General features: G+C 39.4%; 1 protein-coding gene and 3 long non-coding RNA genes across 43 annotated transcripts; 2 read left to right on the top strand and 2 right to left on the bottom strand.

The window, feature by feature from the left end:
• Positions 1 to 130,135: 130,135 nt before the first annotated feature.
• Positions 130,136 to 501,947, bottom strand: THRB (thyroid hormone receptor beta). 39 transcript variants are annotated; one of them, XM_015444499.4, is made up of 12 exons: positions 500,779 to 501,096; positions 343,124 to 343,195; positions 325,898 to 326,026; positions 257,220 to 257,441; positions 235,659 to 235,722; positions 203,774 to 204,034; positions 164,867 to 164,967; positions 159,166 to 159,313; positions 155,992 to 156,197; positions 145,464 to 145,610; positions 139,662 to 139,920; positions 130,136 to 135,039 (listed from the first exon to the last, which is right to left on the bottom strand). In XM_015444499.4, the coding sequence occupies exons 5-12, from the start codon at positions 235,678 to 235,680 to the stop codon at positions 134,798 to 134,800; spliced, it is 1,386 nt and encodes a 461-aa protein (XP_015299985.3). In that variant the 5' UTR covers positions 235,681 to 235,722; positions 257,220 to 257,441; positions 325,898 to 326,026; positions 343,124 to 343,195; positions 500,779 to 501,096; the 3' UTR covers positions 130,136 to 134,797. The 39 variants fall into 39 exon arrangements, with proteins under 39 accessions (XP_015299985.3, XP_073886989.1, XP_045242975.2 ...); XM_074030888.1 differs by having other exon boundaries at positions 500,887 to 501,096; XM_045387040.3 differs by lacking the exons at positions 257,220 to 257,441; positions 500,779 to 501,096 and adding an exon at positions 501,558 to 501,947.
• LOC123571910 (uncharacterized) lies at positions 187,181 to 190,549 on the top strand. The gene is made up of 2 exons (XR_006696224.3): positions 187,181 to 187,307; positions 190,482 to 190,549. It is a non-coding gene; the product is annotated as an uncharacterized lncRNA (long non-coding RNA).
• Positions 197,856 to 203,778, top strand: LOC102133100 (uncharacterized). The gene is made up of 3 exons (XR_006696225.3): positions 197,856 to 197,989; positions 201,871 to 201,975; positions 203,275 to 203,778. It is a non-coding gene; the product is annotated as an uncharacterized lncRNA (long non-coding RNA).
• Positions 501,948 to 502,354: 407 nt separating the features above from the next.
• Positions 502,355 to 527,121, bottom strand: LOC135969613 (uncharacterized). 2 transcript variants are annotated; one of them, XR_010584908.2, is made up of 4 exons: positions 527,085 to 527,121; positions 525,263 to 525,529; positions 523,410 to 523,512; positions 502,355 to 503,166 (listed from the first exon to the last, which is right to left on the bottom strand). It is a non-coding gene; the product is annotated as an uncharacterized lncRNA (long non-coding RNA). The 2 variants fall into 2 exon arrangements; XR_010584907.2 differs by lacking the exon at positions 502,355 to 503,166 and adding an exon at positions 512,686 to 516,586.
• Between the last annotated feature and the right edge of the window lie 26,041 nt (positions 527,122 to 553,162).

The following is a 553,162-nucleotide window of genomic DNA, read 5'->3' as shown; positions in this document are numbered from 1 at the left end:
AGAGGAGGCCCTGGAGTGGGTAGATCCTCTCTGCAGCTGGTCATCCCTACCTCTTCCCCAGCTCTGACAGCCTAGGGATTTTGTGGGCCTCAGAGAGGAGGAAGTGCACGCTGATTGGTCCATGGGCAGCCATGGGCGGACCTGGAAAAGGCACCACAAGTTTCTACTCGGGTCCACAGGGCTGGCGGCTCAGTCCTCAGCCTTCAGGCCCTGAAGGTGGGGCCTCACTGGGGACCCGCCTCCTTCCGCCCAGGAACCCGTCTGCCTCTTGCTGCTGTTCATGACCCCAGGGTTTGGCCCCAACTTTGCTCCAAAGTCAGAGTGGGTGCCAATAGCAGGGGGAAGCCAGGCAGTGGGAACAGGGACTTGTGAGCCTGTGAGGGCAGGGGCAGTGGGGGGCCTTCATGCCCCCAAGAGTGCAGGGTGCTTGAACCCCAGAGGAGGACGCTTCAGTGAGCCGAGATTGCACCACCACACTCCGGCTTGTGCAACTGAGGGAGACTCCGTCTCAAAAAACAACAGCAAAAACAATGCAGGGATGTTTGGGCGGCTGCAAATGCACCCAGATGGGTGGGCCTCCCACCGGCTTTATGGAGCATGCAGCTCTGGAGGCACCTCCTTGCTGCAGCTGGTGTGATGCAGCCATGGGCTGTCTGGAGCAGCTTCTGCCATAAATATCCACTATGTTGGCCAGGCGCGGTGGCTAGCGCCTGTAATCCCAGCACTTTGGGAGGCCGAGGCTGGTGGATCATGAGGTCAGGAGTCTGAGACCAGCCTGGCCAAGATGGTGAAACCCTGTCTCTACTAAAAATACGACAATTAGCCAGGCGTGGTGGCGCACGCCTGTAATCCCAACTACTTGGGAGGCCGAGGCAGGAGAATCGCTTGAACCCGGGAGGCGGAGGTTGGGGTGAGCCGAGATCGTGCCGTTGAACTCCAGCCTGGGCGACAAGAGCGAAACTCCGTCTTAAAAAAAAAAAAAAAAAAATCCGCTGTTTCTGTGGATATTAATTGATGTTAGGTGGGAAAAATGGGCTACTTGATCAAGTAAGTTTGGAAATGCTGGGTTAAACAAGATTACTGCGGTGTCTCTATGTCAGTCCTGTTCTGCAGTGAGGCAGTGAGCATTGTGAAGGAAGGGTTTAATGGGATGCCATTTTCATCCAACTTTCTTCCTTAAATAACCCCTTTGCCATTTTTTTTTCTGTGCTGGGCACTTGTTGGGACTCTTAGGAAAGAGCTTTTAGGAGATAAAACCTTGCTAACCTTATACCCACTTTAGGTGTTGGTCAGGATGTTTATCGAATTCAGTGGATTATTGCACAAATTTGGATTTTATTTTGTCCTCTTCTTTGTGCAGTTTAATAAGCAAGCTCCAAGTAAATGTGTGGTTGATGGAAAACAAAATGGATTAAATTCCTTCTGAAATTGAGGAATGCTGTCTGTGAATGCAGGAATAAAGATAATCACTTCACAGATCTGGTTTTAGTTTTACACTAGATTGGGCCTGTGTTAAAATTTGTTATGTTTGATTTTTTTATTCTCTGTCTATGTAAAAGCTTAGAAACAGCTGTGGCATGTGTTTTAGTAGCCACATCAGTGTTGCTCTTCACTGTGTAAGAGTTGGATGCTGTGGGGTGATTTTTGACACCAGAGTACAAAATCCACTTACAACAACACTGAATGCAGTGCGTAGAGGAGCCCTAAAGGGAGGTCTTGGAGGAAGCTCAGAATTTCTCCATTTGCTTTAATATGGGGCACATTCTCCAGAATGTAAACATGCTCTCAATGCTCAAAGTTAGCATTTCCCATACTTTTTAATGCAAGTTGCTGACGGGTCGGATCAGTGTTTTTAAAATGACTCAAAAACAAAATCCACAGGTGAGTATAGTGTTCCTAAAATTTTTCCCCCTATTTTTTCTACTGGAGCCTACAGAGTCAAATACGATCTTCTAAAAGTCTCTGAAGTCAGTTCTGTATTTTTTTATTTTCTATTGTCTCATATTGCTCTCAACACCTTAACTTCAGCAGTTTTCCCCCTATTATTTTGTTGCTTTGCTTATAAATACTTATCTGTTTTCTCCCCCTGCAATAGCTGTTTAATTTCCTGTTCAAGTTCTGCAGTTAAATGCAGTTAGGGTCGTTTCCAAAGTGGAGAGCACCTACCTACTTTCATTGTCTTGATCAACTTTTTGTTCCCTACTATGGCTGCTGTTTTCCTAAGCTGTTTTATCTGATCAGATTTTCAGTGCATGGACTAATGGTTTAGTCACTTATTATTACTATTGTTATTTTTTGAGACAGAGTCTCGCTGTGTCGCTCAGGCTAGAGTACAGTGGCTCAATCTCAGCTCACTGAAACCTCTACCTCCCGAGTTCAAGTGATTCTCCTGCCTCAGCCTCCTGAGTAGTTGGGATTACAGGCACACACCACTGCACCCAGCTAATTTTTGTATTTTTAGTAGAGACAGGGTTTCACCATGTTGGCCAGGCTGGTCTTGAACTTCCGACGTCAAGTGGGAGGCCTACCTCAGCCTCCCAAAGTGCTGGGATTACAGGCATGAGCCACTACGCCTGGCCTAGTCACTTATTAATTGCACACATTTATTGAATATCTATGTGTCAGGATTAAAAAAAAATTCCAATGCAAAATGAGGTTCCATGAAAAGCTGGCCAACTAATTCAGATAGTGTTAGGGGAGTTCTATGCATGTGGAGCACAATGGCTCCCAATCCCAGCATTTTGAAGGATAATTGCCAGGCACTGCTGTTGTAGACCTTATATGCTGGAGCTGGTTGTGAAGGCTCCTGAGGTCTGATTCTTGTTTCCAGGAATTCAGGGAGCCAGTTATAGGTTCAACCATTATTACCAATTAAATGAAGCTTTCTATGAAATGAATTGTATTTTAAAAAGACAATGCTCAAAATTTACTTCCAAAGTATTTGACTGTTATTTACAGTTTTGAGGTTAAATACCTTAGTTGTTTATCTGCATGGTGGAAATACTTTATAATGTTACACTCCTGGACATCTCTTTCTTGCTAGTGAGGGCAACTTGGTAGCTCGGAATTGGCTAGGGTGGGATTATTTATACCACGGAAATCTGCAAATACCATGAAAATCAGGGTTTGTGTTATTACTTTGTTGATTATCTAGACTTGAGAAACTGATGGGGAAAATGTTAATAATACAAATTAAACTTAAAAGTGTGTCATGTCTCTAGCGGTTAACATTGTGGATAGCACAGAAAATTGAAGAAATATTCTAGTGTTTGACAATTCAGCAAAGAAGTCACACACATTAAGTCAAATTCTGACATCGTTTTTATTGTGTTTTTGTTTCATTAGTTAATATACATTCAAATATCAGTCTACATTCATGCCAGAACTGTGCCTGTTGGTCAGATGCAATTTAGGCAGAAATCAAGTACATTGCTTTCTGTGAGAATTAATTAGTTATATGGAATTTACAATAAAGAGTATTGTACATTTTATAAATTGTGCTCTGTATGCCTTTTCAGTAAAGTTAAATAAATACACACATTTTTCCTCCCCAGAGAGCTGGTTGTTAAACATTTACCACTGTAGCACTATTTTCATACATTAATTCATTTGATCTTAACCCCAAGAGGCAATTCTGTTTTCTAGATACAGAAACTAAGGCTCAGAGAGTTTTAAGAACTTACTCAAGGTTACACAGTTACTAAATAAGGGCTGGGCTGCAAACTCAGGCATTTGAGCTCCAGAGCCTGCTCTTAACTGTATTCATAACTGGGCTTGGAGTCTCCTCCTTGGCAGAGTGGGTTTTGGTAAGTTTGCTTTGATCTGTACATATGTGGAGCTAATACTCATTTATGGGATTGTTTGGGAGTAAGAAAAGGGGAAGCTTTGGATCCTAGTCAAAGATTCAATACATAAGAGGAATTTAATGTTATCTTCCACCAGCCCCAATACATTTTTCTCTCATGTAAAAAGGATAAAATACTTACAGTGGATGTAAGACTGAGGGAAATGTATTCAAAGACCCTCTGCGGTGAAGCCTGATACATATACTAAGTAATTGCTTTTTCATCATAGATTAGAATAGCCTGCCCTAAAACTTTGTATAAAGGAATCATTGTGGAATGTACTTGCTATGGCTTGACTTTCTCCAGTAAAATTCACGTAGAAATTTAATTGCCATTGTAATAGTACTAAGAGCTGGGGCCTTTAAGAGGTGATTAGTGCCAGGTGTATGAACTCATGGCCATAATCCCGGCACTTTGGGAGGCTGAGGTGGGTGGATCACCTGAGGTCAGAAGTTCAAGACCAGCCTGACCAACATGGAGAAACCCCATCTCTACTAAAAATGCAAAATTAGCCAGGTGCGGTGGCACATGCCTGTAATCCCAGCTACTCGGGAGGCTGAGGCAGGAGAATCGCTTGAGCCCAGGAGGCGGAGGTTTTGGTGAGCAGAGAGGCAGCAAGAGTGAAACTCCATCTCACACACACACACAAAAAAGAAGAGGTGATTAGGCCTGGTGTGGTGGCTCATGCCTATAATCCCAGCACTTTGGGAGGCCGAGGTGGGCGGATCACCTGAGGTCAGGAGTTTGAGACCACCCTGGCCAACATGGTGAAACACTGTCTCTACTAAAAATATAAAAATTAGTGAGGCGTGGTGGTGCGTGCCTGTAATTCCGGCTACTGGGGAGGCTGAGGCAGGAGAATCACTTGAACTCAGGAAGCAGAGGTTGCAGTGAGCTGAGATCATGCCGCTGCACTTCAGCCTGGGCAATAGAGTGAGACTCCGTCTCAAAAAAAAAAAACTAAATAAAATTTAAAAAATGAGTGATTAGGCCATGAAGGCTCTGCCTCTTTGAATGGATTATAGCGGGATTGGGTTCCTGTGAAGGGTGAGTTTGGCCTGATTTCCTCTCTCTGTTTCACGTGCTTGCTCACCCTTCTGTTATGATGCAGCAAGAAGGCCCTTACCAGATATGGCCCCTTAATCTAGGACTTTCTAGTCTCCAGAACATAAGCTCAGTAAACTTCTTTATAAATTACCCAGTTTGCACTATTTTGTTATAGCAGCAGGAGCTGGACTAACAGTTCTCTTCTGTGTCAGGCTTCTTCACCCAGCATAATGTTTTTGAGGTTCATTCATGTCATTCATGTATTGGCAGTTTGTTCCTTGTCATTGCAAGTCATGTTCCATTGTACAGATGTATCATGGTTTATCCATACTCCTATTGAATGGACATCTGGATTGTTTCCAGTTTCGTTATTATGTATAAAGCTGTTATGAACACTCCTTTGTATTTGCAATTGCACTGTTTTGTGAAACCCTGGTATAGAATCTGTGCTAAGTTCTAAGAGTTCAGGAAGCAGTATATAATGGAAAGCATGAGAAACAAAAATAAATCATGAAGAGAATGAATACTTTCTGTCTTCAGTCTTACTGAAGGAGCAGTATATCAATTAGAAGGTGCTTTAGCTTTGTCTAAAAGGGAGTTCAGGCAGAGCATGGTGTCTCATCCCTGTAATCCCAGCTGTTTGGGAGGCCAAGGTGGGAGGATTGCTTGAGGCCAGGAGTTCAAGACCAGCCTGTGCAACATAGTGAGCCCTTGTCTCTATTAAAAGATTTCAGAATTAGCTGGGTTTGGTGGTTTGAGGCTGTACAATGAGCTGTGCACTCACTGTAACCGCTGCACTCCGGCCTGGGCCACACAGCAAGACCCTATCTTTAAAAAAATAAAAATTAAAAAACATGGAGTTCCTTCATAAGGATGCTTATTAATTTTTTTCCTGCACAAGACTTCTAGAAGCAGGACAATTTCAGGCTGGTTCAGTGGCTTCACAAATGCCATAAAAAACACAGGCACCTTCCTTACACCCATTAGGATGCCTACTATCTGGAAGAAACAAAACACACACACACATGCACACAACAGAAAATAAGTGCTGGTGAGGATGTGGAGAAGTTGGAAGCACTGTGCACTGTTGGGGATGTAAGTCAGTGCAGCCACTATGGAGAACAGTACGGCAGTTCCTCAAAAAATTAAAAATAGAACCACCATATGATTCAGCAATTCCACTTCTGGGTATATACCCAAACGAATTGAAAGCAGGGTCTCGAAGAGATATTTGTGCTCACGTTTATAGCAGCATTATTCATAATAGCCGAAATGTGGGAAAAACCCAGATTTCCATAGAAGGATGAATGAATAAACAAAATGTGATGTTATTGAGCCTCAAAAAGGAAGGAAATTCTGACACATCCTACAACATGGATGCACCTTGAAGACATTATGCTTAATGAAATAAGCCAGTCACAAATACTGTAAGATTCTACTTATGTGAAGTACTTTGAGTAGTCAAATTCATAGAAACAGAAAGTAGAAGAATAGGGTTTGGGAGGAGGGGGAAAGGGGAATTATTTCAGAATTTCAGTTCTGCAAGATGAAAAGAATTCTAAACTAAGAGTGGAACTGGAATGTCCCTGAAACAAAAAAATGATAAATGCTTGAGGTGATGGTACCCCACTTACCCTGATTTGATCATTTACATTTACATTATATGCCTGCATCAAAATATCACATGTACCCCATAAATACATACAACTATTATGCACCCATAATAATTTTTAAGAATTCTTGAAATGGGTTGTACAACAAAGTGATTGTATTTAACACTATTGAAGTGTACACTTAAAAATGGTTAAGATGGGCCGGGTGCAGTGGCTCACGCCTGTAATCCCAGCACTTTGGGAGACCGAGGCAGGCAGATCACGAGGTCAGGAGATCGAGACCATCCGAGCTAACATGGTGAAACACCATCTCTACTAAAAAATACAAAAAATTAGCTGAGCGTAGTGGCGGGCACCTGTAGTCCCAGATACTTGGGAGGCTGAGGCAGGAGCATGGCATGAACCCGAGAGGTGGAGCTTGCAGTGAGCCGAGATTGTGCCCTGCACTCCAGCCTGGGCGACAGAGCGAGACTCAGTCTCAAAAAAAAAAAAAAAAAAAAGGTTAAGATGGTAAATGTTATGTTACGTACATTTTACCACAATTAATTAAAAGAAAAAAAGGAACCTAGGAGTTCTGATCTTTCTTTGTCATCCTGTGCCTGTTTCTAATGTTTTCTCTCATGGTTGCAAGATGGCTGCCACAGTTCAGGCATCACAGCAGAGGTACCATGTCCAGATAAGAAGGACAAAGACCTTCCTCTTGTCTATTAGGGGGGAATCTTTTCCAGAAGGCCCTCGCAGGCTTCACTCGTCAGTTCCTGTTGGCCAGACTGGGTCTGCTTCAAGGGAGCCTGGGAAAGCAAGTATCTAACATTTTTCAGCCTCTGTAGAGAGCAGCGGGCTCTTCCAGAAGGAAGCGGTTGGGGAAAGGCTATCGCGTAGGCCTCTTATATGGTTTGGCTCTTGTGTCCCCAGACAGATCTTGTGTCGAATTGTAATTCCCAATGTTGGGGTAGGGACCTGATGGGAGGCGACTGGATTATGGGGGTGGATTTTCCCCTGGCTGTTCTTGTGAGAGTGAGTTCTCATAAGATCTGGTTGTTTAGAATTGCCTCCGCCTTCACTCTCTCTGTCCTGGTCCTCCATGGTGAGACGTGCTTGCTTCTCCTTTGTCTTCTGCCATGATTGTGTAAGTTTCCTGAGGCCTTCCAGCCATATTTCCTGTATAGATAGCCTGCAGAATTGTGAGTCAATTAAACCTCCTTTCACCATAAATTCTCTTGTCTCAAGTAGTTCTTTTTTTGTGACCGAGCTTCACTCTGTCGCCCAGTCTGGAGTGCAGTGGTGTGGTCTCGGCTCACTGCAACCTCTGCCCCCTTGGTTCAAGCAATTCTCCTGCCTCAGCCTCCCAAGTAGCTGGGATTACAGGCGCCTGCCACCATGCCTGGCTAATTTTTGTATTTTTAGTAGAGATGGGGTTTTACCATGTTGGTCAGGCTGGTCTCAAACACCTGACCTCAGGTGATCGGCCCGCCTTGGCCTCCCAAAGTGCTGGGATTACAGGTATGAGCCACCACACCTGGGCAGGTCTTTTTGTTTTTAATTTGTTTTTTCTTCTTTCTTCCTTTCTTTCTTAATCTTTCTTCCTTTCTTTCTTAACCTCCCTCCCTCCCTCCTTCCCTTCCTCCCTCCTTCCCTCCTTCCCTCCTTCCTTCCTTTCTTCCTTCCTATCTTCCTTTGAGACATGGCCTCACTTTGTCACACACGCTGGAGTGCAGTGACTTGATCTTGGCTTACTGCAGCCTCAACCTCCTGGGTTGAAGCGATTCTCCTACCTCAGTAGCCCAAGTAGCTGGGACTACAGACACACACCATCATGCTCGGCTAATTTTTTTGTAATTTTTGTAGAGATGGGGTTTCACCATGTTGCCCAGGTTGGTCTCGAATTCCTGAGCTCAAGTGATCCACCCACCTTGGTCTCCCAAAATGCTAGGATTACAGGCATGAGCCACTGTGCTTGGCCTCAGGTAGTTCTTTTTTTTTTTTTTTTTTTTTTTTTTGAGACAGGGTCTCGCTCTGTCACCCGGGCTGGAGCGCAATGGTGCTATCTCCACTCACTGCAGCCTTTGCGTCCCGGGTTCAAGCGATTCTCATGCCCAAGCCTCCCGAGTAGCTGGGACTACGAGTGTGCACTACCATGCCCAGCTAACTTTTATATTTTTAGTAGAGACGGGGTTTCTCCATGTTGCCTAGACTGGTCTCGAATTTCTGAGCTCAAGTGATCCGCCCGCCTTGGCCTCCCAAAGTGCTAGGATTACAGGCGTGAGCCACCACACCCAGCCTCAGGTAGTTCTTTATAGCAGTGTGACCGCGGACAAATACGGACACCAAGAGTCATTCATATCTTCTACATCGAATAGTAAGGAAGAAAGGGTCCTTCTTTGTGAGCTCTGTACTGACGACCACCCTCAGCGGTGACCAGAACGACATCCTGGTTGATAGAAATGCAGGGCCAGATACATGAAGGGTCAGAGCAAAAATGTAGATGAAGGTCCTCACTCTGCCTTTGTCCTTTTTCCACTCCTGCCATTGTCCCCTAGCAGGAAGGACCTCTCCAGTGGTGTGCTGGGGCCAGTTCTTACCAGCTCATGAGAGCCAGTGTTTCAGGAATTTTGTGAGCCAGTTGATTTCACATTAGTAGCTTGAGATTGGCCATGGTGGGAGTAGTTATTGATTTTGTGAAAATCAGTAAATGCTACAGATAGGGCTCCTTCCACCCCAAGTACCCGCCTGCAGCTAAGCCTCTCACATATAACGGTGGACATCCCAGCTCCTAGGTCCAAGCTGTCTACCTTATCTTTCACACAGTCACTTCTTGAGCCACCCCTTTGGGCCTAGGTCTGCGCACATGGGCAGTGAGGTCTGCCTGCAGGAGGACCAAGGAAATAGTCTCAGGCAGGCCCTGGAAGGCCCAGGTCCCCTCTGGGCAGGGAATTGAGTTAACTGGAGCTTGGTATAGAAGGGGTTCTGGGCTCTGGACAGGTGTGTCTTCTTGGCTTAGGGCGGGGGCACAGTCCGAGGAGGGCCAGAGTTGGGCCTTCTGTGGCCCCAGTAGCCTGAGTTGCAGGGAGGAGAAAAGAGGGAGATTACTTATGTCCCCTCTCCCCAACCCTGTGCCTCTGCCTGGATAGGAGAAAAAACCTCCACCCTCATCCACCTGCCTCATTTCCCCATGAAAGGAGAATTGCTGGTCTAATATTTCAGAACCCAGGACACTTATTCATGGGCCATGTTTTAGTAGTGGACAAGCTTACTGTGCCTTAAAGCTTAGGGTCTCTGTCAGATACAGCTTTGGTGATTGCGTTCTCCTGCGGGGCAAGCACACCTGGGCAGCGTACCTCCTGTGACTGTACCTGGGTGTGAAACTCAGGTTGGAATCGTGTCCACTTTAGATTCAGGGAGGAGAGAGCATGACGCCTTGACTTGAGTTGGCTAGGATTAGATACAGCCTATATCTTGAATACCTCCTAGTACAGTGATTCTCAAAGGCTAGTCCTCCAACCATCATCATCACTACCTAGAATGCAGATTCTGGGGTCACGCTACAGACCACCTGGATCAGAGGCTGGGGGGTAGGGCCCAGCAGTCTGTGTTTTAACAAGTTTTCCAGGTGATTCTGTTCCAGCTAAAAGATTGAGAACCACTGCTCTGGAAGAATATAGCTTGGTGCCGGGCACAGTGGCTCATGCCTATAATCCCAGCACTTTGGGAGGCTGAGGTGGGAGGATCACTTGGGGCCAGGAGTTCGAGACCAGTCTGGCCAACATAGCAAAACCCCATCTATACTACAAATACAAAAAATTAGCCAGGCATGGTGGTGCATGCCTGTAATCCCAGTTACTTGGGAGACTGAGGCACAAGAATTACTTGAACTTGGGAGGCGGAGGTTCCAGTGAGCCGAGATCACACCACTGTACTCCAGCCTGGGTGACTCAGAGAGACTCTGTCTGAAAAAAAAAAAAGAAGAAGAATCGGCCAGGCACGGTGGCGCATGCCTGTAATCCCAGCACTTTGGGAGGCCAAGGTGGGGGGATCACCTGAGGTCAGGAGTTCGAGACCAGCCTGGCCAAAATGGTAAAACCCCATCTCTACTAAAAATACACACAAAAAAATTAGCTGGGTGTGGTGACGGGTGCCTGTAATCACAGCTACTCGGGAGGCTGAGGCGGGAGAACTGCTTGAACCTGGGAGGTGGAGGTTACAGTGAGCCGAGATTGTGCCACTGCACTCCAGCCTGGGCAACAAGAGTGAAATTCTGTCTCAAAAAAAAAAAAAAATATATATATATATATATGTGTGTGTGTGTGTGTGTGTGTGTATATATATATATATATAGAGAGAGAGAGAGAGAGAGAGAGCTTGGTTTATTCATGTGCTGGGGCTGCTGTAACAAAGGACCATGGACTCGGTGGCTTAAACAACAGAAGTTAATTTCTTGACAGTTCTGGAGGCTGGAAGTCTGAGATCAATGTGTGGGCCCGGCTGGTTCCTTCTGAGGGCTGTGAGGGAAGGAGCTGCTCCAGGCCTCTCTCCTTGGCTTGTGGAGGGGCATCTTCTCCCTGTGTCTTCACATTTTCTTCCCTCTAGGGACACCAGTGGGATTGTATTGGGCCCACCTTAATTCCCTCATTTTAATGACCTCTTTAAAGACTCTATCTCCAAATAAGTTTATGTTCTGAGGTACTGGGTGTTAGAATTTCAACATATGGATTTTGGGGAGGCACAATTCAGCTCGTAACACTTGGGAAACCTGGTCATATAAAGATTTCTGTTTTTCTCTCCATTCCCCATTTGTGAGCTTCTAGAGGACTTTCTTGTTTTTCTAGTGTTTCACAAATTGCCTAACAGTCTTTCCATAAATGTTATTTAAATTGACTGACTATGGATGGATGCTGATCGATGTTTAATAAGGTTATAATCTTAAAATGTTTTTGTGTGTGCAAAGTACACTGCTCTAAACTTCATATGGTCCCAGGCCTTTTACAAGCGAGTCTGATGGCCACTGATTGGATGAGGTCCTGTGGTAGGAATCTACCTCACGTTGCTGTCGATTTCTGAGTTGCCGAATCGTCCTCACCGCTTTTGTGCAGTGTGCATGTAGAGTGGGAGAATTCTTCTGGGGCCACCAAAGAGGCTTGACATCTCAACACCCTCAGAAACTTGTTTCTTCTTTTGTGTCTAAGAGCTTTTCAAAAGAAAAAGAATAAAAGAAATAGCCCTGCTTCTTTCAAACAGAGTAAAAGATTCTAGATGTTGGGTTTTTTTTTTTTTTTGAGACGGAGTCTCGCTCTGCCGCCCAGGCTGGAGTGCAGTGGCCAGATCTCAGCTCACTGCAAGCTCCGCCTCCCGGGTTCACGCCATTCTCCTGCCGCAGCCTCTCGAGTAGCTGGGACTACAGGCGCCCGCCACCGCGCCTGGCTAGTTTTTTGTATTTTTTAGTAGAGACGGGGTTTCACCGTGTTAGCCAGGATGGTCTCGATCTTCTGACCTCGTGATCCGCCCGTCTCGGCCTCCCAAAGTGCTGGGATTACAGGCTTGAGCCACCACGCCCGGCCAGTGTTTGTATTTTTAAGCACTCAAAGCGAGACTGTAATAAGCAGATAATTGTCATTGAGAGGTATCACACTTTATTTGCTAGGGATTTTCTATTGTTGCTTTTCCACTTAATAGACAGTGGAATTACAAGTTGCTATGGAAACCTATCCGTTGCCAATGCTGCCTGGGCCTTAAAGACACAGAAGCCACATTTTGTTTTATTCCATAGAGCTGACATTGTTATAAAACAGAGCAGAGCAAAGTGAATGGTGAATTAGACCAGACATCCTGCTTTCCCCTGTTTCCTCTTCCCTCCCCTCTGTGGTTTCTGTGTTTACCAGGCCCCTGAATTAGCCCAGTGTTAGAAATTGTATAACTTGGTTTCTGGAGTTCTTTCAAGAAAACAACTGCGTATCTATCTCCTGTGCGGTTTTGTGACTTTTGTTGCTGACACGCTGTGGGAGTTAAGAAACTTTGGGGATGCTTGGCACATACACAGTTAATCAATTCCCGCTCAAATCCGAGGTTTGACAAATAAGACACTTCTCTCGTTTCTGTGACCACACTTCTTTCATTCAGGTGGGACATCAAAAGAAGGCCTCAAAGTAACAGAAGACTGAATCTCGAGACATTTCCAATGGAGGGGAAGCCAGAAGGGCCTGGCAGATCTGGGATCCATCCTAGGCTATGCCAAGAAAATGAATTAGCAGCTCAGCTTGAGAAAACACCGGAAATTCTGGCAACTGCCCTAAATGGATTTTCTCACTCCTTTGAGCTTTGCCCACAGCCACTGAACGCATTATGTTACAAAGCTAATTATATAAGATTTAAGAGCCAAGGGAAGGCTGATTCATTTGATAAGCTAATTTCAGAGCATAACTTGAGCCTGGATGCATGCGTTGCTTAACAACAGGAATACTTGCTGAAAAATGTGTCATTAGGCGATTTCATCCTGTAAACATCATAGAGTGTATTTACCCAAACCCAGATGGGATAACGTACTACACACCTATGCTGTATGGTATAGTCTATTGCCTCTAGGCTGCAAACCTGCATAACATGTTACTGTACCAAATACAGTAGGCAGTTCTGACACAGTGGTAAGTATTTGTGTGTCTAAACATAACTAAATATAGAAAAGGTACAGTAAAAATATGGCATAATCTAATGGGACCACTGTCATATATGTGGCTTTTCAGTGATTGAAACATCATTATGTGGTGCATGACTGTACTTCTTGGAGGCATGAGAAGTTAAAGAATAAAACAAAATGTACCCTTAGCTATAGACATTGCAATTACCCTAAGTTTGCTGTCTATGAAAGTTTAGGTTTTACTGGGATATTTCTATTTGCAGTCTCACTTAATTTTTCAGACTTTAGACCATTGTTTAGTGCTGATTTTTATGGCTACTTTATGGGAGCAAGGACTTTCTTTTTTGGAGTAAGAAATGCTTTATTTTATTCAGAAGGTGGGATCAACTAATGAAACCTTGTTATCCACTCTGGCTTCGGGGTGATTTTGGCTTTACCCTGTGACTTCTTTGAGAACTCAGGACAATTCTAGAACTTCTTGGGTAACCGTGTTTATAAAATGGATGGTAACATGGCTGGGCACAGTGGTTCACACTTGTAATTTCAGCACTTAGGGAGGCCGAGGCAGGAGGATCACTAGGAGATCAAGACCAGCCTGGGCAATATAGCAAGAGCGCCCCACCCCCCCACCCCTGCCACAATCTCTACAGAAAATTAAACAAACTAGTTGGGCATGGTGGTGTGCACCTGCAGTCCTAGCTACTCTGGAGGCTGAGATGGGGGGATTGTTTGAATCCAGGAGTTCGAGGCTGCAGTGACCTATGATCACATAACAGCACTCCAGCCTAGGGCAACAGAGGAAAACCCTATCTAAAAAAAAAAAAAAAAAAAAAAAAAGGCACGAAAGGATGAAATGATGATAACAATAACAGGAATTCAGACTAGGTAGGGACCATAGAGGTCATTTATACTCAGACCCAGACACATATAATGGGTGTTTACTTTGAGTCCTCCCAAAGCCAATTCAGAGACAAGCAGTTGACTGCTGGGAATTGATGCCAGGAAGCAGAAATGAAGGAGGGAGAAATCCAGAGGGGGAGAGGAGAGCCTGTGTTGGGCCTAATGAGCTGGGTATCACTAAGGGCATCTGAGCTCAGTCATGTCGTGGACCACCTGAATGTGCTTCAGAATTGTCCCACTAAGGGATGAGGGAGTCGGGGTATTTATCCACTGACTCTGTCTCTTATTGGCTGAAGCTTACCTCTGTATGCTGAGCCAGTCCCCACTTACCAGAGAAAACCCTCAGGCTGAGAAACAGAGAGACTTGGTGTTCTGTGTGGCTGAACTGGAGCCTGGAATCAGCCCAAAAGTGGCAGCAGGGGAATTCCTGCAGGCAACTGCCCCAAACCATCCTGAGATGGGGCTGGCTGGGATTCCAAAGAAAGAAGCACTAAATGCCAGGGTGATCAGTGCAAATACTTATTAGGGGAGCTTATGTATGGAGGGGGCTACAGCGCGTCCTCTTGATAGACAGTGAAACAAGATCTGTCTAGGTATGTCCACAGCATGCAGACCCAGGTATGGAGTTTACATGCGGGTCTAAGGAATTCCGTTTAGGGCTGGGGGCTACTTTCTACATGTTTAGCAACATGTTTGTTCTTTTCATGGTTCAGGCAACAACTTAAACCAGTTTATCAGTGTCTGGGAATATTCAAGGCCTGGCTTCAGTTCAAGTCTGCCGGGAAAAATACGCAGCTGGCTGGTCACACAGCAGTTACGGCACTGTTTCTTGGCCAGGACAAAGGAAAAACGAGAAGGACCTGGGGAATTCTACACTTGGGGACCTGAGGTAGGAAGCCGTCAGTAGTCACAGGAACTGTCCACCGTAGTTGCATTGAACTCAGACATGGACCAGGGGGATATAGGACAGGGCAGCAACAGTGTCTGCCTCTGTGGTTAACTTCCAATGACATAACGCACTTCTGTGATAGTATTTGTAGTTACAGTGATGGTTTTAAAGTCTTATCTGTAAATTCTCGACACACTTCCCCTTAAGATGAGCTTTTGGCTTCTTCCCTTGAATCAAGGCAGGTTTGTGACCGTTTTGGCCAATAGAATATGACAGAAGTGATCTATGTGACTTCCAAGGTCAAGTCATACAAAGTTATGCAACATTTTTGGTTGCTGGGACACTTGGATTTAGAGCTTTGATCTGCTATGTCAGAAATCCACTACCCTGAGACTGCCATGCTGGTGCAGTCATAAGTAGGCTCCCTGGTCAGCCCCAGCAGAGCTCCCAGTCGATGGCTAGCAGCCACTGATAGCCGTGTGCAGGAACTTTCTTGGATGTCGGAACCTTCAATTATCTGCAGCCTCAGCTAACATCTCACTGCAACCTCTTGAGTGACTCCAAGTGAGAACTGCCCAATCAAGCTTTGCCTGAATTCCTGACCCATGGAATTTGTGAGCAAAATAAAGTGATTGTTGTTTTAGAGTTCTACATTTGAAGTATTTTGTTATGCAGTAACAGTAACTGGAACACTTAACATACAATTTCCAGGACCCTGGTGGTAATAGTATCTTTCCTCTCTAATCTAGGAAATGCTGGTAAGAGTGATATTTTTATAGGGATAACTTCTAATCTACTTTAATTCATATTTGAAAAATAAGTTATTGAAAAGCCTTTATGCTTGCATATTAGCAACATCTAATGTGATACTTTACACAAGTGATGGACAATGCAATCTACCCATACCTAAAGTTTTAAATTTATTTTTACTTAATGCACAAAATCTTTTTTTTTTTTTAATTCTTAAATGTAAGCACTTCCCTTTCTGCACAGCCAGTTCTCTGAGTCACTGTCAGTCTTCAAAAATGCTCCTTTCTAGTGTCACCAGCTCATCTGCCCAAGCGTGGAGCTTCAGCCGCCAGCACTGTGCTGGACGTGCAGGAGAAACACTCACATAACATCTTTTGGGGTAAGGGTAGCCTGCCACTTTCCAGAGGAAGCTCAAGAAGCTCGGGAGAAGTGCATCCTAATGCACTCTCCTGAGCTTGCATTAACACGCTTTTCCAGTTGTACCATTAACAATTCTCCACCTGCCCCTTGGGGATGCTGCAATAATAGGAGATAATATTTTGCAAAGGGCTTTGGGAAAAGTCTGGTAGCACCTTGTATTCATACTGTGCCCTTGATTTCTTTACTGTGGAATTCTCCACTGTCATCCCATTCCACTCAGTTGCTGTTGCAAGATAGTATTGATTGTTTCTTCATAAAGACACCATCTCGTTCTATTTATCCAGAGCAGTTGGTCAAGGACAAAAGAGAGGGGAAGAACTTGTTTCACTAATCTTTCCATCATATGAATATTAAAACTTTTAAGAAGCTGATATTCCAGGTGAGGAGTCAAGAGTATGGCTTGCACATTTTGGGACTCTTTCAGGGGCTGGGGAAGAAAATTCCCTAAAATTTTAGCGTCAGAATCATTTAGACCTTGAAATAACTCCTACAAAAGAGAATGTCAGTGTCGTACGTTGTAATGCACTGAACTGAATGGAGTGTAAATACATTCAATAGCACATGGATTCCATTTTCCTTGATCATACGCTTGGGTTTAGAAATGAAGGAGAAAAGCCTTAAGAAAATATGTTTTGGGTTTTAAAACTGTATAATAGTAGTTAAAAAGAATTTCAAAACCCCAAACCATTCCAGATACCAGCTGAGCTCAAACTGCTGCCATATTTTTTCATCTCTACTTCAAACTCCTAAGGCTGATTTATTATCTGCATCTTGCATAAGTTGATAATAAATCCTTTCTTATGCCAATGAGAATAAAAATTTTGAGATGAAAAATGGTCAGTCTGATGATTTTCTCTGGCTCTGAGTGAATCATAGAGACTGTACGGCTGGCTCCAGAAATTGACTGATAAAATGATCCTAAAAACACATTTAACTGGGAAGTGATCAATCCAGAGGCTGCATGTAGATAAATCTTCACAGATTCTCAAGTGCCTAGACTTCGACATTCTATGGGATCCACAAAATACAACTTCACATCTTCTGTTGACAGAACACTGTAAACCCTCTGGGCAGTGCTGGGACATGAATTCGATCATTTAAAAAATACTTTTGAGACTATTTTTGGCTAACTTAACCCATTAAAGTGAGAGTGTAAATTGGTGTGTGTGTGTGGCATGTATGTGTGTATTTATGTATACCTGCCTCACCTCAAAACATCAGTTAGCTTGTTCCTTTATCTTACATTTCTTGTGAACTGGAAATTAGATCTGAGTCTTGATTAGATTCCAGTTAACCGTTTAAGGCTATGATAGGTGATGTTTCCGGTTTCTATAGCATCATAGCTATTTATTTAGCTAATGATTCTGAAGGTTGGTCTTTAATTTGGGCTGGGATAAGCTGGGAAGAAGAGCTTCTGGTCTAGGTTGAGCTTGGATGCACTTGCTCATGTGTCTCTCGTCAGCTGGTAGTTTGGCTGGGTTGACTGACGGTGGGTTCAGCTGGGATGATCAGTCTTTCTCCATCTGATCACTCACTCTTTCCCATGCTACCTCATTCTCATGGCAGCTCAGGGTTCCATGCGTGAGAGCAGAAGCATGCAAGGATTTTTGAGGTGTAGGCCCAAGAAAATTTCAAGGCCAGTCCAGATTCAATAAGGGGAGAAAAACACTTTATTTCTTGATGGAAGGAGTTATAGTGTCACATTACTAGGGTGTAGGTACAAGGAGGAAAAGAATTGGTGGCCATTTCTTTCATCTACTACACCTGGGTTTGTAATTTTTGTCAGCGCATGATTTCTCACCTTGTGTAAGGACCACTAACAGGAAAATGTCTCAAGCTACTGTTGAAAATGTAAGCTTCTGGGCCGGGCGCGCTGGCTCAGGTCTGTAATCCCAGCACTTTGGGAGGCCGAAGCAGGCAGATAACCTGAGGTCAGGAGTTCGAGACCAGCCTGGACAACATGGTGAAACCCTTCTCTACTAAAAACACAAAACAATTAACCAAGCATGGCGGCGGGCACCTGTAGTCCCAGCTACTCGGGAGGCTGAGGCAGGAGAATGGCTTGAACCCAGGAGGCGGAGCTTGCAGTGAGCCGAGATTGCGCCACTGTACTGCTGCCTGGGCAACAGAGTGAGACTCTGTCTCCAAAAAAAACAAAAAACAAAAAACAAAAAAAAAACCCCAACCAACCAATCAAACAACAACAACAACAACAACAACAACAAAAACCAAAGGACAAAAACAAAAACAAAAAAGAAAGAAAATAAAATGTAAGCTTCTGTAAAACCTGGTGCAAAGAATGTGTCAGAGTAACAGAGAAGCCCTGGAAATGAGGGTTTTGTGTTCAGCTGGGACGTCAAGTTAGCAGCTGATAAGGAGGTTTTTCCAAAAATTGTTGGGCAGGTTTTAAGGATTAGAGAAAATATTTGTTGAATAGCTAGAATAGTTCTTAGCACAAGGTACTAGAGATGATGTCTATTAAATAAATATTTAGAATTATTTAATCAGTATTCTTCAAATGTATTTTGAATACCTATGGTGAAATATATAGTTTTTGTTGTTGGTTTGTTTTAAAGACTAAGTCTCGCTCTGTAGCCCAGGCTGGGGTGCAGTGGTGTAATCTTGGCTCACTGCAACATCCGCCTCCCAGGTTCAAGCAATTCTCCTTCAGCCTCCTAATTAGCTGGGATTACAGGCACCTGCAAGAACTCCCGGCTAATTTTTGTATATTTAGTAGAGATGGGGTTTCACCATGTTGGTCAGGCTGGTTTTGAACTCCTGACCTCAAGTGATCTGCCCACCTTGGCCTCCCAAAGTACTGGGATTACAGGTGTGAGCCACTGCACCTGGCCATATATAGGTTTTTTAAAAAAAATGTGGTTTTTTTTTCCCCCTCAAGGAGCTCTACAGTTATTTAGTGAGAAAGAGAAGTAGACAACTGAAATACAGTTTGATAAATGTTTTCACATAGTATTAATTAACTGCTAGCTACCAGTTTTTAATTGAGCACCTATTCTATGGAGGACATTTTGCTGAGTTTTTAGTAGATGGTGCTAAAATATGCAGTTTTAAAAATACTTTGGATTAGTTCTTATAGATAATGTACAATGACTTCAGCGGCATGGTTGGGGAAAGGAACAATATCAAGAATGTTACACCGGTCATTTCTGAAGAATCTGTTGATGATAAAATGGCCCATTATTTTTTCTGCTGCTAACCCAACGGAACTATGACCTGCTAATTCGCATTTACTCAGCAGGCGGCGCTCCAGCACCAGGGATTGCATTGAAAGTGACAATTTAGTGAAACAAGTAGGTTTTTGGTTAATGTTTGTTTTTCAGGCTAAAAAGGAAAGCCGTTAGGAAAAATAAACAGTTTATCAGGCATTGCGACAAAGACACTTGAGGGGAAAGACAAGCTGTCGCTTCAAGGACAGGAAGAAAAATCCCTGCATCTGTAGAATCATCAGATGCATGACTATCATGTTAAAAAAATGATGAAATGAGGAAGGAAGGAAAAGCATCGGAGATAAAAGAGAAGATTTAAAAAATGGAAAACAATTGAAATCATCTGCAAGCAAGGATGGAGGAGTACCGCCCTGGGAGAGGGATGTGGAGGAGTGTTACAGCAATTGAAAAAAATGAAAACAACTGGAATATAATTGGGAATCATTCTAAGTATTCACATGTACCATTTTCTTTAGATGTCAAATCTGCATAATTGGCTTCAGCTGCCCAACCCACACCCAGTTCTGGTTTTGTAACTTTCAATAGTTTGAGGTCTTCAGCACGTAAACGTTTGCACCTAATGACAAGTGCCTGATTTCTAAATCAAAGTTGCCTTATAGTTTCCAAACATTTCAGGTCAGGAATACAGGACAGCTGAATCAGTAATTCAACTTTAGTTAAAGGGATTGGAATAGAAACAGCTAAATTAAAAGAAAAAGGTATTTATTGTGAAAATGGTTGGATGTTTGAAGGGTCGCTTGTGCTAACCTGTTATTGGGAGTAGGGATAATGCTTCCAATTTAGGCTTCACTCTCTCTACTTGGCCATTAAAATAGTTTTTCTCAAAAAGAACTTCTCTACATTTATCTTTCTGTATCACATAAATAGCTTAGCTAGTCTTTTTTTGTAAGGTTTTTAATGTAACACCATTTTACTTGGTTTACTCTTTCCTGGAGAGAGATTTAATCAGAATAAGTTAAAGTAATCTGAAGGCACTCTATGAAACAAAGGAAAATGAGCAATTGTTAGATTGATTATTAAGACCTAGCCAGTCTATGTAATATATGAATTAAATTGATGCAATAAAAGAACTATCATACAAGTGGTTTGGAAACATTGGTGTGTATCAAAATCATGCCAAGATTTCTTAAAACATAGATTGCTGGGCCCCACTCTCAGAATTTCTGATTTAGTAGGTCTGGGGTGGGGGTCATAAAATGTACATTTTAAACAAATTCTGGGTGATGCTAATGCTTTTGGTCCAGGGACCTGATTTTGAGAAGCACTGACATACTTTTGCAGAAAAAATTTTCTATTTGATTTGGTTATGGCTTTGGTTTTAATCCTCCTGCAGTTATATATGGTCAGAACCAGATATTTAATGAATGGAGGAGGAGGAAGAGGAGGACTGAGTGGGCAGATATTTGCTGAACACCTGGTATATACTTGCTTCTACTCCATGCTCTTTACATTCTTAATCTTCTCACTTAATCTTCCCTGTGACCGTACAAAGTATGATTTGTTCTCCACTCAACAGATTTAGAAACCGAGTCTTCAAGAGGTTGCGAACTTTTGAAAGGCAAACAGCTAGCAAGTGGCTAAGCTGAAAATTAAACCCAAGTATGTTGACTGCAAAGGTGGCACTACACAAGAGGACGTCAAAATGTTCACCACAGTTTGATTCATTGAATGTCACAGCTTTCAGTTCAGATTGACTCTACTTGACTGACACAAGCAAGTTCCTTAATTTCTGGTCCAGTTTCCATTTCTAAAGAGATATGTACCTGTCTTTCAGAACTGGTCTAAAGATTAACTGAAGTAATGAATTTGAGGGTGCTTAGGTATAGTTTCTGGCACATAGTGAGTGCTCATTAAAGCTGAACTCCCTTTCATTTCTTTAGAAACGCAAGTATTTAATTCAAGTTCATCTTAGAAATAAGTGAGAAATCTATGATTAGGACAGAGACACTCATTCTGGCTTGTCCCGGGGACTTTGAACTAAGGTGGGAGGAAGGCAGCCATTCTGTTTGTCAGTTAATGGGACCTACATTAGTTTTCCAGATTTCCCCAGAAGACCCTGCTTCTACCTTTGTCCCATGTCACCCAGCCCCTCTGATGGTAGCGGGTTCCTGTCCCGTACAACTTGTTCTCACCAGTGCAACCAAAAGAAACTGGACATACTCCAGAAGCCTTGTGTATTTCAATACTCTCTTGGCTTGCGATTCTATTGCCCTCCCACACACCTTCACTTGGTAATTCCATTATTTCTGTTATTTCTGATTCTGTTTCTATTGACTAACTTTTCTCCTGGTTTGAATCAGATTTTCCTACTTCTTTGCATGTCTAGTAATTTTAAAATTAGATGTTGACATTATGAATGATATTTTGTTGAGGGTTTGGATTTTGTTGTCTAAGTAGCGTTGAAGTTTGTTTCAGTGGGCAGTAAACTTACTTGCAGATTAGCTTGATTTTTTTCTAGGCTTGATTTTCAGCTTGTTAGGTCTGGTCTAGAGTAGTTTTTCCTCTACCACTAAGGCGTGGCACTCTGGGGTCACTCTGAATGCCTGTGTATTCAATGAGTCCTCTCATCCCTAACATGTCTCAACCCTAAATGGGCTCTGAGAATGTTCATCTCAGAGCTGCCTGAAAGTTGTCTTTTTTTTTTTTTTTTTTTTTTTTGGCTTCATGGAGCTTTACCCTAACTGTGTATGTATTAGTATTCAGTCAAACACTTGAGAACCTTGCGCAGATTTCTGGAAAGTTTTCTCTGCATAGCTCCCTCCTCTCTGGTACTCTGGCCCATACATTCCAGCTATCTTAGCCTCCCTGTGTTAGTCAGGGTTCACCAGAGAAACCAAACCAATAGGATATATGGAGATATGTAAAAGTATATTTATTATGGGAATTGGTTCACACAATTTTGGAGGTGAAGAAGTCCGTTGATATGCTGCCTGAAACCTGGAGAACCAGGAAAGCCAGCAGCATAATTCACTCTGAATCCAAAGGCCTGAGAATCAGAGAAGGCAAATGGGTAACTCCCAGTCCAAGTCTGGGAATGAGGGGGGCATTGGTGTCAGTCCCAGAGTCTGAAGGCTCAAGAACTAGGAGCTCTAACGTCCAAGGGCAGGAGAAGGAGAATGTTCTAGTGAGAGAGAGAGAAGGAGAAAGACAGAGAAAGAGAGACAGACACACACACACACACACACACACACACACACACGGGGGGGGGAGAGAGAGAGAGAGAGAGAGAGAGAGAGAGAGAGAGAGAGAGTTGCCCTTCTTCTTTCTTTCATCTTTTTGTCCTATCAGGGTTCTCAATGGATTGGATGATGCCCACCTACACTGGCTCTTCTTTACTCAGTCTACTGATTCGAATGCTTGTCTCTTCTGCAATCATCCTCACAGGAACAGCCAGAAATGTTTTCACCAGCTCCCTGGGTATTCCTTAACTTAGTAAAGTTGACACATAAACACTTAACCATCAAACTCCCCAAATGCCTATCTTTGTCTACTCAACTCAGTGAGTCTTCCAGGTTCTCTCTGGGTTCCCTTCCCTCTGCCAAGGTCCATGAATGGCCTCCAAGCAGAAACCTAGGGCAGTTGTAGAGAGGGTTCCCCTTGTTTGTCTCTCTTCTCTCAGGTATCACAGTCCTGCTCTGCCTGGGGCCAACTATGTCATGTATTTTGCCCAGTTTTCTAGATGTTTATAATGGGAGGGTATGTCCCGTACCAGTTACTACTCCATGAGTGAATATAGCCATCTGTATACTTTCATTTGGTTAATTCCTACTTGCCTGACTTTTAAGGTGCAATTCAGCCACCATCTCCTTTGGGACACTTTCTGGGTTTCCACCAGTTTGACTTAAGGTCTCCTTCATCTGCTGAGTTATGCTTGCTCCTTTTCCCCCTGGCTCCACACAACTGTAAACTTCTTGAGGATATAGACTGTAGTATCTCAGTATCGTCAGCCTCTAGTGTGGCACTTAGAGCATAGTAGGTACTCAATAAATGCTCATTGACTAAATGGATAAAGTACATGGAATTGTGCCAGATTCTAATTTTTTGACTTTAAGATCTATCAAGGGCGCTCCTCATTCATCCTCTACTTATAAGTCCTCTTTCCTGGTCTCCCAAACATAAGAAAAAGTTATTGCATACCCTCCCCACAACCCTGCCTATGGCTTGTACAGGAAATATGGAGGAAGCCTGCTTGCTCTAAGTCATGTTTAAAAAAATTTTATTTTAGATTCAGGGGCTACATGGGCAGGTACTTGTTACCTGCCTATATTGTGTGATGCTGAGGTTTGTGATATGAATTATCCTATCACCCAGGTACTGAGCATAGTACCCAATAGTTAGTTTTTCAACCCTTCCTGCCTCCCTCCCCACTCTAGTAGCCTCTAGTTTCTATTTCTATATCCATGTTGCTGCAAAGGACATGATGTCATTCCCTTTTTATGGCTGCATAGTATTCCATGATGAATTTGTACCACATTTTCTCTAAGTTATTTGTGTCCTGCAGCAGACATGACTAACTATCCATCAAAATATGTGACCCCCTGTCATAGGTAGGATTGTCCCTGGGATAGGGTTGCCAGATTTAGCAAACAAACTTGAAAAACAAGATACCCAGTTAAATTTGAATTTCAGATACAATATGGGGGACATTCTTATATTAAAACACCATTCACTTTTTTTTTTTTTTGGTGGAGTTTCGCTCTTGTTGCCCAGGCTGGAGTGCAATGGTGCGATCTCAGCTCACTGCAACCTCCACCTGTCGGGTTCAAGCAATTCTCCTGCCTCAGCCTCCCAAGTAGGTGGGATTACAGGCATGTGCCACCATGCCTGGCTAATTTTGTATTTTTAGTAGAGATGGGGTTTCTCCATGTTGGTCAGGCTGGTCTCGAACTCCTGACCTCAGGTGATCTGCCCACCTTGGCCTCCCAAAGTGCTAGGATTACAGACGTGAGCTACCACGCCCAGCCAAAGCATCATTCACTTTTGACTGAGACTGAAATTTAACTAGGCGTCCTGTATTTTGTCTGGCAATGCTACACTTGGGAGCAGCTGCTCAGCTAGGGACTCTCAGCTTCCTTGCATGTGAGTAGTTCTTACCAATGGCATATAGGGAGAAATGATGTGTAAGGTGTGCCACTTCCTGGCTGAGGCGGTTAAGGTGTGTGCTCTCCACTTTCTTTTTCCACTTCTACCTGTATGCAGGTAACCTGTGAGGCCCTAGGGGAGGAGCAGGTCACAAGGAGAGAGCCTGAGTCTCCACACTGCAAACCGACAAGAGCTGCTTTGGACTGTTCTGTGGGTGAAAAATCAACTTCAGTTAAATCTGCAAAACTGTGGGGTTTATTTGTTATGGCAGTTAGTAGAACTCTTTTTATGTTCCATTAAAAATTGAGATGTGAATATTTTCCCTAAGGTTCTATATTACCCGCTTTATAGCTATAGTTGAATATCTCAAAGATGTCTCAAACTCAGCATGTCCAAACCTGAATTTGTGATTTCACCAGCTCCAAGTTGATCCTGTGCTGTCTATCTCAGTGGATTGCATAACCATCCATCCAGTCTTGACACCTCCTTTGCTCTTACCGGTAGTATCCAATCCACTAATAACTTCTATACATTTGACCTTCTAAATACATTTTTTTCTTTTTCTAAATACATTTTATTTTTATTTTTTGAGATGGAGTCTCACTCTGTTGCCCAGGCTGGAGTGTAGTGGCACAATCTCAACTCACTACAACCTCCGCCTCCTGGGTTCAAACGCTTCTCCTGCCTCAGCCTCCCGAGTAGCTGGGATTACAGGTGTCCACCATCATGCTCAGCTAATTTTTGTATTTTTAGTAGAGATGGGGTTTCACCATGTTGGCCAGGCTGGTCTTGAGCTTCTGACCTCAAGTGATCCGCCTGCCTCAGCCTCCCAAAGTGCTGGGGTTACAGGCATAAGCCACTATGCCCGGCCTGTAAACACATTTTAAATTGGCCCACCTCTTTCTATTTTCATTGCCACCACCTGTATCTTTTGTGTGGACTATGGCTATTGTCCACATTCTCTCACCCTCTTATTCAGTACAGCCTCTCAGCCAATCCAGTTTTCCCCCTTGCAGCCAGAGCTGACCTTTTCAAAACCAAGATCTCTTCTGGTCACTCCCCTGGCAAAGACTCTCAGTAGATTCCGATAGCTCTTACGATAGGCATTAGAACCTTTAATGTGGCCTTCAAGGCTCTGCATGATCTGGCCCCTGCCTGCCTTTGCCGGTTCATTTTGCAACATACTCCCTCTTTTCTTTTCTTTTCTTTCTTTCTTTCTTTCTTTCTTTCTTTTTTTTTTTTAGACAGACTCTAGCTCTTGTTCAGGCTGGAGTGCAGTGGTGCGATCTCGGCTCACTGCAACCTCTGCCTCCTGGGTTCAAGCAATTCTTCTGCCTCAGCCTCCCCAGTAGCTGGGATTACAGGCACATGCTGCCACGCCCGGCTAATTTTTTTTTTTTTTTTTTGCATTTTAGTAGAGACGGGGTTTCACCACATTGCCCAGGCTGGTTTTGAACTCCTGAGCTCAGACAATCCGCCCGCCTCAGCCTCCCAAAGTGCTAGGATTACAGGCATGAGCCACTGCGCCTGGCTGCTCCCTCTTTTCTAAGTGCCAGTGGTACTAACCTTCTCTACTTCCTTGAATGCTGCCTGAATCCTTCCTTTCTCCCTGAGCTTTTGTACAAGCTGTGCAGTGGCATGCTCTCAGCTCACTGCAACCTCTGCCTCCTGGGTTCAAGAGATTCTCCTGCCTCAGCCTCCCCAGTAGCTGGGATTATAGGTGTGCGCCACCATGCCCAGCTATTTTTTTTTTGTATTTTCAGTAGAGACTTGGTATCGCCATGTTGTCCAGGCTGGTCTCAAACTCTTCACCGCAGGTGATCTGCCCACCTCAGCCTCCCAAACTGCTACAATTATAGGCAAGAGCCACCATGTGCGGCCCTTTTTTTTTTTTTAAGACTCTCTCTGTCACCCAGGCTGGAGTGCAGTGGTACGATCTCGGCTCACTGCAACCTCTGCCTCCCGGGTTCAAGCGATTCTCCTGCCTCAGCCTCCTGTGTAGCTGGGATTACAGGCATGTGCCACCACACCCGGCTAATATTTGTATTTTTTGTGGAGACGAGGTTTCACCATGTTACTCAGGCTGGTCTGGAACTCCTGGTCTTAAGCGATCGGCTTGCCTCGGCCTGCCAATGTGCTAGGATTACAGGTGTGAGAGCCACCACGCCTGATAGGCATTGTTTTTAATTGGCATTTCTCTGATTACTGCTGAGGTTGTATCCCAACATGTTTACTGGGCATTTGTGTTTTGTCTTTGAAATTCCTATTTGTGTTTGTTGCCCATTTTTCTTTGGGTACTTTAAAAACTTTGATTGATTCTTTTCTTTTCTTTTTTTTTTTTTTTGAGACAGAGTCTTGCTCTGTCTCCCAGGCTGGAGTGCAGTGGTGTGATATCGGCTCACTGCAACCTCTGCCTCTCGGGTTCAAGGGATTCTCCTGCCTCAGCCTCTGCGGTAACTGGGACTACAGGTGCACACCACCATGCCTGGCTAATTTTTGTATTTTTAGCAGAGACAGGGTTTCACCATGTTGGCGAAGCTGGTCTCGAACTCCTGAGCTCAAGTGATCCACCTGCCTCGGCCTCCCAAAGTGCTGGGATTACTGGTGTGAGCCCCTGCGCCTGGCCTTTTATTGATTCCTAGATATTCTTTATATATTCTGGATATCAATCCGCTGTCAGTAATATTAAATATCTGCTTTGTGCGTTATCTTGTCATCCTTTTTTTCCATTAACATCTTAGTGTTTCGGATGGCAGTTTCCTGTTGCAGTAGTTTCGTTATAAATCTGATTCCTTCCTAACTTCCAGGAATTCTTTAAGATTTCTGTTAACGATGCTGTTGATTTTTGCCAAGATCGTTATAAATTTTATTATTTAAAAATACATTTTTTCTGTCACTTTAAAGGTATTTGGGGAACACAAATAGCATTTGTGTTCACTTCGCCATCTTTATCCAGTTTTTAATATCTTTATTTAAATTAACAAGTAAAAATTATATATATTTATCAGGCACAACATTTTTGGAATATGTATATATTGTGGAATGGCTAAACCAAGCTAATTAACATGTACATTACCTTACATATTTATCATTTTTTTGTGTGTGATGAGAACACTTCAAATCGATTCTTTTTGTGATAGTCAAGAATAGAATATATTGTTATTAACTATCGTCGCTATGTTGTACAAGGGATCTGTTGAACTTATTTCTCCTGCCTATCTAAAATTTTGTACCCTTGGACCAACATCCCCCCAACCCCCCACAAACCCCACTGTTCTCCTCTCTACTTCTATGAATTCACCTTTTTCAGATTCCACATGTGAGTGAGATCATATGGTGTTTGTCTTTCTGTGTCTGTCTTATTTCACTTAATTTAATGTCCTCCAGGTTCATCCATGTTTTAGCAAATGACAGGATTTTCTTCTTTTTGAAAGGCTGCATAGTATTCCATTGTGCATACTATTCACATTATCTTTCTTCATTTGTCTGCTAATGGATAGTTAGTTGATTTCCCATCTTGCCTATTGCGAATAGTGCTATAATGAACAGGGGAATGTGATATTCCTTAAATATACTGATTTCATTTCCTTTGGGTATATACTCAGAATTAAGATTGCTGGATCATGTGGTAATTATTTTTAAAAATAATTTTTTCTCTTCCTTCCATAGAACATTTCTGTATCTCTTTTTCCTCAGCATCCTTTTTCCAAGCATCCAGCTAATCATCTTTAACCTGAAGTATTTACTATTGTGGAAGTCCTATCTGATTTTGAGGTTACTGTCAGAGGTGAGGACTACATACTCCAGGAGGTTTTAAGCTGCCATGTGGGGAAACATCTGGTTGCTCCCTCAGGAATTTCCAATGTGCTTCACTTAAAAAAAATTACCATCAGACTTGCCTTCACACGTCAGTGAAGGGGTTTTGTAGTTAACTGAATTTCCTGGTATACTCCAGGTTCAACCCAAACTGTTTTCATGCCAAAGTTTGCTGTTGAAAAGTCTTGCTGATATCCATCAGTTCATTTTCTTACCTTAGTGGGGCAAACTCATGAAAATATTTAAATCATAAAAAATACCCAAGGAGGGCTGGGTGTGGTGGCTCATGCCTGTAATTCCAGCGCTTTGGGAGGCTGATGTGGGTGGATCCCTTGAGGTCAGGAGTTCAAGACCAGCCTGGCCAACATGGTGAAACCTCGTCTCTACTAAAAATACAAAAATTAGCCAGATGTGGTGGCACACTCCTGTAGTCCCGGCTACTCTGGAGGCTGAGACAGGAGAATCACTTGAATCCAGGAGGAGGAGGTTGCAGTAAGCCAAGATTGCACTCCAGCCTGGGTGACAGAGTGAGACTGTGTCTCAAAAAGCAAAACAAAACAAAATCTGCAAGGGGTTTTGTAGCTTCCATAACCTCTCACCAGTCATTTCTGCTTTTTTTTTTTTTTTGAGGATCTAGGTTTGTCACCCACGCTGGAGTGCAGTGGCATGATCTCAGCTCACTGCACCCTCGACCTCCTGGGCTCAAGTGATCCTCCCACCTTAGCCTCCCCAGTAGCTGGGACTACAAGCACGGGCCACCATGCTTGGCTAACTTTTGTATTTTTTGTAGAGACAAGGTTTCGCCATGTTGCCCAGGTTGGTCTGAAACTTGGGCTCAAGTGATCCACCTGCCTCGGCCTCCCAAAGTGCTGGGATTACACACACGAGCCACTGTGCCTGGTCCGCTTCTGCATTCTTCTGCGACCCCCATCACAGAGATAGGCCTTCTTTCCATGCTCTGGGGGTGCCCCATGTATTAGCCGCAACATGCATTGTGACATACTGTGATGTGTTTATATTTGTTTTCCCCACTAGGCCAACAGAACTCTGAGATATATCCCATTCATCTCTCATTCCCAGTGATTGGGGCAGAGTATGAGCCAAGTAAACAATGAATGAATTGATGAAAAACAATCAAGAATAATATTTCTTAAGTTGTTCAGATAATAACATCAGAAGTGTCAAAGAATGGACAAACATTCACTGTCTTGGGTGAGTTCATCCTGGTTTGCCTGGGACTTTCCCGGTTTTGGCACTCAATATCCCATGTCATGGGGAATCCCTGGGAGATTTATGACCGAAAGAAGTTCATGTGTTTGGGGACAGGGTCTCACTCTGCCACCCAGGATGAAGTGCAGAGGCGCGATCTCAGCTCACTGCAGCCTTGGCTTCCCAGGCTCAAGCGATCCGCCCACCTTCAGCCTCTCCAGCAGCTGGGACTACAGGCTCCCGCCACCATGCCCAGCTAGTTTTTGTATTTTTTTCTAGAGACAGCATTTTGTCATGTTGCCCAGGCTGGTCTAGATCTCCTGACCTTAAATGATCTGTCTGCCTCAGCCTCCCAAAGTGCTGGAATTACAGGTGTGAGCCACCGCACCCAGCATGACTGAGAGATTTCTCCATTGGCTCCTGGCCTTCATTAGTTGAAGCTTGCCTGGGGCTTGGTAACTCTCCCATGTGAGTGCTTGAAGAAGCTCCGGGGTCTGGAGTGTTGGAAGAGTCCCCCAGCACATACTTGAGGTGAGGTACTATCAGTGTCCCCAGAAAACTGGGACACTGAGTCTCCCTAGCTCTTAAGTTGTATAATTTCTGAAAGCTTAGCCTGGAGACAAAGATATGATGCAGGTAGTTTATTTTGGAGGTTCTGCCAAATTGCAAAGATGAGGAGTCAGGGAGAGCAAGGGGAGAAGGAAAAGGCTACATTAATGAGGTCAACATTGAGAGTAACTGGGGCTTAATCCTGCCTGGAACATTCCAGCCAGAATACCTCTCAGAATGGTCTATCAGAAGATGGACTGGGAGAAGTATTTATTCATCTGCTCCTGGCCCCCATTCGTTGAGGTTTCCCTGGGGGTTGGTAACTCTCCCTCTCAGCCCTTAATGAAACCTGTGGGCTCTAGAGTACTGGAGAAGTCCCAGCTGTGCTTGAGGGAAGCACTGTCAGTGGGGGGTGCATTGAAGTCCATGACGATTTGAGGTGAAATGGGGAGCTGAGAGATGTGAGTTGGGGTGTTAGAGGTGTCTACATGTGCTAGCCTTAGGATTTGTCCTGAGCCTGGCTGTTTGGAATTCCATCTCTACTATCTGCTCTTGTATGTGTATGTGTGTGTGATACACCCTGAGATTTCCTCTAAAAGCGGAGCACAGAAAGACAGTCAGCTGACGTGCTCATTGCAGCCTGTCGGCTTCCTATTAGTCGAAGGATGATTTAGACAGAGGAGGTCTTCACCTTGAGGCTTCTCCTGGGCAGATGAATTGCTTTCTCTCCTCTTGTTTGCAGGGTAGGAGTAAATTTCTATAAGTATATTGAGAGCCAAAGAATAAATCTTTGTCCAGAGAAGGCAAACTAAGTAATTGTGAAAGATGAAATACACGACATTCAAGTGCAATGGAGAGTGTCATTAATTAATTTGAGATTGAACCTGAAGGAATCATTTGAATACAACTGTGTGCCAACTCGGCTGTTAATTAATCTGAGGCTGGGCTTTCTTTAAAAGGGAAGGTGTTGATTTTTCAAGCCAGACTAGAAAAAGAACAGTTCATAATTGGATTGAATTGATGCTACTTGTAGGCTTTGTCAGATGGAATCAGGCCAGTGGTGCCTTTTTTTTTTTCTTAATAAAGAGCTCCCCCTTTATTCTATTTATTATTAAAAGTTATTTTGTTACCAAAATTAAAAAAGTGAAATAGGACACAAAGGCTTAAAATTTAAAAACCTGGCTGGGCGTGGTGGTCCATGCCTGTAATCCAAGCACTTTGGGATGCCAAGGCAGGGGCATCTCTTGAGCCCAGAAGTTCGAGCCTGGGTAACACAGGGAGACCCCATCTACAAAAAAAAAAAAAAAAAAAAAAAAAGTATAAAAAAAATTTAGCCAGGTGTGGTGGTCATGCCTATAATCTCAGCTACTTGGAATTAGCTGAGGCAGGAGGATTGCCTGAGCCCACGAATTGGAGGTTGCAGTGAGCCATGATCACACCACTGTACTCCAGCCTGGGTAACAGAGGGAGACCCTCTCTCAAAAAAAAAAAAAAAAAAAAAAAAAAATAGTTGTTTCCTACCCTACCCAAACCTTTAGTCTTGTTTCTGGGAGGGACCCACTTTCTATCCATGTAGCAGTTGCATCTGGAATTCCTTATGTGATTTGTTTATTTTAGACTGTTAAAAATTGATTTATTGACTTCCACTTGCAGTAGATGAGCATTTAGCTCTTTTACAGTGCTCCCACCCCACACTGTCATTCAGCTGCTTTGCTCTTCTTGGTGTCCTGATACAGTCTAGTCAGTGTTTCTGGTTAGAGTAATATTCAGTGTTTATGTGATTATGCCTATGTAAATATTGTTTCCATGTGCATATTGCTTACCACTAACCAAGTGCTGCAGTAAGATTACAATTCCTTTTTTTTTTTTTTGGGACGGAGTCTCACTCTGTCGCCCAGGCTGGAGTGCAGTGGTGAGATCTTGGCTCACTGCAACCTCTGCCTCCCAGGTTCAAGTGATTCTCCTGCCTCAGCCTCCCAAGGAGCTAGGGTTACAACCACGCACCACCGTGCCCAGATAATTTTTGTATTTTTCAGTAGAGATGGGGTTTCACCATATTGGCCAGGCTGGTCTTGAATTCCTGACCTCAGGTGATCCACCTGCCTCAGCCTCCCAAAGTGTTGGAATTACAGGCGTGAGCCACTGTGCCTGGTCTCATATTATTTTTTCCCGAGTTGTTAATTGCATTAATATTTGCTTAGTTTTCTTTGTACCTATTGCTCATTTATCACATATAACTCACTAGTCTCACTCCCCTACTTCCCAGTCTCATTCCCCCACCTCCCAGACCTCCCTCCTGGAGTCTTCCATCTTTCTGCTCAGATATGGACTCTGTACTCTCTGGGCCTGCTGTCCTCCGCCTGCCACCACGCCCGGCTAATTTTTGTATTTTTAGTAGAGACGGGGGTTTCACCATCTTGGCCAGGCTGGTCTTGAACCCCTGACCTTGTGATCTGCCTGCCTTGGCCTCCCAAAGTGCTGGGATTACAGGCGTGAGCCACTGTGCCCAGCTGGCTTCTTTTCATCCTAGAAGATTTCCCTCTGATCTACTCTGTTGGGTCTCCTATTTCTTAAATCCTGTGCCTTCCCCTGCTTTGGCTATTTTTTTTCCATTTCTCTCTGAAGCGTTTATAATCTCTTTATTCCTGCTCTTCTGAAGTCCTGCAATGATTGTGGGGGTGTCTTTTGAAATTTACTGTGCTTGGTTCTAAATGGTCATTTTCTATCCAAAGATTCACTTGCTCCATTTCTGTAAGTGTTCTTATTTTTTATTTCTTCTTCCCCGTGTTTTTCAGTCTTCATTTCTAGAACTCCAATTATTTGGATAGTGAACCTTGTCAACTGAGCCTGTCATTCTTTCTCTTTTCTTTCCATTTCACTCATTTTATTTCCTTTCTATTTATAATTGGAGTAATCTCTTTCATTTCCTTTTCTAACCTTCCTAGTGATTTTTAATTGTGACTACCAGTTTTAGTTTCCAAGAGCTCTTGCTATTTCTCATTCTTCAGTGCGTTTTTAAAAAAACGGCAGCCTGCCTTTCATTCGTGGATGGGACAGTGTCTCTTGTGACTATGTCTATGATTTTAAGTTGTATTTTTTTAATAAGTTGCTTTTTTTGATGTCCTGCACAGCTCAGTTTCTTCCTATTCTTTTCTGTTTGTTTGCTTTGCTCTCTGTATTGTATGTTCAAGGCTGTCTTTATTATTTTATTTTATTATTATGTTTTTGAGACTGAGTTTCACCCTTGTCATTCAGACTGGAGTGCAATGGCGCGATCTTGGCTCACTGCAACTTCTGTCTCCAGGGTTCAAGCGATTCTCCTGCCTTGGCATCCTGAGTAGCTGGGATTATAGGCACCCGCCACCATGCCCCGCTAATTTTTGTATTATTAGTAGAGATGGGGTTTCATCATGTTGGCCAGGCTGGTCTCGAACTCCTGACCTCAGGTGATCTGCCCACTTTAGCCTCACAAAGTGATGGGATTACAGGCATGAACCACTGCGCCTGGACTATTTTATTTTTTTTGAGTCAGAGTCTGGCTCTGTCACCCAGGCTGGAGTGCAGTGGTGTGATCTCGGCTCACTGCAACCCCTGCCTCCTGGGCTGAAATGATTCTCCTGCTTCAGCCTCCTGAGTAGCTGGGACTACAGGCGTGCATCCACCACACCCAGCTAATTTTTTGATTTTTAGTAGAGACAGGGTTTCACCATATTGGTCAGGCTGGTCTTGAACTCCTGATGCCAAGTGATCCATCCCCCTTGGCCTCCCAAAGTGCTGGGATTACAGGTGCGAGCCACTGTGCCATGCCCAAGGCTGTCTTTAAATGTCAGGTAATCATGAGCCAGGGATCTGTCAGAGTGAAGACTCAGGCTCTGAGAAAATACTTGGGAACTCCGTGAGCGTTGGTGGGGCTTGCTCATTGGTGGCCATCATTTCAGAATGATCTGGTAGGAAACTGACTTTTTCACTGGGAGATTCCAAGATTTTAGTACCTGGCCATCTTTTCTCTGGGCTTGCCCAGTTTCTCTTGACAAGGATCTTTCTATTCCACTTGGAGGTTCTCCAGCTTGGCTGTCGGATTTCTGGGAGATTGGCTGGGAAATGAAGTTAGAAGGGATTCTTATCATTCAGGAGGCTGACTTTCTCTCAATCCACTGCTTTCAATCCAGGACCTCACACCCAACTCTCCACTATACCTGAATTTCCAGAGTCTGGAGCTTCCCTCGTATATTTTCCCAGAGGTTAGAACATTCTTTCCCTGCAGGGGTCAGGGAGGGTATGAACCTGAGATCTAACTGTCCCTGATGTAGACTTTCAGTCAATACTCTCGTTTTTCAGTATGTGCTGTACACGGTGATGTGCCTCCCAAATTCCCCTTCAAGGAGGGACCTGCTGCTCCAGTTTCTGTTGGCAGACAGCCTTCAGCTGTCATTCCTTCATGGACTGTCTCAGATCAAGGTTGTGTCCTTTCCTGGTGGTCCACATCTAGTTACTGATGGAAGAAGGGATATAAAGGCCTGGCCATGTTCTCTTTACCTGGCATAATTCAGATGCACCATTTGGCTCCAGAGCTCACCATGGGTTTAACTGAGGCTGCTGGACCTACATCAGAGGCTTGGGTTCCCTTCTGCCTGATCCCTTCCTCTCTCTCTTTCATAGGTGTGGATTCCAAGGGTGCTCTCTAAAGTACATCCTGTCCACTGAACTCCATCCAGACTCTGCTCCTCAGGGAGATAAACCCCGTGACAACAGTCCAGGCTTAGTTTTCTGTATAACTTCCTATTTCTGTAGCCAAGGCAATCCCCACAGGGTCTGACAGCTGGAATCACTTCCAGCAATTGGCCAAAAAGTCCTTCCTTGAAGGGGGATCTGGAAGACACATCACTGTGTCCATGTGGCTGGACATCTCTCCACCCAGATGAAATGCATTGGGCTGGGGCAACTTAACTAAGGGTACTCATTCTCAGGGTTGGAGGAGGAAGTAGACTATTATAGGAGAAGTGGGATAGGCTTTGGACTTAACTGGATTTGAGTAATCTTCAATGGGCCACTTGAAAACTGTGACTTTAGACAAGTTACTTCACCTTTCTGGATTTCATGTTCTTTTTTCTTTCTTTTTCTTTTTTAAAGATATGCAGTTTTGCTAAAGAGCTGTGGCTATTCACAGGCCCATTATAGTGTACCATAAGTGAGAACTCCTGGCCTCAGGCTCCTGGGTAGCTGGGGCAACAGGTGTGCACCACAATGCCTGCCTCTGGATTTCATTTCACTATTTACAAAATATAAAAAATAATGCCCATCTCTTAGAGCTGTTGTGAGGGTTATGTCAATAATTTATGAAAAGTTCCCAGAGTAGCAGCTGGTACATAATGGTGCTCACCCAGATACTCTGTCTTCCAGAATCTTCCTGAATAAAGCATAAGGAGTAAGAGGATGTTGACATGTCTGGTTCAAACTAGGTATCATCATATGAAAAATGTTCATGGGCCAAACTATAGGACTGTTTCTGGCAGTGTGTCACAGAGCTCTACCCTTGTTCCTAAAATATTTTTACTTATTTATTTTCTTAAAAAGGTTTTTTTTTAATTACACAAGCACTGCAAAACTATATTCTCATTGTAATGTATTCAAGTAGATAAATCTGAAGTTACTCTTGATCATCTCCCCAGAATCATTACTGTTACCAGTTTAGTGTGTCTCTTTTAAGGCTCTTTTAAAATACATTTGCGTAATATATGGACAGAGAGGAAGCTTCCGTTTTGTTTTTACAAATATGGTAGCACACTTTGTATATGTTCTGCAAATCGCTTTATTCTCTTAACTCAAATTTGTATATTTATTTATTTAACTCTTTCCCCTATGGGTTCCATTACAGGAGGCAATAGGGAAATTTCTAGTGTTTTCTCTATCACAAACAGTACTTTGATAATTACCTATTCTCCTGCTGTCACAGGATCCTTTGGGTGTTGCTTCACCAGCCGGAAACCTCTGTGGCTGGCGGTGCCTCTGCTTGAGTTTTGCTCGCGCCTGCTGGTCTTTCTCCACTCACTTGGCCCTGTAGGCTGCTTGGCGATACCATCCTGGATCCCACGCCTGCCAAGGGTGAGCCAGGCATGGAGCAGCGTGGGGTGTGTGAGCAAGCGAGCGCAGGGTCCTGCTACTGAGCACAGTTAGGCATGCCAGCTGCTGCGGTGGGGTAGGCAGCTCCAGGCGCTGGCACAGGCACTGGCTCTGTGCGAAGCTGTGGCTGAACCAGAGGTACCGCAAGCGGCTTTTGCTGCCAGCACCAGTGTCTGGACAAGTGGAACATTGTGGCGCCTGAAAGCTCAGAGATGCCAGGAATCACAGAGCCCCCAAAGAGGGTGTTATAGCATGTCACAGCCCTGGCACCGGGAGCCCTGAGGTCTGTCTGGGCTCCCAGAAGGGCTGCAGTTCTTCTCTCCTCGTTGCCCACAGCATGGTGAGCGGGGTTGGGTGGGGATGTTTGGTGGGGGCATGTTTCAGCCTGTTTGTGTTACAGCTTTTTCAGTCCCGCCGCTTCACTCTGGCTCCCGGGATGGCCCGGCCTCACCACTGCTTCCTGTTGCGTGGGGTGGTTGCCCGGTGCCAGCAGAGAGCCGGAGGGCGATAGTGTTACAGCACTGCATCGGGGAATCTCGAGGTCTGGGCCCTCGGAAGAGTTACCACTCTTCAGTCCTGCAGTCTGAGAGCTCAGAGAGCCAGCCAGGCACGTGCTACGGCTCCTTTCCCTCCTTCTGTTTGGCGGGTCCCGAGTTCTTGTTTTGCGTCCAGAAGAATGAGGTTATGCAGACAACTGGAGGGTGAGCAAGGCAGAGAAGTGCTTAATGGGTGACCAAACAGCTCTCAGCAGAGAGAGGAGACCGGAAGTGGGTAGCTCCTAACTGCAGGCAGGTGGTCCCAAGGAGTATCTGAGTCAGCCTGAGTCCAGGGATTTTATGGGTTCAGAATGGAGGAAGTGTGTGCTGATTGGTCCATGGGAGGGTTGTGAAAAGCACCACTTGATTGGCCAAAAGGCATCATGGAAGTTCTCATTCCAGGTGGCGGACTTCACTTGGAACTGGTCCCCAAACTTCAGGCTTTCCCTGGCTTGAAGGTGGGGTTTCACTGGGGACCCATCGCTTCCCACCTAGGAACCTGTCTGCCTTCTGTTGCCATCAACACACCATCCACAGCTCCCAGGCTGTCCCCATCAACGGGTACCAGCAGGCCCGGGCCAGCTGCCCTCAGCCTCCTGGCCTCCCTCCTGTGCTTGTAAGCACCCGAAGTTTCAGCCTCAGAAGCAGTTTCCATAGGGGGCTGAGGCAGTGGGGGGCTGGTGTGTCAGCACTGCCCCAAGCCCGTGCACACCTGGTTGGGTTGTGACAGCACCCAGGCTTGGCTATGGGGACATGTCCACAACTTTGCTCAGCTGTGGAGTGGGCGCTAGGAGGGGGGAGACGCCGGGGAGTGGGAGTAGCCACTTCTGAGCCTGTGGGGATAGGGGGCTTCCCGGCCCCAGAGAGCACAGGGATGCCGGGTCCAGAGCCACAGTTGGGCAGCTGCAACTGCTTCTGGGAGTGCGGGCTCTCACCCTGCCAACTTGGTAGGGCAGAGGGCTCCCACTGGGATCACCTGATCCTGGCCCCCACTGGCTCTGCAGCGCGCACAGGCCCAGCCGCGCCTCCCCTGCTGCAGCTGGTGTTCTCGCAGTGGCCACTCCAGATGGACCGCTGCCACCATCACTGCCTTTTTGTGGATGTGTCAGTGCTTCTCTAGTAGAGATAATTAATGGAAATCCTGGATCAAAAGCTAAACACATCTCAAATTTCTATACATTTTGCAAATTGCCCTTCCCAAAAGTCTATAATCTCACTAGAGTGATGAGAGTTCTTGCCCATCCTTGCCAACATTTGATATCATAAAACTTTATACATTTTGCTAATCAAATGAGCCTCAACTGGTTTCTCATTGTTATTGAATTTCCATTTTACTGACCACTAGTGAAATTGAATGCATTTTCTTATGTTTATTGTTAATTCGTTTTTCTACTTCTTCGAATTTTTCATTTGTCATTTTGTATTGGAGCCATTCTATTTATTTATTTATCTATTTATTTGGGATGGAGTCTCACTCTGCCACCAGGCTGGAGTGCAGTGGCGCCATTTTGGCTCACTGCAACCTCCAACTCCCTGGTTCAAGTGATTCTCCTGCCTCAACCTTCTGAGTAGCTGGGACTACACGTGCGCGCCACCACGCCCAACTAATTTTTGTATTTTTAGTAGAGACGGAGTTTCACCATGCTGGCCAGGGTGGTCTCGATCTCCTGACCTCATGATCCGCCGGCCTCGGCCTCCCAAAGTGCTGGGATTACAGGCATGAGCCACCGTGCCTGGCCGGATTCATTTTATTTATCTGTAGAAGTACTTAATATATTCTGGATATTAATCTTTTGTTATAAACATTGCAAACAGATTCTGTAATCTGTCTCTTTTTAAACTCAATTATGGTGTTTTTGTTGTATAGAAATTTTAAATTCTGATGTTGTCAAATTTGTTAATATTTTACTGTCCAGATTTTGTTTTATTATTTTTTTAGAGGCAGGGTCTTGTTATGTTGCCCAGTCTGGTCTCAAACTCCTGGGGCTCAAGCAAGCCTCCTGCCTCAGCTTCCCAAATGCTGGGGTTATAGGTGCAAGTCACCACATCCAGCCCAGATTTTATAATTTATCTAAAAAATCTCATTTTAAAGGGACTTAAAGTGGGATGGTGGCAATGGAATTGGAATCTACTAAGAAATGTGTAACAACTCACCTTCTGAAAAAAGAAAATAAAAAGGACTTAGGGCTTATAAACATATTCTAGATTTTCTTCTAACTTTTTCACGTTTTGTTTTAAACTTTCAATATTTAATGCACCTGGAATTTATTTTTGTGAATGGTAGGAAATCTAATTATTTTCTTTCAAATCAATAGTCAATTGTCAAAATCACTGATTTCATTCTTCATCTTTTTTCCAATGATTCAACATACCACATTAAAAAGTTTATATACTAAATCCTTATTACACATATGGGTATGCTTAGAATTTTTATCTTTTTGTATCATTTATGTATTTGTTTATTTCTGCTGTAATGCCACATTGTTTTAATTACTAAAAGCAAAATGTTCTATTCTTGGGCATTTTCATATTCAGATAAATGTTAGAATCAGTCTGTCCTATTCTATGAAAATCTTTGGGGATTTTAATTGGGATTTCTTTGAATTTGTAAATTGATTTAGGGTGATATGTTGAGGACTGCTTTTATGCAGTAAGCACACTAAATTTTTCCTAAGTTTCTTAATATAGGTATTATATATTTCTTGATGATTTATAATGATTAAGTAGTTATTGTTGTTATTGTAAATGAGGTACTTATTTTTTTCCCCAATTGGTTATTATTGGTTTATGGTAGAGCTGTGGGTTTATATATATTGATCTTATATTTAGTTACCTCATTGCAACTTTTTGTCAGTTGATTTTCTTGTTTTTCTTGTAACACAACTAACTATATAACCTATAAAGCTTCTCTCTTTTTTCTTTCTTATTGCATTGGCTACCATTGCTCCAATCATAAAAGTATATTCTTTTAATGGTTTTAATATTGGTATCATGCTAACCTCATAATATTATTAAAACACTTTTTACTTTTATCTGTGATCTGGGCTTGTTTATATAACATAGAAAGTATAACATCGAAGGCTTGGCAAAACTCACATGTAAAATCAAATGGACCTGATGCAATTTCAGGGGGAAGACTTTTGATTACTTTGGTATTTCTTTTGTGGTTAGCATTCTATTTAGGTTTAAAAGAGGGTTTCACGTCTTTATGTGAATAGATGTGAAACCCTCTTTGAAACCTACCATTTTTTGTTGTTGTGTGAATTTTTAATTGTGCTACTCTATGACCTGTATGATTTTTTCTTTTTGGAGTTTTGAGGTCTTGGCAGCGTGATACATAGTTTCTGTAATTGTGCCATGTATGTGTGAACACAAACTGGCTGCAAAATTATCTGTTTATATCTTTAGTTCAGGTATGATGTTTATGTTATTATGTTTTATCTACTTTATTTATAGATTTCTGAGTGAGGCATATAAAAGACTTTTTTTGAATTGATTATGGTTTCTTTGTCCCCTTTTTTGCTAATGTCTTGGTACTTCAGTTCTCCTGGTGGTTACCTTTACATGAAAAATAATTTATTTAATTTAAATTTTTTAGGAGATGTGGCCCAGATGGTCCAGAACTAACTTTAGAGCCAGGCTCCCTGACTCTATGTACTCTGAACGACTGCAATGGGACTAATTTAATTTCACAAACTTTTAGTGAACACCTGTTTTGTGCTAAGCACTGAGCCAGTCGCCGTTAATTTGGAAGATGAGTGAGATAGGTCTTACCCTCATGAGACTCATAGTCTAGTGGAGAGACTGCCAAGTAAACGAATCATAACACCACGGGATAAGTGGTAATAGAGGCACATACAGAGTGACGGGAGGGGACAGAGGGTAGTGTGTGTGGAGTCTGTCACATGACGGTCCTGATGAATCACACCTTCCAGTCTTGTGTATTTCCCTCCCTTTGAATCTGGACTAGGCCTGTCACTCATTTCTTGCCAACAGAATGTGGCAGAAATGACACTGTGACTTTTCTTCTGTATTGTTAATTCCTTCGCTCTTTTGCACTGAATTCTGAAAGAAGTTCTTGGGGATTTCTTGGCTTATTAATTGCTCCCCAGCTGTATCCACTGTGCTATTTATTTTATTTTCATTCTCCCTCCAAGGTCTCTAATTGGTTTTTTCTTTCTTTTCTTTCTTTCTTTCTTTCTTTTTTTTTTTTTTTGAGACTGGGTCTCACTCTGTTGCCCAGGCTGGAGTGCAGTGGTGCATTCATGGCTCACTGCAGCCTTGAACTCCCAGGCTCAAGCAATCCTCCCACCTCAGGCTCCCAAGTAGCTGGGACTACCGGCGTACACCATCATGCCTGGCTAATTTTTTGATGTTCTGTTGAGCTGGAATCTCACTATATGGCTCAGGCTTATCTCAAACTCCTGAGCTCAAGCTATCCTCCCACCTCAGCCTCCCAAAATGCTGGGATTACAACTGTGAGGCACCATGTCCGGCTGTTTCTTTTCTCTCTCTTTCTTCCTTCCTTCCTTCCTTCCTTCCTTCCTTCCTTCCTTCCTTCCTTCCTTCCTTCTTTCCTTCCTTCTTTCCTTCCTTCCTTCCTTCTTTCTTTTCTTTCTCTTCTTTCTCCCTTTCTCCCTTTCTCTCTCCCTTTCTTTCTCTCCCTTCCTTTCTTTCTTTCTTTCCTCCTTTCCTTTCCTTTCCTTTCCTTCCTTTCTTTCTTTCTTTCTTTCTTTCTTTCTTTCTTTCTTTCTTTCTTTCTTTCTTTCTTTCTTTCTTTCTTTCTTTCTTTCTTTCTTTCTGTCTTCTCTCTCTCTCTGTCTCTCTCTCTCTTTCTTTCTTTTCTTGAGACAGAGTCTCTCTCTGTTGCCCAGGCTGGAGTGTAGTGGTGTGATCTTGGCTCACTGCAATCTCTGCCTCCTGCGTTCAAGCAATTCTCTGCCTCAGCCTCCTGAATAGCTGGGATTACGGGTGCCCACCACCATGCCTGGCTAATTTTTGTATTTTTAGTAGAGATGGAGTTTCACCATCTTGGTGAGGCTGATCTTGAACTCTTGACCTCGTGATCCACCTGCCTCTGCCTCCCAAAGTACTGGGATTACAGACGTGAGCCACCACACCCAGCCTGGTTCTTTTCTCAGTGCTTCTTTTAATGTTTCTCTGTGTTTGTTCCATTAACTTTGTTTCCTTGGGTGTTTGTTCTGTTTGTTGAGTTTAGTATTTTTGTTTCCTGATGTTAGATTTCTGCAAATATTGGAATGTGACTGCTTCAGCACCGATCTGTATATCTGAAATTTCCTATTAGCCCATCTGTGAATGCTGCATTTGTTTATGTCATGATGTGTCTACTGGGGAGAGGTAAGCTGTGATGCATGGGATGCTAGTACCACCCAGTTATCTGATGGTGAGGTCCTATGCTACTTCTGGGTCTCTTCAGCTACCTCAGGTACTGTGTGGTCCATTTCACCCAAGCATCCACCCCTCTGCATCCCTCTATTTGGCTCAGGTGGTGTGGGGTGAACCACCTGTTTGCCCTTACCTGCTCTCCTCACAGGCATTTCATCCGTTGCTTCAGCCCCACCCCATTTCACTCTGCTTACTGGGTTTTGTTTTGTTTTGTTTTGTTTTTCTGCCACCTCTAAGCTTTGACCTCTCCTGGGGCCACTACCATCTTTACAGAAGCCCCTTTCCCATGCATAAATTGTTGGGTCTTCCTCCTTTGATCGGATTGCATTTGCTTTCTATCTTTGTTCCTGAGATGCTCACCTTTAGGAAAAATGACTTGGAATAAAAATATAACCTGGAATTGAAAGCTGGCGTGACAGGTAGGAAATAATTGTTCATTTCAGCCCAGAATTCAGACCTGTTAAGATCATTTTGAAATTTGAGTGCAATAGAAATAAACGTAGGGCCTGGAATTTAGTTTTAAAAGAACAATTATACCGGCATAAAATGGAGAAAACCCAGTTTGGTAGCAATTCATAAAAAAGATCTTGAGCATTTGGTTTATTACAGGCTTTAAAGAGTGTGATACTCTTTAAAGCCTGTTGATGATTACTAAAAAAGGCAATTCAATCTTATGTTCCATTGTTAAAGGTGAAACATCTTTTTTATATGTTTAATAACATCTATTTGTACATCTTTTACTAAGACATGTTTGGTGATATCCTTTCCTTTTACTTTACTGGAATGTTGACGTTAATCTTTTTCATGTTGATTTGTAAGAGCTTTATATGTAGGGCCCCTTTGATGTCGCATATGTTGTATATGTTTTCCTGCTTGGTGATGTGAAATTTTGTTTACAGTAACTTTTGCCTTTTAGATGCTTAATGCTTTGACTTGTAGTCAAATCTGTAAATACATTGTGTCATATTTTAAAAAGATTTCTTCCCTCCAGGATTATAAAATAGGCTTCTATATTTTCTTCTAGTTTTTTTTATAGTTTTGTGTTTAAATCTTTTATCCACCTGAAATATATTTTTACATATGTGTAAGATTCTCTCTTTATTGTTTTCTAGATGTATAACAAACTAGTGTCATTAGGATTTTTGTGCCTATGTATTATTATTATTATTATTTTTTAGAGATGGAGTCTTGCTATGTTGCCTAGGTTGGTCTCAAACTCCTGGCCTCAAGCTATCCTCCTGCCTTGGTCTCCCAAAGTGCTGGGATTACAGGCATGAGCCACTGTGCTGGCCTGTGCCTGTATTCATAATTGAGGTTCTTCTGTACCTTCCATTTGTATGCTACCTTTGTCAGGTATAGAAAGTATTATGCTTGCCTTGAAAAATGAATGGGGAGGATTTTTATGGAAAAACAGAAAGGAAAATATGCTGACATGATGTAAACCTCTCATCCCTCTCTTCTGCTTAAAATCCATCTGTGATATCCCCCTGCCCTCAGGATAAGCCAGAATTTTCTGGCTGGGTTTCAAGGCCCTTTCTTATCTGGCCCCCTTTTCTCTGCAGCCTCATCTCTCTCTGTACCTTGCCTTGCCTCCTACCTTCCACTGGCGTAATAAGCATTGTGAGGGGCAGGATTTTTGTGGCGTTTTGTTCTCTGCTGTACCTCCAGCACCTAGAACCATAATGCACCTGGCACATTGTAGGTACTGGTAAATATTTGTTGTAGAAATAGCCTGCAATTCTTGGAAAAAAGCACCACTTTCTCCTCCAGACTTCCACATGAGCTCTTCTCTGTCTCTAGTACCTTCTCCCCGACTCTGTGCTTGGAAAAGCCTATTTGTCTTTTAGGATTCAATGTAGACATCACTCACTCTGAGGAAACCCTCTCCAACCTTGGTTAGGTACCTGTAGAATATCACTATTGTGGTGCTAATCACATATTTATTTATTTATTTTTTATTATCATACTTTAAGTTCTGAGATACATGTGCAGAATGTGCAGGTTTGTTACATAGGTATACATGTGCCATGGTGGTTTGCTGTACCTATCAACCCGTCATCTACATTAGGTATTTCTGCTAATGCTGTCCCTCCCCTGGCCTCCCACCTCCCGACAGGCCCTGGTGTGCGATGTTCCCCTCCCTGTGTCCATGTGTTCTCATTGCTCATCTCCCACTTATTAGTGAGAACGTGCGGCGTTTGGTTTTCTGTTCCTGTGTTAGTTTGCAGAGGATGATGGTTTCCAGCTTCATCCATGTCCCTGCAAAGGACATGAACTCATTGTTTTTTATGGCTGCATAGTATTCCATGGTGTATATGTGTTACATTTTCTTTATCCAGTCTATCATCAATGGGCATTTGGGTTGGTTCCAAGTCTTTGCTATTATAAATAGTACTGCAGTAAACATATGTGTGCATAATCATGTATTTTAATAGGTTGTTTACTTGTGTCACAGGAAGCTAAGAGGGTCTTTCTGTGTAAAACTATCAAGAGGACCCAATGTGGGTTGAAAGTAATGCTGAGTCTCTCACTGTCTCCTTACACTAGGAAGGCTGCTAACAATTGGGCCTAATAGCCACTCCAGGGCTTACTGAGGGATAGCTTGCTTGGAAATGCTACTACCAAGAACTGTTTCAAGTTTTAAATAAAGTCTGGGGAGGACCGAAGGGGTTTATTTTTAGAATCACAGGTTGTCTGCCTGGTGGGGAGGGCTGTGGCTTTTCTCATCCTTCCCCGTGGTTGCTCTCCTTTCTCTCCAAGCCAAGTGAAGCTACAACTCCATAGAATATAATTCAAGGATTTGAAGCATCTGCAAGAATGGGGGGCTGGATCCCACTTCTCAGATGAAATATTGTGAAGACAATGGATTAGGATTTGTTACTGAGCCCTGGGCTTACCAGAGCAGGGCAAACAACTGGCAAGAGATGACTGTGTGAGCTCAAAGCAGCTTGCGGATACCCAAGGAGACAGGATTGCTTTCCAGGCAAAGGGACTTCGGCAAGAAGCTGCTGTGGAGACCCTGCCAAGGCAAGAGCTAAGAGGGCATCTGAAAGAGGTTGAGCTGGGGCGAGATCTTCCACGTCAGCAACGCTGCAGTGTAGAAAGGCCCCCAGGGCCTCTTAGAAGATGTACTCACTGTGTTCCATGAGGGGTCAAGCATCAGTTATATGAGATACATTTCTTTCTTCATCCTCTCCGCCCCAGCACACAAAAGGGAGAGAAAGAAGGTGCTCCAGAAGCAGACCATACCACCCTCTACTCTCACTCCTGGGTCCAGCCTGACCTGGGAGAAGAGAGAACATTTATGTCTGAATTTAAAAATGGAATTTTAGACTGGGCGTGGTGGCTCATGCCTGTAATCCCAGCAGTTTGGGAGGCTGAGGTGGGTGGATCACCTGAGATTAGGAGTTCAAGACCAGCCTGACCAACATGGTGAAACCTCGTCTTTACTAATAATACAAAAATTAGCTGGACGTGGTGGCGCATGCCTATAATTCCAGCTGCTCCGGAGGATGAGGCAGGAGAATCACTTGAACCTGGGAGGCGGAGGTTGCAGTGAGCCGAGATCATGCCATTGCACTCCAGCCTGGGCAACAAGAGCGAAACTCCATCTCGAAAAAAAAAAAAAAAAAAAGGAATTTTAATAGCTGAAAATGACCAGAAAGCTACAGGATCTGCCCGAGATGTTGTTATGAGAAGAAGCAATGTAAGATAGGGTCATCAGAGAGTGTTTGGATAAAAATGAAACCATTTCATCTTTGTATGCTATGTGGCTCACACTATTCAATAAATTGGTTATACTTGTTCTAACACTTATCTTTATCTTGCTTTGCATTGCACGCTCCTTGAGGGCAAGACTTTGTAGCTCCAGCTAGTACATAGTAGGTGTTCAATAAACATTTGTTGAATGAATGCATAAATAAGTAAACAAATGCATGAATATAGCAACATGACCAAGAGAAGTGAGTTGTCCCATATAGTGAATTATTTTAGATAATGATATACTAAGACTTATTACATTATTGAGAGATGAATTGGTTTAGGTCTAATCAAGAGAGAGAAAGCATATGATAATTTGAAAAAGGAAAGTTTAATATAAAGGATTATTAAATATAACAGGGGATTATGTAACAAGTGACTGCTAATAAGAAGTAATTAGATCTCTAAGTTATATAAGAAGAGCAGATGTGGCTGGGGTTGGTGGCTCATGCCTGTAATCCCAGCACTTTGGGAGGCTGAGGTGGGTGGATTGTTTGAGCTCAGGTTCAAGACCAGCCTGGGCAACATGTTAAAACCCATCTCTACAAAAAATATAAAAATTATCTGGGCGTGATAGTATATGCCTATAGTTCCAGCTACTTGGGAGCTGAGGTGAGAGGATGAGCCCAGGTTGCAGTGAGTTGAGATTGCCCCACTGCACTCCAGCCTTGGCAATAGAGCCAGACCTTATCTCAACCACCACCACCACCACCACCACCACCACCACCACCACCACCACCACAACAAAAACAAAACAAAGAAAAACCCAAAAAGCATGTATAAGGAGCAGAGCAGTCATCACCCTTAGGGCTGAGATCATGTGCCCAAATAAGAGCCTATTCCTCCCAGGGTTGAGCTCCAAACCTTGTTGGAAAGGGCGTGATCATGGCTTGCTGAATGGTAGAGAGGCTGCTGTGAGGCCTCACTGGTGGAACTTGCTGGAAATCACCCTCTAGTGTGCCAGGGAAAGCTGGTCATGGGAAGGTATGTCACCAGGGGTATGATGCTACAAGACCACCTAAGTTGGATGCTGGGTGTTGCAGGTTGTCATTCATTGTGGGAACTAGGTGCTGGGCAACTGTGTGTGCTGCAAGATTTAGATGTTGGAAAAGCTCCTCCTACTGCAAAAGCCAGATGCTAGATCCTTCCAAGAGAGCATAACAGAGCAAGGAAGCTGTCAAAGAACAAAGTATCAACAAATTGAGCTTAAAGATCAAATTGGCTTTTATTACTGATTCATGAACTGGGCAGTATCCCACCTACAAAATAGAAAGGGGCTCTGCTAGGCTGAGCAAAGTGGGAGGGATTTATGGGTAGAAAAAGCTGAAAAAAGCAGAGACAAGGAAGAAAAAGCCGACTGGTCATTTCAAAGTTATTTTCTTCACAGGGTTGAAACAAAGGAGACTTTCTTATGCCAGCTCACATTGACCGGGCCTCTTTAGATTGGATGCTGTGAATCTGTAAATTGTCTGCTTTTTTTAAAAAAACAAAAACAAAAACAAAAACAGATCTGCTTTTAAGTTTGATTTGATCATGTGGCACCTAGCACAGTGACTCCATTACGGTTTGGTCTGGTCTGTCGGGCCAGTGCAGGAGTTCCTAGTGTGGGAGCTCAGTCCAAAACAATGGTTTCCTTTATTTTTATTTTTTTTTTTGAGGCAAGGTGTGGCTCTATCACCCAGGTTGGAGTATAGTGATGGGAACTTGGCTCACTGCAACCTCCGCCTCCTAGGCTCAAGCCATTCTCCCACCTCAGCCTCCTGAGTAGCTGGGCACATGCCACCATGCCCAGCTAATTTTTTTGTATTTTTAGTAGAGATGGAGTTTCACCATGTTAACCAGGATGGTCTCGATCTCCTGACCTCGTGATCCACCCACCTTGGCCTCCCAAAGTGCTGGGATTACAGGCATGAGCCACCGCACCTGGCCCAGTCTGGTCTTGAACTCATGAGCCCAAGTCATCTGCCCACTTTAGTCTCACAAAATGCTAGGATTACAGGCATGAGCCATGGCGTCCAGGTATAAACTTTGTTTAACAAGGCAAACCCTTTCCTCCTGCAATCTCTCCAGTGCTCTCTGTGAATAAAACTTAGCATCCTGGCAGGGCGAGGTGGCTCAAGCCTGTAATCCCAGCACTTTGGGAGGCCGAGGCAGGCAGATCACGAGGTCAGGAGATCGAGACCATCCTGGCTAACAGGGTGAAATCCCGTCTCTACTAAAAATACAAAAAGAAATTAGCTGGGCGTGGTGGTGGGTACCTGTAGTCCCATCTACTCGGAGGCTGAGGCAGGAGAATGGCGTGAACCCGGGAAGCCGAGCTTGCAGTGAGCCGAGATCGTGCCACTGCACTCCAGCCTGGGCAACAGAATGAGACTCCGTCTCAAAAAAAAAAAAAAAAAAAAAACCACTTAGCATCCTAACGACAGGCAAAGGAAAAATATTTAAAGGGCCCAGATTAATTTTCACAGAGTGGAGAGTGAGTTTGTATCTGAGAGACAATAAGTTGATAAGAAGTACAAGGGGAATTAAAAAAATATATATCTTTTTATCTATTGATCTATCTATTTATAATTATGCTGGCTTGCCCTCTAAAGCAGAAGCTTATGATATAAACACGACTTTTGTCGATTATTTAGGACCATGGCTAGGAATATACATTTGGGCAGTAATAAGCTGTACAGTTGTATTTTAAATTTTACGTCTTTACCTTAAGATCAGACTACCAGCCATCTCTTCTGTCTTGAAAATCACTTGCCATTGTCTTCCTATGAACAGAGAAAACCAAGATAGTTCACTGGGCTCTTTTAAAACACTTTATAATTTGCACAGGACTTCCATTTATGTTTTCTCATTTAATCCTCAAAACAGCCCTGTGATAGAGGCAAGAAGGCAATAATTCATTTGTCCATCCATCTGTCCACCCATTCAATAAATACTTGTTGAGCGCTGTGGATGTGCCAGTTCCTATGCTGTGTGTTGAGATTGTGGAAGTAGAAGGGACCTCCAGGGACAGGCAATCTGAACGGAAACTAGAGAGACAAATATGACATGGTAAATGCTGGCTATGTTCCAGAAGCCCACAGAACAAAGAGACTAACCTTGTTCCCATCTCCAATTACAGTGAACATTTGTATTTTAGTGCTGATATCTCAGTTTTCCCCATGGGTGTTTGCAGACACTTTTCAAGTAAACTTTCAGCAGTGTTCACAGAACTTGACTTAGGCAACGTTGAGCTTGGAGGAAATTGAGCTTTATTTGTAAAGCCTTTGACTTGGTTAAAAAAGGCAGGAGACCCATCCTTATGTAACTCTCACAATCACCCTGTGAGCTGGACACTGATCCCATTTTACAGTTGGATAAAGTGAGGCTCCAGAGAGATGACATTTGCTCATGGCACATAACTAGGACTAACTGGAAAGGCCTGGACTAGAACCTGGACTGTTTCTATAGGCTTTGAAGACCTGTTCGATGATGCCACAGAATCTCTTAGATGCTGCAGATATTTTTTTTTTTTTGAGAAGGAAACTTTGAAATTTAATTTATGCAAACAAGTAACTTTGGTTTTCAGATCTTAATTTTTGGTTTCACTTTGTTCCTTTTTCTTCTTTTTAAAAGCCACTATTGAGGTATGAATGACATAAAAATGTACATATTTAATGTATACAGTGTTTAAAAATTACTTGACTTCTCATCTGTCTACACCAAGATGGTAGAGAAGAGATTATCCCATTCTTCACATTTGATTCAGCTTTCTATTCTAATGCCTAGGATCGTACCTACTGCAGAATCTAAAGAGGTATTAGAATAGAATGCTGTTTAGTGGATGGGCATGGTGGCTCATGTCTGTAATCTCAGCACTCTGGGAGGCTGAGGCAGGAGAATTACTTGAGCCCAAAAGTTCGAGACCAGCCTCGGCAACATAGCAAGGTCCCACCTCTTTAAAAAAGAAAAGAAAAAGAAAGGTGTTTAGCAGCCTGCCAGGCCAGGCACCACAGTCTGACAAAGAATTCAACGGACTCCTCTCAACTGAATCAAATCTACCGTGATGTGTATGTATATGGAAATGTATAAATGCATAGAGATACCTACCGTGAGTGTAAAAAAGAATAAAAGAATAAGATATTAATTAGTTTTTGCTGGATTATGAGAATAGGAAAAAATCTGAGAACAGAATAAACTGTTGTTAATCTGCTGAAACAAAGAATGTAATTATGCTTTCTGGATGAGGCTTTCTCCTTGGTGTCAAGTAGATACAGAATGCATTCCTTTTCAAAAAAGGTTGCTAAGGAAAGAAAGGAACCCTCCCTTTTGCCCATTGCTGACTGAATATAAAGTCTGTGGAATGGAATTTTGCCTAATCAGCCTTGCTTTCTAAGCTTTCACACAATCAGCAGTGTTGGCTTCTTCTGAGGCCTCATTTTAATCTTCATAGATTTCTGGAAACTGAAGCTTTGCCCAGACTGAGACAAGCAACTCTACCCTTTCAAACGTTAGTTTATTTCTTATTTTGGGTTGACTATTTCCAAACATAAACCACTTTCCGTACTGCTTGTCCTCATATAAGGGTTTATAATTCTCTCATAGAGGGTTTTACATGAAAAATGTCCATATGCCATAGTTTTAGAAAACAATATTTTGAGCAGTGAGATGCGAATGGGTTGTGTCCAAGTCCTGTTACAGTTGGAGAATTCGACTGTTAAAGTATAACTGTTAGAGGCAGTGTGGCAGAGTGGCTAAAAGTGTGGACTCTGTCGTCAGGCAGACTGGAGTTTGAATCTTGTTTTTGTTAATTTATTTTTATTTTTTATTTATCTTTACTAAGTGATTTATCCTCTCTGAGGCTGAGTTTCGTTACCTGGAAAACGGAGGTAACTGGTGTCTCCTGTTGATTCATGTTTTAACATGAGGTAAAACTTATTTTACAAATTAAATGGCTTTGAGTACCTTTCCTCCAATTTCTGTGAAAAGCATCCGTGGTTAGACTCTGCCTTTCTGAAGCAATGCTCCATTCTTCTCCTCCCTGCTCTGCCTTGTAGGCTGACCCCTAAGGCCTTTGAAGCCAATGGGAAGCATCAGTGGGATTTACAGGGTCACAGGGAGTGCACTCAACAGGTGTTTCCCACCCTTCTCTGGATTCTGATGACTACTCTCTCCCCTTGCCTGTTTATGGGTTCTAAGAGTAAATGACTCCTGCTAATCCAGGCTACGCAGACTTTCTTGATTTCCATTAAACCCACGTGACTCCTTATAAATAGTGCCTTTATTAAGCCCTCCTCAGTCTCTCCATCTGAGCTACTCTCCGTTTCCTGCTGAGAGCCTGAGAGATGCAAGGCTCTCTCCCTGAAGTTCCTTCAGTTCCTACTTGCTTACCATGGCCAGGTAATGTGCTGTTACCATTCTTGTATCGTGTCAAAACCTAAGTGCTTTAGGTTCACCACTTTAGTCAAAGCAAGAATCTACTAAAATATCAGAATATGGGGAAAAGACCCCCCTTTTTCCAATTTTCCCAACATTTTTGGGTGATCTGCTCTTGGTACGGTCTTCCCATGGGCTTCTGTTCCCAGGAGCAGTGTAGTTGGGTCATATCTCTTTTTTGTTTCTCAATTCCAGCATACAAAACAACTCCTAACCTCCCTTTCTGCCCCGCCTTCGAAGACTCAAGTGCATTTCTGCCAGAAACCAAATGAGTAAAACACCTGCCAATAGTAATGGCTTTCCCAGTTAATCTTACTGTTATTCACTGGTGCCTGTTGTGTCCCAGGTGCTGCGCTTCTGAGAAGAAACCACTGGCCTATGTTTTGTTATTGCACCATTTTATCCATCTGAATTAAGCTGCCACAGACTGTTCTATATTTCTGGCTCGTTATTTCAAGTCAGAATGGTGTTCTAAAAAGTTGATGAATTATATTCAGAAGAAAATTAGCCAGTAGATTAGAAGACAGGATAATTAATAAAATAAAGCAACAAAAGAGAGGAAAGGAAATTGATTTCAACTGGAGTTAGTCAAAGGATAGCAAAAACTCATTTTGAGCCTTGAGTATGTTCATTTTTGTTTGGTTAGGATTTTTAGTGTTGTTTTTATAGTAATTGTTTTGTTGAGTTTTGTTTTCTAGAAGTTAAAGCGCATATTGGATGATGTGTTATCAAGAAACTGAAAACCGAGTGTCGTTTAGACAGTTGATACTTATGAAGCTGATTTTTGTTGTTTTAAACTTGTCTGAAGCACATTTTTATGATTGAGTAAGATAGCTGTGGGGATTGATGGAAAACATTTGAAAAATATTTTGTCCTTAGAGCAAAGCCTTTTTATTGGTGGAGGCATTAGTATTAATGCTCCTTAATGCAAGACTGGTTTGGACCCAGTATCTTAATTTTGGCCTAAGAATTCATTATGCTAGACTCTCCAGTAGCATTTACAGTAGGATTATTGGGTGTAATGAACTTTTAACAAACTAGACAGCATCCAGAGATGAGAAAGTACCTCTTGGCCCTTTGAAAATTTCTCCAGGAATCTTGGGCAGCACGGAACTCAGCCATTCTTTACCACTCGAAACATTTCCAGCCTGTAATGATATTTTTTAGTGCTTTACTTTGAGCTCCAAAGTACAGCGGCACACACGGACTTTGAAATTAACAAACTTGCGTTCAAATGCTGGTTCTGACTTTTACTAGCTGTGTGATCCTAGGAGATAATACTTAACTTCCCTGAGCCTTGATTTACTCATTTGCAACATGGGGATCATGGTGCCTACACTGAAGGCTTGTTTTACAAATTAGAGTCAATGGCAGTCAAGTTCCTCATATGGTGCCTGGCACATTCAATACTACATATATGGCAGATGTTGTTGTGATTATCCTTTTACTCTATTTCCCTACATTTTTTTTTTGTTTGAATGCTGTATCTGTAAAGAGAGCACATGCTATAATGATCAGAATCTAGGTACACATTTGGGATAGAATGAATAATTGTTGAATTAAATCAGATGACTACCTTTCATTCTAATGTCATCTCCAACATCCCCTCTAATATCATCCGTTAAAAACAGTCTGTGAACTGCTTCTTATGGACAAGTGGAGTTAGCCTGGGTGCAGGAGTCTTAGGTGTGCAGTTGTGTTTATGGATGAAGATCTGTCTGCAGGTGTCTAGGTAAGAGGAGGTAGGACAGCCATGGGAAGGACAGAGTTGTCTTCCAGGAACGAGGCTCATCCTGGTCAATCTCCCCCCACCTGCCTCTGAGCATGACTGCTTTAATCCATTTTGAATTGATTTTGTAGGCGGTGAGAAGCAGGAGTCTAGCTTTATTCTTCTGCATGTGGATATTCAGTTTCCCCAGCACCATTCATTGAAGAGACTATCCTTTCTTCATTGCATGTTCTTGGCATCTCTCCTGAAAATCACTTGATCGTAAAGGCATGGACTTATTTCTGGGCACTTTATTCTGTTCCATTGGTCTATGTGTCTGTTTTTATGCCAGTATCATGCTGGTTTGATTACTATAGCTCTTTTTTTGTTCCATATGCATTTTTAGGATTGTTTTTTCCTATTTCTGTGAAAAACACCATTGGAATTTTGATAGGGATTGCATTAAGTTTTAAGATCACATTGAGTAGTGGCCATTTTAACAATATTAATTCTTCCAATCTATTAGTATGAGATAGCTTTCTTCTTTTTTTCCATGGTGTAACATAGTTAACATGAGACATCTTTCTATTTACTTGTGTCTTCTTCAATTATTTCATAAACATTTTATAGTTTTCAGTGTATAGGTCTTTCACCTCCTTGGTTAAATTTATTCTTAAGTACAGTTGACTCTTGAACAACATGGGGGGTTGGGGTACTGACCCTCTGTACAGTTGAAAATCCCTGTATAATATTTGAATCCCCCAATACTTAACTACTAATAGCCTACTGTTGACCAGAGGCTTTACTGATAACATAAACAGCATATATTCAGTATGTTAAATGTATTATTTACTGTATTCTTACAATAAAGGAGGCTAGAGAAAAGAAAATGTTAAGAAAATCATAAGAAAGATAACATATATTTACTATTCATTAAGTGGAAGTAGAGCATCAAACGTCTTCATCCTCGTCATCTTCTTGTTGAGTAGGCTGAGGAGGAGGATGAAGAGGAGGAGAGGTTAGACTTGCTGTCTCAGAGGTGGCAGAGGCAGAAGAAAATCTACATATAAGTGGACTTGCATGGTTGAAATCTGTTTTGTTCAAGGATCAACTGGATCGATTTTTTTTTGTAATTATTATAAATGGGATTGCTTTATTGACTTCTTTTTTAGATAGCTTGTTGTTAGTGTATATAGTGTATAAAACTCCTTTTTTTGTATGTTGATTTTGTATTCTAGAACTTTGCTGAATTTATTAGTTTTAATAGTTTTTTAATGGAGTCTTTAATGTATTTTGTATATAACATCTCATCTGAAAACAGGAATAATTTACCTTTTTTTCCTCCCAAATTGGATTCGTTTAATTTTTTCTCTTGTCTAATTTCTCTGATTAGGACTTCCAGTACTATGTTGACTAGAAATGAGAGTGGGCATGCTCATCTTGCTCTTGATCTTAGAGGAAAAGCTGTCAACTTTTCACCATTGAGTATAATAGCTATGGGCTTGTCATATATGGCCTTTATTGCATTGAGATACATTTATACCTAATTTATTGAGAGCTTTTGATCATGAAAAGATACTGAACTCAGTCAAATGCTTTTTCTGCATCTGTTGAGATGATCATATGGTTTTTGTCCTTTATTCTGTTAATGTGGTATATCACCTTTAGAGATTTATATATGTTGAACCCTCCTCACACCCCTGGGGTAAATCCCACTTGATCATGGTGAATTATCCCTTTAAAATGCTGTTGAGTTTGGTTTGTTAGTATTTTGTTGAAAATTTTGCATTTATGTTCACCAAAGATATTGGCCTGTACTTTTCTTGTGGTGTCCTTTTCTTTTGGTTTTGGTATAAGTGTAATGCTTGCCTTGTAAAATGAATTTAGAAGTATTCTCTCCTCTACAATTTTTTTTGGGAAGAGTTTGAGAAGGATTCATATTAGTTCCACTTCAAATGTTTGGTAGAATTCAGAAGTGAAGCCATCAGGTCCTGGGATTTTTTTTTTTTTTGATGGATTGCTTTTTATTACTGATTCAATCTCCTTACTCACTATTGGTCTGTTCAGATTTTCTAGTTCTTTATGATTCAGTCTTGGTAGGGTATATGTGTCTAGGAATTTATGCATTTCTTCTAGGTTATTCAATTTGGGGTGTAAAATTTTTCATAGTAATCTCTTATAATCAAATTTCTGCAGTATCAATTGTAGTGTTCTGATTTTGAGTCGTCTCCCCTTTATTCCTAGTCTAGCTAAAGTTTTGTCAATTTTTAAATTTTTTTCAAAAAGCCAATTCTTACCTTCACTGATCTTTTCTGTAGTTTTTCTAGTCTCAATTTCTTTTATTTCTGCTTTGATCTTTATTATTTCCTTCCTTCTACTAACTTTGGGCTTAATTTTTTCTTTTTCTGGTTCCTTGAGGTGTCATGTTAGGTTGTTTATTTGAGATCTTTCTTCTTTTTTTGCATAGGTGTTTATTACTATAAACTTCCTTCTTAGAACAGCTTTTACTGCATCTCATAAGTTTTGGTATGTTGTGTGTCTATTTTTGTCTTAAGATATTCTAAAAACTTTTCCTTTTAATTTCTTCTTTGACCCATTGGTTATTTGAGAGCATGTTTTTTAATTTCCATGTTATGTAAATTTTCCAAAATTCCTCCTGTTACTGATTTCTAGTTCTATACCATTGTGGTTGGAAAAGATGCTTGATATGATTTCAGCCCTCATACATTTGTTTGGGCTTGTTTTGTGGCCTAGCGTATGATCTAGTCTAGAGAACGTTCTATGTACACTTGAGAAGAATGTACATTCTGCTGCTATTGGATGAAAGGTTCTGTATATACCTGTTAGGTCAATTTGGCATTAAATATAATTTAAGTTTGATGTTTCCTTATTGATTTTATCTCTAGATGACTTCTTGTCTATTGGAAAGCCAATATTTTTAACTCTTTGGTCTCTGTATTGCTCCTCTTTAGTCTCCTTTGATCTTGAACAGTTCCTCAGTCTTTCTTTGTCTTTTACAACTTTATGGCTTTGTTTCCTATTCTTTAGTCATTGATGACCTTATCTGCTTTCTCCAGTAAACAGGGCCTAGCTTTCTATCCTTAGAATTTGTATTAATATTTTAAATGGAATATTATACCGCAAATGAATAAACTAATATATGCATTAATATGATAAATCTCAACATAACATTGAGCCCCTTTAAATTAGAAAGGTAAACAAGACAGTGATATATATAGATGTAAATATAAAAATCAAAATGAAATAACATTGCTTAGAAATACATAGATGGTAACAGCTATGAGGAAAAGCAGAGACATAATATAAAATTCTGCATGGTAGACTCTAATTAGGGAGTGGAGGGAGGGAGGAAAGCAGAGAGGAGGGGAATTGAATTAGGATGGTATACATAAGAGTATGATTGTTTTGTTTTATTAATCTGGGTTTTGGGTGAAGAGGAGTTCCTTTTATTATTAACTTTTGTCCACACCAGGCTGCAGGGGGTTGAGAAATGAACTTGGAGACAGTGATCCTAAACCACTTTTTCAAGAGAAACAAATTAGCAACTTAGGGGCCCAAGGTCAAGGGAAGATTGTCTTATAATGAAGGGGTAATGTCTTAAGGCTGAAAAAAAGCTATTGGAAACAGAACCGAAAGAAGGTAAGAGTTGAAGAGAGAAACTGAGAAAATGGAATCTGGCATGCTGGAGAAGCCAGCCTTGGAACGTAGTAATGACATTTCTAGTGTGTGCAGGCACTGTCCTTAGTGCTATAGGGGATTCAAAGAAAACACAAACAAATCCCAAGCACAGAAATTCCTAATTTTAATGTGGTCAAATTTATCATTTTTTCTGCATAATTAACAGGTTTTACATTTTATTTAAGAAATCTTTCCATTCCAGAGTCATATATTGATCTTTCTGTATTGCACTCTGTATGTTTTATAGGTTTGCCTTTATCCTTTAAGTCTTCAATTGAGCCATAATTAACTTTTGTGCATGTCGTGGTGATCCAGTTTCATTTTTTCCATTCAAATTTATTTCTAGCAACATTTATGAAAATAATCCATTCTTTCTCCACTGACTTGCATGGGTCTATTTCTAGTCTCCCTTATGTTCCATTGGTCTATGATTCAACCTGTTCCAGAAAAGATAAAGGTCATATACATTTGGTATTACATTGACTTTAGCTATTATATATTTACTATTACAAACTCATTAATTTCAGTCGTTTATCTATAGATGTAGATGAAAGTTGGATCTTATTGCGTGCTTTTGTATACATTTAATACATCTATGAGACAACCATGTAGCGTTTCTTTTAGATTTTAATATGGTAAATTATATTATTTTGATTTTCTAATATTAAATCAACTACGTACCCTGGGATACATCCAATTTGGTCATTGTAAATTATCTTGCTTTCACATTGCTGGATTTGAATTATTCATATTTCATGTAGAATTTTGGCATCTATTCTAGTAACTTTTTTTTTTTTTTGAGACAGGGTCTCACTCTGTTACCCAGGCTCGAGTGCAACAATGGTGGGCTCACTGCAGCCTTGACCTCTTGGGCTCAAGTGATCCTCCCACCTCAGCCTCCCAAGTAACTGAGACTATAGGCATATGCTACCACGCCCCGCTAAGTTTTGTATTTTTTGTAGACATGGGGTTTCACCATGTTGCTCAGCCTGGTCTGGAACTCCTGGGCTCAAGCGATCTCCCTGCCTCAGTCTCCCAAAGTGCTGGGATTACAGGCGTGCACCACCACCTCCAGCCAATTCTGATAACAGTTTTTCTATCTTTTACTGTGCTTATCAGGTTGCTGTCTCATAGTACACCAGTCTTCAAAAATGGGTTGTGAAGAATTCACTCTTCCTCTTTGTGGAAGAGTTTGTGGAAGATTTAAATGATCTGTTTCTTGAAATATAATAGAATTTGTCAAATAATTTTTTTGGGCCTGATCTTTTCTTCACAGAAAGTTTTGCTTAGTTTCTTTTTTAAAATACAGGTTTATAGGGAAACATCTAGAGTTTCTAGTTCTTGTTGAGTTAGTCTTGGTTAGTTTTATTTTATTTTAGAAATGTATATTTCACCTCAATTTTAATATTTATTGGCATAAAATTGTTTGTAATATCCTCTTATCTGTTAAATCTTGGAAGCTTCTGTAGTTATGTATTCTGTTCCATTCCTGACATTATTTTCTGGGGCTTCCTTTTTCTCGTCTAGGCTTGACAGACATTTGCCTATTTTAGTATCTTTTCTTTTTCTTTTTTCTTTCCTTTTTTTTTTTTTTTTTTGAGACAGAGTCTCACTCTGTCACCAAGGGTGGAATGCAGTGGCGTGATCTCGGCTCACTGCAATGTCTGCCTCCCGGGTTCAAGCAATTCTCATGCCTCAGCCTCCTGAGTAGCTGGGATTACAGGCACGTGCCATCATGCCCAGCTAATTTTTGTATTTTTAGCAGAGACGGGGTTTCGTCACGTAGGCCAGGTTGGTTTCAAACTCCTGGCTTCAAGTGATCCACCCGCCTCAGCCTCCCGAAGTGCTGGGATTACAGGCGAGAGCCACCATGCCTGGCCTATTTTAGTATCTTTTCTAATAACTATTTTTTTAAACTTTGCTAATTCTTTTGATTTTTACTCTTTTTTCCCTTATAAGTGTCTGCTCTTGTCTTTAATATGTCATTTACTTTATTTTGGGAGTTTATTCTGCAATTCCTACATACATTCAATTTTTGTTCCTTATTCATTCATTTAACAAGTAGTTACTCATTACATTCTATGTGTCAGGTTCCAGATCTAGATGTCAAAGATACAGTAGTTAGCAAAACAAAAGAAAACAAAAAAATTTCTGTGCTTATGAAGCTTACATGTTAGCAGAGTTTTGTGTTACATGGTGACCTGTGCTACAGAGAAAAATAAAGCAAGGTAGAGGAGAGGAAGTTTGCAGGGCCTCACTGAGAATGAACTGACAAAGGTGAGGGAGAAATGGTAAGGCTTTGTATCTCCTGGGACAGGGGAACAGCAACAAGGTCAGTGAGGCTGGACAGGAGAAATGCGGGTAGAAGAGGTCATGAGAACCAACTTGAGCATCATAGTTTCATAGGACCACATAGAACTGGTGTCTACTCCAAGTGAGACAGGAAGCCAGTGGAGAGTTTGGGTGGAACGTGGAGGGTAAAGAGTCTAACCCTTTCAGGTGGGTGTGTCACTCCATAACTTTTAGCCTTGGTTTTGAAAATAAGTGTTAAAATATATAAAATTCCCTCTAAGTACACTCTAGTAGCATCTCATATATTTTCCCATGTATAGTTTAGAAGAATGTTTAAAAAGATTTAAAACTTTTTTTTTCTAGTTATCTTTCTTCCTATTGATTTCTGACTTCATGATACCTTGGTCACAAAATGAGGATTGTATGTCGCCAAATCCTTTGACATTGGAGAATAGCTTTGTGGTCCAGCCTCTGATCTATTTTCATGAATATTCCATATGTGCTTGAAAAGAATGCTCATTTTCTGTTTATCACGTTTGATGTTCCTCTTTTTTTTTTTTTTTTTTTTTTTTTTTTTGAGACAGGGTCTTACTCTATCACCAAGGCTGGGGTGTGGTGGCATGATCATAGCTCACTGCAGCCTCAACCTCCTGGGCTCAAGTGAGCCTCCTACCTCAGCCTCCTGAGTAGCTGGAACTACAGGCGTGCACCACCATGCCTGGCTAATTTTTAAAAAATGTTTTTTCTAGGCCAGGTGTGGTGGCTCATACCTGTAATCCCAGCACTTTGGTAGGCTGAGGCGGGTGGATCACTTGAGGTCAGGAGTTTGAGACCAGGCTGGACAATACGGTGAAACCCCGTCTCTACTAAAAATACAAAAATTAGCTGGGCATAGTGGTGGGCACCTGTAATCCCAGCTACTTGGTTGGCTGAGGCAGGAGCATCACTCGAACCTGTGAGGTGGAGGTTGTAGTGAGCCGAGATCGCACCATTGCACTCCAGCTTGGGTAACAAGAGTGAAACTCCGTCTCAAAAAAAAAAAAAAAAAAGATAAAAAATATTTTTTGTAGATACAGAGTTTTGCTAGGTTTCCCAGGCTTGTCTCGAACTCCTGGGCTCAAGGGATCCACCCACCTCAGCCTTCTAAAGTGCTAGGATTACAGGCATGAGCCACTGTGCCCGGCCTCATGTTTGATGTGCTTTACATGTCCAAGAGATCAAGCTTGTTAATTATTCTCCTCGAATCTTCTATGGTTCTTTCTTTTTTGTTTTGATCAGCTTGATTTTTAAATTACTTAGAGAGGAGTATTTTCTTTTTTTATTCTACTGATAGGTTTGTCAACTTTTCATGTTTTTCAGGCAATGTTTTGTGTTATGAGGGTATGTTGTTAGAAGCATACAGCTATAGAGTTGTTTTATCTGCTTGATAAACTGAATCTTTTGTTATGAGGTAGTTGTATTAGTCTGTTTTCATGCTGCTATAAAGACATACCCGAGACTGGGTAATTTATAAAGAAAAGAGGGCTGGATGTGGTGGCTCACACCTGTAATCCCAGCACTTTGGGAGGCTGAGGTGGGAGGATTGCTTGAGGCCAGGAGTTCAAGACCAGTCTGGCCAACATGGAGAAACCCTGTCTCTACAAAAAATACAAAAATTAGCCAGGCGTGGTAGTGTGTACCTGTAATCCCAGCTACTTGGGAGGCTGAGGCAGGAGAATCGAACCTGAGAGATGGAGATTGCAGTGAGCTGAGATTGTGCCATTGTACTCCAGCCTGGGTGACAGAGTAAGACTCTATCTAAAAAAAAAATAAATTAATTAAAAAAATTATAAAGAAAAGAGGTTTAATTTGCTCACAGTTCTGTGGGCTGTACAGGCTTCTGCTTCTGGGGAGGCCTCAGGAAACTTACAGTCATGGCAGAAGGTGAAGGGAAGCAAGCACATCTTTCATGGCAGGAGCAGGAGAAAGAGAGACAGGAGGTGCCACACACTTTTTAAAGAAGCAGATGTGAGAACTCTATCATAAGAACAGCAAGGGGGAAGTCCACCCCCATGATCCAATCACCTCCCACCAGGCCCCACCTCCAACATTGGGGATTACAATTCGACATGAGAATTGGGCGGGGACACAAATCCAAACCATATCAGTAGTGATCCTCTTTAGCAATGTTTTTGGCTTTGAAGTGTATATTGTATTATGTTAGTATGGATATATACCAGCTTTCTTCTGGTAAGCTGAATATTCTCTATTTGCACCTCCAGCTCCCTCTCTACTCCTTCCCTTTCTCCTGGTCAAGAGGTTGACAGCTGCAGATAGTGTAATCTTGGCTCCTTCATCCCTTGGCTTCTGGTTGGGGTTGGCCAATGAGGACCACCAGCAGGAGCACAGAACAAGGAGACAATGGAAGTTGGGGTATTTATTCCTCTGGGTCCCTTCCTGCAGTTCTGTGAATTAGCAGTGGCTCTGCTAGAGCTTCAAGCAATTTCCTGTTTCCAGTAATTGCTCCTTTCCTGTGCTCTTTTAGGCCCAGAGATAGTAACCCAGAGGTAACAGCTTCCTACTCTTATAGGTCTCTGGGTACCTCATCATTCCCTACTGGAACCCTTACCCCTACACACATTGGTCTTCAATTATTCTTTTGGGTGTACTTTCTGTTTTCTTCTGGGACCCTGATCCGAATTCCATTCTTTTACTTTCACTTTCCGTGTCCTTATGTTTTAGGTGTGTTTGTTTTTAATGACATATTGCTGAATGTTTGTCAAAATCCAATTTGATAATCTTTATTTTTCAGTTAAAGACTTTAGCTACCTTTTTTTATTGTGACCATATATATGTGTGTGTGTGTGTGTATAAACAAAAGTGGAACAAATTATATGTGTGTATATATAAATAATATATATATTCCACTTTTTCTCATTCCATTCCACCCGCCCCTCTGTTTAGAAGTCCTATGTTTTATGTCTATTATTTTGGTGGTTACCATTTATATTTTATTTCTTTTTTTTTTTTTTTTTTTGGTTTTAAGGGGCAGAGAGTTTATTAGACAAGAAAGAAGGAAGGAAGAAGAAAACAGCTCCCCCGTACAGAGACAGAGGGAGGGGGACTCAAACAAAGAGAAACCCCCTATTTCATTTTTTTAATCCTACAGAGATGGAGCATACTATTTATATTTTAACAAGTCTATTTTAAAAAGTCTAAAGTTTGTAAGTATTTTGCCTTCCTTCCTAACAATACATTTATGATAGAACATTATAATTCTAAACATCGTCTCTCATGTTACTATAATATTTTTTGTATTTTGGTTTTATCCTCTCTCCCATATTATACATATTATTGTTTTATAAGTCAATGTTTGTTTATATTTCCTTATATATTTCCTAATATCTTTGTTCACTACCTTTATTGAATCTCAGATCTTGCATCAGGGCCCATTTTTCCTTACGCTTGAGTCCTTGAGAGTTTTCTTTTATTAAAGATCTGTTGGTAAACTCATTCAGTTTTTGTTTGTTTAAAACTGACTTTAATTTTTCCTTGTTCTTTTTTTTCCTTTGAGACAGATTCTTGCTCCATCACCCAGCAGGGCAGAGTGCAGTGGCATGATCTCAGCCCATTGCAGCCTCTGCCTCCCCGGTTCAAGCAATTCTCATGCCTCAGCCTCCTGAGTAGCTGGGACTACAGGCACGTGCCATCACACCTGGGTAATTGTTGTATTTTTGGCAGAGACAGGGTTTTGCCATGTTGCCAGGCTTATCTCAAACTCCTGGTCTCATGTGATCCCCCCGCCTCAGCCTCCCAAAGTGCTAGGATTACAGGTGTGAGCCACTGCATCCGGCCCCTTCCTTGTTCTTTTTTTTAGGCAAGCAAATCTAAGATGACAGTTATTTTCTTTCTATATACAATAACAATATTGTTTCACTGTGTATTGACTTTCATTTTTGCTTCTGTCAATTCAGCTGTAATTGTAGGAAATCTTTTGTTTGTAGGAAATCTTTTTTTCTTTCTTTTTATAACTTTTTCTTTGTATTGTACCTTCTGAAGCTTCCTTGATTTGTTTCAGTGACAATTTCTTTCTTTCTTTCTTTCTTTTTTTGTTTTGAATCAGAGTTTCACTCTTGTTTTCCAGGCTGGAGTGCAATGGCATGATCTCAGCTCACCACAACCTCCGCCTCCTGGGTTCAAGAGATTCTCCTGCCTCAGCCTCCTGAGTAGCTGGGATTATAGGTATGTGCCACCATGCTCGGCTAATTTTGTATTTTTAGTAGAGATGGGGTTTCTCCATGGTGATCAGGCTGGTCTCGAACTCCTGACCTCGCGTGATCAGCCCACCTCTGCCTCCCGAAATTTTGGGATTACAGGTGTGAGCCACTGTGCTTATCCTTCAGTGAGAATTTCTAAAAAACACCACCACCTTGATGTAAGGGTTGCTATTTTTTGACAGTTCTGGAAAATTCTCAGACATATTTTCCTTAAGTAGTACTTCCTCCCCCTTCTATTATTTCTTCCTGGAGCTCTAACTGGACACATGGTGGACCCTCTAGACTATCCTCTAAACTTTCAAACCACTATTTTATGTTTCTGTCTCTTTGTCTCTCTGAGATGCATTCTGGTTCATATTTTCAAAGTTGTCCTGTGTTTTCCATTCTGGCTCATATTTTATTTATTTATTTATTTATTATACTTTAAGTTCTAGGGTACATGTACACAATGTGCAGGTTTGTCACATATGTATACATGTGCCATGTTGGTGTGCTGCACCCATTAACTTGTCATTTACATTAGGTATATCTCCTAATGTTATCCCTCCCCACTTCCCCAACCCCACAACAGGCCCCGGTGTATGATGTTCCCCTTCCTGTGTCCAAGTGTTCTCATTGTTCAATTCCCACCTCTGAGTGAGCACATGCGGTGTTTGGTTTTCTGTTCTTGTGACAGTTTGCTGAGAATGATGGTTTCCAGCTGCATCTATGTCCCTACAAATGACATGAACTCATTCTTTTTTATGGCTGCATAGTATTCCATGGTATCTATGTGCCACATTTTCTTAATCCAGTCTGTCATTAATGGACATTTGGGTTGGTTCCAAGTCTTTGCTATTATGAACAGTGCCACAATAAACATACACGTGCATGTGTCTTTATAGCAGCATGATTTATAATCCTTTGGGCATATACCCAGTAATGGGATGGCTGGGTCAAATGGTATTTTTAGATCCTTGAGGAATCGCCACACTGTCTTCCACAATGGTTGAACTACTTTACAGTCCCACCAACAGTGTAAAAGTGTTCCTATTTCTCCACATCCTCTCCAGCACCTGTTGTTTCCTGACTTTTTAATGATCACTATTCTAAGTGGTATGAGATGGTATTTCATTGTGGTTTTGATTTGCATTTCTCTGATGGCGAGTGATGATGAGCATTTTTTCTTTTTCTTTTTTTTTTTTTTTTTGAGACGGAGTCTCGCTCTGTCACCCAGGCTGGAGTGCAGTGGCCGGATCTCAGCTCACTGCAAGCTCTGCCTCCCGGGTTCACGCCATTCTCCTGCCTCAGCCTCCCGAGTAGCTGGGACTACAGGCGCCTGCCACCTCGCCCGGCTAAGTTTTTGTATTTTTAGTAGAGACGGGGTTTCACTGTGTTAGCCAGGATGGTCTCGATCTCCTGACCTTGTGATCCACCCATCTCGGCCTCCCAAAGTGCTGGGATTACAGGCTTGAGCCACTGCGCCCGGCCCGATGAGCATTTTTTCATATGTCTGTTGGCTGCATAAATTCTTCTCTTGAGAATTGTCTGTTCATATCCTTTGCCCACTTTTTGATGGGGTTGTTTGTTTTTTTCTTGTAAATTTGTTTGAGTTCTTTGTAGGTTCTGGATGTTAGCCCTTTGTCAGATGAGTAGATTGCAAAAATTTTCTCCCATTCTGTAGGTTGCCTGTTCACTCTGATGGTAGTTTCTTTTGCTGCGCGGAAGCTCTTTAGTTTAATTAGATCCCATTTATCTGTTTTGGCTTTTGTTGCCATTGCTTTTTGTGTTTTAGACATGAAGTCCTTGCCCATGCCTATGTCTTGAATGGTATAGCCTAGGTTTTCTTCTAGGGTTTTTATGGTTTTAGGTCTAACATTTAAGTCTCTAGTCCATCTTGAATCAATTTTTGTATAAGGTTTAAGGAAGGGATCCAGTTTCAGCTTTCTACATATGGGTAGCCTGTTTTCCTAGCACCATCTATTAAAAAGGGAATCCTTTCCCCATTTCTTGTTTTTGTCAGGTTTGTCAAAGATCAGATGGTTGTAGATGTGTGGTGTTATATCTGAGGCCTCTGTTCTGTTCCATTGGTCTATATCTCTGCTTTGGTACCAGTACTATGCTGTTTTGGTTACTGTAGCCTTGTAGTATAGTTTGAAGTCAGGTAGCGTGATGCCTTCAGCTTTGTTCTTTTGGCTTAGGATTGTCTTGGCAATGCGGGCTCTTTTTTGGTTCCATATGAACTTTAAAGTAGTTTTTTCCAATTCCGTGAAGAAAGTCATTGGTAGCTTAATGGGGATGGCATTGAATCCATAAATAACCTTTGGCAGTATGGCCATTTTCACGATATTGATTCTTCCTATCTGTGAGCATGGAATGTTCTTCCATTTGTTTGTGTCCTCTTTTATTTCATTGAGCAGTGGTTTGTAGTTCTCCTTGAAGAGGTCCTTCACATCCCTTGTAAGTTGGATTCCTAGGTATTTTATTCTCTTTGAAGCAATTGTAAATGCGAGTTCACTTATGATTTGGCTGTTTGTCTGTTATTGGTATATAATGCTTGTGATTTTTATGCATTGATTTTGTATCCCGAGACTTTGCTGAAGTTGCTTATCAGCTTAAGGAGATTTTGGGCTGAGAAGATGGGATTTTCTAAATATACAATCATGTCATCTGCAAACAGGGATGATTTGACTTCCTCTTTTCCTAATTGAATACCTTTTATTTCTTTCTCCTGCCTGATTGCCCTAGCCAGAACTTCCAACACTATGTTGAATAGGACTGGTGAGAGAGGGGATCCCTGTCTTGTGCCAGTTTTCAAAGGGAATGCTTCCAGTTTTTGCCCATTCAGTATAATATTGGCTGTGGATTTGTCATAAATATGTTTTGAGATACGTTCCATCAAAACCAAATTTATTGAGAGTTTTTAGCATGAAGGGCTGTTGAATTTTGTCAAAGGCCTTTTCTGCATCTATTGAGATAATCATGGGGTTTTTGTCTTTGGTTCTGTTTATATGCTGGATTATGTTTATTGATTTGCATATGTTTAACCAGCCTTGCATCTCAGGGATGAAGCCCACTTGATCATGGTGGATAAGTTTTTTGATGTGCTGCTGGATTTGGTTTGCCAGTATTTTATTGAGGATTTTTGCATCAATGTTCATCAGGGATATTGGTCTAAAATTCTCTTTTTTTTGTTGTGTCTCTGCCAGGCTTTGACATCAGGATGATGTTGACCTCATAAAATGAGTCAGGGAGGATTCCCTCTCTTTCTATTGATTGGAATAGTTTCAGAAGGACTGGTACCAGTTCCTCCTTGTAAATCTGGTAGAATTCAGCTGTGAATCCATCTGGTCCTGGACTTTTTGTTGGTTGGTAGGCTATTAATTATTGCCTCAGTTTCAGAGCTTGTTATTGGTCTATTCAGGGGTTCAACTTCTTCCTGGTTTAGTCTTGGGAGAGTGTATGTGTCCTGGAATTTATTCATTTCTTCTAGGTTTTCTAGTTTATTTGCGTGTAGAGGTGTTTATAGTATTCTCTGATGGTAGTTTGTATTTCTGTGGGGTCGGTGGTGATATCCCCTTATCATTTTTTATTGCATCTCTTTGATTCTTCTCTCTTTTTTTCTTTATTAGTCTTACTAGCTGTCTATCAATTTTGTTGGTCTTTCCAAAAAACCAGCTCCTGAATTCATTGATTTTTTTGAAGGATTTTTTGTGTCTTTCTCTCCTTCCATTCTGCTCTGATCTTAGTTATTTCTTGCCTTCTGCTAGCTTTTGAATGTGTTTGCTCTTGCTTCTCTAGTTCTTTTAATTTTGATGTTAGGGTGTCAATTTTAGATCTTTCCTGTTTTCTCTTGTGGACATTTAATTTCCCTCTACACACTGCTTTAAATGTGTCCCAGAGATTCTGGTATGTTGTATCTTTGTTCTCATTGGTTTCAAAGAACATCTTTATTTCTGCCTTCATTTCGTTATGTACCCAGTAGTCATTCAGGAGCAGGTTGTTCAGTTTCCATGTAGTTGAGCAGTTCTGAGTGAGTTTCTTAATCCTGAGTTCTAGTTTGTTTGCACTGTGGTCTGAGAGACAGTTTGTTATAATTTCTGTTCTTGTACATTTGCTGAGGAGTGCTTTATTTCCAACTATGTGGTCAATTTTGGAATAAGTGCGGTGTGGTGCTGAGAAGAATGTATATTCTGTTGCTTTGGGGTGGAGAGTTCTGTAGATGTATATTAGTTCCACTTGGTGCAGAGTTGAGTTCAATTCCTGGATATCCTTGTTGATTTTCTGTCTTGTTGATCTGTCTAATGTTGACAGTGGGGTGTTGAAGTCTCCCATTATTATTGTGTGGGAGTCTAAGTCTCTTTGTAAGTCCCTAAGGACTTGCTTTATGAATCTGGGTGCTCCTGTAGTTGGTGCATATATATTTAGGATAGTTTGCCCTTCTTGTTGAATTGATCCCTTTACCATTATGTAACGGCCTTCTTTGTCTCTTTTGATCTTTGTTGGTTTAAAGTCTGTTTTATCAGAGACTAGGATTGCAACCCCTGCCTTTTTTTGTTTTCCATTTGCTTGGTGGATCTTCCTCCATCCCTTTATTTTGAGCCTATGTGTGTCTCTGCACATGAGATGGGTCTCCTGAATACAGCACACTGATGGGTCTTGACTCTTTATCCAGTTTGCCAGTCTGTGTCTTTTAATTGGAGCATTTAGCCCATTTACACTTAACGTTAATATTGTTATGTGTGAACTTGATCCTGTCATTATGATGTTAGGTGGTTATTTCACTCGTTAGCTGATGCAGTTTCTTCCTAGCATCGATGGTCTTTACATTTTGGCATGTTTTTGCAGTGGCTGGTACTGGTTATTCCTTTCTATGTTTAGTGCTTCCTTCATGAGCTCTTATAGGGCAGGCCTGGTGGTGACAAAATCTCTAAGCATTTGCTTGTCTGTAAAGGATTTTATTTCTCCTTCACTTATGAAACTTAGCTTGGCTGGATATGAAATTCTGGGTTGAAAATTATTTTCTTTAAGAATGTTGAATATTGGCCCCCACTCTCTTCTGGCTTGTAGGGTTTCTGCGGAGAGATCCGCTGTTAGTCTGATGGGCTTCCCTTTGTGTGTAACCGGACCTTTCTCTCTGGCTGCCCTTAACATTTTTTCCTTCATTTCAACTCTGGTGAATCTGACAATTATGTGTCTTGGAGTTGCTCTTCTCGAGGAGAATCTTTGTGGTGTTCTCTGTATTTCGTGAATTTGAATCTTGGCCTGCCTTGCTAGGTTGGGGAAATTCTCCTGGATAATATCCTGCAGAGTGTTTTCCAACTTGGTTCCATTCTCCCCGTCACTTTCAGGTACACTAATCAGATGTAGATTTGGTCTTTTCACATAGTCCCATATTTCTTCGAGGCTTTGTTTGTTTCTTTTTACTCTTTTTTCTCTAAACTTCTCACTTCATTTCATTCATTTGATTTTCAATCAGTGATCCCCTTTCTTCCAGTTGATCAAATCAGTTACTGAAGCTTGTGCATTTGTCACGTAGTTCTTGTGCCATGGTTTTCAGCTCTATCAGGTCATTTAAGGACTTCTCTACATTGGTTATTCTAGTTAGCCATTCATCTAATCTTTTTTCAAGGTTTTTAGCTTCTTTGCAATGGGTTCGAACTTCCTCCTTTAGCTTGGAGAAGTTTGATCGTCTGAAGCCTTCTTCTCTCAACTTGTCAAAGTCATTCTCCATCCTGCTTTGTTCCATTGCTGGCAAGGAGCTGCATTCCTTTGGAGGGGGAGAGAGGTTCTGATTTTTAGAATTTTCAGCTTTCCTGCTCTGTTTTTTCCCCATCTTTGTGGTTTTATCTACCTTTGGTCTTTGATGATGGTGACGTACAGATGGGGTTTTGGTGTGGAGGTCCTTTCTGTTTGTTAGTTTTCCTTCTAACAGTCAGGACCCTCAGCTGCAGGTCTGTTGGAGTTTGCTGGAGGTCCACTCCAGACCCTGTTTGCCTGGGTATCAGCAGCGGAGACTGCAGAGGAGTGGATATTGCTGAACAGCAAATGTTGCTGCCTGATCATTCCTCTGGAAGCTTCGTCTCAGAGGGGTACCTGGCCATGTGAGGTGTCAGTCTGCCCCTACTGGGGGATGCCTCTCGGTTAGGCTCTTTGGGGGTCAGGGACCCACTTGAGACAGTCTGTCCGTTCTCAGATCTCAAACTCCATGCTGGGAGAACCACTACTCTCTTCAGAGCTGTCAGACAGGGACGTTTAAATCTGCAGAGGTTTCTGCTGCCTTTTGTTTGGCTATGCCCTGTCCCCAGAGGTGGAGTCTGTAGAGGCCGGCAGGCCTCCTTAAGCTGCAGTGGGCTCCACCCAGTTCGCTGGCTCATATTTTCAAAGTTGACTTATTTCCTTAACTACATAAAATATTGTTATTTTTTAGAAGTATCATATAGTTCCAATATTGGCAGTCTTTATGGGGATGATTATATATTCCATTGTTTTTCCTGGCTCTCATTCACAATACGGTGTTTCTCTCTGTGTTGCATTTTATAGTGTGAGCTGTTCATTTTCCTTGGAATTTTATGAGAATTTTTTGAAGCCTGGGATGATGATGTTACTCCAGTGAGGATTTGTGTTTGCTTTCTCCATTTGCCTTGGCATACTGCTAACCCAGGAGTAACTTTAAATTAACTTCTATACTTGAGGGATGTGTGTGTGTGGTGTTGTGTTTACCACATAGTTAGTATGAATTTGGACCACAAGCCTATGTGAGAGCTAGTCTGTGATAGTGAATTATAAAAACAACAAAAAATTTTCCCTTCATGTGGTGTCAAGGATGAAAGAGGCAAATTTACTTTATTACCTCTGTTTCTCATTCACCCTTATAGAGAAGGGTTTAATTAGAGTCCTCAGCTTTGGTGGTCCTAGAGTTTTCTTCTCTCACCCACATTCCTATAACCTTGAGTACCAATGCTTCCTTTTCATTTAGGGCACTGCCTCATTCAAATATTTATTGCCCTTTTATAATACTACTATAATAGTGACTTCAATTGTTTCTTGGTCTCCAATCCATTCCCCCTCACCCCCACTTTGACATTACCATCCTGGTGATCTCTCTAAAAAATAAAATAGATAATATGATCATCAAATGGACAGAAGACATTTATTATTCAAGGAACTTCACAAACTGGAGACTAGAGCTTCATTCACAGTAAAATCTCCAGCCACTTCCTCTACCCCTTATATTCTATACTTAAGCTGTCCTAGATTATTCATTATTTTTGGAGCATTTCATGCACATTAGCATCTTTTTGCCTTTGCACATGCTGTGATCCCATCTAGGACACCACTGAACCTCACAACTGGAACTAGGATGAGGCAGGTAAGGTGTCTAGGGTGCAGAATTTAAGGAGGCACTCATGCTAAGGTTAATGCAAATTAGATATTGCTTCTGCCTAAAGAGGTGCCTAATGCAATTGTCAAAGCCAAGCTTATATGTTGCCTGTTTATCTTCTGAAAACAGGGATGTAAACGGTGTTAAATACTATATCTCATGAGTACAGGAACTATGCTTGTTTACTACTGTATCTTGATCGTCTAGAATAGTATATAGCAGATGCTCAATAAACATTTGGTGAATGAATGAATGAATGGCTGAGTGAGTAGATTCTCAGTTTCTTGATGGCAGAGAATGTCGTATTCTTCTGTTCCCTGCCTTCTTATAATTCACTTATATTGGACTCCTAAAAGATGTTTGTTGTTCGAACAAATGGAAGGAGGGCCTGCGTAGCCCTGTTTTGGCACCTGGAAGAGTCTGGGTGAATGGTAGACCTTCCCCTAGTACCTACACGTTGCTTGCTGACAGCCCCTTCCTCCTGAGGTTTTCTGGCAGGGCATAGGTGCAATTGGGCTGAGACTACCAAAGCTGCCCAGCCCTCAAATCACCTGGAAGCATCTAATAGACATGAATTCTTGAGCCCCTGTCCCAGAGAGTCTGATTCCATTTTCCTGAGACAAAATCCAGGAATCTGCATTTGTATAAATTCTCTGAGTCGTTCCAGTAATCAGTAAAGTTTGGGGACCAAGACACTAGGGCACTAGGAATCTAATTTTATTTTTCTAGATATTCATACCGCTGTTTTAAAGTGATTGCTGTAATGATTTCGGGATCCTGAATGTTTTTAAAAATACTTACACATCTGCAAATGTTTCTTAAATATGTCACAAGACATCCAGAAAGTATGGATTAGGAGGAGAAGACACAACCACAAATATCATATTTGTGAGGTTCAAATCTAATCTCTGTTTCTCTTCTGTCTTCTGTAAGCTTCAAGTGCCATCCCAGAGGCAACTGCCCTACATAGATGGACTGGAGAGTGTTGACCAGTCAAGAAGGCAGACAGGAGGAGAAAAATAGAACTTAAAATAATTCTAGTCTCTATGGAAAATAACTTCCTCATTGGAGAATGAGTTCTATAAATAATTGAGATAGCTGATGGAACAAATAGCTGAAAGAAAAACATACGCACTTAGCGTGAGCCTCAAGCTGTTCCTCCATCCTTTGGTGACGTTTAGATCTGAGAAGCACATCTTAGGCATTTTGAAATAATGGATGTCATGGAGGCGTTCTGTTCACAGACATTAAAAATAATCCACTCCCTCAGAAATAAACATCTAACCTAAGCCATGAGGAATTCTCCGTGAGAGACAGAAATAGCTTCTGTAGTCCCCATTGCTCTTTAATTTCTATTTCTACCATTTCATTATTCATCATTTCTATGCAGTTCACTTTGTCTGTTTATTTAAAATGTGATTCCAGACGACAGGCAACAGTCCCAGTGTTCTCAGTCTTGCACAGCCCTTTCCGCCTTGAGAAACAGAAATTATATAACTTGTTTTCAATTGTGCAGACTGGGGAGGATTCACATGTTCAGTTTGGTGAGCTTCCAGGAAATAATTTTAAAGTGTTTATCTGAAGTTTATCCAGACTTTCTTGATCTAGAAGTTAGACAGGAAACCTAGCAAAGAATGGAAAGAAATGAGGCTCTGAAGAGAGGTCACTATGAGTGTAGACTGATTCAGCCAGGACAGCTCTGAGCTGGGATGCGCCCCGGTATTCACATGTTGGAATGGGAAAAGCCTGATTCTAGGACTTATGAGATTTAGAAACTATGTTCATATTAGTGTATGCTACCATTTACTATTGTTCATTGCTCTGGTTACTATGGCTGTGTAACGAACTACCCAACATGTCATAGTATAAACCATTTTATTTTGCTCATGATTTTGTGGGCCAGGCCTCTAGAAAGGGTTTTGCTGAGTGGTTCTTGTTGGGGTTGCAGTCAGATGTTGAGCATCTGAAGGCTTTCCTGGGCTGGATGTAAAGCTGGCTTAGTCAGGTGGCTGGCAATGTACATTACCTGTCCGCTGGGAGCTCCATGGGGGTTGTTGCCTGGAGCACCTGCACGCGGTTGCTCCATCATGGTTATCTTAGGTTAGTCAGTCTGCTGGCATGGGAGTTGACTCCTCCCACAGCAAGCATCCCAATAGACCAGGCAGCTCCGAAAGGATTTTTTTTTTTTTTTCCCCAGCCTTGGAGATCACTCCTATCATACTTTACTGGTTAAAGCAGTCATAAGCCCACCCAAAGTCAATTGGAGAAGAGATATATTTCACCTCCTAATGGTAGTGGTGTGAGGGATTTATGGCCATTAAAAAAAAACCATTGCACTCACATAATACCAAACATTAAATAAAATGTTTATGTTACTTAATCTTCACAAAACCCTATAAGTAGGTATTTTATTCATGTTTTATACATGAGGAAATCTAGATTCACGGAGGTTAAGTAATTTTTCCTAAGTCACATAGCTGAAAAGTGGTTGAGATGGTAGGTGAACATACAGCTGTCTCCAAATGTCTACTCTCTCTGTTAAGCTGTACAATGTTTTAAAGAGTCAAACTTTGTCTCAAATCTTAGTCATTGCAGCTGTTCTAGGCAATTGGAAAATTCCACCCCATATAGAATGTAGGCACATGAAATGCCAATTGGAGCCTCCTGTCAGTCCCTTCAAAATGAGGAACATTCGTTCATTGGAGGTTGTGGCAAAACTAGAATTAGAATCTCGTGTGTTATTGAGGGGGTCACAATGCTGAGGCTGAACAAATGAGAAACGGATGGTTGGAGGAGGGTCCTATAGCAAAGGTATACACTGTTCATTGGCTAAGCCAGTGTGAGCCAAATGCCTGTGTAGACAGATGGAGCCACGCAGAGTGTTTTTGGGCCTGTGTAGCTGAGAGCAGAAGCTGTCCTCCAGGTCCCAGAGTCAGGGAGGGAGGAGAGTAGAGCAGAGCTTAATCCTCAGATGAGAGCAGTGGGCAGAAGCCAGGGGAGGGCCTCAGAGAGCTCTAGTTTAAGCACAGAGACTGGAGGGCAAAGAGGGGAGAAGTCATTCCTCTTTTCTTGCTTTACCCCTTCCTCTCTTCTCGCCACAGACATTTATGAAATGTTTCTAGAAAGGGTCGTAGGTCCTGGAGATAGAGTGGTGGACTAGCTGGATACCCCTGCCCTCTTGGAGCTTACAGTCTAGATGGGGAGGGGAGTCATTAATAATTACACACTAAGGATCTAATTACCATTATGATAGGCGGTGGCAGAGACTTCTAATTGCCCCCTCTCCGTTTACCCTCTTCTTTTCAGTAACCCGGGACATCCTGGAGTAGGAGCAGGGCAGGCAGCTGGAGAGGGCAGTGTAGTTCCCAGCCTCCCTTACAGCTAGGAGTGGCCATGCCAGTCAGCCCGGGCTCATAGAAGTGATGGGCACCACGTCCAGGTCCCAGCCTTACAATGTAAACTAACTCCCCTCTACTTTTTTTCTTCTCCTTTCTCACTGGCAGGCAAATGGTAACAATTTAAGCAGACACCTGACATAGAGATGTGACAAGGCCACGTTGGGTGTGGCCTTGCCAGCCTTGGCCCCACCCCACTGTTGTTATTATAACAGATTAGCTCTTACCCTAGATGAATACAACAGTATCCCTGTGAAAAAGTACAGTGTGCCGTCAGGACATATGACTAGGGAGGTTACCTGATCAAGGGCTGGTTAGAGTGACTAGATTCTGTCCTGTGTAACTGAGAGCAATAGAAAGAGTTGGCAATCCACTGAGTTTGTATGTAGAAAAAAAAAAGAGTTGGCAAAATAAGCAAAGCATAGATTGTAATTGTTTCTTTTACTACTTGCTTTCAAAATGTCTTTTGGCTAAAGCCCTTTTATTGCAGACAAAAAAGGACTAAATTAGAATTTCCAGATAAAATATAGGATGCCCAGTTAAGTTTGAATTTCAGACAAACAACAAATTGTTTCTTTCTTTCTTTCTTTCTTTTTTCTTTTCTTTTTTTTTTTTTTTTTTTTTTTTTGAATAAATGTTCCATGTAATACTTGGGACATAGTTCCATTAAAATTTTTTCGTTGTTTATCTGAGTTCAAATTTAGCAAGGTATCCTGTATTTTTATTTGCTAAGTCTGGCAACTACAGCCAGCTAAACTCTTTCTTCTTAAGATTTATTTATCTTTATATTGGCAATGCCTGGCATATAGTAGGAACTCCATAAAAATTAAGCCTCTGAGATAACAATGGTAAATCACTGAAGGATCATCTGAAATGTAAAAGCAATAAAGGCTGAGGGTTGTGCATTCTTTCAACGGTTTTAATTTGCCATGATTAAAGATACTTTGAGTTTCGGTTTTTCTACTGATCATCCCAGTTCAGATAATCTTAAAAAATTCCAATAATGCTCATATCTTCCAATATCATCTGGGGACTAAAGGATTCTACATTTATTCTACAGATAATGGATGCTTAATTGTTTTATCCTTTAAATTTGTATTTTTTGCCATGAACACTCTACCATTGGGGAGGCTTAGTTCTTTTAATGCTTCCAATTTACAAGTTGTATAGATTTTTTAAAAAATGGAAATCTTTAAAAAATATGACCCTTAATTTTCTGCTTCTTAAGTAGCATCAGACAAATTGGTAGATTTTATTTTTTATTATTTATTTTTAGAGACAGGGTCCCACTCTGTCACCCATCTGGAGTGCAGTGGTGCAGTCATTGTTCACTACAGCCTTGAACTCGTCTGCCTTTTTGCCTCGGCCTCCCAAAGTGTTGAAATTACAGGTGTGTGAGCACAGCCAAATTGGCTGACTTTAGATCAAAGTTTAGAATCTTTCTCCTTGCCTAATCTCCTGCCGTAATCTTTGGTGATTTTGATGTTCCTCCTGCTGGCTCTTCTTAGCACCTGAAGCTTCAGTTCTATGTCCCCTGTCCCTATGCCCTCCAGGGCATCAATCTCATCATCATTTGAAATGGAACCACCCCCAGGATCTAAAACTTGGAATTGTCCTCTTAACCATGGCCTATTTTCCCCTTCTGTCATGTCCTCACTTCTGCTGGTTATTCTTTGCATTCACATTGTAACTTCTTGACTTTTGGCCCTTTCCTGTGTACTAGCTCATTACCTTTTTGCCACTGTGCCAAGTCAGCCATTCATTGGTGACACAATGCCCAGGCCTGGCTCTCTCACTTACGGCTTTGTTGGAGAAAGGCATGAGACTAGAGAGTGGTTGCACCACACAGGATTGCTTTTGATGCGTAGGGAGAATTTACTGGTGTCTAGTGGTCTTTCATTAGCACTTGATGCCATATTGAGTTATTCTCAGTGAATTTTCCAAACCTTTTCTAATTTCTGTAACCATCAATCAAAACTTTGTCCTGACCCTCCTTTCTCTACCTTCTCCCTCCAATACCTATTACTCCCCAGCATCAGCTACCACTTCTTTTTCACAGAGTCTCACTCTGTCGCCCAGGCTGGAGTGCAGTGGTGTGGTCTCAGCTCACTGCAAGCTCTGCCTCCCGGGTTCATGCCATTCTCCTGCCTCCGCCTCCTGAGTAGTCAGCTACCACTTCTAAGCAGATGACCCTTATATTTCTGTCACTGGCTTCAACCTCTCTACTAAGATGCAAACTCATTTTTTTTTTTTTTTTAATTCCTCAAGTCAGCTACTTCTCTTTACTTTACTTCCCAATTTCTATTAATGGAAGTGTTTAATGGGCAGCACTTTCATGGTATAAACCAAGAGTTATTTTTATTACTTATTGTTTCTTTTAACTTCTGAACAAGTAAGTGGTCCATCTTCTGCTGGGGGTAGAGGAGGCTGATAACTCCTCTATTCATTCTTAGATAATGGAAAGCTTGTCACGAGACACTGTCTTGATACAGAAATGAGAATGTCCAGTCTAGGACCTTAATGTATGAGTTTTCATTAAGCACTTCTTTGTCTGGTGAGGGCTAGCTGTGGGGGCAAGGGGAGCATTCCTTTAGGGGTAAGGGTATGATCAGCTTCTACTTTTCTTTCACCTCCTCCTAGACTCCCCAGCTGCTGCTCCTGAATCCACCAACGCTGAAGAGACTAAAAATAAGTAAGGAAAAGTACATTTTCACTTAATAGACATTACCATGAGATGGCTTCGTGCTTTCTGGGCTGGGCGGATGTTTACATTTGGCTCTTTTTCTTGCGGGCACTGCTGTGGGCTCTTTGCAAATCCCATTCTGGCTCCTCTATGACCCCTAGGAGGCGAATGATGCCTCTCCATCACTGGCAGCTGCTGATACCCACGGATATGCTGACACCAAGGTATGAATACATTCTCCAGGCTGTTATTGCTGGGCTCCCCTGGCCTGGAGGGCCATTCTCTAGGGCAAGATCCCTTTCCTAGTAGCCCCAGGCTCACATTCCTGCTGCAGGTTCCACATCTGATCCCCGGGATCCCATGTCTTTGATCTGAGGAAAGTTTAATTACTACCCAGCTATGGCTCTTTAGTCTGTAGCCAAAGAATGCTCCAGTTTTCTCAGGCAGGCTCTGAACCACATCAAAGTGTCTGAGCAATGCCCATGAAGGCCCTGTTACTGGGTTAGGGTGAAGGGAAAGTTTCTCTTATACCTTCCCTTAGATGGCTGGCTACTACTCACAGCAAGGCTTCTTCCAAATACATTCTCATAAAATTTTCTCAGATTTCAACTCTCTTGAGTCTTTTATGTCCTTGAACTGAATGAGGATCCCCAAGAGGTGTATAACTGATTCTCCAGCATTTCACTTGAAAATTTGCATTTCGTATCAGCTAAATTAATTTGTGTTTGTATTTAGCTGGTCTGTCTCTCACATCTCCGTTGGTATCTGGTATCTCTCATATCTTGGGGCCTCAGTCAAAACTTCTAATTTAACATCTGGTTTCACATGCCTTCCTCTGCCATGCTGGTTTGAAATCTGAATCATCTTTGAGTCATCCTTCCTTCTTAACTTCCACATCCAGTTAGTTAGTAAGTTCTACTGATTTTATGTCTCAAACTGTCCTTTTCTCTCTCACTGCCAGCACTCTACTTCAGACTTTCATTATCCCTTGTACATTGCCTTAGTGGCAAGGTGGTAGCATGACTAGGTGAGTAAGTGTTTGTGCTCTGGATCCAGTTTGGTTGGGTTTGAATCCAGCTACACCACGTGTGTGTGTGTGTGTGTGTGTGTGTGTGTGAGAGAGAGAGAGAGAGAGAGAGAGACAGAGAGAGAGAGAGAGAGAGAGATGGAGTTTCGCTCTTGTTGCCCAGGTGGGAGTGCAATGGCGCAATCTCAGCTCACTGCAACCTCTGCCTCCCAGGTTCAAGTGATTCTCCTCCCGAATAGCTGGGATTACAGGCATGTGCCACCATGCCTTGCTAATTTTGTATTTTTAGTAGAGATGGGGTTTCTCCATGGTGGTCAGGCTGGTCTCGAACTCCTGACCTCAGGTGATCCGCCCACCTCGGCCTCCCAAACTGTTGGGATTACAGATGTGAGCCACCGCACCTGGCCTACACCACTTATTAGCTTTGTAATCTTGGCTACAGTTATTGAATTTCTCTAAGCTTCAGTTTTGCCGGCAAAATGAGAATAATGATTATTTCATAGGAATGTGTAAGAGTTGCATGTGGTAATAAAAGTAGAATCCCTTGAACATCACAAAATAGTGTGGGAAATACGATCCCTATCATAATTATTTTTGAATTGTTTTCTCCATGTTTACTCTTATTTCTTCAATCCAACTCAGACACTACTATCTGTGGTGGAATGTTTGCAAAATCACCAGTGAAATTCCACTCCCTGTCCCTAAGCCTTTGTAGTTCTCTCCCACACTGACTCTGTTCTTGGCTATTTAATTTGCTATGACCAATGAGACAATGGCAAATGTGCTACAAGCAGAGGCTTGAGATGGGTTTCCACGTAGGAACTTGCCTTCTTTTGCTGCTGGGACCCCTTCTGGTACCATGAGAAAAAACTTGGCTGGTCTATTGGAAGCACATAGTTCAGTGGACATTCACCACGTCTGACTGCCAGCACTAACTGCCGTACATGCCAGCTAAGCCTATCTAGACCAGTCAGCATCTGCAATCGACTGTAGCTGTATAAGCCTAGGCAAGGGCAGTAGAAGAATTGCCCAACTGAGTGTTGTCCAAATTGCCAACTCACTGAATTTAGAGTTAATAAATTAGTTTTGTTTTAAATCATTCTGTCTTTTGGAGCAGTTTGTTATGCAGCAATGGCTAACTGATACACTACTGCATTAATTTTATTAAAGAACAGTTCTAATCACATTGTCCTCCTGCTCAGGTGACCATCCTCATTTGCATGGAATAGTCTTGGTTTACATCTGCTGTCCTAGATGGCAATTGAGAATGCCATCTTTGACTCTCAAAATTGCTAGTGTGGAGGGCAAAATCAATGGTCACCCTACTTCTCAAAATCATTATTATTTCCTGTTGTTTTAAATAAACTCTTTGGCTTAGTGTTCAAGAACTTCCATGAGCTGGTTTAAACATACCTTTCAGAGTTCTTCTGTCCCATTCCAAGCTTCAAACAAACTGGGCTGTGGCTGAATCTCCAAAATAGAACCTTCACTTTCTGCTCCTGCATCTAGTCTCTTCCGTATGTTTCTTCCTATGTTTGTTGTTGTTTGCACCCATCTTAAACTCCTACTCCATCTTCGAAGCTCCTGGCCAAACACTGTTTCCATTACATCTGTCCATTTCCCTCAACTGGATGTTGGGCAGCTGATGGAACCTCCATCCCTAGTTCCCTCTCCCAAGCCATCTACAGTGGCGGTGGCAATGAACCTCATCTTATAATACCTTAAGCAGTATCTCCTATCCTTAGGTAGTTTTCGTCACCTGAAGTAGAACAACAGCAGCCATAGACAATGTGTAATTTGCCAGATTCTTGAGGACAGGGATTGTATCTTGCCCATTTTGTAATTTCCTATAGTGCCTGGTGTAGTGCTGTGAGTCTAGGAGGTGATCCACAAGTGTTTATCGAGTTGTTTGAAGGCTTAAAGATTGAGGCAAATGCAAATTGCCATGTTCTTTATACACAGTCTTTGACTGGGTTCCTTGGAAACAGACACTGAAGTGGGTAGTTGCTTGCAGAATTATTGCTTTTGGGAGATACACCTGAAAGGAAATGAGGACGACAGGATTGGGCAGAGGGAGAAGCTGACCTGAACATGGTTGTAACTAGGGCTTCAGTCAGTCCTTTGGGAGCTCTGAAGCAGGGTTGGCCCTTCAGAGTTGTTTGCCATTGAGGCAAGGGGGTTTCCAAAGCCCACTTGTTTGACAGTTCAATCATAGGGACTCCTTTTAGAGCTCTTAATTCTTCGTCCACAATATCAGACCAACAGTGACCACTGCCTATTAAGGTCAGCATGCCCAGTTTAAGGATCTCCTTCCCCTACCACCTTTTTCTGCTTCCAATCTACTGTGCGAAAAATATAATTTCTTGTTTTCTTAAAATTTAGTCTAAAATTTTAATTTAAACTTTTTATGTAAAGGCCAAATAGTAAATATTTAAGGCTCTCCAGGCCATATAGTTTCTCTCTTGACTACCCAACTTTGCTGTTGTAGTGGAACAGCAATCATAGACAATATGGAAATAAATGAGCCACTGCCTTTCAATAAAACCTTATTTACAAAAACAGGTTGCAGGCTGGGTTTGTCTACAGGCCCTTGTTTGCTGATGCCTGGTCTAAATGAAGACTAAATTCATTCAAAGTGGAAATTTAAAGTGTTTTCTTATAAAGGGCTGTGGGTTAAATACATGAAGTTTTGGATTAAATTTCTGATTTTGCAGAGGGATTGAGGGTCTATCTTCTGTGGTTCTGTCTTTGTTTTGAATAGTGAAGATTCCTGATTAAGTCACTTACCTCTAAGGAGGGAACATAATTCTCTAATGTGTTTGATATTTCATGTTTCTGCTTTTGTTTGATAAGAATGTTTCATAAAATAGTTTTTTCCCCAAACAACATTTATTTTAAATTATCTACAGAGTAGCATTAGAGTATATTTGCAACCTGAATATGAGAAAAAACAATTGTAATAATTTGTATTCAAGGTTGGCTCTCAACTTTTCTATTTTTTAATCCTTTTATGACAACTCCAATTTCTTTATTTGTAAAAATAAACTTCATAGTTGGAATAATTCTTAGGGAAATACAATCAATTGATTAAATAATTCCATGTCTTAAATCAGGTTACTAAAATAAAAGTTGTACCTGCTGTAATGGGAACAAATGGTCATTTCCCAGTGGGCTTCAGTGATGTCTTGGAAGGAAGAGTGTGGAGTGTAAGCAAGCAAATGATCACAGTTGACTGTAGGTAAAGAGAATCCTCATAGAAAAGTAAATTCATGATTCTTTCCATTATGTGGAAAATAATACTAGTTAAAAAAAAACAGTAGCTTATATATACTGTGTGTGGCCACCCTGAAAGGCCACATAAGCAGAATTTTGATATCCTTGGCATTACTTTCCAAAGTGACTTTGCATTTCACAGCTTTGAAACATTCTGAGACTTCACTTCTGCACAGCTTTGAAAAATAATTTCCAGGTCTTTTTTGAGCTGTGCATCTTATCAAGTGATTGTGCTATCCCCAACCATCTCCCTTCTTCTGTTATGTTGTGAAATTTAACATGGGTTAAAACATTTGTTAAGAAGACTCTGGTGTGTCACTGGACCAAGATGTTGTGGTTTACCTCTTGATATGCTACAGGAAGTAATCCATTGGGTTGTATATCTCAAAAGAGGTTACCTAGAGCAGCGATTCTGAAGCTTTTGGGTCTCAAGAACTCTTTGTAATCTTAAAAATTGTTGAGAATTCCAAATAATTTTTGTTTATGTGAGTTGTAGCTATTAATATATACCGTACTTCAAATCAACATTGAGAAAAATAGAAAATATTTCTGCATTAATGAAAAAATAACATTAATAAACCCATTATATATTAGCATAATTTTTTTTTGAAAAAAAATTATAGCATGAAGGGCTGTTGAATTTTGTCGAAGGCCTTTTCTGCATCTTTTTCAAAACAAACAGAATGTAGTGAGGAAGAAGGCATTGTTTTACATTCTTGCAAATCTGTTCAATGGTTTAATAGGACACTGCTGGATTCTCACAGCTGCTTCTTGCATTCAGTTTGTTGTGATATTGCATGTTATATATTCTGGAAAACTCCACTTATATTCATGAGAGAATGAAGGTAAAAAAGGTAAGTAATGTTTTAATATTATTATGAAAATAGTTGTGACTTTATGAACCCCCTAAAAGAGTTTCAGGGAGCCTCAGGGGCCCCTGGGCTCTACTTTAAGAACCACTGGTCTGGAGGGATAGTACCAGATCCAGTGGAGCATGTCCTTTGTTACAGGGCTGCCTTCCAGGTCCTCACAAGAAGCCATGCATACTTATTTTATATACAACCTCAGCATCCCTGGTTATTTTTTTTTTTTTCTGAGTCCCTAGTAGATTAGAAGCCAGAAGATTTGAAGTCTGACATTCCAAGTTGAGAAGTGGTCAGTGACAGTAAGGGAGAAGACATAAATACTACAGAAACAGGTACAAATCCCAAAGGCATAACATACTCCAAATAAGAAGGCAACAACAACAAAAAAATTATGTCATTTTAGAAAGAGTGTGGAGAACCAAGATTTCTTCCTGAATAAGCCCACATACCCCCAGCAGGTTTTCTGGCATTATGCTCTCTGGATCTGGGGCTCCCTCTCCTCCTAGTAGAAGGTGCTGGATGTGAGCACAGCTTCCCACAAGGCCTCCAGAGCTGGGCATCTGGTGATCCTGGCGTTCCTTTGCAAAGGTGGCACCTAAACTCAGACAGTGTGTCCTGATTATGAGACAGTTCTATTCTTCCTCTAAAAAAGGGAAAGTAGTATAGGTCTGAAGCTACCTCCTGTAGCACAGATGCAAGTTGTGTCCAGCTGTGCTTGGCCCACTGGGGCCTCGCCATGAGCTGTTGAGTGAACAAGAAATGTGTGCCTTTCTTGCCTGTTGCCTGTGAGTTTCAGCCTGCACCTACTGACACCCTGGTGTTTACTAGAACCCTCTGCTCCAAGGAAATTCATCCAAATGGATTAAAACTTGAGTGTGTGTGTGTGTGTGTGTGTGTGAGATCTAAAGCAGCATCCCATGGAATTTTTAACTTCTGTGGGATCCTTCGTTCTTCAAGGATTCTGGATAAATGAAGCATAAAAACATATTCTCTTGCTTCAGAGTGGAAAGTCTTAAAAGCTAATTACTTTAAAGCCATTTAAACACATTGAAAGAATTTGAAGAGTTCTTTCTCCAATACCCTCCTAGTAAATTAGAAGTTAGAAAATGAGGTGAAAGCAATAAAAGGTTCTAACACTTATATTTAGTGGTTAAGAAAATTTCCTTTTAGTGCTTTTGAAACATTTTCAAAGTAGAAGTGCTTTTGGCTTCTACATAGCTTTGTAAAGTACTGTGTCCCAGCGTGAAGTGGCTGTGTTTAGTAACACTGCTGAGCCCCTGCATGAAAAATTTGCCCCAACCACATTCGCCTTGGTCAGTCAGACTGAGTTGAATGGATTTCCAACAGCTGTCTCCCTCCAGGCTGTCTTGAGTGTGGGCTGTAACTTTTGATAAATGACTCTAATCTCAGTGCTGCAGTAGCTTAAAAATAGTGTCTAATATTCCAATTCAGTAGAAAAATTAATATTTCCCTTAAAAAGTTCTCTTAGATTTTCTCTCAATTAAAAAGAAATGAGAAGAGTTTTGAAGGATTGGACAATATTCAACTGTGTTTGTGACAGAATTTCCTCAGCTGTTGATATATGGTGGTAGTTTTCCCTTGTAATGTCTATCATTGAACCACACACTGGAAGTTTAAATGAAACTTTTTTTGTTTTTGTGGCTCTATAAACAATAAAAAGCAATATAGTGCTGCTCAGTTTAAAGAGACCAGAGTAAAATGTCCCAGCTCCATCTTCTCTCTCCAATCACATCAAAGAAACAGACAGAATAAGAAATGGACATAAAAACTCAATTTTGTTAGAAACTAGGAGAAGCAAGTTGATTTGTCCTACAGGTAAACAAGTTAAAGTTCATTACAGGAGATCCAGAAATTGATAATAAAAATTTGATAAGAGTTTCAATGGGAAGAAACTTATCAAAGAAATAATTCAAGACAATTTCTCAGAACTGAAGGACTTATGTCTCCATATAAATTTAAAAATATTCTTTCCTGAGGCACATCATTATAAAGTTTCAGATATAGAGAGAAGATTCTAGAAGCTTTCAGATAGTTAAAAAAATAGGTCACACATAAAGAGTTTGGAATAAGATTTCTGATATTTCAACCAACACAAGGGAAACTAGAAGACAATAAGGAGGGAATTTTCCCTCTAAATTCTGAGGGAAGTAATATTCTAATGAGAATTCTATGCACAGAACAACCACTCAATCAAGTGTGAGAGGTGAATAATATCATCTTCAGACGTGCAGCATCCCAAGCATTTTATTTCAAATTTCAAATGTATACTTTCTTAAGAAGGCACATCAAAACAAAGGAGCAAAGCAAGACATGGGAGCCAGGAAAGGTGGGGTTCAACATAGCATATTAATAAAGGAACTCCTAGTTTTACAAATAATGAGGTCCCAAGATGATAGCTGTGCAGTAGTGTTAGAGAGGAGTCGGTCCACTTTGGAGCAGGAGGATATGGAAGACTTTAGGAGGGATGTTTCTAGAGAAAACAAAATGGAACTTATAGTTAACCATATATATTTCTGACTATGTGGAAAACAGTATTGATAGAGGCTTTATAAATTCATTGGAGAGAGTGAATTAACCATATATTGGCTGTAACTATATTGTATGGAGGGAAGGAAAGAGGTGAGGATATATAAGAGAGATTTGCAAGGCAGGAAAGTTGTGAGAGGACTAAGATATTAACCATAATAGGAAGTTAATAGATAATGTCTAAAATGGATGAATCCAGAGATATCAGCATAAGCATATCATTTGAAATGTGCTGAAATGGTATATGTGACATATGCTCAACTATGCTGGAGGTAAACACTAGAAGAAAGAGCTGGAAGTGTTTATTGTATTTCTTGGAGATGCAGGATTAAAGGATGGTTAGAGTGGGACAGAGATCTCTGGCTATTTTATTTATTTATTTATTTATTTATTTATTTATTTATTTATTTATTTATTTATTTATTTATTTTAAGACGGCGTCTAGCTCTGTCGCCCAGGCTGGAGTGCAGTGGCACAATCTCAGCTCACTGTAACCTCCGCCTCACAGGTTCAAGCAATTCTCATGCCTCAGCCTCCCGTGTAGCTGGGATTACAGTCATAAGCCATTAAGCCCAGCTAATTTGTTTTGTATATTTAGTAGACCTGGGGTTTTCACCATGTTGGCCAGGCTGGTCTCAAACTCCTGACCTCAGGTGATCTACCTACCTCAGCCTCCCAAAGTGCTAGGATTACAGGTGTGAGCCACTGCGCTGGCCTATTTTTATAATTTTAAAGCCCATACCTAATAACTCTGATCTCTGGGTCATCTATTGTTCTGTTTCTATTGTCTGCTTTTTTCTCTTGGACCTGTCTCTTGGCATACAAGGACCTTTTTTTATTAAATGCAAGACGTTGTGTTGAAAAATAATAGCTGCTTGGGTGATATTATCTTAGTCAAAAGAAGATTTCTTTAGTTTCTGTCAGGCAGTTAAAGTAGGAGCACATTGCTTTAATTCAGTCACTGAGCTGATTTGAAATTGGATTTTAGTTTTTGGAAGGCCTGGTCTTTTTAGATTCGACCTTCCTCTTAGGATGTAATCCTTCAGCGGTCCTAATTAAATCTGGGGATGTTTATCAGAGCCCCTTGACCTTAATGGTTGTGAACTCTGATTTATATTGCCTCAGTTCGTGAGACTGCTGATAGCTTGTTTTCCACTTCCTTACAGGTTTCTCCTGGGAGAATGTCCTTAATAAATAACTTGCACCTGAATTCTTGGCTTAGCTTCTGTTTCTGGGAGAACCTGACCTAGGACAACATTGATCAATAAAGCAAAATTAGATGGGCAGACAAAAGTAAAACTTAGGGATAAACAAATCCAGCTCTCAATGATACTCAGGCCAACACAGCCTACAAATTTCTGTGTTCCATCTTGAGGACTGTAAAAAAAAAAACTAACCTTATTTTATTTTATTTTTAGGATTTATTTTATAGTTGCTCATTTATTTCTGCCTAAGCAGAAGTTGAAAGGAATAGAGGAAGAAATGCAGACTTAGATACGCTGTCAGATACTTTGGTTTCTTTTTGGCTCAGCCTAACTCTGGTATGAAAACGCCACAGCTAGGGCCTGCCATCTAGGTGTTTTTCTAAAGAGATTGACTCCAAAACATTTGAACTTCTTACTCCCAATTTCTCAACCTGCTGTGCACATCTGGAATTTGCTTTCACCTCCCAGTGATTTTTTCTTCCTCATTTGGACCCACGCTCATCTTCTAGTGGGCTTCCTGCAGGGTGTGGGACTGGCTGAGCATGACTTTGAAGCAATACTGGGATCTTGTAAGTTCTGGAATATTTTCTGTGTTATCTTTAGAAGCAAAAGAACTTTAGTGGCAGTTTTCCCTTGACTTCCATTTTGATTTCAGGAAAAGCAAAATAGTTTTCCTGAAGATCCTCAAATCTACATTCAATAGAAGAGAATTCACACAGAATATAAATAAGAGATTTAAAATAGGTTTTTTTACAGAAAAATATAAACTGGTTTATTGTACCAAATCTTAAATTTAGATGGTGTATTAGTCTTCTCAGGCTGCCTTAACAAAGTGCCATAGCTGGGTGCCTTAAACAACAGAAATTTATTTTCTCCCACTTATGGAGCTTGGAAGTCCAAGATCAGGGTGCCAACATGGTTGTGCTCTAATGAGGGCTTTTTCCTGGCTTGCAGATAGTTGTCTTCTTTCTGTGTCCTCACATGATGGAGAGAGAACATAGAGAAACAGGAGTGGAGACTGTGCATTTGGCTCCCCCCCCACTTTTTTTTTGAGATGGAGTTTCTGTCACCCAGGCTTGAGTGCAGTGGTATGATCTTGGCTCACTGTAACCTCCATTTCCCAGGTGCAAGTGATTCTCCTGCCTCAGCCTCCTGGGTAGCTGGGATTACAAGTGTCCACCACCATACCTAGCTAATTTTTGAATTTTTGTAGAGATAGGGTTTCACCACGTGAAGCCAGGCTGGTCTCGAACTCCTGACCTCAAGTGATCTGCCTGGCTTGGCCCCCAAAATGCTGGGATTACAGGTGTGAGCCACCACGCTCGGCCGTGGCACACTTCTTCATGTAACATTCTCATACCTCCAGGGACTGCTTGAGCTTGATCACACATACATTACTTCCATTTGATGATGGAGTACTGCTGTGCACACCCAACTTTATGGTGTGGTGAGTCAGATAACACCCATTTTCTGATGGGCAGCTCAATTTACATGGTAATTTGGTGGCCCATGGATAAATGTTCAGTCTCTACTGGGGCCCAGTAGCAGGCCAAGAGCCATTTCTCAAAAGGAGAGTAGTTAACCACAGAGTGTGGCGAGGCTTTGTTTCAAAATCCAAAGGACTGGTGCTGAAATTAACCTACAGGTGCCTGCCAAAGGCTCCATATAGCACCCACATCTCCACTGACAGTTCCAGTATCATTGTACTGGGTCATATGGCCCAAGTGGTACAGCAGCTTGTACAGTAGACTGGATCTGTTGCAGAGCCTTCTCTTGTTCTGGGCTCCAATCAAAATAAGTAGCTTTTGGGGCCACTTGGTAAATGGGTTAGAGTAACACACCCACTGTGAAATACCTTGCCTCCAAAATCAAAAGAGACCTACTAGGCATTTTATTTTACTTTTTGGTTATAGGAGGAGTCAGAGGCAGCAATTTGTCATTCACCTTAGGAGGAATTTATCAACATGCCCCACAACACTGGACCCAGAACAATTTCACAAAGGTAGAGGGCCCCTGAGTTTTTGTCAGACTTATTTCTCATCCTCTCACATGCAAATGTCTTACCAATGGGTCTAGAGTAGTTGCTACTTCTTGCTTACTAGGTCAAATTAGCATAATGTCATCAATGTAATGGGGCCAGTGTAATATCTTGTGGAAGGGAAAGGTGATCAAAATCTCTGCAAACCAAATTGTGACATAGGGCTGGAGAGCTGATATACCTCTGAGATAGGACAGTGAAAGTGTATTGCCAGCCTTGCCACCTGAAACAAACTGGTACAGCAGCTGTCATTAAAGTCGCCACCTGGTTAAGCCTACAATAATCCACGTCATTCTCCAAGATCTGTGTGTCTTATGCACAGGTCACATGGGAGAGTTGAATGGGGATGTAATGGGAATCACCATGACCTCATCTTTCAAGTCCTTGATGATGGCACTAATTTCTGCAATACTAGTCTGTATTGCTTCTGATTCACTAGTTTTGTAGGTACAGGGAGTTCTAGTGGCTTCCCTTTGGCCTTTCCCACCATAAAAGCCCTCATCCACTGGTCAGGGAATCAATGAGGTGTTACTGCTAGCTGTTGAGTAAGTCTGTTCTAATGATGCATTCCAGAACTGGGAAAATAACAAGATGGGTTCAGGGATCCACTGGACCCACTGTGAGACAGACTTGAGCCAAAACTTGATTTATCATCTGACCTCCATAAACTCCTACTCTGACAGGTGGACCACAGTGATGTTTTGGATTCCTTAGAACTAGAGTCAGTTCAGAGCCGCTGTCCAGTAGTCCCTAAAAGGTCTGATTATTTCCTTTCCTCCAGCACAATGTTGTCCTGGTAGAAGGCTGTATGTTCCTTTGGGGGAAGGCCGATTGAAGACCAACAGTTTAAATTTTTGGCTGTACACTGGGATCCTTTCTCAAGGAGACCTGGCCTACTCATCATTCAAGGTACTCCGGGTTTGTAAACTAGCTTAAGTTTGTAAACTGTAAATTGAGTAACTGTGACTCTCTATGATTATGATTCAGATTAGACTTTTGTTCACTTGACCTGGAACTTTTCTGCTCTATAGATCAAATAAGCATTTAATAGGCTTCCTATTTTACTTCTAGGGACACTGCAATCAACTGGTCAACGCTATATGTCTGTGTGAGTTAGACTATCCTGATTGCTGCTCTGACTCTCTGACTCTGGTGTCCATTATGGTATCCATACCCATCTTGCCTTTGGCAGTTGAGTCCTGCCATCTGGCCCCTGCTACCCTAGGACCCAACTACTCCCATTGCATTTAGGTTTTCCAATCCAGTGACTGTAGTTCTTGCATTAGGGTCTGGCCTATGGGAAGAGGAATCACAGGGCTCTTCAAGGATGCTGAAGTTCCTCTTACACATTTATTTTTCATAGTCATGGTGGATGAGTAGGTCTTAAATGACAAATCCACTCTAATATTTCAGTCTCCCTCAGCCTTTGAATCACTTCCTCTGTAGTAAACCAAGGCAGGTCCAGCATTTCCAACTTGCGCACTGTGGTCTTAGGTCCATGTTTTAGCCAGTCAACCAAACTATTAGACTCCTTAATCTCTGAGCTGCAACATTAAATGCAGAATCTCTGCATAGTGAGACCATATCAAAAAATTTGGCTTGATCCAACTTTATGTTCCTTCTACCATCATTTCACATTCTTAATATCTGTTTCCACACATATTCCTTAGATTTCTGTGTACATTAGAAAACTCCAGTTATTCTTTTGGAGTGTAGCACACTTCCTTATGGGTTACCTTTTGTACTTTACCTTTAGGGACCTACTAGGACGTGAGTCTAATTATAGGTTTAGAAGCAAAGAGAGTTGATGATGTTAGGTTCCGAGGAGACTCAGCATTGTCTTCCATGGCAACTGCCTCATGGGAGAGCACTGGAGTTTTTTAGGCAATTCAGGGTTAATCTCCTTAGATAAGGGTACAGAGGCTTATACCACAAGGGATGGGGAGATGACTCCCTTTCTGGAGTAGGGAGAAATCTTCCACTGGCAAAGAAGACTCATCAGAATTTAGGCGCTCAATGACCCCAGATTCATCAAGGTCTTCCTGTATGTTCCCATTACAATTTTTCAGAAGCCCATTTCTTCCCAACCAATGCCTTCACCTTTACAGTAGATACCCTGCAAGGCTGGGAGTTCAACTTGTGTTGTAATTCAGCCAGTCATAGGGTGAGGTTCTGCCTTTTAATTTTCAGCAATCTCAGCTCTGCAGCTATAGGAGATAAGGATATCTTTTAGGGCAAACGTAGAAGTTTTCCAGTCATTTATACAACGCTTGGGCTGGCAACTCAAACCCCTGAGCTCATCCTTATCTTTCTCCACCTTGTCCAGCAATAGTAGAAACAACCAGCCAATCTCATTACATTTGTTAGCTTTCCCAAAAATGTTTGAAAGTACATACACGGTTACCAAGCTCTTTGATTCTTGTAAGTAGTTGACTAGGAGTATTCAATGGTGATATTTTGTGTATTTTTATTGCTAAATCACACTGTGGACTTTCAATGCTCTCTTTACTACTGGAAATAGAATCATTAGTGTCTTTAATCAGATTAGAGATCTGATTCCAAATACCTCAAAACCAATTCAGAAAACTCATTCTTAAAATTATGTTCCTCTAGGACCACTCTTGGTAGCAAAATCTGTATTAGTCAGGGTTCTCCAGAGAAACAGAACCAATAGGATATATGTGTGTGTGTGTTTGTTGATTATGAGGAATTGGCTCATATGATTATGGAGGTACAGTGCAGTTGAATAACTTGAAACTCAGTAGAATCTGTGGTGTAGTTCTAGTTCCTGAGAACCAGGAGGGCTGATAATGTAAGTTCCAGTCTAAAAGCTAGCAGGCTTGAGATCCAAGAAAGGCCAAGGTTTCAGTTCAAGTCTAAAGACAGGAAAAGTCTGATGTCTCATCTTACAGCAGTCAGGCAGCAAGAGTTCCCTCTTACCTAGTGTTTTTGTTCTACTCAGGCCTACAATTGACCGGATGAGGCCTACCCACATTAGGGGGGGGCAATGCCCTTTACTCAATCTACTGATTCAGATGTTATTCTCATTGAGAAACACTCTCACAGATAAATACAGAATAGTGCTTGACTATATGCCTGGGCACCCTGTGGCCCAGTCTAGTTGACATATAAAATTAACCAGTATCGGTGGGCTTTTACAGAATCAATGCTTTACAGTTTATATTGACTGTTTATTCATAGCTCTGAGACAACTTATTTTTGTAACAATTTTGTAGGTGAGGAAACTAGGTCCAGAGAGATACCCAAGCAACTTGTCTGCGAATGAGCCAAGTCCAGAGCCTAAGGATTACTGACATTAAATTCAGCCTGTTCTACCACTTTATAATATAGATGTAGAGGTGGTATTTTGGATATAGTGGCTTAGAAACTGGGCTTTGAAATTATTCTGCATGGATTTGAATGTCACCTCATCTACTTATTAATCGTGGGGCCTTGGGAAAGTTACTTAGATTTTTTTAAACCTTTGTTTCCAAACCTTTACATTGGAATTTATCTAAAATTCATATGGAAGATAAAGAGTAAAGATGAGGCAAGACTATCTCAAAGATGTCAGCGATAGGGAGGGATTAATTCTGCCCGATATTAAGACTACTTAAGAAATTATCGCATTAAAATGATACAGTGTCAGCCTAGAGATAGACCAATAAAAGCAGACTAAGAAAGCAGAACGCAGAGCCTAGAAACAGCCCTAGAACACGTGGGAATGTGCAGTAAGTCAAAGGTAGCATTAAAATCAGTGGAGAACACATATATGGATTAATCAATAAAGGGGGCTCAGATAATTGATTGTTCATATTGAATAAGATAAAATTAGATAACTACCATATGTAAAGATACATTCAGATGTACTAAAACCTGAACATAAAAAGGAAATTATTTTCCTGGAAAGGAAAATATAGAAAAATATGATAGTTGGGTAGGACAAGATTTCTTATACAAAGCAAAAAAAGGACACACACATACACACACAGAAAAAGGAAGGATTAATGTATCCATGGACATTAAAAATAAAGCAAAAATCAAACAAAACTTCTGTTCAACAAATGATACTGTGAGCAAAGACAAACTCACACTTAGATATTTGTAATGCATATAATCAACAGAAAAATGCAATCTATTAATAGAATATATATAAAAGTCACAAATTAGTAAGAAAAAGGCAAACAACTCAATAGAAAGTAGGTAAATGTTATAAACTGGCAATTTAGGGATGAGAAGCCTGAATAGTCAAAGCCCATATGAAAAATATTCAAACACATTTGTAATTGGGCTTATGAAAATTGAAACATTCATAAGAAACTATTTCACAACCATCAGATTGCCCCCAAATTAAGAAATTAGATAACACCAAGTGTTGGCAAGAATGTGGAGAAACAGTCACTTGTATACTTTGCTGATGGAAGTGTAAACAGGTATAACTCATTTGGAGAAAGAAAATAGAAATATATAACAAAGCTGAAGATGAACATACTCTATTTTCATACTCTACACCAGGGGTCAGCAAACTATGGCCTTCAGGCCAAATCTGGCCCATGACCTGTTTTTGTAAATCTGCTCTTATAAAAACCCAGCTGTGTGCATGCTTTTTCATTTATACAATGTTGATGACTATTTTCCTGCTACATGACAGAGTAATGGCAACAGAGACCATATGGCCCACAAAGCCTGAACTATTTGCTACCTGGCTTTTTATAGAAAAATATTTCTGATTCCTGCCCTTGAATTTAGAGAAACTCTCATATGCATACACACTGAAAAATGCACAAGGATATTCTTTGCTACTGTTTTTGATAAAAAAAAAAAAAAAGGATATATCCTTTTTTTCACCAATAGAAGAAGGGATAAATGAAATGTGTTATTTTTCTATGCAGTAGAGTACTATATAGTAATTAAAATAACTAGACATGTATGAAATGACTAGTATAGATATCAACATGGATACATTTCAACATATTGGTAAGTGGAAAAAATATACCCAGTATTACAACTACCTTGTTCTTCTCCTCCTTGGTCTCATGAAATAATTGTTTTACACAATGGTTGTCAGTGGATTGGAATCATTATTTATATGTAGATGGGGAATGATCACTATCGTGAATGTCACTATAAATGGAACAACAACATATTGGGTAACTCCTGATGTAATGCATTTATAAAATATACTTTGTCTATGAAATGTTTTTGAAAAAAAATGAAACTAAATCTAACCAAGCTTCTAGAGTTAATTACACCACAGAGGAGCAAAGGGACACATTTGGGATGTGGGGCATTATGCAGGAATATTATGGGGATTTTGTAAATCACAGGGAAATGCTAAAGGGAAAAAAGTGTGTGTGCATGTGTGTGTGTGTGTGCTTGTGTGTGTGTACACGTGTGCTCCTTTAGGTTAAAAGAGACTCAGACCTAAACAAATGTAGTGTATTACAATGTTTATACCTTGATTCAAACAATTCAACTGTGAAAGAAATTTTTAAGACAATTAGGGAAATTGGTTTGTAGTATGGGTTGATATCAGAGTTATTGATAATTTTCTTAGGTGTGATAATGTGATTGTATTTATGTTCAGATTTTCAGAGAAATGCATACTGCATACAATATGTAGCAGTGAAATTATACAACGTAATTTTTTTGAAGAAGAGATTTTATTTATTTATTAATTATTTTTCTTCCAACTTTTATTTTAGATGCAGGGGATATATGTGCAGGTTTGACAAGGATAAATTGTGTGTCACTAGGGTTTGGTGTGCAAATGATTTTATTACCCAGGTAGTGAGCATAGTACCCAATAGATAGTTTTCTATCCTCCCCCTCCTCCTACTCTCTACCCTCAAGTAAGCCCTGGTGTCTATTGTTCCCCTTTTTATGTCCCTGTGTGCTCAGTGAGAACATGCAGTATTTGGTTTTTTGTTCCTGCATTAATTTTCTTAGGATAATGGCCTCCAGCTGCATCTGTTTTGCTGCAAGGGACATGATTTTATTCTTTTTTATTGCTGTGTAGTATTCCATGGTGTATATGTACCACATTTTCTTTATCCAGTCCGCCATTGACAGGCATGTAGATTGATTCTGTGTCTTTGCTATTGTGAAAAGTGCTATGATGAACAGACAAGTGCATGTATCTTTATGATAGAATGATTTATATTCCTTTGAGCATATACCCAATAATGAGATTGCTGGGTCAAATGTATGTAATTTATTTTAAAATACTTCAGTCAAAAAAAAACAAAAACAAAAAACAAAAAACAAAACAGAAAAAAAACAACCCATGAAAAAACAAGAGCTGGTTAAGCAAATGTGGCAAAGTTTTGATAATTATTGAATTTGGGTGATGAATTTACAGAAGTTTGCTGTTTTACTCTCTCAACTTTTTTAATACTTGAAAATTTTCATAATAAAAAAGGATCTTTTCAGATTTTGACCATTTTCTCACTCCTTACACTATTACTATCCTGGTTCAAGCCATCACCTTTTTTTGTTTTTTGAGGATTTAAGTTTTATTCAGGTTTTACTTTATATTATATTTTAGTGTTGTTTGAGTTATTTACTCAAAAATGTCTGATACTATTTTTTCTTTTCTTATTTATATTTGCATATATTTTCATGAATTTTTATGTAACTTCAAAGCAACCATTTTCAAGACTTAATTTTTTTAAGAATAGTTTTAGGTTCACAGCATAATTGAGAATAACATACCGAGATTTTCCATATATCTCCTTCCCCCACCACTGCACAGTCTCCCCAACTATCAACATCCCCCACTAGAGCGGGTACATTTGTTACAATTGATAAACATGTATTAATACATCAGTATCACCAAAAGTCCATAGTTTATATTAGGATTCACTCTTGGTGTTGCACATTTTACGGGTTTTGACAAATGTATAATGACATGTATCCACCATTATAATATCATACAGAGTATTTTTACTGCCCAAAAAATCCTTTGTGCTTAACCAATCTCTGGCGACCACTGGTCTTCTCACTGGCTCCATAGTTTTGCCTCTTCCAGGATATCATAAACTTGGAATCACATAGTATGGAGTCTTTTCAGATTGGCTTTCTTCACTTATTAATATATATCTAAGATTTTTTAAATTATAATTTATCTTCTAGGGTACATGTGCACAACCTGCAGGTTTGTTACATATGTATACATGGGCCATGTTGGTGTGCTGTACCCATTAACTCGTCATTTACATTAGGTATATCTCCTAATGCTATCCTTCCCTGCTCCCCTCACCCCACGACAGTCCCTGGTGTATGATGTTCCCCTTCCTGTGTCCAAGTGTTCTCATTGTTCAATTCCCACTTATGAGTGAGAACATGCGGTGTTTGGTTTTCTGTGCTTGCGACAGTTTGCTCAGAATCAAGCCATCACCATCTTTCTACTGCAGTCATCTTCTAACATGTTTCCCTACTTCCACCCTTACCTTCATATAGGCTAATCCCAACATAGCAACCAGAGTGATTATTTTAAAATGTAAGTCAGACCATGGCACTCTGTGCAAAACCCTCTTTCAGTCTTTTTGATGTAGGCATTAAGGCTATGGACTTTCCTCTTAGCACTGCCTGTGCTGTATCCCAGAGGTTTTGATAGGTTGTGTCATTATTGTCATTCAGTTTGAAGAATTTTTTTTTTTTGGAGACGGAGTCTTGCTCTGTTGCCCAGGCTGGAGTGCAGTGGTGCGATCTCGGCTCACTGCAGGCTCCACCTCCCAGGTTCATGCCATTCTCCTGCCTCACCCTCCCAAGTAGCTGGGACTACAGGCGCCCGCCACCATGCCTGGCTAATTTTTTGTATTTTTAGTAGAGATGGGGTTTCACCATGTTAGCCAGGATGGTCTCAATCTCCTGACCTCATGATCCATGCACCTCTGCCTCCCAAAGTGCTAGGATTACAGGCGTCAGCCATCGTGCCCAGCCCAGTTTGAAGAATTTTTAAATTTACATCTTCATTTTGTTTTTGACCCAATGCTCATTCAGGAGCAGGTTATTTAATTTCCATGTAATTGCATAGTTTTGAAGGTTCCTTTTGGAGTTGATTTCCAGTTTTATTCCACTGTGGTCTGAGAAAGTGCTTGATATAATTTCAATTTTCTTAAATTTACTGAGGCTCATTTTATGGCCTATCATATGGTCTATCTTGGAGAAAGTTCCATACACTGTTGAATAGAATGTGTATTCTGCGGTTGTTGGATAAAATATTCTGTATATATCTGGTAAGTCCATTTGTTCCATGGTGTAGTTTAAATCCATTGTTTCTTTGTGAACTTTCTGTCTTGATGACCTGTCTAGTGCTGTCAGTGGAGTACTGAAGTCCTCCACTATTATTGTGTTGCTGTCTATCTCATTTCTTAGGTCTGTTAGTAATTGTTTTATAAATTTGGGAGCTCCAGTGTTAGGTGCATATATGTTTAGGACTGTGATATTTTGCTGTTGGACAGAGCCTTTTACCATTATATAATGTCCCTCTTTGTTTCTTTTAACTGCTGTTGCTTTAAAATTTGTTTTTTTCTGATATACGAATAGCTACCCCTGCTCGCTTTTGGTGTCCGTTTGCATGAAATGACTTTTTCCACCCCTTTTAAGTTTATGTGAGTCCTTATGTGTTAGATGAGTTTTCTGACAGCAGATAGTTGGTTGGTGAGTTCTTATCCATTCTTCAGTTCTGTGTCTTTTAAGTGGAGCATTTAGGCCATTTACATTCAATGTTAGTGTTGAGATGTGAGGTATCATTGCATTCATCATGCTATTTGTTGCCTGTGTACTTTGGTTCTTTTGTTTTTTCTTTCTGCTTTTTAACTTGAATTTTGGTTTTATAGGTCCTGTATGATTTATGCTTTAGAGAGGTTCTGTTGTGATGTGTTTCCAGGACTTGTTTCCAGATTTAGAGCTCCTTTTAGCAGTTCTTGTAGCGGTGGCTTGGTAGTGGTGAATTCTCTCAGCATTTGTTTGTCTGAAAAAGACTGTATGTTTCCTTCATATATGATGCTTAGCTTCACTGGATACACAATTCTTGGCCAATAATTGTTTTGTTTGAGGAGTTTGGAGATAGGGCCCCAATCCCTTGTAGCTTGTAGGTTTTCTGCTGAGAAATCTGCAGGAAACTGCTCCTGCAAACAGACCTTCACTTTCTCCGGGAGAGGTGTGTGTTTGGGAGAGGAGGATCCCTTTCCCACTTCTGCAGTTGGGGCACTCACAGTGTTTGGGTGTCTCCTGGGTCCTGCAGGAGCAGTGTGCTTCCTTCAGAGGGTCTGTGGACCCTCTTAGGATTGCTGGTTTGTTCTTGTAGTCAATCTGGAGCTACAGTCCACAATGTGAGCCTCTACACGCTGCTCTGTCTGTCCAAGTCAGAGCTGCAATCTAGTCCTGCCTCCTGTCTGCCATGATGATCCTGCACCACATACTATATATTTCACTTATTTATTCTTCCATTGACTGCCTTCACTCTCAAGAATAAGAAGAGAGATTGTTGTCTATTTTGTTCTTTGCTTTAGACTTAGTGCCTAGAACAGAACCTGGCACCTATGAGATAGTCAATAATTAAAAAAATCTTGTTGATTGAATCTCATTTATTTCTCATCATTAATGAAAGATAGTATTGCAGAAGACAAGAAAAGGGGTCTTAACTCACAGAGTCTTCGTTTGAATTTCAGATCTGCCATTTGCTAGCTATCTATGAGGCACTGGGTGAGCCATTCATGCTCTCTCAACCTCAGTTTGTTCACCTCTGAAGTGGAGAGAACATTTATCCCTTGTGCTGTACATGATTTTGCTATTAGGATCAAAATGAAAATTACTATTCAAATGTGAAGAATTATTACTAATAGTTAATGGTAATACTTACCATTTACTGAACACATAATATGCTCCAGGCACTGTGTTGATAGTTTAATATATAAAGTATATGTATAAAATTTCATTTAACCATCACAATAACCATACAAGCTAACTTAACATTTAATTTTACCGATGAAGACACTGAGGCTCAAGGGTGTTAAAATGGCTTGTCCACGGTCACTAACACAGTAAGCGGCAGGTCAGATATTTTACTTCAGGCCTCTCTAAATCTTCAGTGTTGTAGAGCCAGGTTTTTATGGCTTTGAAAGTCATACATTTCTTCTTTAGCTAGTATGCTGCTGCTGTTTAACTCTAATTTTACTCAAAACAATTTAAGAGTCTTAGACATTATTAAAATGACAATGCCATTTTCTTAGTGCCACAGAACTAGCTCTTGAGTATGAACATTTGAAGAAAAGAAGGGGGTCAAAGATGAAATAGTGACAAATCTTCTTTTGGATAATTCTTTATAGACTATCTTTAAATATGCCCTAATGGCAAGGACAGAAGAAAATTCAGGGCCAGGACTGCTGCTTTAAAAAGAAATATTCTCTTCTAGGAAATGCCATGATGGTCCTCAGTTTGTAAGAACCACAGTTCAGTTTTAAGGGTGCAAGCAGATTGTGAAGTTCGGGAAGTATCAGTGTCTTAGATCTTACCATAGCTGAACGCTGTTGTTTATAGAAACCTAGTTCCCACCCCAGCTTTACCTCTGCCTATCACGTGGCTAAAGCTATTGCAGATGATCAGAAATTTGAAACAGAGACTGCCATACCCAGGGAGGTCTCATGTTTTCCTTGTCAAAATACTCTCTATTGGAGTATACATGTGGTTATCTTGTTCAATAAAGAAAACAGATCAAAATCAACCTTCTGCCAAGAGCAATCATTATGCTTCCTGCCAGGTGGGTGGGAAAGGAGAAAAAGACAGTGTCAAGAGAAGAACCATGGATGGAATGGGCCGGAGTCCGCAGACATGGGATTACAGGCCACCTTTACCCAATTCAAATTACTTTGGCAAAAGGAGGAATACATTAGAAGGCACATGTGTGCAGAAGAGGAGTGGGACTGAAGCCATGGCTCATAAACCAGAACTAGGACCTTCAATACCATCAGGACATGCATTTCTGCATCTCTCAGATTGACTTCCTCCACATAACTGGAGGTGTGGCCCCTGGCAGTGTCATGCCACACCACGTCTCACAACTGCAGGACCAATGAGGAATGCATTTCTTTCCCATGGCCCAGTTTGAAAAATCCAAGGGAAAAGTCCTTATAGGCCTTGTGGAAGTAATATGTCTACCCTTGCACCAGTCATTGTGTGCTATAATTGATAACCATCACTAGTACCACATGGTTGGGTTGGGAGAGGAGCAACTTCCTAACAGAAAGGGAGAGTCATACTCAAACAAGAAAAGGGTATTTGGACATCTGTACTGTGTGCTTTACAGATCATATAGTGTAGCCATGTGTATGGTTAGTTGATGCAATAACATATTACTATCTTGGGGGTATCAGTTCCTTGCATTTATAAAGCAGTTCATGATTTCCAGAGACTTTTCTTAACTATCTCATTTAAACCTGTATCATTCTATGAATTAGGTCAGGCATCCAGATATTTGGGTTCAGGGGAGGTGTAGTGATTTGTCCAAGACCATCTGTTGAAATACTTAGTTTGGGTCATTCTTGCTACCTTTGATCTATTCACTCAGAGAAAATAAGCATCAATCCACCAATGCCATTCTAGGAATCTATGCTGAATTAATATTCACATATGTGCAGCATTGTTCACTGTAGCAAAAAATTAGTCACCTTCAGGGTTCATCAATAGAAAAGTGGCTACATAACTTATAGTACATCCATTTGATGAAACACTATGCATATGTACTAATGTGGAAAGACCGCCAATATATTTTTAAATGAAAAAGAAAGTTGCAAAAACAATGAATAAAACATAATCTCATTGATGTAAAAGAAAAAACAAACTCTGCATATATGAAGAAGATATATATTCAAAAGGACTGGAAGAAGAGACTTTATAAGTAGAGGCCAATGTTGGGAAGGGAAGTAAAAAACAGATGGAAACTTGGAGGTCCTTTATATTTTACTCTGTGTAGTTATGTAGTGCCTGAATTTTTACAAGGATGTGTCCACATACTACTTACATAATAAAAAGCAAACAGAACAAAACCCAAAGCATCCCCCAGGGGACCCACTGGGCTGGGATGAAATTTCTCTAGCTCTCTGACTGTGTCATTTAAAACCTTGTGCATCCCTTATGGGCTGGGTCTGACCCCATTCCGTTTAGAGCAAAGTTCTTATAAAACATCCAGGGATCCATCCCTTCTAAGTATCTACTACATACATAAATATATGTGGCAAATGACATACCAAAAAAGTGTAAGTAAAGGTCTCTGTTCTCAAAGAGTATATAATTGGAAAGGCAAATACGTAAGTTAAATATTAATAAACTCAGTGGAGTTCTTAGTACTGGAACTTTACCAGCCTTAGTTTTGCACTGTGTAAAATGTGGACTAGATGGTCTCTAAGGGGTCTTAGTTTGAGTATTTTGAAATTCTGTGATTATGTTGTAGGCTGTTCAAGAATTTTTTTTTTTTAGAATCACAAGGAAACATGGCTAGTATTAGACTCCAAATCACAGGGAAAAAGAGATGTTAGAAGTCAGCCAGGATGGAATTCAATATCACTTTGGGTCACTTGGAAAATACTTCTGTAAACATAGAAGACACATACATTCTCTTTAAATATAAGACTAAGAAAGGTGACTGGATAATTACATTGCTGTATCATCCTCTGCCCAAGAGCTGCAAGTACCAGTGGAGAAAGAAAAGGAACAGAAAGCTAATCGGTGAACTCTGGAAAGCTTGCACACAACCGAGGCAAATGGGTTCTCTCCTCAAAATGGGACTCTCAATCCTTGGCTAAACAGTCAAACAAACACTCAAGAGAAACTCAAAACCAGTTGCAAGGTAAAAGGTGGAAAAGGCTTTTTGCCCACTCAACTGGGCTTAAAGCCTTTGGAGAAGAGCTTCAGGGCTTACAGATGAGACAAAGGTAACAGAGGGAGCTGTGTTGGAGAGAATTAAAAGCAAAGGCGTAGAGTAAACAGGTTTCAACAAGACAGTCTTTATTGTTGAAAAGCCACTCTGAGCAAAATCCTGCTTTTTACTTCAGCGGGAAGCTCCAGGAAACGACTAGGACTAACAAATGTTAATGTTGAATACCCTCCACACACATCACCTTCCCATTCCCTTCTTTTAATCTGCAAGAAATATGTTAAAACACCAAAATAATGTCCTCCTTCCCCATTATAAAGTAGCACAAACAAGAAGAGCTATCTTTGGAAGACAGACAGGATAGCAAAGGAGATAAAACTTAAAATCAGGCAAGCCCGGTGTGTTGCCTTGAGCACATAACTTAACCTCTCTGAGTCTCAGTTTTCCCATCTATAAAACAGAGATAAGGGTACCTACCTTACGGGGTTGTCGTAATGATTAAATAGGATGATTGACAAGTGTTTAGTACAAGACCTGAGACACTGTAAATAAACACTTAGTAAACAGTAGATATTATTGTCATTATTATTATTAGTTTTATTTTAAAATCTGCTTCGGTGCAAAAATACAAGATAACTTTGCTTTAGTTATTATAGACAGTAATTTTTGATTCCTTTACTCTGTGATTCGGGGAATCTCTACATATAGCTACAAAGTCACCCAGGGAAGGACAAGTTCATGGAGGGCTCTTTCCTGCCCATTGGCCTCATTTAAGTGCAGCCATCCTTCAGGCCTTTGGTTAAGCTTCCGAGGACCCTTCGGGCCAAGGTAGGTTACCCCTTTTGCATTCTGAATTGCTTACCACAATTGTAATTAGGTGGTTATTTATGTAATTATTTGTCTATTTTATCAACTGCTTAATTTTCAAAAAATTAAAAACGATTTTCATCCAAATGTGTAGTGAGTGCATGCCAAAGATTGATCTAACCCAGGAAACTAGAAGCATAATTAGGCTGGTTCAAAGAGTATTTGTAAGTTGTGGAAGGTATGTTGAAGCAAGTTTGCTACATTATAGACAAAAATCCTACTCCTGTTTCCTGAAATGTTCTAGAGGCAAAAAAATTATAACCTTTGGAGTTGTCTTTTGTATTTCACTAGACGAAAGTCTACAAAGTAATGTATAACTTCACAGAGGCTCCACTTTAATCAATGGTAAATAGTGAATCAAATAAACATACATTCTGCTAGATAATGAAATAAGCACTGGAGTAGGGGCAGGGACTCTTAGGTGAAGTTTTGGTATGACTTTGAAAAGACATGCAGTCCTCTTTTGATCTTATTTCCAAGACTTGAATAATTTGTCTTAATAAATGTTTACTTCCTCCTGTAGAATGTAAGCTCCACGATGCTGGGGTCTATGTGGTCTTATAGTTCCAAGCCCTGCACAGTGCCTGGCATGATTGTCTAAACCAGGGGTGTCCAATCTTTTGGCTTCTCTGTGCCACATTGATAGAAGGAGAATTATCTTTGGCCACACACAAAATACACGAACACTAATGATAGCTGATGAGATTTAAAAAAATCGCAGAAAAAACTCATAATGTTTTAAGAAAGTTTATGAATTTGTGTTGGGCCACATTCAAAGCCGTCCTGGGCTGCAGGTTGGATAAGCTTGGAGCTTGGTAAACCAAGCCTTCTGGGTCTGGGGTAAGGTCTGTGATGTTTTTGTTGCAATGTCTTGTACTCTGTGTCCTCCAGGGTGCTCCTTGTTCTCTCTTGGAGCCGGTCCCTGCTGCAGAATTTGTTCTGTAAACTTATACCTTGTATCCTAGATTTTATTTTCAATTTTTAAAGTTCACAAGTGAATTGAGCTATCATTTAATTTTTTTGTTGGTGTCTTTAGGTTTTGTGATCAAAACCACATTTACCCCGTAAAAATCAATTCAGTTACATGCTGTTCTATTTTGGAATAGTTTTGGTAATCACAAAGGAGTAAATTGTTTTTAGAAAATTTAAGAAAATACTTCAGTGACTTCATTAGTACCATTTTGAAGGGGGGGTATAAACTTTTTATAACTGTTTCTACTTCTGTGATTAGTTTATTTGTGCATTTGTATTCTCTGTTTTGCTATGACTCATTTTAGTATTTAATACTTTAGCAGCTATCCATAGAGTATTGATAATGATAATTATTCATACATAGTTTAGAATATTATCATCCCTACTTAAAATAGTTGTTTCTTTCCATTGCTGATATCTTATTTCTCTCCCTGCATTTTATTATTTTTGATAAATTTGCCAATTCTCCCTTTTTTGTTAATTTATCTCCCCATATTTTACTATTTTTAATAAATTTGCCAATTCTCTTCTTTTTGTTAATTGGAACATGTTCCCAACTTTTTAAAAAAGCCAACTATTAATTTGATTTACCAACTCAACTTTTTTTTTTTTCTTTTTTTTTTCGAGACAGAGTCTCTTGCTCTGTTGCCCAGTGAAGTGATCTCGGCTCACTGCAACCTCTGGCTCCCAGGTTCTAGCGATTCTCCTGCCTCAGCCTCCTGAGTAGCTCTGACTACAGGCATGCACCTCCATGCCTGGCCAATTTTTGTATTTTTAGTGGAGACAGGGTTTCACCATGTTGGGCAAGCTGGTCTTGAACTCCTGGCCTCAAGTGATCTGCCTGCCTCTGCCTCCCAAAGTGCTGGGATTATAGGCATGAGTCACTGCGCCCGGCCTCAACTCAACTTTATAAGCATTTTGTTCATTTATGTTGTTAGTTTTATTATTTTCATTTTACTATTTTCTTTTGACTTTTCACTTTAGCCTCTTAACAGATAAAGGCTTTGCTTTTATAGTGTTTTTTTTTTTTCTTCCTTAATTTGGAAAAATGAGTGTTCTTCTAAGCACTGCTATGGGAGTACTCCATCAATTTTAATACAGAAATATCATTTCAAAATATTCTGTAGTATAGGGATTTTTTTTTCTTTTTTCTTTTCTTTTTTGATTCATTCAAATATTTATTGAGCAGCCAAGGAGACCCAAAGGTGATTAAAACATGGTCAGAGAGGTGAGGCAAATGCGCAAGTAACAGAAAGCAAGGGGCTAGGTTCACAGAATCACAGCTGTCAAAAGAAAGTGCTTTAGGATATCAAGAGTGAGTTTGTTTCCAGCCTGGAAGGAGCATGGCTGGCCTATCAGGAAAGGGGATTCAGATTAAAACAGAAGGCTTCAGTCTGGATGGCTGATGATACTCAGCATGGACTGTATTTGTCTCTTTCCTCTGTCCCCATCTTTGGATTTAATTTTGCAGTATTGTCCAGGACCGTTCAGTGTGCTTTTTCTATACTTGCTTGCATTTTAGCTTTAATGTCTTCTGTAGAACTCGGTCCTTTTTGGATTTTTAGGAGTTTTTTCCTGTTTTTTGAAGTATTCATGACCTTTTGATCTTTGTCTTGATAGTTTTGAGTCTTTTCCATTTCGGTTTGATTTTGGTGCATTTTTGGCTGGAGTGTCTTATATAGATTTCTTCACTGGAGCTTTTTCTTCAATTATCTCATCATCAAAATTATCATCATCATCATCTTCATCAGCAGCAAGTTTTACATTTTTCTGTGGAAACTTGCCTCTATCTCCAGGGGAGGATTACCTTCCAGACACATTAAATACCTGAGTTTCACATCCCCCTCCTCTTCGTCTTCTCACTCTGCCTCTTCCTCCACAGCTGCTAAGTGCTGCCCACTAATATGCACTGGCCTTGATCCACACTCCAACTGTAATCCCATGGCTGATGGGATTTCAAAGCCCCCAAGGGAAACCGTTGGCTGTACTGACATTTTCAAAGTTGCCAGTGTTACTTCAGTAGGACTGCCTTCATAATTCATTGCCTCAGCTTCAACAATGTGCAATTCATCTTTTACACAGCCCCTAAACTGACTGTTCTTAAAGATAACTGGAGCTCATTTTCATTGTTATCCACCCTAAACCAGTCATCTTTGTCGGCCTTTAGTTCACAACCAAAGGATGGTTCTGGAGCCATAGGGGACTTGTCTCCATGTCCATTGAATCTTCCATGGGGTGGTGACGTACACTTCGGTGAGAGAGAAGGCAGACGGAGATAAACAACTACTGCTCCAGAGAACAGCTGCGCAGGACGGAGTCACGCCAGGCACAGAATTATTTTCTTGATGTAGGAAGTATTCAGGCACTTAACATTTTTTTACATGATGTGGAGAGTTTATATTCTGCGTGCATTGAAAAACTCTAGTTCACTGAGATATGATTTATATACAATAAAAATTTACCTCTTCTAACCAAAGAGTTTAATGTGGTTTTACCAATGTGTAAAATTGTGTGGCAACCGGCTGGGCATGGTGGTTCACGTCTGTAATCCCAGCACTTAGGGAGGCCGAGGTGGGCGAATCACAAGGTTGGGAGATCAACACCATCCTAGCCAACATGGTGAAACCCCGTCTCTACTGAAAAGACAAAAATTAGCCAGGCGTGGTGGTGCACCCCTGTAATCCCAGCTACTCAGGAGACTGAGGCATGAGAATCGCTTGAACCTGGAAGGCAGAGGTTGTAGTGAGCTGAGATGATGCCACTGTACTCCAGCTTGGGTGACAGAGCAAGACTATCTCAAAGAAAAAAAAAAAAAGACAAAAATTAGCCGGGCATGGCAGCGCACGCCTGTAGTCCCAGCTACTCGGGAGGCTGAGGCAGGAGAATTGCTTGAACCCAGGAAGTAGAGGCTGCAGTGAGCCAAGACATGCCACTGCATTCTAGTCTGGGTGACAGAGTGAGACTCCGTCTCAAAAAAAAAAAAAAAAAAAATTTGTGGCAACCACCACCATCAAGATATAGAACGTTTACATCTCTATATGAAGTTCCTCATGCCCCTTGGCAGTCAACCTCCTCTCCTACACCTGGTTCCTGGCATCACTGGTCTGATTTCTGTCCCTATAGTTTTTACCATTTATGGAATGTCATATAAATGCAATCGTACAGCATGTAGTCATTTGCATCTGGCTTCTTACTCAAAATCAGATTTTTTAGATCCATCCATGTGTTGCATGTATCCCACAATGCTTTTTTTTTTTTTTTTTTTTAATTGTTGCATAGTATGCCATCGTGTGGACACACCACAGTTGCTTATCCATTCAGTTAGTGAACATTTGGGTTGTTTTCAGTTTTTGGCTATTATAAATAAAGCTGACATAAATCTGATTGAAATTTTAGTTTTTAATTTTATTGTTTCAATATTGTGAAATATTAGACTTTCTGACTTTTGTCTACCGTCATAATATGATAAATTTGTATACATCCTTATATTCTTAAAAATGAAGTATATTCTATTCTACCTTTTGCCTCTCTCCATTGTCTAACTGATTGATTCTCTTGATCAACTCTGCAATGTCTTCTATTATTTTATTATTTATTGATTATTAACTTTCTGATTATTTCATATTGAGAGGCAACTGTGGTTATGAGAATGCACTGTGGAGTTAGACAGACTTGAGTCTCAGTCGTAGCTTCACCTATTACTAGCTGAGTTTTCTTGGCAAAGTCACTTAACTTTTTAAGGTCTTAGTTTCCTATCTGTGAAATGGGGAGAACAATAATAACAGTACCTACCACATGGAGTTGTGAGGATTAAATGAGACGATGTATGTAAAGTGCTCAGAGTGGTACCAGGCAGATGGAAAAATCTCAAAAACTGGTACATTTGGCTATTTTTATATTGGAATAGTTAGGTCTATAATTTCAATCTATTTCTTCCTGTTTTTCTTGAATTTCAGATATTCATTTAATTGTATATGTTATGTTCATCTGTTATTTGGGGCATATAATTTAGAATTGTTGAATTTTTTTTCTTTAATTTACAGTTTACTATGCTTATTTAATGATGATTTCATCTGTCAATGCTTCTTTCTCTCTCCCCCTCCCTCCCTCCCTCCCTCCCTCCCTCCCTTCCTTCCTTCCTTCCTTCCTTCCTTCCTTCCTTCCTTCTTCTTTCTTTTTTTTTTGAGATGGAGTCTCACTCTGTTGCCAGGCTGGGTGCAATGATGTCATCTCAGCTTACTGCAAGCTCTGCCTCCCAAGTTCATGCCAGTCTCCTGCCTCAGCCTCCCAAGTAGCTGGGACCACAGGCGCCCACCACCACACCCAACTAATGTTTTGTATTTTTAGTAGAGACGGGGTTTCACCGTGTTAGTCAGGATGGTCTCGATCTCCTGACCTCGTGATCCACCCGCCTCGGCCTCCCAAAGTGCTGGGATTACAGGCATGAGCCACTGTGCCCGGCCTTTTTTTTTTTTTTTTTTTTTCAGACAGTGTCTCTTTCTGTTGCCCAGGCTGGAGTGCAGTGGCACAATCATGGCTCACTGCAGCCTCCAGCTCCTGGGCTCAAGCAAACCTCCTGCCTCAGCCCCCCAAGTAGCTGGGATTATAGGCATATACTACCACATCTGGGTAATTAATTTTTTTTTTGTAGAGATGGGGTCTCCCTATGTTGCCCAGACTGGTCTTGAACTTCTGGGCTCAAGTGATCCTTTCACCTCAGCTTCCCAAAGTGCAGGGATCACAGGCATGAGCCACTGGTCCCGGCATCTCAATGCTTTCTACTATGATACTGGTGTTAACCATTAGGTACTTTTTAGGATTATGATTATTATTTTTATGGTTGTTACCAATATGCTTTTATAACTCTACTTTTATAATGTTCTTACAGTTTTGGGGCCTCCTAAGTCAAATGCCCACGTGGGCCACACAGACAGTACATATGTGAGCAGTAGGCTTAGGAAAAGGTAGTCAATGAATGGCTGATGGGCCCAGTTCCCAGTGCAGCTCTGGACTCACTGCATTGCCTTGTAAAGCATCATGACTGTTGTCCACAGGCTGGCTGCATTTGCCACGACATGCCAATCTCTGCACCTGCCATAGATTTCCCCCTAATTTTTTGTCTGTAAATTAAAAAAAAAATTGTACTTTGGTTGTATCTGTTTTCACCAGCCAATTGTTGAGTTTATTATATCATACAGCCCACATTTTATGTGGGAATATGATTGCTTATTGTTATAATTAACCAGTTTGTACTATCTACCAACTGTCACTAAATTTAGCTTAACTGTTGTTAGTGTTTAGTTTTACTTCTACCTTATGTGTTTTCTGTAGTGTATTTTCTTTAAAATTATCAATATACCCTTTAACATTTTTAAATTGCACTAATAATATAAGAATGTGTTATGATTGTAAGAGATTCAGTACAGAAACTGTGCAGAGCCAAGAGCATGAATCATGAAAGCACCTCTCTTATTTCCTGTCCTCCACCCATTCTCACTTCTTTCCAAAGGGAAAAAAATCACTGTCAACAACCTAGAGTATATTTCTGCTTCTCTCTTCTATACATTCCAAGTACATTTATATATGTAAAACTGTATCTACATGTATAGATATCTTTAACAAATAAATGATATATTCTATGTACTGTTCTATGATACACTTTTTAAAAATGCCTAAAATTATGTCTTATGTTGTATACAACTCATCCTCTATAGAAGATGTGCAGTATTTCACAATATAAATGTTCCAAAATTTATTTTGCTTGTATGGGAATTTACGTGGTCCCCAATTTTCTGGTATTACAAATGATGCAATAGCCAGTCTTGTGCATGCCTCTTTATATAGGAGGAACAGGTACCTGTAAGTGGAAATGTTTAGTCACGTGGCGCATACTTAAGCCCACTGATAAATACTGCCAGATTGTTCTTCAAGAAGGCTGAGTCATTTGGGGTAGCCACCAACAGCATGTGAGAGGATATATTTCTCATGCACTCCTAAAACATTAATCTTTTTCATCTTTATGATTTTGCCAATATCATATGGGTAAAAAATGGTAAACTAAATGATTTAGTTTGCCTTAGTCTTCCCCTAAATATTAGTAGTTTGATCATTTTGCATGTTTAACGGTTTTCCTGGGGCTTACATTATATAGTTTTTCTTTAAACATTTTCAAGTATAATTTACAATAGGACAGAGCATTGATCTTAAGTGTCTACCTTAGTACATTTTTACAACTGAACACACCCCTCTAACCATCACCCAGATGAAGAAACTAAATATTAGTAGCATCCGGCTTGTGCACCCTCCCAGCCATCATCCCTTTCAAGCATTGCTTTTTTTGTATTTTATATAAATAAAATTATATAATATGGCTTCTTTTTCTTAACATTATGTTTGAGATATTCCTCCATGTCATTTCATGTAGTTGTAGGCAATTTCTGCTCATTGCCATCTAGTATTCTACGTGTAAATATATCATAATTTCCTTATCTATTCTTTTTCTCTTTTGTAGAGGGGGGGGGGTTTCACTATGTTGCCCAGGCTGGCCTTGAACTACTGGCCTCAAGTGATCCTCCCACCCTGGCCTCCCAAAGCACTGGGATTACAGGCATGAACCACTGCACCCAGCCATTTCCTTATCTATTCTAGTGTTGATGGACATTTATGTTGTGTCTAGGTTTTGGCTATTATGACTACTGTTGCTATGAACCACAATGTATAGGTTTTTGGGTAAAGTAAATTTTTGTTTCTTATGGGTACTTTGGAGTGAAATTACTAGGTCATTTGTTAAGTGTGCATTTAACTTTATAAGAAACTGTCAAACTGTTTTCCAAAGTATCTTTACCATTTTTTCACTCCCTTCTTCACTGAATGGGTTCCAGTTGCACTACATCTACTCAACATCTGGTGGTGTATTTTGTATTTTGTTCCTCTAATCAAGTGTGCAGTGGCATCTTCCTGTGATTTTAATGTGCATTTCTCTAATGCTTAATGATGTGGAACATTTTTTCATGTGCCTATTTGCCATCTGCATACCCTCTTCGGTGAAGTATTTGTTAAGTAATTTGGTCATTAAAAAATAGGGTTGTTTTATTTCTTACTATTGATTTTTAAGAGTTCTTTATGTATTCTGGATACAAATTGTCAGATATGTGATTTGCAAATATTTTTTCCAAGTCTGAAGCTTATCTCTTCCTTGCCAAATTAACATTGTTAGAAGTTTTGTTGCCCCGTAAGAGTTTTAAATTCTTACATACACAAATTTGTCAGTCTGGTTTTTTTTTTATGGCTTCCGTTGTTAGTGTATTGCTTCAGAAAGGTTTCCTAAGGTTATATACGCCTACCTTTCTATTTACTATTGTGTAAAAAAAACCAGTAAAACCTGCTAACACACACATTAAATTATACATTTCTCTGATTGAATATCTGTTTCTGTCTCTCAAACAATTAAAAAAACCCCTGCCATGTGCCTTTCTTTAACATTCTTTCCTCTGATGCTTTCCTCATTACTCCTCATGCGGTGAGGGATTCCGGATTGCTATTATTCTGCATCATCTTTTAGGTTCATTTTTTGTTCCTGTTTTGTTTTCCTCTAGGCATGCTGTCTATATATTTGTTGCAGAAAGGGCTCATGAATCACAGACTTTCTGAGTCTTTGAATATTGGAAAATATTTATTTTTCTCTCATTCTTGAAAGATCAATTAAAAGTTTTAAATAATTTCAAGATATTGTTTTCTTGTCTTTCTGCTCCTAATATTACTAGTGAGAAATGCAATACCATCTGATTGACACGTGTTTATTTATTTGCTTATCTATCTATATGTTTGTTTATTTTCTTTGGAAGTTTTAGGATTTTGTTTTTATCTTTGGTTTTCTGAAATGTCCCCTCAGCATTCTAGATGTTGGTCTTCTTTTTTTTTTTTTTTTTCATCTTTCTTGATACTTCACCTGCTCTTTCAATTTGAAAACATGTATTTTGAAAAACTTTTTCTGTTTATTTTTTGGCGTTATTCCTCATTCTAATTCAATCTTTTTTCCTATCTGCAACTCCTATTAGATAGATATAAATTACGTTGCTTCTGAAATTCCCAGTTGTTTAATTTTTGCATATAAAAATAAAATTAGGTTTATGTTTTTATTTTGTAATTGACAAATACAAATTGTTTACATTTATGGTATACAACATGATGTTTGGATACATATATACATTGTGAAATGATTAAATCAAGCTAATTAACATTTTCATCACCTCATATACTTACTTTCTGTGGTGAGAACATTTAAAATCTACTGTCTTAGCAGTTTTTGAGTATGTAATACAGGATTAACTATAGTCACTACGTTGTGCAATAGAACTCCAGAACGTATTCCTCTTGTCTGATTAAAACTTCTTACCATTTGACCAACATCTCCCCATCCTGTCCCCACTGTCCCTACCTACTAGCCTCTGGTAATCTCCATTCTACTTTCTGCCTCTGTGAGTTCAACCTTTTTAGATGGAATCTATGTTTCCTAGGTTCATAAAATCTGTAGGTATGAAGGCTATAGGAGATTATCATGGATATCCTAACAAATGAGCTAGGCCAATGGAATAAATAAAAGGAAAGTTTTTTTTTTTTTTGTAATTATTTGGCCAGTGTAGACAGCATTAAGGTAATTGTACAATCTTATGGCTTTAACATTCGTTAATTCATATAACTGCTTAAATTATTTTCTTCAGTAAATTTAATTTTTATTGAAAATGACTCTGAAAGCCTTTTTTTGGAAGATGAAGTAGAATTGATATGGAAGTCTAACCAGGTTCTGTTGCAAATCTCAATGTTATATTTCTAATTTTTTACTCAGTTATACAATTTCATCAACAATTGGAATTTCTGAAAATCTTTCCATGAATTTAGTCTCTTCTGATTCCATGATCAACATCATCAAAATGCAGTCCCTCAGCTATTTTCCATTATTCAAACAGTAAGGAATTGATTGAGTTCAGGCACTGAATACTAGTATAGCTTAAGTGAAGAATTTACTGTGTTTACCATGTCTTGACAAATTGTCTTTAGTGTTACCCTGATCCATGTAATCCTCCTCCATGAACATGCTGAGAACCCTAGTTTCCTGGAAAGGACAATAATAATAGACAAAGTTTATTGAGTATTTATAGTATGTCCAATACAGTATTAATAACCTTATATATTATTGTTTCAATAATCTTTTTTTTTTTTTTTTGTGAGACCGAGTCTCGCTGTCACCCAGGCTGGACTGCAGTGGTGCGGTCTCAGCTCACTGCAATCTACGTCTCCTAGGTTCAAGCGATTCTCCTGTCTCAGTCTTCTGAGTAACTGGGATTACAAGTACCTGCCTATAATCCACGCCCAGCTAACTTTTGTATTTTTAGTAGAGATGGAGTTTTGCCATGTTGGCCAGGCTGATCTTGAACTCCTGACCTCAGGTGATTCACCCGCCTCAACCTCCCAAAGTGCTGGAATTACAGGAGTGAGCCACCATGCCCGGCCTCAATAATCTTTAGGATGTAGATGTTACTATTATTATTATTCCCATTTTACAGATGAGAAGAGTGAGGACCTTGCATAGGGTCTGATGTCAATTAGTAGCAATCAGGACTCAAACCCAGATAGTGTTAAACATTATATTATACTGACAGGCATTGATAATACAGCAGGAACCAAACACTCTTTGAAATGAATATATGCCCTCAACATTTGCATAAATATATGGAGCTCCATTTATAATTCCTTGGGCTGCTGCAGTTCATTCTATATAGACTTTGGAAGCCCTTTAAAGTAATGACTTTTTTTCTTTTTCTTTTTTTTTTGAGAGAGGGTCTCACTCTGTTGTCCAGGCTGAAGTGCAGTGGTGCTACGACAGCTCACTGCAGCATCGACCTGCCTGGGTCAAGTGACCCTCCTGCCTCAGCCTGATGGTTGCTCTGGCTGAACTTGAACTCCTGGGCTTATGGGCTCATGTGCTCTTCCTGCCTTGGCCTTCCAAAGTGTTGGGATCACAGGTGTGAGCCACCCTAATAATGACTTTAAAATTTGGCGTCATCCCACACATATTCCCACTGCTCCCTGAAATGCTCCCTTACTGTTTTGCTGGGAATCTTGTTCTGATCTTCAACATATAAACGCTCTTGGCTCTAGTGAATAATCATTACAGATGATACGACAACCTGGGTGACTTTTAAGCCATATATGGATGCATTTTGAATTAGATGCTCTCGCAAGGGGATTCCTCTTCCAGAATCCACAGTCTTGACTCTGCCTTCGTGCACTCGTAGCCCAGAATCCCTGCAGGGGCTGGTGTGCATTTCCCACGCCTGCTGATCCTGCATATATCCTTTGTAGAAAACACTTACAATTGCTCCTTTAGCTTCTGTGACTTAAAGTAGTTTTCCATTCTGGTGCTTCCTCCTAGATGATGACGTATGTTGAATTTAGCTCAGTAAAGGGCTCCTTGGAAGAGTTTTTGTTGGGACTCTAATTTGTTTACTGAAGATGGAATGGAATGGAAGGCCTCTTGGCACATGTCCCACGAAGCTGACTGGCTGGCAGTAGTTGTATTGAGCAAACAGTCCATTCAGGTTCTGGAGTGGAGACTGGATCCAATTGCTTATCGGGAGCTCTGGGAAGGCATGGGGCCCAATCTGTTATTGTCACCAGAAAAGAAGCACACGAACCGCTTACTTTTGACTGTTCCTTAGGAATATTCAACGCGAGACCTTTATTAATATAAAGCTTCCCTGTGTTTCCTCCTCTCTGGTCACTGAATCTGCAGATGATGAAATGACAGGATGCCGACATTCAAAAACTGATTAACTCTGGGCGGAAGTACGCTCTAGAATGAGAGACAGAGTGAGTATGCTGCTAAATAGGCATGTATTGATCACAGGTAGAAAGGGCTGCCCATGGAACAGCAAGCCAGAGCCGCCGGTAATGAGTCATAGGTCTCCTTTTCTCATCTCTTCCTCTGAAGGGCTCACCTCTTGAGGAGGGAGGGCTCACCTCTCACCCAGGCGATTGTGCTGGCCTCCAGCTGGGTCCCCAGCTTCCAGGCTGTCCCCATTGGATCCATCCTCTCTGTTCAGAGTCTCTTATCTCTGTGCTGATACCTACTACCTTGTCTACTCCCCATTTTGTGTTGCTCCCCACTTCCAAGCTCTTTAGTCTTCTTCTATAAATGAGTGAGGGCTCTTTGATGCCGAGGACTAGGTAGTTGCTCTGTGAAATGTGTTGAAGAAATGAATAAATGAGTGAGAAGAGAAGGGGATGATTTTTCTGGGCAACACCCTCCATCAGTGGTTCTTGGTCTGCGGCCACATCTGAGCTACCTGTGGATGTTTTCAATAATATCCCAGTCAGGACTCCACCACAGTGAGGCGAGGACAGCTGTGTGTTTGAAACACTCCAGCTGATTCGAATGTGCATCTCTGTGTGGAACAGCTGCCGTAGATTGGTGGGTCTCAAACTTGATTGCACATTGGAATCATGTGGAAAGTGTGTTAAAAGAGTTTTTTTTTGCCCCACCCCAGAGTTTCTGATTCATAGGCCTGGGGCAGGGCCCAGGAATTTACATTTCTGACCAGTTTCCCCGCGATTACTGATGTTGTGGGTCTGGGACCCACATTTTTAGAACCAACACCCAAGATTTTTCAACAGCTATAATGCTTTGTGTTAACAGTACTCAGTCTTTAGCTGCATATTAAAATCGTAATGGAAGCTTTCACAACATACTGTTGCCAGAGTCTCACTGTAGCTAATTATAACCAAAATATGTGGGAGGAGCCTTGGGCATCTTTCGTTTGTGAAATTTCCCCATGTGATTCTGAAGCACAATGAGGTATAAGAAATGCTGCTCTAGATCTTTGCTACTGAAAGCATGGTCCTGTGACTGGCAGCACTGGCACTATCATTGTTTGGGAGCTTGTTAAAGACGTAGAATCTCAGACCTTACCCTGGACGTACTGAATCTGCATTTTAACAAGACATGTAGGCAACACAGTTTGAGAAGCACAGATCTAGAGAGCTCTGTTCATCTCCTGTGCTCAAAGAATGCTTTGTTTCTTATCTTCAATATTAGAGTGCAATGTCCCTCAGGAGAGGCTTCTTGATGAATTCATCCTCAAGTCCAGAGCACCTAACACAGTGCCTTTTTTCATGCAGAGGTGCTCAATAAATATTTTTGAATGAACAGATTTTCCTGTGAGCGTTATCTCCAAGGTACATACACACGTTTCTTCTTCCCACCATCTGCTGTGCCTCCCGCTACCTTCCAGGTAACAAACATAGACCTCACATTGTCATATCACTTTCATCACCTCCTGGTAGACTTTGAATGTTTTCACCCTCTGAATCTTATGTTGGAATGTGATCCCCAGAATTGGAGGTAGGGCCTAGTGGTGGCTGTTTGGGTCATGAGGGAGGATCCCTCGTGAATGGCCTGGTGCCTTCCTCATGGGAATGAGTGAGTTCTTGCTGTTAGTTTAGAATTTAAAGGAGCCTAGCACCTCCTTCCCTCTCTCTTGCTCCCCTCTTTTGCCATGTGACATGCCTACTCCTCCCTTGCCTTCTACAATGAGTAAAAGCTTCATGAAGCCTCACTAGAAGCCATCTATGCCAGCGCCAGGCAGAAATGTGAGCCAAATAAACCTCTTTTCTTTACCAATTCCTCAGCCTCAGGTATTCATTTATAGCAATGCAAAACAATCTAACACACCCCCAAACCTAACACCATTAAAAAAAAATCTCATGGGTAGTAATCATTTCAGACTCGCTTGCTATTTCAAGAAAAAACAATCTGGACTCTTCAGGCTCCATTTTTCTAGAACACGTTGCTACCCAAAGGTTTGCTGTGTGGGCCAAGGCTTTGGTTTCATCTGCTCTCACATAATGGAAGTTAACATTCTTCTCAGAATTTCCATCACCATGGTTACTGGCACTGAGTGGCTTCCCTTAGAATCTCAAAAACATTCCTGTAATTATTTTTTTTCTGGTAATGTGTAGAAATTAAAACAAAAATTAAAGATGCCCTATCACTGGGCACTGTTCGTTTGCCTCACCATGGTAGAAATGTTTTACCTTCAGAACCATTTCGATGCTCTTGAGAAATGGTCAAGTTGAAACATCTTTGGGAATGACTCAATCTCAGTAGGCTTCTAGAAGCCAAGTGTGGTCGGCAGAAGAATGCCCCTCCAAGTCCCAATTAGTCCTAATTATTCTACATCTTAAGCATCCCCCTTCCCCAACCTGTGAATATGTTACCTTATCTAGCAAAAGGGTCTTTGCAGATGTGATTAAGGTTAAGGACGTTGAGATTGGGAGCTTATCCTAGATTATCCCAGTGGGCCCAGTGTCATCAAAGGAGTCCTTAAAAGCTGAGAATCTTTTCTGGCTATGGCAAACCAGAGAGACGGTAGTGTGAGAAGAGCTTGACCTGCCAGGAATGGGGAAAAGGGACCAGGAGCTAAGAAATGAGCACAGTCTCTAGAAGCTAGAAAAGGCAAGGAGACAGATTCTGTCCTAGGGCTTCCACAGAGGCACCAGCCCTGCTGACACTTTGATTTTAGCCTAGTGAGACCTGTGTTGGACTTTTGATCTACAGAACTGTCAGACAACAAATTTGTGTTGTTGAACCACCAAGTTTGTGGTGATTTGTTATAGCAGAAATAGAAAACTAATGCAGAGAGCAAGGCAGCTTTTTTGTTTCTAGGTATGTTTGGAGGTAAAGACCAGGTTACAAGCATCTGGTGAAGAGTCTGTTTTGGTACGTTCTTTTGCATCACATAGATCTTCTCAGTTGTCAGAAAATGATTTTGTATTTTGGCATAAACTCTGTTTCTAAAATTTCCTTCCTTCCCCTTCCCTGATGCGAAGTAAACTTCAGAGGATCCAGTGTTGGGATGGAAGGGTAATGAATATGGCAAGTTGTGTTGGAGTTTGAAGAGTATAGATGTGGTCTCCTGCCCCCAAATATACTCTCACCCAGTGTTTGAAATTTCATTTTTAGAGACCCATGGCTTGCATCTTCTTCAGTTTTCCCCTATTACAGGCACTTATACCTCCAGAGAGGTAACTGCTATAAGCCCTTGTGGAGAATTTGGTTACTTTACCACTCCCTGTGGGACAGATTGGAGATGTTATATGGGAAAGGTAAAGGAAGGAACAACCTTCCTGCCATCATAATTTTTTTTGTTTTGTTTTTTGAGACAGAGTCTTGCTCTGTCATCCAGGCTGGAGTGCAGTGGTGCGATCTTGGCTCACTGCAACCTCCACCTTCTGGGTTCAAGCGATTCTCCTGCTTCAGCCTCCCGAGTAGCCGGGACTACAGGTGCACACCACCATGCCAGGCTAATTTTTGTAGTTTTAGTAGAGATGGGGTTTCACCATATTGGTCAGGCTGGTCTCAAACTCCTGACCTCAGGTGATCCGCCCACCTCTGACTCCCAAAGTACTGGGATTACAGGCGTGAACCACTGTGCCTGGCCGCCATCATGATTTTGTCAAGAACTATTTATCTAAGGTAGTTAAGGAAATTTAAATGAGATGCTAAAGGAAAATTGTGTGTGTGTGTGTGTGTGTGTGTGTGTGTGTGTGTGTGTGTGTGTGTGTTTAGTGCCTATTCAGTGCCAGGTATTTTATTTAGGCTACTGCATCTAGCCTTTCAACAGCTCTGTAAAATGTCAGGTGAGGGGTTTTCTTTTACCCTACTTACAAGCTAATAAATTAACCTATTAATGTTTAAAATGTATTTTCCAGCAATTATTAGTTTCTTGTTTCTGATGCTAGCCAAAGACCTGGGACTCCTAGGTCAGAGACAAAGAACTTTATCACTCACCATCACAGCAAACAGCATCAGCATCAGCTCCCTTTGCTGCTAAGATTCAAAGGGCAGGCTGACACAGGTCCAGAGGTACCCTATACCCACAGTGGGTTTGTGTCATAGCCAAGGAACATTGAACTTGGAGAATCTACTACTTTTATAGCAAGTAGTAAGTAGTTGTGTTCTTTGTTCCAGGGCGGGAGACATTACTTTGTCTCCCAAGTTGCTCACTGCAAGCACAACCCTGACAAATAGCCAGGGTCAAGAGTACACAGAGCCTTGCATTCTTGGCATACCCTACGCACTGCATATGGGCTTGAGAGATCCATGGAGAGAACTGTCTCTCCCAACACAAAATAGGTACTATTATTCCTATTTCACAAACAGGAAAGTTGAGGTAAAAGAAAGTTAAACAGCTAATGTAAGGAAACAAGGGGTAGTGAGACCAGGATTCAAATCCATATCTATACTCTGAAGCCCATGATCTTTTTACCATATGTTGCTGTGCACTGGGAGGGCTCTTGGAAAAATAATTATATGACATCGGTCTTTTATTATGATTCACAAGATAACAAATGCAAACTTAATATTAAAAAACTTCCAGAAGGTGCTGAGATTTCTGATGGGTATGCAAAGATATGTATTCATCTATTCATTTACATATATTACTGAAAACCATCTATGAATCTGCCTCTGTGGTAGGAATGGATGGAGAACACAGAGAGAAAGGAGTAGAAAAGTTAAGAATATGTTCATATGTGGAATGTCTGTGCCACTTAACACAACAGTGTTCTAAATTTCCAAATTCAAAACTTGAGAGTCTGTGGAACTTTGACATTCAGAAAGGTTGCCTTTTTTGAACTCCTAATCACTTTAAATTGAAAGCCACTTCAATCTCTTTTCTGCAGCTTCTCTGGATCTTTGGTTTCATTGAAGTATAATCTGAGTAGCTTCAGTGGGAATTTATCACTGTATTAAGGAAGAAGATACATTTTGATTCTGGAAAACTCAATCTCTTTTTAAAGGTGCAAATGTAAAAAGACACTTGGAATAAATGTTAATGTGATTCATTGGAAAAATTCTTTCAATTTGAACTCTCTGCTCATACAAAAGGATAAACACTAAGTTCTCAAACGTCTCCAAGGAAGATGGTGATAATGGAGGGTTCAATTGTGGCACTTCCGTGTTTCTGATAAAAGCTGAGAATGAAAAATAACGTGACCCCTTTGACATTACTTAACACATTACTTACCAAAAGCAATTATGGTTGTGGGCTTTGGAGCAGGGAAATTCTCAGCTTCCAGAAAGCCTATGGAAAATATTTAAGTGTAACCCCTTTCACTCGCCCCATTCCTGTCTCTTCTATTGATCTAATTTTGAGATTTTATATTCCTTATGGATGAACTCCTAGAGATCTTTGTCTGGAACCAGGTCTACTTTGAAAGTTGAAACACGGATTAATATGCCTGTGTATTATTCATATAAAAATGTCGGGAGGGATGTCTATCCACTCACATGTCGCCATGGCTATCCTGGGGCCATGGACTTACAGGCGGTTCTCTTGCATTCTCACCTGAAGGTGGGTAACTTCAGGTGGAGCAAGAATTCTCTTCTTGTCCCTGGCTTTCCAATTTGCGGTTCACTTCACCCTGGGTTGTTGCCTCCTTTCTTTCTTGCAAACAGCACATGAGTAGTTCTTCCTTAGTGCAGGTGGGTGGGTGTTTGGTGGTGAAAGAGAAAGGGGAAGGTGGGCATGCAGAAACCATTGGGGCTGCCGTGCTGGTCAGGCTGTTTTCCCACAGGCCTCTTTGGGTGTTGGTAGGCATAGGGTTGTTGGTACCTTGGGCCTGCTGGACCTTTCTTTCTGTTCGTTCATTTCACAGTTATTTACTGAGTGAGGGTATGTGCCAGATACTTCCAGGGGATATAGCAGTAAACAAAGCAAATTTCCTCTTTCATGGAGTTTACATTCTAGCAGACAAAAGATAAAAACAACTAAAATATGAAATCTATCAGGCCATGATAAGTGATGGGAAGAATAACAGACCTGGGTAGAGCAGATGGAGAGTGAAGGAAGATGAAGGTGAAGGGAGCTATTTTTTGCAGGTGGAGAGGAAAATCCTTCCTGATAAGGTGCTATTTGAGTGGAGGCCTGATGGAAAGGATGGAAGGGGCTCAGGGGCTGCTATTTCAGGCAGAGGGAACAGTACACATAATTCTGAAGTGTGAACGTCCTTGGGCTTTTCAAGGAACAGAAGATAGTTCAGTGTAGCCAGGGCAGAGTGAGTGAGCTGGGAGCATAGGGAAAGAGGACAGGGGGTTAGCTGTGCCCCAGGCCCTGTACAGCCTTGCAGGCCACAGCTTGAGGGCCTGAAGATCTTAGTTAGGTAAACAGGAAGCAACAGGGGGATATTGAGCGGATAAGTGACTTGCTAGAATGTATTTTAGAAGCATTGTTATCTTGTCTATAATTTATTTAAAATATTTTATACTGGATAGTGGGTTTTAACACTTAATGACCTTTTTTCATTAAATGTTGAAGAAATACATCACTATGTTATTGGATATATTTAATAATCACATTCAATGTTGTAGTGAAATAGGGAAGTGATGCTTTCCAGAAGAGAAAATAATCAAATAGAGATTTACAAAGCCATTTGCTCATATCTCCAGAATGGACACAAACCTTAGTCCCCATGCACAGGTGTATGAGAAATGTAAATCTTTATCTTCCCATCAATATACTCCCAGTATGAGCTCCATTATTCTTGGATTTCCTTCTTCTGAGTTTCATGTAAGTCAGGGGGTTAGGATGCAACAGAACAGCGATTCTCCAAGTGTGGTTCCCAGAGCTGCAACATCAGCATCACCTGAGAACTTCTTAGAAATGCAAATTCTCACTCTCCACCCCAGGCCTGCTGAATCAGGAACTGTGTGGCTGGGGCCCAGGAATCTGTGATAACAAGCTTTCTAGATAGTTTTGATGCACGTTAAAATCTGGGAATAATTTCCTTATGGTGTCAAGTCATGGGTGAGGACAGGTAGTCTGTAATGTCATCAGTCCACAGTCCACATTGGCATCAGCTGAGACGTTGTCTTCCCCTGTTGATCCACGCAGGGTCCAGCTTTGTTCCTCATTCCTGACTGCAAGCTCTTTCATGTCAAGTTTTCTCTTTCTCTCAGCTAATTTTTGGGCCATTCTTATGGCCCTGTGCATATGATGATTCTATTATTTCTCTATCAAATTGAGCTTTGGGAAATTTTATGGTTGTTATCTAAACTCAGGCTACTTTGGGCCTCAACATCATGAAATTATCCTGCCATGTCCTTGTTACTCTGAGGCTTGGAGAACTCACACATCACACGTCCATTTCTTTTATGGGGTCTTGCTGTCTTCATAGCCTCAGCCCCAGAATGGGAGTCCAAGTCCTCTTCACTCTCAAATTGCCTCATACTGAACTGAAGTTTCTTTCACTTTCCTTCTCCCCTCAGTAGTCAAGAGAATGTTTTCCTTCTCCCCAAAATAGTCAAGATAATGTTTTCTAGTCTCAGGCAAGAAAATTTGCCTTGTTCTAGAATATTCTCACCTACAGCACAAGCTATCCATCATCGAGGTAGATAAAGACACCTGGGGAAAGATCTCAAACAATAGCTTCTCTCATTGACAAAACAATTATGCTGTTTTAATTTATAAATTGAAAAACATTATTGTAAGTGTAATATATCTCGTTTTAAAAATGTGCTTGTATATGTGCCAAATGCCTCTCAGGTGGTTGTTAGATGCCTCAAATTTGGGAAGTCCTGAACAGTATCCTCAGTTGTGATAACTGAAACTGCCCACCTCTTTTCTCTTATTGATTACTAACCTTTCATGGAACCAGTGAGCCAGATTCTGTGGGTTTGGGTGTGAACTGTATCATTTATATATTGTCTGCTTTTCTTTTGTCCTCACTAGCTTGCAACAATTAGAGGCAGGTAATTATTATTATTTTAGGCACTGTAAACCTGAATACAAATGAATGATTGAAATTTTATTTGGTTTTGAGTTGATCTAGATGATTAAAAATATATGTAAGTTTTAAAAAATTATACTTTAAGTGCTGGAATACATGTACAGAACGTGCAGGTTTGTTACCTACGCATACACATGCCACGGTGGTTTGCTGCACCCATCAACCCGTCATCTACATTAGGTATTTCTCCTAATACTATCCCTCCCCTACCTCCCCACCCCCTGAGAGGTCCTGGTGTGTGATGTTCCCCTCCCTGTGTCCATGCGTTCTCATTGTTCAACCCAACTTGTGAGTGAGAAGTTGCGGTGTTTGCTTTTCTGTTTCTGTCTTAGTTTGCTGAGAATGATGGTTTCCAGTTTCATCCCTGTCTCATCATCACTGGTCATTAGAGAAATGCAAATCAAAACCGCAATGAGATATCATTTCACGCCAGCTAGAATGGCGATCATTAAAAAGTTAGGAGACAACAGATGCTGGAGAGGATGTGAAATAGGAATGCTTTTACACAATTGGCGGGAGTGTAAATTAGTTCAACCCTTGTGGAAGACAGTGTGGCAATTCCTCAAGGATCTAGAACCAGAAATACCATTTGACCCAGCCATCCCATTACTGGGTATAGACCCAAAGGATTATAAATCATTCTACTATAAAGACACATGCACACGTATGTTTATTGCAGCACTGTTCACAATAGCAAAAATATATGTAAGTTTAAAAAATTACTTTGGAATGAAACTGGAGATTAAAAAAATTTTTAATAAACATTTTGTTAACATCTGGGAATAAGTTCTCAGAAACCCAGGGATACTTGGGTTCAAGTTAAAGATATACTGACTTTGAATCTCTGGAGTCAGTGGTTTTATTTTTGTATGCCACGGACACCATGCCTTCTGGAATCATGGCACTTCCTTCACCTTACCACTCTTGCCCCAATATCCCTGTCTGTATCAGATGTATTTGTGCATTTTGTTTTTTCAGGGAGAAATATGGTCTTATTTTTGGAGAGAAAGAAGCTGCACTTGGATGTGGAATGAAAGGATTCCTGGAGATGATGAAACTGATTGCATTTGCAATGTTTTTATGACAAGCTGGATGTCATCAATCCTTGTAAATATGTGACTCGTAATCACTATTTTGGAGGAAGAAGTTGCACCAGCAGATTTTTAGTTTTGCTTCTAATCCACAGTAATTTAAAGTGGTCAGAATCTAATTATGCCCATTTCTGATAGACATTCAAAATAAGCCAGTTTCTTAGCTCTAAAGCTTCATGAGGCGCCCACGCAGGAGTAGCCGAGATCTTATAACAAGAACAGCAAAATACAACCCCCTTACCCTGACTATTTTAAGGCAGGACTTTGTCAAAGTGCACTTTTCATTCCCCAGATACCTTTCCATGGTGAATGACCATGGCACTGAATGAACGTGGTCTGAAATGTGGAAGAAGAATTAACTCCTTGCAGAACACGTTTTAAAAGTTCTATTTGTTTCTGATCTATGAATTGTCAGCGAAGCCTCTCAAACTGCCCACTGGCTGTGCTTTTGGGCTATATCATTAGTCAGCCAAGCTGATTAAGACTAATTTTGGTCAAAATAAATTCGTGCCTGAGCAAACAATCCATGTGCAGATTCTCAACCAGAGGCAATTAAATTGAGATTCATTTTATGGTGGAAACTCAATAACTACTGTGGTTTTTGACATCATTCTAATGAACCAATGGCGAAGAAATGTCCCCAGTGTGTCAGACTATCCTAGGATTTATTTTCTATATTTTTTCTCACTTTAGAGTTGCTCTTTGACTCTGGCACACCATTCTCTCTGATAATGGTTTCAAATCAGCTTGGCTGATTCATGGCTGCACAGAGAAGGTTGTCTCAGGAGCTAGTGGAATGGTTATTAAAAAAAAACATGGAGAGGCAGATGGGAGACTATTTTACTGGCTCATCTGCTTTTGCAGGGAATGATTATGCATTCAAAGTAAGTGGCACCAGAAGTCAAATCTAACTGAGGTTAATCTCACAAGTTTCCTTGTAGAGAACCTAAAATACAGCAGCAGGGACAGCCTAAAAGCTGATCCCTGAGGACACAGTCATGGTCATGCTACAACCTGGGGCTGAAGCAGATCTGAGAGGTCATTTATTTGAGGCTCCAGCCTTCTTACAACCTCGTTGTCATGATATTTCAGTCTTTGCTTGAACACCTTGAGTGATGGGGGAACTCATTATGTCCATTTGTAGGCAGTTAAGTGTGATATAATTCTTCCTTCTTTTGAGCTGATATTGACTTCTGAGTAGTATCCATTTATTCATTCATTAATCCTGGCTATACTCTTTGGAAGCAGCACGGAACAAATTGATTTTCTGTTCCACCTGGCAGCTAGCTTGGGTGTGAGCTAGAATGCCATTTCAAGTCTTCTACAGACTAACTGTTCCCAATTCCTTGGGTCATTCCCCATATGAAATGGGTTGGGTACTGGTTCATAAGCCTCTGAACTGGGGGAAACTGGGAAGAGATAGAGATAGTTTAGTTTAAACTTGCTTAACCCACATACATGACATAAACAAATTGAACATTCAATACCAGGCCTGTAAAAATGAAATACATTTGTCAATTTGATTTCAGAGGATAAAGTAGGAGTAGTGGCAGCAAAGACTGTCTCTTAGGTTTCCCCATCCTTGTCCCAGGCAGCATAGCCTTAGGGCCAGTGTCTCTGTAGACTGGTGATGATGCAAAGGAGATTTAGTGGCTCTACTCTGGCCCTTAAAATAAAGTTGACTCACACACTCAGCACCTAGACTTGACTTAAACATATAAGAATTCCTAGATCAGAGGTTTCCAGAAGTCTACTGGAGATTTAGGGATCCCTAAAGACAGCTTTACTTTGGGGACTTTGGTGTGGCTGAATAGCCTTTTCTCTCTTGCGTATTGGAGTTTCACATTCAATATTGTTGATTGGAAAAATAGATTCTGCTGCTAGAAGACCATCTATCAACCAGGACTGTCTACTGCTTTCTATTTTTTTTCTCTCTTTTCTTCCCATGTCATTTTCAGGCCATTTTTAATGTCATCTTCCTGGCTCCAAGGCCATAGATTGTGCTTCTCACCCAGGATTCGGTTATCCAGTCATTTAATGTCCATTTTCTTGCAGTAACTGCTACAACATGGGTGACTCAGGGAAGAGATAGTAAAGAGATGGTTAAAACCTGGGATTTTTGTGGGGGAATGGCCTTAGATGTGGGGATTTGAGATAATCATACTCTGTATTTTATGATGGCTACAATTCATTTCATTTTTTCCCCTTCATCTCTTCTATACAGGCACCCAGTGTAATGTGCTTGATGTATGTCCTTGGTTATATATGATTCTATGCAAAATGTATGGTATTCCTTTGTGTCTGCAGTTTATATAAATAGTATTGTGTTATAGATCTTTTTGTTTTGTTCTTTTTACAAGTTCCAATATGCAGGTCTATTTCAATGCTTTCTATGTTGCAGTGATTTCCATGGTAGGTATCCCTCCACCCAGTATTTGTCTCCTCTTGCCTCCTCTGAACTCAGCTCCCTAATATTGCAAAGTATGTGATGCTAGGATTCCTATACCTATAGGTCTCTGTAAGAGCTTGGGGTATTTTCCCAGAATGGGAATCCTGGCTCTAGGAAAAATGGGCTGAACCAACTTACACTCTCACTAGAAGGAGATGGGGTTCTTATCTTTTTACATTCCTGTTAATGCTTGATATTTTCTGTCTACCTAATCTGTGGGTATAGAGTGATGTCAGTTTTCATATTTCTGATTACTCATGAGGTGGGGGATCTCTTCATATACTTGTTAGCCATTTGGGCCTCTCCTTCTGTGAATATTCTGTTTTACTATGGCATTTTATGTAATTTTTCTTGTTGATTTGCAAAATCTACCTGCATATTCCTGATGTTAACTCTGTGACATTTCAGATATTGTAAATATCTTATCATAAAAAAAGTTCTCTTTCTAATGTATCTGAGTTTGGTTTGCTATATTTTGTTTAAGACTTGTTGTTTTCCTTTAATTGCAGTTGTGCGGGAAAGTTGGGCTTTTATTATTGCTTTCCTGTGGAAAATTCCACAAGAACCTTCAATTTACTAATTTATTCCCACATCTAAGTACAGTCTTAAGTAAACATATCTACCAGATGTCAGCGAGACTCCTCTCTTCAGAGCTACACGAAACTGCTTTGAAAAGCTCTTATCTCAATTCTTTAAAACTTCATTAATACGAAGTAACGCCCAGAATCCTATGCATTCTGGGATAATTATATTATTAAGATCCCCTTTGTTTTAGTGTTCACCAGTTCTATATAAATACGATACCTGAATGCCTCTTTTCATTTGTTTCCACAAGAAATTCATCTGCATCATGCATTTGCCAATAAGTTGATTATCTAAAGTTGAGAGAGCTACAGCATGGTGTCACATCTTGAAACATAAGTGTTTCTGTCATTTTGTTTGCTTGCCGTCCCCACCTCCAACCTCCATTACTGTAAATTCTTTTTCAATTATGCAGAGCAATTTGGCTCTCCAAAAACTTGATGACTCAGACCCTCAAATGCTTAGCAAACTAAATGTCCTCTTGTCAGACTGACATATCTAGAATCCAGCTGGGTTATACATAGGTCCTACAAAGAGAAATTACATTTTATGTTGCAACACCAATGAGTGGTTTTGCAATGGACACAATCTAATGAGAGGTCAGGTAACCTTCCTTTATAATGTATACTTTTTTTTTTGACATTAGAGTAGGTGAACCTTTTAGGAAGCGAAATGACAAACATTTCCAGAGCAGACTTGCTTTTTTGTTTTTTTAAGGGGCTAAGGCTTTACCCTGGTCTCAGTGCAGGTTGTAAAAAGAACATGGATCTTGGAACCCCACAATCTCTGACAATTGCCAATGGTGTCATCTTAGATAAGTTGCTTATTCACACTGAGTCCCATGTCCCTATTGTCAAATGAGAATACTAACACCTACTTCCATATTTGTTTGGAGGATTAGAGGTAATATAAAGGGTTAGTATGATTCCTGATATAGAGTAGGTGTTCATTACGTGGTGGGCAATTATTACATGCTCCAACATGATAGTGAAGAACTCTGGGAGGCAGCACCAACACCTCGCACATCCTTTGGGGTGGTTGCTGGGACTCTTGAGTGGAAAGTAACAATGAATGGAATGTTTGTCAAAATGCTGGGGAAAATGGAGGTGAATTTTCTGAAATGTTCAACTGGATTCTCACGAATGAAAAATCTTTGGTGATCTCACATCTTATTTTGTTATTTATTTTTCATTTGTTAAGAGACAGAGTCTCATTCTGTCACACAGGCTGGAGTGCAGTGGTATGATCACAGCTCCCTGAAGCCCTGAACTGGGCACAGAGGATTCTCTTGACTCAACCTCCTAAGTAGCTAACTACAGATGCATGCTACCATGACTGTTGAATTTTTTTCTTAGATTTTTTTGTAGAGACAGGGGTCTTACTATGTTGTCCAGGCTGGTCTCAAATTCCTGGTCTCAAGCGATGTTCCCATCTCAGCCTCCCAAAGTGTTGGGGTTACACGAGCCATTGCACCTGGCAGGTTATTCATCTTTTGATGTAACTTATTACACAGAGTCTACTTGGCCTTGACTTTATGTAGTGGAAAGATTTCCTAAAAGATCTCTTTAGGGCTAAAAACTCACATTGGAGAAATCATAAAATCCTTGGAATGCAAACCTACCTGAATATCTGCAACAAATAAGACTACAGCCTCTTTCTAGGACTTAGGGTAAAACTAAGGAGTGTTTTTCGTATCTCTGTATCCATTGGGATTTGTGGGCATAAGAATTTTCTGATTTGTAAATTGAAGATGTCTTACTCTATACACATCTTCCTCATTGCTGTTGGTGTCATGTACAAGAAACTTAAAACAAAATATACAGGACATTATCAGTCTGTCCTGAAAGAAAAGGAGTGTTTATTTCAACTTCCTCTGACTTTACTCTTTATACGCATTGTTTCCAAAAATGTCTATACCAAGTGAAGTTATATATAGAAAAATAAAAAAATTTTATTGGCTTCTATAAAACTTTCAAATAGATATTTATATAGAAAAAATTGCCCTTGAAATGAAACAGCTACAAGAAAAACTAAGGTAGTGTAATTAAAAGATTAGTTTACATGTATTTAATTTTTTACTGCAAGAAAATGTAACTTAGAGGACAATTAATTTACATGACCAGTTTATATTACATTAAAAGCCCCTATACAGGCAGGTCCATGGTACAGTGAAATTTAAATTTGATTGTCTATTGAGCTTCATGATTCTCTTTGGAACTTGACGGCCCATGTCCAGACAATTAGAAGAACTTGTTGGCTGAAGGAGCCCTTGTATCAGAAAATTGCAGAGCCTCCAAGTTCCACTTATCTCCTCAGGGCCCAGGGCAACTTGCTTCACCCCACCTGCCACCTGATCTGCCAACCAGTGTAGGTGGGGTATGCCCATCTGTGGAAGTAGAGACCAAGTTTCCCCACATGAGGATTGCTTTCTCTCCTGAAGCATGAAGCACCACGGGACCTGCTCTGTGGCCAGGTATATACAACCTAGATGTGGAGGAAGTTAGCCCTATTTTTGATAATGGGAGAGCCAGTAGATAAATTCTTTCGTTTTTTGTTTTTTGTTTTTTTTTTTTTTTGAGATGGAGTCTTGCTCTGTCGCCCAGGCTGGAGTGTAGTGGTGTGATCTCGGCTCACTGCAACCTCCACCTCCTGGGTTCAAGTGATTCTCCTGCCACAGCCTCCTGAGTAGCTGGGATTACAGGTGCACACCACCATGCCTGGCTAATTTTTTTTTTGTATTTTTAGTAGAGACGGGGTTTCACTATATTGGTCAGGCTGGTCTCAAACTCCTGACCTCGTGATCCACCTGCCTTCGCCTCCCAAAGTGCTGGGATTACAGGCATGAGCCACTGTACCAGATCAGCATAGTTCATATGACCTCTTAGAAGATGGTCTTACACAATTGAATACTCAGTTGTGTTGGGTACCAAGTGTGGCCAACTTAGCAGTGTACTTTATATTTATTCTCTTTTCTTCTATGCCTCATTCACTTTTGCCTCCACTCCTTCTTCCTCAGGTGCTATAATGCCTAATAAAATTGCAGCATGAGCTTTGCTTTCTGGGGAACCTGGGCTAAGGCAATTCTCTTCTCATTTTAATATAGCCTCCAGGCAATATTGCTATACAGATATAGACTTCATTTATCATTTCATCAGTGTATGGTGTAGGTAGATTGTCTTATAAAGAGTATAACATGGCACTTTTCATCAAGTAGTCAGTGAATTCTCTTGAGATACATGCTCAAATGGTATCTGTAACATTCTGCATTTCAGTAGTTCTACTAAGCTTTGCTTTGGTTTAAACAACATTTAATGTGTCAGAATTTGTGTACACAAACCTACTTCCACTTACTTACAAAGCTACAGTGCCCTGAGTGTCTAAATATAAAACCAGAGTGAGCTGTCATTTTGAGGGTAGAGAAGCAAACCAACTTTGTCTTCTTGCTTCTCTTAATAGATTATTAGACTTTTCCAGGTTTGTGACATGACAACAGCGCCTGGCTTTGCCCGTGTAAAGGGGTTAAGAATTGTACCTAGCTGGAATATATATGTTCCAGCTCTCCACAATAAATGAATCCAGTAATTTCTCAGAGGAGGGAAATATGTTCATTAGGATACAGTTGGGAGGTACATAATGTAGAAAAGAGATAAATATATAAAGGTTATACTTAGTCATTTGAATAAAGAGTGGAAAAACTCAGAAAATAGTACTATGAACTGATCTGGCCTAGGGAAATAATGATGCTTGCCCCATCTTACCTGGACCGGTGTTTTCATGAACCAGGAAGAATGCAATCAAACACTTTTTCGGAAAGTGTTTATTTGGTTCATGTCCTGGCCAAATAAACACTTTGAGCTGAGCTTCCTCTGTGTGAAGGAGACCTGCTTGCTGTACTGAAATGGGATGTGGTTTCAGATTTACCTTTGGTGTGGGCATTGGTTGCTTTTGCTTGCCCACAATTCTCCTCCACTTATAGCAGCAAGACTTAGAATTTTCTCTGAGGAATCATCTTGCCTCAACTCTCAGTCCATAGTTTAGATGAGGCTGACTGTTCTTCTTTCCCCTCACCCAGTTCCAGGATTCCTGAGGATAAGGTTGATTATGCATCTGTCTTCCTCACCACAGTGACTGGCTCAGGAATGGGCACATGACTCAAACTGGGCCAATGAGAATTAGGCCAGAATTTTCATTAGCATTGTTGGAGAAAAGAAATTCTCTTTTCACTATATTTGGAGCTGTAAAGCTAATCCTGGAACTATTGGAGGCCACCATAAGGTGAAAGACCTTGTGAATGTTAAGTCTACATGAATGACAAGATACAGAAAGGAGCTTCCTGAGAATACTGAGTAAATGCACCCAGATCCAGCCATGTCTGAAGCTTTTGTCTGCAAATACCCTTGATTTCCCAGATATTAAAGTCAATAATTAGCTTTATGCTTAAGCCAGTTTGAGTTAGCTTTTTGTTACTTGTCATAGAAAGAATCTCAATTAACATGTGTTCAGGGCAACTGAGATTGACAGTTGGCAGCTGATGTTAATATAATTCCATGAGTAATATTCCTGAATAATTTGAGATGAGAAGATGAATGTTGTCCTTGAGCTGCAAAACTTTACTTCTCTCCTTCCCTCATCTTTGTGGCCCCTTCCAAAGAGGTAACCCCCACCCCATCAGCATTTTATTTAGTTTCTTCTCTCCCTTCATACTTTCTTCTCAAGTAAATTTGCTTATTCTGATAGATGTCTGTTTATGAAATGAATGTCCTTACATCCTTGTTTCCCTCTTTTGGCAGCAGCTGAAGTGAGAAGTGAAGGCAACTCTTTGCCTATGTAGAAAATAATAATATTTAAAGAAAGAGACAGGAAAGTATATCTGTTATAAGCTTTTTCTTTTTTAGAATTTAAGCTTATGAGTTTATCTACGCCCACTATATTCATAATTACAGTTTTATATCTGCATACAAAAGCTATGTAAAAATCCATTTTTCCCAAATATACAAATTTTTTTTGGATAGTTTAAAACATTTTGATCACAGATTTCAACAGAGTTTTAGGCTGAAAAAAATATCACCATCTAGCAATATCACTTAACACTGTTTGCAAAACACAAATCTTCCAATGACTAAATCTTTTTCTATTCTGTAGTATTTTTCTGATTCTCAGGGCATGAAAACATTATGGGGGGAAAAAAAAAAGGATTTTCTATGAGGAAAGCATGGAGAACCAATTTGGCTCTATGGTCAAATGAAAAATGCCAAGTTAATAAGGGAGAACCAAAAGAAAGAAGTGGCATAATGTCACATCAGCTCATTCATGCCCTGATAATTTCTGTATCAACAAAACATATGTAAAGTGTCTTCTTTTGTCTTACATTGTGCTCCATAATTTACATGAGTATTATCTGCATCCTGAGGAGGACAGATTTATATTTGATTGTCTTGTGCATAGGGCGGGTCAGCTTTAACTGTGCAACAGAAAGCCACAAACAGCGTTTTACCTGCACAATATTGCTCTTGAAGGCGGCATTAATTAATGTGGAAACATACTATAAATGCACACTTTTCGCATTTGCAAACATTTATACAGCACAGTAAAAATTCTGTGATAAGGCCAAACCTTTTTTCCCCCAGTCTGTTTTTCTTTTTTTTTTTTTTGAGTGTGTTTTTAACGCATTTTTTTTTTTTTAAAGATTAAAGTAAAATGTCTCAATTGTAAAAAATACACACCGGGCAAATCCTTACCTGGATAATAAATATCTACATCACAGTACAATAAAATTTCTTCTCTATAAAATTTAAATATGGATTATAGTCTATCACTATCAAAAGAAACACTATGCTAATATTTCCATATTATTAAAATAACAGGAAAAATTACGAGCTTATTTTAGAACCTGATGCCATAGCCGTTGGAAAGGGCACAGAGATTCAAACGTCGATCATCACTCTCCATTTGAAGAGGAACTGTGGCTTGGGTATTCACTTAAATTCAGTTCATGAAAAAGGTTTAGCCTTACAAATGCTGGCTACATTTCAAAAACCGTAAGACTGATTTCATAATTTATGACTCATGCAGCAAAAGGTCAATATGACACGAATAGGTTAGAGTTCCATAGAATAAAAAGGGATCACCGACAATGACATGCTTCGAGGGTGCTCAGCGGTTCCTTGGAGGCTGAGTCTGTGGGGGGCTTAGTGTCGAGGAGGGGCCAGGGCTTGTACCCCTGTTCAGGGAGGAGCAACAAGAACGGCGTTGCTGGTACAGAGCGAAGGCCTGGCAGTCCACCCCAGGCCTGCACTGCACACTGAAGAGCTGTCGCCCGGGGCACAGGTGAGGGGGCTTCGCTGGGCTGAGGCATCAACACGTCAAGCGCGTCATTGAGGACCGAGGCTCTAGAAAAAGCTCTGAGGCGGCACGTGGTGTTTTGAGCAGAATCATAAAGAAGAAAACATCTTACTTTTTTCATTGTTTCTGGAAATACTGCACGTCTAAATTGAACAGCAAAGTACACTTGAGGGTCACACACGCACACGCACGCGCACACGCTCACACGCACGCACACACACCCCACACCGCTCATCCCTAAAAGGGAAGTGATTTATAAATCCGAATCCCAGCATAATGGGTGTGTTCTCCTCTACTGAGACGTCTCCCTGCCGAGGGGGTGGGAGCGCAGGTGTGAAGGGTGTCTCCGTCAGGTCCACACTGGATTTGCAAGTCTGGACAATAGATGAAAAAATGTTTAGAAAAATCTAGAGCAAATCCCTCACAAATGAGTTTTATGAGATGGAGTCTTGAGATGCACTAAGTACCTCTGTCAGCTTCAGAAGGAAGGAGTTTAGTTTCAGAGTCATTATCTTTTGAGTCCTATGGCCTTTCCTTTCAACCTGAAGTGGGCTAAGGCTTGTCCTACTCCACATGAAGTATTCAGCCTTCAACAAGATTTCCAGACCAGCACTTTGCCTATTGAAGGCAATCATTTAAGGTGCCAAGGATCAAGTGTTCCTTTACTTGGGCTGGCTGGATGGCTGTTATATGGTATACCATTTGGCCAATTCTCGATCATGGTTAGTCCCCAAAGCATTCTGATTCAGCTTGAGATCAGGCTCTGAACTTATATTCAAATCTGGGTGTCCGATGTACTGAGGACCCTGTCAAACAAAATGAGGAACCCTTCCCCAGAAGGCCTGATGCTGCAGGACCCTGCCTGCTTGCCTTCCTCTCATTCCCTTTGGAAAGAAAGCTTGCCCCAGACAGCAGAGCTTCTCAGGGTTACCCTGGAGCACGGAGGTGGCTAAGTGTTTGTCTTCCAAAGCGTGGCTCCTCAAGGAGTCAAGAGAGGAAGCTGAAATATTAGCAGAGCAAGCACTTAAGGAGCCTGGCCAGAGACTGCCTAGACAAAACCAAACCCCAAAACGATCTGTCTGTAGATAAAGCAGGTAATCTGCCAATGACCTTCGTGCTTATAATTGTCAATCTTTTCACTTACTTCCTTTCTTTGGGTAACAAGTTCCATAGCAATGTTCTTGTTTCCTTTTTCCCAGAAGCCAGTACAATTGCTTTCATGCATTGAACATTTAATTCCCCGCTCCCAGATAATTTCCAATCACACTTGGAATTTTCAGTGCTGTTCCTCTTCTTTTTCCAAGGACTCTAAATGATTGACTAGTATTGTGTCAAATGATTATTTCAAGTCAATACCAAATTTATGTTCCTTAATTGTTAAGTGGGCCATACTTCTTGTCTAATAAAGTTAGGAATTTAAGTGTTAAAAAAAAATCAGAGGAACCAGATTTTTTCCCCTTGAAATGCGTACAATATTAAGGGCAGGAAGGGTTTTAGAGATCATGACTTATTCACCAGGTGAGAAAACCAAGACCTAGAATTACAAATCTACCAGCTGACAGAGCACGCCGTAGAACTCAGGCACCCAGACTTCTGGGCCAGTTATGCTCCACCAAACTTAAAGCATCTACTTGGTTTTCACAGTGACTTTCCTTCCTTTGTTTTTAGGTAAATCTCACTGATATGGCTTATTTTCCCCAATATTTCCAGGATAAGGCAGTAAAAGGTAGGCAAAGGAATACTTTATATCTACTATGCCAGTGGAGAATGAGATACATTCAATTGCATGGGTACATTCTATGCCCATTTTCTGAAACTGAAGAGATGAAGTGTCACTGTTTGTTTTCTGGGCACAAGCTATTCTAGCATGGGCCATTGGGAAGGCAGGTTGGGCAGGAAAGGTAAGTGTGCACATGGTCTGCAGGTGTTTTCTATTGAGTATCTGTCAGGGTGTGCTATAAGAGGGACAGGAGGGTCAGTAGCAGGGCCAGTCTCTGTTTAGAGATAGTCAAGCTATGCAGTGCCTCAGAGTCAGAGGGAAAAAGGGGACTAGGAGACATTTGTCAACGAGGGAAGGAGCTTGAGGATCTAACCAGAAGGAAGCATCCTCCAGCCATCAGGACACGAAGGGGCCCTCAGAACACTGCATTTCCTTCCACTCAGAATGTAGCTGCACTAATCTCTCCTCAGAATTTCTCTGGAAGAAGACTGAAATTTTAGCGTATCTTTCCTTGATTAGAATATTTGATCCATAGAGAAATCTGTTGTCAGCTCAGCAAAGATACAACCTGGATAAAGAAGTTCGGGAGCTTGGGAGATGACAGATCAGATGCCACAGAAAAGGGGTGCCACCCTGTGAATAGGTTTGATTTCTGTAAGTGTTCTCTGAGCCTAAATGGGAAAGAAGCCTTCCTACTGTGAGGTAATACTATGAATTTTTGGAAACCATAGAATCACTGACATTGGTGAAGATTTCTAATTTCTCTGGGCTCACTGAAAAAAATTATTTTCCTTGTTGGCCTCAATCAGTCAATATCTGTACATCCTTGAGTCACACCCTTGTATAACTTGAATTAAATCTAATAAGGGTATAAAAATGATATTGGAAGGACAACTGATTTTTTAGGACACAAATATTCCTGTGCATTCCAAGTTACGCTCCTAGGAGACGATAAAGAGTGCTGGAAACAGCATGCTCTTGAACAGATGCAAATTTGTTCAAGTCTTTCCCTAAAAGGCTGAAAGCCACATCTAACTAAACGTGGTCTGTACTCTGCTAACTTCAGCCCTGCACACATCAGGATTGGGTGGAGGTGGTCGTATTATCTTGGTTTTAAGGCTTCTTTAGTGTCCTGCAGCGCCATTTTGCTGACTCGAGTCTCGGACTGGGGATGGGTGGGAGCTGGTGATGCTTGGTGCTGGTGAGTTAATGATTGTCCCCCACCCCACCTCCACAACCGTAAAACCTTCAGAGCATTCACATCAAAGGACCGGAGAACGAAATGCAATAGTTTCAAGTACCCGCATTCAAGGGGCAATTTCATCCATGTCTATGCCAAGGACTACTTCCCTTTTCCCTCCCAAATAATCCCTCCTGACACAAAAAAACAAACAAAAAAGAGCTAGGCAATGGAATGAAATGACACCCAGTAGTGCTGTAGGAATTATGAGAATGAATCCAGTCAGTCTAATCCTCGAACACTTCCAAGAACAAAGGGGGGAAGAGTTCCGTGGGGCATTCCACCTTCATGTGCAGGAAGCGGCTGGCATGGCAGGCTCCTATCATCCGCAGGTCTGTCACCTTCATCAGGAGTTTTGGCCAAAAGTGTGTCACGTGGTGTTTTCGGTAATTGATATAGTGTTCAAAGGCCAGCAGGAAACTATCTTGGTACTTTTCTATTCTCTCAACACAGGCGAGCCCCGGGCGATCTGCGGGGAAGAGACAAGATGGACATTGATTCAGAGATGGAAGAGGGAAGGCTTGCTTTGTCCAATTCCAGGCCTTTAGTGGGAGGCGGGCAGATCTAGGGTCTTCCCTCTTAGCCATAAGCAGGGATGCAGCGTGAACTCTGGTGCTCCAGGGACCAGGTACCAGGGGAGTGGCATCATTTCTATGAAGAGAGGCAGTACTTTGTTCAGATAAATATCTCTGTTTAGATCACCTTCTTGGGTGTGAAAGGTGATGCCCCCTCCTAGGGTATAGGAGGAGAAGGCTGACAGCTGAAATATTCTGCAAGATGAGGGGAACAATTTTGAATTTTCACTGGCTGCCTGGGAGAGGGGAGAGGACTAGCATGGACATGCATAGAAAGGGGAGATATATGAAGGGACTGGGGACATTGCAGCAGGCCTGAGGCCAAAGGAGGAATGCGGAATAGTAAGACATTTCCTTGAGGACCAAGAAACACCATGTTTAACTTTGTGTTGTCTTCCAGGCTGCAATGAACTGGCCTTTCCCTTTCCTTATGCCTTTAGTAAAAGTGCTACCATAGCAGCCTTGTTTTACACATGATTTTGGAATTGAAATGAAAAGAAAAGGGGAGGGGAGCTGTGCCAGAGTCACCCCATGCAGAGAAGAGAACAGCTACAGTGGGAGCTGGAGTGAGAGGACACCGGGACCCTGGAAAGCCCAGGAAATCTTCCCAAGTCCTGCATAGACTACTGGGCTTCCCACAGTATGTGGCAGAGGCTCAAGTCAGTTTCCAAAAGTGATAAACAAAGGGGTGACACAAGGAGGCTGGACAACTGGGGAATAGCTGGGCTGCAGACACTTGGGTGACAAAAATAATCTATAAACCTGGATGAATTCCTCAAATAGCTCCAGGAGGCCCAACACGCCCCTGCTCAGTTCTCTTCAATTCAAATGAATTCACACTTCAAAGGTCCAATTCTGGAGGTGTTTGTATCAGTAGGAATCTAAACAGGGTTCTGCTTCATTGGAAAGGAAGAATCAGGGCTAATGTCTCAATTCGCCCTTCTGAGTCTAAACAAACTAACAAACCATACGGGCTTTTGGAATCCCCTATTTAGCTCAAATGGAAATTTGTACATTTTTATCTTGTGTTTTCCTTCATATTTGATGAAGCTGCTCTGTGGATTTGCTGGTTCTCCCTCTCCCCTATCTTCTCTCTTTCTTTGAGTGTGCAAGAATTTTCCACAGGATCCTTTAATTTTTAATCCAGATAGAAGATCAACATATTATTGCTTCGGATGTATTGTTTCAAAGGGAAAATACAATGTGGGTTTTGTGGCTAATGCCACAAAAGAGATAAAGATGAGATGGTCACATAAGTGACATAACGAGTACGAATTGACATTTTGTTGATGCTTGAATCACACTGAACAGGTTTATGAAGAGAGAAACATTTTAAAGACTGAAGACCATTTTAACTCCTTAAGACAAAAGTTCTCAAAGGAATGTCTTTCAGATCATTTTCATTTTTTCTTTTTGCACTGCAGGACCAAGGAACTTAGAAGTAGTGGCTCTTGGAAAAGTCTTTGAAGAAAAAGTCTAAGATATTGTGTAACTGAAATGGCACACAAAACAGGGGGCTTAGAACATCAGGCTGCAGAGGAATTGGAGACTTGGGGCTCCGACAGGCAGCTATCATTTGCCAAATGCACAGTGTCTTGTAATATTTTCCTGGTCCTGGCAGTATTAATGAAGAGGGTCCACATCACTAGGGAGGGTGGGTTGTGAAAAGTTATTAAGTTGTCCTGTAGCTGTCAGGCAGTGTCAGCCTCACAACGTGAGAGAACTGGGAAGAATCATTCACTTTGGTGTTTGATAGCGTCTGGCATCACATTCAGTTTTTGCCATCTCCACCTACTTCTCCCTTTATCTACCTTACTAAGATGATTTGCTTAATAATCTGTGAAACTGACCCACTAAAAAGGAAACATCTTATTATTCAGTAATAAAAATCCATTTGACGTACATAAGAAGATAACCACAAAAATGGATGCATGGCAAAAGCCTTTGTTACTCTGGAGCTGAAGGTTCTGCTGCACATTGCTCCTGAGATCCACTCTCTCTTTGTTAAAAAGGAAGGTTAGTAAGTGTTAGAGAGGTGTTAAAGGCAGACTAGCACCACACTGAGTCTCTCTCCTTCCCTTATTTGGAAGGAGATATAACCAGGAAGAGAAAACTGTCAAAGAAATAGCTTTCTCATGGTGTGATTCAACATTATTTAAAACTGTCTTTGTACCTCTAAAATCTCAGCTAAAAAAATTACCATGAGTCCCTCCAGAAATATAATTCCTGTGTATGTAGCTTAATTTCTTCATTTTAAAGGTCACTGAAGCCCGGAGAAGCTAGGGGTCACCCAAAGTCACACAGGGAGTGTGTGAAGAGAAGCTTGGATAAGCTATACATTTTATTTCTCCGAGAATAATTCTCCGAACGACTGTGGGCCCCATTTCTTGCTGCTTGTCGCTGGAGACCACCCTCAGCCCTAGATGCTGTCTACAGCTCCTTTCAGGGGAACTTTCCCCACGTGGTGGTTTACCTCACGAAGCTGGCACCGAGAGTCCCTAGAGCAAGTCTGCCAGCAAGAGGGAATCTTAGATTATGTCATGTAATCACATGGGGGTGACGTCAAATTTGCCATATTCTCTTGGTTAGAATCAAGGCACGGGTCCTGCACACACTGAAGGACAGGAGATTATCCAGGGTGTGAGCACTAGGAGGTGGGGAGTGTGGGGGGTTGGTCTGGAGTCTGTGTGCCACAGTGTACACGGGAGTTCATGATGCTCTTCTATCTACTTACCCTTGAAATTTTCCATAATAAAAGGAATTATTTCTTTTTGAAAAGTCTTCCATATCTAAATTTCCTATAGTAAATAAATTTCTAGGTCAGCTTTAAAAAAAGAATTCTAGGCCAGGCGTGGTGGCTCATGCCTATAATCCCAGCACTTTGGGAGGCTGAGGTGAGAAGATCATTTGAGCCCAGGAGTTCAAGACCAGCCTGGGCAACATAGTGAGACCCGTCTCTCTCTACAAAACAACAAACAATTAGCCAGGCGTGGTGGTGTGTGCCTGGAGAGGCTGAGGCAGAAGTCTGCGATTAGCTGTGTTTACACCACTGCACTCCAGCCTGGGCAATAGAGCAAGACCGTGTCTCAGGTTTAAAAAAAAAATCCGGCCGGGCGCGGTGGCTCAAGCCTGTAATCCCAGCACTTTGGGAGGCCGAGACGGGCGGATCACGAGTTCAGGAGATCGAGACCATCCTGGCTAACACGGTGAAACCCCGTCTCTACTAAAATACAAAAAAAATTAGCCGGGCGAGGTGGCGGGCGCCTGTACTCCCAGCTACTCGGGAGGCTGAGGCAGGAGAATGGCGTGAACCCGGGAGGCGGGGCTTGCAGTGAGCTGAGATCCGGCCACTGCACTCCAGCCTGGGCAACAGAGCTAGACTCCGTCTCAAAAAAAAAAAAAAAAAAAAAAAAAAAAAAAAAACCTACTGAGTTAACCAGGAAGCAGCGACTCTACAAAGGATTCTCGATGTATATTTTACCCACATATTCAGCCATTTATCCAATAAGCATTTCTTGAATTCTACTGAACATTGGCCTAGGTGCTGGATGTACAATTAGACACATTTATGTCCTCAAAAAAAAAAAAAAAAAGTCCACAGGGACTTACGTGGACAAGTGAAGCAGGTAGTTACAGTGCAGAGTGACAAGTGGCAAAGCACAGCAATACTTGGGTGCCCTGAAAATGCAGAGGACTCTGAAACCACTTCTATTTAAAACTATCTTCTCTGAAAGGGTTTGATGTGTAGTGGCTTACACACGGCTGCCCATTCTGTGCTCTCCTCCCACCTACAGGGGGACTGTTGAGTCCTGGCTGGCACTCAGACTTGTTTTGGCCAATCCAATGTGGATGAAGTGATGCTGTGTGATTTGAGACTGGGCCTCGTGGGATCTGCAGCTTCTGCTTTCGTGTGCTTGGGACTCTTTCTCTTGGAAATCAACAGCTAAGTAAGAAGTCTACCCTGCAGGAGGAAAGGCCGCATAGAGGGAGGCCTGAACCAGTGTTTGATGTGCCAGCTGAACTCCAGCCATCCTGGATGTTTAAGCCACTACATTTTGGGTTGGTGTGCTATTTAGCAGTAGATAACTGAAACTTCAGTTGTAGCTAAGCCATGAACAAATTCTAGCTTGCATCCATGGTTTCCACACACAGAACTTAACACATAATCGTGTGGTCACTCACATCCATATCTGGCATACCCCAAACCAGAAGGAGGCAGGTTTGGCCAAAGACTATGAAGAGGGCTGCAGAGTATCCACCAAAGGTGGATCACTTCATAGAGTCTTTAAGATGGCTCCTTTGGCTTCTTTCTATCCTGGGACACTGCAAAAAGCATCAGACATCTGACACCCCCCCCTTTAAGTTCCCAGTCCAGTGGCAAGCCTTCAATTTCTCACTGAAGAAGAGTGAGCTATGTTCTGAAGCTAAAGGGAGACTGAAAACTCAAGTGATTGGAATTAGCACTAGACAAGCAAAAGCTCTTTGGATGCCCACGAACGAGTCTAGGCATACTCACCTGAAGACATCAGCAGGACGGCCTGAAGGAGGGCTACTTCAGTGTCATCCAGGTTGAAAGAAGACAGAGACATGCCCAGGTCAAAGATGGCGTCCGACACCACCCCAAGACCCCCATTTTTCAGCTGGCCCCGTGTCACTGCCATTTCCCCATTCAAGGTTAAAGTCTCACTTTCTGGGTCATAGCGCACAGCAGCGCGAAGGGACATGATCTCCATGCAGCAGCCTTTGAGGAGGATGATCTGGTCTTCACATGGCAGCTGAAAAGAACCAGCTCATGTCAGCAAAGAACAAATGGAAAAATGCCAGTCAGGAACAACATACAGTATCTCAAAAGCAATAGGAATAACCTTGTGACGAACATTTGTCCTGCCTTGTTTGAGCCCATGGTTTTCCCTTCCCTACTTGGCTGCAGGCTTTCAACAACCATTTTTCATACTCAGAGTTGGCTGTAATCTGCACCAACTTTAACGTCAGGAGTTTGCATTGCTTTTATGACAGATCCAGTTCTCCAAACGCTATTACAGTCATGTGGGAAACTGTGCTGATAGCCCCTCAGTTTGGGGGTTTGTATTATAACTTCAACTGATGACTGCTTGAGAGCAGGGTTTATGTGAAACTCTCCATTTTTGTTTGTTTGTTTTTTTGTCTTGTAGCTTGAATAGGTAACAGCTTACCCTACTGTTTAGCTGGCAACTGGGCTTCCTTTTGGTTTTTGAAGCACATTTGCTCATGGAGCCTCTTGGCACAAAACTAGAGGGTTGTTGGCAGAGATACATGTTGCCCATGAGGCCCTGAGATACAAGCTTCATCTAAAGTCACCCAGGGACTTAAAGGCAGAGGGGAGAGCAGAATTCAGTCCTCCTGGCTCCCAAGGTTGTGTTCTTCTCAGCACCTTAGATACAGGATTGCTCAACACACTGGGTCTTTCTGCCACTGTTGCAATCTGCTTTTAAGCTCATTTGGTTACCCTGTTAATTAGGATTTGTGAGAATGTGGCAACATTAATAAAAAAAAATACCTTTGCTCATAGGCAACATAATAAAAACCAGAATCTTATTTTCTGGAAGGGGAGACTGTTTAATTAAATGCCATTATCAAAGTAGTTGGAAGGCTATTAGTAAATGGGTGTGTTTGATGAACTGGGCATCATGCCCAGATTTCCATGCATCACCTCATTTAATCTTCACAGCAGTACAATGAGGTAAATATTCGAATTCCATATTACTTACAGATGTGGAAATCTAGGCACTGAGAGGGTAACAAGCTGGGTGTGGGGGTGGGTGGTCACATGAATGTTTCATGGGTGAGGCTAGGATTTGAAACTGGAACTGTCAGAATCCAATGCCAAGAGAAGAAGGAAACATAACTCTTTTTACCATGGATATGACTGAGTTTCCATAAACAACAAAGATGTGAGTAACACCTAATATCTATCTCTTCATTAGAGCAGTTACAGATTCCTTTTGGGAAATGCTCTTGGCAATACTCGACCAGTCCAATTTAGGTTATTATATAAAAGTAATACAACTGAATTATATCTAAAATACTGGGCATTTTATATTTTTCACTAGCTCAGCCTAGTCACTTTACCAGTTAATTTCAAACTCCTTGGCTTTTTCTTCAGAATAAGTCATTACATATTTGATCTGGAATCCATACATATGAATTCTCTCCTTCCACTTGTTTTTTATAAAGCACTGTGATTTGCTTTTGTCTAGGTGCTGTTTGTTAAACACAGATTGCTGGCCCCAACCCCTGAGTTTCTGCATTTCCCCCAAGTTCCCAGGTAATGCTTATGTTGCTGGTTCACAGATCCCACTCTTGAGAACGACTAGCATAGAACAGCAACAAGAAGTTACTAATCAGATCAAACCATTTATTTTTAAAATGTGTCACAAAGTATGCAAACTTGGGCAGGCCCCACCTTTGAAACCAATTCTGATTATAGATGAAGTAGAAATTTTCCTTTCCAAATTTCTAGTTTAAATACCAACTGTTGAAGATTAGTTCAAATTTAAATAAAAGCTGAATAAGTATTTGCAAAGGATCACCAATGGTTTAAAAACTGGGCCAGATGCCTTTTCCTTTAAGAGGGATTTGTAGGATCCTGGTGAGATTTGTTTCAACACGTGGGCAAATAATCTCTTAGACACCTGCCAAAATGCTTTCATTGTGAGAACACTCAACAAGGGCCTGACAGGCAGAGATGCAGGGATACTCCCACAGGTTCTTCCTGCCTCCTTAGGAGAGCATCACTCAGGTTGACTGGCAAAGACGACAGGGCCCTGCACTCTAGGAGTGATTTTGCATGTTGTTTTGGCAGCTCTGCCAGCGATGATTTTAGATCTTGTGAAGCCCCTGGTGTCATGCCAGTCTTGTTTGGTGGGTTGGCATGGATCTTAGAAGAACAATTATCATGAACACAGTTTGAATAGCAGATGTGATAAACTGCCTCTGGCAAGAGACCCCTGGCTCTCAAGACCACCTGAGATCTCCAGCCCACTCTACGGGTAGCTCACGAACCTATACAGTTAATTCCTCTCTTTTGGGTTTCCAAGAGAGTATCAAAGGCTAAAGGTCATCAGGAGGCCTCAAAGACAGAGGGCGCATGCATCTCTGCTGTAAAGGTGCTCCCACCATCCCACCGCCATCGTCTTTTGTAATCGGCAGACCACACGATATCAGGGTAGAAGGAGAGATGGAATCAAAAATGCAACAGGCTTGGACTTTTAGGGAAACTTGGATAGATCAGCTTGCCACAACCTGTGCTTGAAAAGTTCCATGTTGACCCCTCACCCTTGCACAGACGAAAGCGCACAGTGTGTTTGCTCCTGGTGGTGGAGACGGCTGCTGCTTCTGTTTTCTTCCTTCAACTGAAATATATCTTCAGTGGTTTACACGAGCTTTACATTAAAAAAAAAGAAAAATCTCTGGGGGGGGGGCGCATTCAAAGGGCACCATGTGACTGGCAGGCTGGCTGGAGCTGTAGAGGTGACAGACTCAGTAGAGTTCCTCCTCAGACCCAAAAACTGGGGGCAAAGGGACACAGCCAGATAGAGGACCAAGAGAGGTCCAGGAAAACACAACCATCCCCACAAACAAAACAGAAAGATGACAGCCAGAACTGGCAGGAGTGAGGGGAAACAAGCCCGTCGGTGCGGATGTGAGAGTGCACGTACTTTCTCTTTCGAGGACAATTTGGCAGCACATATCAAAAGCCTGTGTATCTTGGTCCTTAAATTCCATGTCCAGGCTTTACCCTTCAGACATAGTCAGTGATGTGAGCAGGATATAGTTGCCAGAAAATTCACATTAGCATATTTTTATTAGTGAAAAATTGGAAATGAACTATAGATCCAGTAAAAACAGATAACACAATTTATGGCAGATGTATTCTTTGGAATACTATGTGGTCATTGAAAATCATTTTGTGAAAACATATGTAAATGCTATGTCCTCCCATTGAGGGTAAAAAGTTAGTTCAGTGACAGGTGCTGGTAACGATCTGTTTCTTTATCTTGGTGCCGATCATGTGGGTGGGTTCAGTTTGTAAAAATTTATTGAGCTGCACTCTTATGACATATATACATTCCTTAATAAGAAGTTAAAAATAATTTCATACACAGTACATTGTGGTATACATTAAATATATTTTATACTTCATATATATGTATGTATGTGTATGTCTGTATGTACACACATAAATATTTGAAGAAAGACTAAAATAGGTGCCAAAATCTTGTAGGGTTACCATAAACCATTACCTTTATTATGTTGTATAAATAAACCTTCAATGAATATGTATAATTTTTGTAATATCCTCTAAAATGTTAATAGATGTCTACTTTTAAAAAGTGTCAAAGGCATGGGCAGCTCCATGGCCAACACAGAGATAAAAGTCAAAGTCCCTTCCTCAGTACCTACTGACTTCTTTAGGTGTGGGGTCTGAGTCATTGCTACTGCAAGGTTGTGGGTACTAGCATATCGGGTACCCTGGTGCTACAGCTGAATGTCTGTATCCCTTCAAAATCCATATATTGCAACCTAATCCCCATTGTGATGGTATTGAAGGCGGGGTCTTTGGGAGGTGATGAGGTCATGAGAGTGAGGCCTTCATGAATGGGATTTGTGCCTTGTAAAAGAGATCCCAAATAGCTCCTTTGTCCTGTCCATCATGAAGGGGACACAATGAGAAGACAGCTGTCTATGAATCAGGAAGCAGGCCCTCACCAGACAATCTGCTGGTACCTTGATCTTGAACATCCCAGCCTCCAGAACTGTAAGACATACATTTCTATTGTTTTTAAGCCACCCAGTCTATGGTATTCTGTTGTAGTGGCCTGAACTAAGACACCTGGCCCCTACCACAGTGAAGCTGGGGCTAAGAGGGTGGCAAACGTGCTCTCTCAGCTAGGTCTATGGGCAAGATGTCTGTTTCCCGAAGCCCACTTCCCTGTCCTTCTGGGTATGGCTTCTGTGGAGGCTCAGAAATCGGCGGTGAGAAGTGTCCCCATAATGTCTGAGGTCTCTGTGTCCCTCTGATTCTAGCTGGGCTCCCATTATTGCAGACTCAAAGACACAGGAGAGCTGGAAGCCAAGGCAGCAGGGAGTCATTCCAGGTGTGGAAACTTAGCTTCTTTTTAGGTGAGACCAGGATCACTTATCACTCAGCCCGCTTACCTAAGGGGCTCACAGCTGCCCGTGCCCCTCTCTATTTGGTATCTTTCTGGTCCCCATTGAAGGTATACAGAGCAACAGACAAGCACCTTATGAAATTTGTTTTTAAAGTTCTCCAGAAAACATAACCCCATTTGATTAAAAACTAAACAAAACAAAAGGAAGGTTAGAGGCAGGATGGAAATGTAACAGATAAAATAAAAGCAGTATTAGCAGCTAAACTTTATGGAATACTTATTATAACCCAGGCACTGTCTAATCTCTTTACAAATATATTATCCCACTTAAAAACCCTTTCAACAGCTCTAAGAGGTAGACACTATTGTAATCCCCATTTTAAAGATGAGATAAGTGAAGTTTGAAGATATTGGATAACTTGTTTAGGATTCTTGCCCACGTAGCTGACTGTAGAGACTGTGGCATCTGCCACCACATGGCAGGCCTGATAAAGTGCAGGTGTCCCAAAGGGAAAGTCGATGAACTCTGGTGGGACAGCTCTACAGGGTGCCCGGAAGATGGGACAAGCAAGAGTAAGCTTATAGGAAAAGAGGAAAGATTTGTGGGGATATTATTAGGAGCCTGGTTCTGTGAGGGGCATTTAACTTATTCTTGAGGATTAAGAAATGACCACGCAGTCATCTCACTGGGATATGCAATGGGAAGAATACAGACCTAGATTCCAACCATGAGGTCACATTTGTATAACTTAATCTCTTTGATCTTGATTGTCCCCTCCGAAAATGGGGTTAATACAAGCGACCCTGCAAATCTGTTGGAAGGATTAGATTTAATGTAGGCAAACCCGAGTACCTGACTGTGGTAACTAGGACATCGTAGGTGCTGAATAAATGGAGTCTATTGCTATCATTATTTCTCAATGCCTGGAATCAGGGGGATGAATAGGATCTTGATGGGCCTTACACGGACAAGCTAATGAATGATGACTAAATACAGAAAGTGGGGAATACAATGAAATAGAATGCATTTTCATTTTGTACTGACGTTGCTTTCATATGATTAAGTCCCTACTAATTAACATTAAATTGTAAATAATACCCTGTATTCCTGGAAACTGGTGAAACCATAATTAAAAATAATGCAGAAGGAAAAACAACATCCTCACCTCACAAAACATAGGCAACTTTTTGGCAAAATCCACCACTCTGGTAATTGCTGGTGTAATGATTTTTGTAAAATGGCTGAAGGCTTCCAAGTCAACCTTTCCACCTTCTGGGGCATTGACTATTGGTGCTTGTCCAATGTCTTCTGGCTAAGGAGGAGAAAAAAGAAAGATTTAAATGAAGAAGTTGAAGGGAGCTTTGTTTATCATAGTTCTTATGTGGCAGAAAATCTCTTCTGAACTGATATCCTGTACAGTTTCCAGTTTTCATATCATTTATTAAACTGTACAGTTTACACATCACTTATTTCTTTGAGTAAAGATACATGTCTTGGCCATTGCTTTAATAGGCCCCCAGTGACAATGTTTACAGGACTGTTGCTACAAAGAGTGAGCGAGCAAGAGAGAGAGAGAGATAAGAGAAAGGACAGGAATTTGGGTCCTGCTTCTGAATGCACAAAGGGTGTATACTTAGGTAAGGTGACATAAATTCCAGGGGCTCTGGGATGGCATATTCAGAGTACTGTACATGCTGGTGTGTGTGTAGGGGGGAGGTGGGCACACTGTGGGCAGTGATAGAGCAGAGCGATGGGTGGGCCCTAGCAAACAGTGAAATGTGGATTCTTGCTTCTGACCCACCTGGGGCTTGAAGTTCCCCTCTGCCCTACGCACTCCAGTTTGAGGTGGTCTCAGCTGAGGGTTGAGGGGGAAGATTGCTAGGCTGTCTACAGGCAACTTGGCAAACCTTAGGGCAGAGTGGCGAATTTACTAGTATTTAATGTCCCTAGGGCAGTTCTCTGCTGTTTATTTGCTCAAGAACAATCCATGGCCTTGCTGCTCAAAGTGTAGTGCGGCAGCCTGGGTGTCACCGGGGGGCTTCTTCTCAGGCCCCTCCCCAGACCAGGTGGTACAGAATCAGCATTTTAGCAAGACCTCCAGGTGACTTATGTGTTTCCCAATGTTCACAGTAGCCATCTAACTCGTAAGTTTCTCATTCAGTGACCTCCCTGATGCGATCTGTGTCCATGTGTCTCCTGCTGTCACCCAGTGCTTCCTTCGGGAAGAGTCTGCTCCACTTCTCCTCCTTGTCTTTGTGATGATCATAACCACCATTTATTTGTGGCCTACAAGTGAGCCAGCCGCTTCGCACACTACCCTGTCTCAAGTAGTCCTCATTCAAATCCTGATTTGCAGGTGAGCAAACCAGGGATCAGAAAGGTTAAGAGCAAGCTGCTGAGGCCAGGCCTGAGATCTGGGTGACCCCGACTCCACACAGCAGTCTCCCCAGAGCTCCACACTTCCTCACCCCTACTGCAAGGCTTTTACTCCCTGTGGACCTTTTGACACTAATGAACAGAATCTCTACTCCTCTGAACACCCTCCTTGCCAGCCTCTCCAGCTTCTCCCAGGAAGATGTGAATGTGACCAACGAGATCACAGACTCAAGCCCTATCCAGTGGTGATGGCCACCTTTGCCTAGAGCCACAGTGAATAGATAGGAACAAGGCCAGTTCTCTCTTCTGCGCCCAGGGGCTTGGAGATGGGGGTGGGGAAGGGGGATGGGAATAAGGAACTGACACTGTGAGTGAGCTGAGCAAAATCGAATTCCTCCCTTGCAGAGCAGTGAGGACATTGCCAGTGGTGAGACTAGCCTAACATAGTGGCCCCCAAACTTCACTGTGCATCAGTCTCACTTGATTTCTGGGCTCCAACCCCAGTGTATCTGATTCAGCAGGTCAGGGATGGAGCCTGGGAATCTGCATTTCTAACAAGTTCCCAGGACGTGCTGATGAAGCTGCTCTGGGCCCACTCTTTGAGAACCACTGAGTTAGCAGTAACCGAGTTCAGCTTAGAGTAATCCAGGTCCCTTGCTTCCTCCCACATATCTCCCATTACTGTTCACATCCCATTTTTAGCAGAAGGAAAAGCAAAAGATGATTCTTTTACTCGTTTACTCTCCTTGCTGCCAGAGCACCGGGGTCAACAGGAGCAGCCCAGGAGTCATGGTTACAGCCTCAGGGGAAGGTTTTACAAACGTATTATTAATACAGAACAAATGCTGGCAGCATTGAACTTTTTATTGATCATCCAGCAGTGTCTTCTGTTTATTTTTGACTTTATTTTATTTTTGTGTGTGTGTTGCTGGCAGTGAGTGGATGAAACCTGGTTTCTGTCATGTTTCATAATGATTGACACTGTTTTGGGGCAACTGTTGGCATAGCAAGCCCATGGAAGGCTACTGTTCTGCTGGCTCTCTGGGTGCCGACAGAATTGAGGAAATAATCACGTGTACAGCCGCCTCCTCCTTCCCTCTTTCTCACCTAGATTTAGCTAAAGGAAAAGGTATCTCTGTTCCTCCTTTGGGTAATGCTGCTCCCCGCAGCCTTCAGACATCCCTGCTCTTCTTTATAATTTCTTCTCATTCCTGAAACTGAGGCTCATCTCACTGACCTTGTCTACTTGACAAGTCTTTTATGAAGATCAACTGATAAAAGGAATGTGGGCACACATTCAAAAATGTAGAGTTTTATATACATATATATAAATGGTATATAAATATATATTAATTACATATATCATATAATTATATATATGTAGGATGAACTTTTTAAAATAAAAATAAAATTAAAAAGTGTAATAACGTCATTTTGGCCTGGTTGAATCTAAACATTGCTCAGTGAATACTGATCGAGCTAACCTGATGTATTCAAATGGCACTCAGTGTCCTTTGAAATGCTGGTGGGTTAATATTGATGTTAATTTTTTCATTCGATTTGTGGGTGTGTAGGTTATTTGAATTCCACTTGTGACACGTGTAAAGATTTGAAAAAAAGGAGAGAAAGTATGCAAGGAAATATGGCAATTTTAAGTAAAACTAAACCCCCAAATGTAACAAGCTCACAAGTTTTCTGATGAAAATACATATCAAGGTAGAATAAAAAATTTACTTCTAAGCCTCTGGCTATTTAATGGACTACAAAATTGCTAGAAGTAAAACTATGAACAAAGTAAAACCCTTCAAATTTTATCATTAAGATTTTTTTCCATAATGGATCTTAGATACCAGAGGAACAAACAAGAATCTATCGATCTGTCTGTATATATCCATGAATTGACCCAAGTTAACATCAGGTTAATCAAGGTTGAGCAGTGAAACCCTGTTCGTTACTTCCCTGAAGATTTTTCACCTATAATAAAGATACATAATTTTCTAAAATATTTGGAAGATGTTAAAAATAGAGTATAAATATTTGACATTAGTTGAACCTATTAGATATCTTATTACAGCTAATAGCCTTGTAAACTACTATATGAAATACATTTGCTCATATACACATATGTATTTATGTGCTCAAGATCAAGCTCCAGTACTGATAAGTCTCTAGCTTGCTTGTAGATTCACCACTGCAGACCTGTGGGGAAAGCCTGCTTTTTGCCTCTGTGGATCCAACTGCCTTAGCTAGCTCATGGTGGTATTTTCAACTGTCATTCTGATATCCTCTCTTTGCCCTAAATGGACCTCCTGAGCTAGCCCAGCTGTCTTCTCTATGTCTCCCCTACAACTTGCCTTACATTTTCCCATTTCACTGCTGCCTTCTCTCCAGACTTTTGCTTTCTCCAAAGCCCCTACTTCTGTCTCTCATCTTTGTCTTTTCCAAATCCTATTTTCTCTTCAAGACCCAACTCAAGTTCTAGCTTCCCCTAGATGTCTTCCCAGGTGACCTCAGCTTGAAATGATGTTTACCTCATTTGAACACACATGGTGGCCCATGGCTATGAGTCATATGGTATTTAGGCATTTATTACTATCACTTTTTATTATAGTTATATAAATCTATCACACCAAAGATATGAACTTAAGGGGGTAGAGAATAAATCTTACTTGTCTTTGCCTACCGTGTACAAGGCATTAGGCCAAGTTGTGGAGGATAGAATGCTTATTGGTTGAGTGAGTGAATGAATGTATACTTATACCAGTATTTATTGAGCAGGTACTATGGGCCAGGCCTAGTTTTAGATGCTGAGGTTACAGGAATGAACAGTGTATCCTCAAGGAACTTGTATTGTGATGAGGGGACATAGACAATAAATAAGAAACATGTATTCATGGAAGAATTTGTGATAAGTCTGGAGGTAACATGATAATATATGGGGAGGCAGGAGAAAGGAAGGTCAGCCAAGGCACCTCTGAGAAGCAATGTGTGGACTTTGACTTGAGGAATGTCAAGAAGGTAGCCTTCCTTAGGGCCAGAGGAAGAACACTTAAGGCAGAGAGGAAAGCCAGTGCAAAGTCCCAAAGCCAGAAAGGAGGCCCATGTGGTTAGAGCCCAGTGATGGCATGAAATGAGGAAGCGGAGGTAGGCAGGGGGACCCATGATGCTAGGCATTGTAGAACATAGAAAGGAGATGGGCTTATTCTAAATGCAATGGGGCATCTACTGAAGGGCTGTAAACAGGGCATAGACATGACACAATGGTTACTGCATGGAGAAGATATGTGAAGAGCCAAAGGAAAAAACAGGCAGGCAACAGCTGTGGTTTGCGCAGGCTGAAGTGCACTATGGGGATGGCAGTAGAGATGGAGAGGCCTAGAGAATTCCAGTTGTATATTGGCAGCTGAAAACAGGGGCCAAAAGTGGACTGGCCGTGGGGTAAGGAATCCAGAATGACTTCTTGGGGTAGTGGTGGTGGAGGGTGTAAAAGGAGAGATTCGGGTGTGTGTTCAGGGGTGACCTCAGCCCTTGCTCAGCATGGGTGAGGCTGGTATTATACAAATCATGACCAACTGGCTTTCTGCTTTGACTATTTCATTGGTATTGTTCAAGGTGAGCAGGAAATGCTGCCAGCTGACCTCTTTGCTGAGTCCTTGGCTCTGAGCCAGGGACTTCTTGGCTTGAAAAGGTAACTCTCTGGCACATGCAGAATGGAGTGGGGCCAGATGGGACTCTCACTTCTGCACTTGTTCATAGGGTGTCTTCTTGTGCCTTTGCCAGGCTAGGCAGGAAGACCTGGGCAGATAAGAATTCAAGGTCCTTGGGCCATGGGATATGACTACAGCCTCACTCTTTTCCTGGGATGAGCAGGAATAAGATGGTGGCAGTGCAGAGTGTGGTGATGGTAAGGATGGTGCATGTAGTAACTACTTATGTAGTTGCTAACAATATGCCAGGCAGCGTTAAGCCACTTGTATCTATTGCTTTATGCCATTCAGCAAGGGCATAAGGCATCTGAGCCTTAGAGAGGTGAAATAACCTGCCCAAAGTCAAACTTTTTTTTTTTTTTTTTTTTGAGACGGAGTCTCGCTCTGTCGCCCAGGCTGGAGTGCAGTGGCCGGATCTCAGCTCACTGCAAGCTCCACCTCCCGGGTTTACGCCATTCTCCTGCCTCAGCCTCCCAAGTAGCTGGGACTACAGGCGCCCGCCACCTCACCCGGCTAGTTTTTTGTATTTTTTAGTAGAGACGGGGTTTCACCGTGTTAGCCAGGATGGTCTCGATCTCCTGACCTCGTGATCCGCCCGTCTCGGCCTCCCAAAGTGCTGGGATTACAGGCTTGAGCCACCGCGCCCGGCCTCCAAAGTCAAGCTTAAAAAAGCAACAGAGGCAAGTATGGAACCTGGGCTGTCTGGTTCTAATCCCCATTCATGTAACTACTAGATTATCTTGCCTTCTTCTGATGTTATTCTAATAACTTGGAGTGATAGATGCCTTCCTGACATGATTGCACGTGTCCTATGAGCTATACACACAGACCACATACGGTCTCATCACTCACCCTATCTGACCCTTCTGCTTATGCCCCTTGTCTGAAGCTACCCCCGTTGAGTGTGTGAAATCAGACAGTATCTCTGCCAGGGAAAAAGTAGGAAAGGTCTCCTCTGATCCTAAAGGTCACATTTTATACTTGGGTAGACATTCCCCCAAAGCTACAACTTTGCATGAACATTAAGGGAGCAGAATAATGATACGATGTCAGCAGACAATAACAAATGATGTCAGTAGACAAGATTATTGCTGTCAGGGGCTGCTACTGGAGGTCTAGAAGCGAGCTACCCTTGGTGGAGCGACCTGCTTTCCCTTGTTTGGCATCAGATGCTGCTTGTTCTCTTCTCAGCCCGCTTCTGCTTTTCATCCTCGCTGTCATCACACATGAATTGTTGGTGGTGAAATTAGGCATTTCTGTAGCCTCAGAGATTTGAGTAGATTGGAGAAAACTAGAAAATTATATGATTTAAATGCTTTTGGGAGAAGCTTTAAAGATTGGCTTTAGATTTATTATGAAAATCTTAATGGCTTTTGCAAAAGTTCCTCATTTGCCAAAGACCCTAATTTTCTCAGACCCAAATATAGATTTAAAATCCAGATCAAATCACTGTCTCTGTTTCTTTTTCTTTTTTCTTTTCTTTTTTTTTTTTTTTTTTGAGACAGGGTTTTACTCTGTTGTCCAGTCTGGAGTGGAGATTTTTGGCATAATCATAGCTCACTGTAGCCTTGACCTCCTGGGCTTAAGTGATCCATCCACCTCAGCGTCCTGAGTAGTGGGGAACCACAGGTGAGCATCACCAAGTCTGGCTACATTTGTTTATTTTTTGTAGAGATGGGGTCTTGCTATGTTTCCCAGGCTGGTCTCACACTCCTGGGCTCAAGCAATCCACCCACCTTGGCCTCCCAAAATGCTGGGATTGCAGGCATGAGCCACTGCGCCCAGCCCTGTCTCTATTTCTGACTTGAGTGCTGGCCTTAGAGTGAAAATGAGTCCTGGTCTTAGACAAAAAACGATGTCAGTAGTTCCTCTGAGGGAAGAAGGTACGTACCCATTCCAGATAAATGAATACTTTCAGCTTTAATGATGACATGTAATCCCATATGACATATTTTTATACTATCGTTAACATGATAGGCCTCCTCAAATTTTTTTTGAGGACAAAATGGGACATCAACACATAAAAAATAAATAACATGTGGCAGTGTTGCAAGCACAGGAAAAGGGGTATTAGCATATAGAGGAGGCAAATCCTAATGTGCAAAAGCCTGTTTGCCACACGATACCTTCCAGTACATGAATACCATTTAGCAAAGCTGCCTTTAGGTAAAGATTCTTAATGTCTTTGCAGGACTAATTCACTACTCAAAAGAGTGAAGTTTTCGTCCTGAGCATAAATACTCAGTTGGAGTCACTTTTCTGCAAGGGGTATGTGTAAATATGTAAACTGGCTAAGACACAGGGCTTAACTGTACTATCTCCAAGGATGAGTGACTGGAACTGTATGTTCAGTTCAGCAAATATTTATTGAGTTCTGTTCTGGTTATTTATTGCTGTATAACAAACTACCCCCAAACTTTGTGGTTTAAAACAACAATTTTAAATTTTCTTTCAGAGTTCTGGGGATTGATGGGCACAGCTAGGGGGCCCTCATACGGCTGCCGTCAAATGGCAGTGGAGGCTGGTGTTATGTGAAGGTTTCTTTACTCACATTTCTGGTTCCTGGGCTGCTTGGGAGTCTCTCCTTCCGTGTGGCCTTTTCACATGGCTAGCTTGGGATTTCACTGCCTGCTGGTCTCAGAGTAGTTGGACATTTATTATGTTTTTCTTCTTCTTCTTCTTATTTTTAAATATATAGCCAACTGCTATGAGAGACCAGGTGGTTTCCCTCCCCCAGGATACCCAAGTGGAAGCTGCAAGGCTTCTTATCACCCAACCTTAGAAGTAATGTAAGTATCACTTCTGCCGAAATGCACTGTTTAAAGGCATCACATACCAGCCTAGATTCAAGGGGAGAGGGGAACAGACTCTACCTCTCTCGGGGACAGAATGGGCTGTGTATCCAGGGGGAAGAAAGAATTTGATGGCAGCCATCTTGGAGAAAAGCTACCACAAGTTTCCATCACACACAGCATAGATACTCAAGTGTGGAGGCTGAATGGAACATTGTCCTCCTGTGAGGAGATGCAGGGGTTATCCCAGGCACAGAGGGGGATAGGGTGACAGAAATGAAGTTCGTTGTAGAGACAGACAGGACAGTGGAGGAGTTCTGATCTCTCCCAATAACCCTCTAGAGAAAAATGGCTTGGAGAAGCAGTTATTTACATTTGCATCAAGAGGGACAATTTCTTGAGCAGATGAAAGATCTGCAAAAGATACATTTCATGTCAGCCCTACAAGGAGAAGAAAACTCTCTTGCACATGGGTAATCTCATGGTTCTGACAGAAACCTAATGGCAAATCATTCTATGCCATAGATTCTTTCCATAGGTGGTTAGGCTGGTGAACTGTTAGGGGCCTTTAAGTGAACAGTGCAGACCTCAAGACTGGTTCTAATAACTAGATATTGTGCTGCCTTTGCTGAAGATACCACACAGCATGAAGATATTTGATTATATTTTGCTTTATAGAGGTGGTTCTCTGCTTCCAGACATAGCACGTCACCTCCCCAGAGATGCTTCTTCTGACCACCATGTTCAGAGAAATTAAGTCTCTCCCCACTTCCAGTTCACACACTCTTTGTCCCATCACACTGTTTATTGCCCTCATTGCACTTACCACTACCTGCATTTATTTTATTTACCTCTTATTGTCTGTCTTCCACTAGAGGAATGTGGCTGACTTATTTAGTTCCTGGCACACAGTATCCACTCAATAAACGTTTCTTAAATAAAAGAACAAACCTTTAAAGTCTGGAAAGAAACACCTTATGACTACTTAAACAAGTTTAGTTGGACTAGTGTCCATTCTCTGTGGGGAGTAAAGACAATAAAAGTATAAAATTCCCAGGAGAAGTCCAGGATGAACTTCAAATCTTCTACCTTACTTGGAATTCAGCTTGGTCACTACTTGAAATCAGGAGACAGTGCCAGGCCTGGAAGTGGTTTCTACAATGTCCATTTATGGGTGACACATTTGGGGAAAGGATAGATTTAAGTTTGCAATGAGGTAGGACTCTGTCTTGCTATGCCCCAAGTGTACTGCGTTAGAATTGGTCTATCAATCCAGAATTAGTGCTTTTGAATTTTCTGGTAGATATATCAGGGTGGGGGTGACGATGCAAGATCAAGGCACTGAGAAGCTGCTCCTCCAAAACGCTGGCATCTTTCAGAGGTTTTTTGGGTTTGTTCAGGTGCCAAGAGTGCATAGGGTAGTGGGTAGAGGCATAGATCCTGGAGTTGGCTGCATCCATCACCACTATTCACTAGTTGTGGGAGCTCAGGCAAGCTTCCTCAACTTCTCTGCCTTAGTTCTCTCTTCTGTAAAATGAGGATGTTAACCACATCTACCTACAGGATTGGCATAGGAAGTTAATGAATGTAAAGCACTTAGAATAGTACCTGGCATATGGTAAAGGCCATCTAGGTATTTGCTAACACTGCTGTTAATGAAAGCCATCAACAAAGTGCTGGCACTGTTGTTTCATTACCATGAAAATAATTGTGTCAGTACAGGTAAATTATGCATAAGCTTTTTCTTTCCAAAACTTCCTTTAAGGTTGTTGTTATGTTGTTTTAAGAAAAAGATCCACTATCTCATTGTAATGTTAATGTTGAAGTACAAGGATAATTATACCACTGTATCTTCTTGTTCAGATGGGGAAGTACTCTAACGTGCCCTAGGGATACATATGAAACCACAGAATATCTGTTGTCAGGCAGGTACTTAAAAAGGGTTTTACATCATAAGCTAAGAGCAAAGTCAGTCTCAGATGGTCCAGCACTAGTGAGGCAGGTACTCTTTCTAATGAGGTGGGTGGAGAACCTGGACTTGGAACCAGAAGACGGAGTTGGCTTTGGTGCCTGGCTTTTAGCAGTGTGATCTTGGGCAAGCGGCTTAAGGCCTCGGGCTTGGTTTGTACGTCTGTAAAATGGGGATAGTAATTCCAGCTTACTTCAAAGCACTGTGAAGTCCAAATGAGAAATGAATGGGAAGAACTTTCACAACAGGTAATTTTTATAAGAATATTAAACACCAATATTGCAAGGGTCTGGAAGGTCTTTTATCTCTACACACTCACGCCCACCAACCCCTATCCCTACTCCCTCATTCCCATTGCCCTTCTTGACTCAAGCTCATTTAATTTAAGCTAAAAATTTTGACTTCTGTTGACATAAAAATATACTAGCGGTCTAGAGGCTATTCTAAAGGGAATATTTGGGATTGAGTTTAGGGACTAAATATGCATATACTGGGTATCTGAGGAAAGAAATGGGTGTACAAAGTAAAAGATGGCAGACAAAACATTTTACTAATTAGTTGGTCCAGGAGTGGTCTTTCTAACAGTAAAAGCAAACTGATATAATGTGGCCTAAGAAACTGTTTTAGAATTCAGCAAATCACGGACTAGATGGTAGGAATGGACTTTATACTCATACAGACCTAGACTCAAATCCTAGCTTTGCAAATTACTCAACCTCTCAGAGCTACAGTTTTCCTATCAGTAAAATGAGGCAATAACACCAGTATCCCAAGGTGATGAGGACCGAACAAATTGAGGTAGAAAACGCTGGCGTATAACTGAAACTGATCTGTGCAAGGAAGCCTTACCAGGAATTTCCGTTTTTGCTTCCAGTGGCTGCCTTGGGCGTTGGTCGCCACGTGGGCTTCGGTGACAGTTTTGATGAGCTCCCATTCCTCGTCTGTGGGCTCTGGCTTGTGCCCGATGGATTTCTGCAGCTCTTCCCGCCGTCTCTTCTCCCGGTTCTCCTCTATCAGCTTCCTCTTGGCCAGCCTCTTGCTGTCATCCAGCACCACTGGGAGCGGGAGAAAGATGAGACAAGGCACACAGATGGTCCCAAGACACACAGCAAGCTGCACTTCCTGGAGCCTCAGGGGTGGGACCACTGATGCACAGATGGCTCAGTGGGTCCTTTGGGGTGGGTCACACTGGGACATTTTCTCTCCTCACTAGCAAACTGCCATTGACTAGTCTTGTCCAACATGGTCTCTAGAGCCAAACTCCCCATGACCGGCCAGCTTTTCAAAACAAAGTCCCCAGAGAACCTAGACACTACGCACTCCAACTCCACAGAAGGTGGTTCTAAAACAGAGTGAAGCAGAGAGAGGTAAAATCCATACTACCCACAAGATCACAGAGAAATCTCTCTAGCCAGTCATCTGAATTCACTGTCTGGGTTTCTGTCTTCCCTGCTTCCCCTAAATGGTTCTTAGTAAGGAGAACTTCAGGTTAAAGAAAAGTTATGGGAAGAAAAAAAGAAACGTTATGGAGCAGTAAGTGGGAGGCTCATGATCCCCCCCCCCTTTTTTTTTTAGAGGAAAAAGGACCCTAACTCTTCATGGCTCCCTTAAGGGCTAATTGGAATGTGGCTGGGCCTCACCTGGGCCTCAGGGCACTCACTGTGCATTATTCTCTATCTGGTCCACCCTCAAAGGTGGCTAAAGAGCCCAGGCTTTGGAATCTAGAAAGACTTGGATTTGAATTCTGATATGATCACATTCTAGCTGTGTGACCTCTGGCAAGTTCCTAAGGTTCTCTGAGCTTTCGTTTCTTCCTATACAAAATGGGCTCAATAATGCCCACTTCACAGAGTATTCAATGTGATAATGCATTATAAGTGCTCAGTAAATGCAGTCCTGACTTCTATCATTTGGGTGAAAGGAAAATCAGAAGGGCAGGTAACAAGAAACCTATATTTCTATGGTTAATTTCCAAAAACAAAACCGTTTCACTAGATTTGGTAACTATCAATGGAATGGTTTTACATTGCAGAGTCACAGTATTTTAGAACTGGAAGGGAGCTTAGAGGTCATCTAGTCCTACTCTCTCTTTTCAAAGAAAGAAGAAGAAATTGATCCAGAGAGGTCGTGACTTGCCTAAAGTCACAGAGCAAGTTAATGGCAGAGCCAAGGCAAGACCCAGGACTCCTGACTCCAGTTCTACGACATCACTGTCCTAGGGCCATTTCTTGATGAAGGTGTGACCTGGTAGGAAAAGAAAAAAAGCAAACATAGCAAGAGAAGGAGAACCAAGGTGCCTAGCTAGTCCACCATTTAAATATTCTAATTTAAAGAGGATATTAAATTACAGGTCATTTAGATTTGATTGGATTGTCAAAGTCATGTGAGAGCTTACAAATGAGGACAATATGAATGAGCCCTGTTAAGTCATTTTGGTTCAGTTACTAAAGGGAAAGGAGGAATGGTAATAATACCCTCAGTCCCTTCCCAAATGCTTCAGGTGTGCCAGGACTGTTGCATTTGATGAACATTATCTAATTTAATCTTGAAAACAGCTCTACAAGGTAGGCAATGGTTTCACAGAAGGCAAATCTCGGCTTAATTCCAAAGGTCACACAGCTAGTAAGTGACAGATCTGGGACTCGAACAGAAGTTTTTCTGATTAGAAAGCCTGAGCTCTTAGAATCCCTCACAGGCAAGTAAGGGGCACTCAAAATTTATTTCCATACAGTCTAGATTAACCCTGAGTTTTTAAACCTCATAGACACTCATATCTTAAACTTCTCAATAAAGCACTGACGTGGATATTCAATAATAAGTTTGTCATAGTAGCACATCTAAGTATTTGGCTCTAAGTCAATCATATTCACATATCCTTATCAGGCATATTGTTGGCAAGGGCTAAAGGCCTTTAAGAGATAAAGATAAAGAACATACTCAGCCAGAGGTGGGGATTAACCCAGGATTTCCAGCCTAACACCCTAACATAACCCTCTTCCTTTTTAAAGATTCTCCATTCCTTCTTCTTTAATGGGCAAACCAGAACATTTCACAGATTTTTTTTTTCTCAGTGAAAGAACTCTATTTCTCACATAAATGTGAGCCATGATTATTTCTTTCATCAGGAAAAATCCTCACTGTATTTTCTTTTTTCTCTCTTAATTTTTTATCTTTCTTTTTATTTTTAGTTTTTAACCAATAGTTGGAATCTCTCACTGATGTGCAAAAAATTTATGCTGGTAGAAATCATTAATACTGATGCCTGGCAAAAGGGAGGCCACACATTCTGAATGACATGATTCTTATTTTTATGATTAGATTAATTAAAGTGACTGGTGTAAATCCCTCGCCCAGTGTGGGGAGAAGAGACCCCAAGGGCTAATCTTGCCACCATATGCTGTAGCACTTTGAAAACTGGGTAGGACGACTTCAGCTCGGAATGTCTTTATTGCTAAAAATATAACAAACAACCAACTGCAGGATGACTCATGCAATAGCACTCAACTTTGCATTCTTCAGAAATTTCTGAACACGATGTTTTCTGCCAGTGCCCCATCTCCAAAAATGTCCATTAAATAAACTCCTTGTCTCTGCTCCTGAAAAAATATTAGGACTAGTCCCTGAGGCTCTACCCCACGTGAACACTGTGTATAGAATGATACCTTATCAAGGTAAATGGACCAGACCTCCCATTTGTAATCTCTGTCTCAAACAGAGTGTTGCCAACAGCTAGGCCTGCAAATGCGATAGGGATAATCTAACAGCATTTTCTCTTCCATCATCCATACTTTGAGAGTTAGGAGGTGATATGACAGGGTAGGACGGAACCCACCCAGCAATGGCTCCCACCTCCCTTTCAGGGCAAGCCTGGTTGTGGGGAGTGAAGGGTATATGCGAAAGTAAGGTATTCCCTTCTCTGTCCCCATGGGTTCCTGCTTTCTTTTCTGCCCAGTCGATCCCCTTGAACCAAACTCTTTCCTAATCAACGTTCCTTGAATATGAAGCAAATGAAGATCTACTTACAATCTGTTGCCATGCCAACATAGATGCATTTCTTAAAGCGACATTCCTGGCACTGATTTCGCGTGACTTTGTCTATGACACATTTTCCTTCATATTTACAGGAATAGGATGGATGGAGATTTTTCTGAATGGTTCTTCTAAAGAAACCCTATTTGAAAAACAAAGACCCAAGACAACAGTTTCATATTTTCTAGAAATCAATGATTCTGGAATTTTGTGTCCATATAACTATGAGATGAATTGTTTCGGACCTTAACCTGTTTCTGGGCCTCTAGCTCCACATATTCAAATATAAGACAGTTGGCCCAGAAGGATCTAGTGAGTTCTAAATCTGAGCTGATGATGCCATAGGACTACAGAGTCAACACCTTTTTTTGGTATTTATTCAAGGAAAAGAGGCTAGTAGGAACATCTAGTGCTTGTTTTTATTTTTTCTAAATATTGAATGTATAAGTAAATTATATTGTTCTGTCTCATAGAGTGACATAATTGTGTTGCTAAAGGAAGCTATGAGGAGTTTTGCTACTTTATACTGGGTAATAAGAAAGCTCAAGACCAAGAAGAAAGTGAAAAAATGAAAAGAGATGGATACTTGCAATACTTTGTTAATTAAAAATCTAATAATAGTAATTAAACAGTTGTACTAGCTGGCTTCACGGATTTAGTTTAATACTTGTTTTTGACTCTTGAGACAGCCACGATCAGCTCACTTGGCCTTTCAAACAATAGGACTCAGGGAGTAGAACATTCCAGGTTTTCTACCAAGTTTTTCCCCATAGCTTATTGCATTGAGGTTTTCCTTTTATAACACTCTTTCTTTGGTATCTGTAGATATACACCTACAGGTTCAATGATTCTTCCTTCCTTAAGGCATGAGAGAGCACCTCTGTAGCATCTGGGGACACTAGGTATGGGTGACTTAGGTAATATTCTCAAGAATGTGCAATACAAGAATTTTTCTGGACATGATCCTCAGGTTGAGGCAACTGTCATCTGTATTGTAGGAATTAATAACAGTAGTGAGCACTTACTTTGAGGGCACATTGCAAAGTGCTGTAGAAACATTTGATATCCTTCTATCTTCCCTACAACCATGTAAGGGAGGTGCTCTAAATATTTCCATGGTAGGGATTAAAAAAGTAAACCTCAGACAGGTTAAGCCATTTGACCAAATCACATGGTAAGTACATGCAGAAACTTGGGTGGGATGGAAACCAGCCAGCAATGGTCCCCACCTCCCTTGCAACCCAGGAGTGGCACTCCACATCTTAATTGCTTAGCTGCTTCTATTATGTATAATGAAGTAAATTTTACTGTATTACTTAAATGTTTTAGATGAACAGATTATAAATAGTCCTGTCCCACCCACTTAAAAAGTTCATTTTATCTGTTGGTAGAATAACAAGGCAAAATGAGTTTTTTAAAATGTAAAAAAATAAAAAAAAAATGTTTTTTTGAGACAGAGTCTCACTCTGTCACCCAGGCTGGAGTGCAGTGGTGCGATCTTGGCTTATTACAGCCTCCACCTCCAGGGTGCAAGTGGTTCTCATATCTTAGCATCCAGAGTAGCCGGGATTATAGGCATGAGCCACCACGCCTGGCTAATTTTTGTATTTTTAGTAGAGATGGGGTTTTGCCATGTTGGCCACGCTGGTCTTGAACTCCTGGCCTTAAGTGTTCTGTCCTCCTTGGCCTCCCAAAGTGCTGGGATTACAGGCATGAGCCACCATGCCCAGCTAATTTTTATATTTTTAGTAGAGATGCATTTTTGCCATATTGGCCAGGCTGGTCTCGAACACCCGGTCTCAAGTGATCTGCTCGCCTCCGCCTCCCTCCCAAAGTGCTGGGATTACAGGCATGAGCCACTGCGCCTGGTGGCAAAACAAGTTTTGATGGATGTTTTCTGCTAAGGCCTAAAGGGGGCCTCTAACTTTGTTAGATAAATGGTGGGAAATACCAGTTGACCTAGATTCAACCCACATTTTTATTATCCTGGTTAATGTTCTTTGGCTTTGATTATATACATATACCCTATTGCATATTCCTCCCTCAGGCACAAAAGCTCTTTCTTATTATGAAAATGTCCAAGGTAGGATGTTATATTGGGCAAAGCAGAATAAAATGGGAAAACATCAGGAATAACTGAAATGAACAGACTTGATTTTGGGGCATATATGCAAATCCCTTATCATTTCCATTGTTCAAGTTCTAACAGAAAACTGTCATATTATATTTGGGTTTTGTGTTCATAAGCACTTGAGTCCATTAATCTGAGTGATGTTGATACACTGTTATAAGATTCACTCAGTCACACACAGGGCAGCTGTTGGAGATGTTAGCAATGTTTTCCTGGGTGTGCAGGGTGGGCAAATCTTGCCAAAGCGTGAATGTCAGAGCATGCCATGAGAGTGAAAAACAAGTTTCCCTGCAAACCTCGCTTTTCTTTCTGTTACCCTCTGACCAAGGAGGGCAAAGGAGAACTAAAGAAACCCAGAGATTGCTGGCAAGATGTATGTAACAGACAGGGAGGAGAGGGGTAGGGTAGCACGCCTCCTTCTGGAGGAAACAACAATTTCCTAGAGGTAGAAATACCAAAGTCCAAGACATCCAGTAAGAATGCTGACTGCTTACCAGGATAGGAAGATTGTTAGTCTATCTGAAGTTGGGGAGACCCTTGTCTCCCTCATACTCTGATGCTGACTCATGTTCAGGGGTGGGGTTAGGGCAAGGAGTACATTGACCAGTAAGACCACGCTAAGCAGAGAATGAGGTGTGACACACCAGACCCCAGGGTTTTCCAAAAAGTTACTCTGTTCACTTTTTATTGGAATGAATGAAATAATTTATACTTTGCTTATTTCCACAAAAGAGTTGAGATAGCTAGCTCTGTTATACACTATACCATCTTTTCTTTGGCCTATCTCTGATGACTTTTCTTGGGCACTTCATGGACCAAATCCTTTTAAAGATGTTGGCCTTTCTTTTTTTTTTTCTTCTTGACATGTTGGCCTTTCTTAAGCTGTAATTAAAGTACATTTTGACGTATGATAAGGAACCACTTCATTTTAAAAAGTAACAGATAGTAACTCTTGGAAGTGGACTTGAAGACATTTAAACAGTCTACTTATTAAAAAAAAATCCTTTTAGAGATGAGCTGACAAAAGAGATGCCCTGGGCAATAAATAAGGACATATATTTCATTGATGATTTGTTTGGTAAGAAGAGGTCTTGCTTTTATAGACCAGTATCAGACATGTTTCTTTGCATTCTGAGAAGAACTGTATCCATTTTTTAGTACTTTGAGATGATGCACTGATCAATGTGAAAAGGAGATAACTCACTCTTCTAGTTCACTATTCTGGCAGCTGTTAAAAAACTTTGGTTCTTCCTCTAACAATAGTTTGCTGTGGGACAATATCAACATCCTTTCTACAAAAGGTGCGTAAAAACTTGGATATCACAACAGACATGACATTTCCAAAAGATTTCACTCTTCTCAGGGTGAAAATTGGCAAAAAGGATTCTCTCCATACACATTGCAAGTATGGGGTAGAAATATTTTTAAATTACAGGTTTGAATAAACAGTATAGGAAACAACCCTTTCATCTTTCACCACTCTTAAACACCGTGTGTCTCATTTGGAAAACTCATTTGTCTTTTTCCAAGATGCTTTGTCATTACATGATGGGATCTGCACAAGTGCCCTGGGAAGGCTCTTTTCTGCTTTTACGATGAAGGCAAACCTAGATACAGGATTCTGACCTGAAACAAAGGCACAGAGCCTGAAGTCTAGATTTTGCTACACTATTTCTTCTTTTAAGAAAACCTCAGCTGATCCAGGCTCCAGACATCCTGTGATCTAGGGAGAACAGGCTAGCTGATTTCTTGATCATCCTGAAGACATATGTGAGGCAGGGATATGGGTTAATAGGCTCAATTCTCTCTTTGTTTAAGTCAATCACTAATAATGTATTGTCCTCTGTAAGGCACATTCACTCTTTAGAGTCATTTTGGGGAATTAAGTATTAAATGGAAAGTATTAACTGGAATTCCATATTAAATGGAATTAGGATCTCTCTCCCAGAATTCTAAATTTCCCATTATGCACTGATTTAGAACCTTAGTGCTGCATCTAAGGTAGGGAAAGCCTTATGAATTGGGACTAATTTAGAGAAAAGTCTAGTTTGAATTGTCGAACTTTTGGAATGAGAGTAGGTACCTAAAGTTATGAAGATTTATTACTTTCAAATCAAGCCAATAAAACTACTTTCATGAGACTGTCTGCAAGTCTCTAATTAATAAATAGCCAGGACTTACTTGTAATTAGATTCCTTAAATTCCCTAAGACATTATTTCCATAGATGTAATGGCCACCTTTAGCCCAGTCTTTGTTAAAGGACTACAAATTCCAGATCAAAGGGGTCTGGATAAATGAGAACATGTTGGACCACATTTCAAAAAACAGTCTTGCAACCTTAGAAATTGCCCCTTTCCAATGGTTGTATTATCTCAAACTTTTTTGCAGCCTTCTCCTAAATGTTTCCTAATTTCATGTACAAAACATAGGGAATTTGCAAGGAAAATCTTCCATTAGGGAAAAAGAAAACTCCTTAATTTGAAACTGAGCTAACATGTCAATTTGGTGGCTTTACGAGCAAGGGTAGGAACAAAGGGGGGCAGTTGGAGAAGGGGAAGAAGAGGAGAAGAGGTAAGGTGGATGAGAGAGGAGGGAAGGTGAAATGTTTTATACATTTAATACAATTTTTGCTTTAGGGTTTACATCTTCTGATAATTTAGTTTTAAATATAAGAGGTAAAAAAGAGAAGGTATTTAACAAGTAAACAATTTAAAAAGTCCTTCCCTGACTTTAAATACTTCTTTACTTATGAAACATTAGCTGAACAAACACTAAATACAGCATTGGGTCAAGCTTTTCCCTTTATGGTGGATTTCATTTTCAAGGCTAGATCGTTGGACCAAAAGATATTTTCCAGAAACCTTATCTCGATTTTGTTGATGAAGTCTTGTAAGTAGGCCAATTTAGGCTGAGTTTCAGGAAGTGAATGGACTGTTGATCACTGGCATATTCTTGTCAAGTATTTCCTGCAGATAGGACTGTACAGCACAAAATTAGCTGATGGATGACCAGAATCTACTTAGTCACTGCAGGCTGTGCGAAAAGCCAATTTGGATAATTTCAGAACATAACTGAATCTAAGTAGCCTCAAAGATATTCCCTACTGGAACCCTTGAAAATGAGCATATTCATTCAGACTAACAGCAGAAAACAGCCTGTGGTAGAGTAAACTCTGTCTCTTCCAACACTGTAGATAAAACAAGAGGAGAAACAGTTATTTCTCAGGATGACAACATGTTAAAAAGGACCTATGCTTCATAAACCCAAAGTAAGAGTTTTATTAATTTCTTTTTATTTTATGGATTCTCTTCCTGTTTTAAGAACACTTGCAGAAGTAAAGAAACCAGACCTCACACTCATTTAGTTATTTATGATTTGGGAAAAAAATTCAGTTCTTGAACATGTCAAAAATGAAGAGCACAACCAGACACCTAGATGATCGCAGGCCATGGATGTTAGGATTTGGTTTTAATTTGAACTTAAACATGTTGCATTCTGGAGGAGCACTGGGAGGGGGACGGGAGCTGGGCTAAGCTCCATGCTCGTGGACCCAGGGCAATTACCTTGCAGCCTTCACACGTGATACAGCGGTAGTGATACCCAGTGGCTTTGTCACCACACACTACACAGAGCTCGTCCTTGTCTAAGTAACTGGGGATGTACCCTGTGAAGGAAATAAAAGAAGGAATATTAAAAAACAAGATATGAACGTCAAAGAGACACTGTAGCTAAGATTGCTAGACCGGAGACAAAACTGACTTGCCAGAAGGAGACAACAACAGTACTTAGTGAAACCAAACAGTAAGAATTTTATACTCATAGTGTAAACATAGGCCCAGGACTTCAGAATGCCTTGGAAATAACTCACACCTATAATCCCAGCACTTTGGGAGGCCGAGGCAGGCGGATCACCTGGGGTCAGGAGTTCAAGACCAGCTTGGCCAAAGGGGCAAAACCCTGTCTCTACTAAAAATGCACATAATTAGCCGGGCATGGTGGCAGGCACCTGTAATTCCAGCTACTCGGGAGGCTGAGGCAAGAGAATCACTTGAACCCGGGAAGGAGAGGTTGCAGTGAGCTGAGATTGCACCATTGCACTCCAGCCTGGGGAGCAAGAGCAAAATTCTGCCTAACAAAAAGAGAAAAGAAATAGCTGTGGTCACTTGCTGTGCAGGTAGGAATGGCAGGAAGGCTGCAGAGCCAGTGACTCAAGCAGAGGGGCCAGGATTTGAGCACTGTGAGTTCTAGATAACACAATCTCTTTAACAAGGCTTATTTCAAAACCTGTTTTCAAAAGATTTGATCCACTTTGGAATCACAGTACCATGCAATAAATTCAGGAAACTTTATAGCTGGAAGAGTCCCAGGAGATGATGAAGCCCTTGAAAGGTGAAGAAACAGGCCTGCAGAAGTTTGGCCTTCCTCAGGGTCACACTGGAAATTACCAGCAGGATTAAAACCCAGGTCTCTTAATTTCTAGCCCTCCAGTATAATATGCTGGTCTTTTTCTAAATATAGAGAGTTAACTTTAAGTAGAATGAATTTTGCCCCCTAAAAAAATTAGGTAAACTTGTGATATTATGATATGCAATCCAACAACACTGGATAGTGTGAAATAACAGAGGTTTTGTTTATTAAGAAAAAAGGAAAATCTAAACATGATAACTCTCTTTTTTAGTGGACAATGAGTTTATTAGTTTAAATTCCTTGACCCAGGAAGCTAAAAAGCACAAAAGCAGAAGCTTCCTGTTTCGCTCTTGTCTTTGCTCTTTTCCCCTCCTGTGGAGAGGATGCCGAGACACAAGATGCTGATTCAGGAGGGCAGGTTCATTCTCACCTGTATCAATGGTTTGCCATCGATAAATTGTGTGATACATAGAATCACACAGCTTAACATAAGACCAAACAATCAAAATGAGGCAGGATTGGTTGGGATGTGAAGAAGCAAGAGGCTGAGAAACAATCCTTTCTCCTGATCATGGCCCTTACGAAGGTTTTTGACTCAGTAAACTCTTCATTCCAATAAAGATTAGCTAGGTTGAAATGACTGATGCCTTACTGTGTATTTTACCATGACATTTCATAGACCTTTTATTAAATTAGGTCAGTTGCCGAAGTCTTGCTTTTCAGAAAAAAAGCCATTAAGGAAACAATGAAATAAATCCTTTTCATAATTTCTTAGAAATTATTTTGCTCAAACTTTACTTTAGAAAAATGTTCCTTCTTGGGAGGCAGAAAATTGACTTGAAAGTGAGGTTTAGTAATGTACAGGATTGTATTTTTAAATATCACAGCTTTTCTTAGTTTACTTTTGCATCATGCAAACCATGATGCATCTGTTGAGTTCACTGCAAGGGTTTCAAAACTCTCGTCAGTCATTTTTAAAATGGGAATCCTGGGAAGGATCTGGGCAGAGAAAAAAATGGAACTAGAATGCTTTGTGTGTTCATTCAGTCATTTATCTATGAACTGCATTTATTTAGCATCTACATGTGCTTAGCATTGTTCTAGGTGCTGAAAATATAAAAATGAGTAAGACATGGTTTCTTCTTTTGGAAATTCATAAGCTGAGTTCTGTTTCTCTAGCCTTGGTCATTCCTCAGTGAGAAAAAGAGAGGTGAAAATGAAGAGAAGAACATGAAAAGATGCTCAACATCAATGCGGGGAAATGCAAATCAAAACCACAATGAGATACCACTTTATACTCACTAGTACGGTTTTAACAAAAATGACAGTCACAAGTGTTGGTAAGGACGTGTGCTCATGTGCTTTTGTGTGCATATAAAGACCTACTTATAAAACACAAAGTAACTTTTAAACCACAAAGTAACTCAATTAGGAAAACAGGCCCCTTCCTGGTAGAGGCAGATGGACTATACAGACCCATACTGTCAAAAAAGCTACATCTTGACCTCTTATACCTCGAGGTTATATGCAACTAATCCAACAGAATGAAGACTTTTATGTTCTTGGTATCAAGTACAGAATGCAGAGATAAGGGAAAAAGCACAAGTCATTTCTGTCTAATCTCAGGTATAAGAATCAATTGTAATGTAGTTGAACACTGTTGTACTTGTGGGACATGACTTGGTAGGGGTCAAAACAAAGTGTCCAAGAACATTAACCAGAGTTGGGAAGATGCAGGTAGTTCCCCCTCACCTCATATTTCCCCACCCTGTCTCATGAGACCTGCTGACTTTATCTTTTCGCATTGGCAGCCGGACACTGAAGATTTATTCCTACTTGTAATTCAAAAATTTATGTAGATGGTGTTTAAGGTTCTTGTGGAATCCAACAATAATTAAATCAGTGACTGGAATGGACTCCTTTCATTTACTGACTGCTAGGCTGAGAGGTGGTATGCTTTACTCTCTTATTTCTCCTAGATATCTTCTTCATGGGTGGAGGTGATTAAATGTCTTTAGTTAAATCATCAAGCCTTCTACAGAAACATCTACTTAAGTTGGTTGCAGTTGCTTATATGATCATACTAGTGCGCCCCACACCTTGCTTTCTTTTCTTTAAAATATTAACTTTAAACCATCTTATTTATCTAAAACAGTCACCACAGGCAATGATACATCAATCATTATGCTTAAGTCCATTATTCTTCATTAAATAACTTCCATCAGGAAATAACGTCCCACACATAGTGACTAGGTAGGTGAGGATTCTCTTAAAGTTACTGAACACAATTGACAACGTTACATACTAACCAATTCTCCTAGAGAACTTAACCATCTTTTGCTGTTGTATTTAAGTGTCTCCATCATTTTCCTTTGTCATACTCACCAAATGAGTTACACAATGGTCAATATGCCAAACCAAGGAAAATTCACATGTATCATTAGTTTTGTTGCCAAGAGTGGACACTAATGAGGGTCATAATGTCAGTGTTGGGTTCTGCCTAGAAACAAATACCACAGACACAATCCTGGAAGCTACAATTGTTCATCTGAGGAACTGCATCTGCTAGTTGTCCCGGATGACTGCTAAAGAAGCCTGGTCAATAACCCTCCAGAAAAAAATTAAGGTCCATGACAATATATGATAGTTCAAAAATGATATATGTCCCCCAGCTCTTGTCTGCTCAGATGTATTATTTTTCAGATGAATACATTATGCTGCCACTTTATTAAGCATATTTTCATAAAAGCAAACTCCATCTGTTTGTTCAACAAAGGACTTGAGATTTTTTCAGTTGACATTTGGCAATGTCTGCTTAATTGCTGAGTATTATCTTGCATATCTTGCAGTTAACGCTATTTAAAAAATATTCTCTGAGGGACTTGTCATGTAGAAGCGGAAAGTTTTGTACATTTGCACTACAAAGCATGCAACAGGTAGTAAGCTTAGCTTCTTGGTTGAAAACATATTCAATACTTTCTTCCCTATGGACAAGATCAGAAGACTGGCTAGTTTAATTCTTTTGAGTGAATTATAACAGAATCTCAGGTCCTAGGAGGAGAAACACTGGTTCCTCTTGTCACCTTAGCAGATACATGGCCCTTAGGGAAGAGAATATAAAGCAGATTAATCTTGAAGGTAGATCTAAAATATAAGGTGCTGCGTAGGACAGCAGATGTAGCAGCAAGGGAGGAGAGCTGAGTTCAGAGATCTTTTCCAAACTGGCAAATCTTACCATCTGTATAAGACCACTTGCCTAGCAGAACCAGTCCTGGCATCTTAAGGGAGGGGCTGTGATTTATGGTAATGGGAAATACTTTGGGTAGCTCAGAGAAGTGAAGAAGTTCCATGTTGCTGATTCATCTTGTGAAACTATCAACTCAGAGCCAGTAAGGACCCTAAGTATCTTGGGACGGGATAGAGGATGAGACTATATTTTGTCACCCCTCAGAAAGCTAAGTCATTAGCATGCTGAGTCACTCTTCTGATTTTATACTGAACCTCCTCAGTTCATCCTGCAGCTCAGACCTTCTGATTTAAGCTTTTTTTTCCCCCACCAGCACCTTCCCTATGTCATTTCTTTGCATACTTAAAAACCTTGAAAGGTTTATCCTTTAGCCTTTCCCCAACATACGAATCCTGATTCCTTTTATCTTTAATTCTTGGCAGTAGGTACCAAGCTGTACATCATGTTAATCTTTAACCCTGTGATAGACACTGTATTAAATTAAACCATCCGTTCATCCATTTGTTTATTTAACGGCATGTACGGGCGTACTGTGTGGAAGACACTTGATACAAACTTGAAACAGCATTAACTTTGGAGGCCTTCATCCAATGCTGTCTGCAAATTCTCAGCAGAGCTGCCCCAGGGGCTCCCATTTCACATGATATTTCCTCAGAACATGCACTGTTTTCCTGCCCTCCCTACCCCTGCTTGGGATCTTGGAGTCTCTTTCTTTACTCTTTGCCCTCTGGCTGGCTGGGCCATGGTGTTGGGGGACAGCAGACAATGGCTCCCCAGGCTTTGAACTCTGAAGCACTGGTGGGCGGAGGAGGGGTGAGCAGAAGGAGGACCAAGTAGAGGTGTCACTCTAGAAAAGGGGATGAGGATATGATGCCCAAAGGACCCTGGATTCTCATTGGAGGCTTTAGTGCAGAAAAAGGGACAACATGATGTTTGGATCATTTCTTCTGACTCAAGAATTCCTGAAACTAAAACATATTTTCAAAATTTCAATCTTTTTTAACTTTTATTTTTTGAGACAGGGACTCACTCTGTCACCCAGACTGGAGTGCAGTGGTATGACCATGGCTCACTGGAGCCTTGAACTCCTGGGCTCAAGCAGTCCTCCCACCTCACCTGCCTGAGTAGCTGGGACTACAGGTGCACGGCCACCACACCTGGCTAATTTTTAAGTTGTTTTGCAGAGATGGGGTCTTGCTATGTTTCCCAGGCTGGTCTTGAGCTCCTGGGTTCAAATCATCCTCCCATCTTGGCCTCCCAGAGTGTTGGGACTACAGGCGTAAGCCGCAGTGCCCAGCCTATTTTTTAATTTTTAGGGCCAGGTTTGGGCATAGTATAGTTTAATGTATAAGCAGTACCTAGTGAAATGTTCCTTTCGCCGTCCCTGTACATTCAAATCCTTAATAGCTGACATAACCTTTCAATCTACAATTAGAGGGAAAATATTTGAAGATGCAAATCACTCAAAAAGGAAATAGGTTGATATAATGCGTTTGAGTCAGAATATCCATCAAAAGGGCACACATTCTGGCAGCATACAACATTTGGCTTGCAGAGTGCTTTTTAAAATCTTAGCCAATTTTTAAAACCAGGAGATTTCATAAAACATACAGAATTCTTGCTTCATGTGAAAAACGGGAGGAAATGGCAATACTGAACCCAAATTCTCACAGTGTAACGATCAGCTGAACTGGGAAGGTAGCCCTGCCTCCCAAGAAACAGACGTCCTTTTTAGCTCTCCAGTCAGAACCTCTCCCAATTGTGTGCATCGGTTGCTATTTATTTTTGTTCTTGCATTATGCCTTTTCATAAATAAAGAAATATTTCACAGAATTCTTTATCTTTATCAAAAGTGGAAACACAAAAGTAGTTTGAGAAAAATAAGAAGCTTTTTTTTTGAGGCAGGGAGGGGGAGAAGGATGAGTTTCACTCTTGTCCCCCAGGCTGGAGTGCGGTGGCGCGATCTTGGCTCACTGCAACCTCCACCTCCTGGGTTCAAGTGATTCTCCTGCCTCAGCCTCCAGAGTTGCTGGGATTACAGGTGCCTGCCACTACACCCGGCGCCCAGCTATTTTTTGTTATTTTTAGTAGAGATGGGGTTTCATCATGTTGGTCACGCTGGTCTTGAAATCCTGACCTCCGGCAGTCTACCCGCTTCAGCCTCCCACAGTGCTGGGATTACAGGCGTGAGCCACTGCTCCTGGCTCGAGAACATATTTCTTCACGGAAGTGAGAAATATTCTTATCATATACTGTGTAAGCATTATGTGTCTTTGTTGAAAAATTTAAATTAATACAAAGGAAAATGCCATCTACAGATTAAATAGAAATAACACATCAATATAAATAAGGGGGTCCAGGAAAACCACATTTCCAATTATATACCTTTCCTTCCTATGATATGAAATGCAGGTACCCTTTAAAGTGCACATATTTAAGCATTTTTTCACGTCAACCAGGGCAGTGATTTACTGTCCCATGCATAGCAAGTGGTCAATACATAATTGCAAATGCCATTCAACTTAGGTAGTTTCACAATCCCTCCATTGCCAAGGAGTAAAGCAAAAAGGACTCTTAGCCTCCATTCAAAATATACCTTAAAATTGCCATTACATTGAATATAATTAGAATTACAATGAAATGTTATATCATTTTTGGAAGAAAATTATTTCTCCATCAAATTTTACAATGGCCTTTGGCATAGCACAGCAAAATTGGAGCTTAGAATAAAATCTCAGTTAAATGAAAAGCTCAGATTCACAATTTTCATACTTCAGATTTCCCTATGTCTATTTCTCTGGTGACCTTTCTAATGACAAAGCCTGAGATGATAGGCAATTAAATTTATATCCCAAGGCACACTGTAAATTTGTCAGGCCCAAAATTAATGCACTGTGAAGTTCCTAAAATCAGCTCCTGATACCAGGGAGTAGATAAAGAAGAGGTAGCAGTTCAGTCCTTGGTCCTTCCGTGGACTTTGGCTTAACAATGCTCAGCTCTGCATGAGGGTGAAGTACCAAGAAAGGCCCTCCATGCTCCCTAATATCAGGCATTTAATCACCCCAAATTATTTTGGTATCAGTATCCACAAGCAGAATATGGCCCCATTTCTAGTTATAAAGTTCGCAAATTCACACGCACGTATCCTCTCCTTGGTGAGCCAGGTAAGGCACAGGCACTGATGACAATGATAAATAGCTAATGCATGTGGGACTTAATACCTAGGTTATGGGTTGACAGGTGCAGCAAACCACCATGGTGAATGTTTACTCATGTAATAAACCTGCATGTCCTGCACATGTATCCTGGAACTTAAAATTGAATTGAATTAAATTAAATTAAATTAAAAGAAAAAAATTAAATTATTGTAAGACAGCTTTCTCTCTTTCTCTCTCTCTCGCTCTCTCTCTCTCGCATACTTGGAGGCATTGGAGTTGTAGAACCCTGGTATTGATGAGATCATTTCCTGTTTTAAAAGAGGGCATGAATTAGAAAGCAGGAAGGCAAAGTCGTTAGAAGAGTGGGGAGGGAGCAGAAAGTCACTAGAGATAGGTGATAGTTGCCTCTGATTTTGCTGTTAGAAGCAATTTATAGCTTTGGGCTCATGCAGAAGCACCCACCGTTATGTCATGCCCTGAATCCTAGAGAAACACAAGTGTCATTTCTTTACCTGAAAATCCATTCAGAATGGGATTCAAAGTTATAGCTCTAAAAATGTGGGCTATCAGCCCTTCAGCCTTATGTTACACAAAAGAGAAGGAGCTGTTGCATTTGTCATCAGAACACCATCACTGTCGTTATGAGCTGTGCTGCTCTCCCTGCAGGTGTATCCTGTAGTCACGTGGATGTGCGCTTTAGGGAGTGCAAAATAAAAGAGGTTGATGCTTTTGTGGTGCTTATGATCTAGATAGATTTGACATAAATAAGCAAACATGATGAGGAGAACCCAAATCCCAACAATGGAAATGAGCTATGACATGTATGTAAGTATTATGTTGCATGTATATATAGTTATGTAGGTTCAGGTGTACTCCACTTTGACAGAAGTCAATATATGAACATTTAAATATGATATTTGGAAATGGAGGAGGGATTTTAATATTATAAAAAATCCTTTATGAAAGATCCTTTACTTCAGATATTCTCCAAGTAGTAAGTTCTTCACCATTAATGCAGTGGTCCTCAAGTGGAGGTGATTTTGCCTCCCAGGGGACATTTGGCAAAGTCTGGAGACATTTTTAGTTGCCACAATTTCTGTGTGTGTGTGTGTGTGTGTGTGTGTGTATGTGTGTTTGCTACTGGTGTCCAGTGGGAAGAGGGGCCAGGAATGATGCTAAACATAATACAATGCACAGGACAACCATCACAACAAAGAATCATGTGGTCCCAATGTCAATAGTGCCAAGGTTAAGAAACCCTAGTCTAATATACTTTATATATAATAAACTATTTTTCACAGGTGATTTACACAAATGATTCAGAGCTATTTTATAAAACAAAGGATATCTGCTTTTGAAGGCAGGGCTGCTTGGGAGCAGGGGTGATGAGAGCATGTGTTGCTGGGTAATAGAAGAGGCTGGTGGGCTGTGAACTGAGTTGGTGACATAAAGTGATGCAGGCTGACAGTAGCAAGGTGGCCCACCAGGGTGTGGTTGGCAGTGGGTGACAGCTGGAGGAAAGCATACTGGTTCAGGGATGGAGACTGGGGTGACAGAGAGAGGAACCCCTGGGGAGACTGGCCAAGGTTTCTGGAACAGAGGGTGTGGGTAAAAGCACAAAGCCATAATCAAAATTGAACTCTTGAGGGCAGGGAAGAGTTGGTGAAATCTGTGGTAATAGAAAAGGGCCCAAAACCTTGAGAAGGAGCCCTGTGGTGGTGCAGAGTATGGGGAAGAACTGCCCCTGAGTGGCTGGAAGCAGAAGGCTTTAAGCAAGAGAGGGTGAACCTGGAGGGAAGAAAGGCAGGAAAATATGGCGCAGGTATCTGCAGATAAGGAAAGCAGGTGTGTGGGGTGACTGCTCGAAAGCACATTCTAGGAGTCTCCGAGAGAGCTGAGGAAATTCTTTACAACAGCTGGTACCAAGGGAGCGGATGAGAGGGAAGTACCAAGGACAGCGCACGGGAAACTCAGTATTCCCAAGGCTCTGGAAACAGGAAGAATACAGATAACCAACTGGGTACCGGTGAAGCCAAGGACCCATAAGATGATGGGATCATAAAAGCTGGACCAGAGTGGGTGGCAGGGAGGGAAGCAGCTTGATTTCAGACTGAAAGCTGAGAAAAAAGCGTGCTTGACTATGAAGAAGTATTCATGGAGGCATGTGAGGTGGTGGATATGAACTCCATATGCAGAAGGCCAGCAGGGCCACCATTCCTCTGCAAGCCTGCCAGGCGTCTGACTCCATTTGCTCATAATTCTTTGGACTCCTACTGTTAGCTTTCATTGTGAGTAGGAGCAATGCATGCTCTGGATGAGGTGAGGGCATTCAGTGAAATCTCTGAAGGACATGTCTTTGACAAGAGAGTTAATTCTCAGGAAAGAAAAGGAAAGAAAAGAATCAGCTCATGCTTTTGTCTGCACTTGGACTTGGTTTGGAAATGATTATTGCTCCTTACTTTGCTTTCATTTCTGGGTGCCAAGAGGCACTTTCATTTAACCTTTTGTACAGTGAATGTGTTCTGTATTTTTAAAAGTCGTGGTATTGTTTTCTGGAGTGGTATTTTCTCTGAACCGTAAATGGGTGGCAGTACCTAATTTAAAATCCTAACTTTCCATCACATCCTTAAATTACATACACATTGTTGAAAAATCTATGATTGCATTAACCACTTAACTATTACATTTAAAAGAGATTATTTATTTAGTACTCAACAGCTCACTGGGTGGACTGATCACATCTGTGTTTAAATTAAAAAATTCAAGTAGAGGGGAAGAGTAAGGATGAGAGAGAGAGGGAGAGAAAGAGAAGATAGAGGAGGAAAGAGATGGAGGGAAAGTAGGAGAGAGGGACAGAGGGAGAGGAAGAAGGAAAGGAAAGGAAAGCTTGAGAAAGAAACATTCCCCAATTTGCCACTTAATTTTTATTTCAAATGCCTATCTAATTGTTCACCTGGAGTCAACAGAGCTACAGAACACACACACACGTACAAAAAGACAGAATTCTGTGTCCAAGTCAGAGGGGCAATGAAACCAGATTCAGAAAGCACAGTCCTGTGTGGAGTTTCTGCTTCGGTTATTAATTTTTCTTTCTGCACAACTAAAAATGTGGTTGTAGAGCAACAACATATACAATCAGAACCAAAACTGAATAGGACAACCCTCCCCCACCCCCACCCCCAGCCCCATCTCCTTGGTCCTGGCCTAAAAACAGGAAATTCTTATTCTCTTGGACATGATAACAAACTCAGGCAACTTTTCGAACATGCAGTTCCTATCAAGTAAGACGGCATGTAGAAGGTCAAGCAAATAATCCCGTGGAGGAGAGTTGCCCAGGGAAAACTCCTAGGAGGGATTCTGTTTCAACAGACCCAACCGGCCCACACTAAATTGAGAGGTTGACCTGCAAAGCTGCCTTCAGAGCAACCAGATGAAGATGCAGGCTGTTCGGGAACTTCAGAATGTAATTAGAATTTGTGATGGAAACAGCCAGCACTTCTACCCACAAAAGGATTTTTTTTTTTAAAAAAAAAAAAAAAAAGAAAAGAAGGAGAAAAAAAGTCAACTTTTTACTTTGCTGAAACCTCAGCCACAGAGGAGAAAGCACAACAAACAACCTAGTTGCCAATTCTCCTCCATCTGATTCTAGACTTATTCCCTCCTTCCCCTGAATTTGTGGGGGCCAGAAGTGTGCAGCCAGCACTGGCCCTGTGAGGACTTAGCATACCTTTGCACAGCTATGTCACTAGAATTACAGTAAATATCATATCTTCTGAGTGAATGATAGGGTTCTTGAAAATTACAAATTTGTTTTTTATAATCCATATGAAAAATAAGACACACATTACATTCTGCATTTCAGCCCTCCGCAATGTGAAAATTACATTGGTTTTCCCCTCCTCAATTCTTGAAGCTTTATTTTAAATGTGATTCAATGAACTGACATCTGATTCTTCCTTAGTTCATGTTCTTAATGCTTCCAGAGCTTGATAACTTCTTCTTTCGGCTATGAATGCAAAAAACCTTTGTAGAAAAACAATCCAAAGAAAACTAAAAGTTATTCTAAAGTCCACCAATTAAGATAACCATTCTTAACATTGGGTAGGGTAGCCTTCCTTTATTTCACCAGTTTGTACCTATAATTTTTTTATAAGATTGTAATTTTTCTATAAGATTCTCTGTATACTAGAAAATAAAGGCTAGGAAATAAGCCATCCTTAAAAAAAATAAAGAAAAAGTTAAGACAGCTGCATTATTGGAGTTTATAAAGCTGTAATGACAGAAGTGAACACAGATGAAGCAATTATGAATTTTTATCTATTGTGAATAGATAAAAATCCAATTGGAAAATGAGGCCTACCCCACTGAACACCTGTTTATAGTCTTAATTTTGCCTTAATGAGACACTACTGATGTCCTTCAACACAACAAAAATCAATAGTGGATCAATATGGATAAACATGTTGGGTACAACCTTTTGTCCTAAGAGACAGTTAACAGCTGGGTTTAGTTTTACTGGGATTTACTTGAAGACTTGTAAAAGTAAATAATGGTGCATTTAAGAATATTTGCCTGCTTTGATTTAGTGACTTTGGCAGGTGGCGGTGGCCTTTCAATGACATATGGCTTTGAAATTACATCAATATATGCATACAATGTGTCTTTTCCTCTAGTTCATGCATCAAATTAATTAGTAAAGAATCCCTGGTTTAACATTTTATAAGCAAATATTCCCCAGTGTTGGTTGAAGAAAATACAGTGAAAAGAGAAAAGAACCTCAAAAGTTCTGCAGGAATTTTTAAGAATAGCAGAATGACCACATAGATTGACAGGCACCAATATTTTCTTATAACACTACAAAAGGCATATCCAAGTATGTTTAATGAGGCAATGTTAATTTCTTCTTTTCAAAGTTAAATTACTTACACTATTAAGTGAAATAGCACATGTTCAATCTATCTCAAGTGTTTCCATTAGGGGACTTACTCTGTGTGTCTCTTGTAAGAAATGAGATTCTGACGACCTTCAAAAGGACGCAAAACTCCATGTTTATAAATAAAAATCAAGATGAGCAACTCTATATTTTATGCTGTAATCTCCTTAATATTTCATACTTGGAAGTTATAGAATAACACTATATGTAGTAAAAATTACAGATTCTAGTTTTTGTTTTTATAAAATTTTGTTCATTTGTTTTCATAACAGACTACTTTCAATTATAGAGTCACACTAAGAAAAGCAAACGATAAATTTTATAGAAACCACAACTAAATAAACCACATTATGTTTTAAGATTAATTTAACAGAGAAATTTACCTTTGAGGATCAAAGGGCATCATGTTTTTGTAAATTACAGAACCTTGTAAATTTGGTTCTCTATGCAATATCCTATAGATTATATACAGAACACATGAGATTCTGGCGTATCTGCACTAGAATTTACACTGTTTTCAAAAGCATTCCTATCTGGCAGTTGCTACTAAACGTCCTGAGTTCTACCTGTTTGCCTCCCTTATTTTATTTTTCAGTATCTTATTTTTCAGTAATGCAAGATACGTTCTATTGACAGAAATTTAAACAGCATTATAAAGCCACGGTGTCTATTAAGATATATGGATATTTTACTGGTTTTAATATTGGCTATTTTGAAGGGTGTTTCACTTCCTTTCATAAAGAGAATTCACTTGATATGATTGCAGACATGTTCAACTTTAGGGACAAAATAGCAAGGTAAAGTTTCTCAGTTTTTGTTTGAGTTTTACATTCTTACAGTTTGACATGGTTACAAATAGACTCTTTACTGTTTACATGGATAAGTAAATACATTAAAATGAACATTTACAGATCCTAGCAAATCAACATTATTATAGCACTGTCAAAGAAATCACTAACATATTTTACTAGTTAACGAAAATAAACTTTCAAAATGAAGTGCCAAGAAAAAGTCAAATGAGTTTTTAATCTGAACCTGAACTGGGGAGAATTATCCCACTTCAGACACCACAACACCTACCCACCAACTGGAAACCTTTCGCATATTTTCTTTCGCCAAGAAGCCAACAATAGTCACTTTGGGCAATATATACACACACATAGCAAAATACAGCCTAGAAAGCCAACTCACACCAGCTTTCACAGATGAAGAAAAAAAGTGCTTGGAAATCTTGATGTTCACAGAGTCCTTCAATCACCTAGCAACCCCTCTTACTGCCGTTTTTAATTTCAAATAGCGTTCACATTCAAAGATTTGACGAAGCTGATGTAAACTGTAACTTTAAAACGAAACGAAAACAAACAGTGAAACTTTGAACACATTTAAGCAAAATGGTCCCTACCTTTTTTTTGAGAATACGATGGCGACTGCACTTGAGAAAAAGTAGGCTTTTCTTCAGTGAAATATTCAGGTTGGCTGTATTGATTCAGGGCCATGTCCAAGTCAGAGTCCTTGCTTTTAAACATGTTTCCAGGGTAACTACAGGTATAAGGCTGATTCACTGCCCAGGCCTGTTCCATATATATGTTGTTACTGGGCACAGCCTGAGCATCGCAACCACTGTAACCCGGACTATCTTCAAAATACGCGTAATAATCAGTGGACTGCATGTAGCAATTGCTGCCGGCAGCTGGGTGCACTTCATATATTTCTTGCATACAGTAGTTCATTTTGTTTCCCTGGTTCAGTTTCTACTTTACATATACACACACTCTACGCATGCATTCTCCAGCCCCATACACCCTGAGAGCTGGGCATATACGCAGAGAAGCATACATACATACACATGAAACGCGAAGGGAAGATGAATAAACACCACCACCAACACAGCAACCCAGCCTGCTTTACTTTGTAATAGCACCTGATGTGCTAAAATCCTATTTAGACTGAGGTGTCTTTTGAGCTCTTCTGCCATCCAAACATATTGGAAAGCAGATTTATGACTATCAAAGGTCTTAAGCTGTGCATGCAGCTAGTTAATTCCTGGGGAAGATGGCAGGCAGGTAGGAATGACCTCCACCCAGATAGGGAAGTGGCAGCGAGAATGTTTCTATGAAGCTGCTAAGATTCATTTTATATGCTGTTTTTAACCCCTTTCAACGTGATTATAAAACGATTACTCATTGTTATGTCATTTTGCTGGACAGCTTAAGCATGAAACATTATAAAGACATCTTAGAGAATATCCTTGGATACAAAGAAAATCCTAAAATCAATAATCTAGTTTATTAGCATGAACCAGAGAAAATCCAGTAGTAATGAGCCTGATGACTGACTGACTCCAAAACATTAATCTAGCTGTGCAAATGTTACTGGTTGAATCTGTTGTTGAATGTTACTGACTGGCTTTTAATACTAGGATCCAACCATCTTCCCATGACACATAGGTCCCACTGGTTTTTAAAACATGCCAAAGAAGTATACAGTTGAAAATGCTGCTGATGTCTGCGAGTGAGTTTTATTCTGTTCCTTGCACATGATTATTTTCTACCTCATAAGCACTAATCTACATGAGACCTAAAGCTTATGTTAACTGTTCAATTCTGTATTTTATGTTTTCTTTATAAAGGCATGAGGGAGAGTGTATGCCAATGCCCCTATATGAGGAATACCCCTATTATATAGCAGCTTTCCTTTTCTGTTGGTGCTTAATAGTACTCTGATGAGTAGTGCGTGGAAAACTGTAAACACTTATCACTTTATTCCCATTCAAAACTGCTTTTGAGATTATTTTCAAGATTTAATGTGATTTAAGTGGTATTCATGTAGTTACTTAAAGATAGTGATCAAAAAGGGAACAGCATTTTCTGTAAGAATCATCATATCTTTTAACTAAGAAGTTAACAAATACCAAATTAGATTGTAAATGCTTGCTAAGATGATTACTAATAGTATTTTCTCCCTGTGGATGGTGACCTGTGTGTGCATGTCACGTATATGCATAGTTGTAGATCATGACATCAGGAAGGGCAGATGCTGCTCTTCTACACTGGCGAGTCCTGTTTCTTAGGCAGCCTGTTTTCAGGGCTGGGCCTCAGGTGGTGACGTTTACCTTTGGCTTCCTGCTGGTCCATGAGCATGTGACCGTGTTGGTATTTCTCTCTAAAGGACCATCGACAACGTAATATTGTAATTTTCAACAGTGAGACCTTTGCTTTGGACATGTAGCTCCAGTCATCAATTGCAACATGGAATTCTGGGGCAGGGACATATGGCAGAAGTAAGGAGGGTATTACAGTCATTCAACAAATTATGGGGTGTCTGTTAAGTACAAAGCAAGGAGTTGGTGGCTACAGAGATGGCTGTTCAGAAAAAAATCACTGTCTCTGCCAAAAGGTAGCTTAATTAAATATACAGTCAAGTGGACCATCATTGTGCTGTCTTTAAGTGCTGACTTTTCATAAATGTAGTAAAGGAGCCATGGACTCAACGGAAAAAGGTGAGGAATTATCGAATGAGCAAAAGATGCGACAAAATTAGAAAAGAGACCCAGGAAGATCTATGTGGAGGATAGTAATAAGACTCCTTTAAAAACTACAACTGATATAAAACAAGCAAAAGCATGTTCTTCAGTTGGTATATATTTGAACCTGTAAAATGAATCACAATATCCTAGAAAGCATGAAAAGTTACCATAAGGAATAAAGAAGACAGCTAACGTTTTAATAGTGTTTTTACTTTCTTATTACTCTTAAAACAAATAAAAGATTTATTCAGTGTTATTAAGTACACATACACAATATTACAATTAACATTTTCTCCCTACTGGAAATGTCAAAACATTTCACTGGAAGCAATAACTATTTTCTGAAAACCCCAGGAAAAAGAATCCAGGCCTTATGGTTTTTTTTTGTCTGATCTCATTTATTTATCTCAAATTTCCCAAGCCTAATATGAAAATTAACCTTTCAATAAAGCAGTTTTCTTTTTTGGCAAATGCACATGTTTCAAAGTCTCTTTTTCTGGTTAAGAGCTGCATGTTGAATCCATTCGATTTTGCAGTTTTGCCCAGTGCATTTCCTGGCTCCCTCTCTTTTTCATTAAAGGCAGAAATCCAAGCAATTTCTTGCTTCTCATCAGTGACAATATCAACTAAAATCAGAGACTCAACTTTTATTCCAAAGGAACACTTAAAAATAATTTTCAGAAATCTCTAAATGTGCTTGAAAAATTGGACAGTTATCCTCCCCTGAAACTGGATATAAACACTGCAATGAAAAAGGAAAGGAGAGCTGCTGAAACACTTTCTCTCACTTTTTACTAAACATCTGAACGGTCAACAGCATTTTTATTGAATTAAAAAAATCTTGAATCCCCTCGGAAATCTTTACATTAAAAAAAGTTTCAAAACATATTTAAGAGAGCTCACTTCCTCCCTAATGTGTACTGTTTGGAGAAAACAGAACAAAACATTCTGAAACACACTCCACACCAAATGGGAATACTCTTTACTTGTAACGAATGCACACAACTCTCATTACTAGTAGTTGAAAATGGAGCTCAACACTCACATTGAATGTGAAATATGGCCCCTCACATCCTGATAGAAGCAATCACATCTGTCGCCTGTGATCAGCCTTGCATGCTTCTTTGTAAAGTCAATAAAACCATCTAAACATATTATGTGTCACAAACGGGGTAAGCTTCAGTGAGGCTATTGTCTTATTTTCTTGATTGCCTGCTCTAATTATTTAAAGAGCAGCTTAAGAGTTATTTCACTTATTATGCATCCAACTGCCTTAAATAAACTCAGGAGGACTTTAATAATTCCGATTAGAAGTGTTTCCATATATATATATATATATATATATATATATATGCCTAGGTGTGACTCATAGAAAGTCCGCTTTAATAATTATGGGATGAAACTTTAGCATCAAGATTGTTAAAAGAAGTTCTGAGGTTATTTGTATAAGTAGCAACATTTGAGAGCCACCTGTTCCACTAGGTGTCTGACCCCAGTCCCTTCAGCAAGGAGCAGGGAATCCTGTGGACTAGCTCCTTTTTCTTCATTTGCAGCTTCACTACATATTTCCCTTAGTTCTTAGCAATTTACCCTCCACACTTCAACCAGGTTTCACCCGCCTTTGAGTTACCCAGTCAAGCAGAGGAGGCAGCACAAAAGGAGGCACGCCAGGAAAGAACGAAATCCAAGGAGAAGTGTAATAAACTCGGGATGGGGCACAGGAGTAATCTGCCTAGGGTGCCAGGGATGGCTTCACAGAAGAGGTGACCAGTGAGCTGGAAGAGTATGTAGGACATCATCAGTGGAGGCCTAAGACACCAAATGACTGAGCAGAAATGTCTTAGGAAGGGTGCTATCAACTAACTGTACTTGCAAAAAGGCACATAAAGAAAGATAACTGATACGCCTTAAAGCAACTAGTCAGAGCCTTTTAACTTCTACTCTAATGACTGTTCTTACTTTCTGTTTTAGTAATTGAACCTCTAAATTTTAGTTGGGCTCATGGCCCCTGAGAAAAAATCCATTTCCCATTTGTCAATATGTGTCTGTGGGACTAACTTCTGACCAATGAGACATAATAGAAGTGTTGCAAGGCAATTTCCAGGAAACTTAAAAGACACAGTAAAAGACAACTGGTGCATTCCATTTGCCTCTCGTTTGTTTCGACTTTCTGCTCCCTGCAATGACTGGTGTCCCAGCCATCATGTTGGTCCATGAGAGTGAGGGCTATACTCTAGGGATTGTGGAAGAATGATTTGGAAAATTCTAGGTTGCTGAAATACACAGAATTGCCATACTAGCTCTGGACTGCCAACTTATGGACTTCTTTTTTTCTCAAGAGACAGAAATAAACTTATTTAGGTCACAGTTTTCTTTTTTGTAAAACAGAGATAACAGTACTCACTTCACTGGTTATTGTGAAGATTAAGTGAGTTTATATAAGTAATGCACTTGGAATGATGACTGGCCTAGTAAGTGACAATTGTACATACATAATAATTATATACATATATTATATATATACTATGTATATATATTTCTTAGGTCTTGTCTTGGGCTACTTCTCAGTCTACACTCTAGGTCAGAGGTCAGCAATCTTCAGCCTGTGGGCCAAACATGACCCACCACCTGTTTTGTAAATAAAGTTTACTGGAATACAGCTTTTATTTGTTACATATTGTCTGTGGCTGCTTTTGTGCTATCATGGCAGAGTTGAGTAGTTGCAAGAGAGACCTTATAGCCTGCTGAAAATATTTACCACCTGGTATTTTGGAGAAAAAGTTTGCCAAGCCCTGCTCTAGGCGATCTCATCTTGTCTCAGTTTTAAATACTAATTATGTGCAACATCCATGTGGATATCTCCATCCCAGATGTCTCCTCTGAAACCAGGATCCTATATCCAACCATCAACTTGACATCTCCATTTGCCCAACCAACGGGCATCTCCAACTTCATTTCTAAAATCTGTTCCTCTCACAGTAGTCCCATCTTGGCACCACCATCCACCTGGGAGCTTAAGCAAATAACCTTCAAGCCAACTCTTTTCTTCCCTTCACTACCTAAATCCAATCCATTAGTAAGTTCATTGGTTATTCCTCCAAAATATATGTTTAATCCAACTACTTCCTTCTCTCCGTTGCCATCATCGCAGTCCAAACCATCATCATCTCCTAACTGGACTCCTTTCCGGCTTCCTCATTAGCTTTGGGCCACTTTAATATTTTCTTGACAGAGCCACCAAAGAGTGATGTTTTACAGGCTGCGAATCAGATACTGTTTCTTCCTTGTTTAAAACCTTCAGTGGCTTTGTACTGTATTTAGAACAAAATCCAAACCTCTACCAAAAGGTGGTCCTTCCCCACTTCTCATCAATCCTCCTGCTTCCTTGACATAAACCAAAACAGCATCCTCACTGTTCCTTGAGCACGCCAAGTTTTTGCCTGCCTCAATTCAAGGACGCTGCACATGTTCTTCCCTCTGTCTGATACATTCCTCCCTTCAGCTCTTCACAGGACAGAGCCCTTCTCATTCATTTGGATGGAGCCTAAATGACACTTTGTGTGCCAGGAGCCTCTTGATTCCATCGGAGACCTGAAAGCCCTGACACTCTTCACATACATAACAACACTTGCTCGCTCAGAAAAATGATGGAGGACTCTCTGTGCACCAAAATCCATGTGCATTAAAAAAAAAAAGATAAAATGTTACATATTGCAATAAGTGGATTATCTTAGGCTTGAAAGTTCCTGGGAGATATCTGTCTGTCTAAAATTGATCCAGTTTGTTCTTTTATATCTTCGTTACAAGAGAACAGAGATAGAGCTGTTTATTAAACCCACCTCAGTTGAGGTTATGGAATTACAAATAAAGATCATCAGTGCCAATCACCTCTGCCCCAGAAAAGATTATGAAAAGGATTGAGACATTTCCTGCCCCAGGAAGTAACTACTCAAATTCAGGAAAGTTCTCTTTAAAAATGTAAAGAAGCATGAGTCTCGATCTTACCACTGAAGTGCTGAAAGCACATCTACTACATTTTGGCAGAAACTAAAGAGGTGCACAAAAACTTTTCGACCATGTTTTCTTGGATTGTTGAGGTCTGGAATCTTTGGACTCATTGCTTTTGAAAAGGACATCAAATTAGTTCAACTCCAGAGATGGGAGCAGGGCAAGCTCCTGGAAGTTCCGGACCACTCAACTTGAAAGCAACCCTCCCTCCAAACCCTAACACATATGGAACATTTATGGAGGCTGAGACCTGTTTTAGGTTGTCTTAGGATCCTAGGATATTACAGCAGGAACTTCTGAGCTATGCATTCCACATGTATTTTATCTGATTATGAGAAAATGGAATCCCAAAGAGATGAAGTGACTTGTCATATGGTAGGTTGTAGCTTTTGGGGCCATGACCCACTCCTGCATTGACTGTATCATTTCTCCTACTGTAGGTGGGGCCTTTATTTTCCCAACTGGGCCTAGTGTTGTAGAGTTAAACAGGTGCTGTGGAGGAAAGGGAGTAAATGAGCTTGTCTCAGGCCTGGGGATTGACTCTCCCTTCTCAGGATTTCTGCCAAATTATATAAAGCCTTGAGTCACTAGATCATGCAACACTCGAATCATTTTAGAAACTTTGACTTCCTCAATCCTGGGAGTGTTAATTAGCATGACTCCTCCTCCCCTACCAGTACTGTAATGGTGTAATTCTTGTTAAATGAACACCATGGCTACTGGGTTAGTATTCAGATGGTGTTCCCTAAGTGGTCCCATAATACAGTCCCAAGAGATGATCTAAAGAGAAAACAATAAAAAGAGATTTTATGATCAAATGAGTTTGGGAAATGACGAATGATATGCTCCTCTCTTGGAGATTCACACACACACAACTTTGAATGACTTTGTGTAACAGCATTTCCTAAACATTCCTGATCATAGAACCCTGTGTGTATTGTGTAACATTTGTTACAAGTGTTCCATGAAACATACTTTGAAAAACCTAGTCATCTGCTCTGTTGGATATGTATGCTGGAACTTAAGGCACAGATACATAACAGTGTATTTCTCAGATTACACACCAAGAACAGAGAGAAGAAATCTGCTGAAGGGGAGTGTCCTTTTTCAGGTCTTAACCAAGGAGGAAAGCTGCCGGCCAGGAGGTGGGCTGGACACATGGAAATGCAAATCCCCAGGTGGGCACAGGGCAAGCCCAGGGCCTCTTGGGCTCTTGAATTAAGTCTGCTTTGGTAAGAATAGAAACTCAAAGCTCTTCTCTTTTAAAATATATTGTACACTGAATTTGTTTCTAATTTTTTCCTTTGGCATTTCATAAAAGCTTTTGATAGTTCTAGCCTGTTGCAGCTCTACAAAAGGGCACCAAGGGGAGACTTTTGTTCACCATAATCTATCACCAAGCGGAATATGCTTTTACAAACATGTGCTTGAAAAAGTAACAGTGTTTTACTAGTATAAAGCGAATGGATTCTGATCTGGTGCAGTGGGAAAAAAATGGCCCTGATTAGAACATTGAAGCAGGAATAAGACACTCTTAGGACCAAGCTGACGGAAACAGGCCCAATAATTGAACTGAGAGATTTCCAAAGGGCAAGAGACTCTCATCAAGGCAGTCCTGGTGGCTTCCTCAACCTGGACACCCTCTTTGTGGGTCTAAATTTTGGAGCTGCATGTTTTATTTCACAAAGGTGGAATAATTGCCTCAGCACATTCGTGCAAAAGGTACCACAAACTTAGTGACAGCAGCCTTTTACTGGATGAAATATGTCCATTTCTAGGATGAGCAAGTTAAAGAGAACAGTCCTTTGTGATTCCACAAAGATTAAGAGTCCAAAATCCTTAGGTCAGTGATTCTCAAATGGTGGTTTCTGAACAAGCAGCATTAGCATATCCTGGAACTTCTTAGAAATGCAAATTCTATAGCCTACCCCAGACCAACTGGATCAGAAACTCTGAGGGGTGGGGACAGCAAGCCCTTCAGGGGATTCTGACACTAGCTGAAGTTTGAGAACCACTGTCTTAGTAAAGGCTGAAGTTGCTCTAGCTGGTCTGTGTCAACTTTTCCAGCATCACTGGCTGTTACCTTGAGCCCTGGATTCTCAAAACCTCTTTCTGTCGTCTTCTGTTTCTATTTTCTCCTGGTCCTGGCAGGTGTATTGGCTTTGTCCTTGATCTAAAATGTTTTAGGCCTAATTAGGCTAGGAAGAATGGTGTGCTCCATGTGGCCAATGCAGCTCAATTTTCCTGGCCTCCACTTTGAGTTTTGGTGATCATGCACTACCAGTACCATAATACTTAACAAACTTTATCATTGTCACTCCAGACTCTCAACAGGGGCAGTGATATCTGACATTTTTGGGTCTTTGGACATAATACTATCACAACAGCACAAGCCCTCTGCTTCCACCTCACTCCACAGCCAAACCTATTGATGGTATACCAGAAACCTCCATGTCATATAGCCTTTTCCCACATGTCTCCTCTATCTCTGGACAGTTCTTTTCAGTCATCTTCAAGGGATGATCTCCTTGTCTGTCTTTTACAATTGGCCATGCCTTTGGTTCTATTCTCAGCTCTCTTCTAACCATACATATTCTTCCAGGTGAAGTCATCAATGTCTACAGTTTCATCTATTGCCCCTGTGTGCAGATGGTGCTTACTCTCCCTTGTGCCTTCCAGACCTGCATTCCAGCCACCTACCAAACCCCTTTCCTTGGATGCCAAGGTACCTCACATACCGATTCTAAACTCAGTGTGTCAGATTCTGTGTCAGGTGTTTATATGCATCATCTTATTTAAACATCACAATAGTCCTACAGCAGCTATGGCTGACCACATTTTTAAAAAAAATTTTTATTTTACTTCAGTTTCCGGGATACATGTGTAGAACGTGCAGGTTTGTTACATAGGTATACATGTGCCATGGTGGTTTGCTGCTCCTATCAATGTGTCATCTAGGTTTTAAGTCAGGTATGCATTAGGTATTTGTCCTAACGTAGTCACATTTTTTTTTTAATAGATGAAAAAAATTTATCTGTCTGAAGTGGCACAATAGGTAATTTGAAGAGTGAGGATTCAAATCCAGATCTGTTCAAGTAGAAATTACAAACTTGGACTTTTCATTACAGCTTATTTATCTCTTTGTAGCTTTGCCACAGCCTCTAGTCACAAAGGGCCAACTATTCTATGCTGTTACTGTTTTAATTAAACTAATCATTTCATTTTTAAGAGAAAACATGGCTAACCCAAGAGGTTTCTATGCCTCTGATCTTACTCTGATCTTTCCATTCATCCTCCACATTGCAGCTAGGGGAATTGATTTTAAAGGAGAATCTGAAGCATGTCACCTATTGCTCCTCCCACAACCCCAATCCTAGCTTGCAATAATCTTTAGTTTTTAAGATAAAGCTTAAAGACTTAGAAGTCTTTTGTAATGTAGCTCCTGACTACTTTCTACTCTTATCTCTTGCCACTTTCTCATATGACCTGAATGCTGGCCATTTGCAGTTTTGTTGAATAGCATTTCTCTGTCGTGGTCACACACTGTTTCCTATATACAATGGCCCATGCACTGTGCTAACTACTTTCCTATAGATTATATCATTTAAGCCTCACAACAATCCTGTTCGTAGATATGACCGTTCCTGTTTTAGAGATAAGGAAACTGAGACTCGGAGAGGTTCTACAACTTGCCCGCAGTCATACGACTGATAAGTGGGCTGATATTCTCGATGCATGCAAATACCATATTTATGTCCAAAATGGTATGTCTCTGTTTTGCTGCCCTTATGCCATTTAGCAGCTTACACTGGAGTCTGGGAAACTGTAGGGCTATAGTGACTGACATGCAGTGATTTTTCGTGGTTTGTCATCTGTCCTCTTTGATGGGTCCAGAAACTTAATCATGTCAGACATGATTTACACATGTCAGAAAATTACTAAACAATCTTTGCTGGATGTTAAGTCCATGCAATCCTCTTTTTCATATTGAGAAATAATATATAGTTTGATTTTAGCCTAAATTCAAGATTTGTTTCATTTAAGTTTTCAAGTAATGGGTTGTGGGTCCAAAATTCCCAGACACGTTTGACCTATTCCAACGCCTTTCTTGCATAGTATTTCCAGTGGATGAAACAGTGCTGATTAAAGACTGGAGTCCTAGCATAGTGTCTTTCACATAAGAACTCTGGGATAAAGCTCAAGGGTTTTATTCTGACTGATATTTCCTAAGACCAAAGGCAAATCATAAAGTCTCCTTGTGCTTTGAGAGAATGAGATACCACTCAAAAGAGCTCAGGATCCAAACCAAAAGAAAAATGCACATATACAAAAGTGAACAGAATAGTATTCTTAAGGCTGGAGATTGAAAGAAAAATGAAAAATTTGAAATATACGTCAGACCATTGTTATCATCATCGAAGTCTTCTATTTTCTAAGCCAACAGTGGAATGTCTGCTCTTTTTTATAAATGAACGTTTGATTCAAAAGCAAACCTTAATGAATCTAATATAGTCTGATGTGGCTTGAACATCATGGTGTAGAAAAAAATGCAAAAATATTTCAGTTTCGGTGTACCTTTAATTAGACAATTGGCTATATAATAATGATGAGGTCTATTGCATGGTGTCTTTATAAACAATAAGATCGGTTGGGAAGGTATTTCCATTCATTTTGCACAGTGGAAAACTGAGGGGTGCTTTTCTTACTGTACGTAACTACTAAGGGAAAAGGTTAGTATTGAAATTTAGGCCCTCGAGTTACTATTCTAGAAATCACTTTTCCCACTTCCACGCTATGCTTTTCTAAGTGGAAAATTATTTTGTTGTTTTGAAATTTCTGGGTGACTAATAATGTGTTTCGACACAAATTCTAAGATCACTTCAATGATTTATCTGTTTTTCCAAAGATGTACTTAATTTAATGTCACATTGTATATTTATTATAGTCAACATGTTTCCCTGTATCTCTAGAAAAAAAACGCTCTTCAATATTTTATGTGTTTTATAAATATCATTTATGTTTTACTTGAATATCACATAGTAGCTCATTTAGTGTATTTTTAAATTTAATCACCTAGAGAAAGTAGATATGTTTCCCCTTTATGTGTTAAGATAATTATTTCATTGTAATTCACAATGATCGACTTGATGTGAAAAGTTGACTGGTTGTTTAAGTGGAATAATTTTGACATTTAACAGCTACAGTATACTTTCTTTATCCCAGAATAACATGTCAGAGATTAATTTTAAAACAAATTTCCCTAATAATAGGAATAATGAATGAACAATTGGATCATCTGCATTTACTTTGCTTTTTCACCCTTAAGAACAACTAGTGCAAAATTTAGACTATGCCACAACTGATGTAGTTTCAAAAGATTTATTCTTTGTCAATAAAGGCTCCAGTCCTACAGTACACTTGAAAATGTTATAAAAAAAGGTAAAAAGTTCAAACTACTGATACATGCTACCTTGGGGTGAATCTCAAAAATAGTATACTAAGAGAAAGATGCCAGTCATATAAGACCACATACTACAGCATTCCACTTTTGTTAAGTTTCAGAAAAGGCAAATCTAAAGGGACTGAAAGAAAGTCATTGCCAGAGGCTGGGCACAGGAATGGGGAGTAACTGTCAATGAGTCAAAGTTTCTTTAGGGATGATGGAAATGTTCTAAAATAAGATCATGATGATGGTTGCACGCCTCTGTAAATATACTAACAATCATCGAACTATACACTTAAAACAGGGGAATTTGATGGTATGTAAATTATATCTCAGTGAAGCTTTATAAAAATAGACGCAGGGCTACAAATAGCTTGAGTTAACTAAGACTGATTCTCAAAATAAAATAAAGTTTACATCATTTATGTATCAATACCATGTATGTTATTCTCCCAGATCGAATGGAGATACACCATAGGAGGAAGACATGGCCCTGACTCTGAAATTTGCAACCAAACTAAAAATACATATCAGCAAGCAGAAAACAGTATCCCATACACTGAATACTTCAAGCGTTAAGTGAACATGGAGTAAAATGGAATTATTATTTTTGAAACAACGTAAGTTACATTCTTCATTATTCTTTCCTAAGACAAATGCTAGCCAGCCAATAGAATTTTCATCATCACTTGGTTGTCAACAGAGTTACTGCTCATTGCAAGCCTAGACTCGAAATTCTGCCAACATTTTCTGTTTGAAATCCTATGAAAAAAAGGGGTGTGCATATAATTTTTTATTCTCAGCATATAGTAAGGTATTGGACACATAGAACACACTCAATTTAAAACATTGTCAGTACAAATCAAGATGAATTCACAATCTCCAGTGAATCAAACAGGCATGTTCAGAAGCCACAATTAAATAAGGCAGAACACAGTGAGTACTTGGACAAAATTTTATCACAGCATTAAAAACAAAAACTCAAATTCATTCTGATGGTGCATGGGGATGCACAGAGGAAGTGATGTTTGAATTGGGCCTTGAAGGATGAGTAGAGTAAAAGGATTTGTAAAAGTTTTCAAAAATAGGATCTACTTCATGTTGGTACCCTTGAGATCCAAATCTAGAAATGGCAGATTGAAATTCTTCATTTTATTTCAAATGTCAAAATGTTCCAGAAAGATACATAATAAATATCAAGGTTAACCTAAGATCTTAGTTGTTTTGTAATTTAATATGATTGGATCGTGGAAAGAAAAGAATGTTTAGTTAAAATATGAGAAGAGAATAAAGTGGCCATATCTATTTTTTTATCTTCAGAAAAGTCTTCAGACCGTGGACAATGTACTTTTTGCCTGTATTACGGAGAAAGGCGTTCCCTAGGTAAGTATCATTCTGTCTTTCAAAACCTTAAAAATATCAGAGGGGGCAGAGAAACAACTTTTTCTTCTGACATTCACCTTTAAAGCATTGAATAGATGCTTATTAGAGAACTTTTAGAAAATATACTTTCTTCTAACTCAGTGAGATAATGAGCTCACCAGTAAACATCTAGGCCTGCTCACACTAAAATAAAAGTGGTTTGGAAGATTGAAAACTATTTCTGCATCATATAATTAACTCTAAAATTATATAGGAACAAACGCCATGCCATACAATTTTTTAATATCTCTGTCCAAAATGTATAATTTGATTCTAATCATGAGGAAAGGCTAGGTGTGGTGGCTCATGCCTGTAACCCAGAGCAAAGGAGGCCAAAGTGGGTGAATTGCTTTAGGCCAGGAGTTTAGGGCTGCAGTGAGCTATGAGGTCACCACTGCACTCCAGCCTGGGCAACAGAGTGAGACCTTGTCTAAAAAAAATCATGAGGAAACATCAGTCAAACTTAAATTAAGGGACATTCCAAAATAATAATTAGCCTGTATTTCTTCTTTTTTTTCTGGTTATCTTCCCTTCTTTCCTCTTTTCCACAATTTTGTTTTTTTTTAAATTATACTTTAAGTTCTAGGGTACATGTGCACAACATGCAGGTTTGTTACATCTGTATACATGTGCCATGTTGGTGTGCTGCACCCATTAACTCGTCATTTACATTAGGTATATCTCCTAATGCTATCCCTACCCCAGCCACCCACCCCACGACAGGCCCCGATGTGTGATGTTCTCCTTCCTGTGTCCAAGTGTTCTCATTGTTCAGTTCCCACCTATGAGTGAGAACATGCGGTGTTTGGTTTTCTGTTCTTGTGACAGTTTGCTGAGAATGATGGTTTCCAGCTTCATCCATGTCCCTGAAAAGGACATGAACTCATCCTTTTTTATGGCTGCATAGTATTCCACGGTGTATATGTGCCACATTTTCTTAATCCAGTCTATCATTGATGGGCACTTGGGGTGGTTCCAAGTCTTTGCTATTGTGAATAGTGCCACAATAAACATACGTGTGCATGTGTCTTTATAGCAGCATGATTTACAATCCTTTGGGTATATCCCCAGTAATGGGATGGCTGGGTCAAATGCTATTTCCAAATCTAGATCCTTGAGGAATCACCACACTGTCTTCCACAATAATCAGCCTGTGTTTCTTCAAGAAATATTTCTTCAATGGCATGAATGACAAAGAAAAACTGTGAAATGGTTCCAGACTAACATGAACCTGGAGGACATTATGCTAAGTGAAACAGGCCAGGCACAGAAAGAAAAACACTGGATTATCTCACCTGTATGTGGAATGGACAAAGCTGAAATCGAAGCAGTGTACAGTAGAATGGTGATAACTAAGGTCTGCAGTGGGGAGGGTAGGTAGAATGGGTAGATGTTTGTCAAAGGGTACATGATTTCAGTTAGACAGGACGTCTAAGTTCTGAAGATCTATTGCATAGCATGGTGACTATATTTAATAACTCACTGTATACTTTAATATTGCTAAAATGTTCTCACCACAAAAAGCGAAAAGGATATAGGTGATAGATATGTTAATTAGCTTGATTTAATCATTTAAAGATGTATAATGTGTCAAAACATAATTATGTACATGATAAATACATACAATTTTTATTTGTCCATTATACTCTAGTAAAGTTGGACAGGTGGTGGGAGGAAGAAGCAGACTAAAGAGATAAAAAGTAAATAAATAAAATGAATGATCCTGGCCTGGATCCCAGACCAGAAAATAAGATTGGTACAAAGGACAATTGGTGGTGGCCTCTCCCAGCCCTGTCTAGTGGAACGAAGCCTGTGAAAACCTCTTAGAGACAAGTCCTCTCTCCAGCCCTGGTCCTCACCTCAACTCCTCCTCCAAGGGAGTGGCAGGAAGGATAACTGGTAAAATGTAAAGAAAGTCTGAGGATTAGAAAATAGTATGCATCAGTGTTAAACTTCCCAATTCTGATAATTGTGCTATGGTTTCCTAGGATAATTTCCTTAGTTTTAGAAGGTATTTAGAGTTTAAAGGGCATGAGGTTTATAACTTACTCTCAAATGGTTTGCAAATGGCATAATAATATGTATATAAGCAAACACACACATACAGAGAATGAGAAAAGAAATATGGTAAAATGTTAACAATTGGTGAATCCAGGTGAAGGGCATGGGAATTATTTGCACTATGACAACTTTTTGGTAAACCTGAGATTAAAACAAAATATAAAAAGAAATTTATAGGTCTGCCTTAGGAGCTCTTCCAGGAAAACATACAATTTACTTAACCTTGAAGACTTAGTGGTCCTTTGCCACCAATTTTATTTTTCCACTTCAACTCTTAGAAACAGAATCCAACTCAGAAAGTAAGCAGATTTTCAATAAAACAAGTAATAACAAATAGCTTTTGATTCATTAAAAAAGGGAGTCAGATTGATTTGCATACTTTTATTTTTTAGTAGTGATCACCAGGCTTATATTCCTGATATCAAAGGTTCTTAAAAAATCATAGAATGGGCATTCATTTCTTTTTTTGGGAGAACAAATAAGACTCAAGCATAGAATGATCGCTTCAAAGGAAATTTAAGAATGAGCATGTCGTGTGTAACCAGGAAAAGATAACATGAAAGAAATTCCCTATGTCTTGTCATAAATATTAAGTGGGATGAACCCATTGCAGATACCCGTTTCCCTGGAAACCCATTCAATTGAAATTGCTGCAAAAATTAACATGTATTATTTTTCCCTTAAAGGGCAGTAACTTCTTTTACTTACACAGTTTTGACCTTTAGTTTTATATCTTAGTCTTATTATAAGAAGTTGTTTCCAGAACTAGGCAAACAAAGAGTTGAATATGTATCTTTTCATTAGTCCTGAGGCTTAACCAAAATAGTATGGCCTTTACAGCTGTACTAGATGTCTGAGGCAACTACGGGTGGTTGGGGTACAATCTGCCAGTCATAGAATATTCCAATCTAGACTAATAAACCATCAACCCACACATGATATTCTTACTCAAATGCCAAGTGACTTTATCATATAGACAATTGAGTTAAACAGTCACATATGCAGCACAGCTCAGTATTTTAAGAGGCAGTGCAGTTTAATAAAGCCAAGTCCCTTGTATAAGCCCATACTGACAAATGTCATGGGGATAGAGGTTCACAATATACAATAATCCTATGTCAGGTCAGTGCCATGGAGAATAGCTCTGGACCATGGAGGATTTCTGACTCTAATCTTACTTGAAAAGCTCAGCTGGTTCTGAATTTCTGGGACCCTGGCAGTGTGGATAGAGGCTCATATTTGTTCCAGTTCAATCAAGAAGGCTGAACTGGCCAAGACCTGAAAGACCAATCTGTAAATACAGCTCAAATAACTGGAGAGAGAAACCAGCCCTGTGCCAGGTCATAAGCACAGGTGATATGGTTCCCCCATGTATGTGCCTCCTAGTCTGCAATGCCACTATCAGAGGCTACCTTTGGCATGAGGTTGCAGCATCTCCGGGGGTACTCAAAACTCAAAGCCTCCCTGCCCTGGAGAGGTAAGGATGTAAGTCAGTACTGGTCACCAACAGTACTTCAGGGGAATAAGTTTTTTTATGGAAAATGAGAATTTTTCAGAAACTGAAAAGGAAGAAGCCTAGACTTAGTAGAGAACTGAAAATGGGTTTGGATAGCCCGAAGACTCCTATGTGCCTGGGAAAAAGATGTCCTCAAGGGAAGTAAGGACACTGAAAGAGATGGTTTAAGGCAACTGATTTCCCAACTTACCCTGGGACTGATACTATGTTTTCATGATGATCATATCTTGTTTTAGGGGGCTGGTAATGATTTAATATATTTTTCCTTGCCTTCCCCACAAGCGGAAATACGATTATCATATTGGAGGACTACTTTAAAAACGGAGTACAGATTCATCTCTTTGATTTCTTTGTGGTCAGTTAATCTCTGACTACGTTCTTTGTTGGAGAGAATTATTGATTTAGCCAAGGTTAAATAGCTGGTGAGTGTCAAAGCCAAGAACCAGTGGTCATCTGTCCTAAACATTCTCCTATGTGTTTACTAAGTGCTGGGCAACATCCCTAAGATACCATGCAGCAGGCCAGCTGTGTAAGGTGAGGCCTTTGGGGATGTCTTGATAGCCTATGATCATTACGCCATTCACACATTTGTCTAGATTTGGCTGGAAACTCTTTGTAGTTTAAACCTATGCTCAGGGTCAGCCCTTGACAAACAATGAGATAGGTGACGTTTGTCTTTAGAGCCTTGACAATGAAGTGAGTGCTGCTCACACCCTGACAAGCTGCACAGTGTTACTTGTTACTTGGCAGTCCTGTTCCTTATTATTATTATTTTCTTTCTCTCTTATCCCTTGCTATCCTTACCCTGTTCATGGCCTCCTTCTAGTTCCATTCTTTCCATTGTCTTTATTGGACCCTGGCAAAAGTAAAAGGAATCTTATCCAATTCACCCATTTGGAGAAGGTAATGACTTGATAAGATATTCAGCCAGTAAGTCTGCATTTTGAAAGACAACAATAGGAGGGCAGTGATAGAATTATAAGCGTTCAGGGCAACTTGTAGAAGATGTCCTGGGGAAGGGAAAGACTTTGAATTCCAGTGATCACCTACGATGTCTTTGTAAGGCTGACCCTCCCAACAATACCTTTCCACCTTCTATGCTAGGTACATCAGCCATCCACTTGTATCTGATTTTGTCTGAAAACTACTTGTTGGAAGAGTCACGGGATTTGGCTATTGCATCTCTTCTGTCTGCGTCCATAATATTCCTGGCTTTAGAAACTTCAATCCTGTCAGTCACAATTTAGTGGTTTTTCTTACATGGGCATGCTACATTCCTAATGTCCAACGTGGTTCTCATAGTCTTTCTGGCTCACTGTAAGAAAAATAACTCCCATGTAGGGATCGAAGAGCTTGTTTCTTTCCACAGTTCTATGAGGCAGGGTCCACATTTGACAGATGAGAAAACTGAGGCTCAAACAAACTAAGCGACTTGCCCAAGTTTCAACGGCTGGTAAGTGGCAGCACCAGAATATGACCTCGGACTGTATAAGTAGATACATGCTGACCCCTACTGCTCCCATCATGGCAGGTCTGACCGCCCTGCAATCTTTACCTGACAGTAGAGCAGTATTTCCTCTACAGTTTCAAATTCTTTCCTTTAGGTCTGGAATGTTCTTACCCTTTAGAGTTACAGGGGATTATAACAGTAGAGAGCTCTGACCCTGGGGGCAGATTGCCTGAGTTAGAATTCCAGTTCAGCTACTGCATTTTCCCCTTGATTTCTTATTTAAAGTTTTAAATTTTAAAAGAGTCTGAAAAAAAAATACTTTAGTTGTTGCTATGGACTTTTTTTTTTTCAACTGTTTATGCCTCTACTAGAGCTGTGCACAGGATGTTTTGTTTTGCTTCCCTTCATTTATATAGTTCAATGTATTTCAAGGTCAGAAAGGGTGGCAAAAACTGGAGGAGGTGGGCACAAGGCTAAGAGGTGTGTTTATATTCTAAGAAGAGTTATCATTGTTTAGTCTCTCCTAAGTGCCAGGCACTATGTTGGGTGCTTTATACATATTATCTTTCATCTTTTTTTCTTTTCTTTTTTTTTGAGACAGAGTCTTGCTCTGTTACCCAGGCTGGAGTGCAATGGCGCTATCTCAGCTCACTGCAACCTCTGCCTCCTGGGTTCAAGCGCTCCTCCTGCCTCAGTCTCCTGAGTAGCTGGGATTACAGGCACATGCCACCATCCCCAGCTAATTTTGTTTTGTATTTTTAATAGAGACAGGGTTTCATCATGTTGGCCAGGCTGGTCTTGAACTCCTGACCTCCAGTGATCTACCTGCCTCGGCCTCCCAAAGTGTTGGGATTACAGGTGTGAGCCACCACACCTGGCCTTTTTTTTTATTTAAAAAAATTAAATCCTTCATTGAAATATCTTCCATCTTTACAACAAATCTGAAAGCTCGCTATTATTCCCGTTTAAAACTAAATGGACTGAGGGTTACAGAGGTTAAAAAATTTTCCCTGAGCTGATGATTTAAAGAACAAGAAATCAACTTGCGCCTAACTGTGAAGCGTATGATCGTAACATTAAACAAATTATGCACATCATTATTCATTAATACGTTCATTAATATTTATTAATACATTCTTGTAAAGACTTTTGAATGCAGTTGCATATGGAGTTAATCCTTCTTATTCCACCCTTTTCTTTTTTAAGGTATCTACTGAAACAAGTTTGATGTATATCTGGGAACTTTTTTCTGTGCACATTTGTAAACACACAATTATATAGACTTTTAATGCTATAAGTGGGATTACACTATTCTTAATGCATGCTTACTTTCATTAAGCATTCCTGAAATCATTTCTTTTAAAAAAGTCTGTTTTTAATTTTTCTAGTGAATGCTTTGGATATACCACAATTTATTGGAACATTCCCCAGTGGACAGACATATATATTGCTTCCAGTTTATCAGTAACAAAAACAAAGATGCAAAGAACACTTTTGAACAGACTTGTGCCCTGTGTGAGTATTTCCCTGGGACAGAGTATGATGAGAGGTATGGTTGGGTACATCTGCATCTTTCGGCATGACAGACACTGTTCAGTTGGCCTTGGAAAGCGTGGGGTGGTCTATCCCCTGCTCCATGCTGCATCTCTGAAAACTGAAGTTAGATGAACCAGGGCCTTGGATTTCTGATAGCTACTTCCCTTTGACATTGCTGTTTCCAGTTTTTTGTTTTTAATTCCCTCCCATCTCGCAGGTAGCTTTTTTTCCCCTTGATCTTCTATTTCTGTCTGCCCCAGTATACTTATGGGGTACTCGTCCCTGCCTTTGAAGTATCAAATCACACAGCTATCTGACATATGCCAAAAGTGGAGAGACAGCCATTGTTCTCATGTTGATTGCTAAGGCTCCCAGAGTGCCCTTGAGGTATATGAATCACTGGCACTCTCAGTTGGGACTGCAGATCCTGATGTATGATGAGTGGGGCAGAGTGGAGAGCAGAGATGGATGGAGCAGATGATAGTACTGGCGGAAGGGCACAAGCTTTTCAATCCTCCACCTTCTAAAATACTTATTCACCTGGAGATGTCCTTGTATTTTACTTAAGGACAAAGATAGCAATCATCTGCTGAAAATGTGAATGTCTAACATGAAAGATTATAATGCACACAATGACTTGCATTTATGTCTCCAACTTTTAAGACACTTTGTTATTTTGGTAAATGAGAATGGTATATCATTTGAAATTGTCATCACTGATTTGATTCATTTTTTTTCTTTATGAAGAGCACGAGTTAATAGTTTTCCCCTTTGCTGACATAAGATATTGTTTAAAAAATTACTTTAACTTGTCTAAATCTTGAGGTCTGGTTTCATAAATTATGATACATCTATAAGTAAGAACAGTCTATAGCCAATGAAAGTCAGGACTCAGAATATTTAATGACATGGGAAAATGTTCATGATATATTGTTAGGCATTAAAAGCTGGTTAAAATGGTATGCCTAGTCTGATCCCAGGTTTATAAAAAATACACATGCACAGAGAAAAGACTGAAATATAATAACAATGTACAGTGCCTACCCTTGGGGGATAGAACTTCAACTGATTTGAAACCATTTGCAATTTAAAAAATTTGTAGACTTTTTTTTTTTTCTACCATGAACATATAGGCTTTTATAATGGGAGGAAATAACTTGTTCTTAAAATTATTTTAACTCATTCCCTCTTGCCTTCCTGGGTATTCCAGAATCAGTTTTGAAAATGTTAAGCACAGAGACATTTCCGTGAGATCACTGATGACTGCTCTCCTTTATTCTGAGTCCACCAGGGAGGTGGGTGAGTCCTGCCTTGTTTCTCCCCTTGGGTTTCACGGTTTCAGGAAGGTCCGTGATTGACATAAAAGTATAGAGGCCTGACTGCCTGGGTTCAGCAGGGCTGGTTAGGTCCAGCTCCAGGGATCCACGCATCTGTCTAGAACCCATCCTGTGGGAGGTGGGACCCTGTGGTTCCCAGTGAGAAGTACAGTAGGGCATGAGAGGGTAGAGGGGAGAAGCCTTGTAAGAATTCAGGGGAGGATCAAGGCCTCAGTCAAACGGCGTGGGGTTCTCAGAAGGGCTCAAGTCCCAGGGTGATCTGTTATTAGGCAGTGACTAAGCAGACCTTCCAGTTGGCGACTGAGATAAGCCAGGCCCAAAGAAAGGCCCAACCAAGAATGGAGGGACTCAAGTGGCTCCCCACGTGCACTCAAGGAAGGGGGAAAAAAATGCACATTTCCTAAGTGCCCACCAGGTGGCAGACCCTTTCCTGTGCTACGAGTTTAAGAGTATTCTCAAGCACATCATGATACCCAGGTATTAAGAACCTGCACTGGGTTGGCAAGAAAATAGAAGGCTGGGCCCCTCTCTAGAGATTCAGTAATCTGGGTGGGGCCTGAGATTCTTATTTCTACAAAGCTCCAGGTTCTCCTAGTGCCACTGGTTGGTACTCCTACACTTTCAGTAGCACTGGATATATCATCTCAGACTGGGAAGGCAGGAGGAGGACAAGGAGTAGGATGTGGTCCTTATGGCTCAGCAATCAGTTCAAATTGTGATTAAAGTGCCAAGGAAGTGTGGCATGGAACGAGCGGGTGTGGGTGGGTGGGGTGAGTTGCAGAAGGGAATGGGTCACTTGCTCCTGGTTAAAATAGCCTCTGATACTCCAGCAGATTCAACTTGTGGGCTCTGCAACAGAATGTAAGGGCTTCAGAGCTCTCATTCTAATTAAATGTGGTACCAATTAATTCACTTAGGATGCCTATAGCAGACAGAAGCATAGGTATATGCAGGTTAAAATAAAAGCAGTAAGGCTGGGCACAGTGGCTCAAGCCTGTAATCCCACCACTTTGGGAGGCCGAGGTGGGTGGATCAGCTGAGGTCAGGAGTTTGAGACCTGCCTGGCCAACATGGCGAAATCCTGTCTCTACTAAAAATACCAAAATTAGCTGGGCATGGTGGTACATGCTTGTAATCTCAGCTACTCAGGAGGCTGAGGCAGGAGAATTGTTTGAACCTGGGAGGTAGAGGTTGCAGTGAGCCAAGATTGCGCCACTGCACTCCATCCTGGGCAACAGAGCAAGACTCCGTCTCAAAAAAAAAAAAAAAAAAAAAAAGCAGTATTCAGAACAAAATGACAAACAAAATCTTAGATAGCTACCAAAAACCCCTAAAGAAACAATATTTAAGAGTACTACAAACATAAATCAGTGATTCCCAAACTATTTGAAGTGAAAGCCTATTTTAAAAATCTGGTCCATTGTGGAGCAATATATGGTTCTACTGCACAAGACTTTTACGTAGTTCAAGCCACACGTGACTGACCAGGCAAGTTTGACAACATCCAATTGTCTATATCCTGTTCAGTGAGACGAATTCACTGATCATGCATTTGGATGCATTTGGATGCCAGTGGCAATGTCAAACTGCTATAAAAGTTCCTAAAGCTTACTCTCAGTTTCTGTATTTGCATCAATAGAAATGGTAATAACCACTTCACAGAAAGGTCCCAGTCCCCAAACCACGCTTAGAAGTGCACTGCTCTAGCCTGGCTAGGTGACTGATCTGGCAGATGGGCTCACTGCATAGCTTCAAGGAGTCATTTTGTTCTTTGGATCCTGTTGTGCAGAATTAACTTTTGTATCCTCAGGACTATTTTGTTCGTATCATTTCTACATGGGGTCCTTGGAATAGGGCTAGTTGGATGTTCTTTTGGCCCTGCTGCCATTTTCTTATGCTTGGACATCAAGGACAATATCCTGTATACAGGCACTCAATAAACACAGATGAGTGAATGCATGGATTACTAGCCCAAGACTGAGATGTCAAGCGTGGGATAGACAGCCATCTAGGAAATAAATGCTCAACATGGATGAACATCAAAATAGAACTCTCTTCATAGTAACTATACAGAGCTGACAAGCAGAGCAGATGGAGAACCAGCTCTATAAGGAAAGACTGTATAATCTTGTTGCTGTCCTGGACTCACTGCTGCCTCACTCAATACATGTGCCCATTCTGAATGAATGATATTTAGTTTATAAGTTTCTTGGACCATGATAACATAGGTTTCCTGGTGGCATTTTCATGCTGAACCAAGGCATTGCCTCATGACTATGTCAAGGTGAACCCTGGTGGTTACTCTGGAAAACATGGGAGACTTATTTTAGTTGTTTTCCTGTTAATATTAGAATCTTGAGGAAGGACTTTAATAATTTAATTATATTCTCTTATTACATCTCTGACTTTCAGTGAAAAAGAGTTGAATGAATGCAAAATGAATTATCCACTCTAACCTCCCTGAAACCTCATGCCCCACCCCACATCCATCTGAAAGTCTCCTCTTGCTTCATTCCTTACCAGGCTCACAGCATGATTCAAGGTATTTTTATGACTTAATGATGCATAGCTAATAATAATGATGACAACAATAATGACAGCTGCTATTCAGAGAGCACTATAAGTCAGGTACGTTGCTAAATGCTTAAATACATCATCTTATTTAATTGTATTAATCTTATAGGTTTGGTCAAGCACAGAAAGTAGAAAGGCTAGGATTCTAGCTCAAATAGATCAGTCTCAAATATTTGTGGTCTTAACCACTCTACTAAGCATCTTGTATCCAAACAGAGACTGTTTCCTTTTGCTTTTAAGATGGCCAACAAACTGAAATGTGTGGTGTTGGAAACTAGATATGTAAGGCCAAGGTTTATTTTAAATGATAGAGACATAGATGGACTCTATGAATAAATAAGTGAATGAATATGGGTATCAATTGTGAGTGAATTAAATTGGGTTTATGACATTATTAGATCACAAGGATGCTAGAGTTATCTGTTGGCATTTCACTGTAAACTGACATGGTTTTAGTGCCAGCCCATATAATTTGGAGATACAATCTGGTCACATATGCTAAGACTAAATCTCAATTGTATTGCAAACAAATGTATTTTGTGCATGCACACACGTGCACGCGCGCACACACACACGTCCTACATCCTGACTCCTTTGAAAAACTTTATTTTGCTTTTTTTCTAAATAGCCCTTTCAATTTCTCAGATCTCCTCAATTATATATATAAGAGAGTCCAAATAGAAACCTTTCCAAAGGGACATGTATAGTTTTGACTGCCCTCAAATCAGAGCTCATAACACCATTTCACTATTACTTTTGATTAACTCTATTTCCAACTGAAACACTCCATTTCCCAGGTAAACTGGTAGTTCCTAGGAGCTTTCAAAGTATTTTCAGAAAACCTAAAAGACCAGTTCTTTTGTATGAAGGATAAATATAATCATGTGTATATGTTCAAAGTAGAACAGCTGTGTAAGTCCTTCAGGGCTTGTAAATGGGAGTCTTTGTAAACTTTCATTATTATATGTTGGTATATGATTACGAGATTTTCAAAACACAATTTTAAACTTTACCATGAGTCACAATCCATAAAGAAAAACTAAATAGACCCTCCTTTAAAAAAAAAAAAAAAAGCCCACTAAGCTGAAAAAGAATGCGAAATTAAATGAACTTAGGCATTTAAAGATACAAATTGGTCTCTTGGACATTGAAAGACACAAATTGATTTAAGAAGCAAAGATTTTGGGGAGCCCTAAGACAATAAAGCGATCAGGACGAAGACATCTGTCAGGGCGGAGGCGACCTGAGGTAAAGAACAGTTAAATCTAATGCAATCAGGAACTTAGGCCAGTTTAATGTTTTTTTTTGCCTTATGAGGTGACAACCTCCTAACACCATAATCTCTCCTTTCAGGATGATGACACAAGGATTTAATGAGTAGAAGACAACAACTTAAAACCTCTCATTTGAGCATGACTTGTCTAGGTTAAAGGTGGGCATTGAGATCCCATTAGCTACTGGCACAATTGCGAAAAGAAATGTACATATGCACAGACACACTTTAAAGCAAGACGTCATAAAAATACAGCGATGCCTGTTTCAACTCAGACCCAAAAATGGAATTAAAGCCAAAACTAACCCCTCTACTAATTAGAGAAGTAAAAATGTCGTCACCCCAAGTGTCCCAGCACAACGTGAATCCAAAACAAGCTGCTTTCTTTGGATTCCACTTATTTATTTACTTTAAAAAGAATATTTGAAGAAAATGACGCCCAGTAAAAGAACAGTTGGAGAAAACATGGGACGCCATACATTGGAAGAGAAATGGAGACGGAGTACACAGTTACAACACGGTTTTTTTTTTTTTTTCTTGTTGTAACACATGATAATGGGCTAATAAAAATCTGGTTACCTTTACATTTCTTCTCCTCCGTTTGGAAGGTCTGGGCACTCGAGACACTCTGGTCGTTCACATCATCATGGTCCAGATGGAATATTGAGCTAGTCCAAGTGGCCTGGATGAGATGTGGCGACGACTGTTCATTTTTCAATGTGTTGCGCCTCTCTGAATGGCTCTTCCTATGTAGACAGGCTTCAGACATTCCTACTAGCTTCCAGTCGTGTTCTCGGTCTGGACAGTGCTTCGGTTTGTCCCAGGCTGTAAGGCCATTTTCTAAAGGGTTGAAAAACACGAGATGACGAGCTGTTGGCATTGTCAAGATTTTGCTGAGATGCAGAGTTTTGGAAGGCAAGTTGTGTCTCAATTCTTTTGGGGCTTACAGGATTCACACGCCACTTGACGGTAGTGATAAGATGCAGAATTTGTCAGCCTTGGGCATTTAGCCACTGCAGTTGGATTGCCTGTCGGAGTAATCAACACATTCCCCCTTATTTTAAATGCCTAGAAAGACATTAGTTCTCGCATGGCAAGGCTGTACTTTCGCCAGTCCCACTTCCACAGCAATGGCCCAGGAGCAAGTTTACACACCAATTTATGTTACTGCTTAGATGACCATTTGAGGTCTTGAGGGTCAGGGCTGGCCGTGAACACTTTTCAGATCCTTAGGACATAAAACACCCAGGATTCAGCCTTGTTTGACTTGGGTTTTATCACAAGCTGACCTGAGGGACACCCTGTTACTTAAATGGGACGTGCTCACGTGGCCACACCGAGAGTGGCAACTCTGTTTTTACCACCTTCTACCTCTGATGGCCTACAAAAAGAAAAAAAAAAAAAAAAAAAAGAAGGGGATCTTACAAATAGAAGTTTTGTAAAGGGCTTCAATATAGTCCCAAGTTGGCAATAAGAACCGATGAAGGAAAGCAGATAGTGCTTTAGCTGTGGGACAAATTAAGAGCCCTAATGATAGAATGATGAACTTAAAGTCTTTGGTTGGAGTGCAGCTGGTTAATTATTTATGTATATTATATATATTTTTTCTATTCAATTTATAGGGACTTGAGGGTTTGGCTTATAGAAAATGGGAAAAAATGTAATGATATGATGAAAAATTTCTGACACTAACCTTCCCCGGTGGCAAATTTTACTTCCTTAAATATCTTTACTGTACATGGATATAGAGAGCAAAAATGAGCAAGCTAATATATATATACACACACACACACATATTTGTATGCATGTTGTACACATTAAAAAAACATAATCCATCTGGTCATCCATATTTTCAGAAATTCTTAAGTTACTGTTTGTCAAAATTAGAAAAAATATAACATAAATATGTCAGTCCTCCTTTTCAGAGTTTATATGGTCTCTTTAAAGTGATCATAATTCACAAATTTATATGTGAATTTTTTTTAACACTGAAATTACCAGAAGACCATGGATACCCATATCCCTGGGGCTTAGAGAGACATGTCTATCCTGACCTGTGCATAGCACAGTGAATTTTAAGCTGACTTTCAAATATTTAAAGTGAATTTTAAATTATTTAACATGAGGGTTAAAAATGCTTTAGGTTTTCATAAGCACCCTCTCGAAAGCTACCAGATGTCTTCAGCTAATGTTGGTTAGGATGGTTTCTCTAAAAGTGTAAATTACTCAGTCACTTTGGAAAGTTGCATTTACCCTTCTGGGTTTTCATGTTACTACGAGAAAATTCCAATGCCCATGCACACTGTATTCCTACTCCAGGAGAAAACCATAAACAATAGTAACAAAGTAATCATCAACACATGATTCCTTTGTCATAGTAAATGGAAATGCTGTGGCTTGAAATAGCTTAATTTGGCCAATAAGCAATAAGTCTCCTTTTAAAAATTGTACACTGTGCTAACTTTTGGGTGTAACATTTGATCTTATTCAGAGAAGAGCTCTGAAAATTCATTCTATGCAAAGGGCTGTGCTAAGCATTGTATGGGGTACATTATATAAACATAGATTCTTCCTTTTCAGAGTTTACATGGCATTATTCATTGCATGGTAAATCAAAAAGCTGTGGACTTCTACCACTTTCGACTGTGCTAGCTACTGGTGCAATTACAGGCACTTATTCTCACTATCCATTAAAAGGCAACAACAGATTGAGATCTTGAAAGATTGTATTGCATTTCGAGCTAAACATATCCATGTGTAACTCATTCAAGTACCATTATCCATAAGGGCTTGAGGTTTTCATGTGCTAAATATAAAGTTACTGAGGGCAGGGGTTAATTCTGGGCCCAACGAGATTGGTATTATTTCCACAGACATGAAAAGTCTTCTCACCATGCATGTTTTTATGGTGCCTGCTTTATTTTCAGAGACTCTAAATCCTCAGCAAATTGCATCTCGCAAAGCTTAATGTAAATAATGTTAAAGTTCTCAAACTATTTGAAAAAGGCTTTAAGATTTGATTTTTCCATAGAAATTCCTAAAATTTGGCATTAATTCCCTTGACCCCACAGAAATTAAGAAATACAGCCAAACTGGGTAGTCATTACTCCCTAGGGAAACAAGGCTTGGCTGAGACATGCTGAAAGGGGCTCCACTCCAAGAGGCCATTTCCCCTTAAAGCACAGCCTATTAAAGCTTGCTTAGCATGTCCCTTGGGTCAGCAAGAAGGGGGTTTCTTGTAAGCAAGGAAGGCTACACTTGGGGTGAGGCAAGGGATAGGATTGCTTTCCATTTTCCAAAGAAAAGCAGCCGAGATGGTTTGGGAAAAGGGCTTCATTCATGGGAGGCATTTACAAGCTCATAATTACTGTCTGTAATTACATTCGCAATAATGATATTCAGTTGCTTAATTGGCAGGTTTATTGGTTGGGGCACTGCTGGGAAACCTGGAGACTGAGAAGTCCCGATTGGGTCATGAGAAAGCTCAAGAGGAATTTATTTCAGGAGGATTCTTGATTTTTATCCTAGCAAGAACAGCGGGGCAACATGTAATCCCTATTCCATTCCCAAGGAGGGATGAGACACCCATGACACTGGGGTCCTGAAATTCTACCTACTGGATATACTGTTGTTGGTGAGACCTACAAGTTACCTCCACATACCTGTGGTTGGCAATGATGGTCTTTAGTAATTTCCTATGTCTAACGCCTATCTCCTTTTGTTCCTTCAAAACTCACACAAATGGGATATTTCTTTTTAGGAAGATTAACATCCCAAAAGGTTAAGTCAGTGATTCTCAAACTTTGATGTGTATCAGAATCATCTGAGGTGCTACTAAACAACACTGAAGACCAGACTTTTTGAAGTTGGATAGGGTGAGGGCATGCATAGAGCTATCAAGTTCTCCAGGTGATTGCGATAGCCAACAGAGTTTGAGATCCACACGGTTAAGATAAATTTAAGGTAAGAAAATAAATTAGTGACAGGTTTTGAATAAGTCTGTGGTTTCCTCAGACTCCAGTGTTTTACACAACCTCAGAGTAAATTTTCATTATCATTCAAAAATTCATCCATTGTTTTGAGGTCTACTGAGTGAAGCCTTAAAAGTCAGGTGTTAATTAGATATTATCTTGTAGATTGCAGGTATGGATGTAAATAAGTATTTACTCAAAAAGCCTGTTGTCACTATGGAAAACAGTGTGGAGATTCCTTAATGAACTAAAAGTAGGTCTACCGTTTGATCCACCAATCCCACTGCTAGGTATCTACCCAGAGAAAAAGAAGTCATTATATGAAAAAGACATTTGCACACACATTTATAACAGCACAAATTGCAATTGCAAAAATACAGAACCAGCCCAAAAAATGCGCATCAATAAACTCATGGATAAAGAGAATGTGATATATATATATATATATATATATTTCATATATATATATATATGGAATACTACTCAGACATAAAACAGAATGAAATAATGACATTCATAGCAACCTGGATGGAAGTGGAGACTATTATTCTAAGTGAAGTAACTCAGGAATGGAAAACCAAACATCATATGTGTTCACTCACATATGGGTACTAAGCTATGAGGATGCAAAGACATAAGAATGATACATTGGACTTTGGGGACTTCAGAAAGGGTCAGGGTGGTAAGAGATAAAAGACTACACACTGGGTACAGTGTACACTGCTCGGGCGATGGGTGCACCAAAATCTCAGAAATCACCACAGAACTTATTCATGAAACCACCACATGTTCCCAAAAAACCTATTGAAATAAATAAAAAATTAAAAATAAAAGCCTGTTGTTCTGAGCATTATCTGGGACACAATGCACACAGTAGTAGAAGTAATTTTTTTTAAAAAAGGGAGCATTCTAGAAATGATCATATTTTGTTATTCACATAAATCATGAACCGTTTACTCTTAATGAATCCCAGTTAACATATGACTTTCAATACTTCCCATTCTAGACATCAACACAATTAACCAATGTAATTAGTTATGATGAATTAAAAATAAGTAGAACAAAAGAAAATAATAACTAGATAGGGACGTGTGAACTCCTTTGGTTTGTGTGTCTCAAGGGAGTTTAGACTTGAATGATTAGGTTTGCATTCGATGACCATCATTCTGATGGCTTTGATTGACACAACACTGATCCAAAGGGTTCTTTTGCAAAAGAGAAACAAACATAAATTTCATTAACATAACTACTTACATCCTATCTCTGGAAATTTCATTAAAGATGATAGAAAATAAATCTGTCCATCAAAAAAGGAGAATTAGATTAAAATATTCAAGTATTTCAGGACACAAGAGCGAGCTGATACCTTAGAAAAGAGCTAAAGCAAAGGAAATAGGATTATGACAAAGTGGTCAGAAAGGGTAAGCTGTGTAGGCTGGGATTTCATGGCACTCATTGCAAGAGTTTAGCTTGCATTAAAAGGCCATTCATATTAGGTACTGAGACTGACAGCAAACCATATTCTGCATTAGGGGTGTGTGTGTAAAACGTGCTTTGTAAACCCAGAGAGTGTGTAGAATTATCATTGTGTAGCATCAGACTATTAGGTAGGAAGCCTCTAATTTCCATTTTAGTTTTTTTACTTCCACCCATAAGGTTTAGCCTTGCTGAATTCTCACAGTATAGACGCCTCAACTGATGTTTTTTAGAATCATGCAGGACAGGAGAGTAATGTTTGGTTGAGCATTTACTATGATCCAGGAACTGAGCTAGACACTTTATCTTCACAAACATCCAGGGAACATATACTTCTTGATTGACAAGGAACCTAAAATTAAGAGAACACTTCACCTGCTCTTCTTTGCCTTTTGTGCTATTAACTGATATGTTCTCCTTATTGCCCTTAGTTTGATGCATAGTAAATGACCTATTAATAGCTATTGTTTTATGTGTGCTTCGAAAGTTCTTTAGAAATTGTACTTACTACCTCATTTAATTTTCCCATTACTCATTTATATTCATAACAAGTCTCCTTGCTTTTGCTCTCAGCCACTTACAATCCACTTTCCACAGAGCAGCCAGAGTGAGCATTTAAAAGTATAAATAAGAGTGTATTTCTCTGGTGCTTGAAATAATCTGATGACTTCCCATCAATATTAGAATAAAATCTTCAGGCCTTACAGTGGCCTCAAGGCCCCACTGAGCCTCCCTCTGGCTGAGCTCCTCACCCATGGCTCTGCCCCCTTCTCTCTATCCTCCAGCCACACGGGCTGCCTCTAACATGGGAAGCCCATTCCCACCGCAGCATCTTGCAGAAGCTCTTTCCTATGCCTGGAGTGACCCTGTCCAAATCCTTATATCACCAGCTCCCTGTCATTGAGGTTTGAGAGAGAGCTTTCCTGACCAGCTCCCCAACCATTTTCTCTCTATCATTTTACTTTAGGTTCTTCATCATACTTGTCACCAACGGGAACTATTTTGTCTGTCCTCACTGGAAATGTAAGCACGACAGAAACAGGGATGAGTACTGTTGTGGTCATTACTGTGTCTCTAGCACTTGCAAAAGAGCCTTATGAATAATAGGTGTTTGGCAAATTTGTATGGGGGTGGGGATATGGATAGAATTATCATCCCTATTTTACATGTGTGGAGTTTAGAAAGTGACATGGATGTACATGATGGACCTGGACTCAAACCCAGGTCTTCTGACTCTAAAACCTGATCTGACCTTCTATAGTTCAGTTAAAGTTGCTTCTGGTTGCCAAGGACTGTAAACTTTGACCTAGTCCAGAAGCCATTTGAAGGAATGGCTCATCCCTTATATTTCTTGGTAGCCTCATGAGAGGTGGTCATTAGAGAGGCAAATAATAATAATAATAATAATAATAAATAAGTTGCTTCTGGAACTTTAGAGATGTGGGTTTTCTGTAAAATGGGAATATACTATTGTTTTGATGACCAAACAGGTTTATATATTAAAAGTTCTTGGAACAGTGTCCTGCACATTGTAAGCATGCACTAAGTGTAAGTTCTTCACTTATGTATCCACATGACTTTTTCTTCCCTTGCCTTACTCTCCAAACTCTTCTCCTCTATACATGATTTTTAAAGGGCACCCCCCTCAAAAAAGAGTTTGATAAATGACTCCATACCACTATATTAATGGCTAAGAACCTGGGATGAGTCACCTCATAGCAGAAGTTGTGTTTTAAAGAGGATGTCTGGAAAGCACTGGGCCATGGCCCAAGGAATGTATCTCTAAAATTGGATTCCTAGATTCTGTGCAAGGCAAATGGGAGAGGAATTTTGGTGAAGTGAGCATTTCCTGTTAGGTTTGCCTGACCATCATTATATCTGGCTTGATTAGCTTGGTAGCTCAAATAACATAATAATGAAGACACCAATTTGATCCTTACTCAACCTTCAAGGTCTAGTTCATCATTTAAGCTTTCTTGAAGCAATCCATCCACCCTCCAAACTTCCATCCCACTTCCCATGTATCTCCCTCCTCCACGTGCTACCTTTTACCTTGTGATATATCCATTTACATACATGTATATAATTTTCTTAACACTCATGGTGGCCAGCACAATATCCAAAGTAATATTTATTGTCCTCTCATAACTTTGCAAAGAGAAAACTGTTTCCTAGGCACATAATCCAGTAACTTTGCAAAGACAAAACTATTTCCCACGCACATAATTCATGCCCACTTTCTTATCCAAAAGCCACTGGTCTGCTAGGAGGACTCATCATCACAAGCAGTTCAACATGGACAACCAATAGGATTGTTCTCCCAGAACTGCTGGTGAAAATGAAACCTATTTTGCTTTTCAGAGGCAGGAAAAGATAGTGGGTAAGAATATGGGCTCTGCTTGCCAAGGTTCAAATTCTGACTATGACATGTATTAGCCGTGGTTTGGGGCAAATTGCTCTACCTCTTTGAATCTCTCTCCTGAATTATCCATATTTGTCTCTGTCTCTTCTATAAGGCAAGAACTTACCATGTCCTCCTGGCATGTGAATGGTACATGCACCCTTTTCCCTCTTATTGGACTCTAATCAATGTGTCCATCTCTTAATCTCCACAGCTTTAAGCACAATGCTATAACATGATGGGACCTCAAGAAATATTATTTGGAAATAATTGAACATAATAAGAACAGATCAAAATACCCCTGAAACTGAACAGAACACATACAGTTTTTTATTTATTTAGGAATTTCTATTTACTGAGCCATAATGTGCTCTATGCAAGGCAGAGTCAGTCATAACTGGTTAGTATCAAAGTTCTGCAACAAAAGGCAGCTCAGCCATCAGCAGATACTGTAGCATAGCCTTAGACAAGCTCTGCGAACAGGGAAGACAGAAAGGGCAGCTAGATGGCTTTATTCTTCCTCGTCCTCAGGCTGTGTAAACCAACCGTGTTTTTACTTTGGCATTTGTATCGGATGCCGGAGCTGGTATCTCAAGGCCATCTTTCCAAGACCTCTGAAACACTGACTTAATCTGTTAGTCCACTAACATCTGGAATGGGGTGAGCTGGTCACCAGAGGGCAGGCTCCTGGCTTGTGTTTCCCAGTGCCTCTGAATCTACCCAGGTGGCTTTGTCCGGCCTGGGAACCTTTAACAGTAGCCTGAAGCTTCAGAGCCTGCTTGCTTCCATTTATGTAGGTCTCTGCAGGAACTCTGCCCCAGTTGATGCCATGAGACTTGTAAATTTGGAATATTTGGACAAGGAAGGAGAGATGTCTCCAAAATAGTGAAAAGTTAAATTGCTGGCTGTTTCTAAAGGAAATTTGCTGTTACTACATTCAATAATTGCTATGGAAGGGTTATAGGTTCCAGGACCTCACAGCATTGGTGTCAAGCCCTCACAGTGTTGATGTGAAGAATACATGAGCCAACACATGGACAAAGTCTAGCCTTGTGCAGAAATACAGTAAGTGTTCAAAGTGTTTCCCCCGACCTCCCCTGCCTTTTTTTTACTACTAGTAATTACAGAGACCAAATCCACAATTCTCAACTGGTGGGAAGGAGCCTGTAGGATCTATTCTCATGCTTCCCCTTTCTCTCAATTTACACGAACATTCTGGACTCTCCCAGCTCAGTTTCAGTCCTATCCACACAGCTTTCCCTTACTATTCCAGTCTGTGGTGAGTTCTTTTTCCTTTAAAATACATTTCTTATTTATTCTAAGCTCATGCAATCATGACCATTTCTGAGCTCTTGTTGGTGTATGTTAGTGTTCCCCAAATGAAGACTTAGATAGCTCTTGAGAGTGTGAACAGATCCTATTTTGGTATTCTCAACAATTTAAGTCTGCAAAATGGAGTGAAATATTCTGGTCATTGTTAGACTCATGGAGGCATGGGCCATAGCTGGGGAGGGTGTGTCTTCCTGGCGACTGGCTCCTAAGGGAATTGAGGATAGAGAGGATGAGATAGGGAGGGAACCATATTCATTATTGTGTACAAGGTAGCTGAAGGGCATAATCATAATACTGTTAGTGATAGCTCAAATTTATTGAGCATTTATTTAAGTCAGGCTACATAGACCGGGCTCCATAAATTAAAATTACTATCAATTGAACACTGACTACATGCCAGATAGCATCCAAAAGTACTTTTCATATATTATTTTATCTAACTCAGATCACGTGTTTTGATATCCCTAATCAGGGTGTACTCATCTCAAGAAGAACTCTGCTGCTTCCTTCCTGAGACTTTATCAATAAGGTCTGCTGAGGCCCATGTTCAACCTTTGTCCAGTTACATAAACTATGCCTTCAGAATATCTTCTTTTAGGCAAAGTCTTGCAAAATTAGCTGCTTTGTTCAAGTAGGCTGCCTTTCATTGCTAAATGGTTTTGTCTTTCTTTTCCTGAGCACCTGCCTATTAATTTTCTATCTTGTTGAGACTGGACTTTTCTGTCCCCGTATGCAGGTGAATTTAAGTTTGCTATCACAGAGGCCTTCTCTTATTTCATTGGCAGGGATTATCAGTCCATTAAGTGGGTGAGATTTGGGAGCTGCTAGGAGATAAACAAACCTTTTCCTTATCTGGCTGCTCCCACTTCTCTGGTTTTCCTGTATATTCCATTAGGCAATCACTATCCTAATGAAAAACAATCATCACGACTTCAGAAACCTCAAATAATTACTCTGAAACTAGAAACTACAGTGATTGATAATCTTTTGATAAGTGAAAACCATTAAAACAATTTTAAAGTTTGTGTTTATAACATTTATAGGGGATGCTTATTCATCTGAAGTGTAACCTGAAACAAAACTAAAAAGCAAAACAAAATAACACGTGTTCAAAGACCACGCTGTAAGTTCCATTTGGCTGCATGAAAGCATGGCAGTGACCAGGTTCATAGGCAACATCTTAAAATTATTTAACCACATCGGAACAAGCTGACTGCTGAGCACTGACCAGAGGCCCTGAGCACTGGGAAAATACTTTCCGGAGGACACAATGGAATCCTCCCCCAGGAATGGTCATTTGATTTTCCATAATTCATACCGGATTTAATCAGAGAGTCCTTAGGTTGGATGACTCAAACTTTGAGGTAATTACTCTAAAGGCCACAGAGATTCCATTTAGGATATTAGAAAAGCTACAGTGGTTGCAGAAACATTCATATTAACGAGCCACAAATGCACATAAAAGGGAACAGATGTTTACTGCTAGGATTAGATTTCTCCTGTGCAAAAGTTCAGAGCATAATGTTTATTCTTGATGCCAGTCTGAACCCACATTTTTCAAAAAAACCCAAGATATCTTTATGAGACTCGCCCCATTTTATGTTCCCAAACATGAAATAACCCTTTTCAAGGTAGAAAATACAAGTGAATCTTTTCTGACTTTGGAAACTAGGACTAGGGTATGACTTGTGGACAAAAATCAAAACTTGAGATTTATAATTTCTCAAATAAAAGACAAAATATGACTTGGGTAATTAGATCAATGTTATACACCACCCTGTGAAAGTCTCAGTACTTGGCAGCAAAACACCCATATTCTTCCAACAGATTACACTCAGGGATTAACAAAATCCACACAAATAAATGCTAGTGTTAGCAGAGTAACATATAGGTCCCCCTCTGGGTTTTCATAGAATTGCACTACAATTTCCCACTTTTTTTGGTACCCAGGTGAGACTAATTTTCAATTTTTATGTGTAAAAAAATAAATAGGATCAAGATCATGACAGAGAGTCATTTAGGGAAGAGACATTTCAATCTGGAAAAGTTTGGTTTTTTTCTTTGGTTCAGGAATAGAAGCACTGCCACAGCATGCACAGCTATCTTGTTCTTGGTTATAATAGCAGGTGAGATTTTTACACAGGTGAGAACTGCTTGAGAGCAGGTGCTTTTGGGATATTTTCGGGTCCTCAGAATACTTTTAAATACACCAAAAACATATTTTGTGAAATAGGCCTTAGTGGTATGACGTAAGTACATGCAGGGTATGTAATGCTCCCCTACGAGGGTCTGTTTTAGCACCTGTACCTCACTGATACAGTCCCAACAGCAGAGAGGGGAGAATTAAATTGTCTTCTACCTGCCTGTCTTGTGGAAGATAATTCAGAACTGCAGATGGGTCAAATTGCTTGGTGTAATCTATTCTATGATTTTTTTTTTTAACAGTTTAGGAAAATGAAGAGAAGCAGGTAGGGTTTTGACTGTCTTTTCCATACCTTCCTGTTATTTTCCCCTTAAATATTTCAATTTCTTAAATTAGAGTTGGCGAGGCTGGGGCTGGAGAGGGCCTCTGGCAGTGAGTTCCTGCAGGCCTGCCTCTCTCCAACCTGCTTGATCCCTACTTAGGCCAGGTGTGCCCCCTGCCTCCTCCACGCTCAAATGGCTTGTGAATATCTACAGCCCTGTTACTCAAAGTGTAGTCCAAGGACCTGCAGCATCAGCATCTCCTGGGAGTTTGTTAGAAATGTGGGATTTCTGCCTCCAGAACTGGTGAATCACAATCTGCATGTTAACAAGATTCCCATGTGACTCACATGCACATTCATGTTTGAGATATTCTGTTCCAGGGGCACAGTCTCCATATGAAGTAGACAGAATTTGTTAAACATGTGGTTACCCAAGTGAAATGTTGGTGGGATTTAACTTATACCATATAGTGATAAGAGCCATGATTTTCCTATTCAGAAATCAGAGGGGAAAGTAGTAGTTGATGAATTGTAGGTTAGGGAAATTATACGTGTAGAAATTAAAAGACAGTGTATTTGATGTCTTTATTTCCTAAGTGGTTAGTTTGGTAAATTTGGTTCATAAAATGTAAAAATCCAAACACCAAGATTTCAGATTATACTTTCTTTTTTTGTCAGTTTCTCCTCTAAAGACAGCCAATAAAATAATAAAAGCAATAGCTAACATTTGATGTATGCTTACTATATGTTAGGCACTCATTTTGATCACTTCTCATTTAATTTTCATGATAACTCTATGAAGCAGAATGTTATTCTCATTTTTTTGCAGAGGAAACTGGAGCACAGAGAGGTTAAACAACTTGCTCAAGATCACACAATGGACAAATGACAAAATCAGAATTCAGGCCCAAGTAGGATTAGCTGAGCATGCAACACTCTTTATGGGAAGTGAACACTGGATGGCTTAGATGATCATCTCAGGCAAACAAAAACAAAAACAAAAACAAAAAACAACAAACTAGATTCCATGGGCTGAAATACGGCTCAGAGAGGTTACATTCTTGCTCAAAGTGACTGAGATGGAGGAAGAGCTGGGATGGGTCTTGTGATTCTTTGTCCCATAATCTTTTAATTGAAAACATACATTTTTGGTATACAACAAAAATTTATTGCTCAATCTCAATGCTGTTTCAAATTCTGATATTCGCACCCTATACCTCAAACACTAAGAGCTGTTTTTCTCATTAAGACTCCTTTTTTAATCTAGTAAATTAGCCAAACAAGAGACAGCTGTGCAAGGAAGAATTCCATTTCCCATATTGGTTGCTGAAGATGATTTTTAAAAAGGTTAGTATTTATGATGGGCTCTGCTTCCAAATGGCCAAACTTAAAAAGAAGGCAAAAACAAAGCAACTGAGGTCATAAAGAATCAATCTGTTTCTTCGCTGCCATCTAGAAGGCTAAAAAGGTTGCCAGATCATTTAGAACTGACAAAGGGATAATTCTGAGTTTATGACATTGAGTGTCAATGCTTCTAGAGGGCCTACTACGTGCCATTTCATTTATTGTTCCATTTACTCACTACAACAACATTGTGAAGGAGACGCTGTGATTAGCCCCATTTTACAGATGAGAAAACCTCGGCTGAGAGAGCGAAAGATGTTACCCAAAGTTACAGATAGTAAATAGGTAGCTACTTTCATAACACCTTTGCCATCTTCTACAGGTGAGGCAATGGCAGCCCAGAGAGGTAAAGCATTTGTCACAGTCACAAAGGTAGTTTAAGGGGAAGTGCTGCGCTTGGAATCTTCCTCAGGATGGGTCGACCAGCCTGATGGCAAATGGGAACTCTTGTAATTACTATGGGCGATTTCAGCAGGACTATTGCTTTGAGAGAGGTTCATCTATTTCCTCAGCAAAAACCATTTCAAGAAGCATAATCTCTCTTTGAAAATGAATGGGGGAAAGGGCATTTTTCTTTAGAAGCCCAGCTGGGCGCAGTGCCTCACAGCTGGAATTCCAGCACTTTGGGAGGCTGAAGTGGGTGGATTGCTTGAGCTCAGGAGTCCAAGACCAGCCTGGGCAACATGGCAAAACCCCATCTCTACCAAAAATACAAAAAATTAGCTGGGTGTGGTGGCACACACCTGTGGTCTCAGCTACTTTAGGAGGCTGAGGTGGGAGGATTGCTTGAGCCTGGGAGGTGGAGGTTGTAGTGCGTCACTGCACTCCAGCCTGGGTGACACAGTGGGACCTTGTCTCAAAAATTTGAAAACGCATATTAAGGACATTATGTCTACATGAATAGGGTTGTCTCATTTCGCCCATGGAGCAATGGTGTCTGAACATTGATGCTTGGGAAATTGAAAGGCATAATTTTTGGAAAAAAGATCACAGCTTAAGATATAAACATTTCCAATTATGAAAGTCTGGTCTGAGATATTTTCTGACCAAATAGTAACCAAAATAAGAAAAAATATTGTGCTGTTAACAATTATTCTGTTTGTTCTGGTGCGTGTCTACAGATGACAGCTTCTGCGGAGAGAACAGAATTAACAAAATGGAGATGTCAAAATGCTCTCCAACCTAAATGTGGCACGTTCCTCTTGTGTATTTTCATTGTTATATTCACTTAGGACAATGTGGCAAGTTCAGGGGAAGGTGCTGCAAAATGGTTCATGCTTGCTACACCAAGGAGAATTGGCAATTTGCTTCCCGTGAGACCCTATCTACAACTGCCTCAATTCTCAGGATACATTTGCCTAGAAATATGAAAACATGGGGAGGGTGGGAGGAAACTGCCAAAGTGAGGAAGCTGCTCTGGAAGAAAAGTTCCATTCCAGCATATTCCCTTCATATGAGAATTATTTGGTGGATCCAAATAATTGGATACCTGGCTGGGGAGATCCCAGGCTGATGGATCTCACCCAGGTTGGTTTATTTGTCTGTTTTTTTTTTTTTTTTTTTTTTTTTTTTTTTTTTTTTTTTTGCTTCTGTGGGGGATAGTTGGTGATATCTGGAGACATTTTTTGGTGGTCACAACCTGGAGTGTGTGTGCTACTAGCATCTAGTGGGTATAGGCCAGGGATGTTGCTCAGCATCTTAGACTGCACAGGCCAGCCCCCACAACAAAGAATTATCTGTCCCCAAATGTCAGCAGTGCTGAGACTGAGAAACTGTGAGGTGAGAAACTGCACTCCAGCCTGGGTGACAGAGCAAGACTCCATATCACTTGAACCTGGGAGGCAGAGGTTGCAGTGAGCCGAGATCGTGCCACTGCACTCCAGCCTGGGTGACAGAGAAAGACTCCAACTCAAAAAAAAAAAAAAAAAAAAAAAAAGAGGATGGGATTTATAAAGCACTGCTCACTTTTAAAAGTCATAATACACGTAAGTACATCTGTGGTGTGGTGCTCGTGACATATAATCATGAATGCTTTTTTCTTACAAGCAATGTGATTTGCACCTGGTATTGATCACAATTGCTTTCCAGCAAGGGTTGAAACAGCACAGGAAACTTCCTGTTCCCTCAACAAACCTGACTTTCATTTCCCTTCATTGCTAATATTGACTGGTAGGCTTTGATATGATACAGCCCATTTGTTAGGTATTCAAAATGTCCTGTCACCATAAACCTCAGGCTGTCTTGTCTCTGGACTGCTGTGGACCTATATTTGGATGGTACACTGTGTAGGCTTTTATCTTAAGCAAGTGAAGCAGACACAGCTTGAAAAAATAATGAGCAGTGGGGATGCACTGCGGAGATGTCTTCTAAAATGAGAAGGCTTAGAAACTGAAGACTGTATTATTTTGCCAGCTTATGATGGTGCTAAACCAAAGTGATCCTACCTTGGCTAAGCCACACTGGAGTGACTTCATGAAGCTTTTATCTTGTTCTTCAGATTCTTTGTTTTTCCGGCCCTCAGTGAGGGACATGTATGCTAAGATGATGTGCACCGATATTCCATGCCCAGTTTCAGAGGCAAATTAACCAGATCAATTGGTCCTAGTTCAATGGGCTCTGAGTAGTAAAATTCAGAGAATGGTTGCAGGCTAAACAGGACCTTATTACTACGCCAGTTCAACTTTATAGAAAAGGGAATTGAGGCCAGGCGCGGTGGCTCATGCCTGTAATCCCAGCACTTTGGGAGGCCGAGGCAGGCGGATCACCTGAGGTCAGGAGTTAGAGACCAGCCTGGCCAACACAGTGAAACCCTGTCTCTACTAAAAATACAAAAATTGGCCAGGTGCAGTGGCTCACGCCTGTAATCCCAGCACTTTGGGAGGCTGAGATGGGTGGATCACGAAGTCAGGAGTTCGAGACCAGCCTGGCCAACATAATGAAACCTCATCTCTACTAAAAATACAAAAAATTAGCTAGGCTTGGTTGTGGGTGCCTGTAATCCCAGCTACTTTGGAAACTGAGGCAGGAGAATCGCTTGAACCCAGGAGGCAGAGGTTGTAGTGAGCCGAGATTGCTCCATTGCACTCCAGCCTGTGTGACAGAGCTAGACTCTGTCTCAACAAAACAAAACAAAACAAAACAAAAAACAAAACAAAAATTAGCCAGGCATGTGGCAGTCGCCTGTAATCCCAGCTACTTGGGAGGCTGAGGAAAATTGCTTGCTTGAACTTGGGAGGCGGAGGTTGCAGTGAGTTGAGATCACACCATTGTACTCCAGCCTGGGTGATAGAGAAATACTCTGTCTCAAAAAAAAAAAAAAAAAAGAGAATTGAGATCCATGAAGGTGATATGGTTTGATCCAGGCCACCTGGAGAGTTACAGGCAACACCAAGCCTTGATCCCCTGCTATTATGCTGACACACAACACAGCCTTCCACCAGCAGCCTTCCACATAGTACAGGGAGTGCTGAGACAGCCTGGGAGAAAGCTGGGTGAAGGTAAATAGCCCTCATCTAGATGAAGCGACCTCCTCATTTCAGTCACTAGATTCCTCTGTCTTCTGAACCTAATGTGTCCTCAAGATTAAGGCAGCAGCTGACTATTTAGGATTAAATAACACTGAGCCAAAACATTCAGATGATTCCTTCTGCCAAGATAACTGGCTGATGTTCTAAACCACTGTGCCCCTGGGGAGTGGCAAACAATGCCATTCTTTAAGCAGAGTGAGCAACTCTGTCAATATGGTATGACATGAACAATGGGAGTGGAGAACAGTAGCAAAAAACTGTAAGGGTGCCAAGTAGACCAGACCCTCAAATGGCAAGAGTTTCTGAGAGAGAGAAGAGAAGAACAGAGAAAACTGATTAGGAAGTGTGTTTGGTGAAATTATCACTGGACTGGGCCAAGCTGTCCCAGGTCCAGGAGCCTCATACTGTAGCCAATTTAGGCTTTGTCCTCTTGGCCAGTGTATGTGGAGATCAAGAGCCTTTATTTAGTTGATTGGTGGCACATGGAAAATTCTTGAGAAGGGTTGGGGCTTGACAGGGTCAGGAAGCAAAGTACATTCTTAATCTTGGAAAGTTGGAATCTTACCCAGGACTCTATTAATTAAACATGCTAAGGACTATATACTTTGGAAGGAGAGGAAACTTATCATGGATAGAACTGTCCCTGCCTGAAACAGAAAGAAAGCTAATCCCAGCCCTGGTCAATATTTCCAGTTCTCCTTAGAGAATAGGGTAGAGAAGAACCACATACAGAAGGATCTTTAGAAAAATCCTTATCTGGAAAGGAGAAGACAATATAATCAGATGCATTGTGGAGGGAGGCCCTAGCAAAGGATCCGGGAGCTTTAGTCTTAGACTTTCAGTGGTGGCTTCTGCACAAATATTCTAAAGGGATTTAAAAAATTAATGGGTAATTCTCAAGAATCAGGCCTGGAAAGTGCGACCAGAAGATTCATTTCTGAGCCAAACCTGTGACTCGTTAGTTTTTAGCTGTGGAATGGGTTGTTCAGGAAAACTAGATGGCATTTGGTTACTGGGGAATATAAAATGTATCCTCTAAGTTTGATGCAAGATAACAAGACAGCTGCATTTGTTCCCATCACAGCTTTTCTGGCAAGGTTGGTGCATTTGGCCTGCAGATATGGTCACTGTGGGGGATCATGATGATGGCACCTGTCACTTATTATTAGAGGCTCACTACCTACATTCTAGCCATGATGCTATGCACATTCCGTTATTTCTTTTGACCTTCACATGAATACTGACATAAGTAATGATCATCTCCGTTTCACAGGTGAAGAACTGAGTATTAAGAAAGGGAAAGCAACTTGCCCAAGGTCACAGCTGAAGAGGTAGAGCCACAATGGACTTGAGGTGGATGTGACAAAGCCTGTGTCTGTAGCTTTTCTGTGGCATTAGGGGTCAGCAATGCAACTGTGGTTTAGGGCATATAAAATGGCTGGTGCAGGGCTAGCTGGAGTCAAGATGGTATGTACTTTGGTTTGAAGATCCATTGTCCTCATTATGTGCCCCTTTTCTCCCCCAGACTATTCTGCATTTAAGGTGAAAAGATAAAAGAGAAGTAAAGTGAAATAAAACAAAGCTTCCTGGAAAGTATGATGCAAGAGAGTAAAAAATAGGCTATCAAACAAAACAATATAAAGGTCCTCTGCTGTATTTGGAAATCATAGAAAACAATAAAACAAAAGCTGAGAGACAAGAAGGAGTCAAAGAGCACCGAAGGTGACGGTTTCTCAGGCAAAACCCTCACCAGTCTCTGAATCCCAAAGACCGAGGCTGCAGCAGTGTCTGAGATGCCGACACAGTGTTACCCTCCTTCTCTCGGGGATCTTGCATGTCCTTTCTGATCTGTCAGTGAGTAGGAGGGGCTGCTGCAAATTCACTGCCCTCCTGGTCCTCAGGAAGACACTCACCATCTCTGAAGACCCTCCTCCTCTCATTTGTAAAGGAGGCTTAGCAATGGAAAGGCCACCAGTGTTGAAGAGGGTTCTCCACTTTGATGTTTCTCTGTTTACTCTTGTTGGGACTAAACAAGTATTTGTTTGCAGCTCAAATTATTATGTTTCACGCCCTTGCAAATTAAACATGCTTCATAGACATAAATAAACATTCTCACCCCATCAATTCAATTTCAAACAACAGGAACAATGGAAACATTTGAAACGTTTTCCACTTGACCTATCCATCTTACAGATCCATCATTCACTAGTTTATTCTATCTAGAATTTCTAGGGATGAACCTATCTTCACAGCTTAGCTATAGAGGGCCAAAAAAGCAAGAGTACTAACATTTACTGAGTGCTTTCTCATGACAATAACTGTATATACATCATTTATTAATCTAGGCTCTGTGCCTTTAAAAAAAATAATCTCTGCTATTTCCCCAGAGTGTACCGTAGGACTTGACATGTAGTAAGCTCTCAATAAGTGTTTACTAAATGATTTAATTAATTCACACCGCAACTCTAGGATGCTATCTGTCCCCATTTTACAAGGAGAAAATGGAGGCTTACGCAACTTGCCCCAAGTCACAACGTTACTTAGTGGAAAACGGGGGATTTGAACACAAGGACACATGACTCCAAAGTCTGTTTTCTTTTCACTACTCCATTCCAACTCCAACAGCAACCAGGAAAGGTGGGTAAAACCATCCTAGCCCTGTCTAGAAATGTTGATAATACCTGGAAGAGGGTCAGAGGACTGAAACAGACACTTTTTAAACAAAAAGGTGACTTCACTATAAAGATCAAGTCCTTCCTGAACTGACCTCCATAATGTTATTATGCATTTGTATAGTCCTTTGTGACACAGACTCATCATCAAAACCTGTGCACTCCTTACTTCCTGGCCACACAGCTAGACTGCATTTTCCAGCTCCCTTGCAGTGAGACACGGCCATGTGACTGAGGTCTAGCCAACAGAATGAATGAAAGCATTGGGCACTATTTCCAGGCCCGGCCTGTGAAACACCTCTTACATGTTTTGTTTCATTGTCTTTCTCTCTCCTTCTGTTTAGTGGAGAAAATTCTGAAGTCCTAGAGGTAGATGGGGATGTAAGAAGGAAAGAACCTGGGTTCATAAATGACCCTGACAAGTGTCACCTGCCAACTAAGAACATGTGGTACTAGACTTAACATGAGTTAGAAATAAAATTCTGCTGTACGAAGTCACTGACATTTGGGATTCATTTATTGCAGCGGAGAGCATTATTTTGCTAATAGATGCTCTACAATTCTAAATGATACTTTTGTATCATTCAGTATTTAAAAAATCCAATCAGAGTCAATGGAAGCTTAAGGTGGGAGAAGTGTGAAGGCAAACAACCGAACTGTCTGGGTGATGCACTGCTGCAGGGCCACACATTTATTACTTTAAGTTAATAGGCTTCGTTTCTCCACTTGTAATTTCATGGCATTGAACTAGATGGTCTCTAAGATTCCTTCCAATGCTAAACTTCCATGAGTCTTGTCAGATGTTAAAAATATGAATTGCTGTGTTTACAAACTGTGATCTCTTGACTATGAGCTTCTCAAAGGCAAGAACTATTGCTCAGTCATGTTTATATGCTTAGTATGTAATATCTGAGATGCTCAAAAAACGTTAAATTGTATTAGAATTTTCTGTTGAGAAACTTAAAGAATTTACGAATGTTCTGATTTATCCCAATAATTTCTTAATCTAATGTAGAGCATGGTGTTAAAAGATTAAAATTCTCATGAATATTTTCATTATGCATTACTGAGTTTGATAGGCTATTTTATATTCATTTATATAGACATCTTTGAAGAACGATTTTATAATAATACTGAAAGACTTTTTTGATTAAAGGTAATGCCAGCAATAATTGGTATTCTGATGGCTTCATTTATGGTTCTATAGTCCTTGTACCCCAATTTTCTCAACCCTAAGTAGGAATTACACACTTATAATATTAAAATAATAAATATTATAAGAATTATAAGACATTAATATAATATTTAAACAATATAAGAATGTAATTCCTACTTAGAGGTGAGAAAATTGGGGTACAAGAATATTCAGAATTTTCTTATTCAAATGTCTCTAACCTGAGGTCTATAAAAGCAGTGTCAGAGGAAACTATGAGCCATTTAAAAAGTCTGAAAAGGCCCAAGGGAAGTTGTACAAAAATATGAGGCAGTCTATGACACTTCCATGAAAAATGCCTTCAGATTTTTGAAAAAGATATAGAAATTTTTCTATGCATATATATAGCATGGGAACATTGATTCTTTCATCCTGCTCATTGAAAACATCAGATTAGTAACCAAATACATCTTTGGTGATTAAAAACCGGTCAGTGAATGCCATTACTTCATAAAAGCGGTTTGGCAGGTAAAATGTTTGAAAGCACAGGGTTCAAGGGAGGTGTGTGTTGCAATAAAATAACAAGAGGATCTTGGCAAAAAAAAAAATGTTGAAAATCACAATTTGACACTGTGCAAGTAAAACAAAATTGAATTATGGGAAGCCAGTGCTTTTACACACTTTTTTATTGGCAGTAGTGGGAAGGTATGTTTCCCCTCCCATTTTCTGCTGTGACTTCCTACATGATGTGATTGCATCATGTTAAGTCCTACATCCTGCAGGATGCTGGGCATTCAGGAAAATACTGTGTGGTGTGGTCCCTTGCCTTGGCTGGCCTAGGAACTGATGCCTGTTAAAAAATTAAGCAACAATAATAATCATAGCAACAAATGTTTAAAGATGCTTATTTTATCAGGGATTGCAGAAAGGAAGAGATTGTATGAAAAACTATCTACTTCCTTTTGCCTGAATTGTTTGTTTCAAATCTTATGTTTAGATTACTGCTTCATTAAAAATATCTTTTCTGACCGGACGCGGTGGCTCATGCCTGCAGTCCCAGCACGCTGGGAGGTCGAGGTGGGCGGATCACGAGTTCAGGAGATCGAGACCATCCTGGCTAACATGGAGAAACCCCATCTCTACTAAAAAATACAAAAAAATTAGCCGGGCATGTTGGCAGGTACCTGTAATCCCAGCTACTCGGGAGGCTGAAGCAGGAGAATGGCGTGAACCCAGGAGGCAGAGCTTGCAGTGAGCCGAGATTACGCCACCGCACTCCAGCCTGGGCGACAGAGCAAGACTCCGTCTCAAAAAAAAAAAAAAAAAAAAAGTCTTTCCATAAAGTAATAAAGAATAACAAAGAAATTTTTTGTCTCTCTCTTATTTTTTTATAAAAAGAAAAGTCCTTAGCTGTACGGAAAATTAGAAAATTCTAGCAAGGGTGCTGAATTTGAGTGTGACACTGGTGAGAAGACATGAATTATGGGAATGGGCTAAGCAAAGCTATAGACATTTAAGCTTAGCTGCAAAACAAACTTCTTAAAAAAGTACAAACACTCATTTACATCTGTTTTTTTTTTTCCATTGTAGGATCATAATTCTGTTGGCTGTTTTGTCCACAATAAATTAAGTTAGTGAGTATCTACTATGTGCCAGGTAGCCCCTCATAATGGCTGTTGTATATTGTGTCCCAGTGCTCTAGACTCTATGTTCAGTGATTTCTATAAATCTCACATCCTCACCACAATCCTTTGAGAAAAGTTCAGCATTTTCAGCATTGGGATTTTTAAGATTTCCCCATGTGACTTAAACATGTAGATCAGGCTGAGAACAATAACCCTATGGGGACTGCTCACCAGAGTGCTATATTCTCTTCAGATCCCAAAATGGAAGTCCTTTCATTTATTTAAAAAATTAAAAATAATAAGTAAATAAATACCTCCTCCCATAACCAAAGGCACCACACATCTAAAAACAATACATTAAAGCAGCATAGAATAGCATTCTAAGCTCAGGCATGGTGGCTCATGCCTGTAATTCCAGTACTTTGAGAGGCCAAGGTGGGCAGATTGCTTGAGCCCAGGAGTTTAAGACCAGTGTGGTCAACATGGTGAGACCCTGTCTCTGCAAAAAATAATAAAAAAAAATTTAGCTGAGTGTGGTGGTGTGTGCGAGTGGTTCCAGCTACTCACAAGGCTAAGGTGGGAGGATTAACTGAGCTTGGGAGGTCTCCTTGGGAGGAGGAGGCTCACTATCTCCATGGCAGTGAGCCGTGATCACACCACTGCACTCAAGCCTGGGTGACAGAGTATGAGACCCTGTCTCAAAACAAAAACAAAAACAAAAACAAAAAAAATAGGATTCTAAGCTCGATGCCTATAAAATCATTTGTGGGACAGAGAAACAAGTTTCCTCATGACTGTTCCATTTCTTGAATGACAAATGCTGGCCTTGGAGTGCAGGCCCGAAGGACTTTGTGATCATTTGAGCTGGAGAGTTTGCTGTTCCGATGAGTCATTTGGATAAGTGAAGATGCTGATGTTCACTGGTCAACTGCATGGTTACAGGAACCATGAGTCTGTCATTTGTGGGCAAAAGTAACAATAGACACCTACACCGTCATCGGGAGTAGAGCATCACTAATTACAATTCAATTTGCCCACCCTAGGTCAGGTTAGGCCTAGATTAAAGGGTAATATTTTAGATTTCTTTTCTAGGTACTCAGATGGCCAAACTAACATTTTCTGGGGAGCGGGGGAACCCTCTGCATCAGTGATTCTCAAACTTCTGTGTGCATCAGAATCACCTGGAGAGTTGAGTAGGCACAAGAAAAGCCAAGGCACTTGTCACTAGGTAAGATGGTTGGCTAGAACTTTTTTTCCTTTTAAACTAAATTTCCCAGTGATTCTGATCCCACCACCAAGTTTGAGAACAACAGCTCTTTTCTTAACACCGGATGCATAGTAGAATCACTTGAGTTAAAAAAACAAAGCTACCAGAGGTTTCACCTTAGACCGATTTATTGGAATCTCTAGGGGTGGAGCACAGACACTGGTATTTTTTAACAGATCCCCTCAGTTGACCTGTAATAGGCAGCAGAGTTGAGAACCACTGTGTCCCACTGGGTTGTACTTTAGAATTACCTGGACAGTTTTAAAAGAATGCTGAGCCTTGGGCCCCCACCTGGGGATTACTATTAAACTGGTCTAGGATGGCATGGACATCAGGACTTTAAAAAGCTCTCTGAGTGGCCAGGTGTGGTGGCTCATGCCTGTAATCCCAGCACTTTGGGAGGCTGAGGGGGATGGATCAGTTGAGCCCAGGAGTTCGAGACAATCCTGGGCAACATGGCAAGACCCCATCTCTACAAAAAATATAAAAATTAGCTGGGTGTAGTGGTGAGTTCCTCTAATCCCAGCTACTCTGGAGGCTGAGATGGGAGAATCACATGAGCCTGGAAGATGGAGGTTGCAGTGAGCCGAGATCATGCCACCACACTCCAGCCTGGGCCACAGAGTGAGACTCTGTCTCAAAAAGAAAGCTCCCAGAGGGATTCTAAGACGCAGCCAAGTTTGAGCGGGACAAAGTTAGGTCCTCTTCCAAAGAGAGGGATCAAATATCTGGTCACCTGGCTGCCATTTTGGAAACTGAAGTTCTAGAAGCAATTGTCTGAATCTCTAGGAGTTTTGAGGGAGGTTTTTGCTAATCTGACTAAATTTGCTGAGATTTTATTAATTTGGTCTCAGCTTACTAAAAAGGAGAAGAAGGAATGCTTAATACATCTTCCTTGCAAACGCACCACGATAAAGACAAATAACTTCAGTCAAGGTTAAAAAAAAAGAAATGAAAAGAAACATAATCACCATTTGAAGTCATTTAACCCACAGTTCCCCAGTCTTTGGGAGCTGATGGTTCAAATACTCAACAGTTTGCTGTGGTGGCCCTGGGCAAGACACTTCACCACATTGGCTTCAGCCTGCTAATGTGTGAACTATGGCTTAGAGAAAATGACTCAGTTCAGTTATAGTACCAAGACAAGAAAGCATCTGCACTCTGCAGGCTTGGGGAACTGGCGTTCCACACTAGTTTCTTTTTACAACACAGCCAAATTCCAGAGCGAGAATGTCATCATAGCTAAGACTTGAAAGAAAAGCAAAGATGGATAAAACAAGCGCCTGGGACTTTTCAGATGGCAATGGTGGCAGGTTGTGGTGCCATATAAAAATGACTCTTGGCTCACTGCAAACAAAATAACACCATACAGTCATTAGAAACCAAATTCTTGTTGGGAAAATTGTTTTCTTTTTAAGGGATTTGCACCTATATACGTGCAACTGCTGTAGACTTTAGTGGCATTTAGGAGAAGAGAGAGGAAGATACATCCCCACATAATAGAACCCTGTTAAGTTACAGTTGTTATTTGTGACTGCTAGGGAAAAAAAATCAGGGAGAGATGTGCCGGGCAGCACTTGGTTACGGCAGGGCTTGCAGGAGACTGAGATGAGTTTATCAGAATGGTGATGGTGGGGATAATGGGGATGATGATGTGGGGGGCAATAATCGTAGTGGAGGTTGGTGTGATGGTGATTGTGGTGGTGGTGGGAGTGGAGGTGGAATGGGGTTGGGTGTGGCTTGGGGTTGGAGTATGAGAAGAAGCCAGCTTTGTAAAGGGTGCCTTCTAGGAAGAATACAGGAGTTGCTGAGAAAGAATTTTTTTTTCACTCTTCTGCTTCCATCTTCTCCTCTCTGTAAAGTCTTGTCCTTTTGACATTTCAACTTCCTGATTACCTAGCTGCAGCTCAAATTTGGAAACTGAAGTTGTTCTAGTAGTAATTGCTTAAGAGTTGCTGGGAGATTTGAGGGAAGGTTTTCGCCAGTCTGACTGGATTTGGTGAGATTTTGTTAATCTGGCCTCTTTCAGAAGCTCCCTACTTTTCTGTAGTAAGTTTCTCTTCCAAGAGAAGTTCAGGAAGTTAAAGAGGAGGGATGAGGACAGAGACAGTCAGAACACAGGAGGACCAGTCCTTCTTCAGGTAGCCTACAGGGCATCTTTTACCCAGTCACACCGCATGAAGAGTTACCGTTCCTTCTGTTTCATGAGGAAAAAAGGAGCATTTGCTCTTCTTTTAAAGAAAAAGGTGATGTGTTAGCAGTACAGAAATTCTTCCTGGTGGTCTTTTGATTTGCCCCTTATTATGGTAGAAACTGGAGAAACTCGTGAACTGAGGTGCTGGTCTCCTCTCTTCCCTAGTCTGGATGGATGCTGAGGAGTGATTTTCTCTTCTACCAATTTATGTGTGACAGAAGTAAGATGACAAATATTTATGGTTTTCCCTTCCTTTGCTTTCCGAGGTAAGCGGGGTCCCAAGGAAGATCTGTTTATTTTGCTGAGTGGGGTTTTAAAAGGAAATATGTATCGAGGAAGTGGAGAGAAGAGGCTCACAATCTTGAAGGTGGAGGCAGTAGTGGGGAGAAGAGGGAGGGGAGAGGAGGGTCCAGATTTCTGACTGCAGTGGGGGAGGGGAGGCAGAGTGTATGGCAGACTCATCAGGGTTTTAGCCTCTGGGGAGAGAGGGAGAAGAGGATGTGAGGTTTCAGCAGTTCCTGCGAGGCATGGATCTGTGGGAGAGATGTCTGAGCATGAATTTAAAGACTTTCAGTGTGATGTGTGTAATGGCCTCCCTTCTGCCCTCAAGGAATTTGGGGGAAGACGGATGCTTCCTTTCTAGCCTACTGACAGTGAGATTTTTATTTATTTTAGAAGTGACAGCATGCAGAGCGAGGAGCAAAAAGGCCCTCATCACATTGTGTGGTTAAATACCCAAGAAATAAAATCAAAGCTTAGCCAACAGTAGAGCTAGCTATTTGGGCTATTTTTCTTTCTGCCAAACTATTCATGGCAATATCCGTAATGTGTATAGATGGCTGTATGGAATCCAAGGCCACGTTTTATTTTTGATCACATCTGGGGAGACAGGAATTCAGGAGAAAGTGCAATAAACCTCCAAATTTCCCTTCAGAATGGCTATGCCAGGAGTGTGTCCATCTATCTAAAGCCTCCCAGCTCTATAGCACTGTGGGAAGGGGAGCCGAGGGTCGTGGTGGCACTCTGCATTGCTGCTCTCCTTTGGCTTCTGTTATTACTTCCTCTACACCTGTAACCAGCCCAAAGGCCTGACGATTGGCTGTTCTGACTCTGGGAGAAGGGACAGAAGGACCTCCACCAATCAGGTTTGCCCCTCCCTTGCCTCAGAGGCTCACCACTTTGTGTGAGTATTTGGTGCACAAAGGTAAGAATGCAAGAGTTAAAGGTAAGTATGAGAGAGAAAAATCTTCAACCTTCAGCCAGTCATTCCTGCATCTAATGAAAAAGAACTACATGTTGAAATAAAAGTGCTAACACATTCCAAAGAGCCCATTGAGGTCTGTCCCTCAGTACTCATCAGAAGATATTACTAAGCTTGACAACAAAGAAATAAATCACAAATAGTACCTCAGTAGAACTCACTATATATAAACTAAAAACTTTCGTATGTCCAAAAATGCTATGGAACCATATTTACAGTTTATTTGTAAATGGTTTGAAATAAAAATTAGATAGAGATAGAGAAAGAAGATTAAAGCAAATGCGATAAAATGTTAACATTTTAAGACTTAGGGTAAAAGATGGCTTGGAATTGTTTGTATTAATTTTGCAACTTTCCTGTAAGTATACAATTATTTCAAAGGAAGAAAAATTTAAAAAGGTTAAATATTGCCATAAACAAAAAGAAGAGATATGTATTAAATTGAGAAAAATATATACACTGTTTATGATAGAAAATGAATTAATTCCCTAATATCTAAATCGTTAAGAAAAAGACAAATACCACAACAGAAAAGTTAAACAAACAGGTTACATTACAAAAGGTGAAGTTTGAGTCACCAATCAATGTATGTGTGTGTGTGTGTGTGTGTGTGTGTGTGTGTGGTATACAGTCAAATTTATAATCAAGAAGAAAAATATAAAGTTTTGAAAGGCTTGATACAATTTTGCCTAATAAATTCCCTCCTCAAAAACAAATAGGCTAACTGTACCGAAAATTTCTACATTTGGAGGGTATATGCTTAAACGGAGGCTGAACTGCTGTTGGATGTCTCAATTGGTCCAATAATCTGGCTAAAATTTGAAAACAGAAAAAGTTTTTAAAGCCGTTCAGTCCCTTTGACCTATTATTTCTTTTAATATAGTAGAGTTTATCCTGAGGAAATTATCAGAAAGATGCAAAATTATGTACAAGGCAGTTCATTATATATTCATCACGTCAATATATATGTAATAAATATGTATTCATCATATATTATTTATAACAATATTATGTTAATAGCCTAACAATCAGGGACTATATCACCATATGATGAATTACTAAGTGGCCATGAACAAAATCCTTTTGAGGAAGCGTGTTTATTGACAACAGGAAATGTTAACAATATGTACACTGTTAACATTAGTTATTTTTGAATGGTGTCATTATTTTGCAGTCAGTAACCTTTTGAAACCATGGAGAGCCATTCTATGTAGGTTGTAGGACATATGCACCACTGTGACTCTATTTCTGAAGGAAGAAATGGCCATTAAGAAGCAGTTGAAAAAACCTAAGGGACACCTGAAGGTCTACCTTTGAAAAATGGCATGGGCTTCACAATTTCACCTTTGAGAAATGATATGGGCTTCACAATAAAATGCCGAGTTTTCCCAACTTAAATGTTTTGTCTGACTCTGAAAAACTTGTTCAGTAGGACAGTCTCAAAACACAAAATGCATTGCCTCAGTATTCACTTTTTCTTTATACTCAACCATCAGTGTATGTATGCCTTACTTTATGAACATGTGATTTATAAATATTCAAATTTTAGAAGTGGAATGGGAACTAGGGATGAATGCTTTCACCTTCTCATTTAATAGGTAAGGGATTCAAGATCTAGGGAGATGAAGTGACTTGCTTAGTTAACTTAGCAAAAGAAGACTCTAACTTTGATATTTAACATTTAGCATATTCACATCTTAGCATAAATTCCCCTATGCTGTTGATCGTGGTTTAATCCAAAATAGAGCTCATATATCCATAACACATAAACAGGTTCTACAATTAATGAGAAAAAGACAAAAACTACAGTGGGCAAGTGGACAATAACTATGAACAAGCAAGTTACAGATGCAGAAATGCGAGTGGCGAATAAATGTGTAAAAATTGCCCAAACTCAGTAGTAATAAGGGAAATTTTTAAAAACCCATATTGTTCTCAATTTTGCTTAACTAATGAGCCCCATCCAAAGCAAGCTCACAAGAAACAGTACAAAGATCACGTGGCGGAAAATATTGGGGTAACATCTGAAAGCTCCCATCTATCTTGGCACATATCCCTTCCCTGCTACTGAGGGATACTCAAGAATAATGCCTTGACAAAGAAAATACCTTCCCACAGGAGGGAAGTTAAACAAGCAAGTCACAAAGAAGTCCGAGTTAAAAAACTGAATGGGTAATATATTATTCACATGAAAGGCGTCATAATAGAGTGACTTTAAATTACTGGAGGCCCAGTTTCAATGAAAACATCAAATACTTTGCCAGCTTTATGCCATATCCTAATTTCATACAGCCAGGTTCAGCGCAAACATAATAGGTCCTTGTTTTTGCCTCTTCCAGCACAGTTTGAATTCTTGGTTTCCTGTTCTGTCAAGGCCAAAAGCCTCTAACTTTGGTATTTAACATTTTAGCTACTCATATCTTAGAACAAATTTCCCTATGCTGTGGATCATGGTTTTATTCAGAATAGAGCTCATTATATTGTCATCAATGTCAGCAGAATTTCCCTCATATTATCTAGGAAGTGATGCTTAATTCCAGACTGATAAAATACTCTATTAAGGTACTTTCTTACTTCCTTCTTTAAGAATTGTATTTTTTTTTTCTTGTTTCTGCTGAGGTTGGAAGGAATTGTATTTTTCGATGAATGATTTCATATAGTCCTAATTTCAAATTAGGTGGCGTAAAACAGTGAGAAAATTTTGGCAAAATCTGACTCTACTGTAGCTGATATTAAGTAACCTCAAAAAATAAACAATTATTCATTCGAGTTAGTGCAAAGTACATAAATTTAATAAGCACTGTGGTTGAAAGAGCCTACAAAAATATGCCTTCTTCATCTGAAAATGCTGACCTTTTCTGTTTTAGGAAAATAGATTCAATATTAACTACTGATCTTTTAAAAAACGGTTTTCTTTTCATAAGGGTTTAATTGATTTCCTGTGTTGAATAGCAGTAATATTACCTACGATGCTTTTCAAAGGAAAAAATATACATATGTGGCCTTTGAAGTATGCTCCTAGATCAAGCACTTAGTTCTGACAGCTTGTAACTTCATTATGGTCTCCCTTTGGGTTTCTTAAAACATGTACCCTAAGCCCACTGCAATCAGAAGAGGGAAAAGAACATTGTTTTATCTCAAACACAAACAAGGGCATTTAAAGTAATGATTTTCTCATCTGAGCCCACTAACATAAACGGTACATATATATATATATACACACACACACACATATACTTCAGACACATGTATGTGTGTCTGGAGTATGTTTCTTTTGAAAATAGAGCTACAATTAGTTTCTCCACTATGAAGCAAATGCTGGAAGTGAAAACTCCTTCCTCCACTAGGAGGCAGCTGGGGTTCTGGCTCAGTCTGCGAGGAAAGCATCCCGGCTTCCAGAAGACGGGCTGAAAAGCTGGCTTCCCCTAGAGCTGTCTGCGAGTGGGCCTAGATTCCTAGCTCAGCTCTCAAGCTCACTCAGCCTTGGGGGTTCTGCTCAGTAATGAGATGGTTTGCCCCTAGAAGGGAACTGCCTGGACCACCCTGGACTCTAGAACAAGGGTCCACAAACTATGGGCCAAAGCTGACCTGCTGCCTGTTTTATACATTTCTAGTAAACCACAGCCAAGCCTATTTATTTATATATAGTCTATGGCTTTTCATGCTACAATGGCAGAATTGAGTAATTATGACAGACACTGTATGGGCTGCAAAGCCAGAAATATTTATTCACTGGCCCTTTATAAAACAACAAAAATTGCCAGAGGGGCTGATCCAGAGGGGCTGGAATGAATGGTCACTCTGCCTAGATGAACTGCGCTGTACCTAGAACTAATCCCCACAGCAGGCGAAGACCATTTTATTACCTACTTTTATACCATTGTTTTGCCATTTCATATGTCTTGGGGTATGTTCTTTGAGTCTAAACCTTTGGACACTTTTTCAGGTGGGCAAATTATCGTGGAGTAGAGAGCCATCCTTATAGCACCTGCTCTCACACTGTCCTTTATCAGAAAGGAATACTGTCCCTCCAGTTTGCAGCGTGGCTACCTGCTGTGTGGTATCTGTGTGCTCACACCTGTGTGTGCTTGCGAAGACTTAGGCCATCACTCCTTCTGACTGCGATTCCCATTCATCCCAACAGAAACATTGAGGCTGTAGCTAAGGTTGAATGTGTTTGTTTATGACATAAGGAGTGCGATTTTAGCGGTGGAGAATTTGACCTACTTGGCTGTGGAATAGATGTCGGAGTGGGTGCATTTTGGTGCCTGTTGATGTGAAATAAGATATGTGATTCCGATGCCCTTACCTCCTACAGGCATGAATCATTGTGGCTTGCCCAGGCACCCCATCTTTTTGCTGTATCAGGAGCTCCAGTATGGGTGGGTAGAGAGGCTGGGCAAAGATGCTGGGGGAGATAAAGTTTATGGTCTTTGGGAGGCTTCAAAACTTTCAGAAGGCTGAGTGGCAACTTCCGTTGCTTCAGTTTCTCAGGTCTACTGGATAATAAGCTCTTGGAGCAATCCATCCTGCATGTTTAGTTCATCACTGGGTGATGACATGAATAGATAACCAAAGGTCAGGCTGCATCCTCGACACACAGAGGTCTATGGGGACCTGCCGTGCTGCCATGGTAACAAAAAGGACAGTGGTGGGCTTGCTGCTAGGCTGGAAGGTATGTAGCTGAGGTCATAAACTGACAGCTCGTGGCTTGATTCTAGTTAGCAGACATATTTCAGCTGAGCCATACGTCTATAAGATTTTTATAAGTTATTGGCTAACATCTAACATCTAGGTTATTTCATTTAAAATCTGAATTTCCAACTTCTCTTGCAAATTTGAAATCTGTGGACACATGGGGCTCCATTCCTTCTTGTCAGTGATTGCTTACAGTGGGCGATGGCTTCCCTTTAGAAAGAACTAGAGTTCTCCAGCTTTGTTTTTCCTTTTACCCAACCTTCGCCATCACTGGCGTTATCGGCCTGTTCCCTCGCACCTTTGAGTGTACAACCATCGCTCTATAAATTGCACAAAGAATTTGCACTATTGCAACCTTGTATTCCTCCAAGATCATTCTGTCTCTCCTCTGACCCTTGCTAAGAGTTTTGTAACTGACTTATACCTTACATGACCTAATCATATTCCATTCTGACTCTACTGCTGAGTGGAATAAACAGCCAACTTTTGAAAATATACACTTTCGGTGGTCACAAAGTATGTAGAGCCATTTATTACATGAATTGGAATGACTGTAAGAAGTAAACATACACTGTGTGCAGTGGCTCACTGTAAATCCAAGCACTTTGGGAGGCTGAGGTGGGAGGATCACTTGAGCCCTGGGAGGCTGGGGCTGCAGTAAGCCATGAGTGCACCACTGCACTCCAGCCTGGGTGTCAGAGCAAGACCCTGTCTCAAAAAAAAAAAAAAAAAAAAAAAAAAAGAAAAGACAATAGCAAACAGTGTTCAATGGCTAAAGGATGGCTAAAAATGAATAGTCATTTCCTCTCCATCACCTTTCTGGGGAGGATGCATCTTATAACGTCAGAAGAACATGGAAGTACATTTGTAGGGATGTATTCACAGGATTTAATAATACTTATTGGTTTGGAAATAATGGTTGCTGAAACTCGCAAGTTAATCTTTAAGAACCTATAATTTCACTTTAGGTGGAACAAAAATGAAGACAACAAAGAAAATGTTAAAAAAAAAAAGATACCTGTCATACTGTTGGGAGTCATAGGTTAGTAATCATTCTGGATCCCTTTTTTCACTGACATCTCCTACAAAGAAAAAATACAAAAAAAAAATCACAGATTACAATCTGCATTTTCCATAATGGTTTTGTTCCAAACAGTATCATATGCATTAATTACCTTGAAGCAATATTTGTTACTCTCAACTCAGAACTGGGGACATTGAAGCACAGGTGGGCTATGTGATATGTGTAAATTTGTAAGACCTCTTAATTTTCATCTCAGGGTTCCTCCTATAAACATGTTTTAAAAATAAATTTTTTTTTAAGGTCAAATTTTTCCATCTCGGCTTTTTAAGAAAGCTACCAGCCCACTGATATGCTGTTTATCCCAAGAGTGGCTAAGATGTAAGATGTATTAGCATCTCTAATCTAGATCTTGCTTCTCCAGGTGTGGTCTGTGGGCCAGCAGTCTCGGGATTGCCTGAGAGCTTGTGAGAAATAGAAAATTTGGGCACTCTCTTAGTCAGAATCTGCATTTGGACAAGATCCCCAGGTGATTCACGTGCACTTTAAAGTCATAGACACACTGCCCTGGAGAACTGAATCCATATTCTCATCTGCCCATTTATGACTTCTCCTCATCAGAACTGAACTCCCCCGCTCACCACTACCTTAATGAGATCCAAGAGCAACAGAGAGACTTGGCCCTCAGGCTGGGGATGGAGGCCTGGTGCGTGTCAGTGACCAGAGGTGCCCTGACCCAGGGAAGAATGCTAAGGCCGCACACAGACGGATGACACAGATGGACACTGGCCGGTGATGAACCTGGGTCACAGCCCTTCAGCATATTGCTGGAGACAGATTAGGATTAGGTTTCTTTTTCTGGAGTGTGTTCTCTGGCCAGTGGTAGAGGGTGGTAGCATGTTGGCTTAGGAATAGCACTGAAGCCTGAGGTATGGGCTTGAGGTTCAACGTTGTCATATACTACCAGCTGTGGGATCAGAAGTAATTTCAAAGCACTGGAAACACGATTTCTCCAGTATAAGATGAGGAACTGATACTTGTTCTGCTTATTTCACAAGGCTGGTATTTCTGAGGTTTGAAGATGATGTGAGTGGAAGTGCTGGGTAATCTACAGTGCACTGTGCACATGAAAGGCAGGAATAATCTTGTTAAATAACTGGTTGGAGAAGAAGAAGGAGGAGGCAGAGGAAGTGTGTGGATTATGTTTTCAACACAGATTTATACATAGCCATTCATGCTCTGTCTCCACATCTAATGCTGCAGCAATGACTTCAAACCTCGATCATACTTCTTGTCCCATTCTGTGGAAATTACATGTTTACATGGCTGCCTCTCCCACCAACTGTAATCTCTTTATGGCAGACACTTCCTTTCTCATGTTTATATCTTCTACACTGAGCAGAATGTCAGATACATAACAGGTACTCAACAATATATGTTGAACAACTAAATAAAATAAGATTAATGAAGTTGACATAGCAAAGTGTAAGCTGCCAAATTGGCATCCGATGCAGGGGATGAGTATTCACTGCTAGGAAAATGCATTCTTGCCTCAGATTAGCTCGTCAAGGATCTCTACCACAAGCCCTTTGTCCCATCCTTATTCACCTGTCCAGCAGCGTTTTGAGTGAGAGGCATCAGGTTCTGAGATGCCTTAGGTGAGAGCACAGGTCGTATCTACAGTATTGCGGGTCCTGACCCTGTTGCTCCTCTTAGAAACTGCGCTGCCATTAACCTCCCCCTCCCAACCCACAGAAGCTGCCACGTTTTCACGTGCTACCACTCCTGAATATTCTAAAGAGGTGGAGGAACTTGGCTTGGACTGTGCCCCACCATAGTGCCCCACCTCTGGCCAAACTGGCTCAAGACTTGAAGTGGACTAATAAGATGATTTTTCAGGATGAAAGAAAGGGAGGGAGTGAGGGAGAGACAGAGAGATTTTATCTAGATCCTCTCTAGGGACAGAATTTATCAGAAGTTAAAACTCTAAAACTGAGACCATATCTCTCAGCCACCTGGAAAAAGTCCATTTGAAGGTGACAGAGAGGATCCATCTGACATTCACAGAGAGCCTAAAGTGGAAGGAGAAAGCTGTGGTGCCTCTCAGCTCCTCCTGAGGCCCAGCCGTGTCCTCTTCTGCCCCTCCAGGGATTTGGCTACTCAGTCCTTCCTTGGATGCTCTCAGTAAAATATTACCCTTTTTACAATAAGCTGGTTTGACTTAGGTTTCTGTCACTTGCAACCAAAAGAATCCTGACTGATAATATTAAGATACAACATTAATACAAACATGTCAGCATAGTTTTGTATGCTTTTTATTGTCTAGAAGGCAAAGCTATAAAATCCCAGTTATGTCCTTATGATATCATCAGTTAAAAATATCTTCATTTTCAAAATTCCAATTGAAAAGGCATATGAACTACAGGCAATTATTGTGTGTGGGGCAGAAAGCACCTAGGAACAGGGAAAAAAATCTTAATTCTTATTAAGACTTTAAAAAGTGTTATCACCACAAAATTTGGTACTAATGTTTTCTTTTTAGTACTATTTTCCTTCAACCATAGTACAATTTAGTACTTTAGTATTTTAGTGTTACTATTACTATATAACAGAAATAGTATTACTAATAATATTAATAGTATACTAGTGTTACTTTTACTGTAGTATTTTGGTATTATTTAGTATTTAGTAGTATTTACTACCATTTTCCTTCAGTGAGCTCTAGAGTTTTCAATGTAATTCCAGTAAAGCTTCTAACAATCCCTCAGAGAAGGCAGGTGTCCCTGGGCCTCCCTTCCTGGTCTCCTATCCTATGTGGTGAGTGTTGGTAAAGTGCTCTGTAGTGAGGAGGAGAATCCCAAGATGGCCCTTTCCACAGCCATGGCAGAGGCCTGGAGCTCACCAGCAAATCATGGGATCAAAGGAGAAAACAAAGTCCAAAAGAACTTAAAAGTAAAGCAAGCTGAGTTTCTTTACTTGCCAGGAAGGAAACAAGCACAGCAAAGGGCTTTGTAGGTCAGGGAGGAGGAAGGGTCAAGGACTTGATGGGTTAGAACGGGGTGGCTATGCTAATGAAGGATTGATACCTAGCACCTGTGTGTCGTTCATTAAAACATGCCCTGTTTCTCTCTGGTCAGGGAAGTGTTTTCAGTTAGATCCAGTGCGGGTCGGTGTACCACGGCCCTTCAAAGTCGATGGTCCTTTCACCACTTCAACAGTTCAGCACCAGGGGAAGGGAAACGCCATTCCATTTAGTCTTCTAGGCAAGTGCTACCCAAGTGGAGGATATTCCTTTGACATGGGTCATTCATTTGTTTGGTTATCGCGAGGCCTTGGTTGAGGCTACTCTGTTCAGGCAATGGCCTAGGTTTTATTCAAAGACAACACCGTGGCCTGTCCACAAGCAGCTTCTAAACTAACAGAGGGAGAGAATTGCACCAAATAAGTGCAAACATGTATACAGGTTTCACCCTACATGTCTCTTCAGAGTGGACTGGGGCCATGAGAGAAGGAAAGGTTATTTCTACTTGGGCTTATTTGGGGAGGATTTTGAGTGGAGGTGACCCCAGGCCTTTCGGCCCTTCTTTTAAATAGACTTCTCCTCAGGTTATGATTTAACTCTTTGTTCTCATCCTTGTGCTCCTAAGGCCCATGGACTACTCTGAAAGGAATGAGCTTCATACAGAAAAACTGGGTGGTGCCTTTACGTTACGCAGGTTTTAAGCAGGGGTGTGATGTGACCCAATGTGTGTTTTGAAAGCTTTCCAGCAGCTCGTGGGTGGAGAGCAGACTGGTCAGGCCACGGAAGGTCCAGAAGAGAGAAAAAGGTGCTGGAGTTTGAGTGGAGGTGGTGGAGATGGTGAGAGGGCTAGGTGTTTAAGTGACATTTAGGAGGTAGAAACAAGACTTGTGAAGAATGTGATAGGAGCATTTAACACTGGGATAAACACCACAGATGCAGACAGGTTAAGATTGGAGGCTCTCTGCCCTCAAGGAATTTACAATCCATTTTATAAGCTGGTTGGGAAGGAACAGCTAAAAATAAAAGTCACAGATGCCATGTGCCAAGGGGTGGTGCTGAGAATCATACAGGTGGAGCCTTCCTCTGCCAGTTCTACCCGTTCTCAGCCCAGTGCTGTGTCCCTTAAATAAAGCTCATTCCACTCATTGGAAGAGTAGAAAAGCATTCACCTCTCAAACACATAAAATGTGTTTGTATTTTAAAAATACAAATGATGGTAAAGTTATTATTGAATCCTCTGAAACTGAAAAGTAAATGGAATTATTATCAGCACTTAGTAAATAGGTCCAGGGACTGTGGAAGGCCTTGGGCTCCATGCCACACTGTGAACTGTGGCTGCTGCTAATTACTCTAACAGCATCTCGGGCGGCATGGACAGAAATATAGCTGGGCACTGTGGCATGCACTTGATACTCTTAGCTACTTGGGATGCCAAGGTGGGAAGACTGCTTGAGCCCAGGAGTTTGACACCAGCCTGGGCAACATAGTGAGACCTTGTCTCAAAAAAAAAGGAAAGAAAGAAAGAAAAGATAAAAAGAAGGAAGAAAGAAAGAAAGAGAAAGAAAAAGAAAGAAAGAAAGAAAGAAAGAAAGAAAGAAAGAAAGAAAGAAAGAAAGAAAGAAAGAAAGAAAGAAAGAGCCTGTAGGACATTGGTCAGACCACATGTGGGCTGCTACATTTTAAGAGGGATGTCTCATGTACAATATCCTGGCCAATGGAAAACATATCTTACGGAAACATTGAAGGAAACCTAGAAAAGGGAAGAGTCACATGAGGGGTAGACAGTGGTCTTCAAATATCTGAGAAGCTGTCACGTGGAAGAGAGTGCAGGCATGTTCAGTGGACAGAGGACGGTGGAGAGATGCTTGGAGACTACTGAGGGGCCTTTCCCTGCCCTACCTGACATCTAAGAAGATACATGTCTCATAGGCTGGGGCGGCCACACAGAAGAACACAGTCTCCTTACCTTGCACTGCTTTTTGCTCTCAGGGCATGTTAAGCCTCTCTTGAGAAGACCTGGGTGTTTAAGCTGCAATAAAGTAGGCGCCGTGTATATGAAATGGCTCCAGGGACAAGCTAAAATCCTGTTCCATGTCCCTCACTCCCTTCAAATTCTCCTTTAAAGCTTCATTCTTTTTTTTTTTTTTTTCCCATTTTTTTTTTAAAATTTATTTATTATTATTATACTTTAAGTTGTAGGGTACATGTGCATAACGTGCAGGTTTGTTACATATGTATACTTGTGCCATGTTGGTGTGCTGCACCCATCAACTCGTCATTTACATCAGGTATAACTCCCAATGCAATCCCTCCCCCCTCCCCCCTCCCCATGATAGGCCCCTGTGTGTGATGTTCTCCTTCCTGAGTCCAAGTGATCTCATTGTTCAGTTCCCACCTATGAGTGAGAACATGCGGTGTTTGGCTTTCTGTTCTTGTGAGAGTTTGCTAAGAATGATGGTTTCCAGCTGCATCCATGTCCCTACAAAGGACACAAACTCATCCTTTTTGATGGCTGCATAGTATTCCATGGTGTATATGTGCCACATTTTCTTAATCCAATCTGTCACTGATGGACATTTGGGTTGATTCCAAGTCTTTGCTATTGTGAATAGTGCTGCAATAAACATACGTGTGCATGTGTCTTTATAGCAGCATGATTTATAATCCTTTGGGTATATACCCAGTAATGGGATGGCTGGGTCATATGGTACATCTAGTTCTAGATCCTTGAGGAATCGCCATACTGTTTTCCATAATGGTTGAACTAGTTTACAATCCCACCAACAGTGTAAAAGTGTTCCTATTTCTCCACATCCTCTCCAGCACCTGTTGTTTCCTGACTTTTTAATGATCGCCATTCTAACTGGTGTGAGATGGTATCTCATTGTGGTTTTGATTTGCATTTCTCTGATGGCCAGTGATGATGAGCATTTTTTCATGTGTCTGTTGGCTGTATGAATGTCTTCTTTTGAGAAATGTCTGTTCATATCCTTTGCCCACTTTTTGATGGGGTTGTTTGTTTTTTTCTTGTAAATTTGTTTGAGTTCTTTGTAGGTTCTGGATATTAGCCCTTTGTCAGATGAGTAGATTGCAAAAATTTTCTCCCATTCTGTAGGTTGCCTGTTCACTCTGATGGTAGTTTCTTTTGCTGTGCAGAAGCTCTTTAGTTTAATGAGATCCCATTTGTCAATTTTGGCTTTTGCTGCCGTTGCTTTTGGTGTTTTAGACATGAAGTCTTTGCCCATGCCTATGTCCTGAATGGTACTACCTAGGTTTTCCTGTAGGATTTTTATGGTATTAGGTCTAACATTTAAGTCTCTAATCCATCTTGAATTAATTTTCGTATAAGGAGTAAGGAAAGTCCAGTTTCAGCTTTCTACTTATGGCTAGCCAATTTTCCCAGCACCATTTATTAAATAGGGAATCCTTTCCCCATTTCTTGTTTCTCTCAGGTTTGTCAAAGATCAGATGGCTGTAGATGTGTGGTATTATTTCTGAGGACTCTGTTCTGTTCCATTGGTCTATATCTCTGTTTTGGTACCAGTACCATGCTGTTTTGGTTACTGTAGCCTTGTAGTATAGTTTGAAGTCAGGTAGTGTGATGCCTCCAGCTTTGTTCTTTTGACTTAGGATTGTCTTGGAGATGCGGGCTCTTTTTTGGTTCCATATGAACTTTAAAGCAGTTTTTTCCAATTCTGTGAAGAAACTCATTGGTAGCTTGATGGGGATGGCATTGAATCTATAAATTACCTTGGGCAGTATGGCCATTTTCACGATATTGATTCTTCCTGTCCATGAGCATGGTATGTTCTTCCATTTGTTTGTGTCCTCTTTGATTTCACTGAGCAGTGGTTTGTAGTTCTCCTTGAAGAGGTCCTTTACATCCCTTGTAAGTTGGATTCCTAGGTATTTTATTCTCTTTGAAGCAATTGCGAATGGAAGTTCATTCCTGATTTGGCTCTCTGTTTGTCTGTTACTGGTGTATAAGAATGCTTGTGATTTTTGCACATTAATTTTGTATCCTGAGACTTTGCTGAAGTTGCTTATCAGCTTAAGGAGATTTTGGGCTGAGACAATGGGGTTTTCTAAATATACAATCATGTCATCTGCAAACAGGGACAGTTTGACTTCTTCTTTTCCTAACTGAATACCCTTGATTTCTTTCTCTTGCCTAATTGCCCTAGCCAGAACTTCCAACACTATGTTGAATAGGAGTGGTGAGAGAGGGCATCCCTGTCTTGTGCCAGTTTTCAAAGGGAATTTTTCCAGTTTTTGCCCATTCAGTATGATATTGGCTGTGGGTTTGTCATAAATAGCTCTTATTATTTTGAGGTACGTTCCATCAATACCGAATTTATTGAGCGTTTTTAGCATGAAGGGCTGTTGAATTTTGTCAAAAGCCTTTTCTGCATCTATTGAGATAATCATGTGGTTCTTGTCTTTGGTTCTGTTTATATGCTGGATTATGTTTATTGATTTGCGAATGTTGAACCAGCCTTGCATCCCAGGGATGAAGCCCACTTGATCATGGTGGATAAGCTTTTTGATGTGTTGCTGAATCCAGTTTGCCAGTATTTTATTGAGGATTTTTGCATTGATGTTCATCAGGGATATTGGTCTAAAATTCTCTTTTTTTTGTTGTGTCTCTGCCAGGCTTTGGTATCAGGATGATGTTGGCCTCATAAAATGAGTTAGGGAGGATTCCCTCTTTTTCTATTGATTGGAATAGTTTCAGAAGGAATGGTACCAACTCCTCCTTGTATCTCTGGTAGAATTCAGCTGTGAATCCATCTGGTCCTGGACTTTTTTTGGTTGGTAGGCTATTAATTATTGCCTCAATTTCAGAGCCTGCTATTGGTCTATTCAGGGATTCAACTTCTTCCTGGTTTAGTCTTGGAAGAGTGTAAGTGTCCAGGAAATTATCCATTTCTTCTAGATTTTCCAGTTTATTTGCGTAGAGGTGTTTATAGTATTCTCTGATGGTAGTTTGTATTTCTGTGGGGTCGGTGGTGATATCCCCTTTATCATTTTTAATTGCGTCGATTTGATTCTTCTCTCTTTTCTTCTTTATTAGTCTTGCTAGTGGTCTGTCAATTTTGTTGATCTTTTCAAAAAACCAACTCCTGGATTCATTGATTTTTTGGAGAGTTTTTTGTGTCTCTATCTCCTTCAGTTCTGCTCTGATCTTAGTTATTTCTAGCCTTCTGCTAGCTTTCGAATGTGTTTGCTCTTGCTTCTCTAGTTCTTTTAATTGCGATGTTAGAGTGTCAATTTTAGATCTTTCCTGCTTTCTCTTGTGGGCATTTAGTGCTATAAATTTCCCTCTACACACTGCTTTAAATGTGTCCCAGAGATTCTGGTATGTTGTATCTTTGTTCTCATTGGTTTCAAAGAACATCTTTATTTCTGCCTTCATTTCGTTATGTACCCAGTAGTCATTCAGGAGCAGGTTGTTCAGTTTCCATGTAGTTGAGCAGTTTTGATTGAGTTTCTTAGTCCTGAGTTCTAGTTTGATTGCACTGTGGTCTGAGAGACAGTTTGTTATAATTTCTGTTCTTGTACATTTGCTGAGGAGTGCTTTACTTCCAATTACGTGGTCGATTTTGGAGTAAGTACGATGTGGTGCTGAGAAGAATGTATATTCTGTTGATTTGGGGTGGAGAGTTCTATAGATGTCTATTAGGTCTGCTTGCTGCAGAGATGAGTTCAATTCCTGGATATCCTTGTTAACTTTCTGTCTCGTTGATCTGTCTAATGTTGACAGTGGAGTGTTGAAGTCTCCCATTATTATTGTATGGGAGTCTAAGTCTCTTTGTAAGTCTCTAAGGACTTGCTTTATGAATCTGGGTGCTCCTGTATTGGGTGCATATATATTTAGGATAGTTAGCTCTTCCTGTTGAATTGATCCCTTAACCATTATGTAATGGCCTTCTTTGTCTCTTTTGATCTTTGATGGTTTAAAGTCTGTTTTATCAGAGACTAGTATTGCAACCCCCGCTGTTTTTTGTTCTCCATTTGCTTGGTAAATCTTCCTCTATCCCTTTATTTTGAGCCTATGTATGTCTCTGCGTGTGAGATGGGTCTCCTGAATACAGCAGACTGATGGGTCTTGACTCTTTATCCAGTTTGCCAGTCTGTGTCTTTTAATTGGAGCATTTAGTCCATTTACATTTAAGGTTAAGATTGTTATGTGTGAACTTGATCCTGCCATTATGATATTAACTGGTTATTTTGCTCGTTAGTTGATGCAGTTTCTTCCTAGCCTCGATGGTCTTTACATTTTGGCATGTTTTTGCAATGGCTGGTACCGGTTGTTCCTTTTCATGTTGAGTGCTTCCTTCAGGGTCTCTTGTAAGGCAGGCCTAGTGGTGACAAAATCTCTAAGCATTTGCTTATCTGTAAAGGATTTTATTTCTCCTTCACTTATGAAACTTAGTTTGGCTGGATATGAAATTCTGGGTTGAAAATTCTTTTCTTTAAGAATGTTGAATATTGGCCCCCACTCTCTTCTGGCTTGGAGAGTTTCTGCCAAGAGATCTGCTGTTAGTCTGATGGGCTTCCCTTTGTGGGTAACCCGACCTTTCTCTCTGGCTGCCCTTAAGATTTTTTCCTTCATTTCAACTTTGGTGAATCTGGCAATTATGTGTCTTGGAGTTGCTCTTCTCGAGGAGTATCTTTGTGGCGTTCTCTGTATTTCCTGGATTTGAATGTTGGCCTGCCCTACTAGGTTGGGGAAGTTCTCCTGGATGATATCCTGAAGAGTGTTTTCCAACTTGGTTCCATTTTCCCCCTCACTTTCAGGCACCCCAATCAGACGTAGATTTGGTCTTTTTACATAATCCCATACTTCTTGCAGGCTTTGTTCATTTCTTTTTCTTCTTTTTTCTTTTGTTTCTCTTCTCGCTTCATTTCATTCATTTGATCCTCAATCGCAGATACTCTTTCTTCCAGTTGATCGAGTCGGTTACTGAAGCTTGTACATTTGTCACGTATTTCTCGTGTCATGGTTTTCATCTCTTTCATTTCGTTTATGACCTTCTCTGCATTAATTACTCTAGCCATCAATTCTTCCACTTTTTTTCAAGATTTTTAGTTTCTTTGCGCTGGGTACGTAATTCCTCCTTTAGCTCTGAGAAATTTGATGGACTGAAGCCTTCTTCTCTCATCTCGTCAAAGTCATTCTCCGTCCAGCTTTGATTCGTTGCTGGCGATGAGCTGCGCTCCTTTGCCGGGGGAGATGCGCTCTTATTTTTTGAATTTCCAGCTTGTCTGCCCTGCTTTTTCCCCATCTTTGTGGTTTTATCTGCCTCTGGTCTTTGATGATGGTGATGTACTGATGGGGTTTTGGTGTAGGTGTCCTTCCTGTTTGATAGTTTTCCTTCTAACAGTCAGGACCCTCAGCTGTAGGTCTGTTGGAGATTGCTTGAGGTCCACTCCAGATCCTGTTTGCCTGGGTATCAGCAGCAGAGGCTGCAGAAGATAGAATATTCCTGAACAGCGAGTGTACCTGTCTGATTCTTGCTTTGGAAGCTTCCTCTCAGGGGTGTACTCCACCCTGTGAGGTGTGGGGTGTCAGACTGCCCCTAGTGGGGGATGTCTCCCAGTTAGGCTACTCAGGGGTCAGGGACCCACTTGAGCAGGGAGTCTGTCCCTTCTCAGATCTCAACCTCCGTGTTGGGAGATCCACTGCTCTCTTCAAAGTTGTCAGACAGAGTCGTTTGCCTAAAGCTTCATTCTTTAGCTGAGTGATCTCAGCTATTAGGGAGCGTGCTCTCCTCAAGAAATGTAATGAAAAATTTCATTTCCATTTAATTATATCACTTGCCCCTCCCCTTGAAAAATGGGCAAGTGATTTGGTATATATTTTCAGAGGGTTCACAGATACTTCACAGGTGCAAAATCTACTCACGGCTGCCATATTAAGCTTTGGCTATGGACTTGATCAATCTTAAAATGCAGATCGCTAATGGAAAAGATGTAAGTTGATGTAAATGTGATCTAGTGAATAGAATGAAAAGGAGACACAAGAGCTATTTTTGGTTGGGAGCAAAGAGAAGAGAACCTACAAGCAGTAGATTCCTTTGTGGGTGGAAGATGAGTTTCTAAAAACAAGCCTGGAGGCTGAAGAGGAATCCATCAACCCAAGGATCTGGTATAGTGCTGTCCCATTAACCCCATCATGGGACACCAACTCAGGCTTTAGATCATTCAAGATGAATTACTCATGGAGCCCACTCCTGCAAGGCTTAGGTGAAGAACCAACCTGTAACTCAGGGACAGAAGAGCTGAACAAGAGGGATAAAAGATGTGTTTGAAGGCACTGAAGAGACTGTGATTAATTACACCTGTATGAGGGAACCCAATGGTGATACTTGAGTTTGGCTTTGGAAAAATGAGCTGGGATTTTTTTCCAGGCAGGGGATGAAAAGCATGGCTCAGAAGCACCAAAAGGGCAAACGGTATGTGATTGTAGGAGCGGGGCAGGAAGTGACTATGAATGACGTTGCAAATGCAGTTTCAGGCCAGATGGTGAATGGTCTTGAAAGAATTGCTGTGGAACTTGGGCTTTATCCCATGAAAAACGGGGAGCCCTGGAAAGTCTTCAGGCAGTGATCTGGTGTGAGAAAGGCAGCCCTGCTGCAGTGTGGAGGAGGCCTGCTTGGGAGGCTCACCCTTTGGTGGCACCTCTTTGAGTGGGATCATTGCTATTAGGTTGATGCAAAAGCAATTGCTGTTTTTGCCATTACTTCTAATTGCTTTTGTTTTTGCACCTACCCAGCACTTTCCTGTCTCAGTATTCAAGGTCATAAGGCTAGACCAGTGCCAGAGAGAACACCTGAACTCCTTCTTGTAGAACTCCAGCGCGCTTGCCCTGACCACACACCTTTGTCCCCTTGCGTTTCCTTTCTCTGTATCGAAACTACAGCACTGAAGGGGCGTCTGTAAAAATTACTCCATGAAAACTCTTTCCACATAGACCTGGTGAGTCATTGTTTATCCAACCTGTGCACTGAATCAAAACATGCTTCCCCTCACAGCTCATCATCAACCTTTTCAGAGGAGAGGGGTCTGTGGCCTTTTCAAACTGTCTTCCTTAGTTTTTCTTCTCTGTGGCTGTCTCAGGAGGACAGGTAGCAGAGTGTCATGCAGACTGATGTATCAGATGATGAGATGTAACAGGGCTCATCTCTTAATACTTCGGCAGGTGGTTCATGGGCAGCCCAAGGAAGCCATGACTAACTGGGTTGGGGGCTGTGGGTTGGGGAACCTTCATTAGAAATTCTCTTGGTTCATTTTAAAAGGTCAGACCCCTGAGTGTTATGTTATTACATACCCTAGCCTGAGACCATTAAAACTGGGAAGACCTTCAGAGAAGGACACATCCATCTTCTCACCTGGCATTGAGGTGATGCGCTAGATTTCCTAAGAAGTTGCCGTGTAAGAGGGGGGCATAGCTTGGAGATGTGTCTTGAAGTTGTGTTTAGGTAGCAAGCAATTATTTTTATGAAGTTTACTTGGTATTGTGGGGTGCTGGGCATGACTGGAGTTCATGGGATGGGGCTGAGCCCCTCGCCCCACCCTGTCCCCACTTGAGCCTTCTCACAGCTCTGTCTGTGGCATCTGGAAGCACAGCTGAATAAATGCAAATGGCTGTCCCCCCAGGTGGTCTGCACCCCATGCTAGGAGGGCAGTGAGGCTGTGGATCTCTTAGGGGTAAAAGTGGAGTTTCCCCTTCTTTTCCTCTTCCCCCTCACAGGAGGAGAGGGAGAGCTATACATCAAACTTTTGACCCTGTCATTTGGGAAATATTTTAAAGAACAAGTCCAATCCCAGGTATGGGGGAAAGGCTCCTGGTCTGGGCATCATTCCAGATGGCTTTGGGTCTCAGTTTAGTAGTTTGGGGATCATGGACAAGTTCCTTTAACTCTCCAGGCCTCATTTGTAAAGATAAATCACAATTCCTGCCCTCTCAGGGTTATGCTGAGGACAAAAGGAATTGGAAAATGCCTGTAAATTTAAAAGGAGGACACAAATGTAATGTATTGGGAGACTTCTTTATTGTTATAGGCATCATTATTATGATCTCCTCATCTCCCGGCCAGCCTCAATCATCCCACAGGCATGGGGAACTGAAGCTCTTGCCTGGTCTAACTTCAAGGCTCCCTGAGGTCATTTAAAGACTCAAGAACAATACAGAGTCCATCTCCCCAGATGCCGTCATCACCAAGACTAAAAGGAGGTGAAATTGCTTCTCCTTCACCCACCATTCTCCTCTTGCAAGGCTGAATTTTACCTTTTGTGAAAAAATTTTTTCCCTCTCAAGGTTACTTTGCATGTTCATTTAACCTTGTTATGGGGAGTAAGAAAGTTTGGACACAGAAATAAATTTGTTCCCAAGTCTATAGCATCCTAAGTACAGCCCCAGCTGTCCTTCTCCGAGGCCTTTGCATTTTAATATTAAATCTAGGACCCAATGAAGTGAATAAATAATGGTTGAATTTCTCATGATAGGAATCAGTTAAGAACTCAAATAGAAGAACAGAGGCAAGGTGTTTTCAAATCATACCACGCTGTGATCCACCTTTTGTATTCAGTAAAACTAACCCTATTTGGGAATGTAGTATCAAAAAATCAGTAAGAGAAAAAATATGAAAAGCTAGTGTAGTTAGACTGGGCATGAGGCTAGAGAGGAACATAAGACTCTGAGTTAGTAAAAGTGTGGAAAACTAGTGAAAGCTCTGTCAGTCCCGTAGCCCAGGTATTAATCTGAGTGGGTCACCTCTTGGAGGGGAAGGCAGTCAGAGTCTCTCCATTGGGTGTGGCAGGAGACTCACGCCCCACATAACAGACTTTAGCAAATGACTGTTGAATGGCAAAGCTATACTTTTCATTTTCAGATTTTCAGGCAGTCTCTGTAAGTGTTTTGACTTCAGGAAGGGAGATAATTCAACCAGGGTCTGTGATTGAAACTGAGCTTCATTTGCTGTTGCTGATATTTCTTTCTGTTCTTAGTAAAATAATTCACTTTTACTTCCACTCCACCCACTCTCTCAATTCAAGTTCAACAGTCTCACTCTAGAGTTCACTCTACTCTTTATGTTAGTCAACATCCAGGCCAAATCATCGTCCTCTTCTCTCTCTTCACCTTCGCCTCTCCTTTTCTACCTCTCTCCCAGGCAAAGTCACCATGGCATGTTGCAAAGAGCATCGGCCTCGCCACTTAACTATGGGATACTGAGTCAGGAGTAACCATTCCCAAAATGGGAATAAGGCCGTACATCTCAAAGGAGACATTGGGTTAAGTGAGACGTGCGCACTTAATCGACGGTAGTATTCTACACCCTTCCCTGCTGGGTTCTGGGGCTACAAGCAGAGTAAAATCTGATTCCTGTGTTGAGGACTAGGGCAGCAGTGGTAGAGGTGGAGTGGGCCTTAAACAAACATAGCCCCCTGCAAATCTAAAAGCATCAACTACATCTAATTTATTGTCACATTGAGTGAAACATGGAACACTTTTAAGCCAAATAAGGTAGTGATATAAAAGTAAAGAAGAAAACAGCCAGTAAAAGTTTTATGAGACCAACTTGAAAGGACCAGCTTGGCCACCTGCTGTTTATAGTGCAGTTTCCTTATGGCTGTCTTTCTCTACAGGTGGCCTATCATCTCTGAACACTCCTGAGAAATGGAAGATGGTCTCTTAAGAGGGCAGCCCAGAGGTAGTTTGAGGAAACGTCTGACAGCAGGAAAACACTTCGACAGATGCCCCTTTGGCCAAAGCATGCTGTTAAAACTGACTCTAGTGACACCTGGTGGAGAGTAGGGTAACTTCTCCCTGCTAAAGAAAGGCTGTGTGTGTGTGTGTGTGTGTGTGTGTGTGAGAGAGAGAGAGAGAGAGAGAGAGAGAGAGAGAGAGAGAGAGAGAGATGAACGGACTGGAAACACATTCATCATGTCAGGGAAATTAATTCCTAAGGAATGAGGGTACCATGCAAAACCACCAGATATCAGAATATATAATTGTGGTTAGGTGACTCACTGAGACACATGCATGAAAAACAACAAACAAGAATGTGAAAATAAAACATTAAGACTGCAGCAAAGGATTTATTATTGATTTTTAAAAAGAGTTTGATAACGAGTAAGACAGTAACAAGCAATCCACTCCCTCCCGCAACCCTGGATGGCATCATAAGAAAAGACTCTAGTACTTGATCACTTGATAGTATCATCTGAAATTTAAAAGAAAATTCAATCTTGTCCCAGGGAGACAGTGTCTCTCAGTCTGAGTCAGTGCTCTGCTGCCTCTGGAATCTGCAGTGAGCTCCTTCAGATTTTTATCCCTGGGATAAAAATAATAATCTTCCTAAATGGGGTGTTACGAGACTGCTGTGCTCCTAAAATTCCCTTGAAGATGAAGATAAAATTATCCTAATAAATATAGTTATAACTGTTCACTACTTCTTCAATGTCAAATGGGGGTCAGGGGACATGGCGCTACATTGCAAAGCTCTTGCAGAAATTGACTTCAGAAACTTTGTCTCCATTCTCACGCATTAGGTTCTTTTTTTCTTTTCTTTTCTTTTTTTTTTTTTTTTTTGAGACAGAGTCTCGCTCTGTCACCCAGGCTAGAGTGCAGTGGCATGATCTCACCTCACAGCAACCTCTTTCTCCTGGGTTCAAGCAATTCTCCTATCTCAGTCCCCTGAGTAGTTGAAATTATAGGCACAAGCCACCATGCCTGGCTAAGTTTTGTATTTTTAGTAGAGCCACGGTTTCACCATGTTGGCCAGGCTGATCTTGAACTCTTGGCCTCAAGTGATCTGCCCATCTCGGCCTCCGAAAGTGCTGGGATTACAGGCATGAGCCACTGCATTCAGTCACACATTAGGTTTTTGTTTGATTCTGCTTGGTAAAGGTTCTGTTGGCTCTTTATCAGAAATTCCAGTGGTTTTCTGTAAGGTGTCAGGTGCATGGTATAGCACACACAGCCTGAATTTGTCTTTCAACAGTGTGTATCAAAGGTGATTTTCAGGAATGCACCAGAGCAATTATTAGTTCAAATCTGCAAGAGTTAATCCATCCTATTTGGAACACTAAATGAGAATTTAGGTCATCATTATTATTATTTGATGGAGTCTTGCTATGTTGCCCAGGCTGGTCTCAAACTCCTAGCCTCAAGCAATTCTCCTGTCTCAGCCTCTATCATTATTATTATTATTTTGAAAAATCACAGGAGCCTTGGTTAAGGGTTGTGTCAGGGAGCTGGGATGGGTAGATCTGGGTAGGAAGGTTATAAAGGAAAGAAGCCCCTCAAAGATGCTAATCGTTCTAATTTTCTTTTAGCTTCTCCCCTGCTAATATTTAACCTCAGAATGTGTATTTCCTGCAATGCGATGGCTTGAATGCATGAGCCTGCCATGCAGTTGTGTACAGTTGTGTGCACATGCAGAACGTGTGCAGTTAAACTATACTTGGGGGCAGTCATGCTGTAACAGAAATTCCCAACTTTCTCAGTGTATGCCACGCTTAGTGTTTCAGTAATAATTTTTACAGTGACCCTTGGTCAAAAGAAATACTTAAATGCCCTGTTTATGAAGTTATGAGATCCAAACAGCTTGATAGTTGGATTTGCATGGTGTCTGACAGTTGTTTCTGGGTTTCTCTCAAAAATTAAAAACATCCCACTGTATTTCTGTGGGGTTGCTGTGGTACCCAAGGTGCTCCGGTACAGATTTTGGGAACCATGGCTGTAAAAGCTTTGAAAATCAGTGAAAAGTCTAAAAGTGTGATTTGCATTATCTCCTTTCACCCCTCACTCTTTGTGAGACCATGGCCACAATATTTCACCTAAAGGTGCCATTTAAAAGTTTCATACAGCCGAGTGAGTCGGCCTGGCTTACCACTGTGGCATGGAGAATATGAGAAAGAGACACAGAGTGAAGTCTTAGCAGGATTTAAGGCAGCCCTGGGAATAAATCAGGCTTAGTTATTATTCAGTAGTTTACTGAGCCCACATCATATGCGGAGGCTACGACAAAGAACCTAAAAAGTAAAAGAACACAGCCCTTATATCATCTGAGAAGAGGATGCAATAGGTCAGATTATCACTGGGAATTACACGGATGCCAACCATAGCTGAGAAGCTGGCTACATACTGAACACTTCACATTCTTAGGTAAAAATCACACAAATAAGCACAAGATGTTCAACATGTTGGAAGAGTTGTATGAATACCTCAATAGATGAATACATGACCGGTTGCCTGCATTCCAATTCTGTTCTGCTTCTGACTTACAGGTAGCAAGGAGCTACCTATAGCGTAAGCCAAACTAGTGTCTTTCAAACTTTGGTGAGCATGTGAAGGGCTTGTTAAAACCAACTGCTGGGCTCCATTCCCAGAGTTTCTGATTCAGTTAGTTTGGGGGTGGCCTGAGAGTTTGCATTTCTAACAAGTTCCTAGGTGATCTGGACATACTTTCCAGGGCCCACATGTTGAGAACCACCAGCCTGATCCATTTAAGAACATGTTGGAGGAACTAAGGAGCCATCCTGGTAGGCTATACTCACTCAACACATGGCAGGCACCCCCACCTCTCCATCCTGACCTGCACATGGTTAGCCTTCTCTAGAACATTTCCAGTGAACGGCAGCTTACTCTGGCCAACACATCCAGTTCTGTTGGTGGACTGTGTCCACTGAGGGCCACTTGCATTTTAAATGGGCACAGCTGAATTTGGGACACTCAAGTCCTGTGGCAACAAAATGGCAATGTGGCACAATGGGAAGGGGACTGTACCAATTGGGCGCTTTTATTTTGTATTTGCACTCTGCTTACTTGTAAGTATGGGCACAACCACAAAGGATGCAGAAAGGTGTTCTCAGTTCTCAAGGAGGGGTTTTCACAGCAGAATCATCTGAGGAGCTTTGCTCACTATCTCCAGGCCTGGGCCCAATAATGTGTACTTAGAAAAGGCCACTCAGGTGATTCCGTTGAGACCTTCTGCTCACGGGAGAAGTGCTTGAGTTTGAGCGTGGAGACAGGTCACCCTACTGTCACCTCTTAACCCTACAGCCATTTGCTCTGCCACTGCGAGCCCACATGTGTATGTCTCACTGTATTATGTCCGGCTCAACATCCTCAGGCCTACAGAGAAATCTATTCTTGTGCCTCTTGTTACCCTTCCTTGGATGGTGGCAGTCATGGCCAGTGTGGCTTATCCAAAGCACATGGCCAATTAAAACTCATTAGCTAGGTGCTAGAGAACAGATCCAAAAAGGGGTACCTGCTATTGCACCAACAAACCAAGTGCACCTTTCTAGTGGACTTCTATACTGAACCCTCCTCGCCTGCCCCTTGTCTTTATTTTCTTAGAGCAGGGTTCTCAAAGTGTGCAGACAGCAGAATCAGATCACTGGGGAACAAGAGAGCAATGCAGATGCTTGGCCTGTATCCCAGACCTCATGGGTTATAAACTCTGAAGGTGGGGTTTGGGGCCTGTGTTTCCAATGCATGCTTGAGTTTGAGAACTACCACTTTATAGTTTTGGTGCACTCCCCTGCCCACCGCCACAAATTAGAAGGTCTTCAAAAGGTGGGGACCACCCTCCTTCCTCCCCCAACAAGTTAGCACAGTGATGGGTGCATAGTAGGAACTCAAAAAACATTAGTTATTTCTTGAAGCTAGGGCAGCTGTACTGCCTGCGCACAAGAGTGAATAAACACCCCCTTGGCGTGCCACCTCTGAGAGGTTGCCAACACTGGGTCTCAATTCTCTCCCATTTCTTATGGGTTGTATTTTCCATATTTACAAATCAGCTTTCCCTAAATCCTCTCCAAGATTTTTACATTCTTTTCAGCTCAGGAAGCCAAAAACAAGATGGCATGTTTTAGCCAATGTCTGTTTCCTGCTGGGGGGGAAGGGCATTTTTGCATGATTCTTAAATTCCATACTCCCAGCATGGTGATTATTTTCCGAACAATAGAACCAGATTGCTGATTCATGTTCGGCTCACGGCTCCAAGCATTTTTTTTTTTCCTGCTGTACTTGTGCCGATGCAACACAATAATGTTCTATTCATCCCTCTGAATTAGAAATGCCAGCAGCTCAGATATGCAACTGAAGAATCCCCCCTCCCCTGTGGCTTATTTAAAGCCTTCCCACAAATAACACATTTTGAAATATTAGACGGTGCTCACTTTGAGCCATTTGGCTTGGGCAAGGACAGTTAAACCTTATTTTTTTTTCTCAGCTGCTCCTTGCACAATGCCTGGCACACTGTCACTATTATTCTTAAACACTGTTTGTTGAGTGAATCACATACCCTCTTCTAGAGGTTCAAGCCTTATCCTCCTCTTCTGCCCTGATACATTACAATAAGCCCTTTCTTAGGTGCAGAGAGAAAGCCCCGCTCTCACATTCAGAGGCTCGTGTTTGGATCCAGCCAAAGAATGAGATTGACCTCAAGGTCTGATGATCCAGGTGGGCTCCAGCCAGACCCATCCCAGTTTGCACACTGTCTGCAGCACCAGTCCTGCCACTGCTATAGCAGCAAGATCTTTGGCTGCCTCTCAGCACAGCTTTGCCAATGAGCAAGTGGGGTCATCTGTGGGGTTTTGTTTCCTAGCCGCAAAGTCAAACCAGGGGGACTACTTAGTGCTCTGAAAGCTCTATGGTCAACCTGGCTTGCACATCAAAATCACCTGCGCATCTTTGGGGGAAAAAAAAAAAAAAAAAAAAAAAAAAATCCCAGTGCCCAGGTGCACTCCAGGCCAATTAGTGTTTGCAGCTCAGGCCTCAGTGTGTAAAGCGGCCTGGGTGATTCTGACGCGCAGCCAAGGTTGAGGGCCACTTAGGTTTAGAGGCCCTAAAGTAGCCTCTAAAGTAGTATCCAGGGGTCTCCTGCAACTGCCCTTGCCCCTCCTCATCTCTGCTTAAAATGGCATTCCAACAGTTAGAATACGATTCCGCTGCTGCCACCCCTCTGCTCACAATCCCACTGGCTCCCCCAAGGATCTGCGACATCTGCCTCTCTGTCTCTCCCCTCCCAGTTTCAGCTTCACCAACTCCTTCCTATTCCTCAAACATGTCATATGTGGCCCCTGCAAGAGGGCCTTTTGTGTCAGGATTTTTCCTTGTCTGAAATGCTCATGCCTGCAACACCTGATTGGGTCCCTCCCTCACCTCCATTAAGGGTTGAACACCCGAACTTCTCAGGGATGCCTATTTGAACATCCCAGTGCTGTCACCTGCCCCTTCCCTGGGCACTGCACTTCCCAATACCCCTCATCTTCCTCTCCTGTCTCTCTTTGCCGTAGTACTTAGCGTCTTTTAACATGCTGTACATTTTACTTCTGTGCTTTGCTGCTGCTGTTTTGACTGTTTTGTCTCCCTCTGCTAGGAAGTCAGCTCTATGGGGACAGGGATCTTTTTCGTTCTGTTTACTGATGACCCCAAGTGCTAACACAGTGTGTAGCTCATAGCAGGCCCTTAGTAAATACTTGTTAAATGGAGACCACCCTTGTTGGGGGTGCTAGGGATACGTACTGAATGGAGGAAGGCAGGCTCAGTGACACAAAAGGAGATAAATTTCCTCAAAAATGACAGATTTTGAGGAAACACTTATTAAATTCTAATTATGAGGAGTTGCCAGGCAATGTCTAGGTTAAAAAAAAAAAAAGGCACACTCTAGAGACATGAAGCGGATGAGTGCTCAGCTAGGGCAGGCTGGTGGGAGTGGGGGATTGGTTTAAGGATGGGGAGTGACTGCTCATGGATACAAGGGCTCCTTTTGGGGTGGATGAAGGTATCCTAAAAGGAGATTGTGGTGATGGCAGTACATAAATGGCTGTAAATACACCAAAATCCACTGAACTATGTATTTTCAATAGATAAACTTTGTTATATAAATTATGTCTCAATAAAACTGTTAAAAATACACACCTAACTGAAGCATCATACGACCTGAAAAAGAAGTAGGCTCTTATTATTTCTGGTCAGGCATATGGATTTTCTCTGGCTTGAGTTTTGAATTAGGCGTGAGAGAGAAGCTTCCATATCTCTCATTTGCTACCAGAGAAATCTATTTATTGGTAGAGAAATGTAACTGAAACTTCTTGATCAAGGCCTACCTCAAGAGCAATTTATTTGGATTAAATGGCTTTCCTTAATAATTTCCACATCTATCAAAATTCTGCAGTCTTTTCTAGGCCTCCAGGGCAGTTTTGGAAAACAAACAGCTACTTTGTATGAAACTGAACTTTGACACTTTTGAACTTACAATGAACTTTAACACTTTTGAACATCAGTGCCTACTGATGGGCAATTGCCCCGCACAAACAGAGCTCAAAGCGTCTGTGGCAGTGAACTGAGATGTTGCTTAGCTAGCAGCCCTGTGAATCTTCCTCCTGAGAACTCACTGATGTTATGGTTATCTAATAATATATATGGAACGATAACAGCACATTGCAATGAAAATGATGCATGGTTACAACTCAATGAAGACCATTCTCCCTCTTCTGGGAGCTTGACAGCATACCTTGTTAAGCTGTGAAGGGGAAAACTTTCTTTCTGCTCTTCTGCCTGTTTCTCTGCTCAAAATCTTGACACACGCCCACCAGTGCACAAAGGGTCGTTTGAACAAAGGTCAGGAGGCTATCCAGAGTCCTGGCTTCAACCTTCTCTTTCGGGAATCCCTAAGACGTGAGCCACGTGGTGATATGAGAAGACTCTTGGGGACTGCTGCTGTGCGTCTGGAGAACTGAGGAGGACACAGTCACTATGCCATCAATAATCAGAAGGTTTGAAGGAATGGATAAGTTTTCTGCTCATTGATGAAACAGAGGGCCAGAGGACTGAGAAACTTGTCCCCTGTCACCCAGCTGGCAAGGGGAAGAGTTAGACTGCCAACCCACAACAAATGCTTTTAACTGCTGAGCCATTCTGCTTCCCACCTGCAAGGTGCACATCACTCAGCTGGGTGCCATGATGGGCGCAGAGATGACTAAGCCCCACCCCTTTCCTTCTGACAGATATTGACTGGCAGAGGAGACAGGATGTGCACAAACAATTCTAATTAGGGGAGGCTGTATTTGTACTCTGTCAGAATTGCAGAGGGCCATGAGTGTGTGTGGAAGAGAAAGAATAACAAAAAACCCAACTTTACAAAACATGGACACTCCACAGGTTACCATGCCTCCCTGCATAGGGACCATGCCAGTTTTTCTCTGTCAAGATCCAGCTATAAACTGAGGGCCTGGTCAGGTGTGGTGGGTCATACTTATAATCCCAGCACTTTGGGAGGCCGAGGCGGGCAGATCACTTGAGGTCAGGAGTTTGAGACCAGCCTGGCCAATATGGTGAAACCCCATCTCTACTAAAAATACAAAAATTAGCCGAGTGTGGTGGCGCATGCCTGTAATCCCAGCGACTTGGGAGGCTGAGGCAGGAGAATCACTTGAACCTGGGAGGCAGAGGTTGCAGTGAGCTGAGATAGTGGCACTGCACTCCAGGCTGAGCAACAGAGCGAGACTCTGTCACAAAACAAAATAAAACAAAACAGAGGGTCTTTCATAATGTGGGTTATGTAAAGTATAGTTTATTGGGTTGGTATCATTCTGATCATGCAATCTGGATGCTTGGACAGAATAGCTACATCAGCTTGTTTTAATTTCATTTGTACATGTGTCCCCAAAGATAGCATGTCCCTTACAGAGATGTTGTGGGAATTAAATGAGTTCATGCAAGAAAAGGGCTTAGGATAGTACCTTGCACATAGTAGGTGCTCAGTAAATGTGAGTTGTTATTGTTATGCATAGTTAATCCAAGGTTCTGGAGAACTGAGTATCGGGTACTAGAGACCTAATTCCATAGGGTCCTGGTCATTTTGTTACACAACAAGAGAAGAGCTGGCATGTGAAGTGTGTTCCTTTCATGGGGGTGTCAAGAAAGAAGGCAGTGGAACACTCACTGAGTGCCACTGCTGCCTACTGAGAACTTGATTTACTTCATGCACTGGTTGTAGGGTTGCAGTTTTTGAAAAGGGCACGGTATTGATATTTGTTGGTGTGAAATGATTTCTTACATAATAGCTGGTAACATTAGAAAAGGGTGGGATTTCTATTCTCTAGCATGATACTGTGTAGAAGAGATTTAATGAGAGGATAACCCAGTCCTCTGGGGGCAGCAGCATTTATATAACTGACTCTTTTCAGCAATTCTGCAACAATGAATAGGAACCATTTGACGTCTCTGTTGGGACTTCAACTAATGCTTTCCCAGTGAGAGAATATTTAAAAGAATATTTTCACAACTTTACTTTCCCTCAAAAATATAGTTTTGATCCCAAAATGATAGTTTTTACAGGTGTCATTTGGGATGCGTCAGTTGTACCATCTCTAGAGTCAAGAAAATGTTTATCATAAACAAGGCCCACTTAATGACTAATTTTTGTATATGAAAAGGAAAGACAGTGGATCTTGGTCATCAATTTGTATTGTTGATTTTACTTACTATAAACAAACATGAACCATTTCATTTTTCAGAAAAAAAATTCATGTAATCTGAAAACAAAGATTACCAGAGAAAGAGGAATTAACCTGTTTCAAAAATGCTAAAGAAATATTGTGGATCCCACATGAAATGCTTGAATGTGTTTCTGGAGTCACTTCTCAGCTCCATGGCAAAGGCCAGCTAGGCAAAACGTGGATCTTGGCTTTAGAGTAGAATTCTACAACAAATGTAAAGAGTTTCTATTTGTTGTGTTCCATGAAATTCAGTACAGAAAAAAGAAAATAACAATACTTCTTTATGATGAGTAAATATCTTAATCACCATACATCTTACAAATGTGTGTACAGTTTCCTAAAAAGTAAGGATAGTAATGATGATAACAATAAAGGCAATAATAGCAATAGCAGCTAACATTTGTTGAGTGCTTGCTATGTTCTAAAGGGTTCTGGTAAGTTCTAGGGAAACTGCCAGGGATTCTGCTGCCTCCTTTATTACTCTCATTACTCGTATTACCAACATATGATGTAGGTGGTACCATCCACATTTTACAGTTGGGGAACTAAAGTTAAGAGATGTGACGCCCTTGCCCAAAACTGCAAAAATTTTAAAGTGGGAGAGACAGGAAGCAAATCGTTTATGCTCTAAATCACTACACTTGACTGCATCTTGCAAGAATAATAATGATTACATGCATTTATATTGCCTTTTTACACAGTATTTTTTCATTTGATGCTTACAACCTCATTTTATTATCTCTTTTACAGATGAGGAAGCTGAGGCTCAGACGTTAAATGTCTAAAGATAAACACTGGTATATGGGGAAGTCAGGACCCAAAATGATGCCTCCTGACCCCGAATCCCAGCTTCCTTGTGAAGAATTAGAGCTTCCATCTTTTCTGAATGAAAGGCCCTAAGAATTTTCTACAATTTTTCTACAAGCAAAAATCACATCTATGGGATATATATACTTCAAAAATAAAGTTCATAGCTTAGAATATCAAAAGCAACTAAAATTTTAATATACAAAGCACAGGATTTGGCCAGGCTGAAACCAATTATTTGAAAAGTTTACTCTTGATGAGTCTGGAACTTTCTCACATGGCCAACCGTGTATCAGTTAGACACGTTATTTAAGTGGCAGGAAAACATTTCTTGTTGGATATGAGACATTTCTGAGTTCAGTAAAGGTTATGTGGTTTCTCAGAAAATTAGAACTTCTATTAATAATCAGTGCTCCATTTGATTGAGGATATTATTCCTATTACTTTGAGGTCAAATTCATAAGAATGAACCCTAACAGTATACGAATTGGGTAGGAGTGTGTACAAATGAACTGCCCTTAAACCCCAACTCCATGCATTGAGCTATCAGGCTCAATCCTGTATTGATGCTGCTGGAGACATTTCTAAAGGGATTACAAATGAATACTCCTCTAATAAAGAAAATATCCTTTTCTCGAAAAGCCAAGAGATATCTGGAAATTTAGGACATCCGTAGTTGTTTAAAGGAAAGGTTTGGAATAGTACAATGAATAAAGCTGGCTAGCTGCCATTTATAAAACTACTGAGTTTTTGACCCAAAAGGTGGGTGCTAGTTTGTTACCTGTTGTCCCTCAGCTCCAGATCCACCCTTCTTTGCTCTGTTCTGTGATGCTGGGGCTGGGATGTGGCTATTTCCCAGAGTCCCTTGCCAGAGGGTTTTCTACTCACTGGTAGAGGACTGGAAGGTGAGGAGAAGGAACTTCCTTCCCTTCCTTTTTCATGCCCCAGGAGCATCCTCCAGTAGTCGCTGTTGACTGGAGTATGGGTCTCTTTCTACATTTCCCTCAGAGGTTCTAGCAGCAGCTGGTTGGCTTCCTTTCTTAGTGGTCCAAGCACCAGCTCCACAGGACTGCTCCCCTAAGTTCTTAGATCCTACTAATGTCATCTCCTCTTTTTGTTTCCCAACTCATGGTGACAGCTACTTCTTGCAACTGGGTTACCTCAGTGTTCCTTTTTGCTCTTTTAGTGCTCCAATTCCTATATAACAACCAATTCCCTGAACTAAATCCTTCTGTTTGAATTACCTAGTGTGATTTTGTTTCCTCTCTGGATCCTGACTGTTGCATGTCAGTGATACACTTGCAAAAGTGCAGTAGCAGAAACAACACCATTGACGTAATTCAAATCTGTTTCTGCTAAGCGTGAGAAATTATTTCCAGCAAAGAGCTGTGTGAGAAATGATAAGATCTAATCCAAAGGATAGTAGGGTAGAAGGCTTCAAAGGATCAAACTTTTAAAAATTATTATTTTTTTTGCATAAGAATGATTCCTGATCACCTTGGAAATGTTTGAAAACAGAAAGTATAAAGGAGAAAAGAATTAAAACCCATCCTAGAGTTAACTACTGATACTTTGGCATATTCTTTCTGATCTTTTCACCCTTATACTTCCAATGATTTAAGATAATAATTATTTTAAACCCATCCTTGTTCTCTAGTATTTTCACATGGCATTATGAAGAATTAAACTCCTAGAGCAATATAACCTTGCTACATCACAAGACACTTACTTGTTCCTTCTACTTTGGGACTGGATCACTCTGGCAAGGGCTGCTTACCTCTGACCCAGAAATTAAACAATCAATGGCTAAGGCCACAGGCTCCCATCTCTGGTATATCTGTTATACCTTCTCAGTTGGGTTCATAAAGTAAACAAGAAATCTGTACACATTCAGTAGGAATACTTAGTACATTGTGAGCTGGCTCCAGGAGTGAGTCTACGAAAAATTTTGAAAGAATATAGAACTCAACAGTCTGCCCTATAAGGAGTGGCATGTTTGGACAGAGAGGTGGGACAAATGTCTGTGCTAATTACCCTGGTCTGCAACACATATTTCATATTTTGCTACTTCACTCATTCATTTATTCACGACTGCTATTAGGCTGGGGCAAAAGTAATTGCTGTTTTTGCTAGTATTTTCACATGGCAGCATGAAGAATTAAACTCTTAGAGTGATATAATCTTCGCCATTACTTTTGATGGCAGAAACTGCAGTTACTTTTGCACCAACCTAGTACCAGAGTATCAACCAAAGGTGACGGCAAAGCACTGTGTTAGTTGCTGGGCACACAAATAAGACATGACTGTTGTTTTTTTTTACACAAAATTCATAGCTAGAAGAAACAAAATCCAGAAAGAAGAAATTAAAAGATCAAGTACATATATCCTCATATCACTTTTCCTAATTAACAAAACATCCTAGTATTAGATGCATTTGTTCTTGGCTAACTCGCAGGTATACCTGTCACCAACTCCCTGGACCCCTTGAGAAGTCTCCAACTTTGAGATCTTCTCATAGCTCGGAGGTAGTATTGACTGCCTGTTGGTGCAATGTTTCAGTCTCCATCTGCCTTAAGATTATTTATCAGGTAGAAAATAGATATAACCATACATTATGCTCCAAGTAACATAGCATTGAAATGTACAAAGTGCCGGGCATGGTAACTCATGCCTGTAATCCCAGCACTTTGGGAGGCAGAGGCAGGAGGATTGCTGGAGGCCAAAAGTTCAAGAGTAGCCTGGGCAACACAGTGAGACCTCATCTCTACAACATTTTTAAAATCAAATTAGCTGGGCACAGTGGTGTACGCCTATAGTCTCAGCTACAGGAGAGACTAAGGTGAGAGGATCCCTTGAGCCTAGGCATTTGAGGCTACAGTGAGCTATGGGTGCATCACTGTACTCCAGCCTGGGCAACAGAGTGAGATCCTGTCTCTTAAAAAGAAAAAGAGAAATATATGAAGTCAAACACTGTAGAAAATTCAAGGAAAAATACATGGAAACACAATAATGGTGGTTTAACATACCTTATATTCCTTGAAAGATTAAATAGATATAAAATAAGAAAGAATATCAGAATAACATTACTAATGTTAATCTAATCAGATACCAAATTTCACATCTGAAAAACAGAATACTGCAAAAAAAAAAAGAATAATTATAGCATGTGACCAAAGGTGATAAAGAAACTTTCCAAGAGTAGAAACAGGTAGAAATGTGACAAAACAAAGTCCCCAAAATGTACTTAACTTAGAAACTAAATAGAAAAAAAAAAAAAAAAAGAAAATCAGACACATACAAAAAGAAAAACTGCAATTACCTGGAAGCCAAGAAAATTATCTCCTAACCAACTTTTTGTCAAAGAGTAAAAGAAGCCTTATTGCTAGATATGTAAAGAGTAATTATGATCTAAATACCAAATGTGCAAACCTATGTGAGACCCTCAATGCCATACTTAATAAAGAAAAGGTCTTAAATTAAATGTCATAGTTTTATACATTTTTATGACTTAAAAATAAATGAGTTAAGCATTTGCAGAAAAAGGACCACAGAGAAAAGAAAGCTGAAAGAGAAATTAATAAAAGTCAGAAAGCTTATAGGACTAGAAAACATTTTAACAGGCCTCATGTGTAAAGATATCCCAAAGCTGATTCTTTTGAAAGACCAAGAACAAAACAACAAATAGATGAACTAGCAGTTAACCTAGTGGAGAAAAAAGGGGAGAAATAACAAATTCACAAAATTAGGGAAAAGAAAGGGAATTAGTTACGTATACTGAGGATTAGAATAACTTTAAGAGATGACTTTCAGTAACTGTGCAAATAAATTTAAAATCTTGATGAATTGTTTGATTTTCTTAAAAAACATAAAGTAGGAGAAAAGGCAAATTTGCATAGACTGAAAATCATGGCAAAAAAATTAAACACTGTCAAGGAACCCCTCCTCTCCCTTCCCTGAAAATGCCAAATCCAGATGGTTTTGTGTGTAATTATTTCATAGATAAAAAATTATTTAAACTGTTTGAAAGCACAGGGAAAAAATAAACTTCCCCAATTACTTTTGTAAATCAGCATAATCCTGATACCAAAAATTTGGAAAAGACAGCATAAAAAAGAAATTTGCCCAGATGACTTATTTTAATTGAGACAAAAAATCTTAAATAAAATATCAGCAAATGACTCTTGGAAAAATTAGAAGAACAATACACCAGAAAAAATGGAATATTTCCAGGAAAGCAAGGATGAGTCAGTATTAGGAATGCTGAAGCTGCTAATCAGAGTAGTAAGTCCACTGGATAAAAAAGTATTTGATCTCCTTGAAAGACGCTGAAATGGTATGTGATAATATTCACTGCTTATTCTTGATGACTTAAAAACCCACAGGGAAGTAAGACTATATGAATGTTATCCTGAAAGAATATTAAATATATGAAACATTTTGAACAAAAAGTAACAGGGAGAATTGAGCCCATCAGATACGAAAGCATAGTATAATGCCTTAGTAATTAAAACAGTGCAGTATTGGTGCATGAAAAGTTAGCAGATCAACGGAGCAGGACAGAAGTTCAGAAACAGACTTCAATATCTATGGAAATTTACAATATGATAAAAGCTGGCTTATTTAACTCCTAAAGATGAGATTAAACAGTAATCATCTAGAAAAAAATCAAAGTTGAATCTGTAACTCATACCTTATGCCTGGTTAAATACCAAGTATATGAAAAAATTTAAATGTAACAAATAAAAGCCCTAGAAGAAACCACAAGAAAATCTTTTCACAGCTTTAAAATGGAGAAGACTTTCTAACTATGGCACAAATCTAGAAACCACCCACAATCTCACTTCTTAAACACCTGTAACAACCATATCTTGAATGGCTATAAAAGGAGATATGTAAAACGCAAATGTCCATCAACAGGAACTAGTTAAATAAACCATCTGGGAATAAATCACCAACTGGAATGCTGTATAAATGTAAAAAAAGAATAAGAGAACGTTTATGGAATAATATGAAATAATCTTTAAGAAACATGGTTAAGCGAGAAAAGCAAAGTGCATAGCAGTGTACATGGTATGTGACATCCATATATACAAAGAGAAAGAAGAACATGAAAGGGTATCCAAAGAGTATCTGTGGATAGACACAAAGAAACTAACACCACTGCCTATGAGGAGGGGACCTGGATGGTTAAGGGATGAGGTTTATTGCAGACCTTTCAATACATTTTAGATTCTGAACCATGTATAGAATTTGGTATCTATTCAAAAAGAATAAATGAATACAATACAATACAATACAGTGAATACAAATAAAGGTTGAAAAAAAACAAAGGTAGAAAAATTTGAGGGAACACTCAGAGATAATGCACACTTTACAAAATTGCTGTGGAGATGAAATGCAATAACATAATAGAGGCATAAAATATATACGGTATAGACTGTTGTATGTCTATAAAAAGGTAACCATTTAGTCTTCTTTTCTACAAAGTGCAACTCTAGAGCAAAGGTTGCAAACTCTACTGCTTACAGGGGCTAGACATTCATTCATTCAACAGATAGGGATCAAGTACCAGCCATGCCCCAGACAATGGAGATACAGCATTGAACAAACACAGGAAAAAAAATCTCTGCCCTCACTGAGCTTTTGATCTAGGGGGAGATGACACAGGCAATTAAACAAATAAATGTCACATAGAATATTAAGCAGCAAAGTGTGTTGGGAGTCCAGTATTTAAATAGTGAGGTCAGGACAGACAATGATAGCAGTGAGAGCTGCTGGCCTAGTTGTCTCTTTCCTACAGGAGGCAGCAGATACTCTGCTCCAGGAGGGAATTGTCACATAGGGCTGTGGAAAGAGTTTTGCCAGATCTTCAGATTTTCCAGGAGATAAGAAATTCAAATTTATACTGGAAATCTTCTGATTTTTCAATCCTGACTCAATTTTTAAAGAAAACCACTACATTGGCCAAATAAAACACATCTTGCTAGCCAAGGCTGGCCAGGTAGATGGCCAATTCATATCTCTAAAGAAACGAGATTGGGTTTTAAAACAAACACACCAGACCTTGTAAGCCCTGTCATCTTATGAAGCTATGCATGTTTTCCATTTCTTCAAACATTTCTGGAACTCCTCACCGAGACAGAACCAATTGTCCCTCAGAACTTTTTTTTTTTTTTTGCTTACCACACAAGGAAAGCTGTTATCATTTTGAACTGAAATCTTGTTTGGACCCTGAGTTTATTCACTAGATTTGATTATTCATAACATTTGGGGTTTTCTAAAAATCAGATTTACTGGCCGGACGCAGTGGCTCATGCCTGTAATCCCAGCACTTTGGGAGGCCAAGACAGGTGGATCACGAGGTCAGGAAATGGAGACCATCCTGGCTAACACAGTGAAACCCCGTCTCTACTAAAAATAACAAAAATAAAAAAATAAAAATTAGCCGGGCATGGTGGTGGACGCCTGTAGTCCCAGCTACTTGGGAGGCTGAGGCAGAAGAATGGTGTGAACCTGGGAGGTGAAGCTTGCAGTGAGCCCAGATTGCAGCACTGCACTCCAGCCTGGGTGACAGAGAGTGACTCTGTCTTTAAAAAAAAAAAAAAAAAATCACATTTACCTTCCAAAGGTGCAGGGTGTGTTCAATAATACATATACTATTGGCCTTAAAGGTAGTCCCAACAGAGTGGCTGCAAATATTTAGAGTAAGAACAGTGTCACTAAAATAAATATGCATCTTCCAAGGTAATCATTGAAGAGGATTGCACTTAAATGTGTAGCAGTCAACACAAGTCTCCCAGCCTTACAGGCATTTAATAAACCACTTAATACTTTGGATTCTGTTGATTGCTATCAGGGTTTTTCTTCTTCTTCTTCTGCTTCTTAAGATTGAATGCTATAAGGCAGTTCATTCTAGGGATCCTTGGAATGCATATCCACCCAAACAAAGGCCTTGTGCCAAACACAACCAGCACATACACCATTTTTATTTTCCTATGACCAATGACTTAGTTTCTGTGGTCAGTTAATGACATTAGTCACGTAGAATCACATTGAGGGAGAATGCAAAGCTTTCTATGAGCCCCTGACAGCTTCAGTTTTCCTCTCCAATAACATGTATGAATCAGAAGCCACTAGTTTGCATTTCAGAAATATTTGTGGTAGTTAGGAAACACACTGCACTTATTGTATTCCCACAGAAATACAGTGTCCTTGGGAAGAAAGGAAAAATGGCACCAAGATGTCCACCAAGATACAGGCTTTATCAATTCCATTGTTGTCCGATGCTTATGCCTCCTTTGCTCTTGATTACTGGAAAGTCTGTACAACATTCATCCCATCAGTCTAGTGTTTTTGCTAAAGCACAGATCTTAGATCAAATATGCCATAACTGTTTGTCTATCCATGTATCTACTCTTCCCTCCCTCCATGCATCCTTTTGTGAAATATTCTTTGAGTGCCTCTTATTGATCAACCCTTGTGCTAAGTGCTAGGCACACAGTGTAAAACAAAAATAACATTTATATCACACATATAATACAATATATACATATACAATACAACACATGTATAATAATAACATCTGCCTTTAGGGAGCTTGCTGTCCTTTGGAGAGAATAGATATTAATGAAGTTAATTATGCAAGCCAATATAAATTTACAGCTACGTGTCATTTTCCTTTATGGCCAAAATGTGGGCTGTGACTTAGGTAAGGCTTTCTAGACAAAGTGATGAGTGGGATGAGACTCCCAGAAGCGCCAAGTAGAATGAAGTCAAAGGATGAGTAGGAGTTGCCCAGGTGGAAGGCGGGGGAAGGGCAATCCCATGTGTGGGCTCCATGCAGAAGGGAGGGAGCCGTACTTACGTACAGGGTGATAGATGGCTGGTGTAGGTGGGGTGGTGAGGACAGGGAACAGGAGAGAGATGAGGCTGGAGAGACAGATAGGAGCCTGACTGAGCAGGGCCTTTTAGGCCATAGACAAGATTTTATATTTATGCTAAGTCAGAAAAGGTTGAAGGGTCTTAAGTGAAGGAAGTAGCAAAGATTAGATTTACATTTCAAAAACCACTGTATCCACTGTGTTGAAGGGGTGAGGGGAGGCCTTCACTGTCATATAGATAAATGGTAACTGAAAGTGTCAACATGGATGCTATTGCTTTAGAACTGCAGTTACAGCAAGAAGAGGAGCACCCACTATTTGAAGAACTCTAATATTGAAAAGTCAGGAAGAAACAGTGAGCTAGTGAGAGAGTCTGAGGATCAAGTGAGCTGGCTAGAGTCTGTGAGGTACAAAGACGTCCCAGAGAGTTTTGTGTCGTGGAACTTAAAGGAAGAGACAAGAAGGACAGAGTAATCAGTGGTACTGAACACTGCCGAGAGGTCAAGGGAGATGAGGTCTAGAAAATGGTCACTGGATTTAGCAGTATGAGGGTCATCAACGGCCTTAATGAGTATTACTTGGTTGGTGGAAGAGGGCCTGAAGCCAGACAGATGGAGTTGAAGAGTAAATGGGAGATAAAGACACAGAAATGGTGCACATTTATTCTCCTCTTCCCAGCCAAAGACTGGCAAGCCAAACCTTGAGAAGTTTGGCTGGGAAGAGGAGAACAAATAATTGTGAGTTTGTTGCAGGGAATAAGTGGTGATAGGCTTAAAAAAAATTTAATGGAAGATGTGGACATGTTTAAAAGGATGATATATATAATAATAATAATGATAGTAATATTTTTTTTTGAGAGAGGGAAAAAGATAACTCATACTGAAAGATCCTGGGAGGGAGTCCCATCTGGAGGGAGATAGATATTTGCCTCAAGTATGTACAAGAAGGGTGGACACCTCCATTGTACTTGGGAGAAAGTGAGGATGGACACAGATGTAGATGGGCTCATGTGCCTGGTGTCAGGACAATTAGAGAGTTACAGAGAGATAGGTTTCATTTTCTCTGAAGGAGAAGGTGAGATTATTTGATGAGAGCAAGGGAGGACAAAGGGATGTTAGAGGTTTCTGGAAGATGAAGTCTGAAACAGCATTACAGAAGGTGGAAGAGTATGTTGAACAGAGATATTTAGTATGATTCAGGGAAATGTTGATGGCCCATTTGAAGTTGGTCATCTGAATTCACAGCAGCAGCAATCGGCTCTGTTCTGCGACCTTTTTTGTTGTTGCAAGACTGGCAAAAGCCCTTGGCAAAAAGATAGGAGCCCTGGGTTCTCGGTTGTGATAGCTGTAACTTGTCATGTGACCTTAAGCACATCCGTCTTTGGTTCTTGGTTTCTTCAATTTTCCAAATGGTGAGATCAGTTGAGATGATACCTGAAGTCTTGTTCCAGCTCTAAACATTCACGATGTCCTCAATATTCATGGAGAGGCCCTTTAAGCTTACCAAGGTTTTTCTATTGATGCCTTTAGTTGCTATTTTAAAATGAAATAAATTTTTTGATACCTTTTCATTAAATAATTCTACTCTGGGAATCAAAAAGTCCAGATGTTTATTATATTATCCAAGTAGCAAAACAAAACCAAAGCAAAACTCTGAGAAGAAACTAAATGTCTTAATTTTAGGTTATAGAATATGAAATAGATCTTTCTAAGATCTATAGGAAAATACATGCTTCATAGTATAAAAAGAAATTTAGATAATTTATATGGCTATTCTCCATAGGCCTATCATATCTGATGTCTTCATTTAAATTAAGAGTCGGCAAATTTTATCTGAAAAGAGCTGGATAATAAATATTTTAGGATTTTCGGGCCAAATAGTATTTTTTGCAATTACTCAACCATGCCATGTAGTGTGAAAGCAGCCACAGACAATGTTAAGTGAATGAGCACAGGGCAATAAAACTTTATTTACAAAAATAGGCAGTGGGCATTTTCTATAGTTTATTCCACAATGAATTATATGACGCATGCAACACACAAACAAAACAAGTGAATGCACACTGTTAGACACAAGTGGGACAGCCTCCTGCAGTCACTGTGAGGCCTTGAGCATTCTAGCAGAGGCTAATATTCCACAGCCTTTCATTCAGCTTCAGCTTGGAGAACTCTACAATTAGAAGCTCAGTTATGTGGCTTGGCACCTCACACTTGGAACAACACTTCCAAAATAGTGAGTGCATGAACAAGAAATGGACTGCATGGAGAATCAGGGTCTGTAGTTTTTTGAAATCAAATTGGTGACATAAATCAAAACACTCTCTTTGTATGAATTTATTCACCGCAGGGCTGGAGATGTGTGGCTTTGTTGAACAGAGAAGAGAGGGAGGAGAATAAGGTGAAAGGAAGCATGCCAGGAGGCAGGATTAGGCAGAGGCTGGGGCCTCGGACTCATCTGGGGGAAGACGGAAAAGTTAAAAAGGGCACCCAGCAATGCAAGCGACGCCTATGAACCAACAGGGTGGGAGGCCCTGTCCGTCTGAGGCACAGAGACAGGAAGAGGCCGAAGGGTCTGCTGCTTGATTCACTCCCCTGGGCAGGCCTGATTTCAAAACCAAAATAAACTTAGGAGAGCCAGAGGGGAGGAAGGAAAGAAACAAACAAACAAGTGGAGCTTCAGCTTATGTTTTCTCCCAACCCACAGTCCAGTCCTGCGCCAAGCTGCCTGCAACTCCAGTTCTCATGTGGCATCGAACCTTCCCCTGAAGGAGGGCTGCTCTGTACTTAGTACCGTATGGGTAATCATCTCACCCATGATAGCTTTGCTCCCCAGCTAGACTAAGAGCATGTGGGTGGGGCCATCTCTTCTGCTTTCGTGTTGAGTACAGATGTACACATTACTGAATATGCTGCAGTGCAGACTCAGTGTGGCTCTGTGTGGGCACATCATTACTGTGAATACCAACAGCCTTGATTCTAGCACGAGCCCTGTGATCAGTGACTTACAGCTCTACCTAGGCAGCAGGTATGATTATTTCCTTTTTCAACAGGAAGTCATTGATACACACAGAGGCCAGAGAACTGGAATGAGGTTACTAGCAAGTAGCAAAACCAGAATTCAAACCAGGTCACTCTGACTGGAGGCCCCAGCTCTCAACCTCTCAGAAGTGCACTGCCTTTTCTAGAGTGTAGAGTTGGAAGGAACTCCAGTGATCGCTTGATTCAGTCTTTATTTTTAGATGTGGAAATGGAAAATTAAATGGCTTGCCCAAGGTCACAGAGCCACGGGCTGAGAAGCTAACTTGGCCTCCTGATGCTTCCTTCGTGCCCCCACTGCAGTCCCATGCCCGCTCCATAAGCATCCAGTAACTTTTCCATAAAGATTTATCAAAAATTCGAGGACAGAGGATCAGTCTCGACAGAATTTATTTTCAGGTGCTGCAAGGCAAGACTTCACATGGGCTTGGGACGGTTTCTACACGAAGACAAGCTGGCCAAGTTGAATGATTCAGGAGTTGCTTTAAATCACCAGATACACGAAGCAAGTAGGTGGCGGCATTTTTCTAAACGGGGACAAGTTACACATTTCAACTACGGCATGGAGAAGAGCGTCCTTCCCTAAGCGTACAGCAAAAAAGTTAATGCAAAAGTGAAACCATGGACACTATTAGTGCTCAGACACAAAGCTGACAGAAGCCGAAATGAACATGTTCTTAACAGTGTATGTGTATGCTGCTTTGACGAGAGAGGAACGCACCATCTTAAGACTCCTGGGAGCATTTGTTTTGAAGGGTCAGAAAGAATCCAGCTTTGAAAAGGAGAATTAACAGCCACTTTGGTCCAAGTTTTTCACAACAAAGCACTACAGAGTGGGAATTAGCTCTGCTTCTTACCTTTATTTATTTATTTTTTTTAAGGAAAAAAGCTTAACTCCTAAAAGTTATTTCCCATATCAGAGACTAGAAGTTTGTTTGTTTTTAATATATTGGAAAGCCCTCAGCATTTAAAGGAAGTTCTATTTATTTAAAAGCCCTCAGCATTTAAAGGAAGTTCTATTTATTTAAAGATAGGTACAAAGAAATTCAGTTATCGATGTAAGTGATTCAGTTTATTTCCATTAACAAGTCGTTGTTTTCATCTATACAAATAGATTAATTAAATGTGTGTGTGTGTAAGTTTTAAAAACCAGCTTTATTGAGATATGATTCGCATATCATACAATTTACCCACAGAAAGTATGCAGTTTAATGGTTCATGGTACATTCACAGAGTTGTGTGGTCATCACCATGGTCAATTTCAGAACAATCTCATCATCTTAAAAAGAAACCCGTACCTTTCAGCTGTCACTCCCCTATTGCCCCAACCCTAAGCAACCACTAGTCTACTTTCTGTCTCTATAGATTTGCCTATTTCATGTAAATAGAATTATATAATATTGTGGTCTTTTGTGTCTGGCAAGCTCTTATCTATATAATAATTTTGTCCAAATAGGAAAATATAGTTGTCAGGAGAGAAAATGAAGAAATGCTTTTTTTCTGGGCACTCGGTGAGTCACGCTTTAGCTCTAGCTGGACTGGTTTGTGTCTTACTAGCCAGGCAGCCCTTGCCATATCCAGCACTCTGGACTCATGAGCTGTGTGGCAGCGGCAAGATTGTAGACATGACTCTCACCAGGAGGCAAGCAGGCTGGGGTTGCAGGGTGGATTTTGGACTGCAAGAATAAGAGGTAAGGTGGTCTTCAGGAAATAGTACAATTTCCATGCTGGAAAGCAATGTTGGCCCGTAAAGCTCCTGTTTATGAGATATTAGTCATTTTATTCATTTATTCTTTCTCTGGCTTTCTCTTTACCATCATGTCAATTCCAGCTGCACATCGCTGGAGAAAAAGACACAATCACACTGATGGGCTCTGGGCAGACATGTGGCCATGAACTCAGGTGGGCATGAAATGCTCTCAGGCACTCACACTTCTTCCCCAGGTCGCTCACTCTTCCATTCTGCTAGACAACTGTATCAAACTTCTCCTGTCTCCCCAGATCTCCAACAACGTCCCTCCAATCTTCACTCTCAGCTATGTCCTGTCTTCCTATTTTACTGAGAACACGGAAGCAACTGGAAGATAATTCCCTACATTCTTAGGACCACATCTACTCTCAGACCAGGATCTATACCTACATATTCTGTTACCGTAGATCAGACTTTACTCTACATCAAAATCACCCGGAGGGTTTGTTAAAACAGGTTACTGGTCCCAACCCCAGAGTTTCTGAATCAGTAGGCCTGGAAGGGCCTGAAAATTAGCATTTCTAATAATTTTGAATTATTAGAATTCAAAATTCTAATAATTTGCTGCTGGTCTGGGCCCACACTTTGTTCTATCTAAGCTCAATCTCTCTTCTTGTGCATGCGACCCCAAGCCCTCCTACTTAGGGACATGCTCCAGAAATTCTCTCCTTTACCTCTTGCCCTATTACCTGGCCATTCTTTCATTACTTCCCTCATTACTTGGCCCTTCTCTCCCTTACCTCTTCCCACATTACTTGACCCTTCTTTAGTGGGCCATCCTATCAACTAAAAAATATATTTCCTGGATCTTCAAAAATACATCTCTCGGCCGGGCGCAGTGGCTCACGCCTATAATCTCAACACTTTGGGAGGCCAAGGCAGGCGGATCACGAGGTCAAGACATCGAGACCATCCTGGCCAACATGGTGAAACTCCGTCTACTAAAAATACAAAAACTAGCTGGGCGTGGTGGCATGCACCTGTAATCCCAAATACCCAGGAGGCTGAGGCAGGAGAATCACTTGAACCCGGGGGGTGGAGGTTGCGGTGAGTGGAGATCGTGCCACTGCACTCCAGGCTGACAACAGAGTGAGACTCCATCTAAAAAAAAAATCTCTCTGGACCCCACTATACTCTTCAGCTTCCACTCCATTTCTCTGCTCCCCTGTGAAGCAAAGGAGTTGCCCTTACTCCCTGATTCCAATTTCTTTCCTGCCTTTTTCTCTTAAAGTCTTTCCAATCAGACTTCCTTCTCCCTCCACTCTTCAAAACTGTCCTAGTTAGGCCAATCCATAATGCTCATATTGCCAAATCCTATGGCAATTCTTGGAACTCATTTTATTAGACCTATCAGCAGCACTTGGTACAGCTAGCTGCTCACTACCTCTTCAAACTTCCTCCATTTACCCTCCAGGATGAGACATTTTGCTGATTATTCTCACTGAACAATCCTTTTCAGACTTTTCTGGTCCTTTTCCATCCACCCCTTGAGATGCTACAAGACTTACGCCTTGGATACGTTTTATTCTTCAATTCTCTATCTGTACTTACTCTCTTGCTGATCTCATTCTGTCTCATGGCTTTAAGTATTATTCATAAGGTCACATTTCCCAAAGTGTGTCTCTACCCCAGACCTCTCCTTGAACTCTAGACTTGTATATCTAATTGTCTACTTTAATAAACTCGATATGTCCAAACTAGATAACAGAGCTTCCCCAGGCCTCCCTTACAAGTCAAACAAACAAACTTGTTCCATCCTCTGTCTTCCTTAATCACTATAAATGATGATTCTAAATAATTCAGAATCAAAACATTCTTTCTACCTCCATCATTACTATCACCTCTCACCTGGATTTTTATAATAACCTGGTCTTTCTGCTTTCATCTTTGTCTCCCAACATTTTATTCTCAACACAGCAGCCAGAGGTGGTCTTTTTAAAACATAAATTATGTCCCATGACTCCACTGGGCAAATTCTATGTCAGTTCATTTGATCCCTGGGTGCCAAATCCTATAATGGTTTTCCTGTCACACTCGGGGTAAAAACCAAGTTCCCCATTCCCTGTGATTGCATCTTCGGCTGTTGTTCCTCACTCACTCCATTCCAGTCTCGCTAACCTCCTTCTGTTCCTCAAACATATCAAGTGTTGTTCTCACCTCAGGACCTTTGAATGTGAGCTCTCTGCAAAGCTTCTCTCCCAGATATTGTCAGAGATCTTACCAATGCCTTCTTTAAGTCTTTGCCCAAATGTTACCTTTCAATAAGATTTTGCCTAATCACCCATGTAAATTACACCTCTCTTCCTAATCACTTTTCTACTTTCTCTCCAGAGAGCTTTTCACCTTTTAATATACTTCTAATATACTGCCTATTTCCCCCTACCCCCTACTAGATGGTAAATACCATGAGGATGGGATTCTTTTTTTTTTTCTATTTTGTTAATTACTCTATCTCTAGTAACTACAATGGTGCTGGGCACACAGCAGATACTCAATACATTTACGTGTAGAATTTGATGCTTGTAAATATTCTTTCACCCAGTTTAGGTGGCTGGCTAAAACTGAACATGTCTTCTACAGTATCTGGGCCCAGCATTGAAAGACAATAAATATTAGTATGACATACAGGGGTAAACCATTCCATTTTTGGCATTAAACATAGTAGAAGAGGACATTACTCTTGAGCTTTTTTATGCCTTTCAGTCATTTATGTGCAACATTAAAACATTTTGCTACTTCTGGCATTCTTCCAATCCCAGCTTGCCTGCTGGACTGCTTCCAATTTTCTTTTCTCTCCTTTCCTGTTCTTTTTCACCCAACAGCTGCCATGTACTGAATGTGTATGCCAGACTCTTTATACACATTATCTTATTTAATCCTTACAAAACCACTGTGAATTAGGGAGCATTATCTCTGTTTACCAAGTGAGGAGACAGTTGCACAGAGAGGTAAAGTGGCTTGCTCAAGATCACACAGTTAACAAGAGGTTGAAACAGAATGTGTCAGATCCTAAAGTCCATGCTTTTAAAATTATATTATGATGCCACCAAGATGCATAATATATCTCATATGTCCAATTTCCCAGCATTTAAGTTTTGGCTTTTCACCCTCCGTTATTTTTGGAGATTATACTGGAAATGACTTAATGACACACTAGATAGTAAACTTCATGTGGATTGGGGTTACAGGCCTTTTTTTTTTCTTTCTTTCTTTCTCTTTTTTTTTTTTTTTTTTTTTTTTTTTTTTTTTTTTGCTGGCATTCCTTCCACACCAGCACTATGGCCTAGACAGAGTAGGCACTCAATAAACATTTATAGAATAGATACTTGCTGACTTAAATATAGACATAGATAATTATACTAGTACATAGCTTATATTTAGAACATATCTATATCTTTCATTCATAAATTAAAGATGACCTCTGGAAGCTTTAAAGAAGTAACTTGGTTGAAAAACAAAGGTTTTAAAAGTATTAATGGACAGTTGATACTACACATAGTAAGTACACAAGTCCTATGTCATCATGCAAAGTGATGTCTTAGTTCTTAAGAGTTTTGGAAGCACTATACTGGGGAAAGATGAAAAAATGATGTTTTTGCTTCTGCTTGGCATTGACAGAACACATTTATGTCTTACTGACATTAATGTCCATTGGCCAAATTACATGTCAGTTCATTTAATGCCTGGGCACCAAACCCTGCAATGCTTTCCTATCACACTCAGGGTAAAAACCAAGTTCCCCATTCCCCCTGATTGCATCTCTGGCTGTTCTTCCTCAATCACTCCATTCTAGTCTCACAGACCTCCTTCTTTTCCTCAAATATATCAGTGTTTCTTGTGCCTCAGGACCTTTGAACATGAGCTCTCTGCAAAGTTTCATTCTACATTTGAGGAAACTAGGGTCTTGAGAAGACAAATTTCTAAATGACACACAATAGTTAGGGTCAGGGTTGAGTAGAGAACCCAGGCCCCTCTGGTGCTTAAAAAAAAACTGTGTTTATTGTACCTTTTAATTTTTTTTTTTTTTCTGAAAAGTTGCAGTCAAAGTTTGGACATAGGGAATCAGCTTTACTGTGACACTTGGAAAAGCTTTCTTTATATGTCTCAAATTATCTCCTTGTTTTCCCAGCTGACAATGCGTAAGCTAAATGAGATAATATATGAAAAATCACTTAGGACAGTGGCTGATACTGAGAAAACATTCATTAAACAGAACTATCATTATTACCAAGGTCATTTCACATTTTAAATTATTCTTGTTCCAGGTAGATTAAAAACTTCAATTAATCAAAAAAAGAATAAACCTGAAAATCAATAAGTTTCAAATATTTGACACTTAGAGAACCCCCTAAAACAGCAATCCTGTTGCTAAAAAAAAAAAAAAAAAAACTAGACTGTGTGCTTTTAGTAGCAATATCCTAAAAGTCCACAAGAGGGCAGGCCTCCTTACAGCAGAGGGCACCAGAACTGTAGGTGGGTGGAAGGGAATTGTGGGTGATGAGGTAAGCTAATAATACCATCAGTGGGAGCCATTATTAAGATACTTTTGAGTGATAAGGCATACTATGAAGAAAATAAGGCTGAATAATTGGATAGAGAATGCCTAGAGGGGAAAGTTAATGGGAACATTAACTGAGCAGAGAACTGACCCTTGGATAAAAAAGAGTTAGCCATCAGTAGACTGGGGGGAAGAGTATTACATTGGAAAAAATAGGAGGGGCCAAATTGGACGTGATCTTGGTCTACTTGGGGGACAGAAAGAAGGGCAGTGAAACACAGTGAAAGAAAGTGAAGAAAGAGGTGAGGAGGGAACATTAGATCATGCAAGTAACGATGAACTCCCAGGCCTTTCCGACCCTGGAGTTTGTTCACTGAATCACTATGCTACTTTGAACTCTGAAGAAAAAGCCAAAGGGCACTGATCAAGACAGTAAAAGTGGTACTTTTTATAAATAATGGAAATAATTTAGGAAATGTCTCAGTGCTTCTCAGTAAAGAATTTATCAGAAATCACACGATTTAGACCTTGAAATTATGAGGAAAAATTAGTAAGGGACATATATTTAAATTTATTCAAAATTTTTTGTTCTAAGTCTAATCAGGTGCAGGATTTCTCTTTACTTATATGGTACTGTATAATAATCAAGGTTTATAATGATGTCCATTAAATTATTTTGCTAAGGCAAAGAATACTTATGTTAGAAATGTCTTCACTAAAAAGTATTACTAACATATTTTAAAGGAAATACATCCTAAGATTTATATAGAAGGATGTTAATCCCGACATTAATGTTAATAAAAATTAAAAATAGCATGAATGTCCAATCATAGGTTATTTGAATATATTAATTTGCTTCAAAATTATTAAAATCTCATTTCAAAGAATATGTAAGGCTATGGTACATACTCAGTGCACTGTTAGAGGAAAGACAAGCAACAAAATAAAAATGATACATGAAGTTTGAACCCAATTTTTAAGAACTATGCACAGATAAGCAAATTAGTAAAAGAATATAAAAAATAATATGAGAATGAATGTCTGTATTTTCTTTACAATTCTTTTTTTATTAAATTTTCTGCAAAGAATGCATCTATTTCACAGCCATAATGATGAAATTAAATATTTGGCATTGAAATTTTAATCTTCCCTAAACTTTCTTTTTTTTTTTTTTGAGATGGAGTCTTGCTCTGTCGCCCAGGCCGGAGTGCAGTGGTGTGATCTAGGCTCACTGCAAGCTCCGCCTCCCGGGTTCATGCCATTCTCCTGCCTCAGCCTCCCGAGTAGCTGGGACTACAGGTGCCCGCCACCACACCCGGCTAATTTTTTGTATTTTTAGTAGAGATGGGGTTTCACCATCTTAGCCAGGATAGTCTTGATCTCCTGACCTCGTGATACGCCCGCCTTGGCCTCCCAAAGTGCTGGGATTACAGGTGCAGGCCATAGCGTCCGGTCCCCTTAACTTTCCAAATCTGTTTAGTGCTGTATTTTGTATAGAAATTGATATGGTTCTTGAGATGACAGGGAGAAAAGATAATTTTGTAGAATGAAGTCAGATCACAGAGTCTCTGCCCTCTTTTAACACTTAATAATGAACAAAAATATTTATTAAAATAAAACAAGTCAAAACAAAGTGTTGTCAGGAGCCACGAAACCAAGAAAGGAGTATAACGCCATATCCTCATCTTAAAATGCTTTGGCTAAAGAGTAGGAATAGCTGGGCTGTGGCAGTGTGGCTCCAATTCCTCCACCTCTGAGATAATACTGAGGAAAGAAACGGAGTGGGCCGAATCCAGAGAATCTCTAATGATGACTTTAGACATGGGCAGAAATGATCTGGGGGTAGTGAAGAGGCAGACTTGGAAAAAGTCAAGAAAAACACCTTAGAAAACAGGAGCTCTTGTGTACAGTCATGAAACCTCGGCAGAGGCAGGGCTCTGACCCAAACTGGTGAAAGAGCGGAAGCCCACAGCCATGGGATCCACTGCCGCTGATGGAAGGGACCCGGGTTTGGCACATCTAATGGGATTTAAAGAGGGAGTCAGCCAAGCCCAGGTCCCCAGCAAAGGCAACACACTGATGTTGTAAGCTAATACCCAGTCCACGAAATGTAGAAGGATTTTGAGATGACATGGAGAAAACGCCAAGAAAAATTCACCTATACTCTAGTAGACAGAAAAAAATCTGGATAGACATTCCGTATTGAACATAAATAAGGTGAAAAGATATAGCATGCACCTATGGAGGGAGGAAAGAGAGGAAGACAGAAAAGTAGGACAGGAGGAGGAAGGAAGAGAGGGAGGAAAGAGGTGGAGAGGGAGAGAGAAAGAGAAAGAGAGAGAGAAGAAATAGAATAGCTCCATCTATAAAGAAAACATAACCCAAGAAAAATAAGAAAGTTTCCCCTGAATGCTTAATTAAATAAAATAAGATTTAACGAAGATTATAAAAGAACAGAATAAGATGAAAAGGGATGAAAAGGGGGGGCAGAATGAGAGAAACAAGCTGAGAATCAAAATGCCATAGTTACAGATATAAAACTATTTACAGATATAAAACAGTTACAGATATAAAACCATTTACAGATATAAAACAGTGAAGAATATAAAGCTAACATAATGACAAGAAGAAAATTTCATAGAATAGTCAGTGAAGAGGAAAATGACAGAATTCGTAGCAGTTAGATAAGTGGGTAGAGGTGGAGAACCAAGATAATAGAACATAAGGATTAGTGTTTCTAGAGATGAGAAATATAATAGAAAAAGTATATAAAGGTATAATGTTAGAAACTTTTCCTGAAAAGAAAAAAAAAAAAAAAAGACTTGAATCCGCAGATCAAAAAAACTCACAGTGTTCCAGGATAAAGAGTGATAAAGAACGACTGGTCACTGACAAAAATTCTCTGCTAGACCAGAATTTAGTCAGGCTCCTGAACCCTCTCTTGGGCTCATCTCTGCACTTCCTTGTAAAATCCAAGAGCCCTGCTAAGTCAGTTTAACCAGACCCCCTTATCCTTAATATCTGATCACCGTTGACATTTGATCAGGTTCCTCATCCTCCACCAACCCTCAGGTCACGTCTAACACTCTAGCCTGTCTTCAAAAGAATCCTGTCTTGGTAGGTTGGTTTAGCCAGAATCCCCTGTACACTTGATGTTTCCTCTTAGTAATTTTCATCCATTGACAACACTCTGCCCCTTGACTATAAATTCCCACTTGCCCATGCTGCATTTGGGGTTGAGCCCAGTCTCTCTCCCTGACTGCAACACCCCGTGCTGTGGTCCTTGTGCCTATCACAGTGGTCCTGAAGAAAGTCTTCCTTATCATGCATTAACAAATATCATTGAGCAACATTTCTTCAACACCATTAGCCCTATCCCAGATAAGTTAGGAATTTCAGGGTCAAGAAAATAATTCTTTAGTCAATTAGGCACACAAAGAAAGTTCTCTATAAAGGCAATAATTTTGTTCAGCCTATGATTTTTTCATGACATTCAACCCGAAAGATGATGAGACAAATATCTACAAAATTCTGAAATAATGTGAATGGACACAGTCAACATCATTGAGATTATAAAAGACATGCATTCTAAAAAATGGAGGAACTTAAGAAATTAAGGCACCCCTTAGTGATTCTTGAAAAAACAATGAAACAAACAAAAACACTTGACAATGAAATCCAGTAGTGAGCATCACCTATTTACCTATAGAATATGAATAAACAGTCGGTGAAATTAGAATGCAAATGTTGTAAACCTTGACAAAATAAAAATAATGCAATATAACAAAAGCTGGAAGATAGTACAGTGAGGTGGGAAGAAATGAGATCCTTTAAAAATTGCTCTAGTTAATTAATATTGTTTCAAGTTGAAACCGTAGACTAAAAAACAACCTCATTTAGAAAAATCTTTTAATTTCATGGGGATCTTTTGAAACTTAACGTCCCTTGGGTGAAGAAACATTTAACTGAAATTCAGCAATTTCTTCAATTTCCCTTTAGTTTTTCTCCTGATAAATTCAAATAAAATTAAACACATTTTAAAATGGCATTTATAATGTGATCCTATATTTATAAAACTATTTCTATTTACCCATTCTTCCTTTCTCCTTGTTTTCTCCTATTTTGTACATATGCATGGATAAATAATCTAGAAAGAATGCTCTTCAAATGTTTGTGCCTGTTATTTCTGGGTGTTAAAGCTTTGAGTTATTTTCTGCTTTGTTTCTTACGTTTTATGCTATATCAAAATTTTAATAGCAAGTGCTACATTCTATTACATAAACAATTAAGCAATATACATTATTATAATTTATAAAAGTGACATCCTAAAAATAAAAAGAAAATATAAATTTCTTACATACTTTTAGCACTGGCATTATTATGTAAATTCCCCTTCTGGGTAGGTACCATCAGCCATCCAGGAAATACGGCCCATGTCCACAGGGTATTATATAGTTTGTCACAGTGACCTAGTCCCATAGAAGGACATGGAATTATGGCAATACCAACATATTGCTTCATGACCATCCTATTGCTTCAGTCATTTTTCCACAAGTATAAAATGCTGCCTTCTTTCTAAGAAATGTCAGTTTGATTAAAGTCACAGAAACATAAAACAAATGGGAGAAGGATTAAGGTTTTAAATGATTTCCTAATGTTATCTCAGGAAATAAGGGCAGACGTTCCCATAGGCTTATTAAAATGGATACACACACACACACAGACACACACATGTTATCTTTGCTCTGTTGTCCAGGCTGGAGTGCAGCGACACCACCATAGCTCATCATAGCTCAGACACACACACACATTTAAGTTATCTTCGCTGTGTTGTCCAGGCTGGAGTACAGTGACACCAATCACAACTTACTATGGCCTCAACCTCCTGGGCTCAAGTGATGCTCCTGCTTCAGCCTCCCAAGTAGCTGGGACTACAGGTGTGTGCCACTACACCTGGATAATTTTTTAATATTTTTAATTTTTTATTTTTTTGTAGAGACGGAATCTCACCATGTTGCCCCAGCTGGTCTCAAACTCCTGGACTCAAGCAATCCTCCCACCTCAGCCTCCTAAAGTGCTGGGATTACACGCATGAGCCACAGTACCCAGCCTTAAGTTATTTCTGATTAAGGGTAATGGCATCAGCTTCTGTGTTCTGTCACTATTTTATTCACTTTGACAAGTATTTTGAGCAATGAGATGCCCACTTTATCAAAAAGCAATTAAGTGTAATTTTTACATTTTTGACATGTACCTTTATAATTTATGCAAGAAGAATTTTGGTCCTTCCTTCTTTGGCTTTTTCTGAATTGTTTTCTCACAAAACTCTTAGCTTTTTTTGCACTATCTAATGTATTTGAGCATCAAAAATTAAACTATGGTATTTAACGTTTTAGAAATAGGTAGTGTTTACTCAGATTAGGAAAAAAAATTTTTTTTTAAATGTGGTCATACTGATCAGGATTTTATATTTTGAAAACATAAAGGCTAAAAGATAGTTCTATGAAAAATAAATTTTAAAAACTGCAACTCTAAGGCAGCACTGCATCTTTCTTTTTAATAATTGGTCTTGCTTCACATCTTTGAAAAGCAAACAGGCCATTAAAGGCATGCATGATGTGTTAGACACTTAACTAGGTTTACTACTGGACAGGGTGCAATTTTATTAATCTTTAAACACATTTTAATGAGCTATGGGTATAGTTTGTACTACTAAACTACCACGAATTGCTCACTCCCTGACTCACTTTAAAAATGAAAAACAGGTGTCAGGTCAGAGATGAGCTGGAAATCCCATTTAATTATCAAAATAACAAGAACGAAAAGAGATCCATGCTGCCATTTAATCAAGTGAGCCTGCAGGCTTAGGTGCTAACATTATGAGCACCTATCTATAATGCCATTACTCAGACTGGCTAGAAATCAGATACGTCGCTGCCCTTCCAGCTGGAGCTTAAGAGAAGCATTGTTGGCATCCATGCAATTCTTGCAAGGGTCTTGAAAAGACAGCTAATGAGGGTCAGTTCATCAGGTCATGGAGATTTAAATCAGACAGTGTCTCGGAAATGTACAGGCCTGGGAGTGAGCAGAGTGAATTCCAGCCTAACTTCTGTTCCCAATCAGGAGCTCTTGGGAAAATCCTTTTGCCCTTTGGATCTTTTTGTAAAGTGGAGTGGCTTGACTAGTTTATTTCTAAAGCTCTTTCCTTCTGTAACATTTCTTGTTAATTAAAAAGAATTGAGTTTTCATCTAATCTCACACAGAAATGTTTAGGATTCTATCTATTTAGTGACCCCTGACAAGGTTCATTACAATGATTCAAGGGTGTGAGAAAGGTTACCCCCATTTCCAAAATACCTTCTCCCTTGGATGCTCTGGTCTAACACATTTTTCCTTTAGAGATAACATCCCAACTATAGCCCTCCCTAGGCATGTGAGGATAACCTTTTCACTATTTTCTCAGACAAAAATTTTTATTGGATACTTTCGTTGAGGATAGAAAGGCAGTAAAAAAGTTCTGTATACCAAGAGGATATTTAGTGCTGGAACCAAAGTGTCATTCCTTCTTTTTTTATTCTTACAAAATCAAACAGCTATTTTTTTTTTAAACCAGATCATTTTATTCCTGAAACTGTATGCATGCAGCTTATGAAAATACTAAACAATCAGAACTTGCTTTTTTTTTTTTCTCTCTCTCTCTATTCTATCTCTTAGGATCAGCAGCTCAAAAAAGCAGGGGAAAGAGAGTAATGAAGATAAGACTTAGACCTTTCTAGAATGTCCGTTCCCGAGTGTGGCTAAACTTGTAAAGCAAATGGCTGTGGGAACCAATGCTGTGGTGTGAGGTTACTACAGGGCTTTCGCAGGGCAACGAGAGGGCTTCTCTGATATCCTTTAAAATGAAGCACTCTGAACTTGATCAGGGATGAACAGAGTATTTCTATTATTTTTTTTCTTTCCTGTTAGAGGTTCTCATTAGAAGAAAATACACCCACCTGGGCCCTTTTTGAATTCCTAGAAGCTCCTATTCTTACCAGAATTAGAATGTAAAAACATTTTAGTTTAAAGGCTTGTCCTGGCTATTCCTCACAGCCTAATTTCTTAATCAAGTATATACTGTATGTCTCAGTATATACTATATGTACTATTACAATAGTACTTTTTTTCCTTGAGAAAATGTACTTTAACTTAATAATTAATGTAATAGTCAGAGAACAAGTATGTAAGCTCTAGGGAACTTTGTTTCCCAATAGTAAAGGTAGAAGGGAAAATGTTTATCACATGGTAAATGACGTAGAAAAAAGGATACAGGTCCTAAGTTAATATTTGATTATTAGCTATTATGATTATGATGGTCTTATGTTATTACGTTTAGAAGATAATGGCTACTTTTTAATAATTTAGCTCCGTAATCTTTGGATGGACAGGATTGCAGACAATTTAAAATTTTCCTATAGTCTGGGCACAGGGCTCATGCCTATAATTCCAACAGTTTGGGACGCCACCGCAGGAGGATGGCTTGAGCCCAGGAGTTCAAGACCAGCCTGGGCAACAGAGCGAGATCTCTTCTCTACAAATAATAATTAAAAAAATTAGCCAGATGTGGTGGCCCGCACCTGTGGTCCCAGTTGCTCTCAAGGCTAAGGTGGGAGTATCGCTTGATTCCGGGAGGTTGAGGCAACAGTGAGTAGTGATGATACCACTGCACTCTAGTCTGGGTGACAGAGTAAGACCCTCTCTCAAAACAACAACAACAACAACAAACAAAAACAGACAAACAAAAAACCAACCAAAAACCCTCTCAAAGCCCCCCAGAAAACCAAATAAAATTTCCCTATATACCATGTTTGTTAAGTGCCTGCAGGATTTTGTCTTAGTTCTGAAAAAGATTGCCAATAATTTGTAATGCACTCACATGTTCCCCTCACTTAAAGGATAATGATACTACCTTACCCTTATTTGGGGGTACATTTTTTCCCTGGCAAGGAGTTTTTGCTCATTTACTCACACTTTTGTCAAAACCATAGCATGTAAGTCAAGACAAGAGGACAAAACTAATTCATTTCTGGAAGGATTAGGTCACAATTACACTAGCTTCTTTTTTGACATCTTATTTCACCTAGCTGTAGTCAGATTTTGTTGTGACCATGTAAATCATTTCAGATCCTTAGCACTAAGCAATTTCCTTTTCAAATTTCAAATATTCATTCACAGGATTATTCCACTGTGCCTATGATCTTTCCCCCTATTAAAGTTCATTGACCCTTCACCTATTTTTAGACCCTCTGGATCCAAAATAGCAAAGAAAATTAAATATTCAGTTTTTTTTTAAAAAAAAAAAAAACAAATATCAATAGTAAATACTTGTTTGTTTTGACTCAGAGCTTCAGATGCCTCAGTATATGACATCATCATCTGGAGCCCCCTTACCCAAATTCTGTTTACAATGGAAGAACTCGAGTGAAGCATTCAAATGGACACTTGGCTTTTTCCAATAGAAAGAATATAACAGGTTGCTCTGAATTAAACACATATGTGTTACATTCTTTCTATTAGAAAAAGCCAAGTGTCCCACACACACCACACCTCAACTCTCTCTATCCATGACCTGCCAACAATAATTTTAGTATTTGCAGGAGGTTGTTAACTTGCAAATCTTTCATTTATTTAACAAATACTGAGTAGCTACAATGTGTCAGGCACTCTGGCACACCTTTAAGTGCTTGGGGTAATTCAGTGGACAACATCCCTGATTCATGGAGCTTACATTCTAACAGGTGTCCATTTGGAAATCTCTCCAATAAGATTCAAGTGGAATATGACATTACTTAATATCTCTTATCCACTACAGGGTTATGGTTATAATTGAATAATTAGAATAAATTGTGCCTGTCAGAAAGAGTGTTCCCTGCTCCACCACACAATGAGAAGAAAAAGGGCAATGACATATATGTACATAATTCCTTAGCTGTAATCTCAAAATCCTAAAGCTTCTGAAGACAGAAAGTTTTTTCATAACTTAGTTGGTGGCAGAAGCTGACCTGATTTCATACAAGTATTTCATAGTCTTTATTGATCCAACTTAGTGTAAATATTTGTATGCTTCATTGCAGAAATATTAATGTGTTTGCAGTGGGACGTTCCCCCAGATGTCACTGGGGTAGAGTTCTCCCCACTGCGGTAGAGCACAATACTATCTTCCCAAACCCCCCTACCCCTCAAAAACCCAAGCAAACATAACTGAATTAGAAAACTTGTCTGGCAAGGATTTTGGATAAGGAACTATGGGCCTATATGTACATATCTTTTTGAATCTACCAACCACATTTTCTCAGACAGGCCTATCCTTTATTTTTCTTGCTTTGGGGGTAGGAAAATATTATTTCTTTATGTCATGAGAGCATAAAGTAAATATTGGTTTGTTCTGTTTTCAGATATCTTTATTTGGCAAAATAGAAAGTTTGGCCATCCTCTCTCTCTCTTTTTTTTTTTTAACATTATGCTCACCTGTGAAATGTGAAACTCAGGCAACACTGACCTGATCTAACAAACTTGTTGCCTAGACATTCATATTCTAGACATCTGCCCCATTATTTATTATACTTCTTTATTTTGTTCCACTTACAAACTGAACTATTATATCACTACCATAAATAGAAAGCCTGTATCACTCGCCATGAATAAATCACTGAAAAATGAATATGTAAAATGAATATGGTAGAAACAAAACGATACCTCTTGATCCACCTAAAACCATCTGAAGTATCTAGCACATACCTTTACCCTTGAAATGGGTCAGATATAAAGCATTTTAGTTTTCTTCTCTTTAAAACATTGGACCGTTAACATTCATCTCTCCCAAGACAATTTAATTTCCTTTTGTTCTGACTTGTCCTCCTTCCAATCCTCCGTTGATTTCATGATAATCAATGATCATCAAATCACATTTTGGTTTCTTGATGCAATCATCACTCACTACAACCTTGAACTCCTAGCTGAAGCAATCCTCCCACCTTAGTTTCCCAAGCAGGTGGGACTGCAGGTGTGTGCCACCATACCTGACTATGTTTTTAAAAATTATTTTTAGTAAAGACAAAGTCTTGCTATGTTGCCCAGGCTGGTCTCAAACTCCTGGGCACAAGTGATCCTCCAGTGGTGCAACTGGTTGGCACACTGTACTTACATGTCATTATACTTTGATGTCAACTTACATAGAGTAGCCTTGGATTTCTTTCCCCTTGCAACAGTACAACCCAATGGGTCTCAGACTTTAACATGTGCATGTATCCCCTGAGGATGTTGTTAAAATGCAGATTTTTATATAGTAGTTCTGTCGTAAAGTCTGAGATTCTACATTTCTTACAACTTCCCAGCTGGTCCAAGGACCACACTTTTAGTAGCAACCAGTCTTTGGGCAGTCAGTCTCAGGACTGCCCTTAGGGGGTGGGATGAACTAGATTATCTTTGGAGGTTTCCTCTAGCCTTTTTTTTGCCCTGTAATTTCAGAGTGTGTTCCTAAGAATGACCGGGAGAGCACAGCCTAAAGTTAAGTTTATTTCCATTCTATACAGCTGATGGCACTTACACAGGCCTAACAATGGTACATGCTATATTTAAATACTGTTTACATGGACTTGAATTATAGAACGTTCAGAACAAAAAACAAAGGTATAAGCAATTAGGGTTAACTAGGGATGCAAAATAGTGCTATTTTGAAGATCCTATAGATTCATTTATGTTCTCTTTCTTTGTGGGTTATATGCATGCACGGTATTATCAAACATTTAAAAACTATCTCAAGAAGTCAGGAATGAGTATGTGTCTAAATACTTTTCATAGCCTTTGTAATGAACAATTTTGGTGACTCTCACTCTTCTCCATTTTCTTTTCCTTCTTTCCCTTCTCTCTTTCTTACTTTTTAAAAATTATCATAATCAAAAGCATTTATACCTTATAAGTGACATACAAAGCAGCTCAATTTCACAGGTGTCTGCCTAGAAAAAGTGAAAGATAGATTCATCTTATTTGGTTTACTACCTCAATACGGCATTGTGCTTTCCCAGTTGGTGGTTATTGCTTAATTAAATTGTAAGAAACACTGAGTCTAATAGAAAACTTTACTGCCAGCAAAGATTTCACTTACATATCATATATATTATTTGCCTTTCTATTTATTTTCTAGAGAGAGAGAGCTTTTTATGTTGTGTTTTATGAGCTTTGTGTACTTATAAAATGTACAATATCTAAACTCGAAATTATGTGTATGTATGAGAATTTGGACATCTACCTATTTTTCCTTATCTATCCGTCTACTCATCAATTGAAGAGAAAATAAGAAAGAGCAACCAAGCAAGTAAGCTTAGTTTTCGATTCACACGGCAGCTTGTTGAAACAGGAACTCTGCATCTTGAGTTTTAAGAAAAACATAAATATTTGTTTGGAAAAAGAATATAGAAAACAATATATAGCAGTCATTTTAAATTCACACAAGGATAAATAAAATGTCTTATTTTCTTTGTGCAAAAGAGATTTATAGTCTTGGAAAACTAAAAATTAAATGAAAGTTCTTTTTAAATGCTTTGTGCATTTCCCCAAAGCATTAATAACCACTTCTAAGTTTATGAAATGTTAAAATTGGCCACACCAACTGGTCCCACCTTCTTCATCTAGTAAATGAAGTTGAAATGAATAGTCTCTCAGGACCCTCTGAAGTTTCTTAAAAATTCTCTGCTTTGAGGTGCCAGCCTACAGTTAGGCACCTTTGTGGCTAGTGTATCTGCTGTTTGAAAACTTTGGCAGTTTTCTTCTAAGGGGAAGAGGTCAGGGAGAAAAAGCTGATGTTTGAGGCGATGGTTTGGAGAGTCATGTTTTGCCACCATCATCACGTCACTGCTTTGGGGGGCCATATTTTTGTTTCTTTTTAGGCTCCAACATGAGCAAGATGAAAATGTGTATTTTTGTTTGGGTTTCTGAGAGCCATTCAACTCTGGTTTTTGCTGGCTTCTTTTCTGTCCCCTTCTTTGGACTTTATGAACTGACTGACAGGAGACAGTGAAATGCAGTGGCTCTCAGCTCTTGTGTACAGCTGAATCACTTGGGGATCTTAAAACACTACACGAAAGACTGGCCCATGCCCTTTGAGATTCTGATTCTACAGTTCAGCTTCACCTTCCCATAACCCTCTACATTTCAAATATGCCCTCTCCAGGTAATTCTGATATACTCCAGAGGCTGAATAACTACTGGATTTTGACACACCACAGGCTTTACTCATTTCCCAGATACTGAAATGTCCAGAGACTGCAAGAGAAGAAAGGAGTATGGGAAATCTCCCTGCAGTCTTCTACTAATTGTTTTACTAACCTCCTTTCCATGCTCTTGTGGACAGCCTTCTGAGTTAAGCCACTATCATATTGGAGACTCAAGGACAAGTTTATACGTCTATTGTATATGACTATGCTAAGTAGTATTGTTTTTAGCCATTGCTAAATCATTTCCCCAAAATATTGCCAGTTAGTGTATAATAATTGGTATTCACATTGTACAATTGGTTGATGAATGAACTTTTAGGTAACTCATCTGAAAGCATTCACCATTAGCTCTTAATAGTCATTATTCATTCATTCATTCATTCATTCATTCATTCATTTATTAACTTAATCTTTAGTAACATGTGAATGCATTCACCAAAAATTTATTAAGCACTTTTCAATAGTGCAGTGATTAGCAGTCTGAGCTCAGGGATCAAAATTCCAGGGTTCAAATCCAGGCTCCATCCTTTCTCAACATTTTGACCTTGAACAGAGTACCTAATTTTACAACTCTCCATTTTGTTATCTGCAAAAAGAAATAATGACAGAGCCTGCCTCATTGGCGAAGGTATGAGAAAATGAACTTGAAAACTCTTAGCCCAGTGCCTAGGACATGGTGACTGTACAGTACATGTTAGCCACTATTATTACCACAATGTGCAAGGCAGGGGACTAGGTCCTGAGGATGCAGTGATGGATACCATTACATGACTTAAGACTGTAGAAGGGAGGAGGCAACACCAACGCTATAATAAAGACATGGAGTAAGTGTGCAGAAAACACCTGGTGGACCCAGTGTCTGATATGAGTGGGTAGGGGAGGGAAAGTCATGTGTGCTCAGGGAAGCCTGAATGATATGATATTGGAGCAAAGTTCTGAGGAAAGATTCATAATCAACTACACTTTATAAAACATGTTTACTCTTGTTTTTTATATGATTAAAGGCATACCATTTATAAAAGTTATATGCAAACTTTAAAATAAAAAAAACTTAAATATTTAAGTTTCCTGTCAACGTTGCCATAGAAGAGATTCCTCTGTCACGGTTGGAGGTTAGTCTGGAACAGTGGTTCTCAACAGGGAGCAATATTGCACCTTCCATCCCACCCCAGGGTTCATTTGACAATGTCTGGAGATATTTTTTATTGTCATGACTGAGGAGCGGATGCCACTGGCATCTAGTGGGTAGAGGCTAGGGATGCTGCTAAACATCCTACAATACACAAGACACTCTCCCACAACGGAGAATCATCTGGTTCAAAATGTCAATAGTGCCAATCTAAATCAGTAAGATTCAAAATATAGTGTACATCAGAATCACTTGGAGAACTTGTAGAAACCCACATTTCTGAGTCTCACCCCCAGAATTTTTGATTCAGTCAGTCTGGAGCAAACCCAAGAATAGGCATCTCTAACAAGTTCCCCGGTGATGCTGATGTTGCCGGTTGGGATCCCATTTTGATAATGACTGGTCTCTATAACCTATCTATTCCCTCTCAAATCTAAAATCTATGATTTATGTTTTGAGAATGACTGGTCTCTATAACCTATCCATTCCCTCTCAAATCTAAAATCTATGATTTATGTGAGTTTTTTCATCTATACAAAAATTTGGGTGAAAAGTTACCAAAGTTACATTTATGTCATTTACCCACAAAGGTTATTCAGTTAGGTCTAGAAATATGTAGAATTAAGCTAGTTATAAAGTTACCCCAAATTTCAGCTGCTGCCTTCTGGATGCCTTCCCTCAATAGTTTTCCTGGCCAAAAGTAATGTTACATATAAGTATGAGGTATAAAGAATTACTGGCAGTCTCTAAGATTCAAGCTTGTTACAATAAATCAGCCCTTTGACGTTTACCAAATAATTGATATTCTCAATTAAGGGGTGACATCATTAATAATGCATTCACCTGCCAATAATTATTGTATGATATTTGCCCCATGCATGGACACAGTTTCATTATGCCTGGTTTTCCCTCCAAATAGGCAGAAGTCTAGTTCTATTCTTCTAATCTGATGAGGCGCTGGGAGATTTAAAGGTGGGTTAAAGAAATCCATAATGATGTTGGAACACAGAAGATATGCAGAAAAATTAAAGGGAACTGAATTACAGATTACACAATAGAAAGATTTGTAATGCCTTGCAAGTACATTTGTTCACTCTCTCACTAATTCATTATTATTTATTTGATAAAATATATGAGGTATATAAAAGCCATAATGATGTCTGGCTAATTCCCATTTTCACGACTGACAGAAGCAGGCATAAAGTATGCTATAAAGAAACTGGAAAAGAAATGAGAAATAATTTGAACATTGTTAAAATTGGTAAGACTTGCTAAGAAGTTATGTAACGCATTAAAAATCAGGCAGATTTTATTCTATTTGTATGGTCTGCAAATGCTTGGCCCAAAAGCAGGGGTATAGAATATTTGGCCTCTAGAGCTCTGCTCAGCATCTCCAGGAAAAACCTATTTTTGCTTCTGAATAGAAAGCATAATGTTACCATTTTTACGTAATGATGACAGATTTTTCACTTACAAGGAACCCAGGATTATAGAAAAGAAAGACATATCACAACCCTCTATTTAAATGACAACATTTGAGACAACAAGTTAAAAAAGTTACGCATCACACGGTATTGAAATTATCTTTCTACTTCTCTGTAACTGTTTCCAGACTTTTAACTTCTTGTGGGCAAGAGCCTTGTCTCAAAATGCCTATAATTCCAGTAACTAGCACAGCACCCAATGTGGCAGCTGTTCAGAACTGCTCACTGATGAATATGCACCATTCATTCCTTATATTTATATTACACTTATTTATTTATTATTTATTTTTAGATACAGGGTCTTACTCCGGGTCCAGGCTGAAGTGCAGTGGCGCTATGTTAGCTCACTGCAGCCTTGAACTCCTGGGCTCAAGCGATCCTTCCCCCTCAGCCTCCCAAGTAGTTAGGACCACTGGTGCATACCACCACGTCCAGCTAGGTTTTAAATTTTTCATAGAGATGGGGCCTCCCTATATTGCCTAGGTTGGTCTTGAACTCCTGGCTTCAGGTAATCCTCTTGTTTTGGCGTCCCAAAGTGCTAGAATTACAGGTATGAGCCTCTCTGCCTGGCTTACATTTTAATTTTCAACTTTCAAAGAAATAATTTGATTGGTACTTTGAGTCCATAAATGGAGAACTGAAACTATTTACAATAGAAAAGTGAACATGTTCCCTTGCCCAAGAGAAAAATAAAAACATCTAATAGGGGTGAAAAACACTTGGAAAGTTCATGAGACAGAAGCAAATCAGTGAAAGAGGCTATAGTTTTTGCAGTCATTCTCAGGCGCTCTCTCCTCAAGCATTGCAATGAGTTCTTGTGCTACTTTTAGATCACTTCAAAACTTTGTATTTCATTCTCACATTGCCTTGTAAGACAGTAATTATAACACTGAAAAATTCATTTTTAAACCTTATTACTCTCCCTTACTTATCTTCTGGTAGGCTTCAAGTACGAGGAGTTCTTAATCTGTGGTCCATGGACCATGGTCCCCAAAAGTCTAGGGATAAAGCTCTGCCTCAGCAGAATTAGTTTCCTTTGTTATATATTTAATCTCACACATTTAAGATAATTATTCTGAGTAGGGGTCCATAGACTTGACCAGATAGTTACTGGGGTCCGGGACACAAAAATGGTTACAAACACCTGGCTGCCTTAGCTCAATGATAATTATTTATTACCTTTCCCTCATAAGCTATAGAACCAATTTCTGAAGTCACATTAATCTTATTTTCTTCCAGGAAGACTGACCATTTAACCCTAACTACCTGGTAACTTCCTATGTCTCAAATTTAACTAAAATGCCCAAGAAAACAGTGCTTCTGTTATCATATAAACAATTGCTAAATTATTACCTATTCTTAACCTAGAGTAAAAGTGATTTTGCATTACATTGATTATTAAGGTTAGAGTCTTTTTAATGCTTTATAATGTTCATTTGGAGGGTTATGCCTTGTTATAGACTAAATGTTTGTGTCTCCCTTTGCCCAAATCCACATGTTGAAGCACTAACCTCCAGTGTGATGGTATTTGGAGGTAGGGCCTCTGGGCAGTAGTTGGGTTTAGATTAGGTCTGAGGGTGGGACCTTCATGATGGGATTAGGGCCCTTACATGAAGATGAAGATGGAGAGATTTCTCTCTTCATACATATGCACCAAGGAAAGACCACGTGATGGCATAAGGAGAAGACAACCATCTGCAAACCATGAAGTGGGCCCTTAACAGACAGTGAATCTGCTGATACCTTGATCTTGGATACCCAAGCCTCAAGAACTGTGAGAAACAAATGTTTGGTGTGTAAGCAACCTAATCTATGATATTTTGTTACAGCAGCCTGAAATACGACATACCTCTTTCCATTTATAACCCTTTATTGGCAAAACAGCATCCAACAATACCAACATGCTTTCATAAAACAATAACTTTCTAAGGAAAGCATTATATTTTTTGTACTCTTTGTAGCTTGGTTCAAAAAGATATCTATAGTTGTGAAGAAAGAAAGAAATCCCAGATATGCTCCATTTCTTCACCGCTCAACCCTGTCACCATCGTTGGCTAAGAGGCAAGGAAGGAATTTTGTACACAACAGACTTAATGCATATGGTTTAAGATTTCAGCCTCAACTGTTAGGTCCTTCTCCAAACATCTCAAAAATCTGCATTTGGACAAACAGCTAGATGGCTTGTAGATATAGCTGAAGAATGTTGATCCACTCTTAGGCTGAGGACACTCAGCTCAAGCTCAACACATTTCACTAGCAGCTTTGTTTATTCATGTTGAAACTCAGTTTCAAAGCCCAATAACCATGGTATTACTAGATGAAATAGAAATTTTATATCAAAGTTTTCTCATTGCAACATCTCCTTCTATGAAAACACCATATTTTTTATACCTTTCTTTACGTTTTGAGGAGCAAGCATGCAGCAATAAGAAGGACATGTGCTACATTTTCTCACCATTAGCCTGAGTGGGATGGGGTTCCAAGAGGAACACGAGAGTGGGCCTTAAAATGACCCTTCTCACTTTTAAGTTAGATGTGCTCATATAAAGTAAGAAGTTGAAGATCAAGTTAGACAGAAGTTTAAGTTGGGTAAATTCCAAGGAATGAAATTTAACATTCACAAATAGGTACTCAAGCAACTTTCTAAAGGCTCCATAGCTTGTGGAAATTAAGGCTTTTGGAGAGTTTCAGAATATCCACCACAACTTGCAGACCCAATGCAGTGGGTTCTACACAGGTATCTTATACACACTTATTTTTCATATTCTTTCCTTTGCCACTGAATAACTCTGTTCCTCCCCTACTCAGTGCCTTCAGCTTTACCCACTCTCCTTTAAGCAGATCTAAGACCTGCACATTTACCTTAAAAATCAGATTCATAGGGCTATAAGGACTTAAAAGACTTCAGTTTAGGTCTGGATTGATCAAAAACAGAGTAAGAACCCACAGTTGGACTGTATGTTTCTCACATTATTTTTATGTGCATTATCTTATTTAAGCTTTCATTCATTTTATGAGCAATGTAAGCCAAGAGTGACTTTCCCAGCCTAGAGAAGAAGAAAATCAGTTCTAGTGAAGGAAACTTGTATGAGGCCACTGTCCTTTAGTTTGTAAGTGAGATAAGAGCTGTTCTGGGATTCTGATACCTGAAAAATGCTCTTCCAGCTCTTCCTGGTCAACTTGAAAGAGAGAGAAGAAAACTAACTTTCAATGGGAGAGTTGTCCCAGCTTTCCGCAATTCTAGAGAATGTTCAAGAATCTTTATTATCAGAGCATTCTTTTGATGGCCTTTAAAATGTTTTTGGGATCATGTGGGGAGCAGGAAAGTTCGAAGGCAGAACCTGATGTTGCATTGTAGGAAAACAATTCAAATGTAGCCTCCTGGACTGATTAGATCCAGTTCACCTTCAGTTGTCAAATGATAAATTCCCACCCTACTTTGGCATGAACTTTAAAAGGAAGCGCCAGTAGCCAAAGGTCAAGAGGAGAAAGGAACAACATTTACTCATATAAATAATGAAAACTGCCAAGCACAGAATTAACTGTGCACTTGTCTTGGATTTTTTCTACATTATAGCTTCACAAAAGCTGTGGTTCCAAAGTTGCACGAATAGGATTCTGATTTGGTACACTAACACATCATGGTACCAGTAGCACCTGATACGTGACTTCCTCTAGGTTTTAAGAGCATCTTTTATTCTGTCCCAAATCTCGAAGGCAAGTTTTCTACCAAGTGGCCACAGCAGGACAAATTGTGACCCAAGGTAGTAAAAGGAAGGCTGGGTGAAGGCCAAGATGTGGACGAAGACAGCCAGTGGCTGGAAGCCCAGAGAAGTCTCAGTTCCTGGCCTTAACAAGAAATGAAGTAGGATGGGCAGCCGCAGAGTCAGACTTTCTAAACCAACACTGTGAGTTTTCCACCGTCTACCTCTGAACTATTTACATATTCCATACTACCTAGAAAATAGGCTAACCTGTCGTTCTCAGCTGAGAGTTGCGCTTGGATGCAAAGTTCTAGAACCAGGTTCTGCAGGATTCTGTCTACTTTCTGTGAGTATGTGACTGCTTTTTTTTTTTTTTTTTAACCCCTTGTTATATTTTGGCTGAGGCTGTCCTCCATTAATAGATTTAATACCTGTTTATTTCCACTGCTATTAAAAAAATTTCTGAAAGCTGCCAAAGGATGTTTTTACCATGTTCCCAGCAATGAATAGTCCTGCCTTTTTCTGTCGATATAAGCAAGCCTGTGACTGACTGCCAAGACTTAAAATTCCCGGGTTGAATCAAGTACACTAAAGCAGTGTTTTTCAAAACTATGGGTCCCAACACATAGGTGGCTTGTGAAATCAATTTAGTGGGTAGCAAGCAGTACCTTTTAAAAAAATGAAATAAAGTAGACTGGAAAGCATCAGTTCACTGCATTTGTTAAGAGTTAGGATTGTTTTGTGAAACTTTTGTTTGATTTACAAACACACACCATTTGTATGCTTGGTCGTTATGTAAAATGTATTTCTTACTGTGGGCTGTGGTCATCAATTGGAAAGCCACTGCACCAAAGCAATGCCAGAAACACTGAAAGAAGTGACTTGCTTAAGGAAATAAAGCCCTTCTGATTTCTGACTGTTGTCCAGAGTGCTGGCTAAGAAGAGGGAGGGGATGAGGAGCCTCATGAAAAATGGACAAGAGCCCAGTGTGGGGTTTCAAGCCAGAGCTTGCTGGCCAAATGGGAAGGCTGGCAAGTGGACAGACGAGGGCTTTATTACTGTTGCCTATTAGCTGCATGAATACTAAGGAATTTTTAAAGAAATGAAACACATAGGATTTAAAGCACCAACAAGATCTTCAGGTAGGCAACTTCACTATGAGAAAGACGTTTCATAAACTGCATCACAAATTTCTAAATGTTTAGTAAAGACAAACACAGGTTCAAGTGTGCTTGGATGCATATTCTTTTAGGTTAAAACATAAAAAATTGCCAACATTCAGTCATTTTAACCTACAAAAATGACAATTTTATATAGTTTTACCTTCAAAGAGATTTCATTCCATTTTTTTTTCCTTCAGGTAAACAGCAAGTGCATGAGTGTCTACTCATCCACCTACACATCTACCTATCCAACAACCCTCTATCAGTCTTTTCTTTTTTTGGAGTTGAGGAGGGAGGGACCAAGAATTAAAATACAAGTTGCCTTTCAGAAATGACGTGAAAATTAAAATACCACTTGGCTTTTTATTATAGCAGCTACTCAAAGAAAACCTAATTATTTTGAGGAGTTCGTTTCTTGCTTAGTGGGTATTAATTGCAGCCTAGGCTAAAATATCTAAAAGGCTGTCATGGTTTTTCTTTCATGAAATCTCTCTAACATATTTTTAAATATCCTGAGACTGAAGTCGATCTCCCTACTTACTGACATGACTAAAAATTCATTATACCAATATCTACGTCTATATCTCAGAGTATTGGGATGTTCCCTATCATGGCGACAAGCCTAAAATCTCTTCAACTTTACTTATAGATTCCCCCATCCCCAGCAAAGGCCTCCAGTGTCTTTCATTAAAAACTTCCTTACGTTTAAAGTCAATGCTTAGCTTCCCTCTTCCGATTTTTAACTGTGGCGGACAACATTGACTCTTCCGGACATTATTTCCTATAGAAAATAAATGAATTAGGTTGTGCTTTCCCTGTTTCCTCAGCCACCCAGAGACATGTCTGCAAGGCAGTAAAGTTTTCCATAGTGCCTGAGCTGCAAAAAAAATGAGCCAAGAAAAACCTCAAAACACTAGCAGAAAGAAAAATATTTGGTGCTTAGTTACGTTTCTTTTGAGATATGAAGGGGTGGGGTTGGGGGGATAAATATTTCAGGAAGTTTATTGAGTTGCTTTAATTAAACGCAAGGACTGTGTCTCTCTTGGGCCATACATTTGGAGAGTCTGCCTGCCATGTTCTGCAAACAACTGAGAGGCACCAGGCTGAGACCCTCTCTGGGCCCATCTGAAACGTCTGAATTGACACGGGAGATATCTTGTAAACAAAATGTTCTCTCAAGTCAGCATCATATCCTGGGCATGTTCACTGTAAACTTCAAAAATTATACTCAGCATTTTGAAACAAAATGATTATGAATCAAACTTCCTCCTTAGTTACATTCAAAGGACTTTAGTCATTAAAGTTTTGATTTTCTGACAACTCAATTCAGTTTCTCCTCCAAGAGACATGATGGACAGTCAAGTGGTTAAAATACCTTAATTAATTAGATATTAGGGGAAGAAACATATTTTTCTGACAAGAAGCCTGATTTTTCTAGCAATTGTTGATCCTGGGATGGCATTAAAATCAGTCACAGCAGCAGAATTGCATAGTAATGACTAACCTTGAAACCTTTTTCTTGGAGACCCCAAAGCAGTTGTCTAGTCCTAGAAGCTAATATTTTTCTATGCTCTGCCAGGCATGAAATAAAATACCTTAAAATAATTCTTGGAATTTTCTTGACTAACTTGACTGAAGGGAGGTGGCATCTGTTACTCAAGTAAGATGTCCTGTTCTCATGAATTTCCATACCAAAGAGGAGTGGTTCAGGCAGATCAACAGAGCCCAGGCTTTGGGACTACGCAGGACTGTGCTTAATTAAGCAAAATACACTAACTGATCCCCTCCAACTCCCCTCCCATTTTCCTTAATGTACCTTTCCACACCTTACCACCTGAGAGCCTTACCCAAAAGAGAGATCCACAAAACAGGTTCCTGTTACAGCCTTCCTCTCACAATAGGACATTAGAAGCCGAGTTGTACATGAACTCAAAGTTCAAGCAAGAGTTTACTTGAACTTTGTAATCTGGATTTAGTAAACTAAATTCTTATGATGCAGCAGTTTAAAGACTTTAGAAGAAAGACGCAGAAAATAGGAGGCCTTTTGAATACTGAGTTCTGCCACTTCCTTTTATTAGCAAATGACACAAGGCTCTGCCTAGACCTATTTAAATATAAAGTGCAAACTCCTCTTTGCTTTCAAAGCTTCATCAGTGTTTCTGTGTGCACGTGAGTTATTGTCTATTGTCCCTTGGCATCTGTGGAGGATTGGTTCTAGGACCTCCCTTGGACACCAGAAATGCTCAAGTCCCTTATACAAAAGGGTGTAATATTTGCATAAAACCTACATTCTCTCATATGCTTTAAATAATCTCTAGATTGCTTATGATACATAATGCAAGGTAAATGCTATGTAAAGAGTTGTTATACTGTATTGTTTAGCAAATAACAATAAGAAAATAAGTTTATACATGTTTAGTATGGATGCATTTTTTTTCCAAATATTTTCAATCCATACTTGATTGAATCCATGGACGCAGAATCCATGGATATGGAGGGCTGACTATATTTCTTGCAAAAGAAAACTGGGGCTCTTTTGCACATTGTCAATAAGACTGCAAATTAGTCCAACATTTTGGCAATATCTTACAAAATTCCAAATGTACATGCCTTTTGACACTGTGATTCTACATCTTGGAATTTATCCTGCAGACATCGTCATTTAGTTTATATATATATCTCTCTCTTCATGTAGGTTTTTTGAAATTGCAACATTCTGGAAATAACTTAAATGTCCATTAACAGAAGACTCAGTAAATAAATTTTGGTACATCTAATCATTCAATGGACTAATATGTGGCTGTTGAGAGAAAAGAGACAGTAACATACAGTGAAAGTTATATAGAGAGGCATGAAAAGGTGCCAAATTTTATTATTTAAGGAAAAAGATTTAATCTGTGTTAAACACAATGTGTGTGCAATATATATGCACACACACATATATATACAATATATATATGTGTGTATATATATATGTGCAATATATATGCACAATATATATGCACACACATATATATATACACACACTATGTCTACAATATTTCTGGTAAGGCATACAAGAAAATGAAAAAATGCAACTAGTGGTCACCTATAGGGAATAGGGCTGGAAGTTTGGGAGGGGGCCTTCTATATTTCATTTTATGTCCTTCTGAACTGCTCAATGTTATTACTACTTTTACCATAAACATGGATTGCTTTTACTAAAACGCTTTTTTAAGTGCTTCAGGGCCACAGTAGCTATAAAAATTAAGTCTTTCAGTCCCCAGAAGCATCAGGGACATATCCAATCCTAATATTTTTATTTTTAGATGGCCACGAGGCTCTGAACTGAGATGTAGATGCAGACCCCAAAGTGTGTTGTGCTGGTGCCCTCCTCTAAGCTCCCTGTGCTCTCCACTGTGTGCATCACCTTGTTTCAAGCCCTTCTCCCTGGCTGGATGTTAAGCTTCCTGCTGGGGGTCAGGAACCATCTTGTCCTCATTCATGACTCCCTGGTTCTCAGCACTGTGCCTGGCAAATAGTGGACTCTCAATAAATCTTGTAGAGTAAAGAAGTCAGTGGTCTCATTTCAACTATAGTTCTAACAGGATAATTAAATGTTAGAGTTAAAAATTCAGTAACAATACCAGAATGCTATAACCAAGGGATTTTAGCTGCCTGTTTGGACGAGATCCCTCGGCTCCTGGGCCCTCTAACTGATCTATGGCAAGGGAATCTTGGACTATATAAAACACTGGGGTCTCATAAACTACATTGAGCCTTTTCAATGAAAAAACAGAGTTTTGGCTAAAGTTAAAAAAGTTTAATTTATTTAAAATTTAGTCAATTTTATCAATTTTCTAAAAATAGCATTTGCTAGAATTTCTCAGCTGCAAAGTTTTTGTTTGTTTGTTGCTCATAATTTTTTGCACCTGCTACCACTCACTGGTCTGTCCCGGAATCAAGTATAAAATATGAGCTGGTTTTACCCAAAATTAGGCATGTTACTTTTAAAAGTTCCTGGCATCATCATTTTGGGGTGGTCTGAAAGGGTGTCCAGACTTCTACAAACTCTGATACCTGAATGGATTTGAGAATGTTGAGGCATGTTGATCATTAAGCTATTGAGTTTTCCCTAGAGTGTGGAGTCACCCATCCCAGTATCATTCAGTCATACTGCAGAGTTCTCCCTTCCTAGGCTGTGCCCCTAGAAAGAGAAAGACACGAAAATCATGGAGAAAGGAATGAAAATCAACTAGAAATGCCCTTCCCCTTCTTACTAAGAAAACTCTAGCTCATTATGGTAATCTATCATTTTATTTAAAATTATATACTATGTCAAACATGCAAAAAAGAATAGAGGACAATATTGCAAAATCCAAGGATATGCTACCTCAATTAATCAAATTGTACCATTTTGCCATAATGCTGAATTTAGTGTTTATCTGTCCCGTGAACATTTTTATTCTGTTACAAAGGTACAGTAATCTGTTCTTTTACCAACTAAAACTTTCAATAAAATGAGGCCAGATGAATTCAGTTCACTCAAATGGAATATGGGTATAGGGTATAATTTCCTGAGCATGGCCTGATTACATTCCCAAAGGCCATCTAGGGTAGGGAGGCTTGACTAAAATAGGCTGTGTCCAGGTTTTGATCAGTGCAGCAAAGCAGATGCCACCGTGGCGGCTGCAGCATCAAGTTTAGTTTAGACTCACTGTTAATTACCACCCACTACTCAAACTCTTTCTTACCATCCACCTTCTTTTCCTCCAGAGTCCGAAAATGCCTGGTACTTGGATTTCCAGTATGGTAGATTGTTTCCACAAATGGCTGCAATAATCCCTGCCGTCCTGCATGTCTCTGGCAATGTGACTTTGTCATTCCTTTCATCAAGAGAAGTGGACTCCTTCTGAATTGAGCTGACCCTGCGGCTTGCTTTGATCAACAGAGTGCATAGGTGACACTGTGTGGCTTCTGAGACTATGTTTTAAGAGGTTTTTTAGTTTCTACTTTTATACTTTTCTGGAAACCAGCTACCATGTAAGCAGTCAGACTATCCTGAGGCAGCCATGCTGTGAGGAAGCCCAAGCTAACTACATGGAGAGACCATGTGAAGAAAGATAGACGCCTGGCCAACCCCCAGGTCATCTTGGATGTTGTAGCTCCAGCAGATGCCATGTGAAGCAGAAATACCACATTGCTGAGCCCAGCCCAGAATGCAGAATCATGAGAGGTAAAAAATAGTTGTCTAAAGCTGCTAAGTTTTAGATTGATTTGTTACACATTGTTGAGTAACTGACTCACCCAACCTCCCTTAATGCTAAGGTATGAGCACATGACCCAATTCTGGGCAATTAGATGTAAGAGGCAGTTTGCCAGAGGTAGTATGAGGAGGGTTTCTGGAAGATATTTTTTCCTTCCTGTAATGAAGACACATGTGACGAAAAACTGCTTCTCTTTTGATCTTTGGATGTGGCTGTGTGAACATATGCTGCCTAGAGATGTGACTCTGAGGGGACAGCCTGGGAACAAAAGGCAACACAGAGGCAATGGTAGGGCAACAAGATGGAGGGCACCTTGATGACCTGTCATGCCACCCAATTAACTAAATTAAACCAACTACCTCTGGAGTTCCTGCTATGTGAAAGAACTCCATTAAGTCATTTTGGGTCTGGAATTCTGTATTTCACAGTCAAATGACACAAATGCTATTTATTTGACTCTAGGGACTAGCAAGGAAACGTTCCCTTAATGCTAGCAGCATGCTGTTTTCTAATAATACACTGACTCTCAGCACAATCATCCAAGGTGCTAAAACAAACAAGATAGAGATGTCTTCACTGAAATGTAAGAAATCACCTGTGAATTCAATAAAATCCATGTTAGCTTTCCGAAATACTATGTCCAAAAATGTCCCTGTAACTATGACACCAACTCAAATTCCTCACATACTTATATTTTAAATGCTGTCCTAGGTCGGAAAACTCCCCACCTGGAAACCCGATCTAAATGTATAAGGGGAGCTGATATTCTTTATAGGAGATCAGACATAGGCATAGCATTGTATTATTGAAACTAGCTCAAGATAGAAATATGAAAAAGAAATCTTGAATATATATATATAAAAAATTTGGAAAAGCCAAGTAATTAATATCTAAAGATGGTAAGTGATAGCCCTAACTGCATGCATGTATACTCAGAAGATGCAAGAAGGTACATTTTTCTTTGGGGACTATTTTACTACATAATAATACAGTATACAATTACTAGGGCAGGCATTTAAATAGGCACAAGTGTGTTTATCTGAGGTTATTGATTAGTATGCAACTTCTTCACCTGACATTAAATTGAGTGATTGAATGGTACTTTTTACTGTGACATAGCTTAGTGTTTTGACATAAGTACAAAGACAAGTTTTTGTTCAGAAGTTAAGTGTTCCACTTAAGACAATTATTGTGCCAGGAGTTTCTTTTGCTTGCAAATTTTATTTCAGTTAAGTTTGTCTAGTATAACATTACTTAGTGGCTACTTTGCACTTTTGAATTGAATTGAAACTTGCTAGCCCTCTTCATTTTCTTTGGCTTAGGAAAACCCTATATCACAGAGTGCTATGAGGTCAGCTTGGGGTTCCTGAGGTTTGGGTCTCAGGTCTAGGCCAACTAAGAATCCTTGGGCCAGTCAGTGAACTTCTCCAGTTGTCAGGTTCCCTATCTGTAAAGGGATGGAATTTATCAAGCACTGTCCAGTGAAACTTTCTGTGATAATGTCAGTGCTCTATATCTGCACTTTCCAGTATGGTAGCCATTAGCCCTGTGTGGCTACCAACCATTTAATTTTGTTTCATTTTATTAATTTACATTTGAATAAAATAGCCACCTTTGGCTAATGGCTGCAGTAATGGACAGCACAGATAGGTGATCTAGGTCCTTCTGATCTAAAGGTTATTTGCTCCTCCTACCCCAAATTTCCACTTAGTTTTCTCTTTCCTACATTTGCCTCTATAACAACTCTCCAGTCTTTTTATTTCACTTAGAATTAAAGGTCAGATATGCCTTTACTGCCATTCCAGCCTAGAGTCAAGAGCTTAAAATTAACTATAAGCATTAACCCACTTCTTGAAATGGAGAAAAGGACCAGCTCTTAGAGTTTCTTTGATCTTCCATTAGAGCTCAGTTGGAGAGTCAGGAGTTATTTGGATGGAATAAGATCTGACATTTATTGAGTCAAAAGGCAGCGTTGATGTGGCTTCCTATTTTAGGATAATGTCAGCTTCAGTTAGAAGCTTTACTTTCCAAAGCTCCTGCTAATAAATATGGCCAAATTGTTAGGATGGGCAATTCTTTTGCAAACACCGTCTACTGTAATTACGTGGTGTGACCCCTACTATGTGCCAAGGCACAGGACTGAGTTCAGAGACCGAGAATATGAGTAAGTTTCCCTCCACTAATAAAAGCCTAGGTCTAACAGAAGAGCCTGACCAGAAGATAAATATTTATAACACACTGTGACACATCCTATGACCAATACATGAACAAAAGTGCTGTAAGAGTACAGAGAACAGAGCAAGCCCTTGTCTTCCTTTCTGGGGAGCCGGGAGAGCATAAAGGAGGTATCCTGTGGAGGGTGATCAGGAGTTAACTCCAGTACCAAGGGGGGGGAGGATGTTCCTGGCAAAGGAGCATGGCTTCTTAAGGGATGTCAGTTAAACAGGGCTATCCACACACTTTAGGTTTGAGTTTCAGGGAACTCAGCAAGAACTGAGTGCTGATTTTGCCACTTCCTGCTGAAGAGCCCTTTAGCAAGATGATTTCTCAAATAGGTAAAATGATTCAAACTTTGGGTTCTGAATCTTTGTGAATTTCAAGGTGCAACTTTCACTTCCTTGATAAATGACGAGCGGCCCTAGTACTTCTAACCCCATATAACTCTCCCCGCATAGTATGAGAAATCACAAGGCATATCTGAGGGAAGACATCTTTTGAAGGCACTGAAAGCAAGGTAGAATCCATGGGTTAGAAAGGAGATAATGAATTAATAAGAAGTATAAGTGGTGAGTGAGTAATAGGAAACATAAACTTTTTCCATCAAAACAACCATTTCTTATCACCACAGTGACTGAATTTTGGAATACATACATTACTTCCAACAGTCTAACGCTAACCTCTGTGAATAAGAGGCATTCAGTCTTCAAGACGTTTGTTTTTCTGCATTTCCTCTTCCTACAGTGAAGTCACTGGGGGCAGATGAAATATAAAATGCTGGAGTTTGCCTCTCTGGCGAGCTGCAGAAAGGAATTTCTGCATTACTATGATCATCTATTTAATTGTAGCACTTAGTTGCTTATACAAAGCAGTTCTCCTGTTCTTGCCCCTGCCATTTAGAAATTTACAGGCTAAAAAGAGGACGATGAACCAGACAAGTTATGAAGGCCCTATAAACAAATGCATACTCATTATAGAAACATTTAATAAACATTTGCCTTACGTGGAATGCACGGGCCAGGTAAATGGTGGGATGCTGGTGGATTTGTCTTGAAGCACTTAAATGATGTGAAGTTCCCTCACTGTTCTCACCTGCTGTTGATAAGTAGCTGTCACAGACTTCCAAGCTCCTTCCCTCCGTTTCGGAGAGCTGTTCCACAAACGATGCTGCGCATTATCATCACCTGGGAGCTTTAAACAATCCGGATGCTCAGGTCACATCCCAGACCAATTAAATCAGAAGCTGTGGGTTTAGGGCCTAGCCCATAATGTATTTTAAATTCCTCAGGCGATTCCAACTTGTAGCACGTGTAAGAGCCTGTGTTTTAGACTTTAGAGCAGTGGTTCCTAACTTTTGAATTTAAAAAATACACATTTCTGGGCCCCACCCCAGACCTACTCAATCACTATCTCTGGGGGCAGATTTTCGTGTTACTTTCTAATAAACTCTTAGGTCAGTTTGATTCCAGCCCTTAGTTGAAAACCTTGTTCTAAAGCATCGAGTTTCTATTTCTTCTCTGATGTTGTGCATATGAAATGTGAGAAAACAGGTCTTGCACAGGTCCGTTCAAGACTACATAGAGGATATTTACTTATTTTGGTTTCAACTTTTTATTAAAGTGTCACACACTTAAAAATAGACACATGCAGAGATTGAAAGTGTGCCTTGATGAAGGATCACAAATTGTGTCACTGGTACCCAGATCAAAAACCTGAAGCTTACCAATCCCCTACAATCCTTCCCTTGTAGGTACTACCTATGCCCCATGCGAACCACAAACCTGATTCTAACATTTCTCCCACCTGAAGTTTTATTTGTTCCAATTCAGTACAATTGCAGTAAAGTTGACTTAATTTCATGCAAATAATTACTCAGGTCTCATTAACAGGCCATAGTATTTTGAGGACAAATGGCCTAACACATCTTGTACTGCATTTCTTTATGATTATTTTAAACAAGGAAGAAGAAAATGAGGCCAGGAAAAAATACTGTCTCTCATTTTCATAGATTGTTAGTTACTGGGTACAATTTTCAAATACTTTTTACCCTAAGCCTTGTAACACCTCTGTACAGATAAGAATTATCGTCATCTCTACTTAACAGATGGAAAAATAGAGCCTTAGGGAGGAAGTGAATTGCCAAGATTTGGCCTCATGATCCTCTTACATGGAAGGCCTTTCCCTCCATTGCTGCATGCACACTGTCTCTCACCTTTGTAACCAATTGAGACTTTAACCTCCTGTAAAAATCAGCATGGAAAAAGGTCTCTCGACATGATTGTGGATTGTGACTAATTTGATTGTTTTTAAAAAATTCATTCCAAAATACTTTATGAACTAAAATTCTCAAATCATATAGATAAGTTTTTAAAGTTAATTCTTTTTCCTGCTTAGAAAAGTAATTTACGTACACTGTAGAATAAAATAAAAATGTAGAGGAAATGAAGAGTCATGCATTATAACTAAGGGTTCTTTAAAAATAAGAAAGACCTCCAAGACCCTGGACTGGGTAGTTCTCCAGCCTTGCCTGGGGGAAGGAGAATGAGTAACTTGATCTTTGGATGCTTTTCAAGAAATTTAACGTGAATAACTTATTTCTAAGTGTCCTGGAGTTGGTACAGACCCGATGCTGTATCCTATACAATATGCAAAGAATCTGAAAAGATCAAGAACTCTATCTGATCTCTGGTTTTCACAGATTACCAAGTAATCTGCATTTCCCCCACAATTTTTTAAAACAGTTCCTGTGATCATAGAAACTTTCTTTTTTTCCTATTTGTTAATAGAATTGGCTGAAATTGTGGTATTTAGAAATTTATCATCAGTACATCTGAATTCTTAACAGAAATTCCAGGAAGCCTTGAGGTTTCTGGGCAAGTATGCTTTTTTTTTTTTCCCCTCAAACATACCAGAGTTTATACCTTTAAATGCATGTGGTTTTCTCTGGAGGAGGAAGCAGTGTACTTTTTCAGTGTGTTCCTATTGCTGAAAATACTCCAGGGGAATTACAGGAAACAGGAGCAGGACAGCTTTGAGCTGCACATCCCAACACTGACTCTCAATTCTTAGACTAAATGGCATAAAATTTTTCTCACTTACTCAGCAATGACTCTTCAAAAGCCACTGATTACATCTCTAGATCTGTCCAGTCAACACAAAACAATATTCTCCCTATGCCTGAGGGAGGGCAGAACACTTTGCTACTCCTGGAATGTAGCATATACTCACAGGCAGCGCCACCTCCTCACCTGAGGCTGAGAAACCAGAGACCCAGGGTGGCTGGTTACACGTGACTTTGCTCAGTTACACCAGGAATTAAGGACAAAGTTGACACACTATTCCAGGTGTTGTGACTCAAAAGAAAGGAATCTTTTTCACTGAAACACTCAAACATGGATTCTCGCATGGTCTACCAATCACTCTGGCCATGATAAAACCTAACACTTATCCATGTATATAGTTCTCAAATCTGTATGGATACAGGATGCAATATCCATGATACAGATGCACCACATTTATTTCCCAACTATTCCCCAATTTCTAGGCATTCGCTTGGTTTCCAGATTCTTCTTTCCCTCCCCACAACAATGATGCAATAAAATTCCTGTACACAGAATTTTGCATATCAATGCTTTTATTTTTATGGGCTAGCTTCCAAAAGCTGGGTCATATATGATATCTCTCTGTGTTTTTTATTAATAGAGTTTGCTAGATTGCTTTTCAAAAGTTCAAAGACCACAGGAATGTATTAGACTGCCCCCATCTCTTCATCTAACTGCAGTGGTGGATATCACCACTCCTTTGAAATTTTACTAATTATTTTTTAAATTTGCAATACATATACTGGGTAGATTTGTATTTGGAATATATTACAAGCTTGAATATGTCAATGAAAAAAGTTAAAATTTTACTAATTTGATGGGGGGGTATCTCATTGTAGTGACTGAATGGTAGACCCCCAAAAGATATGTCCATGTGTTAATCCCCCAAAACTACGAATATGACCTATTTTGGAAAAGGAGTCTTTGTGGGTATAACTAAGGATCTCTACATGAAATCATCCTGGCTTATCTGGCAGGCCCTAAATTGAATGACAAGTGTTCTTATGAGAGATACACAGAGGGGAGACACAGGGAGAAGAGGTGAGGGCCATGTAAAGATGGAGGCAGAGATTGGAATTACACATTCATAAATCAAGGAACACCTGGAGCCACCAGACTCTGGAAGAAATAGGGAGGGATTCACTCCTAGAATCTTCAGAGGGAGCGTGGCCCTCTCAACACCTTGATTTCAAACTTCCTCTCCCCAGAACTGTGAGCGTATATTCCTATTGTTTTAAAACACCAAGCTCATGTAATTTGTTACTGCAGCCCTAGGAAACTAAATATACTCATTGTTACCATAAACTTTTGTGTTTTTCTGAAAACTTCTGAGGTTGAGCGTATTTTCATGTGGTTTTAATGATCATTTGAATGTACTTTTCTGTGAGTTAACTAGTCATAGCTTTTCCCCATTTTCCCTACTAATTCTTATGAATGCTGTGACAAGGCAGACATTAACACTTTGCCACATGTTGTAAGACACCTATCTAGCCTGTATTTTTGAGTTTGTTCATGATATGTTTGGTCATGCAATTAAAAAAATTACATGGTACACTATGCTTATCTTTTTATCCATTCCTTATTCATTAGCTCCATATTGATTATAAACATTCCCCTGACACTTGGGTTATAAAATTATTCTCCCAAATTTTCTCTAAAATGTTTGTGGTGGGCACAAAGATGGTTCCCCAAGAAGTCCATGACTTTATTGCCACATCCTGTGAAAATGCAATCTAAAATGGCAAAAGGGACTTTGCAGATGTAATTAAGGGTACAGATTTTGAGATGGGGATATTATTCTGCATTATCCAGGTAGGCCCAATCGAGTCACCCGAGTCCTTGAGTGGCAGATGTCACTATGGAAGACGGGTTGGAGAGATGCAACATTGTTGACTTTGAAGATGGAGGGAGGAAGCCAAGGAGTATGGCTGACCTCTGAGAATGGCAAGAAAGTTGATTCTCCCTCAGAGGCTGCAGGCTGAAATCTAAGCCCTGTGAACCTGTATCAGCCTTCTTGCTTACAGACTGTAAGGCCATAACTTGGTGTTGGCTAAGCTGCTAGGTTGGTGATAATTCGTTATGGCAGCAATAGCAAATCAATACATCTTTGCTGCTTAATTTAAATTAATGTGTACCCTTATCCACCTGTCATTCATTTTTGAACATATTAGCAAGTATTAGCATCTACAATGTTAGTTCTAGATGTACCCTCCAATCTGCTGTACTGATCAATTTGTTTACTCCTTTGCCAATATCCGGTTGTTTTGATTTAGTCACTTCTATATGTTCAAGTACCTGATAAAAGACAAGTTAGCCTCCTCTGTTCTTGTTTTGTTTTTTAAATAGTTTCCTTAGGTTTTTACAGATTTTGTTTTATGTCCTTTAAATCATTATTTTTTGTTGTATCTTAAGTCTTTTACAATTTATGTTGTTATGGTGAAAATTCTATCTCCATTGGTAATTGATAATTCTTGAAAATAAAGCATACCACATACAACGGTGTCTCAAGGCCTTTGAACTTGCAGTTCACTCTGCCTGAACTGGAATGTGCTTGTCACAGTTGTCTGCATAGCAGAATTCCTCACGAACCTCAAGTTTCTGCTCAAATGCTAACTTATTGTAAGTGAAGCCCTCCCTAACCACCTCATAGAAAACAACACACCACTGCCTGCCAGCCATTCCGTTGGCTAAGCATTTACTATACTTCTTCTCTGGCTTTATATTTTTCCCATAGTCCTTGCCACCATCTGGCTTACCTAGTCATTTATTTTCCATTACCCCCAACTAATATATATAAGCCCTATGCAGAAAAGGACTTTTTTTCTTTTGTTCACTACTGTAGCTCTAGGGACCAGATGAATGCTTAGTATTCAGTGAGTGTTTAATAAATATGTGTTGAATGAATGGGTATAAAGAAGACTTACTGATTTTTCTACATTTATTTTTTAGTCTAACTGCCTTGTCAAATATTCTTACTGATGGTTGCAGTCCAGTTTTTTACTGGAGTCCTCCCACTCTTACAGGTATACAATCACGTCATCAACAAAAGAGGTAATATTTCTCATTTGGTTGTATTCATTATGCCAATTACCTCTTGGCCCACTAAATTCACAGGGACCCCTGAAACAAAGATGAATAATGTTGGTGGAAGCACAGATCCTTATTTGTTTTTCACTTGATAAAACAAACACAAAGAAAAGTTACAGAGACTCCTCCCTGTATCCAGGCCCTGTGCCATGAATCTTTGCTGTGAATCTTTGCAGTGCCCTCATATTTTGAGTCTAGGCTTAGTGAGGTGAGTGCTTGGGCCAAAGGGTGGTCAGCAAACATGATGCCTGAACAGTGCTTCTCACACTAGGCTTGCTCTTGCTTCTCGGCCGCTACCTGGGCTAGCCTGCTGCAGGAAGAGAACATGTTGTGGAGTTTTTCCGATGTTTTAGTAGAGGCCATCCTCAATCAGCCCACAGCTAGCCAGCCCCAGACACCAGACACGTGCGCATGCCTGATTATCAGCTCAGAGCTGCTGAGATGATCTATAGCTGACCACAGACGTGCAAGCAGGCCCAGTCCAGATCCCCTGATCCCCCCTGTGAGTTACACATGTTAACTGTCACTTGTCATTGAGGTTTGATAGTTATGCAACATTACTGGGACAAGAGATAATTGATACATTCTCTTATGCCTAATTTTACTACAAGGAGCCTGAGAGTTTTGCCATTAGAATTCTGTTACTTGTTAGTTTTTGGTGGATCGTCTTTATCATGTTTAAGTGAAACAGAAAAATACGCCAACTAAGTTTTTAAAAAATGGCTGCTGCATTTTACAGATGCATTTTCTACATGTACTTTTACCATCTTTTTCCTCCTTTAATGTATTGATCAGACAAATATTTCGATAGCTTTCCTAACTTTTAACCATGTTTAATTCCAGGAATAAATTTTTCTTGATCATACAGCATTATTTTTTTTTGAGATGGCTTTGGAATTTACTTGGTAATATTTTATTCCAAAGTTTGCCCTTATGTGTATATGTGAAATTAGCTCATATTTTTTTTTTTAGTGTGTATTTGCTTGGTCAGAGTTTTGAATAAAGATTATATTAGCTTTGGGAAATGATTTTGAAACTTTCATAATTGATCAAGGAGTCCAAATACAAGAAAGGACATAAATATTTGAATAACATATTCTACACACTCGATCTAATAGATTTGTACACAGAACTCATGTCATATGAGTTAATAAAATAGATTTCTGATTGTCCATGGAATATTAATAAAATATAAATCACAAGGTTAAAACGAACACCTTCACTTATTTTTTTAAAAGTAGATATTTTGATAGGATATAATCTTAGATCATAAGCAAATAAAATTGATTTTAAATAAAGCAATAGCTAGTAAATTTTATCTACCTGAAAAATAAGAAATATCCTTTATAATAGCTGTAGGATTCATGAGAAAAGCAAAATTAAAATCATAAGCTATCTAGTATCAATAAAAAAGAGAATATGTCCCATCCAAAGTTATGAAACACAGCTAAAGCTATACTCAGAGGAAAAATGTGTGGCTTATAGCTATAATACCTTCATTACTGAAAAACTAAGACGTTAACATAGTACTAACCTTAATAAGTTTCATGAAGAACAAAAATATAAACCTAAATAAAGTATGAAGAAGGAATTAATAAAGATAAATGCTGAAATATAGTGGAAAACAAAAATAATAGAAAGAACAAATACAATCAAAAGCTGGTTCTTTTATAAAATATATAACCATCTTATGAATATGATTAAAGGAAGAAGAGGGGGAAATACTAGGATTGAGCAAATAGAAACAGGTGCACAAAGATGAAAATGATTATTAAGAAAGTACTAGAACTAACCCCATTGTAATAGATGTGAAACCTAGAAAAACTGGATGATTTCTTAGCAAAACAGAAATTAACTGACCCAAGAGGAAGTACTAAAATGTAATAAGAAGAGACGGAAATGGTGATTAAAAGTCTATCATTTAAATGGCGGGAGGAAGTATCAGGATTAAATAATTTCACAGCTGGGTTCCATTTAACTTTTAAAGAACAGATAATTCCAATGCTACTTAAACTAGTCTAGCCCATTGAAAAATATGAAAACCTCCTGAGTTTATTTTATGAATTATATAGATCAGTGGTTCTGATAGTGTGTTTCCTGGATCAGCAGTCTCAGCATCAGCATCATATGGGACCTTGTTAAAAAGTCAAATTATCTGTCATCCCCACAGACCTACTGAATCAGAAACTCTGGGGTTGGGCATCCAGGAATCCAAGATGATTCAAGTGCATGCTAAAGTGTGAAAACCACTGCTGTAGAGGTAGCTGGTCTACATCTTATATACAAAAGGCTACAGGTTGGGTAGGGGCGGTGGATGTAGCATCAATACCCTAGGGTTGGGACTTCCGCTAGCAATAGAAGTTGTATGTGTAGGGTAAGGTCAAGGGGGATTACAATTACTGGCATTAATATTAGTAGCTGCTTATATAGTGGTAGAAATCATAAGTGGTAATTGATCCAAAACTAATTTAGACATGGCCATTTGCATACTGCATTCTCATTACCAAATGAGAAAAAGTATATTTTCATTGTAAAAGCAAACTGGTTACAGTGGGTTGGAAGAATTTTAATACATTTTAATAATGAGGTAAAGAGGCATGTGAATTTCACACCACAGACTTCAGGCATTTCACACCCATTCTTCTCTCATTTCCCTCTGTATCTACCATAAAAAGTATTATTATTAGTTCAATGTTTTAGATGAGGACAAAAAGGTTCAGAAAATTTCAGGAACTTTCCCGAGAATACCGAGTTCTATGCAGCATTCAAAATCAGGTTTACCTTCCTCTAATCGTGCCTTGGCATCTCCTACTAAATTCTTAGAACTTTTTTTCCAAGACTGGGCTGACTCCCAAGAAATCTGAGTCTATCTCCTCCCCAATGGGCTTCTAAAAGTGTTTCTTCCAACAGATAACAAACATACTTCCTCCTCTTGTTAATTTAGACATGTTTCAAAGTAAAAGTCCTTCAATTTTGTTGTTGTTGTTGCTTTACCTCAGAAACTAACAAATCTTTACCCAGGCTGTATAATAGAAACAATTTTAATATTAATAGCCCAGTCAGTCATTTGAGGATTAAGGGCCTGGGGTTTGCTTTGGCACGTAGAAGGAATATTGGTTACCTGCAATTCTGGTTTTCGGAAGGTTCATAACTGTAATAGATAGCGGCTCCCCGAATCTAAATTTCCTGGCACATGCCAGGCCTGCACTGGAAAGCTCAGATTTCCCTGCTTCAGACCACCCACGGGGAGGAGGCAGGAATCTGCCAACAGTGTGGTCTCCTCTATAAAGCTGCCTTCCACAGAGGGCTCTGGTTCCTCACACTGAGATGCAGTGCACAGGCCAAGATGATTGGGTTGTCATAAATATAGATTCCCTGAAAGCAGGATTTATAAATGGACTGGGGAACAAGGGAAAAATTCTCCCAAACAAAAATAGCATACATTTTCTTTGTATTTGCCTGCATGTATCTGGCTCATTTGGACTACAGGAATGGTGGTGGCTGCATCACAAAATTTGCAAGGTGATCAGAACAACTGGTCTCAGTTTTTTCTAAGGCATAGCATATTTTGACTACTGGGTCAAGAAACAAACTGTTAGGTTTACACCCTCTGCCTCCTGCCCATTGCTCAAAGTCCTTGAATTGGCACCTTACTGTGCAGAATGTGATATACAACCCTGTAACCATGTAGAGTTGGAGTCTGATGAAACTTCTCAAGAGAGCTAAAATCTATCTGGATGTAAACAGTTTTCTCTTTACTTTCCCACAATTAACTGAGAGTTTAGTAATCACTTAGGGAGGCACACTATTTATTAGGAGCCAATTAATTAGTCTATCATATCTGATTCTAAAAAAAGTCATACTTTAAAAGCAAACCACAATGACGGATCATTCCTTTTTTCTCAAAATAAAAAAATGAATCCTCATATGAGAGTTCTTGGCTGTTTTTATAAATATAATAATAAATCATAATAAAATATTAATGTTACTTTCTTACTTGGCAATAATTTTTAATTAGACTAAACAAGTATATACTCATTGATGTTGGCAAGCAAATTTTGATATCCTACACAGTGCCATGTATATGCTGAACACTATCTGAAACCATGAATTATTTTTAAATTTACTGAAGAGAAATAACATGGTAAAGTCTGAGCTAAAGTTTATTTGTTTAGAACATAAAAGGAACACATGCTCATTGGAGAAAAAATTTAAAACTACAGAAAAGCATTAAAAAATCACTAGTAATGCAACTATCCAGATCTCTCAATTCTTATTTCCTTTTGTTTTTTATGCATCTGTTGTTTTATATAGTTGAAATTCTAAATAAATTCCCTTTTTATTCTTTTCCACCTAACATTATAACTGAACCATTTTCCCATGCTATAACCTCTTAATAAACAGCACTTTCAACGACTTTATATGGTTCACCATGTAGATATAACATTATGTATTTAACATTCTCCTATTGAAAGATATTTGGCTGATTTCCAAATACAAATAATGCCACAAATAACTTTCTGTGCCAAAATGTATTTCTGAATTATGGATGATTTTTTTAAGGAAATATTTTCAGAAGCATTCCAGAAGATCCCAAAATTACTGCCGGAAAGAATACGAATATTTAGTAAACTATTGATATGACTGCAAATTGCTGTCCCAAACCATTTGCTTAAAGGGTCCTTCAAGAATTTCCCTGTGACTTCACTCTCTCCATACTCAAAGATTTCTGCCAGGTTCCAGTTGCCTTGAGCTGAAGTATAAAAGGTTGCCCCCAGGGGTTTCAGGCCATTAGCTAATGGCCTGTTTCCACAGTTCATTGTGGTCAAGTTAAGACTATGAGTATATACGGGCAACCACTGAAATAGCTTTTGTCCCATTGCTGCAGCCTGTGAATTTTGCCCACCCAGCAAAGAAAGTGAGAGGTTGAGTTTTGAAGAAGAGCAGGCTGTAAGTTGTCAGAAAGGTAGGGGAAGGGATGTTAGGTAGGACTGTAAAATAAGAGCCACCATGGCACATGTTTACCTATGTAACAAACCTGCACTTCCCACACATGTACCCTGGAACTTAAAATAAAAGTTGGAGGAAAAGAAAAAAAATAAAAAAATAAAAATTAAAACAAAAGAAGTTCTAGACAGTTGAACTTACTAAGGGAGATAGCAAGGAGTTAGAATGTACTAAAATAATGATATTATGAATAACAATAATGGTTAGTTTGTTAGAAACATAGGCATAACTACTACCAAAATGCAGGCTTTAAAATTTGGAATTTTATGAAAGAATTCATAAAGGTTAGGGTGTTATGAAAGTTGTAAGTGTCTTTGCCAAGCCTTGTTTGAGGTCCTACTATGTAAAATCACTGGTGGATACAGAACATCCCTCTTTTTTGAAATATAAAGTACAGTAGGTAGCTAAATAGGCATAATTCTGGAGTGAATGAAATCTTTGTTATAAAGACAAATAGACAAAAGTAAATTTGAGGCATGTGAAAAACTGCCTTGTTAAACAGGAGAATGGAAAATTGTTTTATTAATAGGTAGATTGTAATCTTTGGTCTTTTGTGTAGATGTGTACTTAGAACTCTATACTTACATTTTAAAATTTGTGTTCATCTTTAAATATACCATAATTAATGCTTTGCCCATGGTATAAACTCAATGAATATTTGCTCAATTTTAATTGAATATGTTTTCTTTCTATAATTATTTGAATTGGAAATTTTCTATGCCTTTGAAGTGAAACTCTTCTTCATTTATGGAATAGGTTTATGTTCCCCTTTTGTTTTTGTGCCTCTATCAACCAAAAGTTCTAGAATCTTCCTTCCTGGGAAGGAAAGAAATAAACTGTTTATTTTCTTTGCCATTTAAACTGCCATACCCAAGCAACTCAGGCCCCAAACAGAACCTTTGCCCTTGCTGCTCCCTTTGTCTGGAAAGCTCTTCCTTCTGGCTCCCGCTTTTTGGCCAGGTCTAGCTGGAATACTGCTTCATCAGAGAGGCCATCTCTGACCACACAGCAAAAGTGGGTTCTACCTCCTTGTACTTCACATTTTTGTTATTTTCTACCTTACTTCCTTGGCCTTTTTGTATATGTATTACAATTTAAAATGATTCATTTATTTAAGTATTTAAAAATTCCAGTATTTTTCAAATTTTATAAGCTCATAATGAGAAATGTTTTACATTGATTCATGCACACACACATACACATACACATAACTGCAACAATAGTTTGAAAACAACACACTTAAGAAGTGCTAGTGGAATAAAGTTTTGTTTCTTTACTCTATTTGAGTTTGCTAATTAAAGGAGCAATCACAAAAGCTGTTTGTATCCCACTAACTGGATCTCATAACCCACTAACAGGGTGCAATCCAAAATTTGAATTATTGAGTTGTTTTCTGTCTGTTCTCTCCACCCCTTCCCTTTAGCCTACAGAAAAAATGTAAGCTCCACGAGGTAATAAAATATCTACTGTATTTGTCTTATTTCTGGTACACAGTTGATATTCAGTAAATATCTTTTGAATAAATCAATACATAAAAATGAATAAATTAATAATGTCTTGCTAAGTTCATTTTCCTTATTTTGTTATGCTTTTAACTAAAAATAATTATTTAAGTTGGAGCATCATTTCCTTTTCTGATAGAAGTATTTTTGGAATCTAATTTAATATTCAGGGATCCATTAAGCATTTCAAGGAAGATACTGACATTACTAAATTGTTCAGCAATGCACAGATTTTGAAAATACACTTGAAAAATAGAACTTTGATATGAACTTGTAAAATATGTAAGATGTGTTATAAAACCACTGATTAAATAAATTAAAAAACTCCATTCCCCTATTCAGTGCTGTGTTGGGTAGAAAAGGGGTAAGTAAACAAACAAGTGGAAAAGTTAAGGAAGAACATAGAGAAAAGGATTGCGCTGCGCAGACATCTGGCTTTGCTTCCCCAAAGCTATTGAGTGCTGGGGCAGGCAAGTGGGCTTGCTACCCTAAATGGGAGCCATGTATCACCTTGGAAGCTCCGTGTCACAATTCTATTCTACTTACAAAATGCTCCTCTATGTGCTTATTTAAAAATCTCTCTTTGTCAATGTGATTATTCAATCATGCTACTACTTACTGTTTAATCTTTGTGAACGTGGGAAAAAGGAATTCTGTTCAGAGTAGCAAACTTTTCATGTGACTTTAAAATTATTTTCTATCTATAAGAATTTTCCATGATAGGAAACGATTTACCAAAAACCTTTGCTTTTTAAAATGAAAATGATGTACTTTGATTTCATTTCTTAAAAGAGAAAGGAAAACAGAAGAGAGAAGACTTTCCTTTATTCCAAACCTGTCTTTACATAAACAACTACTTCTTCCAGAACTTCAGTGACCACTCATTTGCTCTAAAGCATTGACTCTCAAACTTCAGTGTGCATCAGAATCATCTGGAGGGCTCCTTAAACATACATTGCTGGGACCCACCCCTAGAGCTTCTTTCTCAGTAGGTCTGGTTTGGGGTCATAGAATTTGCAGTTCTAACAAGTTTTTAGGTGATGCTGATGCTCCTGGTCTGAGCACCACATTTTGGGAATCACTGCTCTAAAGCAATGATTCTCAACGACGGGCAATTTTATCTCTCAGTGGATATTTGGCAATGTCTGGAGACATAGTGATTGTCACCATTGGGTATGGGGGGTTCTCTATTGGCGTCTAGTGGGTAGAGGCCAGAGATGCTGTTAAACACCCTACAATGCACAGGACATTCCCCACCACAAATAATTATCTGGTCCAAAATGTCAATAGTGCTGCTGTTCAAACATCCTGCTCAAAAAGGAACTCTCTTTCTCATGGAAGGACATTGTTTAATGAGAGTTTAAATAATAGGTAAAACAAGAGCTACTCATTTCAGAAGCCTTCAACTAAAGTGGAATGATGTCACAGACATTAATTGGGTGGTGTCTCAAGCAGATATCTATGGTCATCTTTCTCTGTGTTTGTCTCTCCCACATTCACAAGTCTATTAAGCTTATAAAACACCACACAGCCTAGACATTTACTCATCCAAAATGTAAATGAGGATCTGTGTATGGCTGAAGAGGGATGGGAAGCCAGCTGGAATGAGGAAACACTTTTATTCTTCAAGGGGCCACAATCACTTTGTCCAAAGTAGATAGAATTCTGATCGAGGAAAATGTAAATCCCAGGCAGGACAGAAAAATGGAGTTGGAAAGGCTTTGCGGTTAACTAGAAGATGCAATATTTCTTTTAAATACTGTGTATTAATGAAAGAAGAACTTGCTTGACATCTTGGCCAGGGCTTAAGCAAAAGTAGGAGGATTTCGACGGTTCTCTATGATGCCCTCTCATCTCTCCTCTCCATCTTTCATAGACTCTTCCATCCATCTATTTTCAGAATTTCCAGAGCCCATTCTCTTTTAAGAAATGAAATCTGATCTTACACTAGAAAAAAGAAAGGCATTTCACTAGCAGATGTGACATCTCCCTGTCTTCCCCTAAGCCTCTTTTTTACACCTGAGTCTGTATCTTAGCAAATGGTCCCCTGGGAGGTGGAAACTTAGGAATCATTCTTATTGTTCTTTTCACCTCCACCCCTATGTCATCCAGTTAATCTCCAAGTGTTGTGAATTCCCCTTTTTAAATCTCTCTTCTGGACTCTTCATCCTTGCTCCTTCAATGTTGGTTCATACCAACATTATTTCTCATCTGGATTATAGAACAGCCTTGCAAATGGCCTGCCAACCTCAGCCCCTCTTCATACTCTATCCAGACTGAGCTGTCTACAACACTTACGTAATCTCACTGCTTAAAACCTCTCATTTACTACTAATAGGTCCAAAGACCTTGCAATGGCTTATGAGGCTTTGTACACACAGGCCACCAATTACTTCTCATGCCTTGCTCCTCTTCTCTCCAATTCCTCCATCATGCTATTGTGTTGCAACCATCCTGAACCTTTCTGGGTTCCATGAAAGTGTCATGTTTTCCCTTAACACTGTCTTTTTGCATGTACTGTTTCCCCTGCCAAGAAAACTTGAATGCTTGCCCTTGCCTTCTGCCCTACTTCCCACTACTTCAATTCTCAGTTAAACGTGCTTCCCTTGGGAAGCTTTCCCTGACCTCTCAAGTCAGAGTTAGGTGCCCCACCCATGTGTTCTCATGGCACCTTGTAAAACTCCTCGTTGTAATTATCTTCTGTGGTAATTGTCTGGGTCCCCAGTAGTCTGAAAAGCAGCAAGAAAGTAGAGTCCTCATATCTATTTTCTTTTTATTTTTTTCATCATCATAGCTCTTGTACCTAGCACTGTACCTGGCACAGAGTAAATACTGACCATACTTCCTCATAGGTGGGAATTTAATGAAGTATATTATCCTGGCAAATAACGTAATGAAGCTGGTGAAAGAGATAAGTTTTGAGATACAAAAGGATCCTTCCCAGAGGTCCTTGAAATCCAACCATGCTTCCTACTTATATGCCCACATTTGTGTGGCAGAATCATTACAGAAAACTGAGCTCTCCTGCTAATTTTGTGAACTGATCTCCTTCCATAGCCTTCAATAATTTTCACGTTCTTTTTTTCTTCATTGGTACATCTACCTAGATCAAAGAATCATAGGAAGCCAGTGTGGCTCAGCCATGGTGAGTGAGGGAGAAGAAGAGGGGGTGAGGTCTGTGAGTCTGGGCCACATCACACAGGGCCTGGTAGGCCATGTGGAGGAGCAAAGATTTTATTTTTAGTCTAATGGAAAACCTTTAAAGAGTTTAAATCACAGTGGTGACTTCATCACTCTGGCTTCTTTGTGGAAAATGGGTTGGAGGATGATCCAAAAGTCCAAAGAGAAAGACCAGTTAATAGACCATTGAAACATTTCAAAGGGAGGATGGTGGCTTGACCCAGGCGGACAGAAATGGAGATGGTGGGAGTGTGCAGACTCGGGATCTATTTTGGAGGCAGAATAGGTAGGAGTTGCTGAGAGTTTGGATTTGGGGGTGAGAGAAACAGGAAGCAAGTATGATTTCTAGGTTTCTGGATTAAATACCTGGGTGAATGGTGCTGCCATTTACTGAGATGGGAAGACAGCAACTCCTGATTTTCAAGGCTCAGCTCAGTCCTCACTTCCTCCATGAAACCTGTCATCAGCTCCAATCTCCAGCCTTCTCTCTTTCCTCTCAACCACGTGGGACATCATTGCCTGCACCACACATCTTTTCAGGAGTATGTGCCGAACTCCTCAACCTGGCTCACATTCCTTGAAGGTGAGGGACCCCTTTCACATCCAGCAATGCCTTGAATGTAGTGCTCCATCAAATTTGCTGCTTGGGGAATTAAAGACAATTCCCATGCAGCAAACATCCTTGAAGCTGCTAAGAATATCCTGCCACCCACGGGACTAAATGTTCACATCCTCCAGTTCATATCTCAATTGAACATTTTTAAAAGCCCATTACCAAAAGCCATTGAAAAATATGTTTCTCTCTAGTTCTTAAAGGCATTTAATGTCTATTATACGCTCTATTATTATTTAATATTATCCCTTTTCACTTGATATATAGTTACTTTTCTTTCCCATTATTAAGTATTACCTTAAAATGCAACCTCATTTCCTCTTGTATTAAATAGAAATTGAGGATAAGTTTCTCCTCACTGAAAACGCTTTGAAATATTTCAAGTACATTTCCTTTTCTACACTGTTCATTCACAGTTTGGTTCAAAAGCTTTTTAAAAAAAAAACTTGAAGATACCATAATATCACCTTTCAGTTCATTTTTAAAGTTTTTCAGAAATATAAATCTGATGCAAATTTGGAGTTAGACATTTATTGTAGCTTCCCACACAAAGCTAGAATGCTGTCTCTAATATTCTTCACAGTAAAAAGGGAACATAATCATGAAGAACTTACGCAGAGACAGGAATTAGGCTTTTTCTTGTTCTTCTTTTCAATTCACGACCTTTGAGAAGGACTTAGAAAAGTATATTTTTGTTCATAATCTACTCTAGTACTGGGATAGGCGTTTTATACACCTGCTGTCATTTAACTAGCCCCATCACCTAATGACAGATTTTTATCTCCATTTCACGGATATCTGGCAGGATTTAATGATTTGTTCGAGGACACACAGCTGGAAGAAGCACGTCTGCATCCAAATCCAGGTCTTGGTGCATCTAAAGCTCAAGGTATCCCTCTTTCCCAAAGGATAAAACTCTTTTCTTGAGGGAAATACAGGACAAGTGTCTTCCTTGCTCTGTGCTTCAGTCCTTCTCATGCTTAAAAATAGCTGCACTCACTCCTGCAGTCTTTCCTTGTCCAGATCACACACTCCCAATTCTTTCAGCCTTTCTTTATAACATGGAACACCCCAAACCCTCAGCTACAGAGCCATTCTTTCCAACATATTCCAGTTGTCCTCTCAAGTGTGGTACTCGAGGAAACCAAATGTCTCTCAAAGCATGGTACTAGGAATGGATTACATTGTTTTTTAATTCATATATTCCTGCAGGGTCTTATTTCAGAATAGGAAGCTAATTTATTTTCCTTTTACAAGTCTCCTTAACATTTTTAAAGTTTAAAAAACACAACATTATAATCCACATCGCTGTATTACCTTCCTTCCTCTCCCTGCCCCCAATAGAAAAGCTTGAAATTTAGGAATTATATTTTCTTTGTCTTTTAACTCCAATTCAGGACACATGAGAATTACTGGACAAGTCCGCTTATGTAATCCCACCCTTAGGAAGGATACATAAGAATTTTAAGAGAAGTTGACCATTGGAAGCCCATGCCCTGATGGACATGTCTTGACCCACACATTAATTGCAACACAGTCTCCTTCCGTGTTCATACAGAGAGCATCACCGGGGTGGTTTCACACTTACCCTGCTGTCCTCTGGGCTTTCAGGACCTGTGGACATCGCTACATCCTCAGCATGAGCTTCTTATTCTCTACTTCCAAGTCAGATAGAATGAAGGCATTCTAAACAAATAAACTGCCTGGGACCCAAAGCCACGTCCCACACTTACGCGGCTAAGCTATCCCAATTATATGTTCTTGAAATGCACCTTAGAGGCCCGTGGTGACTGACGCTTGGCTGGCGTCATGGCTGTGTGGATTTTGCCACATAACGCACCCAGACAAACAGCTCACTACTCCAGGCTGCCCTCTCTGGCTCAGGATTCTACACCGTGCCTCGCGGCCCGCTATAGGAGCCAGCATTGCAGCCGGAAGATGAGCAAAGCTTGTGGTAACCTAAACCCCTAGTGAAATGAGACTCCTATAGCACCGGGAGGCTGCCTGGACAGCTAACACCTGACATGCTACCTTATCCACATCTACAGACCCTGTTACGATTGGAACTTTACTCCCCTCTCAACTCCAATATACTTACACCAGCCTGATAATAATAATTGCAGGGAGAAGTAGTTCACTCCACTAATTATGCTGCTTATAACTGGCACAGAGAGCAGTGATAATTTGGCTTAAAGTAAGGTTTTATGATCCTCATATGTTTAAAGTGTCCTTGGGTTTGAAGCCATTATGATTCAGACTTGAAAATTGTGAGGATGAATTTCAAATATCTCTGCTGCTTCTGGGTTTTTCTTTCTTTCTTTTTTTTTTTAGGAAAGCATTATTCTGAAAGTGCTCCATGTGGCAGCTCTTGTTTGCTCCTGAGGTGCCCAGCTATGAATTTAAAATGCTTTATTGCACTCTTCACAGAACATGTTTCTGCTGGTGGGTAAGGCCTGGAAGCTGCCTGCATGCCAAGGCAATGCCCCCTAAATGAAGTCTTACATAAACCTGACAAAGTATCTTTAGACAGAAGTAATCTCAATGGGCTACTACAGAGTCATGAAAATAGCTGCCGGTCAACCACCAAAACAAAATTTGGCTGAGCACATACTTCCAAAAGCCTGAACCACAGGACAATTATACCAATAACATTTCATCATAATAATATATTTTTAAACATACTGGCATATTCTTTTTTGTTCTCTTTCCATCCTTTCCTTCCTTTTTTCTCCCTCTTTTCCCTTCTCCCTTGGTTCCTTCCTTCCTTTTTCCTTTCAGAAGACATTGTGCTCACACTCCCCCCGTTTCTTCTTCCTTCTCTCTCTCTTGCTCACCATTATTCTCCTCCCCCACCACATGCTACAGTTCAGACTCTACATTTAATTGTCAACTCACCTGATGCTCCTAGATTCTAAATAACCTACACTGCAAATTAACATCCTCTCTTGAATTATGGCAATGTTATCCAAACCGGATCTCCCCAGAAGGTGGTTTATCAACTCTCTCTTCTACTTAATAACCCTCAATGACTTCCCACCAGGTACAAGCTAAAGTCCTACTCTTCAGCCGCACATACAAGACCCCCACACCCAGCCCCAAGTACCACCTTCCACCAGTCCTATTCCTAACTTCAGTCTCCACAGCACACCTTAAAGCACCTCCCACCCCTCGGCACACTTGACACCTCCCACACAAGCTCTGCCTTATCACGACTCAGAACTGCCCTGTCTGTTCACTCCTTTTCATGAAGGCTGAGCCTGTATTTCAGGCAGAAGCCCTTCCCTAATGTCCTCAGTCAAAGTTAGTGAATTTCCTCCTCAGGTTAACATTGCATTACAAACATTTATTTATTTATTTTTTTTGAGACGGAGTCTCGCTCTGTCGCCCAGGCTGGAGTGCAGTGGCCGGATCTCAGCTCACTGCAAGCTCCGCCTCCCGGGTTTACGCCATTCTCCTGCCTCAGCCTCCCGAGTAGCTGGGACTACAGGCGCCCGCCACCTCGCCCGGCTAGTTTTTTTGTATTTTTTTTTAGTAGAGACGGGGTTTCACCATGTTAGCGAGGATGGTCTCGATCTCCTGACCTTGTGATCCGCCCGTCTCGGCCTCCCAAAGTGCTGGGATTACAGGCTTGAGCCACCGCGCCCGGCCTTCAAACATTTATTACTCTCTGTCTCCCCAAATAGGTTAAGAGTTTCTGGGGCAAAGGTGTCACTGACTCACCCACCAGGCAGTTGCTCAACAAAGGTTCGCTGAATGAACTTTGTTCCTTTGAGTTTATCCTGTATATTTTATAAGTAAAAGGAAGCAACATAGTATGGTGTCTACAAATATGAGCGTGTGAGTTCAAATTCCACCTGTGGCTTGAGCAGGTTATTTAATATCTTGGTGCCTCAGTTTCCCCATATGTGGAAACTTTCCAACTCTAGGGTGCTTGTGAGAAGTAAACAAGTTGCTACGTAGCTGGAATACTGCAAGGAAAATCAAAAGAGGTGCATGCTACCTGAGTGTTTGTTAAATATAATGGAGGTAATTATGATACCCCATGGCTGCCTCTGTTGTGCTCAGGGCAGAAGGTTCCCGACACCATCAGGACTGGTTTAATTTCAACGAGCTGATCTTTTATTAGAAATGTAAGTGTCTGCCTTACTCCTCCAATCAAAAGAGAGATGCTAACACCAAGAACATTACTCAATTCCATAAGAAGACTAAAAGTGGGCTTATGCCACACTCAGAGCCATTGCACTGGCTAGGGTGTTGGGTCTGGAAGGCATATAAAACACAACACAACACAACAAAACAAAAACCTAGTTAAGAAACTATAATTCAATTCTTAGACTATCATATATGGGAAAATTCACATTGGTTCTAAACTGCTAAATAGAAAATATGTCTGTATTCACAAAAAGAGATAGAAGTCTAACTTCAGCCAGGTACAGTGGCTCATGCCTGTAATCCTAGCATTTTGAGACGCCAAGGTGGGCAGACTGCTTAAACCCAGTAGTTCAAGAACAGCCTGGGAAACATGGCAAAATCTCCTCTCTACTAAAAATGCAAAAAGTTAGCCAGGTATGGTGGTGTGCGCCTGGAGTCCCAGCTACCTGGGAGACCGAGGGGGGAGGATCACCTGACCCTCAGGAAGTCAGGGATGCAGTGAGCTATGATGGTACTCTACCTTGTCTCAAAAAAGAATGAACGAACGAATGAACGAGAAGGAAGGAAGGAAGGAAGGAAGGAAGGAAGGAAGGAAGGAAGGAAGGAAGGAGCCTAACTTCAAACAATTTAGCTTCAAAAAGTGAGTAGAAGCCAAAATTCAGTGTTCAGAGATAGTCAAAAGGAAGTATTGATTCTTTTTGTTTGCAGGTAAACCAAAAGGGAGATTCTCTGGGTTGAAATTCTGCAAAATATATTTTCACTTAAGTACACCCTTCATAATGAGCCCTGTACGCATCCTGGTTATATCTTTTGCAAGTGCCTCCTGCGTGTGCCTTATGCTCCAGCTGTACCAACAACCTTCGAGAAACCTGTGCAGAAGCTCACCTTCACACCTTTGCTTGGTAGCTGCCTTGCCTGGGATGCCCCCCTTCTCGTTGTAACACTCACTCAGGTGACCACTTTTCCTGGGAAGACTTTTTCTTGCTCTCTTCAAGGACCTTTGCTCCAAGCCCCCTGAAAATACATGCACATTTTGCAAAGCATTTATCACACCGCATGACAACTGTATGTTCACTTTCCCACCCCCTCATTAGACAGTGAGTCTTTCAAAAGAGAGATGGACTGTGTCTATCTCCCTGTTGCTTTCTCAATGCCCAGCACAGTGCCTGGAACAAAGTATGTGCTCAATAAATGCTCACTGGATATTATTGGACAGGATTCCCTGTGTATGTAGAAGCAAATTCATTGCCAAATACCTATGGTAGCAATGTTGGGTCCTCCTCTGTGCATTGTTTACCAAGGCCATGCCATGGGGATACCACACTAGGGATGTGGCTGAGGAATTTTCACATCTGACTAAGCTGAGATGATTGTACAATTATACATCACTTCTCTCTGGAAAGAGAAATAGTTAGGATTCCTTAAAAGGGTTAGTAATCCCTTAAAAACCATTGCACATGCAGTAGCCTGAACCAATAATTTAAAAGCTTCTACATGACATTCAAAGTTTATGACTCACTTATATTAGGTGAAAATGCAAAGGAGTATGCATCTTAAAGCTACAATGAGAGACTATTACATATCCACTATAATGACTAAAATTTAAAAAGACCAGCATTATCAAGTATTGTAGAAGATATGGAGCAACTGAACTCTCTTACACTGTTGGGGGCACTGTAAATTTCTATAACCACTTCGGAAAGCTGATTGAAAGTTTTTAATAAAATTAAACATATATCTACCCTATAGCCTAGCAAATCTTTCCCGAGATTTATATCCAAGAGAAATGCATATGTCCACCAAAAGACAGTCCCAAACTGGAAACAACCCAGTTTTCTGTAACACAAGAAAATGAATAAACATACTATGGTATATCCATGTACTCAATACTACTCTGCAATAAAAAAAAATACTGACATATGTAACAACAGGTATGAATCTTACAAATGTTATATTGAGCAAAAAAATGTCAAATACAAAGAATGTGTATTATGTAATATGTAAAAGAAGCTCAATAACAGATAAAACATTTATCAATGGTGATGAAATTCAGAAAAGTGGTAACCCTGGTATGGGGCAGGCAGTGACAGAGAGGGGCACGGGCAACCTTCAGGGTTGCTGGAAATGTTTTGTATGTTCTTCTAAGTGGTAGTTACTTGGGTATACAACTACATAAAAAAGTGGAGCCTTATATGCTTTAGCACATGCATGTTATAGCATACTAAACAGTTTTCATAAACTCGATGGACAGATCCCCTAGACGAGCAGAAGGGACAAAACACCCCATCACTCATATAAAATTCAGAGAATGGGTCATATACCCCCTTGTTTGTTCAGGGAAAAAGATCATCACTGAGAAAAAGCTGACACAAGTTCCAATGGAGCTGGCATGGTTGTGGAGCACAGCATTATGGCAAACTCAGTGTATTCAAACAACTGAGGGCAAGGACATCCACTGCTCTGGATGTCACACCTGTAGCATAACTCCCTTTTGGGGATGAGTGGACATCTCAGCTGTACTCTCTATTATGGGAGTCTAGCAACAGAGGCCCTTCTCAGTCATATACTTTCAGTCAAGTCATTGCTTTGGGTGCCACTTTTTTGAAAGTCATTTTGTAAAAGAATAATGCTAAAACCCTCCGAAGAGTGTAAGTATACTAAAACCAGAAGCGAGAAAATAAAAAAAAGAAAAAAAATTTGCAGAAATGTGAGGTGACTAAAAGATGATCAGAAATCTCAAATACTTGAAGTCTGCTGTGTCTGCCAGGCCTGTCCAATAGAAAGGAAAGAGATGCTCCAGAAAAATGTATTGTCTTCTCTTTACCAAACAGGGCTTTGGCTCCTAATGAGAGTTGAACCGGATTATCACATGAGGACCTGCAGACCTTCTTTTACTCTTTCAGTGTTTCTCAACAAGGACATTATGGAATTTGGGGCAGGACAAATGTTTGGGTGCAGGACTGTCCTTGTTCTGAATGTCCTAAAGGTCAGTAGCATCCCAGCCCTTCCATCACTGTGATACCAACAAAATGTATGAACATGTTTCTGAGTTGAGAACTAGCACTGATGTTTTTGGCAGAAGACTTAATTGGCATCCTGATGGCCTAATCCACCCTGAATTAGAATCTACAGTCTTCTGGTTGGTGTTTCTAGTATTAAATATCAAGAATAAATATCTAATGTTAAATATAATATTAATAACAAATTAGTCAACATTTGACAAAAAAAGAGGGAGGACTTTGCTCAAAGGTCCAAATTTCCAGTTCCTTAAGAAGTGACTCATTGAACTTACCCACCCAACCTTTGCTGGCATTTGCATTTGCAATCTTGGACTTGAAGCCTATGTGGCAGGAAGGTCAAACAGCCAGGCACTTATTTCCTTTCTCCTCTGTCCATTGGGTCTCACCAATTAGATTGTGAAAGGAGGAAGCTAGCAGAAAAGATGATAGAAGGAGCCATCTCTTTAAGGCCTGGAGCAGAGCTCATCTAAGCCACCACCCCAGTCTCTTTCTCTTACCAACCCTTTCCCCCAGGAGGACAGAGTTTCAGGTGTATCTTCTGGCAAACAGAGCCAGGGAAGAAAAATCAGCAGAAGAAAAGAAATAATTCTGAAGTTCATGAACCTTATCAAAGTGAATGACTTTGCCCAGTTTTACACCCCCAGTCTCCATCTCACTGTGCAGGCTTAAATAACACAACCAGTTGTGTTACTATAATGACCTAATAGAACATCTCTGAAGATTCCACTTCATTCCTGCATCCATTCAGAGGAGGCCCAAGAGCAGGGCCTCTTCATCTGGTTTGCAGATCCCTAGGCAGTGTATCCCGAAGAGTGATATGAAAGATAAGTTTAGGGGGTAGGTTTACGAATTTTTGAAAGAATAATACTAATTTTTTACAGTTATCTTTTGCTTTTAATAAATGACACATTTTTCATTTATATAAATAATATAGCTTCCTTTTAAAATAATTTATGTAAATCCAAAAGGTCAACTATAAAAAAATGTGAGACTGGGGATGAAATTATGGCAGTTTGGGATGATTTTACCTCAGAAGGGTCTAAGATGGGCTTCTAAGATTTCATAAATTCCTTGAAAATTTATGGGGGATTGTATGCTAATATAATTTTTTTTTCTGGGAGGAAGGTCCACAGCTTTCATAGGGTTCCCCTAAAGAACCTTGAGTCCAAAATGTTAGGAATGATTGTCCTAGAATCAATGCTGTGCTGTTCAACACTGTAGCCACTAGTCACTAGCACGCATAGCTACTAGACACTTCATACTTGCCTAGTTCAAATGAGATGTGCTGTAAGTGTAAAATACACTCTAGATTATGAAGACTTAGCATGAAAAAGAGAATGCAGAATGTCTCATTAATAATTTTTCTACTGGTTACTTGTTGGAATACTATTTTATATATTGAGTTAGAAAATGTAGTATTAAAATAAATTTCACCTGTTTTTTTTTAAATGTGGTTATTAAAATAAATTTCATGTGTTTTTTTAAAATGTGGTTACTAGGAAATTTAAAATTACATATGTGAGTTAGATTTGTGGCTCACTTTATATATTTAGTGGACAGTACTGGGTTATAGTATAAGGCCAAGAAAAATAAGATAATCTCAGAAGTCCAGTACAAATTAGAATTATGAATATATTTTAAGGCAAATTTATAATGAAAGAAACTAGAGATAAATTTTGAGAAAACATGAACTTTTATAAAATGGATTTGGAGAGAAACAATTATACAGGTATACATTTCACTTTGTCCCCTTTGTCACTTAGCCAGGAAAATAAACCAGTAGTAGAAGCTTAAACTGTTCTATTCTTTCAAATTAAAACTATGGTTTCCAAAGATTCGAATGAAGGTAGAAAACAGTAATGGTTTTAAAGTTCCTGGGAAAAGTAAGTAAATGATTTAAGTATCTTTTTTTTTGTTGTTATTTAATATAATCTATATCCACCAAATAACAAAGAGTTTATTGTATTTGCTTTGGGCCAGGACCACCACCCATCTCTGTTTTATGGCCCCTCACTAGGGTAATTAAAGTGTCTAAGTCTTTTAGAGGAACTCCTGAAACTCCTTTCTTTGCCTGGACGGCAGCTTTCATCTCTGGGTCTGTACATCTTGGGGCATTACGATCTCTCTTCAGCATTTCCTTTCTGAACTGAAAGCTGATTCCTTCAATGTATAGTTGCTCAGGTGCAAAGGAATACTATTGTGAATTGTTTTCTTTTCCATTGTTATTATCAAGGCAATGGCTCATCTAGATCCTTCTACTCAAAGTCATTTCTTATTATAGAAGCTTGTATTTTCTATGGCTGAGCAATATGTGGGAATAGTCTCACAATCACTTTATTGCACAGTCCTGCATCTAATCTTTCACAGAAAACCGCATACGCATCAACTTTTTACCTTCAACTTCTACTCTCTTTGAATTTTAATGGAGAAAACAGCTACTTTTCATTAACAACATATTAAATAAAAACATAAGTCACTTAGTAACGTGGCCGTAATTGTAGTCCACACATCCAAGATGTAAATGAACCAAGGCCAAGCTTAAATGAGAACACTAAAGGTCCATGTAATCTGCTGGTTGCTAAATGGGATATGCTCAAATCTTTGTTTCTTATTCCTGATTGCCAGAAAATTAAGTAGGTAAATGCTCTTACAATGAGCAGATTCAGTGCTGTATCTTTGCTGAAAAATATGTATTATACTATTTAGGATTAAATGAGAATTGTAAAATATGTATGATAGGATTTGGGATTAAATGGGAACATCAAAATGAAACCAATAAAATCGACAATTTCAGCAGGCTCCTAGGTAGTCAGGGCCTCTCTCTTCAGACTGTGTACTAAATTCCTGCTTCTTGCATTTGGCTCTCTGTCTTTTAGCATTTTACAGACAATAAGCAGCAGCAGCAGAAGAGAAAGAAGTCAAATACATAGTCTATCAGATGAAATTATTATTTGTTAATCACTCTCATGAAAGATTTGCTGGGGGAAAAAGGTTAAGCTTATTACTACATGATGGTCCCTAGATTAAGTGAGATAGGTAGTTCATCACTGCTGCCTCAGACCCTGTTAACACTGATAACTAATGGCTGGCATGATGCCTGTCATATTAAATGCTTCCTCTCAAAGGAAGAAAAACAGCACTGAAAGAAAGTAATTGGTTCACTCTCTATTAATTGCAAATGGTTTTAAAAGAGCAAGGAGAGGCCGGTTGCAGTGGCTTATGCCTGTAGTCCAGGCACTTTGGGAGGCTGAGGCGGATGGATCACCTAAGGTCAGAAGTTCGAGATCAGCCTGGCCAACAGGGCAAAACCCCATCTCTATTAAAAATACAAAAATTAGCTGGGTGTGGTGGTGCCTGCCTATAATCTCAGCTACTCAGGAGACTGAGGCAGGAGAATCGCTTGAACCCAGGAGGCAGAGATTGCAGTGAATTGAGATGATGCCACTGCACTCCAGCCTGGGTGACAGAGTGAGAGACTCTGTCTAAAAAAAGCAAGGAGAACACTTGCTGTTGTCTTTGATGATCAGTCTAAATATAGCAATCCCTGTCTGTTTTTCCTCATTGATTAACAACAATTTCAAAGGTATGTTAGTGTGCCAAATGTTTGAGGTAGAAATAAAAAATTTTCTAACATGTAATAAATCATAATACAGAAACAGTCCAGAAATGATACCACCCATTGCCTTCAATAATGAAAACAATAATATGAGAACAAAACCTGCTAAGTGTTGAAAATGGGTTTCAGGACTGATAGCCTGCCCTCTCTGCCTCTCCCTTTCTCCTCTTTAATGAAAGTCAAATTCCTCTTATTCTTCTAGGTTTCATACAAATTCTAATGCCCTCAGTAAAGGATTCACAGATCACTGCAATCCACCATCATCTTTTCCTCTTCTTAATATCTTCAATCTGGGATATCTGCCCCATTCATTTGCAGTTGCCAAAATACAAATAATAATGAATAACAAGAATGATTGTTCATCTTTTTGTGAATATGTATCCTGATATCCCCCCACCTCCATCACCACAGTTAGTTACAATTTTCTTTTTATTTTTTGAGATGAAGTCTCACTCTGTGGCCCAGGCTGGAGTGCAATGGCGCTATCTCAGCTCACTGCAACCTCCGCCTCCCAGGTTCAAGTGATTCTCCTGCCTCAGTCTCCCAAGTAGCTGGGATTATAGGTGCCCACCACCAGGCCTGGCTAATTTTCATATTTTTAGTAGAGAAGGGGTTTCACCATGTTGGCCAGGCTGGTCTCAAACTTCTGACCTCAGGTGATACACCTGCCTCAGCCTCCCAAAATGCTGGGATTACAGGTGTGAGTCAACGCTCCTGGCCAGTTACAACTTTCTTAAGGGAATTGGCTGTACTTTTCATACCTCCCACTGGCATAGCATGGTATTTTGCATAGAGAAAAGCTTAGTAAATATTTATTTGACAACGTGTTTTCCCAAAGGGAGCTAGTAAATACTTGTTCCCTCTGTTATTAAGTAAACTCCCAAACCAGAAATTGTTTGGCCTTGGTATGGTTTCTTCACTAGAAGCTGTCCAGTCTTTTTTTTCTTTTTTTTTTTTTTTTGAGACAGAGTCTCGCTCTGCTGCCCAGGCTGGAGTGCAGTGGCGCAATCTCGGGCCACTTCAACCTCTACCTCCTGGGTTCAAGTGATTCTTCTGCCTCAGTCTCCTGCATAGCTGGGACTACAGATGCATGCCACCACGCCCAGCTAATTTTTTAATTTTTAGTAGAGACAGGGTTTCACCATATTGGCCAGGCTGGTCTCGAACTCCTGACCTCATGATCTGCCCGCCTCAGCCTCCCAAAGTGATGGGATTACAGGCATGAGCCACTGCTCCCTGCCAAAGCTATCCATTGTTTAGAGTGGACTTCTCATATGGTTGCCATTGAGAGTGTTCATAAAATAAGTCAACATAACATAGGAATGAACAACTGCAAAAACTTGTGTTTAGAATAAAGTAGGTAATTAGACGATTTTGTGAAAGAGACGAACATTTTTTGATGAACTATTTTGTTCACCCAAGTAAATGCTCAGGGACCTCCTGGCCCTGCCACCCCCATTCTCCCACTTCTAATGGATATATTTAGGAATTAAGAAATTTGAATTTTGTTTCTAATTCAATCAAAGAGTTGCTGTAAGAGTATTGGAAAATCCTAATGGTAAGGGTTTAAATCATTCATCAGTAGACAATGGAATAAACCAGACATTTGAATCAGATCCTAAAGGATACATTTACATGGGTTAAAATTTGAAACCCTAGGACAAAAAATGACCACACAAAAGCAATTAATATTCACTTAACTGATAGATACTAAGCACCTACCATGTGCCAGGCACCATTCTAGGTACTTGGGATATAAATGTAAATAAAACAGACAAAGGCTCCTGTGTCCTTATTCTCAAGGAGCTTACATTTTAGTGGATAGAAAGTAACAACAAAATAAATAAACTATATTTTATGTGAAAAGGTGAAAGATGCTATGGGATCAGAACTGTCAAGAGCTGTCCTTGTTGGGGATCTGAAGTGACCGATAGAGTGGACTTCAATGAGAGGATAAAATTCAAATTAAGACTTGCAACAGGTGAGGGAGTGAGCCCAACAGGCATATTGGTGGGACATCTGAGAGTGTTCCAGGCAGAGGGAACAGCTATCTACTGCTAGAGCAAAGATAAATGAGAAATTAGAACAACACATTTGCAATGCATGAGATGGACAAAGAGATAATATCCTTAATAAAGGAAAAAAGAGTTCTTAAAAATCATTTTAAAAAATCAATATCCTATAGAAAATGGGTGCATGACATCAACAAATAATCCTTTAATCAAGGACAACAAAAAGTGAAAAATGTCCAGCTTTACAAATAATCAGTAAAGCATACATTAAAGCAACCTCACTATTGGGGTTCCCAGTTTGTGAAGATTAAATAATGTTGGTGAGGCTGTAGGAAGGCAGACATTCTTCTGCAATGCTAATGGAAGCATAAAATGACACAACGTCTTATAACATAATTTTACTATGTTTATCAATCGCCTTTATTTTAGAAACACTTCTTATGGAAATAATCAGAAGTTAAGACAAAATGTATATATAAGTATATTTACTGCAGCAATATGTATACTAATATTTAAAGACAAGTGATTAATACCTAGATATCATCCAAACTGAAGTCTGCAGCCCAGGAAATATCCGTGAACATCTAATGCCTCCACATGAATATTCCACAAATACCTCAAACTCCAAATGTCCAAACCCAAACTCACCTTCTCCAGTCCCTATTCCAGCCCTTAGATCTCTTTCTCTTGTCTTCCTAGTTCAGTGAATGTCACCTACTTACACTCACTGCTTAAGACACAAACTCAGGACTCGTCCTTGATAGCTTCTCTCTTGCTTCCCACATTCTGTCAATCCCCATTCTTTGTCAATTCTACTTCTGTAATATTTCTTGACTACATCCATGTTCTCCATTCACACTGGAACTGCCCTGGTGCAGCCCTCACCATTTTAAACTTAGGCTAATGAATAGCTGCTTACCTGGTCTGGTCCACTGTGGCCAATCTCACCTCCAACCTGACTGTCTTCCTTGCCCTATAGGACTCTTTCTTCTTTTTTTTTTTTTTTTCAATTAATTACTTAAGTTAATTTTTATACTTTAAGTTCTAGGGCACATGTGCACAACGTGCAGGTTTGTTACATATGTATACATGTGCCATGTTGGTGTGCTGCACCCATTAACTCATCATTTACATCAGGTATATCTCCTAATGCAATCCCTCCCCTAGCCCCCCACCCCACGACAGGCCCTGGTGTGTGATGTGACTCTTTCTAAAATATAAAACTGGATCAAACCATTACTTTGTTTAAAATTTTAAAATGGTTCCCTACTGCTATCAGATTAATATCCAAACACCTTAGACTTTCATGATCTGACTCCTGATGGTCAACTCTCTTGTCCTGCCGGCATGAATCTTTCTTCTTTTTTTTTTCTTTTTGAGACAGGGTCTCCCTCTGTCACCCAGGCTGGAGTGCAGTGGCAGGATCATGGCTCACTGCAGCCTACAACTCCTGGGCTCAAGGTATCCTTCCACCTCAGCCTCCCATGTAGCTGGGACTACAGGCATGCATCACCATGCCCCCCTAATTTTTTGATTTTGTAGAGATGGGGTCTTGCTATGTTGCCTAGGGTGGTCTCAAACTCCTGGCCTCAAGAGAGCCTCCCACCTTGGCCTCCCAAAGTTATGAGATTACAAGCATAAGCCACTGCACCTGGTCCAGTCTGAGATCTTAAACTCCATCTACTACCATCTTTTTACAAATTACATTTCATGTCTTTGCATATTCTACTTCCCCTGCCTGTCCTCCTATATCTTTACTGTTGGCCAGATAACTTCTCTTCACCTGTGTAGACTCAACTGAGGTATCCTATCTTCCAGGAAGCCTTGCCTGACTCCATGCCCCCAATTCATTTTTGGGTTTCACTGTTCTATTGATCTCTCAAAGAACATCACGCATATTTATATCATAGCATGTATTATACTGTTGTGCACACGTTGCTTTGTTTCTTTGGTAATTCTTTTGACTGCCACATCTAGCTAAGCTGTAGTACTCCAGTAGGCACAATTTACACAGTGTCCAACCTGCACAACCGTATTGAACAATCATGTATCCTTTCCACCATAGACAGATCATCTTTATACATCCATGCACAATAAGTGGCCCAGTTCAAGTGCTAGAATAGAGACGTTTATATAACAGACATTTGTTTAATGAAGGAAAAAGTGAGCAATCAACAAAACTCTAGTTGTCTTGATGAAAAATTCTTTCAGACCAGTGATTCTCAAAGTGTAGTCTCTGGATAAGCAACATGCATCACTGGGGAACTTGTTAAAATGCAGATTCTCAGGCCCCACTACAGACCTACTGAATCCGAGACTCTGGCAATGGAACCCAAGACACTGTTTCAACAAACCCTCTAGATGATTCTAACACATGCTTTACTTTGAGAAACACTATCTTAGACTGCTCAAAACTGAAAGTAAAGATTTCTTTCAAGGGCTCAAATCACTTTGCCTATAAGAAGGTCACTTACTTAATTTTTTAAAAAGTTTAAAGGATAAGGCATTTCACACATTCAAGGTATATAAAACAATATTACAGACACCCATGTACCCACCATTCAGATCTGTGGGTATTTGATCCATCACCCTAAAAGAAATAAAACAGCAAAACACTACCAACCCGTCTCTCTTTCTCCCCTCTCTCTCATCTCTCACCAAGCTAACTACTCTTTTACAGTTGGTGTGTGTTTTTCCCATGCATGCTTTTATACTTTTACTACGTAAGTGTGTAGGCATCTACTTATTAATGAGAGACTTTGTCCAGGATGTCAGAGCAGAAATCACAACACTTGCCCCAGCAAGCTGCATGGGAAGACACCTGGAGTAGCCAGCAGGCAGTGCCAACCAAACCTGCCCCTCTCCAGCATTTGGTGGGAAAAAACAGGGCTCACATGAGCTTTACAAAATGCAATCAGAGGGGGTTAAAATAAGAAAACCAACTTATACTTATTTAACTGTTGCTGGCTGTAAAAGCTAAAATAAAAAGTAGGTTTTGCCTTGAAGCTAAGGGTGTCAAACACACAGTACCAAGAAAGTTGTACTGAAAAACTTGGTCATTTTTGTGTGAATTACACACACAAGGGATGTGTGTGCCTGCCAGTGTATCATGCACCATGGATATAAAGAGTTCCAAAAGAGCTATGCTCTTTCTTTGGATATAAGGAGTTCTGAAAGAGCTGGCTTCAACTGTCAACACCATAGATGAGTCTTGATTTTGTCATCTGTAAAATGGCATTACCTGCTGTCTTATGGCTTAACAAAAGGGAGTGATGATGACTTGAGTGTTAATTTCTTTCTTATTTGGGAGCCTATAAGTTTATGAAAATATGATTACCAAACTCATAAGTCTACTCCTCCTAAAATTAAAAAATTAAAGTCAAAAAGAAAGAAGAAAAGAAAGAAGAAAAGAAAGGGAGAGAGCAGGGAAGGAGGGAATAAGAGAGAGAAAAGGGAGAACAAAATTTAACTACTATTTCCTCCCCATCCTGACTTTCCTACTTTAACCATCTTGGCTTCTTATGATGACTTCCTACTCATCTTTACAACCGGCTTCTTACGATGACTTCCTTGTCATCTTTACAATTTGTCTTTCTCACATTCTCTTTCAAAATCTGTAATTTAGCCTCTTTATCCAGGTGATTCTAAGGGATACTAAAGTTTGAAATCATTGCTATTGGTGTTATGGAGCCCTAAAAAAAGTTTTACACTGTTGTTTTTGTTTTATGTATGTGTGTGTGTATGAATATATATACAAATATAAAGTGTGTTTATATACATACACACACCTCCGTGTGGTGTGTGTATGTTTAAACACAGTTCACAGTTTTGGATGGCAGCTAATGAATACACACATTCTCCTTGGTCAATTTACTCTACAAATTTGATCATATGCATCTATTTTCTACAAATTTGATCATATGCATCTATTTTCTCCTATCCCTGATACCATCTCACTAGTATCGAGCTTATCACCACAAACCACAGTACTCAAAACCACCTTTCATCATTCCCCTTTTAATCCGTCATACACTTGGCTACAAGATCAGTCCCTTGAAGCCCCACCTTGACCATTCCTCTCCGTACTTCTTCCAGTAGTTGACTAATTGTGACCAAGTCTGCCAGGTGTTTCTGCAATGTTCCCTCACAACCAAATCCCACTTTCATTCTGGGTGGCAAGGTACCAAGCCACATTTTCCCACTTCTTTTGCAACTACGAGTGGGTAGATGAGATTGTAGATAGAAGTTGTTTGATGGGCATTCTGGTAAGACCTTCTAAAGAAGAAAAACACAGCTAGTAATGGGTGCCTTTTTCTACCCCTCCCCCATGTTGCTGTTGTCTAGAATTTATAGGTGAAGGCTAGCACCCCAGCAGTTATCTTGAATCAAGAGGAAATCTTGAGGATAAAGCCATATGCTAAGAACAGCAATGCAGAATGATAGAAGGTACCTGAGTCCCTACTGACCATAGAACCAAGCCCCCTACTTTAGAGAAAAAAACCTTTTTCTGTTTAAGTCACTGCTTTTTATGGTTTTCACTATGGGCAGGCCCCAAATAATACTTTGATCTCTTCACAAATTTAGCTATTTCTCCAATTTAGCCAATGTATTATGTTGGTATACTTTGCTCTATTGCTTCTCTTCCAAAGAACAGGGGCTTGTGGATAGAACCATCTGAGTTAAAGCCCAGCCTGGCCACTGTGACAGTGAAGTCTTTAGGCATTGCTCCTAACCATTTTAACCCAAGCTTCTTTGTCTACAAACAGGGAATAAAAATAATATACACATTGCGGTGTTTGTTATTTTTCTTTCAACCTGCTTTTAAATTGTTAATAGCTCAATAGCACCACGAGGGAAAACATTTGGGGAAAGGAAAAGGAGATAAAACTCAAACCTGGGCTAGGCGCGGTGGCTTACACCTGTAATCCCAGCACTTTGGGAGGCCGAGGCAAGCGGATCACGAGGTCAGGAGATTGAGACCATCCTGGCTAACACGGTGAAACCCCATCTCTACTAAAAATACAAAAAATTAGCTGGCCTTGGTGGCCGGTACCTGTAGTCCCAGCTACTCAGGAGGCTGAGGCAGGAGAATGGTGTGAACCCGGGAGTCAGAGCTTGCAGTGAGCGGAGATCATGCCACTACACTCCAGCCTGGGGGACGGAGCGGGACTCCATCTCAAAACAAAAACAAAAACAAACAAACAAAAAAACCCTCAAACCTGGATATAGTTTCTAACTTGTGAACAGCTCTTACAAGCAGTTTGGTGGATGAAAATGCATATTGTTTAAAACAAAGTGGAAAAATGTCAATAAATTGGGCTTTAACGATCGACATGTTACCCTCCCATTCTCATGAATAACTGGTATCTGACTACACACATGTTACATTAGCCACTTGACCAAGGAAGGAAACAAGAGATAGAAAATAAATAAATAAATTTCAAGAACTTTGGCTCTAGGAGGATCAGTTGCCCAAAGTCCCTGGAATGGAGAAGACATATGATTTATATCTTGATATTTTCCATTTGGTTAAATTGGCTCTTAATGACTTGAAATAGGTCCTTTCAAATGGAATTGCAAAAAAGGAAATTCTGCTCAAACTCTTATATTGTGTAATTTCATTTCTGCTCTCATGCACATTAAACTAAACTGGTTGGAGAAAAATCTCTTGCTAAATTAAATTTGGTTTGATCAGGAAATTTGTGTGCATGTGCAGGCAAAGCACAGTATGTGTGGGTTACAAAAATGTCCTGGTTATTTAAAGTGTTCTTTTTCATGGATGATTCAGTTTTACCACAGCTTCATTAGTGAACTAAATTTGTGTTAATGTGGATTTGTGTTGTGAGTGAAATAGGCTTTGGCCCTTTGTTGGGAAATCACTCAAGTAGTAGACATTTTGTCCTTTCTGAACAAAAATAATACAGCCTCAAAGGCTGGAACATTTGAGCATCTTCAAATCATTCCTTCTCCAGCTCCACATGACTCTTTCTTGCCATTTCCTAACGCCATCATCATTTCCTTTTCAAAAACCTTTTCCTTGCTCATCCCAGTCCCATTTCACTCGTCAGGCTCTAAAATGCAGAATTGGCCCCTGGGTCCCATCTGCCCTGGCCTATTTCCTTAGCTGTATTTCTGCCACAATAATTACCTTCCACTTTACTACCTGACTTCTTCTTCTTCTTTTTTTTTAGATGGAGTCTTGCTCTGTCACCCAGGCTGGAGTGCAAGGGCACCATCTTGGCTCACTGCAAGCTCCGCCTCCCAGGTTCATGCCATTCTCCTGCCTCAGTCTCCCGAGTAGCTGGGACTACAGGTGCCCGCCACCACGCCTGGCTAATTTTTTGCATTTTTAGTATAGATGGGGTTTCACCGTGTTAGCCAGGATGGTCTCGATCTCCTGACCTTGTGATCTGCCTGCCTCGGCCTCCCAAAGTGCTGGGATTGCAGGCGTGAGCCACCACACCCAGCCCCTACCTGACTTCTAAAACTCACAATAGCAAAATTTAAATGAAGTTTTTCAAAGTATTTCAGGGCAAGGAAAGTGCTTTTTAGAGGGTCAAAATGCCCTACTGCAATAACACAGGTACAGAGCCCATTATTTGATAGTTCTTGATGCCGGCTGAAAGCAAAAAGACTGAATTTGCAAGTAGCCTGTTTGAAGGTACCACTGAAGGCCTGTCTTTCAACCTCAATCACCAGAAGTTCCACTCTGCTAAGATATATGAGAAGCCTGCATTTTATAGGGCATTTAAAAAGCAGTCAGACGAGTCAGAGCAGAGGATTAAAAAAATTATGAAGAATTTGTATTTGATGAATACTGTTAATAGCGCATGTTAAAGTAATGCATGACAAAAATGAGGTTTATATCAGTGAAGTACAGATTACTGAACAACATACAATCCCAAATTAAAGAAAGGCATCTTTGGGACCCCCACAGGATGGGGCCTCACTATGGCATCTCATTTCCCTAGGCAATGAGCAATAAGGTCTTGGATGGAGAGTCAACGACAACCACTTACATGCTCAGCGCCTCCAGAGGGCCCCAAGCTTATTTTCATCTTTCCTCTCTTCCACAGTCTTCCTAATTGCATTGAAATTCTGGAAAGGGACTCAGGAGGGACATTTCTTTTGGGGCAGTGGCTGAAGCTAAGACTATCCAAAACTCTTAGCCTAAGTTCAGATCAATGTGACCCTGCAGAACCATCCTGAATGTGCCAGACCTGGACCATGTCTTTCTATACAATCTTAGGAGGCAAAATCCAGCATAGTTAAAAGGGTAGAATTCCATGTCATCTGGCTCATTAAGGAAATAACATACACCAGAATGGGTATACAACATGTGTAACATTTGTCACATGTTTCTCACTTACGGAATTCTTTATATACATGGAAACGGATAGAGAAGCCCAATACCTAAACAGATAAAAGTCCAGCTGCATGTAGAAACCCAGATGGTTTCTACCCACCAGCACTCCTCCCAGCAGAGACTTTTAAGGGGCTTCTCAGAGCCTCAGAAGCTCAGAGGACCCCCATTTGGAATATGGTGCCACTCTACACCTCCTGGGAGCTACACACTGGGAGGGCAATGATTCTTGGCCTCTGTGGTCAGTGGAATCAAATATTGTCCTCTGAATCTCTAGTCCCAGAACTCCCAGGTCTCACATCTCAGCCACATTACAGGTTTCATTGTTAGGAATTCCTTGAGAGTTTTTTTTTTTTTTTTTTGCTGGATTTGGTGATTATTGAACAAAAAATATTAGAACAGCATGATTTTCAATCTTCAGAAACTCTGTGTAATGACTTTAGACCGGATCCAATAAACAGCCCACATAGTTTTAAGGAAATTGATCAAACTCAAATATTTGGCTACAGTATTTTCATTCACTAAATGCCTAATTTATTTTTTCTTTATTTTCCTTTTTGTTTCTATTTTTAATGGAAGTACAACTTATATAAAGTAAAATGCACAGGTGAGTTTTAACAGATGCCAGGTAGCCCATGGTTCTATAAACATTTCCGTCACTCCAGAAAATTCCCTCAGGCCCCTTGCCAGCCAATCCTCTCTTCTCCCCAAGGTAATCACTATTTTGATTCTTATCACCACAGATTAGTTATTCCTTTTCTAGAACTACATAAAATGAATTAATACAGTGTTCATTCTTTTGTGTCTAGTGCCTCAGGTTTTCAGTATTTATAGAAATCTCTTCTTAGTTTCCTTATCTGTAAATCTGAGGAGAATGCCTTGTAAAAAGAATGTACAAGTATTGGGAGGTGCCTCCGGTTTCCTGGTGGGAATGGAAGACCTTTGAGGTCACCTTGATTGAGGTGGGATGAAGAAGAGGCTGAGGACTGAGGTTGCAGGAGCTTTCTCATCTTTAAACAGAACAGCTGTCCTTTTCCATGCTTTACAAATTGAGGTCCACTGAAAGATTTCAACTGGGAAAAGGAGAAGGCTATTTGTAAAGATGAAAAAATACTTAGAGAACCATAGGTCTTGAAGATTCTTAGTGATCTCTTTTTCTTGAACATTCTATAAATTACAAATAGTGTTTTCTGATATGAGAACTATGGCTGGTCCTCTCTAGGGAGGGCTGGGAGACAGAGGCAGCCAGACAGGGGGCCCAAGGGAGGGCCTGGGCACTGAGCGCTGTAATACTAGTACTGGTTACAATCAGATAGCACCACCCCAACCCAGGCGCCTAGACAATAGGCCAGAGGCCATGGGCAAGAGGAGACACAAAGACAGCATTCAAAAGGCCGGGCTCCCGCAGCCAGTGAGCATTTCTATAGACTCTGCCAGACCCTGGCCAAGCCTGAATGTCTCCTTATCACCAGAAAGCCATTTTTCCATGGTTAGTTTTTAAACTGCTAAAAATAATAAACACAGAAAGGAAAGTTCCGACACAACCTTATATGCAGAGATAAACTGAAACTGTGTTGTTATAATAATGTAAACAAACTGGATCCTAAATTATAACCCAGTGATCTGAATGGTTGCTTGATATGACCACATAACTCAGGACTGAAAGGCGAATTCAGAAGACTTGCTAGTCAAGTGGATCTTTACTGCACAGGTGATTGTACCTTATCTGACTTGCTGGAACCAATGGGTTATGTAATTCTCATGCTTTTTTTTTTTTTTTGCACTCAAGGAAAAGACACATGGGAAAGGATTGTTAGATCTTCACTGAGCACAATAATTTTCTGGCATAACAAGTGAAAATGGGCTCTTTTCTCTCACTGCCCTATTACTCTTCTTGAGTGAATTAGTAGCATTGCTTTTCTGTTATGTTTTTAGTTCATTTAATGCTTTATATTTCTTCTGAATACCTATATAGTTCAAAACTACATTAAATAACAACAGCAGCAACACTACACATTAGGAGATAATTCCAATAATGCTAAAAAGGGACAATTAATAGCAAAGATCGCAAGTTTGCAAATAGTCAAGCTGACATCTGACCTTCTTATTCATTAAATCATGTGTGGAACTTGGCACCCACGCAGGACAGCCAACCAGAAGGAAATCGCAGATCTGGAAAAAAGGAAACACAGAAGATAAATATAATTTGTTGTTTTAAAGTTTCCCAACATTTGATTAATCTACAACTGTTCTTATTTCTATATTTAAACAGGGTCTGGTTTCAGAGCTGTCTCTGATTTTGAATAAATGCAAATAGATTTAGATAAAATCTTATTCTAAAGGGGAGATGGTTTCAGGGAAAGGGACTGTAAGAACACATTACAGGCATGGGACAACTTTTGTCAATCTCAGAGATCTACATTTCTGTGGAGTTTTAGGGACAAGACTCAAGAGCTTTGGACTGGCAGTCTGGGAAGATGAATAAAAGGCAAACGTGAACCTCAAACTGTTTAGTCACTCTGTGTTAAAGAGAATCCTGCTTTATCTCAGTGGATAGTTCCTGGAATAGGTCTCAACATATAAAAGCTGCAACTGAGCCGCTGAGGTGGGACACTGCCATATGAAACCTGTGGGGAAGCGACGGGTTCTCCATCAGGGTATGCATCTGAGCATGAAGCCATGGAGCTGTCTAGATTGTGCTAAATGCAATCATATGGCGAACAGTTCTCCCAGGTACAAACAAGATGAGAAAGGCAGCCAAACAGACCACGACACCTGCTATGCCACAGAGGATGTCGCTGAGCGGCTATCTGCGTGGCAAGCGAGAAGCCGCTTTCTAACTAACTGCAGTCCTACAATTTTTGTTGTTGCTGTGGTGAATAACACAGAAATTTTAGAAAAACAGAAGTTAGCAGGGAAAATATGTCTGGGTTCCCACTACCCAAAATATAAACCATTGCTAACATTTTGTCATGTATGCAGTATTTTTTTTTAATTTAAAAAAGGGTATATTTTAAAATAACATGAAGAATGCCTTTTTGTAAATTAGAAAAATGAGAGCATAGGTATAATCTCCTTCATAACCCCACACCAAGCCTAGATTGTGAGTTGGTTTGTATCTTTCAAGGCCACTATTTTTCTTTTTTAACATTCACATACATAAACCCATATCCACGGCAATGAACAATGCTTGTGTATTTTTAATTTACCTATATGATATGAATCCCTGTTTGTGTATCTTTTGTTCTACATTTTTGACTCAATATGATGGATGTGGTCTTGAAACATGCTAAACTATACCAGCTCGTTTCCTTTAACTGCCACACAACTGAGTAAATATATATTCAGTTGTTGGCTTTTCACCCAATATCCAACGTTTATGGCTACATAAAAGCCCTTGTTATATCATTAAAGCGATTGTTGGTTATGTGTGGGTGTGCATACGTATGTGAGCATAAGCAAATTTCCTCTGCTCTTGACTCTGGGTTTCTGAAGAAGCTGCCGGGTCTTGTCTCTGCAGTGGTTCTTCCACCCTACGACTCCATGCGGTGGACACTCAGTATGTTAAAAGGAAAAATATATTTATTAAAATGGACTTGCTTATTACTAATTTTCTTCCCTTTTAAAACAACATTAGGGAAGACTTTGGAGTTACATGTATTTATTTTCTTCAAAATTTCTCTGCACTGCCCGTTTCATAAACCTTCAAGTCCAAAACCTTTAACTTCACCTGACCGTTTGGCTGACAGTCAGGAACTCTGACAGTGCACGGCTGAAGACCAAGGCAATTAAGAAGCTTATTCAAAAAGGATTCTCAAAGACCACATTCACAAAGCCAGGAAGGCTTGTGTTTGTAGCAGTTGTTACGACTTTATGGCAAGTATGTGTACATATACACCATTGCCCCGACATTAATATATAAATGCAAAACTGTATTTATATATGTATTTTCGATGCAAAAATTGGACTTCAATATTTTTTTTTGAGAGTGTAATTTTGATTTAGGCTTTGAACAATATATCTGAACTTGACTCTGTGAAAAACCCAAAAATTCTCATATAATTAATAAGCATTTGTATACACAACATTTATTCATCACACAATATGAACTGGGTTGTTCTAATTATTTTGTCTAATTTCACATAAGGTAATCCTCACAATGACCGTATGAGGAAAGTATTATAAAGAGCCCCGTTTTCCAGATGAAGAAAGGAGAGGAGAACAGTTAAGCATTTTGCCCAAAGTCAAACAGTGCAGAAAAGGCCAGCCAAGAATCGCACCCAGGCAGTCTGATGTCATGGACCTTGTTCTAAATGATTGAGAACAGATTCAGGTTTTAAAGATAAAACTGCGAAGAGGAAAATGAAACACTGTCACCGAGGTGGCTTCCAAATTTTGCTATAATACAAACATGCGGCGTCTTTTTCATGGTATGCCTCAAACTGAGAACAAACCAAATTAGAGTTCTGCAAGTAGACAAATTGAAAGTGATTTCCCTGTGATGAAGGAAATTTAAAGCAGCAAGTTCAAGCCCCAAACCCTTCCAACATAAACATACCCATTCTCAGTTCTTCTCTTTAGAAAACTCAGGGGCTGTGAATTTGTTCGTGGCTCAAAGGAGACTGCCCAATTTTGTTTACACAAGATTCAAAGCAAAAATGAGAATCACTCCCTGGGACAGCTTTAGCTCAGAACGTGTGTTCCTTGCACATTTTTAATAGGGGCACAAATATATTAACAGTGTGGTCATTTTGTAGTTTCAAAGGAATCTGTTTTGTAACTGATTCATATTTATATTTGGAATATAGTTATTTCTGGGTATGAAACAGTTCATTTTGTTAAGCCATTTGACCTGAGGTGAGGTTGGCACTATTTCCCATGACTGCTCCCAATTAGTGCAAATTGAAGGTTAAAGGATAAATAAAGTCCCTTTAACTTGGTTTACTAATACGTTATTTATAAATGGCTCTTGACCTATTTTTTGACAGTAACTTTGTATGAATGAAATTGCACAGAACAAACTAGCAAATACATAATGCATATTTTATTGCAAAGCATTTAAAGGGTTAAATTTAAATGAATTCAATTTTAAAGGGGTTAATATTAGAGCAAAATTAATGCCTTCTCCTCCTCCTCCTCCTCCTTCTTCCTCTCTCTCTCTCTCTCTCATCTCTGGTTTCTCACTAAATCATATGAGGCCTGAGGGCTAGACTGATTGCATTGTATTAGTGGCCTTTTAATTTTTTTGTAAAGTGCTTATTCATTCTTTTAAAGTTTTATTTTGACAGTTAAATAGTATCCCATAATATCACACTTATTGAAGGCCAGTGAAATCTTTTCTTTTGCTATTCCAAATAGGACTACAAAGCATAGCATCGTACAAGTGCCAGTTCTCACACATACAAGTTAAAATATAGAGCAGATCTTAATAGAATTGGCCATTCAAAATGCACATTTTACATTGTGATTGTATTTCCAAATTAGATTCTATAGAGGTCGTTTCAATTTATGTCTATGTCTGAAAGTCCTGTTTCTCCATGTCTTTGCTAATATGTTATTAAACATTATATTTATCTGCTTGATAGCAGATAAATGGAATCCTAGTTAGAGTTCACATATATCTTGGGTAAGTAAAGTTGTGAATCTTCTGATATCTTTAAACGTTACTTGTATTTCTTATTGTGTGAATTTTCCTCCCTCTGTTTCCTTTCTTCTTTTTATCCTTCCTTCCTTCCTGTCTTCCTTTCAATGGTTTGCCCAAGGTTTTCTGCTACGTTGGTGGACATTTTCTTATTGATAAGCCATTACATGATATCTTCTAGAGAAACAAATTCTTGTTCTTTTGGCTTTGCTTTTGGGAGTTTTGTCAATATCCTTTTTTTCCCTATTTTTTTCCCTCCTTTCCTCCCTCCCTTCCTTATTTCCTTTCCTCCCCTCTCCTCTCCCCTCCTCTCCTTCTTTTCCTTTCCTTTCTGTGGTACAATTAACATGAAATCTACCCTGTTAACAATTTTTTTTTTTTGAGACAGGGTCTCACTTTGTCACCCAGGCTGGAGTGCAGTGGTACAATCTTGGCTCACTGACACCTCCATCTCCTGGGCTCAAGCGATCCTCTTGCTTCAGCATCCTGAGTAGGTGGGATGACAGGTGTGTACCACCACACTCAGCTAATTTTTATATTTTTGTAGAGGTGGGGTTTTGACATACATGTTGCCGAGGCTGGTCTCAAACTCCTGAGCTCAAGCGATCTGCCTGCCTCAGCCTCCCAAAGTGCTGGGATTATAGGCATGCGCCACCATGCCCAGCTCATAACAAATCTGCTCTCCTGTGACTGCCATGAGAATATGCCTTAGAAAGTTTGTTATGGATGAGAAACACATAGAGGACTTGACTCACGTCAGTTGTCTCCACCAAGGCCACCCCACGTCAGCCTAGACCAGCCAAGTCCCATCCATATAAGACAGCCCAGCAAAGATGAGCAGAGTCACCTAGCTGACATACAGCTGACCACAAATGCATGAGTGAGCTCACCCAAGACGGGCAGAATCAGCCAGCCACCTCTCAGACTCATGAGCTACTGAATGCTAATCATTTCAAACTATGTTTTGTGGTATTTTGTTACTATCCCTGGTAATTCCAAATAATGTCATTATGCACTAGATAACTGATAGAGAGCTTATCCTTGTTGCGCTCAAAAAAAAAAAAAAAGAGAGAGAGAGAGAGAGATAACCACATAAAAAATGATTTAAAATTAGGTAATAAAATTCAGCAAATATCCATCAAATGCCAGCTGTATGAATCAGGGTTATCCAGGAAAACAGAAACCGGCTGAAGTATTTAAACAGAAAGATTATAATGCAGGGGATTGATTACGTAAGTGAAGGAAAGGAAGTGAAGTCGAACAGGGGAGAAGGAGGCATCCAGCAGGAAACCCCTAAGCTATCGAGACAAGAATGGAGGTGTTGATTTTGGAGGCCTGGGTTGGGGTCATTCAACAGAAACTGAAAGCTTTAATTGGCGATTCCAGTAGGAACTGAAGCCACAGAGAAGACACAACTGTTGTCAGAGATGTTGTCTGAGGCAGAGAGAGTGGAGAAGAAATACCCTGACTTCTCCCTTCCTTCAGTCCTCCGATCTTCCTCCAAGGCCTTCCAATGGCTGAACCCAGAGGAGGCACATACCTCAGGAGGCAGCCCCTCAGTGATACAGAGGCAGGGCATGGAGAGGACCTGTGGGCAAGCAGGTGAATACACAGTCATGCTGTGCAAGGTACTCTACAAGGTGTTGCTCAGTGCTTTGTGTGACATCCTTAAAAATAACAGAATCAGAAAAGACACTGGGCTTGACGGTTAGAAAGGGCCCAACTGGGTGGAAGTGAGGGAAAGGATGCTCAGGCTGCAGCAACCGTAGGAGCGAAATGCAGGAAATACCGAGGGAATAGCAAGTATTCTGGTTTGGCTAAGAAGGTTGTGTGTCTGGGAGAGGGAAACAGAGGTAGAGAATGGGTGATGAGGCTGCAAAGGCAGAAAGAGTGCTAGAGCTTGAAAGATTCGGTTCTAATCCAAGTAGATTGGACTTTCGTTCTAAAGGCAATGGGAAATTTAATGGTTCTGAGCAAAGGATAATATAATACCAGTTGTGCATTAGGAATATTAGCCTGATAGAAATTTGAAGGATCAATTAGAGAACGACAAACTAGACTAGGGGTCATTAATTTAAGTGTAGACCTCAGGGAATTTACAACCCTCCTTAAGTAATTTGTAGAAGTTTGTTCGAGCATTCAATTTCCTGAGAGATGGTGCATAGCTGTTGCATGGTTTTCAGTGGAGTCTATGACTCCTGACCCCATAAAAACTGTTTAAGCACCAGAAAGCAAGGAAATCATCTAGAAAGCTTCTATCATAATTTCTTTAATGAGAATCAAAAACATAACAGTGGTAATGGAAATAAAAAGGAGGAAATGGAAACATTTATGAGGCATGGACTAAACACATAATCTAGCTGATCCTGAACAGAAACGAAACAAGCCCAAGAGTACTGAGAGGCTTAACTATGGGTAACATCCATCTGTTATTCTTTTTCTTCCTTCTATAAAATGGAGAAATCAACTCCTGTTTCCAAGATACCATAATGATTTACTAAATTAGAAAGTTCTAAGATAAACATAAAGCATATATATATATCATCACTGCCCTTCTCCCATGTTCACCACACAACTAATCAATTGCAGTCTTTCTTTACTGCTGACTCCAACAACAATCTCTAAATCCTTCTCAAATAGCACCCAGACAGGCATTGCCAACCAGTTTAAGAAGAAACTTAAATGTCATCGCTGCTGTAAGACATTTTCTAGCGCTAGCATTTTTATTAATATTTATTGTATCGCCTGTTCTTTCGTTTCATAAAGATCTAGTACCAGTGAATGGGTATATTTGGCAGAATGTATTACATACTTATATATATATTTCCCACATGTGGGAAATTTAATCACATACAGTTGGATTACTAAGTCTTATGCAAGTTCATGAATCTATTTAATGTTAATTCAAAGCAATTGACACAGATTTTAACTAAGCTGAATTAGGAGGGAAAACTGTGTTTACGTGAAAAATTACTCTATTATCCAATTATCATAGTAAGGTTTTAAAACCAGCACATGTCATCACAATCAACTATGAGTGACTTCATTGTTTGGTAAATTCTGAACTCCAATCATTGGCAAGTAGGTATACAGTATTGCCAAAAGCCACCTGTGTTTTAAAAGATGGTGACTTTTGGGTTGGCATTCGAATGTCACTAGGGTGATTTTATTTCCTTGGGATGTTTTCTATCTGACATTTGAAAAGACATGTAATTTCAACACAGAACCACAATATAGACAGATTCAGATACGTCAAGTTTGTTTTCTGCTTGTAGTTGATCAACAAGAAAATTATTACTCTCTACTTCAGCATGAAGACTTCGCCTGCTCCCCTCTACATCAAATTCTGAAGTATGACCCGTTCAAACAGAAACAAACAACATTTGGAAAAAATATACTCACAAAATTGGAAAAAAATCCTCTAATGTACTAAATTCCCAGCAGTAATTATTTGACCATGATCCACAATAAAAAATAATGTTTTAATCTGTAACACATACATACACACATATGTAGGGATATATATATATATATATATGTCTGAAACAAAAGTTCCACAAAATAATATTCTTACTCCTGTGATACACTTGGATACCTTCTATTCCATTGAACTCTACCCTATTTTGTCCTATTTTATGTACTATTTCATTTTTTTAAAAGTAATAACGTGCTAAATTGATTTCATTACTCACTAATATAGCCCAACCACAGTTTGAAAAACACTACTGAAGCAAAATGACTAAAGTACTCTGACTTTATTCACCAATGTAAACATATCCACAAAAGACCAATCCTGAGCAACTTAGCAGGGGAAAAAAAAATCTCTTGGCTTGCTCCCTAGTATCCTGGATGAAGCCAAGGTTTGCTGAGCCAATTTTTGTAGTTTGTGGTTGACAATGACTGAAAACTGAAAGGCAGAGATCAAATCCTCACTTTCCCTCTCAACACATCTCTTCCGCTGGGTAATTTATACAGTGCAAGTATCAAGCTATTCAATTTTGCTGTCATTTACTGTTCTTTTTCCAACAGCAATGGAAACACAGCATCAGTTTACTGTCTTCTCTCTTAGGTAGAATTAGATTATTGTCCCTCCTACCCCTTTAAACAAGGATGGCATTCACCACTTCAGAGTCACTCTTAGAGGATCGCCAAACAAAGCATGGCAGGGAAACTACTATCCATGAAGGAGCAATAGCAAAATCTGGGAATTGAGGTTGTCAGTTCAGGTTATATACAAGAACACGCTTTATAATGGTTCTTTTGATTGAGTGGACACAATTAGAACTGAATCAACATAATTAATAGTAAAAACAAATGGACACTTTAGGCACGCAGAGTGCAGCGAACTACTCTGTGCCTCAAGTTCTGTAATAGGACAATAACAATGCTTAATTTATAGAGACCAGGGTTAAATTAGTAAGTTCAATATTAAAAATGTATAAAGTGCTTGGAAGAGTGCCCGGCCCAAGAAAGCATGCTATAAGTGTTGTTTTTATTATTATGCTGGCCCTGGGAATTGGCAGATATTGGTCTAGTTCTATGCTGAATCCAGTGCAAAAATCCAGGAAAAGAAGGGATGGTTCTAAGTGCCTCTAGAGTTATGCTCCTCATTTAAAGTGTCAAACTGGGACACTTTTGAGGGCTGTTGGATTGGTTCACTGTATTGATCGTGGGGATGCTTTAACAGCATATACATATGTCATAATTTATCAAATTGTATATTTTAAATACAATTTATTTTATGTCAATGAGACTTTAATAAAGCTAATAAAGTTAGCTTTATTTAATTAAAATTAAATAAAGTTAATAAAGCAGACCAAAACTGAAAGAATATTGAAAGGAGTATACTTCCAGTAGAAGGAGAAAGATCCCAGATGGGAGCTTGGACACACAGGAAGGAAGGATGAACACCAGAAATGGTAAATATGCGGTAAGTATAAATGCGGTAAATATAAATGAATATATAAATGAATATTAACTATTTAAAACAATATAAAAATTGTTATATCTTGTGGAATTTAAAACATGTAGAATCGAAATGTGAGACAATAATACAAAAGGGAGGAGTGGTAAATAAAATTAAGTCCCTTGCATTTTCTGGAAAGTAATCAAAGTCACAATTTATATTATACATTAATAAATTAATGATTCACTTTGTAATTCCTAGGGTAACCACTAAAAGAAGAGTAAAAGAATAAATCACTAACAAGCCAGTAGAGGTGAAATAGTTCATTAATTCAAAATATGGTAACAAAGGAGAGGAAAAGGAACACTAAATAGCTGGGGCAAATAAAATGTCAAAGAGTAATATGATGGATTATAACCTGAATATATCAGTAATTGCATAAAATGCAGATAAACAGTTCACATAATATACATAAACTAAATTATTTTTAAAATCCCAGTTAAACGCTGCTTAACTGAGACACACTTTTTATATTAGGATACACAATTTGAAAGAAAAAAAGGATTGAAAAATTACATGTAAATTATATTAATGTCAGATACTGTAAACTTAATGATAAGGGATATTACTAGAGATAAAAAAGACATTTTACAATAGTAAAAAAATCCAATAGAAAGATATGAGTGATAAATCTGAATGCATCTAGTTACTAAGCCTCAAAATATATAAAGCCAACATTGCTAGAACTAGAAAAACAAATAAGAAAATCCACAATTAATGTGTAAGGGTTTAATACACCTCTCTCAGTAACTGGTAGAACAGGCTGTTAAAAATGAGTAAGAACATAGATAAGGATAAGGTGATGAATACATTTGACCTAATAGATCTATTTATAACATTACAGCCAACAATTACAGAATACACATTGAACATTTACCAACATCTATGATGTGTTGATAATAAACGAGTCTGAATAAATTTCAAAGATCAAAAATCAAACAGAAGATATTTTCTGACCACATCATAATTAAATAGAAATCAATAATAAAATAATAACTAAAAATTACACAAATATTTGGAAATTAAGCAATACCCTTCTAATTAACCCATGGGTCAAAGATTAAGCAGAGTGGAAATTCGACAATATTATTAACTGAAATAGAAGAAAACATGCCATCTCAAGTGTGTGAGATGCAGCTAAAGGTGTGACTGGAGGGAAATTTCTATACTTAAATGCATGTATCAAAAAAAAAAAAAAAAAAAAAAAAGACAGCCAATGATCTAAGAAGACAATCAATGATTTAAGTATCCATCTCAAGAAACCCTAAAAATAATACCGTATTAGGGTCAACCAAAGTGGAAAGGAGAAAATAACAATTAGTAATACATAGAACAGAGGTGTAACAGAGAAAATCAATCAAGTCAAAAACTGATTCTTTGAAAATACTAATAAAATCATAAACCTATAGCCAGATTTATTAAGATAAAAGAAGAGAAAGGAAAAATTACATGTATTGAATAAAAAAGAAATCACTACAAATCCTACAGACAATAAAAAGATAAGGGGATATATGAACACTTTATGGCAATATTTGAAAATGTCAATGAAATGGACAAATTACTTAAAAAAACCTTACTCAAACAGGAAAAAATAATAAAAATGGGAATGGTACCATACTCATTAAAGAAATTGAATTTGTATATACAAATCCACTCACACAGTACTCTCTAGGCCTAAACTGCTGGCGAGTGAGTTCTACAAAATACTTAAAGGAAAAACCACACCAATTTTACATAGCTCATCCAGGTTATAGAAGAAGTGGGATCGTGTCTCAACTCATTTGATGAGACTCATTTTATGAGGCCAGCATAGTCTTGATCCCATAACAGTATAAGGGTATTATAAGAAAAGAAAATTATAACTAGCATTTTTTATGAATTTAGAAGAATAATTAAAGTATTAGCAGACCAAATCCTGAGATAATTTAATTTAAAAGGATAACACATTAATGCAAGAGGGTTTACTTTTAAAAATACAAGGTTGGTTTAATATTAGCAATCAATGTGAAGCACTCTATTAATAGAAAAACGAAAAGCATCTGGTCCTTTAAATGGGTACATTGATCTATTCATGATAAAACACTCAGCAAACTAGGTGTTTGGTAAATTTTGAAAACTTTACATTTTCCTAATGCCTCAACAGCCCTACAATAGACTGAACACACCCTGCCCTGGTGTCCAGGTTGTACTAGTGTAATAGGGCTGGTCCCTGCCACAAGTCCCCCTTCTTTCCTTCCCCTGAATGTCACCTAGTGACATTCAAACACACCAATGAAATCCCTCATGCCTTTTTCTTGTATACGCCTTCCTGACCCCCTAAAGAGGCACCAGTCTGTAGGTCCTCATTCTCTTGGCTCCCCACTTACTTAGTGAGCCTGCTCACCTGGCCCTTCTCCCATGGGGCCTTCTGCACGATGCGCTGTGCTTTCCTTTCTAGGACCTGCAAGCATATTAGATCATTTAATTGCACATGCCTCTCGTATGCATATGCCTGTGCCTCTCATATGCCTTTCCATGGCCTTACTGAAATGATCCTTAAAGACCTCACAAGGAGGATTTACTCTCCAATTTACAACACACTAGGATTGGAAGAAAACGCTCTCAATTTGATAAAACCCTATAGCAAACATGCTAATGATGAATATTGAAAGTTTCCCCTGAGACTAAGAATAATTCAAGGATATTTTCTATAACCACCTCTGTAAAACATTATACGAGAAATCGCAGGTCTTGCAATTAGGAAAAAAAAGACTGAAAAAAGAAGAGATAAAACTGTGGTTATTCTTTGAAATCATAATTGTGTATGAGGAAAACCAAAACATCCTCCAGATAAATTATTAAAACTAATAAGTTAATAAAGCCACACCACTGGATATAAGATCAACATATAAAACTCAATTGGAATTCTATATACCAACAACAAACATTTAGAAAATAAAATTCAGTCACTTACACCATTTATATTGGCATAAACATATCAAATACTTTAAAATGCATTTTTAAAAGATATCCAAGACTTCTAAACGGGAAACTACAAAACTTTACTGAGAAAAAGCAAAAGAGATCAATATATGATCATAGATTGGGGGCCTCAATATTGTAAATATGTCAATTCTCCCTAAATTAGTATATAGATTCAATATACAGTAATCCCTATCAAAATCTCACAAGTCTTAGGTTTTTTTTTTTTTTTTCTGGTGGAAATTAGTAAACTAATTCTAAGATGTATGTGAAATAGCAATGAGCCAAGACTAATCAAGGCAAAATTAGAAGAATATTAGAGGACTTAATACTACTAGCTACAGTATTACAAATCTACATTAATTGAAACAGTGTGCTATTGATGCAGGATAGACAAATAGATCAGAAGAGCTCCAAAGAGAGTACAGAAACAGAAACACATATACCATCATTAATCATTAAAAGTGACATTGCATTGTAGTGAGAAAGGGCATTGTCCTGAATAAATGGTGGTAGGTTAACTGGATACCCATACTGTAAAAAATATTTTTGTACCTTACTTCACATGATACAGGAAAATCAATCCCAGGTGGGTTGCTGGTAAAATGTAAAAGATGAAACACGAAATCCTCAGAAAGATAACATATGGGAACATATTCATGATTTGGGGGTAAACAAAGTTTTCTTAAACAGGACACAAATAGCATTAACAATAGAGGAAAAAAGAAATAAATAAACAATAAATGTTAAAAGGAGACAATAAAGGAAAAGGTAAGAAATTAGATTATATTAAAATTAGGAACTTCTGTTCACCAAAAGACACCATTATGAGAGTGAAAAGTGGGAAACAATAATTGTATTACATACGACTGACAAAGAAATCATATTCAGGACATATACTGAACTCCTATAAATCATTAAGAAAAAGGTAACCTAATATAAAATGGCCAAAAGACTTGGATATTCTCACACAAGAAGATACTCAAATGCAAATAAACATATAAAAAGTGCTCAACCTCATTATCAGGGGAGTGTGAATTTAAAACACAATGAGATATCTATACACACCCACCAGAATGGCTAAAATTAAAAATACTGCCAATACCTAGTATTAGAGAAGATGTGAAGAAACTGGAATTCTCATACACTGTTGGTGAAGTATAATCATTTTGACAGTTCTACAATATCTCCTAAAGCTGAATACACATGTATTATTAATCAGCAACTTCACTCCCAAACCTAACAGAAATGTTTACACATGGTCACCAAAAGACCTGTACAAAAATGTCCATAGCTGTTCTTTGCATAATAATCAAAAGCTGAAAACAATTCAAATGTTCATCAATAGTAGAACAGATTAAAACTTGTAATACAGTCCAATTCAAGTCAGAAATGATAGATAGTCTTCCAAACACAATATTGAGCAAAATATGCCAGACACAAGAAAGTATGTTCTATATTAGGCCATTATATACAGTTCTAAACAAAGCAAAATTGACCTCTGGTTTTAGAACTCCAGGGAGTTCAGTCTCTCCTTTGGGGAGAGGCTGAAAGTGGGTATGAAGAGAATTTTTGCTTCTTGTCAGTATTGTATTTCATGATCTAAATAGTGATTGTGTAGGTGGATTTGTTTTGTGAAAATTTATTAAGTTGTATGCTGATGATTTGTGTACATCTCTGTGTGTACGTTTCATTTTAATAAAAATGTTTATTTAAGGTAATTTCTTTAAGAAATACCAATACTTTTTTTTGTACTTAGCATTCATAAGAATACCAACATGTGGCAGGGAACAGTGACGGGACCTACAGCATACATCAGGGTAAATTTCAGACATCTTATCTATTGTAACATGGTGCTGTCACCCTGTGTGTAGTATCTATATGAAATGGTATAAAAGATGAGGCTAAAAGAAACAGCATTAAGTTTTCAGGATTTTCTGTAAATATGCTGCTTAGTGTGTTATTCATTTTTTTTTTTCTTGGTGAAGAATAGCAGAATTTTTTTCCTGTGTATAGTTGTAGATCAGCACCCCAAATCATGCAACAAATCAGTTTCTTCTCTTCCCATTGGCTTCTAAAAAATTCAGCCCTAAATTTGTGTATACCCTTAGATCAGTAGTTTTCAAACTTTCTTTACCATGGCCACAGACAGAAATTTTATATCATGACCTAATGCACAAACATGCCCATCAATCTGAAACTTACATAAAGATATAATACCCTTACGTTGTGCAATGACCTCTGATATTCTGTTCTCACCTTCATATCTTAATCCGTTAAAAATGATGGGTGCTCACTAAGATGGTTTCAAAGGCCATTAATGTGTTGCAACGAAGTTTGAAAAACATTGTCTTCTAGACAATGGTAAATATTAGGCATTCAATAAAACGTTATTGAATGAACAGTGGTATGCATTTTGTTAATTTGGCCTAAACTCCAGTTTGCTGTTAGCCTTGTTTTCCTTTGCCTTCTCACCTTTTGTTCTTATTTATGTCAACTTCTTATAGTGTATGTATCCTTAGAAATTGTCATACTCTTTTCCAGAACAAGTCCTTAAAAAACACTCTCAAAGTCACACAGTAAATCAGTCGGAGCACAGACAGGAGAGAAAAGGTCATCCCAAGGCACCCAAGGTGCTGGGAACAAGAAGCTTAACACCTGTAGGACAGACACTTCTTGTCCCACCTCTGTAACAATGTCTGCAGCACTAGGACACATGACAGCAGATGGTGACTGGGACTAAGTGCCTGGAACTCACCTCTAACCTTACAGGGAACCCTATATACTCTTGCTTTCCATGAAGTTCTCTTGCATTTCCGACAGATGGGAGAGAGTGAGCCAGCTCATTCTGAGAAACACAAAGACACTTTTTGAAAGAGGAACAAAGGGTTCTGCAACTGACAATGAAGAATGGTGTGAGCATCTATGTGCATCACTGTGATAAAGAAGCTCATGGTCTTGAGTTTCCTTTATCTCTCTTTTCAGGGTGTAAAATCTTTCTCAGGCCATTGACATTTTGTGTCAACAGAAGAGCTAGCAAACATGTTGGAAGGAACTAGTTCAGGCATGTGAGAATAAACCTTATCTTTCTAACACAGGAACAAATTTAACCTTAATAAAACTTTTATTTGAAAACATTTCTGTTGGTACTATTACACAAAACTTTCATACGGAAAGTTCTTGGATCACTTTTGGGCAAGTTGCCATTCTGGCTTATCTTCAACACCCAAAGAAAGGAAAACATGTTTTAGGCCAAGCCCCATGGTCCAGTTCAGTAACGCTGTCCCTGCGAGGATAGGGCTGTGGGCTAGAGAAGAGAGGTGAATGCGACTGGTCATTGCTTTAGCTAGAAAGGGTCAAAAATGACAAGGAGTGTAACAGGGCTTAATGGACCAGAAGTCAAAAATGCAGTCTAATATTTGCCTTCACACATGTCTACAGGAACATTGGTTTTAGCAGTATGAAATCAGAAGCAGCCTGCAAATTTTAAACCAGGGTGGTTGGTTTTAAAAGGTCTTTGTGCAGCCATTCAAACTCAAACTTGCAAACTCACAAGAATGCATCACAACAAAACATGAAATGTAAACACCAGGATGAAAAACTATATGCACAAAATATGAATTTCAACCATATTTTAAGCATACACATATACTACATATGCATAGAAAAAGACTTGGAAGAAACACTCCAAAATATTAAGAGGAGCTATAAACACTGGTTAGTGAAATTAAGAATGAATATTCAATTTCTTCTTTATGCTTTTCTTTATTTTTCAAATTCCCACTATAGGCAGAGATTGCTGTGATAGCTCAATAAACAAAGCTATTTTAAAAATGTAATAATGTATTTCTTTATAAACTCTAGTTTTTTTCATTCATTGACAAATATCTGGATAACATTTTGTCCATTTTCTCTTTAATGACATCTTCAGGGGTTAAATTGCAACTCAACAAGGAGAGCAGGCTGGCTGAAATGCAAGAGTGAATCACATGCAAAGTAAAAGTGAAACATGGATTCTTACCCCCGAGTATATTTGCATGAAGAAAAACCAACTTAAAAAAAAAAACCTCTTGTCAGAAACACTCTTTGTCTTGTATATTTTTTTCATGTGGGATGTGTAGAATAATTTAAAACTGTAGTCCATAAGTAACACTAAAGGTTTAGATAGCCTAGCCTACACACAGTCAGTGTAAATGTCACACAGCCATGAATTCCTTGGTGCAGAGTTCCACAGTTCCACAGCAACTCATGTCACCCAGCTGGCTATAAGCAAAACTGAGCAACAGACAAATCTCTGCAGACATTTGACAAGGAAATGAAGGCTGCACAAAGAAATGAGGCTGTCTCTTCAAGCTAGGACCACAGAAAATTCACTGTGAATTAGCAAGCACACCAGCATACATGTCAAATAAAGTGTCTTCATTTTTCACGCGGTTTCTAGTTACTTTGTCACTTTCCTGAACTGTACAGGTCAGTGTGGATACCACCAAAGGCTCAGTGTTGTACTGCCAGGTGCAGGAAGGAAAAAGGCAGGTTAATCTGTTTTATCACTTACTTCTCTGACTTTATATATTAGGCGATTCCATATGATAAAAAGCAAAACGAAGCAAACAAATAAAACTCCTATAAAACTTTGTATTAATAAGCCCCTTAATTTTAAAAAATAGGTTAGTTTTTTATCTCTTAATCTAAATAATGCAACATTTAATAAAGCAGGTATGCATAGCAAATTTTAAATAGTAAGATGTGGGCAAGTCATCTCAATCCCTTGCTAAGCATTGCTAAAATTAAAAAAAAATTCTTAGTAAGGAGGATGGACCTTACTAAGTACATCATTCACAATATGGTAGTCTTGTGCCCTGATTTCAATTAAATGTTTCTATAAAGAATTTTAAAGGTTGCATAGTGTTCCATGGGATATATGTACCACATTTTCATTATCCAGTCTATCACTGATGGGCATTTAGGTTGGTTCCATGTCTTTGCTATTGTGAACAGTGAGGCCATTATCCTTAGCAAACTAACACAGGAACAGAAAGCCAAACACTGCATGTTCTCACTAATAAGTAGGAGCTAAATGATGAAAATACATGGACACATACAGAGGAGCAACACACACTAGGGCCTTTTGGGTGGAGGATAGGAGGAGGGAGAGGCTCAGTAAAAATAACTAATGAGTACTAGGCTTAATACCTGGGTGACGAAATAATCTTTACAACAAATCCCCATGACACAAGTTTACCTATGTAACAAAACTGAACTTGTACCCTTGAACTTAAGATGAAAGTTAAAAAAAAGTTAAAGGAACTTCAAATGCTATCGCAAATAGGACAGAAATATGTTTACTTTGGAAAAACACACAAGACATAATGAGTGACTAAGAGCAAACCATTGGGTTTTCTTGTCTATGTTGGGAAAGCAAACTTTTTCGACATCTTAGAATGTCTGCCAATCTTAGGCCAAGACATTGGCTACTGAATTTGGAACTGACACTTGGGCTACTGAGAGTACACACCGAAGGAAAGAGAAGGAAATCCGAATGGAAGGGGAGAAGGGGATGAGTTTCGGCTCCGTCTGGATTTCCACTCTCAAAGAAAGGATTACCATGTCAACTCATGAGTAAAAGTGAAGAAGAGCAAATTTCTAAGTTAATTGAAAGAACTTGGTTTGGAAACAAGATTTTGAATCCCTCATGGCTGTGAAGACTTTCCTTTGCATCCACCCTCCAGTGAGGAGCTCACAGAAGACTCAAGATAAAAAAAGTGGATTTCTTCATAAGCCCACATTGATACAGATAAATACATGAGTAAACACACAAATAAATAGAGGAGAAGGGAAAACCCTTCCTCAAGGTAGAATGGATGTTAAAACTAGAGGGTGAAAATTTAAGGAGGAAAAGACATTTGTATGGTCTCAAGGTATTTAATCTCACATAACATACATTAATTACAAAGAAGACAATAGGAATTTTCCAATGAGAAAACCTGACAGACAGCACCTTAACCAAGTGATTAAAACTAACGTCCTCAATAATGGAGTAAAGTGGCATCATGTGACTCCTGATATGACGCACTGAGAAGGACACAAGATCATTAATGTGGCATTCCTTCCAAAGGCACATCACCTGAACATAACATTGAGGAAATATCAGAAATACACACTGGAGACGTTCTACAAAATAATTGGCTTGTATCCTCCAAACATACCAAGGTCAAGAAACACAAAGAAAGGCTGAGGAACTGTTTCTGAATAAAGGAGCCTAATGAGACATGACAACCAAATGCAGCACGATATCCTGGAATGGATCCTAATTGGGAAAAAGAATTGTTACCAAAGACATGATTGGTCAGTGGACAAAATTTGAACAGACGATGTCAATTAGATAATAGTATGTATCAATGTTGAATTTCCTGGGTTTGATAACTGGGCTGTGGTTATGTAAGAGGCTGTCCTTGTTCTTAGGAAATACACAATGAAACACTTAGGAATGAGGACATAAAAGACAGTAAGGCGGGTGACAGAGACTTAGTTGCATAAAAAAAGCATTTTCGCTACACTGGAATTCCTTCCTGGCTCTACCAGAGAGAGGCCAGTGAGGTCAGGCCAAATGGGCAGTGAGGCTCAGTGCATTCACCTGAAGGGAGAAAGGGTGTACACAAGGTATACTTATATTAGTAAAAACGCACGGTAGAGTCATCTGTGGGTCTGGAGGAGTTTCTATAATCTTAGTACTTGTATATCTGAGTCTAGCTTATCATGGAAACTCCTAAACATTAGCTATCTGAAAAATACATTCATTCTATTCCAATGGTTCCCCAAGTCTTAACTCATTTTCAACTCTAAAGTCCAGAGTCTCATCTAAATATCATCTAAATCAGATATGAGTGAGACTTGAGGTATGATTCATCCTGAGGCAGAATTCTTCTCCAGCTGTGAACCTGTGAAACCAGACAAATTATGTGCTTCTAAAATTCAATGGTGAGAAAGACACAGCATAGACATTCCCATTCCAAACAGGAGAAACAGGAAAAAAGGAGAGGGTGAAGGATCTCGAGCAAGTCGAAATCTAGCAAGACACATTTAATCATACTTTAGGATTGAGAATAATCCTCTTTGGTTTGATGCTCTGCCCTTCAGGTCCACTAGAGTGGTGGAGGTACAGATCCCAAAGCTCCAGGTGGTCCTGAACAGCCTCAAAAGCTTCCACAGGACAGTCCTAGACCCAAGACTTTGATGAAAGGCTGTCTGGCCTGTTGAAACTGAGATGGTGGCCCTGATGATCTCTGAACTGTCTTTGCAGGCTCTTCTCCCCTTTTCTTAAGATTAGTACACGCTTACAGCCAAATAGTTCTATGGTCCAGGCCAGTCAAGTCTAAGAAATCCAACAGGCTTCTTTCATTCTGTCCTGCTTTGTCTGTCTCCCTTAGTTCCAACTGGCATTGTCTTTGCTGATATGATCCCATTCTATCCTGGCTTTGCTAAGACCCCACTAGAACTGCCCTTAAAGTCTCTAATTCTAGCACACAGCTCAAAACTCTTCCAGCCTCCACCCCTTGCTCAGTTCCAAAGCCACTTCCATGTTTTCAGGTATTTGTTACAGCAGCACCTCAATTCTTGGTACTAAAAAAGTCACTAGTAGTGCCAAGTCAGACATGATGGTGAAAACCATTTTCTCTACACTGGGATTCCTCCCTGGCCATACAAGAGAGAGGCCAGTTGAACACGCAAAAAAGAAGGAACAAACACAAAGGAACCGAGGCTTTCCTTCTCCCACCCTCCTGTCAGACCCCCTTACACCAAAGATGGTCTCTGATTGCCAGTCATGAAAACTTTCTTCAGGGGATATGGGTTATAGGAAGGTAAAGACATAGAATAAATTGCTCTTTGGCAATATATAGAGACGTATACTTAAAAATTTTGAGCACCTAGCCATGATTCTTGGTGACCTATTGCCAATAATTTAGCTAAAGATGTAAAGGTTCTTATTTATAATGAGGCACCTGACCTGAAGATTGAAATAAAATGAGGTAGTATCCTTGACTCAATTTTGTTGGTTTTATGGGTTTTTTTTTTGTCCCCCAAAATGAACACCAATATTTTAGGCTGAAAATCTCAGAGCTTCAAGGGATGTCTAGAGATAATCTCATTCAAATTCCTCTTTTCACAATTGGGAAAAGCAAGGAGTTGAGCAGAAATGTAAAGTGACTTTCTCAGTCTTAATCTTGTGCCAGGACTGGAATCTTTGTCTCTTCAAAAAAAATACCAAACTATTATTATTTGACTAGAAATAAAACATTATGTGGTTAAAAAAATTCAAAACGTTCAAAAGAGCATAATCATGAAAAATGAGTCTCCCTAGAGTTTGTGACCCTCATTAAAACCTTATATATCTTCCCAGAAATGTTCCTGGCATACACATACATGTATACCTGTGTATCCTTTTTTTCATAGAAGACTGTTCATATTATAACTCTATCTTTCTCATTTTGTTTGGCCCGTAATTTGAACTCTTTTCATATCAATATATTCGAATTTACTGTCCACTTCTGAGGGGGTTACACAGTATTCCATTGTTCTTATTCCATTTCTAATTTATTAAAGCATTTCCCTAGTGACAGACTTTTAGATTGTATGATGTTCTTTGGGATTATAAACTATGCGGTACTGGTGGAAGGTATGTATTTTAACAATGTGCGTCTTTTCATACACTTCCGTCATTTTGTTTTTCTGAAAACTTTGTCTTTAGCAACCACTCCCCTGTCATTCTGTATTCCCTTGCCTTGCATTAGTTTCCCTTGCATGTTTATCACTGCCTGAAATAGTATGTACTTGATTGTTTATTTTTTATTATTTATGTCTGTTGACTAGAATGGAAGCTCCATGGAATTAGGAAATTCATTTTATTCACTGCTATATCCTTAGCCCAGAGAACAGTGACTGGTTCCTGGTAGATGTTTAATAAATATTTGATGAATAAATTAATAAATGCTTTGCACACTTTACTATTAGATATTGTTTTTCTTACTAATTCATAAGAGTGCTATATATAGTAATTAAATGAGCCTTTGTCATTTGTGTTACCAATATACTTTCCAGCATATTTATTTGACTTGGTTGATGGCATCATTTTTTTGCCATAAAGAAATGTTATATAGCCAAACATAACCTATCTTTCGTTTATTTTATAGCTTTTGGGTTTTGTGTCTTGCTTAGAAAGGCCTTATGCACTCCAGAGTTATTTTTAAAAACTTGTCTGGTACTTTAATGGTTTGTTTTTATGTTGGAGTCTTTGATTCATTTGGAATTTATTTTGGCATAAGTAGTAGCTGTGTATTCAGCTTTGTTATTTTTCCCAAATAGCCCATTGACCCAACATTAATTAAAGAATAATGCATCCTTTTCTCATTATTCTGAATGTCATCTTTATCATATACCAAATTCTCATAAATATTTACATCTGAATTTTCCAGTCCCTATTATCTTTTGTTCATTTGTCTGCCTATTTGTGTGTTGGTATGAATTTGTGGTAGTTCCCCTTGATTTAATGTATTTTAACATTTGTGTAAGACTGGGCTCTCCTCTTTGTCTCCTTTCCACTGTAATTTTCCTGTCAATTCTCACATGGTTATTTTTCCATAAGAACATCAGAAACCACTGAACCAGTCAATCCACTATCAAAATATTCCCTTAATACTTTACCGAGGTCAGATTATCATACACATTAATTTAGGAATAAATGACATCAATAAAAGAACTTAGCTCTCTTGAGTCCTGAATGTTCTTTATGCTCTCCCAACTTCCTTGATACACACAAATAAAATTTAATTTTCCTCAATGGGAAGAATGAATGTGACTCTTATACCAAAACTAAAACGAAACCTTCTGTTCCAGGTATCTTTTGCTGTGAAGCAGCACCATGTCACCCCAAAATTTAGTGGCTTAAAACAGCAACCACTTTTATTACATCTGATAATTTTGTGGGCCCAGAATTCAAGCAGGGCTTCGCTAGGTGGTTCTTCTGCCTTCACATGGTATTAATTGAGGATACTCAGTGAAGTTCAGCTGGTGGCTGGGCTGGTCTGGAAGTACAAAGTGGCTTCATCCACTTGCATGACTCCTTGGCAAGGATGACAGGAAGGCTGAGCTGAGAGCTGAGCTGGGATTATCTCCCAGAGTTCCTAGATGTGGCCTCTCCAGCATGGCAGCTTCAGGGTAGTTGGAATTTTTAGATGGTGACTCAGGCTCCAAAAGCAGGTGTTCCAGAGACAGGGAGGAGGCTGCATGGCCTTTAATGGTCTAGCCACAGAAGTCGCTTAGTGTCTCTTCTGCTGTATTCTCTCGGTCAGTGAGGTCACAAGCCTGCCCAAATTCAAGGGAAGGGGATATAGACCTTTATCTCTTGATGGGAGAATGCCAAAGAATTTGTGACCATGTTTAAAAACCACCATTCCTTCGAATAGTACAAAACTAGACAATTTTCTCATTAGTTTAATAACTCAAGACTTTTCTACAATCTTTTATTCTACTTTCCTCACTTCTGTCACTGGAAATATTGCCATGATTCAAAACTATAAGTATTTTATTTTTAAAAACACATTTTCAGTTGAGTTGTATTCTTTGCCTATGTGAATGGGAACAGCCATGGTCCTCAGCATGACTTTGGCTCTATCTGTCCATTGTTTCTGCTACCCACTTCTGGCCACTTTATAGCTTGCTGGTGCCTCTACCAGAGAGTGGCAGGAGCAGAGAAAGTATGCTTAAAATTTTTCCATTAAAAAAAACTTGTTATTTGGCAGCAGTTTTGCATAAAGGCAGAAAGCAAATTAAAACTAAAAGTACATATTTTGAGGATTAACTGTGAAACTCAACCACTCATTATAAAGAACACCAGAGCTGGCCATTCTTTCTACTAATCCAAGGCCTTATTTCAAAGACCCCTAAAGACATGCTCCGGTAATCCCCTTTATGCCTTCGTAGATTATGCCTTTCTTTTCTAAATTCCAGTGATAATAGTAACATTTATTGATTATCTGCTGTGCCAGGTGCTTTACACATGTTTATTATTGCATTTAACCCTAACAGCACTCCAAGGGTGGGAATTGTTACACTGATTTTTAAGCCAAGAACACTAAGGCCCATTGAAATTAGCTACTAAGCTTCACAGAGCTAAAATTTAGCAAAGTCTATTTGCTACACTCTTGTCTCCAGGTGTGTTCAGTAGACCAGCAGCATCAGCATCACCTGGGAGCTTGTTAGAAATGCAGAACCTCAGGTCCATTCCCAGACCTTCTGTAAAAAGCTGCATTTTAAGAAGATCTCCAGGAGATGCATATTCACATTAAAGTTTTTGAAGCCCTGCTCTCTATCCAGCTTCTCAAACATTCCTGCACGCTGGAATCCCATGGATAACTGCTTTTTACCGATACATTACTGTTCATGAAGAACTTTTTAAAAATGCTAATGCCTGAGCACCTTTTCTTCCTCCCAATTCCAATTTAACTGATCTGGGTGCAACCTGGGCATCAAAAGTTTTCAAAGCTCCGCAGGTAGTTCTATTATGTAGCAAAATTTAAGAACCACTGTTTTATATAGTTCACTTGGTACTAAGCATATTCTATATCTGGTATAGTTGCTTATCATTTTCATACACATCATATGTCCCCAACATGAATATGTTTTATATATCAGCTCTCTTTACAGAGTGGCAGTTTCTTGCACAAAATATGCACTCACTAAACATTTGCTGCGATTGCTGTTGTTGAAAATGGTGCTTAATTGTCTGTGGTGGGGCTCGAACATCAGTATTTTTGAAACACCACGTCACGTGATTCTATTGTGCAGCCAAGTCTGAAAACCACTGGGTCGGCTCCTATAGCTCCAGCTGATGGTTGCTATGGAGAAATTTGGGCAGACGAATGCCAAGTGTCCTGATTTTTGAAGAAGATCCTTAAAACCCAGATTTTTATAATAACTGTTGACAACAAATTCAGGTTTTTGAAAAAACTGTGTGAACAAAATAAACCACATCTGCTGGTCATGTGTGCCTGCACATGCATGAGCATATGCTTGTAAAGGGATATGGGATACTCAATATATTTATGGTTATGCACTTGGAAATTCATAACTCTAAGTCTGATTATTATAAATGCCATCACTACTGCTGCTTTGGAAAAACACACCATCATCATTGCATAACCATCTAGCTTAAAAAAGAGTCACCATATTGTTTCTGTCGATATACATAATACACAGCCCAAAATAGAGATTGTGAAGTCTTGGAGAATAAATAATCTGTGCCTCATTTTGTTCTATGCAATGCCTAAATATGCCAACAGAACAAGAGGATGTGTCCCAAAAAGAGGGGGCAGGAGGCATTTTGAAATTCTGGGAAGATAGATAGTCTATAAGAGCAGGGTACTATTGTCATGAATTCTACCCACTGCCTGAGCACCATGCTGTGATTAAGGAAAGCCAAAGAAAGGAGATCCAAGAAGAAAAACTAGAACAAGAAATAAAGGTATGAAAGAAAAATATGGCCAGAAGAAAATTTCCCATCTGGTTTCTTCACCACCAGTGGCTCCTTATGTATGGATTTGTTTGCCAGAGCTAATAAACAGTGAGGGTCTCTAATGATGTTAAGCTGGGTGGTAAAGTCACTGGGGGCTTATATTATACAGCCAATGATGTGTTGAGTGAAATACACCACATGTTGAATTTGCTGGCATCAGCACCTTCTGCCGATTTAACTTATGGGCAGATGATAGCAGGCCCACCACCCAATACCACTTGCCCATATCCTTGCTTTCATTTCATAAAGCAAGAATAAAAGAGAGTCAGTATCAACATCAAAATAAATACTAATAGTAACATTGATGATGTTACTTTTACCACCAATAATAATAGCAATTATCAATTACTGAATGCTTACGATGGGCCAAGCACTGTGATAACCACCTTACATATTATATCTCATTTATTCTCAATATAATAGCCACACTGAGTCTTTTAAAACAGACGTCAGATCTTGCTTTCACCTCCTCAGAACCCCTCAGTGGCTCCCATTTTACTCAGTGCAATAGGCGAAGTCCCTTTCACAGTCTGCAAAGCTGTATGTCTACCAACTATCCACCCCCTTCCCTACCCATTATCTCTCTGACTCCACCTCCTACTCCTCTTCCCCTCTCTTAATCCATTCCATCTAGCCTAATGAACCTTCTATTCCTCCAACACGAAGCCTCTGCACAAGCTGCCCCCCTTCATAAGAAATGTTCTTCCCCTAGATATGCATAAGCATCATTCCTGTCACCTTCTCAGTGAGGGTTTCTCATACCAAGCTGTTTAAACTTGCATTTCCCCATTCCTACATTCCCTTTCTTCTTTTTTCTCTCCATAGAACTTATCACCTTCTAATATCCAACATTGTACTTATTGATGTTTTAAACGGACTCTCATCCACTGGACTGTAAGCTTCATGAAGGCAGAGATTTTCTTCTGTTTTGTTCATTATAGTGTCTCCAGTGCCTAAAGCAAGGCCAGACACTTATCTGGCACTTGATGAACATTTTTAGAATGAACAAATTAATGAATTTAATCCTCACAACAACCATAAGAGATAGATGCTATCATTATCCTGCTTTAACAAATATTGGGTATGAAGTTTGGAGACATTATGTTTGCCCAAGATCACATACGAGAAATTGTTAGACGGATGTAAACCAAGGACATCAAGACATGTATAATAACATTTGTGACCCATCTTGTTGTTAACACTTTGGGCCTTACTTAGAAAATGATACATGTGACAATTGGAATCTAGAAGTGGATCAATATTGGGTGCAGCTGGGACTAGGACAATTACTGGGAGCTGATGGGAAAATGAAGGGAAAACTCCAAAGTTGACTATTTTTGTTTCCTGTGGTTAGGGTAATTCTTAATTTTTAGAGCAGTTGATACCATTTTTTTGGATGATCATTTGTAGAGGAGATGGATCTTCTGAAGTATTATGGTCATGGGAAATAAATCAAGGCTTAGCAAATCATATTTCCTTGGGGGTAAATAAGTCAAGGTCCAATTTAGATCTTAAGTTGCCTAAGAAATTTCATCCAATGAGAGCCAACTGCAGGAATTTAAGAGTCCAAAGACACTGTAGGAAATTACCACTGCAAACATGTCCCCAGGACTCTTAAAGGCTTCTGCAGAAAGCTCATTAACCGTTTTTAATGTTTCAAATACTCCCTCATCCAAGAATAAATCAGATAGAATTCAACTCATGCCAAACACAGGGTGCCTGAGCTAGCTAATTGTGCCTAAAGCCTCAGGGGAACTTGGTAAATATTAAGCAATCTACTCGGGCCTGAGCTTTCAGTGGGTCAAAGTGCTTAGTCCATAACATTCATTTGTATGGTGTTTGGCTAAATCAAAAAGCGAAGTTCAAGGAATAGAAGATTAAAACATTTTCTCTAGATAAAAACAAAATTTTTCAAACACTTTTTGAAGATTGTCTGAAGAAAAGATATATAAGCAGGAAACATCTTTTGGCAACTCTGTGATGAGTTTGACAGACAAGTTTCTTATGTCCTTCATACAATTTAAAGACAAGAAATATATTAGTGACTTGACATTTTAAGTTCACTAATTTCAAGTAATACATTTTATAATTTCCAAAACGAATCATGCCTGTGTATGTGGCTTGTGGCAAAGTCTAAAATTCTATGCTTGGAAGAAAGAAATTAGAAAAATGTGGCAATATTCTTTCTTCTAATATATATAAACACATTTAAACAATTTGTGATTATTTTCCATTTCTTACATGAGTCCCAAATTATGCACTTAATTACTAAGGATGGATGTAGTCCGAGAAGTAATACAAGGTTCAATCCATGTATCCAAAATGATTGTCTTGAACTGTAAACACTGGGATTCTACCCAAGTCTTAATGAAACAAAGTACATACTGGGTTCAGTTATACAGGCCTTGCCACTCTTAATATAAACGTTTATTCATTTAAGGCTACATGGCAAACCAATATTGAAAAGCATATGGTGGTTAAAAATTAACCAGGAGATAGGGGATAGCTTTGGAAATGGCATCAGAGGAGCATAAGCAAAATGTAAACATAGATCAGTTATAATGAAGAGTTCTTATCAGTATCCTCAAGCATTTGATATATTAATGGAATGATAACTCGATTATGCCAACCTGAGTGAAGTAATGCAGTGGTTCAAGTATGGAAGAAAATCACATTTTCTAAATGTCTACTATATGTCAGGCACTTGATATTTTTAGTAATAATAGCTAATAGTAAGGATCTATGATATAAAATAACTTTCCACAAATTAATTCTAATTGTTACAGTAAACCTGTGAAATAGGTGTTGTCATCCCCATTTTACAGATGAGAAAACTGAGATCTGAAAAGATTAAATAACTTGTTCTGTGTCACGTAGGTAGTAAACACATCAGAATTCAAACGTAGTTCTAATTCCAAAGCCCAAAATCTTTCTGCTTCACCATCCATGTATAAACAAGACATAATAATTTGGTGTGATTTACACTGTTCTCTAGGGAAAGGGCTCCTGGGAGTGCTCATGTGAAAAATTACTAAGGATAAAAATAAACAAATAAAAGAAAGCAGCCTCTACAGGTAACATTTTTTGGACAAACAACTGAGAACAATAGGTTTTGAAAACTCCTAATGAGGATATTTTAAATATTAGAAAGCTTTAGTTTTGCTTTAGAGAAAGGCAAAAACACTATATAATTTTTCAATAAGATGTTAGCTGATAGACATGTATATATCCATGTGTAAATATCTAGATTTTTTCATATCAGAAAGCCCATTTTCAAAAATCTTATGCACTTACATGTTACTTCCAAATATACACGGAATATGCCAGAAGTGGATTATGTATACCTTGCATATTAGAGGTAAACTGCTTAATTCAAAACCGTACTTCTAAACCCTGCGTTTCTAACAAAAATCATTTACCTGCCACATGTATTAGCTTGGTCATTTCGTATCCAGGAACATAATTTCCCGCCTTGTTCACCAACAGTTACTTGCAAGAGTACACTAATCCAACAGAGCGCCACTGCAGCAAGTTTATCCCCCTACCAACTTGCAAAAGCTCGGGAGTGTGCAGGAACAGGCAGAGGGCAGAACAGGCACTCCCTCTGCCCATGTTTGCAAGCTGACAGACTGCAGGGAGGAAATGATTCATGCCACAGAGTCTCCAGCCAACTTTGTGTCACTGGACTTTATAAAAACAAATAAACTAAAGCTTTTCAACAGACTAGAACTGCTTAGACAACTTTAGTAACATGGCTGCTTTATAAGGTCCCCGGGCAGTTCAATCTTTAGAAACTTGGGCCATAGATAAGATGCTTTGTAAAGAGCAAATCCATTACCAGGTCATTATTGTAAACTGGATTGTCACTTTGGGAATCACAAAGAAATAGAACTATAAACAGTAGCAGTCAAATGCCGTATGGATAATCTTTATCAGCTAGAAAAAAATTAATTTGATTTTCTTAGAAACCTTAATTTTATTTTTAAGAGTTTAAACTTTAAAAGTTTAAAAACTGCATGGTACAATTACTTTATGGAAGTCTCATCAAATAGGATACCTTATAATTCTTATGCCTTATATTTCCTTCCTTATTGACTACTTATTTTATAATGGCTTCTAGAAGCTCATGAGAAATACTAATTCATTTAGTTTATATTTCTCCCATCAATAACCTCAAACTATTGGCAAAGCAATGTGAAAGAAAATTCAAGTAACTTCTGTCACATTTGGAAAACTTAAGAGGAGGAAATAAAATATTCTAATCGGGTGTATTTTGACTTCAACTAAATTTATTGGCTAAAATTCTGTGCATTTGAAGGTCAGAATTGTTTACTTGGCTATGTCCAATATTAATCAGTTAGGTTAGGTACATACTATTTGCATATTGAAATGCATTATTGCCTTTTCCAAATTAAAAAGCAAATTATGTCTGACACTACTACCCTACCCAGTTCCAGTTTCTGGCAGTAGAGTATACACACATGTCTATGGTACTTATACCTATCAACCATCGTTAAATCAGAGCTGACACTATTTCTATATAAAGAGCATTCTCTACTTATCCTAATTGTAGCCATTATCTTGCCTTCTGGGGACATGGAGAGAAGTGCCAATCCTAGACTAGAAAGGGGTGATTCCTAACCAGAAGTCCTCTTCTACTTCATCGTTACCCCCATGCTTGGGGTCAGTCATGACCAGATGGTAGTGATGGTGGGAGTGAGGGGCCAAGTCCTAACCACTGCTGATTGCTCTCTCCACTCATGTCTTTGCCCATCAACATATCAGTCTCTCTACTTCCTGGAAGCACGTGTACTCTGATCATTTTAAGGATCCAGAAGTCAAGGTATTTGAACTGCTATTCATCAGGTTTTCTGATTTCAAATCCATTTTTTTCTGTAACTATACCACAGCCCACAGACTCTCACTTTTTTTTTTTTTTTTTTTTTTTTTTTTTTTTTTTTTTTTTTTGAGACAGAGTCTCTCTCTGTTACCAGGCTGGAGTACAGTGGCACCATCTTGGCTCACTGCAGCCTCAGCCTCCCAGGTTCAAGCAATTCTCCTGCCTCAGCCTCCCGAGAAGCTGGGATTACAGGCACGTGCCACCATACCAGGCTAACTTTCATATTTTTAGTAGAGATGAGGTTTCACCATGTTGGCCAGGAGGGTCTTGATCTCCCGACCTCATGATCCACCCACCCACCTCGGCCTCCCAAAGTGCTGAGATTATAGGTGTGAGCCACCATGCCCTTCCTAGAAGTCAAGTTATTTGTACTGCTGTTTATTAGGTTTTCTGATTTCAGATCAATTTTTTTTTGTGACTATACCACAGCCTCTCAGTTTTAAATAATGCTAATCAACATTTGAAAAACTAATGACACATTCATAATTCCTTCAATAAATGTGTACTAAACACTAGTTGTATGGCAGGGACTGATCTGGTACACAAATGATCAGAGTTACTACCTTCAAAGAACTTTCGGCATAGGCTGGAAGTAGGATATGGAGATGTTTCACAGCAATTAGAAGTAGGGACAGAGCTCAATGAATACACTGAAGATGGATTGTGCATTTGTATATGGCAAGAGATCGGGGAAGCCTTCAAAGTCAGAGTGGTGGTTAAACATTCAGTCAATTTAGAGTAAGCGATGGTAAAAACGCTTTTATGTATCAAAGATTAACTTCTCTATGGTTTAGAAATTACAGCCAGGGTAGCAAACCCTATGGTCTTTATCAACCACACTGGGATTAGCAGGGACATGAAATAACAATTCCTTAGGCTTATTTCCTCAAAGGATACATCCCAACGTTCAGACTTGATATATTGGGTTACTGTGCAGTCTAGTAAGCTAGCTTTTGGGTTCTGGGCTGTTTGACCAGGTTCAAGTCCTTCTACACCATCTAGAGCTGACAGACAGTAGAAAAGTTGCTTGAGTTCCTGTTTCCAAAAATGGAAATTTTCAAAGCATGTTACATGCACTGTTGTAACATGCTTTGTTGTTACATGCACTGTTGTAACATGCTTTGAAAATTTCCGTTTTTGTCAGTTAGCCTGGATACTCTAAAGCACTTCTCACAGCAATACAAGTAAATTACAACAAGAAATGTTTACAGTACTGATGGGCTTGCAGGACATCTCTAAAGGGTACAATGAACTAAAACACAAAGAGTGAGTGGTGAGAAACGGGTAAACTGTGATTGCCATGGGGCCAAATGTTGAAATAACATTGTGATGAGAAGCCTAAGCCTGGGGCTCAATTCAAGGAGGGAGAGATAAACACAAGATTTACTTTAAGCCCAAATCCTTAAAGGGACTAGAATAGCTCCTAGGTTAGCACAATAACAGGGGGAGAGCCAGAGTTGGTGTATGGATCATAGTTTACTAATCCCAGATACAAGATAACAATACTACTTAACATATGTAACTGTTTTATGATTTATAAAATCTTTCCTCTTATCTTATCCAATTTAATCCTTATACAACTCCTGTAAGGTAACTAAAAGAATTACATTCTGCCCTTGGTATGCCACTGCCCTGAAACCTTTATTTTGAAAAAAATATACGGATGACTTTTCTTTCTGGAATACTCAGCACCCCTGGGGTCCTCTTTGTGCCCCTGGCTTTACTGCAGTATTGTGTCAAGATGACCATGGCAGGACGTGTGTGCAGTATGCACAAGAGTGTGCACCAAGGAACAGGAAGAGAAGATTCTTCTGTATCTAATACAATGTACCATTAATAAGACATTAGTGTACCACTAATAAGACATGAGGTACTAGAAAATTAATGTTAGATACAAACCAAAGAAGACTAGGCAAGATGCTAAAACTTCATAGAAAGAGGAGACGGAAAGGCTGAAGAAATGTTGAAAATGCTCTTTTGGGTACGACAACTAGCATCAGTTGAACTAACTGCAGAATAAAATGGTCTGTTTTAGCCTAATTATGTTGCATTTTCTTTCCTCTAAGTATGTGTGTCCTTTACCACAGAAGCCAATGAAGGCCATGAATCAACACACTGCTGATGCTTACCTTGATGATTCTGTTGTCCTGGCAATGGCCAGGAAGAATAGGAAATTTATGTACAACAAAACTTACAATGTCCAAGAAATTCCTCTTCCCACTTTGAATATGTTATAACGATGTCATTCATCTAGGCAAGATTTACTCAGCATTGTAGACCAGGACCATAGCTCAGAAATTTTCTCATTAAACCCTTGCATTTAAGTGGAGTCTATAAAGATTCAGAGGGGAGAGATCAGGTTATAAACAGTGATCATATATTTGTTGTTGCACAGATGAGTTGTAAATATGTAGAAGTTACTTTCAATTCATTGTAATTCTTTTAAAATTATTTATTATTTAATTTTTTTGAGATGCGGTCTCACTATGTTGCCCAGGCTGGACTCAAACTCCTGGCCTCAAGCAATCCTCCCTCGTCAGCCCCCTGAGAACTCATCATAATTCTATAAAGACATCTTATTTGTTTGCATTGGAAGACATAAATAAATGCCAGTGCAGGAAAGAGAAGTAAAAAGGTGGAGACAGAGGGGAAAATTAACATCATATCTACTATGTGAAACATGGAACATACTTTTCATGCTACATTGAATTTAGTTATCACAAGTCTGCCAGGAGGTTTGACTCTCATTTTGCAAAACAGGAAATTAAGATTTAACAACACATCCCAGGCCCTCTGCTTGTGAGTTGCAGAGCTGATGTCTGAACTCATGTCTATATTGGCTGCAAAGCGCGTATCATTGTACACATTGCCTTCACAACAAGGAATTCTACATTTTGGGAATGACTATAGAAAGAAAACATGAGTAGAAAATAATATAAACAACTTCAATTGTACGATGGCATATGATAAAAGTCTATTCATTGGTCTAAATATCACGCTGCAGCACTGTTTTTCCCCTATACTGGGCTATTTTTTTTTAACACTCCTCTCCTCCCTTGAAGAAAACTTTTTCAACAACAATCACAAAGAAAAACATTTCACCACCAGTAAACACTGTTTCACTGTTGTAAATTTAAAACACAAATGAATATTCTGGGTTGTCACACAATGTGACAAAACTGAATGAACTGAAGATGTATTTCTTTGCACAATCATTGGCTATAATCATTTATTTGGAAACTATTTAAATGCCCAATATGTAGTAGCCCAAGGGTTAAAGACACAACCTGTACCAAAAGTACTGAACATCATTGCAAAGTTTTAGGAACTAATTCTGGAAACTAATGTGTGGAGCCAAATCCCATGTGTTAGGGCTGACTACGTAACTAGGAGTCCTCCAAACTCACTTTCATGTAAATTTATGTTTATTGAAAGGTGCTCGTTTGGAGATGAAATATATGTTACTAAAATTCGACAGTAACTGCAGCAGTTGTTTAGAACTTAAATCAACACAACACATTTTATTTTTTAGGGGGATATTTTACGACTGAGACTGCTTAGAATGAGGCATGATAATAATAAAAAGTCAGCTGACATTTTTGTCCATTTTATCATTGTTGTAAAGTCATTTTCAGATAACTTGTCCCCTTCATTGTCTGCAGTGCCTTGGACAGACCATTCTCATCATCCTGCCATGGTATGTCACTGCCCTGAAATCTTTATTTTGAAAAAAATAGATGGGTGGCTTTTCTTTCTGGCATACTCCCTTACTTCACAGCACCGTGAGGTCCTCTTAGTGCCCCTCTGTCACTGGCTTTACTGTGGTATTGTGTCAAGATGATCATGGCAGGGTGTGTATGAGGTGCGCACATGAGTGTGCACAAAGAAGCAGGAGGAGAATGTTCTTCAGTATCAAATATAGCACTCCACAGAGCTAATCATCTACGGGGTGACTTCCTGGGAGGATCAATGCTCCACTATTCCAGAACATTTTCTAGTAGTGACCCTCACTAGTCTGGGGAGAGTATTCTAAACGAAAATGGATGATAATAGGGAATGCTGGGGGATCACACCAGGCACAATGCCACACTTCAGGCAGTATATCACTACTCACTTATCAATGCTGGCTTTACTTCTGACAAATTCAGATGGGCACAAGGGCTCCCCAAGCTAGGAGATTGTTTGATTTTAGCTTTGGCTACTCTGGCTCCAGCTTCACTACAGTGGCATTGCTGGTCAAGATCCCAACTGAAGTCGTCATTTGAATTTAGGCCAAATCACCCTTTGACTCATTCTTTAAAGAGGTTAATAGCCTAACTTTAATTAAGCTCTGTTTGCATGTAATTTTCAAAAGAGCTGTAGAAAAGGGAAACTATCATTTGCCCCATTTTATGGATGAAGAAACAGAGGTTTGAGGAGAATAAGAAACTTGCACCAAGTCAGGAAACCAGTAGGCAACAGAGCTGGATCTCCAAGACAGTTCTGATTCCTAAATACATTCTCTTAACCTGTATAGTGTATTTCTGAGTAATAGAGCGGTTAGAACACCTATCTACATTAGGCAGACATCCAAACTGACAAACTTAGCTTAATATTAAAGCACTCCTCCTAGAAAGGTATAGGTTTGTCCTTTGCAACACTCATGAAGATATTTTTACCCAAGAACCCTAGAACCTAGGTAACCTCATCCAGAGCATAGGTCCACATAAAAGAGAAAGGTTATAATTGAAAATACAACTATTAAACATAACATTATGTTTCAGACATGATTCCTACCATGTCTTCAGGTAAAGAATATCACATTCCTTGAAGTATACTTGATGAAGATTTTACGTATTTATCTTATTAATAATAATCATTTACCTGTAAACCACATTATTTAGGAAGTTTCCTTTAGATTTCATCTAAACGCCTCTGTAGAAATGCCGGCAGTGTTAGAATTAATCATGGTCACCATTCCACCCAGATTCTAGTGTGGGTGAGTGTTGGCCATAATGTCAAAGACGGTCTAGCTTCTAGCCCCTTCATGAATGAGAAATGCAGTTCCAGCTCCTCATGCGTGTTGTCATAGAATATCAGCAGAAGCATCTCCAGGGCTGGAAGCAGGACACTTTGGAAACTGGTGCTTGATGGATTCCTATATTCAGTGGTCCCAACCCTTGGAGGCGTTGAAGGCATTTTCTTATATCAGTCTATGGTTTCATTTTAAAGAATGGCTCTAAATACATTTCAAGGTAGTTCAACCTACATTTGATATTTATGATTCTTTAAAAGTATATACAATTCTGTGTTTATAAGATCTGAGTGGCACTTATTCTGTTTCTTGAGGGAAAATAGGGTCAGTTCATGCTTGATCCTCTTGTTCTTTCTCTATGCCCCCAATAACACTGGAAATTATAATGCTGCCACTTCCAGTGGCATCTGTTTAGCTTTGGTTCCTTCACACATATTTGAACTTCCTTGACAAATCTGTGAGATAGATGGAGCAGGTATTGTCTTCCATATTTAATACATGAGAACATTGAGGTTTAAAATATTTAGTAGTAGGAGTACTGGGTGTATAATTCAAATCCTTCTACAATGGTGTGCTTCTCCTCCCAAAGCCCCAATTTATAGTATTTGCTGATTTTCAGGTGATAGTAATTCTACTACAGTGAATTTCAAGCTACCAACATGATGTGACCACATGCAGCATTAGGATGAGATGTACAAAACTGGCTCTCTTAAGCCAGTACATCTAGCTCCAGTACAACACAGGATCCTTTGACCCCTACCCCAGTGTTCTTTATAGGCCATCAAATTAAGTATCTATGATGTTAATTGAAACATATATCTATCACCATGTCCTGGAGAGGATGCCTTACGTGTATAGGCGTGCACAATATGGAGATCCCTTATGAGAAAATCAGTCAGAGACATTTCTTCTGCACACTTTGACATGCTCAAGTTTTAATCATTCTACTCTGGTTACCATCAAGTGGACTAGAGAAGGTGGCCCTGAAGTAATCCAGGGCTGTTCCTTTATATAGGGATGAGTCAGAGATCAACAGCTTGTTTCAGTCAATCCCATTCACATAGATCTTCTAGTCAAAGATCTCCAGATGCTTTCCATGCTTGTCTAACCATACCCATTTTATAGACAGGAAAGTCCAACGTCCAGGAAATTAAATGGCATGCTCAATGTCACACAGTACATAGAGCTGGAGTCAAGACTGGAATGCTTCCCTACTGTGCCAGGATGCTTAGTCTATCGCCATAAAAAACAAAGACTTCTGAAAAATGTGGCAGAGTTCAGAATACCTATCAGAGGCAATATAGAATATCAAAAGAGAGAACGTTGTGGGCCAACAGACATTCCACAAAGCCTGTTTTTGTCATGGTTTTTAGACAACGCTCCATGGAGCCTCAAGGGGCTGAGGGGCCTAGGAACATAGAAAGAGATCGGCCTAAGGGGGCAAGACTGGAATCCCCCAGCGAATGTGAATTAAAACCCTCTGCATTCCTCTGTTTTACATATTGGGAGTCAGATTAAGATTTCATCTGGAAAGAGGGTTCTGTGACATAAAAAAATAGTTAGAAAACCCCAACCAAGGCCAAAGTCTAGATTGTTAATTTTCAAACAAAGCTCTTTGGTGAGAGTTACTGGCTCTCATAAACTGAAGGAGCCTCTGGCTGCTCTTTTCTCACGATCTGGAGAGATAATGTATGTGCAAACACACTGAAAATAAAGAAGGTGTATGCAACCTGAAGTCAACACAGGCCCTTTAACCCCGGTCTGATCCTTTCTGAAAGGCAGTGGACATTTCAGTGCCATGTAGATTTTTCTATTATATGACTTCCCAAACATGCAGATACTCCAGGTCCTCAGCTGACATCTTGGAGGCCAGCCATGACTTCTGGCTGCCTGAACAAGTTCACAAAGGTAACTACTCTTCCCACACTTGCTGGGGTGACACTATCATAGGCCACACAGACCTCGACGAGTCCTCTGTGAAAACAGATGCAGCGGCTGGGAATAACAATAAACATCAGGTTTTCAGACCTACAAATAATGCAGTCACTTCATGCTGCATGTCAGATGAAAAACTGAAAAAACTGTGAAAGCAAATGAAATATGGCCTGAGAAGGATTCCATACTGCTATACTTGAGTCCTTGTGGATGAACTGTAACCTAGCTTAATAGTCAGATTGAAAACCTAACTTAGGAGTATGAGCCTGTAATAATCGCTAAGTCTTGGCCAATCCCAGTGGCCATACTGCAACCATTCATACACTGCTAAGTGTTCAAACTGTGTTCAAATAAGGCAAATGCCAAGCTATAACCAATCCAGCCACTCGGTACCTCAGTTCCAATTTCATCTTCTTTCACTACGTGGCTGCGCTGGAGTCTCCGTGAATCTGGTGTGACTCTGGGGGCTGCTCGATTCACGAATCATTCATTGCTGAATTAAACTCCATTAAATTTAATTTGGCTGAAATTTTTCTTTTATCAAAACAAAGAAAAATGTCTTAAGTAGCCAAAATAATTCAATTGTTTTAAGTAGGAAAGAGACATACAGGGAACGTACTGAGTCAAATGGTGTAGATTTAGTTTGTATTATACTATATTAACGTAGGCTCCACTCAGAACCGATATTAAGTACTAAATATTGTCAGAGACAACATTATAAGCATATAAAGACAGACTTATACTCAAGAACATATTTTTAGACAAATATTCATCCTGAAGCTACAATGCAAAAATACATAGGAAGAGAATACTTATATATTGCCCATTACTATTATGGTTTAAAGTATTTAAATGTTCGTATTTATGTATAAAACATTTAACTATATGTTTGTTCATGTAAGGGCATTTATAGTGTTCTTTTAAAGATGACTAAAATGTTATATAATTTCTTGTTGGAATAAAAAGACTTTAGGGCTGATATTATTATTTAAAATGCAATTTAATAACTTAAAATATTCAAACCATATAAAATGACTATGAATTAAAGCATTTGTGGAATCAAGGTTGGAATACTAATATCTATTAGGATAAGGATTATTAAATATTTTGTATTTTTCTAGATTTTGATGAGTATATAAAGTGAGGCTAAAATTTAGTTTTAGCTTATCAAGGCCTCCCCATTTCACTGTCTTTTAAGATGATATGCACTAAGAGAAAATGCTTGAATCATGTTGGTTGCTAATAAATGTAACACATTGAAAATAGCTGTTAGTATCTTACTAAAAAATCCTTACTAAAAAATGCAGGCAGAGATGGAAAATATTCCTCTCTATTACTCTCAAAGCTTAAATTTCACCATACTTACCAGGCATGTAAAAAGTTAATCTTTAGCAAAGCAAATGTGCTTAAAATAGTTAGTCTATTGTTCTCAACAAGTTATAAACCTGGATTATAAAACTGTTAAACACTAGAGATACAAAACTCAAATACACGAATTCTTTGGCACACTTTTTTTTCCTTCTATGTTACTTTCCTTTTATAAAAGCTCAGGTTTTATGACTGAGGATTTAAAAAAAGAGAGAGAGAAAAGGAATGCAAACTTCTATACAGAAAGCCAAGTGCTAAGAGCCATATTTTAAAGTAGCATACACTATCGTTTAAATCACAGTTTCGGATTTGGCTGCTTTGTTGTAACAAAACATTTCATGGTCAAACATTTTATTAATATGATATTAAGAAATATAATATTAATATATGACATTTAGACATATAATATTAATAAATATTACTAATTATATTGATACACAGAATAAAAGAAAAACTAACTCAAATAATATGCTAAAATGTCCTCTAAAGCTAAATTTTCTTAGACCCCCCCGCAGGCTACTACTGACAGAAAATAACAAGAGTGGAAGATATTCTCAACATCATCACAACCCTGAAAAGTTGCCATTTTTACCTCACTTTATAGACAGGCAACCTCAAGCCCAGGCACACTGAGGTCTGCTGGAATTTGATTTTCTTTTCTTTTCTTTTTTGAACCCAGATCTTCTGATACCAAGTCATTTTCTTTTCCTATTTATACAAAATTGTTTCAACAGATGACCATATCCCAATTTAAAAGAAAATAAGGAGATAATTTACAGAAATATAGACAAATTAGGAGAGGATTGAATTATTCATTTCTCACAAAGGATTCACCCCCAGATTAAGTTATCAGCTCCTATAACTCCTCTAGAGGCCAAAACTTGTCCTCAGTATTTGAGCAAACTTTCTGTAAATACGAAGTAGCTTTGTAGATAGAGCCAAGCTTGGCGAGTGATCAAATTTATGTGTGCTTCAGTTGCAGTATCAAAAAAGAAAAAAAAAAGGTCTTAAGTGTGTCTATAATGGAGAAAGGGACGTAAACAACCATAAACATGGACACAAACATTTGAAGCCACAATTTTAGGCACTGGACAACAGTCCATGGCTGTGATCCTTGAGAGCAGGAAGACACAGGAGATAAGCTTTATGTTTATCTTGGCTTTTTGCCTTGGGGCACTTTTCAAATTGCAACTAGGGCAAGTGGAACCCAGAGAGCAGCTGAGTGAAGAAAACTGAGACCTGATTTTTGGGTGGCAGATATGGTAGGAATTTGTGGAGCAGGGTATTAGAGAGGAAGCTGCACAAGAAAAGAAACACTCTAGAAACATGTATGGGGGTTTCTTGAGCCTTTAGACAAATATTAAGAAAATCGTATGCGAGACCTACCCCAAGCAGCTATTCTGTGAGCAGAAAAGGGTGTTCGAGGGCTACTAAATGTCAGATGTTAGAGTTCCAACCAGCCAAGGAAAAGAGACGTTGCTGAACACTCTCAAGATTCAGCTGAGACTCCAAAAAAGGCAATGCCTTAGAAGGACTACTCTAATCCTAAAACAAGGATCACTCTAGGTTTGCCCTAACAGAATCTAAAACCAGGCCTCCATTAGTTCCAGCTGATCTGCCAGAAAATTAAATGCCTGCCAGAACAAAACTCATTACTCTTTAAAGGAAGACAATCTAAAGTTTTTAAAGAAAAACATCTAAAGTTTTAACATTGTCACATCGACAGAGTCCACCAAAAAATAAAAAATTACTACATATGTGATCTGGCTGACATCTAAAGTGAATAGTTGTTGTTTCTGCCTGTCCAAAATATCTGTCTCATACTTTTTTTTTTTTTTGAGACAGGGCCTCACTCTGTCACTTAGGCTACAGTGCAGTGCAGTGGCATGATGGCAGCTCGCTGCAGCCTTGGCCTCCTGGACTCAAGCAATCCTCTCCCCTCAGCCTCCCAGGTAGCTGGGACCATAGGTGTACACCACCATACTTTGCTAATTTATTTTTTATTTTTATTTTTTTTTGTAGAGATGGATCTCCCTTTGCTGCCTGGGCTAGTTTTGATCTTCTGGGCTCAAGTGATCCTCCGGCCTTGGCCTCCCAGTCTCCTACTTTTAAGAACACAAATTCATAGCAAGAGAATCTTTCTTTCCCCCAGGGAGCACATTCCATTTGGTCCAGCCACGGCCCATTCTTACTAGTGGCCAAGTGACCAAAGGAAATAGGATGTCCTATTTCTTGGACACAGGGAGGGGCACATGACCCAATTTGGGCCAATTACTGTCCTCTTTGGCATATGTCCGTAAAAGTGTTGTCATTCAAACTAAGTGGTGTAAGGGTGAGGGGGCTGATGGCATTATGTGTGCTACAGGAAGCAAGTCTGTTCTAGAGATGGGGAGATGTGGCTGTGATGATTTCATTTGTGCCCTTGGATTTAGCCCTGTCAAAAGGATTTTGCAAACCTGGTATGGTAAAATTCAGAAGTGTTTTAGTTCTGGATTATTAACAATACCAGTTCTGATAGAGTCTTAGATGCTCAAGTTAGCACACATGCTACACTGTGACCCAGAATGTAACTTTCTAGTGAGAGAATCAACATTTGATAGCTGAAAATTGATAGTCCTGGCTCCTTGTTAAAAGCTGTGTTATCTTGGGCCAATCTCTTACCTTCTCTCCTCCTCTCTGTACACTGAGAACAGAGGCCTTCTAGGGCTCTTTCTAGCTGCAAAATTCCATGAGTCTATGAAATAAGGGACTTTCCACAGTCAGCTAGATAACAAGTTTAATGGTAATTTACAAAAGTGACTTCTTCAAGCCAACAAAGAAAGGGTGTAAAATGAGAGATACAGGAATCCAGTGGCAAAGCTTAAAGAAAAAGCTCATATAGCCTCTCAATGACCCAATTTGCTGATTCTTTGATCAATTCTTCTCCTTTTGTTTGCAAGGTTGAATTAGACCAATTCTATCATCTAGTAATTTGGGCTCCCGAGAAACTCATTGTGAGTGAGGCAGAAACTGAAACAGGCAGGCGCATTATTGTTTTCTCTCAGCAGCTGTCTCTTAAAGATTTTGAAAAAAAAATCACATTTTTCCAGTTCCCACTTTCTAATATGTAAAATTACTCATGATTATTTAAGACTGATATTACAAATAAAAATAAGAAAAGATTGTGCAAGTATTTGGATAAATGTAGTAAAATTATATTTGCTCATCGTCTCTGCATTTGTTAGGATCACCAGAAAGACTAATAGTGAACAAGCACTTGCTTTAAATCTATGGTATTTACTGATTTGTTTTAATGAAAACAGGCTCAGTGGGAAATTCCTACTGTATTTGCAAAGAGACCATGTTACCTATCTCTTAGCCTTGTGATCATGGTGATCATGGAAAGGCTAGTTCTTAGAAGTGAGATATGAATAAAGATAAATCCTAGTGACCTATACAAACACTGGTTATCTGTTTCCTGCCACAACGGTGCTCAAGGTTGGCTGTATATAGGCCATTGAGCCTTTCCTCTTTAGAAGGACAGCAGTTGAGAAAGGGCTTCAGGGAGACAATGGGAGGTGCCACAGACAGGAAATATATGAACTGAGAGTTTCCAACTAAAAAGCTCATTAATAAACATGTATGAATTCTCTTCTATTCATAAATATTATTCTAGGCAACTAACTGTATTAATAAAAATTTTACTATATCAATTTTATTCTCATGTGTCTTTTGATAAAGAATGTTAGGAAAAAAATCTAGAAATATAAGCAAAAAGAAAACAAAATTTTCCAAAATCCAGCAACTCAAACATTAACTGTGTCTTCACAATTAGGTATACACTTTTCCAGTTTTTAAAAAAATGCCAGCGCCATTTGAAAGCATTTTATAATCATCATCTCATTTAACCCTTACAGCAACTCAATGAGGCAGTTATTCATATTATTCCCACTTTACAGATGAGAGTCACACAGCCCTGCCTAATTTCAAAGCCTGTGCATTTAAGCACTAAACTGCCTTCAATGCATATATGTAAATATATAAATTGTATATACATATACATATTCATAGATGCATGTATGCACTCATTTCTACATTCATATAAGCACCAATTTGTATAACTGTACCCTAAATGTTATAACTATATATAGTAATTTGTAATTTATATTTCTCACAACATATCAAGCAAAGCTTTCCAATTAGGTCACAGGAAGCCGCAGACTGCGAGACAGGAAAGGTCAGCCGCTATTTGTTAGCTATTGAGCTCCAGAAGGGAGAATCAAGGGTACAAAATCTTGAGAAGAATATTATCTGACATGATCAAGGGTACAAAATCTTGAGAAGAATATTATCTGACATGGAAAAGGACCTGTGTCTTAAGCCAAGAGAAACTCCTGAGTCTGCTCAAAGTAGAAAAGTTTTTGAGCTATAATAGAATGTGTCCGGGTGTTTCTTCATTACTCATGTTGTCTGAGCCACTTTCCCCCTCTAGGAGTGGAAGGGACTAGAAGGCAAGTCCCTATTCAGCATGAGGCTTGTGTAACAAGTCTCTATAATTCAGAAAGGTGACTAAGCAAGTAGACTTGAGGTCCGTACTCAGCCTCATAGAGCTGAGCATAGTCAATGAATGTTTTATAAAAGTGATGTGTGACTCCCAAGCTTCATCTACAACTCTACAAGTGACAAATCAACTTAGATCCTCGCTGCTACAACTCAGCAGTTCACAGCAAACTAATTCTTGTTCTCTTTAAACCCTGTTACTTCCAGGTCCCCCCTTATCCCCTTTCAAAAATGATTGTTACCACCACTACTGCAATTTATCTGGCAGAAAAATTTGGACCCACCTCTTACTCTCCCTTCTTCATTCCTCCCTCCTCTCCTCATGTAGTAACCTTACACATTCTTCTTTTTTGATATTCTGGCATTGGTTTCTTCCTTTATATGCCCATTGCCTTGGCCCTGGTCAGTGTTCTTATGATGTTCTTATAAATACTGCCATCATTTTACTATGAGCAGCATTAAGAAGGAAATAGGCCACTAATAATAATTGTTCTGGAACAACAGGTTTAAACTTGATTGTCCTGGCACACTAGATGTATGTTTACCCACTTATGCAACCCCATCATCCTCTTTCTCCCTGTCTTCATTTTTCCTGCATACCACTGCCACATCCTTAAACATAAAGTATAAGCTTCCTGCTAAGGTTTTTGTTAAAATCAAATCCAGGCTTTATACTGCATTCAGAATAACTTCCAGATTTCTCAGTCAGGCCTTTATAATTTGGTGCCTCCTTAACCCTCTCAGTTTTTCTTCTGTGACTCTTTTCCATGACCCTGCCATTTCAATTAATTGTGATACTCAGGGTTCTTTAAACATACCAGGTATACTCCATCCACTACATCTTTGATTGTACCCCTCCCCCTCCTCTCAACCAGAGAATTCCTATCCCTTTCAAGTCCATTCACTTTTCACTACAGCCCTAAATGCTTAACCATACTGTCCTATGAACATATATTCTACCATTTTAGTGCTCAGAATGTATCATTCTATTCTCTACTTTTGTCTCTGTGTATCTCATCTAGACAAACAATAGTAAGAATAACTTATACCTAGAAAGAACTGTACAGTACACAAAGCACTTTCTAATACATTATCTGACTTGATCCTGAAAACCAGAAGGTAGCAATTACTTCTTCCAGTTTTGCAGATAAGAAAACTGAATCCAAAAGGCTAAAAGATATTGCCAAGTTTACACGGCCAAAATTCCCTTTTCTGGCTGGGCGCAGTGGCTCACGCCTGTAATCCCGACACTTTGGAAAGCCGAGGCAGGTGGATCATGAGGTCGAGAGATCAAGACCATCCTGGACAATATGGTGAAACCCTGTTTCTACTAAAAATACAAAAATTAGCTGGGTATGGTGATACATGCCTGTAGTCCCAGCTACTCTGGAGGCTGAGGCAGGAGAATCACTTGAACCCAGGAGGTAGAGGTTGCAGTGGGCTGAGATCACGTCACTGCATTCCAGCCTGGTGACAGTGTGAGACTCTGTCTCAAAAAAAAAAAAAAAAAAAAAAAAAAAAAAAAAATTACCATTTCTAAATTTAGTAAAATGAATAAAAATATCAAACCTTAGACAAAATGTACCAACGACATTCAAACAAAGGAAGAGATACACTCTCTGGTAAAGCCATATTTGAAAAATTGTGGCCAAGGAAAGGGAGATATGACAATACAAAGACCCAAAGACCAACACTAACTTCTAGCTCCAAAGCAGTTCCAGGAGAGAAAAGCACTTCTAGAGAGTTGAACAAATTTGGGGACAAACTTCCAAATGCCCTACAATCCAGAGGGCAGGACTCTGAGGGGTCAGTAGGCAGTTCTAGAATAAGCTTTTTAGAGTAGAAGTCCTGGCTCACTACTACCACGTTGACCCACCTAAGGTGAGAATGACTCCTTGGAAGGTGAAGCTATAGCAGGAGAAGTAAGTATATAGGACTAACTGTCTTTATCAAAAGCAAATGTTTCAAAACTCTCTCCAACTTATAGAATAATTTGAATCCAAGGGTTCCCACTTGTAAGACTGAAATATGACCTTGTCTTTAAAAAAAAAAATAGATCCCAGTATAAAATGTTAAATAAAATTGCAGAACAAAGAATAGAGCCCAAAGTAACCAACTATAACTAGCCATAATCTCAGTTGAGTCCTCTTCCCTACTCTCAAGCAAAAGAAAAATCCTAGTGCTACCCAACCAATGAAGTTCATTTCTCAAAGAAAACAAAAAGGTCTCGGGGAAGAAGCAGTACAACTCAAATATGATTTACAGATACAATCTTCAGAAAAATAGATGGTCTAGCTAGCACTTTCCACGTTAAATATGAGAAAGAAAAAAAATAAATGACAGCAACTATGCAAATATTTTTCAAAGCATAGAGGAAAGAGGAAAGAATGCAAGGAAAGGAGAAAAGTATCAAGCAAACACTGATAAAAAAATACCTTCTAGAAAATAACACTGGAGAAACAGAAAAATATCCACTTTGAATCATAAAAGACATTACAAAGAATGAGTTTGATGAAAGAATAAAGCCAAAGATAAGACAAACAGATAATAGAATGAACAGAAAAGAGTGAGTTTGGACCTTCGGATACAAAATTAAGACCAAAACACCACTTCTAGAGAACTGATAAATTCTAAATACAAAGCGTCATTAGGAAAAAAAAAAAATTAGGTTGGTAAATTTTGTCAAATGCCTTTTTGGTGTCTAATGCATCTATGCAGGTGACTGTACATTTTTGCTTCTTTTGCTAGTTAAGGATTAATATCCTTAATAAATAAATATTTTATAAATAATAAAAAATATCATTAAATAAATAGATAAAGATTATGAACAAGACTGGTAAACATTAACAACTACGTTAAAGTTATTGATGGAACAGGAAACCAAGCAATCTCAAATTTGGTTAAAAGGATTATAGCACATTTGTACCATGAAATGCAAGGAGCTCATTAAAAAGGCATTATTGAAATGGAGAGGGAATCTCCAAAATATACTATTAAGAGGAAAAATGCAAGGTCAGAAAAAGCGTAGAAAAATTCCACATATATTAAGAAACAGAAAAACAGAGAGAAGCCATCTATATCCTTACCATCTCTTTCCAATCATTACTAAATCATGCTTCATTTTCCAAAAGACTGAAGTGCAGTAATTTTTCTCCAACCACATGCTAGTCCAAGCTACTTTCACACTAGTCCAAACTGCCTTCATTTTTCCCCTTTCACTTCTGCAACAGCCTCCCAACTGAATTCCAACACAGTACTTATCCCCTTCTACCTAGTCTACACTCTAGCCATTCCAGGCACCCTCAGTTCCTTGAATAAGCTATGGTCCTGCTGGCACACGGTCTTCTGCATACTTTCTTGCCTCTATCTAGAACATTCCCCTCTAGTCTAACTCAATCTTCCAGTCTTCCTTCAGATTTCAGCACAAACATCCCTTCCTCAGAGAAACTCACATACTCTTTTATGCTGTATTTAATTTATAATTATACATTTACTTGTTTGCGATTAATATCTATTTCCTTTTGCCAGACTATAAGCTCTAGGAAAGTTGGTAACATGTGTGTTTGCTTAACATTGAATCTTCAACAAAGTACCCAGCTTAGCAGACAAACAGACAGACAAACCAACAAACAAACATTTCAATGTCTCTTTCCCCATTTATCTATTTACCTGTTTGTCTATCCCTCATCCATTCATCCATCCATATACCCATCCTTTCTTTAGCTGTATTAAAAATATCTGGAAGAAAACATTAGCCATTATTAATATCTAGGGATTGGGATTGAGGGAAGAAATGGGGGTAGGTAGAGACTTGCTCTTTATTTTTAATACGTGTATTTGTTTGCACATTTATTAATAGTAGGTACACTGAAAAGTTTAAAAATAATTCATATAACAAAACTACTACTTTCTTGTTGATGACACGAAATCAAGTGTATCTTAAAAATGTCTTCAGTCTACAAAGGTAATTAGTAGTATCTTCATATCCTGTCACTAGGACTATAATCATGTCTCTGAGGGACCTGCATACTAACACAATTCTCTTTTCTTGCCAACTCAGTTCAGTTCTATTTCAAGTATAAATAGATCTTCTAATAAGCATTCTTCTGCATGTTTGTATACTCATGCGAAGACATCTTTTTTCTCATTAAAGGTGTTAGAAAATTCCCCGAGGAAATTCAGTCATGTTGTCATAGTCTTTTCACAGAAAGGAACAACGTGTAGGAAACAGATTCTCTTGATTTTGATTAATGAACAAAGGAAACTCCAACCTAATTTGCCTTAAAGCACCTTTTCTTGATGCAACTACTAGCTCCTACCAACAATACAAGATGGTAAATTCTCAACAATTAGGAAAGAATTCTTCAAATTAGTAACTTAAGGGATCTTTCTTGGTCTCGATTTCTACTTAACCTACGGGCAAGTATCTTTTGGTCACCTTTTTAGTTTGGAGAATTAACACAGCAGCAATAGGGGCCATGCCAGGTCTTTCCACCTTTATACATGACTACTGTATATCCTTTTACTCATCAGATTTGGTTGAAGAAATGGGCCTCAGACTTCTAATTTTGGTTTCTACACAGGGCAAGTCTGGATTTAGAATACAACCATAGAATACCTCTGTAGAATGAGCCCTGTACATTAAAAGGAAAACTAGGTCTTTTAGTGTGTTTTCAGGTTTTCTAAATTGTTATAGAAGGGAGATGATCTTGTCTAACCATTTATCAAGTTCCGCATTCTTAGGTGTAGGATACTGTTACGACTTTAAGAACGTCTGGAGATGAAGATGAGCCATGAAGTATTATAAGAAATCATTCACAGCAAAGAAATCTTATTCAGATAACATCTAGCAGAACACTTGGGGGTGGAGCAATGGTGAAAGGAGGAGAAAATTTAGTAGGGATTTGATTCTGTGAAAATCTATGACCACCTTTAGAGGAGAGAAATCCAAAATCATTCACCCTCAGCATAATTTCCACCCTTAGTATAATTCACCATTAGTTTAATTAGAATGTGCCACTTCTGATTGCCAAAGTCCAAGGATTAGTCACTTGAATAGGAAGGGTTCTTCTTATACAAGTGACCTCTGCAAAAAGTCAGGATTACTTCCCAGTACTCTAGCACACTCCAATAAATACATTTCAGAATTTATTGATATGAAAACATTGTACTTAAAATCCATGCACCCTTGACCTATGTCATAGCAGTCAGAATAGGGGTTATCTTTGGAAAGGTAAATTGACTGTGAAGAGGTAGCCTCCTGGGTTTGGGAAATATTGTAAATTTTATCTGGCTTATGGCTCCACAGGTACACACCCATGGGAAAAGTCATTGAGCCACACATTGATGACTTGTGCACTGCATGAGTATAATACTTCAATTAAAACAAAATTTAAGTAAAAGTATAATGGTTTTCTGAGAAAGAAGATTAGGGAACTCTGCATTGAAGAAAGTATTTTTAATAAGAAAAACAATGTAATCTGATTGTCATTTCTAAGATCTAATAAAATGTTATGATATAATAAGAATTCCATTACAAATAATGTTTTACAGATGTCCTAAAGATGGGGCCCCATTAATAGCAGCAGGAGAATGAGAAAGTCATTTGAAATGCTCAATTTTTATTAACGATCAGATACAGACAATTGGCCATCAGCCTGCTACTTGGGAGAATAAACTACTTTGAAAATTTTTATAACAGAAATTTCTTTCCAACCTCCACTAATACTTAAAGGAGAACCAAAATTATGACAGCATTGCCAGAGAAAATCAACTACACTACAATTCACACACACACACACACACACACACACACACACACACACGGGGCATTTGTGCATGCTGAAGAAGCAAGGAGCAGCTGGATATGTTGTCACACTCTCTAGCTGTTGGGGAATTGCTCCCTCCTTTTCCACTCAGCATAATCTGCCTTTAAATCCTTGAGAGTGTGGACTACATATTGTAAACATGGATCCTACAATTACATTATCATTAGAATATAGGTAATAATGCACACTTACTCTAGCAACTAAGAACTAAATAATATGAGATGATGGTTTAACCAAAAAAAGCATAAATCCAGAAGCCAACAAATGACTGAGACAATTGGAACTACCTGAGTTCATTACCATCAATGGGAAGGCAAGTCTGTGTTCTCAAATGGAACTGGCCTATAGAGCTTCTAGAAAATTTCCAGATAAATCATCATGCATGAATCCCGCCCTTTTCCTGGAACATTTTGCCCAGTCCTAAATATCAACTCCTACTCTAAACTGAAAGTTCACATATTTCATTTCACAGACCATAGTCACAGTGGCAGGTTACTTCATGTGAAATGACAGGATGTACAATATGACTTTAAAAAAAAATACTTTCTTTTATCCCCTATTTAAGTGTGTACTTTCATACTTGTCAGCCTACACAGGGTTTCTTCAATAAGCTCAACTCAAATCCAGCCAAATCCAGCATCCCCCTAAACTCCCAAGGAGGAGGTTCCAGGGTCTCTTATAGACAGAGCCTCCTGAGGCCCACGTCTCCATTTCCACAGTCTGAATCTGAGCTCCTGCTCTCTCTACACGCCGTCTTTACCTTCATCCTGCATTCTCAATATCACAGACAAAAACCTGAGCTCAGGCAACAACCAAATTGTCTTCTATTTCTTTCTACTTGCCCTGTTCTTACCCTGCTTGCAAAGCGCCTCCCCAATATTTAGGGGCCTGCTCCTCTCTGCCTAACCACCTCCAGTCTCTCTATTCACCTGTCTACTTTTCACAGCCGGAGTTACTGTTTCAAAATACAGATATTACCACATGTTTGCTTACAGCCTTCTATGACTCCCCATTTCACAAGGAACAAAAACCCCAACCCCTTAGCTTGGTATTTAAGACCATCTACAAGGAAACTACAATCTAACTTTAAAAGTTAACCTTCACACCATGCTCTCACCTCTCTACCTTATGTTTTGGTCATATCTCCCATATTTCCTCTCAAACTCAAAACATCATCATATCTTTGCAAAACCAGTTCCCTTCAGTTTGAATGCTCTCCTCTCCCATGCATATTTCAATATCAATTTCAAGTGAGAAACAATATAATTTTGTGATAAGACACCAGACCTTGGCTTCAGGCAACCTGGTTCAAATCCAAGGGCTGCCACTTTCTTGTCATCAAATCTTAAGCAAGGTGCCTAACTAACCCTGAAGAGAAAGCCTCAGCTTCCTCATATCTATACAAAGAGGATGGATAACAGCCTCTATATTGCAGGGTTGTGGAGAGAAATCTAAATGAGTTAAAGCAGAGAAAGCACTTAACACAGTCCTTTGTATTTATTAGGCATTCATATTAGCTATTATTGTTATGGAACTTAATGTCATCTTCATTATTATCCACCTCAAGATTTTCCTGCCACATAAATTAGAATTCATACCTTTCTTCTCTTATCCCCTCTCCAGCATGCTCTCCATGGCTTTACATAAAATAATTGTCAAAACGTGACACATATGATAGTTATTTATGACTGCCTTACTTCCCAGGAAAGAATATATTTCATAAACAGTTCTTAGCACACAACCACATCTTAATCATCGGTAGTGATGGTTGTCTACCCAGTACTTTGCATTTTCTTCCCTCAGTTATGCCATCATTCATTCATGTCTTCCAAATCTACAATCATTTAGGCCAGCAACCTGGACAGTAGGTGAAAGTCCTCACTTCCCCATTTATGTACACTAATATTCACTAAACCTTGCAGAGTCTGCTCCCTTAACACACTATAACCTGACCCTCTCCAGCCCGGTTGGCATTGCTTTGCTCAATTGTTGTTCACAAAGAGTATTATAATTGTTTCTAACTACAGATTTTTAATCAAAGTAACCTCCCAAAACAAAACTTCTGATCACCCCTATGAGAACACCTACCACCCTGAAATTGTCTGCTTATTCATCTGCATTACCAACTAAATACCAAACTTCTTGCATGCAGGAAACATCTTTTGTTCAAAATGAGTGGCTTGGTGCCTGGCATGCAGTAGGCTATCAAAAAGCACATGTTGCAAAAATGAGTGCATCATTACATTCCATTACAACTCTCTCTGCTTAGGTTGAAACTGTATCCTTAGAAATGCTCCAAATATGGATTGTAGGCCACACCAATATAGCTCTAAGGTCGGGTCAAGGGGTTAGGAATTCCTCAGCGGGTTTAGGAATCCTGTTCCACTAGCTTCTATGGGAGACTTACAGGCCAGCAAAAGTAGGGAAAGAGACAGGCCCAGAGACAGGATGGGACCAGGAGAAACAATTAATGTGAGATCATCTCTCTTCTCTAGGGCATGATTGTCAGGTCAGTTCAATGTTTATTGCAACCTCATCCTTGTGTTCAGGGGCAACACAGTCCATGTAGAAAAACCTACCTACAACTATGAAGGGTATTGTCATGCACCACCCAGATCCCCTTCAGTAAGATACGACTGATTTCCCAGCTACTGAGAGTGTGGCTGACTCTGATGCACATTCCTTTGGCTGAAGAGAGCCTCCTTACCCAAAGTCATGCCCCTTCCCAAGCAACCCACATCCAGTGATTGGTTCATGCCAAGGTATAAAGGCCCAGCCCTATCACCCAACTTGGAACAACTCTGAAGGGCTACCCAAGTTTCACTACTCCTTAAATGTTGGCAGAGATATCTACTGAGACTCCATCACAGTCCAACTTCTCCCTGTATCCACACTCCACACCTGCTTCCTTCCTTTTCCTTCACAGACTGTGATCCGAGTAAACCTCCTGCTGATTACACTGTCTCCGAATCTGCTTTCCAGAGCGCCTAACCTGTAACAGCCGGAGATAAAGCATATAGAATGGAATTTAAAGACAGCACACATCATAACCCAAAGTTTGGTCCCTAGAACTGTTTTGCGTGGACTTCATAGGGGTAAAACACTGTGAACTAGTTGCCAACATTAAAAAATAATTTTTTAAAAGCCAAAGCTCTGGCAAGAATGGGCCGGTATTTGCTCATGGCACTGACAGCTGGAGTTGAGGGATAGTGTTCCATCTCGATGGCTCTCACTGGCTCCACTGTGTGACAGTCCCTACTGGCACCCTTCATTTATTTCCTTACCTGCCCGACCCTGAGGGCATTTGAGCTGATGGGTCACAACTGATGCCAGGATTCCCATCCCTAACCTCAAGGCAGGCTACTTCCTTGATCAGCCTACTGCTTCCCTCAATAATTTACATCTCTCATCTGACTTTTCCCACAAAATGTACTCTCTGTGGGCTGGTTCTGTGTAGTAGTAATCTTGGTAGCTCTCCCCTAGTGGATGCTCTAGGTTGGTGGACGTAGCAGCTGTTCTAAGCATGCTTGCTAAGTGAATAAAATTTTAATAGAAAACTCCCATCTCTACTTTGTGATAACTGAGTAGTATCTATTTTTCTGCAATATTCTGAAGGAGACTGTGTGACTATTTGGATGTTTGAAGATGTTTTCTTGACACACAGAAAGAAGCTGATCTCTCCTTCGCAGAAAGCATAGCCAGCAGTGTGTTTTCAAGGCGTAGGGATGAACACAGAATTTTGGAGTGGTTGAAACCCCAGGGGTAGTAAGTAGCCCATATCATAGAATTCTTTTACTGACTGAAGTCCCCAAGAGCAAATCCCTGGAGAACTTAGCAATGCAGAGCAGGTCTAGGCTATGCTGCCCGTGTGTAGGTAAATGGCTTAAGTAATTGCTGTCCTTGGGCATTCAGTCAAAACGCAAGAGTTGAGACTATAAAAGGGCAAGTGCTCCCACAGAGTAAAAATTATAAAGTATTGTTAGACAGAATAATATGTGACTGCTGACATTTCACCTTTTATTATTATAGCAACGCTTTAAGAAAGAAATGTAGTTAAGGTTGTCAGAATTTCATTTTAACCCCCTCCTTCGAGGCTGTTAAAAATTCACTCATGCTGAAACTTGCCTTTCAGGTTCTCAGCGAGATTTGTGCTTTGTTTTTAATCCGTTGTTCTCTAATGGAATGCAAAATGTAATTTGGGGGAAAGGGTTTTTTCCAAGGATCTTTCTACAAACTGCTTCCTATCTCAATTCCCCCCCCTTTTTTGTCTGCCGCATTCTCTGCCAAAAGGTTAGCTGTAACAACAAAAACAACCCCAAAGATACACTCAACTGACAGAGGATTAAAGGCTTTTGGCAGTGCTTATAAAAATAGCTTCAGCAATAAGCAATACTCAACAAGTAGGAATCTGTTCAGTGGCAGTCACTAAAGGCAATCACAGCCTTGAAGTGCCATAAATGTCCATAATAGATGCAGTTAAATCAACAGGTATTTGTGGAGCACTCACTGAATAAAAGGTAACCAATGACAGTATAAAAATTTCTTCGTAGGTGTGACAGAGGTGACAATCTGCTAGGAAGGAGGAACCAGAGATGTCTCAAGGCTATATTTGTATAACAAACTGCTTTAGATCATGTGCTCTTGGTACTCAAAGCTCCCCATACCCTTACCCATAAGCCATCTCCCACTGATGACAACATGCTAGAGGAAGGGGGGATGAGGCAATGATTCATTGATCAGCTACTAGGTGTGAGGCAGAATGCTAGGCACTTTATAATTATAAGGTACTGTGAAGATATAAAGAGGCATGAGCCCTCTCCCAATCCCCACTCTCCAGCTGAAACACACTTTAGGTATATCCACCTGAGCATAAATGGTTTTCAAACACTCCTATGCTTGCTTTGCTTATCTTAAACTAAAGCAGCTGTCCAGCAAGACTTATTACGTTGATCAGCATATGACACATCACCATATATAATATTTACTTTTGTAGACATCCTGCCAGCTCTTTGATAAATGTGTTAGGTCTTGCATGTGCCATCATTCCCATTATAGTAATCCCACAACTTGGGGAAATGCTATAATTAGCGTTTTATTATTATAAGCATTTCTGTAACACTTTCCATTTAAAGATGGCTTAACAACCAACTCCACTCTGTATGTCTCACAAGAAACCAGATAAGTGAACACTTGGTAGCTTTGCTTTATGGCCTTGAATCCTTAGGTCCAGGGTTGAAAGAAATCAAGAGTTATTGCAGTCAGCTCAGACCTAAGACCAACACAGCTGTTCTCTTTTTAGCCAGCCTCTCAGCCTGATGCCCAGCTGCTTCCCAATCTTTACTCTGAAAAAAAGTATATATATATAAAAAATATTATTTTTAAATTCTTGGAATTAAAAACTCATAGTTAGAATATTGGCCCCGATTCTCCATTTTTAGTATGAAGAACTCACATCTTGGGCTTTTGCCAGGTATTGCTGGGAGGATTTTGGCAGATCTGAGGCAGCCCTGAAGACAATTTCCCTCAGCTGGTGAAAAAGCAAAGCTGAATCTTCTCAGGGTCCATTTCTCCCAGCCTGCGTTACAGGCGGAGTGCAGGTGCACTGTCCAGTCTGGCAGAAGGAGCAGTGGTGCCCGCGGGACAGGTTAGTGGGGGAAGCAGGTTGGTCTTAGGAAACTTCTTTGGAGAGCAATATGGCTGCTCAGGGATGTGCATCATGGCCACAAGAAGGTAAGACCCAGGTGGTTCTGGTTTCTCGGTATGGAATCTTTAGCCATTGTTTTAGAACATGGGTGGCAAAATATAGTCAAAAGCATAAAAGAATAATTATAGTTCAGCTTCTGAAAGGGCCTTGTGGAGAGATGTCCCTTTCTCCTTAGAGTCAGCCTGTTTCTCCTGTTTTATCTACCAGTCTTGAATCATGCTGTTATCCCACATTTGTGGCAATGAAAATGTTTACTCTCCCACATCATCTCATTATCTTTATGATACTTGCTATTAAATCTGGAGACAGTTATTCCTTGTTAAACTTAGTTTTTAAACTAGAATCTTCATGGCTCCATAGTATATGTGTAATGGTTGCTCAAAATATTTTATTTTTAAACGATGGTAAATGTTGCTAATAATATTTCTGCCAGTACCAAGAAAGACACTTATCTCAATTTGGAATATATGTATGAACAGGGCATTCATTTCCATTTTAATTCCAAACCTAATTAATTTCTGTTATGCTGTTTACTCCTCTTTAAGCTGATTGGGTCAGCTGGTCCATCCCTCATTTTCAAAATCAAATACTTCCTCTGTCCTCTCCTTTTCCCCCAAATACAACTGCACCATCATCATCATAATCATCACCATGATTGCTTGAGCACTTTCCACGTGCCAGAAACTGTCCTGAGAATTCTACATGTGGTAACTGACATACTCTTCGTAGCAGTAATGGGAATTATTATGGTCCCCATCTTAGAGATGTGGATCCTGGCACACACAGAGGCTGCATATTTCGCACAGGGCAGCCATGCTGAAATTGACATGCTCACAGTTTGGCTCCGAACCAACGCTCCTTTCTGTTGCACTCTACTGCCCTCATGGTGGCAACCCTGCTGAGAATTTTGCCATTTCCAAAGCACTTTTATGTGCATCTTTTCATTTGAATCTTACAACTACACATAAGGTTTTGTTTAAACTGGAAACCACCATTATATTACTTCCAAGTCTGGGGAAAATATTTAACATTTTATTATGGTTTAATTTACTGAGGGTTTGGCTAAATTCTAGGTTTTATTGAGAATTCTTTATTTTTCTGTTGATATTGATACATATTTTGGGGGTATATGTGATATTCTGATACATGTAGACAATGTGTAATAATCAAGTTGGGGTAATTGAGATATCCATCACCTCAAAGGTTTATCTATTCTTTGTGTTGGGTACATTACAATTCTTCTCTTCCATATGTTTAAAAATATACAGTAAGTTACTGTTAACTATAATTTCCCTACTATTCTATCAAACACTAGAACTTATTCTTTCTATATAACTGTATTTTTGCACCCCTTAACCAACTTAAGTAAAACTATGGACTTCGCCTAAAAAATTTTAAGTTATAGTTAACTGTAAGTCATCCTCAAATTACTCTTCACAGATTCTTTTCTCCCATTATAAAGCCAAGTCCTTTATTTCTCGAGGGGATGTGCTGACCTCAGCAGAAATGGAGAGTGTATTTAAATGTCTTAAGTTATAACTGACTGCATTTCAAAAGCAAGTATTTTAGTCTTTACATAGTTATAGGTATATGAGTAACATTTGTACTTATATGTTCAGATTTATATATACCAGGCCAAATTCCAGAAAGAATTTTCATAGATTCAGAACATATACTGCTTGGAATTTGTATGTACCTCTATTCTCCTCTTTTGATATGGGGAATAAGTACTTTATTCTACTTTTTATTATCTCTATACCCAGAAAGTTTTTTTTAAAAGGACATACGTAATAATGTGACCTAATAAAAATAAATGCTATTGAATTAATGTCCCTTTTTCATGCTTACTTGTTTGTAGTTTTCAAACTTGTTGTTCCCAGTTTTTGACACATCATCAAGCAGACTTCTGAGTTTTTTTGTAGAAAACAACTGGACTTAGTTCCATAGGAATACAAATAATACAGATGTCACTAATTAAATCTATACATTGTCCTTGGAAGGAAGTCCTTCCCTGCCCTGCTTGTTATTTTTACATCATAATCTGTGGAACATTTCAGGGAGGCCCATGAAAGAGAAGATCAGTTATTTTTATATCATGGCAATGGAAGTCCTTAAGACGATTGCATACCCACTATCACTCAAAGAACCATGCCAGATCCCATCACTCCTTACAGTAACTTCTTCTGAACAGAGTTTTACACACTTGTCTTGCTCAAAGGCTTTTTCCAGTCACATAAATACTTCTGCTGAACAATTCACCTTTCACAAAAAAGTAGCTGAGGGGAGTTTGGGCTTAGGTTCAGCTTCTTGGCCCATAAATATCTGCATAAACAAGCTCTAGGGGTACCTGGGAGAGGTCAGTGCACGGATCAAGGTCACAATACATTCCATCGCTTAACCTAACCAAATGACGTAGACGAAGAAAGCATTTCCAAAAACAGGCAGCTATATTTCATCCTTGCATATTCAGAGTAAAGAAAATAAATACCTGCTGTTTTAAACAGCTGGGTACTTCACTGAAACGCTGACATATCAGCAAAGTCATGGACAGTAGCAATGTTTTGCTTAGGGTGGTAGGAAGACCCCAAAAGGGGAGGTCCTATCCTCTGCCAAAGAATGAAGACTTTACAACCACGTAAGGAACACAATAATGTAGGAGATGGATCTGATGTGTCCAGTGGTAAATCCAATGTCCATTTTTGCTAATGGTCTTTTAAAATCTTTGAATTCAACACTAAAAAAATGAGGTTTGAAACTGGGGGTCTACCATATCTTTGGTATTGAAAGGGAGAGAGGAATAAAATATATTGAGCTCCCAACTTGGCCCAGGAATTTTACAGTTGTTTTCTCAGTTAATCCCACAATGAACTTCAAAAGATATTTTTATATTTCTATAGCATAGAAAGGGAAAATAAGGCTCAAAGAAGTTAAATAATTAACTGAAAATAATCCAGGTTGTGCAGTGGGGCCAGGATTTGAACTCAGATCTATAAAATTCTGTGCCTATTTTCCTTGCTTGTTTCTTGAGATAAAACAGTATTTGCCCAGAGGCTTTATGGGATGTGAGAGAAGTTTCAATATGGTCTCTTAGAGTGTATATTAATGTGCCCCTTTTAAGCCAGGAGTGCAGAAGGACATTAGAGAAGTACAGAGGCCATTTGTGAAAGACAAATCTACCTGAGTGAGAGCCAGTACTTTTAGAGCTAAAGAGAGGAAAGAACTTGACTTATTCCTTGACTTGGGCTCTCCGTCTGGTGGCCTGGTTGATGAGAGTTTCCCTACTTCCTGGGGAACTGTTTCTAATCCTACCTGCCACTTCCCTACAGCAGCACAGAACATTGGGTATGGCTCATACATCTCTACTTTGGACCTTTTGGAGGGATGGTTCATCTGCTTTTAAGCAGTTTCAGAGAAGAAAATGTCATAACCTTCCCAGAAGTAACTTCTGACTCAAAATTTTCAGGAAGGGTCTTTCCTCACTCAAACAGGCAAGAGCACAAAGTAATGAAACATCATCAAATAGCACCACCGCATTCAGCAAGGCACTTCCTGACTCACAGGTCACACACTCTAGTTTAAATGTATTTGCGTGGATTCGTGCAATAAAGGAAGCTCAATTCCTTTGAAAACCTTTAATGCCTGATATCACACTTCACTTAATTCCTAAGTGTCCCCTGCAAGTAGAGAAACCTCAGCTCACTAAACAGAGACTATCTAAATGTGTTTGTTGGTAGCTCCAAGTGTGTGTTTAGACTGTATACCAGTGTATAGGCACTCTGGCAGAAAGCATAAGGTAGAACTCTCTGGAAATTTATTATTGGCATAGATGCCTCATGTGCCATGCCCCATGAAGTCTGTCACACAGCTGGCTTTCAGTAAGACATTCACTAACCATTGGTGAGGAGGCTATTTTAAAAACTCACTCTAGAATATCCACATGCAGAAGAATGAAGCTGGAACCCTTGCTCATATCATATGGAAAAATTAATTCAAAATGGATTATAAACCTAAATGTAAGGGCTAAAACTATAAAACTCCTAAAATAAAATATAGGAGAAAAATTTCATGACCTTGGGTTCTGCAAAGCCTTTTTTAGATATGACAACGAAAGCACAAGCAACAAAGAAAATATAAAATTTGACTTCTTCAAAATTAAAACTTTTCTGCTTCAGTGGAGGCCTTCAAGAAAGTGAAAAGACAACCTACAGAAGAGAAGACTATATTTGCAAATCATATATCTTATATATGAATGGCAGCATTCAGCAAAGAGATTATCATTTAAATTGTACACAATAGTAAAGGACTATTATAACTCAATAATGATAAGATAAATAATCCATAGGCAAAGGATCTAAATAGACGTTTCTCTAAAGATGATAAACAAGTGGGCCAAACACACATAAAAAGATGTTCAATATCATTAGCCATGCAGGACATGCAAATCAAAACCACAGTGATATACCATTTCATACCCACTAGAATGGCTATCATCAAAACGAGATAAAAACAAGTGTTGGCAAGGATGTAGAGAAATTGGAACACTTATATGCTGGGAAGGGAATGTAAATGGCGCGACCACTTTGGAAAACAGTCTGGCAGTTTCTCCAATAGTTAAACATAAAGCTACCATATGATCCAGCAATTATACTCCTAGATATATATCCAAGAGAAATGAAAACATATGCCCACAAAAAAACTTGCACACGAATGTTTATAGCAGCATTATTCATAATAGCCAAAAAGTAGACCAACTCAAATATCCACCAACTGGTGAATGGGTAAACAAAATGTAGAATTGTATGGTTCCGTTTATGTGAAATATCCAGAATGGGCAACTCTATACAGACAGAAAGTAGATAAGTAGTTGCCTAGGGGTAGAGTGGGAGAAATGGGGACTGACTGCTAGTGGATTTCTTTTTGAGGTGATGGAAACATAAAATTGATTGTGGTGATGATGGCACAACTCTGTGAATATACTAAAAACCATTGAATGTACACTTTTAATGAGTGAATAGTATGGTATGTGAATTGTGTCTCCACAAGGCATATATATATATACCTCACTATAGACCTTAGTTCTCACCTAGGGCTGCCCCTTAAAATCATCTGGGGCACTTCTCAAATCCCAATGCCTGGGTCACACCCCAGACCAATGACATCAGAATCTCTGTGGGTAGGACCCAGACATTTTTTCTTTGCCCAGGTGATTACAACGTTTGGCCAAGGGTGAAAACACTGAGTTTCCTTTCAAGGGGTAAAATGTCACAGTATTCACTTCACTCTACGGGTGTTTCTGCCTAGTGTTTTGACAGATGACATCTTTGAAGTGAGGTGTTGTCTCTGACTCTTGCCAGTTTTCATTGTGATGCTAACTGGCACCTGTGGGGTCACTCTATAGTAGAGACCAACACTTGTGAGAAGACACTGCACCTCCTTTCCTGGAAAGAAACTATGCACCACTGGGTGGGCACTCTAAACTTGGGCCTCTGATTCCCTCTATTTTCACAGGTAACCTGTGTGTTTAGGCTTCCATGGCTCTTTCTTTGGAATCTTTGTAAAGCAGTGTTCAAAAAGGTGTTCTGAAATAAAATGTACAGAGCCAAAGCATTTATCTAATTACTTGAGGAGTTTCACTTTGGTCCTTTTCATTTAAAATCCCAAAGTTTCACAACTATAAATGTAATGCTGGGAAAATGCAATGCATTGGATACAAGGAAAGTGGAAGCTGTGTCTAGTGCTTTGCTGGCTATCAACACTGGGTATAAAATGTTGTTGAATGACTAACTGCATTCTTTTTTAAAATTTACCAGTTCTTTTTTGCTATTCCTAAGCACAACTGGAAATTCAAATACCAGTTTATGTGACTTAAGAAATGAAAACAACAGGTTCCCCAGTCTAAAAGTCAGGACCCAGGGCAGCATTCAGCAAAGAGATGATCATTTAAATTCAGTTTAGTGAAATAACAAGACAAAATATTTTAAAACCTTCAGATGTTGTTAATATAATTAAAAGTCAGCTATGATCAATTTTGAAACAAGCGAAATAAAACATTATGAACTGAGGGCAAAAAGACAGCATCTTGGAAGATTACAAACACTGGGTTTGCAAAAGAAAAAGTTTGAGGATTAGTTTGAAATAGACACTCCAGAGGGGCCCACCAAAACAAATTATTGCCATTGATGTGATATGTAAATATAGTTGCGTAGAGATTTGCTCCAAGTTTCTGAAACCAGACTCATAACATAAAAGCCCATCAACCATCAGCAGATACCTAAAAGTGTTTTTTTCTGTCTTTTGCTCTTTCATCCTTTAGCATACAATATTGTGTCAGCCAAGAAGCCATATGTTCCTTGCAGTCACAGAGTAATTTTTATCAGCATTAACACAGACAATCAAGCCAGCCCCTGCATGAATGCACATCTTAGCACCTTTAGCAAGTCTTTTTTTTTTTTTTTTTTTTTTTTTTTTTTTTTTTTTTTGAGACAGAGTCTCTCACTGTCGCCCAGGCTGCAGTGCAATGGTGCTATCTGCAACTTCTGCCTCCCGGGTTCAAGCGATTCTCCTGCCTCAGCCTCCCGAGTAGTTGAGATTACAGGCACCTGCCACCACAGCTGGCTAATTTTTTTGTATTTTTAGTAAAGACGGGGTTTCACTATGTTGGTCAGGCTGGTCTCGAACTCCTGACTTCATGATCCGCCCACCTCGGCCTCCCCAAATGCTGGGATTATAGGCATGAGCCACTGAGCCCAGCCTTAGCAAGTCTCTCTTTATATGAATTTCCCTCTCACAGTACTGGGTGACCATTCTATTCTCAAAGAGGGAAGAGGAGCTTATCTGGTCAGAACAAACCAGCTGCTGAGGGAAACCGCCCATAGAACACAGAAAGAGAAATCCCTCTACTGGTGGCGTCACACCAAAGAATTCTCTCTAGTTGCCAAGCTATTGTAATCGGAGCCTCTGCAGGAAAACAAAAATATACAACAAAACAGTCATTCAAAGCCGAAAGTATCTTCTATCTTATACTATAACTGCTTATGTATCAATGGACAGAATGATGTTGGTACTGGTGTTTACTGGGTAAATACCAGTAATGAACTCTCATTTTTTAAAAAATGGATTAAGGTGGGGCAAAGTAGCATAGAAGAGGGAAAATGTGGGCAATCAGAAACTTAGGTCATTGAAAATGACCCCCAAAGTCCACATATATAGTTGTGTCAATATTATGTCTTCCTCAGTCTACCTGAAGGACACAATGGTGACAAAAGTGACCAATTTGAGGTTGTAATTCCTTTTTTCTTTTCAACTAGCAGATGAACTGAGAAAAAATTCATTACCAAAAGGCAGCACTAGCTATATTATTTATCTGGCCCAGAGCAAAACGAAAATGCAGGGCCCTGCTTAGGAATAATGAGAATTGTAAGATGGTGACAGCACAGCATTAAACCAAGTACAGAGCCCCTCTGAGCTTAAGGCCCTGTGTGACTGTGCAGGTTGCAGCCCATGAAGCTGGCCCTGTCAAAAGGTAACGAATAAGGAAGGCATGGGTCTGTGTTACCCTCAAACAATCTTCTGGCTAGTTTAGCTTCTCTTGGAAAAATTTACATATTTATAGACTCTTCTGGCTGAAAAACAGCTTAAGAATGACCTACGTCACTTTCTCATTTATAGAAACCAACACCCAGAGAAATTAAATGACTTGTCTAAGGTCATGCATTGAATACAGAGCCAGAACCATATCCCAGGTGTGCTGACTGATTCCACACTGACATTCTTTTCCTTATACCACATTCTTGGTCTCCAGTTGAATGTAAATAATCAGAAAATATTAACTACCAAAAAAGGAGGGGAAGAAAGTAGGGGAGGACATTACCTCACCAGAACTTTTTTCTCTCAACTCTTCTGCTGAAAGAATAAAATGCAATTATAAAAACTGTTTTCAAATTCCTTTTCTGAGTCAACACTTCCAGGTCCTAGGGTGAAGACATCAAATGACGGCTTCAAACACTGAAGCAAATTCTCTTTGCCAAGAGTTTGCTTGAGCCCTAGGAGTTAATGATCATAGGCCAAGGTGGTTATTAGTGGATAGGCAACACATTAGTAAACTAATCTGTGTTCCTGTACAAATATTTAAAATAATTCCAAGATAATTTGAACTTCAACACTGAGCTAGCTAAATACATTTGTAATCTGAACCCAAGGTTCTAATGAGTTACTGCCTTTTGGATGTCCTTCAATGTGAGGGACATTTTTAGAAAGATTACCACTTTAGTGGAAACAAGGCCTGATATTTTAAATGTAAACACGAGACCTGGATTTTTTTTTATGCAAAGCAAAATGCATCTCCTTTCCCAACTCAGGTATGTGTACAAATTTAGTACATCAAAATATCTGTTGCAAGGACACAGTCGTTGAAAGATACCACAGAAATTAAACATAAGTGAAATGGCAAAAGCTTATGAAAAACACTCAAAAAGAGTTCAAGGTAGATTGGCAATAGCATGATGCAATGAAAAAAACACCTTGCAGGAAGGCAAAAGACAGGTGTCCAGCCCCTTCGAACAAGGCACAGTGCTACCAGCTGTAGGGCCAGACAGATCTCCAGGTTGAATCCTAGGTCTATATATATTTCATTGTTGCAAGCCATGGCTGATTCACCAGCAAAATGGGGTTGATACTAAAGCCAAATGGCTAGATCAGATGCTTTCTAAATGTCTCTGTAAACTCTGAAATCCATGATTCATATACCTTTAATTTTACTTTATTGAGTTGCCCCTCAGAACTTTTACTGGGGGACTAAAATTAGCTTTGCAAGTCCAACACTTTCCACAACTTCATGCTCTGTAAGTAGTAATAAGAAAAAACAAAATATTCTCTGGCTCGGATAGATTTTTGGCATAATTACAGGTCTGGTGTTTGGAAAATGAGGGCCAGATGAAAATGGTGCAGAGACATGAATAACCTAAAGTGTCTGAGACTACAGTACTTACATCCCATTAACCACCAATTATCACATTCATAATTTAACACAAAGAGGAAAACACAAACGAGCTTTAAAAAAAAGTCCATCCCTTTTATATAGACTTCGGTTTACACCTGGCCTCTAAAGGCACGATTAATGTACTAGGTTGAGAAAGGGAGTAGTTAGATTGAGCAATAAAAACACTTTTGATAACATGTGAGGCTATAAAAATGGCTGGGCTAAAGCTATTAGCCAAAGATAAATAATACCCTGCAGGAGGAAAAGAAACAGCTTTTTCTGGATCATAAGGTCTGGCATGTTTTTAAAGATCTTGCTTTCACTGAAAATGTAACATATCCATTTAAACAGACTTTTTTGCATTCAAAAGATTATCTCATGTTCAAGAGCTTTGTCAAAACATGGGAGGAAAAATAATCCCTAGTTATTTATTTTATTTCATTATTAATTTTACTATTATCACTAGGTCTTTTATTATTATTGCTTTCTAAGGATTACCACTACTACTAGTAATGCTGTTACTGCTACTGCTTCCACAGCTAACAATAACTCTGCCCAGCCTCCTAATGAGGATATAGTTTTACGTTTAGTGTTCTTACTGCATTTCTAAATTCCAGTGAATAATATTTTATGACTCAGCCCCTTGTGTCCCAGGCTGGCTCTCCACAGTGAGTCTGATTTGCTTTACTTCAGTGTGGTCCCTGGACCAGCAGTTTCCCTATCACTTGGGAGCTTATTTTAGATGCAGATTTCTGGCCCCTTGTCAGACATATAGGGTAGGGGGATAAATATATGTTTTAAAAAGCTCACCCAAAGATTCCGAGGCACAAATTTGAGAAGCTCTGCTCAACAGAGGAAGTGACGCAGGTGTCAGAGAAGCGAGAGAGCTGGGAGGGAACTGAGGATGAACACCTGAGCTACCACCTGCAGGCTTTACCTTGTCTGCTACAGGGCAGGCTGCCAAAGCCAAGGAAAAGAAAGCAAAGTCTGAGGCAGATTAAGCCAAGGAGAAGAAAGTAAAGTATGGGACAGGTTTCTAGAAAACAGAGCTCTGCCTGCAACCCCACCATCAGGATGTTACGGAGGCTGCTGCCCTCAGCTTTGGCCGACACAGGAGAGGCACCACTAGAATTTTCCCCAGACACTGACTCATTTGCCTGCAGAATATTGAAAACTATAAGACTCCTTATGTTTCATCAATGTGGGCGTATCAGATCAAATTAGTTTCGAAATTAGTATTTCTCTTTTTTTTTTTTTTTTTTTTTTTGAGACGGAGTCTTGCTCTGTCGCCCAGGCTGGAGTGCTGTGGCCGGATCTCAGCTCACTGCAAGCTCTGCCTCCTGGGTTTACGCCACTCTCCTGCCTCAACCTCCCGAGTAGCTGGGACTACAGGCGCCCGCCACCTCACCCGGCTAGTTTTTTGTAGTTTTTAGTAGAGACGGGGTTTCACCGGGTTAGCCAGGATGGTCTCGATCTCCTGACCTCATGATCCACCCGTCTCGGCCTCCCAAAATGAGTATTTCTTAATATGTGAGGTTTATGCATTTCAGGGTGTCGTTGATCTCCAATCTGACCAAATCAAAACCTTGAGGGGTTGTCACAGCTCTCTAATGCCTCCGTGCACTTTCAAATTTGGGAACTGCTGTTCTACTTTTTTGGTCTGATCTGACGCTTAATTTGGGATGAGGTTTCAAAATATTCACCAACCCTTCTTTCTTCCTTTTTTAATGGTAACAACATATTTCCTCAATAACAAAAGTAGAAAATAAAAAACACAAGAAAATTAAAATTTCCTATCATTCATTTTGATAAAATATAAAATGTATCAATTAAATAAAATTAGGATATAAATGACGACATTATCATCAACTAAAAGATACCACCATTTATTTAATTAATTACCTATCATGAAACATCTAGAAGCTGTTATCCAGGTTCTCAGTTTTATAAATAATGATGGCCAAATGACCATGATGGTCAACTCTTATACATTTTGATCCAGAAATGTCAACTCCGCCTTTTTTTTGAAGTATTTGATGCACATTGCCAAATTATCTCCAGAAGGAAAGTACCAGGTTAGAGCCACACCAGGCTGTGAATTGGTAAAGCCATGTTGGAGACAACTTGACAATATAGATAGAACAATAGATAACCTAGAGTGACCTTATTTAAAGAAACATTTAAAATAGTAAAACTTTGGAAACAATCTGAATATCCATTAATCCAGGAATTCATATAGTCATCACACAGCAATAAATTCATACATTTGTCATGCAGCAATACAAATATATGAACTAGATCTATACATAACAACATAGATCTTTGAAAAACAGAATGTCATAACATTGAGTAAAAAATCTTGGTAAAAGCATACATACAGAATGGAATCATTTATGTAAAAGTTTTTCAAAACAAAATAAAAATACATTATTGTGGATCTTTATATACATAGGGGAAGTACAAAATCATGTACAGAAAGAATACTCTTACTTCAGCATAATGGTTAATCTCTGCAAAAGGAGACTGGGGAAGAGATGTAGGAGTTTTAGCTGGATCCATATTATTAATTTTATTAACAAACAATTTTGAAGAAAATAAGATAAAATGTTAACATTTCTCAAATCTAGGACACAGTTCTCAATGTGTCCGAGAAATTCTGGGGGACTCTAAGCCTCTTGTAGGATGTCTGTGAGGTCAAAATAATTTTCATAATACTACTAAGGCATTACTTTTTAACTGTGTTGACATTTGCACTGTTGGTAAAAGCAGTAAGGAGTAAACCTGTGGCACGAATCAAGGTAGTGGCACCTGAACAAGTAGTCATTATATGTTTCACACCATACAATTGCAGAAAAACAAAATAAGCCAGTTTCACTTAAAAATGTCCTTGATCAAACAGTAAAAATTATTTTAATTAAATCTCAACCATTAAGCACTATTTACAAATTTTCCAAGTGACAAAAGGGCAAGTATACATATGGCACTGCTGTTGCAGATAGAGGTTTGGGGGTTGTCTTGAGGAAAAACACTTGTATGATTGATTAACTGTAAGCTGAATTACCTGCTTTCTTCATAGAACATAATTTAGTTTTTCTTGAAAGAATCACTGAGAAACAGACTTTGATTTTCAGACTTGGGCGTTTCACTTTTTCTCAAAAGTGAATAAAGAGTCTGTCACTTCAATAAAAACAACTGACAGTATTTGTTGCCAACAATGAAATTCAAGCTTTCAAATGAAAATTAGAATTTTGGAAAATTTATATATACCATTGTGGGCTTGATAGATTCCCATAGTTAAAGACTTTTCTCAGATATGTGGAGATGTAATAAATAGAATCCTGAATATTATACTTTATAATAAAATGTGTCTACATCTGGAAGATCTGCATAACTCAGTGAACCAGTATTTTTCAATCAATGCATGATATTACAAAATCATGCATGAGTAAAAGATCCATTGAAAGTTCAAGATAAACAAATGGATTTTAGTGTAACAGAGCACAAAAGGTTCAGTGATAGGGTTTCAAACTCCATATTGCAGATGTCCTTGAAGAGTCTACAACTTGTTGAGTTTTGGTGTAGTATCAAAGCAGAATTTTCCACACTTATCATAAAAGGCTAATAAAATACTCTTCCTGTTTACAATGCCATACTGTTTGCAGATTAATTTTCTTCACATACTTCAACAAAAAAGCATACAGTAGATTGAATGCAAAATGAGAAGAGATATGAGAATTCAGCTGACTTCTATTAGGCCAGACATGCAAAATTGTAAAACAATGCTGCTCTTTTCAATCATTTTTTGTTTTTGTTGTTTTTCCTTTGCAAAAATTTAACTATTGTAATGAAAAATGTTATTTATGGTAACATATGAAGAATTTATTATTACTACTTTAAATGAATTAACAAATATTTTAAATGTTTCTATTGTAATTTCTAATGTAAATATTAGAAATATTAGAAACATTAATAAACACAATTTCTTTGGAGTTCTCAACAATTTTTAAGAGTAAGATCAAATAATTTGAGAACTGCCAATCCAGGGCTAGACAGATCTCCTTATATTATTTTCTAATAAATTAATTTCTTATTTATGTATATAACTAAAATAAAAGAGTAAAAAAGCCTACCAGCAGCATATGAGACTATGCATTAGACTATATCCTAACCAAACCTAAGAATGATCATTAAAGAAAAAACAAGCAAACCTTGTGAATCCAAGAGTAACCAAATGTTATATCATGATTTTAATTTGCCTCTTTCACTGTGTGAGTTTGTACAATTTTATATGTTTACTGGTGACTTTAGTTTCCGTTTTTGTGGGTTGTTTTCTTTTTAGTCATTTATTCACTTGCTCATTCAACATATATTTGCCGAGCATCCTGTTTCTCAACAAGCCTCATGTTGAGCATACTCGCTTTTTTTTTTTTTTTTTTTGAGACAGAGTCTCGCTGTGTCTCCCAGGCTGGAGTGCAGTGGCGTGATCTCGGCTCACTGCAAGCTCCGCCTCCCGGGTTCACGCCATTCTCCCGCCTCAGCCTCCCAAGTAGCTGAGACTACAGGCGCCCGCCACCACGCCCGGCTAGTTTTTTGTATTTTTAGTAGAGACAGGGTTTCACCATGTTAGCCAGGATAGTCTCGATCTCCTGACCTCGTGATCCGCCCGCCTCGGCCTCCCAAAGTGCTGGGATTACAGGCTTGAGCCACCGCGTCCGGCCTCTCGCTTTTAAGTGTATCTGGAACATAGGTAGTGAACATGTCACAGGTCTATTGCAGGCATTGGCATGCTATATGCTGCGGGCCAAATTTGGACCACTTCCTATTTTCGTAAATAAAGTTTTACTGTGACACAGTCATGACTGTTTGTTTACACACTGCCTACGACTGCTTTTGAATTACAAGGACAGAGTTTAGTAGTAGCAAAATAGACTGTGGCACCTGCAAAATCAAAAGTATTAACTATTTGTCCTTTACAGAAAAAGTTTGTGGGCCTTTGGTCTATTGGATTCTATAGGAACCCAGTCTCTTTCCTACATATTTGTAATGCTACTTTATATATTTAAAAATATGTCTTGTAGATGTTTTCCCATTGCATTTGTAGCCGTTTAATTTTGTTTGCAGGTTTTTTTTCCATTGTATAAGGCTCTATATTTTATGTAGCAACTTGATAAAATATTTTCTTTTCATATAATTATTTCTATCGTTTTGGGAATATTGATTACTTTAATAATTCATTTACTATTTTTTTCTTGCACATGAATTTTTAAAGTATTTTGTCACATTACTGAAAGAATCCCTTAGTAATTTTGATTTCAGTTGCATTAAATTGTTGGATTACTTTGGGGAGAATTTATATTTCTAAAATATTGATTATTTCTGTCAATTAGCATAGAATATTTTCTTATTAAATGTCATATTCCAAATTATTTTATATATATTTTTAAAGTGGTCTTATACATTTCTCTTTATATTTAGTCCTAGTTATTTTCTATTTTAGAGTTGCTATTGTGATATGTGTTTTTTTCTGTTTATTTTCTAATTGATTATGACTAACAAGTACACTTTGATTTTTAAGTAGATACTATATTAAACTCTTGAAAGTTTTAATAGCTTTTTTCAGTTGATTCTTTTAAATTTTCAGTACAGACAAATAGAGATTTGTTTCACTTCCCTAATCACATAACCTAATTCTTTTTCCTTGTCATTATATTTGCTACACTTTTGAGAAAAATTATCATTAATTTATATTCCTTATTTCTCACTTTGAAATATATATAGAATTTTATAATTAAGTGGATATCTAATCTTTTAAAACAGAATCTTTTTAAACTAATTGACCTATGTTTGTTGCATTAAGAGTTTTTATCAGCAATGTATATTATTAAATCAAGTACTTTGGTCACCTATAAAAATGATAGAAATTTTCTCATTTAACCTATTGATAACATCTATTGTAACAGTAGATTTCTCTAGTAGTAAAAATTTCTTGCATTTTTAAGAATCCACTCTTGTGGTCATGGTTTGTTATTGTTTATAATGTCTGCAAGACTGAATTTGCCAGAATTTTACTTGGAATTTTTTTAACTTGTGAGTTTGATTTATAGGGGTTTGGTATCATCTTTGTTAGGTCTGTCTTGTACTCTTAAAAAAAAAAAAAAAGAAAGAAATTGAGATGATCACATGTTTTTCTATCCCTAGAATAGTTTCGAGCTGTTAAGATTATATACTTAAGCAAATTATAAATAACAAAGTGGGATACATAAAATAAGGTTAAAAGTGAGATTTGGTATAAGAGTACTCCACTAAATAATAGAGAGAGACATCACAATCATGCAGTTGAAAACAGCAACAAAACAATTGGAATCAGATTTAGATTTTAATTTCTTGGTAAGTGGGGCAACAGTGAAGTGCCCCTCAACCACCTAAATAACAAGTGAGTATGTAAAAGAATAAGAATCTCCTGCAATTGAGCTATTAAGTTAACACTTCTAGGTCTATGGGAATAGCCACTGGACTAAGACCAACTATGGAGCTTAATCCATGATATTAGCACATTCAAAGAAAGAAAAGCCCAACTTCTGGGGCATGGCCACTTTAGATAAACTGAGCTGAGAAAACAAACTTTGGCAGTGGGTGTTGGGCACCGTCCACAAGAAGAAAACACAGAGCTCATGAGCTAGAAGCCTCCGGTTATGAAAAATGTGTCCTCTAGCGATGGCATAGGCATTTCTCCAGGCCCCACCATGCCCTGGAGAAATGTCCCTCAGGAATACAACCCTTTGCTGATTCCATGTACATGTCAACTTTCTGTTTATGAATTCAGCAATCTCTGCTGATCCTGGGAAAGGCCGTGGGAGGTGCCTAAATCCACATATTGCAAACTATTTTTTTTTCTGGTAAGAAATATTACCCATATATTTTCATGCACGATTCATTCCCAGGCATATTTCCAGGGGATGTGTATATAATACACAGACCTACCAGCTGATGTTGCACTTCTTTATGATTTGAAATTCTGTTGAGTTACTGTGACATTTTTAAAAGGATAATTTCAAATCCATTTTAATTTATAAAAGAATGAAATAATTAGCTAATTTCAGTACTTTGAACACTAGAAACAAATTGCATACAAGAGACCTTGCTGCTCATGGCAACCTATTCATGTGAATCTAGACCCTTTTACTGGGTCACTGAGAACTATTGAACTGGATTATCCCAAAGGCATTTTCATTCTGTGAATCGATGTGCCATTTTGTCTTGTTGTAACTTTCTAGCATGGTATAGGAGGATTTCTTAGAGGAGTTATTATTTGGCCACCATTTGCTTTTCTTGTTACTCTTGTCTATTAGCCAAGGTACCAAAGGATACAGAAATAATTGTAATTCTCATCTTTGGTGAAATTTGCTAGTGATGATCAACTGCTCTATCTTGAGCATTCATGAGGGAATTCATGGATAAAATATATTGAAAATATTTGACTCATGAACAAGTTGTTTGTATGAGTGAGGTCCATCTTTAAAGTTATGCCTTTTCATATGATTAAAAAGTATGCCATCTAAAAAAAAGTATGCCATCTTTTAAAAAGTACAGCTAGAAATAAATACTAAAAGGAGAAAATGAATACAATAAATATTCTGCCAGATTGAACAACTGAATTTGCTAATACTATTTTTTTGATGAATGATAGATATATTTTGATCTATAGGGCAGAAACTATTAAATATCAGTAGTTTTATGTAACATGTCTCAACCATTAGAGGTTTGTCAGCTTATTTTCTCTTAGAGGTGAATAGAAATATATCCATCAATTTACCAATGGCAAGAAAGTCAGACTGAAACAAATTGGTCTTATTTTTCACTCAATTATTCAGACATAACACTCTGAGAAGGGAGTAACATTTGTTTTATGATTTACTGTCATTTGGCTTCTCTTCCTGCATCAGACTGAATGAAACAATATTGTACCATTCTGCTGTTGTGATCACACCAAATTTCGACATATGTTTAGTCTTTGGCTCTAAGTGCCACTGTGTCACCAGGTTCACACTTGGATCCATACTTGAGTGCAAGTGTGAGCACGTGCATGAGCATGTGTGTGAGTTGGTATGCAATCACATTTGGACATTTGTTTCCTGCTAACAGAAACCCAAGCATATGTTTGAGACCAAGCTTTCCTTTTTGACACATTTTCTGTGATTAGATGCCTTAAGAAATATAATCAGCATTAAAAATTAAAGGAGGTGTATACTTGTAAACATCAACTGTGATTATGGCAAAGACCTTTACATCAACTAAAATGTGTCTGCTGGAGTCATAATCCAATCAACAAGATACATTTTCATTTACTTTATAACACAGTTCAAATCATTACAGAAGAAAAAAAAACCTTTCCATAAAAAAATAAAAATGGTGAAATAACACAGGGCTTATTTGAACATTAAACTATCCTCTATAAAAATGTCAGCCTAACTGGATTACTTCCATCAATGCTGCAAAAATGGAATCAGCAAATGAGATTTTGATGGTGGCAGTTGAAAAAATGTTTTTTGGTATTTCATTCTTGTGGTTTGCGAGGTTAGTAAAACCCTCAATGTAATTACAGTTTGACACTTTCTATCATTTTTTATTTATAGTCTTCTAAAGGAAGTGGTGGAAATTCCATTCTTCAAAACATCATTGAACATGTTTTAAGTACCCGAAATGTCATAGGGAGTGAAATACGATGACTCAAAACATGAACAAATCCCTGGCTACAGACTTAAACCCAGGAAAACTAAAGATAAAGGCCTCACTGTAAGTTAAATTTGCACAGACAGGCTCCACTCTATAGGAGTCCTGGTTTGGTTGATATGAAAGATACTTGGGTATCATTTTTATTTGTTTTTAATTAAGTGTGATGAAGAAATAAAATTATGTTATTCTTGGAAATAAAAAATAACACAAGCCCTTTGTGATAATGACTTCTGGGAGGCAATATAGCATAGCAGTTAAGAATATGGGCTCTGGATTCATACAGAACTAAATCACGTTCTGGCTCTTTCATGTGTTAGTATCAGCAGTATTATCCTGGGCCTCTGACTAACTTCTACCCCTCAGTTTCCTTAGCTGTACAAGGAGAATTACAGTAGCTAGTGTATGCCATAGGGTCACTGTAAAATTAAATTAACTAAATGAACTAATCCATAAAAGTGCTTAGCACAGTACCTGCCACACAGAAACACTTGAAAAATATTAGGATTTTTAAAACGAGGAGAACATCATTCATTTTGAAACACGAGATTCTGAACACAATGCTAACAAAGAAGCAGTTGGGAAAATGTGGTACCCATGCAGCTACAACTGTAGAAGATAATTAAAAAACAAACAAACAAACCTGAAAGCCAGGATCCCACATGTTCCTGAATTCACTGGGTAAGAAGCAGTCCATGGAAACATCTGCAGACATTCTCGCATTCAAGGCTCAATCTGTCTGGTTTACCTATTGATATTCACTCAGATTATTTCAATGTGTTAAGCAGATCTTTGATGAGGTGAGGTAAATACCAATTTCTAAAAGCTATTTTCTCCATAGGTTACTAAAGTTGATTGCATTTTGATGAATACATTTTGAATAGAAGAGCCTGAAACTGAATATCTATTTATCACCAGAATATACTACCAACACTGTTGGTAAAATTCCTATGCATTTCTTGATAAGCCAGAGGAAAAGTTTAGAAAGCAATGAGAAAGGAAAATCATTAGATAAATAATATTAAGCTCCAGAAGCTCCCTACTGGGAAAATGTGACTTGTGATTGGATGAGTATGATCAAAATTCAAAGACCAGAGATAAATAGAAGCAAATGTGTCTTAATTTGAAATTGAGACTGTAAACCAAATTGGCCTAGTTCCATGGGTATCCATTGAATCCTATGCAGGTAGGTCAGCAGGAACAATGCAAATATTCCAAAAGCAGAACTGAGTACAATCTTTGGAATAAAAAATAGATGCAGAGAGCCATGTTTCCAAGGTCGCTACATTTTGTATAACACATAAATTACTATTAGGAAAATTTGTCCCAGGGATCCCTGTAAATACCCCTTTGACAATAAAAAACAAATATTAAATGCAAGTAAATTTCAATCTCCATTTCAACACTTACACAAGTCTTCCCATTTCAGTGAAGAAAATTACCTGATGAGCCATTATATTTACATAATGGCAGGCAAATTTATGCTCATTTGACCCATTCCTTTACGTGAACTGTTAGGAAATAATTTCATGAGTGGACAAAATGTACTTACTTCAAAGGTATGGTTAATACTGCAAATTCAAAAACAAAAGTTATTTAAATACCTTCTAAAACTGCAGCTATCCTATTTGTTAATTCATAAAAAAATTTAGAAAAAAAAGTCTTTGCCTCAATGATCTATGTTGGCTATAAAAGGAGCTCTGATTTAGAGAGTACTCTTCATTTTGTGTTTCTGCAGTGAATTGGTGTAGGAATATAATGCGGATGGTTCATCATCATCAAAGAGATATGACCTTTACTTGTCCAGGCTAAATGGTCCTGGGAGTGCTGAGTCGGCAACATTCTCTGTTCTCATCTTTCTTTTGGCCATTGGCTGAGCGTGGTGGCTGGGGTTAGCAGTTCAGTCTGCTGCTGTGAAGCCGGGTTTTTCTTCTGTGAAGCTAATTGAAACTGCAACATCGGCCTCATTATCATCTTGTAAAACCCCTCTGAGCTAACTGGCTCAGACAGCCATGGTTATACGCTAAAGTCAAAGGCAAGATGATTGAAAGAATGATGGTCTTAGAATTTGGGCCATTTTCTCAATATCAAAAAACATTAGATTAAAATTCAGGGCATAATTCATTTGCATGTACCAATATGGTTATCAAATTGACAACTTTCCAAATTTATCATCGGTATAGGTTAAGTAGGGATAGGTGAGCCAAAACAGATCTCTGAGATGTTTTACTTTGAGCAATCATAATGTCACTGTTCTTACTATGGTCATATTTAAATCACATGGCAAAGCAGAATGCCCTGGGGTTAATTTTTTTTGAGCCCAGTGATAGTGGATCATGGTGCAATTACTTGGAAGGCTCTAGATCTACCCTGATTGTATTACTAAGATTATAAATAATAATAATAAATGAATAAAAGTTAAATTTATTATGCTACATGCTGCCTGACTACTTTTATCGGAATCAATAATTCTCAGCAGGGGCAGTTTTGTCCCACAAGAGACATTTGGCAATATCTGGGAACATTTTTTGGTTGTCACACTAGGGGTAGGGAGGGAGTGGGGAAAGAGGATGGTGCTACTGGAAACTAGTGGGGGATATTACTAAACATCCTACAACATGTAGGATAAAACAGAGAATTATTTAACCCCATATATCAACAGTGCCAAGGTTGAGAAACCCTGATCGAAATTACCAAATCAGAATGCAGGAATCTGATCAGTTGAGCAGCATCAGGTCATTACTGTGGCTGAGGGAGAAAAGAAATCAGCACCCTCAAAGAGTTTTTGTCAAATCAAGTTTTCATGATATTTCTAAATATAGTGTATTATTTAGCAATGAATTTGGAGACAGGATAGGTGCAGGAGAGCGAAAGATACAAATATGACATGTATAGAGTACTCCTTTATGAGTTATTAAAAATAGTAGTGCTAATTTATAGTAATAAAGACTGATATTAATTATTGGCAAGATAATCCATATGCTAGCTAATTTGCTTTTATAACATGGATGACAGCATTTTATTTAAACAAAAGTCTTATCTGATTTAGAGACAAATGAAAACTTCATGACCTGATTTGCTTATATATTAAAACATATCTTAAAATTTCAATAATTTTAGTCTCTCATATTGACCGAAAATAGATAAATTCAATAAAATATATGTCCTCCAAATAAAACTCAGTTTACACGAGAAGCTTTAAAAAATTATAAAGAAACCATCACAAATCAACAGTAAAGAGATGGATTATTCAATAATGATGATTTTGAGATAATTGCTTAGGAGGCTGGGAAAAGTTTGGAAAAAGTTATCTCACTTCTCTTCATATATCAAAATAAAAGTACAGATGGATTAAAGAGTTACCAAACAAAGTTAGGAGAAAATTAAATGGACTTGCTCTCCAAGTATAGGAGGATTTTCTCATATTCTTCTACTCTGGCAGTGGGAGAAATACAAAGGAAAACCTCAATAAAGCATCCCAACAGACACATGAAAAAATGCTCATCATCACTCACCATCAGAGAAATGCAAATCAAAACCACAATGAGACACCATCTCACACCAGTTAGAATGGCAATCATTAAAAAATCAGGAAACAACAGGTGCTGGAGAGGATGTGGAGAAATAGGAACACTTTTATACTGTTGGTGGGACTGTAAACTAGTTCAACCATTGTGGAAAACAGTGTGGCGATTCCTCAAGGATCTAGAACTAGAAATACCATTTGACCCAGTCATCCCATTACTGGGGATATACCCAAAGGATTATAAATCATGCTGCTATAAAGACACATGCACACGTATGTTTATTGCAGCACTATTCACAATAGCAAAGACTTGGAATCAACCCAAATGTCCATCAGTGACAGACTGGATTAAGAAAATGTGGCACATATACACCATGGAATACTATGCAGCCATAAAAAAGGATGAGTTTGTGTCCTTTGTAGGGACATGGATGCAGCTGGAAACCATCATTCTCAGCAAACTATTGCAAGGACAGAAAACCAAACACCGCATGTTCTCACTCATAGGTAGGAATTGAAAAATGAGATCACTTGGACACAGGAAGGGGAACATCACACACCAGGGCCTATTGTGGGGAGGGGGTGGGAGTAGGGATAGCATTAGGAGATATACCTAATGTAAATGATGAGTTAATGGGTGTAGCACACCAACATGGCACATGTATACATATGTAATAAACCTGCACGTTGTGCAATTTTATTACACATGTACCCTAGAACTCAAAGTATAATAATAAAAAAACATAAATAAATAAAAATAAAGCATCCCAACATAAATGAATAGGGATATTTACATTTGTCAAAACCCCAAATTATCAAATTATCACAAATTATCAAATTCGAGAGCAAACCACCGACTCAGAAAAACATTCACAGCATAAATTTTAAAATGTCACTATTTTTACAATCTAAAGTTCATACGAGATTATTAAGATATTTTTAAAAAGCATTAGCCAATAGATAATTGGTCAGAGGATACAGAAAATTTTAAAAATGAATAATATTCCATTTAAAATATATGAGAAAACATCTAATCTTATTAATGCTCTTAGAAATACAAATTAAAATAATATACCATTTTTCCACTTATCGATTTACCAAAAAAACTTTAAATACAAAGGATCTGTTAAGCAGGCTTTCTTACGTTACCGGTGGATAGTAAGTTGGTACAACCCTCTGGCCCACTGAACTCACTTCTAAAAATTCAGGGGGAAACAATCTCAAAATATGGAAGAACAGCTTTATACACAAAAATGTTTATTGCAATATTATTTTAAATAGACAATTTCTGAAGTGATCATTGTGATGCATCCATTAATGTGGCAAATATTAAGGACAATTTGAAAATATATTTGCAAATAATTTTAATAAAATGAAAACATTCTTGTGTTACAGTATGAGGTTAAAAAGTTGCTCAGGATCGGTGTAGTGGGCTGAAGGGTGGCCTCCCAAAAGTATGTCCACATTCTAATTCTCTTCAAAGAATTCTATGTGGTAAACTCTTTGGGGATTCAAAAAAGGGAGAATATGTTTATATTTAAGTATTGGCAGCAGCATTTGCCACATATATTTAGTAAAATAAAGAAATCCAAATGCCAATCGATAACAGTCTTAATACTCACAACTGAAATAAAAAATATTGACCTATTAATTCTTTTTTTCATCTCTGATTTTTTGTATTACACTTTAAGTTCTAGGGTACATGTGCGCAATGTGCAGGTTTGTTACATATGTATACATGGGCCATATTGGTGTGCTGCACCCATTAACTTGTCATTTACATTAGGTATATCTCCTAATGCTATCCCTCCCCACTTCCTCTCCCCCACCCCACAACAGGCCCCGGTGTGTGATGTTCCCCATCCTGTGTCCAAGCATTCTCACTGTTCAATTCCCACCTACGAGTGACAACATACACCATGGAATACTATACAGCCATAAAAAAGGATGAGTTCATGTCCTTTGTAGGGACATAAATGAAACTGGGAACCATCATTCTGAGCAAACTATCACAAAGACAGAAAACCAATGACCTATTAATTCTACAAAACAAGAAAGATAAAAATCACATGAGTTTGTTACCGTTAATTAAGCCTGACTCCATAGTTAAAAAATTGGACCCCCATAGTATATTGGCATTTTCAGTTATGTTTCAAATGGATATATAGAGAGTAGCAATTCACTTGTGTAAGCAGATGGAAACAGTGCATTCCATCAATTTCACCCTGATAGCAATGGCACTGGTGCAAAGAGGGAATTCAGGAAAGACACTGCATAACTGAAACATAATATACAGCCACAAAAACACATCTTTTAAAAGAGAAAATCTGTTTCCAAGAACAAAAATCTGACTGTGAATTCTTTATCTTGATTCAGAAGACGGTAAATAATCACTCCCAGTGTTAAGCATGTCAAATTTACTTGACAAAGTCAATTCGGCAGAAGTCCAAAGTTAATGGTAAGAACATATTTATTTGTTCTCCTTCTTGAGTCCTTCCAGGCATGTTAAACAAACAGAACATATCTATGTCTTAAAAGCTCTACAATACAATCAAGGGAAAATATGCTTAAACACTTGTGTGATAATTCAGACGAAAAAAAGTTAAATAAAATCTTTTCCTTAGCCATCCAGACATAGCCAAATTACAAGATATTTTTAAAAATATACAAACAAAAATATTGCTGCTTCAGGATATGCTTCAATGTTCCCAGAGAATTCAGTTTTGAATTTTGTCTTTTAGAATACCTAAATCTGCAGCAGCCACGTAATTCCTATACTAAAAGATCACTTAAAGGGGTAAAATATAAAACATCTCTTCAGCTGTATTCTGGAGAGAGGTTCATTATATTAAGAGGAAAATAAAGAAAAATATTTTCATGAATATTGTATTATTAGTAATCTTAATAAATGGTGCCCATTCTGGTAGAAAAAGTGATTTCCTAGAAAACTGTTAGCCAATAAAAATGTCTAAAATGAAACGGCATTAGCTGAAACTCATCTCTAAAAGGCTCAAGTTAATGTGTTCGAAAACACAGTATTTTCCATGGCATTTTTGGTGGGCAAGTTTCTACCGGTCTTTCAAGTTTCTGCACATCTTGTGAATAGAGGTTCTGACTGCCTTGTTCCAGAGCAGTTTTCCAAAAATGTGTAGTGAAGAAACTTGAAGGATAGTGAAGAAACTTGAAGGATAGAGACAGTCTCTTGCTGCATCAAAGGCAAGGCCTACTTAAACATCCCAGTATAAAAGATTCGGGTTTGGTAAGCTCAGGGTCCCTTCCAGTAATGCAACTTGCTGCATGTACAGGGGTTCCCTGGATCTCTGTGCATTACCTTGTGGGAATTGGGACTCGGGGAACAGGCATAGGGAAATGCTGATACTCCAGCTACTGCTATTGCTGTGACTAACAAACTCTCTTTCATATCTGATCCAAGAATATCATATATTCTTTCTGCCATCATTGATGAAATGCCACAAGCTAATTTGTTAGCTTGCAAACAGGGTAAAAATCTTATCAGGCAAGAGTCCCTAAGGAATCTATCCCCTTTTGATTTCGTAGGATTGACTCTACAATAAATTTAGTGCTCCCTAATCAAGTTAACTGTTATTGCCTAGTTTTGGATAAATACTTGTTTTTATTTCAAAGGAGAAGGCCTGGTTCTCAACACCACAGAAGCTACTTTTATTACTGGACTGTTACCGAACAATTTTTAATGAAATCAATGGCACATGTAGTTGAGAAAAAAAAAAAATATTTCAAGAAATCCAAACTATAAAGTATTAAAGGACTGCCATTCTCACAGAACCATAAAAATAAATATTTATTTCAAATTAAGGGATTCCAGCAGTCTGGAACAACGGTAGTAGAATTATACAGTTCAAACATTTTTCAAGTATCTTGTGGCTTTTTGCTGTAGAAATACTGAATGGATAGTATCCTAACTTAATAAGTGAACGTACTGAGTTGATGCAGATCCAGACAGACTCAGTTGATACTTGCTTAATAAGTGAACTCTACTGGATTTTGTATGACAGACCCAGTTAATACTTAATGACTTTAGTTTCTGAACCACTAATCTAGACTCATGATCCAACAAGTATGAATAGGTATTCATGGTGCTCATGAAATGGAAATTTGAAATCCAAACTGTTTCAGAAGAGTTGTTACATAATATAATTATGTTGTATATTCAAGCGTGCAATTGTGAAATTTCACGTCAATGACCTTGAGGAAAATAAAAAAGTATGTTAATAATACTGCCTTATGTAAACATACTTCCAAATTTTTCCCCCTGAGTGCTTTCATATGGAGTCAAGGACCTGTAACGAGTAGATACAACAAAAGACACAGGGATATAAGTTTAGAAGAAGAGATACTTGAATACAGAGTAGCCAGTATCCGCTATCAGGAAGTCACACAGAATAGAATACAGTAGCCAGTAGAAGCCTTCTCCAGGGCAATATGTGTAAATGGCTCCCTGATGGGATGAAGATATCTTAAAGGGCTCCAAGTGACCCTAAACGTCACTGGGAGCTGCTTTTCAGGAACTGCACTTGTAGGATGAAGTACTAATGAACAGTAAAAGGGACTAAAAAGGAGGAACACGGGCAAGAATCCTTGGAGTCTGTCCAACGTATAAAGTGCTCTGTTTATAAAAGACTAATCCAGTTGTTTAACAGGTGCTGCTTTTGGTTTCATATAGGATTCCCTTCAGAAAAGTCTATTCCTCTGCTCTAATTCTGTATTAATCAAGCAACCTATTAACCTCGTTCTATCCCTGAATGAACCATTCAGGCTAGAAGGGATAAAATGCAGCTTCTGAAATTCTGATACTTAGACCACTTGGATCAGAGTCACTTTGGGTTGTTAAAAATGCAGATTTCTAGGCCCTGCTCCAGACCCACAGAATCAATCTCCTAAGGTGAGCCTAGGAATCTGCATTCTAAAAAGCTCCCCAGTCAGATAATGGGCTGAATTTTGAGACTCAATAGACTAGATAGAGTTTATTTCTAACTGCTTTGCTTTAGAAGTTAATGTTTGTGAACATGGACTCAATTTGCCCAATAATTTTTTAATGTAAGAAAGCAGATATTTCTTTTGTGTCAGAAAGAAAAGTAGTTTTTACAGGCTCAAAAGGCAGCTCTTAAATATATTTTCATTTATGCATATTTATCCTCCATTGACTCATGAAATTTTAAACCAACACACACACACAGACACACACATGCAATGTGACTGCTTTATCTGATTGGATGCCCCCCTATTAATAAAGCACATTTTCTACAGCTGTTTAAGAGTAAATTCATTAAATACATATAATTGTGTATTTATGCAAGTATGCTTGAGAGAACAGAATAATGATGTAAAATAAATAAGGAAGTCCAGGCTGTCAGTGCCACAATGCATTGTTCCTGCCTGGGCTTCTGATTCCAGAACTCCCACAAACAGTACTTAAGTCTTTGACTTCTTGATTTTAAAATATCATTGAAGATAAGAAACTTATGAAACGGTTTCCAACTACTGTGTTTGCAAGATATGTCACTAGGGATTTAGCTATTTCTGTATCAAAGACCTTTTAGGATGATTGATGTATGATGACCTTGGAATGTGCCTTCTCTAATGATATCTCATAATCACTGATATAATGTTAGCGTATTAGTAAGTTTAGGGTTAAGTAGGCGTTCCTCAGGTATAAGCAACTGAGCCTTGGTGAACTTTGCACATGCTCTCACAAGAAAATGTTTCCACGTTGCAATAACTATATTGATTAGCTATACTTCAAAAGGGAAAGTCATTCTAGCTTTGACTTCTCTCCCACAAATGTCATTGATTGAGAACTTATCGCATGCCGGCACTTTATGTTTGTCTTCCTTCTTAACTCTCATAGTCACTTGTGCCACTGGTTGAGTTAGTTCTATCCTTATTCAGATTCACAAATGAGGAAATGGGGATCTAGAGGAATTAAGTAATTCAATCATTATCTGTAATCAATCAGAGGACTAGTCAAGTGGCAGAGTCACATTCAAACCCAGGTTGCCTGGCCCAAAGTCTATGTGCTTTCAACAATACTGTCCTGCTCTCATGTGACAATTTGTTTGAGTTGGAGTACCTCTTCTAAGGCCTTCTAAATATTTGTCTTAATCTTTTTCCTTCCTTCCTCCTCCCATATCAACTTAGTGTTGTTTAATTATCTCCCAGAAGATGATCCTTGCTTAAAGTAGATTCTACCTTTCAGCTATTTTTATAGTAGTCTGCAACCCTGTTCCCCTTTCGTGGTTTGCACATTTATGTGCACACTCACATGTCAAGGGTATATGCATTAAAAAAAACAAAAAACAAAAACAAAAAAAACCTGTTTTTCTGTAACCTCGCCTAGTGTTACTTGGTTGAATAAGCTATGACCATAAGACTTTTAAAATACTTTTTTTGCCTTAAGCTTTGTTTATCTAGGTCTCAAGTTTTGTTTATGTAGACCCCCAACCCTACTTAACACTGAAGAATTTATTTAATCAAACTATTGGTATTTTATGAATCCTACTGGAATTCACTTTTCAAACGGTGCTCATTCCTCGTTTAGATTATAATATGGTAAATGAAAATATGGCCGATTTAAAAAATGTAATTTTTCTTACCCAGTCTTACAAAGCAATGGTTCTCCCACTTCACCTCACATGCACACCCCCATCCCCAATTACTAAGGACATTTGTGAAAATACAGATTCCTAGGCCTTACCCTCCAAAGATATTGTAAATAAGTAGGGTGAGGCCCAGGAATCTGTACTTTAACCAAGCTTATTATGTAATTCTAATACAAATATTCTGTGATCCACATGCTGAGAAATCAACAGAAATATAAATGTTTTTCACTTATATAGGGCAATGCCCTAAATTAGCTGGAAACTTCTTAGCCAACTTTTGGGACCACATTTTTTTTCTCATAGGTACAACACATTTACCACTGACAGTAATGGCTGTTCAGTTATCCAACAAATATTTCTGGAAAGTCTACCTTAATCTAGGAATGGTGAATATCTAATAGACGAGATACGAGGCACATCTATCACCCTCCCCCATACCTGCAGTGCCCAGGACAGACGTCACTTATAAATCATGGGCATTCTTGTCAGCTGAGCCTGGACTCATGACTGTGAAACCACTCCTAATCAATCTTAGAGCAATAGCTAGGACATGGCCACCGGGTCTTTGCCCATAGGGCATCGAAATAAAAAGAAAACAAAAGAGTTAATTCATGTTTGAGAAATATTGGGAATATTGGCTAAATTTAGAGCTTTCTCCCTTCTTCCCTTTTCACTGAGTACCCTGTACTATCTCTGCAGCTTGGTGGCAGGCTCACTGCTATCCCAGGTCAGCAACCCCAGCTACTGGAGGCAGACAGCTAAAGGCCCATGGACAGGTGAGAAAACTGGCCCAGCAAAGACCTTTCAGGGCATTGAGATAAAAGATCCCTCCTCTATTCTTATTCCTATCCTTCCTCTTACTTAAGGACCTCTCTACAGATGGAAAGCCAATCCAGGCTTCCTGCCCTGGGCATAAAAAAATTCTATTTAGGGTTCAGTTATGATAAAAACCTTTTTACTATGGCTTTGGATCTTCCCCTTTCGATTCCTATTTGAGACTCAGAGAAGCCAAATGACTTAGCCAAGGTTACTTAAAGTTAAAAATAGAATTCAGTTCTCTGGACTCCTAGTTCATTGCTCTGCAGAGATTTAAGAACCTTGATGCAATTAGCTTATAAAAATAACATTGCATAGTCCTTTGTCCAGTAATTCTGAAAGAACTTGGTCATATTTATATAGGTCATATTTATATATCACGGCTTCTATCTTTGAGAATCTTTCATTAGGTCAGTCTCAACCGGGAATAAGTTTTGCAGACAGCAACTCTACATTGTTGTAAACTATATACCTGTAATAATATTTAATGTATTTCTGCAGAGGTGGAAAATTGCCTCATTATAATACCCCCAGGAAGAGTAGGTATTTATTATCTCAACCATGGCACAGCCTGGAGGGATTAAAAGAATAAGAGCACTGACGGCCCTGAATCTCAGCTCCACCTCTTCCTAGCTGTGTAACCAATACAAGTTACTTGGCCTCTCTGAGAACCTGTTTCTCTATAAAGCAATGAACTTATTTATCTGCTAGAGTTTTTCTAGAAGTGAATTCAGTCAATGGGTATAAAAATGCATAAATTCATGCCTGGCATGTCATAGTACTTAGCAAATGTTAGTTCCTCCTTTCTTTTTCTCTTACACATGCTACCTCAGTGTCTCCCAGGACCAGCAATATCTGTGAGGTCCAGTGAAAAATAAAAATATGGGGCCATTTGCTCAGAAGCAATTAAGGACTTCAAGGTGGAAGCAGTAGAGCAGCCAACTGAGTGTGGGGCCCTTTTGAAGAACTACCCAGGACACACATCCACGTAGTCCAGCCCTGGCTGCGGGATTATCTCTGGAATGAATGCTCTCTAATCTTCTGTGTGGCTTTGTTTAATCAGTGCTGGAGTTCATGGTGAGCACCTGAAGTACCAGCACAGGGTCAGAAGTGTGTTGGATTCAACCTCAGCTGTTCTACTTTCTATGAAACTTCCACAAGTCAGGAACCTCTTTAAGAAGTAAGCAAAGGACATGAACAGACAGTTTTCAAAAGGAGACATACATATGGCCAACAAGCATATGATAAAAAAGCTCAACATCACTGATCATTAGAGAAATTCCAAATCAAAACCACAATGAGACACCATCTCACACCTGTCAGAATGGCTGTTACTAAAAAGTCAAAAAATAACAGATGCTCGCAAGATTGCAGAGTAAAAGGAACACATGCACTGTCGGTGGGAATGTAAATTACCATTGTGGAAGAAAGTGTGGTCATTTCTCAAAGACCTAAAAACAGAAATACCACTCAACCCAGCAATTCTATCACTGGGTATATACCAGAAGGAATATAAATCGTTCTATCATAAAGACACATGCACCTGTATGTTCACTGCAGCACTATTCACAATAGCAAAGACATAAAATCAACCTAAATGCCCATCAACTGTAGACTGGAAAAAGAAAACGTGGTACATATACACCATGGAATACCATGCAGCCATAAAAAAGAATGAGGTCATGTCCTTTGCAGGAACATGGATGGAGCTGGAGGCTATTATCCTTAGCAAACTAAGGCAGGAATGGAAAGTCAAATACTTCATGTTCTCACTTATAAGTGGGAGCTAAATTATAAGAGCATGTGGACATATAGAGGGGAACAACAGACATTGGGCCTATTGGAGGGTGTAGGGTGGGAGGAGGGAGAGGATCAGGAAAAATAACTAATGTGCACTAGGCTTAGTAGCTGGGTGATGAAATAATCTTTACAACAAACCCCCATGGAAGAAGTTTACCTACATAATAAACTTGTACGTGTACCCCTGAATCTGAAATAAAAGTTAAATAAAAAAAAAAACCCTCCTTAAGGCTTGTTTCCTCTCCTGTAAAGGAGTCTAATAATAATGCTTTGTTCACAGGGCTCTGGTGCAGGTGAAAAGAGATTAAAGCAGGAAAAAGTACTAACCCAGGGCCCTAGCACTGAGGACTCATGTGTTGGCTGTCATTATAATGTCTTTCCTTCCCTTATACATCTCCCAAGTCTTCAGGCTTTACTAATCCAATAGGTTATATTTATGAGTTTCCACAGGAAGTGCCATCCAGGACCCTGCCAAGGCACCCATGCCCAGAGAGAAAAGCTTGCAAAATGGACAGAATCTCCATCATTGATTATTTTAATGCATGGACACTTCAGAACTAAGCATAGTGAATTGCCTTGATTACAACATAAAATGACGATGTGCTATTAATGAAATTAATGGAGATAAAATATCTGTAGCTTGTAGTGGAAATTTGTTTTCTAATATATTTGCTTTATCATCTCATTTAATGAACCCTATCCCTAAAGCACCCTGTCCACCGATTACATTATCATCTCCATTTTACAGGTGAAGAGATGAAGTTTCCAAGACATTTAGTGATTTGCTCCAAGGTGCATGCTAATCTGATTCCTAGTCTAGTGTTCCTTTTTCCCCATCAACAAGAATGTGGTTAAAGCAGCATTTATGTGTCTGTCTCATCTATTCCTGTGCATAATTGCTTTACTACTTCAACCAACAACTATACAAATAATTTCATGTAGTTTTCAAAAACAAAGGGAAATTGGACAAAGTAGTAAATAACTCATTTTACATTTAAATAGGCTTGAGGAGCTTCAGAAAAATGTAAAAGTTTGAAATTCTATCTAATTGTTCACAAAGCCTGTGCTATGCTATCACAGTTTTCATTAAAAGTGGTCATTTAGGAAATTTACTATCCTGGATGGATAATTTCCCAGAGTAAAAGACCCACTAACAGGGAATTGTGGTCATCTGGACTGGGGGCATGTGTTTTATTGGTGCAATAATTATGGGAGAGTTGTCATTTTCCAACCCTGTTTTGGAGGTGGAGGTGAGTGGAAAAAGCCGTATCAGCCCTGCACTGCCTGCCTCTGAACTTTACATGAGAAAAATAAACTCCCTTTTACTTCCCTTTATTTTGGATTTCTGATATTCCCAGCTAAATCTAATCCCAATACAGCCACTCTCCTGAATTTCCTCCCCAGATGAAAGCTTAGATTTCCATTTCTGGCAAAATGGGAGCTAAAAGACAGACGTGCGTGGTGAATGTGCATTCACCATTCTTTCAGCTTCTGCTGAAGATGTTTCATCTCCCCGGCCTCTGCTGAACTTACTTGTTGGGACATGACCATATTGGTGGTTCTACTCTGGAGAGTTCCGGCCTTACGTCAACCTCCTCCAGAATGCAACAATGAAGGGGCGACATAGAAAATAATCTCCAAAGATGGCCACCATCAATTTTTTCCTTCCCTATATGCACATGCCACCCCCTCTTGAAAAGGGGGTCTATTTCTCCTCCCTTTTAAATCTAGGGTAGCCACGTAACTTTGACCAACAGAATGTGGAGGAAGTGATGTTCTGGATCTTGGGACTTCTTATCCCCAGGCTTGAGAGAGGACTGGAAGTTTCCTTTTTGAAGCCAGCTTCTGTGTAAAAGGCTGACTACCCTAAAACCCCCAAGCTGCGAGAAAGCCAAAACTAGCTACGCAGTGAGGCCACAGGAGAAGCACCAGCTCATCCTATAACTAAGTAAGTCCTTCTTGGGGCTTCTATCACAGCCCAGCCACTAGCTGAATAAGGCTGAGTCGGTGACCCCTAATCAATGACCAAGGAAGCAAAAACTGCCTGGCCAATCCTACCTGAAGTCCTGACCCATAGAATTTAAGAAATAATAAATCATCATTATCTGAAGCCACTAAGTTTTAGGATGGTTTGTTACAGAACAATAGATAACCGAAATAGCTGGGGAAGGATGAGAGAACACTTCTGAGGTAAAGACAGGGAGAATTGGTGAGAAAACCCTACTCTGCTGTCAGTTTCTCCTGGCTCCCAGTCTCCCAGGACTGAGATGTTTTTTAAAAAGTGGGAAGTACAACTATTATTTCCATAGACAAGTAAACTCTGCATTCCCAAGAATTAACCTACAATGCAAATTTGGAACACAACTTGTTCAGAAGTTGGCAACTTATTCAATGCCCTTCAGCACTCATTCTTGACATACAAGTGATATTGAGCACCACTGTTCATTTATGTGTCAGACTAATGCCTTGTATGTGAAGCAGACATGAATACCAGGTTAGTCCTGAGCAATTCCAAGGACAGTAATAGTACTATACAATTGTCTGTGTACTATATCTGGTGTAACATGATTATGGGTAATTATGTTAATCAGTACTTTTTATGGCCATCTATTTATTGAATTTGGTTTTCTAAAAGAAAAAATGAATACCAAGGTATATATGATCTACTGAAAACCTTTACTTATTTCACCACAGAAGTTTCTCAGAGGAAAATTCTCTATGCCAACCCAGCAGAAGACAAGATATTTAAATAGAGAAATTTTTATAAACATGCTTTCCAGGGACACACTAAGCATGTCAATGGAGAATCATTTTACTAAAACTATCTGCTTGGTTACTAAGAATCATCAAAGTATTTATAGTTCAGTTAATTTAAGAAGAGGGCTTCAGAGTTTTTAATTTCTGAAATTAGTACAGCTTTTTAATTTCTGAAATGAATATTAAAATGGTGGCTTGAAAGTGTTTTGGTGGACAATATTTTTCAACTATGATTGGCTGCTAGAAGCATTTGGAATCCTTCCATTCCTGCCTGTCTACCCCCTCCCCCACCAGAGGTTTCAGTTAATTGTTCTGGGGTGGACATCAGGCAACAGGATTTTAAAAAAATACTCCATAGGATTCTAATACCCAGCTAAGACTGAAAACATCATTGAAAGAGTGTGGGCTTTGAAATAATCCCTAGGATTGAATTCCAAGCATCAGTAGTTTTATAACTGAGGCAAATGGCAAAACCATTGTAAGGTTCTATCTATGGCAGTGGTTCTCAAAGTGGGATCCCTTAGTAAGCAGCATTGGCAATACCTGGAGAACTTATTGGAAATGAAAATTCTTTGGTTCCACCCAAACCTACTGAATCAGAAAGTCTAGGGAAGGGGGTGGGGCTCAGCCTCCAGGTGGTCCTGCCACAGGCTACAGTTTGAGAAGTACTGTGCCACATGATAAGAATTACAAGGGCTGACTCTATGTACCTTCGTCATTCCTCAATAGCGACAGAAATTTTCACAGTCTAGAACTCTTCTCTCTCTCCTTGTCAAGGTATCTTGCTTTTTAAAAAATTGTAAAAGTCTAGTAGCAAAAACTTCAAGAAAGTAAATGCATTGTTTTATTTCTGATTCTTCACTTTTATCGTGTTATAATTAGAAAAGCAGAAAGAATTAAAAAACTCCTACTTTGTAAAGTTATTAACATTTGATATAAATTTGGCTTTTACAAGAAATATCAAATTTTGCATATTGTTAAAAAACTTCTTAATCTGCTTTTTCACACACCACATCTTTTACATGCTACTATTTAATACAATATTTGTGCATATTTTTGGTGTAGACTTATATTCCATTATATAAATATACCATAATTTATTGAATCCATCCTTTATCAGTTGTTTATAATTTTTGCTTTTATAAATACTGTTCCCATTAATTATTTAAAAATTGTTTACATCCACGATGCCATTCTTGGGATCAGTTTTCAAGGTGTGGTATTGCTGGATGAAAGCATGCAGTGGCTATTAATGCACGTTGACAAATTGTCCTTAAAAAAACTGCACCCTTAGCAAGGGATGAGAATGCCAACTCTTTCATACCACAGTTCTTGCTATATATTACTAGTTTGTTTAATCTTTGTCAATTTAATACAAGGATGAGTTCATAGTGTTTTTCTTTAATGAAGTTAAATCTTTTTGTCATTTTGTTTTTGTTTACTGCCTATCTGTATTTCTTTATTCTCATTATTTGTCCATTTTTTAAAAAATGTGAGTATTCACCTTTTCTTTCCTATTGAATTGTAAATGCTCCTTATATATTAAGGATTACTTTTACCGACAATTGGAGGTAAGAAAGATATCATAAAAACTCAATTGAGTAATATCAGAATGAGTTAATTTCAATTTATTGTTAATAAGAACTATAAATAATTTGGTTGGATTAGACTATTGCAAATCTGGCAACAATCAGCATCTATTTCCCTTTCCTAGGCCTGAGCTATGCTGAACAAAATTTAGTCCTTCTCTGATGATTGGAGATCTTGTGGTGCCTACGGGGGATTATTCTAAATTTTCCATTGTGCAAAGAGAATGAGACACAGAAAACCCAAGTCCTGGCTCCACAGGCTACCAGTTGGACAACCTAGACTGGGCAAGTAATTTAACTTCTCAGTGCTTTGGTTTCCTCATCTTTCAAACAGAAATAACAAAAATAACCTCTACTCATATGATGACTATGAGAAACAATATGTGTAAGAGTTAAGCACATAGATTTCAGAGCCTTTCTGGATTTGAATTCCCACTCTACCATTTAATAGCTATTGAGTTGGGAAAGTTCTTAATCCCTCTGGTCCTTAGTTTCCTTACCTGTATAATGAGGAAAATAATATAATTTACCTATTAGGGTGGTTGTAAGGATTAAATAAGTAAAACCTATGTACCTACCTATCTATGTATCTATCTATCCATGATACCTGTTTACCTATCATCCATATAGCTACCTATCGATAGTCTATCTGGCATTTAGAACAGTAGCTGGCAGGTGATAAGCACAATAATCATTATAATTAAATAAAATAACTTTATATTATGTCCTTTCTTAACCACAGTCCCTCACAAATGTCACTGGTAGGGACTATAACTGCTATAGGGGCCACCGCAATATTGGTAGTTGTATAAAATTGGGTCGAATCTCTACCAAACCCAGGACATACTCTGGAAATGAGTCTCTGAATAAGGCTCTAGTACGAACCTGCTTTTTTGGTGATTCACCTCATTCTATTCAATGTGAAGGGAAGGAAAACCAATCTGGCTTTTGTTAGCTGAATAGACTACAAAGCTAACCATGTGAATCGATTTTTTTGCTTCCATCCTAGAAACCCACCTTCAGCAGACAAGCCATAAAAATAGTGTACCCAAGGTGCTCTAAGACAGGGTTACGTCGTTTCCTCTCACAAAGCAGAACACTAAATTGATTTTTAGATTAATTGTCTATAGTTGGGTTAACTAAATTCTGTGTTCTCTGATTCATGCTCTGTACTAGTTCACAAGAAAATTTTTGGTCTTAACACTTAATATGAATCATAATTAATGCAAAAGATAATTAAAAGAATCTCTCAGCATTTTGGTCATTTTATCAGATGAAACTCCCACTTTTATCCCCATGATTTACACTGTATAAAAGAAAATATACCCATATGGAATACGCTTGTGAATCAAAAACAAGGCCAGTGCCCAAAATACAAATCAAAAACACTGTCTAGAACAACAGGCTTCAACTAATGAATTAAAATGATTGCTGGTTTCTTTAAAATATTAAGCTCATCAATGCTTGCCAAAAACCCCTTGGCTAGCTGAGGGATTCAAACTGCATTGTTCAGCTAGAGTTTGAAATCCTTCCATTCATCATTGACATGTGAGAGACAAGACAAGGTTTTTGACAAAAAGGGGATGAGGCGCCAGATGGTTTCCATCTGTATCTCCATTGATTGTACAATGAAAACCCACCTTCCCTAATCAGAAGGCTGTGCCATACATGGAAAATGAATACCCAGTGTTTTTAAAGAAGCACAATCACCCCTTCCCAACCATAGATGTATAAATATTAATGAACACAATCTGGTTCTAAGCAAATTTAGCATGAACTTTTAGCAACCCTCCCTTGACAACTTCCTCTCTTTTTAACTGAATTAAGCTTCTAAGTTCTGTGATTAAAAATAGCAAACCCTGCACTGAAGTTGGATCTGTGACTGAGGTAAACCTCTCCCTTCCAGCTAGTAACCAGTTAACGTAGCTCATATGATTGTGTGCTTTTTATAACCAAAAAAGGGTCTTAATTTGAATGGATGTTTAGCACATATGAATAGTGAGATATAGAATCCATACAAATAAGCAGAAAATTGATAAATTAACCTATCATTTATGCCATGACTATTTCCAAAAGTACTTGAGCAAATTTAGAGATTATTACACACAATACTGAGATACTTGTTAGATAACTTCATTTCTGTAAAACCCTGTACTACATCATATATTGATGCATATTTTAACTTTCCTGTAAGCTAATAGAGAGTGTTAAGACAGTTTTAATAACTAATGTTAAAAATAAAATAGTAGATTCCTTTCTTGGATATTTGAACTTGAATCATAGTATCACAGTATCTCTAACCAAGAAGATTTCGTTAGTCTTATTCCTTCTTGATTTACTTCCTGAGGCTTTCCTCTAAATATCAGAAGAGACTTAGATTTGAAAATTTCCATTAATTCCTTCCTTTGTTTCTTTTCTTTTTAGTTCAAACTGGGAAGGTTTGCATTCGTGCTCCAGCTTATGTGTCTTTAACCTGTTGAAGCAATGCATTTTCCAAGATGCATATTCCATGTTTTCACCACTAATGGTTCCCTGTGGATCAAAGTGGTAAGTCTTTTAAAGCAAAATATATCAAATCAGTCCAAAGATAATATGAAAAATTAAATCCACATAGTAAGCTTTAGTCTTCATGTGACTGGAAGGAATTAATCTTTTTCCTCTCCTGCAACATGCATTGTCCTCCTGCTGTCAATAAACAAAATATTACTGAGTACCTACTATGTGCCTGGCATTAGGCTAAGCACTGAAGATCGACACATTGGACAGTGTTGCTATTCTCAGGCACAGATGCTATTTCAGAGCCATCCTTCAGAGATTGGCTAAAGAATGTTCTTTGCTGTATGATAGCAACATTGTGCACAGAGCTCACATGTATTTCCATTGCAATGATCAAGCCTGTCTCTTAGCTCCCAGTTGCCTTTTGGGAATAAGTTCGCAGTGGAACTTGCCAGTGTTACCAGCAGTGTTGCTGTTTGTTTAAGGTTCAGTTTCACCAGGTCATGGCAAGTTTTTAAAACTCGTCCTAGCCCAATTTGTTTGTCAGCAGCATGATCAGATATCAGAATAACATCAATAAAGCTGGAGCAAAATATGAGCTAAAGCTGCAGAGAAAATGCTGAGCTTATCAAAATGCATTTTGGGTTATGTTCGGGGCAAGAAGAACAGGAAAGGCTAGACCCACAGCTTGAGCCAGATGGTGCAATGTTAGCATTAGACAAAGAGGAAGAGAAATAATTTCTCTCCTCGTTTCTTTTGTAATTTTCATCAAGAACAATACTATCCAAACTGTAAAAAAGATACCTTAAATGGTTCATTTTAGTAGTAAACTGAAAAAATAAGAAGATTGAAAGTAAGTCAAAAAAAAAAAGAGAAAAATAAGTAAGCACATATATGTGTTTAAGTCTCTAGGCTCAGATGCACTGGATCTTCAGAAATAATGGGAAAAAACAAACAAGCAATAAATAATTTTTTGACATATGAGAAAATTAAAATTTTTCTTGATTATCAAAAGAGGGAGCTGGGGCAGTGAGGGGAGAAATGTAGGTGTGGAAAACAATATTCCATAAAATAGTCATAAAAACCATAATTCTATAAGTTACATTTAAATATATGGTTTATGAGTACTATTAAAAGAAAATTATGAGGTATTCAAGAAGAGGTAGCACAGAGTTGGGGAGGAGACATAAATATGTCATATATGATATGTGATATTTGACATATATACTATATGTTATATTACATATACATATATATCAATATATGTAAATATAGTCACCTTGATATATATGTATATGTAATATAACATATATGTAAGTTATATGCATATAGGCAAGGTTGCATCACATCCCTATTTCAGCAAGGTATTTGACAAAGTCTTACAAGATATCCTCAGGGTAAGACTGTAGAATATGGTATGAATGACAAAGAATGAATGAATGAATTGGACAACTGTTAATTAATTAATCAATGTCACTTGAGGAAATGGTATGTAGAAATATCCCATTGAGCTCTTTCCTGTCAAAAAATTTATTGATTTGGGTGAAGACGAGAGAATTATCATCACAATTGAATGGTTGTAGATAACTGACATAATCATGTTTCAAAATGAATCTGAACAAATGGGTAAAAGAAATCAGATGGAATTTTTTTTTATGTAATTATTTTTGTAGAGACAGGGCCTTACTATGTTGCCCAGGCTGATCTTAAACTCCTGGCCTCAAAATGATCCTCCTGCCTCGGCCTTCCAAATGCCGTGCTGGGATTACAGGCATGAGCCACTGTGCCCAGTCTCAGATGAAATTTACAGAAGAACTATAAAGTACTGCACTGAATATCCAAAACTTGGTTAGAAATTACAGGATGTAGGGTTTGGGGAGACTGGATGACAGCAGTTTAAAATTTAAAAATTTAAGTTGACACAGTAGTATGGTGGCAAATTTGAAAAAAAAAATTGTCAGTAGGATCTTAGAGAAAGAGTAACAGAACATATTTGTCCTCTTCACTCCCATTATTCGTTGTCATCCTGGTGGTGATGAGGACTTTATCACATACTAGCAAGTGCTATAAGGAGAAATTACCATGAGCAAGAGGTGGCCCTGTTTGTTTTGTTATTGATCCACTGTGGAGTTTATCAGATTGATCCTCAGGAACTGGCTGACCTGGGACATAAGTAAAGTATGAAATGAAAGATCCAGGATCCTTAGAGGAAGTCTAAAGAATAGAAAACAAAAGGGAGAAAGTGAAGCAAGCATGAGGTATGGATATAGAAATAGACACAGCGTTCCATGACATAGACCAAAAACAGCTTCATATGTGAAAGTTTCATTTATGAGAGAGCCTTTGCATTGAAGATCAAAGGGGAACTCATAGACTGCTCAATAAGTTATGTGAGTACAATTGTTTTTCATATGAGAAAAATGGAATCAGATCCCTACCCCATGCCATATAACACAAGAATCCATTCCAGATGAAATATATGCTTAAATGTAAAGATAACATTTTTAAAGAATATAAATTTTTTACCACTGAACTCTATACCTAAAATGGTAAAGACAGTAAGTTATATGTGTATATATTTACCTCAGTAAAACCTTTAAAAAAGACATTTAAGTCCTAAAAGAAAGAAAATATAGAATAGAAAGAAGATAATTTCTTAAAGTATAATAATAATAAATAAATTAAAAAAAGAAAAGTTGAAAAATTACTAACCATAAAAGAATAAATTGACAAATTTGACTACATTAAAATTACGTCCCAGAAGAATGACTCCCACAAACAATAATGGTGAGAAGAAGAGCTATTCTGCCTTCAACAAGGTGGTGACCCAAGAATACATCATCAACATTCACAAGATCATCCAGGGAGTGGGCTTTAAGAAGTGGGCTTGAGCACTCAAAGAAGTTTGCCATAAAGGAGATGGTATTCCAGATGTGTGCATTGATGCCAGGCTCAACAAAACTGTCTGAGCCAAAGGAATAAAGAATGTTCCATACTGTATCCAAGTGCAGTTGTCCAGAAAATGTAGTCAGAATGAAGATTCACCAAACAAACTCATGCATTGGTTACCTGTGTACCTGTCATCACCTTAAAACATCTACAGACAGTCAATGTGGGTGATATCTAAACACTGGTTTTCAAATAAAGTTTATAAGACTGCTAATAAAAATAGCATATGTTCATTTAAAAAAATTCCATAAAGTGAAATAGTAAGCCAAAAATTGGGAGAATTTTGCAACACCTAAAAATGACAAAGGATTTCCCTCTCTCTCTCTCTCCATACACACACACACACACACACACACACGCACACACACACACACACATGTTTATAATTACTCTAAATCAAAAGAGAAATGAGTGAAGACATGAACAGTATTTAACCAAAAAAAGGAAGCATTAATGGTAAAGACAGATAGGAAAAGATGTCGAACCTCATTAGAAATCAAAACATGCTTTTTCAGATCACAATAAGGTACATTTTAGATGGACAAAATTTAAAAGCCTGACATTACCAAATGTTAGCAAGGATGTGGAGCAAAAAAGAAGCCTAATGCACTGCTGCTTGGAGGGAGTGTTGACTAGTTCAATCATTCTGAAAAACACATTTGAGTTACCTAATAAAAAATATATTTACCCTCTGATCCAGCAATTCTACTCCTAGAAAAACTTACTCAACATGAACCAAAGACACATGCAAGAAAATTCACATAGCTTTATTTGTAATGGCATATCACTGGCAATAAACTCTCCAAAGAAGAAATAACCCAAAAGTCTACACAGACTACACAGAACAAAGTGATATATTTGCCTAGCAGAACATTATACAGCAGTGGAAAATGGACAAATTCCAGCTTTATATACTGGATGAATACATCTTAGAAATACAAATATGAATGAGAAAAGCAAGTTGTAGGAACATATATATGACATGCTACCATTTTTATAAAACCCACAGACTAGCCAAATTTTAGAATATATTGTTTAGGAAGATGAACACACATATGTAGTACAGCTAAAACTCATCCAAATGATAAACACAAAATTGATAATAGGGAGGCAGGAGATAGGATCAGGGAGGAATACTACATATTTAATAACAACATTATTGGTAATATCCTACTTCCTCAAATGAGTGTTGGCTTCATGGGGGACTTAATCCATTACCAAGCTTCATAGACTACATATACGTTATAACATGTAAATTTATTTGTACATAAAACAAATTAAGGAAAAAAAGAAAAAGAGGGAGACCAAGGAAGGCAGGCCCCTTTAACCCCACCGAAGTTATGTAGGCACTGCCTGGCAACCCAAGGTGTAAAGAAACATTTTGCTTCTTTCTCTGTATTTCAAATGGGTTATGAGTCAACATACAGCTTAACATTGGATTCTTTCTGGAAACGGGCTAGTCTGTCTAATTTTTCATTAATTCTATGTCAGTAGGGCAAGGTTACCAAGGTACGTACACCTTCTAGTTAAGAGAGGGGAAATTCTCACCATATTCAGCACTAAAGCTATATCTGCAGTATATACAACATGAACCAAATACTTCTCATATAGTTCCAAGAATTGAACTATATTTTATGAGAAGCATTCGAAAAAATAAAGAGCTTCCCAGGAAAGTTAATGTAGACACTGGGGTGTTGAAAATGCATTTCACACGAATGGCTAAGTGAACTTGAATTTGAGATATTCAACTGAGAGAAGAGATTAGGAGAACTGTGATAGCTAACTTCAGAAATTAAAAAGAAATGCTGTGAAATTTTAAAAAAATTTTTGCTTTATGCTGCATATAGAGTGGCTCCCCGCTGCCAATGGATAGAAATGTACTGAGGCTGATTTAAGGTTTGAAAATTAAAATATCAGCTCACAACAGCTAGTTGGATGACTGACTCTAGATGGTGGCCTATTAGAGTCCAACAATTTCCTAGAGCTATCAGAGAATGTTATCCTTTAAAAATGTTTGGAACTTTCATTTTTCCTATAATGGATTATATTTTATAATTCAGACCACAGCTTAGTATATTTTTGGTTTAAAAATAATATTATATAATGTTTATCTCGAATTCAGTTATATGATTTATTTTTCATTTCTACTAACTTAGTTCCAGAGATAAAGAATGAATGACTCTGCTTCTCACTAACTACCTAACTCTGTGTAATTCACTTAATCTCTCAAAGCCTCAGTTTCTTCAGCTGTAAAATGGGAATAATAACAAGACCTATCTGTAGTGGGTTAGTGACCCCCCAAATCTGTCCAAGTTCTAATCCCTGGAGCCTGTGAATATGTTATCTTGCAAAGAGACTTTGCAAATGTAGTTAAGGATTTTCTGATAAGGAGATTATGCTGGATTATCTGGTGGCCCAGTATGGTCATAAAATTCCTTATAAAAAGGATGCAGGAGAGGTCAGAGGCAAAGGAGATTATGTGATGATGGAAGCAGAGATCAGAGTGATGTACTTTCTAAAATGGAGGGAGAAGCCAAAAAATCAAGGAGACATGTGGCCACTAGAAGCTGAAAAAGGCAAGGAAATGGATCCTTCGCTTAGAACCTCCACGAGGAATTAGTTCTGCAGACCCTTTGACTTCAGCTCTGAGAAACTCATTTCTGCCATCTGACCTCCAGAACCGTAAAATAATACATTTGTGTTGTTTTAAGCAACTAAGCTAGTGGTAATTTGTTACAGCAGCAACAGGAAACGAATTCACCATCTCATAGGGCTTTTGTGGGGATCACATGAAATAAACCAGTAAAAAGTTCTTGGCTTCTATTACTATTATCATCGACCTTATTTTCTCAAAATGAAGATTCAGTGTCACAATTCAGTAACTGCCCTCAGTTATTTCCCTCATAAGGCGTTTTCATACTCCTTGTACGTTAATGACACGGGGAAAAGACCCTGGATGGGAGTAAGGAATTCACAGCCATAATGCTGAGGGTCCTGACAGCTGCTCGACTTCTCTAGGCCTCCATCCCTTAGCTATAATTAGAGGCTTGATTGTTCTAGCTCTAAAATGCAAAGATTATGTGCTTACTTAGGCAGTCCAATAAATGCTTTCTAAGTCCACCCTCTTGCTGCTCTCTGATGGTTTATCTTGCAGCTAGTATCTGAATTCTCTAGTGCCAACTGCCCCTGGGTTATCTTTACTTTGGGCACTGATTAACCAGGCAGTCCTAATTCCATGCTTTAAAAAAAGGAAGATGAAAAGAGGACTAGCGGTTCTTAGCTTAAATTTATGTTTAAAAAATATACTCGGTGTTTTACAAATTATGTTCTTAGCAACAAATCCTAGCTTTAAGGGTCCATGTAGATTTGCCCTGGAGCCTTCTGTTTTTAATTCAAGGCAGTTGCTTTCAAGAACAGGGTTGACTGGCCATCCTCACCAAGTGTTCTGCCAAGGCTCTTATCCTCCTAAGTGGCAGGACGTTTGACACACTTTCCTTGTTGCTAAAGGTTTAGATAATAGTACATAGGAATCAAACATGACCAAAATAGAACAGACACCAAAGTAATGTTGAGCACAAGCTCTCTTTCATATCTCCACTTTCTCCAACTCACCATGGAGAGAAGGACTGTGAAAAAGCTTTGCCATCCATAAAATATTCTTTAAATGCAAAACATTCCTCTTGATTTGAACTCAGCATAGGGTTGGATGTTGTGATAGAGATTCAGACGGCACTCAGTTGACATAGAGAAAGTGCTACTTCGATATGAGGCAACCCTCAAAACTTCCTTCACAAGGTGGTCTTGAGAGAAGAGTAGATCTTTACTAGCTGGAGAAAACAACAGGGACATTTTGTGGAAAAGGAATGATGTGTGCAAACGCAGAGAGGCTTCCTCTAAAAGAAGAAGTTACTGTGTTTGGCATGTCATGGGGAGGGAACAGACACTAACTGGAGATGACGTTAAGGTTAGCTGCTACCGGTCTGTGCTTGCCATACTGGTCATCTGAATTTTACTTTGTAGCATTCAGCAATTAAAGAGACAACTGTCATCAGGGATGGGGCATGTTCGGATTGGGTTTTTTCAGAAAATAGGTAAAAACTGGTAGAAGTATCCAGTATGGGACAATAATTGAGGTCTGGGAGAGGGGCTGTCAGAGTGAAAAGAGGGAGGTGTTGAACTGGAGCTGCCTTCATTGAAAACCAAGTGGATGTTGGAGAGACAAGGTCTACAAGGACCTGGAGGCTTCCAGCTTGGCTGATTAGATATATGGCAGCATCACTGGCCACACTATAAAAAACAAGGATGGAGGAAGACAGAAAAAAGGTTGGGACCACAGACACTAAACTGAGTGGGTAGATAGAAGGCAAAGAGAAAGTGAGAACCCTAGAGAAAAGAACCACTTGGGCAAAGTAAGGCACGGAAGCAGACAGGAAATGCGTAGGCAGAGGGACACAGGAGATTAAAAAAGGATGATGTCAGAGAAACCAGATGCAGAAAGATGGACATGGAGGTGCAGATCAGCTGCTGTGCCAAATGTGGCAATATGGTCTGGTAAGTAAAGGACAGAAATGGGCACCACAGAGCCACATCCAAATCCCCAGGACCCTGAGCATCCCAGTGTGGAGGTGAACTCTTCCCCTCTCCCTAACTTGGTGAGATACTTCTCACGACATTTGACATATGCCTTGTGCAAAGTATGGGTATATCTGCTACATGAAGCCAAGGGGAATGGAAGCTTTCCCATATTCCCATAATGCCAGAAGGCAGAGCCTGGGTCTAGCCACCCCCACTCAACAACTTAAAACCAAATCAGTCCCCAAAGTATTGAAAAGGCAAGATAGGAAACAATGAGTAATGTGGGCCCAGGAATGAAACCAAAGCACGCAGCAATATGCACACACGCAGATGCAACGCTGGCCTCCTCCTCCGCGGCCCTTCCAAACTGTTCAGAAAGAATAGACGATTAGGCCTCAGTATAATTCATTCTCTTTCACAGAAGTAGAAATTAATTGCCGCTGAAGTGACTAGAGAAAGCAAAAAACTACATAGATGCTTATACACACAATAATCATTAAATGTGCCCTTCAGAGCAGTCGTGGGAGAAAGTGGGGATTGGGAGAGAATTAAAAATGACACTTATGTACTGAGACCTCAGGGTGAGTCAGAAAACAATAAAATTCCTGTTAAAGGAAAAAGAGAGGAAAGAAATAACACTGGTATAACAATGTATAGTATATATCTGGGGGCAAGTGCAGGGAGCTGTGCTTTTCACATGGTAGGGAATGCTAGATCCTAAGAGAGATCCTAAGGGAGATCCTAAGACATACTGCCTTTCTAAGGGGGGGAAAAAAAGAACAGAAGAAGGAATACTGGCAGGAGACTGAGTCACACAGAGGAAAGCCCAGCGCTGTGAGCGATCACAAGAACTGTACGCACCACTCCAAGTTCCTCATAGTCTCAGAAAAGGATGGCCCGGTGTGTAAACGCACAGCAGTAAACAAGACATGCCTCAATGCACGACTTGATCATGAAAGACGGAGTCAGAACGCAAAGTTCAGGTTTCTTAAAATATATAGATATTACACACACACACACACACAAATGCACACACACTTCTCTTTCTCGAGTTTGAAAAAGTGTATCTGTCTGCTTGAGTAAATTGGAAGTTTAACAACAGCAATGGGTGCTTTTTAGCTTTCCTCTGAGTCTGACCGTTGAAAATAAGTCAAGTTACCAGAATGCATTCTACATTTCACATTCTTGCACTGCCCTTAAATACAGACTCTGAGGATGCATTTCTATGCTTAGAGCACACATTATTCCCTGGTGTGGTGGCCTGGAAGATCACATACATCTAACCACCTGGGCCAGGCTTCTTTGAATTGCTGTGACTTGCTCATTTACCAGGAAAGATTCTCTTCTTCTGTGTGATGTATAACTATGTGAATCTCTTCACATGATGATCAGAGAATCAGCTAATTAATGCTAAAATCAGGTACAGATAGAAACATTCCAGTTCTCAGGTCTGGCCAATGTAGTAAAATCCACTTTAGAAAATGGAAACCCTTAAGTCTCATTGCAGAGAGTTGATGCAAAAGAGATCATCCAGTCCCTATATCAATCAAATGTGTGTGGACCTAGTGCTTTTCTCCATGATCATAAAAATGTGTATATATATATATATAAAATGAAATATTATTCAGCCAATAAGGCATGACATCCTGTCATTTGCACCAATATGAAATGGAATTGGAGGTCATTGCATTAAGTGAAATAAGCCATCCACAGAAAGACAAATATTGCATGTTCTCACTCATATGTGGGAGTTACAAAAGTGGATCTCATGGAGGAAGAGAGCAGATTGGTGCTTCCCAGAGGCTGAGAAGAGTAGGGGCAAGATGAAGAGAAGTTGGTTAATGGGTACAAAAACACAGTTAGATGGAAGGAATAAGGTCTAGCACTCAAAAGCACAGCAAGGAGACTATAGTTAACTATTGACTGTACATTTCAAAATAGCTAGAAGAGAAGAACTGGAATGTTTCCAACACAAAAAATGTCTGTAGCAATGGATATACTAATTACCCTGATTTAATAATTACACATGTACACATGTATCAAAAGATCACATGTACACAAATATGCACAACTATTATATATTAACAAAAAAGTTTGCTGGAAAAAAGGCGGGTAACAGATCTTTGTTACTTTTCTGGATTTATTCAAGGAGCCTCCTGTCTATGTATGCCAAGCCAGAAAGCAGATACAGGGAAGAAAATGAACATACTTTTGGGCTCAAAAACCAAATTTACCCAGCAGGAAATGGGTTTTCCCTTCTCTGAACTCCTATACAACTCTATACCTCCCTGATGACACAGATCATCTCCCGCCTTAAATAATTTTTATTTGTGCTTATGTCTCAGCTCTCCTGCGATTTTGCAAGCTCTTCCCAAGCAGGACTGCATCTTAATATCTTAGCTAATTACTTAGCTGAGTAATCTCCCATGTTTTTCAAGGGCTTTATACTTTCCTAATATGCCTTCAGATGCACTATCTCATTTGGTCTTCATGAGACTGTCAGTTAGGTAGGGCAGGCACAATTATTATTGTTTTCATTTTATTATTATTTCACTTTATACATACAATTGAGATTAAGAAAGGTGAAATGAATGGAAGGTTACATGGCTACCCAGCTTAATTCCAGAGTCCAGAATGAAGCACACTGAACTAGGCTCCCAAACCAGACCTCCATCCTCCACACCAAGCTTTTCCTCCTGCCTTCCCACATGCCACCTTATATGGCTGGTTGTCAGCGAGGTGCCCATTACAAGAAAGATATCTAGAGAGAAGAACAAAGCAGCAGAAACATAGAGCAGCTAAAAAGAGAAAAAGAGATGGACACCAACTGATCTTCATGTTTTTCTAACCTGAAAAGCCCCTGGAACACTGTTGCTAGATATGAGATGACGCCTATCTTTTTATCTCCATAAGAGAGTCATGTAGTAATGCCATTGTCAGAGGGAACAAAAAGGTGTTGTGTGTGTGTGTGTGTGTGTGTGTGTGTGAACATGCATTCTTTCTTTAAAGAAAAAAGTGGCATTATGAGGTTCATGGGATCATTGATGTTGGAGTGGGGAGGGCCCTCAGGGGGCATCTGTTACAGTGTTGCTGGAGACATCCTCAGACAGAAAAGAAAACTGGAGCCTGCTGGGGGATGCTCCTGGCAAAACAACTTCTTTACTTAGTTATAAAGGAGTGGTATCTTGGCCCCTCTACTCTCTTATCCAGTTACTGGCCCTCGGTAAGAGAGTAGATGAGAAGGTAGAAGCCCCTGTCAGGTAGGACAGAAGTGCAGAGGTAGAAGGACAAAGATCAGAAGTCCCCCTACTCAAGCAAAAGGCAGTGTCTTAGGTAAGGATCTCCACAAGCAAAGCATGAGAGAACAATTCCTAGGCAAATCAGGCTCTTAATGAAAACACATGAGGGAGTAAGGGAAGCAAGGGAGGGCAGGGGAAAAGACAAAGAAAGATGTGGTGTTAGAAGTCTAGTCTGATCCCACAGGGAGCTCTGGGGTGCAAATTACTCAGAAGTCATTCCGCACAGAGGCAGGGGGCCTGAGCTGTTGTACCTCAGCATCAGGCAGTAACTGGCCAAGGGCTGTCCCGTGGCATGGAGGGTGTAACCTCCCAGGCATGAGGTAGATGAGGTAGATGTCATTGTCTGGATGAGGTAGGTGTCATTGTCAAGGGCAGTCCTCCAGAGGATGGTGCAGATAGGAGGATCTGACAGCCAACAGCCACAGCAGCTAGAGGACAGGGGGACTAGCCCTGTTAAGGGGGCCTGGGTGGGGCACTAACAGCATCTACTATAGGCTTCTTCTCACACCTACAGGAGCTGAACTCCAGGTAGGTAGTCTAATTCAGAGCCGGATGCCCTCTCATGGGAACTATGGCATGGGATCCTCTGCCTGGGATCTGTTGTATTACCCCCTACTTTACAAAACCATATCCATATGTTTTTATATTCTTGACACTTAATGAAACTTTAGAGTCTCTATATTTGTTGGTGCCTTTCAGTCAATCACTACCTCCTTGTGACAACACATGCAAAAAACTTCTTCACAATTCTGTTTTCCTCCAACCAAATTTCTTTTCTCTTTTTTTTTTTTTTTTTTTTTGAGACGGAGTCTTGCTATGTCACCCAGGCTGGAGTGCAGTGGCACAATCTCGGCTCACTGCAAGCTCCGCCTCCCAGGTTCATGCCATTCTCCTGCCTCAGCCTCTGGAGTAGCTGGGACTACAGGCACCCGCCACCACGCCCGGCTAATTTTTTTGTATTTTTAGTAGAGATGGGGTTTCACCATGTTGGCCAGGATGGTCTCGATTTCTTGACCTCGTGATCCACCCACCTTGGCCTGGGATTACAGGCGTAAGCCACCACGCCTGACCCTCCTCCACCCAAATTTCTATTTGTACATCTCAAGGAGAATGGGGTCAATAACTCTCAAAGGCAACCCACTCTATTTTGCTATTAACTACATGTTGGTAACTTTAATAACGTAAAAATCTATTTCTTTATCATTTCCATTCACCAAAGTGATGAAAAATAGGTCTAATTTTTAGAAATTAAATACCTTCTCTTCTACAGGTGAAAGAGCCACAGTTCAGATTGTTCCACCATGTAGGACATGATTGCGTATCTGTTTGCTCATCTGATCCCTACCCAATGAAGAAATTCCAGTTTGTCCATGACCCCATTTAAGGAGGTGCCCAGAACTACCCAGGAGTCATGTGACCCACATAGATCAAAGGAAGATTATCCTTTTTGTTTGGAACACAGCAGTTCAATTGATGCCGTCTAAAATTAACTTCATGATTTAAATAAACTCTACTATATGATCTATTACACCACTGATTTAAACTGAGTTGTAAATAACAAATCTACATATATTTGCACGTGCTGTCTGTCTCACCCCAACTTTAGTTTCTAGATTGATTTTTTTTAAACTTAAGTATAGGCTTTTATACCTATTCAATTAAAACTTAATCTTGTTCCATCATTGCAATCTGAAGTGATCTCTCCAGGTACTAATTCTGTTACTCAAAGTATGTGCCATGCTTCCAGGTTTCAAGTCAATCATAACGTTGACACATATATTATCTATACCCTCATCAAAATCATTGATAGGAAACAGTACCTTGATGGGGCTAAAAGCGGATCCTCATAGCCCACCATTAGAGACCAGCCCCACACAGGAGCCATTCTAGCACACACACAGTTTGATTCATGCCTTCTTCAAGACTCAGCCTCAATGTTATAATCAATACATTTCTTCAGATATGTATTTTGATATACTGAGTTGTGAAGAATACAAAATAGTTTATGAAATATTTGTAGTTACATGCATTTATTAGAATATAAAAACAGAATATAAATCCAGTAGTAGTTTTACAAATAAAAATAATCCAAGGAGACAAAGGCCAGAATAACTCAGAGGTCATTCTACGTATATTCTAGGTATATAGAATATAATTTCAGAATAAAAAGATCATTTTTTTTTCCATGTAGAAGAAGTTGACAAGTATGAGGGGGTGAAAGGGATGATGACTAAGCTCTGGATAGGGACACATGGAATACAAATTGTACTAAGGGAAACAGGTGATCAGAGACAAGAGAATACAAGAGACTAAATGACTAAATTAGTTATCTATTGCTGCAAGACAAATTCCTACCAAATTAACAGCTTAAAAGACCAAAAGTTATTTCACAGTTTCCATAGGTCAGGAGTCCGGGTTCAAGTGAGTTCAGCCCTTTGTTCAGGATCTCACCAGGCTGAAATCAAGATATTAGCTGAAGCTGCAAACCCAGCTATGGCTTGGGGTCTCCTAATCTCACTGGTTGTTGGTGGAATTCAGTTCTTTGCAATTGCAGGACAGAGATCCCTACTTTTGCTGGCTGCAAGCTGAGGGCTGTTCTCAGTTCCTAAAGGCCTCCTACCATTCTATGCCATGTGGCTTTCTCCACTGTATGGCAATTTGCTCCTCAAGGCCAGTAGGGGAAACACTCTTCATTCTGCTAAAATGGAGTCCTATACTAAGTAAAGTAGTCAAGGGAGTGATTATCATACTCACAGGTCCAGGCCAAGCAAAGAGAGGAGATTAGAGACCGTGTGTACACCACTGGATAGGAATCTTTGGAGCCATCCCAGAATTCCACCTGTCACAATGACTTAACATGGCTGAGGCATAGTGAGGAACTGTGGTAGAGGAGGGACCTGGAGAGGCCTTTTGTGCCCTGCTATGGAGTTTGAATATTATACTGAAAGCAATGGAGGCACATTAACAGATGCCTCTCCCTGTGGGGAGGTACAAGAAAATGTTATACGTAATAGTGGTTAAGAAAGTATTCTAGGAAGCATGGTGCTTGAATGAACTGAGGCAATAAATGTAAAACATAGCATAATCCATATATACACTTGATTCTGTTTATAGTTTACCCATCCTGTTTGCCTACATGACTGCTGTGAGAAAGTAAAACTACACCTTGCCCTGTTGCCCTTGTAATTAAGTGTGTCCTTCACATACCAACAACAGATGAAACAAAAATATTTTTGCATCTTTAGAGACTCCTTCCAAAACAGAAACACCCTATCTCACTCTAGTCTCCCCATTCAAAAACATTTTTAAAAGACTTCAGCCCCTTTCCTGTAAGTTGCTGGCTCCCTCAAGAAAAAAATCTTTATCTCTGATTTTGGAATACAGATATCTGCAGATATGTGAGGATCCAGACAGGTAGGATAAGCATGTGAGAACTGCCACTTTTCCACCAATGAGGATTTTGAACAGATTAACTGTAACTTTGTGAGCTAATTTTTTTTTCTTTAAATACCTGTAGTATCCTTTTTTCAGGGACTCCTGTGCTTATAAAGGCTGGACAGCCCTCCAAACGTTACAAGTAAAAAGCACTTCAATGTTCAATTTGTCTTTGAGTTTTCCATTCACAACTGTGTCTATACCCTGTATCCTCAAGAGAAACCACAGTGTTTATTTTTAAATATAATAATAATACTATATGTAAGCTACTTATTATATGCCACGCAAGGCACTGATCTCAGAGCTTCATATCCTCACAATCAGATGAGGAAACCATGGCATAGAAAATTCAAGTAACTTGTTGGAGTTTACACAGGTTGTTAGTGGTGGAGCTGGGATATGAATCCAGGTAGAATATTTTGCAACAGTTCGCAGTCTTGGAAAAAAATAAGTACTTACTACTCTTGTAAGGGTGACCCTTGAGGCACTCAATACATGATTGCTGATTAACAATTACTACTTTTGAGGTGGCAGAGTCAAAAATATTTTAAAACTAAGGTCTAGCCAGGTGTAGTGGCTCATACCTTAGCACTTTGGAAGGCCAAGGCGGGCAGATTACCTGAGGTCGGGAGTTCAAGACCAGCCTGACCAACATGGAGAAACCCTTCTCTACTAAAAAATACAAAATTAGCCGGGCATAGTGGCGCATGCCTGTAATCCCAGCTACTCAGGAGGCTGAGGCAGGAGAATTGCTTGAACCTAGGAGGCAGAGGTTGTGGTGAGCTGAGATCACACCATTGCACGCCAGCATGGGCAACAAGAGTGAAATTCCACCTCAAAAAAAACAAAAACAAAAACAAAAAACTAAGGTCTAATCACTACAAGATTATGTCACAGACGTAAGGTGCCGGGCACAGTGGCTCACTTCTATAATCACAGGACTTTGGGAGGCTGAGATGGGTGGATCACTAGGTCAGGAGGTCGAGACCATCCTGGCCAACAATGGTGAAACTCTGTCTCTACTACAAATACAAAAATTAGCTGGGTGTGGTGGCATGTGCCTATAATCCCAGTTACTTGGGAGGCTGAGGCAGGAGAACTGCTTGAACCTGGGAGGCGGAGATTGCAGTGAGCCAAGATCACGCCAGCACTCCAGCCAGGCAACAGAGCGAGAGTCCATCTCAAAGAAACAAACAAAAAATATGACAGAAGGACAATTTTTAGGTATAATATGAATTATCAAAATTGCCACAAATAGAAGTAGAAACACTGAATAGATGAATTGATTAGAGAAAACAATCTGACACCAACAAATAGAAACAATAACAGCAAAAATCTTTAAAAGGTATAAAAGTATTATCTGGTTCAAAAAGTAATCCTGATACAGAGATTTTCAGAGAAAAAAAATTGCCCATGAAAATATAATTTCCATAGGTGCGGAACACTGAAAATGTTAAAATCTTTCTAGTCATTACATAAAGTACATAATTTTGATATCAAAGCTAATAAGATAGCATAACAATTCAACTAAGGACCAAATCATTATGAAAATTGAGGCAATAATCTCAAACAAATATGGAATACAGCAGTAAGTTAAGAAAACATTTCATCAGGGCCAAGTAGGCTTTAGTCCAAGAATAAAAAGATGATTAAATATTAGGAAATCTGTAATTATAGTGCACCATTTTAATAGATCAAAGGCAAAACTTATGAAATAATTTAAAAGAAACTATGATACTCCGTATCAAGTCTGGTGTTAAACACATTATAAATAATTCTTACTGGATACTCATAATATCCTCACAAAATATTTACATGATTATCTTCATATTACAGAGGAAGAGACTGAAATTGGAAGGGAATAAATAAATTGCTAAATGTTACACAATTCTAAGAGGGGGAGGTATAATTTAACTCCAGCTCTGTCTGCTCATAAATCCCATACTTTGGCTTCCATGTTATGTTCTCCTCATGGATGATAATTTACCAAAATCATTCAAAAGGCATTTTACAGTATTCCAAAACCGATTTTTTATTTAAAAAATCTCAGCATATTAGGAATGCAACAAAATTTCTTTAACATGGTTAGAAAAAAATCTGTCATCAAATAAATAGCTATTAAAATCAGAAACAAGATAAGAGTAGAATGCCAGTGAGTATTTTGAACACTGCTGTGGAAATTCTGGCTAATGTTATAGGATATAATCAACAAAGAAGAGATACATTATTTGGAAAGATGATAGAATCATTATTTGATTATAATGTAATTGTTTATAAATAAAAGGAGAACTAAGTGAAAAATAATTATCATTAACAAATAAATAGAATCAAAAGACAAAATATTAAAAGCAATAGCTTTCATATAACAGTAACCACCAATTAGAAAACAATATTTTAAATAATCTCAAAAATAATTAAATAAAAATATCTAATACCTAGGAATAACCTAAAAAAAATGCAGGACCTCTACAAAGAAATGATTTTTTTCTCACATCACGTAAGACTTGAAAAAACAAAGAGATATTTTGAAATGATTGAAAATTGTGAAGATGCAAACCTTTTCAAAATAATTCATAATTTGCACATAATTCTATACAAAGTACAAGAAGTTTTGTTTTGTTTTGTTTTTTGAGATGGAGTTTCATTCTTGTTGCCCAGGCTGGAGTGCAGTGGTGTGATCTCAGCTCACTTCAACCTCTTGCCTTCTGGGTTCAAGCCTCTCAAGTAGCTGGGACTACAGGTGTGTGCCACCATGCCTGCCTAATTTTGTATTTTTGGTAGAGATGGGGTTTTACAATGTTGGCCAGGCTGTCTTCAACTCCTGACCTCAAGTGATCCACCTGCCTCAGCCTCCCAATGCTGGAATTATAGGTATGAGCCACTGTGACCAGCCCAAGATTTTTTAAATTTGAAAATTAACTCCAATACTCACCTTAAAGAATGCTGAGACAATAACTGCTAAAATAAATTTAAAATACAGAGAAATGAAAGAGTTGGGGCCACCATGTCAGAAACAGACTACAATACAAATTATAATGGGACATATAAACTATGATATGGTTCTGCTACAATAATTAATAGATGGTTACAGAAATAGCCCAGATACAGAAATGTATATACCAATTAAAAGATGGATTTAATAAAAAATCAGTGAAGAAAAGAGCACTCATTTTATAAATGGCATTGAATTAACTATTCAAATAATTTAAAATGTATATTGCTATCTCATACTACACGTTAAAATAAATACACATAAACGGTATGTTAAATTTTAAAATAAAATCATAAAGGATTATGTAAAATACAGGTGGTTATTTATCAGCTATTGAGCCTAGCAAATAATTTCTAAACATAAAGGTAGTGAAATGTGTCAGAGAGTAATAGTAGATTTGACTGCAGTAGCAAAGGTGAAACACATTTATGTATCAGAGAGTATAACACTCAAAAGGCAAACACGAAACTGGAAAAAGAATTTCCAGAGACATAACACACAAAGATAGTTCATAAGCAAAATATTAACATCTCAATGGATAAATGGGCAAAGAACATAGATCAACAAGTTACCAAACATCCTTATAATTATCCAATAAGCATTTGAAATTTTAGAATTTTTTTTTTTTTAAAACTGATGCTTAATGCTGTTGAATGTGAGGAGAAATAGTCACGACACTGACAGTAGCTGTGTAAATTAATAGCTTTGGCCACATCTATGAAGAATCATAAAATCATCCATGCCCTTTGATTGCCTCTCCTAGGAACTGTCCAATAGAAACAATTAAGGTGGTGAAAAAAGATGTAATGCAAAGCTATTCAAGGCCATATCATTCATTCCAGGCAGAAGCACAAACATTCAACCATAGAGGTACATCCGAAAGTACAATATTATACAGTCATTGAAAAATCATGTTTTGAAAAATATTTAATGTCATGAGAAAATTTTCCCAGTCAAGTGAACGTAAGTAAGATATAAAACTTTGTCTAGACCATAATTGTGATTCTGTGATGTAACCATATATGCAGAGAAAAAAAACTGGAAGGAAATATGCCAAAATGTTACAGCAGCTATCTCTGAATACTAAACTAGGTGATTTTTATTTTATACACTGAATATCCGAATAAAATTTATGAAAGAATAAAAACAATATTGTCATGAGAAATCAGAAGCTGGACACACTGGTCATGACCTTCTAAGGACGTAAGGAAGCCTTTGCCTTTTATGTTCCTCTAATTTTACTGCATGATTTCAGAGGGAAATGAGTGGAGTGAGTGTCCCATCAGCCACCTTGGCCTCTGGAAAGAATTGTCCCAGAAGCCATCTCTCTATCAAATCTGGCTAATTCCTTCTCTGCTCCTTCAGCTCTGGCCTCTTCCTGCTCACCTCTGCCAATCTCCTTTCCTTCCACTCAAAGTCTGGCCACAACAAAAAAGAAAGCAGGTTTGGAGAGAGGTCAGTATGCTGGGTTATTGTGTTTGTGTGTTTCTCCAAAAGTGCATTCTGCTGCTGCTAAATTATCATTCCATAACACTATCTACACTGGAAAGATCTTTCTCAAAAAAAAAAAAGAAGAAGTATACTCTTGAAAATGCCTGCAATGCCTACTGTGATGGTGACATCAGAAGTCTATTTCTCCTTCACAAGTATAGTTCATGGAGAGTTATTGAAACCGTATCATTTAATCACTCAACAATATTAAGCAAATCTTTGTGGGGTGCTCTCTATGGTTCTGGGAAATATAATGTGATCGTGGGTGGCTGAATCATGGTCCTCAGAGATGTCCATATCTTTATCCTGAAACTTGTGAATAAGTTACCTCCTATGGCAATACTTATACATGGGATTGAGGTAAGGATCTTGAGACAGGGAGCTTATCCTGTATTATTTGGGTGGGCCCAAATAATCACAGAGATCTTTACAAGGAAATAGGCAGAAGATCAAGATAGCTGTTGTCCTTGAAAAGTATTTTTTGCAACTTTCCAGACTCCCATGATTACAGGGGACACAGTTATGCAAATATGGCCTCCATTTTTATAAGAAATGAAGGAATTAAAAAATAGAAGTAGATGAAAACTCTTTGGCAACATATGTTTTAATTATAAAATTAGCAGGCACAGACTCCCCTTCCCAATTAGTTTTTAAGTCAAATCAATCAAATTTCAAAGAGCAGCTATGCATTTATTTTTAAAATTTAATTAGGAAGAAATCTGAAGCAATTAAAGAATGTTATCAACTATAATGCATTACCATGAGAAAACCCCAACAACCCTTAAGTATGATTGAATATTTTGTACTCTATAACAATGAACTAGGTTTAGCCATTTAAAAAAATTAACTCCTGAGCTTAAAATAATCTCAACAAGTCAAACAGGTCTAAGTGAACCTGCAGTGAACCTAGGAGAGAACTTTCTCATGCTACACCCTTCTTTGCAGTAAGGGGAGGGTTTGATCACAGAGGGAATACCTTTGTTTCATCTTGTCCTGTTAATACATTAATAAGTTCAACTGCCAGCTGTTCATTTTCATGATGACAGAGGGATATCTTTATTTCTATTTATCCTGTTTATAATCGGGACACCATGACCCTCTTCTTTGAGATGAATGATTTCAAGCTTAATGGAAATTTAAAGTACTATATAGCAAAACTCTATGATCTGAGTCCTGGAGGGGAAGGGGTGAGTAGGCCCAGGACTACTAAAGATAATAAATCACCAATGGAGATAATAAATCACCAATGAAAGCCAAGAAAACTCGAGAGAGCCTGATCATTTTGGTCCATAGAATGTGTCAGGGTTTAGTGCTCTGCAAATCGGAGGAGATGGGGAATGAAGGTTTCATAATTTAGTGATCACCCAAATGGTACTGGAGGAGTTTGGACTATAATGAGAAAAGTAGTTGCTTCTTGCTGACCATCAAGATTGCTACAGGTTTCAAGGAAAGAGAGCACTAGTCATCACAACGACTTCATTTGGTAATTATTTATGAAGTACCTTCCTGCCCTTGATGACAAATTCTTTCTTTCTTTGAAACCTGTAGCAATCTTGTTGGTCAGCAAGAAGCAAGTACTTCTTTAGAGTTCAAACTCTTATGATACCAGTTGGGTGACCACTGAATTATGAATCCTTCTTTCCACATGCCCCATTTGCAGAGCACTGACCCCTGACACATTCCGAGTACAGAAATGGTCAGCCTCTCTTGAGTTCTCTTGGTTTTCATTGACGATTTATCATTAAAAATGTAAGTATAACTTAACTTTAAAAAAGACTCACATATATGAAATAATCAGCATAATCAGATAGAAACACAATCCAGGGATCAAAATGCTATTTTAAAAAAATCTTCTAAAAGTCTCCATTGCAAAAACGATCACTGCTCAACTCTGAGAAAAGTAATGATCCCAAAAGAGGTTAACCAGAATAAACAAGTTTTCGGAGGCACTTGCTATCAATTAGGAAAGCTAAAATACACAGATAAGCAGGCCTTGTCCCGGTTTGTTCATCAGCGAGAGAAGCAGCCTTTAGTTAGGGGTCTTTATTAAAATAGACTTGTATACCTCCCACCTTGACAACCTAAAAGTTCATTCCCTGAACATAAACACAACCCATTAAAGCACCTGTCATGAGGTTATTACAAAACATCTAAAAATATAAAACTTGATCTTTGAATATTTATAACAGATTCAGGTTGTTTGGCTAAATGTATATTAAATGTTCAAGAGTCAGCAAGTTCTGGGTATGAAAACTAAAATTTAAACATAGAAATGCCCTTTCAGAGAAAGAAAACCCCTGCCACTTGCTTTGGAGAGGAAGAGCACAAGCCAACGGATGACAGGGAAGGACTCTATGCCACTAGTTAAAAATAAATGACAAAGAAGCCCATGCAGAAGCAGGCCAGAAAGGTGTGAATTTAGAGAATGGCAAACTAAACAGCTAAAATAAGGTCAAGGACAGATGTCAGACAGAAGGAAATCAAAGCAGGAATGGCTTGAGTTTGAAGGCAAAGGCAGAATTCTGAATTTGACAGAGGGAGTGATGGGCAGCCATGTGGCTAGAGGGTGATTGTAAATTTGGCGGATGAAAGACAAAGTATGAAAGGGAAAATCAGTTCTTTAGAAATGATTATTAAAAATTCTTGAAGGCAAGCTACTTACAGGCATACTTCAGTACAAGCATGGTGAACACTGTATAGCAATATAAGGAATGTTCCTTATTTTAAATCTGTTCTCAACTATTTTCATGGATTTCACATATATATGATCCATTTCTGACATCAGGGAAGGTCATTTTCATATTAAAATTCAGTATGTCATGCCACTGTCATATTAACTATCCTCAGGAGGGTCTGATGGCTGGTTGACAGAAATGGGCATTTTGGGAGGAAATTCCCAGGACCAAGTAACCCAGCTGGAGAATACTGCTGGAGGAAAGACAGCCGTACTATATATTAACTCAGCAGGGAAAACAGCGAAATTGTTCTTCCTGCTTATTAATAGACCAACATTTAGTCCAACAGCTCTAATTTTCTGTGGAATTTTTGACTTTCTCTCTTGAAAACTGAAAGTCATGTTAATGGTTTTCTGCATAATGCTTGTCTACGAATTCTGTGACTATTTGCATATGGTTTAGGGATGTGATGGAAGATTTTTTCAAAATAGGGAAGCTGGTCCAAAGAATATGAGCCCTGTCTTTTCCCTAAATACTATATATGTGAGACTATCTTAATTCAAAGGAGGCAATATAGTGATATGCTTTTCTGTGCTCGTTTTAGTAATAACTTGTAATAATGGGAAAAAAAGATTAAGTTTGAATGAATAATAGGCTAAAAAAGAAGATACTAATTTGGTTCTTAAGTTTTTAGTGGGACTTACTGCTTTGATTCATAAGTAATAATCAAAAGGGCAGAAATGAGACAATCTAACATCTAAGCATTCAAATGAACATTTTAAGAATGAATGAGGAAGGAAAGGAGGGAAGAAGGAGGAAGGGGAGAAGGAAGAAAAGAGGGGAGTTAGCTGGGAAGGAAACAGAGGGAGGAAGGGAGAGAGAAGGAAGGGAACTAGACACCCTTAAAGAAAGCATCATAACTTAATATTTAAGATTCATATTTAATACAACGGAAAATCTCGTTTAAATATTTAAGAAAGAAAACTTCCATGGGTATAATGCACAACTGTAGCTTAGAGACCATGTGGTATGTATTCATAGTCTGAAAAGTCTTTGTATTTATTCTTGGGAAATAAGGACTAAATACTCAAAAAGAAATTCCTGCAGAGAGGCAGGTAAATGGGCAGTATGATGTACAGCAGATCCCACATTTACACATTGGCAACCCTTACAAAAGCTGATTTGCCCTAACATTTATTTCCTCTGAACATTTACTTATGAGTGTCAAAGTCTGAAAGAAACCTCATTACAAAAAGTGACATTTTATCTCCATTTGTGCATTTATGAACATATTCTACATTTTTCTGAAGTGTTATTTACTCTTTATTTTAAAAATGTACCACCCGATTTACCTATGAGGTCTTTCAGTCTCCATTCATGACAACCTTTGTACTTACTGTTCCTAAAAACTCAAAGACGAGTTTCTGAGCTTTGTAATGAACTTAATCCTTCTGTACAAATTAAACCAGGTGTTATAAAGTGTAGGTAAATGAAAAACTGAGGTTAAAAAAAGAAAGACCAATCTATAGTAGGCTCAGTTTTTTTTTTTTTTTTTGAGAGAGAGAGATTAAGGTGCATACAGTCAACTGGTGTGAAGGTCACCAAACAAAATGTTGCAATCTTAAAGTGCCATTGACATGCAGTCAGTGTGCTGCAGCAGCTCAGTACTAATCCGTGCAGCTCTTTCTCTTTCCTTGTTATTGTTTCAGAATCACTCATAAATGTGCATTATGAAGTCTGTTGTATTTGCAGGAAAATTTTCTAAAGATTAGACAAGTTTTTCTTTAAATTGAAATAAAAATACTTAAATAATATAACTTTTAAAAATTTGGTTTCCCACACCCAGCTTTTGTTATAGGAAAAGTGACCCACCAGCTCAAAACTCCATAAATATTTCCTTGTGATATATATGAGCTATGACAAGTCTGTCCTTAATTATTTATTATCCACTTACTAATGATGTCTAAATTACCAAATTATTTCAGTTGAAGATTTCTGATTTTCCTGGGAAAGAGCTGAAAGCCACAAGCCACTACAAGTACTTTTTTTTTTTTTTTTTTGAGACAGAGTCTCGCTGTGTTGCCCAGGCTGGAGTGCAGTGGTGCGATCTCGGCTTACTGCAACCTCCGCCTCCTGGGTTCAAGTGATTCTCCTGCCTCAGCTTCCCAAGTAGCTGGGACTACAGGTGCCTGCCACCATACCTGGCTAATTTTTTTTTTTTTTTTTTTGTATTTTTAGTAGAGACAGGGTTTCACTATGTTTCACCAAGCTGGTCTTGAACTCCTGACCTCGTGATCCACCTGCCTCAGCCTCCCAAAGTGCTGGGATTACAGGCGTGAGCCACCACGCCCGGCTTACATGTACCTTTAGCTTTCAAAAGTCAGAGTCAAAATCAGAAGGAAGCATTTCTGGTTCGGGGACCTCTATTCTCTTTCACCTGCTCCTGACCTGTTTTCCTGTTGGTGATGACAGCTCCTCGTAAAGCAAATAGCTCCCCACTCTGAATGGAAAGGCTCATCTCCTCAGTCCATGTTGCAAGCACAAATCTCCCTGATAGTCATTTAGGGAGTGAATCAGACTTGCAGCCAATAAGCACAAAGCTGACCTTTAAACCTCAACCTTTAATAGAGCATTGGGTTATTTTACTTTGTGTTTGCTCAACATTTCCAGGGGTCAAAGGGCCTGGTTTACTGACGTGGGGTGAACCGGGGAACCTTGCTTCAATTTCCATGTTGCAACTGATAGAAAATCAGGGGTCGGGGGCTGGGCTGGGCTGGTAGGGGCCTAGCCCCAACTCAAGTATGCCCAGTATCACAGGTGTTAGAACACATTCTGAAGTCTTTAGCATTTAGAGATGACTAGATTGCACAAGGCTGAGGACTAGCCCTTAGCTAACAACTATGGGAGAAATCAGAAAGAGTCTTGGGGGCTGGGGAGTAAGCTTTCACCTTTTCCCAGTACTGCACCAAATGAGAGATCTTGAGGTGAAAGGAGAAATCAGTAATACTGATTCTGTCTTTATTTAAACATCAATATTTAATTTATCATGGGTATTTGTGCATTAGTTTTGATTTTTAAAAGTAGTGCATTAAAATAATATTTGTTGTGACTGCTTGGATTTTTGGCACTCCCTTCCGTTTGGTGCCCAAGGTGCGTGCCTCACTTCCTTCACCCTAGTCCTAGCCCTGGCCTGTCACCTCATGGTTCCCATCCAACATTTTCATCTAAAATGGGAGTAGATCTAGGCAGGCTGGTGGAGATGCTTACAGCAGGGCTGAGAAGGGGAAAAGTGTCCAAGTCATCCAAGAAAATCATTACTGAGCTTGTAATATGTGCCAGATGTACATTCCTTTGGTCCTCACCTATGAGGAAGGCCTATTAATCTTCTGCTGAGAAAGATGAGGCTCTGAGAAACATGCTTCCTTCTACTTTTCTCCATCCCAGGAACTGGCTCTATAAACCACCTGGTGCTCAAGCAGACACCTGGGGGCTGTCCATGACCCCTCCTCTCTAACCCACTTGTAACTATTTATGATCACTCAAATAGTAAATGGAGGGGTAAAGTTCAAAAGATGGCCTGTTTGATGACAATGCCCACACTTTTTTTGCTATATCTGCAACGTCTCCCAAGAAAATTGGGCTTGTTAAATTGTTCTGGCATCCTATTGGCTGGTCCAGGACAAGGCTAAATTACTTTTAAGTGCTGTTTTGCAGATTTCTCCAGTATATTTCAGTTTGAATTTGAATACCAGCTCTCTCTCTGGCCCAGGATGCTACTTTGAGTCCGACATCTCCACTCAGATATCTCACATCCATCCAAACAAACAACTCCAAAATAAGATTCTTGAACTTCCTCTCAAATCCTGATTCTCCCCAATTTCCTCCATCTCAGGCACTGTCACCGCCAAGTGCCTTGTACACAAGCTGGATACCTGTCAGTTGTCTTTGAAACTTCCTTCCTCTTCTCCATCCAAACCATCACCAACTCTTGTCTATTTCAGTAGTCAAAACAATTAATAGCAGCAACAGTTATTAAATCATTCACTATGTGCCAAGTACTCTTGTGATGCATATACAGCATTATTAACACATTCGATTTTCATAACAACTTCACATCATGGCTCCTATTATTATTTTCATTTAATGGTGGCATAGGAAAATTAATTTGCCCAAGGTCATACAGCTAGTAAGAGAGGAAATTAGTATTAGAACCCAGTCATTCTGGCTTCAGAACACACACTTTTAACCATGACATTCTATGTCCAAGATAATCCCCAGTCCACTCACCTTAATTCGTTTTCCACTGTCTCATTTTAGTTCAAGCTCACTCATTTTAGTCATTGCTCACTCTAGCAACAGCAAAGGTCTCCCAAGTGGTTATCTGGGTTCTATTTCTACCTCATTTCCACACATCAATCTTCATAAAGCAGTCAGCAGGATCATCTTAAAGTTTACGTTGGATCACGCCATTTCTGCTGCTAAAATCCACAAAACCACTCAACTACTTTCTGAATGCAATTCAAACTCCTTAATGTGGTCTCCAAGGTATATGTAAACCGGCCGCTTTCCTCTTCCCAGACTTTGTCTCCTACCCCTCTCTACCTTACCATCTTTCTATTCCACTGGCCTTCTTGTCCATCTTTAAACCCAGCAAATTCATTCCTGTCTCATGGCCTTTGCACATGCTGTTCCCTCTGCCTGCAGTGCTCTCCTCACCCTCAAGACAGCTCCATCAAATCCTCAATGTGTCTCAGGGTACTTTCCTGACTCCTTTCCCTAAACTAAAATAACCTCTGTATTATTTTATCTTAGCACCCTCTCTCTACTTTCATGGCAATAAAAAAATGCATTCCAGAAGGAAATATAAAATGAAATAAAAAATTTTTAAATAATGTCTCTAATAAGAAACTTGTATCTTGACTATATAAACAACTCAATAGTAAAAAGACAAAATAATTTAAAAACAGGCAAAGGATCTGAAATATTATTAAGCAATATAAAGAAATGAATTTTATTGACACATGGTATGACATGGATAACCTTTGAAAACATTATGCTTAGTGAAAGAAATCAGTCACAAAAAGTCAAACATATTATATTATTCCATATATATGAGATGTCCAGAATAGAAAAATTCATAATTCATACACACAGAAAGTAGATTAGTTGTTGCCCAGAGATGGAGAGGGGAATGAGGAGCAAGTGTTAATGAGTGTGAGGTTTTTGAGGGGAGTGATAAAAATGATCTAAAATTAATAGTGGTGATAGTTGCAAACTGAGAATACACTAAAAATCACTCAATTGTATACACTTTAAGTGGGTAAATTGCATAGTATGTGGGTTCTCAATAAAGCTGTTTAAAAATAAAATGGAATATACTTTAAAATGGACCTGTTTGGCATTTACAAGGCAGGTGTGGCTTACCTGAAGAGTATCTACAACTTGCTTTTTGATAGGAGAAGATAAGTTTTAGATGAAGCTTCCTCATATAGAATTTATAATCTCTCTCTCATAATTCCTAGTCTCTTTTGTCTTTTTCTAGAGATATTGTTGAAATCTTAGAATGAGATGTATAGAATTTTAGCATGGGACAAGATATAAGCGATAATGTAATTTCTGATTTTAGAGAAAAGAAAACATACTCAGAAAGAATAAACATCTTTTTCAAGATCACAAAGACAATGAGAATGAGAATCAGAGCTTTCCAGATCAAAGCTTTATTTTTTATTTTTCAACAGCACCATAGAAAATGTAGAGTAGTGAATGGTATTTTCCAAAATATCTTTTCACCAACAATTGACAAGGATGAAGTCTACACAGTGATTGCTTTTTATTGATGTCATTCCCTCAGTAGCCCTTGACCGAATGCTTGGTTTGTATTAGTCACTTTGGGAATAAAGACTTACTGTGTGTTTTTTTTTTTAAGGACAGTATTGAGTAGGAAGTTTAGATTGGAGTCTCTCCCTCATGAGTTAGGTCTTCATAGGTACTGAACACTTAACACCAATCACCTCCATTACTCAGTTCCTAAGCAGAGATGGAAGCCTCCTAAGTGGAATGTTGAATTTGATTTTGAATTCTCTCTTCAACATTTTCAGCATAAAGAATTCTTTTCCACTCCTAGATAATATGCCTTTTCTATCTTCTCTTCTATGTCAAACACTTGATTTTGAGATCCTGAGAGGTCTTACTTAGTTGTGGGACTTTGATTACCTCAGGTTTTCTTTTGTCAGCATCAGTGGGAAATAAGAATTGAAAAAGAGATTTCATTTCTTAGTGTTTCTGTGAGTTAATAATGGAAGAATAACTTTGGTTAAATCATTACTTTTGATTCAAATTAAAATACTGGTATCAACATAATACTTTTAAAAATAATCAAACTAGCCAATCTGTTCAGATAAGCATTTGACCTCAAAAGTATTTTTTACTTCTATATTCCTTGGCTATCTCCCCTTTCCAACTTTCCTCTATTTCAGAAAGTTTAAATTGCCTAAAAGAATTCCAGCTTCATTCAGCAGGGTCTTTTATTAATAGGCAGAGAAAAGAGAACTGTATTACAAGACTCAATGACATATAGGATGGATTTTTGCTACTTCATTTCATCTGGCTGATGACAAGAAGTGAATGTGTCCATGCTCAGTGTTGGTTTAGGTAGGCTAGAGAAGGTGGGGCTACTATTTTGACATCACTATTATTGTTCAACTGAAATATATTTTTAAAGCACATTATCAGCTGCTTCACTGAATTTCTCTGCAAACTATTACCTTCTCACATAATCCAGTAAAAAAGAAAGCACATAGTCCATTTAGATTCCCAGAGCAAAGAATTTAAAAATAAGTTCGACCAGGCATGATGGCTCATACCTATTATCCCAGCACTTTGGGAGGCCAAGGCAGAAGTATTGCTTGAGGTCAAGAGTTTGAGGCCAGCCCCTTGGGCAACATAGTGAGGCCTAATCTCTAAGAAAAGAAAATTTTAAAAAAATTAACAGGGTATGCTGTCACACACCTGTAATCCCAGCTACTAGGGAGGCTGAGGCAGGAGGATTGCTTGACCCCAGGAGGTAGAGGCTGCAATGAGCCATGATAGCAACACTGTAATCCAGTCTGGATGACAGTGTGAGATCCTGTCCAAAAAAAAAAAAGTTGAAAATGTTTACAAAGCTTATAGAAATGCATTCATTCAATCTGTTCTGTTTGTCACCCGATAGAAATTCTTGAAAAGTCAACCAGGTTCCTCTCTATTACATGGGACTATGAAATAGAGTTTTGTACATGATAGTGAATGATAGTAATAAATATGTTTAACCATCTTCCTATCATTCAGTAACTAGTTTGTATACTATCTTATACAAGTATTATCTTGTATTAAATATTAAAATATTAAATTAAAATTTAAAATATTAGTTTAATTTAAAATATTAAATTAAAATATAAAGATAAGTATTAATTATCTTGTATAAGATAGTATACAAACTAGTTACTGAATGATAAGTATTATCTTATGCTTATCTGATAATATTGTATAAGATAGTATACAATATCTTATATGCTATCTTATTATATAAGATAAACTTACTAATAATTCTCTTTCAGAGTTTCATTTTATCATTAGTTAGCATCTAACTTAGGTAGAGAGTAAAGAGGCAAAGGCGGTGAACTGTGATTCTATCTAATTTCTGATTTTTGCATTCTAGAAAAAGTTTAAGGGAAAAGAGAATAAAATTAGTGTAAATTGTAAGGTTTGGGGCTTTTTGGTGTCATCAATTGGCAAACCTCTCCTAATTGTATTACTAGTTAAGCTTTATTGGACTACACAATATTTAGAAGGGAAGAAAAAAGAGAGGGAGAAAGAAATTATTAATTCACAGAAACTTGATTTAATTGCCAACAGTTAAAAACCTTAAGATTTCACACAAAAATGAAGATTTCTATTTTTTCTTCTTAAAACACGAAGATATAATCACCTTAACTAAGCCTGTATTACCACAGGACAATACTAAGGGGTAGCTGTCTTGTTTAGGCAAGCTATACTCACCCTTCACCTTTTCCTGGCCAGCCTCGCTAAATTCTTTTACCCTCTTGATCCCTAAAGGCATTTTGTCCATGAGACCCTTCTGATCTAAGCCATCCTTCCTATCATTCTGACCATTAAAATGAACACTTGGCATTTGATTAGCAGGTATAGATGCATAAAAGACGAATGAGAGAATACATGTCTTCTAATCCGACTCTGACCTCAGAATCTAATGTCTTCCTAAAAAATAAAATACAGCACAGATACCCACTTTTTAAACTATTTTCATCAGCTGACCAAAAAGCTGGACTTTTCTGACATTGTCTTAAAAGGCAACAAACTAGTGACATGCGAACAGAAACCATAGGTTTAAAGAACATTTCTGAAAATATTATATCTTTGGTATCTGTGCAAGAGTTTTCTCAGAGTGTTTTCACCTTTCCTGTTTTTATTTTTCCTAAAAATAGAGCTGTTTTAATATCAATATGTCATCAAATAATCCATTTAAGCAGCAGATTACCAGGGAAACCCAAGAAACATCAATAGATAGGCGTATAAAACACTGCGTAGCCCTGTACTTCTCTGAAATAGCAGATCAGATTTCCCAGTGAGGACACTTGCCTTTAGAGTTGAGTTAGACGCATTTGAAGGCTGTAGGAACTCTTCAGAGTCATGATGGTAGCAATTACTCCGTAATCGCTTTAGTGTATTAAAGCAGAGCTTCTCAAACATGAATGAATCACCTGGGCATCTTGTTAAATGAAGATTCTGGTCCAACAGGTCTGGGGTGGTGCCTAAAATTGTGCATTTCTGACAATTCCACAGGGGAAGTCTATGGGGCTAGCCTAGGGTCCACACTCGGAATAGGAAGGTTCTAAAGAAACACAGCATTGTAAAAGGAAAAATAAACATTTTGAGGCTAAATGACAGTAGTCACTGTGGGCTGATAATACCTGCCAGACAAATTATCTCGGCATCATTTCTTGTTCCTAAGAGTTGAAGCAGCCACATTTCGTTGGCTATGTGCAAGCTCTCTTTAGAGATCCTGAGCAGGCTGAAGACCCTGTTGTACTGGGTAGTTCTGAGGCACACAAGGCTACAGAAGAGTTTTTTAATCAAAGAATATTTGAGGTAATCTCTGAAATGCTTACAGAAGACTGCAATTTGGTCGTAGTTTACATTCAGAATAATTGCCTTTGAAGATTCAAAAAAAGAAGGAGCTTTGAAGAATGTCCCATTTGCAACAATTGCCTCTCAACCAGTTAAACATTTTTGATTCTTTCAGTCCACTCAATAGGGTCCTAGTTAATGCACTGGTTACTAACAATTTAGCTATTAGTTTCAATTTCCTCCACCAAACTTTTTGTAAATGGTAAAATTGACTAAGTCAGATACCCACTCCTTCCCCTACAGTGCAGCAAATGTATCAGCAACCTGAAGGAAAGAATGTTCCTCCATGAATACCCAACTTAACCGAGGAGTGATTTAAGTACTGAGAAAATTAATCTCACACAATTCGAAAAGAAGAACCAAACTGCAAACCAATAGTCACATTACAGAAAAGATAATACTTAGATAAAGCTTCAGATGTCCATGTAGGATGGCCTTCACCTTCAAATATGTTAAATATTATAAATATTCTAAAAGAAAAAAAATTCAAGGTTCAGTTTTTTCCTTTTATTTTTGGATATTTATGTATTTATTAATTTTTTTTATTATGCTCTAAGTTCTGGGGTACATGTGCAGAATGTGCAGTTTTGTTACATAGGTATACACATGCCATAGTTGTTTGCTGCACCCATCAACCCATCACCGACATTAGGTATTTCTCCTAATGCTATCCCTTCCTTAGGCCCCCACCCCTCAACAGGCCCCCGTGTGTGATGTTCCCTTCTCTGCGTCCATGAGTTCTCCTTGTTCAACTCCCACTTATGAGTGAAAACATTTGGTGTTTGGTTTTCTGTTCCTGGATAGTTTGTGATAGTTTGCTGAGAATGATGGTTTCCAGCTTCATCCATGTCCCTGCAAAGGAGATGAACTCATCCTTTTTATGACTGCATAGTATTCCATGGTGTATATGTGCCACATTTTCTTTATCCACTCTATCAGTGATGGACATTTGAGTTGGTTCCAAGTCTTTGCTATTGCGAGAAGTGCTGCAATAAACATGTGTGCATGTGTCTTTACAAGAGAATGATTTATAACCCTTTGGGTATACACCCAGTAATGGGATTGCTGGGTCAAATGGTATTTCTAGTTCTAGATCCCTGAGGAATCACCACCACACCGTCTTCCACAATGGTTGAACTAATTTACACTCCCACCAACAGTGTGAAAGCGTTCCTATTTCTCCACATCCTCTCTAGCATCTGTTGTTTCCTGACTTTTTAATGATCGTCATTCTAGCTGGCATGAGATGGTATCTCATTGTGGCTTGGATTTGCATTTCTCTAATGACCAGTGATGATGAGCTTTTTTTCATATGTTTGTTGGCTGCATAAATGTCTTCTTTTGAGAAGTGTCTGTTCAGATCCTTTGCCCACTTTTTGATGGGGTTGTTGTTTTTTATTGTAAATTTGTTTAAGTTCTAATATCCAGAATCTACAAAGGTTTAGTTTTTATATAGGTACTTACAAATATTTTTATTTGAAAATGTATTTGTTTGTATTTTGGGGGCATAATATCATGTTCTTATTAATATTTTCACAAGACATTTTGGTAAATAGAGCAGTTAAATTTTAGCCATTCAATTCTAAGAAATCACTTCAAACCATATAGGTTAGGGAGTGCCTAATGTTTTACCTGCTGTCCCCATTTCTTTGCTTCCGCTTCCTCTAAAAGATTATTATTCTATGCTCGTTAAGGACATTTTATTTAGCACATTTTCTAAATGGCTTTTGAGAATGTACTATCTGGTGAACTCTGTCATTTAAACAGCAAAATGGAAAGGTTAAAGTGACAGGCTTATCTATCCGAGATGTATCTTTCTAAAAATACAAGAAGATTATTATTTTTTTTCTTGTTTCATACCACACTGGGAAAATGAATCTATGGGTTTAAATTATAAAGCAAACATCTTCAGGAACATCATAGAGTTCAGAGATGATCAGACAAATTGCACTGAAAAACAGTTTACTCTCAATTATTTTCATCAGCAATGGGAAAGGTGACAGAATATATTCAAAGCACTGTGTTGGGTTTGTTATATTCATGTTTTATTATTATTTTTGAACCAGATTTCTTTGTATTTCCTTAACATGTTGTACAGACTAATATTTAAACAATTTTCTTTCATTCCTTTAATCTACTGTAATTGAAGGGAAGAGAACACAAAAGCTTAACTTTATAATTCACTACATAATGATTGGCTATCTTGAGAATTATTTGTCTGTGAGATCGTAGCTCTAGAGTTATGCTGCAGTTATGACTGAATGTCAGTTACTAAAATTTTTAGAGGTTTCATCCAGAACTGCCTGGTCATAGAAAAGATGGGGAAAAGGTAAAATTTGTACGAAATGCTTCCAGGAATCTTAGTTTCTATTTACTAAGCTTCTGCTCCAGACAAAATGTCACAATTTTAGTTGATAAGCACGTCATGCGTTCTCTTATAGGGTTATGTAACTTCATGTAACTCTTATAGGGTTATTTGCATTTTAGCAGAAGATTCCAAAAGCTTGGAAAGTTGTAAAGCCCCCAAAAGTATAAGAGCCTCACTGGTCAATTGTAGGGGTTTGCAGGCCAAAGGCTATGTATCTCTAAAATTTAATTCAAAATTTTACATATGTTTTTATGCACACCAGTCTAGCAACAGTACAGACTCTTAAATGGTTCTGCAATCCCTAAAAGGTCAAGAACCACTACTAATAAAGGAATATGAGTCATTAAGAAAAAAGAATTCATCAGCATCACTTTGGAGAGGTTGCTACAGACTTGGGTTTTGAAGTGAGGCAGGCCTGGGGTCAAGTCTGTAGTTTGCCATTTACTCACTGTGCCACCTCAAGCAAGTTACTTAAATTCTCTGAGCTAGGTTTTTTCCCTTTATAAAGTGAAGATAAAAGTAGCACTTACTTCAGTGGGGTGTTGTGAGAATAAGTGTAATGTTTATCAAGATATTGGTACATAACTGGTATACTGTATACTCTCAATAAACAGTAGCTGCTACTCTTAGTATTACTTGTTTTATTAGCATTATAAAATACATTGTTAAGGCAGAGGACTTATCTGCCAAGTTAAGTCAGATTATTCTAACTCTTCTTGCAGCTGGCTAATAAAATAGAGATGTGGCTAATTAACTTAATGATTAATCCATCATTGACCAAGTCAAAGCTTAACAGATTTGTTCCTTAAAAGTGATCTGATTTTGTTTGCATTAACTATAAGCCAACTAATCTAGTGAAATGAAATAATTTAGGGTTTTAAATATTCTCTGGTCTTCCAAGAATTTCCTAAATTATAGAATGATTATGATGTCTATACTAAGGGGTCATGTCATACAGCATACAAAAATAAGCATGAATTTATTGTCAGCTACGTTCAAGACAACATCTTAGTGTTAAAAAAACTGTTTTCCCAAATGGTCAGCAATGAGACTTATTAGGTATCATGGCACATCTATAGCACAGATTGCCATGCAACTATTAAAAATCATTTTACAGAATAATATTCAATGACATGGAATAATGTTCATGATACATTTAGTGAAAAAGGATGCCCACAAAATTATGTAAAGCCTGATCCTGTTTTTGTACAACGATGAGCACAGAAAACTGCCTAGAAGGAAATACACAAACATTTCAACGGTGGGTGACAAGACAATAGGTGAGTTTCTAAAATAAGCATTCACTACTTTCATCACCAGAATAATAATAAAAAGCATTAGAACTTAATGGTTAAAGAAAAAAAAGAACTTTTCAGCAGCATGTTATCCCAAAAAGGACCCCAGATGGCAAAGACTTGGGCTTGAGCCCAAGACACAGGCACCTTTAGTTGATAGCCTTAGACAAGTTACCACCTTTCTTTTGGGCCAGATATTGTTCCTTAGAATTAAGAAGGTTTGGCTAAATGATCTCTATGTATCTCTCCAGTCTTACATTCTAGAATTGCATTTCTCTTGCTACGAGAAAAAGATGAGTTTTTAAGAAAATTCAGACAAGTAGTCCTTCAAATTAAGTTGGTTCTATTACTCACTGCATTTCAGGAGTAACACATTGCTGAGGTCATAGCCCTGTTGTAAACTATGACATATTAGAAAAATATCTATGTGATTAAATTTGTTCTGTGGTAATACATAGTAAAGACATCAGTTTACTTGGAGCTCCAAATCAAAACAGAACAAAGTATGTTTTAAACTGCTACCTTTTGGTTCTCTGTTTAAAATGAATGCGTAAAACCCTACTTTCCATTGTCCTTGCAACATACAGAGGGGAGAAAATTCTTCCTTTGCTCCTACCCAGATTCTTCCCCTTGGAGCCAGTGGGCTCTTCAGATCCTAGTGAGGAGTTTCCTTGAGGTGCTTTTCAAATGGCATTGAAAGACAGCAGCAGTGACCCAGAAGCCTGGGAAAAATACCTAGTCTCTCAGGCTACCAAACTCACCCTCTTCTGGGCAAGGCACCCAGCTCAGTGGAGCTAGTACCCAAAGGCTGATCTGCTTCTATACATGAGCAAGAACAATTTTCCACCCACTCCATGTAACCCTACTCCTGTCACTGCTGTAGGGTCACACAACTTGGCTTCCCTCCTGGACAGAGAGGAAACTCATTTGACAGCATCTATTTGGGCTCTGCTATTGACAAAGAGATTGATTTGGCCTGATTAGTAAGACAGTATTGTTTCCTGTAGCCAGGGCTGGTTAAGGAAGAAGGAAGAAATATCTGAAACCTTAACAGAATGTTAAGGGATTAAGATTTCTATGTAACTTTGTTACTAGAAAAAGTGTTGAAAGGAGCGGGGAACGGCTTTTCTCTTCACACCATTTCATTTCTAAATTTGATAATAATCTTTTTATTTTGAGACAGAGTCTCATCCTATAGCCCAGGCTGGAATGCAGTGGTGTGATCATAGCTCACTACAGCCTCGACCTCCTAGGCTCAAGCCATCCTTCCACCTCAGCCTGCCAAGTAGCTGGGACTACAGGCACATGCCACCACGTCTGGCTAATTTTTTTATTGTTATGATTGCTATTATTTTGTAGAGACAGGGTCTCCCTATGTTGCCCAGGCTGCTCTTGAACTCTTGGGCTCACCTCAGCCTCCACAAAGTGCTGGGATTACAGGCGTGAGCCACCCCATCCAGCCTAAATTTGATAATAATCTTTCAAAGACCCCCTGGATGCTATATTTTTCAGAGGCACAGGTAATTATGTTACTGCTACATGAAGCAAGTTTAAAAATAAAATATGCTGCTTGGGGAATTTTCACTGTGATTAGAAATTGCTTCAAAGTATACTTGATTTGGACTTAGAGTCTCATGGTAGACAAACTATTTCCCAGGAATTAGAAAGATAGTCTTGAAAGCAGTCTATCAGCAAGCATTGCCAACTATTCTGTAAGTATTAATGAACACCCATGAGTGCAGAACTGTTCATTTATATCACAGTGCCACCACTGATGACACTGATGCAGTAATCTGTTAAATGCTATCCCCTTTGTAAGAGTTATCGACACTTTGAAAATGCAGCAAGAACACCCTTAAGAAATGGTTGCATTAGCTTGGTTAATATGGCACATTACAACACAAATGCACAGATGAAAATAAGTCTATGTCATTAAACTTTAGCCCAAATAATCAATGGTGATGACAGTCTTTCTAAGATCTTGACTTAATATTTTATTTTGTCTAATAAGAATGTTGCCATTTTAGCTCTATTTTAATTAGTATTTATCCAATGCAGCTATTTCTATCTAATTACTTTCAAACTTTTTGAGTTACTATTTTTAGGTCTGATGCTTGTAGACAGTATATACCTGGATTATGGGTTTTATGAAATCTGGATGTCTTTCTTGTTAAGTTGAAGAATTTAGTTCATTTACTTTTAATGTGATTAAATATATATTTGGACTCATTTCAGTTGTCTTATTTGTTGTTATTGTTTTCTGTTGATCACACTTTTTTTGTATTTGTTTCTTTCCTGATCTCTATTGAACTGATTATTGAATTTATTCTCCTCTACAGGTTTGGAGGTCAAACATTTTATTTCTGTAGAGATTATTTCTAAATTTGTAAACCAACCAAAATCTAAAGAAAATCATCATTTTTATCATTCTTTAAAATAATAGAGACTGTGGAAATTATTACTTACAGTTCTCTCTTACTCCATGCTGTTATAGTAGTTAAGTTCTGTATTTTTTTAAATAAATATCCACGAAAAATAGTTACTATTGTTACTGTTGTTATTTTACAAACAGTACTTATTTAGATTTCCCATTATGTTTATAAAATTCTTCACTCACTATTTTTGTTCCTGCAACCTACATCTTCTTTCTTGGTTTAATTCTCTTCTCATTCAAATAAATTCTTTAGTAGTTATTTCAGCAAGGGTCTGTGAGTGATTAGTTAGCTCAGTCTTATTTATCTGAATCAATTTTTAATTCATCCTTAGTTTTGAATTATATTTTAGCCAGTATGGGATTTTGGGTTGATGATTTTTCTCAGGATTCTGAAAAACACATTCTGCTGGTATCTAGCATCTATTATTGCTAATGAGAAGTTAGCTGGCTATTTAATTGTGATTTCTTTGCAAGTAATGTTATCTCTACTTCAACCCCATTACATTTGATTGGTTTTATTCTCATCAGGATGCATTGAAGTGGGAATGTGCTTGGGGTTTAGAATTATTTTTTGAGACTGAGTCTCCCTCTGTCACCTAGGTTGGAGTGCAGTGGCACTCTCTCGGCTCACTGCAACTTCCAGCTCCTGGGTTCAAGTGATTCTCCCTCCTCAGTCTCCCAAGTATATGGAATTACAGACATGCACCACCATGACCGGCTTAATTTTTGTATTTTTAGTAGAGATGGGGTTTCACCATGTTGGCCAGGCTGGTCTCAAACCCCTGACCTCAAGTGATCCGCCCACCTTGGCTTCCCATAATGCTGGGATTACAGACATGAGCTAGTGCGCCCGGCCTGTAATTTTCCTTTAATCTGAACCTCTATGTCCTGACTGTATGCTAGGTGATTTCATCAGCACTATCTTCAAGTTCAAGAAGTTTTTTTCCACATTTACATCTAGTCTGCTCTTTAAACAGACTAAAAATTGGCTTTGGTCCTTATTTTTATTAAATTTATACTTTCACATAATTTAAAATGTCAAATAATTTTATAAATTTGTTATGAAGAACTACTCTCCCATCTCCCCTTTCCATTTCTTCCTTCCTAGAGATAACCACTCTAAGGTCTTTATTTATGAGAAGGGAGTCTTTACCTCCATGTCCCTAATAGCATGACTACATTATGTGATATTTTAGCTTTAGGCATTATCTATTTACTCCCCACTATGGAGAATAAGCTTTCAGCTGGTTTTCCTCTGTGCCCAACATACACATGCAGCCTTCCGAATTAGTCTGTAAATGACTTTCTTCTTTCTATTTTTTTTTTTTCTGTTCTCCCTTCCTGATATTTCTCTTATTAAGATGTAGGGCTGCCAAAACTAGTCATTTGATTATCTTGGGTTTTATTGTTTGTTTTCCTCTTATTTACCATCTCCATTTTTTTCCTTCTTTCTGGGAGATTTTCTCAGTTTTATCTTTTACCTGTAGATTGATATGGTTGGGCAGAATTGAGGGTACCCTCAACTCATCATCCTTAGTTTTTATCACTTGGGCTATTCAAATTTCCCTTGGAAGACTTATTTTCAAACTACCGCCTGGAGAGTGAAGGCTTGGATAGTAGGGTTCTGGAAACCCAGTGGGGAAGAAGTTCTGATGACTTCCGTGTTCAGTATGCACACATTTACCTAATTCTTGTTTAGAGTACCCTCCAATCTCAACTACAGGCACACTTCGGAGATATTGCAGGTATGATTTTAGACCACTGCAGTAGCAGATACTGCAATAAAGTGAGTCACATGAATTTTGCTTCCCAGGGCATATAAAACTTGTGTTTATACTGTAGTGTATCTATGAAGTGTGCAATAGCATTATGTCTAAAAAACAATGCATATATGTTAATTTAAAATTTTTTATTGTGAAAAAATGCTAATGATTATCTGAACCTTTAGGGAGTCATAATCTTTTTGCAGGTGAAGTGTCTTGTCTTGATGTTGATGGCTGTTAACTGATCAGGGTGATGGCTGCTGAAGGCTGGGGTGGCTGTGGCAATTTCTTAAAATGAGACAATAATGAAGTTTGCTGCATCAATTAACTCTTTCTTTCATGAAATATTTCTCTGTAGCGTATGATGCTGTTTGATAGAATTTTGCCCACAGTGGAACTCCTTTCAGAATTGGAGTCAATTCTCTTAAACTTTGCCACCGCTTTATCAACTAAGTTTATGGAATAATAATCTAAATCCTTTGTTGTCACTTCAACAATATTTACAGCATCTTCACCAGGAGTAGATTACATTTCAAGTGACACCTCTTTCTTTGCTCATCCGTAAGAAGCAACTCCTTAATCATAAAAGTTTCATTATGAGATTGCAGCAATTCAGTCACATATTTAGGCTCCACTTCTAATTCTTGTTCTCTTACTACTTCCATAGCATTTGCAGTTACTTCTTCCTCTAAAGTCAAACTTCAGAAGAAGTCATTTGTGAAGGTTAGAATCAACTTCTTCCAAACTCCTGTTAATGTTGATATTTTGACCTCCTCCCAGGAATCACAAATATCCTTATTGGCATGTAGAATGGTAAACCATTTCCAGAGGGTTTTCAATTTACTTTACACAGATCAATCAGAGGAATCACTATCTATGTAGCTATAGCCTTAAGCAATGTATTTCTTAGATAGTAAGACAAAAAGAGTAAAAATTACTCTTTGATCCATAGGCTTCAGAATGAATGTTGTGTTAGCAGATATGAAACAAAATTAATCTCTTTGTGAATCTTCATCACAGTTCTTAGGTGACTAGATGCATTGTCAGTGAGCAATAATATTTTGAAAGGAATGTGTTTTTTCTGAGTAGTAGGTCTCTACAGAGAGTTTAAAATATTCAGCAAACTAGGCTGTAAGCAGATGTGCTATATCATCCAGGCTTTGTTGCTCAATTCATATAGCCTAGGCAGAGTAGATTTAGCACAGTTCTTAAGGGCCCTCAGGTATTCACAATGGCAAATGAGCATTGACTTCAACATAGTCATCTGCCACATTAACCTCTAACAAAAGAGCCAGTCTGTCCTTTGAAGATTTGAAACCAGACATTGACTTCTCCTCTCTAGCTATGAAAGTCCTATATTGGCCTCTTCTTCCAACAGAAGGCTGTTTTGTCTACATTGCAAATCTGTTGTTTAGTGTAGCCATTTTCATCAATTATCTTAGCTACATCTTCTGGATAATTTGCTGCAGTTTCCACATTGGCACTGGTGCTTCATCTTGTACTTTTATGTTATGGAGACAGCATCTTTCCTAAAACCTCATGAACCAACCTCTGTAAACTACACATTTTTCTTCTGCAACTTTCTTACCTCTCTCAGCCTTCATGGAATTAAGAAAGTTAGGGCTTTGCTGTAGATTAGGCTTTGGCTTAAGGGAATGTTGTGGCTGGTTTGATCTTCTACCCAGAACATTAAAACTTTTTCCACATTAGAAATGAAGCTGTTTCACTTTCTTATCATTCATGTGTTCATTAGAGTACCAGTTTTAATTTTCTTCAAGAACTTTTCCCTTGCCTGTACAATTTGGCTGTCTGGCACAAGAGGCCTAGCTTTTGACCTCTTTCACCTTTTGACATGCCTTCCTCACAAGTGTAATCATTTCTAGCTTTTGATTTAAAGTTTAAAAAATGGGTAACTTCTTTTCACTTGAACACTTAGAGGCTATTGTGGGGTTACTAACTGGCCTAATTTCTGCATTGCTGTTTCTCAGAGAATAAGGAGGTTTGAGAAGAGGGAGAGAGATGGAGGAACTGTGAGTCAGTGCAGCAGCTAGACACACACACTTATTGATTAGGTGGGCCATCTTATATGGGTGTCGTTTGAACTGCCCCAAAACAATAACAATAGTAACATCAAAGATCACTGATCACAGATCACCATAACAGACACAATAAGAACTTAAATATTTTAAATGTTGTGAGAATTACCAAAATTTGACACAGATAAGTGAGCATATGCTATTAGAAAAATGGCGCCAAGAAATCCGCTTGACACATAGTTGCCACAAACTTTGTTTGTAAAAAAAAAATAAATTAATATCTGTGAGGCACAGTAAAGCGGGGTCCAATAAAATGAGGTATGCCTATACATCTGAGGTCCACACTCCAGTGACACACCCACAGACACACAGACACATCCCCATGCCTTTGCCCAGCTGACTACTACTACTAATTCTTCAAAACAGATTGAGCATCACCTCCACTGTGATGTTTTCCCTGATCTCCTCAGTAGACGCCCCGATTTAGATGTGTCACTGAAGACAGGGTTTCCCTCTATCATAACAGGTATTCCCTGCCTCTTTAATTGCCTATGAAAACATCTATTTCACTCCAGAACCAGCTGGATCCATCTTGGATTTCTGGGCTCATAGCACAATTTCTAGCATATAATATACTCCATAGGTTCATGAGTTATTAATTAATTCCTAAGGTAGCCCCATTAAAGGAGTTGCTCTTATGCACAGGAGCCACCCAGGAGCTGGGAAAACACCTCAGTAAACTCCACTGATGACTTTAGCATCAACATTAGCCCTATCCTTGACTGTAAGACTCCCCAACAAGCCAGGGAACCCTAGACAAGCTTTTCCCCTCAGATGTCTTCCTATGTCTCAGAAGTTTTCATTACTTGAAATTCGTAAATCAGGGGAAGCATTCAACCTACTTCTGAAGAGTATAATGAAATATCTATGAAAATGATTACTATTGCTTTAAAATACAATGGTGTCAGATACATGCAAAAACCAAGCTACACTATAATGAGGTATAAGAAAACCAGGTAAGAAATAGCTACTGGATATAAGAATACATTTTATTAACTTATTTAGAGAAAAGTGTTCAAGAGCAACAAACTATGAGCAGGTGTCTGTGCTGGTGAAGAGTGAGGTATGAGTAAAGAATGGAAAACAGTTTGGGTAACTTATTTTTATACCTGCTTTAACCGTAACAGACATAATCTTTTAGAACCTGCATAAAGCTTCAAGTGAGCAAAGGGAAACAATGGAACAATCTGATGAAGACTGACACTCCAAATGAATGAAGTCGATGTTTTCCATAGTGTAGAATTTTAAAGTCAGAAGGTTAGTTAGTCCAGTTTCCTTCTCTAGGTGCCATCCATGACTGTCCTTCTAGAGGGTCATTTGGAATCTAAGAAATATTCCCAAAGCTGAACACCTGGCACCTAGCTGGATCCCGTCACTGATTGATTTTGTTACCCTTGAGTCATGTGACTCACATTAACTTTACCCACTGCTCCTAGCTTTGCTTGAATATCACAGAACTCTAAACACTAGACACTAGGTAGGTACATGACAAATACTCTCTCTGACTATTCTGAACAATTTATGAGAAACAAATTGTCACTAGTTTGAAGATGAAGGGACTGAGTCACAGAAACATTAAGGATGTTATTAAGGACTCATAGTCAACAACTGAAGAGGAGCCAATAGTGGACAGGTAGTGTGATGGAGTATTTAAGAACCTATACTCCACGTGACTGCCTGGATTCCAATCCCAGTTCCACCATGTACTAGCTATGTGACCTTAGGAAAGTTGCTCAACCTCTCTAAATCTACTTTTGAAGGCTGTTATGAGGATTAAATAGGTTAACATATGTAAAGTACTTGGAACAGTGCCTGGTACTTAATAAGCCCCATAGAAATGTTTGTTGGAGATATAAAAGGACGGCAGAACTGTGAATCGAAGCCAGGTTTATCTGGCTCCAGTGTAGAGATTTTTTTTTTTTTTTTTTGAGACAGAGTGTCACTTCTTCACCCAGGCTGGAGTGCAATGGTGCGATCTCAACTCACTGCAACCTCTGCCTCTCAGGTTCAAGCAATTATCCTGCCTTAGCACCCCCCCCCCACCAGTAGCTGGGATTACAGGCATGTGCCACCACGTCTGGCTAATTTTTGTATTTTTAGTAGAGATGGGGTTTCACCATGTTGGCCAGGCTGGTCTCGAACTCCTGATCTCAAGTGATCACCCTGCCTTGGCCTCCCAAAGTGCTGGGATTACAGGTGTGAGCCACCACACCCGGCCAAGACTTTTAACTAAGACACTTCAACATGTCAATCTATCAAGTGTTTGAAGGCTGCTACACATCTCTGAAGTTTTTCTCTTCTCCATGTATTCCTCTTTCCTCAATGGTCCTTAATATTAACTGGTTGCCTGAATTTTCTACATCTTCTGGATTTTGTTCTGACTGAAACAATGGGACCCAAAATTGCTACAATACTTCAGTAGATTACAATAAATATATTACCTCCCAGATTGGAGTAGAATTGTTCTTCTAATGCAGTGGTTTGTAGAAAGTAGAAGTTTCCAGGAGCATCAGCATCGCCTGGGAAATTGTGTGACATGTAAATTCACCAGTTCCACCCTAGACTGACTGAGTCAGAAACTCTGGGGATGTGATGCAGCAATCTGTATGTTAACGAGCTCTCCAGGTTCTGCATCATAATGCAGCTCAAGTTTGAGAACCATTATTTTAATGGAGCTTAAAGCTACAGTAGGGGTTAAGGTATCTACATGCTTATCAGTGCATCCGAAATTGATAATTGACAGTCTTTCAGAATTTAGGCCTCCAACATGTATCTAATGCAATATTGTGGTTTTAAATCCTCTTTCAGGCCTTCTTGATTTGGACTCACCATTCCAGTCCCTCAAGATCTCTCTAAATCCACAGTCTGTAGTGGAGCATTGTGGCTCTCCTTCCCAGCTTTGTGACCCCTGAACATTTGGTAAGCATGTCATCCATATCTTCATGGTGTCCCTTACAACATCCACAGAGAGGACTGAGGCAGAGAGCCAGAGGGCCTTGGCAGATCAACCCTCTCTAGTCTGCTGTTAATCCACAAAAACATCTCATGCATATGGTTGTTCAACTTGTGAAATTTCCTAACTACCATCAGCCTGCATATCTCCACTTTATCCAAGATTTACAAAATGAAAGACTTATTTTGTTCTAAAAATAAAAGCCTAGAAACAATCCTTATGATTAGAGAAGCCATGGATATTCTTCTAAGGCCTCCCTTTGTTCCTCCCTTCTTCTGCTCTTTCCTGTCCCTACAACCAGAAGAATATGGCCTGGAAGCCAGGCAGACCCTCAAAACCTTCAGACCAAAGACATGCCTCTGCTAAGAACAGTTTCTTTTCTCTTTCAGGTATTCTTAGTCTTCATAGTCCTACAGGGTAGGAAATTTTCCTTAAAAACATTTCTACAGAATTAGAAATTGAATCTCAGAAAAATTAAGCAATTTTTTTCCCAGATCTTATCACTTAACTAGTGGGGACACCCATATTTATACTCCAGTCTATCCACCAAGGTTCATACTTTGCCTGCTATGTTATATCAATACTACTGTGTCTATACATGCCAGGACAAATAAAAATGTTGAGGATCTTTGAGACCCTCTTAGGCTACTCTTCATTCCAGAGAGTACTAAACTCAATTACATATATCCCAGCTACCTGAATGGCAACATCTTGAAACATCTATAGGAATCTAGCATTCAGTAACTTCTACAAGAATCCCCTAAGGCGTAAAGACTCATCTGGCCACAATTCCTTTTGTCCTGGAGACTACTGACCCCTAAAAAGGACTGTCAACTCTGCAAGGGGCTTTTACACAAAGCCAATTATCTCCTCCTACTCTCTCTGCCAATCTTGGAAAAGTCAAGTCCTGGACTTGTTGAAGAAGGTGATTCATCTCTGTATGGAAAGAATGCCAACACCAACTGTACAAAAGATCTCTTTCTTCACATCCCTAACTCCTGAGGACCTGATAGTCACTTACTGCAATGTAAGTAATTATGAGCTTCCATGTTTGGCAGACAGTTGAGTAATAATGGAAGGGAACACTATTCAGACCTTCTCTCACAGACAGGTTTCAAGGGAGTCCAATCAAATTGACTGACAGAAGATTCAATTCTTCTTGTTGAAATAAGAAACACAGGCTCTGGAGAACTTCAAGCAGCAAATCTGCACTCTTGGCCCTTTTATTTATAAATTATAAATGTCTATAAATTCTTAATATTTATAAATTTATAAATTCTTCTATCTTCCTATCTTAGGAGACTCAAGATGAGCTTATCTGTGACTCACCATCTGCCCTATGCTCTTATATACAATCTACTTCCTTCCCGTTCTTCATGTAAATGGGCTGGCCAAAGCTTTCTGAGAAGATGGGTATTGTAATTAAGAAACAGAGTAGACAATAAGGCAAATGATAAATTTCACAAATAAACATGTAATAGAAACTTTAGCATTTAACATGTAATAGAAAATATTGTTTATAATTTTATTCTGAGAACCTAGCATGTTTTTCTAAAAGTTTCAACCATTTTGACATATCAATTTTAAAATTACGATTAGTGATGTATATATTCATAGTCTCAGGACTCAGAAAACCAAAAGAGACAATTAAAAAGTTCATTGTATTTCTCTAATGATCAGTGATAATGAGCTTTTTTTCATATGTTTTTGGCCACATAAATGAGATACCATCTCACACCAGCTAGAATGGTGATCATTAAAAAGTCAGGAAACAACAGATGCTGGAGAGGATGTCGAGAAATAGGAATGCTTTACACTGTTGGTGGGAGTGTAAATTAGTTCAACCATTGTGGAAGACAGTGTGGTGATTCCTCAATGATCTAGGACCAGAAATACCATTTGACCCAGCAATCCCATTACTGGGTATATACCCAAAGGATTATAAATCATTCTACTGTAAAGACACACGCACACGTATGTTTACTGTAGCACTATTCGCAAGAGCAAAGACTCGGAACCAACGCAAATGCCCATCAATGACAGATTGGATAAAGAAAATGGGGCACATATACACCACATATACTATGCAGCCATAAAAAAGGATGAGTTCACGTCCTTTGCAGGGACATGGATGAAGCTGGAAACCATCATTCTCATCTAACTAACACAGGAACAGAAAACCAAACACCACATGTTCTCACTCATAAGTTGGAGTGGGAACTCATAAGTGGGAACAACGAGAACACATGGGCACAGGGAGGGGAACATCATACACTGGGGCCTGTCGGGTGGTAAAGGTTTAAGGGAGGGATAGCATTAGGAGAAAAACCTAATGTAGATGACGGGTTGATGGGTGCAGCAAACCACCATGCCATGTGTATACCTATGTAACAAACCTGCACGTTCTGCACATGTATCCCATAACTTAAAGTATAATAAAAAAAAAAAAGTTCATTGTATGCTTTGTTTTATGTGGTACTACACTAAACCTGCCAATCAAGAAACACTCTTTTGTAGTCTCTTTGATTTACAAGTAAATTTCCTGGTTAACTGTTAAAAATAACATTAACATATCTTCAGAGCAAGTACAGTACTCCTTCAAAAACAGGAAGCATAAAGCCAAAGGCAATTCAATGGGATACTATCCTCAAAATTTAGTCTTCCTTTGGTATGGGCACAGAGTGAAAAAATGCATGATATTTGGCCCATCATACTCTTACACTTCCTCCACAGCAGACATTACTAATCAATCACAATTTTTTTACTGCTAACCTCAGAGATCTGGCCTTGTAATACTTCCAAACACATCAGCCCTAACAGTCACCAAAATCTACTGGAGTTGGCATAAAACTATTTGCCATCCTAGGCTTTGTGATACGTCTACCGGAATTTGTAGAATCAACGGCTACTGTTCTGGTTCAGGTTTCCTATGTAAGGAAAACAAAATTAAACAAAATACAGCTACAGCAATTCAAATACACAATCCTTCCAGCAAGGATTCTTTGATAGTTCATTTAAAAGCAAATCCTTAATTTTTCAATGGTTCAGAAGACTGCTGCAGACCACGTGTGCTACACGTAGGTAATGATGGAACTGAAAGTACAGCGAAAAGTTCAAGCCTCAAACATCATTTACAGATAGGCAGAGCTGATTCAACAGTGAGGACCTGTATCAGATTGGTGACTGCTGAAATATTTGCTGTTCTTACTAATTGAAAAGTATATATGAAATTTGTCCAATACACTGTAGGTAGGAGAATGACTTAATACAATGAACTGCACTTTTTAATTGAAAGAACATTACATCTATGATAAATCACAAAGGAAAACTACCACACTAATATGTGGCATTCTATACCTAATGTTCTAAAAACAAAATGTTCTATTTGGCATGGGCCTCAAAATTCATCATGTTCTAATTAGTCTGGAAGCCAACAGTGCTACTTTCTACAACTGTAACCATCACGCAACAAAAAGTGAGAGTCTGAAATATGAAGTAAGGATTTTTTTCAAGTGAGCAAAAATTGCTAAAAATATATTATAACAAACACGAATAGCTATAATTTGATATTATTCAAGTTAATATTTTATTTTGTAGAATAAAAATAATTTATGAAAATCCCAATGATCAAACACAATATTGAAGAACTATAATTTACTTATTTAGAAATAAATGTAAGAAGTTGCTACAAGTGCTACCATCTGTAATATCTTCAATATACTTTCTTGTACTAATTTTCAAATTACACATACTTAATATATATACAATGTTAGAATTGTTTTTCTATATATTTATATAATTTGTGTATGTGTGTATATATGTGTGTAATTTGAAAATTATATATATGTTAACATACATACATATATATAATCTGAAAGGCCATGCACTAGCAAGAAGATGACACTAGTGACTAGTTTTGGAACAATTAAACATGATGGTTTTTTAAAAATGAGCAAAACCACACACTTTAACACTTATACCTGGGTGAGAACACCAGGTATCTCATCTTCACTATCAAGCAAATTATTTTAAAATTTCCCCCCAAACACATCATCCTTAAAGAATATGGACACCATCGATTTTTTTTTTAATGTCTAATAAAGTAAAGATTCTATATAACAGACATCCTGATTACAAAAGCTAATAAAGAAAACGTGTTCACAGTTCCTTAAAAGCATATGTAAAATGTTTAATAAAAGACTGCTTTAAAGAACTCACTCAGGTCTTTCTAAGGAATCTCTCAAGTAAACAATCATTTCAGGAAAATCTGAGGCCCTGAAGACAGGAAAGGGCCTGAGGGCACAGTTGGGAAGCTCAGAAGGAGCTGCTAGGTCCACCCAGCTGCTGCTCTTCCGGGGCAAAGGCACTTTCAGAGACAACTCATTGTCTGGCACAGGTTCTGCCTGCAAGAGCTAAAGCACTTCCCTGGAACTGTGTCTCAGCCTGGCATTAGCACCCTGCTCCACAAAGCACCTTGGTTTCACCCCATGGACTAACTCTTTCCCACAGTGGTGAAATCCGACTCTCCAAGGGTTCTCTGAGGCTTGGCTTCACCCAGATCATACTTGAAGAGCAACCTGGTTTCCTTCCCCTCTACAGGGTGTTCATAGCTTCAGAAGGATTACTGCTACAAATGTACAAATTAACACAAAAGTTTTACTCTCTAAATTTAGGTACTCATTTAGGTTTGTTAATTTTGTATAATCTTTTTGAATTTTAAGGTATTGTTTCAATGGTTGCCATCTTCCAGAGGAACTGAAACGAAAAAATTAAAATGAAAAATTAACTTTTTAAATCCGCAAAGCTAAATGAGTGTTGAAGAAATGTAAATGATTAAAATTCCAAAAAATTAGTTGCAAATTTGTATCATTTACGCTTCTAAAGACGTTAAAACTTAAAACCACACTACCAGTTTGGGAACATCCTGTATCTCCCATAACTTCGTGACTTTCTTTTGGATTCAAAGTTATTATTCCCTTCAAGTTAATGAATGTCCTTTGGGCAGCCTACATTTGTTGTTTTTCTCTTGATATAAGATGAGTATTTCATTAAAGCTATGGTTGTTGGGATTTTGAGAAATTCTCTGATAGAGCATTGTTTTCTAAAATTAAGAAAAAAAATAAAATTCTTATTGTTTATTGCCTTGCATTTGAGACATTTTTAACGTTCCTATTTGGTATTTGGACATCTCATTCAGGAATCTCGACTGAAGAAAATGATCTCATTATCTCAATCATGTGGACAAACATCATCAAATGTGTGCATTTGAACACTGAACAATATATATAAAGAGACATCGGTATTTATGGTAGTGGTTTTCAAGATTTTTTTTTTTTTTTTTTACCGTAACCTCAGTCAGAATTCCATTTTGCAATCATGATCCAGGACATACATATAAAGGGGCGTGTGTGTGTGTGTGTGTGTGTGTGTGTGTGTGTGCTTTCACATTTTTTGAATGAAACAAATGTTTCAAATACATTTGATATACTCTAAAACTCTTCTATTTTAGTCCGTTTTACTTAAAACTTTTGTTGATTGTGACTTATTATGTTAATTCAAGGCCCACTAATGTGTTGGCAGGTAAGTTTGTAAAACAATAAACTAAGTGTAATGGGTTAGTCAACACACAACAGGGTTACCACATTAATCTTTTTATAGTTTCTTTTCTGCATTTTTAAAACTTAATTAGAAGCAGAAAAGTAGGAGGAGAACAAAAGTGCTTCTCAAACTCCAAAGTGAATCCAAACTCCAGTGCATATGAATCCCCTGGGGACCTTGTTTAAAGACAGATCCAGGGTTCAGCAGGTCTGGGCTGGGGCTCTAGATTCTATATTTCTAATCAGCTCTTGGCGATGTGTATCCTGCAGGTCTGGGGGCAGCACACTCTTGAGAAATGAGGATATGGAAGTCACTCTGAGGAGATCGAGAGGAACAGACCTAACAGAAATACAGAAATAACTGCATGGGACATTCTACTACTTTGTAGCGAATGCTGCCAAAACAAGGGTCCTAACACGGGATATGTACAGCACACAGAAGGCAGCAAAAGAAGGCAACATGCGGTCAGTAGATCTCTCAGTCACATCGGCACCATCATAATCTTCTTCTCTGTGATCTTTATCCAATTGCCTTTCTCCATAACCTACACCCATGCAAAAAAGTACAAGCGATGCAATCCTGTTTCTGATTGCTTGGAAGCTACTTAGGAGTGGATTATCTGAATACATGGACAGCTACTAGATCAGGCAAAGCAGAAACGGGTTACAGAAAACCAGCAAAAGAGGATCCAAACCAAGAATGTGGAATATGTATTAACATTTTATTTAAGGAACTTAAACTGTGAAATTCACTTGTCAAAATGGTCTGTGTTCCTAAAAATATACCTTAATGTGAAGAAGTAAATCCTATCATTCAAAGCATCATTTCCTAATTCTAAACGATATAGTTAGAATTACCAAACTAGGAAATGTTGAGCCAGTCATTGTAACTGTTTCTGGTATAATACTGGGTTTTTGTACTTTCAGTCTCCATATTTTGGAGTATGCATATATTGATTAAATAAAAATATTTTTAGTTTTGAGGAAGCTTTCTTTTATGTCATCATTTTTTGTATGTATCTGGAGGGGCAGGGAATATATTGTCCACTACTGCACCCAAGCATGCATCTGGCACATATTTGGTGCTGAATAAATATTTTATAACAAAAGAATGAACGGATGAACATAATTTTAAAAATAACATGTTACATCTTACTATATACTTTATTAGCTAATTTGCCATAACAATATTCGCTTTATTGTACTGAGCAGAAACCTTTAAAAAGGAGGCGGAGGTGAAAAGTGGAATTCTCCAAATTAGAGTTGTTTACAGTGCATGCAGATGGGGAAAATAGTTAGGAAAAGAAAAATGAGAGGAGAGAGAGGAAAAGAGGGGAGAAGGACAGGAAGAGGCAGTGAGAGAGAGAGTGCAAGTGTAGGTCCATGATTCCTGATTTCTGGGTGGAGAATATTGGCCCATGGAGCAGGAGGTGTGTCAGGATCAACTGGAGAAAATGTTCCAATTTTCCGGATTTGGAAATCTCTCCCCCAACACCATGAGGACGAAGAGCATCAGGACGAAAGAGCAGCTATAACTGATGAAAAGCTTAGCGGGTGGGGAGAGATTAAGCCTTAGAACTAAAGTCTAAACAGTGGTTTCCAACAGGGATAATTTTGCCCCCAAGAGGACACTAGGCAATGTCTAGAGAAATTTTTGATTGTCCTAACTGTGGCAGGGGATGGGGGGAGCAGTGCTAATGAGAGCCAGTAAGAAGCCAGAATTGCTGCTAAATATCCTATAATCCAGCCGGGTGCGGTGGCTCACACCTGTAATCCCAGCACTTTGGGAGGCCGAGGTGGGCGGATCATGAGGTCAGGAGATCGAGACCATCCTGGCTAACACGGTGAAACCCCATCTTTACTAAAAATACAAAAAAAAAATTAGCCAGGCGTGGTGGCAGGCATCTGTAGTCCCAGCTACTCAGGAGGCTGAGGCAGGAGAATGGCGTGAACCCGGGAGGCGGAGATTGCAGTGAGCGGAGATCGCGCCACTGCACTCTAGCCTGGGTGACAGAGCAAGACTCCGTCTCAAAAAAAGAAAAAGGAAAAAAATCCTAAAATATCCTATAATGCACATGGCAGTCCCCCCGTCCCCAACAAATTATGTGCTCTAAAATGTCAACAGTTCTGAGGCTGAGAAACTTTGCTCCAGGAGAACAAGGGGCATGGTAAAGACAAGAACAGAGGCTATTAGGAGAGCATGCACTCACCATGACCAGTAAGCTGTCTCAGGTGGAAAGTAAGGTCTTAGAGAATGAAGACAGTATGGGAGGAAGATGATGGGGCTGAGGAAGGCAGTGGGAGATCTGGCTGTGACTCCTGTTTCAAGGGATCCCTCTTTAGTAGATCCCAAATCAACTGCTGGGGTGGTCGGCTTAGTGTTCCAGCTAAAAGCAGTCTGCCCCTCATGAGAACCATGCAAAAGTCTAAATGAGGCCAACAATCCTCAGGTGGAAGTGGGGGTTACAGGCTGCCCTGCTGGTAGATGCTGCTGGTGCCTTGACTATAATCCCATGGCACCACTTCAGTGTCCACGACCTTGTCTTCTGACTGCCAACACCTGCATTCCTTTGCCTGGAGGATTGCTCTTGGCTGCCCAAGTGATAGTCCTGAAATGACAGGGAATCATTTGCCTCTGGAGGCAGTCCCCAACAAATGCCTGACAGATTTCGGTGAATAAATACCTACTTCCTTGCCTCTAGGATGGGTCAACCATGAGACGAGTATCCCATGCGGTATTAAGAGTCCCCCAGTGTGACTAAGCTCCAGGTGCCCACAGTGCTTAACTGATTTGATAACGCCCACTTTACTGGCTGCTGTCCCTTCCTGGCTCTTGCTCAATTTCCTACTGGTACTTTGTTTATCTCTCCCCAAAAATCACTTGCACGTGAATTTTCATCTCAGAGTTTGCTTTTGGGGAGCCCAAACTGATGGCCAGTCTTTTGAAAGAATATTGGACTGGAAAGCTTGTGATCCTCAGGTTCCTCTGATGTAAGAGCTCTCTGGGTCAACAGTATCCCTTCCCTTAGGAGGGGCCTCAGGATTACTAGAGATTGGCCAATTTTTCCATCCCCAAAGTCCTGGGCACAGAATCCTCAGAGGACCCACTTCTTTCAGACCATTAGAAATACAACTTTGGGAACATTTCATTCTCTCCCATTGTCAGAAGAAGCAAAACCACATATTTCGCTCAAGGATGGCAGGGATCAAAAGACTCCGGAGCACAAACATACTCCTTATTAGGGCCAATGCCACTAAAGTCAAACTTGTACAAGAACTCTAATGAGTAACAACACTTGACTCCAAGAAGAGACTCTTACTGTAATTCTCAGAAGAGGCAAAGATGAAGAGTGACAACTGCCATGGGTCAAATGAAACTTGAACCAATTGCTGGTGGGGATTTAAAATCACAAAAGAGCCAAAATGAAACAGTTATTTCAAAACACTGTTAGACAATGAAGAGAAATGAATTGTATAATAAAATCCCTTCTGGGCAACATCCAATCACTCATCTTCCATGTAATGGAATTCTGAGATACTAAAAATCTTAAGAAATAAAAGGTCACAAGAAAGCTAGGCACTGTGAAAGCTGCCACAGGAGCTCTGTGTCCAAGGGGTTCCTTCTATTAGTGAAAAGAAAATTTAAAAAGTGATGGAGCGTGACACTTTCTGAACAGTCTCACAATATCATCCCTGCAGAAATTTGAACCTGTCACCTAAGGAAGTTATTGCTGTCATACAAGTTGAAGAATCAGGCCGCCAAGCTCCGGGTCTTTTTGCCATAAGCCATTCTTAAGCAAGTTTCCTTACAAATAATCAGATTGTGGATTTTTGCTAGGTCTCATTTTTGCAGAGAACATCCACTTTGGGACCATGAATTCTTCCCAACTTAGTTGAAGAATTGAGAAGATCTTCTATCTCAGTTCTTATGTGTGTGGATGGGTTTCTTTTTTCTTTTTGTTTACAGAAAAAAAAACAACAACAACAGTAGAGCTTTTCTGCAGGACAACCTATTCCCTTATTTATAATGCAGGACAGCAGGACCTTGTAAGTGTATATTCTGGTTCATCTGAGGACACGCGGTTGCTCATTTTAAAATTAGATTCATCCTAATTATATGAAAAGAGCTTACATGTGATTGGTCAAAACATCAGGAAAGTATTACTCAGCACCTACCTGCTGGGCTTGCCTTCTAACCTGCACTGAACTTGTTTAACACACAGTCCTTGCCCTCTTAGAACTTAAAATCTAGCAAAGAAATATCTCATTGAAAAATAAGGGGTGTGGACACTGAACAGTGAAGAAATATAGATATATAGCAAGTGACTAAACATGTAATATTATCTGTGGACAAAGGGTTGAGGGAAGCTGTCATTGGAATGGCATGTTTCAGTGGGGCAGAACCAGAGAGAATTTTAATCTCAATTCTAATTAATCAGGGCAGGATTTCAGGAGCTCCTTGAATAAAGGATATTGGGAAGTCAGACTGAAACCTAAGTGGGGGAAAATATGCATTGGACTCCAAGGAACAAAAGTTTGAATATGGACCGTTAAAAAAAAAAATCAAGAACAAGGGAATCCTGAGCAGGCTGGAATCCTGAGCAGGTAACTGAGTGCCTATTATTTTTACCTTTTGCAAACCCTGAGGATCATTAACTTGGACAACTGACCAAAGAACACACATCTTTGAAGCTGAAAAATACTAGGTCATCTATAAAACAGAGATTGTTATCAATAAACAGATAATTTAAAACTAAATAAAGAATAACTCATGCAAAATGATCGAGTAAATTTGGAGTCTGACTTCTGGGTCTTTCTCTTTGATTTCCTGCCTTTTGGACAATCATGCTCCATAACTCCAAGGTACAGATTTACTCAACAAAATCAATTTTACTACTCCCATAATAATGAAATAGTAATAAAATTGTTTTCCATGTACCGAGCACTCACCAGGTACTATGTCCTGGCTAAACAGTTCATAGCCATTATCTCATGTAATTTCTTCCACAGTGCTGTGAAGTAAATACCAACATTATTTCCGTTGCACAGATAGAGTGATTGAAGTTCAAAGAGATTAAACTTGCCAGAGACCACAGCTGGAAGGTGGCAAAACCAGGTATCCAACTCAGTCTGCCTTTCGATGCAGGTGTAGATGCCCACCCTTCCCGTCAACACCACTTCCTGATCTCTCTCTCTCTCTCGCTCGCTCGCTCTCTCTCTCCAATGTCCTTGCTCCCAACCAATCCAGGACCCAGGACCCCCAGCTTCCACCCTCTCATAATACACTCAGCCAATAAGAGAAGGGGGTTTCTCTTCCCTGCTCTGTGACAGGGCATTGAAATAGGACATAATTGGAGCCCACTGCTGTGGGATATGCTGAGTCCTAGAGACCTTAATCACAGACCACAAATACACTTGGGATTGAGAGCATTATTTCTCACCTATTATGGGAGATCAATAGTTGGCTAGATTCTGTACCTCAGCGACATTATCAGAGTTAACTTCTTAATACTGCAAGTTTTACTTATAAAAAATATTTAAAATCAGAAATAGGCGTGTGAAGTAGAAGACAGCCTTATCCAGTCAAATAGAAAGACACATACTACTTATTTTTCTTTTATATGTTCTTAGCATGATACTTCTTATCATTGGTTAGTGTTATTTCTTCATAATCTAAAATGCATGTGTCCTTTGTGTCTTACTTCTTAAAATATTTTAATAATAATAAAATGTTTTCAAAAAGGTAAAATATGCATAGTTAGAAGAAAAGATTTTCTTTGTTCTTTTGACTTACCTCACTTTTATTATTCATGTCCCTCATATTTCTTTCATTTCTATAGACCTGGCTGAGTATTTCATAAAACACACTTGTAATTTGGAAAGAAAACAAGCAAACATTCTTTTGGATTAGAAAAGTGTGTGTCCCATTATAGTAAGAAATTATAGAGTAAATACTAGGTTAAATATTAGGAAAATTGGTATTTTCAAGTCAAGGTATTATGTAGAGTCATTTATTTAAATAATCTAAAACTCTTATAAAATTTTCCATGAAAAATGGCTTCAGTACCTCTGTCAACATACCAAGAATCAGGTCTGGCCTTTGCTTTCTGACATCTCTATTTTAAATTTTAGCTCTCTTTAAGAAACACAAAAGCATGTTAATAATGTGCTGATAATGATATGAGGATTCATAGGCAAGTTCCCAACACTCTTTGCGTAGTATGAACCACATAGATTTATCAAGGAAATAAAAATGATGGTCAAAGACAAAAAGGTAAAACCAGGTCTAGCAAGGTTAAAGATGACCCCATGAGGGTGAGAAGGAAGTAAGGAAACAGAATTAGGTCAGATAAGAGGGTGGTATGGCACAACAAGTAGAACTTAGTTACCTCATTGAATTAAAACATAGTAGCATAATGTGGCAATGACAACTCACTGCTCACCAAATTATTGCTCCCCTTTCCACAGTACAGAGACAGCGCTGAAAAGCAGCTTCCCGGTGGGAACTCTATTTCCCGTCCCATCCCACTTCATTTAGGTAGGGGACGTGTGATTTGTTCTCACCAAGGGAATGTCAGCAAAGTGATTATGTGTTTCCTCCAAGCCAAGGTGGTTAAGAAGCCAGCGTACTCTTCGCTTTCTGGTTCCCCTTTCAGTGGTCTGATGCAATGAGCCCATGATCTTGGAGCCATGTCCTGAAGATGGAGGAGCCCAAGACCAGAGGAACCCCTGAGTCACTGTGGAGCAGAGCCATCAATCAATCAGGAACAGCAATTTTCAACTCACATGAGCGAAAAATAAACTTCCATTTGTTTAAGCTACTGTGCATTTTTTATTTTATTTTTGCGTGTAGATGGTGTTTTACTAACCAATATATCTGACAAGAAAAAGAAAACGTCTCAATCACTTGAGTTAATGATACAGTTTACTTTTTCATGGAATTTGATAGAATCCCAGAGTTTTAACTCTAGAGTACTGTCATCAAATTACAGTAGCTACTAGCCATAAATGGCTATTAAGATGTGCTACAAGTGTAAAATACACACCAGATATCAAAAGCTTCTTAAAAGGTAAAATATATTCTTAATATTTTTAAATTGATTACATGTTAATAATAATCTAAATATATTAGGTAAAATAAAATATAGTATTGAACTTATACTATATTTTATTATATTACATATAGTATTATTTACTATATTATATAAATATAGTAATATACTATATATATTATAAAATATAGTATAAATAAATATATATACTATATATAGTATAAAATATAGTATAAATAAAAATATAATATAAATATAGTATAAAAAATTTTTACTGTATTATATAAATATAGTATTAACCTTAGTGGTTGCTTTTTACTTATCTATAATGTGGCTACTAGAGGAATTTTAAACTACATATATGGCTCATGTTCTATTTCTATTAGACAGTGTTGGGCTACCAGGGGTTAATAAATTAGAGCTCATCGCCTGTTTTGTAAATAAAATTTTATTGGTAGACAGTCACACCATTTGTTCACATATTGTCTATGTCTGTTTTTATACTACAATGGCAGACTTGAGAGTTTCAACAGAGACTGTGTGTCCTGAAAAGCTTAAAATATTTATGATATAGCCTGTTATAGACAATGTTTGCCAACCCCTAGGCTAAAGATAACTTTGGGATTATCTAATATACCTACAAGTGTCATTTTATGACTAAAAATTAAAGCTCAGATAAGCCAAGAGACTTGTCCAAAATATTTTTATTCTTAATTAGGTGGTATTTCCATAATGCCACCCATTCCTGCATTCATTCATTCATTCATTGTCTTCACCCATTTCTAATATTGATCATTAAAGAAATAAAATGCTCATCAGTTAGAAAATCACTTAACATTAAATACTGAAACACTTCACACTAAATAATGAATCTCAACACGACAACATCAACGACATTTCAATGTAGTCATATAGAAATACGTTTCTGTCAGAGGAGCTATAGGCATGTACATACAATGGCAGAGAAACCCTTGAAGTAATATTCAACTATGAATAGGCTGTGAGATGGTCTTTAAATTAAGCTTCACTTGAAAACATTTTAAAGAGAATCTATCATGTAATCTGCTTTCAAATTAAACTTGAAATTCCCCCAAATGTAGAGCTAGCTTGCTAAAAATATTCATTATTGGAATTAAATTAGAAAAATTTTGCCACATCTCGGAGAAAGTGAAATCTGTTCCCAAAGACATCACAGCAATATATAACTGCCTCGGCTCCAGCAGGCATCATCTCTCACTGGACTATTCTAAGAGTCTCTAACTGGGCTCATCACCTCCAGTGTCTCTCCCACTCAAGACCTATCCCAAAAAACTCTTTTAAAATAAAAATCTGATCTGCTGAACACTAAGTCTCTTCAAGCTACCAAGACAAAGTCAGTCTTCCTTATTGTGTCCAGGAGAGTCCTCGCCATCTGGCTCCTGCCTGCTCCCATGGCCTCATTTATAGTCCTTTGCACGTGAGTCAGGCTGGGCTCCTTACAATTTTCCAAATGCTTCATACTTTTACTTTCACTTCATATACATATCGTATTTATTTCTGCCTAGAGTCATCCCGCCCCATGGGCTCCCACAATGTACGTTATACTTAACTATGTCATTGGACTTATGAATATTTTAATTGCCTACTAAAGTATTAATGCTACCACTACTATAGATAGCTAATATTTAGAAATACTTGACTGTGAGTCAAGCACTACATTATTTCATTTAATCTCCACATATTATAGATGAGGAAACTGAACACATGCAATGAAGCCAGGTGAAACCAGCATACAAATCCCCACATTTCCCACTCCACGGCCCCAGTTCCGAACCTCTACACCAGTTGCTCTCAACAGGGGCAGTTTTGCCTCCCCGTAGATGTCTGACAATATCTGGAGACATTTTTGACGGTCACAACTGGAGGGTTGGGGGAGCTATTGGCATCTAGTGGGTAGAAGCCAGCAATGCTGCTCAACATCCTGTATTACATAGGACAGCCCTCCACAGCAAAGGATTATCTGGCCCCAAATACCAAGAGGGCAGAGGAATTACCAGGTTCAAAATGTAAATAGTACCTCTGCTGAGGAACACTAGTCTACACTAAATCTCCTCCTGTAGATTGCCCCAGAAGACTCTGAGCATCTCATCCATATAACAAGGATTTTTAAATGCTCTCCCATTGTGTCTGGCACCTGGCAGATGTCCCATGCATTTGTGACCAGTGGACAGACTCCAGAAGAAAAAAATTACTTATTCTAAGGCTTGATTTTTGTGTCAACTTCAATAAAGACAAATCAAAACACATATTCTTAATCAATAATACATGAATGCATGTGCAGCACATTCTAGAGCATACCTTCACTTTAGCAATACCTTATGTTTATTAACCCATAGAATGTGAGATAGTTTAATATGCCAGAGGCCTAGGATTTTTTTTCACAAGGCCTCAAGGAGGATGAGATGCTTTTCAAATCCCTTATAACTGATACATTACAGGACAAATTTATAGGTTTCATCTACGTAGTCATAACTTAACTTGTTTCCAAAAATATTTTCTGTGTAAGGTTTCCTTGTTTTTTTTTTTTTTTAAAAAAAAAGAAAAATAACACAAGACTAAACAACCTTACTCTATTCCCTGTTGTAGCTACAATTCAGATATAAATACTTTATTCTAGATCTCCAGATGTTGGAAGTATAGCAGAAGTGACAGTGAAGCCTAGGTAAAATTTTAAAAGTAAACAGAAATACAGCAGAAATAAACCATTCTCCAGCTTATATAAATTAATACACTTAAACAGCAGAAAGTAAGTCAAGGAAAGATTATGATTATAATGTTTTCAAAGGTACAGAAATTTAGCAGAACTTCCACATTCTTGCAAAACACTTCAACAATAGGCAGTTTTAACCAGTGTTGTATACAAGTTGCTAGGGGTGTTTGTGTGTGTGTGTGTGTGTGTGTGTGTGTGTGTGTGTGTGTGTGTGAAAAAGCAAAAATGTTCCGCTGTGGTGTTAGATACTGCTCATTTATCACTTTTTATGAAATGCATGAAAAGGTTAAAACATATGAGCCTGATTTTTAAAAAGTGTGACATAGTGAACTGTTTCTCACAACCTATTGTGCTGAACTTTTGCCATTAAAGGTTTTAGACACACACATACACGAACACACACACACACACACACACACAAAGGAAATAGTGATCAAATGAATTTTGCTACCTGCTCTCCCCTTTCTTGGACATTCATCATGCATGCTAGCATAAAAATAGGCTCTGGAAACTTTTACAACTTTTCAAACTCAAGATTTCCCAAACATAATTGAGCCTAGAGTAAAATAAACAAATACAGTAGTAAAAGAAGTAAAAAGTAATATAAGACCAGGATCTGCCAACATATTCAGAAGCAAGTAGAAGGGACTGAAAACAAGGACAGGGTTTGTGGCTTGGGACATCAGGGTGACTGTAGCATTTCTCACTGTGATTTAGAAGCTGAGCATGGGAATCACAGCAGAAGCCAGAGACAAGCAGTGCCTTTTCCACTGTATGTGAGAACATGACACACACTTGTCACAGAAACAGATTCTGCACGTATGGACATGCCAGTCGTTAAGACATTTATGCCTGTAAGACAGAAATGTGAAAAAAGATGACCAAGCCCAAGAAACGTTATGATTGTTATCATCAATCATTCTTTTCTGAGCACCTGCTTTGTGTAGACATTGATGAAATCAGAAAAAACAGAGTCCCAAGAGAAACGAATGGTAAAGGGAAAAAGCATATCTGAACCATCTTGAGAACCAACGAACAACATGTCACAAGAGTTAGAATACTCAACAGGTTCCTGAATGTCAGGATCATATATTATGCTACTAACACCATGACTATCTTCTCAACCTTCCTCATCACAAACATTCCTGAGCCTCCAGAGGAGTCAAGTAAGTATATTCCCAAATAAAGAAAACGTGTCTGTGTTCAGTCTACATTCCTTTGTCCACACTTTTGTGTTGATAAACTTGTTACTCATGACCTTCTTATAAATGCCTAAATTCTTGATCACAGCAGAGAAGCCATGACTCCCTGAAGACCCTCTTTTGGAAGTAGGAAGTTGACTGAGCAACTCAGTCCAGACCAGTCCTTTCCTGATTATATGTGCCTCGTCTGCAGTCCACTCTTAGAACACAGACACACGTATGTATTTAGGTGTTTGTGCATGTGTGCATATGATAAGGAATAAACTATAGATAGTATTTGTTAAAATAGGATTAGGAAAAATAAAAATTGGATAAAACATGCAGACCAGCAAGACAAACGTGAGCTGAGATACATAAACCACAAGCGTCTTCATTGTGACAAGCTAGACCGTGAATTTATCTTCTGTTTTTTTTTCTTTTATCTCTAAATCACGATTGTCCCAGAAGATGTGAAACAGATGTCAATGATTTGCACATTGTCCATTGTTCAGTAATTTTCAAATAACTAGAATAAAATAAGCTATTCAATACAATTCAGTATTTCTCAACTGCTGAAAAAATACTTCAAGATCTTTCACTGTCTTACATGAAGGAGTAGAAACTGCAAAAATAGCTTTAATAGACAGCAGGCACTGTCTGACAAATAGCAAATAACTGTTTGCTTTTAGCACATAAACTGGTAAGACGATATCACAAAGGGTTTTCATTAAGTTCCTTTAAATTATTTTGCCATAAAAGATTTTTTAAATAAAAATATCGATCTTAGAATAATTTTAAACATATTGATGGATGTTGGTCAATCAATAAAATCAACTGAATGATTTTAGTGGTGGCTCATGCCTGCAATTCCAGCACTTTGGGAGGCTGAGGTGGGCAGATCACGAGGTCAGGAGATTGATACTATCCTGGCCAACACGGTGAAACCCTGTCCCTACTAAAGTTACAAAAATTAGCTGGGTGTGGTGGCATGTGCCTGTAACCCCGGCTACTCAGGAGGCTAAGGCACGAGAATCCCTTGAACCTAGGAGGTGGAGGTTGCAGTGAGCCTAGGTTGCACCACTGTACTCCAGCCTGGAGACAGAGCAAGACTCTGTCGCAAAAAAAAAAAAATAAAAAAAAAAAAGATTTAAACCACTATACCAATATCATTTAATTGCTGGCAATCACTGACCAGCAGACAGTACAAGATTAACACAGATTATCTTCTTGCAAAAGCCTCAAATGCAGGTATTCTGGGTTGCTACAGGTAGATCTGCCTTCTGTGCAAATTTAATGTGTCTGAGGCAAGGGAGATGAGCCCTATTATCAAGCACATCTACATCTATCAGAAACACCCTCCCGGGAGTATATCACTTTGTTAGGACTGACTGTCATGATGGAAAAGCTACAATACGGTTCTCAGGACAGTCAAGGTTCCTAGGTCCTAATTCCAGACTCCCCTGATTTGCTATTTGGAAAAGATCCTCAAGTTCACAGCAGAACTCAGTTTCTCAACTCAATAAAAAATAGTGCTGCACAAGAAGAGCTGCCAGTACATAAAGACTTCAAAGCCCTTTGAAATTAGGACAGTAGGGACCAAACAACATTAGCATTGGGCATAGATCACTATTCTAGCTGTCAGTTGGCCAGGTTCCTGAGAGGAAGATATGGAAATATATGACTTGTGACTCAGTGATTTGGATACTCCCCCCACTTGTTTAAATGCCAAAATTGACTAACAAGTTTGGGAACTTAAATTGGAGAGTGAACATTTTAAATCAGAAACTCACCGGTCTAAATATATTCAACTTCCCTACTACTTGGATACAAGAGATTCTTGAGTGAATCTCACTGAAATTTACATTAATATACATGGGCTATAGAAATCACAATCTCCTCCTCAGATACAAAATAACCATTTTTAGGGGCCATATGAGAGACTCCAATAGGTATATCCATCTCATCACAATGGAGACAATTTCAGAATCCTTTTGTATTAATATGTTGTCTCATAGGTCACTGGGCTGCATGTTGAACTGAAAAATGGCTAGCAGGGCCAGGTACACAGTAGATACATAAATATTTGTAGACTGAATGAGGAATCAAATCAAAGAATCAAAATGACTTTTTTTTTTTTTTGAGACGGAGTCTCGCTCTGTCGCCCAGGCTGGAGTGCAGTGGCCTGATCTCAGCTCACTGCAAGCTCCGCCTCCCGGGTTCACGCCATTCTCCTGCCTCAGCCTCCCGAGTAGCTGGGACCACAGGCGCCCGCCAGCTCGCCCGGCTAGTTTTTTTTTTTTTTTTTTTTTGTATTTTTTAGTAGAGACGGGGTTTCACTGTGTTAGCCAGGATGGTCTCGATCTCCTGACCTTGTGATCCACCCGTCTCGGCCTCCCAAAGTGCTGGGATTACAGGCTTGAGCCACCGCGCCCGGCCCTCAAAATGACTTTAAATAAAGCAAGGAGTTAACTTGCCATCCATTGCTCAACCCGCTTTGACACTAGAACAAGCCCTCCAAGCAAAACAGACAGCTGTGATCTGGACATATGATGCAATGCAGGCAGCAAACGTTCACTCTGGACAAATCCATGTCCAAATATGACACTTAATACTAACCCAGAAGGGAAACAGAAGCACTGCCCTTTCTACCCTTCCATTCATTCTTCCAACAGTGTTTCACCTGTGCCACGTACCAAGCTGTTTGCTAGGCTATGGGGAGTCAAAGATCAATAAACCCATGCATCGTGCCTCATCACAACTTAGAGGTGGGAACAGAAAAGAAAACAAACAGCCCTGCAGGTGATAAGAGCTATATAGACTAAAGCCCAAAGCATCAGGGGCGACAAGTTCAGGGGTGTTTATGGCCATAGGGTCATTTTCAAGTACCACGTTGTCCTGTCCTCTCAAATTGCTCTAATCAAAAGTTGGCTGAGACACTGGATATTTGGGAAAATTAGCTTACAGAGTGTGGTAACCACTCATTCCTCTAGGTTTCCTGAGCTTTATTTCTGCATTGGGATTCGTCACCAGAATCTCCACTGACAGGCCATAGTAGCTCAGGCCCCCAACAACAAACGTTCTGGGTTACTTTTCATCATTATGTCTTCTGCATTTTTTTTTCCATTCCAGAGTTGGTAAAAGACAGGACCATATAAAGAACCTGACTTTATTTTATGTAGAATTGAATTTCAAGTATTATCCATGATATAATTCGATATTTCATGAGTATATACTAGTTGGCAAGCACCATGGCAAGCACTCTACATGTGTCATCCTTACAAGTTTAATGCATGCCACCTCCAGACCCCCTTTTCTCTGTTAACTTGGCTACTACTAAGAAGCTCAGAGCCAAATTAAATACTCTAAAGCAGTAAGCACTTAGGATTGTAGTTTAATTATCTTCCCTCCTCTACAAGATTATGATCTTTCTTCCCCTCCCATTCTTAACAGTCTTATTTTGTGAAATTGTTACTATGCATTTACTCAGACACACTTATGAACGTTGATACTTTAGACACAAAAACAAATCACCATAATCTTCAATTATAATTTCCTTTTGCTTTCAATTGGCAAGAACTTCCGTGAATAACTAATTTGAAGATAACTCCTTTGATATTATGCTCTGGTCACTTGAAAACTCAGATAACGCAGTATTTCCCACGATCATTTGGTTCAGAATACTTTTATGAAGCGACAAAAGGGGCCAAAAAGAGGCTGACTTAACTAATAACATACGATAACTATCAGGTTATTTTCAAATCTATCACCAAGGCCTATTTATTTCTATCTTGTGTTGGATCCTGACCATTGCATTTTGCCCCCTCACCAACCACCATTTTTGCAGCCCAAATTGTACCAGCATGCACTGGTCGGTCCACTTAGGGCTGCCATTGTCAGAGGCACTGCGAGGACCTGCTGAATGAGAGGACACTGCTATCACCCAGTGAAGTCTAGTCCCTGGAATTTCACTCTCAGCACTGGCAATGCTTCTGGAACTCATAAAGATTCTGCCGAAATTCAGGGAGTTGAAGGTCAATGTCTTCCGGGGATCAAGGTAACATGTCAGAAAAATTCTGCTGCTGAGGATTTCCATGTATTCAAGGCAAATGTCCTTAGGAGGAACTCACAGAAATAACTCTTTGCATTGTCACTACACAGAATGGAAGGCCAGCTTTTATTTCAAAAAGAAAGAGAGAGAGAGAAAAATAAAGAGTGAACCATAAAAGCATGGCATGTGTGCAACACACACATACACACACAAAAAAAATAGATCTTGGCATGCCCAACTGGCACCCACTTAGGATGCGTAGTCAGGCGTTTTTGAGAGCATAATATTTGGGCACAATCATTCATTTATTCACCAAAGATTTATCTAGCACCTACTGCGTGCCAAGTATTGTTCTAGATGCTGGAAAATAAGAGTGAGTGAGGCAGTCAAGAGTTCTGTGCTCATGGATTCTATATTCTAGTCAAGGAGACAGGTGATCAGCAAGCATCAATTGAAATGAACAACTGAAACTGCAAATGCAATCAAGGAAAGAAAAAGAAAAACAAAACAAACAAACAGAAATACCAGTGTGATGGGTCTGAAAAGGAATGAGGGACCGCCTTTGCTCAAGTGGTCAGCGAAGGGCTTTCTAAGAAGGTGACACATAATCTTACACTAGAATGAGAAGACCGACTGAAGAAACCAATCACCTTTACTCTGATTTCCATCAAAAAGATGGGCTTACTAAAAAAAGAAACATGCAATACCATTTGTGGCTCCGCACAACTCATACTTTAAACAACAGCAAAAAAAAAAAAAAAAAAAAAGGAAAGGAAGGGAATCCACAACTTTCTGTGCTCTTAAGGCAATTTTAAGAAATCACCTTTCCCAAAGATAATGGATTAAAAAGAAGTTGTCTTAATTCATCTCTAATTATGGCAGAATTTACTATGAAGAAACTGAAATGAGAGACATGGAATATTCACTCCTCTTCGTAATGTCAGTTGCTTTATGTAACAATATTCCAATGTCAATAAAAGTATACCTTTGCATTACAATGCCAACAGGAATTATTCCACTTTAAGAAAACAGTTCTGTAGCTATACTCAGTATTATTTACATTCACCAGCTATAAAATAAACCCAAATTGTATTTACTAGCAGATGGTCTCATTTCCAATATATAATAAACCTCTGAGATTAGGTAAAAATAGATTCTATATTTCTTTAACATGCACAAATAATAAATGAACGTTCGCCAATGTCTTTGTATAAAATACTCCCAACAAATCACTTGGTACTGAATTTCTGCTTGTCTCAATTAAAACACTTAGCCACCTGGCATGAAACATCCTAAAAACATCAACTGCTTAAAATACTTTGCACTGAAACACGTTTTTCATTGTTTCCTAGCCTCTAACTGATTTCAGAATTAGAAAGAATTAAGCAGAAGTGAATTGGGGAGCAGGTCAGTCACTGAATACTCAGAATGAATCATGAACGCGTATACTAAAATGCAATTCTTACTTCTTTGCAGTGCAGTGCATGCTATACATTCTTACAATTTAAATAAGCATGCTAAACTAAGGCCAAATAATGTGACGATTGCCCAATAGGTCTACATTACCTAATACATTTATCATTATGTAAACTGCTGTGCTTGATATTAATACACTGTGCAAGGAATGCTTAATTTCTTGAACTTCCAAACAGGTCTTTAAACCTGAATCTCACTAGTACCCAAGACCAATAACGTGCTGAGGAAGAACGTATTTCAAGTATATTTACTGATTACACAGTGTTTGAATCTTCAAAAATTCTAAATTTATGTGGAGAAAGGAGAACGGAGAATCTGAACTTGGCTGTTCAGGCAAACTCTTTCCTTTCTTTGCTTCACTTTATGAATTGTTATGCTTCTAGATCCTTCTTTTAAAATTTTCCATTTGGGGAAACTTGTACATTTAACCTTAAAACAAAACAAAACAAAACAAAAAAACCACATCTCATTTCCTCCCTCCCCCTCCTTAAAATAAATAAGAAGGCTTAAGAATTAGCACTAATAATAATCCCACAATGGTCATTGGGAAATCCTCCCCCAAAGTGACAACTGCCGCTAAGAAGGGCAAAATCCACTAAGAATGAAAATTCCCGCAAATAAGTCCTTCTCTGAGGGGGTGGAGGTCACACAGCTGGCACAGCTGGTATCACAACCAACTCAGAGGCGACCCAGAGGAAGATGCTGCGCCAAGAGAAGCAAAGCGAAGGAGCGCGACCCAGGAGGCTAGCGAAATCCCCGCCGAGTCCCCAGGAGGCGGAGAGAAGCCCAGTCGCCAGGCACCGGCCACAGCGCACGCCAACATTCAGGATAATTCTCCTTTCCAAGCCCCGGAGTTCCGGGGCAGGCGAAAAAGGGGGGATGGGAGACCCACAGTCCCTTTAACCCTCCCCCCCGGTCTGCCAACCTTTTCCGAACCCCCATGTCACACAACTTCCTCATCATGGAAACTTCCACTGGGTTCGGCGCTGAGGATGCCAAACTCCATTTCACAAGGAACATGTCAACAGCTGGGCTTGGGGTTTGAGGAACAGAGCCGCTGCGACTGGAACAGAGCCCGGCCACCCTGTTCCACCACTGTCCACGCCGTAGCTCCCAGCCTGCCGCCGTGCGGTGCCCGAACACGAGAGGGCACCTCCTCCCAGATCCGGGGCGCAGAAGCCCCGCGGAGGCAGGTAATCAGGCTGATGACACCCCCACCACCCACGCCCGCCCGCCCGCCCGCCCGCGCGCGCTCGGCTTAGCCGCCCGCACCCCTCCGGGTTCTTGCGACACTCCGTCACCATCCCGCCCACCCTGTGGACAGTTGGAACTGTCGCCCCCTCCTCCCCTCACCCCGCTGCCTCCGCGCGGTCCTCTAGCCAAATTACCAGTGCCCTGAAGCCGGTTGGGTTGAGCGCCCCTGCCCGGGGAAGGTAGCCTGCGGGCTCTTGCCCCGAGCCCGCGGAGCAGGAGGTCTCTTTTCCAAGCGCACTCACATTATTCATGCAAAGTTAATCCCCGCCGCGTCACGGCCGCCCGCCCGAGGATGTGCGCCTTCCTTGGCCAAGCCCCGCAGTCTCCACCCTCCTCCGCCCCCTCCTCCCGGCGGCGGGGTCCCGGGGAGCGCCGGCGACTGGGCGTCGCGCGAGTCCTGCAAAATGTCAACTCCTTGGGCGAAGAGAGGCGGCCGCAGCCAGGGCCGCGCCGCGCCTCCCGGGTCCCTCCACTTTTATAGGCGTAGGAAGCGAGTGTGTCTGGGGCACCAGAGTCCCCGCCTCTCCGGGTCCCCCGCGTGCCCGGCCCGCCCCGGCCCGCTCCCCGGACGCTGTCTTACTCCGGGCCCGGGGCGCCTGCTCCGCGCCGCGTCTGCGAACCGGTGACCTGGTTTCCCCTGAAGCCCTCACGGCTGTCCGACTCGCGCGGCTGTGGCGGCGGCGGCCAAGAGCAGGCAAACCCGGCTCCGCCAGGGGCGCAGCGAGGAAATGGCCTCCTGGCCGCACACCCCGCCGCCGCCGCCGCCGCCGCCACCGCCCCGGGCTGCCCAGCCGGTACTGACTGCCCCTGCCAGGCTCCGGGCCGGCGCTCCGACGCGCTCACAGCGCCCGGCTTGCCGACCCCGACCCCGGGCACTACGCACTCGCTGTCCCCGGGCCGGCCGCCTCCGCACCTGCCTCCCCAGGTGTGGGCGCTCCCCCTCGTCCTAATCCCGGCCGTGCCTTCCCAGGGGTGGTGACCGTGCTGTGGGTTTGGTGGCTGCGCGTCCACCCAGCCGATTGCCTGCGCGCATAGGTGCGGGTTTGGGCGTCGTTACTCTAGTTGGAGAAGAGGAAAGAATGGGGAACGAGTGACACCGGGACCGGAGGGCGAGTCTTCCAGGAGCACGCCCTGGCCTTCTTTGCCCGGCCCGACCGGCGCGACCCGTGCCGCCGCGCTCCTCCCTCCGCTCCCAAACCACTTGTGGCGCGTGTCGGGAGGACAGGGCGATCTGGCTCCTCCTGGGGCCTCCGCTGGTCGGGCCATCTGGCGGCTCTCTTACCACCACCGCCACCCCAAGAATGGAAGTTTGGGACATGCGTGGCTTGCCCTTAAGGAGGACACCCCCGCCCCCACCGCCATTATGCATATCATGGGAGAGGTGCGTACAGGGCTCAGACACTCCGCAGATCCCAGAAGGGCTGCCCTATTAATTTGTCTTTGCCCTGGAAATGTGCAGATAAAACCAAGAAGACAAAGATAATGTATACTCTTCAAGAGATCTTTCCCGGGCAAATATAGGTCTCTCAAATGCCCCAACCTTAAGTCCTGGCGACCAGGAAAAGACTTGCTTTCTGAGCTAGAAGGATACTTGGGAAATACCGAGTCCTCAGACAGCTAAAATGTAGTCAATAAGGAACAATAGTTGCAACAAAACTACTTTGACAACAGAGTACCATTAATTTCTTAGAGAAAATATTAAAATAATTCCGACATCATAATTTAATATTCACATCTATTCGTGTAACACGCAGTGTTATAGAGTTATGACGATATGGATCCTCAGCGGCCTGACAATGTATAGGTTTTTTATTGGAGGGTTCTCTGGATTTTCAGCCAGTGACATGTATGTTTTATTCTCGCTTCTGAGCGTGCCAGGGAAAGCGGGGAGAGGCCCCGGACCCCTGCCAACAGCATTATCAACCACCCCCCTGGATAAGCAGAGTTTCGCTGATGCACTTTTAAGAAAGTTGAGGCCCCAGAGACGCCATTTCCCTTTGGTCCTCGGTGAGAAATCCGTGCTTTCTTCTCTACTCTTAATAAGGCTGCACCATAGGACTTGCAGGCTTCTGTAGTTGGAGAGCTGTTCTCCTTTGCAGGGAAGTTCCTGGGCTTTGCTCCAAAGCTGCCCCGGAATGTTTTGGTTGGTTTGGAGAAAAGCTGTGGCGTCTACACCACTTGTTCCAAGCAGGCGGCCCCCTGGTGGCTAACTGTGGGGGAAAAAGCTGGCCACTGAGGAAGAAGTCTGGCGCAGGTAGGCCCCAACAGTTGACAACCTAGTGTTCCGGTCTTCTTCACAGCGTGTGAACAACTTAGTATTACCGCGGGGTGAGGTGAAGCAAATCTTCCTTCAACACGGTGGATCATAGGCCTCGCGGCCTACTGGAACTTTTGATTTTTTTCTCTTCCCGAGTATAATTTGGAGCTAAATTCTTTAAGAAGGAGACATACAGAAGACAAAATGTCACAAAAACTGTTGCTTCTCTTTGTTCGAGGGCTTTGTCTTTCTGATCTCATTTTGCCTAGAAATTTCGGAAATAAAGAGCCAATTAAAGCATGAAATAAATAAAGGGTGTGGCATTATTCAAACAATTCATGAGAATATGGTGGTAACAATGTTATATAACAATGGGGGAGGGCAGTTTTACTGCAACCTAGTTGTATCATTAACATTCAACTACTAGTGTTCCGTTTTGAACAGGACCTCCAGGGGCTGTCCTACAGGCTGCATGATAATGGTAAAGAAGGGTTACCAAGAGATCGTGGCATTTATTTTTCTGGTTTTATACAAGGTAGGACAATGGAGGAGAATGTCATGATGACTTGATTGAAGGAAGAACATTTATTCAAACTTGAGATTATGTGGTCATGTGTTCCAGCTGACCTGAGAGGGCACACCGAGGCTGTTTCCAGGACCCTTTCCCATATTTCACCATAGACATCCTCATTACCAGGATCTATACCTTTAAGCTGATGACTCAGTTCAAGAAAGCAATTCATTCATATATTTATTTATTTAGCAATAAATAAATAATTTTCTTACTGGGGTAAGAAAATGAATGAAACAGAACCTCACAGGGCTCGGATTGGGCAGAAGTGAGTGAGGCCAGTGGTACAAGTGCAGGATCTGAGCCTGTCTTTATTTAAAATTTTGATGTATTGTTCATCATGAATAATTGTTGCATTAATTTTGATTTTTAAAATAGTGCATTAAAATATTTCTCCTGATTTACTGAGACTTTTTTTTTCTTTTTGGCATCCCCTTAAATTTCACACCAGGGATGAGTGCCTCACTTTGCCTAAACCTAGTCCCTGCCCCGCAATGCCCTCAGTGTTACCAGAGTCTTTTCAGAGAAGCAAAGTTCAAGTCAGAATGTCCTAGATGTTAAAGATAATTAATATATAGTAAAGGACTTGGGATCAGAGAGTTAGAGATGTGGGCATGAGGGGAGGGAAAAATCAGGAAAGATTTCATGGGAAGTGGTGGTACTTGAACCAATTCATCAAAGATGGACCACATTTTGCCAGGGAGTATTGGGACTGGAACCCCTGGTATTGTTTTACTTATTTAGCTACTTCTCAAGCTGGCTGTGCAGCCACCTGACCTAGCCCTGGATATTCTGATTCTGTCTGTTCATTGTTAGTTCCTGGAACTTATTTTTGCTATAAGGGCCCCAGTGATTCTGGTCCATAGCAGCTGGGTAAGAACTCCAACCCTTCAGGAAAGACAGTTTCTTGGGGAAGATGATAGGGTCAAAATTATCCAATTCAAGTACACTCTAATTCACAGCACAAAACTAACTTTTTATTTCATATCTTGGTACATGCCCATTTTTATCTACACTCTGCCTTTGGCTTACTGATGAATAAGGGAGACCGGAAAGGAAAAGGAACTATAGGTTGCCCTATGTTTCTCTTTCCTTCTATGTCATCATTTTCAAACTAAGTGGTTACAGACAAGTATTAAATAACATAAGAAAATACAGAGAAAGTTTCCTTGATTGTTGCCTTCTTTTTGCGTTCAAATCAAGCTCTGGTTGGAATGGAAAGCATGGCAAACCCCATTTTGGGGCTGTCACTGTCCTCACTTAGTCATTGATGTGACATGCTTACCTCATACTCAATCTGAGTTTTGCAGACCTCCCACACATTGTGTGCCCACAGGGATTCTGTGCCCCTGGGGCATCAAGAATGCTATGTGTGAGTTGAAAAGTAAAGAATGGCAGCAGCTATGCGTGTTATCTGTATTTCCTCTGTTCATGCACATGCTCCATTGTCCCATCGACCTTCACTTACAAAAGTTCAAAGATAAAATTATCAGGAATTTCAATATGGTGACAACAAAGCATTAAACGAAGTGCCAGGCCCCAAGCACCAAGCCCTTTCGAGCATGGGTTGTATGCAACTGCACAGACCACATGCCCATGAAGCTGGCCATGGGGAAAGAACTTGATCCTTTATTGTGGTAGAATCCTAGGGCATGTTGGAGGTGCAGTAGACATTCTGGCATGGTTGGTTATAGCAAGGAGTACATAACATAGCTAACATGTATTAAACATGTATTATGTTTCAGGTACTGTCCTAAATATTTCATATATCTTTTAAAGTTTGTCAGAGGACCCTGTGAAACAGTATTAGTATGTACTTCATTTTCCAGATGAGAAAACTTAGGAAGGATAAAACTTAGAAAGATCAAATAATCTGCTCAAGCTCAGGCCTGGGTACTGGGTGATAGAGGGTATACTCTTAATCAGCTCATCATGCTACCTGTATGCGACACAAGGAGTTATTGGACAGGCACATGAGGCTGAAAAAGGTGAGCATGTTCTGGCAGTCATGAGACGTGTCTCTAGCCCTTCCCTTAAGGAACTACTGTGCACTGGGACAATCAGAAGAGCCCTAAAGAAAACATGTATGTCACTGGCTACAAAACTCCCTAATCACATTCTCTTACCTTGTTTTCTAACTAGAGGTAGAAGATTCTGAGGCCCTGGGTGGGAACTGGTAAGCCACAACCTGGAAGAGTCTTCTATCACCATGTGGAGGAGAACTAGAGCACACATGTTGAACTATTACTGAGATTAAGTGATCAACTTCTTTTGCATTGTCACTGAACGGCAAGTGTTAATTTGTTTCAGTAATTGGTGCTCCCTTAACACACCTGTCAGCCAGGCCAAACTCTATCACAGCATAAATAATCTTTTCCTCAAATAAATACAGGTAAAAGAATAAAATACACCTAAGTGCATTAATATGAATATAGGTTCAAAGCAAAATGTTGGGCTAAAAAATGTTCAGAATGGTAATTTTTTAAGTTGATATGTAATATATGTACAGTAAAATAGATAAAACCTAAATGTTCAGTTCAGTGAATTTTTACATGTTCGTACCCCTGTATAATCACCTCCCAGAACAAGATAGAAAATACTTCATATAAATGGAATCATACAGTGTGTTTTCTCTTATGTCTGATTTCTTTCACTCAATGTTTTTGAGGTAAATCCACATTATTGTGTGGATTAGAAAGTTGTTCTTTTAAAATTTGTTTGATATTACATTATATGAATACGCCACAACTCATTTATTCATTCTCCAATTGATGGACTTTTGGGTTATTTCCAATTTGGGACTATTATGAATGAATCAACTATCAACATTCTTGAACAATTATTTTTGTGGTACATGCACTCATATCTCCTGGGCATATGCATAGGAGTGAAATTGATTGTCATATATTTATCTGAGTTATTCTATTAAAGCTCTCTGAGGTACTAGCACAATTATGAACAACTAGAAAATGATTAGTTACCACTTGCTGACTTCTGTTCATTCTTATAGTTTTCACAAATAAAATATTCAAACTTATGTGCAGTCTAACTTGATTGAGTAAATATTCTTCAGTATCACAAATAGAAAATCCTCAAAATGATCAATATTCAAAACTACTGTTGCCTTGTGTAGCAATTACAAGCTCTGCTTGCAGCTGCAAATCATTTTTATGAACTAAGCTATGTATTAAAGCTTATGTAAAAATGAAGATGCTGATAAATTAAAGTATACCAAGAAAAAGGTGAATGGTGGAAAGGAAGGTAAGAATACCAAAACATTTCTAAATTAAATCTTACTTTTCAGCTGTTTGAAAGATAGGTTTAAGACATGCTGAGTAATTGCTAATTGGACTGTAATAACCTATGTTCATTGTGAGCACACAAAAGTACAGTACATTGTTAAATTCTTTGTCAATCACAGAATAAATCTAGTGGTTCAAGACACAGCTTCCCAAAACATGCCAATTAAGTGTCCTTCCTTTTTGAGTTATGCTTATATGCATAAAAAATGGAAATGTAATTGTTAAAACTTTGGGGAAAATATCCTTTTTTAAAGGAAAGGAATGAGGTAAATCTTACTCATTTTCATGGAATAAACTTTAATATATCTAGATATAACAACACATATAATAAAATGCTATGATTATGGGCTATTTTCAGATCCTTAAAATCCCTGAATGAGTCATATCTGAAGTGGCAGTCATAACTTCAGATTTGCTTGCCGTTGTCAGTTATTTTAAATGAAATTCTCAATTTGAGGGCAAGATGGGTCTTACTGACATCTCCTATTTTCATATATTATAGCTCTCTTTCACAAATAAACTTGCCTTATCCTGTTTACAAAGTATTGCATAAAATGCTAGTCATAGCTCCTACAAACAAACTGTAGAACATATTTTGAACTCTATAAATGATACATTTGAGGCAAACAAATCTACAGCTAGTACAAGAAAGGACTGAGTTTTCATTATGCAGATTTAGAACAAAACCCTGCACTGTAGTTATCATACCAGATAATGAATAACAATAATTTGAGTTCCAGGTTTGTGTCCTTTCTAATCATGTGATTTGAGCATGTTACTTAGCTTCTGTAAGCCTCGGTTTCCACAACTGTAGAAATGAAGAAAACCATCATACCTACCTGATAGGGATGGCATGAGGAATCTGTGGTAATAGATGGATAATGCTATGCATGGTGCCTGGCACATAGTAGGTGGCTCATTAATGTGATCCATCATTATTATTTTGGAAAAATATAATTTATGGCATTTGAAAACACAAAAATGGCAAAGGCAAAATTTTTATCTTGAAAGATACTTTTTTCCGAAATCAATTATTCAATAAATATTTACAAATATTTGTAACAATACAACTGCCTCCTACCTGGGCAGACAATTCTAGGCTGTAGAGAGAGAAGAGGGGGAGAGAAAATCAAAATCTTTCACGTTGTGGTGCTTGTCATTGAACACGATGTAAATTCTTTGAAAGAGAAGGAGCACTCCTATCTTTGGCAAGGATTGGGCACAAACTCAAACACATGTCTGAATTCAGACTTGCAGAAATAATGTCTCTGGAGACAGACTCTTTTGCCCGTCTATGAGTTCAAGCCCTTAACAGTGTTTCTTTGGAGGAAATGACTCAGTTCCTAGAGAGACCTTTTAGTGAATATTTTCCCTGTAGCATTTCCTAACTGCTACTAATCTCTTAAGTTGGAATGCCCTTCTCTCACATCCAGCTTTGAGAATGCCAGGAATATTTTTTTTCCAATGCAGGAGAAACTATTCTAGAGTCATCTAGAGATTTCCAAGTGTTGGAATTGGAGCCAGTCTGATTTGAGCCGGGCTCATAATTACTTGTGTGCCCTTACCTTTGTCATTTCTTCCCTGGTCCTCCTGTACACATGCATCAATGGAAGGACTAAGTAATGCTTAAGATCCATCTCAGCTCTTACATTCTGGAAGTCAGTGCAATTCTACCCCCATTCAATGATCAGATAAAGATCTGTATTTTCTGGAGTGCTCCTTATTCCTTCTTAACAGTATTTTTGTGTTCATTATTAGCTAAATGAAGAAACTTGGGAATGCATGGATTTAAGTTCCATTCCTAAAGGCAGCTTCTTTTGGGAAGGCAGAAAAGCAGCTTCTTTGTTTTTCTGATGATTTTAATGCATTTTTTATTGGCAGGTAAGTCAAATGACAGGATGATTTTATTCATTAGTTTGGATAAACCACAGATTGAATTTACCATCACTTTTGCTTTAATTAATTTAAAGCAAAATTAATTAATTTAATTTAAAGCAAAAGATCTACCACCACTTTTGCTTTAATTAATGGCCAGAGGATCTGTAAATTCAGGTCATAAAATGTTCTTTGCTGGTATTTCTTTCAGTGATTCCTACTCATTCTTACACCCATTCATGAGATTTAAAATATCATAATAAAGTATAATCCTTCATATGAGGACATTTGAGATTGCTGAAGGTGATGATGGACATTTTCTCTCGCTTACTTTTCTTTAACCCCTTTACCTGTGACCATGAAAAAATGATATTGATTCAGACTGTTGGATGGATTGACATGAATGTGTCCCTGCCAGGAAGTGTCTCACTCTTATCATTTATATGCCTCCTCCTAGATTCTTCCTTTGGGCCTCAATGTGGTATCTGAAAAAAGGCTCTGTGGATGCTGAGGTTAGAGGAAACACAGGCAGTGAAAATTGATGTTGAGTCAGTCACGTTATTGCTCTAAGATCCATTAGCTAACTTCCTTGTGCCCTAACTTTTTTTTTTTTTTTTAACCGATAAAATGAAGAGATTCCACCTCGCTAAGGAGATTAACTAAAAATCATACTTTTAAAATGTTGAGCAAATTGCCTGGATCTTGCGTGATCAGTAAAAATTAGTTTTCCTTTTCTTCTCACAAAGCTCCGTTTCCTTCACTTCTTTCTGAGTAGAGCCATGCAGTTTTATGATTGATGGCGGAAATAAAGTGCACCTAAGAGATAGGCAGAGACCTGAGACCAAAATTTCCTCAAGAGAGGCAGTGGTGAGACTATGAGCTTATCTCCAATCCCCTGCTCCATGATGTATTATGTACTTGTAAGTGCTTGGAAAATCAGGTTGCCTATCCAAAGAAAGACCACGTGAAGAGAAGCAAAAAGAAATGTCTGCTGAGTGTTCTCTGAGTCTGTTTTCTCATCTGTAGCATGGGTAGATAGTTTCTGTCTTTTCTGCATCAGGAAATTAAATTATGAGGATCTAATGAGGTAAGGAATGTGAAAAACATCTCCCAAATGTAGAACATTCTAAAAAACATAATCCATTTTTATCTGGGAAAATCCACAAATACAAAATGAACCACACTGAAATAATGTGTCTTGACCTGAACAATCACAAATCCTCCTACAAACCAGAAGCAAGACTGTGAATTTAAGTTACACCTGTTCTGGTGTCAGAACTGAAACCAGTAGACCTCAACAGGTGAAATGTGACAGATGAGCAGTTTCCTCTTATGACTTTTAGCCAGTAACTTAACCCAAACTCCTTAATTCTCAAAGTTCCCTTTTAAGAAAAAAGAAAAACAAAAAAGCTATTTCTAAATGTGAGTCAGGAAAATAATTCAGCTGAAAGCTGGACCCTGGACCCTAGTAGGTGCTATAAGCCATAACTGATGAAAGATAGTCACTCATAATTCATGCTGTAATGGGTGACAAGGACTATGGCTTGCTAACATAGCAATGGGTATTAGGAAAACCAGTCCTTGCTATTCCTCCAGCACAAGTTCAATTCTGCCTCAGGGTCTTTGCACACACTGTGCTCTCTACTGAAGCTCTCTTCCCAGATTCTCACATGGCTTCTCCTTCACTTCAGTGAGGTCTCTGATGGTCAGAGAGGCCTTACCTTACCATTTTATCCAATAGAACAACCTCTTATCATTCTTTAGCCCACTGGTTATCCAAACATTGTCCTCCCTCTAGCAGTATGAGTATCACCTGGGAATTTGTTTGAAATGAAAATTCTGATCCCCTACTTAAGAATGCTGAATCAGAAACCTTGGAGGATGGGGCCTAGAAATCTGGATTTTAACAAATCTTCCGTGTGATTCTGATGCAAGTTGAAGTTTAAGAACCACTACTTTAGCCCTTTACTCTGTTGTACTACACAGTCCTTATTACCAGCTGACATTATATTAACTGTTTGTTTCTTCTCAGATTTATTGTCCAGCTCCGCTGCTGGAATACAAGCTCTGTATTGGAGCTTAATTATGAGAGGGTATGTACAGTAGCTATATTAAAGACTATATTAGAGGAGAAAGACTTGTTCACTAAGGTATCCCTAACACTCTTCAAAATAGTACCTGGCATAATGGTGGCCCTCAAAAAGGACTTTGAGATGAAATAATGATTCGCCACTACAGCATTGGCACAGCCCATCAGAAACAGAATATAATTCAGAATGCGAATATCGATGCAGCATCTAAATTTCTATTCGGGTGACAGGAACAGATGACCTAGAAGGCTTTCGGGGCCTTCTTCAGGAATTATGTCTTTCATTTTATCAAATTTTACCAAGTTAGATTTGTTAAAGGTCCTGTAGTTTGCAAAGGCTACACTTGGGGCCACGACCCAAATCTCAAAGTTCTTGTACAGACCATTTACCATTACGTTCAGAGTAGGGTTTCAGCAATGACTATAATGTTAATAGCATGGTGCCAAGAGATTATAAAAGTTTGGGAAAGATGGGGCTTTAACATATTTTCAGCAGTTTTGTGTGTGTGTGTGTGTGTGTGTGTGTGTTTATTTACTTTGTGGATTCTTATTATCTTTAATTTGCTAATTTGTTTTTCAATCTCTAAGTTGAAAATGCTGTAGAATGCAGTAATTCCCAAGTTTTGGATCAGAAAGTCCCTTTTTATACCTTGAACAACCTTGGGAAACTAGTGAGTTCCACAAACACTGCTGAACTCACACAATTTTATAGACATTTGACTTTCCTCCTTAAGAAAACAGACAGTAATATGCTATCTGTGACTGTTATCAGTTAGCTTTTACTGCATAACAAAACCACTCCAAAAATTAGTAGCTTAAAATGGAAATCACTTGTTTTTCATGAATCTGTAAGTTAGCTCGACAGTTCATTAATTTGAGGTTGGAAAATCTATGGTCATCTCAGTGACATGTCTGGTGGTTGGCAGACCCATCAGCCTTGGGAGCCCTCAGCTGGAATAGATCAGCCTTTTTCCTCATTGTCTTTTATCTTCCAGCAGAGTAGTCAGGGATTCTTACACAGTGGTCTCAGGGCCCAAATATCAGCAAGAGAGTGAACTCTAAAGAAAATGCACTATTCAAGTCTCTGCTTTTGTCACATTTACTAAAGTTCTATTGGCCGAAGCAAGTCACATGTAGAATGTCCAGCTTTAAGAGAAGGAAAAATAGGCTCCACCTCTTCAGGGAAAGGTCTGCAACGTCATGTTGCTAGGATATGTTTAGAGGCAGAAGCCAAACATTTGGCTTGAGAAGTTTAAATGAGAGCAACCATAGGCCCCTTTTATTCCTCTCTTGGAATTGAGTAACATCTTCAAAGGGGTTCTCGACTGTTGCTGGTTCTTTGCTCAGCTTAAGGGATTCATCACTATACCAGGAATTTTTCTGTCTCAAGCCTAGCCATAGTGCTTCAGAGATTGGTACAAAAAGCTAAGAGCAAAGGCCTCTGTGTATGTGCAGTTGTGAGCTGGTCTCGGAAAAATGATGTCACATACTGACAGGTCGGGGCTTACCTTCATTTTATGTCACAAACATAGGAAAAAATAGACTGCGGCCAAATTATACAATGTATGTGTGCACAGAACAATTGTGCAGGGTGTAGTCACCTTATCACAGAAAAGGGAAGGACACGTGCTTTGATAATCTCAGTACAGTTGACCGTCAGTACACCTTGAGTGGGTAGCTTTTATCTCACCCATGCAACGTTTATTGAGGGCAAAGTGTCAGAGGCCAGGGTCTGAAAATGTCATGGTAGAGAAAGCAAAATTATCTCTTCCTTTGAGTCAAATGAGATAGAAATACATCTAAACGTATATCAAGACAGCCTGGGCGACAGACTGAGAATCTGTCTCAAAAAAAAAGTATATCAAGAGAGATATAAAGAGACATATGTACATATATTTTTTATATATATATATATATATGGAGGAAAAATGTGATAGATAAGAGAAGGCAATGGATGAAGGTATTTAATTTACATGAAATAGTCATAGAAGGCATCTCTGAGAAAGTAACATTTCAGTTAGGAGTCAAGGTATGAGCAGAATATTGTATATTATCTATATATGTGATATATAAATGATTACTATATCATTATTTTGTGTATATATACATTATATATGATGTGTATATATACAAACATGTATACATATACATTACACTTACGCACATATATAAATACACAAACACACACACACACACACACACGTATATAAATGAAATAGAAACTGGAAGTAAATCAGAAAGGACAGACTAAAGCAACAGGTAACACATGATTAAATGATGACAGAATACACCAGAATGTGGCCTGAAAAAGAAGAGAACTAACATTCAAATCATTGTGAAAAATATAAAACTCTTTATCCTGAAGCCCCATCAATGTTTCCCCATTTTTCCTCTTTTATCATATTGCTGGATTTGAGTGAAACATAGTTTAGAAGAACATCTGCTTTCAACTATCATCCTGTTCTACAGGCTGTGATCTCCAAGCAGAATAAAAAGCAGAAGGATTGCATAGACTCTGTCAAGTTAAAGATCACATTTAACCATTAGTTGATGCACTATTAGAAAAGGGGAGAACACATTTCATGGTGTTTGGTGATGCCACATTCAGATTTTACAGTATATTAAAGTTAGGAATAACAAATACCACAATGTTTAGAATGAACACGTGGTCATGATTCACTGTGATGTAATAGTCCATGCATGTGTACTTCCTAATGACATGTGGAACACAAAGGAACAAAATGTTTCCTCTCTTCTTGTATCCTAGGTTGAGTTCCTCCTTTAGGGTTTCTTTATTTCCACCTTTGAAAAGGATCTTGATCCAGTGTGTAGAGTTCAGACTGCCTCACTCCTTTTCATTTGTATTTGTATTGCAAACAGAGTTGTAGGTCCAGGTTTCTCAGTCTTAGCACTATTGACATTCTGGGCTGCGTAATTCCTTATTGTGAGCGCTGTGTTTTGCACTGCAGGAAGTTGAGCAGCATCCCTGATCTCTACCCACTAGATACCAGTAGAACACACTTCCCCTGACCCCCTCAGGTTGAGGCAACTAAAAATGTCTCCACAAATGTCCCCAGGAGCCAGAATCATCCCCAAATGAGAACTTCCTGTTCTACCTTCTGTTGTCAGAAAATTTGAATTTTGCTGCTGCTGCTTAAATAATTTTCTAGACTAAGAATCTGATGTCTGGAATGTTTTAGCACCTTATAGAGAATAGAGAAAAACATGGAGCTTATTAATAACATATATCACTTAATACATTTCTATCCTAAAATAATTCAAATCAGAACCTTAATGTTTTCCTCAAAATAGATGAAAAGAAAACAATTCTGAAGTATGACATTTCAAGTAATATATTTGTCACAAAATGCCCAATAGACAGAAATAAATGTACCAAAAATAAGGTTATTTTTACAAATATTGCTGCAAAGAAAAACAAAGTGCATTTACTAATTATGAATCATCTACAATTCTTATGTTGGCAGTTAGTCCCCAGAAATGTAGCAAAGGAAACTGATAATCTAGGAAATGCACAGTACCCCTAGAATACATCTGAATATTTTATAGTATCACCTTGCTTCCTTATATGGAAGTGTCTGAATACAGAGCCAGTGTATTTAAATTTGTAACTCTACACTTCTTCCTCCCTCACCCACATGATACTCTATTACTCAGTGGAAACATTGCAACATAAAACAATTCATCTTTTCAGAATACATCAGCACTTAAAATAGTGTGATCAGATTGAAAGGACTGTAAAAAGGTTCATTTTCTCAGGTTAGGGATGAGACCAAGTAATGCATACTTACTACTACTGCCAACATCATAAAATCATGAGAGCAAAATGGACCTAGTTTACCTGCTGGAGGTTAGCTACACAATGATGATAAATTAGCAGGGAGTTTTTAATGTGCCTACATCACCCGTGACTAGTTAGCAAAATGTTTACCTCCGAAATAAAAGCCCAAGTCAGTGGAACGTTTACAGGTCATTAGAAAAGATAAATGAAAAACCTGTCTGACCCTAACCTAGACTTGACTACACACACTCATTGCCTATGGGAAATAAGCGCAAATCAGACAGCCTATCAAACAAAACTCATGTATTGTTAAGAGGGTCCTCACTAATATGTTGCCATTCAGGGAAAGAAGATGTGGAATAATGAAGTAAAGTGAGATTTATTTTAGTTTCCTCCAAATTCCTTTCTATTTAAAACATTTTCCCATCTGTCATTAAGAGTTATCACCTTGGCAATAGCAAATGAGAAAGCAAGACTTACAGGGTATGTGTACATACATGAATACAAGGCATTTGGCTTAACATTGTGCTTGCAACCATATTTAATTGAACAATGAATATATTCGAGTAGAATATACAGCATTATGTATTTCACCTTCTATTCATTTGTAGCAACCTTTTGGTAAGTCATCATTCAATAAAATAAATACAATTTTCTCTGAAATGTGAATGATAATTGAATAGATAGTTGAGTCTCTTATACCAATATATGAAAGCTCAGGGGGCCAAAGATTGTATCATTTCATTCCTTTGGAACATAAATGTAAGAAAAAACACTCTCTGAGACTCTAGAGCCAAACTCCAAACAAATGGTCTCTTATGTTCTCCATTGGTCTGCTTACTCTTGTTTCGTTTATATTTCTTGTCAAGTCTAGTTATGTGGTTTCATGGACGCTTGTAGAGCTGAAAGAGCAATCTAAGAGCAGGTTGAAAGAAGACATTCGAGAAAGGATAAAATTTGGTTGAGCAGCAAGAGATGTGTTCTTGAAAATTAAGGTTAATCTGCTGTCATCCTGGCAGCAAAGACCAGAAGCTCTAAGGCAGTCACATACCTATTTTGCCTATTACACTACAGTATCATAACAGGTAATCAAGCGATCATAACTATCAGAGAATCAGAGTTCTGGATTGTTTGGGCCCTCAAAGTCTGCTCTGGCTCTCCTTCACACCCTTTCTTTATTATCTGTCAAGTGGTCTTCTTATCTATGTTTTCATACCCCTGAAGAATGGGAATGGGCTATGTTCTGGCTCATCCAAATAACTGAGAAAGAATTAGACAAAGCCAAGGACAGAACCCTCTGGCACTCTACAAGCAATATCTATCCAGAATGACACCCATCCATTAATCAACTCAACACATTTTGGTATTGCCTGGTAAGCCTGGCTAGTCCAACATCTATGCCTATACCATTTCTCCAATTTACCAATCTAGTAGTCATAACAATAAAGGAAATAGTTAGCTTTACCTACTCTCAGAGAACTCGTGCTGACTTGTAAGTTTCACTACTATCTCTTCTCGGGATCTATGACTGTCCCTTCAGGAACAGAGCCCGGAAATATTGTTCAGGTTAATAAGTTCATAAGTCAAAAGGCCATGCTTATTTATCCCTTCTGAAATCAAGAGGAATTATCTGATAACTGCAACCAAAAGAAAAGCTAAGTGGTATTTAAAAGCCCCTTGTTCACATATATAAGAATAAGAATGATATATTTTAGAAAAGTTTTCATCAAAAAGGGATTAAAATGAAAGTGTCACATCTGAGGTAACCTTCACTTGGGTGGAAAATTTACTTACCAAAGATTCATCATCACTTAATAATCATGCCAGTTATAGGAAGTAATTCTGTAGATTGTTGGTTCCCAAAATGTGGTCCCCAGACCAGGAGCGTCATATCACCTGAGAGTCTGTTAAAAATGCAGACGCTTAGACCCCACCGAAGAACTGCCTACAGAATCAGTATCTCTGAGGATGAGGCCCAGCAATCTGTGTTAATAAGCCATCCAGTTGATTCTAGGGCACACTGGAGTTTGAGAACCACTGTCATCGAAACTAAAATAGAATTAAGATTATAATGGTTAGCCTTCAAGCATTCCTAATATAAGGCTAATGGTAATGACGATGATGATAATTTTAATAGACAACATTTTCTGGCCACTTACCTGTGCATGTAAGCCTTGTGCTTAGTACTTTAGGCTCTATATCAATTAATTGTCAGTAGAGTCCAACAAAGTACTGCTATTCCTATTTTACAGATGAGATAATGAAATTGACAAAAATTAAGAAATTTGCCCAAGGTCAGCCATTACATTGCAGAGTTGAGATAACCATCCAGGTGTAGCTGATTACATACACACACCCCTCCACCCCTCACACACACACCCTCATTCTTCACTATGATGCCATGCTGCCTTCCAGAATCAAGAAAAAAAAAAAAAGAAAACCTTCCCAACTTAAAATGCCTCTGTCCTGAGGACCTCATCAGGAAACATCCCCCTTTGTCCACCTTCTCAGCAGCCAATTATCTGACCCTTCAGATGAATCCTGACCTTCTCTTCCAATCTCTTGGAGCTCTAGAGACAAAATTCCCATGTTAATATGAGATTAATTTTTCTCAAAAGTGAACCTGAATTTTTCATTCTTTCTTTATATACAAAAATGGGCCAGTGTCTTCATTATAAACTGGATTGAAGCTGAAAAAGACACTCACTGGATACCATCTGGATCTTTACTACTCAACGTGTAGTACCCAGACCATCAGTACCAATCTCATTCTGGAACATGTTAGCAGTGCAGAATCTCAGGTCCCACCCCCGACCTGCTGAATTAGAATCTTCATTTTAACAAGATCCTCAGGTGATCGCACACACTGACACTCGAGAAACATTGGCTTATCTAGACATATCCTGAGGAAGATGAGATCCCAGGAAATTGAATGATCCATTCAGGGTCACAAATCTAGTTAAGTTGGAACTTACCCTCCCACTGAATATGTTTTTTTCTATATCCCTGCAGCTTTCAACAATGTTCCATAAAAATAATGTTACCGCTGCTGCTGTTGGCTAATGTTATTGAGCACTTCCTATGTTCTGGACATTGTGCTAATGACTTTATATGGATTATCTCATTTACTCTGTTACCACATTCTATGAATTTAGTACAGTTCTATTATTATCTCTTTTTTTTTTTTTTTTTTTGATAGGGAAACCAAGGCCCAGACAGATTTAAATACTTGCTGTAAGTCATGCAACTTCCAAGTGGTAAATCAGGGTTTAGAACCCATGTAATTTGACTTTGAAATCAGCCTGTACATACTGGCCTGCATGTGTATCTTTAATTTTTCTCACCACTTTCAAAACTCCTATCATACATCTCAATCAATCAATCAATCAATCAATCAATCAATCATATATCTATCTAATTGTTTCGAGAGCAAAAAGTTTGTAAGACGGAGCCAGGCCAGGTGCAGTGGTTCACGCCTGTAATCCCAGTACTTTGGGAGGCTGAGGTGGGCAGATCACCTGAGGTCAGGAGTTTGAGACCAGCCTGGCCAACATGGTGAAACCCCATCTCTACCAAAAAGTACAAAAATTAGCTGGGTGGCGCATGCCTGTAGTCCCAGCTACTCAGGAGGCTGAGGTGGGAGAATCACTTGAACCCAGGAGACGGAGGTTGCAGTGAGCCCAGATCATGTCTCTGCACTCCAGCCTGGGCAACACACCCTATCTAGAGAAAAAAAAAAGATGGTGTCATACTGCTTGATGTTTATTTTCCTTTTATCAATCTCAGTAATGGCAGTTCTTTTCTATAACTGCTTAGAAAAGAAAGCAAAAGGTCCCTTACCTTCCATCCCATCATCTCATCCCTTATAGCTCAGTTGTCCTACCCTTCAGCTATCCTTCCCAACCCCTCTCTCGTCACCTCAGGAGCCCTGGTTTAGCAATCATTGTGACTTTGAGGTTGTGAAGTCCTTGCCTACTGAGTTGAAAAGACAAGAGAGCTGTTGATTCCCTACTTCAGGAGTGCTCAAAAGTTAGAGGGAAAAAAACATAGGAACAGTTATGGCAGAGCCATATCTTAGATTAATGAATTGCTTTTGTGTGCTTTCTTGAAAACTTAACATGTAAGAGGTTATTTCCTGTAGCAACTTTTGCATACCAATCAACTTAACATCTGAAATGCAACCCACGAGTAAATTAGAAGGAGTCTATGTTATGTTCCAAAATGATTATAAAAATTCCATTTCTCTACAGCACCTTTAAAAAGTGTTGAATGTTCTAGAGTAAAATGATTTTCCTTATAAGATGCTGGTACATCCCCCTCACACTGTAGACACACACATTCAATAAGTAAAAATAATATGAGAAAAGCCCAGATCTATAAAAAAACACCTGAATTAGAATATGACTTTAACATTTGATTTTGAGTTAACTATTAAGCATCATGAAAACAGTCTTCCATTTGCACAAAAGCCAATTTCTACACAACTTTTCAGAGTCTGGCTAGTATATGTAACAAGATGAACTACAGATACTTTTGCTAGGGTCACTGTGGATCTAGACAATAAACAAATACTTTAAAAATCTTTGCTATGTGAATCATAAATAACATGTCTGCACAGATTTGTTACATTCCCAAAGAAAAGTATTGGAGAATTTTATTCATATCTGGAAACAAACTCAGTTCATTTATTGGTGTTCTCCATAAAGCGCGCGCACACACACACACACACACACACACTCTCTCATGCACACAAATAGACACATGGTGCTTGATTCGAAATATCTTCTTTTAGGCTTCAGTATCCTCAAAGTAAAGGCCTTTCCTTATTCATGTTTTAATTTATTTTACTATGGCTACTTGTTTTCTTGTCTTACTAAATATTTGCTGAACTGAATAACACACCTTAACTACATATATCTGGAATTTCTGTTGTGAACTTTATTTAATGGCAAATGGAAACGATTTGTGGGTTTTGTGGGGCTATCATTTTCAATCTCCTGATTTTTGTGATTTTGAGGGGCTGGCCATAATGCTATAGAGTTCTCTGATTTTATTTCTTTGGTACAAAAAAAGCAAAATGAATGAATTGTGATTGAGCCATGGAACCCAGTTGCTTGCATATGTAATAGGGATTCTAAATTACCACATAAACACAGCTGCAGTTTTTCAGTCCGAAGGCCTCGAGAAGCATGCCGACTGGGGAGTGGGGGTATTTGGAGCTCTAAATTTAAGTGCATTATTATGAGCTGTGATAGACAATCATCCCTTCTTATTTAAATCTCTGGGCAACTATAAAACTAGACTGAGTCAAGTTTCTTATCTATGCCCAAATCTGAGCAAGCAAGCTTAGCTCATATCTTAAAAGTTGACAGTTGTACTTTATGGTATGTCATCAGCTGCTACATTTATGAAGCTACCAGAAGGTTAATAGTTTAGGAACAGTTTATACTTTAATTATCTCATAAAAGATATTTCAAGTCATCCAAATTGATATACATCATGCTTTCTTGTAGGGCAATGACTTCACACAGGAAAACAGATGTTTATTTACATATACAGACACATATATACACATTAAAACATTTGTGCATGAATTTTAGCTTGAAAACAATAAGGAAAGGTAAATTTTAAAATACATTTTCTTGCTAGTTTTCGAATCACTCATATTGGAGGAGAAAATACCTCTACATAAACTTGTTCACTAAATTTGTTATTTAAATTAATTTAACAAGAAATATGTTTCATGATTTAAGCAGTGCTTTCATAAAGTTTATAATTCAATGCCTTCTTTTAATATGCTTAATAATATTTAAGATATTTTGAACAAAATTAATTAATCATTTATGGAAAATAGAATCCTATGGCTATAATCCCTTAAAGTATTCAATTGAAGCAAATCAAATCAGGAAAGTTTTGCATACAAAATGAAATGAGAACTATCACCGTGCCTTAATACTAATTAAATTAATTCAATAAAAAATTGGAATCAGAGTCAAAATGGCCACATTACAGCATTGACTCTGATTCCAATTTTTTATTGGATACACAAGATGGAAACCATTGACCTCAGACTGCTGTAAGCCCTCAAAAATGGAACACCTGTGTCTAATTCTGTATTTGTGAAAACTATGTTGTCCCTCATTATATTTTTCCCCTTATTCCTTGGTAGTAAAACTTCTAGCTGTACATATGGCTCCCGAGAATGAAGACTGTGCTCCCTAGCATCCCTTCAGCATCTTTGGGGCTACTGGATAAATTCTGAGCAATGGACATAAACAAAGTGTTGTGTGGTTGCATCTGGGAAGTTCCTTTATGCTTTGCCCCTTATTTTTCACCCTCCTCTTCCTGATGGCTGGACATTTGTACAATGGCCAGACCTGGAGAAACCATCTTGGGGGCCCTTGGGAATGGAGGTCCAGCCTTGGGGAGCAACAAAGTCAGAGGATCCTAAATTTCAAGAAGTAGGATCCTGGAACTTGGGCTTATAGACTTTTAAATGAGAGATGATAAAAACAGAAAGGCCTATTTCATTTAAGAAATGAATAGTTTTTATTTTTCTATTACTTCTAGTCAAACCTAATCCCAATTCCTATTTGGCTGTGACATCAGATCCTTGTGCAGTGACTGACACATAGGGGGTGTTCAATAGATGTTTGAAGCAATCTGGGAGGTATTCCTGATACCTTCTCCTTCCCCATATCCAACTCAGCATTGACTTCTATCAGTTTTACCTTCTGACATCTCTCAAATCTGTGCACTTGTCTTAATCCCCCTCTACTCATGTGAGCTGAAGCTTGCCTAGACCTTGTCTTGCCTAGGCTACTCAAAAGCCTTCTGAACAGTGTCATCATATCACACCCTTTTCCAGTAAAAAACTCATTTTTTGGTTTTTTTAGGAGCCAAATCCTTGACATAGGCTATAGGTCTTATTTCACATCACTTTTAGTCTTGCCGTCTGAGTGCCCCATTTCCTTCCCACCTTTTCTGAATTCACTTCTAGGAATCCTCAGGACTCCCCTTAGCACTTCCCAGAAAAGACTTCCTTCTGCAGAAAATCTCTCATTATCTTTTTATGGAACCACACATTTCTGTATGTGACATAGCCTGTCTCTCCCAGTAAAATGTAAGCCCCAAAGAGGTAGCCACTGTGGATGTTTTATATACTTTTATATCCTCAGTGTCTAGTATAGTGCCTGGTACATATTAGATGCTTAATATAATTTGCTGAATGAATAAATGGTATTGCAAATGCCATTGTTGGGATTTGGCAAATCAGTGGGCTGGCAGTTACTGGGATTTAAAAGACAGAAAGAGAGGAGGAAAGAGAGAAGGGGAGAGAGGGAGAGGGAGAGACAGAGAGAGAGAGAGCAGTGGCGGGGGGGGGGGGACTTTTATGTTTACCTTATAAAATAGCCATTTAGCTCCCTCGCTTAGTCAAATTCTAAATAATCTTAACTCCTAAGATTGGATGGACTAAAGTTTGAAGCCTACTGTCTTCCCATCACTGTCTTGAGCCTGACATCTAATAATTAGATCAGCAGTCATCAAAGTGATTCCAAGACCCCTGGTGGTCCTCAAGACCATTTCTGGGGGGTCCATGAGATCCTGCCTTTCCAAGCTGGATACAGTCATATTTTCTTCACATACTTCAACTCAAACAACATACTGCAGCAGATTGAATGCAGAAGCAGTTATGGGACTCCAGCTATACTATTACACTAAATGCTATGGTTTGAATGCTCACTCGAAAAATCATGTTGAAATTTCATTGGATAAATTAATTGGGACATGGGACCTTTAGGTGGTAGATTAATACCCTTATTGCAGGAGCTGGGTATTTATCTCAGGAGTGGGCTCCTGATAAAAGGATGAAGTATGGTTTCTGTTTTTCTCTCTGCCTTACATGCTTCCTTGTCTTTCTGTCATGTTATGATGTAGCAAGACGGTCCAACAGATACAGCCCCTTGATCTTGGACTTCCCAGCCTCTAGAACTATGAGCCAAATAAATTTATTTTCTTTTAAAATTATCCGGTCTGTGATGTTCTGTTATATTAGCAAGAAACGACATTTTAACATTTTGCAAAAATGTAAAATAATGCCTTTTGTTCACTAAATAGTTTCTTGTTTTGGAAAATATAGTTGTTTTTAAGAAAACATGTTCTTTACATTAATACATAAGGATTTATCATTGTTAATTTTAAATGATTAGTAAAAATATTTTAAACATTACTCATTTTCCATTCCAATACTATTGATGCTATTTATAATACCCTATTTATTTATGCTATTTATATATCCTATTTATAATCCTCAGAACCAAAGCTCTTTGGGGTCCTCAATACTTTTTGAGAGTATGAAAGAGTCTTGAGACCGAAGCATTTGTGAACTGCTGCAGTGAAAAAATCATTTCTTTGGTTTAAGACTTAGTCTCCTTAATCTCTCAAACTACAAGTAAGTAGGAATGCAGCAGTAGAAAGAACCTAGATTTTTGGCATTAGTCAATGTGGCTTGGAAAGCTGGTGTAGCCTTTAACTGGTTGTGTGACCTTGAGGAAGTCAAGTAACTTCTGAGAGTCTCATTTTTCTCTTCTTAGGATAAAAACACCTCTGCAGGTTATTGTGAAAATAAACGAAAAACATGAGAAAGCACTCAGCATAGTGCTGGCACATAATAGGTATGCGTTTGGCACGCAGAAGTATTAAATTTTATTGTCGACTATACATTGGTGTGTGTTTGTTAATCTTTTTTCAAATAGCTTTTAACGGTCTGGTGATGCAGTGGTATGTGGTAAAAGTTTAGTAACTAGGTCTCTGGAAATAAAGATTCCTGTTTTTTAGAATTTGCTGACTCCCATGCTGTAAATATTCCTACCTTGGCTGATTTTAATGTTTGTTTGGAGGAGATGGACTCAAATCACTTGTGAACAGGTATGAGGCAGTTTCAGCATAAAATGTTCTGGGCCCATGAGTGGAATCTAGAAAGAGGAGACACATAAGGTAGAATAAGAGTCTCAGGACCTGATGGCAAAATTTCAGCTAATTTAATATTTTGCCTCAAGCCTTTCCTTTAACGCTTAGAGTTCCCAGTTTTCTTTTTGGTTGGATTGAATCATTGGTATCACCAACAGGGTGCCATGAAGACTTTCGTATTCAAGTTATCTGCCACCGACTCTCATATTTCCACCAGAAGAGTTACTATTTGGGGAGACATATTGTCCAGTTAACTTAGTTAAAATAAGGGATCATTGGCAGATTAGTCTAGCTTAGAAGTCACAGATGTAATGCCCTAAAATGATGCTGCAGAACAGTGGATCTCAAATAGTGCACCCCAGACAAGCAGCAAGGTATCACCTGGTTGTTGGAATTGAAAATTATCAGATCCCACTCAGCCCTATTACATTGTAAATTCTGGGGGTGGGGCCCAGCAATCTGAGTTTTAACAAGCCCTTCCTAAAGAACCCCTGGTGTAGGAGGGGTGGGAAGACTGCAGTGTTTGGAGCAGGGAGTGATCTGGGCATCCTCAGTACCCCAAGGGAGCCTGGGGCAAAGACAAGCTGAGACTGGGCACAGTAGGTGCTGTTGGTTCCCAGCTGGAGCCCCTTCATTGATCTGGTACTTCCCTCCCCTTCTGTGGTGTGTTGATTGCTAAGGGCCCAAAGATGTTCCCTTCTGTGGAGTACTGCCAGGGCTGCATGACAATAGCTACAAAAGCCTCCCCCTTTGCTTCAAAGTGAGACTAACCCTGTGATGTAGTTCATGTTCCTAGTGGGATAGACTAAAGTCAGTTTCCAGTTGAGATGAGAGTCTTGCTCACCTTCTCCCCTGCCCAATTCTGCTCCCCCCACTCTTCTCCTAACAGCACTCCTGACGATAATTGCCTCAGCATGAATCTTGGTCACAGGTTCTGCTTCTAGGAAACCTGATCTGAGACGGGGTTTCAAAGTTAGACAATTCTGGGTTTGTGTCTGGACTTCCCGGCTTGTTAACTATGTGACTTCAGGTTTGTTGGGTAATCTCCCTTGTCTTAGTTTCCTTAGGTGTTAAATGGAGATAATGATGCCCACTTTGGGGGTTTGCTGTGGTAATGAAAGGGACACTGTATAGAAGTCCTCAGCACAGTGCCTAGAGGGTGGTATGGACTGTCCAGAGCCTCCTTTGATCTTTCACTGACTCGCCTTTTGGCCTTGGGCATGTTAATGTTTTCATGTTGTCTGTTTCCTTTGTGGGGACTCACGATGTGTCTAACACCAGGCTACCTCATTAATAACTAGAAGTGAGAAATATTGTTTCAAGTGGTAAAGTACTTGGCAAAATGTGGAGTGTGGGCACAAAGCATAACGAGCACTAACTATACAACAGAAGGTGGAGATACTGGGAAAGAAGTGTCTGGGAGTTCAGAGGCTGGGAGAGGTGGGTGCTCTGGCTAGAGGCTTCCTGGGATTTTCCTCCCCCACCCCCTCCCAAGTAGCAGCAGAACAGTGAACTTGAAGACCTTGGAAACTGCAACTTGGTTCTGCCCAAGTCTGAGGAGTCTTATAAACCCCGAGGCAAAAAAAAGGAGAGATTGGGATGACTTCCCGCCTATGCCCTGTCTTTATCCAGAGTTCCTTCTTGTCTTTGAGGTCTAGACTCAGTTGTCTCTTCACAGAAGCCTTCTCCAACCAGCCCATTTTACATGCCCTTCTCCATCTCATGGCCCAGTTTTACTATTTTCCCAGCACTTACCTCCACTAGGCAGTAGTTTGTCCGGGTGTTTGCTGAGGTGTGTATAGTCTGTCTCCTGTTGGAACTCCTGAGGGTAGGGGCTCAGTGTGTCCTGCGCCCTGCTCTTTCCCAGCTACACAGTAGGTCCTCAATCAATACTTGGTCTTGGAGCCACTGGATTCTAAGATATTGTTGGTAAGTGGTAAGCGGGTGCAGCCCTTTGGAAACCTCTTGGCCATGTCTACCAAAGCTGAGCAAATGCCTTCGTAAGATCCAGCAATTCCATTCCTAGTTATTTATCCACAGAAAAGGAAAAGTGGTCATCAAAAGGCATCTACCAGAATGTTCACAATAGCATTTTTTATAACAACCACAAAACTGGAAGCTACCTATATTTCATTAAAATAGAATGAATAAACGAATTGTAATATATACAAAGGAATACTGTGTACAGCAATGAGAAACAACCATCTTCAACCATAGGCAAAAACATGGATGAATCTCACTAGCATGCTATTGAGTGAAAAGAACCCAGACACAAAAGAGCACATTCCCTATGATTCTATCTACATAATGTACAAAAACAGGCAAAACTAGTCCTGGTGTTGGAAGACAGGGTAGGGATTGCCCCGATTGGTGGAAGAGCTGAGGGGGCATTGAGGGTGCAGGTCATGTTCTGTTGCTTGGTGTGACTGCTAGTTAAACAGGTGTGTGAAGTTCGTGAACAAGCATCTAGCTGTGCATCAGGCACCTTTGATACTGCAATGAAATATACATTACAACAATTGCATGGGGTTTTGCCCAGGACAGTGTAGCCGGCCTCAATAAAATTTCCATTAAAAAAGACCTGCTGGGAGCTTGGAGTCCCAGAGTTAGGAGCTCACTCCTGCAAGATCCGCGCGGCCCCATCCTCCCTGTTCTTCCGACGCTCTGCCAGGCCAGCGAGGGCTCACCAAGCTGCCTAACGCACAGCGGAGGAGTCTCGAGTCCCGGGACCCGGGAGGGGTCGCCCAGCGCTCTCAGCCGGCTCGCAGAGCCAGGGCCGGGCTCAGGGAGCTTCACAGCAAGAAACACTTAAGGTGTAAAGCTCCAGCGAGCAGTCGATTCTCAGTCCTGCAGCCTAAGGCAGCCCCTCCAAGCCGTGGGCGCCTGCCGTCCGTCTCCTCACCGGGGCGCCCTTTACTCGGTCACCCGGGGCACGCCCAGGGGCTTCGCCGAGCTTCGGTCCGCCGTGGTCGCGGCCGCCGGTCGCCAGGAGCCCGGAGCCGGGACACGGGGGTTGGGGGTGGGTTCCAGTGTCGCGCGGGAGTTCAAAGCCCGGCACTGGCACGGGGTTCCGCCGCCGCAGCCGCTGGAGCCTTGGGCTCCCGCCGCGGGGAGAGCGGGGGGAGGGCGCCTGTCCCGGAGTGACCCGGCGGCGGAGGAAGGGCGGGCCGCAGGCGGCGGGCCCGGGGGACCGTGAGCGGGCGGGCGAGGAGCGGGTGGAGGTCGACTGAGTGGGGGCCACGAGGCCGGCGCCTGGTCGGGAAGAGAGTGGGAGATTCCCCCGCGAGTTCAGACCCGGGACTGAGGGAAGAGACACTTGGAGTCCTGCGTCTCCAAGTTTTGCTCCAATGCCCTTGGCATTGAATGCATGTGTGGCATCTATCCTGGCTTAGGCGATTTGATGTTTTCAATAGGCCTAACCTCACCAGTGGTGTGCCCGGCCCGGCTGGCTGGCGGCTGCTGTCCCCAAGCCCCCCGCCTTGCACCCACCATTTACGCAGTCACCAGGCCTTTGCACTGCCCAGCGCTGGAGGGGGCGACCAGAGCCTTAAAGACTCCACGGAGGGCAGACTCTTACCTCCTGACTTATTCCTCCTTGCGCGGCAGGGGGTACTGAGGTCAGGGGTCCGGTGGGAGGCTGGACTGTGTGTGTGTGATGGGCGGAGGAGTGGGGGGAAGGGAAGTGGGCGGTAGGTTGAGAGTCTGTAACAGCAGCACATCCCAGGTTCCACCCCACCCACAGGGCTGGTCAATCCTCCCGTCTCCTGGGGTTTGTGTGAGAGGAGAGTACAAAGGTCAGATTGTCCAAAGGATAGTGGGTTCTGCTCTGAGATTTAATCGTGAAGGCATCGCGAAATGGCCATTGAATTTCTCGATCATCACAGAAGAAAACATACTACTTTGAGTTTCCTGAAGTGATTTTAATTTTCATCTGGGCAGGTGGTGATAACTTCTGGAAACAACAAGGACTAAAAAGAAAGGAAACTGCAGAAAGTGGAGGGCCACAGAAGCAGCAGCTCACAGGCTTTTTCTCAGGGGCTTGTCTCAGCTAGTGTTCCAGGACTAGCAATCCATAAACATTGCTTGCCCTGGGGAGGGGGGAGATTTCACCAATACTACATCTCTTCGATTTTTACCTATTTCCTTTACTTGGTCCTATTTTTACGTGGTCAAAGAAACACCTGTATCGTATACTCAGATTTTCCCCTTAATTATAAGTTTCAAAAAAAAAGTCAATAAAAGACAAAATGGGAAGTGTTGAAGCACTGTCCAGAAACTGTAGTAATAGCAATATAAAAAGAAGGGTAGTAAACTGACCTTAGCAAATTTGCACTGCCACTAATTTGCTAGTCAAGTGACCCTAGTTTCCTGACTCTGTTTCTTTAGTAAAATGTGGGCGTTATCATAGGTGACCCCAAATCCTGAAGTTCCTTTGTGTGTGTGTGTGGAGGGGTGAGATTTAAAAATTTGATTCAAATAAATTTCCATTCGCTGTATAGTTCAATATTTAATTCCCTGCCTGTTTTAAGCTGAGGAATAGATGTCTGAACATACATTTCCTCATCCTAAATCCCTTTGATCCTCTCATAATGCTCAAAGTGCAGTGCTGATGTCTGGCAGGCTTTGTGTTCAGTTTGTACCATTTGCAAATGTAGTGAGGATTACAGTGGAATGGAGGAAAGAATGGCTGCAGGATTTCTTGGACCAGAGAAACTCACACTTCTCTTTCCATTTTCACTCTCATTAGCACACAACTTTTAAAAGTTGGCCTGGGCACAGCAACACTTTCACACATCCATACTAAAATCCATTCTAATCTTTCCCATGGGATGTAATTCAATTGAATTGACATTCTAATAAAATACTGGCGAAGACACAATCACAGTTTCCCTGCAATGCGTAATTAAAATAGCACTATGCAGTTGCTTACACTTCAGATAATGGCTTCCTACATGTTGTTGGTTGTAAAATTTCAGGGTTTTCATTTCTGTATGTTAATAGAACATTTAAAAACTATCCTTTTTAGCAAAGTGGGTTGTAATCTTAGTTTGTCGTTGCTAGGAATGTGCTAAAGCCTAAGTCTGCTTTCAGATTGGTCTTGGGCAGTAATTTAATGTATCAAAAATTGCCTTCAAATCTGTGCTTTCTGTTGGTAGCTTACTGAGCCCCCTCTCCTACCTTGAAATCATTGGCACAGATATACATGTGCTTAGGAGTGGTTTGAATCTACCATATATACATTTGGGAAGTCTTAACTATCTTCTAAAAGACTAAAGAGTAAGGGATGATTTACCTTGGATAATGAAACTCAGATTTTGCTGTTGTTTCTGTTCCAAAGTGTTTTATACTGATAAAGCAACCCCAGTTTAGCATTGCCATTGAGAACACCGTGCCGAAATACTATGCACTTTGGGTTCCTTCACTTCACTTAAAATCTATGGTTGCTAAATTGTTGATACTCTAGGTTATGAATTAACCGATAGTCAAACTGAACAATTCCCCATTGACAGTTTTTGTTCAATGGCCAAGAACACCTGAAATTTGGATAAAGGAGCTGGAAAGGAAGAATGGGCCCCTTTGTGGATTCCTACATGTTTTAGGTAAAGCTTGATTAGTTGTTCCTCACCTGTATTCTGGGGCTATTTTTAGCAGTGCCCTTAGCTAGATGTATTTACTCATGGGGCATAACCTTACTGATACTGTACGTTTGTAATATTAACAATCTCTGACTTAGGAATGTGGTCTGAGTCATAGAACACCTCAGAAAGTGGGTAAAGCTTATTATCGAAGCTGGAAACGGCCACATCATTTATTGAGTCTCAAGGCATTTAAACACTAATGACTCGCACATGAACTCTAAACTAGGTCTACCCTCCAGAGTGGAGATAGGTCATGGCTGCCCAGACCAGTGAGGAGGGGGAGGATTGAACTGTGAAGTGTATTGAAGTATATTCCCTACAAGTATTTCTCTTTGAGCAGAGCTGTATATTTAGGTAGACTGCTCTCAGGCAGAATGAAACAAGATGGCGCCCACCACTCACAACCAGGAACCAAACAGCAAATAATCCAAATTCTGTGTTTACAGGGCTTTCATGCTCAGTAAAATGCATAAGTACTTTTATTACGGTTCTTAAAATTAGAAAACCATACTCCTATTTTGCTTTCATTTTCCTTTGGGATTTAAATAAAGCACTCCTACCCCCCTGCCTCCTGACCCCAGATCACACCCTCTTTTGGCTGTGTTAACAAAAATTAGGTCCAGGAGACAGAAGGGGGTGCACATATATGTGGGAACTGTGCAGAGTGAACAGTATTGGTAAAAGAAAATTAAGCTCAAGACAGAAACTAAATAGAGATGTGAAAGAGAAAGGCTAAGCTAGACTTTCAAGCAATTGAACGTTTCTCGTTTGTTTTACAGTGAGAACCGCTGCCCCACCAGACCAACAGTATTTTAAATGTGAATTCTGTCTCCTTACCAGCTGTTTCAATTAGGCAAGGTAGCTGTGTAACACATAGACCCCAAGATAAATAATGGCACAAAGAATAGTCAATGATAGTTTTTCTTGGTTGGGGTGTAGTGGTGGCTATTCTCCTTCATGTTGTTACTCTAAGACCCTGGCTTTTCTTATCTGTGTCTCCACTATCCCTTTGATGTAATCTTTTGCATCTAGGTAGAAGGGGCGAAGTAGGGTCAAGGGAGCATCTGCTTGAAAGCTTTGAGCTAAAAGTGGCACACATAATTTTTGTTCACCTTCTCTTGGCTGGAACTCAGCCTTGTGGCCCTACCTCCCGTGAGAAAGCCTGGGGTATACGGCCCAGCTGTATGACAAGGAAGAGAAGGGAACGGAGCCTCTGCACAGCCAGCAGCCTGAGCCACATCATCTTATCCCAAATGCTGTAGTCATAATAGCAAATATTTATTAGTGCTTATTATGTGCTAAAGGCTTCATATACATTTTTTTCCCACTTAATCCTCACAACAACCCTATGAGGTAAGAAATATCACTCCCATTTTACAGATGGTAAAACTGAAGTTTGGCAAGGTTAAAAAAAACTTGCACAAAGCCGAACGGCAAATGGAGAGTCAGAACACATACTTAAGATGCTCTTTGTCTGAGGGGTCAGAATTCTTTTCTAAGCTAGAGAATGGGCCTGGACAGGGAAGCAGAGACAATAGCTCACCAGTATCTTTCCCTCTTTTGCAAAGAACTAAAGAACTGTTATTCCTTCCTCCTTTGCCAAACGTCCCTTTGGAGATGCTGAGAGGAGAGAGGCTGGTGGAAGAATTGGAGGAGGGAGGTGATTAAATCACCTTAAACCTGTTTTTAAAATCTCCATTTTCAAAAGCTTTCTGTATTTAACAATGCTTGACTGTGAGAGACACTAGCCCCTTTTTGGGGCCAGCCGAGTAACAGAACGCAACTTCTAACAGACTGGCTGGTGTGCTAAGGTAGCAATTGTATTTAAATTTCAGTATCAGTAACTCTAGCTGGAAACACCTAAAGCAAAAGGAAGGAAGGGGTATCAGGGCACATTTTCACCCCTTCAATTGCTCCGGGGGCTACAGATGGAAAGTTTTATGTGATAGAGTTTATTTTTGCAACTTGCAATTTTCCTCTCCTTTGAAAATTAAGGTGGCCTAAAAAAGTCTTATATGTGGGCCAATACAGCAATAAATTTATGAAGTGAAAAAGTAAAGGTTTTGTGGTGTCATAAGCTCACCCACACTATACATACATTTATTACTTAAAATGCTCCAGATTTAAGTTTCATTATGGAGCGAGTGTGTTATAAGCAAACTAACTTAGGATTTCAGAGTTTTTGAAATTAAATAGCAGCTCATGGTGCTCATGTAATTTGTTTATTTTTATAGCAATGTTATGTCCTGAAAATAAACAAACAAACAAAAATCAGAGTCTGAAAAGCTTCAAGGTTTGTATGTACCTGAGCACAGAAAGTTAGAAAACATTCACTTTTAATGAAGCCAACATTTTAAAATTTAGAAATTCTTTTAAAGAAAGTCAAAATTTGGATGATCGTTTTTAATGCTTAATTATACATATACATATATATGTATATCCATAAGCTATGAAAGTCAGTTAACAAAGGCGTAGAAATAGGATGAAAAGTGTTCTTTAAAGGCGATTTGCTAAACTTCCCCACTGAGTTCTGTTTATCCTGACCTGGCAAGGCTGCTGTATTTCAATTCAGGGCTTCTTTTGCATACAGAAGTACAGACTTGCTGAGCTGAGCCAAATCTGTCTATCCAATTACTGGGTAAGAGAGCTGACTGTAGCTTTAGGCAAAACCTGTAATCTGTAAAACTCTATAGTATCAGTGACAGCCTAATCACAGGGAAGAACCAATAGAGTGTATATGTTACTTGAGTGTTACACAGATGCATAGTTCTCTCTACAAATAACCCACTTCAAATCTAACACCAAAGAGCGATGAAATATACAGAGCCTTGAAAAGAAATATCATTTGCTATCTCTACAGTAATTTTTGGATAGAAGGGTTTTCAAAGGGAAATAAATTCTCAGCAGTGTATTGCAAATCACTTAGCTGAGTACTAGTTTGAATGCTTTTATTACATTCAATAAAAATCTGGTTTAGCAACTGTTGCTCTCAACATCTAGCTATTTTAGTGACTTTATAACATTTGGTAAAATTATATTTTGCTAGAATTTACATTGTTTATAAAGAGAATGAATTCAAGGGCAATGTTTGATTACATTTTATCACACAAAATCCAATAATGATTTAAATTTAAGATGAAAAGTTAATCTCTATAAAAACATAATGTTGAGTGAAAGCAGCAAGATATAAAACATGTACATACTGTATATGACATATAAAATTAAAAGGCAGGCAAAAATTTATTTATCTAGCATGTTAGAGGTCGGGAGCAGGAATATCTCTAGGGAGGAAGGCAGGCAGAGTGGTTGGGGGAGGCAAAGAAGTGAACTTTTAGGGTGATGATAATGTTCGATTTCTTAACCTAGGTCCTACTTATACTCCGTGTGTTCATTTGTGATAATTCATTGAGCTGTAAACTTAAGATTTGTATGTTTTTCCATATGTGTGTAATAAGCTAATTTAAAAAGTTAAAACAATTCATCTCTACAATGTAATGTTAATGTTTTAAGAAAGAAAGGATTACAATTATGAGCATAGATTGCGTATTTTTGAACCAACTATTAGCTTTGTAGTCACAAAAGCGCTAGTCAATGTTGTTTTTTTTTTTAAATTCAGATTACTTCCCACTTTAGTTTATAAAAATAATTCAATTTCTATGGAAAAAGTGAAATAGATTTAATCTGTATGGATTACAATGGGAAAGTGAATTCTTTTTTCTCATGCATGGAAATATGGGCAAGAATAAAATCAGGGCAGGGTATACTTAAGAAGATACTTTAATTCATGTTATCAGTATATCTTATAAGAAACTGAAAACCCCTGTAAGTGAGATTTTGCTAGGCCCAGCGTTTTTAGTGGTAATGAAGTTTCATGGCCATTATCACAATCATCTGGTAATCAACACCTGGGATATCTACTCCAGTAGAAATAAAAACCCTGGCAAAATGTTTCCATTTATAGTTTTTTAAAATAGAAGAGGGAGCAGATAATAGATAACTTAGTAAATGTATGTTAACATGGTTAAGCAACCATACAATTTTTTAATAAATTATGGCTTAATTTTGATTTAATTTTGATTTGTTTTAATTTCTTTTAAAATAACAGCAAGAAATTTCATGTGAATTTAACTTCATTTATAATGGCAAGCCAAGTAACTTAATGCTTTTATCCATTCCCCCAACATTTATCGAGGGTCTTCTATTTGCCAAGCCACTGAGAAACAATGGTGCAGGAAACACATCCTTCACAAGCTGACAGTTTAAGAGGAAGAGTTAATCTGTCTCCCTCTCTCTCTTTGTCTCTGTCTGTCTGTCTGTCTGTCTGTCTGTCTCTCTCTCTGTACACATATATTCACACACACACACACACATCTATATATACACATATATATACACACATATATATACACACATATATATACACACGCACATATCTATATATACACACATATATACACACACATATATACACACACACATATCTATATATACACACACATATATATACACACACATATACACACACATATCTATATATACACACATATATATACACACATATACACACACATATCTATATATACACACATATATACACACATATATACACACACACATATCTATATATACACACACATATATATACACACATATATACACACACACATATCTATATATACACACATATATATACACATATATACACACACATCTATATATACACACACATATATATACACACATATATACACACACATATCTATATATACACACATATATATACACATATATACACACACACATCTATATATACACACATATATATACACACACACACACACACACATAAAAGCATTTACTATGTGCCAGTCTCTGTTCTAGGTTCTGAGGAGCTTTAGAAAGAGAGGAGAACATTAAAAAATTCTCATCCTTTTAGGAGTTACATTCTACTAAGAGAGGACGAACAATGAACACGCTATTTGAAGAACTCTTCAAATATATATTTATAATTTTTACATAAATATAAATACATAAATATAGTTACAGGTATTTAAAGTGTGCTTCTGGTAAATAAGATGTAGCTGGATCTTGCTTTTTTGCCTGGTCTGACAACCTCTGCCTTTTAGTTGGAGTATTTAGTCCCATCGTGTTTTCTGGTGCACCTGTCTCACAAACCAGGACACTCCCCTACATACTCACAATACCACCATTGAAATCGGGATATTAACATTAATTTATTACTGCTACCCAATCTTCAAACCTCAGTCAAATGTTGTCAGTTGTCTCAATAATCTCCTTTATATAAAGAAAAGGGTCCATCTTAGTATCCCTTTCAGTCTTTACTTGATTTCCACAACCTTGACGCTTTTGAAGATTAAAAGTAGTAATTTCATAGAATTGTCCAATTTTTTCCTAACTTGTTTTCTGAACTCGTATGGTTCAGATTACACATCTTTGGCAAGGATATCCCAGAGGTGATGTTGTGTCCTTCTTGTTGTAGACATCAGGCGGCACACAATTTCAATTTGACCTATTACTGATGATGTTCCCATTGGCCACTTGATTAAGGGGGTGTCTGTCAGGTTTCTCAACTGTAAAGTTACTTTTTAGTCCTTCACAATTAGTAAGTGTTTTATAGGGATATACTTTGGAAGTAAGCGAATATTCAGTTCTTCATTAACCTTGAATTTATTCATTTATTTATATCAATTTGGACTCATGGTTTCCAGTTTCAGACAATAGGTTATCATCAATGACATTATTCTTCATTTTGTTGCTTGAATTTATGCTGCTGGCCCTCCACCTGGCTTCTGAGTTTTTTCACATGTCCTCCTCTTTCTTTGGGTACCTCCTTGTACTCTGGTACAATAAAAGTTCCAGGTTTGTCTATTATTTTATCTGGCCCAGTCCTAGAATCTGTCATTTCTCTCTTTTCTTGAGTGAATGTCTTCCTCACTCGTCTTAGGCTCTGATTTCATATGGTAGGCCCTCGCCTTGTAGGGACCCCTCCTCACCCTGCTTTTACAGTTATTCACACATTTCCCATTTCCAGTGCTCTTCATTCCCTTATGTAGATTTAAGTTTCCACCCATATCATTTTCTTAAAGCCTGAAGATACTCTTTTAACATTTCTTGTAGAGAAAATCTGATGGTGGTGGTAAATTCTCTAGGCATCTGCTCATCTTGAAATATTTTTAGTTTGCCTTCATTTTTAAAGGATATTTTTACTAGATATATAATTCCCTGGTGACAGCTTTTTCCTTTCGGCACATTATAGATACCATAGCATTGCCTTCTGACTTGCACTGTTTCAGGTGAAAAGTCGGTGGTAATTCTCACCGCTGCTGCCCTGTATGTATTAATATGTAATGTGTCTATTTTTTTCTGGCTTCTGTAAAATTTTTCTCTTTGCCACGGTTTTAAAATTAGATTATGAAGTATCTATATGTAATCTTTCTTTTTTTTCTTATTTTAAAAATGCTGCTTATAGTTAATTGAGCTTTTTGGTTGGTAGTGTTGTTTTTTCCCTCAAAATTGGAAAAATTTCAGCTACTATTTCTTAAAAAAAAATTTTTTCTGTCCCCTCCATCTGAAACCCTATCTGCCTGTATAATAGTCTGCTTGCTATTTTCCCACAAGGCACCGGCTTGTCAGAACCCCAGTGACTCCTGGCCTTGAGCCTCTCTAGAATCTTTCTTCAGCTCGTCATTCTCTGGCACTTGTTTTCTTCCAGGCTTTGTGGAGTCTTGTCCTCACATGCATGCCTTAGTATTCAGCTAATGACTAACGAGAATCCCTGGGAACTTTTGGGGAGCTTCTTCTTTTGCAGTGTTTTCTGCTCTGGGGCTCTGGGACTCTGTCAGTCACTTCAGAACCCCTGAAGTCTAATCTCTCTTTCCTCAGTTTGGCAAGACTGCCGAGCTCTGCTTGGGCTCTGCCTACCTGTGGTTTAGAAAGAACCTCCAGGCAGAAAGCCAGGACTACTGTGGGGCTTATCTAGACATTTCCCTTCTTTCAGCGACCATAACTCTGTGACCTATTGTCCAATATCTGAAAATACTTGTTTCATATATGTTTTCAGTTTTATAGGTATATACGTGAGTAGCATTAATTTGATACCAGTAATGGTAATTTGATAGCAGGGTTAATTTCATACCAGATATCACAACCAGGAATGAACACTGAGTAAATTCTATAGTATATTAGAAAGTGATAAATGCTCTGACAAAACAGAGCATTTATAGAATTATAGAATACAGTGAGGAGGTTGGGTAATGCTGAGTGAGGGAGGTACAATTTTAAATTCCATATCAGGAAACATGTATTATAATTCAGCATAAGTATAAGGGGAGGGTACTTTAGGCACATCAGTGAAAGAAGGGACACCTAAATGATCTAGGGGTATCTGGGAAGATTGAGAGAGGAAGTCATAGGTAGTCTACGACCTGAAGGATTATGAGTTAATTGGGCAATGGAATAGGGTGTGAGAGTGTTGGCATGTTTTCTAAGATACTGGAAATAACTTTAAAAACATTTTTTTGAGACAAGGTCTCACTCCGGTTGCCCAGGCTAGAGTGGAGTGGTGTGATCTCTGCTCACTTCAACCTTGACTTTCTGAGCTGCAATGATCCTCCCACCTCAGCTTCCTGGAGTATCTAGGACTACAGGCACACGCCACCACACCCAGCTTTTTCTTTTTTTTTCTTTACGTAGGCATGAGCCACCATGCCTGGCCCCTGGAAACAATATTTTTAAAGACTCAATGAGAAACATTAACAGCACATGGTGAGATTGTAAAATATAAGTAGTTGCCTATGGATGACACAATTGTGCTGTAAAGCAGAGGCCAAGTCATAAAGGGCCTTGCAAGCCCTATTGCCAGGTTTGCATTTGTCATGGGTCTTGGAAAATCATTAAAGGGTTTTACGCAAGTGTGAAACCTGATCATAACCTCTACATTTCCACATCTCTGTCTATAGAATGAGTCTATTGAAAATAATGGCATCAGTTGTTTATTTTAGAAATGATTCTAATTTTTAAATTGAGGGTTCAAGTTTTGTATCCATATGGAAAGCCAGTGTCCACTGCCTAATATAAGACCTTGAGAAGATACTGTTTTTCTGTCAGGCACAGTGTCTCATGCCTGTAATCCCAGCACTTTGAGAGGCTGAGGCAGGAGGCTCAATTGAGCCCAGGTGTTGGAGATCAGCCTGGGCAACATGGCAAAACCCTGTCTCTACAAAAAAATACAAAAATTAACTGGGCATGGTGGTGCATGCCAGTTGTCCCAGCTGCTCAGGAGGCTGGTGTGGGAGGATCGCTTGAGCCCAGGGGGTCCAGGTTGCAATGAGCCAAGATTGTGCCAGTGCACCCCAGCCTGGGTGGAGAAAGATCTTATCTTAAAGAAAAAAAAAAGATACTGTTTTTCAAACAAACTTGTGGACTACATATTTTCTGAAAGATAAAGTGATCTCAACATAAAAAGGAAATTGATGGTGAAACTAAAAACTTAATATCACTATTAAAAGAGGTAAAAGATTGAATTATAATAGAGAGTAGTCAATTGAATTATGGTATTTATGAGTATATACAAAACTAGACACAGTGAATAAAATGTTTATACTGAAGGTTTGGTAGAATCACAAAAGAGAGAAGAGGAAGAGAATAACAAGGAAGTCAGCGAACAAGATATCAGTCTTTTTATTTCCATGCCAGATGGACCAGTTAGAAAAAAAATATTGCTTTTTCTATATTTTTTTGTATTTTTTTTCAACTCAATTCAAAAAACATTTATTGGCTTTCATGCTAGGTACTAAGGGAATGAGAAAAAAAAAGATGACTAAGACTGTTTTCATACCAAAGTCATTTATAAACTTGGGGAAGCAGATGCTTCTAATTATTTGTTACAAATGGCAGAATAAAATGAATGGGTTCCACCTTGAGCTAGGAGAAAAAATCATGTGAACATTTAACTCTACGAGAAAGCACATAAAAATAAATGCTACAAGAGAGGTACAAAAAAACAAGCTCCCATGGGAAACCCAGGGTTAATAAATTCTGACTTGAGGAGAGTGAGAACTTTCACAGAAGACAAAGGTTTGGACTGTATCAAAGGTTGAGTGGTTCTTGCATAGTTGGACAGAGTAGAAAGGTTATTCCGGGAAAGGCATGAAATAATGGACTGAGCATATCTGGAAAATATCATGTATTCTTGAATCATATGGTTTGTCTCTGTGTCCCCACCCAAATCCCATTTCAAATTGTAATCCCCACGTATCAAGGGAAGGACCTGGTGGGAGGTGATTGGATCATGGCAGCAGTTTTCCTCTTGGTGTTCTTGTGCTAGTGAGTTCTCTGGAGATCTGATAGCTTAAAAGTGGCACTTCCCCTTTCCTTTTCCCCTGCTGCCTTGTGAAGAAAGTGCTTGCTTCTCCTTCACCTTCCACCACAATTGTAAGTTTCCCGAGGCCTCCCCAGCCATGCAAAACTGTGAGTCAACTAAACCTCTTTTGTTTATAAATTACCTAGTCTCAGGAGGTTCTTTATAGCAGTGTGAAAATGGACTAATAAATTGAACGACTGGAGTTGGGGGAAACAAAGTGAGATATATTTGGAGATGGTAGGAAATATTGCTGCCCTGCTCAGATCCACTTTAGTAGGTCATGTGCATCTCCCCCAGCTGCAATGACTGTTGGCTGCTAATAAGATCACAGCTGTATCTTGTTTTGTTTTTTTTTTTTTCAGAGAGCTCCCCTCAGCTGAATGAGAGCCATCTCAACAGAAAGCTTAACTTCCCCCCATCCTTAGCCCATGGTCCATGACAGACTGTTGTGGGGTTATAAACGAACAGCTCCCTTTGCCTAAAAGTGGAATTAACTCTGCTTTGCAATTCATGCTCCGGTGCCCTCTGTGGAATTAGGCTGAAGCTGGACTTCAACCAAGACCTCATCCTTGCTTAGCTCCTTCTCTTGCCTTATTCTGCTTTCCTGGATTGTCTTCTCCCGAGAGCACTTACTCCCCCAGTAAATCACAAAGTAACTCCGTCTTTACTTACAGGCGATTGGAGCTAAGATGGATTGAACTGGAAAGGTAGGTAGAAACAGGCTGGGGAGAGTCTCAAATACCATGCTAAGTTTAGATTTTATCGTCAAGGCAGTAGGGAACTGACTATGGAGGTTTTTTGAATGGGAGGAGGACTTGCTCTTTGAAGGGATAGCTCTGACAGATGAAACATTGCAGAAGTAGGATTTTTAGGACTTGATAGCTGGATATGAGATAGGAAGGAAAAAGAGAAGAAAAGATCATCTTGAAAGTTCTAGTGAGAGTTGTTGAATTTGAGATGCCAGAGGAAAACCAATGTGAAAATGTCCATCAAGCAGTTGGAAATTCAACCTGTAGTTCATGGACAGGACTGGAATGTAGATTCAGGAATTATCACTCATAAATTTAATAAATGTTTATTTAGCATTGCTGTGTTTTACAAATACAAGGACAAATTAGACATTGTGGAAGACAGAGATGTTATAAATATTTCAACGAGAAGTGTTAATTGTGTAATACACTTAATATAAGATGGTGGTAGGATACTTTATTAGAACGAGTAAACAGTTCACTAAAGAGGCATAAACTAAATATCCAAAATCAATGGCTTCCTTCTGTATCTGTATCAAACACTTAGAAAGTGAAGTGAAACTTATTCCATTCACGTTGACCACAAAAGTATCAAATATCTAAGAACAAGTTTAACTAGAAAGGTGCAAGAGATTCTTTGAAAAAACAATATAAAACATTATAGAGAGATGTAAAAAAAATTGAGTAAATGTACAAGCAAACCATACTCTTAGGAAAGTCATATTGGAACAATATCTGTTCCAAGCTAATATCTTAAATTCAATAAGATTCTAATGGGAACTCCATTGGAATTTGGGAAAATCTTGTCAAACTGATTCAAATATTTTTGTTTATTTAAAAAAAAAGCCTGTAAGAAAATAGACAATATTTTGAAAAAGAAGAATGAATATTGCACTTTCACTCCTGGATAGTACAGAAAACAACAAGTTATGGCTGGGCATGGGGGCTCATGCCTGTAATCCCAGCACTTTGGGAGGCCGAGGTGGACAGATCACTTGAGGTCAGGAGTTCAAGACCAGCCTGGCCAACATAACAAAACCCTGTCTCTACTAAAAGATACAAAATTAGGCAGGCATGGTGGCAAATGCCTGTAGTCCCAGCTACTCAGAAGGTTCAGGCAGGAGAATTGCATGAACCTGGGAGGCAGAGGTTGCAGTAAGCAGAGATCACATCACTGCACTCCAGCCTGGGTGACAGAGCAAGACTCCATCTCAAAAAAAAAAAAAAAAGAAGTTATAGAGTTTATGGCTGGCATGAAAGCAGGTAATTTCAGGCAGCAGTATAACAAGTTCTACACAGATCAAAGAATGTGTAGCAATCTAATATATAAAAAATTTGCCTCAAATAGGTGAGGAGAGGACAGATTATTCAATAATTTGTGTAAGAATATTTGGCTCTTTGGAAAGAAAATAAATTTAGGTCCCCATCTATAAGACATATAAGTATATTGCACATGTATTATGTGTTGTTATAATATTACTCTTGTATTATTAACTTGGATGGGAAAATGCCTTCTTGCAAGATATGAAATTTTGAGTCCATGAAGAGATATAACTACATAAAATTTAAATTTCTATTATATTATGAACCGGTACAGAAAGACAAGCAACAAATTGGAAAAATAGGTGTAACACATTTAGCAGACCAATGGTTCATGTAGTTAAGATTCAAACAGCTTCTGCACAGAAAGAAAAATATACAATATAAAAATGGGCAGATTATAAAAACAGGCCAAAAATGTAGATGGCCAAAAACACATGGAAAGAAACTTAACTTCATTCATAATTGCAGAACTAAAAATTAAAATGATTCCATATTTTTTCTGTTAAATTGGCAGTTTGTCAAAATGTACATTTAAAATTAGTAATTTGCCAAATGTATTCTATTTATACACACAAACACACTTTTAGCTTTTCATTGTTATTTGACTTTGTTTACTGTATTTTTGCCTGTAAAAATGATAAAGTTTTATTATTTTATCAAATAGTTCAAACTTTGCTTGTTTGACTTCTGGGTTTTCATTTGTTTTCTTCTAGTTATTTTGAAGTTTCATTTTAACAAATTTACATCTTCTATTGGTCTGGGATTAATTTTGTTATAAGAAACTTAGTAGTAATCCTGCTAAATTTTCCAACTATTAGTCTATTTTTAAGTACCTTTAATTACATAATCCACCTTTTCGCCATTGGCTAAAAATGCCATCTTTATTATAGACTAAATCCCTTTATGTATTTGGACCTGTTTCTGGATTCAGTTCCATTGTTATGTCTGTTCACTCTCCTACCAGTATAAAACCATTTTAAGTATTGTGACTTTAAACTTTTTAAAATGCTGATAGTGCTTGTCTTCTCTCTTTACTTCCCTCTTTTCAAGTTTCTCTTAGCTATTTTTCACATACTCATTTTTTCCAAAGGAATTTCAGAGTTACCCAGCTTTTTTTCAAGCTTTCTCTTCTCATTTGCAAACTTTTCAGTGTTTTGATTGGACTTTCATTAAATTTAGAAATTGGGTTTTTGAGATTGCATTTTTGGCATTTTCTATCCAATGTCAAGATATACCTTTCATTATTCATAACTTTTATTGCCCTCATAAGAAGCTTAAAGTTCTATGTGTAGAACTTAGAACTTTAGAAACATATTCACAGACTCTTGCTATTATAGATAATACCTTTAAATCATTATATTGTCTACCAGGTTATCATTTGTATTAAAAAAAGAAGCTACTGATGTTTGTATAAGTATTTTGTAACTATTGAGTTCCTGCCAGGATCTTTTCAGCTCAAGGTTTTTGCTTTTTTGTTGTTGTTGGTTTTTAAACATGCAAATTTCTCAACCTTTAAAGATCAGATAATTTCAGTCCAAATAGACTGTATGGTTTAAAAAAAAGAAGAAGAAGAAGAAACAATATCCAAACTCCATTTGCAAGGCCAGCAAACACTGTTCCATAGATAGGCCCTCCAATGGAAAGCATAGTTCAGTATTGTTTGTGAAAATTATGCCAGATGACTGGAAAAAATCTTATTGTTTCTAGGTTTCTCTCTTCCGTTGATGATCTTAAATTTTTCATGCATACTAGTATGTCCTCTACAAATGACTACAAGTTGTACTTTGTCGAAATGCACTGCTTGGTATTTTGTGAGCAATAGGAAACTGGAATTTCTTTTCTTGTTCCCTACATCAAGGGAAAGTGTCCTCATTTTTCTCTATCAAACATGATGATGCTGGGATGACTATTAGTGTGTCAAAAAAGTATCATCCACTTCTATTTTGCTTAGATTCCAATTTTATTCTACGTCTTATTTGACATCACTTGAAGTACTCATTAGAATTTGTCTCATTAATATGCTATTTTATTTATTTATTTATTTTTTTAGAGACTGAATCTTACTCTCTTGCCTAGGCTATAGTGCACTGTTGTCATCATAGCTCACTGTGGCCATGAACTAGCCTCAAGTGATCTTTCTACCTCAGTTTCCTGAGTAGCTGGAATTATAGCCATGAACCACTGTGCCTGGCTTAATGTGCTGTGTTAAATGAACAAACAAAATTCTTAATATTGAATCATTCCTGTACTTTTTTCCCCACTTTTTTTTTATTATATTTGTTCATACTTTATTTAGTATTTTTGCATAATTTCTGCAAGGGACATTGACCTAATTTTTTTTTTTGGTGAAATATCTATGTCAGATTTCTTATCAATATTTTGTGAGCTTAAAAAAAGGTAACTGAAAGGTTTCTTTTATGTTTTGGAACAGTTTAAGTAGACTGGATTTATCTGACCTTTGAAGGCTATAAAAGTTCACTTCTTAAAAAACCTATGCCTGAAAAAATTCTGGCAGAAAGCCCACTAAAGGTAAAATGGCTGACTTTGCATATGAGCTTACCTGTGATTTTTCTCTTCTCCCTGGTTTTCTAAATTTGAGCAATTTTTGAAACAAACATGTTATAGTAAATATGAGAGACATAAAGCAAGAGAAAGAAAGAGAATGAGTGAAATGGAGGATGGTTTTTACAGGATGAATGGTAGTTATTAATAGTAAAAGTGGCAGCAGGAAGATGACTTAGGGAAATATTATAAAAGTCCAGAAAAAAAAATGGTAAGAATATATATTAAGGAATGGCCAAATAAAGGAGGGAGTGAGCAGAGTTGATAAATAAAGCCTCGAGGCTGGATAAATAACACAAGGAGAACTTGTAGAGATAAGAGAGAAAGTGGAGCTGAAGTTAGAACCCAAGGACGGAGCCAAGCACATAAATCCCACTCAATACATGTGGTATGTGTGAGTAAATACACCTAAGAAAGATGTGACTAGGAGCCCAAGTCCCAGCAAAGACACCGAAGGGAAATGATCAGGGATGCTGGGAGAAAAGTGAGATGACACACTGACTTGAGCCAAGAAAGAAGAGGACTTCCAGAAAGAGGAGATTGTCCTTAGGGTGAAATGCTGCATGGATATCTTCTAGGGTTACCAGATCATTGGCATCTTTCGAGAGAGCAGTTTTAAGAGAACAGTGTGGAACCAAACCATGAGTCAGTGAGTGAGTTGGTGGGAGTGGGGGAGAGGTTTTCAAAATAAGTGAAGGGAAAAAGAGATGTAAGTTAAGCAGCATTAGGTGGAGGGAGGGTTTTTTATAAAGGGGAAAATTGTAGAGCAAGGGGAAGACCCTACGTTCTTGCCTAAAGTAGACTGGCTTTCTTTTGCTTTGGATTTTTTTGGTGACCCCAAATGCCAATTAGAAAGTAATTTATTTCATTTTTACACCGGATCCAGCTGAATCAGTAAGATGACAAGAATAACTCAGGCACACATTCTTTTTTTCAAGATCTAAAAAGGTCCCCATATTGGTCCAAAAATATCAGGGAAACAGTTATTTCTGGGCTTTGTAGAATTCTGATTATAAGCAATCTATTTACTGGTGCACCCTTTATTTCTGTTTTCCTGTATCTTCTAAGCAGTACCATGGAAAGGTTACATTAACTCTTCCAAAATATATGGAACATTATCTCCATAACTTGAAGCTGAGTTTTTACTGTCCTTATTGAGAAAGGAAAACAAAATGAGGCACCACTGTTTTGTTCTTGGAGATCCAAGTTCTCTAGCAACTGTGCCAAGGTTCACCAGCCAGTTCCTTGTAAAGTGGTAGGTTTTATCTTGGCCTCTCATGCTGAAAGTGCCCTGCCTTTGGAAATTGTCATGAATGTCACTCTGGGAAGTGCCGCCTTGGTCACTGACCTTGCTTAGGGCCTGGGAAGTCCTTGGTTTGATTTGACAATTGGGAAAAGGCCAATCCTGCCCTACAGTATTTTCAGAACTTCACAAACACCAACAGAAATTTTCTGAAGGATACTACTTATGTTTTGTAGGCTGACCTTGTAGGTGAAACTTGTAAGTTTTTGATGCTATTTTTCCAAAAAGATAAAGGTATTCTATAGCCCTGTATAATTACTGTGAACACATTATGCTTGTACTACTATCTTATTTCTAGGAAACCAGGGACATGAAGCATATAGCATACTTGTAATACTTTTATATTTCAGTGTAATGGAATCACATTCACTGGAAAACATTGAAAAAATTATATGTGTATCAAAATATTAAGTATTTTCAATGATGATGTTTAGCAATCTCTTACTAATCTCTTTGCAAACATGAATAGTAAACTCTGTTTTAGGCTTATATGCTTCCCTGTGAAAGTTTTTTATTTTTTAAAATCATATACTTTTTTATCACTAAGACCTAAATGAAGACCTTGTAAAGATTTAGGTACTTTTTAAGACATTGGATTAATAGAATATAGATAAGCTTCATTTGAGGTACAAACATTGATAATAAGCAATTTGTCAAAATTTTGAGAAAAGCCAGGCTTCTCAACGAAACCTCAACAATGTACAGATCTCAACTAATATTTTTACTACAAAGACAGTTTTGTAAATTGATGTGTTCTGGCGTCACACTTTACTGTCGGAAACATGCTTTGAGTGGTAAAAGTAATAAAGAGGCCCGAGAGATGGATTCCAGGAGCTCTTGTGTCACTGAGCCCTCTTCTCTCCTTTTCTTCAGAGTGTTGTGATCTGTGGCTTTTTTTTTTTTTTTTGTCAGAAGAGTACACTTGTTTCTGGATTGCTGGTGTTCAACAGGCATCTAATATATGGCTATACATGGAGGCATTGCCCTGACTCCCAGGTAATGGGGCTACCCAAGTTTTGGAAGCATGACCTGCTTGTTTGGGAAGGGAGTAGGTGATACAACATATATGGTGGTCCCTGGCTATCTGAGAGTGGTCTGGATCTGAGATAAGTCCCCTGACTTTTCCTCCTACTCAGCCATTGTTTTTACCACCAATAAAAAGAAGACTGGAATTTCTCCTAACTCACTCTTCTCCAGGAGGGCCATGTTCAAAAATTTCTTTCAAAAGTTTTGTTTTTGAAGATACTTCTGTACTTATCAGCCAAGCAGAATTGAACAATCAATCCTGTTAGTGTACATCAACAACTGAGGCCTGGTCCTGTAGAAGAAGGGGAACATTGATTCTTTTATTCTGCATTTCTGAACAAGTGCCTACTATGAGCAAGGACAAGTTAAAGTTGCAGAGAGGCGCAGTGATGAACTGTAAGAGGCATTCAGAGGAAGAGATGCAGTTACTGAACATACTAAGTGCCAGGAATTTTATGTTAATATAATTAACGTATTTAATATCCTCATTATATTTAATCCTCTTTGAAACAATAAGCAAATATCATTATCCCTCTTTTCTACAGGAGAGCAATTGGGGGTCAGAGAAGTTAAGGTTTGAACAGAGTAACTATTTTTCATACCTGTGAGAGATACCATTCAATTGAGTACTCAATAGCCCTTTATGAGCCTCTTCTCTAAGGGCTAGAAGTCTGGCACTTACTTTTCCAGACACCTTTGCATCTGGGGCTGGCGACATGACCTGAGCTTGTAATCAAAATGTAAGCAGAAATCTGGTGTTGGGGCCTCTGGAAAAGCTTTTGCAAATGCTTTCTGTAAATATCCAGATAGTAAATATTTTTGGCTTTGTGGGCCATGTGATCTCTGTAACAACTACTCGGTCCTGCTTTTGCAGAATGAAAGTAGCTGTAGACATTTTAGTAAATAAGCATGGCTGTTTTCCAATAAAGCTTTATTTACAAAGAACAGGCAGTGGGCCAGGTTTGGTCTGCTGGTTATATATTTGTCCCTCAGTATTCTCAGGGGATTGGTTCTAGGTCCCCTATCTATACCCAAATCTGAGCATACTCAAGTTCCACAATCAGTGTTGCAGAACCTGTGGATACAAAATTCAGCCCTCCATATATATGGGTTTCAGATCCAAATACTGTATTTTTGATCCTCATGTGGTTGAAAAAAAATCTGCACATAAGTGGACTCAGGCAGTTCAAACCCATGTTGTTCAAGGGTCAACCATAGTTTGCTGACCTCTGGTTTAATGGAATAGCACGATATTGTTGAATAAAATAATTTGATTTTTAAATATCTGTCCATTCCATATTACTGCAACACTGAGCTGTTTGAACAGTTAGTAAAACATGACCCACGTAAAAACTAAAGTGATCTTTTGAAAGTACAAATTACATCATTTCATTCTCCTGACTAAAACGTTTCCTTGCTAAGGCTCATATTCATATTCAAGGGCTGAATTCCAGTATATTTATCTTCCTAAGAAGTCTTTTCTATTATTCAAGATAAGTTTTGCCCCAACCTCACTATTCTCTCTCAAAGCACCATGATATTTTTGCTGCTTATCACTTACCATAATAAGTAGTTATATTTTCATTTATGTGTTTGTTTATTGAACATTTGTTTTACCCATTAGGTCTGGGACTATGGTTTTTGATGTCCATGTATTGCACAGCCCATAGAGGATATGCAATAAATATTTGTAAAATAAGTGAATAATGTCATAGAAGCATCCTTTCAGCTTCTAGATATGAAATTTTAAAACACTTAAGCAAATTACACAAGTAATGCATATTGATTGTTGATAAATTAGAAAACCAAGACTTTGTGAAGGAATAGAATTAAGATAAAAAGAGGAAAACTGTAAAAAGCTACTATGAGGCGAGCAAGGAGCAGAGGACCTAGGACTGACTGACTTAGACTTGTGTCAATCTTGGCTGCCTCAGCACAAGCAGTAAGAAGGACAAGGGAACTATGATCATGATACTACAATGAAATAACCACATGCAAATGAAGTGAGTAGGAGAAGAGGAGCCTCGTGTGGTCTTGTCAACTCCACCTTGGAGGACGGTCTGAAGGAGAACCCTGGAGGTGTTCAAGCCACACAGAGAAACAGAGGACAGAGGGAAAGAAGTTGAGCTATGTAAAAGGTGTAGAGTGAGTTCATGAACCTGGAGATGGAGCAGACTTGTCTCTTGGCTGACACAGCCACGTTGTCTTACCTGTGGCGGCAGATTACTGAGAAGCTAATGATTTATGGAGGGGCTTTAGGGGGTGACAGAACTGAGTTTTCTTGTTTACTTCTGGCTGACATTCATACATGAGCTTGAAGCCAGAGCAATCAGGGCATCCTGATCCTTAGACTGTATCCCTTCTTTCAGAGGAAAGTAAAGAAAGTAGGAAGGGAGGGACACAGGGAGAAAGGAGAAGAAAATGATCCATTATTCCTACACCAGTGATAACCAGTGTTAATATTTCTAAATATATACTTCCACATTTCTTTCCCACTCACACATATGTTAGATGTATTTGTTGGAGATGAAAATGAGATTTGAGGTTGGGTAATGTTTAATGAATAGTGTCAATCTTTTTTTAAATCAAAGAGCCACTTAACCTTTCTATATTGTAGATGATCTACAAAATGTAGTTTGTGGACTAGAGAGTAAGAGAATGAATAATAAAGAGTTTTCTCCTTTTTTTTATAGACAAGGCTCAGAGACATTAAGGGACTTGCTTGATATTGCATGGGTAGCAAGTTGGAGAACAGAGGTGAACTCAGTATGTGGGTCTCCAAATTTCATGCCTTTATTGACCTGGAAAGTATCGTGGAATTCAGTGGTTCTTAAGCTTGACTGCATATTGAAATCAATTGGAAACTTTTAAAAAGTCCTGATGTTTGGGCTCTACCCCTAGAGATAATTATTTAGTTGATCTAGAGGATGGCCTGAGATTCAGGATTTTTTAAACCTGTAACCAAAGTTGAGACCCACCGTTCTAGCTCTAAAATGTTATTACATGACTAGAAAATGATATTCAGCTTTAGATTTGGAAAGAATTTCTGTTATTGATTGGTGAGTATATAGAATATGTATAGTCCATAAGCTCTACAATCTCACTTAAAGAGACTTATCTTTTTCTAAAGACCGTTGAAGATACTAAGTGTGCCTCTCCAACAATCATTTCAGGATGCCTATTAATAGCGATGCCTCCATGATTAGTTCATGCCAAATCAATCCATGCATTATATTGTCCTCTCTGAACACTTACCTTTTAAGATTCCAGAAAGTTTGCCACAAAAACGAATTGTAATAATTTTACTAATGATCTCAATCTTCAGAATAAATACAGTGTTGCTTGTCAACCTAAATAACAGAGAGAGGCTCTCTATAAGAAAAGATATTTATTTGGGAATATAGCATTGCAATGGGAATATGCAGGGTATAGTAAACTATGTATATATTCTGGGAGGTAAGAAAAAGACAAAAGATTTTTAAAGGAAAAACATGAGGAGGATTACATATTTTTAAAAATAGTAATTAGCCTTGGCTACAAAGATCAATATCAAGGGTGATGCCAGCCTGAACAGGCAGTTACTGGGCAGATGTTCTTGTAGAAGTCTTTTTTGTGTTAGGTTGCAATGGCCTTTGTGCAAGGTTGTAGTCTTTGCAGTCTTTATGGTAGTTTTTGTTATCAGGCATACAAGCATGAGGACCTTCTCTTTGTGGCCTTCACTGGCTCTATTTGTCAGAGTTTTCTTAACATTTGTGATTCTGTTTTGATTCAGACAACTTTCACACACTCTTCCTTTCCTCTCACACACTCTTCCTTACCCTTCACAGTGCCCTGTGTTGTTTTAGGACCCTTGAAGACATATTGTGAAGTGTTGATGGAAGATGAATTGAGTAGAAGGGGTGATGGTATTCAGTGTCTACTGTTTTTTTTTAGAAAGAGGATTGAAGGGAATGTATGTGCAAGACCCCCCTGCTGATGCTCTTTGACACCGTGGCTTCTCAGACTCTTTCTGCATTGAAGAGACATATGACTTATTTTTACATTTAGAATATTCCACTGCCTGTCAAGAGTACACTGGGGTTTCTGAATCTCAATAACTAGTTGTTAAATGTTGATGATGGTGAAGGATGAGATACAAATTGTACTTTTTCCTGTATAGAGGCTCTCTTTGTTTTGGGGATGTGGAATCCCCTTTGCAGACTTTGAGGAATAGAAAGCTATCTATTCCATCACAAACTCCTGTCAGAGATAGGAATCTGTGGGGAAATTTGTTGTCTCTGGGAAGAAGGAACATTGATTAGAGGACATAAAACTCAACTGATGATTGCTATAAAACATTTTTATTCTTTTACATATAAAGGGGATAGTAGCTGCATTTTATGTCTGTGGGAGAATTGGGATTTTAAAAACAATATGAACAATAGAATTCATTTTCTTACAGAAATTACAGATTGGAGAGCTAAGACAAACAAAATACATATTTATTTTTGGAAATATGCATTTTGAAAATGTGGAGCATTTTATTTTCTTGTCCCATGAAAACTGAGAATTTTAGCATATCTATAAATAATGGTTCAGGACATATGTACAGGTTTAGATAGTTTCCCCTAAATTTCATGTGCTTTCTGAAAGCTCAGAATGCGAACTTATCTGGAAATTAGGTTGTTGCATATGTAATTAGTTAAATTGGAGTCATACTAGAGTCAGGTGGGACTTTAACACATCATGATTGGTGTTCTTATAAAAAGTAAAGAGACATGGGGGATGATGGCCATATGAGATGGAGACTGGGGTGATGCTGTCAAAAACCAAGGAATGTGTGAGGCTACAGATGCTGGAAGAGTCAAGGGAGGATTCTCCCCCATAGGATTCAGAGGGAGCATGGCCCTGCCAACACTTGGTTTTATACTTCTCCAAAAACTGAGAGAGAATACATTTTTGTTATTTTAAGCCATCCTAGTTTGTGATACTTCTTTATGGCACCCTAGGAAGCTAATACAGTGTCTAATCATAATGTATGTATTTTAAAAGTCAGGGCAAATGTCTAAATGTTGGGAAGTGACTTAGTTAATTGTGTTCTATCAATAAAATATTTTATGGCCTATAAATCTGACAAATATGTGTACTATAGAGACACATGGAAAACTCTTTGCTAAGTAATAAATAGCAATTACCTGGCATATGCACAATGATTACAATCATATAAGAACCATATATTTATAACAGTGGAAGTTTAGAATAAGACCTTGGCTTTGCCAGTCAGTAAAATATGGTAAATATTTCTTGTTATTATTTTTTAAATAAAAATAATACATATTTGATATAAAAACTTTAGAAAAATTGGCCGGGCGCGGTGGCTCAAGCCTGTAATCCCAGCACTTTGGGAGGCCGAGACGGGCGGATCATGAGGTCAGGAGATCGAGACCATCCTGGGTAACACAGTGAAACCCCGTCTCTACTAAAAATACAAAAAAAAACTTAGCCGGGCGAGGTGGCAGGCGCCTGTAGTCCCAGCTACTCGGGAGGCTGAGGCAGGAGAATGGCGTGAACCCGGGAGGCGGAGCTTGCAGTGAGCTGAGATCCGGCCACTGCACTCCAGCCTGGGTGACAGAGCGAGACTCCGTCTCAAAAAAAAAAAAAAAAAAAAAAAAAAACTTTAGAAAAATTAGTGGCAAAAATAATTTAACGTAAAAGTCACTTTTTAAAACTGACTTAAGTTATTATTTGAACCAAATTTTGTTCATGCGTGTGACTTAATATATTTTTCTCTTTTGTTATTGATTTTAAGCCTGAACTAGTAGCATATTTTATAAGACGAGACAACTAGCCCTTTAAAGAATTAGGGCTTGTGGGAGATCTATAGGTTATTTCAACTTCCTAAAATGTTGAACTTCCTGCTAACTAAACAACAATGGAGTAAATAACAATAACAAAACAGAACTATGGCCAAGCAATTTAGGAACCAACAGACATAGAAGCTTACAGCTCATTCTACTCGTTTTTGTAGAATCTAAACAATAATTAATACTTCAAACCCACAAAAGGAGTAAGATTGGAGGGCTTGGCTTCTGGAGAAATACTTGCAGTGAAAGTTAAGAAGCTGGTGAAACAGCTTATTAAACTAGACCATCCCATATAAATACCGTAGTCCGAGTAGTGATGAAATCTTGTTGGAAGCCTCCAAGTGAGATTTCAGAGCCTGGGTCAGTTTTCATTATACAACTGAGGTTGGCTCTTTTTCAGGCCAGCTGACCTCTTTTTGCAAGAGTGTGGCCCTTCTTGCTTCTCTAAAAATAAATATTTGCTCCTCTCTCTACAAGGACATTTTTGGAAATCGATTTGTCATTTTGGTGAGTCACAGTGGTATCAATGAATGGCAAATGTGGAGGAATTAGAATGCAATTTAACGTAATAAGGAACCTGCATTATTGATCATACCCACATGAAATTCAGTTGCCATTTATTTGTAGAGCAAAACAGGAAATAATTATCTAAGCAAACCACTTATTAAGAATCAGTTTACATAACTATTACATCTACTTTACGAAACCACCAGTATTTAAAGCAACAAATGCTTTCTGAGTTTTCAAAGATTTTTCTTCCTGGCAACTGGAAGAACGTGGGTATTCGGGAGCCACAGTGTGAACAGTCAGGTCAGCTGCTTAACAGTTTTCCAGGAAAAATGCCATCAGTGAGAGAAGCAATCAAGGCAAAGGGTACTGTTCTCATTTGTAAATTTGGTCTTCTTTCTCTACTTGGGAGGGAATCTGTATGGCAGGGTTTTGTGATCATCAGTGCAGTCATCTTATGGATTAATCTCGGTAAAATCTCTTTCGGAGATTGTCTTGGAAAATGAAAGTACAGAAAAAATAAATAAAGCACCATAGGAGCAGAAGAGACAAAAAGATTCATATACTTTCGCACACATTCAGCCTAATTTTCCAATATATAGTAAAAAGAGTGGTCTCTGAACTTTTCCAGTTTGAAAGTCTCAATAGGATACTAGTTCTTTGGGTGATTTCGACTCTGAACAATTCATGGTTGGCATATATATATATATTCTGGGAGCCCTGGCTGAAACTGTTTGGCCCACAGAAATCTGACAGAGGTGCATTAATAGGATTATTGAATCTAAAGGTTGACAATCTCCCTCTATCCAAAGAGGAATCTCAGCATCATTCAAGAGACATCTAGGTAGAAATGGAATCTTGAAACTAAGGTTCTTGGTGTGAGAATGTATTTTTCACTTGAATAGCCCTAAAAAGAAATAGTTTCAGGCCCTTTACCTAATGTTAAAATGATTATTATATTTCTGGTGTTACTTTCTTCTTTTTCTAACTAGGCTAGATGCTCTCAAGAATACAAAGATAAAGAGGACTGCCTGCACTTGCCCAGATGCCTGGTGTGCAACCTTATCAATTACTTTTTCCCATTTATTGCTTAAGTGGTGCTACCTTCTGCAAATGACACTAACTGAAACTTTATGTCTTTTTATGAGGGGTGGTTTTATTTGATTGTCAGTATTGACTATTTGGAACAGACGAGTTCTAGGTTTTACATATTCTTCCAGGCTCATAGGACATGAAAAGGGCCATTTCCTGTGAGTATTTTGTAGACTCAAGAATTATAATATTTTATTTTGTTGCCAATTTTCAGAAAAGATGATTCTGG

This window comes from Macaca fascicularis, chromosome 2, assembly GCF_037993035.2.
Source record: "Macaca fascicularis isolate 582-1 chromosome 2, T2T-MFA8v1.1".
NCBI lineage: Eukaryota > Metazoa > Chordata > Mammalia > Primates > Cercopithecidae > Macaca > Macaca fascicularis.
This window is presented reverse-complemented; position numbering and strand designations above follow the sequence as displayed.

Coding starts and splice junctions, on each gene's coding strand:
- THRB (XM_015444495.4), bottom strand. CDS start 178,778: ATGAACTACTGTATGCAAGAAATATATGAAGTGCACCCAGCTGCCGGC. Junction 156,198..159,165: donor TGTTGGCATGGCAACAGATT/GTAAGTAGATCT, acceptor TCCCGCTCCCAG/TGGTGCTGGATGACAGCAAG. Junction 139,921..145,463: donor AGTTGCCTATGTTTTGTGAG/GTGAGGATGTTG, acceptor GGTTCTTTTCAG/CTGCCATGTGAAGACCAGAT.